The 503,872-nt window shown below is 52.8% G+C and overlaps 21 protein-coding genes, 1 long non-coding RNA gene and 4 other non-coding genes across 72 annotated transcripts; 12 read left to right on the top strand and 14 right to left on the bottom strand.

Moving 5' to 3' along the window:
• Positions 1-2,639: 2,639 nt before the first annotated feature.
• MON1A (MON1 homolog A, secretory trafficking associated) lies at positions 2,640-13,683 on the bottom strand. Of its 4 annotated transcripts, none has more exons than XM_042236191.1 (7): positions 13,490-13,683; positions 10,281-10,451; positions 7,377-7,516; positions 5,629-6,114; positions 3,921-4,686; positions 3,018-3,165; positions 2,640-2,939 (listed from the first exon to the last, which is right to left on the bottom strand). In XM_042236191.1, exons 2-7 carry the CDS (start codon positions 10,439-10,441, stop codon positions 2,799-2,801), a joined length of 1,842 nt encoding a protein of 613 aa, XP_042092125.1. In that variant the 5' UTR covers positions 10,442-10,451; positions 13,490-13,683; the 3' UTR covers positions 2,640-2,798. The 4 variants fall into 4 exon arrangements, with proteins under 4 accessions (XP_042092125.1, XP_042092126.1, XP_004018498.4 ...); XM_042236192.1 differs by having other exon boundaries at positions 10,373-10,451; XM_004018449.5 differs by lacking the exon at positions 10,281-10,451.
• A 5,912-nt stretch (positions 13,684-19,595) lies between these two features.
• Positions 19,596-103,237, top strand: RBM6 (RNA binding motif protein 6). Of its 8 annotated transcripts, XM_015102412.3 has the most exons (22): positions 19,596-19,669; positions 20,047-20,218; positions 35,022-35,132; positions 39,070-40,348; positions 42,008-42,097; positions 43,642-43,711; positions 58,209-58,282; positions 86,357-86,431; positions 90,884-90,944; positions 93,021-93,287; positions 93,663-93,823; positions 94,643-94,740; positions 95,424-95,466; positions 95,607-95,688; positions 95,932-96,017; positions 96,766-96,912; positions 97,229-97,324; positions 98,397-98,657; positions 99,680-99,754; positions 100,437-100,534; positions 102,122-102,251; positions 102,991-103,237. In XM_015102412.3, exons 3-22 carry the CDS (start codon positions 35,089-35,091, stop codon positions 103,114-103,116), a joined length of 3,363 nt encoding a protein of 1,120 aa, XP_014957898.1. In that variant the 5' UTR covers positions 19,596-19,669; positions 20,047-20,218; positions 35,022-35,088; the 3' UTR covers positions 103,117-103,237. The 8 variants fall into 8 exon arrangements, with proteins under 8 accessions (XP_014957898.1, XP_014957897.1, XP_060258516.1 ...); XM_015102411.3 differs by lacking the exon at positions 20,047-20,218; XM_060402533.1 differs by having other exon boundaries at positions 35,022-40,348.
• On the top strand, positions 83,748-83,820 carry TRNAG-UCC (transfer RNA glycine (anticodon UCC)). The gene has a single exon. It is a non-coding gene; the product is annotated as a tRNA-Gly (tRNA).
• Positions 103,238-105,332: 2,095 nt separating the features above from the next.
• Positions 105,333-105,435, bottom strand: LOC114109471 (U6 spliceosomal RNA). Its single transcript, XR_003586156.1, has one exon. It is a non-coding gene; the product is annotated as a U6 spliceosomal RNA (small nuclear RNA).
• A 1,707-nt stretch (positions 105,436-107,142) lies between these two features.
• Positions 107,143-131,227, top strand: RBM5 (RNA binding motif protein 5). 2 transcript variants are annotated; one of them, XM_004018446.6, is made up of 25 exons: positions 107,143-107,254; positions 108,577-108,646; positions 110,691-110,856; positions 111,581-111,736; positions 115,438-115,507; positions 115,998-116,071; positions 118,545-118,628; positions 119,475-119,535; positions 120,029-120,094; positions 120,809-120,969; positions 121,422-121,519; positions 122,132-122,219; positions 122,382-122,459; positions 122,543-122,615; positions 123,489-123,574; positions 123,963-124,047; positions 124,253-124,344; positions 125,972-126,133; positions 126,721-126,870; positions 126,953-127,024; positions 127,810-127,989; positions 128,296-128,370; positions 129,412-129,509; positions 129,588-129,717; positions 130,585-131,227. In XM_004018446.6, the coding sequence occupies exons 2-25, from the start codon at positions 108,630-108,632 to the stop codon at positions 130,708-130,710; spliced, it is 2,448 nt and encodes an 815-aa protein (XP_004018495.1). In that variant the 5' UTR covers positions 107,143-107,254; positions 108,577-108,629; the 3' UTR covers positions 130,711-131,227. The 2 variants fall into 2 exon arrangements, with proteins under 2 accessions (XP_004018495.1, XP_060258520.1); XM_060402537.1 differs by having other exon boundaries at positions 129,588-131,227.
• Positions 131,228-159,672: 28,445 nt separating this feature from the next.
• SEMA3F (semaphorin 3F) lies at positions 159,673-188,389 on the top strand. Of its 3 annotated transcripts, XM_027957609.2 has the most exons (20): positions 159,673-160,182; positions 161,652-161,802; positions 164,194-164,351; positions 177,795-177,955; positions 178,057-178,119; positions 178,241-178,360; positions 179,070-179,162; positions 180,793-180,886; positions 182,181-182,300; positions 182,523-182,662; positions 182,782-182,896; positions 183,036-183,105; positions 183,270-183,414; positions 184,252-184,474; positions 185,109-185,197; positions 185,331-185,372; positions 185,556-185,713; positions 185,912-185,979; positions 186,238-186,371; positions 187,019-188,389. In XM_027957609.2, exons 3-20 carry the CDS (start codon positions 164,240-164,242, stop codon positions 187,448-187,450), a joined length of 2,379 nt encoding a protein of 792 aa, XP_027813410.1. In that variant the 5' UTR covers positions 159,673-160,182; positions 161,652-161,802; positions 164,194-164,239; the 3' UTR covers positions 187,451-188,389. The 3 variants fall into 3 exon arrangements, with proteins under 3 accessions (XP_027813410.1, XP_027813409.1, XP_042092121.1); XM_027957608.2 differs by lacking the exon at positions 161,652-161,802; XM_042236187.1 differs by lacking the exons at positions 161,652-161,802; positions 179,070-179,162.
• A 3,799-nt stretch (positions 188,390-192,188) lies between these two features.
• GNAT1 (G protein subunit alpha transducin 1) lies at positions 192,189-197,186 on the top strand. Its single transcript, XM_015102410.4, has 8 exons — positions 192,189-192,425; positions 193,616-193,658; positions 193,796-193,937; positions 194,028-194,185; positions 194,279-194,407; positions 194,669-194,798; positions 195,116-195,269; positions 195,392-197,186. Exons 1-8 carry the CDS (start codon positions 192,320-192,322, stop codon positions 195,580-195,582), a joined length of 1,053 nt encoding a protein of 350 aa, XP_014957896.1. The 5' UTR covers positions 192,189-192,319; the 3' UTR covers positions 195,583-197,186.
• A 5,850-nt stretch (positions 197,187-203,036) lies between these two features.
• On the top strand, positions 203,037-217,886 carry SLC38A3 (solute carrier family 38 member 3). Of its 4 annotated transcripts, XR_009597517.1 has the most exons (17): positions 203,037-203,092; positions 210,761-210,917; positions 211,026-211,107; positions 211,259-211,374; positions 211,955-212,028; positions 212,111-212,203; positions 212,287-212,368; positions 213,425-213,507; positions 213,594-213,652; positions 213,828-213,995; positions 214,092-214,171; positions 214,434-214,534; positions 214,770-214,894; positions 214,990-215,134; positions 216,225-216,328; positions 216,418-217,132; positions 217,393-217,886. XR_009597517.1 is itself a non-coding variant. In XM_027957605.3 (16 exons), exons 2-16 carry the CDS (start codon positions 210,817-210,819, stop codon positions 216,520-216,522), a joined length of 1,518 nt encoding a protein of 505 aa, XP_027813406.1. In that variant the 5' UTR covers positions 203,037-203,092; positions 210,761-210,816; the 3' UTR covers positions 216,523-217,886. The 4 variants fall into 4 exon arrangements, 3 of the variants coding, with proteins under 3 accessions (XP_027813406.1, XP_027813407.1, XP_042092120.1); XM_027957605.3 differs by having other exon boundaries at positions 216,418-217,886; XM_042236186.2 differs by lacking the exon at positions 203,037-203,092 and adding an exon at positions 208,035-208,134 and having other exon boundaries at positions 216,418-217,886.
• A 6,075-nt stretch (positions 217,887-223,961) lies between these two features.
• On the bottom strand, positions 223,962-224,033 carry TRNAE-UUC (transfer RNA glutamic acid (anticodon UUC)). The gene has a single exon. It is a non-coding gene; the product is annotated as a tRNA-Glu (tRNA).
• A 5,668-nt stretch (positions 224,034-229,701) lies between these two features.
• GNAI2 (G protein subunit alpha i2) lies at positions 229,702-249,772 on the top strand. 2 transcript variants are annotated; one of them, XM_027957550.3, is made up of 9 exons: positions 229,702-229,951; positions 243,926-243,968; positions 244,212-244,353; positions 244,529-244,689; positions 246,629-246,757; positions 247,143-247,272; positions 247,358-247,511; positions 247,880-248,094; positions 248,761-249,772. In XM_027957550.3, exons 1-8 carry the CDS (start codon positions 229,834-229,836, stop codon positions 248,068-248,070), a joined length of 1,068 nt encoding a protein of 355 aa, XP_027813351.1. In that variant the 5' UTR covers positions 229,702-229,833; the 3' UTR covers positions 248,071-248,094; positions 248,761-249,772.
• Positions 249,773-254,223: 4,451 nt separating this feature from the next.
• Positions 254,224-278,267, top strand: SEMA3B (semaphorin 3B). Of its 13 annotated transcripts, none has more exons than XM_015102409.4 (19): positions 254,224-254,293; positions 256,766-256,909; positions 258,045-258,587; positions 259,292-259,449; positions 259,582-259,644; positions 260,058-260,177; positions 260,264-260,357; positions 260,565-260,684; positions 261,570-261,715; positions 261,808-261,919; positions 262,024-262,093; positions 262,172-262,316; positions 262,624-262,843; positions 263,105-263,196; positions 263,272-263,313; positions 263,552-263,709; positions 263,807-263,862; positions 263,955-264,094; positions 264,452-278,267. In XM_015102409.4, the coding sequence occupies exons 3-19, from the start codon at positions 258,479-258,481 to the stop codon at positions 264,851-264,853; spliced, it is 2,247 nt and encodes a 748-aa protein (XP_014957895.2). In that variant the 5' UTR covers positions 254,224-254,293; positions 256,766-256,909; positions 258,045-258,478; the 3' UTR covers positions 264,854-278,267. The 13 variants fall into 13 exon arrangements, with proteins under 13 accessions (XP_014957895.2, XP_042092118.1, XP_042092117.1 ...); XM_042236184.2 differs by having other exon boundaries at positions 254,224-256,909; positions 258,045-258,136; positions 258,401-258,587; XM_042236183.2 differs by having other exon boundaries at positions 254,224-256,909; positions 258,045-258,136; positions 258,386-258,587.
• Positions 265,213-282,131, top strand: LSMEM2 (leucine rich single-pass membrane protein 2). The gene is made up of 4 exons (XM_027957599.3): positions 265,213-279,352; positions 281,427-281,528; positions 281,625-281,810; positions 281,923-282,131. The coding sequence occupies exons 1-4, from the start codon at positions 279,331-279,333 to the stop codon at positions 282,054-282,056; spliced, it is 444 nt and encodes a 147-aa protein (XP_027813400.1). The 5' UTR covers positions 265,213-279,330; the 3' UTR covers positions 282,057-282,131.
• A 437-nt stretch (positions 282,132-282,568) lies between these two features.
• On the bottom strand, positions 282,569-311,799 carry IFRD2 (interferon related developmental regulator 2). 2 transcript variants are annotated; one of them, XM_027957597.3, is made up of 12 exons: positions 311,582-311,799; positions 285,309-285,428; positions 285,142-285,226; positions 284,919-285,043; positions 284,675-284,832; positions 284,477-284,527; positions 284,202-284,377; positions 284,003-284,108; positions 283,539-283,676; positions 283,316-283,444; positions 283,142-283,237; positions 282,569-283,023 (listed from the first exon to the last, which is right to left on the bottom strand). In XM_027957597.3, exons 1-12 carry the CDS (start codon positions 311,637-311,639, stop codon positions 282,943-282,945), a joined length of 1,323 nt encoding a protein of 440 aa, XP_027813398.1. In that variant the 5' UTR covers positions 311,640-311,799; the 3' UTR covers positions 282,569-282,942. The 2 variants fall into 2 exon arrangements, with proteins under 2 accessions (XP_027813398.1, XP_027813399.1); XM_027957598.3 differs by lacking the exon at positions 284,003-284,108 and having other exon boundaries at positions 282,886-283,023.
• A 385-nt stretch (positions 311,800-312,184) lies between these two features.
• On the bottom strand, positions 312,185-317,809 carry HYAL3 (hyaluronidase 3). Of its 3 annotated transcripts, none has more exons than XM_042236178.1 (4): positions 317,343-317,809; positions 313,306-314,216; positions 313,000-313,089; positions 312,185-312,882 (listed from the first exon to the last, which is right to left on the bottom strand). In XM_042236178.1, the coding sequence occupies exons 2-4, from the start codon at positions 314,197-314,199 to the stop codon at positions 312,607-312,609; spliced, it is 1,260 nt and encodes a 419-aa protein (XP_042092112.1). In that variant the 5' UTR covers positions 314,200-314,216; positions 317,343-317,809; the 3' UTR covers positions 312,185-312,606. The 3 variants fall into 3 exon arrangements, with proteins under 3 accessions (XP_042092112.1, XP_004018491.1, XP_011955418.1); XM_004018442.5 differs by having other exon boundaries at positions 317,752-317,809; XM_012100028.4 differs by having other exon boundaries at positions 313,306-313,450; positions 317,752-317,809.
• On the bottom strand, positions 314,929-317,809 carry NAA80 (N-alpha-acetyltransferase 80, NatH catalytic subunit). The gene is made up of 2 exons (XM_015102408.3): positions 317,752-317,809; positions 314,929-316,287 (listed from the first exon to the last, which is right to left on the bottom strand). Exon 2 carries the CDS (start codon positions 316,043-316,045, stop codon positions 315,131-315,133), a length of 915 nt encoding a protein of 304 aa, XP_014957894.2. The 5' UTR covers positions 316,046-316,287; positions 317,752-317,809; the 3' UTR covers positions 314,929-315,130.
• Positions 317,810-318,608: 799 nt separating this feature from the next.
• HYAL1 (hyaluronidase 1) lies at positions 318,609-323,438 on the bottom strand. The gene is made up of 4 exons (XM_004018441.6): positions 321,365-323,438; positions 319,965-320,888; positions 319,509-319,598; positions 318,609-319,327 (listed from the first exon to the last, which is right to left on the bottom strand). The coding sequence occupies exons 1-4, from the start codon at positions 321,383-321,385 to the stop codon at positions 319,010-319,012; spliced, it is 1,353 nt and encodes a 450-aa protein (XP_004018490.1). The 5' UTR covers positions 321,386-323,438; the 3' UTR covers positions 318,609-319,009.
• Positions 323,439-324,450: 1,012 nt separating this feature from the next.
• On the bottom strand, positions 324,451-329,559 carry HYAL2 (hyaluronidase 2). 4 transcript variants are annotated; one of them, XM_012099238.4, is made up of 4 exons: positions 329,446-329,559; positions 326,360-327,339; positions 325,579-325,668; positions 324,451-325,178 (listed from the first exon to the last, which is right to left on the bottom strand). In XM_012099238.4, exons 2-4 carry the CDS (start codon positions 327,287-327,289, stop codon positions 324,768-324,770), a joined length of 1,431 nt encoding a protein of 476 aa, XP_011954628.1. In that variant the 5' UTR covers positions 327,290-327,339; positions 329,446-329,559; the 3' UTR covers positions 324,451-324,767.
• Positions 329,560-331,685: 2,126 nt separating this feature from the next.
• Positions 331,686-334,579, bottom strand: TUSC2 (tumor suppressor 2, mitochondrial calcium regulator). Its single transcript, XM_027957596.3, has 3 exons — positions 334,293-334,579; positions 333,075-333,195; positions 331,686-332,904 (listed from the first exon to the last, which is right to left on the bottom strand). The coding sequence occupies exons 1-3, from the start codon at positions 334,436-334,438 to the stop codon at positions 332,839-332,841; spliced, it is 333 nt and encodes a 110-aa protein (XP_027813397.1). The 5' UTR covers positions 334,439-334,579; the 3' UTR covers positions 331,686-332,838.
• Positions 334,580-335,389: 810 nt separating this feature from the next.
• RASSF1 (Ras association domain family member 1) lies at positions 335,390-344,274 on the bottom strand. Of its 3 annotated transcripts, NM_001161877.2 has the most exons (6): positions 343,993-344,274; positions 341,954-342,060; positions 337,779-337,883; positions 337,283-337,580; positions 337,032-337,147; positions 335,390-336,358 (listed from the first exon to the last, which is right to left on the bottom strand). In NM_001161877.2, the coding sequence occupies exons 1-6, from the start codon at positions 344,240-344,242 to the stop codon at positions 336,212-336,214; spliced, it is 1,023 nt and encodes a 340-aa protein (NP_001155349.2). In that variant the 5' UTR covers positions 344,243-344,274; the 3' UTR covers positions 335,390-336,211. The 3 variants fall into 3 exon arrangements, with proteins under 3 accessions (NP_001155349.2, XP_042091654.1, XP_042091655.1); XM_042235720.1 differs by lacking the exon at positions 341,954-342,060 and having other exon boundaries at positions 335,400-336,358; XM_042235721.1 differs by lacking the exons at positions 341,954-342,060; positions 343,993-344,274 and adding an exon at positions 341,218-341,427 and having other exon boundaries at positions 335,400-336,358.
• Positions 344,275-344,557: 283 nt separating this feature from the next.
• On the bottom strand, positions 344,558-348,827 carry ZMYND10 (zinc finger MYND-type containing 10). Of its 3 annotated transcripts, none has more exons than XM_004018440.5 (12): positions 348,564-348,827; positions 348,188-348,296; positions 347,158-347,274; positions 346,975-347,028; positions 346,719-346,853; positions 346,539-346,627; positions 346,349-346,449; positions 345,866-346,038; positions 345,484-345,609; positions 345,277-345,398; positions 345,034-345,159; positions 344,558-344,953 (listed from the first exon to the last, which is right to left on the bottom strand). In XM_004018440.5, the coding sequence occupies exons 1-12, from the start codon at positions 348,653-348,655 to the stop codon at positions 344,878-344,880; spliced, it is 1,320 nt and encodes a 439-aa protein (XP_004018489.1). In that variant the 5' UTR covers positions 348,656-348,827; the 3' UTR covers positions 344,558-344,877. The 3 variants fall into 3 exon arrangements, with proteins under 3 accessions (XP_004018489.1, XP_011955415.1, XP_042092111.1); XM_012100025.5 differs by having other exon boundaries at positions 348,188-348,330; positions 348,564-348,779; XM_042236177.2 differs by lacking the exon at positions 346,349-346,449 and having other exon boundaries at positions 345,866-346,119; positions 346,525-346,627.
• A 1,455-nt stretch (positions 348,828-350,282) lies between these two features.
• Positions 350,283-353,599, bottom strand: NPRL2 (NPR2 like, GATOR1 complex subunit). Its single transcript, XM_004018439.5, has 11 exons — positions 353,421-353,599; positions 352,797-352,888; positions 352,526-352,694; positions 352,263-352,371; positions 351,754-351,890; positions 351,565-351,662; positions 351,410-351,446; positions 351,198-351,291; positions 351,005-351,122; positions 350,589-350,731; positions 350,283-350,499 (listed from the first exon to the last, which is right to left on the bottom strand). The coding sequence occupies exons 1-11, from the start codon at positions 353,496-353,498 to the stop codon at positions 350,432-350,434; spliced, it is 1,143 nt and encodes a 380-aa protein (XP_004018488.1). The 5' UTR covers positions 353,499-353,599; the 3' UTR covers positions 350,283-350,431.
• Positions 353,600-353,699: 100 nt separating this feature from the next.
• On the top strand, positions 353,700-356,387 carry LOC101120446 (transmembrane reductase CYB561D2). The gene is made up of 4 exons (XM_012100023.5): positions 353,700-353,802; positions 354,230-354,378; positions 354,841-354,878; positions 355,555-356,387. Exons 2-4 carry the CDS (start codon positions 354,252-354,254, stop codon positions 356,056-356,058), a joined length of 669 nt encoding a protein of 222 aa, XP_011955413.1. The 5' UTR covers positions 353,700-353,802; positions 354,230-354,251; the 3' UTR covers positions 356,059-356,387.
• Positions 356,388-357,214: 827 nt separating this feature from the next.
• On the bottom strand, positions 357,215-361,953 carry TMEM115 (transmembrane protein 115). The gene is made up of 2 exons (XM_004018437.6): positions 360,672-361,953; positions 357,215-358,006 (listed from the first exon to the last, which is right to left on the bottom strand). The coding sequence occupies exons 1-2, from the start codon at positions 361,520-361,522 to the stop codon at positions 357,802-357,804; spliced, it is 1,056 nt and encodes a 351-aa protein (XP_004018486.3). The 5' UTR covers positions 361,523-361,953; the 3' UTR covers positions 357,215-357,801.
• Positions 361,954-364,178: 2,225 nt separating this feature from the next.
• CACNA2D2 (calcium voltage-gated channel auxiliary subunit alpha2delta 2) lies at positions 364,179-503,608 on the bottom strand. 7 transcript variants are annotated; one of them, XM_060402525.1, is made up of 39 exons: positions 503,193-503,608; positions 477,662-477,743; positions 435,382-435,498; positions 397,291-397,350; positions 389,881-389,925; positions 386,335-386,476; positions 382,068-382,199; positions 381,813-381,870; positions 381,062-381,112; positions 380,847-380,946; positions 380,584-380,742; positions 380,240-380,347; positions 380,063-380,141; positions 379,443-379,492; positions 379,166-379,255; positions 378,900-378,971; positions 378,640-378,714; positions 377,343-377,417; positions 377,185-377,256; positions 377,018-377,089; positions 376,842-376,903; positions 375,908-375,984; positions 374,759-374,779; positions 372,028-372,088; positions 369,579-369,676; positions 369,181-369,271; positions 369,017-369,079; positions 368,782-368,885; positions 368,317-368,415; positions 368,135-368,223; positions 367,900-367,950; positions 367,595-367,666; positions 367,345-367,497; positions 367,148-367,200; positions 366,974-367,029; positions 366,713-366,839; positions 366,516-366,624; positions 366,337-366,426; positions 364,179-366,210 (listed from the first exon to the last, which is right to left on the bottom strand). In XM_060402525.1, the coding sequence occupies exons 1-39, from the start codon at positions 503,405-503,407 to the stop codon at positions 366,079-366,081; spliced, it is 3,462 nt and encodes a 1,153-aa protein (XP_060258508.1). In that variant the 5' UTR covers positions 503,408-503,608; the 3' UTR covers positions 364,179-366,078. The 7 variants fall into 7 exon arrangements, with proteins under 7 accessions (XP_060258508.1, XP_042092106.1, XP_060258509.1 ...); XM_042236172.1 differs by having other exon boundaries at positions 366,337-366,419; positions 366,515-366,624; positions 367,900-367,947; XM_060402526.1 differs by having other exon boundaries at positions 367,900-367,947.
• Positions 425,799-459,497, top strand: LOC121817248 (uncharacterized). Of its 2 annotated transcripts, XR_006057075.1 has the most exons (3): positions 425,799-426,095; positions 457,208-457,344; positions 457,850-459,497. It is a non-coding gene; the product is annotated as an uncharacterized LOC121817248 (long non-coding RNA). The 2 variants fall into 2 exon arrangements; XR_009597449.1 differs by having other exon boundaries at positions 425,799-457,344.
• Positions 484,263-484,334, top strand: TRNAY-AUA (transfer RNA tyrosine (anticodon AUA)). The gene has a single exon. It is a non-coding gene; the product is annotated as a tRNA-Tyr (tRNA).
• Positions 503,609-503,872: the final 264 nt, after the last annotated feature.

Here is a 503,872-nt window from a genome sequence, read left to right as displayed (position 1 = left end):
GGGGAGGTGGGGAAGAGCATAGGGTGGCCACACCCAGTGCTGGAAGGATACTGCACCTGAGGCAACATAAAAGGCACTCCCTTCTCTAACCTGAATTGCCCGGAAATGAATAGACACCTTCAGAAATTATGGCACCATTCCTATATTCCACAGTCAACATATCTAAAAGGTAGTCAAGTGGGACAAAACTGAAATAAAACGTTCCCTGCCTGGCACTGAGGTATGGGTTCCTGGGACCTCCATCCTTGGCTCAGGATATTGGGAGAGACTTCTAGGGATTGGGAATAAATTTCAAGGGCCTTCCCTGGTCACCTGTTAGGGAGCGGGGAGTGGGTCTGCAGTAGTCAACAGTTGGTTCTCTGCTGCCATCATGCGGCCAAGCTGTTGACTGCCTCCAGGCTGACATCTCTCAGGTAGCCTAGACTTTGGACAGCAGCCCTGATTTTGGATAGGGTGCCCTTTCCTCCCTCCTCATCTGCTTGGTCTGCGGGAGGGGAGCAGGCAAGCTGTGTCGGGGAAGTCAGCTAATGGGGCCTTGCAGTGCTGAGAACAAGTGCTTTTCTCAAGGTGAATTCACAAGACCCGGCCAAGGTTCAGCTTAAGCACCTACCCCACTGTCCTTGAAAGAGTGCTAGCCACTTTGCCCTCTGGGATCTCACTTCCCTGTGAATGCTACCACAGAGAACTGGTGCCAGCCTCTTTCTCCAACCCAAAGATCATCCTGGTAGCCTCAGGGGGATCTCTCTAACCACAAAATATCCAGATCACTTTGCAGCTTAAAAATACTCAATGACTCCCCATTGCCTGAATTTTCCCTGGAGTTTGAGAACCCTGGGCCTTAAAGACTCCTCCAGCTTCACTGTAACCCAATGAACCTGTCATACCAGTTTCTTTACCATATCAGGTTTCATACCAGGTTCATCCCTTGCGTGTTCTTCCACTAGGAACACCTTTCCTATTTGCCTGTTGTCCCTTCCTTGCTACCCAAACAGGTAAACTCCATGCTCCTAGATGCCTACTGTCCTAGGTATACACACTTACCTAATTGTGACTCTCCCTTCCCACCCCCACCCAGAATAGGTACCGAACTGCAAGAAGCTGGGAGCCCTACAGAGATTAGGGCAGCCAGCAGGGACACGGGGGGGCTGACCACTGACCCAAAAGAACACCAGTAGCTGTCAGAGACAGGTGCCTGGCATCACCTTGGCCCCAGAGACAGGTTTGGTGCCCTGGCCAAAATTCAGGGAAGTAATAAAAACAGGAAACAGGCAAAAAAGAGATGCAGGGCATGTGCAGTGTGAGTGGCAGCCACTAAGCCTCTGGCTGCTCCATAGGTGCTTCAGGGTCTGGGCAGGTAGCCTGCTGCCTAATCCATTCTAGTATGATCTGGGGTGAGGCCAAGGGGTGGGGCCAAGGGGAAGGGCTATGCTGTCTTTTACTGGGGCAGTAAGTGAATCATTCCAGTGCATCCTTGGCCCATGCCACCCACACAGACACATTCTCTGGCATGGGTTGGTTTTAGCGGCAGAGTGTCTTGGTCCGGCACTCAGACTCACATAAGGGTGATTCACTCTATAGTCTGAAGACCATATTCTGTGGACATTATTCTCCTATAAGTATTTCTGAGGTCTTCTGCTCCCCTAGCCAATGAGATGGTAGAACTATGGCATAACTGAGAGAGCCTCTAGCAGGAAGGTTGAGGCTTTCTGCACTGTGCCTTGGGCTCTGTCCAGAAAAGTTCTCATGTTGAGTGAATGGGGCTGGGCCTTCACTTCTGAGCCTCCTGGGATGTTCATGGTGACCCATGTAGGCTGGGCCATGCCAGACACTGGGCCAGGTGACTGAAGAGGGCATCGGCTATTCTTCTTAGGGCAGGATCCACTCCTACCCCAGAGGTCAGCTGGGTCTTCTTCCAGGTTCTCCAGCTTACTCTTGAGGAATGTGCTGGCTGGAGGTAGGGGAGCCGAGGTGGACAGCCTTCATGAGGAAGCCTAAGCTGGGACAGTTTTCCCAGAGGCCTACAGCTGGAGCGAGGCTGGACTCTGACTTTGCCTGTGCTTAGCACTAGGTCACCTCACCAAGGGCTCCCAGCCATGCCAGGGCTGAGACCCTCCCCTCTTGGCTGTACCTGTCTCACTCAGCACAGCCCCTGCTGAACAACAGCAGCCCCTTAAGCAGAGCATCAGCCAGGGCTCCCACGTGGTTGGGTAGTCTTTGGGGGCACACAACTGGGGATCCTACCAAGGAGTGACAGGGGACACACCAGGGGCTCAGACTGGGGTGTGGGTGAGGCTTCACAGGGGGTTGGGGGGGAAGGCCACTGGGGTCCCAGAGAACTCTTTACATGTGGCAGGACTCCAGCTGAATGAAAACAGCCCAGCCCAGGGGCAGACTCTGAGCGCATGTGATGCTGTGCGAAGGAGGGGAAAGAGAGGCTCAAATGTGCATGTGCTAAAGCAACTATATTCCAATAAAATTTTTTAAAAATAATAAAATCAAATAAAATCATAAGAGAATTCTATTTAAAAATGTGCATGTGCCCCTGAACATGGGGAAGCACGGGCAGGGCTTAGGGAGGAGGAGCCAGGGTTTGTATGTGAGTGAGAGAGGGTGAATGAAGGAACCAGTGACAAGGCCCCTCAGTGTCTTCCCCAAAGCACTTTAATGCACACACCACCCCACAGTTGCTGCCTGCTGCAGCAGGGGGAGGGGGAGCAGAGAGGCCAGTGCCACCTGGAGGCTCCCACGGCTTCCACAGCCCGGTATGCCTAGGGGGGCTGCGCCCACACACATTCTCATCAGTACGTGAGGGGCGTGAGGATGAAGAGGCGGTCTTCCTCTTTGCGGATCCAGCGCATCAGTTTATGGATGGCACTGACGGCGGACGCCTTGGTCCCCAGTGGGCTGTAGCACATGTAGAGCTCAAAGGCGCCCGTCACCTGGAGGAGGGGGCACAGGGTGGTCATCCAGGTGCCCAGGACCCCGAGGCAGCCCAGCCCACCCCACGGCCACCTTACCCAGGCCAGGAGGTTCTCGTTGGGGCCGGTGTAGTAGATCGTCTTCAGGGGGCGGGAGGCATTGTGGGCGCGGCTATGCAGGTACTGGTAGAGGCCCAGCAGCCGCTCCTGCTCCTCTTCACTGTCGTAAGGGGCCTCAATCTCAGGGCTGGAGATGGGGGAGTGGGTTCGCAAAGGAATGACTCCCACTGGCTTCTCTGGAAATCCAGAAATGCCTATTCCTAGCCAGGGAGACTCCACCATGTGGCCTACCCTCCGGATGCCATCCCACCCACAACCAAGACACTGTCTCCTCCCTGCTGAAGACTGCCCAGGACAGGGGTGGGGGTGGGGTGGAGTGGAGCCCTGGGAGTCCACCCAGACTGCAGCCCTCTTCTCCCCTCGCCCCCAAGTTCATGGCAGTTTTGGGGAACCTCCCTGTGGAGAAGCCAATCTGAGTTTAGGTGTCCTAGAGAGAGTGACAGGACAGGAGGAGAACTGAGTTGGGAACCCTCCGGACCAAAAAGGGGGTAACAGGAGGATAGAAGAGGCCTCATTGGGCCCCAGCCTTTCTGTTGGAGGAGGTGGAGGAGTCCTGCCTGCCGGCTGAACCAAACTGACCCCAAAGGCAGAGTAGCTCCAGGGCCAGCAACCCAGGAGACCTCGGTGTAAGCTTCCTTCCCTGGGTGAATTGGGTATTTCAATGCCTTCTGGTAAATGAATAAAGTAGAGAGGTCTAAGCTGATGGGGAGTAGGGTGATAAGGGGTGGGGTTCCCTAGGGTCAGAGTCAGACAGACACAGCAAGTCGGCTCATTCCCAGAGGGGTGGTCAGCTTCAGGACTGCATAAGGGCTCAGGCCCAACCGGCGCCCTCTCCCCACGCCCCTGTCTCCCTCCAGCAGTGTCCCCAAGGCCCGCCCTCACCTGGTGAAGAGTCCTGAGCTCTTTGACTTATACAGGAAGTGGCGCAGATCGGGGACGCCCACCTGGGCAACACTGTAGTAGGGTGTACGCAGTGCCTCCCTGAGCGCCAGGTGCGCTCCGCGCTTCCGCAGGCGCTCCTGAAAGCGACGGCGGCAGTCAGAGACCGCAAAGAAGTCCTCGCGGTCGGTGGAGACAAGCAGCAGGCAGAGATCCGTGTCAGGCTCCAGGTAAGAGATGTGTGCGTGGAAGAAGCCAGCCGCGTTGAATTTGGGCAGGCACACTGGCGTCCAGGCCTCGCCCTCGCGGAAGGACGAGGAGGAACTTATGAGGTTGAAGAGCAGGTGCAGGTCGATGGGATGCAGGAATTGGTCCTTGCGGCGCACGAGGGCCACGAGCTGGTTGCGCGCCAGCAAGATGGAGAAGACCAGGCTGCGGGCGCGTGCCTGCTGCAGGCTGGCACTCACCACATCACGCACCGCCGCCGCCAAGGGCAGGCAGCGCGCCGCCCCCATCAGGAAACTGGGGTCTCGCGCCATGAGCTGCAGCAGGTTGTCCGTGATGCGCTCGGAGCCTGAGAGCAGGCGCCGCAGGTCATAGTTCTGCTTCTGCTGGAAGATGTGGCTCAGCTGCGCACCCGTAAGCAGGCTTAGGATCTGGTAGTAGATGTAGAGCAGCTCCTGAGCTAGTTCCTGCGCCGACTGCCGCGTGCGGGCCACCGCCACCAGCACCAGCGGGCTCCGGCGCACGAACACTACCTTGTAGCCATCTGGTGGGGTGGATGCATGGAGGCGGCATCAGCGTCAGCCCCTCTCCCGGGAAAGCCCGCCCGGATTGGCCTGGCCCAGCACCCTCAGAGCCCCGCTTTCTCGGCTGGAGCCTGCCACTTTCGCGCACGTGTGTGTGTGTGTGTGTATGTGTGTGTGTGTGTGTGTGTGTGTGTCCAACTCTTGCGACCCCAGGGACTATAGCCCGCCAGGCTCCTCTGTCCATAGGATTTTTCAGGCAAGAATACTGGAGTGGGTTGCCATTTCTTTCTCCAAGGGATCTTCCTTACTCAGGGATCCAACCCAGGTCTCCTGCACTGCAGGCAGATTCCTTACTCACTGAGCTACCAGGGGGTCGGCGTCATAGACTGGGGAGGCACTTCAGGACAGTGTGTTTACACATTCCTGGGACTTCCCTGGTGGTCCAGTGGTTAAGACTCTGCCCTTCCACTGCAGGGGACTCGGGTTCCATCTCTGGTTGGGGAACTAAGATCCCATATTCCCTACAGTGTGCCAAAAAAAATTATTTTTTAAAAAATTAAAACAAAAATAGAAAAAAAAAGCCATAAAAAACGGAAAGAAAAATTTTTTAAAAAAATTAAAAGAAAACCCTCAAATAAACAAACAAAACCCACACATTCTTGGGCTAAGTTAAGTGGCAAGAGCTGGGTGGACTCAAGACCTGCAATTTTTTGGTCACCACCCCAGGCTTCTTACTCTAAGGGCAAAGTCTATGTGCAAGCCACCTTTGAACCTCACAACAGCTCTATGAGGCAGTCAGTGTTGTTTCCCTGTGTTCCCAGATGAGGACCTGGGGCTCTCTGAGGTGGAGGGACTTGGTCACACAGTATATCCCAGCCCTCTAGTCCCTGGGGGTCCAAAACCTGCTGTGAATGAACTGTGTCGCCAGGGAGACCTCCCAGCACCCCCTCCAGGGGGCTCACCTGCATGGATGGAACGGATGGCATTCTTGTCAGCCTCTAGGAAGGACACCAGGGCCACCATGACGCCCATGGTGCTGGAAAGTGCCTCCTCGGACCCGTAGCGGGAGTACACAGGCTTCCCTGCCTCGCTCAGCACAAAGACATGCTTCTGGTGCCGGCGCCAGGCCTCGGCAGCCTCTTCCTCATCCCCTTCGCCAGCGCCATCCCTTGGGGGCTCTGTGGCTGGTCGCCTGGCTGCCCCTGGGCACTCTGGCCAGTCCTCAGAGCTTCCTGGAAGCATCTCCTCCTGCAGGTCTCGGGCGACACCTGTCAGCTGAGTGCTCAACTCACTGAAGTCCTGGCTGATCTGACGCATGTCTGTAGCCAGAGGTGGGGGACCCCCGGCACCCTCCTTGGGGCTCTCCCCAGAAGCCGCCCCATCCTCTGATTCAGTCAGGTCCTCGTAGGAACGGGCGTGGACGAACATGGCGCCCTCCTGTCCGGCACCTGCCAGCCAAAAGCACTGGAGCTTAGAGTGGTACCTGCCGGCAGACCGATTCACCAGCATGGCGCCCCATACAGTGCTCTAGCTTGACTGCCTGAGGCAGTTGTGATGAGGCAAGCCACTGCTCCCTCCGGGTATAGTCTGCTACAAGTCATGTGACTTACAGCTCACTGGTCTCCTCACACTGGGAATAAGACCCAAATCCCTCCAGGCTGAGGTGGTGGCTGGTTTCTGCCTGTCCCTCTCACTCTCATCTCACAGTCCCTCGCCCTCTGCTCTTTGAATACCCTCCCCTACCTCAGGGCCTTTGCATCTCCTGTTCCCTCTGCCAGGAAGGCTTTCTCCCACCTCTTCCCAGGCCGGCTCTCCCGTCACACTTCAGCTCTCAGCAAAGATGTTAGTTGGCCCTGTCACCTGGCCCCTAGCCCCAAGCTCTCTATCACATACCCCCTCCTTGACTTCTCATGGGGCGCTTATCAGCCATTGCCCTTCTCCACAACTGCAGTGGAGCTCCCCCTCAAGGGCAGGAACCTGGTTGCCCATCGCTGTGTGCCCAGTACCTCACCCTACATGGAATACCCGCTGTGCTCAATGAATCTCTCTCCTTGGGAGATACCTCCCCAAGCCCATGCAGGGACCCATGGCTCTGAACCCCCTCCAGTGGAATGCTCTCACTAGCCTGCAGCTCCTCCAAGGCAGAGACCAGGTTGATCTTCCTTTACTGAGGTTTTTTTTTTTGGTACAGAAGAGTTTAACAGTTACATTTTGAGTCTCTATTATGAGTTCAGCACTGTACCAGGCATCAGGGTACAACACGGGTACCCACAGCTCTGTGCTCAAAGAGCTCCCGATCTTGTGAATGAGAGAGATGGGCAATACCTACACACACAAATACAACCCTATAAAACTAGTGTTCTATACAGAGTGTGGTCAGAGCAGGCCTCTCTTGTGAGGAGATGACATTTAAGGTGAGAGCTAAGGGAGGGAGAGGGAGCCAGGGAGGGACCTGTAGGCCCAGGAAAGAGGAGGAAGGCCCACATGGGCAGTCAGACATCACAGGGCAAATGGCACAACATGGAGAGGAAGGCCGGAGGCAGACTGAGCCTGGATCCCTCCAGTATCCCCAGCTCATGACAAATAGCCAGTGAGGGAGTGAACACATGCATGAATGAGTGGGAGCAAAGGAGTGGCTGGGAATTGAGACTGCCCAGGAGGCTGCTCTGGCTGTGAGCTGGCTGGGGGTGCCCGAGGACCCTGCCCGTACCTGGCTCCATCCCCTGGGCCAGTCCTGGTGTGGGGCTCTCTGCTCTCTCCACACTCTGCCCATTAGAAGGCGCCAACGTGCCATCAGGGCCTTCGCTGCTTCTCTTCCTCTGCATGTCAGCGGCCATCCCTTGGGCTCTCCTGTGGAGCAAACAAAGGCATCATTGAGGGGAAGGTGCTAGTGGCAGGGCTCACTGGCACAATTAACTGTGCTTAAGTACAGAAAAGTACCCCTCACCAGGACCCAAGTAATTCAGACCTCTAGGGAATGGGTTCTGAATATGCCCTTCAAAAAAAGCGTGCTCTTCTTTTGATGATTATGAAAGGAAGAACACATGGTATCTATTCACTGTAGAAAACTTGGAAAATAGAAAAAAAAAAAAATAGAAAGGAATATCACCACTGCCCCACCATTCAGGATCTCTCACTGTTCACATTTTAGTATATTTCTTTCTAGGGTTTTAAAATTATTTTTAATTAAAAAAACATTTATTTATTTGTCCATGCCCTGTGGCATGTGAGATCTAATACCCTGGCCAGGGATCGAACCCATGCCCCCTGCACTGGAAGCACGGAGTCCTAACCATTGGACAGCTAGGGAATTCCCTCTACTCTTTTTTAAAACAATGTATATAAAATGTTATCTGCCGCTGCTGCTGCTAAGTCGCTTCAATTGTGTCCGACTCTGTGAGACCCCAGAGACGGCAGCCCACCAGGCTCCCCTGTCCCTGGGATTCTCCAGGCAAGAACACTGGAGTGGGTTGCCATTTCCTTCTCCAATGCATGAAAGTGAAAAGTGAAAGGGAAGTCGCTCAGTCATATCCGACTTTTAGCGACCCCATGGACTGCAGCCTACCAGGCTCCACTGCCCATGGGATTTTCCAGGCAAGAGTACTGGAGCAGGATAATAGCAGCTAACCCCTCCTAAATGCCACAGTAGCATGCTAAGCTTATGTGGATTTTTATCCAATCCTATCACTCCCCTCTGAGGAGGCACTCTTGTCAGGCTAGCTTTACAGGTGAAGGAACTGCGGCTGAGAGAGTGTAAGCACCTCACTCAAGGTTGAGACAGGAAAGAAGCGCTGGAGCTGAAACCATTCTGTATCCTGATATTTTCCCTTGTACATCCTACCAAGAATACTTCTCCATTCAAAACTCGAGTTGACTGATCAGTTCCTTTTGATATTTAAGTGCTAAGAAAGAAGTGAGTCAGAGCAAGCTGGCTTGTCTTCAGGCCTGAGCCTTGTTTTTCCACTTGCATTTTGCATCTATTGAATCTGGCACCAGGGCTCCCCTTTCCAGTCAAAACAAACTGCGGACATGTGGGTTCTCAGTGCCCATTTGATGGACACCGAGGACAGATGCAGCCTGATCTCTCAGCCCTCCTGCAGCCTCAGGGTCAGGGGGATGTGGCCGAGAGTGGATGTCAGGAATAACGAAGTTGGGTGGACTGAGGCTCAGCCTCTATGGCCCTGAATGACAGGCTGAAGGGTCTTCATTTGGCAGGCAACATACCATCGACAGGAGACAGGTTCCATCTGAGGCATTGACCCTTTAGGGGAGACAGATTTGACTGTCCGGGCTAGAACGCAGCAGAGATTAGCCAGGGAGATTAGGCAGGCACTGCAGGCAGGCACTGCAGGCAGGCCCAGGGCTTGGGCAGGGCTGGTGTCCGTGTGAGTACAGGAGACCCTGCCTCTGCCCTGGGGCAGAGTCTGCAAGGAATAACTGAGGCTTGTCCCTTTACTATCTAGTCACCTTGGGCAAATGGCCCCACCCTGAGCCTGGCATGAAGTAGGTGCTCAAAAACGTTCATGAAGAGAGTGATTTTAGGGAGGCAGCGTCACCATCACTAGCATTGGTGTAGCCTCAGCTTCTCTGTGTCTCAGACCTCTCTTTCTGACCACCCTCTTGACCCAAAGAACTGATTTTCAAGCTCTTCTTCTTGTCATCTTTGTGGTAAGCCATGGGATCCTTTCTTCAAGTTAATCTTTTACAGAAGCTCAATGTGCAGAACAGACAGACAGGGAGGCAGGGGCCAGAGACTGGCCTGATGGCCGTTCCCACACTGCTCCTGGAGCACTACGGCCTAAGAGGGGGGACCACTGGCCAACAGCATCACCCTACACAGAGTGTGTCTTGAGTAACCTTCAAAGGAAGTTTATTTGGGAGAACATCTACCTTTGGGGATTTTCTAGGCCCACCCAAGCCTGTCCACCAGGACAATCAAGAGTGATGGTTCCCAGTGAGGGTCAGAGCCCAGAAGACCAAGGTGTGGGCCACCTTGTTTGACAAAAGGCCAGAGTAATTAAGAAGCTGTGTGGCCTCAACAGAAGCCTGGGGAGGCATCCAGAAAGGTCTCCTTTGAAACTGAGACCAAGAGAAGCAAGCCAAAACAGGCCAAAACAGCCACTGCAACACCACCGAGCCCAGGACAGTGGATGGGAAGGCAACTAGAGCATGTCCAGGTCTTGAGCAGGAAGACACAGCCCATACCAGGAAACCTGTAGACCATTATTCCACAAGCTAACTTAAACGCCAGGGTGGGGTCTGCATTGCTGTGTAAAGAGAATGACTGCAGACAGATGAGTCTGTCCAGATGCAGGTGGAGGGGGAGCCAGGGCTTTTGGACTTGGCTCCGTAGATGGAGACCTAGATTGGGACGTGCTTTTTACTAAGGAGAGGGTCCAGAAGCACTGCATTAAGTGCACATGTCCCGCATTTCTGTGTGTACTCACTTGCCCACTCCCCTAGTTGATATCTTCACATCATCTCCCTTCTTAAGCTTCCATCATCTCCCATGCTCACTCTCAGCTCTTATCAGTGAGAACCTTCCTTCTAGTTCACTGAGGAAACTGAAGTCACAAAGAGAACTTCCAAGCTGCCCACCACCACCTCACCTTACCTGCCAGACTCTGCCTTCCTTCTTCTTGCTGAGGATGAACTATCCTGGCTCCACTGAGGGCTAACACCTCCACTCCAGCCCATCTCACCTACCCAAGCATATGGCTTCAGCAGCTGTCGACTCCCCCTCAGATCATCAGTGTTCCCTTCTTCCCTATCCATCACCAATAGACTGTATTTCAGTTAAAAAAAAAAAAAGTTAAAAGACAAAAAAAAAAAAAGTGGGCAACAGATACAAAGTTACTGATTCTGGACAGAATGTCCAACTTTCATGAAACATATTACTGATGTTCAGGGGGAACCACCCACAATCAGAATCTGACCATGTCTCATCACCTCCACCACTACCACACTGGTTCAGGCCAACACAATCTCTCTGGCAGATGGTTGCCACGGGCTTCTAACTAGTCTCCCCACTTCTGTCCTTGTCCTTGGAGAGTCTGTCCTTGTCATAGTACATAAAGTGATTGGTTTGAAACAGAAGTCAGGCCATGTAATTTCTTTGCTCACAACTCTTTAACAGTCATACCTGACCCAGTGAGAAAGCCAGCTTCTTCACAGTGGTATACAAGAACCACTGACCACACGTGCTTCCCCGCACCACCACCCCCAATTACTTCTTCAACCTCATCTCCTATTCTTGCCCCTACTCGCTCTGCTTCAACCCAATTTCATGGGCTTTCCTTAAGTATAATGTAGCTTCTCTGGTGGCTCAGCAGTAAAGAATCTGCCTGCCAATGCAGAAGATGTGGGTGCTATCCCTGGGTTGGGAAGATTGCCTGGAGAAAGAAATGGAAACCCACTCTAGTGTTCTTGCCTAGAAAATCCCATGGACAGAGGAGCCTGGTGGGCTATAGTCCATGGGGGTCACAAAGAGTCTGACACAATTTTGTGACTAAACAGCAACAACCAGTATAGTGTAAAAGTAATTCCTGAGTATTCTTTCACTTCAGAACTTCACTCTTGCTGAACTTTCTGCATGGACCATACCACTCTGCTTTTCTCCTGCCCCCCACCTCACCTATTCCACTACTTGGGCAAATATCTACATGAGTCACTCTGTCATTTCCTTCGGATTGGTGCTCAAGAGGTACCTTATCAGAGAGGCTTTCCTGGAATATCCTGGATTCTTATCTCCCTAGCCCTATTTTATTTTTCTACATCGAAGTTCACCCTGTGAGCTGTAGCAAAATGTCAGCTCCATAGGCAGGAGGATTTTAATTAACACTTGTCAGATAAATAACTTTGGAAGGGAGAAGGTGAAAGATCCTCAAAAAACACCCAGCTCCCACGTAGCCTCAGGAGACTCCAGCCTGTGGGGAAGATCTGTCCTCAGTGTTTGGGGAAAAAATGGCTCTGGAGTCAGAGGGACCAGGATTAACCTGACTTGATTTTATAAGTCTCAGCTTTCTTACCTATGAAATGAGGATGATGATAGCATTGATTCACTGGGTTGTGTGAGGATTAAATGAGATAAGCATGTAGTTTGGTTACTCTGAGACAGAGTAGGCATGTCCACACTCAGCTGTCTTTAGCATATCATGATTATGTTTAGTTAACATTCAGACCATGTGCACCTGTACTTATATACAGGTCCAGTGGTCTCTGGAATATAAATTAGTCCTTAGAGATTGTTCATCCTGAGCCAGGCCTTCAGTGAACAGGCCTGGGGAAATGTGCTTCTGACCTCATGAAGCTAGGTGGGCTCTGACCTGAAATGACCCATCTGTGATGCTGGGACAAAGAGATGCCTTTGGGCCTAGGGTTGGGAGTTCCTCCAGGCTCACTGGTTCTCCATTCTGAAGTGGCGGGACAGACCACTGGTTCTCTGCTGCTCCCAGAAATCTCTCCCAAGTTGAACTCCTTTCTGCCACATGCTCCCTCTCTGTAGCCTTGTGCCTCTGACTCAAAGACTCAAACAAAGGCCACAGCACTTATCCAATGTACTGTGGCCCCACTTCCCACTGACCCCACTGGACTGCAGGTAACTGAGCTGAATACCAGCATAACTGAGTACTACTCAACATGGTACCTGCATGGGGTCAGGGCAGAGTCAGCTGGCTGGGGCTAGTGTGCACCTCATTCTGAACAGTTCCCCGACCACTTGAGATCATGCAGTACCTCAAGATCTCCAAGGCCAATCTGGGGATCCAGGAAAAAGCCCTGAAGAAACAAACAGTTCTCTGGACACTTAACACGGGAAAAAACTAGGCAGAGAGGGTGAATGGCTCACAGCAAACCCTACCCCAAACCCTACTGGATCCATAACCTGTGTGGCAGAAGCTCCTGGGTGGCTGAAGCAGTTAAACAAGAGAGGTCTCTTGGAACCAGTCCCAGAGTCTCCCGTGGGGCCCCTTCTCTGGCGGCCTCTCCAGAAGCCCCCAGGGCTGGCTATTTTCCCCAGAAGTGCTCTGCTGTGCCTTTGAGCAATGTCACCAAACAAGTTAGCTCAATGAGCCCTTCGGGTATGCCTCCCTCTTCTAGGTGCCTGGTCTGGAGAGTGGGAGGGCCTGGCAAGAACCCCTCCCTATTGGCTCCCTAGCACTCTTGCTCCCTCTTCCTGCTTAGATAGTGCCCTAATCTGCCTTGATGCTTGGGAAGTGGGCTGTCTGGGACGATGGTACCAGGGTGCTTGGATGTGTGGCAGACAGGGTCCAGGTCAGGTTCTGCTGTAGCTGCTTCAGCAGGATAGCTACTCTGTGGTGAGAGTATAGCCTGGTACTTGCCGCTGGTGGTGGCCACTCCCCTCTCTGACAAAGGCTGCTCACCCTCCCGCAGCAAACTCAAGTCCAGAAAGGGGTGGCTCACCAGGTACAAGAGGCAGCTTGGTTATCTGAGCCAGGGCACCTTTGAGAGCAAAGTCCCAAGCCGCAAGACACCTTGAGCTGCCTGCTCACCCCACAGTCAACCTCTGCCAATCTTTGAGAGTACTCTGCCCGGCCGAATCTGTGTGCGTTAAGTGTGGGAGGGTACTCCTTGGGCACTGCCGGCTATAGGACTTTGCCCTTCCAGCCAAAGGAAGAGCTCCAGGCCTCGCTTTTGTATTCCCCAGCTGGGAACCGGCTAAGGGACCCTAGAGAGACCCAGTGCTCCTACCGCAAATAGCAACGTAGACTGTAGGGGCCCCGTCTTCAAGCCCCTCCCTCCAAAGATGACAGCTCTCCAGTCTCTCGGCGCCCCCAGGCCACGTGGGTTGGCAGTCGGACTCACCTGTTTCTCGGGGAAGGGGGTAGGGAGAGAACACAGAGATTGCCGGTCACTGCCCTCTGCCGGACCCCCGGGAGGGCATGGGTATCCGGCCGGGCCCAGACTGATGGCTCAGGTTCGCAGGACCACGGCCCCCTGCGGACGCAGACATGGCCACGGCGCAGGCCACCACTCCCTCCCACCGCCCCTTGCCGATTGCCGGTTCAGGAAGACAGCATTCGCCTGCCTCTCGCGGCGGAGGCCCGGCTCCAGTCGCTGGGCCTGGCCCTGCCCGCCCCTGGTGTGCATTATGGGAAATGTAGTCCGCAGTGCACGGCCGCCGCGGGGCTGGGAGGGTCGCGGGTCTGGGCAGAGCCCGAGGCTGGGCCTGACCCAGGCCAGGGGTGGCCGCATCCTGCTCTGCCTTTTGCAGGGTCCAAGCCAAGGTCAGACACTTCCCCAAACCCATAGCGCCAGGTGGATCTCAGGCCCAAACTCCCCAGACCCTCTGCCCCAGCGAACAAGAGGTTTACTTTGAGGAAAAGGGACATTCTTTCCTCCCTAGCGCAGTTTCCCCCATTAATTGCGGAAGGACAGTGCAAGTTTCCCGGCTGGATAAATATCATAAGTGAGCCCGGCCACACTGGCTGTAAAGGATGTAGGCACACGGCTTGATGCTAAAAGGACATCTTTTCAATCACGTTTTAATATATGAGTCTCTAGAACGATAGTTCTCAATTCTGCACATAGAATGACCTGGAGAACTTAAAACACACAAATGCCTGAACTTTTGATTTAATTGGACTGGGATGGGTTCACGCATCCATATCTTTTTTAAACCTTCCCAGGTGGTTTGCCAGGGCAAGGAAACTCTCCTATGAACATTTGTAATTTCCTAGATGCAAAGTGATTTAAAAAACAAACAAGACAACATAAAGCTTTCCCAACAATTTTATTTTTGGAGAGTACTTTAAAGAAATCAAGTTAGGGATTAACAACAATACTGCTCATGTGTCTCTGAAGCAATTAAATTACTTAATAGCCTCATGGTTAATTCACCCAACAGTTTAGGGATGAAGGAAAAAGTCCAAAGTCACTCCTCTGACTATCCCTGTTGCTCCAAGCACCCCAATGCAATGTCCTGTCTCCATCTCAGTCCTATACCGGATCTGGGGGAACCCTGCCCCCGGGGCTTTTCTTACAGTCTCAGACAACTGCCACTTGGAGCCCACGTGCACAAACTGGACTGTGACTGACACTGTGAGAAAGCTGTGGCCTTTTATGAGAGATGGCTTTGCTCAGGGCTATTAAACTCATGCACATAGTTTAAGGGAAGCTTTCTCCTCCCTTTTAGTTAAGAATATGTGAGAAAATGCCCAATTCCTTAGCTATCCTTAGAGAGAGGAGTCTCTCCAAGTTTTCACAGGTCACTCAGTAATTTTTCTCCTCATTGGCTCAGGAGGACAGGCTTCCTCCCTTAGAGTAAATATCACTGATATGGTTTTACTCTCACTAGTCCTGCCATATTACAAGAGTATAAGCCAAGAAGATCTCATATTCTCTGATTTGAACAGAAATATGCTGACTACATTCCATTAACCAGAAGCTGCAGCCCATAGAATTGATCCCCAAAGAAGACAAATTTAAAGATTTCTAACATACCCAACCAACCACAACAGTCTCCAGGTGACCTCAGGGTTTCTTTGAGTCTCATTCTTGCTTTCAAGCACATCAGCTCTATCAGATAGCACCTCTGTCGCTTGGAAGTATTGCATCTCCTTAGCCAAGCAAGTGACCATATAGCCCATGAGCTTCTAACTAACGCTTAAGCGTCCTTCACTCTATGGACTTCCCTAGCGGTCCAGTGGCTAAGATTCTGTGCTCCCAATGTAGGGGGCCCAGGTTCAATACCTGTTTAGGGAACTAGATCCCACATGCTAAAACTAAAGATCCTGCATGCTGCAACAAAGATCGAAGATCCATGTGCCGCGACTAAGACCTGGCAGAGTCAAATAAATAAAACAAATAAATATTAAAAGCATAATTCTCTTAAAAAAAAAACCCTCTGTTTTAATCTACCTATTGATCTACATTTGAATATTGGGACAACCCATCCTAAATGTCACTTTTGCTTATAGAATTACAAAGAAATAAATCTAGGTCTTTGGCCTGGAGAATCCCATGGACAGAGGAGCTTGTTAGGCTATAGTCCATGGGGTCGCAGAGTCGGACACGACTTCACTTTCACTTTGGGATAATAGCACTTGTCAATTCTGTGATGGCTCTGTGGCACTGTATGACACTCCTTTAAGCCTTGGTCTTTGCCACAAACACCAAGCTAACCTGCACCTCCAGGTCAGGGGCTCCTCAAAATCTCAGCTTTCTGTTTTGTCTAAGCCCATGATTTGCATGGATCCAGTGTGTCATCTCTGGAGAAGGCAAAGGCACCCCACTCCAGTACTCTTGCCTGGAAAATCCCATGGACGGAGGAGCCTGGTGGGCTGCAGTCCATGGGGTCAGTAAGAGTCAGACACGACTGAGCGACTTCACTTTCACCTTTCACTTTCATGCATTGGAGAAGGAAATGGCAACCCACTCCAGTGTTCTTGCCTGGAGAATCCCAGGGATGGCGGAGCCTGGTGGGCTGCCGTCTATGGGGTCACACAGAGTCGGACACGACTGAAGTGACTTAGCAGCAGTAGCAGTAGCAGTGTGTCATCTCTATAGCAGCAGTAATGAGAACTAGTTGTAAGTAAGTGTTACTAGCTCAGTTATGTCTGACTCTTTGTGACCGTATGGACCACAGCCCACCAGTCTCCTTTGTCCATGGAATTCACAAGACAAGAACACTGGAGTGGGTTGCCATTCCTCTCTCCAGGGGATCTTCCCAACCCAGGGGTCAAACCTGGCTCTCCCGCATTGCAGGCAGATTCTTAACCATTGGAGCCACCAGGAGGAAGTGCAAAGGTAAAAGACCTCTGTTCTTCCACAGATTTCTCCTTTTTTTATTCCATAACTGGAGTGGCCATTTCAGAACCTGAGATGCTGTGAAGAGGTTGTAAGCTGAAGTAAAAGGCCTGATTGTATCCAGAGGGTGGGATCTGTTCCAGCCCTGTTGCTGTTTTGCTGGTGTGACTCAGGGCCAATTCTTTAATGACTCTTTCAGCATCTTCAGCAGTTTCCCCCTCCTACAAATATAAGATTATATAATACGAAGTATTCTGAACTAATAATAAAAATAGTCCTTTCCTGGAAATTTCAAAGAGGTTTTCCTTCCTGCCTTTATTGCTTTTGCAGTTCCTGGTAAAGCAACTGTCTTTCCTAATCTGCTGGAAAATTTCATCGGTGGTCCTTGTATCACCTGTATCTCTCCTGGTTCCTGTCTCTCATTTTAACATTTGATCAAGTCTCTACTTTCATTGCTGAAGAATCATGGCCCCAAGTGTGACCAAGGCAGCAATGAACCACAGGCAGCAGAGCAGCCTTCCTCTTTGCTGGGTTCATCTGTGTGAGAATTTTAGGGGCCGAAAGTAAGCCAACCCACCTCTGCAACTGGATGTTGTACTCCTCATTCTGGGTGAGGGCACTGTTCTGGATCAGCTCTTCTAAACAATTCATACTTTTTGGTCTTAGGTAGTATAAACAGCCTTACAAGTACTATGGGCCAGTGTAAGTTAAAAAAAAAAAATCCAGATGCTTCCTCTGAAAACCCTCCATCATCACCCTAAGGAGAAGGGGAAAGTTGTCAAGAGCATGAGCCCTGGAGTAGGACTGACCTGGGTTGGAATCCCCCTACCTTCTACTTTCCAGCTGCAGCAAGTTAATCTTTCTGGGCTTTGGTTTCCATAACTACAAAAGGGGATATCACGTGGTTACTGTGAAGATTAAATTAAATAATGAAGGGTCAGCACAAGGCCAGGAGCAGAGTTGTGATAAAGGGTTGTAATTATTATTGCCCAAGGAGAGTGGGAATAAGGCAGAAATAACTAGTTCCTTCATGTTTACCTCTTGGAAGGACAAAGTACTATGTGATAAGGGAGAGATCCACCAATAATGTACCAGTTTGGGAAGCAAAGTACCCACAGTTCTGTGTAGGTGTTATTCTTCTTCCCTGAAACCTCTTAGTGCTGGTGTGCCCCAGGGCTCAGGGCTGGAACTCTGCTCTCCAGTCTATAACTCACTCCTTCCTTCGCAAAGCCATCTCATCCAGGCCCAAGGCTTTAGATACCAGCACCAGTGATATGTTGATACCTCTCAGATTTGCAGCTCTAACCCTGACCTTTAATTTGAACTCTAGGCAAATGTAGCCAATTGCCAACTCCAAATCTTTTCTACTAGGCATCAAAAACAACCTACCGAAAACTGAGCTCCTCCTCTTTCTACCATAGTTGCTCTTCCCACATTCTTCCATCTTTCCAGGCAGTCTCCTAACCAGCTGGCCTGCTTCTGCCCTTTTCACCTTCAGCCTATTCTCCACACAGAAGCCAGAGGGATCCTATTTACCTGGAAATCACAATATTATTCTGTTTAGAGCCCCCCAACATCTTTCCATCTCCCTCCTTATGGAAACCAAACTCCTTTGAGCAGAGACTGTGTATCTTGTTTAGTTTGTCACCTGTCTTCAATAGCCACCCCTACTCCCATCGCCACCAGAGCAGCAAAGTGTATCAGCCTTATTCAAGTTCCTGTAACGCCAGCACCTGATCCAGTGCCTGGCACACAGCAGGTGCTTCATGAAGTTCTTGAATGAATGACTTCCAGACAAGATGCCTGAGAAGTGGAAAAGCAACCTTGAAGACTACTTAACCCAACAATCTCTTTTCTCTACAGATGAGTATTACTTTATTTTAGAATAATTTATAGGCTTTTCTTGCAGCAGACTTCTTTGATCCCATGATGTTGAATTCAGGCTCTGTAATCAGGTTACCTTCCCTGAGGGGACACAGTCTGAGGATACTGGGTAGCTGGAATCAGCAAGCATTTCACCAATGTACAATCCACTTGGAAGCTTGGAGCTGGCCATTTGAAGAACATTAGCTGTGAGAAGATTCTGGACGTGAAAAGCTGTGCTGCCGTTTTCCACTAGATTGTTGATCTGCAGATAACTTCCAGTTCCTCTGTGACCTCGCACAAGTCACTCTTGGCCAGATTTATGGCCCATGAGCTAGCAAGGCCTGGTGGAAACTGAGTGGAATTTCCTTTAAATTAGGGTAGGGTAGGGCTACTAAACCTTTAAGACAGATGATACCCAGTGTATCTGTGAATAGCACTGAAGATTAAAGGAGATAATGAAGGGTCAGCACAAGGCCAGGAGCAGAGTTGTGATGAAGGGTTGCAATTATTATTGCCCAAAGAGAGTGGGCATAAGGCAAAAATAATTAGTTCCTTCATATGTTTACCTCTTTGAAGGACAAAGTACTACTACCCACCAGTGATATTCTTGAGCTGGGAATGGCTAATTTGAAAATCCATCAGAAAGAAAAGAGGACGAGCGTGTGATTACTGCTCCACTATCCACTCCAGTGTTCTTGCCTGGAGAATCCCAGGGACGAAGGAGCCTGGTGGGCTGCCGTCTATGGGGTCGCACAGAGTCGGACACGACTGAAGTGACTTAGCAGCATCCTATGGGAGGGTTGGGAGCCAGGCTCTTATGTGGGCCACAAACTCCAGCCCCGGAAGGCTTAGGTGGAGAAGGCTCCCTTCCATTTCCTTCACATTAACGGAGAATAAGTCCTTTTTAAGCTAGGCAGGCCAGGGTCCTGTCCGCACTCTGGCAGGGAGCAAATCTCGAGAAACCCAAGCCACCCATAGACTGCGCGCTTTGCTCATACTCGAAAGAGCGAAAGAAGACGGGCGGCGGTGGGCTAAGGGCCAAACCACAACCCCCAGCAGGCCCAGCGGACCGGGGCAAGGAAGCGCACCCTCCCATTGGACGTGGGCAATAGCGTGCCCCTCACGCCCCGCCCCCGCAGGCAAGCACACACCCCCGCCCCGCCCCCGGCCCCCGCGCAGGGTACGCCGGGAGTGGAGTCGCCGCGACCCACCGCTGTATACTCCATCTCCCGGCGGGCCGAGCGCTAAAGGCGGCGGCACTTTTGTGGAGGCAGCGGCCCGGCGCGGAGGAAGTTCCGGTCTCCGCGGCGCTGGGTCGGTGGCGGCGGCTGAGGATTAGGAGGAGCGGGCCGCGGAGGCCGCGCTGCCTCGGTAAGGGCTTGGGGTGGTAGAGAGGGCGTGCGGGAGCCAGCGGGGAAGGAGCCGGCCTGCCCGGCCGCTTTGGACGTAGCGGGCTCGCGCGGCCTGGAAGCTGCGGCTTCGGTGTCGCGGGGCGGCCGCGGCCTCCCTCACGAAGAAGAGAGTCAAGTGGCGGTGTGGTGAGGGAGGCGCCGCCCACGGGAGGAACGCCCCAGAACGGTCGCGGGCCCGGGGCGGGGCCCGGCCTGGCGGTGGAATTACCGGTCCCGTCTCGGGGCCGCCGGCTTCGGGGGTCCGTGGCTTGCGCGTGGTTGCGGTTGGGTGCTCTTGGTCCGAGGGGCTGCAGGCAGGCGGCCCTTTCTTCCTCCTTTTTCCCCCTGCATTTGCAGGAATCTGATCCACTTGTGAGGCATCGCTCGAGAGGGAGCTTTTCTTGTGGTTAGCCCGTAGCTTCGCCCTCAGACCTGGACAGACCGGAGTGGGCTCGGCCGGACAACAGGGCGCGAGAGCTCGGAGCCCAGCGCGCCTGGCTGTAGAACCTGGATCCCGGGGAGTGGTCTGGTGGGTCCTGTGCCAGTTGGGCGAATGTGGGAGGACAGGGTTATTTCCTCGTATTATACACTCTTTAGATTCCTTTTAGTGGTATATCAGTAAGTCTGTTTTTCTCTTAACTTTAGAATTGATCTTGTGCTACTGGGCTTAACTCTGGGCGTGCATTTTTTTTTTTTTTTTTAATAAAGGAAAAGGTCTTATTTTGTAGGGTAAACTGTAAAGGTAATTGTATTTTTTGCACATTCCAGGTTTGCTTGTGAATATCAGAGCTGCGGGATCTAGATGGAGTTTAGTAGACTCTGATGCGCCCGGTCACCTGGTTCATTTTCCTGAACTCTGGATTGTGCCCTCAGTTTGTTAGCTTTCAACTTCCTGTTGAGTAGTGCCGCCACTGTGAATGGTTTAATAATGTCAACATCAGCAGACTTGTGAGGTCTATAGGGAGAGGTTTCAAGAACTGATAAGTGAGGGTAGGACAAGTAGTGTCTAATGGTATGTTACCATTTTAGTGAAACACACAAAAATTGCACCTGAACCTTGCCTGGTTAATTAGTATCTAACCAGGTACCTAGCCCATAGGATAGGCTGTTCAGGATAGGCTATTTTTGGACATCTGTAGCATTCCTCTTCATTTATTTCTGTTACCAGAATTGGGTTTACTTTTGTTGCCTTTGGGAGCCTAGTTTTTTTGTAGCCTTTCATAGGAGAATTGTCAATGGAGAGGTTACAAAGTGAATGCTCCTGTGTTATTGAAGATAACATGGGCAAGGTTATACTTTTCTGCCAGTGTTTAAATACATAAAATAATGTGTTAATAGTCTAACTCAAAATTGTATTAAGATTAAAAAACTGTTGGAAAATTCTGAAATTTTTAAAGATCATAAATCATGGAGTCAGCTTGCTTAGGATAGACTTTTCTGCTAGACTTCCACAGTAGTTGTTCATTTCATTCTCTTAGGGGGCATCTATTGGGTACCTTTTATAACCTTCCTATCACACTGATAGGAACTGTAGGAGCTCTAGAAATTGATAGGGTTTGAACTGTTGACTCCTCTACTAACTGAGCAACATTGAACAAGTTACCTAACTTCAGTTTCCTCATGTGTGAAATGAGGTTAAGAAATGCAGCCACTTTGAAGGTTGTTGTGAGGTTTACGTAATCCTTTTAGGATGGTGCCTGGTGTGAGGAAAGTGTTCACTAAGTGTTAGCTGCCACTGTTACCTTTTAAAAAAATTTTTGTCACTTCCCTGGCAGTTAAGTGGTTAGGACTCTATGCTTCCAGTGCAGGGGGTGCAGGTTCCATCCCTGGTGTGGGAACTAAGAGTCCACATGCCATGTGGTGCAGCCAAAAAATTAAAAAGAAAAAAATTTTTTGTTGAGATAAAATTCTCACATCATACATTTCACCCATTTAAGGTGTCTAATTCGATGTTTTTTCATGTATTACAGTACTTTTTTTTTTACAAAGTTGTGATAAATATGTTTTGTTGCATATATTGTAATGAAATTTGCCATTTAATCCATTTCTGTATGTAAAATTCACATACAATTCAGTGCATGAATTACATTCACAATGTAATGAAACCATCACTACATCTATTTCTAAAACTTTTTCTTCACCTTAAACAGAAACTCTAACCATTAAGCAGGTAACTCCCTTGCCCCTTCCCTCTAGTCCCTGGTAACCTCTGATCTGTATTCTGTCTGTCTGAATTTGCCTGTTCTAGGTACCCTGTGTAAGTGGAATCATACAATAATTATCCCTTCATGTCTGACTTTTTTTCAGGTAAAAGAATGTTTTTTAAGGTTCATTCATGTCGTAGCGTATATCCAAACTTCATTCCTTTTTTTTTTTAATTAAAAAAAAAGTTGAGATGTAATTGACATCTACATTCCCTTTTAAGGCTGAACAATACTCAGTTGCTATGTATAGGCTACATTTGACTTACCTGTTCACTTGCTAGACAGTTGGGTTTCCACCTTTGGCGATTGTAAATAATGCTGCTGTGAACGTGGGTATACAAATATCTCTTCATGCCCCTGCTTTCAATATCTTTGCATATATGCCCAGAATTGGGTCATATGATAATTCTGTGGATAGCTTTTTGAATACCCACCATACTGTATTCCACAGCAGTTACATCAGTTTATGTTCCCGCCAGTAATACGCAAGGGGTCCGATTTCTCCACATCCCAACACTTGTTATTTTCTGAGTTTTTTTGTACAGTAACCACTTGAATGGGTGTGAAGTAGTCCCTCCATCTCTTCCTTCTGCCTCCCTTTTTCTTAGCTATTTTGACTGTTTTAAAATGTACATGTCGGTGCAACCATCATTACCATCCAGCTTCAGAACATTTTCATCTTCTCAGACTGAACCTCTGTGCCCATTAAACAATAGCTTCCCATTCTCCCCACCTCTTCCCATGGCAACCACCATCCTACTTTCCGTCTCTCTGAATTTTGCCTGTCCTAAGAAGTGAAAAGCAAAGGAGAAAAGGAAAGATACAAGCATCTGAATTCAGAGTTCCAAAGAATAGCAAGGAGAGATAAGAAAGCCTTCCTCAGCGATCAATGCAAAGAAATAGAGGAAAACAACAGAATGGGAAAGACTAGCGATCTCTTCAAGAAAATTAAAGATGCCAAGAGAACATTTCATGCAAAGATGGGCTTGATAAAGGACAGAAATGGTATGGACCTAACAGAAGCAGGAGATATTAAGAAGAGGTGGCAAGAATACACAGAAGAACTGTACAAAAAAGATCTTCACGACCCAGATAATCACGATGGTGTGATCACTCAGCTAGAGCCAGACATCCTGGAATGTGAAGTGAAGTTGGCCTTAGAAAACATCACAATGAACAAAGCTAGTGGAGGTGATGGAGTTCCAGTGGAGCTATTTCAAATCCTGAAAGATGATGCTGTGAAAGTGCAGCACTCAATATGCCAGCAAATTTGGAAAATTCATCAGTGGCCACAGGACTGGAAAAGGTCAATTTTCATTGCAATCCCAAAGAAAGGCAATGCCAAAGAATGCTCAAACTACCGCACAGTTGCACTCATCTCACATGCTAGTAAAGTAATGCTCAAAATTCTCCCAGCCAGGCTTCAGCAATATGTGAATTGTGAACTTGCAGATGTTCAAGCTGGTTTTAGAAAAGGCAGAGGAACCAGAGATCAAATTGCCAACATCTGCTGGATCATGGAAAAGCAAGAGTTCCAGAAAAACATCTATTTCTGCTTTATTGCCTATGCCAAAGCCTTTGACTGTGTGGATCACAATAAACTGTAAAGAATTCTGAAAGAGATGGGAATACCAGACCACCTGACCTGCCTCTTGAGAAACCTATATGCAGATCAGGAAGCAAGAGTTAGAACTGGACATGGAACAACAGACTGGTTCCAAATAGGAAAAGGAGTATGTCAAGGCTGTATATTGTCACCCTCCTTATTTAACTTATATGAAGAGTACATCATGAGAAACGTTGGGCTGGATGAAGCACAAGCTGGAATCAAGATTGCCGGGAGAAATATCGATAACCTCAGATATGCAGATGACACAACCCTTATGGCAGAAAGTGAAGAGGAACTAAAAGCCTCTTGATGAAAGTGAAAGAGGAGAGTGAAAAAGTTGGCTTAAAGCTCAACATTCAGAAAATGAAGATCATGGCATCTGGTCCCATCACTTCATGGGAAATAGATGGGGAAACAGTGGAAACAGTATCAGACTATTTTTTTGGGCTCCCAAATCACTGCAGATGGTGATTGCAGCCATGAAATTAAAAGACACTTACTCCTTAGAGGAAAAGTTATGACCAACCTAGATAGCATATTCAAAGGCAGAGACATTGTTTTGCCAACAAAGGTCCATCTAGTCAAGGCTATGGTTTTTCCAGTAGTCATGTATGGATGTGAGAGTTGGACTGTGAAGAAAGCTGAGCACTGAAGAATTGATGCTTTTGAACTGTGGTGTTGGAGAAGTCTCTTGAGAGTCCCTTGGACTGCAAAGAGATCCACCCAGTCCATTCTAAAGGAGACCAGTCCTGGGTATTCTTTGGAAAGAATGATGCTAAAGCTGAAACTCCAGTACTTTGGCCACTTCATGCGAAGAGTTGACTCATTGGAAAAGACTGATGCTGGGAGGGATTGGGGGCAGGAGGAGAAGGGGACGACAGAAGATGAGATGGCTGGATGGCATCACTGATTCGATGGGCGTGAGTTTGAGTGAACTGCGGGAGTTGGTGATGGACAGGGAGGCCTAGCATGTTGCGATTCATGGGGTCGCAAAGAGTCGGACAAGACTGAGTGACTGAACTGGACTGAAGTACTCCATATACATAGAACCATAAATTATACAATGTTTGTCTTTTCATGACTGGCTTATTTTACTTAGAATATCTCCAAGGTTCATCCATGTTATAGCTATCGGAATTGCATTCCTTTCTGAGGCTGAATAGTATTTCATTGTATGTATATATTACATTAACTTTATCTTCTCATCTGTTGATAGGCACTGGGTTGTTTCCACGTTCCACCTTTGAGCTGTTGTGAATAATGCAGCAATGAACTTGGAGGGGTGCACATATCTACTTGAGTCTCTGCTCTCATTTCTTTTTGGGTTTATACCCAAAAGAATTGGAATTGTTGGATCATATGATAATTCTGTTCTAAATTTTTGAGGAACTGCTGTATGTTTTATGCGGTGGCTGCATACATTGTACGTGCCTAACAGCAATGCACAGGGTTCACATTTCTTCACACCTTCACTAGCTTCTGTTAGTTTCGTTTGGTTTTGTTTTAATAGCCATCTTAATGGGTATAAAGTGGTTATCTTGTAATTTTGATTTACATTTCTCTAATTGTTAATGATGTTGAGAGTCTTTTTATGTGTTTATTGGCCATTTGTGTGTCTTTGAAGAAATGTTTATTCAAGTCCTTTGCTCATTTTTGAATCAGGTTGTCTTTCGTTGTTGAGTTTTAGTTTTCTGTAATTCTGGATATTAATCCCTTATCAGATACATGGTTTGCAAATATTTTCTCCCATTCATGAGTTGTCTTTTTATTCTCTTACTGATGTTGTTTGTAACACAGACATTCTAATTTTGATGAATTCCAGTTTGTGTATTTTTTTTTGTTGACTCTGCTTTTGATGTCATATCCAAGAGATCACTGCCGAATCCAATGCCTGAAGCTTCTGGTTTGTTTTCTTCTGAGTTTTAGAGTTTTAAATTTTAGATTTAGGTCTTTAAACCCTTTTTGGCATAGCTGGGCAAGAGTCGCACTTCATTCTTTTGCATGTGGATTTCCAGTTTCCCTGTGATCAGTTGTTGAAAAAACTGTCTTTTTTCCTTTGAATGGTCTTGGGACCCTTGTTGAAAATAACTTGACCATGTATGTGAGAGTTTATTTCTGAGGTCTCTAGTTCATTGTTCTGTATGTCCTTATACCAGTACCACACTGTTTTGATTACTGTAAATTTATAGTAAGTTTGAAATTGGGAAGTGAGTATCCTCCAGTTATGTTCTTTTTCAAGGCTATTCAGAGACCTATGAAATTTCATAGGAATTTTAGAATGGGCTTTGGAATCAGATGGTCTTGAGTTTGCTTTTCCTCATATTAGTTATACTGTTTTGGGACAAGCCTCTCAAACTATTTGAGTCTCATTTTTAGAGTCTGTGAAGTGGGGATTGTAACAGAATTTACCTCATGGAGGACCTGTGATGATTAAATGAGAGAACCCATGTAAAATACATAACTGTGGCAGAGTCAATACTCAACTATTCTTGCCTTTATTATTGTTTCAGAGGTAGACATACTCAGAAAGGTCCCTTCCAGCTTAATGTGATTGTGATTTTAAACACCTGAGCATAGTAGCAATAATAATAATATTTAATACATTGTTGCTTTAAATTTTTCAAAAAAATTTTTGGAGGCATGACTTATATATCATAAAATTCACAGGCTGTAGCTGTTGAGTTTGATGCAGTCATCACCACAATTCAGATTTAGAATGTTTCCAACACCTCAAAACATTCCCAACTTTCTGTTTGTTGTTAATCTCCACTTCCCACTCTAACTGCAAGTCCTAGCATCCACTAATCTGCTTTCTGCCTCTGTAGTTTTATGTTTTTATGTAACTTCATACAATTGGGATATCTGGCTTCTTTCACTTATAATTTTTTTGAGGTTCTTCCATGTTGCATTCCTTTTTATGAGTATATCACATTTGTTCATTCATCTGCCTGTTGATGGACATTTGGATTCTTTTCAGTGTTTGGCTCATTCATATAATAATAATGTTACTATCAATATACTTCTTCTTATGCATGATCTCATTTACTCTTTATAGTAATCATATGAAGTAGGTACCACTATTATTCCCGTTGTGTAGAAGGAGAGCGTCAAGGCATATAGAATTTAAATATAACTTACCAAAGATACACAGAAAGCTGAATTTTTTCTTCCTTCTCCCCTCAACTGTGCTGAGAGGCATGCGGAATCTTAGTTACCTGACCAGGGATTGAAGCTATAGTCTCAGCATTAGAAGCATGGAGTCCTAACCACTGGGCCATCTGGGAATTGCCAGTTTGAATCCAAACCCAGGCAGTCTGACTTTAAAACACATTCACTTAGGCCAGTGGTCGTGAAATTCCCTTGAACCATCTAAATAGATTCGGAGAAGGCAATGGCACTCGACTCCAGTACTCTTGCCTGGAAAATCCCATGGTTGGAGGAGCCTGGTAGGCTGCAGTCCATGGGGTCGCTAAAAGTCGGATATGACTGAGCGACTTCCCTTTCACTTTTCACTTTCATGCATTGGAGGAGGAAATGGCAACCCACTCCAGTGTTCTTGCCTGGAGAATCCCAGGGACGGGGGAGCATGGTGGGCTGCCGTCTATGGGATTGCACAGAGTCGGACACGACTGAAGTGACTTAGCAGCAGCATCTAAAAGGATTAAAAATTTTTTCACCCTTAAAATTTTGAAAAAATTGTTTACCACTTTGTACATTTGTAAGTTGACATCTTAACACTTCTGTCATAGATGGCTGCGAAGGATGTATTTTCTGGCATAATATATTACATGTCTGCTTTAAATATATAGTTGACAAAATCTTGAAACTGATTATTTAATTTATGGAAAATGTCTGCATTTAAATTTATGGCAAATCAAACCTTAATGTCAGTCATTTAGCCAAATGAGTCTGCATCAGTGGGAACATTCTAAGCCCCAATGATGTTTGAAATAAACTCTTAAAATAGTACTAACATTTACTGAGCAATTTATTTATCAGGCACTGCTCTAGTGAATTTGCACTGTCATTTTTTCCTGATAACTATGAAGTAGACATTATCTTTATTCCGGATTTTTACAGATAAGTAAAGTGAGGCATTAAGTTAAATCACTTGCTTAAGGACATACCTTGTGGCCAAGCCATAATTTCCCTCCCAGCAGTCGAGCTGTGAACCCCACTAGCACAGTAGGTCCAGAGACTGCCCTCTTGTCCCTTCACTGCCACACTGGGCTATCTTATAAAACTCACTTTGCTATCTTATAGAATTCACTTTTAAACTAGGAACCTGATTGTAATTTGCTGATGTAAGGGGTGAGGATATAAGAATATTTAAAATCTGGAAAATTTCTCTTCATAAGAAAAAGCGGCTCTAATGAAGTGTTTAAATGTCTCCTAACAGTAGTGAAGTCTTAATTTATGCATGAACTTGAGATCCCTGTAGGATGGCCAAGTGGCCATTTCTGGCAGACATTTGGACTTTATAGGAAAGTCTAAGCTAGAGATGGAGATGTGGAAATTATAATCGTAGAGATGGTAGTGATAGTGATTAAATTGGGAATGGACAGGACTGGCCAGTGTCTTAGCTTGGACTGCTATAACAAAATACCCTAGATTGGGTGACTTAATAACAAATTTATTTCTCACAGTTCCAGAGGCAGGGCAGTTTCAAATTAAGGTGCCAGACAGTTTGGTTCCTGGTGAGATCCTTTTGGTTTGCAGACAGCTGCTTTCTTGCTGTATCCTCACATGGTACAGAGAGAGAGAGCACTCTCTTTTATTCCTTCTTCAGTTCAGTTCAGTTCAGTCGCTCAGTCGTGTCCGACTTCTTGCGCCTCCATGAATCGCAGCACGCCAGGCCTCCCTGTCCATCAGCAACTCCCGGAGTTCACTCAGTGATGCCATCAGTGATGCCATCCGGCCATCTCATCCTGGGTCGTCCCCTTCTCCTCCTGCCCCCAATCCCTCCCAGCATCAGAGTCTTTTCCAATGAGTCAACTCTTCGCATGAGGTGGCCAAAGTACTGGAGTTTCAGCTTCAGCATCATTCCCTCTAAAGAAATCCCAGGGCTGATCTCCTTCAGAATGGACTGGTTGGATCTCCTTGCAGTCCAAGGGACTCTCAAGAGTCTTCTCCAACACCACAGTTCAAAAACATCAATTCTTCAGTGCTCAGCTTTCTTCACAGTGCAACTCTCACATACATACATGACCACTGGAAAACCATAGCCTTGACTAGACGGACCTTAGTCGGCAAAGTAATGTCTCTGCTTTTGAATATGCTGTCTAGGTCGGTCATAACTTTTCTTCCAAGGAGTAAGCGTCTTTTCATTTCATGCCTGCAATCACAATCTGCGGTGATTTTGGATCTCCCCAAAATAAAGTCTGACGCTGTTTCCACTGTTTCCACTGTTTCCCATCTGTTTCCCATGAAATGATGGGACCAGATGCCATGATCTTTGTTTTCTGAATGTTGAGCCTTAAGCCAACTTTTTCACTCTCCTCTTTCACTTTCATCAACAGGCTTTTTAGTTCCTCTTCACTTTCTGTCATAAGGGTGGTGTCATCTGCATATGTGAGGTTATTGATATTTCTCCCGGCAATCTAGATTCCAGCTTGTGTTTCCTCCAGCCCAGCGTTTCTCATGATGTACTCTGCACAGAAGTTAAATAAGCAGGGTGACAATATACAGCCTTGACGTACTCCTTTTCCTATTTGGAACCAGTCTGTTGTTCCATGTCCAGTTCTAACTGTTGCTTCCTGACCTGCATATTCCTTCTTAGAAGAGCATTAACCCGTTTCCTAAGGGCTCTACCCTCATGACCTAATTACCTCCTAAAGGCCCTATCTTCAGTTACCATCAAGTCAGAGATTAGAACTTAAACATGAATTCTGGAGAGACACACATTCAGTATAGTCTATAGCACCCAGGGACAGCATCATGAACAGTGCTAGGGAACATAATAGAGCCTAGTTAGCATATTTGGTGGACATTCATTTATTTAGTCAACTGATGTTTAAAGGTTTTGTATTGGGGTGGGGGGTTATATGAGAGAGACTGGAGTATGCTTACGAACAAAAGCAGGGTGGTAATATAGGTCAAAAAAAGGAGTTAAGGGACTTTGCCGCTGGTCCAGTGGTTTAGAATCTGCCTTGCAATGCCGGGGACGTGGATTCAATTCCTGATTAGGGAACTAAAATCCCACATTCCACAGAGCAGCTGAGCCTGTGCTGTAACTAAGATGTGGTGCAGCCAAATATTTAAAAAAAAAATAATTAAATGATAGTGATAGAACAAGGTAAGGGTAGAGTCTTCAGAGTAGTCTTTAATCTTCGTACACAAAAACATTCCAGGAAGATTGTGGACTTGTGTATTTTTTTAACAAATCAATATGCAGACCTTTGCCTTCAACAAATGCTGTTCTTAAGAATGGATCTTGCTCCTGAATGTAAGAACTATTAACTTTAAAATTCTTAGAGGAAAACTGAAAGGGAAAGCTTTACGTGTTGGATTTGACAATGATCTTTTAAAGGATATGACACCAAGGGCACAGTTAGCAAAAGGAAAAATAGGCAAATTGGACTTCATTAAAATTTAAAACTTTTGTGTTCAAAGAATACTGTCAACAAGGTAAAAGGCAACTCATAAAATGGGAGAAAATATTTGCAAATCACATGCCTGGTAAGGGATTAATTTTCAGAATATGTAGAAAACTCCTAAACTCAACAACAGCAACAAATAACCTATATCAAAAAATGGGCAAAGGACTTAAATAGACATTTCTCCCAAAGAGGATGTAAAATGGCTAGTAAGTATGTGAAAAGATGCTCAGCATCATTAATGATAAAGGAAATGCAAATGAAAACCGCAGTGAGATACCACTTCACACCCATTAGAATGGCTGTTACTAAAATACAAAAAAAACCCAGAATAGTAAGTGTTGGTGAGGATGTGGATGAACTGGAACTTGTATCATTCTGTTAGGGTTGCCATAACAAAATACCATAGACTAGGTGGCTTAAACAACGAAAAATGATTTTCTTGCAGTTTGGAAATTGACGTCTAAGATCAGGGCATGAGCAGGGTTAGGTTTTGGTGGGGCCTCTCTCCTTGACTTGCAGAAGGCCCTCTCCTGGCCATGTCCTCACATTAGCTTTTCCCTGTGCATGCATTTTTGGTGTCTCTTCTGCTGACACCAGTCCTGTTGAATTTGGGCCCCACCCTTGTGGCCTCTGTCAACCTTAATTACCTCCTCAAAGGCCACGTCTCCAAATACAGTCACATTCGCAGTTAGGCTTGAAGCTGTGGGGGACACAATTCAGTCCATAACAGAACCATTTGCGCACTGTTGGTGGGAAGGTAAAATGATGTAGCTGCTGTGGAAAATAGTATGGTGGTTCCTTGAAAAATTAAAACTAGAATTGCCATATGATCCATCAATTCTGCTTCTGGGTGTATATATCTCCAAAAGAACTGATCTCAGATATTTGTATGTGCATGCTCATTGTTAACATTATCCAAAAGATGGGAGAATCCAAATGTCCATCAGTGGATGAGTAGGTAAAATATAGTATGTGTACACAGTGGAATTATTATTCAGCCTTAAAAGGAAATGAAATTCCAATAGATGCTATAATATGTATGAACCTTGAAGACATTATGCCAGGTAAAAAAAGCCAGTCGTGAAAGAAGAAATACTCTTTAATTCCGCTAGAATTAAGAGATACTTAGAGTAGTCAAAACTATATAGACAAAGTGGAATGGTGGTTGCCAAGGACTGGGTTAAGAGAGGAGTGGGGAGTTACTGTTTAATGGCTACAGAGTTTTGGTTTTACAAGATGAAAAAAGCTTGGATGGATGGGGATAAAAGTTGCAAAACACTATAAATGTACTTAATCCCTCTTAACTGTAAAATGGTAAACTTAAATGTATTTCAAAATTTTAAAAATAATTTTTAAAAAATAGGTTTTTATTGATTCTTCATTTCCACCTCCCCTTAATGGGGGCTTCCCTGGTAGCTCAGTTGGTAAAGAATCCACCTGCAATGCAGGAGACCCTGGTTTGATTCCTGGGTTGGGCTACCCACTCCAGTATTCTGGCCTGGAGAATTCCACAGACTATATAGTCCATAGGGTTGAAAAGAGTCAGACACGACTGAGTCACTTTCACTTCTCTTTCTTACTAATGCTTCTCTCATTTTATCAAAAAGTCACCTTTCCATTTGATATCTAAGTGAAATCGGAGAAGGCAATGGCACCCCACTCCAGTTCTCTTGCCTGGAAAATCCCATGGATGGAGGAGCCTGGCAGGCTGCAGTCCATGGGGTGGCTGAGGGTCGGACACGACTGAGCGGCTTCATTTTGACTTTACACCTTCGAGCATTGGAGAAGGCAGTGGCAACCCACTCCAGTGTTCTTGCCTGGAGAATCCTAGGGACGGGGGAGCCTGGTGGGCTGCTGTCTATGGGATCGCACAGAGTCAGACACGACTGACGTGACTTAGCAGCAGCAGCATCTAAGTGAAATACACTACCCCAGGGAGGATCCCCTTTCGGACACCAAACAGCGTTTATGTCATCGCCCAGTGAAGACTTTGGGTTGTCCTCTCTCTTTTTTTTAAAGCTATTAGAGATAAAGTTGTTGTGAACAGTTTTCTACCGGTCTTTTGTTTTCGTGTATCTTAAGCAGATACTTAGAAGTTCAATTGCTGGGTCATGAGTAGTATTTCTCAGACCAGTTTCTAAACTGGTTGTACCATTTTGCGGTCGTTTGAGTAGTGTATGAGTTCTGATTGCTGGAAATCCTTGTATATTTGATTTTGTAAGTCTTTTTAATTTTAGCTGTTCTATGGGTGTGTATCGGTGGTTTTAATCTGTTTCCTTAATGACTAATAATAGTGAGCATTTGTCAGACATGTGTTAAAATATTTACTCCCTGTTCTGTAGTTTACCTATTCATTTTTCAGTGTCTTTTGAAGAACAAATTTTAACTTTTATATTTTTCTTTATGATTAATGCTTTCTGGTTCCTTTATAGAAGTCTTTGCTGATACCATCTTGGTGGTTTTTTTTTTTTTTTTCGCTTGGCCATTTGGCTTTTGACATCTTTGTTCTTCAACCAGAGATTGACCTTGGGCTCCCTCAGTGAAAGTGCCAAGTCTTAACCACTGGACCGCCAGGGAATTCCCTATATTTTCTTTTAGAAGCGTTATAGTTTAGCTTCTACATTTATGTAGATCCACTTTCAATTTTAACTTTTGAATGTGGTATGATGGTAGGCAAAGCATGGTTCTGGAGAGGAAGCCTGAAAAACCACTATCACAACTGAGAAGCAGTCTTTTCAAGGCCTTGTAACTGAAATGAATACATTTCATTTTTTTTTTTTAATGAGAATTTGTAGGGGGTAGGTGGCAAGGATACTTCCAGTAGCCACTAGTTGTAGCTCCAAAAGGGCGTATTAAAGTTGCTGCTGTTTAAAAACTCATAGTTGGATCTTAGTTGGGTAGATGCTCACACCAATCCCTGCCTGTTGTGACCCCTTGATGCTATAGCTGAGTGTCCTGTTTGCTCCAAAGCATTTACCTTGGAAAAATTAGAGTGCTTAAAGCAGGAACAGGCCTGCTGTAGACCACAGCTAAAACTAATGGAATGGGACCCCCGGTTCTGCTTTGTTGGCGTTTGGAACTTAGGTCATGATTTAAGAGGGATGGCCCCGGGTTTTGATATTGTGCTGCTAGAGGTCGATTTCTTGGACCTGTGCAGGATGGACTCAAAGTGTTTGCCAAGAATTTTTTATTAATCAAGAATCAAAGGCAGAGGAAGCTCGAAAAGAGTCATCATGGTTCTAACCTTAAAGGCTGCTGACCTGCAATGGGGAGGCTTTCCCAAACCCACTGGTTGGTTTCCAAGGAACCAAACTTCTTCTTTATGTTCTGGGGGAGTGTGCTTGTAAAGCTGAAAGTTAAGGGAATCCATGAGAAGGGTGTCACTGGATTGTAGTCCATAGCTTAATGTGATGCTTGTTGTCTCTTAGAGAATGACCCCTGTTCAAGCACTGTTCATGTGGAGTTACTTTTTACTTCAGCCGTCAAAACCCTCATTTACCTATTTACTATCACCACCAAGACCTGAACCTGCAGACAAGGCTGCCACCTCAGCTGCCTAGACCCCCAGTAGATGCAGCACAGCAATAAGTAGAAGGGGCCCTGTGGTGAGTAAAGCTAGGATGTAAGTCCAGGTGAACTCATGTGTCTTGCCTGAGTGTGCTTGTGACATTCTAAATTTTTTCACATGTATATTGCCTCGGAAATGTCTGACTTCTCACAGTATTTTCGCCGCTGCTTCTCCCGTATCTGTGAGTCTGCTTTTTTAGTTTTATTAGCAGTGCCCACCGCTTTTCCCCCCAGAGTTCTGTCAGGTAAAACAGAGGCAGGTACCTTGCATCAGTCCTTTAGCTTCTACCCCCTACAGAACAGAACATTACTAGAACAGAAGTACATAGTTATTTACAAATCACTTTTCCCTTTGGTTTAAGGGAGGGAGCTGGGAAAGTGGGCTGCCACTGCTTCAAGACAAAAACCACTGCCATGCTGAGGTGAGGGGTGGGTCAGGGTTCACCCAAAACTTTCTGATTATTTTGAGGATGACTTTTGCTTCATTGAGCATTCATTTGGTCATCGTAAAGCTTTGACTGTTTTCTAAAGGCTGGACAAAGTTGGTTCAGACTGCTTATTTTTTAACGTTTCTGTGGAGGCTTTGGAATTTCATAGTCTGCTGTTTTTGCTGACGTGGGTTGTGTTTTCACTCTCTTGATAGGGTACTCTCAAGAAAGTTTTCATTTTTGATGCAGAAAAGTTTTCATTTTTGATCAAGTCTACTTTATCCTTTTTTTCTTTTGTTGTCATGGTAAGAAATCATTGCCAAATCCAAGGTTATAAAAGTTTGCCTCCTTTTGGGAATTCCCTGGTGGTTCAGTGGTCAGGACTTGGCTCTTCACTGCCCGGGCCAGGGTTCAGATGAGGAACTGGTATGCCACAGGCAGTGCCGTGTGACCAAAAAAAAGTTTGCCTCTTTTTCAGTAGCTGGAGTGCAGGTCTTATGAGGACTTCTTAGTCATAGGTTACATGCTCATCTTCAGAGCAATCACTGTGTAACAGATTATTCTGACTGGCCAGGCTGAATAGTGTAGGATCAGCCATGTGGACTGAGGGTAGTAAATAAACATGGTAAGGTGCTGTTTCCAAAAAGGAATAAGAATGGGTGCTTTTTCCAAAAGAATGGGTGCTGGAAAATTTAAGAAATGTTTTATGAAGCATTCTTAGTACTTTGAGTGATTGATGGTGCCCTTTTTTAAATTTAAATTTAAAATGTGTTTTTGTTGCTGTAAATTAATATATAAATGTTTAAAAGTGACTTCTAAAAATATCCTTGCTGATGTGGTCCCTGATAAGCCAAACAGGAGTAAATTGGTTTAGTCTTTACTACATGTACCCACATACTCATTTGTTGTGGTTTGTTTTGTACAGGTACTGCTATAACCAGAGTTTGGTAGCAAAAGGATCTACTTATTGGGCCCTCTTGACATAGAAAGAGATGTGGGGGGATTCTCGATCTGCTAACAGAACAGGACCTTTTCGGTAAGTCTTAAAATTTGAATATCGAAATGTCTTATAACAATGTAGATACTGTATAACATTTATGGCCTACTATAAAGAGGGATATTTTCTTTGTGTAGAAATACCTTTGATTTTTTTTTCTGATTTTTAAAAATAGAAACTACTTAAAGTTTTTCTAGTCATTTCTAGAGTGATCGTCAGAGTGAATACCTAGCATGCCAAGTATTTTGTGTATTAGCATTTTTTAAATATTAACAAAAAATCCCCCAGTTTTTAAAAAAATATTTTTTATCTTTTTTAGGAAAGTAATATGTACTCAACTAATAAGGAAAGCTAGTAAAAATGTATATAAGTGTTTATAAATGAATGTGAATGTTTCATTAAGTTCAGTAATTTATGTCTAGAATCCAGAGCGCTGTCTTTCCTATGACACATTGTATTTCAGCCACCAGAAATAGTTGTGAGGAAGAAAAATTTATTTACTTAATGCAGTTTCCTAAGCTACATTACAATTTTAGGGGTTACTGGGTACAAAGATAACTGGAGAACGTGGTACCATTCAATAGTTGTAAATGAATTATATTATACATTTGTAGGCAGAATGAATTACATTCTTTCTATACAATAAAATTATATAAAATATTGAATTTATAGTTCAATAAAGTGAATTATATTATTGATTTGATAAGTGGAGAAGATGGTACCATTCATAGTTGTAAATGAATTATATCATAGATTTATAGGGAGTGAATTTTTTATAGCCAGTGTAATAAACACTGATGATGATATTTTTAAAACTTTTGCATTGTGTTTTCAGTTAATGAAATGCTATAGGAATATGACTTACGGCTGTAGTTTGTGTATGGCAAAGAAATCTTACTTTTAAAGTTATACATTAAAAAATATTTATGCTCCAGGGAATTCCCTGGCAGTCCAAATGGTTAGAACTCCATGCTCTCACTGCCAAGGGGCCTGGGTTCAGTCCCTGGTCGGGGAACTAAAATCCTACAAGTCTCTGTGGCATGGCCAAAAAAAAAAAAAAATTTATGCTCTAATTGAAACTTTTGTTACAAGTAAGTTTTCTTTTGAACTGGCAGTCTGCAGGATCTTCCTGTGCAAATTCAGCAGTTATTTTATTATTCTGAAGTTTGGGGTTCCCATGGAAAATTTAGGTAGAAAAGTAAGTTTAAAAGTAAATCCATATAACACTTAGTAAAGCTAGTTTCGTGAATATAGGGATCTTTACTTTCTGCTTAGCAATCTTTAAAGCAGTGGTAGTGATGCTGGTTCAGGGAAGACAGTGGCACCCCACTCCAGTACTGTTGCCTGGAAAATCCCATGGACGACGGAGGAGCCTGGTAGGCTGCAGTCGATAGGGTCGCTAAGAGTCGGACACAACTGAGTGATTTCACTTGCACTTTTCACTTTCATGCATTGGAGGAGGAAATGGCAACCCACTCCAGTGTTCTTGCCTGGAGAATCCCAGGGATGGCGGAGCCTGGTGGGCTGCCGTCTGTGGGGTCACACAGAGTTGGACACGACTGAAGCAACTTAGCAGCAGCAGTGATGCTGGTTATGTTTTTCCTTTAAAAAAATTAAGGTCTAGATCAGTGGTCAACAGACTGCAGCTTGTTTTTGTTTGACTGGAACATAGCCCTGATCATTCGTTTACAAATTGTTGATAGTTGCTTTCATGTTGCAGGGGCAGAGTTGAATAGTTGTGACAGAAACTGTAAAGCCTAATGTAATTACTGTCTGACTCTTCATGGAACAAATGTGCAGATCCCTAATCTAGATTAGTGTGTTTGTACTTTAATGTTTAAAAATCTATTCTTTTACTTATATTTATGGATAATTATTTTCTGCATAAGGCTGTTTACACTGAGCCTTCAGAGCTAAAGAAATAACTTCAGCTCTATTGCATCACTGAAAAATTTTTTTCAGAACATTTTTTTCTTTGAATCTATTATATAAAATTGTATTTCCCCACCTTAATTTTAGTTTAAATATAAGTCATTACATGCCATTTTTTAAGGTCTTTGACCAGAGAGAGGCATAGTTTATATAGCATAACTTTGGGGAGGGGACTAATTTGGGTGAAAAAAGGTATTTTGCAGGAAAATGATTTTGTATTTATTTTAACAACTTGTCTTAAAAATTTGGTTGAAAATGATTTTCATAGCCACCACTGTTTTATAACTAGTAGAACTGTTTCTTGAATAGTCTACATAAAATACAGTTCTGAGAACCCTAGTATAGTGATTACTGTAGATGTATTTGATTTCAGTTTTACCTGGTAAGGTAATTCTTAGGGTAATATTCAAAGACAGTGCTGTATGTGTTTTGGTCAGAGAACATGTAGATTTAGATAGCTCAGCGCTCAGCCCATGAATGTCTGCTTAGGCTTAAGTCTTCCTACAAGCTAACTATTGGGATTTGAGTGATTTTAAATGCGGGTGACACTAGAACTAGTGGTAGTGTCTTAATTTTAGCGTTAAGTTGTATTATTTATGAAGCACATTTAACCTTGCTTCTCTTATGATGAACCCCATACACATAAATAATGTTAATATTTTTGTGTTAATGAAGCTAATGGAAGTTATGTTCTGAAAATCTATTAAATATGGATCATTCTACTGTTTCGGTTACTATTGTTAAATTTCTATTACTCCAGGAAAGGGTTTGGCATTGTAACTGTTGCTCTTGAACTGAGTGACCCAGAAGCAGTTGTCTGTTGAGTCTTTCTATAGCAGTGTAGTCTGAGTTCAGAGGGTCATATAATAGAAGCTGTATTTTCTGAGAGGAACTTGATCTCTTAATACTTTTGTTTTGCTGCTGAATAGCAGGTAACCATTCAGATCATTTTTTGTTTTCCTTTTTTATGCCCTCCTCTCCCCTTCAAGCTCAAGATCCTAGGTACTTAATTGCCTATTTAAATTCCCTGTCTTTTACCAAAGTCAAAACATATAAAATGGTCTGGTGCTAGGTAGTGTGAAAGATAGGGCCAGTTCTCATTTATGTCTTGAGTTCTGTAAACTGAGAATGTGAATTTAATAATGTGTTTTAAAATATATTGTATTACCATGAAAAATTAGATGAGGCATTAGAATCTAAAAAATCAGCTTCTTCATTTGGGACCTGGGGATAAAGCATGAAAGCCTAATGCTCTCTCTAGGTCCCTTTTAGCATTAAGCTCCTGGATGCTGTTGCTTGGTTTGGCCAACTTACACATGCTGTGTGGCGTGATTCATGCTGCCTTCTGAGATACCCTTGAGTAGTTAATAATAGGACCCAGGTGAGAGCACTTCTAGGCGGAGCCACTGTGGAACTGGGGTTTAGATGCAGCCAGGGGTGATGCTCAGCTGGTGAACACCAGCGTACTCCAACTAGTGGCTTACAGCCAGTGTTTTCTTCATTTTGGGCCTGCATCTGTTCTGATTGGGTGGTGTCCACTCTGTAGCTGTCAATCAGATATTTTGGAATATTACTCTTATTTGCACCAATGAGGAAGACACATCCTGAAACCTACTGTATAAAATTTATAGCGCATTGATTTTTCTGATATATAGGAATCATCGTGTTGATCTTGGAATTCTAAGCTCCCTGGCTGTAGGAAATGGAAATTTTTGTAGAGTGTCACCATTGCTAGCTTATCTGGTGTTGCGGATTTTCCCTGTTGCAGGACTGGGTGAAAGCTTTTTCTGCAGCAGTCATGTTGAAAACCTTGTGTTGACTTTCCTCGTGTTCTGAAATGGGAACTTAAAAGTTTACTCCGCCACTTCGTCTTAAAATAGCAAAACATTGCTGTTTTCTGCAGATCTAGGACCTTGTTACAGAACTCTGCCAAAAAAAAAAAAAATGTTTACAGAAGAATGTGCTGTGATTAGAGAAGAATATGCTGGTGTGTAGATTTCAAACTCTCTGGACAATATGAATAACACTGTCTTTGTTTCTACAGTGGGAGCCAAGAAGAAAGGTTTGCTCCCGGGTGGAACAGGGATTATCCTCCTCCTCCCCTTAAGAGTCATGCTCAAGAGAGACACTCTGGCAACTTTCCTGGCAGAGATTCACTTCCCTTTGATTTCCAGGGGCATTCGGGGCCTCCCTTTGCAAATGTAGAGGAGCATTCTTTCAGCTATGGAGCTAGAGACGGACAGCATGGTGACTATCGAGGAGGGGAGGGCCATGGACATGATTTCAGGGGGGGAGATTTTTCATCTTCTGATTTCCAGAGCAGAGATTCATCACAGTTGGACTTCAGAGGTAGGGACATCCATTCTGGGGACCTTCGGGATAGAGAAGGGCCACCTATGGACTATCGGGGTGGAGACGGTACTTCTCTGGACTACAGAGGCAGGGAGACACCTCACATGAACTACAGAGACAGGGAGGCTCATACTGGTGACTTTAGAGGTAGGGACGCTCCTCCTCCTGACTTCAGGGGCCGGGGCACTTATGACTTAGATTTTAGAGGGCGGGATGGAGCCCATGCAGATTTTAGGGGAAGGGATTTATCAGACTTGGATTTCAGGGGCAGAGATCAGTCCCGTTCTGATTTTAGAAATAGAGATGTATCTGATTTGGACTTCAGGGACAAAGACGGAACCCAAGTGGACTTTAGAGGCCGAGGTTCAAGTACTAGTGATCTAGACTTTAGGGACAGGAATATACCACATGCGGATTTCAGAGGTAGACACCGATCCAGGACTGATCAGGATTTTAGGGGCAGAGAAGGAGGACCTTGTATGGAATTTAAAGATAGGGAGATGCCCTCTGCGGATCCAGATATTTTGGATTACGTTCAGCCCTCCACACAAAACAGAGAACATTCTGGTATGAATGTGAACAAGAGAGAAGAATCTGCACATGACCATACAACGGAAAGACCTGCTTTTGGCATTCAGAAGGGAGAATATGAGCATTCAGAAACGGGAGAAGGAGAAAAACAAGGTGTAGCCTTTGACCATGCATCTCCACCAGACTTTGAGAACAGCCAAAGTCCTCTTCAAGACCAGGACAAGTCTCAGCATTCTGGAGGTGAACAACAGAGCTCAGATGCTGATATGTTTAAAGAAGAAGGTGGTCTGGACTTTCTTGGCCGTCAGGACACTGATTACAGAAGCATGGAGTACTGTGATGTGGATCACAGACTGCCTGGAAGCCAAATATTTGGCTATGGCCAGAGCAAGTCTTTTCCTGAGGGCAAAACTTCCCAAGATGCCCAACGGGACCTTCAGGTATGTTAATAGAGTGGTCTACTGTTTTGTCTTTTAAGGTTTTATTTATTTACTTATTGATTGGCTGTGCTGGGTCTTTGTTGTTGTGCGGACTTTTCTCTAGTTGAGGAGAGCGAGGGGCTACTCTTTAGTTAGGGCTGCCGGGCTCTAGAGCACAGACTTAGCAGTTGTATGAATGGGCTTAGTTGCTCTGTGGCATGTGGGATCTTCCCAGATCAGGGATTGAACCCATATCTCCTGCATTGGCAGGTGGATTCTTTACCACTGAGCCACTAGGGAAGCCCTGGATTGCTTTGTTGAGTTTTGCTTCTTCATAAGACTTTTCTGAAGGATGATGTATAGAGTCCGTTAGTCCTGGGTCTTACTTTATACAGCCATTAAAAAGCAAGATTTATAGTCACAAGTGGAGTGTACATCTCTAGAGAAAGGGCCCTCAGTTCAGATCATATTTTTGATGTGTATCTCTTCATTATCTCGCTTGATGGTACTAATTTAAATGCCGTGGGATAATTTAGTTAGAAAGTATTTGTCTTTGGGAGTTGGTTCTCTCGTCTCTTACGTAGTCAGGCCTTGTGGCTGTTTGGGGTTCATTTTCTTAAAATCATTTAGAGAATATGTAGGATAAGAGATAGAAAATACCTAGTTAGGAGGAGGCAGTGTTAATGTTGCAAATATTGAAGCTAACTTAATTGACTTAAATGTTGATTTTCTGTATGTCTAATATATAATGTACATATAATCTTAGAATTATGTTGCAGTTGGACATTGAAAACATTACCTTTAAAAATAGGTGTTACCCATCTCTATTGCAGTTTCTGTTATTTTGGACAGTAATTCTAAGACAAGCTGGTTAGATATTTGGTTAAAAAATGGATTTTGAGAATGTTAGAACTAGATGGCCATATAATTTATTATTCAAGTCAGGACACTTTCAAGAGTAAAAGAGGACACTATTTGTAATTATGCTTGGACAGTAGGTGTGGTCAAGTAGTTGTAGGAGACTTTTTTCCCAAAGGTTAAACCCTTTTTATAACTTGAAATGGAGGAGAATCAGAGCTGAGACTTCTGTGCATATGGAAAATGCAGATTTCTCTGATTTTGTACTGTTACGTTATATCATCAGATGACACCTTTTGATTTTGTTCTGAAGATTGTTTATAGGTAACATCTTTGATAAATGACATCTGATTTTATTTATGTGCTGTTTTCTCATTCAGGAAAAGAAAATTCTAGTTTTAAAAATCTAGTTGATTTTTTTTTTCCCCCTGTTTGTAAAAGTCCCTTTCAGTGTTGTTTCTCTTCATTTTCTGCTTTACTATTTCAAAATTCCTGCAATTAGCATGGGTCTTAGAACACTTATATTCTAATGATTTGAAATAAAATTTGGGGGGAATTCCCTGGTGGTTTAGTGCTTAAGACTCTGCCTTTTCACTGCCAGGGACCAGGTTCAGTCCTTGGTTGGGGCAGTAAGATCCCACTTAAAAAAAAAAAATCAAATTTTGGAACTCAGAAAAAGAGACAATTATAACTTTTTATATCTTCATATGATGCAAGTCATTTTGATTTTTTTTATCCTGAGTACCTGTATTTCATGTTGTTGCATTTTGTACAATAACATGTATTTTTTTATGAAATAAGTTTTTTTGCTTTGGATTCAAGGATCAAGATTATAGGACTGGCCCAAGTGAGGAGAAACCAAGCAAGCTTATTCGATTAAATGGGGTGCCTGAAAGTGCCACAAAGGAAGAGGTAAGGGTCTTGTTCTTTTTTCTCTTTCCTTTTCCTTTCTCTTTTTTGGTCAATTAAAAAATTTTAAAGACTTTTTATTTTGAGAAATTGTAGATTCACAGGAAGGTACAAAGAAATCCTCAGGGAAATCTTGGTTATCGTTCACCCAGCCTTTCCCTGCCTATAGAGCAGAAGCTAAACCAGGAAAGTAGCTTTAGTATAATCCCATAGAGATCATTCATATTTCACCAGTTACTGAGTACTCACTGAGGTGAGGTTTGTAATATATTTATATACGACAAGTGATTGTTGTCCTCAGACCTGATAATCATCCTTGAGGGGATAATCCAAGTAGGAGGGAGGAGGGTTGGAGTGCTTACATAAAGATGCTGTTTATAATAGTAAAAACTGGGAACTTTCTAACTCCTCAATGTTAAAGAACTTGGTAACTAAATTATGGATGACCTTATGGAAGAATTTGGTCAGAATATACCATCACTAGAGCAAACAGAGCTTTACTCTGTGTTAGGCATTGTGTGATACTTAAAAGCATAAGTTCATTTATTTATCACAACATTCTATGAAACAGGTACTCTCTATTCATTCATTCAAAAATGACACACCTTTGTATGCCAGGCAGTGTTCTAGGCATGGAGTGATACAGTGGTGAACATTATAAAGTCACTGCTTCCATGGATAGTAAAAAGAATAAGCAGAAAAAAAAAATTCAAGCAGCGATGAATGCTCTGAAGAAAACTAAAGTAAGGGTTTAGAGCATCACTTGGGTGCAAGTGGTGTTAGATTGGGTAGGTAGGGAAGACATCACTGAGGAAGTGACATTTGAGCCCAGGCCTGAATGCAAATGAGAGAACAGTCCATTTGAAAATGGGGAAAAGAGCTGACCAGGCTGAGGGAGTTCAGGGACCATGGCCCTGGATAGGAAGGAGCTCATTGCATGATCTTAGGTTTAGAAAATGAGACTCTGGGTGCTGAAAGGTTGCACAGCACATGAGGAGGAGAGACTGGGAATACTGGCAGTCTCATTTCAGAGCCTGAGCTCTTGAGGTTATGCTCTTCTCCCGTTTTTTTGTACTTGAGAATTTTTGAGTAATTATGTTCTACTCATTGAATAGTTTTGGAATGCCTGGAGTGTACTTGGCTTAATTTGGCCTTTGTAAAGTAACCATTGCTTTAAAGTTTGTAGAATAAAAACCACTAGGGGAAATATAAAGAAGGCAATGGCACCCCACTCCAGTACTCTTGCCTGGAAAATCCCATGGACGGAGGAGCCTGGTGGGCTGCAGTCCATGGGGTCGTGAAGAGTCAGACAAGACTGAGCGACTTCACTTGCACTTTTCACTTTCATGCATTGGAGAAGGAAATGGCAACGCACTCCAATGTTCTTGCCTGGAGAATCCCAGGGACGGGGGAGCCTGGTGGGCTGCTGTCTGTGGGGTCACACAGAGTCGGACACGACTGAAGTGACTTAGCAGCAGCAGGGGAAATATAATGTTTAGTATTTGATTATGATGTGTGTCATTAGTGTGCATACCATATTCTTACAGATTCTTAATGCCTTTTGGACTCCTGATGGCATGCCTGTGAAGGACTTGCAGTTAAAGGAGTATAACACAGGTGAGTTTCATGACTTGCATGCAGCCTTGGGTTAGGAAGAGTCTGTCAGATCTCTGCATCTTGTGTTCCTCCAAATTTTTTTTAAGAAACCACAATTAAGATTTCCAGAAGCCTCCTGTTGATGCCTTCAAACAACAGCCAGCTATACCCTTAGCTGTAGTTCTTTGTGGATATTTGTCCACTCATGGGTGATGAGGATGTATTTTCCAATACTTCTGAGTGCCTATGAGATACAAAGTGAGTGTTGTAGAATTTGTCCCCAAATATATTTTATGCAATTAAATCATTAAACTTGCTGCTGATGTTCTTCATGGTGGTGGAATGTTTCTGTTTGAGCCAGGTAAGATTTTAATTACCTTACTATACGTAAAACTTTACGTTTCATTGCTTCAGCATGGAATTTTCAACTTGCCAGAGAAATTGTACAAGTGAGTAGTTTCTTGAGATTTTAGTCTTTTTCTGAGGACAGGGTCCTGCACCATGGATTTTGTTGAAATCCATGAATAGATCCAGAAGACCTTTCTTTTTGACCTCTGCTCTACAGATTGGATTTTCAGAATATCTTCCTAGTATCTTACAGTACCAAATTTGGTCAGTTTCTTCAAACCTTATTATAGAAAAAGTAGTCGAAAGTGAAACACTCAAGATATTGGACCAGTATTTTTAGGACTCCCGAATATGAAACAAATAAAGGTAATTTTAAAGTGATCTATTTTAAATTAAAGAAAGTAGAGCATTAGTTTTTTTACAAGTCTTAGAATTTTAGTAATTCATGTTAAAGAACTCTTGAAGTAAGAGCAAGCCATATTTTTGAGTATATAGTTTACCTTTAAACAGTTCACCATGGAATAACATTTTTGCATTAACTAGATTACTTCTTCTGATTGGTTTTACAGAATAAAACTGTCCACAAAAATTTTGGCGCTTGAAATAATCTGGTGTTTGTGTTAAGTACAGAAATTGTTTTCCTGTAATTTGACAGTGAACTCAGGAGCATTATTTCTCAGAAAGCTAATTATTTCTTTGTTTGAAACATAACCAGCTCTAAATTTGTGGAAATATGACTAAGAGTAGGTATGTTCTCAAACACAACTCTTTTGGGGATGAGGGGTATGTGTCTCATAGAGACTTTCCTGATTTACTATTAACTTTGAAAATTAAAAATAGAATTTATAGCCTTCAGTTGCTTTTTGACTCGCAGGGCAATAACTTCAGCTTTGATCTTATTTCATGAACTGTACTTTCGTTAAGTATTGGCATTTAGAAAAAAGATGTGTTTCGGTATTTAAATAACGGCAATTTTAATTCTTCATTTCTTTAGTACTCATTGACTTTCTACATGTATTGTCAGATTTATTAGCAGAGTAAAACCTACATTGATCTGTAGGGTTCACAGAGGAAGTCCTTAAATTTTCTGGCTCTGGCAGCTATTAAAATCATAATTGGCAGACCAGAGACGTTGATACAAATGTGAAATCATTCAGGACAGTAGTTTAAAAAAAAATCAGTTTTCAGGAAATTCTGCCTTTTCTTGCCATTTTAATACATGAAGTGATCAGTTCAGTTCAGTTCAGTCGCTCAGTCGTGTCCGACTCTTTGCGACCCCATGAATCGCAGCACGCCAGGCCTCCCTGTCCATCACCAACTCCTGGAGTTCACTCAGACTCACGTCCATCGAGTCGGTGATGCCATCCAGCCATCTCATCCTGGGTCGTCCCCTTCTCCTCCTGCCCCCAATCCCTCCCAGCACCAGAGTCTTTTCCAATGAGTCAACTCTTCGCATGAGGTGGTCAAAGCACTGGAGTTTCAGCTTTAGCATTAGTCGTTCCAGAAAACACCCAGGATTGATTTCTTTTACAATATATGCATATATGAAAATGTTGAACGTGTTGGTTGCTCAGTCATGTCAGTCTGTGGGGTTGACTCTGCGACCCCATAGACTGTAGCCTGCCAGGCTCCTCTGTTCATGGAATTCTCCAGGCAAGAGTACTGGAGTGGGTAGCCATTCCCTTCTCCAGAGGATTTTCCTGACTCAGGGATCAAACACATGTCTCCTGTATTATAGGTGGATTCTTTACCTGGTCTGAGATATCACAGAAGCCATCATATTTGTATAAGTGCACACATGCACGTGTGTGCACACATACACACACCATATTTATATAAGCTCACAAACACACACATGTATATATACTTTTTAAAATGAAAGAATTGAAAGGATTGGATTACCAGTCCCATATTATCTATATTATATCACTGTATGGCAAGTAGAGTGAGCTTTTGAAATTATCAGTCATGTCATGTTATTCCTTTCCCTAAAACCCTTTAACATCCTTCCATCTCAATTGGAAGAAACTCCCAACTTCTTGTTCTGACTTAACACAGTCCTTCATGAGCCTACCCTTGGCTTTTTGTCTGATCTCATTACATACACTCTTTACCTTTCTTAACCATGCTCTAGCCATCCTGAGCCTTCTCTCGTCCTTGACCATATGGACTTATTGCTTTGTTACAGCCTTTGCACTGCTCTTCTCTCTGATTCTCATTTTCTTTGGGGGTTTAGTTCTTGGCTTCAGTTTCAACTCTTAGAGGCCTTGAGTCACCATCCAATCTAAAATCATTCCTCAGTCATTTTATATCATATTTTTGTCATCATAGGATTTATCGCTTATTTTTCTCAGTGGTTTTGTGTGTTTTATTCCTGTCATTGGAGAGTTAGCTTCATGACAGTAGGAGCCTTGTTTGGCTTGTTCCCTCCTGTTTCCCCAGTTCTTGACTCTCTGCCTAGTAGCCCAGATGGGTTCCCAGTATACATGGAATGAATAAATGTGGTGTATATGGATTTGTAAATGTATTTGGAGAGCCCCTGTGGTCTCCTTTCAAGTGAGGAGACCCCATGGCACTACAGGTTACTTTAGGTTTTACAGCAGTGCACTCTTCATGAGTGTTGAAGAGCATATCTTGAGACAGTCAGATGTTCTGAGAACTTTAACATTTACCTGTTCAAAGATTATGTCTGAATTTCAGTAGAAATGGTGTCTTTTATAAACAGCCATCAAGTTTTTAGGTTAGGATAACCTGCAAAGACCATGTAGGTTAGATGTTGTTTCTAAGAGGGGCGTTGTGGGGTAATGTTCATCCTTGTAGTTGATGTATTGGGGAGCTAGTCTGTAATAGAGAAAAGCTTAATGCCTCTTCACTGACTTGAGTAATTATCAACTTAATTTTTGTCTCATTTAGAACTGTGTTAGTACAGGGCTACAACTTTTATCTAAATCTTTGGGGTCAGATGAATTTATGAATATTTCTGACTATAGGAAGGTAATGTGGTTCGGTATCTCATATGTGAATTATATCCCCCAATGGAATGTGTATAAGATATAATATTTCTGTAGAAAATGAATATTCTCACTAAGAAGACTTAAAAAAGACTATAAAGAGACTATAGTATAGGTCAAGATGTATCTCCAAATGACTTCACAGAAAATTTACTGAAAAACTTGACACTTAGGGGATATTTAGATTTTGGAATTTCAGATAATGGATAATGAACCTGTACCTGTTGTGTACATTTGAATTTTTCTATTGCCAAGTGCACATATAATAGTAGCCCTATTAATTGTAAAATACCTTGACTTATATGATTACATTTCTGGGGAAGTATCAACAATGAAATGTCTTTTGGTGACTGGGTAGACAAACTCTGGTATATACATCCTGTGGAATACTACTCAGCAGTAAAAATGATGACACTAGGCATGCAGGTATTGCATGCACGTAGCAAGATGGGTGGATGTCAGAGGCATCCTGTAAGTGAGATTGGGCTCAAAAGGCTACATACTGCAGTAAAAAGAAACAAAGTACTGATACATGCTACAACCTGGATGACCCTTGAAAACTTCACACTCAGTGAAAGAAGTGAGGCACAAAAGGCCACAGTATTGTCTGCTTCCGTTTGTATGAAATATCCAGAATAGCCCTATCCATAGAGACAGCAGGTGGATTGGGTAGTTTGGTAGTTGTCAGAGGCTGGAGAAGAGGGAAGTGGGGCGTGACTGCTTAATGGATATGGGATTTCCTTTTGAGGGTGATGGAAATGTTCTTCTGGAACTAGATAGTCGTGGTTGCATAACATGGTGAATGTACTTAATGTCACTGAGTTGTACACTTTATGTTTTGTGTATTTGATCATAATTTAAAAAAAGACTCCATACTGTATGATCCTGTTTATATGACGTTCTGGAAAAAGAAAAATGACAAGAATAGAAAATAGTGGTGCCAAGTTATTGGGGGAGGAGTTGACTGTAAGATGGAAGCATGAGTGAATTGATGGGCATGATGGAACTGTTTTATATATTGATTGTAGTAGTGGTGAATCAGTGTTAAATTCACTGAAGTTGGTACTACTGTGGTTATGTAAGAGAACATCCTTATTCAGCTCGGTGAATACTTGACGGTAATGATTGGTCAGAGAGATCAAATAAAGTGACATCCTCTGAGTGTCAGAGAAATGAAATGAATCAACTTTTCATGAGTATTATAGGAAATGATCAGACAAGAAGTAGAGAAAAATGTGTGCAAATAGACCTGACATTTTTGTGTGTTTTCTGGAAGTCTTGTTATATACCTCCATTCCAATGCATATTTTTTTAAAAAGAATATTTTCAACCTCTGAAAATGTAGTTGGGTTGTAAGAATTTGTAAATTCCCAGAGAGGAGCTGTTTTCTGTACAGGAGACCTTTGGAGGCCTTGGTTGTTTCAATTTTGGTATGGGGGAAATATCTCCATTATTTCTTCTTACTAAGAAAGAGCTGCCGTGCCTTCAGGGAGTTTTAAAATGATCTGGAGTACTTTGTTGTTCAGTCGCTAAGTCCTGTCCGACTGCCTCCCCATGGACTGCAGCACAGCAGGCTTCCCTGTCTTTCACTACCTCCCGGAGTTTGCTCAAACTAATGTCCATTGAGTCATTGGTGCCATCCAACCATCTCATCCTCTGTTGCCCCCTTCTCCTCCTGCCCTCATTTTTTAAAAATTTATTTTAATTGAAGTAATAGTAAATAGATTTACAATGTTGTGCCAACCTTCTTTCCAGCAAAGTGACAAATGTGTAAAGTTGTACACATAGCCATTCTTTTTTTAATATTCTTTTCCATTATGGTTTATCATAGGGTATTGAATATAGTCCCCTGTGCTATTCAGTAGGATCTTTAGGACCTTGTTTAGATAACATTTTAAAAAATGAATCAAATGTACCTGAGTGATGGTGACAGAGTAGGAAAATCATTGTTTAATGAGTGAAGCTTAAGCTCCATTAGGTTTTTCCTGGTAACCTTGCAATTGAATTTATATCACATTATTTCCTCTGATTGCTTTTCTCCAAATCAAAGAAAAAAACATTAGTCCTATTATCTTTTTTTAAAATATAAATTTATTTATTTTAATTGGAGGCTAATAACTTTACAGTAGTCCTGTTATCTTATCTCACACTCCAAGCTACAAAAATTCCTGGCAGCAGTGTGTGAGGTTATGTGTGAATTGGAGGTTAAATAATATTTGTGATATGTTTCTTCAACCTGAAAGTATTAGTGCTAACTCTGGAAGTAATATACTGAATGAGTAGATCCTCTCAAGAAATTTTTGTCAGAAATTCTGACAGACTTGATGTTAGTTTCTAAAACTGTGCAGTGGTGTTGTGTTGAGGGAGTCAAGTTTTCTGTTCCATTTGTATAAGTACGTCTATATTTGTTAGAAAATTAAAATTTTTCATTTTAGCTTTCAGATCAATGTCAAGTCCTAGAATGTGCTTACCTGGTTTATCAGACAATGAATATGTTTGACAGTGTACAAGCAAATCTGATGAAAAGCTTTGGGAAACCTTAACTAAGAGTAGTCTTGTATTTTACAATGGGTGCATGGAGGACAAGTGCTGCCAGTAAGTTAGCTGATTACAGTGGCATTTGCAGTTGAACTTGACATAGAGGACAAACCTCATGTAAATTGAGAAATCGAGGTCTTAACGTGTTCTGGAATGATGTCAGCAGAAAGCAGTGTATGCCTCTGTGTCATACAGGCAGAGAGATGATGAGAGATTTTATTTCCTCCTCCTATGTGAAAGGTGTTCAGTTGTGTCTAACTCTTTGCGACCCCATGGACCATACAGCCCGTGGAATTTCCAGGCCAGAATACTGGAATGGGTAACCTTTCTCTTCTCCAAGAGATCTTCCCAACCTAGGATCAAATCAGGTCTACTGCATTGCAGGCAGATTCTTTACCAGGTGATCCACAAGGGAAGCCCAGGAAGACTGGCGTGGGTAGACTATTGCTTCTCCAGCGTATCTTCCTGACCCAGGAATCTAACCAGGGTCTTCTGCATTACAGGTGGATTCTTTACCAACTGAGCTGCCAGGGAATCCCTAACATCAATCAGTTCTGGCACTAAGTGGATAACTATAACTCAGTCCAGTTCTGACACTTACTACCCAGAGTTGGCATCAGACTCCAGGTTTAGGGCCTCAATCCCACAACTGTGCCTTTACTTCAGATACCAATCACAGGTTACCCATACTTCTGTCGGAGGTTCCCATAATCCGACACCCTCTTCAGTTTTGATAATTGACTAGAATGAAATAATCAGTTTATTATAAAGGAGCAGGTGAAGAGGTAGATAGGTACTTTGGTCTGGAAGGATTCCAAGAGTAAGAGCCTCTGTCCCATGAAGTTGGGGTGTACAGCCCTCCTATAATGTAGATACATTTACCAACCTGGAAGCTTTCCAAATCTTATGATTTAGAGGTTTTTAGGCAGTTCCATTATGTAGACATTATTGATTAACTCATTGGCCGTTGGTGATTAACCCAATTGCCACTCCCTTTTCCATTCCCTGGAAGTTAGCGAATGAGGCTGAAAGTTCCACGCTTCTAATGAAGTCTTGGTTTTCTATTGACCGGTTGCCAGCCTGAAGCTATCTAGGAGCCCACCAAGAGTTGTCTCATTAAGACAAAAGACTCATCACTCTTACACTCAGGAAATTCCCAGAGTTTAGGAGCTCTGTCTCAGGAAAGGAACAAAGACCAATATCTTTCTGTGATACCACAGATGGAAAGTCTACAGCTACCTCTGGCTGGTACCTTTTGCCTTTAGTTGGGCATTAGTTCTCTGTTATAGGTCAGAGGTGACCCAGGCTCGTGTTCCGGTCAGCATGAGTGTCACAGCATGCCAGTTGTCTAATAATTTCTCTAGATAACTAGTTCACTTTTGGCATAGGTGAGTGGCTGGGTGAGTGTGATCTGCTGTCATCCTGAACAGCTTCCATCTAGGAAGACATTATCTTTGTGGAATGTTCCCAGAGCCCCTTGGGACATTGGTGAATTGTCCTTTTTGTACTAGGACCAAGGCAGTGGGGGCCAGTCAAAATAAAAATGCCTTTGTACCTGTGGGAAAATCAGATATGTTTTTAGTATACACTGGAAATCAGTGAGGAAATTTATCCCTTGAAAATTTTAGCAGCAACACAGAGGCAGCTGAAATCAACCCTGAATGTTCATTGGAAGGACTGTTGCTGAAGCTTCAATATTTTGGCCACCTGATGGGAAGAGCCAACTCACTGGGAAAGACCCTGATGCTGGGAAAGATTGAAGGCAAAAGGAGAAGAGTGTGGGATGGTTAGATAACATCACCGACTCAGTGGACATGGATTTGAGCAAACTTTGGGAGATAATGAAGGACAGGGAAGCCTGGTGTGCTGCAGTCCATGGAGTTGCAAAGAGTTGGACACAGCTTAGTGACTGAGCACCAACAGGGACAACTGTCTCATCTTTAGTCCCTAATAGTGAGTAGTGAAAGTTGCTCAGTCATTCCCTACTGTTTGCGACCCCATGGACTGCCAGGCTCCTCTGTCCATGGAATTCTCCAGGCCAGAATACTGGAGTGGGTAGCTGTTCCTTCCACAGGGCATCTTCCCAACCAGGGATCGAACCCAGGTCTCACGCATTGCAGGTGGATTTGTTACTGTCTGAGCCACCAGGGAAGCCCAGGAAAACTGGAGTGGGTAGCTTATCCCTTCTCCAGGGGATCTTCCCAACCCAGGGATTGAACTGGGGTCTCCTGCATTGCAGGTGGATTCTTTACCAGTTGAGCCAGCAGGTAAGTCCCTAATAGTGCTTTGTAATAGAAGCACAGGAGTACTAACATGCATTATCTCATGCACCCCCAAAACCACCCTAGAAAAGAGTTAACTATCGTTGGTACCTGGCATATGAGATAACCCAGGCTCAGAGAAAAATGTCTTGCCTGAGAGCGAATGGTGAATTAGCTATGGTTTCCTGCTTATGTACAGAACTGTAGAAATTACTTTCTTGTGTGTGCTTTGGGGATGATACTCATTACCAGTGATGTGGCATTGACGAGTGCCATCGCCTGCCAGGTGAAAAGACCCTCCACACTTAGTCTGGAGTCATCTCTGCATGGGCAGTTTGCGTCAGCATTGATGCTGCTTCACTCGGGTGATCCTTTTGCCATTCCGGCCAGGTTAGAGTGTCCTAAGCTTGGGGAGCGGGGCGGTGGCAGTGGTAGTGGCATGAGCAGGTCTTATTCCTATTCCTGATGGTTACTCTGTAGGTTTTTTTGTTTGTTTTTAAGTGAGCAAAATTTGAGCTAGATCATTGGCTCTATAAAGAGTAGTTATTGCCAGATATAAAGAAATTCCTGGGGATCTAACATACAGGATTGTGACTATAGTTAACTGTACCTTATTGTGTATTTGAAGGTTGCTCTAAGAGTTGATCTTTTTTTAAAATTTATTTATTTTAATTGGAGGCTAATTACTTTACAATACAAGAGTTGATTTTTAAAGTTCCCATCACAAGAAAAAAAACTGTTACTATGTGTGTTGATGAATGTTGACTAAACTTACTGAAATCTTTTTGCAGTATATGCATACATCAGATCATCATGTTGTATCCCAAAAGTAATATAATGTTGTTTGTCAATTATAGTTTAAAAAAAAAAAAAAGAATAGATGTCCCCTTTTTTGACTTAGGTAGCATTTTGAGATATCTATGCTTATCTACTTGTCATTAGACTCAGCTCTCTGAGGACCAGGGCACGCCCCTCCTTTGTTCTCACATAGTATTGTTAATGTCAGTGGAATTGAAATGAGTTGAATAAAGGTGATCATTTTCTAACAACTGTCAAGCTGGGCCCACAGAACCATCATCAGGATGAAGTGACCCTAAGATTGATTTTGGATTTTGAAAACTACTTGAAGATACAAACCAAAAAAAACTCTATATATCAAAAATAACCAGTTGGTGTAGATGGAAAGCTAGATAAAATACTGAACCATATGCAGTTTTCAAAAATTTATCAAGTAATCATCAGTGCATATCTTCCTCGTTTCATGTGTTTTATTATAAACCAACAATCCTTATATGCATGGTGGAAGGGGAGAGAATTGAAAGTGCTTTAAGATATCAAAGTGATGGATTTCATGTGGGCCAGTTTCATTCTTCCCAGATTGTAGTTTGACATATAAATTAGATATTTTCCTAATGAAAGCTGCAGGTACATACTCAAATAAATTTGAGATTTTAACAGAGCAAAGTACCTGTTAGAAACATTCACATAGGCCTTCTCTGTCACATTGCTTCCTTTGATGGGAGTTCAGATATCTGGATCAGTTTTGTTTGGCTTAGTAACATCTCTAACCTGATAATGTTTTACTTTTCTTCTAAACACTTGTATTCCCAGTAGAGTGGAATTAGGAAAGACAGACCGATAAAACTAAGTCCTCTTGAATTTCTATTAAGATTTTTCATGTTGCTTTTTGTATTCATAATGCTTCATTTTCACAGAAATAATACTCCTTATTTACAGGGGGAATTCCCTGTGTTTTCTTTTTCCTTAAAGATACCAGATAACATTTTAAAAAATTATTTCCCCCTCTGCCTATGTTCTTTAAAATCTTGATTCTTTTTTACATTTCATGGTTGGTATGTACATTCTAGGCTGTTTGCTAGTCAACCAGTACTCTCCTAGTGGGCAATTCAACTGGACTTGTTTATGTTTAGTTGGGTTTTTCTAGATCAGTTTGAATATAGGGCTGCTTATCTCATTTGCCTAATTCAAAATCTTGGTGTATAAGTGTTATGAAAGTTGGGCTTGGTTTAGACTAAGAGTTGTCTTAAATGGTCAAGAGCCGTGTTTGCTAGCATCACTGAGTCAGTTTTCTAGGGGCAGAGACTAAAGAATTAATTCCAGGTTTGGATATTATTTATCAGGGCTTTGTTTTCTGTATCTCACTTTCTCCTAAGCACCTGTTAGCTTTTATCACAGATACTTTTTGGGGTAACAGGCAATCACGGTTAATAATGATGGAAAGAACTGAAAATTTAATGTTACCTTTATAGGTTTCTTTCCCTTGCTTTGTTACCATCTCAGCGTTGAAAAAAAGTCTTAAGAAGCATTCACATTTCTATGAGAAGTATATACATTTAGGTTAGAAAACGGAGTAAGATACGCTTTTTAATAGTCATCTAAATAAGCCACAAAGACCCATCAGCCCACCAGATTTCTTCCCAGCATGTGACTGTAGAAGAAAAAGGTGATAAAAGAGACTTTATTACTTTTTCTAAGTGAGAATCTGTCTGTGGGGTTGTTAACACTGAGTTTACCATCTTGATGATTCCAGATGGTTCCTAGCAATTCTGAATGTAAGGTTGGTTAGTGATCTTTAGAACAGTTAGGTCTCCAAGTAGAGCATCATCTTTGTCTACTAGAACTTTTCTGTGAATTGTAAAACTACATTTGTAAACTAAAGAAAAAAAAAGCCAATTATCTCAATATAACAATATAACCACTGCAAACATTTTCATGTACAGTTGTGTCACATTACATTATTTTCAAATTTGTGTATATTCACCTGTGCTTGCTCAACCCCTCTCACTTGCCCCACATGGACCCCATCTTCCCTCTCATGGAGTGAGATGAGAGGTGGGGGTGTGACCTGGCTGTGGCTTCAGGTGGTCTCTCCAGTTTCCTCTGAGTGTGAGCATTCTCTGTGCTGGCTGTGATTCTGTCATTTAAAGTGATATGCTTTTCATACATTATGGCCCTTACGTGCAAGCCAGCCTCTTCATCTGGTGGCAGCCAAAAGAAAGGTGATCTCTTGCGACGCTGGAGGAAAAACTGTCAGTGCTGGACTTAACCTGTATTGAGAGATGGTATGTTGTTCTTCACCGTCAGGTGTTGGAGTATATCGACAGAGCTTGGTTTTCATCTCCTATGCAGATTTTGGTCTCTAACCTCTGAGTTAGATGCAACTTCACTGTATTTAATTCCAGTCCTTTTTCTGTACACAGTTTATAATATATAATTGGTTTCATTTTTTAAGTTTTAAAAATACTATATTTAAACACAACTATATCAAGTATCTTACACTGTAATTTTTATAATCATCATTCATAATAGGACTTTTGGGGTTTTTGTCTTTTCAAAAGAATTTTGATAGCCATTATATTCAATTCAAGAGAGTGAATGCCTTGTAACTTGCACACTCGGGCCCCCTTACAATAATGGTTCTGCCATAGACATTACAGAATATCTATTGTGCTCAAATTATAGTATTTCTTAACAATAGGCATAGTCTTATCTCTGCTCAGACTTGTAGGGTCCTTTCTGTAATTGGGCTCCATAGAGTTTAGAAGTCAGGTTAACCTAATATAGTGCAGTGATGAATAGCACTTGTTTGAATCTGGACTGCCGGGGTTTGAAACTTTGTATTGCTGCTTACCATTGAGATAATTTTGAGCAAATTACTTACTCTTTCTTTGACTGCTTCCCCTTAATGGGTAAAATGACGTTAATAATCTTTACCTTATATGATAGTCTTGTGAGGATTAACTGTATATGTAAAATGTTTAGAATACAGCTTTGTACCAACAAGGGCTGTGTGTATATTACTTGGTATCATCACAGGTTTTGACAATTTATGAAAATCCTCATAGTACAACTATTAGTCTTGGACACACAAAATGACTTGGATCAAGATTGGGTACTTTTAAGTTTTTATTCGTTTATTTTTAAAATTTTAAGTATTAGATATTTTTTCTTCTTTCTCTTTTGGCTGTCCTACACGGCTTACAGAATCTTGGTTCTCTAACCTGGGACTGAACCCAGATCCTAGCAGTAAGAATGCTGAATCTTAACCACTGGACTACCAGGGAATTCCCTAAACTAAATTTCTGTTTTTGTCTAACAGCCAGAGTTTCAGGCAGGAGAATCTGAGTGTTGGACTTGTGAATTTAATACTATATCTAAAGTACATTGTCAACATGTAGTATCTCAGGATTGTATAGAGGCACTATTAGATGTCCCTTATATCTCCTCTAGACTATCTTTTCCTTCCAGTGACATTATTATCAAAGTCTGTCCTTGAGCAAACTGTGAATGTTGTCATGAATCCTTTCTTTTTCTGTACACAGATTCTGTGTGCTCCTCTGGGCCATAATAGTTACTTCTTTAAGAACAGGAAGGAGACTCAGGACTTGGCCAATTTGGTGTCAGTTCTCTGTGTTTTTCATTTTGGTAGCTATGAAGAGGGTTTGCTTTCCACCCACCTGGATGCTCTTTTGATAATGTTCTGTTGAGGTAATCAACACACTTGAGCGAATGCTTGTTCCATGGCTGCCCCTTTCTGATTGTGGGCATGCATTTGACTGTTTACAGTAGATACTTCATGAGAAAATGCACCTTAGTTGCTTCTACTATTCTGCAGTGTTTCCCATGAAGATTCAGAGCCCTTTATAAAAAGCAGAATGTTTTATGTGTGAGATGGTCACTGAATTTAATCAAGAAAGTCCACTTGAAAGGAATTACATAACAAAACAATTTCTGCTGTTAAAATAGGATATAGACAAATGCATATACTGTTTCTTTTTAAAGTAGTTTCATTTATTCAAATAGTTACTAATCAGAGGAAACTGATTTTGTTGTGGTAAGTTTAAATAGAGATTTTAGGAGTTCTAGTTTGTGTTGATCAAAGCTGTAAAATACAGGTAGAAAGTCTCTGTCCACTGATGGTGGTGCTGAGATTTCTAGTAGATTTCTTTTCTTCCTGGTTATTTTCCAAAATGCAAAGCAAGAATGAAATTACAGGATTGTAACATTTTGTAATGAACTTGAAGTATTTAACAAACCTAAAGTCACAGCTTTGCTGTCATAATAAAACATTTCAGGCTGTTCATTTCTTGTGACAAGGAATCCAACCCATTTCACCAAATTTGGCCTGTTTTTAAGTTCTATTTTCTATTGCCCTAGTTTTATTGGCTCTTTTTTTTTTTGGCCTTTATTACCTTGATCCAATGATATCAGTTTCCTATTATTATATATACTTTGTGCTCAGAATTGACCTAGGTTTCATGTGGTTTCTCTTTCCCTGAGTTTTATTTCTCATCTGAACAGATCGCATCTTTTTCTTGCTGTTCCATCTGCACAGTGTCACTCCTAAAGATGAGCTTCTTTATCCTGTGAGGCAGTGGAGGAAGCATGGAAGCCATTTGAGGAGCATTGCATTAACAGGTGTATTGTTGTAGTCATACGGTGGCAGTATCAAGGAAATTATAGGATGGGTTAGTATTAGAGTATCAATTTGTAAATCCCATGACTTCCTGTTTCATGGGTCATGAGTGTCGACGATGACAGTTCTCAGGAAAAAGGTGAAAAGTCTTTTGTAGTCTGATGGTATGTTTAATTCTTTAACATGTATTGATTGCTAACAACTCCTGTCTCTCCCCAGCCTACCCCGGCTTTGTGCATAAGCACAATTTTGGACCCAGCTATTTGTACTTATTTATGCTTTTACACCTTCTTCCTTTCATAAAGATTTTAGCTGGTTTATGACTTGAGTTGAAACAAGGAAAAAAAAAGACGACCTGATATGGTCTGTCCCCTGCCAACCAGAAGCTTCCTGTGGTGTCCAAACAGAATAGTTGCCTCAGTCTGTCAGCACTTCTGTCTTTGAAGGTGGTTTCTGCTTGGAAAGTGGTGACTATTAGCATAGCTTTTGGATAATTGCTTCTGTTCCTGTTTTAGGATACATTGTGTTTTTTTTTTTCCAGATACTTTCCTATTCTTGTTGGCTTTGTTTTTCCAGAAGACTGAGCCTGTGGTTACAATGTTTCAGGTCCCCCTTTGAACTTTCTGTGGGATTACCCAATTCTGGGATACCCTCACCAGATCATCAGTGCTAAAGAGGGCAGAGGATCTTCTTGGTTAATAGAAAAGGCCATTTTGGAATGACTCTCTAAATCCAGAAACATCCAGACTTTTCCTTCAGTACTTTTTTTCTGTTTGGGGTAGCAGTACTTTTTTCTGCTTGGGAGGGAGGGGCCATTGGGAGGGCTTGTGTTTAAGGGGTTCGGAAACAGGGGATTTAAGTGTGTCTTTTGTGTTTTCAAGGCACTAACACCACTCCCGTCTGTATTTAAATGCTGTCCCCAGGTTACGACTATGGCTATGTCTGCGTGGAGTTTTCACTCTTGGAAGATGCCATCGGATGCATGGAGGCCAACCAGGTTGCTTTATACTTCGGTCAAATGATGCTGAAAGGATATATTTTTCATGAGTGGGGAGGGAGGGCTTCAAATGATCAAACTTTGGAAAGGTACCAGAAATCTATATTTAGAGCATTCCACATTCTAACCAAGAGAAACTTTAAAAGAGGCTGAGGAAGTTTCTCTAGAAAATTTAATGGGCACAGAATATATTTTAGAAATGCGTTCAGTTGTCATTGGATCATATTCCAAAGACAGTAGGTGGAAAAAAATGACAGGTCTGGGGTTCTTCCCTTCAGAGTGTGACTGAGCTTGGGATCCAGATGCAAAAAAACGATCCTCCTTGTCTGTGATCTCAAGGAACTTCCTGGCACAGGAATTTTAGGTCAGTGCTTAATACCCAGACCTCGGGTGAAGACTACCAATGGCAAGTCCTGTGGCAGTCAGGTCCAGCCTGCATGTGCTACTTTTGCAAGACAGCCGTTGGGGAAAGGAGACCGGTTGACTGTAGGGGTCTTTTGCATTCATCACTGTTCTTTACAGATTGGAGTTTGGTACGCGAGTTCTTAGCTGCATTATAGTTTGAGCTGGTGAATCGAAATCTGTACTTACCTTATGTTTGAAACACGTAGATGTATTTAGCTTGCCACATAGGACTCTCATCTGGGTCTTTAACTAAACCCTGCCTGATAGTTTTGGGAGGAAATATGAAATGGATAGAATTCTTCTTGTCATCATATTTCCTTGGGAAAGTTGTTTTCTTTGTGATGTCTTAGTTCCTCCATCTGTGAAGTGGGAGAAAGAAGTGCTATAATTTGATTTTTACATACCCACTGCCTGGGCGTAACACTGTGATTTCAATATACCCAGAATCTTAAAAGAAGGCTCTGCCAGGGCATACTAGTATTGCATGAGAACTCTTCTCTTTCATAGCCTAATGCCTTCTCATCAGCTTTGTTCCATTCAGCATGGCTCATTACACTTCACTTTTTCCCTTCTTTGACCATATTCTCCCCTTATGTCAATGAGGATGACATAACTCTAAATCTTTTGGGATCAAGAAGTAATTAGAAGAAACCTGACGTATCTATTCCTGTTGTTAGTAGTGTAAATACTGCTAGATCCTTAGACAATAAGTGGATTAGGGCTGTATCCCTTTGACAGAGTTCCTGTTTGATTTGTCCATCATTGAGCCAGTCATTTAACAGATGCTAATTATGTGCTAGAAAATGCTACCTGCCAATATTTGGAGAGAAGAATAAAAGTCCTAGTCTGTATACTTATGGTTGATTCCATTCTAACAATCTGTGCTAATTTGAGAACATTCATTTAACCCATAAGCATTTTGTTTTTATCAGTGAGTAACTTTTAAATCCTTTGCCACTGTAAGTGGTAGAAACAGAACTGGCAAGCCATGGCAGTTGCCATTTCTTTTGTGCCATTCTCCTAACACTAGAGGGGTGTTACTTTTCATCATAGCTGATTAATCTGAAAAAATAACAATATTGTGTCTTAACTGCCTCTTCCCTCTATCTCTACCCCAAATCCTATCTATCTAAAGTATCCAGCCTCCTAAAGAGTGATGTCATGTAAAACTAGGGTAGACTTCTTTAAAAATAAGGATTATCCTTATGCTGGATTTCTGTTAGAGCCACGTCTAGAAAAATGTTCATTTACTTACATAAGCAGTGTCAAGGGGCTGAGGCCTATAGACATCTCCCCCCCCCACCTTTCCCACACATTCTTTGAACACTGTTAGGACTCCTAAATCCTGCATAAATGACCCTTGCCCAGTGAATGGTACACCAGAATAAAACAAGAGCAAGGCCAGAATCTTTTAGATGTGAAATAGATTGTTTTAATGGGTAGCCATCCTCATGCTTAGGGTACCATACGTTACTCTGTGCAGGAGAACAAGTAAGAGACAGCCTCTGTCTTCTAAGAGCTTATAATCTCAGGCTAAGAAAGATGACAGAGATTATATAGTATTTATGAATTCCATAGAGTGTTCTCTCAGACAAACTCTAAATTTCTGTCTGGTAACATTTTCAGTGTTCACTAGAGTTATTTCTTAATAAGACATAGCTATATTCTTATCCAGATGACCCCATTTCCTAGATTTTTATTCTCCCCTTGTCGTGGGCAGAGGTCACTCTGCTAATACTGCCATGTAGTAGAGTCTTCTCGCTGAACTGCTTAGACTTCATGATGTGATCAGTATCCTTTTATAATAACCTTTACCACAACTCTGGGCTTCCCTGATAGCTCAGTTGGTAAAGAATCTGCTTTCAATATGGGAGACCTGGATTTGATCCCTGGGTTGGGAATACCCCTGGAGATGGGAAAGGCTACCTACTCCAGTATTCTGGCCTAGAGAATCCCATGGATTGTATAGTCCATGGGGTCGCAAAAAGTCAGACAGGACTGAGTGACTTTCATTTTCACTTCACCATGATTCAGATGTGTACAAATCATTTTGATAAGAAAAAGAAGAGTGTAGGTTCTGTGGTCAGATGTTAATGTTACTTCCTAGCTGGGTTGTCTCTGGCAAATTTCTTAATCTGCCTTGGCCTCAGTTCCCTCTGTTACTTGGACCTCAGGGGACTCTGGAGCAGATTCAGTGAAATCTTCCGTTCATGAGTGCCTGCTGTGTACCAAGTACCTTTCTGGATGTTGGAGGTGCTGCAGTAAACAAGACACATATAGCTTCTGTTTTAGTTACAGAAGTCAGAGCATGCACAAGTAGACAAATTTAATACATGGTAGTGCTAAATGCTATAAAGATACTGAAGCAGGGTATTAAGAGAATGCATATGAGGGCAGTTTTAGATGAAGTGGTTAGGGAAACTTCTTGAAGAATAACATGGCATTTCAGTAGTGACTCTTGGTGAATAATGTACACAGAATACTTACCATAGTGTCTGGTATCTAGTAAGCATTTGAAACTAGACTGTCATCTCATCCTCCTCTTCCTCTTCTTCATGTCAAATAATTTCCAACCATATTTTGGGAAAAAAATTTCATATATGGATATTCTTTAAGGTAACAGATGTGGAGTAAGCTCCCAGGGACATAGCAGTTCATAATCTTATGAGAGCCCTAAGAATGTGGGGGAAGAAGTCCTTAGGGTAAGGAGGAAGTGTTTGTGAAGGGTGTCTATTCATCTCTTCTCCTTCCTTCCGAGTTTTACGTATAGACCAAATCAGTATGGTTTCTGAGTCACTATCTTCAGGGCACCTCTGAGTAGTCTGTATGTATGCTTCTGAGGAGGTTTCTATGAGATGGTTTGGATTGAATTTTTTATAGCTCTTTGCTATCTGACTCAGTGTGAAATGTCTTATTTTTCATAGACTGATACTTACAGGTCTGGGGGAAGGGGATAAAGAAGCCTTCTGCTAGCTTGCTTTCTCAGGTATTGTGGGGTATGTGTACATATGAGGTTGTTCAGGATGATGACTGAGGCTGCTCCAGCTCTTTCCCAGTGCCTTAATGGAAACGTCAAACCAACAGGATGCTCTGCAGCAATACTGAGCATGGTGGCCAAGGGGACTTATCAGGGCAGCTCTTAGCCAATAGCCGTCTGTCTGGGAAAATAACTTCCCACAGAGGTCTGTCAGCTCCTACCATCTCTGTGTACGAGAACCGGAAAGCCAGCAAACACTGTGAAGTGCAGAGCGTTTTATACCATCCCCCCCGGGTATTTCTAGCAGTATCATATGCCCTTGGCTTGCTTTATTGTCCAAGTCCCTGGGGACTGAGGGTGACTGTTACCTCCTTTCACTGTGTGTGCCATTGCACTGGGACCCCTGGGAGGTGAGTAAGAAGCATTGTGGTAGAATATCTGTGTCAGTGGTTGCCCAGTTACACTCGCCCTCTCAAACCATTGTCATTTGGTCTGCAGCATTTTATTCTCTCCAATTTGCAGGTTGATGTTTGTTGACTATTTCTGTTTAACCAAACAGTTGGTAAAATGCCCTTATAGGGCTCTGGGAGAAGTTATTTCTGGAGTTTTTACTCAACTTTCCTAGCTTCAGTGGCCTTCTTTAGCCAGAGATGACTTGGCGAAATGACAGTACCAGCCTAATTTTGTAAAGTACAAGGAAAAGAATGCTGTTATCATCTAACATGAAAATTCCTTAAGACACTGGCTTATGCTAGTACGTGGGATGAAGGCTATAGAATACATGAAGTTTTATGAGTGTTTTTTTGTGTCCACAAACTTAAGAGAGTTTGAGCTTTTGTAGATACCAGAATAGCCAGGGTGTTTCTGAAGGTATTTGAAGGAAGCCAAATCTTAAGTGGAATCTGTTCCCTGAAATTAGATGAATAGGAAAAGCGTATGTTTTGGGGGATGGGAAGACTGTTCTGAGACCATGATGGAAAAAATGAGCAAAACCCCAGTTTTTTAAAAATCTTTTTTGGTTGGTAGCAATATTGTATGAAACATTTTAATACTTAAATTGTGTGCTTTCCAGGTAACAAAAAAAATAAGTCTTCATAAATTCCTGCAAGGCTGTGATGTTGCCTAAACCCTCATGCTGAAACGACTTCACTGAAGAGAATGTGGCATTCTGGCCAGAGCTCAACTGTATAACTTGTGGCTTGAGTCATGTCATTCTTTTGTAAACTGACAGTTATTGAAGATTCCCCCTCTTTGGAGAGTTGAGGTATTCAAGGAAATCGAAAATGATTTTAAGGACTAGTGATCTAGTTATGCAGTTTGGTTATCTGTCCAGTGATTTGAGTCTTGGCTGGGCACCAAGCGATATATCATAGTAGTTAAATACATGGACTCTTTGCTCCATCTGACCTGCTCAGTGGGTAAATACATGGACTCTGAAGGCAGACTGCTTGGGGTTGTTTCTTAGCTCTGTCACCTTCTACTGTGTAACTTGGGCAAGTGGCCTAACACAGCATCTCTATGTCTTAGTGTTCTGTCATCCTTCTAGGGATTAAATGAGTTAATGCATGTAAGGTGGTTAGAACTGAGCCTGGCATGCAGTGAACATTGAGTGTTTATTTGTTATTAACACGACAGCTTCTCATCTGACTGCAACATGTAAGTCCTGAAGTTGCAGCAACTCCAGTCTTGGCTTCATGGCGTATATGGTTAAAAAAGGATTTGGGGGCAGTGCCCAGGGGATTATTTTTACATCAGCAGTGCTTCTCATTTAGCCTGTTGACTGGGACTGATTTTCAGCTTACTGCTTCCAGATCTCTCTAGGAGTTTCTACTGCCTCAATGTTCAAATCACCAGTTCTTTCGAGAGAAAGGGCAAGAAACGTACTTCCGTGGAGCATGAAGTATAGTTAGACCACAATGGAAATCTAATCTGTGACTTTAAAACCCTAAACTCTGATAACTAGCCCCTGGCTTTGCCATATCTCAGATTTTCTCCAGTTATTGTAAAAGGTACTCTAAATTGGATTCAATTTAGTGTTCTTGAATTTGAGAAATAAACACTTATCATTTGGCAGTTTTAAGATGAATTTCTAATGTATCTCCTATGATGAAGTTTATAATTATTTTTCTTATACATATTTCATGGTTCATTTCTGTGGATTGAAGTAATTTAGTTCCTGATTTGTTCTAAATTGGAAATGTGCATATATGTTTTAACCTTGTACTTTTGACATTGTCCTATTTCGTTCAGCTTGTAATTTTAGTTAATGTTTGACTTTTTATAAAAATGAGATTGTGCAAAGTGCTAATTTTGGAACTTGATTGAAGACAGTTACTGAAAAAAAAGCAGAATATGTATAATTCTAATTACGTAGTTCAGGGATTACACAGAGGCACAGACTCTCTGTGGTCTTGGTTATAGCTTTGGTTTATGACTTTGTAAACCTCCAAACAGCATAGTGTTAGGAGCACAGACAGGTTTAAGATTCCAACTTCATCACTTCCTAGCTGTTTTGTGATTTCTAAAGCTCAGTTTCCTGTCCATAAAATGGAGGAATAATCACAGTACCTACCTCAGAGCAGTTGTGAGATTTCAACATGTAATGTCTGTGAAGCACCTGGTACATATTCAGTAGTACAGAGTGATTCTGTAGCACTGAACTGTACTTGGTTGCCTGGCTTTTTCTTGGCTGCTAATCCACCTCCCGGGATTCAGAGATGCCTAAAAAGTGGCATTGCTTTGAGTGGCATCCAGTTCATGCGGTGTTGTCAGTGTCTCTTCCATGAAACTTAGGTGTCTGGACTGAAAGTAAAAGAAGCTGGGTAGCACCTGTCATGACAGCCTCTGAGGGACAAGTGCACAGGCATGTGAGGGCAGAGGACCACGGCCATTCCAGCATCCCACAGTGGAAGGCCTTATTTCTGAATCTAGCAATGCTTTTAGTTTTAGGACGTACTTAGGCTGCAGCTGGCATCAAATGTTTATTAGGTGTCTTCTCTACTCAAGTTGACCTTAGAGGTTATTATGCATCTGTGTCATTCTCCACAGGGCTAAGGGTTCAGGTGTTGACATTCTGCCATCTCGCTCATTTGTATATGAGCTAGATACATAAATATGTACCTGTTTAATATGTATTATGTATAATATATACACAGTTCTTGTTAAGAGTATCGATGTGACTTTGGTAGTCATGGATAAACATCCATGTTAATAATTATCTTTAATCTCACATGGTGACATTAGTGGTGCTAATATTGTATACCAGTGTTTATTTTACTAGAATCTATGACCAAATGAAATTTGTATTTTGTCTGTATAAATGCTGTTTCAAAAGGAAAATATAAAGAAGAAAAAGAAGTATTATCATGAAAAGTAGATAATTGGTTTAGTTCAGTCGCTCAGTCATGTCCAACTCTTTGCGACCCCGTGAATCTCAGCATGCCAGCCCTCCCTGTCCATCAGCAACTCCCAGAGTCTAACCAAACTCACGTCCATTGAGTCGGTGATGCCATTCAGCCATTTCATCTCCTCTGTCATCCCCTTCTCCTCCTGCCCCCAATCCTTCCCAGCATCAGGGTCTTTTCCAATGAGTCAACTCTTTGCATGAGATGGCCAAAGTATTGGAGTTTCAGCTTCAACATCAGTCTTTCCAGTGAACACCCGGGACGGATCTCCTTTAGGATGGACAGGTTGGATCTTCTTGCAGTCCAAGGGACTCTCAAGAGTCTTCTCCAACACCACAGCTCAAAAGCATCAATTCTTCGGCGCTCAGCTTTCTTCACAGTCCAACTCTTATATCCATACATGACTACTGGAAAAACCATATCCTTGACAAGACGGACCTTTGTTGGCAAAGTAATGTCTCTGCTTTTGAATATACTGTCTAGGTTGGTCATAACTCTCCTTCTAAGGAGTGTCTTTTAATTTCACTGCAATCACCATCTGCAGTGATTTTGGAGCCCCCAAATAAAGTCTGACACTGTTTCCCATCTATTTCCCATGAAGTGATGGGACCAGATGCCATGATCTTCGTTTTCTGAATGTTGAGCTTTAAGCCAACTTTTTCACTCTCCTCTTTCACTTTCATCAAGAGGCTTTTTACTTCCTCTTCACTTTCTGTCATAAGGGTGGTGTCATCTGCATATCTGAGGTTATTGATATTTCTCCCGGCAATCGTGATTCCAGCTTGTGCTTCATCCAGCCCAACGTTTCTCATGATGTACTCTTCATATAAGTTAAATAAGCAGGGTGACAATATATAGCCTTGACGTACTCCTTTTCCTATTTGGAACCAGTCTGTTGTTCCATGTCCAGTTCTGACTTTAGAACTTCTAACCTGCATGCAGGTTTCTCAAGAGACAGGTCAGGTGGTCTGGTATTCCCATCTCTTTCAGAATTTTCCACAGTTTATAGTGATCCACAGAGTCAAAGGCTTTGGCATAGTGATAATTGGTTACCAGGCACTTAAAGAGGGGGAAAGCAAGAGGGAAGAGTAAGTGACTACTAATGGGTAATAGGGTCTCTTTCTGAGGTGGTAAAAAGGTTCTAGTATTAGATGGTGATGATGGTTGACCAACCTTGTGAATATACTAAAACTCGTTGAATTGTACAAGGTACTATGAAAAAGTGAATTTTATGGTATATGAAGTTTTCAGAAAAAGTCTTTAAACTTTGCTTGGAAATTAGTTCAGGCTCCCAGCCTGATAGGAACGAATCCAGGTCTAAAATAAAATACAGATTCACTTATCCCCCACTCAAAAAAGGTAGTCTGTCAGTTTGTCTGAAAGCTAGAGATTTAAAACTTTGATCTTAAAATGTATGAAGAATTTCTTTGTTATTGCTATCTACATACCACAGAAGAACATTTAAGCTTAAAGTCTGAAAGGTGATGGATGGAATTGGTAACAAGCCACATTTGAAGCGGACATTTGAAGTGGCTGTTAGGCTTGTGCACTCAATATAGTCAAGTGGGCATTCTTTTTTAGTATCCACACAGAAATAAAGGGAAAGGGAATTCCTTAGTGGTCCAGTGGTTAGGACTTGGCATTTTCACTGCCGAGGATGCAGGTTCGTTCCCTGGTCCAGGAACTAAGATCCCACAAGCCATGCAAAAAAAACCCCAAAATGCCTTTTGGAAAAAAAAACTTTTTTAAGGTGATAATCCTTTAACTAGATGCTTTGTAGGTACCAATGTGGATCTTTCTTGGTTTCCTGGAATTGTTAACCAAAGCTCAAAATTGAGGTGGGGGTAGAGAAGCCGAATCACTGGTGAGGCTATGCCCTCCCTGTATATATACATATATCTTTCTCAGAGGCTTCCTTTTGGCAATATTGACACTGTGGCTGTCATCTTTGACCTCTAGTACCAGAGGAATACAGAGGTCCTTTTTTTTCTTTCAAGGAAAAGACATTATTTTCATAATTTAAGTATGATAAAATTCATCCATTTAAAATGTATAATTCAGTGATTTTTAGTAAATTTATCAAGTCATGCAACCATAATCATTAAGATTCCTATTCAGGGATACATTTAAATTAGAAATAAAATTATTTCAGACTTAAAGATAAGTTGCAAAAATAATACAAAAAATTCCTGTGTGCTTTGTACCCAGATTCCCAAAATGTTAACATTTTACCACATTTGAATGCATAGGTTTTTTAATGTTTCCCTGGTGGCTCAGATGGTAAAGAATCTGTCCACAATGCCAGAGACCCAGGTTCAGTCCCTGGGTCGGGAAGATCCCCTGGAGAAGGGCATGGCAACCCACTCCGCTGTTCTTACCTGGAGAATTCCATGGACAGAAGAGCCTGGCAGGCTGCAGTCTATAGGCTTTCAGAGTCCCAACTGAGTGATTTACACTTTTCTCTTGAAGAGGCATCACTGAACTTAACCTTCCTGTCACACTCCCTTACTTGGTGGTTAGAGGTAGTCTTTGGTTGGGGAGAGTAATATGTAAAGTTTTGGTGGGTTGAGTATTGCTTTGTAAGGTGATAAGGGCTTAAGATATGTTGTCTGTGCTTCCAAGAGGGTTCCCTGCTGGGCAGGACTGAGCTTGGGCTTTAGATTTGGAGGATGGGAAACAGGGCCAGATTCAAACTTGCACTCCTGCACACTGTAAGGTTTTTGAAGGTCTTGAAAAACAAAACAAAAAGAACAAATGTTTTCCCTCATGAGAGAGCTGGCATTTTTTTTTTTCAAGCTTTAAGCTTTTTATTTTGTTTTGGGGTACAGCCGATTAACAGTGTTGTGGTAGTTTGAGGTGAACAGCGAAGGGACCCAGCCATACATATACATGTATCCATTCTCCCCCAGACTCCCATCCCATCCAAACTGGCACATAACATTGAACCAAGTTCATGTGCTATACCATAGGTCTTTATTGGTTATCCATTTTGAATATAGCAATGTGTACATGACCTTCCCCAACTCCCTAACTATCCCTTCCCTTCAGGGAGCCATAAGCTAATTTTTCTAAGTCTGTGAGTCTCTTTCTGCTTTGTAAGCAAGTTCATTTGTATCATTTCTTTTTAGATTCCACACATAAGGGATGTCATGTGTACTTCCCTTCTCTAACTTACTTCACTTGGTAGGAGACTCTCGTGGTCCATCCATGTTGCTGCAAATGGCATTATTTTATTCTTTTAATGGCTGAGTAATATTCCATTGTGTGTATGTACCACATCTTTATTCATTCCTCTGTCAGTGGACATGTAGGTTGCTTCTGTGTATTGGCTATTGTAAACAGAGCTACAATGAACATTGGGGGTGCATATATCCTTTCAGATTATGTTTTCCTCCAGATATATGCCCAGGAGTGGGATTGCAGTGTTATATGGTAGGAGAGCTGGCATTTGGATGCCTGATACACAAAGAGGGACTGTATGCTAGTTAGCATTAGACCAAAAAGCAGCAGTTACTACTCAAAAAGCCAGAAAGTTGAGAATTCCTTAAACAGATTGTATTTCACTGTCATTTTTCCAGGGATAATTTAAAATGTGAGAGCTGATTTTCATAGCTCTAGGTTATAGTGTATTAAATATTGGAAGTCTTTGGATCAACTTTTCATTTGACTTTATTTTGAAAGGTTTCATGGAGCCTTCTACCTGGAGTCAGCATGTCGAAGTAGTTATAGTTTCAAAGTAAAAGATTCATATATTGTATATATTTTATTTTAATACCATTTTATTGTAAATGGGACATACCATGCTATGAAAACTGTTGGTCTGTCTGGAGTCACACTGGATATATCAGAAGCAACTCATTTTAGCTTTGGTTAGGGTGGTGAATACTGAGCACTTCTATGCCTAAGACCCTGGACTAGGTGGTGTACGCCTATTGATGAATGAAATGGACATGTCTCCATTTAGTCTAGTAGTAGGAGGCTGTTTAAGCATGTTTTATTTTCAAGACTTCTCATTTTGGAATAATCGCAGACTTTAAAGGGGGTACAAAAATAGTAGAAGACCAGTACTCTTCACTCCAACATTTCATAGTGTAGTCGTCAAAATCATTGTTAGCATAGATATATTATCAAATATAAAGAGCTTTTCAGATTTTGCCAGTCATCCCCTAATATCATTTTTCTGCCTTGAGATGCAATCCAGGATCACATGTTGTATTGAGTTGTGGTATGTCCTTTTATGGGGCTTCCCTGATGGCTCAGCGATAAAGAATCCTGCAGTGCAGGAGACACAGGAGACATGGGTTCGAACCCTGAGACAGGAAGATCCCCTGGAGGAGGAAATGGCTACCTACTCCAGTATTCTTGCCTGAAAAATCCCATGGACCGAGGACCCTGGCAGGCTACAGTCTAAAGGGTTGCAAAGACTCCGACACAACTGAGCAACTTCACACGTCTCCTTTTATTCTCTGTGGCAGCTCCTTAGTCTTCCTTTGCTCTCATGGCCTTGACACTTCAGAAAAGTACTGGCAGTTATTTTGTAGGACTTTTATCAGTTTGCATTTGTCTGTTTTCTTGTGATTAAAGTCAGGTTATGCATTTTCAGCAAAATACCCCAGGAGTGATGTGTGTCTTTTCCTATATGTCATCAGATAGCACGTGATTTTGTTCTATTACTAGAGATACTAACACCAGTAAGGTGGTGTTTGCAGCTTTCACCACTGTAAAGTTACTATTTGAGGTATAATTAACTTATTAGTTATAATTAGTAACTTTTGTGAGGATATACTTTGAGATTATATAAATAATCCTATTTCTTAGCATGCCTTTTTCACTTAATTTTAGCATCCATTAATAGCGCATGCATGTAAAGTTGCTACTGTGGATTTTGTCTAAGGGTAATTTTCTATTTCTATCATTTCTTACACATTTTTTAGAATTCTGCTCTAAGGATGAACCATTCTATATCCTTTATTTTATTTACTGAACAGAACTAAAAAATATGGCGTATACAATATATGCATTTTTGTATCTATCTGTGTATATATATTTTTAAAAAAACATGATTTCATCATGTTATCTTTCCCAATTCCAATCTGGTATTACAGAGTTCGTTCTAACTTTACCTCATTCTTATTTGTAATTCCTTTTGCTAAAGTAAAAATCCTGGGTCTCATCCACAATATATTGACTTATTTGCTCAGTCCTAGAGTATACATAAATTAGTTTCAGAATTTTTAATTCATACCCCTGTAAAAAGTGGAATACAATATTTGAGTAGTGTTTTTTTTTTTTTTTTTTTTGTCTTTAGCCTGAGAGTGTATATCAAAATACTGTTTTCTCAAGTTAGGTTAGTTCTCCACCACCTCACCCACTCTTCTGTGTAGTGGTTATTCATTTCACTGTACAAGAAGTAGAAAACGCAAGTTAAATGAAGAGCATTAACTTCTCCAGTAATCTCTTAATTGGTTTGTTTTTTTTTTTAAGATACATTAGTGGATTTTTCCTTTTTTCCTTTTGAATAGACTTTGTTTTTAAGGCGGTTTTAGGTTCACACAAAAAATTGAGCACCTGACCTCCACCACTGCACCCACAGCCTTTCTCACCACCCACCGCGGTACATTTACTGCAATCAGTGAAACAACACTGATACATCATTATCAACTCAGAGTCCATAGTTTACATGAGGGTTCACTCTTGGTGCTGTACATTTGTGAGGTTGGATCAATGTATAACAACCTGTATCAGTAATTATAGTATCATGCAGAGTTGTTTCATTGGCTTAAAAACCTGCTGTGCTCTACCTGTTCATCCTTTCCTTAATGATTGCTAGATTACAAATCCCTTTTTTGGTCTCCAAAGTTTTTCCCAGAATGTTGTGTCGTTGGGATCATATAGTATGTAGCTTTTTGCACATTGGCTTCTTTCACATAGTAATATGGATTGAAGATCCCTCCATGTCTTTTTGTGGGTTGATAGCTCCTTTTTTTTAAAGCTCTGAATAATACTTTATTGGCTGAATGTACCACAGCTTGTTTATTCATTCACCCATTGAAGGACAACTTAATTGCTTCTAAGTTTTGACAGTTATGAGTAAAGCTGCTATAAAATACATCCATGTGTAGGTAGGTTTTTATATGGCATAAGTTTTCAACTCATTTGGGTAATACTAAGGAGCATAATTCCTGGATCTCATGGTAAGAGTATTTTTAGTTTTGTAAGAAACTGCCAAACTGTCTTCTAGAATGGCTATAGCATTTGCATTCCCATTAGCAATGAATGAGAATTCTATCCTCTCCAGCATTTGGTGGTGTCAGTATTCAGGATTTTGACCATTATAATAGCTATGTGGCTCTGTGTGTGCGTGCGCGCACGCGCTCAGTCATGTCCAACTCTTTGCAACACTACAGATTATAGCCCGCCAGGCTCCTCTATCCATGGGATTTTCCAGGAAAGAATATTGGAATGGGTTGCCATTTCCTCTTCCAGGGGATCAAACCTGCATCTCTGGCATCTCCTGCATTGGCAGGCGGCTTCTTTACCACTGAGCCATCTGGAAAGCCCTGTGTAGTGGTAACTCATTTCTTTCCATAAGTTTATTTGCCAGCTCTAAGGTTCTCCCCCACCCTCACTCCACCCCTGTTGTTCTTTAGCAAGTAGAGAAGGGTCCCATCTAATTCTGCTGAGAGTTTTTATCATGAATGACTGTTAAATTTTGTAAATGCTTTTTCTGCATCTGCTTTTTAAGCCTGTTATGATGGATTATGTTAATTGATTTTTCAGTTGAACCAATCTTGCATTGCATACTTGTAACCAGTTGGTTACAACATATAATTCTTTTGATACATTATTGAATTTGATTTGCTTGTATTTTGTTGACAGTTTTTACATCTACATTCATGGGCTATACTGGTTCTTTCCATGTAATATCTTTGTCTGGTTTTAATAGTAGGGTGATATCTGCTGCACAGAGGGCTTCCATGGTGGCTCAGCGGTTAAGAATCTTCCTGCAGTGTAGGAGCTGCAGGAGATGTGGGTTCGATCCCTGGGTTGGGAAGATCCCTTGGAGGAGAGGGAGAGCATGGCAACCTACTTCAGTATTCTTGCCTGGAGAATCCCATGATCAGAGGAGCTTGGCAGGATCAGTCCATAGGGCCACAAAGAGTTGGACATGACTGAAGGGACTTAGCACAGCACGCACTGCTGCATAGAATGAATTAGGAGGTATTTGCTCTACTTCTCTGTTCTGGAAGAGACTATAGAAAATTAGTATAATTACTTTAAATGTTTGGTAGGCTTCATTAGTGAACTCATCAGAGCCTGGTGCATTCAGTTTGGGAAGATTATTAAAGATTATAATTTCTTTAATAGATATAGGCCTATCCAGATTGTCTTTTTCACCTTGTGTGAGTTTTGGCAAATTGTGTTTTTCTAAGAATTGGTCCTTTTTCATCAAGGTTATCAAATTATGGTCATGGAATTGTTCATAATATTTCTTTGTTATCCTTTTAATGTCCATAAAATCAATACTGATGGCCTGTATTTCATTTTTGATGTTAATAGTTTAGTCTGGTTAGGTATTTTTAGTCTGGTTAGGTATTTTTCCATTTTAGTGATATTTTAAAAATCCCAGCTGTTGGTTTCATTGATACTTCTCTATGAATTTTCTGTTCTTAGTATTGTTGATTTCCACACTGATTTTTATTTCCTTTGCTTCGTTTGGATTTAACTTGTTCTTTTGATAGTTTTCGAAGGTGGAAGTTGAAATTATTAAGTTTTAGATCTTCATTTTTTCCTATTATGTGCATTCAGTACTATAAGTTTCCTTCTGCTTTCTTTTCTCTGCATCCCACAAATTTCAAAAAGTTATGTTTCAGCTTCATTTAGTTTCAAATTTTAAAAAGTTCTCTTGAGAGATTTTTCTTCTTTGACCTATTTGTTATTTAGAAATGTGTTATTTAATCCCCAAATATTTGGAGATTTTACAGCTGTCTTTCTGTTATTGATTTCTAGTTTTATTCTGTTGTGATCTTAGAACATACATTGTATGATTTCTGTTTTAAAAGTGTTACTGTGTTTTTTTGTTTTTTTTTTTTTTTGCTCAGAATGCTGTCTATATTGGTGAATATTCCATCTGAGCTTCAGAAGAATGTGTTATTTTTCTGTTTTTGGATAAAATAGTCTGTATCATTGAATAGATTATTACTGTTATTTTGATGTGTGCCCTTCCAAATTTTCCTGTGCACATGTCGTCTATAACCTTTGTATTTACAAAGTAGGATTATCTTGTTTAGTTGCTAAGTTGCAACCCCATAGACTGTGGTCCTCCAGGCTCCTCTGTCCGTGGGACTTCCCAGGCAAGAATACTGGAGTGGGTCGTCATTCCTTCTGTAGGATAATCTTGAGCACTTGATTTTATAACGTTTTCACTTCACGTATCGTGGACCTACTTCCTTGCCATTAAATACGTTTTCCTCACATCAGTTTAATGACTTTATAATGCTCCATAGTATAGGTTACCATGATTTAACCGTAGTTCTTCATTTGATAGTTTGAGATTGCTTTTTTATTTTATTAAGGAATGCTGTGATGCATGTTCTTGTGGCTAAATAGTCACACATCCTTAATTACTTCTTTAAGTTAATTCCCCCAAGTAGACTTGCCAGATTAAGAGGTAAGCATATTTTATGACTTAATAAATGTAGTCAAATTGCCACCCAGAAATTTCCCAATTTATTTATTTATTTATTTATTTACCAACAGTATTTGAGAGTACCTGTCTTTCCCATGTCCCAGTGGGTGCAAACTGTTAATCACAAAATATTTGTATTGAGTAGTGGTGCATGAATATTTGTTATTATCTACTTTTCTATGTGTTTGGAATATTTCATAATTTTTTAAATATGTTAACCAGTGTAGCAAAGAAGGGAATGATTTAATTTTGTCTTAGGTTATTAGTGAAATAGAATGTTTTTATATTTGATTACTACTTTTTTCTTTTGTAAATTGTTGGTTCCTGATACATACATAGACAGCTAGAAGTGGAAAAGCAACAGGATACCTTATTCACCCTGTCTAGTCTTAAGGTGAATAAGGAGAAGGAAATGGCAACCCACTCCAGTATGCTTGCCTAGAAAATCCTATGGACTGAGGGCCTGGTAGGCTACTGTCCATGGGGTCGCAAAGAGTCAGACATGACTGAGTGACTAACACACAGTCTTAAGGTAGATATATATGGGATATCTATTAGAATTTTTGAAATGCTGAAAACAAGTATACTACCTGAATATGACCTGGTGTTTCCCCAGAATTATCTCTCAGAAAAGAGAATCCCCCCCACTCTTTTTTTAAAGAAAGCAGAGAAATTTAACACAGTTTCAGTGATTATTGTAGGATTATAATCTCAAAAATAAAATATCAAATAGCATTTTTATTAAAACAAGTATTCGAATTCACGTACAGGACCAGTGAAAGAATTGATTATTGTGGTTTCATGACAAAAAGTACTCCTGGCTTAGGATAAACTTCCCCACAATAACATTATTCACAGATTCAGAAAATTTGTGTAATGGACATATAGTTGATTTGCAGTGTTGTGTCAGTTTCTCTTGTATAGCAAAGTGATTCTGTTATATACACATTTTTTCATATTATTTGCCGTTATGGTGTATTGAATAGAGTTCCTGTGCTGTTCAGTAGGACCTTGTTGTTTATCCGTTCAATATGAAGTAATTTGCATCTGCTAATCTCATACTCTAAATCCTTCCTCCCCCCACTCCTGCAACCACAAGTCTGTTCTCTATGTGTGTGAGTCTGTTTTTGTTTCATAGATAAGTTCATTTGTGTCATAAATGAACATTTGTGTACAGATTTTTGTATAAACAAATTTCAGTTCTCTTGGGTATATGTCTAGGAGTGGAAATGCTATAACTTTTTGTTGTTGTTGTTGTTTTTCAAGAGCTTTCTCCTAATGGATTAGGCTCCATTTTGGAGTGGTGTGGTATTGAAAACACGGAATACTCACAGTTCCAATGACCAAGTTTCAGTTCTTAGTTGCCTTGGGCATCCACACTGCCATTTTTGAATTTTCCCTTGGACTGTGGATTGTTTTGTTTTTGAAGCACTTGCTGCCTTGGGCATGGATCAGCCTTTGTTACTTGGTTTTGAGCGTAACCAGAAATTGCAGTTGAACAGTCAGTTTTCTTCTTTTCATTCCTCACAGGTTCTCCTGCTCAGAGTCAACTTTTTTTTTCTTTAATAATTCCTGAGGTATCTTAGTTTAACGATATAGAGTAAAGTTGTTTTTCTTTCTTCTTCAACTTGATTCTTGTGCACTGTGAATCCAGACCAATGCATGAATTCACTATGAACTGGAAGAAAGACAGCTCATAGAAACATTTGAGTTTATTCCTATCATGTTTCTAAGCTTAGCTGGACTTCTTTAAGTCAGAGAACATGAGTTTGGGTGCCTTGCCTAGGAAAGTGCCTCTTGTGTCTCTTGAGTACTTGGGATGAATGGGACTCTGTGTTGTCAGGTATGTGCTTAGGTAATTTCAAGACAGTACTGAGCTCGGAATCAAGATTGTTGGGAGAAATATCAGTAACCTCAGATTTGCTGATGACACCACGCTTATTGGCAGAAAACAGAGGAACTAAAGAGCCTCTTGATGAAAGTGAAAGAGGAGAGTGAAAAAGCTGGCTTAAAACCCAGCATTCAGAAAACTAAGATTGTGGCATCCAGTCCCATCACTTTGTGGCAAATAGATGGGGAAACAATGGAAACAGTGACAGACTTTATTTTCTTGGGCTCCAAAATCACTACAGAGGGTGACTGCAGCCATGAAATTAAAAGACGCTTGCTCCTTGGAAGGAAAGCCATGACCAACCTAGACAGCATATTAAAAAGGAGAGACATGACTTTGGCAACAAAGGTCCGTCTAGTCAAAGCTTTGGTTTTTCCAGTATATGGATGTGAGAGTTGGACCATAAAGAAGGCTGAGCACTGAAAAATTGATGCTTTTGAACTTGTTGGAGAAGACTCTTGAAAGTCCCTTGGACCGCAAGGAGATCACACCAGTCAGTCCTAAAGGAAATCAGTCCTGAATGTTCATTGGAAGGACTGATGCTGAAGCTGAAGCTCCAGTACTTTGGCTGTGTCATGCAAAGAACTGACTCATTGGAAAAGACCCTGATGGTGGGAAAGGTTGAAGGCAGGAGGAGAAGGGGACAACAGAGGATGAGATGATTGGATGATACCACCGACTTGATGGATATGAAATTTGAGCAGGCTCCAGAAGTTGGTGATGGTCAGGGAAGCCTGGCATGCTGCAGTCCATGGGGTCACAGTTGGACACAACTTAATGACAACTGAACTGGCAGCACATAATGTGCTAAATATTTGTTTCCGTATGGTAATACACACTGAAAGTGGGGTTTCTGACTATTCCTTCTTCATAAGCCTTTAGTGATCTTTATAGTTTCTGCACAGTTAGAGAGCTCTTATCCTCCCAACTTGAGTAGCCTCTTGACCTGCCAGATTCTGGTACTTCTGTTAGGTTTCTACCCTATTATGTTTGGTAACAGATAGTAATATAGTATTGGTGTTCTAAAAGAGGTCACCACATCTTGTTTGTCGTACTCCAGGAAATAGTGAAAGGAAGAGCTTGGAAAGTGCAAAGTAGGTTGTTAAGGGCCTTACATTTAGTCTTTAAAGCCACAAGGGAACCACAGGAATGACACTATTGGGAAACTCTTGTAATAGAATATAGACTTGACTAGAGGGGAGAAACTGAGTAAAAGGTCTGTTAGAATCTGGAGCAGAAATTGAGATGTGAGGAGATGATGGCTTCCACTAGGGGGTGGGAGCAGGTATGTAATGAAAATGTCAGGCTTGAAAGAAGACTCTTTAAGGTTTGGTAACACTGGATATTGGACAGAGGGACAAGAGAGAGCAGATTTAGAGGCCTCTCAGAGGTTAGAAAAACAGTAGTACCTTGAACAGAAAGTAAACATCTGTAAAAGGAAGGCATTGGGAAGAGAGAGGTGAAAATGCTTGTTGAGTGTGAAGTTGACGGCAGGATCTTTAGGTTACTGATGGAGATTCAGTACTGGTGCCTGGCAGAATATAAACATGCAGTTTTTTCATTGTTACTTTTTGTATCTTTTGTTCCACTATTTAACTAGTTTTCACCTTTTTTTAAAGTCTTAGTCTTTGGAGTAGAATAATACCTCCCTCTGCCTATCACCGATAATCTCCAAAAGCATCTAGATCAGTTAGGATTAGATTTGGTAAGTGACAAAACTCACCAAAAAACTCACAAAACTAGAATTAACTATGGCTTAAATTGAGATGATTTATTTCTCCTTAATGTAAATGAAATCTAAGCCATCCAGGTGTTCTTAGGGTGGTATGATCATCAGGGATTCGGGCTCTTTTCATTGTAACCCTATCAGCCTCAACGTGTGGCTGCGACCTGATTGTCCAAGGTGGCACCTTGGGTGTTGGCCATCACTTGACTTGCCGACCAGTGGTAAAGACGAAAGGATGAAAATGGACATTCCTTTAAGAATGAATGCTTCCTGAACTCTGCATGTACTATTTCTGCTTATGTCCAGTTTATTCGAATTTAGTTACAGCTTCACTTAACTGCAGGGAGGTTGGGAAAATTCTTATTCCAGGCAGCCGTGTACCCAGTTAAAAATCAAGGATTTCCTTCCAAGAAAAAGGAAGCAAATAGTCATTGGGAGGCTACTCTGATTGTCGTAATTTTCCAGGCTAAGAACCAGATTCCAAATTCTTTTAGGTCATGTATGAAACCTATTTTTTCAAACTTTATCCTAATAATTAAAAAAATATGAATAATAAAATACTACTAATAAAATAATTATCCCAATAATAAAATTATCCTACTAATAAAAATACTAAACAATAATAAAATATATAAATAAAATATTAAAATGTACACTTCTGTTTTTGTATTTTTTAAAATGTCACATAGACTGAGGACTAGTAGCTAAATGGACACTGGAATAGACAGTGTTGATATTAGTGTTGATATTAGTATCTAAATAGTAGCTAAATAGACACTAAATATTAGCTAAATAAACACTAGAGACATAGTAGCTAAATAGACACTGTGGCATAGACTGTTGATATTAGTGTCTAATATTTGAATGCAGAAGCTAGAGAAGTTAGAGCATGATAAAGACCATATTTTAACTAGGCAGCTTTGGGTATAGCCTTTCTGTATGAGTTGTTCCATGACTTATTGTTTGTAAACTGTACGATTTATAGAGGGCAGAAATAGAATGCTCCCTCCCTGAAGGCACTAGCGTTTCTGCCAGGCTCATGTTATCAATATCTATATATGTCTTGATCTTACTTAACTGCTGGCTCTCTCACGTAAGTGTGGTTTATCATTCTCTCCTCTCTGGGTAATATCCAGCTTTGTCCACTGCATGTGCTGCTCACAGTGCGTTTTATATGTGGTCAGCTGTGTCACACAGTTGACCTCTTCGCATAAACTTTCTCACTCTGTTTGTCTCTCTTCTCTTCTGGCAATAATAAAAAATACTTTCCAGTGTGTGTTTCTCCTGATAAGAATTTCAGGTCAAGATATAGGCTCCTTATTTGTTTAAAACGATACTTGTTTGTTGTTCTTGTGCTTTGAAAAATAATCATAAAAAATAATCTTGAGAGCATTGCTAGATTTTGTTCACTACTGAACCCCCCATATTTCATCTGCTGTGAGGAAATAGCTGCTCTTGAATAATGAAAACATAGCCTGTTCTGGCTACGGATTTTTTGGGATGAGGAGGCAATAGGGAAAAGGTTAAAGGTGTTTTTAATCTGTAAAACTCTAGAAATCTTCCCACAAGAAGAAATGATCTCAGTATACTGAACTGAAATATTTTGGAGAGGAGCCAGCTGTGTTGTAATGTTGACTACCTTCTAAACTTCAAACTGGTGTGCATTGCCTTTTGACAGGACAAAACACAAAGTTGGAACTATCCTAAAAAAATCTAGACATGCCTGCTATTCTGTGTGCTGGAAACTTCAGGATGCGTCCTGACACTGCTCAAACTTCTCCCCTTTTTAATATGTCCCTCCCCCCCCCCCCCGTTTTTCTTGAAAACAGAAATTTTTATTTATAAGATCACTTCCCTTGGTTATTCTGGTGATCATCAAACAAATAAAAGGGATACCTTTTAATATACTAGATGGTGTATCCTTAGGTCTTGAGAATATTTCAAAGCATCTAAAGGTTAAGTGTGTGTTAGATTTCTAGAGCATACAGGTTTGAGCAGGAGGGTTTCTTGATGGCCGGAGGCTGTGCCTTTGTAACACTTGATAGTACCTCTAGCTGGGATAGTGTTAGAGACTTCCTGGCTTTGTCTCCTCCCAAGCTCCTGGATTTCTGCCCTATGCAGAGATCATTCCCTTATCCTCTAGACATATCTGCTGTGGTAGCAGCCATGATATTACAGCTCAGCAGATGTTGCTTCCTCAGTATGGACCAATTTTACATGGGCATGTCTTCATGTGACAAGCCATCCCTTATTATTAGGGGCTGAGGTTTGATAATTCTATGTTATTTGTGTGTGAGAAGGAGTAGATCTAAAAGAGTGAAGGATCCTGTCCCAGCAAACCTTCTGACTTGACGCTTGCATTGTTGGTCTTGTTGCTTCTGTCAATGTGGCACAGGGTCTGTGGCTTTTTGACTAAGAAATAAAGAATGGTGGGTGGTTGCTTTGCTGTAGTTGAACAGTGTGTGTTCAGAAATCTGGCAGCTTTGTATTTTATTCATCTTCTCGGGGTCCTGTTTCTGCGGAAAGTGTGTCAGCTGGGTTCTCTGAAATATCTGAGCCTAGGACATTGAAGCCACAGAGGCTAATAGAGACTGCTTTCAAGAGAGCTGAGGTCCTTGGGTGGGAGGTAGGAGATAAAGAGCCAGGAGAAACGATCTCTTTTCATTGGTGAGGCCGGAAGAATAGCTGCTGCTGATTCTTTGGGGGATGCCTGGGGAACATTGTACGGCTTTTGTGGTGGGCTCAGCTGTGTGGCCTGTGCAATGTCTTAGGACTTGTGGGCTTTATCTACTTACTCTCTTGGCTGTTCCTGCTACCTCCAGTTGTCAGCTCTGAAAGAAAAAGAAATGAGAGAAATGGTTTGAATGTTATTCAGCAAACAAAATAAGAAGCTTGATGTTTCCCACAGCTATTTTAGAAACTTCCTTTTCTTCCCCTACAGTGACTCTGTTTAGAGACCTAGACAATGAAGCTTGAGTATATGTCGAATTTAAGGTCTGCTTTTCCCAGAAGGAAAGAGCCAGGGGAACTAGAACAGTAGTTATCTCCGAATAGGAAAGAATAAAATGGAGGTTATGGAAGCCTGAATTCTGAAAGGAATTCTGAGCATCAGTAAGCTATGTTCGAACCTGATATCCTCTTCCACAAAGATCTAGGTCATATCTTTATTTGGAAATTAATAATTGATTAATGAGGAAAATCTTAACTGAGGTGTTTATAAATATTGGCTGAAATGTTGTTCTAAACCATGCAAAATGATAACAAACTGAAAGCTTCAAAAACGATTTGCATCTTAGTGGTTCGTAGTTGTTGATTATTCTCAGTACTGTTAGCTGGAGCTTGTAAATCGTTTCTTTGTGGTGAAGGAATTTGCTGAGTGCCCCATCTGCCTGGCAGTAACAAGCCTCATCTTCTAACAAGGAAAGAAAAGACTTTTGGCTGTTTTGATCATTTAATTTATTTGATTTTTCATTTATTTGTTTGTTTATACTTTGCCTCTTTGTTTTTGCCTCAGATGACTTAGAATGGGAGAGTCTCTTGTATTCCCTGGTAGACGAATTGATTTCTTCCTAAATCTTCCTGGAGCTAAGTATGACATCATCTCCAAAACTGCAGATCACTGATTTTCTTTGACAATGACAGAGGCATTCTCTGGAGGAACTGGGATCTCACTTGAAAATCCACAGAAAAATGGCAGGGAGTGGTGGTGGAGTGGGCGGTTTATATTCACAGCACCAAATGCCTGTGTTGGGACCTGTGTTGTGTTCCTGGAGCAGAGTTCATCTTGAGACCTTACTTCCACTGAGGCTGAGCCTGGTCGAAGCACAGTCCAGCCGTATGGCTTCAGAGAACACAAATAAGGTTTTAGTTTTATTGTGATACAAATTGTTTCCTTTTAGGAAATGATAGGTAAATTGGTCAGGTAGTAAAATAGTGTTATTAAGGAGCAGTTTAGAAAATGTTTGTTGTGCTTTCATCTAGATAAGAAAAGATATCAAGATAAGTCGCTGCCCAGAGGGTATTGTCTCCTTGCTCCTCAGTCTTATTTGGACCCTCAAGTTTGATTCTGTTTCTAGCGGAGTTCCCTTCAGGACCTCGTGCTTGCTCGGAGGGCGAGTTGGCTCCTGTCAGGTGAAAGGCCATTCTAAGCAGAAGGTACTCTGGAGTCAGTGGACCAAGCTAAGGTTGTCACAGAGCATCCTGTGTAGTTTCATCAGGATTCTTGGCCTCTCCTTCCTTCCTGTCCTTTGCTCTTTCTGACTCGTTTTGGTTTTGGCCTTTGAGAATACTTAGTTTTACAAGATGCTGGAGCTGTTACATATCCTTGTACCAGAAAGAATGAGTCTAGCTGCTTTGCAAAAGATTTCTACAAAAAGCTTCCCTTTTATGCTGCGGGGAGTGACATACGAGCAGCCCTCCTCATGCACAGGTCTGCATCCGTAGACACTGAGGGCCAGCTCTACTACACCATCTGTGCCAGACTGCAGCCTCCTGGGATTGTGGCATCCATGGGGTCCCAGAACCAGTCTCCAATGGTTATCAAGAGATGACTGTACATCTGTGTTAAGCCTGTCATTTTGTTCCTCCTGATTTATTATTTCTGCAGGTCCATTTGATTGTTGTTATTGAAATTCCTTGTAGAGTACCAGTTAGCAGCCAACTTTGTCTTAGACACAGCACCTAAAGTAATCATAGGTGCTTTAAGCACATCAAGAATACCTTGAGCAGGCCAGTTTGGAGGACCGGCAACACTATCAGGATCTTTGTGACAGTTTCTCTAAAAATTCCTGTGGTGCCATTGCCTGTGAATTTCTTTAGACACTAGCTTATGCACTTTTTTATTAGAAGCCACCTCGGTGGTGTGTCAAGTGTTAAGAGTTAGCTGACACTCTGGAAGTTTAAAAACAAAGAAAAGCAAGATGGTGAAAAGAAAACCTGCTGTTTGGTCCCATTTATATTGCTAACTAGCTCTATAATCCTGAACAGGCTACTCTGTATCTCAGTCATACTTTCCCATGGGGAAATAGATTTTATATATCCCCTATTTGCAAGGATCGATCAAGGTGACATTCGTGAAGAATGCCTTTGTAAACTGTAATTGCTTTGTGAATAAAGATTACTATCGCTGATAGTACCAGTTTTCAACCACCAGTAACCTGATTTTCCCATCCTGTGCTTGGAAGAAGCACAAATCTACAAAGAGGGCTTGCTGATTTTTCAGTGTAAGTCGTATTCACAAGGCTCACATGCTTTCCCCCTGCCTTTGATCCTGCCTGTCTCTCCGTTCTTGAATGGGATGACCTGTTGTGTCATAGCAGCCGTAGTCTCAGTACAGAGTAGAACTGTGACTGCGCTTGTAGGAGATCTTTAACAAAGCCGCAGCGCTGCAAGAAATGTTCTTTCATTTCCATTCTCTCCTGTACCTCCTAGTACCTTAAGAATCCTTGGGCTTGATTATAAACCTGCAAGAACTTAAGGTAGAGTCTCAATTCTCTGACCCAGGTTCTTTTCACAGGTCACAAAACGGAGCTATCAGGTCTCCAAAAGCAGCAGAGGAGAAGGGAGATGGAACGTGCTTGTGGGGCTTAGCAGCCCTCAGGCGCGGATTATGGCCCCCAGGGTCCCTGAGGCGGACAGCAAGGGCTCGGTTTGCTGCTCAGAAGGTTGATTATCTCTCAGTCCTTGCAGCTTCACATTAAGATGCACTTAGGAACGCATCTGTGTGACTTGGTCAAGTAAGGGCTTTCAGTTTAGGAGGATTCAAGCAGGTTTTAATCTAATTTAAGCCTAATCTCCAACGACTGAGAAAGGGCATGGGTGTCTTTGGTTTTACTTTCAAATATATGATGGTACCAGATGGAGCCAGATGTGATTAGTCATACTTGCAGTCTTCATGGGGTTGCTTCAGGAGCCTTAATAGACAACCCACTAATTCAGATGATTAATAAAATTTCTAGTGTGTGAATGAAGATGGTATGTATTAGACAATGAAATGTGGACAACCGAACAGTGATGAAATCACCCTACCCAGCTCCCCACAGGTTGTTTCCCTAGGAGACGCTGGCGGATCTTGACTCTGTGAAACCTGAAGAAAAGACCTGACAAGCATGGGGGGAGTGCAGCATATGTCACGCCTGTGTTTGGTATATCTGAGCAGCTGATGTATGATAGCAACTGGGGAATCAGATCATAAGTCAACCATATGACTTTGTTCTGTGCCTGTTTATCCTTATTCAAACAATTGGCTGTTTTTTGTATTCCTTAGCAGTGGTCTCTGGTAGCCTTATATCTAGCCATGTGCAGGTGGAAAAGAAAGGGCCATCTTAGTTGTAGATAGAAGACCCTGAAAAATAAGAGATGGTGCATGGGGAATTCCCTGGTGGTCCAGTGGTTAGAACTCTGTGCTTCCATTGCAGTGGGCACAGGTTTAATCCCTGGCCAGGGAACTAGAATCCTATAAGCTCTGCAGTGCACTGAAAAAAAAAAATATATATACATGGCCTTTTTAACATGAATTGAAGGTGATCTCTAATTGATCCTCTATGAGTACTCCTAGCAGGGGGAGTTCCCTGCCCTTGGCAGAAAGTCCTCAGGGGCTCCTGGAACATCCATCCATATTTGTTATCTGAGAAGTAGAATGTGCTCCTTGCCTTAGGAATTCCTGAATCTACTGATGCCTCCAAGTGGTGAAATCAGAGTTTGCAGACTGCTATTCACAGTAATGCCTTGTTCTGAAGGCACTGTTCACTGTTCAGATAGCATCCCACATATTTTATGGATGGGTATATAGAGGTGCACTGTGACAGCAGAACCTTTCTCCAGAGCTCCTGTGTGCTGAGTACTCCAGTCTTCCAGGCATAGTTGGATGCATTCAAGTCTTTTTTTCATTCCATAAATGCTTATTAAGTTCCTTTTCTGTACTAAGTCGTGGGCTGACTACTGATAACAAAAGACCAGCAAGATTTAGCCTGGTTGATCAGATACGGTCCAGCAATTGAAAACTAACACTAAAGGCTGTAATAAAAATATAGGTTCTGACAGGCAGTGACTCTGCCCTTATAAAAGCTTAGTCTTTCAATAGATTGAAATGGGGTATGAAATATTAACCCCTGACAAGCAAGTGAGAAATACACTTATTAAGCCTAACTATATCCCATGCTAAGCACTTGCAATGAATTAATTCATCTTGATAACCACCTTGTAAGGTATACATACTATTATTCCTACTTTACAAATAGAGGAAACTGAAGCTCAGAGAAGTTAAGGACCTTGCTAAAGGTCATGGAGTAGAGGCAGGATACAAATTTAGGGAACTTGACTGAGAGTCCATACTCTTAAATGACTTAAATGACACACTGCCTCTGGATGGAAGGATACCATCTTGACCAACCTCCTATATGATAGGGCATGGCAGAGTGATAATCCCCTGACCCTCCTTGTCTGCACAGCTGTCTCTCTTTCCTATATTGGCTCCTTGGGCAGCTTACCTAACCCTCAGTGAGCAGGAGTTGCCAAATGTAGCCTGTAGACACTTACCTACAGCCCTAGAAGTTAATCTGACTCTGCCTTTGACAAGCTAGGTGTCCTTGCCTCTCTGAGCATGTTTCCTCATCTGTGAAGTAGAGAGAATGATCATGGGATCATTTAGGGGTTAAAGAAGATAACAACACAGTCTTTGCCTCTGAGTAAGCACTTCAAGTTGGTTAGCAAATTTTTGTTACCATCATCCTCTGGTCTCGAGAGCAAACTACGAAACAGTTTCTCAGAGACCAGATTCTAAGACCTAGGTAGGCGGGCAGGTTTTTTTTTTTTGGTTTTGACAACACAATAATTTTATTCTGTGTATTTCTCTTGACTCTTTTGGTGTGAAAAGCAGAGAGGTAAAGCATTATTTGACAGATGTATGGATTCAAGCAAGAAACTGAGGTGCAATTGCAAAGAAATGCCTTGTATAACTCAGAGCCCTGTCTGAGGAGACACAGAGGACCCTAGAGGGCGGAGAATGAACACAGCGCAGGGGCTAGTTCCAGAGTCGCATCCTCGGTTAGTTCACTTGCAAGTGTGGGTGAGGGTCCCTGGTCATTAGGCAGAGATTTTTTTTTTCCCCTCTGCTCTAACACCTATCTGCTGTCTAGTGTTTATTAAACAAAATTTATTTCATTTTTCTTGGTGTGAAAGAATTCGTGTCTTGTCCAAAATGCAGAGGCAAAGGAGCTCTGTAACTGCAGGCTTGTTGAACCCTTTTTCCCCACCTGTTCCTGTGCCAGAGTTTGCCAAAGTGTTCACTTGCCAGCCGTTGCTCCTCACTTCTCACGGCCAGCTCACTCCGAAGGCTCAAGCCGCAGTGACACGGCCGTTTCTGCCGCCGCCACCACCAGCAGCAGCCACTAAGTTTCCTGCTCTAAGGATGTGACCTGCCGTGAAGCTTTCACAGTCCTCTTTCATTCCTGTCTTCAGTGTTGTATCTCTTTCTTTTGGTGCTTTTGCCATGCAGCAGTATTGCCAAAAAAAAAAAAAAAGTTTTCAGGCACCAAAGTGAAGAGCCCTTACTACCTTACCATAGGGATTTGAGTTAGCTATGGCGAAGAAGGAAATTGAGAGGGCTCCTTGTGCCTCTGTGCTGAGCAGGAAGGAGTTTGCTTCTTGACAGTGTGCTAGCTCCCTAGCCAGGTGGGGGACTTGCTGGGATTGTATGACCTCTGGAGGAATATAAAAAGAAAAACAGTGCCCCCAACCCACAGGAGCCAAGGCTGGAAGACCGATCTCACCTTCTCCCACTCCCTTTCCCTAAGCTTAAGCTTGCTCTGCCAGCAGACACTGCCCCAAGACTGTGGCTTATAACAGCCATTTCCTTTTGTCCATGAATAAGCTCACTCTTTGTAAAATGTTTCAGCTTGGGGGACTGGAAAGGCTCTCTTGTGCCTTCCTGTCTCTTCATTTCTCCAAGGGTTAATGTTGATGGCTCTGTCTTTGTCTTCACAGGGAACTCTAATGATCCATGACAAAGAGGTCACACTCGAGTATGTACCAAGCCTGGATTTTTGGTACTGCAAGTGGGTGAGTGCCCAGAATTCTTCTCTTTAGAAGTAAGGATCCAGCGTCATAGTTCCTCTGTGTTTCCAGGAATGCTGCCTGGTGCATTATACATTGCCAAGGGCAAAGTTCTTCTTTCTTGGTTCACTTCAAATGAACTGGAAGTCAGGGCAGGGTCATCCCAGCTACTGCCTGTGGCCATAGAGGTTTCAAGGCCTGTAGGTGGAGACCTTTCCCCAGTGACATATGCCATGTTCTTATTGATTTTGAACTGAAAGAAGGACAGTCCCTTGATTTAAAGCCTACCCCCAGTTACCTTTCCTGGGAGTGGTTAAAGAGGATTTACTAATACTTCAAAAACTCTATGTACAGAGGCTGGATCTGTGAGAGGTATACATTTTTTTTTTTGGATATTCAGGGGTTTCCAAGGATATAGAACTTCAGGTAATGTAGTATTTGTCCTCTGTTTAACTTCATATTCTTCTTGAACAATATATTTAAAGATATTAGGTTTTACTCTTTTTAGATGTCCAGTTTGATTGCAAATGAGTGTGAATATACATTTTATCATTTTTCATCAGGCTATTAGTTTCAAAAGTAAGTTTGAAAAGTCTGTAAAGTTTCTGAACCAAGATTCACTAAAAATATTGTAGAACTTGATAAAATTAAGTAATGGCTTTAGCTTGACATTTTGAAATACAATTTAAATAGATATAGTTGTCATTCACCAAAGCATTAATAGTTCATGGATATATATATATACCATAAGCTGTCAATGTAGAAAGAAAGACATTTAATTATTTTTTAAATAGTTTGCTGTTTTAACTATTTTAAAGCATGTAATTCAGTAGCTTTCAGTACTTTCACAGTGAAGTGCAATCACCAACACTAATTCTAGAACTTTTTCTTCACCCTGAAGGAAACCCCGTATCTATTAAACAGTCATTCCCCATTCCCCTTTCATTGAGTTTCTGGAAACCACTATTCTGTTTGTATCTCTGTGAATGTGCCTATTCTGAACATTTCACATAAGTAGAACCATGTATTATGTGACCTTTTGTCTGCCTTCTTTCACTTACCGTTCACTTAGAGTGTGTATCAGTATTTCATTTATTTTTATGGCTGAATAATAAATGGATATGCCACGTTTTGTTTATTCATCAGGCAATGGACATTTGCATTGTCTCCATTTCTTGGCTATTGACAATAAGAATACCATGAATATTTAGGAACAAGTTTTTGTTTGAAAGCCTGTTCTCAGTTCTTTTGGGTTTATGCCCAAGAGTAGAATTGTTGGGTCATATAGTACTTTCATGTTTTAACTCTCTGAGGAGCTGCTAAACTTTTTTTCACAGAAAGCAGCTGCACAGTTTACATTCCCATCAACAGTGTCTTAAGGGTTCCAGTTTTTCCACATCCTTGCCAACATTTATTTTCTTCCCCCTCAAACCGCCCCTCCCCCCTGCCTTTTTGTTTTGGTAGTAGCCATCAAACTGTTTAACAACCACTAGTGGGTGTGATGGAGAAGGCAGTGGCACCCCACTCCAGTACTCTTGCCTGGAAAATCCCATGGACTGAGAAGCCTGGAAGGCTGCAGTCCATGGGGTCGCTGAGGGTCGGACACGGCTGAGGGTCGGACACGGCTGAGGGTTGGACACGACTGAGCGACTTCACTTTCACTTTTCAGTTTCATACATTGGAGAAGGAAATGGCAACCCACTCCAGTGTTCTTGCCTTGAGAATCCCAGGGACAGGGGAGCCTGGTGGGCTGCCGTCTATGGGGTCGCACAGAGTCGGACATGACTGAAGTGACTTAGTAGTAGTAGTAGTGGGTGTGAAATAGTATTTCATCTTCATGATCGTGATACTGATTTGCAGTTCCCTAATGATTAGTGATGTTGACCATCTTTTCTTGTGTTTGTTGCCACTTGTGTATCTTTTGGGGGAAAATGTGTATTTAGGTCTTCTGCCCATTTTTAAGTAGGTTGTTTGTCTTTTTTTTAAGTTGTAAGAGTTCTTCTTGGCAATTCCCTGGTGGTCCAGTGGTTAGGACTCAGCACTTTCACTGTGGTGACCCAAATTCAGCCCCTGGTCAGGGAACTTATGAGCCATAAACTGTGCAGATTAAAAAAGGTCCCGCCCCCACAAAAAAAGGCTGTAAGAGTTCTTTATATATTCTGGATGTTAATCCTTTATCAGATATGGTGGTTTAGGTCACTGAGTTGTGCCTGACTCTTGTGACCCCATTGACTATAGCCCACCAGGCTCCTCTGTCCTTGGGATCCTCCAGGCAAGAACACTGGAATGGGTTGCCATTTCCTTCTCCAGGGGATCTTCCTGGCCCAGGAATCAAACCCAGGTCAGATAGGGGATTTGCAAATATTTTCTACCATTCTATATGTTGTTACTGTGTGTTACTTTCTTGATAGTATCCTTTGATATACAGAGTTTTAATTTTGATAAAATCCATTTTATCTGTTTTGTTTTTTTCTTCTGTTACTTGCCCTTTGGTATCATGAAAGTATTGCTAAAGCCAAGGTCTTGAAGATGTATCCTTATGTTTTCTTCTAAGAATTTGATAGTTTTGTCTTTTAAATATATTTGGACCTTTGATCTATTTTGAGTTAATTTTTGTTCAGGATATGAGTTAAGGGTCCATCTTCTTTGGAATGTGGATATTCAGTTTTCTGTGAACCATTTATTGAATTAGCTATTAATTCCCCATTGAATAGTTCTGGTACTCTTGTTGGAAATAATCTGCCCATAGATGTATAGGTTTAGTTACATAGGCTCTCGGTTTTATTCTGTCGGCCCATATATCTGTTCTCATGCCAGTGCCACATTGTTTTGATTGTTGCAGCTCTGTGGTGAGTTTTGGCAGTTGCAAAGTGTGAGTCCTTCAGTTTTGTTCCTGTTCATTGTCTTGGCTACTCAGTGTCTTTACATCCTATAAATCTGAAGATGATCTTTTCCATTTCTGCAAAAAGGCCATTAGAATTTTGAGAACATTTTGCGTTTATGTAGTGATTGTCTCTACATCTTGGAATTATGAGTGATTTTTTAATAATCAGAGCTGGAGGGAGCTAGCATTAAAGAGAAATTTTTGAACTCTGTTTTCTGTTAAGCAGCAAAAAAAAAAAAAAGATGTTGGTATCTGATGTCAGAATTATGCAACTGTTGCCAAGGATGTTGCTTGAAAGAGCAGAATGGCTTGGTTAGATTGTCACCTAAAATATCAGGCCACTCTTTTAGCTATTTCAGGGGTATTTTGTAATTTCTGTGCTTCTCTGGAAGGATTGAACTGCCAGTCCTGCATATGGGATCTTTGGCCTGATATGAAATACACTGACTTCTAAAAAAAATTCATAGCAGTAGTAGTCATAATAGCCAAGAAGTGGAAACAGCCTTAATGCTCATCAGCTGACAAATGGATAAACTAAATGTAGTATAGCCATACAGTGGAATACTATTTGGCAATAAAAAGAAATGAAGTACTGATCAGTGCTGTAGTATGAATGAACTTAAAAATACTATGCCAGACACAGAAGATCAATTCTGTGGGACTGAAGGTAAGAATGGAAGATGGCTGCACTAGGTTTTTCTTTGGGGGATGAAGAAAATGTTCTAAAGTTAAATTTTGGTGATGATCTTAGTATATATAGATGTACTAGAAATCCTTGAATAGAACACTTAAAACTGATCAATTTTATGGTGTCTAAACTATAGCTACCTAGGTTAGGATCATAACTCCCCCACTTAAAGCTCTGCTGTGCGATCTTCCCACAGTATCTATAGGGGATAGATTCCCTATATTTTGGTATCAAAATCCACAGATGCTCAAGTCCCTTATATAAAATGATTTTGTATTTGCATATAACCTAGGCACATTCCCTGATATACTTTAAATCATCTCTAGATTACATATAGTAGATAATACAATGTAAATGCTCTGTAACACTTCTAACATTCTCAGAACAGCTACCAGAGGTGCTACCTGTGGATCTTCTTCCTTCCACGCCCTTTTTAAAATCAGAGTTTCAGAAAGGAGTTAATCACTGAATTCTTCTTGGTTCTAGCCAAGCCTGAATCGGGCCATCATAACCAGTTCAGGATCAGATTTTTGGGTGCAGGCTGAGTAGTCACAGCCTTAGGACAGAATCTCCTATAAACCACTTAATAGTCCATTTTCCTTAGTTAAGTTTACTTCCGGGAGAAATCTTTGTCCAGAGCAAAGGCATTTGGGCTGCTCAAAGGTCCAGCCAGATACCCTGTTAGAGGCAGCTCTCAGACAGCAGCTCACCGGATTCTGTGCCAGCTCTGATGAGTAGAGGATATCAGAATGGTTAGGTTTTATGGGAATCTGGGATATGGCTTATTTCTTTCATTTTTGGCAGTTGTCACTGTGTTATATATATAAGGTTAAAAAAAAATTTTTTTTTTTTTGGTCAAATTGAATTATTTTCTTTCCCTGTGCAGTGTAAGGCCAGCACTGGTGGACACCGATCTTCATGTTCATTCTGCAAGTGCCCAAGGGAAGGTGAGTGGTGGTAGAGGCAGAGGTGGTAGTTATTTTGTACACTGAACATGACAAATTTCCTGCTTTCCTTGGCTTTAAAGAGTCATCATCCCTAAATACAAGTTCATCTGGAAAACTCTTAAAAGTGCTGTGTGATAGCTAACTTTGTGTGACCTGTTAGTAAATAGTTTTGGGTCTCAGAGTTCTCCCAAGGGTGGGAGATGGATTATGGGCTACTTAGCCTGGGCAGCTGACCATAGGTCAGCAGTATTGTTACTTAGGATATTGTTACAGTTTAAGGGTATTAGGTTGAGGAAGAGTCTACATGGCATTCGTCCCTGTGACCCCTCCACCCCTACTTCTTTGAAGTTATTGGGGACAGTTTGCTATTGTTATTGCTTTCTCATTTACATTCTAAACATTTGAGGATCTTAACACAAACACATTCCTTAAAGTAACAGTAAAAGTATAAACAAGACTAAATCAGGATTGAGGGTATGTGTTATTATTAGAGTGATAAACCTACCAGCTTCTCAGTGACTTGATTTTAAAGTTAATTTCTCCTGAGAACCTCTAGGTAAACAGCCTTAAGAGTCTGTCAAAGGCATTTATAACAGTAGTCCTATAACAATGACTGTTACATGCCTCTTTCTGATATTATCCTGTAAGGAAAGCTAGTACCTGACAGTAAAATACAGTTCAGTGCTGGGATCCTGGTAGTCTTCTAGAAGATTTGTTTGTTCCAAGGTTAGACTTTAGTGTGCCTCCAAGGAATGTTCTAGCTGGGCTTTTGGCCTATAGTGGAGATTCTGCTCTCAAATGAGGGCTATGAAGCAGGTGTTCTGAAAATATTTGTGGGGAGGCTGTATAAGCTCTAGAGTCCAAACCAGCACGTGGGAAGGTGAGTAAATAACTTTCCTATCGACAGGTGAGAGATTTTTAGCTTGCTGTATTACTCCAGTTATGCAAAATTGTGTTTTCCCTCCAGAAAGTCATCTTTTCAGTCTGTTCTAACAAATGAATAAATGGGTTATAGAAACCCTTGAGCACCATACCACTAAGATGGTTGAAACAGCTTTAAGCTAGAAACATACGTGGCAGGCATTCACTAGTCGCCTGTCACCACTGTTAAGTAATCTCTACACTGCTCCCATAGAATGCCATTTTGAGCCACATGACTTCCCTTAAGAATGAATTAACTGTTAAAAAAAAAAATGCCCCCAATCAACTGGGCACATTATCCTGATATAGAAAGAGATTTGAAATGAATCATTTCTATCTTGAAGGACGTTTACCTGTTACAGTTATTGGCATGTAAATGAGCCTTGTACTGGTAGGTCTCTTCTTACTTTTGCAGGAGACTGGGGTGTCTAGTCTTATAGAATTTGGGCAGCTATTTTAGTACCATAACACTGGAAAAAGAAAGACTCCTAGGCATAGCACATTTGACATAAATGTTTCTAGCAAATTCCTGGAAAGACCATATGTTTAATACTTTTTTCCTAAGATCTGTTCTTATCAGTAGTTATAATAGTAAAAGTCCAGGGTCTCTGAAAGATTTAAATGTTGGGGAAATGATAAAAAACTCACTCATAAGATTAAATTTTTTAAATACTTAGTTACTGCTGAAAACTGTTCTATTTACGGTCTTGTTAGCCTTTCTGCTTAAAGTTTGTCAGAGGACTTTTTTGTAGGTTTTTTGTTTTTTGTGTTTTTTTTTACTTTTAAAAATATTGCAGGAAATTCTCTGGTGGACCAATGGCTAAGACTCGGCACTTTTACCGTCATGGTCCAGGTTCAGTCCCTGGGTAGGGAACTAAGATCCTGCAAGCCATACAGCTTGCAGGATATAAGCCAGTTCCCTGGCAGTATAGTGGCTAAGACTCTGAGCTTCCACTGCCAGGGGCACAGGTTCAATCCCTGGTCAGGGAAATAAGATCCCACATGTTGCTCACTGTGGCCAAAAAACCCAAAAATAAAAACATTCTAGTGCGAGTATTTGTTGGCAAGTAAGGAGGAACCACAAGAGTAGTGTTGTGTTTGGGGGATTAAAACCTGTTGGAGATTCTTTTTCTATTTCTGTTCGTCTAATGACAGAAGCTAAGCAAGAATTAGTAACCTACCCTCAGCCTCAGAAAACATCCATACCAGCACTATCAGAAAAACAAGCCAGCCAACCCTCAAGGTCAGCTGATAAGGAATCTGAACCCAAGAAGAGGGAAGAAGGACAAGAACCACGCTTGGGACATCAAAAGAGAGAATCAGAAAGGTATCTGCCTCCTCGAAGGGAAGGATTCACCTTCCGAAGAGACCGAGAGAAGGAGCCGTGGTCTGGGGAGACACGCCAGGATGGGGAAAGCAAAAGTAAGTGGTTTGTCAGGGCATGTACCAGTCTGTGACCACCACGGTTGGGGCATAGATGACCTATACTGTGACTTCCTACACCTTAGTAAAACAGCTCAACCTGATTGTAGACGCTATTGTTTTTTGCAGGCCTCGCTGTCAGAATCTGTATCCTCCAACTAGCAAGTTTCTATTCAAATGTAGCAAGGCATAACTTTAGATTTCTAAGTATTGTGAAGAAAAGTGTGAAGTATTTAACTAATAGAATCACCCTTGGTAGAGCAGGGTAATATCTGCAGTATGAAAAAAAAAATACACTCAAACTCTGAAGCCTTCAAAATTGTAAACCTTTCTCTCTTTCCTTTCTCCTCTCCCATTTGTGCTTGGTTTGTTCAGCAATCATGCTAAAACGCATCTATCGTTCCACTCCACCGGAGGTGATAGTGGAAGTGCTGGAGCCCTATGTCCGCCTTACTACTGCCAACATCCGTATCATCAAGAACAGAACAGGACACATGGGCCACACCTATGGCTTTATTGACCTGGACTCCCACGCAGTGAGTTGCAGTTGTCCATCACCCCCATCCCCCAGGCCCCTCACCCTCTCCTTTCACCCCGGGATGGCCTAGGAACAACTGCCTATGGAAACCTCAAGAAGGTTGGAAGGACTTGACCCTTAAAGTTGTCATGTGCCACTTGGCACCATAACCCCTGTTATTGTTTTCTTTGGCTCATTCAGGTGAAGTGACTGCCCTAGAAAGTTGGAACTCTGAGTGGCTTTCCAGGTCTATTTCTTGTCTGGTGGCATTTCAGTTTCCAGTTAAAATAGTGACAGCTTAGTCACTTGGAAAATCTGAGTACTGAACCTTTTCAAGATTTTGTTGAATTTTCTAATTTCTTAAAATCATTTTGACCAATCACAGTTTTATGTTTGATGGTAACAGAACATTCACTTTTTCCTCAAAGTGTTGCTTTAATAGATTCTTGTGCCTTGAATTTCTAGTTGTGGGGCCCTTTTCCATGTAAGTAATGCGAGGGTAGCAATGAAAATTATGTTTTGCACTCAAAAAAATCACAAGAGACTTTGTAAGCTGGATCTGATGCAGTGACAGTTGCAGACTAAAAGAAGCGGATTTGAACTTTTGAAATTGATACTAAGAACTGATGGCTACACTGACCATTATTCTGATCAGCGCTTCATTAAGGGTTGCTTATTTTTGCCAGTGTGCTCTTAGTGTTATAATGATGACCAGAACATATGTTTAATAAAGGTTTTTTGTTTTTTTTTTTTTGAGAAGGAAAATCCATGTTCAGTTTTCTTTCATAGGACATGTCCTTTTCTTTCTTTGGGTTCAAATGAGTGTTTGTTTCCCCAGGAAGCTCTTCGAGTAGTGAAAATCTTGCAGAACCTTGATCCACCATTTAGCATTGCTGGGAAAATGGTAGCTGTAAACCTGGCCACTGGAAAACGAAGGTAAAGCAGAGGGATGGGACTCCTTTGTGTTATCCCACTCAGATGTTTGGGAGGCAGCTCTTACCTCTGACTGGAGATACAGATGGTAAAGCATGCTTTCCCAGTGTAAGTTGCCTCAGATTCACATGTATATTTTCTTTTTCTATGGCTTGCCTTGTTCTTTCTCTAGATTTTTTTTTTTTTTTTTCCTTTTAAATAGTAGTACTGAGTACTTATTTTTTTTTCCCCTCTTAACTCTCTGGTCTCTTTGGGCCCCAGGTGATGGTACAGCCTTGTATATGCAAACAAATTGCAAAATATCCTTGCTCCCTGAAATCCTAAGAAAATGCTGTCTTGACTTTGTTCATACCCCCATAGTGCTGGGAAATCTTATTCTTTACTCCTTCACTCATCTTGACCCAGAAGTGGTAACTGGAAAGTGGCAGCATCAGAGAGGCAGGCTTACAGGGAGCGGTCAGCTCTGCTCTGGTACCCTCAATTGCTGTTTTCCTCCAGCAGATAGTTATACAGGAGTCCCGCTGCTTCTCCCTTCAGGAATCTCTGCATCACCAGACCTGCTATCTGGGTTGATTCCTTTCCGTGCCACGGGGGGAATAGAGTTTCTCAGCAGATCTGTTAGGGTTGGGCACCCCTCAGGTGGCTTTCGGTAGCAGGCTCAAGACATGTTGTGTTGTTTGTTGCAGAAATGATTCTGGGGACCATTCTGACCATATGCACTGCTATCAGGTAGGCTTCAGCAGTTGGGGAGTGCTTTGTTAAGATCCTCAAGTGACTGAAAAAGTGACCTTCAGTTCTCTCTAATGGCTGATTGTTAAGGTAAATGGCTATCCGAAGTTCCATAATTTTAACTTGTTTTTCTGTGATAGGGTAAAAAATATTTCCGAGATAGGCGGGGAGGTGGCAGAAATTCAGACTGGTCTTCCGATGTAAATCGACAAGGACAACAGTGTGAGTAACCTTTGTCTTATTTCTATTGTTCTTTCTAGTTTGATTGCCCATTAATTGAAATCTTGAAAAAAAAAAAAATCCTGATGGTCACAAAGTTGGCAAGAGACAAGGGGTGCTCACTCAGAGAGCTCCATCTACAGGTTTTCGGTTGGCCAGCCTCCTTCTTAGATTGTTCTTGATGAGTCCCCAGCAAGGGCTTCTTTGGACATGGGCTAACTCTGGCTCTGGTTTTATTCCCTCTAGCTTCATCTGACTGCTACATATATGATTCTGCTACTGGCTACTATTATGATCCCTTGGCAGGAACTTACTATGACCCCAATACACAGGTGAGTTTGGGGCTTTGTTATTTTGTAAATCATTCTTTTATATATATATATATATTTTTTTTTTTTTAAGATTGATTGATTTAGTTTTGGATGTGCTGGGTCCTCATGGCTGCGCGAGCTTTTCTCTAGTTGTGGTGAGTGGGAACTACGCTTCGTTGCAGCGAGTGGGCTTCTCATTGCAGTGGCTTCTCTTGTTGCCAAGCGTAGGCTCTAGGCATGGGGCTTCAGCAGTTGCCGCTCACAGGCTGTAGATCATGGGCTTAGTAGTTGTGGCGCATGGATTTAGTTGCTCCACAGCATGTGGGAGCTTCTTAAGCCAAGAATTGAACCTTTGTCCCCTGCATTGGCAGGCAGATTCTTAACTACTGGACCATAAAGGAAGTCTTTATTTTGGTGTGTATGTTTTGTTTTGGGTTTTTTTGGTGTTTTTAAATGTCCAGGTTTTATATTGAGTTGTAATTATGTAGGTGGATTTTAAAGATGGTAATCTTCATGTTAACTGTTGTATATATAGAAAAATCAATGCCTTGTGACATTACAGGTGAGAACAGTGCTGCTCTTGGGAAAAATGGACAGTGAGTGGTCTGGCTACCTTTTGACCCCTGGAGTGGGTTTTTAGGTTGTTTAATATGTTTTCCTCTAAGGCAAGAGAGAGAAAGCTGTTTCTTTCCCTCAGAAGAGAACTGTGCTCCTTAGACGTGGAATTTCTGGAAAAGTGAAATGTTCTATAGACTTAACTGTTTTGCAGCAAGAAGTCTATGTACCCCAGGATCCTGGGTCCCCTGAGGAAGAAGATATCAAGGAGAAGAAACCTAGCAGTCAAGGAAAGTCAAGTAGCAAGAAGGAAACATCAAAAAGAGACAGCAAGGAGAAAAAAGACCGAGGAGTCACGAGGGTAAGAGGGCATGGGAACCCTGCTTTCTTTTCGCCACAGTGCACACTAAATGTATATATCTTTCTAGATAGAATTGTAGTAAAGGCTGAAAGAGATAATGTACATAAATGTACCATATGGTACCTGACATAGGGTAATCACTCAATATATACTAAATGGGATGTGTTTAAATCTTTTTTTATTTTGGAATCACTATAGTAATATCACAGATATTTCACAAATTAAGAGGTTTGGAAAATCAGACTCACTTCAACAGGTGAACTCTAAACCCAGCTTTTATGAGTATCATATAAAAATTACCTGGGATTTTGATCAGTTTCAGGAAAATGCCAGTGAGGGGACAGCTCCCCCAGAAGATGTGTTTAAGAAGCCTCTGCCTCCCACTGTGAAGAAGGAAGAGAGTCCTCCACCAGTAAGGCTAAGCTGATGTGCTGGGCTAGGGCTGGGGCTGATTGCAAATGGGAAAGAAGGTTCAAAGGTTGATGACTCACTTCGGTACTGGTCCTGTAGTTCTCTGTGTCTCACAGACAAGGACTGCTCTTGAGTGTAAACATGAGGTGCATTTTCCTGTCTGTTAGTAGGAGTGTTCCTTGAGACTCAGAGACCGTTATCTGTCCTTTTTCTCCGTTCCTACTAGACCAGAGAATGCCAGCCATTTTTAAGTTAGAATCTTGGTTTTGTTAATTCTTCTCTTCTAAATGACCAAGGAAATATGTTTTCCTGGCCCTAATGTTTTCTACTTTATGATGCTGCATGAAAACATCTTAAATGTCAAGTGCATGCATATGTCATTTTTATCATTTGCCCGCCAGAGTGAACAAGGGTTAACACGTACCCATTTTTTAGATGCCTTAAAAGTGATAGTCTCAAGGTAATCAAAAGTTATTTTGATGCTAGGCCAATGATCATGTATCATTATTTAACATTTTCTATAAACTCATGATAAATACTTTTTGCTGCTCTACATTGTTGATTCAGTTCACTGTAATGTCTATCCTAACCCTGCCTTTGTCTTTACCTTATTCAGGAACTGGATCTATTTACCTGAGTGTTTATCCTTTAGTTAGTTTTAGTCCATCGCCTAAATCTCTCTTGCTATAGGGGTTTCTGTGCCCTGGATGAAAGTTGTCTTTTCTCCATGGGTTACAATGTCTCTGCCTCTTTAAAAGTAACTTGTAACTTTTAAACTCTTTCTTTGAGGGCTATGTGAGTTTCCATTTCTCTTCCTTCTCATCACTCTTCTATTGCTAATGTCACTTCTAAGGGAACCTTTCTGGCTTATGTCAGTGGACAAGGAGAAAAATCAAGCTCAAGCCATGTTGCTTCCATCTGGAAGATGAACAGTGTGGTCAGTGGGCCTGTTTTGAACCCAGTTCATTATCCAAACCAAAAGAGAAGAAATGAGATGCCCATATCAGAATATCTAGAAAACACGCCCCAAATACAGGTTGAGGTTGTGTTAATCCCTGGCCTTCTCCTTCCAGCCTAAGGTGGTAAACCCTCTGATTGGCCTCCTGGGTGAATATGGAGGAGACAGTGACTATGAGGAGGAAGAGGAGGAGGAGCAGACCCCTCCTCCACAGCCCCGCACAGCACACCCCCCGCAGCGGGAGGAGCTGACCAAGAAGGAGAATGAAGAAGACAAACTCACTGACTGGAATAAACTGGCTTGCCTGCTCTGCAGAAGGCAATTTCCTAATAAAGAAGTTTTAATCAAACACCAGCAGCTTTCAGATCTGCACAAGGTATTAGGGAATGGGCCCTGGCCTTCTGAACTTTGACTGTCATCATTGAGCATTACAGTAAAAAGAAGCTTATGCTGTCCTTCTCACTCTGTCTCTTCCCCAGCTCCTCTAATTAAATCATTCTAATTCAAAAATGAGTTGTTTTTCCACCATTTTGTTCATGAGTGGCTCTGCATTAAGACTGTGCCTAGCTTCAGAAAACTGCAGTGTATAGACACAAGGCAAGCAGTATGTCTGGGGTTGAAGCACCAAGGATAGAGGCTGTGCTGAAGTCAGGAGGAGCAGGGGTCATGGAAAAGGACACTCACTTGCTGGGTTTCTCATCTTAGCTTTACTATTAACCTCACAGTTGGTGTTCAGATAAGGCCCTTTACTTCTCTGATACTTGGTGGCTTTACCTAGTTCCATCTAGCTCTGACAGGGTGCAGTTTTCTCGAAAGGTGAGTCACATTCTTCCATATCTTCATGTAGACACCTTAAGTTTCTTATATATTCCAGAGGGCATTGTGTGGTGAAGCCACATGTGAGGAGTGGGGTACCCTCAAGGAGTACGGGGCTCTCGGAGCAATCTGTTGTTTTGTGTCCTTGGAGTCCCTTTTCATGTTTTTCTCTGGGTGTGAAAGAATGACTAGAGTCAGAATGGCTGGTGATGGTGGCGGTAAGGCAGAGCTTGTGGGTATTTGATTTTCTTCAGTGGTGTCTTCAGAGTCCCCTCTCCCATTTTTGCCTTGGATAAAGAGATAAAAACCAGGTTTGTGTCTTCTACATTTCAGGGAGAAGTAGGATAAAATTCTGCCTTGTGCCACAACATGGAACTAATCTGTGTGTCAGAACATGGGTTCCCATTGGTGAGGTTAATGCAAGATTTAGGGGTTGCTGCTTCCATAGTACAGTGATCACTTAGGAGAGTTGGCCAGTGAAAGGAGCCGCAGTCCTAACACAGCTATCAGAAAAGGCCTAGACACATTGCTCGGACCACTCTTTTTGTAGACCTACACTCAAAGAACTCCTTCTCTTCTCAGCAAAACCTGGAAATCCACCGGAAGATAAAACAGTCTGAGCAGGAGTTAGCCTATCTGGAGAGAAGAGAACGGGAGGTAAGATTTGGTGGCATGTCAGTCCCTTGACCCCAGCTCTTTTAGTTTTCTGGTGTAACATATGCAGGCTGTGCTGAAGATCAAGAACGGAGAAGCCCCAAAAGATGGTGTGTACATTTCTCAAAACTCATCAAACTACGTTAAAGTGGTTTCATTTTTTTAATTTATAAATTGTACTTTAATAAAATTGGTTCCTTCAAAAGTAATGTTAGGGTCTCTGGGTAGGTCACATAACACTCCTCCTTCTTGCCCAGATTTTAAAATCAATGAAAGAATGTTGGCTTGGGCTGCTGAAATAGCATCTTTTACGGTTAAAAGCCAAGTTGGAGGAAGTAGCTTAGTCTGAGAGCCAAATGGACTTGCTATTTAGACCACACAATTAGGCGCACTCACTTAGGCAACTACAGGCTTTACTGGCCTATGACGGGTCTTATGTGATTGTTAGGAATCCATCTGTGGAGGCTATCTTTTCCTTAGAAGAGGGGAGGATAACCTGTTCTTCCCAAATTTACCAGTTAAGAGAAGCCACTGCTTTCTCATGAATGTTTAAAGTGAGAGATTCCAGGACTTACCAGTTGAATTCCCTTCTCGTTATAGGAAATACCCAGAATAAAGTGAAACTTTCCCACTCCCCCACCCCCTCAGATGGAAATCTGAGATCTGTTCTTCTCCTTACCAACAGGGAAGGTTTAAAGAAAGAGGAAATGATCGCAGGGAAAAGCTCCAGTCTTTGGATTCTCCAGAAAGGAAACGCATTAAATACTCCAGGGAAACCGACAGGTAAACTATAAACTCTTCACTCAGCCTACAGTTCCAGGCATAATGATCTCTTTCTCCACCTTGCTGCCTTTTTCTGATCTCAGAGAGTGAGGTTTTTGGGAGCAGGTTCTTTCTGAACTCTTTGAGCATGAGGTTCTCCCCAGCCTTTTGACCACCTGTCTTAACACAGGCAGTATATATGTTTGCATGAAAGAATCATTGGCTGCTTAGCTGCTAAAAACCAGGGCTGGAGTGGCTGTGGTCGGGAACCCTTCCTCTTCTCATCAGTAATGCTGTATCTCTTTATTAACCTGATAAGAATGTCACACTCCTGGACTTTTTCTACAGGGAACCTTCATTCTCACATGTGTGTGTGTTAGTCACTCAGTCATGTCCGACTCTTTGCAACCCCATGGACTGTAGCCGGCCAGGTTCCTCTGTCTATGGAATTATCCGGACAAGAATACTGGAATGGGTTGCCACATAAGTGCTGAATAAGTGGTTGGTTGATGATGTATAATCTGTAGCTTCCTGTGCTTCTTTATGGTCAGAGAGCTCCCAAGTTTTGAGTCCAGAGTTATAAAATTTTCTGATAGCCACTGTGTATAGATACTGTACCGAGTGCAAAGAATATTCAGGGGGATAAGATAAATATTATCTTTGGCTGTCTGAACACAGACTAAGGAAGGCTTCGGTGATAATTTGTCTCATAGGGCAGACACAGAAATCCGGTAAGGAAGGGAAGGACATTTTAGTTGCAGGGAACTGCATGTTTCATGGATGAAAGAGAGAGGTCATGATGCGTTTGAGAAGTTGTACATAGCCTGATGGGCTGAATACTGGGAAAATGTGGTTGAGTGACAAGGAGATGAGGCTGGCTCAGTCCAGTTCATGAAGTCCATGCTCTTTGAACACCTTACTAAGATTTTGTCGTAGGGCAGTAGGAGGTTATGGAATGATTTTAAGTAAGGTGTTGATCTTCACAAATTTGGGCAGGTCTCTTCATTGGTAAGTGAAAGAACTAGTAGCCAGGATAGAATATGCCTCTGGGGGAAAGGTCATGATTTAGCATTATGTTCATGGCTGTTCATAGTCTGGATCAAGCAGCGTTTGGTCAGCTCCTACCGCTTCTCTTGTGGGCAAGTTGTATTCTTTCACTTTTCCCTGCTTGTGTCCTCCTTTCCTCCCATGCTTTTTCTAGCTCACAAGCTCATCATTCATTGAGAACCTGTTCAGGTATACCCTTTTGTTAGAATTCCTCATTTGTGATGATACCCCTTCCAATTTGTGATTTTTTTTATTTCCATAATAGATATGTACTGCTGCCCCATCCATGGCTGAGCTCTTCAATGTGCTATAAGCATCTGTTGACATATTATGCTTCTCACATCCTTCCCCATGAACAGGGTCAGGTCTTAGTCTCTGTATCCAGGACAAAGCTGGTTTCGTAGAGAGCAGGCACTGAAAGATACTGTTTAATATGCTTTTTTTTTTTTTTTAACTGTTTAATAATCTTAAGAGGAGGCATGTCCGAATCAAAAGGACAGAGGTTTTTATTGGGCTCACAAGCATATCACTGGAATCTTAGTATGTATGCTTCTTTTGCAGTGATCGTAAGCCTGTTGGTAAAGAAGGCATCGACAATAGCAGCAAAGGAGGCTATGTCCAACAGGCCACTGGCTGGAGGAAGGGGGCAGGCCTCGGATATGGCCATCCAGGATTGGGTTCGTCGGAGGAGGTGAAATGGTTTCCATCTTGTTAGGGGTGTCATGAACCTGGCGTATACCTAGCTTCCTCTCATTCTGTGGCCCACAACTATGTCCCAGCCTATTAGGTGGGCTTTCTCCACCACTGGCAAAGAACTTGAGAGCTGAGAAGGCTGTCAGTCTTTATTCCTAGGTTATAGCTAGGCATGCTAGGCTCTTTGCAGTTTGATTGGTGATGGGAAGCAGAGAGAGAAGTTGGAGTGGGGCTCATTTTACTGTTACAAAGAGGAAGACATGGGGTAGCATGGGAATCAGGCTGTTTGAGAGTGAAGAATAATTTGGTGAAAAGAACCAGGAACCAGCAATAGAAGGTATAAAGGCATCTCAGAGAGGAATTGTCATCAGAGGTTTTTGATGGCTAAAGTTTGAGGAGCGTGATATTAGTCCTGGTTCTCATGAAGGGCCTCACCCCTCATGTTTCAAGAAAAGAAGATAGAAAAGGTGATACAAGGGAACAGTGCCCATTTTGTGTTGTCTTAGTCCCCGTCTGAAAATGCCAAGTATAAGAGGTTGGCTTCTCATATTGCTGGTGTTGAATCCTGAAGTCATGGTGTCATCATCCTTCTTATTCATCTTGAGTGTTTATTAATTAAGCATTCTTTAAAAATTCTCCTGTATCTTGCTCTCCTTACTAGTCCAGAAATGTTAAAGACCAGCCCTGAAGCTAATTAATTTACAGAGCCCACTTCAATGTTTGTCTTTGTTCTACAGACTGAAAGTCGGATGAGGGGTCCCAATGTGGGAGCTCCAGGAAGAACGAGCAAGAGACAGTCCAATGAGACTTACCGAGATGCTGTGCGAAGAGTCATGTTTGCTCGGTATAAAGAACTCGATTAAAGAGTGGAGACAAGTCCCATAGGACACAACCTCCTTCTTGTTTTGTTTGTCCGTCTCTCTTTTTGTTTTGTTACTGTTCTTGCTGCTAGAACTTTTTTAAATAAACTTTTTTTCAATGTGATTTTTTTTTTGGGGGGGGTGGTTAAATTTTCCTCCCAGAGATGGGTGGGGGTTGGGGCTAATGGTAGGCGGGGGAGAATCCCTTGATGTGGGCCCATTTGAGGTGATGCTGAAATGACAGCAAGGGCTTTCATGAGCTCTGGAACACTGCCTACTGTCAGTGTGAGAGGACTGGCTGCAGGGACCTTTGAACACTGGCCTGTATGAATACTGTCAGATCTAATCTCATTAGTGAAAACAGCATCTCATTATTGTAACTGCTAAGGCTGAACCTATTTCAGTAATGGGTTTATTACTCATTAGACCTTTAGAAGTGCTCTTCTGACTTTGTTGGTGGTCGGGGGAGGCAGTGTTGTGACACCTCTTTTTCTGAGTGTCTGCTGGGTGTTCAGTGCTTCACACATTGTGATCACCACAGCAAGCTGGCATAATAGGAATTATTATGCCAACATCATAGGAATTATGCCACTTCTCTGCAGCCACTGCCCCAGCTTCTCCTTCCCTCCATGGCTAGGATTCTCCAAAGAAGTGTCTGCCCTCTTTCAAATCTTTCCTTATTGCCCACCATATCACTCATACCATTTCACAGAATTTACTTCCAAAGGAAAGGGTTTTTTAAAAAATTCTTTGTAGCTAAAACGACTGCTATATCTTGTGAACCTATTAAAACTTAAAAATAATATCTTAAGGGAGCATATGGTACTCAGAATTGCACTTCTCAGGCATCTCAGGGGAAGAATGTTTCTTAGGAAGAGAACTGCATGTTTGAAGGAACATCTTGATTGTATAAGGTAGGGGTTTGTAAACTTCTCTGTAAAGAGTCAGAGAGTCAGTATTTTAGTCTTTGTATTATAAGTCATAGGATTTCTGTTGCAACTAACTCAGCTCTACTATAGTAAGAAAGCAGCCACAGGCAATACAAATGATTCTGGCTGTGGTCCAATAAAACTTTTATTTACAAAAACAGGTCACAAGCCAGAACTGGCCCAGGGCTTGTGGTTTTTGCCAACCTTTGGTCAAACGAGAGTCTGCATGCATAAAGGAGGACCAAGGAGGGTTCTATTAAAAAAAAAAAAAAACTGAGTAGGGGTATTGGCATTTTTGGACAGGATGAGTGTGAGGGGTGGGAGAGGTAAGGAGATGGAGGAATATACCAAGGAATAAACATTTCTAGCAACAGCAAATGTGAGTTTAAATAGTTTGCTATGCTGTGTCCAAGAATAACCCCTTTCTCTTAATCTTTTGACCCCTTCGAAAAGGAAGACAAACAGGAGTACATTGGCTTCAGGATCAAGAGCCCCTAGTTCTGGGCCTTGCTACCACTAGGGCAGCATTTTAGAAGAAGGGCCATTTGAATCTTTCAGCCCTAGACAGATGTACTCCAAGAGCCCTTCTGGTCTAACTGATAGTCACGAGTGCATCTGTGATATGTCTCTTTACTCCCTGTCCAACCTTCATTGAGTAGGTCAAAACACTTTTTGGACGCTGGTCCAAGCTTTTCCTGAACTAGTCAGACTAAGTTTTCCTTCTAACTTGATGTCATCCTGTTGGATGCTACATATAGATACATACATACTTATGAAAATGTAGAAAAGTCTATGTGTGTAGGCAGTACTATGGTCTGAATGCTTGTGTTCCCCACCACCACCAGTATCACCTAACACCAAAGGTGATAGTATTGCTAGGTGAAGACTTTGGGAAGTAATTAGGTCATGAAGGTGGAGGTATCAGCTTTCGTAATGGGATTAGTGCACTTATAAAAGAAATTCCACAGAAGTCACCATGTGAAGATACAAGAATTTTGCAGCCTAGAAGAGGGCTCTCACCCAAACATGCTGGAACCTTGATCCTGGACTTCCCAACCTCTACAACTGTAAGAAAAAAATTTTCTGTTGTTTACAACTTAACCATTCTGCAGCATTTTGTTATGGCAGCTGGAACAAAAGGTAGATAATAGATAGGGAATCAGGTAGGGAGGTAGATAGATAGGAAGATAGAGCCAGGAGAAGAGGGAGAGAAAAGTTATCCATTCTGAAATGCAGTGATTTCTACCTTTCTGTCTATTCTCATGGGATGTTTTGGGTTTTTTTCTTCTTTTAAATATGGAACGCTTCACAGATTTGTGTGTCATCCTTGTACAAGGGCCATGCTAATCTTTATCGTCCCAATTTTAGTATATGTGCTGCCAAAGTGAGGCATGTTTTTAATTATCCAAAGAGTTTCCAGTGTCAGTCACTTAATGTCCTTGAAGGATAAGCCTTAGTTAAAACATGTTTTTCTGGGGAAAAGATTTCCTAGTATATCTGAAGCTTCTGGTTTGAAATCTCTTTTGCCATCCTTCTACTTATTCTTGAAAGATTTCTTCTTACCCAAAAAGAGAAGAGTATAAGTTTGGTTTTCCATAATTAATATCTTCCTCTGCATTGTTATGGTCTAGTTTTTCAATTTGTATATGTGACCTTAAAAGTCAGTTCCCTTAAACTGTATCTATAAAGAATGCCAGTGGGCAAGTTATGTCAATTGGATACATAGGTATACCACCATTTGACTGATGAGTCAGAGTCCAAATATCTCTCGAATTGCTGAAGCATCTCTGCTGCTTCTGCTGCAAATGTTGCACTTTTAATTTTGGTAGTGGATTCATTTGTTCACTCAACGAATATTTATCAGTGTATACCGTGTGCCTGGCAGCAGCAGAGGCACTGGGGGATATAAAACTAAACAGAAGTCCTCACCCTTCTGGAGTTTACATTCTAGTGGATGAAGGCATGGACTCAAACCAATTTACTAATTCAAATCCCAGTTCTGCCACTATAGTGTGGAACCCATAGTGTGACCTTTTAGTGTGACCTACTGTTTCTAAAACAAGGACAGTGATAATGGTTTTGACTAGGAGACCAGCATTTGAGGCAGCTCTTTAAAGGTAGAGCCAACAGAAATTTGCTGGCAGATTGAGTGCAAGGGAAAAAAAGTCATGGATGACTCCCAGGCGTGTTAATTTTGAGATGTCTTCCCAGTGGCTCAGCGGTAAAGAATCCACCTGCAATGCAGGAGACACAGGTAGGCATGGGTTTGATCCCTGGGTCTGGAAGTTACCCTGAAGGAAGAGATGGCAACCTACCCCAGTATTGTCTGGAAAATCCCATGGACAGAGGAGCCTAGCAGGCTACAGTCCTTGGGGTTGACTGAACGTGACTGAACACAGCATACACAGACAGCCAATTAGTAACTATGAAATTGTTGTTCAGTTGCTCAGTCGTCTGGACTGCAGCATGCCAGGCCTCCCGGGCCTTCACTATGTCCTGCTCAGAGTCGTGTCTATTGAGTTGATGGTGCCCTTCAACTGTTCTATTAACCCTGGAAAGTAACTTTCCCGTGTCCTTGCCTTAGACTAAAGATTACCAATAAGATAATATTCTGAAGACTGCCTTCAAGAAACCTCTTCATTACCAAAAACGTCAATTTTCTTACTTGCAAAATGGGTTTAATAGTCATCCCAAAAGGTTATGAAGATGGAAATAGATATTTGTGAAGCATGCAGCCTAATAATAAAATCTAGCATTCAATAATGCAAAAGGTGATCAACCTTCGTTCCTTCTAAAGTAAGATTAAATGTGATGGTTTACATCGCGTCGGTAAAAACAAACTGTACTAAGGCCCATGTAGCAAAGGCAAATAATTGCTATGCTTAATAAAGATAAGAGATCTAATCCGGATCTGGAAAAGGCAGACAAGGCCGAGGCTTTGAAGAAAGGGAAATACGTAGGAAATTGACACAGGCTGTAGTTAAGTGACGTGCTGCCCTAGCGACCACAGTTCCCAGCAGCCCTCGTGCAGCCAGACACTTTCGCGGATTGGCCGCCTCCTTAGGCAACGTGTGGTGGGGGAAGGGGATAGGCGCGAGGTACTGTGGGTAGGAGACGGCCGTCGGCGGAGGCGCCATTTTGTGAAGCGGCCGTACCCTGTTGGAATTCCTTGGCATAAACTGCTACTGCTGCTACTTCCGTCCTTCCTGGGGGTAAGTGCGGCGGCCGCCCGTAATGACTGGCGGTTCTTTCTGCTGTGGCAGGCCCTGTAGAGCCTCCCTGTCAGCCGCAAGCTGCGGCCGTTCAGCCCTAGCGGGATCTCGAAGGGCTACCCGAGGCATTGGAGGGCCGCGCCCCTCCTCGCCACCAGCGCTGTCAGCTTTCAGAGAGCGTTCTCCCGGCCAGCCCGAGGCCCTCTTCTCTTGGAGCTGTGAGTGTGCCCCACCCGGGACGTGTCTCCAACTCCCAGGCCAAGTTGAGCAAGGAGTCGTCGTCTGTCCCTCAGATACTTCTCAGGGGCGCCCTGACAGTCTAGCCGCCATAGCTCCGCAGGTTCGCCTGAATCAACTCTCTCCGGAAAGCTGTTCGGTGAAGGGTGATCTGGGGCTGGGAACCTCTTGGGGGTCGGGAGGCCTAAGTGCAAGCAGGAAGAGAAAGCCTGGACGCCTGAGTCGGTCGCGCAGTCTGTGGCGCCGCCATCTCACCCGCGACTCCCCACGGAGGTGGGTCTGGGCAGTGCCCAGGCGTTGAGGGGCTGCAGCAGGGATTCTGCCCAGGCCCTTGTTCCTCCCTGATGGTTCTGTTCCCTGTATTAATTCACATGTTCGTTCAGCGCCTGCCTAGAACAGGCGCCAGGGACGGCTGTAACTAGTTTGTCAGACCTCGCAAGCATCGAAGGCCGTCTAGCTGTGTGATGTTTTACCATCGTCAGTGCGCAGCGGGGCCAGGTTGGCTGCCTCAGGGACCTGTGGTGATTATTGTTACCTGGGAATTAAGTCGTACGGAGGTTTACTCTTGCTTGATATAGCCTTGGATCTGCCGTTCAGTTAAACGGAGTCGATTTTCAGTTAGCCCAGCATCGGCTTTCTGAAAGGTTTTAAATTTTTCATGAGTAATTTTTGAATTTTGTTTTGCTTCTTGAATTAATAAAGACACTTTGGTTAATGTTTTAAGGCCCAACTACCCCATTGGAGTTGCTTTGATTCAGAACACAGGAAGCTGATTGCAGCTGTGCCCTTTTTGCTTTGTAATCCTACAGTGGGAGCAGGGAAGGCATCTTCTGCTTGCGTCCTTTTATGGGTTTGTGTTTGAATATGGAATCTAATATTTTTAACTCGGCTCGCCTTCCTGCTATGCTTATTGTTAACCAAAACCATCGTTTGATTTTAATGTTGACAGTCGGTCCCCACCCCTCAACCTTAGATCATCACTGTTAATGGTTTGAAGAAATTCCAGTCTCAGTGGTGTCCCAGCTATGAAACAGGACTTTGGTGATCTCCCAGATTTGCAGCAACGGATCTCTCTTGTCTTCTAGAAAAAAGCAAATTTGAACCTTTTGGAGCAGTGTCCTAGATCTTCATTAGAACAATGGGTTCAGACAAACGGTAAGTTATTACAGTACATGCCTTTGATCTCAACATTTCAATGGGGACTGAGCTATTTGTTGGAAATTGTTTACCATACTAATATTTGAGTCTGTGTTTTGTGTCATGCATTCTGTGAGCACTTTCATGATACTTGCTCGTATAAGCACATGGTTTAATGAGATAGTGAAAATACTGTGTGAACTGTCCTGTGGTAAAAGAAGTTGAGGGGCCTGTTAGAACAGTTAGGAACCTGTGTTTTCTTGGGAATAGCCAGGAAAGCTTCCTGGAAAAGTATTCTCTTAAGGTGAAGCCTGAAGGGTAAGAAAGAATTCAGCAAGAAGGACTTGGTGGAGTAGGAGATCATGAAGGTTCCTGGTGTGATTAACAGCCTCTGGCAGAAAGTAGGAAATTGTCCTGTCACTTTGCACAGTACCTGGCTGTAGAAGGCAGTCAGTGAAGGCCAGTTCTCATTATTATCCCCTCCATGACAAGATGATCCAGATTATAGAGCTGAGAAGCTTTGGACCATGAGTTACATTAAAAAAGAAGAAAGAAAAACTGCTGAAGAATTAACAGAGAATTAAGATGGAGCATTTGGCTCCTGTGTCATCTGTGGAGTCTCCCACTCAAACCATTTGATTTAAACACACAACTTCTGCTTATTCAGCCAGCTGCCTCCTTAATATTGAATCCAGTCCCAGTGATAGATCAAACTGATGGCCCATTGGGACTCGGGAAATGTTCATGTTACATGATGTCATTGTTTGGTTCCAAATAAACATTTACCGTTTTAAGGTCTCTCATTCACATACTTTACGTTGTAAAACTGCCCTGGACTATTTGTTATCATTCACTTCTTTTTATTAAATTTGTATACTCTAAATGATGCCCTAAAAGGCCTTCCCTTTATTTTGTCCTTACACAGAGTTTTATGAATCTGGTAAACAATTTATCCAAGAACTGTTTGTAAAGAGACACAGATGTATAGAACAGTGTTTTGGACTCTGTGGGAGAAGGTGAGGGTGGGATGATTTGAGAGAACAGCATTGAAACGTGTATATTATCATACGTGGAACAGATCGCCAGTCCAGGTTCGATGCATGAGACAGGGTGCTCAGGGCTGGTGCACTGGGATGACCCTGAGGGATGGGATGGGGAGGGAGGTGGGAAGGGGGTTCAGGATGGGGAACACATGTACACATGGCTGATTCATGTCAATGTATGGCAAAGCCAATACAATATTGTAAAGTAATTAGTCTCCAATTAAAATAAATTAATTTTTTAAAAAAGAACTTTTTGTATCTGTGGTCCAATGAGTTTAAGCCTTTTGTTATTAGATTTTCCTATGAAGCCCAGTGCTGCCTAGTAATCAAAAATAAATCAGATGTTATAGGAAATAATGTTCTCTGATGATGCTATTTATTATAACAATTGAACTTGGTTAACTGCCTAACAGGGAAAAAAAGAAAAACTAACTCATCCAGTTTAGTGGTCCATTTCTCAGTAGTGAGAATACCCTTCAGAGTGGATGAGTCAGGAAATGTTTTCTTTTGAAACTGAATGAAATGAGAATACATTGACCCTTAAACAACACAGATTTGAATTGTGCAGGTCCACTTACAGGCAGATTTTCTTCAATAAATACAGTACTACATGATCTGTGGTTGGTTGAATCTGTAGATGCAGGACTGGATATACCAGAGGGCTTACTGTGCAACTTGAGCATCCATGGATTTTGGTATCTGCATTGGGTCCTGGAAACAGTGCCTGACAGGAACAACTGTAATTGCATTCTTCCTATTTAAATTGATCAGTAAGATCTGAAATCAGGGATGAAAGGAGTGATGTGTAGATCACAGGCTTGGGGAAATGCAGGATAAACATGGACAGACAACCTGTCTCAATTGTAAGTTGTTATTTGGTGATAAATTTTAAGGGATGCATTGAACTATTTGGATACCTTATAAACCAAAATGTGGATTGAAATTTTTTTCAACCATGTTTTCTACAAGGACAAAATGTGATTTATTTAAGAATAAAGGAAAATTTTCTTCCCTGGCAGAGTGAGTAGAACGGAGCGCAGTGGAAGATACGGTTCCATCATAGACAGGGATGACCGTGATGAGCGTGAATCCAGAAGCAGGCGGAGGGACTCAGATTACAAAAGATCTAGTGATGATCGGAGGGGTGATAGATATGACGACTACCGAGACTATGACAGTCCAGAGGTGAGTGACCAGCAACTATTTATGGAGTTGTTAGAATTATGAAATAAGTATACCAAGTGTGAGAATCTCTCAGGAGGAGTGTTTGATTCAAACACTTTAGTATTCTGAAATCTGTTTAGTCAGCTATAATTCTCAAAGACAGACGGAGACGTGTAGTCAGAATTCTTGGCCAGGGTTTACATAGGGCTCACCAGGCACTCTTGAGCACATGGCTAAGATGAACTCATTCAAATCTCACTACAACCATGTAATGTAGTTACTGTACCCATTTTAAAGATTAGGCAATTGGGGCATAATTATATACCATCCCTTGGCCTCAGATAGTTTCTGACAATTGTAGTTTAATATTGTAGCGTAGCTTTTTTTCACATTTCTTTCCATATGCATCAACTTTGTTTAGAAGTAATGTGCTACCCATATAATTTGGCACTTTTTTTTTCTTTTTTATGCATAGAATCATCTTATTTTAATAAGTAATACTGTTTGTGTGTTGACATACTGTTTGGTGAGTTGTTAAACCATTCTTCCTGAAGTTAAATGATTGTTGCCAGGTTTGGGGGTTTTTGTTTTTTGCTATTTTAGAAGACGCTATGGTGAACATCATCGTGGAGTTTGTGTATTATCTCTATTCCTAAAGATGAATTATTAGGAGTGGAGGGAGTGGATCAAAGGGTATAAAAAGCCCAGTGTGATTTGAATTACAATTTTGTTCATTGTAAATCAGAGAGAACGTGAAAGAAGGAACAGTGACCGATCCGAAGATGGCTACCATTCTGATGGTGACTATGGTGAACATGACTATAGGCATGACATCAGTGACGAGAGGGAGAGCAAGACCATCATGCTTCGCGGCCTTCCCATCACCATCACGGAGAGCGATGTAAGGGGGACCAACTGTTGTAATGAGCCATCAGTAGGCGCAACAGACTCTGAGCTTCTACCGTTATTTTCTTGTGTTCTTTTTAGCTCAAACTAATATCTAGTGAAGTACCTTTCTATAATTAGGGTGACGTTCTGTCAACTTAGCTCATAGATAATCTTTGTATTTAGACTTTGAATCAATATACAGTTTTCAGAACCACAGGGAACAGTTTTTATTCTTTCAATAATAACTCCTAGAAGGTAGTCAGTACACTTTTGTTGAATTGGTCACTTATTCACTGAGATTATATCCATAAGAACATTTTAATGATTCAGCATCCTTTGATTTGTTGGAAATTGTATTATCCATTTGAAACCTCTGGAAAGCCTTTTGACAAGCCTGGCTTCCCCCTTCTCAGACTGGCCAACTATGGCTTTGGTGTACTGGGCACTGCCTGGTTTCCATTGGTATCTCTGGCCTTCACCATTCCTTCCAGCCCCATCCACCACCTGGCTTCTGCTGCAGGCGACTTTGAACATGTTCATTGTTCTACCAATATGCCCCCATGCCCCCCCCTTTTTTTGCTGTGCTTTGTGGGCATTTGGGATCTTAGTTCCCCAACCAGGGATGGAGCCTGTGCCCCCTGGGTTGGAAGCACAGAGTCTTAACCTGTCTAGTTGTGGACGCGGGCTTAGCTGCTTTGCAGCATATGGGATCTTAGTTCCCAGGCCAGGGATCGAACCCACGTCCCCTGAATTGGAAGGTGGATTCTTAACCATTGGGCCACCGGGGACGTCCCCAGGCAGAATTTCTTATGTATATCCCCAACCCTTGAATTCAGGAGGCTGCCCAGCCAATGTCTGTAAAATGAATGTGATGTTTTGAAATATATTTTATAAACCATATAAATCATAGCATTATGCCAGTATCTATTGTCTGACTATGAATTTTAGAGCTGTATTGAGTTCACACAGCCTTGGTCTTTTGAAACACTGGAAGTGACAAAACGTGAGATGGGATGTTTGAGTTAATAGTGGGTATTTATTTGTGTTCCAAAACACACTTGTTCCACTGTGTACTGTTAAACTGCAGAACCATGCATCCTCCCTCATAAACGCTGAAGTCAACAGATAATGAAGGCAATGCAGAGTAGAAAGGGATGTGTTGGAAGAGGTCTTGTTGAAAGTAGTTCTGTGGAATAGTAACTTGACGCTTCTTAAGGGAGCTTTGTTACTGGTGGAGGGTAAGGAAGAGCTCCAGGGAACTGTTAGTTGAGCTCATTCTTGAGGGGTAGGGGAGAACTGAGGATAAGGCATGGACTGGCCCTAACCAGCTTGATTTGACTGAAATCAAAGATGTTTGGCAGGAGAAAAGTGTATTCGGGGGCCACTGCTGGCCCTAACTAGCTTGATTTGACTGAAATCAGAGATGTTTGGCAGGAGAAAAGCGTATTTGGGGGCCACCGCTGGAATCTTTGAAATCCTAGCTAAGTATAAAAAAAAGCTGCTGAAATTTTTGCCTGGTAACAAAAGCTGTGCAGGTTTGAATGGTAGAGTCAGGGAGTGGTAGAGGCTAAAAGGAAGGCAGAGCTGAGCTCAGGTAGCAGTAGCCATAGGCATGTAGAATAGGGGATAAAAGAAATCCTGCAGGAGTCAGTTGAGGAAAGTTTACTTGTTGATCACGTTGTTCCCTTGAGTCTGTTAAGCCTGTGGCCCTTGAAGCCTTCAGAAGTGGGTGGCAATGGGGAGAGCCATGCCCTAGCTGACCCTGGGGGCCCTACCTTCTGGTAATGAAACAAGATTGTAATTCTTGTTTATTTCAGGCTTCTCGGGGAACTAGAAGTGCTTACCATAAGAAGGCAGGTTTTTTCCAAGTAGGCTTTCTGAGATTCCCCAAATTTGTGCAATATTTGTGGGAAATTTGCTTATTGGGCTCTTTGGTGGTGGTTTAGTTGCCAAGTTGTGTCTGACTCTTACGATCCCATGGAGGCTCCCAGGCTCCTCTGTCCATGGGATTCTCCAGGCGAGAATACTGGTGTGGGTTGCCATTTGCTTCTCCAGAGGATCTTCTTGACCCAGGAATTGAACCTGGGTCTCCTGCATTGCAGGCAGATTCTTTACCAACTGAGCTATGAGGGACGCCTCCTCATATTGGGACCTTTAAAAGCATTTAAAAATTATAGTGTTCTCTTGAATGAACTTCAGTTTATCACTTTCATCATTATTTGTCCTTTGTAATCCCCTCACTGACATATGAACTCCTATAGTAACTATATTTATTTAATTTTGTTACTATGTGTGTTACTGTATCACTATATTCATAGTTAGTCTTTAGTTACTCTGGTAACTAAGTTTTCGGTAACTATGTTGCCAAGCATGAACTTGAGTCAGGTGATTGGGTCTGGCTTGATGTTAACACTTCTATTCCCTATTTGTGGTAATCTCCAAAGCCACTAGGAGTATTGACTCATGCTCTTAGGGGAAATACAAACTTAGATTCCTGTAAGCCTCTGGTCACAGCATTTTCACAAACAGATCGATATATAGCCTTATTTCATGTATATTTCTATTTAAATGTGCCTTATTTAATATATACTTTGATTCATTAGCATTGGACACTAGACAGCACTTCAGCACTACACCTGGAGAGCCATTTTAAACAGTGAAATCGCCAACAAAAAGTACAAAAATGTGAAATACCTGCCAGTAAATAGACTAGGAGAAGGACATCTGTTTTCACTATGAAAGCTGATACAAAGCATAGCATACTCTGCCAGGAACATGTCCATCAGGCAACTCAAATTTTTTACTATTCTGCACATGTTTGCAAATGACCTTGAAAGCGCAAGTGGTATTCATTTGGAGTATAATGAATTTTAATTAGTAGGCAAATCTACCCCAAATAATGAGGACTGATTTTATATAATCCTGCAACCTTTGCACGTAATAATGAAATGGGGAAGCCACTAAGAGTCTCTCAAAAATTTGTCCCTGGTGTTTTTCCTGAGAGTATTGCTGCCTGGTATGATTGCTGGAGAGACTGATGTCTTTTTTAATGTATTTTGCCTTTTGCAGTGAAGGTTTGATTTGAAATTGGTAATAAGTTTAGCAGCCAGAAGTCTTTCTTAAGGCCCAATTCATGTTCACTTTGATTTACTAGGAGCCTAAGAATATTACAAGGTTTTTGTTTGTTTTTTTTAATGTAAGGAAACCATTTCTTTAAGACATTGTGCAATAAAGGTTTCTCTTAAGGGAGTTCCTTGTTTTGGGGCTATTGATTTCTTAGTCTCCTTCAGAGACTCTACTTCAGAGTATGATGATATATCATCTGCCTCTTTTAAATCTTTTTCTTTTCTCCCTGGTCCTTTAGAACAAAGGACAAGATTAGCCTAAGGGGACGGGTGGAGGCTTGAGGGTCAGCACACCACAAGCAAGGCTGTGTCTCACAACATAAAGTAGCTGTTCTTGAGGAAGTCCCCCATCAGCAGGTAAAGAAGGCTTTCAGAGCTATTATAGTACATCAGTTTCTATGAGAAGCATCCCTTCTTTTGTTCTATTTTTAGACTAATTGCATTTTGATGATAGAAGTTTAAAAGCTTGGCCAATTAAGCTTAAGTAATATAAGCTTAAGTTGATGTAATCCCTAGTCTTTGAACTCTCCTTAGTGTGGAATGGTTTGTGGCTAAAGCTTTAACAGTAAATGTGTAAAACCCTGTGCAGATTCGAGAAATGATGGAATCCTTTGAAGGCCCTCAGCCTGCGGACGTGAGGCTGATGAAAAGGAAAACAGGTGAGAGCTTGCTTAGTTCCTGCTGTTCTGGTTCTCTTCCCCATTCCCACCTCAGTCCCTAAAGAACATCCTGATATTCCCCAGTCTTCAAGCACATGAATTCAGAATGAAAGGTTTGCCATGGCTAAGGAATGTGACTCTTTGAAAACGATGTTAGAAAGCACCTGAGGACCTTTTTAAAAACTTTGTTTTTAGGGGCTTTTTTTTCCCTTCGGTAAGTAGTGATGTATAAACTCCTTGTTTGACTGTTTGTAATCGGTTGCATGGTTACTTTTTAAGCGTGGAATCAAATCGAATGGCATTTAGTTCAGGCGGCTTGGTTCCTTGCCATGGCAAAGTATCAAGAAGATCCCCAAGTCAAGTCACATTTGTAAAGCTGCTTCCCAATTGGCTTTGTCACGCAGTGTTGAAGCAGTGGGAGAGAGATTCACCTGTTATAAAGGAACTGACTAACACGAGTATCCCGTCTATATCTGAATGCTGTCTCTAGGTGTAAGCCGTGGTTTCGCCTTCGTGGAGTTTTATCACTTGCAAGATGCTACCAGCTGGATGGAAGCCAATCAGGTTGCTTCACTCACCAAGTCTAGATATTCATGAAAATGGAACAAGTCTGTACAATTTAAAAAAAAAGGTTGAAGGAGTGGTTTGTTCCAAAGGAGTGACTTTAAAAAAAAAAAGGCTTTGTATATATTAAAATTGATGTTACTGGAATAAACACAGTACCACACATTACACTGCAGAATTTGCTCTGCCTTTAAACATGGCTACCTGACATGGCCTTGTTAACCACTGAATATTTGTCTGGTAGTTGTCAGAACATCTTGAATATTCCCCCTTTCCTCCCCTGATTATATTCCTGTTTATTATGTCCTTTGAGAGTCATCTTAGATTATCCAGCTCTCAATTTGACAATGAAGAGAATATAATCGAAGTCTGCTGTAGGAATTTTGTAAGTAAGTATTTCAAGTTGGAGACCTCAAGCCTCCTAGAGGCATAACTGCTCATATGGGTCTTCAAGAACTATTTAAAGATCTAGTAGAATTTATGAACAGTAAGTCTGATGAGATTAGCCTAAGAGCTGGTGTCCTGCTGCTGTCTAATCTAGTTAGAGTGGCATTAACATCCTAATCTCCCTGAGAATGCCTCTTACAGTCTGTTCAAAGCAAATCTTTGATGATTTCTTTGATGTGGCATTAACTGAATCATTCTACAGTTCATCAAGATAATGTTCGGTGCTTGGCACATAAGTAACATTTTTTGCCAGAACTCCAAAGCACAGTATTGAATGCCTTAACCAAGTGCATTCTGGGAAGTTTGCTTAACTCATTATGTTGCTTCTCTGTAGTATTTTATGATTTGTCACTCATAAATAAGAGTTATATTCTTTGGAATCTTAATATTAATAGTGAGACTCACTAATGAGGATATCATTTTGATTGACTTGTTAGATTTTTAAGCCTCTCACATCCTTAACCCAGAGGTGACAACCTGATCTTATAATGGTAGATCTTAATTCATTTCATACCATGGACACCATCCTAGTAAAATTCAGGACATACACAAGCTTCATGTGAACCTGCTTGCTTTTACATGACAGCATCTTTTTAAAGCATCTTATTAATATAGTGGATGTATCAAAATGACTTGGGAGTTTAAAACTCCTGGGAAATTGAAACCTGAAAGACACTTAAAAGCGGCACAATTTTAATGTATACAAAGCTGTGTTAATGTGTAACTATTTCATTACAGTTCAAATTCACTCCAGAAATGAAAGGCCAGTAGGATTAGGGACTCAGTGGTAGTTTGGAATCGCCCCAAACCAGCACATCCCTCTTAGTGGGATGATCTGTTGACTTATCTCCCAGCTTCTTTATTTTTGCTTCTATACAACACAGTGAGTGGATGACCTTCAGCTCTTTCCCTCTTGGCCAGACATGCAGTCTTGCCTTTAGATATTGCAGAGACAACATTCACAGCATGTCTTAACTCTTCCAGGATTTGCAAGAACCAAATTACTCAACAGTATGTATGTTTGGAGGGGTTAGACTCCTTTAAAAAGTTTGGATATCTAACCTCCTACTTAAATCCCTTCTGACGGTGTCAGAACACCCCGCTCCCTTTCCCTCCCCCCAGAAAAAAAAACAAAAGGTGTTCCTGTTAAAATGAAGGCTCTTTGGGGGCAGATGCTGGGTGTGCTCTTGGTAAACTGTTTCAGCTCGGAATTTTCACCTTTGAAAATAAAATCCCTTGTAGTCACACAGTTGACTAGAAGGATGAGGTGGTATATGAACACTTAGACACTTTTCCTAACCCCCTGAAGAAACTTCATTGGCCTCCTGGTTACTCATCTTGAAGAGAGTACCATCTTATTTCAGTGAAAAACACATCTGTCACTCAGGACATCACGTGGTTGCACTTGGCAGGAAGAAACCTCATTTAGCTGTTTTTAGAATCGATGGCATTCAGACTAGTGTCTCCTGAGAAAATTGTCACCAGCTTCCCTTTAAAAATGGGTTTCCCTCTCATTGTCCCCAAAGGACACATCCTGAAGCAGGAATTTGGGTGAAGGGGAAATGTAAAGGCTTTCACTTTGCATAAGGATGTGGGACTGGGGGAACAGTGAAGCGAAGCCCAAGGACACCATGCTAAGGGCTAATGTAGGAGACAACCTCAGAACTGGGAGAGTTGTGTCTTCTGCTCTTTGAACTAGATTGTCAACTCTCAGGCAGCCTGTCAATGCTGAATGTTAGGACTTCTGTCTCTGCTGGAGACACGGCCTGGTGCATGTCAGCGTTTATAGCGTGTGTCAGCTTCCTCAGCACTCCCTGACTCCGTTTACCTTTACTCCGCATCCCATTCTCTTACTGCCTATCTGAAGGATTGGATGGGCAGAGTATAGGTGGCGGTGGTTGGTCCTCCCCGTATGTTGTCCATTTAATTCCAGAGCACTGATTTTTCCGAAGTGTGCTCTGCCCTGGGAAAATGGACACATGTTCCTCACAATGGGAATAACTAATTACTTCTTTTTTTTTTACAGAAAAAGCTGGTGATTCAAGGAAAGCATATTGCAATGCATTATAGCAATCCCAGACCTAAGTTTGAAGATTGGCTTTGTAACAAGGTAAGCACGTGTTCTTCCCAGACAAACCAAACTCTTGGAGTTTTTTGTTTTCTATTTGTTTGACTATCCAAACAAGAAAATTAGTAAAATACATGATTACCAGCTTTTATCAGGAGGTGATTTTCATACTTTGTGACTTTCTTGGGTCCTCCTGAGTAGGTATTAGAGGACAGACTCCCTCAAACATGAGAGATTTTAAGAACCAGATTCTAAGCCCAGTGTTTCAATTAAGATTTTAAGTTTGTTTTACTTTATGGTTTCTTAATTCTAGCGCTCTCATCTTTTGGCAGTCTCTTTGTTAATGAAACCCTTTGTGGCCCTGCTCGCGTTATATAAGGGAGTTATATAAGGTCTGTTACGAGTAAGAAATGGTATCCATGGGCAAAACCCTAAGTGGGCAAGTGTCACCAAAGTCACAAAGTAGGTGTTGCTATTGGCATTTTGAGAGTACTTGGTGTCACATGTCCAGCAGGGCTCTAGACAGAATTTCATTCACATTGTATTTGTGTATATAGAGTGATACATAGTATATAGTGCTTTTCTGACATAAGGGAGAACTTTGCCAGTGGCTTGCTGCAAGGTTTGGGGGTGAACTGAAACTTTTCCCCAGCTTGAGAAAAATGGAAATCTACTTCAAAATACATCAGAATGTATTTTTCTAGGGGTCATTCATATAGTGAAATTTTTAGGTTAATGCTCCTTTGTCTTCAATGCGTAGGATTACCTTCTGCTTTTATTGCTCCTCACTGGGACTTGCCTGTGACCCTCTTGCTCTAACCCACATTGTTACTAGTAAACCTGGCCTACCATGAGATAGAATAACAGATAAAACTTTTTATTTTCCAGTGCTGCCTTAACAATTTCAGGAAAAGACTAAAATGCTTCCGATGTGGAGCAGACAAGTTTGGTAAGCCCAGATTTGGCTGTTTGCGAATATGTATCGAAACTTGACTAATTGGGTTGTCTATGAACCTAAGGAAAAGTACAGCCTGGGGTATTTAAGCAATAACGTATATATTTTCCTCAAACCTTCTACCTTAGGTTATGTAGTTATTTTCTTTAAACCTCCTTCCTTAGATTTAGTAGATCCTGCTGTTGAGTGCAAGAATACAAAGAGTTCTTTTATTTTTCAAAATTAAGTCAGCTTTCCTACTTTGCATTCTGTATCTGCCTTACTTTACAGAGATGAAGTCCTCTGAAGTCCTCCAGTGGCCTAGTTTTTGCATTCCACATTTAAAATTCATGTCAAAATTAATGAGGTTTTACTGTAGCCACAAATGGTTAAAAAAGAAAAAATAACAGCTACGTTTACTTAAAACTTTGGTATTTGAATGTATTTATGTTGGTTTGTTGTTTGTCTTCAATTACTGATTCTTCCTCTTTTCTTTCCTTTCTTGTAGACTCTGAACAGGAAGTGCCCCCTGGAACCACAGAATCAGTTCAGTCTGTTGATTACTATTGTGATAGTAAGTGCAAATGCAGTCTTTTGGCTGTTATGTTGGAAACTGATCTCCGTTGGATGTTTTTTGTTCTCCTGCTCTTTTTTAATGAGGAGCAGTCAGTGGCTTCAGATTGTCTCGTTAAAGACTGATTTTTGGATTTCTTTTCAATGTCAAAGTGAAAGATATATGCAGTTGACCCTTAAACAACAATGGGTTTGAACCATGTGCATCTATGCTGATTTTCTTTCTTTTTTTTAATGAATGCTACAGTACTACACTGGGCTTCCCTGGTGGCTCAAACAATAAAGAATCCACCTGCAGTGTGGGAGCCCTGGGTTCAGTCCTTGGGTTGGGAAGGTCCGCTGGAGGAGGGCATGGTAACCCACTGCAGTATTCTTGCCTGGAGAATCCCCATGGACTGAGGAGCCTGGTGGGCTACAGTCCATGGGGCTGCAGAGAGTTAGATACTACTGAAGCGACCAAGCACACACAGTACTACACTAATTACTGGCTGAGTCTGGGGATGTGGAACTACCAGTAGAGAGGGCTGGCTGTAAAGTTATACACAGATGTTCTATTGCGTGGCGGGAGTGGGGTCAGCACCCCCTCATCCCCCTGCATTCAAGGGTCAGATATACTGGAAACCTCCCAAAATGGGTTTGTTTGTACTTGAATCTGCTTTGAAAGGCATTGGTGGTAGAAATGCATGTCTCTGTCATTTGTCTCGTTCACCTGCAGCAATCATACTTCGAAACATAGCTCCACACACTGTGGTGGATTCCATCATGACAGCACTGTCTCCCTACGCGTCCTTAGCTGTCAATAACATTCGCCTCATAAAAGACAAACAGACCCAGCAGAACAGAGGCTTCGCGTTTGTGCAGCTGTCTTCTGCAATGGTGAGATGTTCATTGAATCTTTCCTTTTAAAAGAAACTGAGATAAGAGGCAAATGTAGTTCATCCAGTTGTGATGCTACCTACGTCTAATGTTCTTGGAGCCCAAAGTTCAAGACTTAAGTAATGATAGTTATTGCAGTGCTAAATTATAGGCCGATGGCTTTAGTAAGTGGTGAAAATACCATTGGTATACCTGTAGATAACTGGCTGAACTGAAGTCTGAGCCACAATTTAGTCTTTTTTCATGCTTTTAGATTGACCTAGCACTGGCTCCTTTAATAATACTAGATACCTTGAAAGAGGGCTTTTTAAAATTTCTCACGATTTCATATCCACAGATAATAATGAATTGCCTTTTTTTTTTTTTTAATTTCTTTGACTAGGATAGGTGGTAGATATTTTCAGTTGCATGACAAAAATCACAAAATTGTTTTTCTTCACATTCTCCTGCAGGATGCTTCTCAGCTGCTGCAGATACTACAGAGTCTCCATCCTCCTTTGAAAATTGATGGCAAAACTATTGGGGTTGATTTTGCAAAAAGTGCCAGAAAGTGAGTGGCTTCATTGCCCTTACTTCAAACCGCTGCATCTGCATGCTTGTCCGAGAATGCGCTGCTAACTGCACTCGAAGCCCATGTTCTCTGTACTGCGATGGAATCCTTCCTAATTGGCTGGGAAGGATGCACTTGTCTTCTTAGCACTTATTCCCTCCTATCCTCAATACCAATTGCCAGAAAGCTTGAGAGCAGGACAAAACAGACTTGGTAGATGGGTTGAGAATATGTGCTATGCAAACTGCTTCAGAATGGTGCAAACCCATCTGGAAATAATTCTTTCCTTCCACAACAGCATGCTAATACAGCTTCATGTATGTAGAGCTTCATTCTAGTGATGTAAATTTCCCATTTCTAGTATCATTGCCCATCAAGTAGACACCTTATTAAATAGAAGAGTACAAAAGAAAGCAGCTATACTACAGGGACACATGCCCACTAAGGGCTTTGCCTTTGGAAACCCTTCCTCACTCTGAAATGTGGTGTTGCTGGCATTGGAGACCTTCCTGTAAAGTCTGGAGTGGATTACTGTTTTCTGGGTAGCGTGGGGTTAAGTGATAGGGAAGCATAGTGGTATAAAGTCACATGGTTGGATTTTTGTGGTTTCAGAGACTTGGTCCTACCAGATGGTAACAGGGTCAGCGCCTTCTCCGTGGCTAGTACAGCCATTGCTGCTGCTCAGTGGTCATCCACCCAGGTAAAGGGAAGGATCTTTTTGCTCCAGGTAGTGTGGTGGTGGTGCCCAGATTCATAGAAGTCAGCTCTGTGATTGTGCTTGCCTTAGAAGCTCTGCAAGGACATTTGAAGACCTCAGTGTGCACTAAGTCTGTCTGTGTTTCCTCTTCTTTTGACATTGTAGTCTCAGAGTGGTGAAGGAGGCAGTGTGGACTACAGTTACCTGCAGCCAGGCCAAGATGGCTATGCCCAGTATGCTCAGGTGGGTAGACTGGACCATTATCTGACTTCTGGTCTCCAGAGTATGTCCAAGAATGGCAGCTTTAATGGTGGACTCTTCTTCAGTACTCACAGGATTACCAACAGTTTTATCAGCAACAAGCTGGAGGATTAGAATCCGATGCATCATCTGCATCAGGTAATAGATTTCATATTCTTTTTATCTCCTGTTTAAGCAAATACAGTTGAGGACATAGAGCTAGATGTTCTCATTAGATCCAAATAAATCTAGGAGAGCCATTTCCCTGTAAAACGGGGGATTGGGCACTTTCAGGGATGTCACCATGTACCTAAGCTTCTGGGGCGATATTGGCATTGCTTGTGCAGTGGGCTTCCCTGGTGGCTCAGATGGTAAGAAGCCACCTGCAATGCAGAAGACATGGATTTGATCCCTGCATCAGGAAGATTCCCTGGAGAAGGGAATGGCTTCTCAACTCCAGCATTCTTGCCTGGAGAATTCCACGGACAGAGGAGCCTGGTGGTCTCGAGTCCATGGTGTCACAAAAGTCGGACAGGACTGAGCGACTAACACTTGTGCATATCAGGAGCTGATACAAAGCTCTTAGAGACTATGCCATCATGAGTGTTCATTCTTGAATTGAATTCAGTATTTTCCCTCTCTGTGCTGTTCGCAATTGTGGGTGCCCATGTAAGTTCAGTTGAGCAGTTTCTTGTCCAGACATCAATTAGAAGGGTCACTCTTAAAAGCTATTGCTCTAGTTTTTGTTCCAGTGTTACAAAGGTGTGACAATTAAGTCTATTTTCAACCCCAGAGCAGATGTGGAAACCTTTTTCCCCTTCTTAGCCATCATACAGAATGTCTGACTTTGTGTATCACATTCTAGTAGGATTATATAAATGAGAATATCATAGGTTAAAGAGTACTTACTGGGAATTAGGTGGTTAAGAACTGACATATACAAAGACGGACTCTAGATTGGGCATTCCGGGTGAGGATGTTTGGTGTAAAGTTCAGTGCCTTGGCTGTTGTAACTCCGGTGTTTATCATCAGGCACAGCGGTGACCACGACCTCAGCGGCTGTTGTATCCCAGAGTCCCCAGCTGTATAATCAGACCTCCAACCCACCCGGCTCTCCGGTAATCCTGTCATCTTAGATATAGAACTGGTGATTGTTGGGGAAACTGTTGCTGTACAAGTACTACCTTTTCTCACTGTGTAAGCCAGGATTGACTGATACATACACATTCCAACTTTACTTCTTTCTGTCTAATCATATTATGTACTGAAATAATTTTGTGTCTGTATTTTAAATGCAAGATTCCACATAGGGTCTATTTATACTGTGCATGCTTCGGCTTGACCTTTAGGAAGACAGTTGTCAGCATGTGTTTTGCTCAAGGATTGCCCTAGACCATTGCTACAGTGGGTCTGTCAGGGGGCCCTTCCTGCTGGATGATTGCAGTGATTTAGTTCTCTTGAGAGGCTTTACAGTTGAAACTATATTGAAGCTGCTGTTCTTTCCAGACTGAGGAAGCACAGCCTAGCACTAGCACAAGTACACAGGCCCCAGCCGCTTCCCCTACTGGTGTAGTTCCTGGTACCAAATATGGTAAGCCAAACCTCATGGGGCTGTTGACAGTTGGAAGGTCCTAGTTGTTGATTTTGTTTAATAAGCGCTCCTCTCCCTTTGTGGGTATCAGCGGGACACGTGGGGATATGAGAGAAGACGACCTTCTGCATCTCAGTGGCTTAAAATTGGAAGTAAAGCCAGTCTTTTCCCTGGAATGACTGTGTGCTGGGTTTTGTTTTTGCAGCAGTGCCTGACACATCCACGTATCAGTATGATGAATCTTCAGGATATTACTATGATCCAACAACAGGGCTGTACTATGACCCCAACTCACAGGTAATTTAAGGGGTAAAACAGACGTTTTGAGGTGTAATGTACTTACTGAAAAATTCATGAAACTCACACGTGCAGTTCTTGCAGTTCTTTGAATGTTTGTTTACATATATATACGTTTGTTCATTTACCAGCACCACGATAAGAGCAAAAACATTCCTAGCACACTAAACGTTCTCTGGTGCCTCTTGTGGGTCAGTCCCACCTCCCCTGCCCCAAGCACTGTTCTTTCTCCTATTACCATGGATTATTTTGTCACGTTAAAATTTTCAAATGACTGTTAATCTTCATGTAGACACCTATATACAAATTTTAAATTGTGATTTTTTTCACCTGAGAGAAAATTCACATTTCAGCCATTTAGCGTGTTCAGTTCAGTAGTTTTTTTAGTGTAGTCACAGTGTTGGGCACCCATCATCTAATGTTGATGAACATTTTCATCAACCTGAAAAGAAACCCTATACCCTATATATTCAGCAGTTACTTCCTAATTCCTTCCCACCCCAGCAACCACTGCTTTCTGTCTCTCTGGGTTTGCCTGTTCTAGACATTTTGTATAAATGGAATCAAATAATATGTGACCTTTTGTGTACAGCTCTTTTTTTACTTAGTATTTTTGAGAGTAGAAATCAGCAGATCTGTGGAGTGATATTTTATTTTTGGCAGTGTATAGAACTTTTTAAATAGGAAAGGCAACATTAACACTCCATAAATAAGCAACTGTTTATGACCAGAAGCTGTGTGTATATATAGAATAGTAAAAATAAGTGCTTTTAACAGGAATTTGGCATTGAGAGCTTGTGGTTTCTGAGAGTCAGGTGTGACGCTGTGTGGGACTTGCCAAGCGGGCTGGGCCTGTACATGTTGCTTCCACTGCTCTTCTTGTGGAGTCTGGCCATTTCCCAGGCCATTCTTCTTGGTGGCCATAAAAGTTGTGGCTCCTGTGTCTGACGTGCACTGCCTCCTCTGAAAAAGATACAGAAGGCAGCCTCTCCTGAGCCCCTGTTGAGCAGGTAGAGTAAGCAATTGGACAATAGAGAAGAGGAGAGAGAGCTGCCACCCATTCTCTGTTGTGGTTCTCCCCACACACTTCAGATCAGGTTCCTTCACCTGTCACCTCCTTCCAGGTTCCCAAGCTGGTTTTTACAACCATGTTTGGTTGCCCAGGCGTCCAAACAGAACAGGCAGGGTTCTGTATGATTGAACCTAGCAATGAGATGTTAACTGATTGTCATGGAGGACGTGTGAGAAAAAGCTCCTCCTGAACCACTTGCTTTGGCCACCTGGTTTGTGTAAATGGTCTGTCTGTGGAAAGGAGTCAGGCTTATTGCTCTTTGGGTACCCTCCAGGCCCAGGGATTAATTAATGGAAACTCGAGACTCTGAAACCACATTCTACTCACCCAAGAAGTTTCACACCTCTTGGCCAGCTGGTTCACCATCCTCACCTATACCAAGGTTTATAGCACCTCCTCTCTGCCCAGGAAATATTACTGGTCTGCAACATGCTTTATGTTTTTATGTTTAATTTTTTTGACAAAATAATGCAGATGTAAAGGAGTGAAAATACTCCTTTAGGTTAGTGGTTTGACCCAGGAGAAAGTCTGCATGAATTGTGTCTTTTATTTTAGTATTACTACAATTCCTTAACCCAGCAGTATCTGTACTGGGATGGAGAGAAGGAGACTTACATGCTGGCTGCGGAGTCTAATTCCCACCAGCAGACAGGCCTGCCTCCTGCAAAAGAGGGGAAGGAGAAGAAGGAGAAACCCAAGAGCAAAACAGCCCAGCAGGTAAGATCATGACCCAACCAGCAGGCCAATTTTTCTCTCTCTTTTTTTTTTTTTTTTTTATCAAGGGGTAGGGTGGGGCTGTGGCATTTAGCTTTATTTGGATTCTTAAAGACTAGGTCATACATCTTATTTACATTAAGCTCATAGTCTAGTTAGTCTCTCAGTCATGTAACCGCATGGACCATAGCCTGCCAGGCTTCTCTGTCTGTGGAATTCTCAGGCCAAGATTACTGGAGTGGATAGTCATTCCCTTCTCCAGGGGATCTTCCCCACCCAGGGATCAAACCTGGGTCTCCTGCATTGCAGGCAGATTTCTTTACCATGTGAGCTACCAGGGAAGCCGTAAGTTCCTAGAGCATTGTGCAGTTTTTTAGTAGTAGTCTTTGTTATCGGTCAGTTGCCTGAAAGACTCACAGACTTTGGAACAATATTCATTAATGACTTTGGTAATATGTAGTATCTCATAAAAGATAAGGGCAAAAGGGGTTTTGTTACAGTTTGTTACAATAATGGCTTGTTGTCTTGGCATAGGAGACTGTTTGCTAAGTTCCTCTACCTAAATCTCTGTGATTGTTGTTTGACTGTAGATTGCCAAAGACATGGAACGCTGGGCTAAGAGTTTAAACAAGCAGAAAGAAAATTTTAAAAACAGCTTTCAACCTGTTAATTCTTTGAGGGAAGAAGAAAGGAGAGAATCTGCTGCTGCAGATGCTGGCTTTGCTCTCTTTGAGAAGAAGGTAACAGTAACAAGGATGGCCTTACTTCATAAGGGCAGCTTAGGTAAAACTTGAGGCTTATGACTTGTTCTGTGTTTCCCAGGGAGCCTTAGCAGAAAGGCAACAGCTCATCCCCGAATTGGTGCGAAATGGAGATGAGGAGAACCCCCTCAAAGTAAGGAAGTACCAGCTTTAAACCAGTGTTTAAAGGCTGTGTCTGTGCCTTGTGTCTCACTTTGATCTGCATCTTGGCTAATGTGAAAGTGTTAGTCACTCAGTCACGTCCAACTGTTTGCAACCACATGGTCTGTCCGTGGAATTCTCCAGGCAAGAATACTGGAGTAGGTTGCCAGTACCTTCTCCAGGGGATCTTCATGACCCGGGGATCAAACCTGGGTCTCCTGCATTGCAGGCAGATGCTTTACCATCTGAGCTAAGCATCTGGCTAATCTCATTCCTGCTTAAAACGGATGTGTCCCTGTCAGTGGGTATTTGAAGCAGCTTATATACACAGAATCTATGTTCAGGGCTTTGTTTTCTCTGTGTGAGAGCAAGTGAGATGGAACAGAGAATAAAGCCCAGATTCCGGAGCTCAGTTGAGTTTTATTGCATTTGCAAATAGTTTTTTAACAGTCTGGAAAGAGAAAATTAAGACCAAAAAAGCGTATTTTACGTGCTAGATACTTACCTGAGTGGGTCATTACTCTGATCTGTTGTATTTGAGGTTTTCAGACATGGTCAGTAGTTTGAGAAAAGTCATCCAGGAAGTCTTCTTGGTTCCCAAGAGGGCTGGTGGTGGGAGGCTGTCAGGCCCAGCAGCGGAAGACCGAGCTGCTCTACTCACTGATGTGTGACATATGGATAATGGACATTCTCTCACAGCTTGGATTAGGTGTTACTTTAGCCATTGCTGTTTCTCTGTTGCACATTTCCAATGACCCACCTTCCTCCTGTCTCTAGAGGGGTCTGGTTGCTGCTTACAGTGGTGACAGTGACAACGAAGAAGAGCTGGTGGAGAGACTTGAGAGTGAAGAAGAAAAGCTGGCCGACTGGAAAAAGATGGCCTGCCTGCTCTGCCGACGCCAGTTCCCAAACAAAGACGCCCTGGTCAGGCACCAGCAGCTCTCAGACCTCCACAAGGTGGCCATGCTTCTCTGAGCTGATCTGAGACATGGAGGGGAGGCAACGAGACGCTGTGGGTGCCCTGATGGTAGTGAAGGTTCAGTAAATACCTGCATTAAGTGATTGCCTCTTAGAAGGCAGCTCTTTAGTATAGTCTGTTCCTAGAAGGCAGCTCCTCAGTATAGTCTGTTGCAGATTGTGAGTAGAAAGGAGCATGGCAGCTCCAAGTACACCCAACTCTGGCTTTCCTGTTATAATGAATTGGACTTTGACTTGGATGGAGCACAATAGATACTAATAATGTTTGTTAAATCTCTCATACAGCAAAACATGGATATCTACCGACGATCCAGACTGAGCGAGCAGGAGCTGGAAGCCTTGGAGCTGAGGGAGAGAGAGGTGAATGGGGGTCATTGTGCCACTCGAGTGTCTTGGGGTAGCTGCCCTTGGCTTTTACTCGTAGCGCTTGTCCCAGGTCCCAGGGACGGGGTAGGGTATGTTACATATCTGTCGCCTGGCCGTCATGGCTCAGGTAGACTGGACCCAAGCCGTGTGCCCTGGGAGCTCTGCAGTGTCCTTTCATGAGGGTGCTCGAGACCACTCACAAGTCCTGGGTGCCAGAGACCCACTGGTGAAGTACACTGGGTTTTAGTAAGGACAGAGTAAACTTGTTGGGCCTGGCCAAGGAAGCCTTTGTGGACAGTAAGGGGAGCTCAGATGAGGCCTAGGGAACAGCAGGACAGAATGATTGCAGGTGGTTTGGAAGGAAGCAGTGGCGCCCCTAATGAGCCGTCACTTGGTAGTTGATGAAGCAGGTTGAGAGCCAGCCACCCAGGGGTTTAAGTACCAATGGAGGCCTATGGCTTAGAGATGAACCTTTAAGCAAGTGACTTGAAGTTGCTCACCCCAAGATGGTTCTGAGGTATCTATAGCTAAAGCTTTTTACATTCCTATTTTTTCCTACTGTTCTATGGTGCCAGCTCCCCAGGGAATGTAGAGCAGGTCTCAGGAAGCCACCTCTTGGCTCTGTCTTCCTGGAGGTGGCCCTGTCCAAATGCTGAGGAAGAACAGCAGCTTGCCTTCCTCTTCCTCAAGGACCTCGGCAGGCTGTGCCCACCCCCAGCAGTGCCCACACTCTGTGCCCACACCCAGCAGGCTGGTTGAAGAGCTTGACAAGAGGTGACTCGTTAAATAAAACTGGCTGTTGGAAACGTAGTTTTGCCCCAGGTTCCACACACAGATCATCTCTACAAACCTGCCGTTTGGGATATGACGAAGTGCAGCCAGGGAAACAGGGCATGTGGTATTTGCAGACACTCTGAAAGGCCAAGCTCCAGATGAAGGAAGCACCTGAGGTGACAGTCTGAAGTGTGGGTGCTTGCAACTGCAACAGATTGATTGAAGTCTGAGTATCTCTAATCAAGCTGTTCTCCCACGTAGATGAAATACCGGGATCGCGCTGCGGAAAGACGGGAGAAATATGGCATCCCAGAGCCTCCAGAACCCAAGCGCAAGAAGCAGTTTGATGCTGGCACCGTGTATGTGTTGTGCACATTTTCCGCTTTCTGAGACGGGGCTCTGGCTGTTTTGAGTAACTGTGTGTTTGCCACTGGCAGGAATTACGAGCAGCCCACCAAAGATGGCATTGACCACAGTAACATTGGCAACAAGATGCTGCAGGCCATGGGTTGGCGGGAAGGCTCAGGTTTGGGGAGAAAGTGTCAAGGCATCACAGCCCCCATTGAGGTAAGCAGTGGGATTGGGCTTCAGCGGCCTGCAGGCTTGTCCCAGAGTTGGGATGAGGTTGAAGCACCCGGAGGGCCTGGGCCCCAGTGGGAATTGTATTCCCTGCAGCTGTCTCATATTGCACCCTCTTTTTAAGATGTCAGTTGGGAGGAACAGGTGTGGCACCCAGCTTGATTTTTCTGGTTTTTGGGTCTCTTTGGGTAAAGCCTACCTTCTTCTAAGGAGCTTATCTTTCTACATCCTTCAATATAAACAAACCTTAACACTGACTCAGTAGCTTAGATCGGATTTTCAGAAAGGTACTGTGTTTTAATTTCTAAGTGATTTTTGCTTATGTATAAAACAAATTACACTTTAGTAGGACTTTGATCCATGATAAGAAATCCTTTATTCAGTCAGAGCTCAGGACCAGAGGCCTTCAACCACTGGCCTTCTAGACAAGAGCACTGCCAGTGATTGCTCTCTCCCTGACCTGGCAGCATAGCTTAGAACAAACACTTGCTGTTGATTTGTGCAGGCGAGTTCTGCTGACTTTGAGCTGTCCTGCCATGATCTGTACCTAAAATTACCAGACCTTCCCTGGGCTTTGGTGCAAGGCTTTGGGGCCCTTTAGCAGGCACAGTGCTTGCTGAACAGGCATGGAATTGGGGGAGGGCGTGCTTCTGTCTGCCTTTCTCCCTCACCCATTTGATGCCCTCAGTCCTTCAACCTACTCCAGGTCTCCAAAGTAGAAATCCCTGTCTTCATTTAAAATTCCTGTCTCCTGGTGGGGTGGTCCAGCTCAGTAGGTAGTGGGCTAGACGTGGGGGAGAGGGAGCAGTCCACACCCTACCTGCCAGCTGCTGACTACAGTTTCATTACCCCCAGGCTCAAGTCCGGCTAAAAGGAGCTGGCCTAGGCGCCAAAGGCAGCGCATACGGACTGTCTGGTGCAGATTCCTACAAAGATGCTGTCCGGAAGGCCATGTTTGCCCGGTTCACTGAGATGGAGTGAAACACGGGGATGAGAGAGAGAGAGAACGAAGAGCTCCAAAGAGCACAAGGAATGCTCCGTCTCCTGAATTCACTCTGACCACCTTTCTCCTTAAGGGCATGCCCTGTGCTGTTAATGGTTTTCAGGGTGAACCAGTTCATTCTGCAAGGTTCTCCCACTTAAAGGAGTTCCCCTTGTATGGGTTATCTGGTGAATGGCTTGCCTTCCTGCCAGAGGGCCTGAGAGCAGACCAAGGGGATGGTGGGTCTTTTCTACTTCGGTGTACATAGTGTAATGTAGTGTGTGTTTTACATGTGTAGCCTATGTTGTGGTCCATCAGCCCCTTGCATTTCTAGGGGGTACTGAGATGCCCTAGGGTGGTATGTGACACCAAAGCCGCCTCTGTCATTTGTTGTGCTGTCTTTTCTCGGCAAAAGCCTTATGTATATTTGTATATTACACATTTGTACAGAATTTTGGAAGATTTTCAGTCTAGTTGCCAAATCTGGCTCCTTTACAAAAGAAATACCTTGAAAAATGAGTGTGTGTGTCTCTTTATTCTTGGGTGACCAGGTAAGCAGAGCATGTTGGAGCCAGTCAAGCCTTGTGATAAAATAAGTACGTGAACATTCCATCATAACTGAGTCCGCTTTTTCCACTTCCTTCTACTCCCTTTAGGCCTGAGTGAGTGCGAGCACTTGTGCATCTTCACTTTCTACAGACTGTACGTCCAGACATGAGGGTAGGCATGTTACCGCTCTGTGAGGAACAACCTCCCTGCTTTTATCCGTAATACAGGAGCCCTCTGCTGAGGTGGAGGAGCTGAGAGGCCCTTTCTCTCCTGAAGCACTTCACTTCTCCAAGACATCTTAGCTGCCCAGGAGGTGGTCAGGGACATTGCAAGGTTTTCCATTCTCAGCGGCGGCGTCCCATCCTTGTTATCATTTTGGCCAGCAGGATTGTGCTTGACAAGGGCAGGAAGTGTGCCTGAGACTGAGGCTGTTCCCAAGACCAGCTGCGATGGGGTACCCATGCTGCCCGTCTGGCTGGACTGAGTGATTGGGCTTCGTGTTTGGCATTTAGTCATGGAGGGGGGAACTTGTTAAATCTTGAGCTCCGTGGCTTTTGTGGCTGGGCATACTCTTCAGGCGGGCCTGGCCCATATAAAATCAGGATGAATTGCACAGGAGGAGCTTTAAGGGCATGGACCTTGACCCCAGTTTCCTTGGGGGTACCTTGAAGAAGGTGAGCCTAGCTTTGCTAGGGAGACGTGGAGGCAAATGCAGAAAGCTCAAGCTTGGGCTTTTGGGGGCTAGGGCTTGGGAACCTCATAGACGAAGGCCCAACTGACATCCGCATCCAGGGTCAGCCAGGGGCAAGGGTGGGGAGACCAGCCCCACCTCCAGAACTTTTGCAGAAGCTGGTGCTCTTAGCATCAGAGAGGCAGTCACAAGCAGCTTAATTAGACACTGCCAACAGCCAGCCTGGACAGCTCTTGCAGGTGAGGACACGCATCAGGAGATCTGAGAAAGCCGGTCACCAAAGGCCAAGCCAGTGCGAGCTGCTCCCCTGGGGAAGCTACAGCCAAGCACGGGCCGGAGTGCCAGGCCTTTGTCAGCCATCTTGAGCCTCAAACTAACTGCCCACATCAGGAAGGATGCTTGATCCCAACCTACTTGGTGCTCTCAGCAAGACTCTCATGAAGACTGCTCTGGACCACTGCATCTGCTGTCTGCACTGCCATGGGCTCTCCTATAAACATGAATTTAGCGTCCATCCTCTGATCAGCCTGTCAGAGAAGCTGGCAGCCCGCTTTCCCACTTTCAGTCTGTTCCACAGCTATTCCTGTCACCAGCATAACTTAGCCAGGTGACTGCTGCCCCCATCCTGGATCTGAAGCCATGGCCCAGTTTCTATGCTTTCCTTGGATCTCATGTAAGACAGTATTTGGGAGATCCTGCTAATGATAAGTGACTCTCACCCCCTGAGAACCTGAGGCTTAAGCCCAGGGACCCAGGCATTCCCCACTGCTCCTCATGGGCTGCTCCAACCCCAAGCCCAGGAATGAGTGTGCCAGGTCCTGCCCTGCCCTACCCTGCCCACAGCGTTGCTGTTCGTCCCAGCCATGGCCGATGGTGGTGCTATGAGAGCAGTGCAAAGTTCTCAATCAGTGAAACCCGAATTCTGAATTTGGAATGGTCTCCTCTGACCTAGAGGGATCCTCCAGGGTTCCCAAGTCCAGCCCGCCCTTTGCTGGGACAGCTGCTACACTGTGCAGGGCTTTGAGAGCTGTCCAGGAGCAGCTGTCATGGCCATGCATCAAAAGAGTTCCAAAGCCCAGATGAGCAGCCAGGCCTGAGCTAAGCTCCCCAGGCATGCACAGTCTGGCTGGAGGTCTCAAGGGCGCCTGGAGTCCAGCCATTGGGCACCCTGATTCCCAAAGGATGAAGCCCTCAGGGACAGGTGGGGATGGAGGGGGGTGCGGAATTGCCCTGGAGACTGGACCCTGGGGAAGGGCTGTGCTGCTGGTGGCCACCAGGTGGCAGCACCCCACCATTTATGGGTTGGCCTGGTTTGGGTGTCTTTGGTGGAAGTGGGTCTCATGAAGTCTTGGGGTGCTGGGCTTTTTGCAGGCCTCTCAGATTCAAGGAGACCTGGATAGAACTCGGCCTCGAAGATCTGTGTGAAGTGGAAGAGGCAACAAGTTTGGGGACCTGCAGGTTCTTGGCAGGTCCCTTACCCCCAGGGATCACCTCAGGCTAGAAAAGGAAACTGTCGCCCAGTTGTGGGGCAAAGGGTCAGGCTGGCCCCATGCACAATAAGTGCTTCAGTCTCTTAGCAATTCTTCTCAACCCAGGTAAATAATTTCTATGGTCGATAAAATGCATTTCTGCCTCTCACACTCCCTTTACCCATCTGCATGATTACTGACACAGAAATACTCCCTTGGCAGGCTAGGGGAAGTTAGGGTTGAGCTTGCCCAGGGCTCTCAGGTGGAGGCAAGGGACATCCACGTGCCCTCAGCCAGCCTCCCAAATGGTAGGAGGCCTGGGAAGATTTCCAGCAGGAGGCACAGCCAGGGGCAGAGCCCTCACAGCATCTGATTAGTCTGAACCACTTTTAGTCTCTGAATCATTTTCATCCCATTTAAAGAGGAAACAGGCTCAAAGCAGAGAAGTTGCTGGAAGTTATTAGGTTGGCAAGTGCTGAGCCTAGATTCTGACTTAGGTACCGCTGCCCAACTAATATCCGGGCCAGCTGAAGGGACTCAGTAGAAATGGGTCCTTAGCTGCAAGCGCAGGGTCAGTCTCTAGTTGGGACAGGATGACATGCTCCGGCTGATGTGTTGGGCCTGGGGATGCCCCCCCTCAATGCCCTAGAGAGAGAAGACAGACAAGGAGAGGCAGGAAAGAAAAGACAACTGCAGACAAAGCAAGGCCTAGAGGATGCTGGGAAAAGGAGCAGGGAAAGGTCTGCTGCGGCTGCAAGGGGCGGGAGGAGGCAAGATAACAAGGAGTGGGGGTGGCCAGGTCTGGGGGAGTTGCTTCCGCTCCACCCCCTGGCCGCCAAGGAGATAAGACAGCCAAGTAGCAGTGGGTGAATTCTGTGAGATGATGGGGGAGGCGAGGGACAGCAGGCTGTGGAAAGAGGAGGGGCCAATGGTCTGGCCAGGACCCCTGCCGGCTTTCCTGCCGGAGTGAGCAGTGCCCTTCATCCCCCCAGAGCCTGGCCCACCCAGGCCTGGCTCCCGCTCCAGGCAGGCACCAGCACCCTGAGTCCAGCTGTTGGACAGGAGCTATTTGAGAATGATTCATGGATGCAATTAAGTGTCCCCACACTATCCCCTTGCTCAGGCAGGACGAGGGGGAAGGGGGTTAGAAGGCTAGAAGGCGATGCGGATATGGGAACCCTGGCTTGCTATACAAGGGTGAGGTAAAGCAGCGCAACAGAGTGCCCCAGGTCATCCGCTGCAGATCTCCAGCCTGGAGCAAGGGAGACTGGGCCCAAATACGGGGGGAGGAGGAGCACTTCTCCTTTCTCCCCAAATCCTAGCCTGGCTTTAAGGGTGGTCCTCTGCATGCACAAGCATGCAAGTGTACGCATGCACACGCACGCACAGGTTTGGCAGCACAGGCATGCTTCTCCAGCGTGCTCGTGTGTTGGGGTAGCACACGAAGATACTAAACTCTACCCCACCCCAGGCCTTGCCCATGCCTAAGGCATGCAAGCTCACACACACCTGTTCCCAACCACCTGCACATGGGCAGGCCAGGTCCAGTCATGAGTTCTAACCCCTGCACATGCTTACAGCCTGCTCTGGCCCAAGGGGGCAGCAATCAGACTTGCACTACCCTTGAAGGAAGGAAACTTGGTCTGACAACCTGTTGGGAGCTGGGAAAGAAGTGGGAGGTCCCTATCTGCCATATGTGGGAAGGGCTCAGACTGGCAGAACAGAGGCACACTGTGTGCGTGCGCATGTTCGGCACACACGCACTGCAAGCAGGGACGCACGCACACACCGCTCTCCCGCAGTCTTTCAGGCGTCCCCTTCTGAGGTAGGTGGGTCTTGGGGTTTCCACAGGCTTTTGAGCTTAATGAACCCAGAGTCCTGGGTCTACTCAAGGGTTGGAATGCAGAGCTGCAGCAGGAGAGGAGGCTGTGGAAGGGGATACGTGCTCCTGAAATACTGGCTCAAAACTCAAAACCTTCCTGTTAGCCACAGCCACGCTTAGCGGGGAGAGGACGGAGCCACCTTCTCAGACAGGCTACAGACTGAGGCTCAGAGATGGGCTGCCGGCAAACCCTGGCTGATACGGTTCATCTACAGCTCTTGGAAGCACAAGGCTCCTGTCCCTGCCCCTGGCCATCTCCGCAGGTTGGTGTCCTATCCCACCCAATACTGGGTTCTGCAGTCCCCGCAGACACAGACATGGAGACCCTGGGCTAGTAGTGCCCAGAATCAGCTGGGCTCTGCCTTTCTCAGACTGGGATCTCCTAGGACTGGATGGCTTCTCCTCTAGGAGTGCGCACCCCAGCACTGGCTTGGCTGGGCCTCTCCTCTAAGTCTAGGAGCCCCAGCCTGAGCCCCGCAGGCTCTACCAGACTCAGATACACAACGTGAGCAGCAACCACACACCGCTGTCCTCCCCTCTCACAGATTTTTCTGGTTCTTATTAATGTAAATGAAATCTGCTCAGCGTCCTTAATGGAAAGCGTTCCTGGAATTTGTGCACACGTGGTGGTGGGGGGGGTGGCGGGGGAGGCGGCACCCTGAGATTAACCCTTGTGTAGCCAGATAGAGAATCATGACTATATAGTGACCCCCCCACCCCCACCCCCACGCCAGGCCTCAGGCTGCGGTGGGGCTTGGCGGAACCAGGACACTCAACCCCTTCCAGAACTGTGTGCCTGCAGCATCAAAAGTGGCCGAGCACCATACATGCTCTGCCTTCTGCCCCGAGACCAGAAGTTCTGGTCCAGAAGTTTCTCAGAGCCTGAGAAAGGTGGCCTTGACAGAAATGGGGAGCCCTAGAAAGTCCTTGATCAGGGAGGGGCCCGGCCAAAGAGTGGAGGGGGAGGGGTGAGGAGGGGTGGCGGCTGCCAGCCGGCTGCCCTTCCTGTGTTCCCCTGGCTCTGTCCTGAGTTGGGAGGGAGGACCCAGGCAACAGACCCTGACTCTGAATCTCCCCACCCAGCCGGGAGAAGACCCTGCCTCTGTGGTGCCCCCCGCCCTCATCCTTCTTCTACCTACCTTACTTCTGTGATAGGACAATTATCTTCCTAACTTGGGGGTGGGTGGCAAAGAGGGAAGCTGGGGATCCCAGGGTAGGTGCCTAGAGAAATCAACTGTAGGGGGGTAGAGGGGCAGCGAAGCCCTGGCCTGGAGCCCACAGCGAGCCCCGCCTGGCTCCCTCCCCCAAAATCTGGATGCTTGTTCTGGCATAGCCCTCAGCCTGCCACCGCTGGGCCCCAGTAGAGCCGTGTTTTACTGCCTTTCGTGGCCCGGACAGGGATGTCTGCTTCATTGGCGGGGGTAGAGGAAGAGTCTAAGATTTCAATTTCTCCCAGGTGTGGCTCAGTCTGGAGGATGCCTTGGGGAGGCTGACTGAGGGGCCAGCACCTGGGGGGGAGGGCAGCGCAGATAGTGGGAGGGGCTCTTTAACGGGAGAAGGCCACAGAGGGGGTCTCTGAGAGGGAAAGGGGGCTCTGGAGGGTGGGTTGGAGGGGCAGGGGACTTGGGGAGGGGGTTGACGGGAAAGGGGGTCTCCTCTCGGAGTGGGACTGGCTTCAGTGGGGGACAATAGACCGACAGTCTTCCCTCCCACCCACACCTGTCAGGCAGGCTGGGGGAGGGGGACTGACCCACTTAGCTGTCTCCCCTCCCAGGCTTCCCACTAATGAGCGCTCTGGGCTTTGGGAGGCAGCCTTCCCCCCCAAGGCTGTGCCTGAGGCTGTCCCTTCCCCCCAGTCCCTCATTATCTACTGGGGGTGCTCACTGGCTCAGGCTGCCCCCCTTATCTGCAGCTGTGCCTGCCTGTGGCAGTGAGGAGGTGGCTGTGGCCCCCAAAATGTACCCTCTCTGCCCCATCTCCCCTACTCCCCCAGGGCTGGGGAGACAAAGGCTCCCGCTCCCTGCTGTGCAGCTCAGAGCTGAGCAAAGGGCTTTGATTCCACCTGTGGGCCCCACCAGCATGCCAATGAGGGAGGCAGGGGGCCTCTGTGGCTCAAGGGAGAGCTGGAATTGAGGCGCTGGCAGGACCCCTGGGATGGGGAGTCTGCTCTGCTCATCAGAGGGGTTTCCAGCAGCTGTCGTCAGGAGTCCTGCTTGGTGGGAAAAGCAGGCCCATCATGGGTGATGGTGGGAGGGGGCTCCTGAATGTGTGGAGAGCGCAGCTCTGGAGGTTGGAGAATTTGGAGTACCATTCAGGGTGGGGGGCATATCTGGGGGCTGATGTGTGGGGAGTGCTGCTCTCAATGATATTCTGTCTGTCAGAGGACAGTCCAGGGAGGAGGCTGCCATGTCTCTGGTACCCTTGGCTGCTTCTGAATCCTCCTCCCCCACATTCCTGGGGTGCATGGGGAGGTCTGGTTGCTGGAGCATACCCAAGTCCCCCCAGGCTCCCTCTGACTCTGTCCCGCTGTCCATCTGTCCACCCCCCTCCCTGAGGAGCCCAAGGCCCAGGTGGCACTCTCCCCTCTCCCCTCGCAGCACCCTCATTAGGAAAGGGCTTTGAGATCCTTCTAAAGCATCTGCCCCCACCCCCACACCCCAGCTCAGAGTCAGCTGCAGGCTCTAGCCCCTAGAGCTTGATAAATATTTATGACAAGATAAGTAGGATCTGTCAGGTCCTAGCCCAAACCTTTGTCCTGGGAGCTAGAGGGAGAGACAGGGTCAAAACCTCAGGACTTGAGTGTCTGGGGGCCAAGCTAGGTCTCTGGTTCTGGGTGGTGACAGGCCTCCTGGGCTCCATACACTAATGACGTGGCGGGGTTGGGCTGCCCCTGAAGCTCTGGGTGCCTAAGGGAGCTTCCTCCAAGGTGCCACACTGACCAAGGTCATTCTCCCCAACCCCGGCAGGTCTTGTATGGGGGTGAGAGAAGGGTACAGGCCGGTACTTGGGTCCCATTTACTTCCTGCAGCAGAGTGGATATCTGCTATAGCCAGGGTGGGGTTAAAGCCATACTTAGGGGCAGTTCTGAGCTCAGGAATTCAAAGAAGCCCTGAAATTGAAGAGGGAATGAATGAGTGCCATTGATGGTTAAGTCCAATGAGACTCTGGGCATTCCTGGCTAAAGAGATAGGGCCGAGGTGATCCAAGGGGTCACCATGGATTCCAGACCTGGCTACTGGGTGTAAACCCAGCAAGGCAGCCAAGCTGGGCTCCCGGCTGGTGATGAAGGGGTGGGGGCAGCCTCAGGAAGCCTGGGGAAGGAGTCCCTACCCGACCACCTACATTCTATTGCTCCTGTGTAGCGGGGCCCCAGATCTTCCTGGGAGCAAGGTGCCCTGCTGAGTTCTCTGAGACAAAAGCCAGAAGCCCCAGTGAACCAGCAGGAATTGACCTTTTGCATGTGACTCCAGGAGCTCCCAGGGCATCAAATACTGGCCTGGGGCCACGGGGCTGCACCAGGGTTGGGGACCAGGAGGGGGATGGAGACTGAAGCAGGCTGGGGCCCGCCAGTCTCGGGGGAGCTGGAGGGTCCCTGCTCTGAAGAGAGGATGGCCACCTTGAGAAAAATGTGTGGCAGCAAGAGGTCCCAATGTCCCCACTGGCCAGCTCCCTCGCTCCTGTAGTTCCCGTGTGTGTGCCGAATGTGTGTGATGAAGAGGTGCAGCCGGAGTGCACCCCAGCTGCCGCCCCTCTCGTGGCTCAGGGTCTGCGCCCTCTCCCCACCAGTCATGACTCCTGCTGCCACGGTTTGAGCCGCTTTCTCAGACAGTTCAGTTCAGTTCAGTCGCTCAGTCGTGTCCGACTCTTTGTGACCCCATGAGTCACAGCACGCCAGGCCTCCCTGTCCATCACCAACTTTGGAGTTCACTCCGATTCACGTCCATCGAGTTGGTGATGCCATCCAGCCATCTCATCCTCTGTTGTCCCCTTCTCCTCCTGCCTCCAATCCCTCCCAGCATCAGAGTCTTTTCCAATGAGTCAACTCTTCACATCAGGTGGCCAAAGTATTGGAGTTTCCGCTTCAGCATCAATCCTTCCAATGAACACCCAGGACTGATTTCCTTTAGGATGGACTGGTTGGATCTCCTAGCAGTCCAAGGGAGTCTCAAGAGTCTTCTCCAACACCACAATTCAAAAGCATCAATTCTTCGGCGCTCAGCTTTCTTCACAGTCCAACTCTCACATCCATACGTGACCACTGGAAAAACCATAGCCTTGACTAGATAGACCTTTGTTGGCAAAGTAATGTCTCTGCTTTTTAATGTGCTATCTAGGTTGGTCATAACTTTCCTTCCAAGGAGTAAGCGTCTTTTAATTTCATGGCTGCAATCACCATCTGCAGTGATTTTGGAGCCCCCCCCAAATAAAGTCTGACACTATTTCCACTGTTTCCCCATCTATTTGCCATGAAATGATGGGACCAGATGCCATGATCTTAGTTTTCTGAATGTTGAGCTTTAAGCTGACTTTTTCACTCTCCTGTTTCACTTTCATCAAGAGGCTTTTTAGTTCCTCTTCACTTTCTGCCATGAGGGTGGTGTCATCTGCATATCTGCGGTTATTGATATTTCTCCCAGCAATCTTGATTCCAGTTTGCGCTTCTTCCAGCCCAGCGTTTCTCATGATGTACTCTGCACAGAAGTTAAATAAGCAGGGTGACAATATACAGCCTTGACGTACTCCTTTTCCTATTTGGAACCAATCTGTTGTTGCATGTCCAGTTCTAACTGTTGCTTCCTGACCCACATATAGGTTTCTCAAGACTGAATGGTAATCTCCCCATCTACCCCAGCCAGGCACTTCCTACCCACAGTTTGACTGAGCAGGGCGGATATGGGCTGCTACGGGCTCCTGAAACCTTCTAGGGGGTTTTGTGTTTAACATCCGTTGTCCAGACCTCAGAATTCCTAAACCTGGGCCAACTGGGCTGGTGGGAAGGGAGGACCCTAGGCTGGATCTCCCCTCTGAGGGCTGGGTGGAGCAGCTTCAGCAGAGGTAGGACCCTTCTGGGTTCAGCTTCCCCACCTGTGAGATGGGAAGTTGGGCTGGGGCAGTGAGGAAAGGAATGCCTCTCTTTCACCCAGAAGTACCCAAACTCCTGGAAGACCAGGCCAAGGCAGCAGTGAGGAAGGGCAGAGTCATCACAGTGCCTTGGGTACTGGCTTCTCCAGAGTCAGGAGGCATCTCTTACCTGCCTGAGAGGTGCTTTTCCCCTAGACAGATTCACTCTTCTTTCAACCCACCCCTGGTAGTCGCCTGGGTGGGGCTCTTAACTGGGCACACAGCCTCCCTGATGCTCCAGTGTCTCCTCAGAACTCTTGTGCCATGCTTTTGGCAGAAGGGAATTCTGGGAGTGGGTCTGGAAATCCAGATTGTGACAAGCCTGCTTGAGGCTGAGACTGGGAGGGTAGACACCCCCACCTTATTTGCTGACTGTCCTGCACACACAGACACACACACACAAACACACACACACACACAGAGCCAGGTCTCCAAGGCCACAGGCAGCTCATATAATCTCTGAACTTGGCTACACTAATGCATTAGTGGAAAAGCCTGAGACTCCAGGAGCCAAGATGCTCCCAGGTGTGTCTAACAAGCATCTTCTGGCGTCACTGGGAACCCCAGAGACTGACTCTGATGGTAGGATGTCAGGCCATGGGGCCAGTGAACCTGAATGTCCAGTCTCTTGCGTGGAGCCTGTAGTGTGAGAGTCATGTGGGACCCAGTGGCTGCACGGTCAGTCCTGAGCCCACACCAAGACCTATCAAATGGGACTTGTGCTTCTGGTTGCCAGACTGTCCAGGGGTTCCTGAGAGTGTCCTCAGAGGAGCCTTTCTGTCCCTCCCTGAACCCTGACACTAACGCAAGTTTCTGTTGATAGGTCTGGAGTCCTGGAGGCTGGAGGCTCTTGGAGGAGAGGACTGTCGCCTTGAGAAATCCACCTCCAGGTATCTGTTGTCATCTTCCAGGTGTATGTCGCAGCCCTCCAGGTATGTTCATCTGTCCTCAGGGTATGTTACATAGTCGTCCTCCAGAACTCATAGAACTAATTCTTGGTCATACACTTTTCTTTCTTGGGGACCAGTGACTGACAGTAACTCCCAGACTGCCTCTCCCTAAGGTCAGGGGCAGACTTGGATGGTCTCTAAGTCCCAGGTTGTGCCCAGTTAAGAGCTCAGTTAAGCAGGCTCAGGATCCCACTCAGGTCTCCTATGGGTCAGAGATATTTGAGAAGGGAGTGGGTGGTAGAGGTTAGGGGATTATTCCTGGCGGTATTTTCTCCTCTGATCCCACTGCCAGGAGAAGGCATCCAGCCTGGCCTCCTGGAAGTGTGGGGGTAGGTGATCCCAGGCTGGATAACAACCCACCCCCAACACAAAAAGTGCTCCTGCCTAGGCTCAGCCTCCTCCACCCACCCCCTCCGGCCACCTCCCAAATCCCCAATCCCAGCAGCAAACCTCCGTGTTTGCCTGTTGCCATGGCAATGGGATGCACCTTTCTGTTACCATGGCAACAAGCCAGGGGTTTTTAAAATTCAGTTGAGGTAATTTCCACCCCTCAATCCTCATCCTCAGACACCTTATTCTTCTCTTTTCTTCTCTGAATCTTAGAAGGGAGGGGTTAGAAGACGAGAGGGGCCAGTGGGAAGACTTGGGCCCCATCCCTCCCCAACTCCTTCATGTACCCTAGACCCCAGAGAAGAGGGCACCCTCTTCCCCATCCCCTGTCCAGATCCAGGTCCACAGGGGAAAGATGAGGGCTTTGCGTGGCTGGGCAGGCAGAGGCCAGCATACTTGGGAAGTCTGGTTGAGAGTACAGCCTGTGTGGCTTTGCAGGAGCAGAGAGAGTCATCAGGGACCCTCCCAGACCTCCCCTCCATATCTCCAGGGCTCATGTGAGGATCTCAGGCCGCTGGGACCCAGACCCCAGGACAATAAGGCACAGATGTTGTTTATACCTTGTCCTGGTATTAAAGAGCTTAGCTTAGGGAACCCTGTGCTGGCTGGATTTGGGCAGAGGGCATCTGAGAAGGATTGAGGAGAGGGATGCAGACACTGTCCAGTCCCTGCCCCTCCACTCCCCCTAGTGTCCTCTCTGCTCAGGACCCTGCTTCATTAGTCTGGTCATTGTAAATTCTTGAGGCCCAGCATCCCCTCCTCGCCCCACCTGCCTACTGACTGGGAGAAGAGGAGCCAACCATGCAGGACAGACAGGTGGTTGCCCCTCTGAGCAGAGTAGACTGGGTCTAAAAAATGATGGGGCCCCAAGTCCCATGCAGTACCCCATCATGCCTCATGTTCATGTAATTCCTTTACACTTTGACTTGTCTCTGTAGCAGATCCATGCCCCACAGGCAGTGCCTCCCCCAGAGAAAAGCTTTCAAGGCAGAAGATGGGGAGAGTCCTGCAACAAGGCCGCCCTCCCCTCCTCCCCTGTGCTCTCCCTATGGCTGTGCTCCCACCCTATCAGTCATTTGGGCAGAGGGGCCCTTCTTCCCCAGGATGGATGTAGAGTGCCAAAGCCAAGCACTGCAGGGCCAGCAGATAGGGGCCAAGGCCAGAGGGAAGTCACTTCCATCTTACCTGTCCCTTGAGCCCAAGAGTTGAGACTGTATAGTAACAGCCCTTCAGAGGCCATAGATGGGCAGGCCAACCTTGGGGAAGCCACAGAGAACCCCCGGAACAAGATAGAGGGGTGTTATGGCCAGCCTACCACCACCTGCCTACTTTTCTTTCAGTCCCTATCCTTCCCAGACACCCAGATCCGGGAAGCCCCAGGCTAGGCTGGGGAGGAGAGAACCCCAGCCCAAGCCCTAGGTGAGAAAGAGAATGTCCCAGGTGGAGCACTTCCTCTCTACAGTCTGTGACCCCCCACCCCCAAGGTAATGACACCCAGACAGAGCCAGACCCCTCTCTCCCCCAGCCATCTATGGCTCCTAGGCTCCTGAAGAGCTTCCTGGTATCAGGGAACTGATACTGAACCACACTACACCTCTACCAAGGCCTCCACACTTGAGAGCCTGTAGCTAAAGTACTGAGGAGCAGGGCTGCCTGAGATTTCTCTTGTGAGCAGCAGGCGCCTGGTGAGCCTCACTCAGTGTGAACTGGGGGCTTGGCATCAGCTAGAGGACTATTCAGAGCCTCCAAGAAGGTCTGCTGGCCCTGGTAGGCTGGTGCAGCACTGAAGCCCCCATCTTGAGTCAGAGGAGGAGTGCGGGTGAGAGGGGGACCAGCAGGGCAAGATGGGTGTCAGCAGCATGGGAATAGAAACCACCCCACCCAGGATACCTGATGGCCTAGTTTCTAGGCACCATCTCTAGGGTCAGAGGCAACACCCTGTCCCTCATATCCTGAGTACCCACATCAGGCAGGGACCAGGCCTCACACTCCAGAGATGGTGTGCCTGGACCAGCATGACACCTGAACATCAAAAGGCCCCAATTTGCCCTGCCTCGGTGAAGAGGGATCCCTGGAGCTTTAGAACCAGGAATCTGGGCCTAGAAGCCTGACTCCCCAGGGGGTATTTGAAAGAGAAGCTGAGGAAATGCCAGCAACTGTTTATAGCCTGTGGGATATACCAGCCCCATCTCCTCCTGCCAGCCACCTGCAAGCTGTGGGGGTGAGCATCCCTGCTCCAGAGCAGGAGACCCCAAAGGTTCAGAGACAGCAGACCTGTCTGAAATCCCACAGCTCACCATCTGCACAGCCCTGGGAGCTGGGAGCAAGGCCAGTGCTAACCCAGGGTACAGTGTTGTAAGGGAAGGGCACCGGGATGGGGACATTTACTGAGAAGGCCAGGGCAGGGCTTTCAGCCCAGGCCAGGCTTGGCAGGCCTGGTCAACAGGAAAGGGTGGTTGAATAGGCCTTCTGGTAGGAGAGTGGAGTTCAGTTCCCTCTGCATGGAGCTAAGGCTGTCTGAGTATAGGGGTATAGGGGTGGTTGCTAAGGGGTGGTTGCTGAGGATATGAATTGTCCCATCAGCTATTTAGGCGATCCAGCCATAGGGGCAGGGAGCAGGCCAGAGCTGGCAGTGTGAGGGGCACCGAGTGTCGTTGAGGCAGGTCCCTACTGCTGGCTGAGCAGGCTAGATTTTAGAAGCTGAGGATGCCCTCCCAACCCACCCACCTGATGACAGTGTTTTCCACAGAGCCCTACAGGAGGCACCCCTGAGCCCCAACCTCCTAGCCCTCCTGGTCTCCTAAGGCTCCGACAGCCCATTCACCTGGGACTTCTCTGGGTTTCTGTGGGGGCCCAGGGTCATGGCACCTATTTCCTCAGTCCCAGGCCTGTCTTCCAGGAAGATTCCAAACTCCAGGCAGGCAGAAACCGTACCTGCTTAATGTCTATACCCCACCCCACCACCACCACATTGGGGCCCATGAAAGAAAGGGGCCCACCACGGGGCTGGTCTGTGTGTGAGGCAATGAATGAGTTTGCCTTAAAGCTTTGGAAATGCAGCTGTACCTTGTGGCTAACTGGTTGACTGAGCTGTTACCCAGGGCCCCCAGGACCTGGGGACCAAGTGTGACTGAAACGGATGTGGTCTCCCTCCTCCCAGAGCTCACAGTCCTGCGGGCAGGAAGGACAGTGCTGACCCAGAGTGGCTGGACCTGTGATGAGGGATACAGGAGACTGGGGATCCCCAGGAGGTGAGACTAGGCCATCTTCTTTGAGGAGAGGTCCCCGGGCTGAGCTGGCCAGGTCCTGCGGTCCTGAAACTGCAGCCCTGACTGGGAGGGGAGGCGTGTCAGGACCCAGGAATAACCCCCTCAGAGCTGGAGCAGTCTTGATTGGCTTTCCCTGAGACAGGTCTCCGGGGAGGTTGCTGGGGGACTGCAGGGGGCACCTCTTGTTCACAACAACGGATAGCCTGGGGACACGAAGTCAGCCTCAGGCAGTGGCAGGGCCTCGGGTCACTGCCTCTCACTGACCTGAAGGACAGGCCAACTAAGATCTCCCAGGAAACTGGCTCCACGCATCTGACCAGAGACAAAGAACCCAACCAGGAAGTGACCAGGGACGTTCTGGCCTGGAACACTGGGGAGCAGACTGTGGGGTTACTTAACCCCTCAGCCTTATTTGGTTCCTTCCCAGCAGACACTCCCTTCCCAGGGACTGGTTTGTCTTTCCCAGGGCCTGCCAGGGTGACGCCCCCACCCCGATGCACTAGCCAGGCAGACACCTGCCCCCACTTCCCAGGGACACAGGGGTCAGTTGCCCCACATCTGGACAGGTGAAGCCCATTTTTCACCAGCCGCCAGACTGGAGCCAGGAGCCAGAGTCCTTCCTAGGAAACCATCTGCCCAGCTCAGGTTGCCTGAAATGGGCACCAGCATCTGAATAAACAGCCCTGAGTGGGTCAGGGCTAGAGGTGGTGGTGGTGGGGAGGCAGGGCCCCCAGCCCAGCCCTGGAGCTCACGAGAGTCCTGCAGCTGCCTTTGTCCTATCAGTCCTGCTTGATGACCACGTGGACCTCCCACCCCTCAGCCCCGTGGCTAACTGCTGCCTGCCCACGATCAGCCGGGCTGAAGCTCTCCCAGGCCCTCCTCGGACAACCTGTCTTCTCCTCCTGGCACATGAATGGCCTCTGCTGCATTCCAGGAAGACCCTGCCCATGGACATCCTTTCCCCACCACTATACCAGTCAAGCTGGGCTGTCCTTCCTAGTGTCCACCACTGCCCCAGTGCCAAGTGCAGGCTGGCACACAGTGGGTGCTCAGTAAACATTGCTGCCCATGGTCATGACTGTGGGATGGATGGTCCCAGGAATAATGCCTGAGCCAGCTTGGACCAGCAGTTCTTCCTGCTCCTCCAGCCTGCATGGCTCGATCCAGCTCTGAAGGCCTGACCCAGACTCAGCTGGGCTCCTAGTGGGAGCTGCCCATGGGAGGCCCACCCTTAGTCCAATTGTCCCTGCTCCTGCCTACCTGGGGAAAGAGGGGACTGGCATGGCCCCTTCCACAAGCCCCCATCTACAGGCTGTGGGGCTGCTGGGGACGCAGTATCTGGACTCTCCTGCCTGGCACCCCTCACAAGGCTTCAGCCCCCACTTGACCTGCTGCCTAGGACTGGGGGCAGGGGGCGTATGGACCTTCAAGCATCTTTCCTGGGAAGGTCTGTGGACTTCCAGATAGTGCAGGGGCAGGGGCTCTGGGGTCCTGGGTGCCTATAGGACTGCACACTGGGCTCCTCAGGGACCTGAGGCACACAGGGGTCCCTAACTGACCTGCCTATCCTTGCTATGAGATCTTGGGCCAGAGGATGGAGGGTGGGGGGTGTGTGTGGGGGAGATGTGCCAGCCCCTCCCTCTGGGTACTTCAAAAAGCAGTGCGTGCATCCCCCAAGGTTCATTTTCCATTTCCTGTAGGTCTGATCTCAACCTGACAGGCATCCCCTCTCACCTCCCAATCACCATTCCTCCCACCCCCTGCCCCTGCCCCCTTTTCTATTACCCACCCCTTCCCCTACCTAATGGGAACGCACCCCCACCCCCACAGAGTGGCTTCCTCTCTCCGCTGCGTCTGGTTCCCACTGCAGCCAGAAGAAGAGGCCAGCACTCTGACCGCCTGCCTTCCTGCAGTCCCTGTCATCTCCCCTCTGCCCTTCAGGCAGCCCCCGTCCTGTCTTGAAAGAGCCCCCCCAACTTTGGGATCCCCCTCCCCAACCTAGGGCCCCTACCCCCAGCAAACTTGGCTCCTTTCAGCTCCCCTCCCTCTCGGGCAGAGGCAGGGCGTTCAAGTCCATTTAATCTTGGCAGAATGCAATTTCCTGCTTCAGGGAGCTGGCGGGTTTAGGAGGCTTAATGAGGGGGGAGGGGGGAGACAGGGAAGAAGAGAAGCTGAGCAGGGCTGGGAGATGGAGACTGAGTCTCTGAGAGGGGTGGTCCAGGAAGCTCAGGGATGTGCCTGTGTCTTGGGGTTGCCTGGGGGGGGGGTCTTTGGGGGATCAGACAGGGGTCAGCTCTTCAGCTTCAGGTCTGGGGCTCCTTCGCACAGCTCCCCACTCCAGCTATGTGGGGTGGAAATGGGGGAAGGGGAGGGGCTTCAAAGTGGCCCACAGAGTGAGTGTGTGTGTGTGAGTCACGTCTCTGCTTGGCCAAATGGTGGGGGGTGCAAGTCCCAGTGTGCAGATGGGGGAGGGGGTCCTGGGGAAGGTGTGCAGCTGGCAGGTCTCAGACCCCCAGGTGGGGAAGTGGGCAGCCAGGCTGGAATTTCAGCCCCAAATGGGATGTTTATCTGGATACTGCCACCTAGGAGGCAGAGAAGATAAGGGACAAAGGGGCCTCTGAGCTGCCGGCAGCCCCACAGCTGGTGGGGGCAGGGCAGCCAAAAGCCTGTCCTGCCACCCAGAACCCCGGGCAACTCCTAGGGAGACTGAGGCTGGGTGTCTTCCTGTGGTCCCTGCCCTGCAGCCCCACCTGGGCCTCTCTCCCCACCCCTCCCCATCCCTCCTTGCCCTGGTTCAGGCTTTCACTTCCTGAAGAAGTCCTTGGAGGAGCCACGACCCATCAGAGTCCCCAGGCAGGGCTGGCAGAGCCATGGTCAGGCAGGGGCACCCACAGGACGCAGGCCTGGGGAGGGTGGCAGGTATTTCCGGGGAAAAGCAGACAGCCTGGAGCCCTCCAGGAGCAGCGCCCTGGATAGGGAGGTTCTGCTAAGCTTGCGGCCCCTGGTGAGGGGAGACAGCAAGGAGGGTAGAGAGGCTCTGAGGGCTCTGGAAGCCAGTCTGAGCCCACTCTCTGCTAGGAATTCTCATTTATGGGGGCCTGGGAGGAAGGCCGAAGGACACCACGGAGGGCTTAGCCCTCAGCCCCTTGTGTGAGGCACTCTTCCTCTGGGCTGCAGTCTCACCATGTGTGAAGAAACGTAACTGGGGCAAGGTTTCTGAGGAGGAGCTCAGACCTCCTTGGAAACAGGTGGGTCCTGCCCAAGCCCCAGGGTCATCTGGGGGTGTCCTTGAATGGCAGCCAGGTGTGTAGGGGATACAATAGGGACCCACCTGTGACCTTTGCCCTCCCACACGTCTCCAAGCCTCCCAGCTGCCCATGAGTAATGAAAACAGTACCTTCTCCAGAGAAGGCAGCCTGTCTCTCCAGGGAAGCTAACACAAATCTACCAATAGACTATGCTCAGGGGCAGAAAGGTCTGCAGGCTGGAGGTCAACAGGAGCCCCCCCCCCCACCACCACCACCGCAGCTCCTTGTGAAGGGCTGACCTGGTTCCCTGCACCTCTGCTCCCCCTCTGACTAGCTCACCAGCTGTCTGGGCTGCCTGCTGTCCTGTCACTGGGCCTCTTCTCCGATTGACAGCTCCCCAGGGATTGTCCCCGGGCCACATCTGCCCTCACTCTGCCTCTGCTGAGCTCAGTGAGGGCCTTCCTGGCTCTTGCAAGGGTCAGAATGAAGCTCCTCTGCCACTTCTATCCTCTGCGCCAACACGCATCTCTAGTAGACTCCGACGCTGATTCTGCTCAAGACAGCCCTGTGATCTGGCCTCCAGGACACCTTGACAGGTCATGCCTCCAGCCTCTTGCCCAAGTTGTTCCTTCATCCTTCAAGCTGGGAGATCTCTGATTGGTTCTTTAAGGCCCAGTGACACTGTCACTTCCTCTGGGTGGCCATTCCTGAGTCACTCTCCTAGCGCTCCGCATATACGCACCCGCTTGGATATCCCCTGGCGAATCCCAGAGCTGGTCTGGGGCCCCATCACCTTGCTGACCCTGAGAGCTCCTGAGTCATAGATGTTTGCAGAAACTGTGGGCTGGACACTGCAGTCAGGGCCAGAGTCGGGCTGGCCTAGAGGGCAGCAGGTGTGTGACCTGGGAGTCCCTCCTGTGCTATCACCACATTCCCTTGACAACCGGCATGCAGGCCTCTCCCTGGGAGGACGGTGTGGTTGCCTTTGCTGGTAGAGGCTCCAGTGGGGCAGTTCTGTGTGCCGCCCTGTAGGTCCTGGATGTCTGAGGAGCTGAGGCAGTGGCTGGATATGGAGTCCCTTCTGCTGGCTGAAAAGGGTCCCCACTCTCTCCTGGGGCTCCAGCCCATGGCAGAGGAGTTCAGGTAAGCCCTCGTGCCCCTGGGTCTCTCTGGCATCTGCTGGAGAGAAGCAGTGAGTCATAGCAAGGATGACCCAGGCAGAGAATGCCCTACATACCAGATGCCGCTCCCAGCAATCCGCTCGTAGTGGCTCATTTCATCCTCCCAGCACCCTGAGATGAGAGACTAGCTCTCATTTTCCAGATGAGGAAACTGCTCTCCAGAGAATAAGCAAATGAATGCATGTGGGCCACGGGTGGGTAAGACCCTCAGGCAGCGAGGCTTGGAGTCAGAGGGTCCTTGACGGGGCCCTGTGGAGACCTTCCCACACTTGCGTGCACTCATGCTGCAGCCCCAGCCTTGCTGGCCCTGATGGTTGGGTAGGCAGAGAGAGGCCCGGTGACATCAAAGAGCTCAGTGTCCCTGGGTGCGTGTGCCCATGTTCCCACGTCCACGGGAGCCCCAGCGGCTGCTTAGAGAGCAAGGCCAGAGCTGCACGGCCTCCGCTGCCACCCAGGCTGCACACCAGTCTCCACACTTCTGTGACACTCGTGTTTCTCTAGATGCCAGGCCATTTCCTATCTGAGACCCATCTCCCAGCCCTCAGGGGGCCTCTCCAAGGTGTAGGGTCCAGGGCAGGCCTGGGCCCTGCAGGGACTTGATCCCCCAAACTCCGTGCCATTCGGGGCTCCTGAGATGGCCCCTTTTCCTCGACCCCAGGCCTACAAACCTAGCCTACCGCTCCTTGGGAACAATTTTGTTGTTCAGTTGCTAAAGATTCTGCTTGCAATGCAGGAGATCCAGGTTCGATCCCTGGGTCGGGAAGATCCCCTGGAGTAGGAAATGACAACCCACCCCAGTATTCTTGCCTGGAAAATCCCATGGACAGAGGAGCCTGGCTGGCTACAGTTGATGGAGTCGCAAGAGTGGTTTAGTGACTAAACTACCACCACCACTCCTTGGGGACAATTTCGTTAAAAATTCAGCCCACACAGGGGTGGAGAATCAACATGGGAAGCTGGGATTGGGGAGCTTACTCACCCAATGGGCAGGGGCTCAGTGGCAGTCTGACCCACGTTTCGGCTGTGCTGGGTCTTCGTTGCTGTGTGGCCTTTCTCTAGTTGTGGCGAGCTGGGGCTGCTCTAGTTGCTGTGTTCGGACTTCTCCTTATGGCAGCTTCTCTTGTTACAGGGCACAGGCTCAGTCGTCGTGGCTCACAGGCTTAGCTGCTCCTTGGCATGTGAGATCTTCCAAGATCAGGAATCGAACTCGAGTCTCCTGCATCGGCAGGCAGATTCTTATCCACTGTACCACCAGGGAAGCCCAGTCTGACCCATTTTGTGCATCCTCCCAGAACTGCACCCTCAGCTCAGAGGAGACTCCGCCTGACCATCTGAAGTTCATGGTCCAGAGTGAGTATGAGATGTGTGGAGACATTAGCCTCCATGGCCTGGCAGTTGGTTAGTCGCTCCCTTGTGTCCGACTCTTTGTGACCCCATGGACTGGAGACCGCCAGGCTCCTCTGTCCATGGGATTCTCCAGGCAAGAATACTGGAATAGATGGCCATTTCCTTCTCCAGGGAATCTTCCCGACCCAGGGACTGAACCTCTGTCTCCTGCATTGTAGACAGATTCTATACTGTCTGAGCCACCAGGGAAGCCCAAATATAATGTAAGTGCTAAGTGAATAGTTGAAGCTGAGTGGAAAATTCAAGTTTTGGTTTTTGGAATTTCATGGAATTTAGGGCAGGGTGCACTGATATCTGTAGAATAAATATGTGACATTTGACCAAGACACAAGGTAGAGAGGTTGTCTCCTAAGAGTTCAGGGGACAGCGACTAGCTGGGCAGTTGGGGGGCCTTTTGGGGGAGACAGTATTTGAATCTGGGAACTACAGACCAGCCCTACCCACGGGGCTGGCTCTACCTGCAGAATGTGTACTGGAATTTCTTCCTTGTTCCAGCCACCCAGCCCTCTGCGTGCCTCCTCTCCCGCAGGCAGGGGCTGGGTGCACAGAGAGGAGTGGGGAGAAGGCTGCCTCATGGCTGCGGGGGGGGGGGGGGGGGGGGGTGTGGAGCAGGGAGGAAGGGCTGCAGTGAGGAATGGGGCAAAGAGAAGTCGCGGCAACTTGGGCTTGAGGACAGGAATTGTGGGTACTTCAGGAGAGGACAAGGGGTCGGGCAGCCTGGGGGCCCCAGTTTTCTCCCAGGGATTGTGAGGAGACCAGCAACTGGGAAGAGGGAAGGGAGAGCAGCCACCTCCTTTTGAGGAGGAAATGCCCCTCTGTGCCCCTGACCAGCATCCTGGGGAGTCAGGACCTGACCAGGACTGCTGCCTGAAGAGTACAACTTGGGCCCAGAGACCCTTCCCTGTGAGCTGAGTGGATGTGACTGATGTAGGTGCTGCACACAGTAGGTGTTCAGACAGGCTGTGGACACCTGAATGCGTCACTCTAAGCGGCAGGAATAGTCTGGAGGTGCTGAAGGCAGGCTGGCCAGAGGGTGGAGTGTAGATTTCTGATCTCTCCCTATGCAGGCCCTGCCCCTTGCCTCCCTCCAAATCCCCCTCCCACCTTATCCCTCCATCTAGGTTGGTCCCTGCTCCTTCCAGCGGCAAACATGAGCTTTGCTGAAACTTGTCCTCGGATTAAAGCTTAAACCACTGTCTCAAGGGAGTGGGGCAGGGAGCCCGGCCAGCCAGGCCACATGTGGAGGGTGTACGAGGCTAGGAAGGAAGCCGCTTTCCCCATTCCAAAAGTCTGGGTCAGATCTCATACACAAAAGGGAAAAGTGAGGGGCCCTAGCTGAGCTGAGCACACCCAGCAGCGCTCCTAGTAATCTACCCAGGTTCCTGTCCCCTCGCTTGATGCTCACAGCTCCCTTTCTGGCCTCCCAGAAGCCAGAGGAATCCTTTAAAATCTTAAATCAGACTCCACTGCCCTCATTACCCTCAGGCCAGTCCTAGTCTTTCCTCAATCAGAGGCTACACCCCAACATTCAAGGGGACCCTAGTTTGGACAATGTTGCCCAGGCACCTGCTTCTCTAGGACTCGGTATTCCCTTCTGCAAAATGGGTGCACAGTGATGTTCTGACCAATGTGAGCCAGAGGCCCTCATCCTTCCTAAGACTCCACAGGTAGTACAAGTGGAGCCCCTGATTCCAGGATGCAGGTTCAGAGGCCAGGTAATGCCAAGGGGTCCACTCCACCCAGTTACGCTTGGAAATTAAACCCTCACAGGACAGGATGGCACCCTGTCCCAAGGTAGGGAGCGTAGGCTTGGCTTCACTGCCCTGCCAACCACACGCGGAGCAGGAGCAGGGAGGTCCATCATTCTGGATGGAGTGCTTAGCAGGCACCAGGTTGGCCGGCGCAGTCTCAGCTCCCCACTGCCTGGCATCCGCCCTGCTACCCGACACTCCTCTAAGGCAAGAAGCCATGAGCTGTACTGGGGAGATTCTCTGCATGGAGCCTTCCTCCTTGGCCAGTCCCAATGCTGCTGTGTCCCAGATGCCTTACAGCCCAGAATAGGCAATGGCGCTGCCCAAGATCCTCCATTTCCTGGCTCCTGGGGTATGGAGACCCAGATGGGATGCTCTGGCCTTAGATCTCTGGTCTGAGGCTAAGGACAGCAGCCTTGTATTGTAGCCCTTCCTCAGGGAAGGCCTGAATCCAGGCTAAGGGAGGAGGACCAGGATGGCAGAGTGCCCAGGGTCTGCCCACCAGCCCCTCCTGCTTTGGGGGGTTGCCTTATCTGGGCCCCATTTCCCTGCTGGCAACGAGGGACCAGGGGAGGCCATGCCACGGCTGTCACGGAAGGGACATTCCCCAGTCATTTGGAACTAAGTAAGTCCAGATCTCAGCTTGCAGGCCTGGCTGCAGGACCCTCCCTGGGCCCCCCTCCCCCAGGACTGTGGCCACACAGACACATGGAAGGGGGTGTGTGCAGCAGATGTGGGCCTGGGAGGCAGCCAGAAACCCCACAGGATCAGAGCCCGGCGCACTTAGCTTGGTTGGGGGCCTGCCCTGGTCTCCCCTAGCTCTGAGACACACCTCTGCCTGAAGGACTATGCCTGCCCCTGGCCGGGCGGGTGGAGGGGTGGCTCACAACTAGATTTTCCCTGCCTTTAAAGCCAAGGCAAAGTTGACCTTGAGTCTCTGGGGCCGTAGCTAGAGACACTCTCTCCTTAGCCGCTCTTCCGTAGAGCAGGAAGCAGCACATGGGCACCCGTCTCTGCCCTCCACAGCTCCAGGTGGGAGTGAGGCCCAAGGATCAGGGCAGGAAGCAGCGCCCAGCCCCTGGCCAGAGTGCAGAGGGGCCGTGGGCAGAGCCCTTCTCTCATTCAGTGATGATGCTATATACCAGTCTCTGTTCTGGGTGCTGGGGAAAAAGCAAATAGAACAATTTCCTGCCCTCTTGATGCTGGTAGTCTACCAGGGGTAGAGAAATGGACAATAAACAATAAGCAAAAAGAAGAAGTAAAGGAGGAGAAAAAGAGAGGAAGGGAAGGGAAAGGCAAGTGCATGGAGGTGGTGGCGACAGATACTACTCATGACAGGGACTATTGAGCAAACATCTGAAGGAGGTAAGGGAGAAGCAGGGGGATGCCTGCAGGAAGATCATCCGGGTTAAGTCAGCTCAGTCACTCAGTCGTGTCCGACTCTTTGCAACCCCATGGACTGCAGCACACCAGTCTTCCCCCGTCCATCACCAACACCCGGAGTTCACTCAGACTCATGTCCATCGCATCAGTGATGCCATCCAACCATCTCAGCCTCTGTCGTCCCCTTCTCCTCTCGTCTTCAATCTTTCCCAGCATCAGGGTCTTTTCCAATAAGTCGGTTCTTTGCATCAGGTGGCCAAAGTATTGGAGTTTCCGCTTCAGCATCAGTCCTTCCAGTGAATGTTCAGGACTGATTTCCTTTAGGATGGACTGGTTGGATCTCCTTGCAGTCCAAGGGACTCTCAAGAGTCTTCTGCAACACCACAGTTCAAGAGCATCTATTCTTCGGCACTCAGCTTTCTTTATAGCCCAACTGTCACATCCATACATGACTACTGGAAAAGCCATAGCTCTGACTAGATGGACCTTTGTTGGTTAAGGGAACAGTCATGAAGTGTGCCTGGTGTGAGAGGAAGGGAAGAGGAGGCTGTAGCCAAGAGCAGGAGGACGTGAGTCAGAGATGAGGAGGGGGGCTGGGGAGACAGCCACTGCAAGGACTTGGCTTTGACTCTCAAGGAAGTAGGAGCCATTGAGAACTTTGGTCAAGAGAGAGACATGCCCTGGCTTCCGTTTTAACAGGGCTTCTCCGAATCCTGGCTGCTTAGCAGGAGGCAAGAGCAGAAGCAAGGAGCCTAGTAAGCAGAGGCTACTGTCCCTGTCAAGCGAGAGACGAGATTGGCCACGGAGGTGGTGGCTGCAGAGGCGGTGGCTGCAGAGCTGGCAGCCAGGGAGAAGGTAGGAACATTTTGTATATTTTGAAGGTGAAGTTGAAAGATCTAGATGGAGACGTGAGAGTCCAGGCTGATTCAAAGACTTTTTGGCCTGAGCAGCTGGAAGGATGGGACTGTCTCAACTGAGCTGAGCAAAACGAAGGAGTGGCTCCAGATCCAAGGTCTTTTCAGCCACACTCCACACCCCCCACCCCAACCCAGTGGTCGGGGCTGCCCAGCCATAAATGATCCTGGGCCCAGCCACCCAGAAAAAAGGCCTGTGCCATGGGAGGAGATGAGATGCAGAATTCCCATCTCAGTTCTTAGTAAAGATTCTTTTCTGGAGCAGATAAGGATTGAGCTCTAGGCCCAGGACCTGGGCTCCTCAGCAAGGGCTGGGGCAGGCCCGCGTGGGTAAGGGATGGCTGTCTGGCCTCTATCTAAACAGGATATGCTCAGGCTGGCTGATGGTCATGGGTCACTTGGCAGCCAGCCAAGCTTAGGCTCACCCGACCCCCACCTCCCTCAATATACAAACACACACACACACAGAGTAATACAAACATGGGATGAGATGAGTATGGGCAACTCAGATCCCATGACTCCCTCTTTTGTTCACTCTGAATGCACATGAGAAGCAGTGGCTGATGAGTCTCTGTGGGGCCCAACCAGAACATAGAGAGACCTGGGTGTCTCGGTCTCTGGATGGACTTGCAGCACCCCTAGGGCCTAAAGAAGCTTCTGACCCAAACATTAGGACTGGCTTCCTGGGAGGTCGTGTCTTCCCAGAGGCCTACAGGATCTAGGAGGAAATAGGAAAGGCATTCCAGCACAGGGGATCAGCATGTGCGAAGACCCAGTGATGAGAGTGACGGCAGAACTCTTCAAAGAGGCCTGGGAGGCCTGTGGGGCTCCAGAGTGGAAGGGGAGGATGAAGCTGCCTCAAGAAGGAGCCTGGCCCCTTGTGCAGAAAAGGACAGTGTGTGGAGGGTGATGGAGGTGGCCACAGGCTCTGGGCTAGAGGAAACACAGGGCATACACTGGTACTGAATGAAGAGCATTCCTAGCAGAGGGGACAACAGCAGAAAAAGCCTAGAGGCAGCTTTGGGGAGCAGCCAGGGAGGTGGGTCGTTCCAGCTTTTGATCGGCTCGGAGCCAACCCCTGGGGCAGGCTGGGCAGGAGAAGGCTGAGCCAGGCGTGGGTGACTCCTCACTGCCCTCCCCCCTCCCGGTGCAGCAAGCACGGCCTCGCACCCCCTCCCGGGGGCCCCCTTTCCATCACTCCCCCTCTCTGGGATCCAGTTCCGGGCGGGTGGGGGCTGGGCCAGAAAGCAGGCAGCGCCTGGGGCAGAGGAGATGAGAAAACCAGAAAGTGGGGAAACCTGAGCCAGCAACGCTAGGGCTGGGCGGGCCAAGGCTTGCTCAGCCGGCTAGGCCCGGGAAACAGGTTCCCCGGAGACCCAGGCAGAGGAGAGAGTGCTGGTTTAGTGGGCCACCTTCATGGAGGGGGCATGGCCGGTCCCTGAGGCCCAGGCCTGCCTTGTCCAGCCTTCCAGATGCAGAGACCAAGAGGGCAAGTTTTCTCAAGTTTACCCACGGTGGAGGCCAGATAAAGGCAAATAGTGTAGACAGAGGTTAGACAGGCAGCAGGAGGCCCAGGGCTGCACTTCAGCCCCCAACAGCACAGCCTGGAAGAGCAAGAAGGAAACTAAACAGGCATGAGCACTGCCAGAAACAAAGTCTAGGCCAGGCCTGAAGGCTGGGGGTGTCTGGGGGAGACCTTCAAAGCTCTCCTGCCTGTTACCAGCACTATCCCCATGGGTGGTGACTGGGACAAAGGGGGCCAATTCCTTCCCAACTGTAGCCCTCACTGTCAGGCTACGTGGGACCTCAGGAGCTCTGGGAAGCTGAGCCCAAGGCTGAACAGCCAGGATGTCACCCCAAGGGCCTGTCCTCACGTAGGAAGGGAGAGGGCACTGCTCCAGGATGGGAACCCCAGAGGCTCGGTCAAGGTGAGGAACCAGACCTGGCTTAACCATCTCTGAACTTCCTACCACCTTGCATGTCCAGACCGGCACTAGTGTGGGCCATAGGGACTGGGCATGCCTGGGGTCTGAGTGTCCACAGAGGAAGGAGGGACAGAGGCCAGGCAGGGGTCAGCCTGGCCTGGCCTCTGTTCAGGTGGCCCCACGGGGCATCCTGGGTGGCTTTCAGGTGGAGCGGGCACAGATGAGTGGCACCGAGACAGGCAGAGGACTCGGGGTGGCGGTGAGTGTCGGGTTGGGGCAGCCGGTCCAGAGGAGCTGGGTAGCAGGCAGGGAGTTGGCTCCCGGCCTCTTGGCTCATGTTCCCTCTTGGATCTGATGTTGCAGGGATTTGCCCTCTTATTCATTCAATAAAGATTTATTGAACTCCCTAAGTGCCACGTATGGCTCTAACGCTCAATGCCAGCTCCCCCAGCACTGGTCTGCAGGCCCTTGGCTCCATGTGGGCCCCGTGGCCTGGCCCTTCCCTCCTGGAGCCTTCTCATAGCTCCGGAAAACGCTGCCTTTCTCATACCACAGCTGGTGGTTACAGACCTCACTCCGCTTCTCCCAGTCTGCTCGTCCTCAGCTGTACAGTGGGGCCAGCAGGACTTGCTTCTCAGTGGGATTGTGAATGGCATGCAGGGCTTCCTGGCTGGGCATCAGTCTGGTTTCAAGGGGTCTTTGACCCCTGAAATTGGAGACAAAATCACCACAGGCTACAATGTTCCTCCCAGTAATACATATTATATATAAAATGACATATATAGTAATACAAAGTGCTCATCCCAGCATGACACACAACAGGACAAGGGTGCAGTGTGGATTCACTGCTGCAACTATGCTTGTTTTGATTTCTATTGATTATTCAACCTTCTCACAGTGATTACAAGAGAACTGGCATCATTCCACTATGTGTAGCCAAGCCCAGCTCTAACTCTCTTCTCTTCCGCTATCCCCTTCCTTCGACACCACTGCCACCAAAGGCCTCCCTGTGCTGAGAGACCTGTGTGTGTGTCTGAGAGGTGCTCCACGGGGTGATAAATCAGCTGAGTCTCTTTCCTTCCCAGCCCAGCACCCTGGAGTCATTTTTGGCAAGTCCCCACAGGTCTGCTTTATTGACCAGGACAATGATCTGGTACTGGTGACAGAGGTGGCCAGGGAGCTCCGGGATGGTGGTGGAAGTGATGGCTTTGGAAACCCTCAGCAGTCACGGTGGCGTGGGCTGCGCTGGTAATGGTGGTGCAGTGGCAGTGACCTCAAGAGTGACCCTCGTACAGAGAAGGGGGAAATGAGGAGGAATGACTGACAGTGTTTTTAAATGAGGCATGACGGCGAGAGATGCACAGGCGCTGACACTGCAGCCACTGTATCTGCAGGCTGGTGTTTGCTCACATCCAGTGGCCAGCCTCCACTTGGAGCGTGCGAGCCAGCAGTCCAAGTCTAAGTCCGAGTCAGGAGACCCTCAGCAGGATCGCTAACATACCTAACAACCTGCATTTGCAGTCAACCAGCCAATAGGTCAGAGTGAGAGATGTCTTGGGTGGGGGTTAGCCAGGAAGAGAAGGGAGAGGAGGAAGAGAGAAAGGCAAAGAGAGTGAGGAGGAAGCAGACAAGGAAAACTAGGGGGAGAGGAAGGAGGGGAAAACGGACTTCAGATGGTGAAGAATCTATCTGCCAGCAATGCGGGAGACCTGGGTTCTATCCCTGGTTCAAGAAGATCCCCTGGAGAAGGGAAAGGCGACCTACTCCAGTATTCTTGCCTGGAGAATCTCATGGACAGAGGAATGTGGTGGGCTATGGGCTACAGTCCATGGGGTCACAAAGAGTGGGACAGGACTAAACACACACAAGGAGGGGGGAAAGGAGGGGGAAAGAGAATAGAAAAGAGAGAAGAGGAGAAAGGGGAGGGAATAGGAGAAGAGGGGCAAGGGAGATGACAAAGAGGCCCATGCCCATTGGGACCTTGGCAAAGTGCATGGGGCAGGGCTGAGACTGCGGTCCTGGCTGGTGAGGCCATGGCCTTGACCATTGCATTAGGTTGGGTGGAAGGTCCCTTCCTGGGATCTAGGTGGGCCTGAAGCTCAGTTGCAGAGCCCTAAAGTCTGCAGCTCTCAGGAATCTACTTGAAAGCAAATGTTGCTTTCAGGAACCCCTATCTAGCTTCTCTGGGATGTGGAAATATAACGGATGGGTCCGTGGAGCTACTGGCTTGAAATAGGGCTGGCTGCTGGGGAGATCACAGGGAGCCCTAAGGCTGTTGGGTGGAGCTGTAAGGCTGACCTGGCCTGGGGTGGAGGTGGAGGACAGGTCCAGCAGTGTCAGCCGTCCCAGGGGCTGCACTGCCACCTGCTGAGCGGCCCGGGCAGTCCTGGGTCCTGAGCTGCGGGGCTCACGCGAGGCCAGGCGTGGCGGGCAGCGAGTGGGAAGGACGGACACGGCAGGGGGTGCGCAGGTGAGCGCAGCCTCTTGCTCTCTGGCGCGCCTGCCCTTCCCGCCAGGGAGTTGAGTGCCCGGGTAAACACCAGGCGCGGTGTGCGCGGTGTATCCACGGAGAGACAAAGCCGGGGCGGGGCGGGGGCCCCGCCCGCGAAGCCAGGGCCAGAGTGCGGGGTGCAGGTTAGCCCTACCGGGCGCGGGCTGCCCCACCGCCTGGGAGCACGGAGCCCACCCCGCGGACAGGTGGAGCGGGGGCGGGACGGCGGCCGGGCGGGTCCCGCCCTGGGGGTGGGGCCGGGCGGGGCGGGCGGGGCGGGGCCGCGCTATGCAAATGTCGCCCACGGGCGGCCAATTGCCGGCGCTCCCCGCGCGGCTCCGAGCGCCCCGTCCCGCCGGCGGCCGCGAGACCAGAGCGAGCGAGCCAGCGAGCGAACGGCCGCTGCCCGGTGAGCCCCGGGCGCAACCCAGCGCGGCCGCCCAGCCCCACTCCAGAGACCAGGCGAGCACAGTGCCTGTGGGCCAAACCGAGCGCAGCGCCCCGAAGCCGAGCGCGCGCTGTCGCCCGCGCCCCGCGCCGGGGAATGCGCCCTCGGCGCGCCGGCCAGGGGGCGCCCGCAGCCCACCCGGGGGGAGGCGGCCCCGAGCGCCCCTGAGCCTTCCCATGGCCCGGGATGGGGTCCGGGGCCTCGACTGCTGACGCGCCCGAAGCCAGTAGACCCCGTTAAGCCGTGGCCGCGACGCCGACCCCGGCTCAGGCACAGCGGCGAGAGGGCGCGGGCAGGGCCATGGCCCCGGGGGGCCGCTAGCGCGGACCGGCCCAACCGGGAGCCTCTCTGCTGCCGCCGCTGCCGCCACTCGGGAGCCCAGGCCCCGCCGCCGTGGAAGAGGTGAGTGCGGCGGGAACCGGGATGGAGCGGGCAGGCGGCCGGGCCACCCCGCGATCCCTCTGGGCCCCGCGGCACTGCAACTCTGCGGAAGTGTCTGGGGCGCGGGGCTCGGAGAGGCAGGGGGCTTCCCGCGGACGGGAGGACGACAGGACTAGAGTGGGCGCTGTACCTGTCCGGGCTGCCCGGACCCTCAACATCGAAGCGACGTGGAGATGTGTGAAGGATGTGGCCTGCGGGGTCACCAGTGTGCAAAGCAACTTTTTCTCCGAGAGGTTCTGGGTGGGTGGGTGCTCCCATACGCCTCCTTGCTGCTGTAGCTGGAGGCCTGATGCCCCTTCCCCTGGCTGAGCTCTCCCACTAACGCCTCAGGCAGCTCTCTTCCCTAGTAGGTACCCCTGCCCTGTCTCACTGTTGGAATCTGGGGATCGTCCGCTGGAAGGGAAGCGCTACCCTGGCAGCCCCCTCGTGGAGGGTCTCCAAGATGAGCCCGGGCAGGACGGCCAGCCCCAAGGCTTTTCTCCCAGCCCTGTGCCAGCCCCCTGACCCAGCCGCTAGTCCGTGTCTGCCTTCCAGCAGGGCATTTTGCTTGGATTAGGGGCTCTGCTGTATGTGGGTAGTAAGTGACCTGGGAGAGCCTGCAGTCAAGCCCCCCCATCCACCCCATTCTGGTCAGGCTGGGGCCCAAGTGGTGGAGTGGGTAGGGGAGAGGAGCTTGGTGGACTTTCCTAGAGCAGGTGGGACCAGAGAGTGTCAAGGTGGCCCAGGAGGGCTCGGCTGGAGCTAGGGCTGCAGGCCTGCCTGGATAAATAACTTCCGATTCTTGAGATAACTGTGTTATGAACACCAGCCCATGAACACCTGGGGGAGGTGGGGTGTGAACCTAAAGCGCTAATGTGTCGGCTCTGGAGATTGGGGGTTCTTGTCCTCATCAATTCATCCAGATTGTCTCCCAGAAGCCCCTGTTCTAATTGCAGAGATAGAGAAACTGCACCCAGAGGTTGGTAGGCACATACCAGTCCCGGGGGTTGGATAGAGATGGAGCCTTTTTCCAGGCTGCCCAGGGAGTGTGCCCGGACCCTTGGGGTAAGGTGTCCTGGAGGGTGAGGACACTGGGCATGCTTCCTCCACCGCTGCTGCCCCTCAGTTCTGAAGGAGCCAGGCCCGGAAGGGAAGTGCGGGGGTTGGGGAGAGGAGGGAACCCAGCCTCAGCCCCCTGCTGCTCTAGGCATACCTTGAGGGCAAGATGGAGCCAAGCCCAGGTGACCTTGACTAGGAAACTCTGACCACGAAAGAGGGGTTTTCAACATCAGCTGTGCTGGGGTGTCTCTGCTTTCTGGTCCATAGGCTGTTGGGGGAGGGGGAAGCCAAGGAGTCAGGAAGGAGCTCTGGCCTGCTGGAGGGGGGTGTCGGAGGAGCTAGATGGGGGGTGGGGTACTGTTAATAATTTTTCCATCATGTTCCCCCCGCAGCCTTTCCATCCAGTTCTCAGCTCGCAGGAGCCGACCGTCCTTCCCTGAGGCAGGCTGTCCACCCCCCACCCGTGCCCCCCACCCGCCCAATCCCAAGAAGTCTGGATCAGGCTGGACAATGTGACCTCCCAGCCCCCTGCTCCGCCCCCAGGTGCCTCCGGACCCCTTCGTCTGGCTGCCCCTCCCTGCACCCCTTGCCAGCCCCAGCTCCTCGGTTCTTTGTTCGAACGTCTCTCCTCCGTCCCTCCCTCTCTCCTCCCTTTCTCCTCCTCCCTCCCGCCTGCCTCCCTCCCTTGCTCCCTCCCGCCAGCCTTCTTTCCTTCCTTCTCTGCTCTCCTCCTGGTGGGCTCCCAGGTGGCGGTGGCTGTTCCTTCTCTGTCCACCCACCTGGGCTGGACCCAACTGCTCCAGGGGCTACTCTGGGACTGGGGCTGAGTGGACTGCATCCAGGGACTGGCAGGGGAGAAACAACTGTGGAAATGCCTGCCCCATCCCTATCTCTGTCTTCCTCTTCCTCCTCCTCCTTCCTTCTCCTCCTCTCCTGTATCCCCCAAGCTGCCAAAGAGGGGGCCTAGACTTGGGCCTGAGGCCCCAACAGATTTGAACATCCCCTGTTAACCCCTTTAAAAGGCCAAAGCATTGTGGGAGGTCCCTATAGGGGCCCAGTGGAGCAGGGCCCTCCAGGTTCCTGGACTCCTTGGGAGGACTCCCAACACTGTCCTTGGTGACCCTGACCTTGTCACCATGGAAATGGATGTAGGAGAAATGAGGTCACAGGGAGGAGGGGAGGCGAGTCACCCCAGCCCCCTGATACCTAGGATCAAAGCTCTCCAAGGGACTCAGCCTGCATCTAGCCCTCCCCGAGAGAGCTAGAATAGCGTCTCCCCACTTCCTTGAGCCCCACCCCACTAGCAGGTCGAGTTCTTGAACAAACATATATGTGTGTGTGTATATATATATATATATATATATATATATGCTTGTAAGGACTAGTGCAGGCATGTAAGTTTGGATGTGTGTATATCCACAGCTGTTAGAGGGGGCCTCCCAGGTGCACCTGAAGGTGCCGGTAGCTGCACAGCCCTTTCTCCCACACCACCCCCCACAATCAGGGCCTGCCATTCAGTCAGCTTCAGCTTTGTGCCCCAGCGGACAGGGGGCGTGGTGGGTTCTGATTCTCCCCTCCCTCAGCCAGCCTCCCTAGCACCTGTGATGGGAGGTTTTGATGGAACCTGAGAGGTACCCCGGAGAGGGTGTGCCCACAGAGAGCACCACATGGGGAATGGGTCAGGCTGCTTGAGGCTGCACTTCCTGTCTGAGGAATCACCAGTGGTTTGTTGGCAGAAGAGGCGAGGGCTCAGGGGAGGTGGGTCCCAGGAGGACATTGGGGTCTGTCGAGTGAGACTGGACAGTCCTAATGTGGAGCCTTGCCTCAGTGGATGCCAGCCAGGGCAGGGGATTAACAGATCACAATACCCCTCAGCCTCCCCTCCCCACCCCAGAGTCCTAGAAATGGGCCTAGGGTCCCTGTCTCCCATGGGAGAAGGAAATAGACCTGGCAGTTCTGGGGGGTGGGGCTCACACTGTCATTGTTGCCCCCACCCACAGTGCATCTGGGTGGGGGGGGGGTGTTGGGAAGTTGGCGCTGATTTTCGCCGGGAGGGAGCAATATGTTCTGACAACTGGTGCTGGGCTGCGTTTACCCAACAGCCAGCCTGCCTGGGGAGACAATATTTGAAAAACATTGTGTGGAAACTTGGGCCTGCTGGAGGTTTGTATCAGAGCTCTGCACTGAGGGGACACTGAGGCTGGCTCAGACCCTGCCCCTGGCCTGGTGGCCACCCTAGCTCCCCTTCTTTGGTCTCTGTAGGCAGAGCTGGAAATTTCGTGGGCAGGAAGTCCTTCTGTATGTCTGACCTGGATCCCTCCTGCTGTGATTTCAGTAGAAGTAGGCCCTGCTGTTCTTTGCCTTTCCTGTTCTGGCTGCTGTCTCTCTCTAGGCCATCTATGTGTTTCTCACTTATCCTCCGCTCTCTTCTGCTCCCAGCTCTAATCATCAGGCTCAGGTTTCCCTTTACTGAGAGGAGAGATTTGGCTGGAGCCTGCAGGATTGGACCCATCTCTTCCCCCATTCCCTGAAGTGGGAGAGGAAGGAACAGCCCATTTGGTTGGGAGGTGGATGCATGGAAACTGGAGAAGGATGTAAGATCACCTCCTTGAGCTGAGCCCTGTGAACGGAAGTCTGGAAGCTGTGGTTGGGGAAGGGTTTGAGTGTCCACTGGCCCCTGTTAGCCCTGTTGACCCTAGACTGCACCCAGTTGCTTGGTCTTCAGACCCATTGTTAGGGACAGGAAAGTATATGAGATTTTCACGTTATGGTATTCATGGCCCCAGGCTGAGGATGTGAGCACAGAGGTACCTATCACCCTAGTTGTTCAGATAGGGAAACTGAGGTACCTTTGGCAGAATTACACAAGAAAATGTTGGTCCGACAGAATACCTTGCTCTGCCTCACATATCTCAACCTTGTTCCTCCTCCCAGGTGCATAGATAACTGCCTGACTCCTGGGCCCTAGGCCCCTTCCACAATGCCTGTCGCTGGTCTCCTCCTTTGGGCTTCCCTGCTCACTGGGGCCTGGCCAGCTGCCCCCACCCAGGACTACCTCCCAGCCATGCCCCGGATCCGGCTCTCATATAAAGGTAAGAGGCTCCCTTGCAGTTCCCTCGCATCCCCCTGTCCAGAGCATTTCGTCCTGTTTCAAAGGAGAGAGAGGAGAGGTCAGAGCAAGAAAGAACAAATTGTACAGCCACATGGGTCACACTGGGTGGTTTGTAGGGGTTGGGGGAGGTGGTGACTTTCTGGGAAAAGCTAGAGACTGGACTGCTTAGACATTTAGAGAAGGGTCCTGAGTCTGGGCCGCTTCTAGAGCCAGAATGCATGGCCTCTGGGCTCGAGTCTGCAGGGTGTCTGTCCATGTGATAACTGGGGGAGACAGAGGCGTCAGATCTTTCAGACTTGTGCTTGCAGAAGCCCTTCCCTGCCACTGGTCCTGCCCTGCCTGATCGATCAGACGGTCGGACAGACGATGAGGCCTCCAAAAGCTAGAGGAGCAGGATCTGCTCCTCTGGGGTGTGGGTGTTTGAGGAACCATCCTAGGGGTCTCTAGGTAGGAGGGGCTTCTAAGAATTGGGGAGGGGGCTCTTGTGTTGTGACTGGAGGAGTCTAGGGCCCCTGGTGAGTTCAGGGATAACACGTGCTGTTGTGACAGGCCCGAGATCCCCAGTGAGCACTTTGCCTGAAATCACCGGAAGGTTTTTGGGCTTTCCTGGTGGCTCAGCCATAAAGAATCCACCTACAATGCAGGAACCGCAGGAGATGCAGGTTTGATCCCTGGGTTGGGAAGATCCCCTGGAGGAGGACATGGCAACCCACTCCAGTATTCTTGCCTGGAGAATCCTGTGGACCAAGGAGCATGGCGGACTACAGTCCATAGGGTCTTAAAGAGTCAGACACAACTGAAGCAACTTAGCACGCACGCACACAGTGAAAGGTTTTAATGATGAGTTGGGGTCTGCAGAGTGAGATGCTGGTCCAGCTCCATCACCTTTGCAGCTAACCAGCTAGGCTGGTGAATACATGTGGCCCACATCCTCAGACATACCAGTGGCTCACTCAGTAGCCACTAACTCAAAGACATGATCTAAAGAGTCTACCCTTGGCCTGAGAAAAGAGACAGAGACTATGCCTGGGGGACCTGGGGTCACTGCTGAGTTTTCAGCCTCTGCCCTCCTCTGACCCAGAGTGACCTTATTCAGCTGCTTGTCCTGGGTGGGGCCAACTCAGCCCTGGCTGACCAGATTTCCAGGTACCCTTACTAGGGTGAGAGGCTGGGTCAGCCTTTCCTTCCTCAGGCTTGATGAGGCCCAGCCCCTCCTCACCATGTTCCCATGTCCCCTGGAAGAACCCCTCTCTTGGCCTCCATATCATTCCTGCAACTTGATGGGGGGTGTAGGGAGTGAATTTCTGAGAGTGCGCCTAGGGAGGGAGGAGTCCTACGCAGGGCCTGAGAAATGGACAAAAGTAACAACCCCTCTCCTAGGCCTGGGAAGGTGAGATATTCATTCCACTGATACTGCTACCATTCCCTGGTGGAAGTTCTCAGAGCATATTAATAAATACTGAAGGGGTCCCATCCCCCTCTTATTCCCTTCCCAACCCAGGGTGCTGGCAGGGAGAATAGAACACCCCCCTACCGCCCACAACAGGGGCTGGGAGGATGACTTGGTTTCCAGACCCTTGGAATCCTGGAGCCCAGACATCCACTCTGGGTGTTTGTCATCATCTTGGAGATCCATGAGAGGAAGTAGAAGGCACGAGACAGAGGGAGGGTCTCTGGATACTCCTTTTAAACCTTCTTGGACCTGCAGGGGCAAAGGGACAGAAGATTTTGTTCCTGTTTTCCAGAGAGAGAAACTGAGGCTCAGATGAGGGCAGGGCCAAGGTCAGGCAGGAGGCAAAGGCGAGGCCAGAAATAGAACCCTGGTGTCCTGGTGTCCCGGTCTTGCCGACGCCTGACGCTCACATCAGTCAGGTCGATTCCCTCTCAATTAGCTCTGCAGCCGACACCCACACTGACTAAAAGCCCAGCTCGCTGGCAGCCAGCCTGTGGCACTGACTGTTGTGGCAGCCTGGGGCGGGGCTGGAGGCTGCCTGGGGCCACCCCATCCCTGGGCCTCTGTGCCTTTGCACAAGCAGGTTTCTCTGTCCTGAATGACCTTTCCGTCTCCCACGTGGTCTCCTGTCCTGCTTTTATGCGTGGATGCCACTTACAGTAGACACTTGAGTCCCTGCCATGTGCCAGGCCCTGTGCTGAGTCGTACTTGGGGCTGTGCAGTGAACAGGGTGGGGTGCTCCCAGACAGAGTGTCTGAAAAGACAGTGGACACCCAGTTGGCCCATGCCTCCTGGGAGCCTAGCACTTACTGTGCACCAGGCCCCAGGCACCCTTCTCCCCTGTCATGTTGGATGGTCTCAGCCAGGAGATATCTATGGCGCAGCCCTCGGTGGTGGGTAGGCCCTCAGTGAGCATTTGTGGAGTGAGAATGGAGACCGACATCTACGAAACCTGGGGGTCCTGGCCTGGCTGTTTCTAAGGCTGGAGGGACTGCCTCCTGTTGCATATACCCAAGGGGCACAGGGAGGGGTGCTGTTAGGAGCCCTGATGGTCACAGCAGCTCCATGCCTCAGCTTCTCCATCTGTGGATAGATGAAAGCAGCTGGCCTACCAGGCCTCGGGAATTTGGCCTAGTCATATCCCCTCCCCTCCTTGGGCAGTTGAGAGATGCTAGTTCCAGCCCAGTCAGCCGAGACCCTCTAATAAGCCAGAGGTGTTGGTGTGAGGGGGGCCACGCTGCCCAGGGCAGATAAAGGAACAAAGGCAGGAACTGGGCCAGGCTTGGGCTTGCTGCCTGCCCATCAGCCTGGGCGCCCCAGCCAGGCCAAAAGCCTGGAGAGGGTGTAAGGAGAAGGGGCCCAGGCGGAGTGGGAGAAATCCTATGGCCCATCTCCTATCCTGTCCCACCAGAAGCACAGCCAGGGTCATGCGGAAATGAGGGTCAAGTGGGGAAGGTTTTCCAGAGCAGGAGAGGCATTCTTTGAGTGCTCATGGATGCTTAGAACTAGTGACCTGGCCATCAGGACCTTCTTTTTTCTATCCATCCTTGCCTGGGGCTGGAGTCCTCTTAACCCCAGAGTCACTGGCCAAGTCTGGGAGGAAAAAATACCCTCCTTCCCCCACCCTGAGACTGTCCAAGCCCTGGGGTACCACCTCCCACTGCAGAGGGAGGTATGAAGGCCCTGCCAGCTCCTTTGTTCAGCGTAGGGAATGTTTACTTTTTCCCAGGAAGCCACCCCCAACAAGACACAGCTCCTGCCTGGGCTGGCTTTGGCCAGGACTTGAGGTCAAGAGGTGTTTGGAGAGGGAAAGAGATCTTGTGATGACATGAGGTGGCCAGGCTACTGAGAAACTGAGGCAGGAGCCGGGAGATGGAGTGGAAGGTCACCTTGCCAGGGAAGGTCAGGAAAGATGAAAATAATAGAAATCACAGTAGGTACCTGTGATGATAACCAAGTGGTAGTCCCATCAAGGCCTGGGGAGGAGGGCTGCCTGGGTTTCCTGTGAAGAATCAGACCCAGAGGCTTTCCCGGGTCACTCAGGAGCCAGACTCAGATGGAACGTGGCTCCGCCTGATGCCCGAGCCTGTCCCAAGACTAGGCTGGAGGGCAGGCTGGTGAGGCAGGCCCAGCCATCTCCCACGAGCTTGGTCTAAGCCTCGAGGACCCTGCAGTGCCGCCCATAGCCTGTCCAGGCTTACTTCCCAAGGAAAGTGTTGAGTTTGCACTGGGCAGGCTTCTTATGCTCTCTCCCGCTGGAGAAACAGCATCTGGGTTTGCTCCTTTCCTATGAATCCAGCTGTCCGTCACCCCAGCCCCTCCACTGATCAGAGTCCCCTGGGAAGCTGTCTCCCTTCAGAGAAGGAAAAACAGAGTCCAGGAGAGGAAAGAGCTCCGACGTCCAGAGCAGCCCTGGGGTTCAGCCTTCTCAGACTGGGCATATCTGGCTTGCCCGGCGGGAAGGACATTCTGTAGGTGGCGGGTGAACAGGTGGGTGCTGGTCACTGCCCCCCAGCCCACATCAGCCCAGCCTCTGATGGGGTACCCTCTCATTTGGGGTAAATGGCCCAGAAGAGGGCCACCACTTACATCATGTGTGTGTGGCTGAACGAGAGTCGCCTGGCCTCCTTATTAGGAAATGAAGAGATTGGAGGTTAGGAAGGGTCACAGTCCGTTTACTTCACCCAAGGGAGAGTGAGTATGGGGTGAATACAGACTGAAGTGGAAGAGTCTCTAGCAAGCTTCGTCTTAGCTGCCCTGACTGAGCATGGGTTGGGGCAGGCCTAGGGAGCTTAAGGACCCTCCCTTGCCCCCTCGGGGCTCCCTGGCCAGCCAAGCAGGCTTAGAGCTTGAGATTGAAAGGGAAGGGTGAGAAGGAGCTTGGAGGCCAGGAGTGGCACCAGAAAGCTGGGTAGATGGCTTTGACAATTACAGTGAAACTTGGCGATCACAAACTGGGGAGGGCTGAGTATTCCAGGATGAGCCAGACAAGGGAGGAAGGAAACCCAAAGCACGAACTTGAGCCCAGATCCCTGCATCTGGTACCTCAGTTTTCCTGGAAATGAGAGCTACCCCCTCTCCCGAGATGGACCTTCAAAGCGGCCGCTTGGGGAGTTGGGAGGTCCTGGGGGTGCTGGTTGGCTGTCCCTCAGCCGGCCATGGATCGCCGTCAGAGAGAGCGGGGCAGGTCCTTGTGCTTGCCGAGAACCTGCCCGAGGCCCCGCCGGGGTCAGCCAGGCCAGGGCTGAGGGCCTCAGCTGTGGTCCTTCCAGGTCCCGCCAAGCTTCAGATGGGACCGCCACTGGCTGGGCCTCCGCAGCACAGGCCTTGTCTCTGGGTGCCTGGCACGACGCCTGCCCCTCCCTCCCTGGCTCCAGCTTCTCTTGGCACGGAGTGAGGAGCTGGTGCATGCTCAAGGAGTAAATCATGTTCCTTGGCAGCCCCCGCTGCTTCGTAATCGTAAAGAATTTAAAGAGAAACCACCAAGATAAAAATCTCATCCTGGCCCATAAAGGCATCTTTTACCCTGTGGCTTGAGAGGCAGCAGCCTCAGAGTGGGCTCCTGGCTGTCTGCACCTGTGTATGCGCACCTCCAACCCCGTGACCCCTCCAGAGGTGGTGGGGGGTTCAGAGGGATGTCTCCAGAGCTGTGGGTACTTGACTCCTGACAACTAGGAGACCTCCAGCTCCTCCCCCAGGTCAGGCAGAGCAGGACACTTACATTTAGTTGAATGCAGAGGTGATGCTGTGCTGGTTGAGAGGGCTGGCCTGGAAGGCAGACAGAGCCCATCCTACCTTCTCAGCTGTGTGATCTCAGATGGGTAGCCTAAGCTTTCCCACCTCTGGTTTCTCCATGTAAGGTGAGGATGGCAGTGGTCCCGGGGAAGCAGCATCCAGAAGTCTCAAGCTGCCCAGCTTGCATCCTGGCCGAGGGTAGACCTTACGTACTGAAGTCCCTCTGTGTCCTGTTGCCTCATCTGTAAAATGGGGATAAAAAATGATGCTGACCTCATTGTGTTTAGAGTATTAACTTTGTGTACACCGTTGTGGCTCTGGTGAAAGGAAGTCTCAGAAACTAGGAGCTACTCTGAGGTTGGCAGACAGGTGAGGGCTAGTCCTCGGGATGTCCAAGGAGTCTGCAGCGCCTCACCTCTCCCTGTAGATTTCTAACCTGTGGTGAAGCAGACGGTGTCTGGAAAAGGCTGCAAAAGACGCCCTGAGCCCTGTGGGTGGAGTGGGGTCAGGAGGAGGAGGACTTCTGCTGTGAGCATCTGGACAGGCATTTTGGAGGAAGCTGTATCTCCAACAGGGGAAGGGAGATTTCTGGAAGAACAGAAGCAGAGGCGGTGTGTGTGGTGCAGCACTTGGGGAAAGGGCAAGATGCTAGATGGGGCTCGCTCTCGGTGGTAAGACATAGAGTTTGCATTTTCTCCCTTTTGGGTTTGGTTTTTAAGCTCTTTATTTCATGGTAGAGGTACCACATACATACTGGGGGAAAGACAGTGCATTTGGGGAGGGGATGCCCTGGGGGGCGTCTCTCCGGAGATGGGTGCCACAGTCTGGTTTATGCCCATGATCGTGGTGCCCATGATCAGCTGCAGTGACCCCCCACCCCCACCCTGAGCACTGTTCTGGCTCTTACAGCTTGTGCTTGGGGTGACCAGACCTGGACTGCTTACTTGGGCATCTACACAACTGGGCCGAGAGCATGTTTGCTTGGCCTGACCTGGCGCTGTCCTGGGAATCTGAGCCCCGCCCCAAGAGAGCCCTTGGAGCTTTGGAGAAGCAGAGAAGATTCCTGCTGCATTTTTCTTAGAAATAGCAAGAGGGCCTTTGCCAGAGGCCTGGATGCCAGAAGGCTCCGATCTGAATCCAAAGCCCAGCTCACGTGGGTGCCTGAGCTTGGCAGGCCTGCAGGCCCTCGCCCCCCCTCCCAGCTTGCCGAGCAGCCCCAGGGAGAGGGTGGAGGCCTCCTGGGCTCCAGACCCTGATCACTGATCCTGACCCGGCAAAGAATGGGGTCTGGGCGGTGGCTGCTGGCCTAGGTTCCAAGAGGCCGGCCCGTGGCCGGTGGGAGGCCCAGCTAGGCTGACTTGTGGTGTTCCCACTGGGGCTGCTGGCAAGTATTGCCCATTTGCCGCATCTCTGCAGGGCAGGAACAGTCCCAAAGTAACAGCCGGCTCCAGGGACCAGGAGGCCTTTGGGGCAAAAGGCTTTGGCTCCACCCCCCTCCCCCTAGTCTTCTTCCTTCCTTCCTGCCTCCCGGTCCCCTCTTGCCTCCATCTCCTCCGTCACCACCATGACCCCTGCTTGGCTTCCTACCCGGACATGCTCTTTCCTCTCAGGTCTCTGCACCCGGCCAAGAACCTTGTTTCTTCCCATTTAGGGCTCCGTGCTGATGCCCTCATTTCCTTCCAGAAGCAGAGTCCACTGTGTGGACCTGCTGGTCAGCCCGTGTGGGTGGCTCCAGTCGTTCTTACACTATAACTGCAGAGCGGCTGCTAGAGCGTGGGGGCCTCGTGGGCTCCTGCAGCAATCGGGATAGAATGGGTGGCACTCCGGGCTCCTCTATGTTCTCATTTTGCTCAGCACTCTCCAAGTCCCAGCACCAGGCCTGTGTAGAGTACTCGCTGCCTTTCTGGACGGGTGAGCAGCTGAGTCCTGCTGGACTCCTGACACAGCCTCACCATATGCCCCAGAGCTGACCCTAAGCACACAGCTGCCTGTGTGATGATGCCTCAGTTTCCCCACCTGAATACTAGGGAGGGAGCTAAGATGGTCTGGGGCACCCTGGGAATCTCTCGGTGGGTGACGTGAATGGGGCTGCAGGGACGGACTCCAGGAGTCTGAAAAGGGCAGAGATGAGGGCGGGGCCCAGGGCAGGGGGAAGGTCTTGACACCCACCAGCCTGTTGGTCTCATCCTGGCCTGTCCGTCTGGTTGATTTATCAGAGTAAATGAGCCATGGAGAGTTTGTTGTCTTTTGCAGTCACAGAAGGGAGGAGGAGGTGGAGTAAGGAGCGAGGGGCTTCCGGGCCAGGTCTGGAATGTGGGAGGAGGGGTGGGCCCCCAGGCCCGAGGAACTGAAGGCTCTGATCCACTCTCTCCACCTGAGAAAGGGGTGGGTGCCACCCTCCCCTCAGGACCCGCCCCCTCTTCCCACCCGCTTCCCACTTCTTGGGGGCACATTCCAGTGTGAGCTGCTTGCCTGGCTCAGGCCCTCTCCTCCCACCCCAGGCTTGGGGGCTACCCTGCTCCTTCAAGCCTGCCTCCTTGACCACACTGTGTCTTTTCCAAGCTGGGCTAGAGCTCTGAACTTTGCCTGGCCCACAAATGCCAAAGGTGTCCTCCTAGGCACACCATTCCGGTCCAGGCAGGAGGTCCTGGCCGCTGGAGCCACCAGCCCAGACCTAGAACAATCAGGCACCATGTGGCCCCGGGGCCGGGCAGGGTTCAGTGGAGGCACCTAGATGGAGGGCCCCCTACCAGCTAGGACACAGTGGTTGAAAGTCATTGGACATCCTTCTCGGGGAGACGTGTAGAACCAACCTCTGCTCTCCTCCTGTGTGTGCCAGGGAGTGACCTTGCTGCTGCTTCCCACCTGGTTTTTCCTGGGTTGGGATGAGATGTGCCCCCAGCCTGTCTTCTCTTGGGCGGGGCAGGTGGGCGCTGGGGCGGAACGGGCGTGGGAACAGCACGCCTGGGCCTGCCGGGCCCCAGCCTCCAGCCCTTTGCCCCCAAAATGAGAGGGGAGCCCGCAGCAGAGTTTAGCCCAGCTGGACTGCTCCAGCTTGGTGTTTACCGAACAGCTGCAATGTTTACAGTAGCTCTTGAGAAGGGGCCCCTTGTTCTAGAGGATTTCCTATCCTGAGGGTCCCATCAAGGTCTGATCTTACCACCTCCCCATATCCCTGGGATAGGCATGTCAGGGAGCCAGGGACTGCAAACATCTCCACCCTCTCCAGGGCTCGGCCACTGTCTTGGTGCCTGTCCCTCCGCCATCCACTCTGGCCTTGGGTCCTTCTCCCCTGGAGAAGCTGACGTTCCCAGGAAGTGGCAGCTCTAAGTGGTGAAATACGGTAACAGGGTCCCCAGTTCAGACTTTTAAATTAAATTCAATCAGAGCCGTTATTGAATATAAACACGCGGAGTCATTTACATGTTAATTATGTTGAATGGACTACGAGGCCATAATTAGTTGCTAATTGGGTGAGAGCTGCTGTAATTGGTTTTGTTGGCACCGACCTGGCTCACCTGCCTGGGGGGAAGAGGGGCGAGTATGGATGGCTCCTAGGGAGGCCTGTGGGTCTGTGCTCTGGACAGCCTGATTCAGAGATGGGATTGGAGAGGAAAGAGTTTGATGGGCTTGGGGCCAGAGGAACCTAGAGCCTGCCCCCCATCCCCCAGGGAGCAGACAGCTTAAGCCCCAGGCAAACCCCTGGGTCTGGCTTCTAGGGGTTCCCATCTAAAACATCCCGAGGGGTGGCGGAGGGAAGGGACTGGGGGAGTCAGCCCCTGAATCAAAGGTGACGGCCTCCCCTGCTCAGCCCCATGTGGGACCTGGACCTGAATAAATGGTAGGTACCTAGGAGACAATTAGCACGAGGCACATGTCACCCTGGTGTATCCCTGCAGATGTCGGGACCCTGGCATTGAGGTATGTGGGAGGTGGGGTGCTGAGCAGGGAGAAAGGTGCCTGCAAAGGCTTTAGGGCTGCCCTGCCCCCCGCTCGGCCTGGCTGGAGCTCCGGGGTTGCAAGGCTGTGGCCAGGGGCTGAGGCCTTCCGGCTGGCCGCTCATTAAAAGAGGATTAGGCTGGGATCCAGGGGGCCAGCCCAGCCCCTGGGCCTTCCTCTGGGGCCCCTCACAGCTTGGGGGAGTGATGAAGGGGCTGGGGGCCACCCCTGCCCAGCGCCCACGAGGGTGTCCAGGAGGGACCCTGCCCCTCCTGCTCCTGCTCCCATCTCCTTGTCCACCTCGGTTTCCTTTCTCAGAAGGACCAGAGGATAGAGTCCTAACAGACACCCTGGCGCACCCCTGCCCCTCACCCTCTGCCTCATTTCTCTTCATCTTAGGAATTAGGGCTGCCCCAGCCCACATGAAGTCAGAGGTCAGGGCTGGGCTGCCAGGACCTGTCCATCAGCTCGAAGTACCCATGCACAGCCCCAGAGGTGACACTGTCAGTCAAGGCCTGCTGCTTTGTAGGGCTGTAACCAAGGGGGCGGGGTACCCATCTCTGCTCCAAGACCCCCCTCTTGCAGCAGCCCCTGCCTCACTGGCGACAGACCTGGTGTCCTAGAGACGGGCAGCAGGGGTCAGGGGCCGCCCACTCGGGGTCTGTGGGTGAGGGCTGCAGACACGCCCCGTCAGCACTGTCCTCGCCCACCTCCTCCTTTCAAATGAGGCACCAAGTGCTTCCCAGAGAGGAGGAAACAGAGACCCCCCAGGATTAGGCTCCTGTACGCTGAGAAAGTTCCTGCCCCTGGACCTTTGCCAGGCCGTTCTGGGCCAGGACCCCAAGTGTCTAATGGCCATGGGAGACTGTCAAGACTGGGAGCGGCTGCGGAAATGAGGTGGCCGATGCCAGAAAAGGCTCTTCCTTCCCGATGACGGGAAAAGCCTTCCCGGATGTTGCCCCACCCGGCTTGTGCCCAGCCTGCAATAGTGCCTGGGGGTGGGGAACTCGTCCCTGGAGCATCACCCAGGCACACCACCCTCTCCCCAAAATGAGAGCTCATCCAGATTTGAATCCCTGGCACCTGCAGAGCCTTGGATTGGGCTGGTTGTGCCCTGGCCCCTCCGTCTGTATCTTCCTGGGGTTGCAGCAGGGGGGTGACACTCCCGCTATCAGAACTGGGCCTGGAACAAGTGGAGCAGAGGTAGGGACTGGCCTGAGGACGTGAGCAGCCTGGGTCCATGTCAGCTCCCCCTTGCACACCCATGCGTGCTCAGGCCCCCAGGTACCCTGGGCCCAAGTCCCTGCCCCTCACTGGAGCTGGCAGCCCTAGGTTCTAGGCCTGCTGATGCTGCAGGTGTCAGAACAGTACGCCCAGGACTACTCAGCCACCACCTGCCTTCAGCTGGGCTTCTCGGAGGAGTGAAGAAGACCCCCTGTTCTTTCACTCTGTGGCAGAGGGGAGGAGGGGACAGGATACCAGTTTCAGTCCTTGCCTGGTGACCTAAGGTGAGCACCACTCTCCCCTGGGCCTCAGTCTTCCTGTCTGGAGCTGGGGCTGCAGGGCTGTCACAGGGACCCTTGTTGTAATTCTTTACTACAATCTGGCATGCAGGAAATGAGCACTAAGTGACCCCAACCGGGCTCCTGAAGCCCATGCCAGGGGCCCATGGCAGGGCCAAAGATTCCTGGCCCCTGGCCCGTCCCTTCCCTACTCTATACAGCCTTATGGGGGATCCCCACACCTGCCTGTTTCCACAGTGACCAAAACATCACACCCTGTGACAACAGAGCCATTGACGCCATATCCCGTGACCACTGGGAGGGGTCCCGAGGGTCCTGAGTCATGTGCCCTGTCAGTGGAGGACGAGTCACCTTCCGGCCCTGGCCCTCCCGGCAGGCAGTCCCCACCACCACCAGGATGAGCTCTGCCAGGGCGGGCCCCTCCTTCAGTCCAAAAGGCTGTGGGCCTGGGCGGGAATCCCATGCTCTGCGCACTCCGATGTGTCACTTTCCCGCTCTGCCTGTCATCTGTAAACTGGATGCTGTGAGCACAGGGCTTCGCTCATGATAGATACAGGATGACTTAAGTGAGAGGCTCCCTCCATTCCCACCTCTCCCCCCAGGGCAGGGACCCGGAGGGTTGTGAGGGAGGGTGTCAGGTCAAGGTGAGCCTCCTGCTCCTCCTGTAGGCCTATTTCCTCATCTGCTGAGTGGCCTTCTCCTCTGTCCTCGCAGCACTTTGAACTTGAGAGGGGGATTTGGAAAATTTGGGGGCTCCTGGCACTGTAGAATGGGAGGGCTGAGATTATAGGGGCCCACAGGGCTGGGCAGGGATGTAGGGATTATAGCCGGTTGCATCCCTGGGGCTAGATATTTGAAACTCCCCCCTACCCTAGATCCCTGTGTCTGAAGGTGCCCACTTGAGCCTCGCCTCCCTTCCCCCTGTTGCCCCCCAAATGCCCCCTAGCCCAGCAGGATGGGTAAGGGCACCGTCAAGGCCATGCCCCCAGCCAGGGTATAAATAACCCCTGGCGGGCTGTCCCAGCCTGGGGGGGCTCTGCTGGCAGCCCCACTTCCTCTCTGGCCACTTCCTGGCCCTGGGGGTGGGGGAGTGTTTACTTTCCTGTTGTCACGATGGCTGGGTGGCCAGGCGGGGGACTCCGAGTGGCCCAACAACAGGTGCAGGACAGGTGCCCAGGCTGCCCTGCCCAGGACTTCAGAGGCACCGCCGCCGAGGCCGAAGCCAGGCAGGGATCGGCCCTTTGATCCCTTGGCGTCCCTGCGTCCCCGCGGTGGGCCAAGGTCGTCACCTGTATTCTCTTGCCGTAGTCAGGGCTGGGCAGGGCACAGCCTCAGACGTGGCCTCCGGGTCTGCTGTGGGAGTCCCCTGGCTCCCGGCCCACCTCACACGCCCATCTCAGCACATCCTGAAGCTCCCGTTCAGAGCTGCTCTCAGGCTCAGCCTCTCCAGCTCCCTTCCCAGCTCCCCAGAGCACAGCGGGGGGTCAGGGTCAGCCAGGCCAGTCAGAGACAGCTGCCCCAGTAGAAGATGGCCTGGGTTAATGGGAGGGAACCCCCTGCTGGTTCCACCTTGAGGAGGACCTCAGATCCCAGCTCTTCCCCCCTCTCCAGGTCTCTCCCTCGGTTGCCCCACCTGTGAAATGGGTCACCAGCTGTGGGCAGGGAGAATGCACGTTTGATCTCCCTTGGTGGGTGCCTCATGTGGTGTAGGACCGATATGTACATGTGTGTGTACCTGGGCCGGGTATATACATGCATACTGTTGGTTCTGCGTGCTGCCGTCTCAAGTCTCCTGTGCTGGTGAATACCCATCACCCTGGTTACAATCACTCCTCTCTGGTGAAGCTGAAAATTGCTGGGGGTGGGTGGAGGAGGGGCCTGCCACAGGGACCCCTCGGAACTCCCTCTCCCAGAGGAGGAAGGTTCTCAAGTTTCCTGGAATCCGCTGTCATTGGCCTATCACTAGCCAAGTTCCCTCCTAACTTTCATCCTCAGAAAGGAGGGCTTTCCCCCAGCAGCCTGTGGGTCAGAGGGCCACACGGAAGGGAAACTGAGGACTCAGATGGACGCTGCTCCCAGCCTCCGGGGATGCTGCAGCCCTAGAGGGCGGGCCTCTTTCCTGGGAAGGACTTCCTGGCTGGTTCCAGGAAGTGGCCTGAGGGTTCCACCATCAGCAACCCCATGGGGTCTGGGGGAAGCCCAAGCTCTCTTGGGCAGTTTGCTTCCAGCAAGGCTTTCTGATGTCCTGGCTAACCTGCTTCCGACAAGGTGGGGACCTTGTGTGTGCCCACTTTGCCCCCTGCCTTGTTGGCAGCTGGGGTGAGGACAGGGTGCCCTGGCTCTGTGCCAGCGTCTCCGGGCTTCCCTTGATGCACCTGCCTCCACCCCCACACCCCTGCTCATTAACCCTTTTAGGCCCCTGTGGGAAGCTGGCTCCACCCTGAACGTGGGAGCATTAACCCTCACCTGAGCAGAGCCTTTGATGCCATCACGTGCCCTGACCCGCGCCCACTGTGCTTTCACTGGGACCTGGAGACTGGCTGGGCTGCCGATGAATCAGGGCCCCGCTTTGGGTGTGGCCCCTTCCCTGGCTTGCCCACCTGTCATCCCACTTTCTCCTCCTAGAATGTCAGGGACTCGAGAGGTTACCAAGTAGGTTCTGCAGGGGAAGCGGAGGCCGAGATGACTGTGGGGCGGGACTGCTGCTTCTGTCGAGGGGGATGGCTGGCTGGCCTCCGGGTGCCCTGACTGCTGCCCTGCCCTCCACCCGCAGAGCTTAAGGCCACAGGCACCGCCCACCTCTTCAACTTCCTTCTCAACACAAGCGACTACCGAATCCTGTTCAAGGACGAGGACCATGACCGCATGTATGTGGGCAGCAAGGACTACGTGCTGTCCCTGGACCTGCATGACATCAACCGCGAGCCCCTCATTGTAAGGGCCAGGCCAGATGTGGGGCAGGGGAATGTGGGGGGGTGTGGGCCCCCAGGGTGGGGGCCCCCGCCGGCAGGCCCTCTGATCCCCCTCTCTGGCAGATCCACTGGGCAGCCACCCCACAGCGCATTGAAGAGTGCGTGCTCTCAGGCAAGGATGGCAACGTGAGTGCGGTGGGGTCCATGGGTGGGCTGGGGTGGGGAGGGCAGGGGGCACGGGGACCCCAGGAAGGCATGGGGCCCGGCAGGCATCTGGGCATCTCCTTGGCTTTCTCTCCGGCCCCAGGGTGAGTGCGGGAACTTCGTCAGGCTCATCCAGCCCTGGAACCGAACACACCTGTACGTGTGTGGCACTGGAGCCTACAACCCCGTGTGTGCCTATGTAAACCGTGGCCGCCGTGCAGAGGTAAGCCCCGCCCCGCCCCGGGCCCGAGGCCGCCCTCACTGGGAGCTGCCTTCCAGGGTTCTCACGGGAGCACGGGCCTGAGCCCCAGCCCTGCCACCTCCTGGCCCTGTGACCATGGGTGAGTGATGTCTTCCACCTCTCAGAGCCTCCGTTTCCACACCTGAAAACGGGGCTCATAGCTGCCTTTCTCACAGGTTGGTGTGAGGAGGCGGCAGTGAGCTGATGCTCTCAGAGCGCTTAGCACTGTGCCTGGCGTGTAGTAAGCGCTCACTCCATACCTGGCAGCAGTTCTCTTGGCTTTGCCTGTGGACGGTGCCCCTGCAGCCAACCCAGAGGGCCTGGCGGGGGCCTCAGTGTTAGGAGGCTGGACGCCGGGGCCAGCTTCTGCCCCATGGCCTGGGGGAGAGCTGCCCCTTCCTCAGCTCTGCCCGCCTGCTTCTACCCCACTCCATTTCCATGTGGGCGTGCATGTGAGCTGGTGTGACCTTGTAGAGTGTGTGTGAGAGCGACTGGACCAAAGGGGCATGGGTGTGTGCAGGTGTGCCCCAGCTGTGTGGACGTGTCCTCACGGCAGTGCATGTGTGAACCCAGGGGGCCCAGTGTGCCTGTGTGTGTCCCTGGTGTGTGTGGTGTGAGAGGCTGGCAGCCCAAGCCCGCTCCCCCAGCCCCTGCCACCCCTGGCTCTAACCTGTGTTCCTCGTCTTCTCAGGCCACGCCCTGGACCCAGATGCAGGTGGTCAGAGGCCGAGGCAGCAGAGCCACCGATGGCGCCCTCTACCCGACGCCCACAGCCCCACGCCAGGTGGGCCTCATCCCTCCAGGCCCTTGCCAGGCAGTACTGCCTCAGAACCGAACTCACCCCGGGCCTGGCCTTCCAGCCAGGAACCCGTACCCCAGGCCAGCCTCCCCAGGGTCTTCTGTCTACCTGTGTGCCCCCTCCCACCCCTTTCCCTGCAGTGCCCTCAGGCTCTGAAGGCATTCCCAGTTGGACTCGTGTCAGCCTCAGTGTGACAAGAAATCATGAAGTCACCAGTTGGGGAAGACAGGAGCCCTGGGGACAGCCAGAACACCCTCAGAACACGTGTGTAGACATGTGTGAGCACACACCAACATATGCGTGGGCACACGTAGGGCACTCTCCAGCCCACACCTTACTCAGCACCCAGTGCGGGAATATGGCGCGTGTGTTCAGCCTGACGTAGCTCTCAGGGGTCGGTGCCCCAGGCCTGCCCTGGGTCATGCGTTAATGCAGGTATCCTGCACAGCCCCCTGCCCAGGGTGGGAGGGGCAGAACTGTGTTTCTACTAGACTTGACCTGGGACAAGGCTGGGCTGGGGGGCACTGGGGGGAGGGGGCACTGGGGGCCGGGGCTGGAGGGGCCGGGGCTGGGCAGGGGCGGGCAGGGAGGCAGGGGCTGCCGGTGAGTGACAGAGCAAGTGGTCACTTGAGCTGGTGCGTCTGTGGCAGGGAGTGCTGAAAGGTGGGATGGCTCAGACTGTGTGTGTGCGTGCCCAGGGTGTGAACAGTGGGTTCCGTGTGTTGGCTGTGGCGTGTGCCAAGCTTTGTGTGCAGCCCCGTGTGTGTGCAGAGTGGAACTGGAAGCAGGCCTGTGTGCACCTTCCCATCACCATCCCTGCCCGCTGCTGCGCCTTCTTCCTGCCTCTTGCCTGTCTCTTCTCCCTCCCTTAACCTCGTGAGCTTGTCCTGGTCCCAGGGCCTCTACCAGCCTGCCTCCTAGCGTCTGCAGGGATGGGTGGGAGGTCTGGGGGGCTTTGTGAATTCCACGTGGTCCGGGCTAGACCCCTCAACTCCCAGCTCCCCACAGAGATGTGTGGGGCTGGGGGCTCTGCTGAGGGGCAGGGAAAAAGCCCTGCTCTATTAGTCTGTCCCAAGGACCACAGGTAGAGCGCAAAACCCGGCAGCACAATAACCTCAGAGCCCTCGGGCCTGGTGGGACCTGATGGCAAAGGGCAGGACCCCAGGCCCTTGGCCAGTCCCCCTGCCCTGGTTGGGTCAGCAGCCCTCCTGTGGCCTGAGACTGGCAGCCACAGCTCAGAGAGGTGTGCCTCTGTGGCCCACTGGGGGGCCCTGGGCAGAGTCTCCCTGAACCAGCTGGCACGGAGGGGCTGAAGCCCCCATAAGCCCACCCCATCCCCCTCTCATGGTCCCCAAAGCAGCGTCCTCTGAGACCTGTGATGCCCAGGTCTTATCTGAGACCTGGACCAGGAAACAACTTCTCGGGAACCCACAGCACGACCGTGCCCTGGGAGACCTGGCCAGATGGAGTTAAAACCCAGTGAGATCTGGGGAGGGAAGCAGGGTGGCTTCAGGGTTCCCCTGGGGGCTCACTGTCACCCTGGGAGCCCGGTGACCCTCACCTTCCCTGGCTGTGGGACAGCCTGGACGACGCTGCGCCCCTCTCTGCCCTACAGGATTACGTCTTCTACCTGGAGCCTGAGAAGCTCGAGTCAGGAAAGGGCAAGTGTCCCTACGACCCCAAGCTGGACACAGCCTCAGCCCTCATCAGTGAGTGCCCTCACCCCACCCCGGTTCTGTGGCCTAAAGGTGTGACCTCTGCCTCTGGCGCAGGGAGCATGGCGCCAACACTTATCCCAGGGAAGAGACCGTGAGATCGCCGTGTCTGAAACCCGCCCCCCGCATTGTGGCCTCTCTTGGCAAGGGGAAGGGTACAGACCAGACCCCAGTAGCTGAGGGGCAGAGACGAGGTGGCATGAGCCTGCATCCAGCCCCTTGGATAGTGGGGTGGAGATAGGCTCGGGGGGCCAGATTCTACCCTGAAATCCACATTGGGGTCCATGTGAAGGTCAAAGCCCTCCAGACTGCAGCCTTCCTAGGAAAAGACAAGCAGGGTCTGCACTGAGGCCTATAGGAGGGCTGGTCCCAGAGTGTGCCTTAGATCGTCTGGGAGACCAGGGGAGGCCCACGAGGCAGCGCCAATGGAGGGTGTTGGCCCAGAGACTGACTGGGAGAGTTGGTTTCTGGTCTGGCCAGGTGTCTGGGGGAGTTGGGAGAAGGTTCTCTGAGGAGTCCTGCCTGGGGCCTCAGGAGCAGCTGCGGCCCCCTACCCCCAGGTCGGGCAAGCCGCGTGCTGACCCAGGTCCCTGCACTCGGCCTGTTTTCCGGCTGCCCAGCAAGTCTGCCTCTCAGCAGCTGCTGGGCAGTGTGCCACCTCCAAGCCTGGGAAAGGCGGTGGGTGGGCTTTATCTTCCCCCATCTTGGTGAGAAGGTCTCCTAGCTGGATGGCAGGATCCAGACCAGGGAGTCTGATGGGGGAAGACCAGACCTGCTGGGAAAACCTTAGAGGAGCAGCTTGGAGTGGTGGGCTGGAGCCAGCGCACTTGTCAGATTTTCTGTTAAATGTTCAGGTATTTTGTGGAGCAGCTGTTAAACACAGATATTATTAAAAAGTCAATTATATAAGCTTACAATTAAATTACTGTAAAGACAAAGGTGAAGATACTCCAAACACATTACTTCCTAATTATTTTACTACATTTTATTATTATCTATATTCTTGAGATTATTTACATCTTCTGTGAATATCCGTGAGAGATACTGTCCACTGGTTTGAGTAGCTCTTCCCCACTCTGCTCGGTGACTCCGGGTAATAGCTTGAAATCAGCCATGGTGGGAGCATTTACTCCACAAATATCGGCTCTGGCTGCAACCAATCCCAATCCTCCCAGCGCCCCACTGGTGGTACGACCACCCGGGAGAACCTGAGTGGGGGAGACGGGCCCCTGCCCCGGAGGTCACCTGAGCTGTGCCCTGTCCCCCTGACTCACTGGCCCACCTGCAGACGAGGAGCTCTATGCAGGCGTGTACATCGACTTCATGGGCACGGACGCAGCCATCTTCCGCACCCTTGGCAAGCAGACGGCCATGCGCACAGATCAGTACAACTCTCGGTGGCTCAATGGTGAGAACAGCCCGCAACAGCTCCAGTGGGCAGCATGTCTGGGGTGCTGCACGGTGACCCTAAGGCAACACTCATGGAAAATCTGGGGGCCCTTGACTGGCTAGGGCAAGGGTGGTTTCTTATCCTGGGTTAAGGGAAGGGTTGGGGGTGTTCCTACACCTGACCTGGGCAAGAAGCCTTGTCTGAGGAGGGCCCTGCCTGCCGACTCCTGCCCGCCTGCAGACCCTTCTTTCATCCACGCCGAGCTCATCCCTGACAGCGCCGAGCGCAACGATGACAAGCTCTACTTCTTCTTCCGTGAGCGGTCCATAGAGGCGCCGCAGAGCCCTGCTGTGTACGCCCGCATTGGGCGGATCTGCCTGGTACGAAGCCCCTTTGCTGCCCCCTCCCTGCCCAGGCCCGGTCCTGGCTCTTGTCAGCCCAGCTTTGGCGGGGTCTTGGGGGTGAGCGAGCTGATCTGACTCAGCGCCTGCCCCCCCAGAATGATGACGGCGGCCACTGCTGCCTGGTCAACAAGTGGAGCACGTTCCTGAAGGCGAGGCTGGTCTGCTCTGTGCCAGGCGAGGATGGCATCGAGACCCACTTCGACGAGCTCCGTGAGCACCCGGGCGGGGGCCAGTGGCCACTGCAGGGGAGGGCGGCCAGATGGGTGGTCAGGAAAGCATGGTGTGCCCCCTCCCTGGAGTGGGCAGGGCTCTGGGGTATGCTCCCAGCCCCCTCTCTTTCTATCCCCAGAGGATGTTTTTGTCCAGCAGACCCAGGATGTGAGGAACCCAGTCATCTATGCTGTCTTCACCTCCTCAGGGTGAGGCTGGGGCCAGGGCCTGCAGTAGCAGGGGGTGGCAATTTGAGGGGCTATGACTTGTGGAGAACCCCATCCTGGTGGGGAGCTGTGGGCAAAGGCAGGCTGGGGAGGGGCCCTGGGCCAAGGGTCTGGCCACCCGCAGCAGCAGCCTGCCCTGCCCGCAGCTCTGTGTTCCGAGGCTCTGCCGTGTGTGTCTACTCCATGGCTGACATCCGCATGGTCTTCAATGGGCCCTTTGCCCACAAGGAGGGCCCCAACTACCAGTGGATGCCCTTCTCAGGGAAGATGCCCTACCCACGGCCCGGCACGGTGAGGACCCCGCTCAGCCCGCCTTTCCCTCTCCTCTCTTTCTCCGAGACCTCTGCTGGGTCAGGCCCTTTGCAGACGTGGGCCCCACCATTGTGACACTCACAGCCAAGTGGCAGGCGGGGGGGAAGGGTGGACCACACACACGTATAAACTCCCCATTCACCCGCTATAAAGTTGAAGTTAAAAAGAAAACTCCACCGTTTACAAACAGTGTCAGGCTGTGAAAGAAGCCAGCTAGGATCCTGAAACAGAGACGGTGACTGGGTGTGGCAGGGTGCACCCTCTGGGGGCAGGGGCAGGGGTTGTTTGGGAGCTAAACATTGTGGGGGAGGTCTTCAAGGCAGGCTGGAGGTGGGATGGGCAGGAGCCCCAGCAGGGAGGAGACCCAGCTGATCTTGCTGTGACGGGGCCACCGAAGGAGTGGACGCAGGAACACGTCATGATCTGATCACATGGCTAGGCTGGGGCAGGAGCTCCCGCTGAGCAGGGGGTGGAGTGGGGGGGCGGGGGGTCTGGAAGAGCAGTCAGAGGAAGCAGACAAGTGGGTAGGGATGAGGACCTGGAAAGGCCACGGTCAGCTCTGCCAGATGGCTGCCACAAGATCACGGCACGTGAGCTGGGGAGATGGCCATGGGACCTGGCCGGATGAGACCTTGGGACCTCAGCTGGAGCAGGACCTGCAGAGAGGTTGGGTGAAGGGCAGAAGCCCAGATGGGGGGCAGCTCTGAGAAGTGGAGCAGGGGGAGAGAGCAGGTGGACAGGGGAGACCTCTTCTGGAGCGAATGGGCCCGGCGGGCCCTGGGGGGACTGGGCCTGACTCTCATCACCTGCCTGCAGTGCCCTGGCGGAACCTTCACGCCGTCCATGAAGTCCACCAAGGACTACCCTGATGAAGTCATCAACTTCATGCGCAGCCACCCGCTCATGTACCAGGCCATCTACCCTCTGCAGCGGCGGCCCCTGGTGGTCCGCACAGGCACTCCTTATCGTCTCACCACTGTGGCCGTGGACCAGGTGGACGCAGCCGACGGGCGCTATGAGGTGCTTTTCCTGGGCACAGGTACCCACTGCTGCTCCCGGCCCCTCCCACGCTGGGCCCGCCGGGTGGAGGGTGCTGACCCACAGGGCTGGGCCCTGACCTCCTGGGGGGTTGCTACAAGGTTGACCGTGTCACCCCTGCCGCCTCCTTCAGCCCATGGAGCGCTCTATCACCAGGATGACTGAGAATGAGGGTGGGGAAACCCCATTCCCATCCTCATCCATGGTGGCCGGGAGAACAGGGACCCAGGGTGCCTGCGGACCCATGTTTGGGCAGGAAGAGGGACGACAGAGGCAGGCACTTCTAGGACACCCGGGTCCAAGTACGCACATGCTCTCGTGTACACATGCAGACCGCGTTCACCGCTGTCCCAGTAGTTCTCAACCCAGGGGAACGCATTCTGCATCCTGTTCTCAGCTTCCCAAACGAGGGTCTGGGTGCAGAGGGGCAGACTCTAGCTGTGGCGCCCTCCTTATGCAGGGCCAGCCCCCTTAGGCCTCTTGCCCTCATCTGGGGGCTGCTCTTCCACCTTGGCACAGAGCACGCCCACTCCACTGCCCCTGGGGGTCTGGGCCCTGGTGGGGGAAGGGGCTGAGGCTGGTGCCCCTTTCCCAGCACCCTCAGCCCCGCTGAGGCCCTGCCCGGCCCGTTCCAGACCGCGGGACAGTGCAGAAGGTCATCGTGCTGCCTAAGGACGACCAGGAGATGGAGGAGCTCATGCTAGAGGAGGTGGAGGTCTTCAAGGTGGGTGTGACACCACCCGGGCCTGTTGCGCTCACCACAGCCACCCTCGGTGCCACCTCCTGACCTCAGACCTCCAGGTCAGGACAGGAAGGGGGGTCCCCAGGGTCTCACGCTAATGCCTGTTTTCTTCTAGGACCCAGCGCCCGTTAAGACCATGACCATCTCTTCCAAGAGGGTGAGTTTAGGCAAGGTGGGCTGGGAGTGGGCATGGAGCCCGCCTCCCCTTGGGGTCAAGCCTGTAAAGAGAGATGGGGGATACTGAGGCACCTAACGGGAAGGGGAGGAGCCCAGCTCAGCTGGTTCCTAAAGAAGGCTGGCTGCCAGGAGGGAACTGACAAGCCCCTACCCCTACCCACAGCAACAACTGTATGTGGCCTCAGCCGTGGGTGTCACACAGCTGAGCCTGCACCGCTGCCAGGCATATGGGGCCGCCTGTGCCGACTGCTGCCTCGCCCGGGACCCCTACTGCGCCTGGGATGGCCAAGCCTGTTCCCGCTACACAGCATCCTCTAAGAGGTGCGGACCCTGAGATCTTGGGAATTCTGACCGAAAGGCTCTGTCCTGGGGGTCTAGAGATGGATGTGATATTGCCCTGGGGGTCTCTGTGGGTGAGGCATTCTAGCCTGGAGTTTTGGGGTTCTAGAGACCTGGTGGTGGGAAGTGCGGGGGATAAGCTTTCTTGAGAATACTTCTTTAGGAGCTATCTTCATCCAGGCGGAGCCGCCGGCAGGATGTCCGGCACGGGAACCCCATCAGGCAGTGCCGTGGGTTCAATTCCAACGGTGAGTGTGCTGTGTCTTATTACCACCATGTGGCCCGCAGAGCTGCTCATGGGGCCCGCTCTGCACAGACCACCCATGGTCCACGGAGGTGAGGGGTTTTGGAGAAGGGATGTCCCTGGCCACCCACTCCAGGAGTGGGTGCCTGCGGGCACAGCCCTGCCTGTGTGTGTGGGTGTGTGTGGCTGTGTGTGCCCCTTGCCAGCCTGCGGCCTGCCCAGAGGTGGAGCTGCTCTCATGTGGCGCCCTCTTGCTGTGCAGCCAATAAGAACGCCGTGGAGTCTGTGCAGTATGGTGTGGCCGGGAGCACAGCCTTCCTTGAGTGCCAGCCCCGCTCGCCCCAGGCTACTGTGAAGTGGCTGTTCCAGCGAGATCCCAGTGACCGGCGCCGCGAGGTGACTTCCTGTGCCCCACGGTCCTTGCCGAGGATGAGGGTGTCCCTCATACAGTAGAAATTCCACATGGGTGAAGCGTGGTATAGGAACCAAGAGTAGGGCAGAACTCATTCTAAGAAAGTCCTTCCAAGCACCCTTGAAATCATTTGGGTGAATCCGGTTATATGGAAACTCTGTGGGGTTTCCATGTACATGGAAACTGTTGGTAGGCATGCCTTTTTATGTGAGAGTTCCATGTGTGTCCTTGATTGGCAGTGTACCTCACTGTATGGAACTGTCATGTGGATGAGTTCCAGCATCTGGAAATTCTATCGGGTAGCCCTCCTATTATGGAAATAGCTTCTAGGCAATCCCTTCTTAAACGGAAATTCTAGGAGGGTGCCCCAACATCTGTTTATTCTCATTAAAAAGAAATTGTATGTATGCTCCAGAATTCTCTCATTGTACAGACTCCCCTTACGGTCATTCCTCCGGAAATGGCAGTGTGTCTTATTCAGATGTCATATGGACACTTCCTGTGGGTTTTTCTTGCTCCATGGAAATTCCAGATGGGTGTCCCTCCACGGGGTGGCCACAAAGGTGGTCTGATCTGGTGGGGACAGCAGGGTGGTCCTGCAGTCCCTGAGTTCCACCCCCTGCCCCCGCAGATCCACGCGGATGACCGCTTCCTGCGCACTGAACAGGGCTTGCTGCTTCGTGCCCTGCAGTCTGGCGATAGCGGCCTCTACTCCTGTACAGCCACAGAGAACAACTTCAAGCACGTCATCACACGGGTGCAGCTGCATGTCCTGGGCCGGGAAGACATCCGTACGGCCCTCTTCCCACCGCCAGCTGCGAGCATTCCACCGCCAGCTGCGAGCATTCCACCGCCCCCGGGCACCGGCCCCCCCAAGCCCCGTTACCAAGAGCTGGCCCAGCTGCTGGCCCAGCCAGAAGTGGGCCTCATCCACCAGTACTGCCAGGGCTACTGGCGCCACGTGCCCCCCAGTCCCAGGGAGGCCCCAGGGGCACCCAGGCCTCCTAAACCCCAGGACCAGAAAAAACCCCGGAACCGCCGCCACCACCCACCGGACACATGAGGCCTGCTGTCTGAGCCCTGCAATGGGCCAGCCTCTAGCCCTTGTTCCTTTTAATATAAAAGATATATATATATATATATATATATATATAAAAATATCTATATTCTATATACACCCTGCCCCTGCAAAGACAGTATTTATTGGTGGGTTGTAAATAACCTGCCTCAACGGCAGCATCATCCAGAACTTAGACTCAAGCTGGTCAGAGACAGCAGAAAACGGAGCCCACCTAACCAGGCGCAGCCAGTTGGCCGGGTCAGGCCAGGACCACACAGTCCCCAGGCTCACCTGGGGGTCTGCCTGCTCGACAGCCACCGGCAGGATCGACAGAACACAGGGAGCGAGCAGGCTCTACCTGGATAGAGCACGGACTGTACACACACCTTTGCCAGTGTGTTTCGGCCTGTGCTGCTGGCGTGCGCGTGGAGGCGAGGACTGCTTTGGAGACACTGGGGGTGGGGGGCGGGGGCTCAGATGCACTCAGAGAAGGGAAGAAGCGGGTGGCACAGGATGCCAGCGCCTGCCTGGGAGAGGGGCACTCAGTCAAGGCCAGCCCTTTCCTGGGTATTTATTCTCTATTTATTGGGGATAGAAGAGGAGCCCTGCCTGGGTGGGGCAGCCCCTCCGGCCCCTCCTTCCCACCCTGCCTGGCCTCTCTACCTCCTCTTCACTTTTTCTGTGCCTCTGTGACTCGGGGGCGGGGAGAACAGCAGAGGGGCCAGGCTCAGGTAGCACTGAGGTGGGAGAGGGCCATAGCAGAGGCCTGGGGCCTGCAGGGGCTCCCCAGGGCTCCCTTCTGCCCACCACTTCAGATGATGGGTGTAAATAGCTCTGGGGGGCAGTTGGGTAGGGGGGTGGGGGCTCCTGGCAGCCCTCTGCTGACCGGCCGCACCTGCCCTTGGGTCCATCTTGCTAATAAACACTGGCTCTGGGACTGGACTTCGGTGTTCTCCTTGACGCAGGAGGGAGGGTGGGAGTTCAGCCCACACCCAGATTTTGTCCTCCACTAATGTGGCTTGACCGCCAGTTCCCCCACGGTCTCCTTTGCAAGATCAGCTTTCATTCATTCATTCAGCCATTTGATCGTTTGCTCACGCTGCTTTCTCACCTGGCTTTGTGTCTTGCCAGGAACTCAGGACTCAGAATTGGCAAGACAAAGCCACAGCCTTCACAGTACAGCTGCCCCTGGCCCGAGAATCAACAAAATTCCCATTCTTCCTGTCTCCTTCCAGCCAGCTCTTAGCAGAGGGCCCAGCACAAGCAAATGTCCAGAGGCAGGGAAGCCCAGGATAAGTGGGGATCTGCTGAAGAGGAGGAAGTGGGGCTGGGGGCCCTGGGCCAGAGTTAATGAGTCAAGCCTTGGTGTGCATGCATGTTCAGTCATGTCCGACTCTCTTTGCGACCCTGTGGGCTGTAGCCCGCCAGGCTCCTCTGTCTATGGGATTTTTCAGGCAAGAATTCTGGAGCGGGTTGCCATTTCCTTCTCCAGGGGATCTTCCTGAGCCAGGGATTGAACCTGTATCTCCTGCATTGGCAGGTGAATTCTTTACCACTGAGCCACCTGAGAAGCCCTGAGTATTGGCAGGGGAAGCCAATAGCTAGGGACGCTCAGGGATCCAGCAGGGTTCAGGGCCATACCTGGCAGGCAAGGGGAGCCAGGTGGGGATGAGGAGGCAGTGGAATAGCCCCACTTTAAGCAAAGCCAATATGTAGAAAGCAGGTTTTTGTTGGTTTCACACACCTGGGCCCCTGTACCACCCCAACCCCCCTGGGCAGTGTGTACAGGCTGCAGAGGCTCCCAGGGCCCACTTGCAGCATGGTGCTGGGTTAGAAGACAAATGGAACCTAAAAGTTGACAGTGGCGCAAATAATCTATTGCTCCTGAACAGATCTCCCCTCACCCAGCAGGGCGGATGTTGAAGCCACCAGCTCCCAGCTCACAGAACCAGTGTCTACTTCCTACATGTTTAGGGTCAGTGTGTGTTGTGTGTGTGTGTGTGTGTGTGTGTTGTTTTTAATTCAAGTATAGTTGATTTATAATGTGTTCATTTCTGCTGTGCAGCAAAGTGCTTCAGTTATACATATATTTATACATTCTTTTAAAATATTCTTTTCTGGTATGGCTTATCAAAAAGTATTGAATTTAGTTCCCTGTGGTATACAGTAGGACCTTACTGTTTATGCACCCTATATATAATAGTTTGCATCTGCTAATCCCAAACTGCCACTCCATCCCTCTCCCACACCGCTCCCCCTTAGCAACCACAGTCTGTTCTCTGTGTCTGTGAGTCTGCTTCTGTTTTGTAAAAGCTCACTTGTGTCATATTTTAGATTCCACATGTAAGTGGCATCATACGGTATTTGCCTTTCTCTTTCTGACTTGCTTCATTTGGTGTTACAATCTCTAGTTCCATCTGTGCTGCTGCAAATGGCATTATTTCATTGAGTTTTGTGGCCGAGTAGTATTCCAGTGTGTTTTCCTGCCACATCCTCTGTATCCCTTCATCTGTTGACAGACGTCTAGGTTGTTTTTTGGCCATTGTGAATAGTGCTGCTATGAATATATGGGTGCATGTATCCTTTTGAATTACAGTTTTCTACAGATATATGCCTAGGAGTGGGATTGCTGGATCATATGGCAACTCTTTTTAGTTTTTTGAGGAACCTCCGTACTGTTCTCCATAGTGGCTGTACCAACTTACATGCCTCCCAACAGTGTAGGAGGGTTCCCTTTTCTCCACACTCTGTCCAGCATTCATTATTTATCAACTTCTTAATGATGGCCATTCTGACGAGTGTGAAGTGGTACCTCATTGTAGTTTTAATTTGCATTTCTGTAATAATTAACAATGTTGAGCATTTTTTCATATGCCTGTTGGCCATCTGTATGTCTTCTTTGGAGAAATGTCTAGTTCTTCTGCCCATGTTTTGATTGGACTATTTGCTTTTTTGTTGTTGAGTTGCATCAGCTTTTTGCATATTTTGGAAATTAAGACATCATTGTCAGTCATCATTTGTAAATATTTTCTCCCTTTCCTTAGGTTGTCTTTTCATTTTGTTAATGGTTTCCTTTGAGGTGCAAAAGCTTTTAAGTTTGATTAGGTCCCATTTGTTCATCTTTGCTTTTATTTCTATTGCCTCCAGAGACTGACCTGAGAAAATACTGGTACAATTTATGTCGGACTGTTTTGCATACTTTCCCTTCTTAGGTGTTTGATGGTGTCCTGTCTTACACTTAAGTGTTTAAGCGACTTCGAGTTTATTTTTGTGTGTGATGTGAGGGTGTTCAAACTTCATTGATTTACGTGTGCCTGTTCAGCTTGCCCCACACTAGGGACAGTCTTCAGTGCTCAGAATATGGGGCCCTGGCAGCCTTGCATCTGCAAGAGCTGAGTGCTAAGGCAGCAAGTTTTCTGGGGAGTCCAGCCAGGAGGGGGCTGAGAGCCCAGGATCTGAGTCTTCTCATGGGAGATGGCAAAACTCCAGAGGCTGCAACTCAACACCACTTGCTCAGCTGAACCACTCCCACTTAGGAGCACACCCTGTCCCATCCTAACCTCACAGACATCTAACCCCTAAGCTGAGGCAGGCATGCCCTGGAGATACCCCTGACAGCTCCTAGAGCACCCACAGGGGACAGAAGAGGAGTGGGGCTCATCCCCTCCTCCCCTGGGAATGCCAGACCTGCTCTGAGACTCAGTGTTCCCATCTGATAACAGGCCTGCAAGATATTCCCTGGAAGAGCCTGGCCACGTCTGCAGGTCAGACTGCTGACCTCAAGTTTATGGGTACACACACGTGCAAGTGTGCACACATACAGGTAGATACGTGCACACAGGCAAGTCCACACACACGCATTTCACATGTGCATGCGCTTATACATTCACACACATGCAACATTAACCCACGTAAGCGTAGCAAAGTACACATATAAACACACACATAAGAAGTGCACCAAAACATCCATGCACACACACACGTGGTACACAAACAGGCAAACACAGACATACACTTGTACTCATGAAACCACAGGCACATGTTTACACGCAGGTATACACAAACATATGTCATTGCCTTGCTTGACACCAGTACAGGATACACGCACACGCACCCAAGTCTGTATGAATCATGGAGGCAGGGAGAGGCCTCACCGGGTTGGATCCAGCCCTTGGCACAGGGCAAATGCAATGTCCACATTTCCTTCCTGACTCCCTGTTGAGCGTGGAACCCTGGCCTGGAGTCACCGGCCCTTCTCAACCACCTCCTGCAGTGTGATCCTCTGAGCCTCCGCTTCCTCATCGGTGCAGGGATGTGGGGCATCCGCCAGGCTGCTGTGAGCTCGGCAAGGAGCAGTGCTGAGCCCAGTACTAGGCAGTGGGCAGGTGCTCCTTGCAGGCTTCTCCTCCTCCCTGCTCCCAGGCCCACCCCTCATTACCCCCACCCCCAGAACTGAGGCCCTCTCTTCCCCTTTCTGAGCCTGAACCCCCCAGAACTTGTCCCCCTGCTTTGGAGCAAGGGCTGGACTACCTCCAGGGTCTCTCCCAGAGGGTTTGGGGAGCGGCAGAGAGGGGGGTGCAGAGTCAGCAGTTGAGGGATTGGGGCTATGCCAGCCTGATTAGGAGGGCTGGGGGCTGAGCTGGATTCACCTGTCCTTGTCTCTGATTGGCTCTTAGATACCAACAACCCCCAAATCCTACTAAGCAGCCCCACCAGGCCCTGCACAGATCTGCAGACAGCCATTGGATTCCCAGTTCGGGGGTCAGAAGGGTGTCCGAGGAGGCCAGAGGCTAGCCCGAGCCTGGCTCTGGGGAACCCCTCCATCCGGAAGAACCAACTCACGGCCCTCCTCCTTCACCTCCTGCCAGGACCATGGGGGCTGGGGCCAGCGCTGAGGAGAAGCACTCAAGGGAGCTGGAAAAGAAGCTGAAAGAAGATGCTGAGAAAGATGCTCGAACCGTGAAACTGCTGCTTCTGGGTAAGGGGGTGGGCTGAGGAGGGGCCACATCTGCCAGTCAGAGGCCTGGGGGCAAGCAGGTGGCCCTTCTGTGAAGCAGGTGTGATTTGGGAAACAGAATGAGCCTACAGCCTAGCAACAGAGTGGAGTCCAGGCCAAGCAAGACCAGGCCTGATGGGCGATACTTTTGGCTCCCTAAGGCTAGGTATCCCACAGAAACCCTCTCTGGAGGGCTCAAACCTCAGGCAACCTCCCCTCCCAAGATGTGTGTGCCAATCACACTTTTTTGAGAGACGTGTGTTCAAGGCCCACTTTTGCCCAGGCTATGTTCCCTCAAACTGCAGCCTTTAGCTTGACGGGCCTGCTGGGCAGGGCTCAGAAGCCAGGGGCCTCATTGGGAGCACCACAACAAGGCTGCTGCCTTGGGAAGGAGAAGGTCACAGTCCTCCTGAGAGTAGGTAGCTTCCAGGACCTCCCAGGTCCACACACAGTGGCCCTCAGTTTCCAGAGCTTCATTGCTGGCAGACCTGCAGGACAACTGAAAGGTGTAGAGGGCTACTAAGGCCCAGCGGAGAATAGATACTTGGTCCCATGGGTAGTGAGGGGACATAGGTCTGATCTAGTACTTCCTCCTGCCACCACCACCGAAGGAAGGAACTGCTTTGAGAAGGCACCTCAGGCTTCACCAAGGCTGTCCAGGGTTCAGCCAGACAGGTGAATGTGTGTAAAGAGACCAAACCAGAGTACCCCAGGAAAGACAGGCTAAGCCAGAAATCCCATTAACTGCGCCCGACACCCACACGAGAGCAGGCTCAGAAGGACTGTCAGCTCTGTCTTCTCCCCCAGCAAAACGTGCTAATTCCCTCTGAGCCTCTTGGGGTCACTCCCTTCCACCTCAGGTGGAAAAGCAGGGGTTGACCTGGCTCAAATAATCCCATGCGCGTAGTACCAGAACCGTCCACAAGGTGGAGCTCCAGGTTTCTTTATTTTTGGCCTCCGAAAAATAAGACAGCCTACAAGGTGTTGGAGGCTCCAGGACAGAGTTGAGGTTGTCCATTAGCCTCGTCAGCCCACTTTGGTCACTCCTGACATTTAGGTTTTGCTGCCGGAGCATTAGGACGTTATTTTGGGAGTGTGGTAGGGAAACGGGTGGGATAGAGGGGACAGTGTGGTCTGCGGATCTCCGAGGCCGGGTTTCCATTCCAATCCAGGTGCCGGTGAATCCGGGAAGAGTACCATTGTCAAGCAGATGAAGTGAGTGCCCCCACCCTACCTGAGGCCCTGGGGGTGGGTGGTGCCCCTGCCCTACCGAGGCCCTGGGGGTGGGCGTGCTCTGGAGGTCTGATCCCCGACCCACCCAAGAGGTGCTAACCCAGCTCCTGTGGCTGTAGGATTATCCACCAGGACGGGTACTCACTGGAAGAGTGTCTCGAGTTCATTGCCATCATCTATGGCAACACGCTACAGTCCATCCTGGCCATCGTGCGTGCCATGACCACGCTCAACATCCAGTACGGAGACTCTGCGCGCCAGGTGTGCCAAGAGACTAGCTGAACAGGGCTTCTGGGGATCCGAGGCTGGGCCCCAGCCCCTGGTTACCGCCAACCACTCCCCTGCTCTCAGGACGACGCCCGGAAGCTGATGCACATGGCAGACACCATCGAGGAGGGTACGATGCCCAAGGAGATGTCAGATATCATCCAGCGGCTGTGGAAGGACTCCGGCATCCAGGCCTGTTTCGAGCGAGCCTCGGAGTACCAGCTCAACGACTCTGCTGGCTAGTGAGAGCACAGGCCAGGTGCAGGGGTGGAGGGCAGGCAGGGCCCTGGCACATCCCTCCACCCAACCCTACCCACACCCCGTATCTCCCACAGCTATCTCTCAGACCTGGAGCGCCTGGTAACCCCGGGCTACGTGCCCACGGAACAGGATGTGCTGCGCTCCCGTGTCAAGACCACGGGTATCATTGAGACGCAGTTCTCCTTCAAGGACCTCAACTTTCGGTAGGACACTGAGCCCTGATTCCTGCTCTGGAGTGGGGAGGCCTTCCCCAAGTTCACTGCCCGAGGCCTGCTGGTCTCAGAGGTCCCAGCCCTTCTAGAGACCCTGCCACTTCTCCAGCACCCCACCGGCAGAGAAGTCCGGTCCCTCCGGATGCCAGGCCCATCTGGGTGCTTCCCAGCCAGCATCAGGAAGCCAGGGGATGCCCGTGGGCGTCTCCGGGGGACTTGATGCCCGGGTTTCCGGTGCTCACGGCCCCGCAGGATGTTCGATGTGGGCGGGCAGCGCTCAGAGCGCAAGAAGTGGATCCACTGCTTCGAGGGGGTGACCTGCATCATCTTCATCGCGGCGCTGAGCGCCTACGACATGGTGCTGGTGGAGGATGACGAAGTGGTGAGCGTCTGGGCCGGGCCTGGGCGACTGAGCGGGGAGGGGGAGAGGAGGAAGGGGAGCCGGCGCTGCAGGCGGGCCGCTGGGAGCATCTGAGAGAGGGTGTTCGTCCCAGAGCCCTCTGCAGGAGGAGACGAGGCAGCCTCCTCATCAGGAGATGAGGGAGAGTGGGTGAGTGGGAGGAGAAGGAGAGTCTTGGAGCTGTCTGAGTGGGGACCCGGAGCCCAGAGAGCAGGTTGGGGTCGGCCAGTCAGTCGCAGTTAGGTGGAGGGGGGTGGCGACCCCTGTCCCTCGGTGCCGACAGCCTCTGCCCTCCTCAGAACCGCATGCACGAGAGCCTGCACCTGTTCAACAGTATCTGCAACCACCGCTACTTCGCCACTACGTCCATCGTGCTCTTCCTCAACAAGAAGGACGTCTTCTCGGAGAAGATCAAAAAGGCGCACCTTAGTATCTGCTTTCCGGACTACAACGGTGAGACCCTCGGCCTGCCACCGGGCAGCGCTCCAAAGCCACTCTCTCGGTCTGAGCTCCTCCCACCGCCGCGGGAAGGCTTCGTAGCAGGGACTGAGAGCCCCCCACCCCTCCCCTGCCAGGGCCCAACACGTATGAGGACGCCGGCAATTACATCAAGGTGCAATTCCTCGAGCTCAACATGCGACGCGACGTGAAAGAGATCTATTCCCACATGACATGCGCCACCGACACGCAGAACGTCAAGTTTGTCTTCGACGCTGTCACCGACATCATCATCAAGGAGAACCTCAAAGACTGCGGGCTCTTCTGAGGTGGCTCCCCCGCGGGCCGGGATGCTCCTCTGTCTTGCCTCTTGATCTCCGTACCCGGCGGGGGCCCCATCCCCAGCTCCTCATCCCATCTGCAGGCCCCTCCCCAGCTTTCCAGATCCACTCCACTCCCTGGCGTCTGGTCCCCGGACTTTCTGACCCTTCCGCTTCCGGGTCCCACTCTGGCTCCTCAGGCTCCACCCCTATGGCCATAGGCCCCGCCCCTGGCTCACAAGCCCCACCCACTAACTCTCTCTTGACTCCGCCCCAGTCACTCAGCTAGGGCATTGCTTCCACGCCCATCTCCATCTGTTGGTGCTTAGGGATGCTGACTCTGTTCCTTCTTCTCTTCACAGGTGCCTGAGCTCATGCGTCCCTAAGACCCTGCAGCCCTTGACACCTTGTAGCCCCAATGCACATGACCCTATCAGTCCCCAGGACTCCTGGGCCCCAGCCTGTGGCCCCACCAGCCACACACTCAAAGCCCTAAATCCTGCTAGCCTTGAGGCCGTATAACCCTCCCTCGTGGCTCCCAGGATTCCCAGGCCTCTGGGAGTCCAATGCCCCCAGCCACCCCAGCACTGCCCTTCACGGCCTGGCTGCACTGGCCTCCCAGACCTACCACAGCCAGCCCCAGCTAGAAGCAAGCAGGACTTGGGGCAGCTACAGCTCACGGTGACTCAGCAGTACCCCCACTGACCAATCTCCTGCCTCTCTTCTGCCCCAGGAGGCCCATGACTCACCTGGTGAGTCTGGGTTCAGCAAACAGCCCTCCCTCCCAGAGCTTTATGAAGGGCAGGGGGCAGGCATGGAACCCTCCTCTGAGCAAGCCTGCTGCTTACCATCAGCCCATTCTAGCCTTACCACCTCCATGTGTCAGGGTCTGATGCCCATCTGCCCAGTGGCCAGTGACTGCCCCACCCAGCAGATTCAGGAGTCCAAAGTCTAAGCCAGCTCTGGCCTGTGCAGCTTGTACAGAGACGACTTAGTGAGTCAGGGCAAGCCTGGGGGCTCCTGGTACCAGGAAGAGACTCAAGCTGGAAACTTCCCGGACCCTAACCCCTCCCCCCAGAGGCTCTGCCCACGCTGTCCTTGGACACCAGAGTCATGTCCCACTCCCCTCCACCCCACAGCACTCCAGGTCAGCCACTCTGTCGAGGGAGGGTACTGTTGACACCAGTTGTGGCCAATGGTCAAACTGTCCTGAGGGGTGGCTGGGAGCAGAGTCCGGGTTCCATCGATCACCCCCAGGCAGAGGATTTGAGACCGGAAGGAGGCCCAGATTGTGCCCAGAGGGGTCTGCCTCAGGTAGGGTCAAAAGCAAACCCATGTGACCCCCTTGTCCCTGCCAGCAGCTTCTCTCACCCTTCCCATTCAGGGCCCTGGTAGGAAAAAAATAAAGCCATGCCTGAACCATCAGGGACAAAAGCCCATGTCCCCTTACCCCTGCTCCCCACTTCCTCATCAGTACCTAGTCCTTGCTGAAGCCCCTGGGCCATAGCCCGTGCTGTAGTCAAGGGCAAGGAACATCCCTCTAACAAGGCCAGGGCATAATTTGCACTCCCTTCAGCTAGATACACAAACTTAGCAATAAACCTTTGCGTCAGGCCCTGGTTGTCCTTTTTTGGGGGGAAGGGGAGAGTTAATGACCATGAACCATGCAAGTTTATTCAATGCCCCGTGCTGGACTGGATGTGAATGGGGAGATGGTTCTTTCCAGAAAGAAGCAGCTGACCCGGCATGCCAGGGGGCACTCTTGGGGGCATGGGATCAATTTGGGTGTCCTGAGAGGGATTGAGGGGATAAAGGGGCCATGGGAAATGTTCACAAGGACAATCTTGGATCAAGAAGGGGTTGTGAGCTGGAAGCTCATTCTGGCATGGACAGTAGGGTGTAAATGGCCCAGGAATGTGGGCTTTTGGGTCACAGGAGTTGCGTGGAGCAGGAGCAGGGAAGGGAAGGGAAGATGGAAGAATAAGCAGAAGGAAGGCTGGACAGGTGCCACCCACCAGCCCAAGGGCCTGTGCTTCCTCCAGAAGACGATGGGTCCAGGAAGCCCTTGAAGCTAGGATATAATCACAGGGCTGAGATTAGGGTGAGGCAAATGAGGCACTCACCTCAGATGTAAAACTTAAGGTGGTGCCAAAAAAATCTCAGTAATCAAGATAAATATTAATGCAGTACTTTCAAAAATCAAAAATCAAAATTACCTGCGAAAATCCATAATGAATAGAATATCAAAATTTTTCATCAAGACAAGATCCAAGAGAGCCTGGTGGAACCATATTGGACCCTGAAGCAAAAGGAAAAATGTCCACTCCTATCATATATGCTTTCATGTAATTTTAAAGGTTAATTTTTTTTAGCAGAACATTAAAGTAGTTGAAGAAATGTCAAATAAGTCAAAAGTAAGCATATTAAAATTTGCAACATTAAGCTTGTTGCTTCAGTCGTGTCTGACTCTTTGCAACCCTATGGGCTATAGCCCACCAGGCTCCTCTGTCCATGGGATTCTCCTGGCAAGAATGCTGGAGTGGGTTGCCATGTCCTCCTCCAGGGGATCTTCCCGACCCAGAGATCGAACCTGCGTCTCTTATGTCGCAATCCAGGGATCAAACCTGCATCTATGGTTCCACATCGGCAGGTGGGTTCTTTACCGCTAGGACCACCTGGGAAGTCCTACTTTAAGCTTGAGTATTTTATTTATACCTAAAACAGTATTTATAGTGTTATATAGAGGAGACCCGGGTTCGATCCCTGGGTTGCCATGATCCCCTGGAGAAGGACATGGCAACCCACCAGTATTCTTGCTTGCAGAATCCCATGGACAGAGACGCCTGGCAGGCTACAGTCCGTGGGATCGCAGAGAGCTGGACACGACTGAGCACACGTTCACATTCTTGGCTTTAATGGGAGTAAAATCATCAACGCTATTTTCCAAATCTGTTTCTGGAAAACATAATCATAAAAATTTTCATAAAAGCACGTATATAGGGACACACATTTTTCCTGGAGGCTAGGCATGGGGGGATGAGAGGAGTGGGGCTGGGAGGCTCCATGAGGAAGAGATCTATGTCATTACGCCAGAGGACCAACATCTGCAAGGAGGGGGACTCAGTGACAAGGGTCTGAATTTGTATGGTGATCAAGTGCATGTGATGCCCCCACCAAGCTGGGGTTGCAAAGGAGTGTTGAGAGGACTGAGTTTTCTGGACCTATGGCCACCTGGGGGAGAGATCCAGGAGTCAGACAGATTCTTGGGACTGGGCAGAAGGCAGCATGCCGGCAGCATCCTCAATGTCCAGGTGGAAGTGGCACAGTGAGCCTGCGTGGGGCCTGAGTGTGGGGTGGAGGTGGGGGGACACTGGATAGGTTAGGGAGCCCAGGACACATGTGGGCAGCCGTTCTAGTGCTGCTCAGAGGCCTGAGGGGGAGGATGGGGCTCGGGCCAGTGTTTCAGGATTCCACTGGGTGGTTTGGGGCCTGGCTAAGCTGGGCTGCTCATCCCTGCTAAGGACCCTCTGCCCAATCAATTTACTGGAGTGAGGTGGGACAGGGGAGGGTGATGGTGGGATTTCATGGGGAGGGGCAAGGCGGAAGACAGAAAGCTTTGAAAGGCTAGAGGAGGCAGACTTGAGACAGGGGGAGCTGTCGGGAGAGCTGGGCTCATGAGGAAGTCTGCCTAGCCACCTTGTCTCAGAAGGAAGGTGATGAGCTACCCAGGCTTCCTTGGCAAGAGACAGAGAAGAGGCCAAATACCATGGAGGCGCTGGACCCCACACTCCAGGTCCTGACCCTAGGGCTGGGATTCTGAGCCGATATTCTTGGATCCCACAGACTGGGGATTCTGCCTGGCCTCCAGCTGCCCTGTTCATGGCCATCAAGTGGAGAGAGAGGGCCAAGTCTCCTGGACGGAAGCCTCCTCAGCCTCACTTACCACACCAGTGTAAATTATACCCTAGCGAGCAGGATCAATGGATGCCCAGTGCCTGATTCACAGTCCAGGGCAGAGGATCAGAGAGCTGGTCCAGAGTCAACATGTGGCCGCACCCTTGTCTTATAGGAAGGGGGCGTTTATTATGGGCACCTCCAGTCACCGCCATCCCTGCTGACCTCAACGCCAAGGTGCCCCTGGGGGGCTTCACAGCCTTTGACTCTGACTCTGGCAGAGCGAACCTGGCCCAGCCATGGAACAGAGATTAAACAGGCCTGGTGAACGGTTAATGCTGCTGACGTCAGGGCCTGGTCGGGTGGCCGCTGGGGGCTTGGGCCCTCCCCACAGGCATGGGGGGCCCACGTGATCTGGGCTCATTAAGCCGCTTCAGTGGCCAAAGAAGCTAGGGGCCAGGTCTCGGGGGAGAGAGGCGGGCCCTCCAGGGCTGTGGGGACAGGCTCTAGCCAGAAGGTCACGAGCTCTGTGGATGCAGGCCAGGGGAGAACCAGACAGGAGGGTTTGCCTATGGGTCCGCTCTAGACTTCCACAGCCCTAAACCCCTGCTTGGGCCCAAAGGGGAGCCTCCCAGACATCAAGCTGGGCAGAGTGTAGTCAGGAGCTGTAAGTGTGGGTCCTCAACCCTGGGGTGTGGAGGTGAAAACCACCCTCTCCTCTAAGGCCTTGAAAGCCCCCAACGTGACTCCAGGCCAAGGGTCTTGCCCTGCACACAGCCCTCCGCCTATCAGTGCTAATCTCATACTCATTCACGTTCCCTGTGGCTAAGCTCTTCCTTCTCTCCACCATGCCCTCTCTTCCCTACCCTGGCAGGTGTCTTTCTTCCCCTTGGCAGAGCCAAGCCCACAGATTGCTTCTCCATCAGGCTTTTCCTGATCTGCACGCTCTAACCTGGCAGGAGCTTTCCTGCCTCAAGGACCCACACAGAGTGCTTGGAGACACTGGGGCTGCGGCTGTGTGGCGGGGTGGAAAGAGCTGCTGCAGTCGGTGGAGGAAGAAAGAGCTGGCTCTTCCTGGGGACTCAGAGGTGGTCCTTCATTTGACTACTGAGGGACAAGTGAGAGTTTGCCAAGGACGTGGGACAGGATGGGGGACCGGGACTGCAGAGGTACAGGGAAGTGAAGGCTGGCACGTTCTTGGAACAGCAGGAAAGAGTGTGGCCAGCTGGGCAGTGGAGGAAGTGAAGAGGCCAGCTGGGAAGAGGAGCAGGTCGGGAGGGTGTCAGGGAGGCTGTCTGGGTGTGAGTCAGGTGCCTGCAGTGTGTCGGAGGAATCAGTGGATACAGATGCTAGGCTCTGAAGAGGACTGGGTTGAAGATGAAGATGGGGTCTCATGGTAAAAGAGAGTCTTGGGATGCTGTGTAGCCAACGTGCCATGGGACATGCTGGCAAGCTGAGAGGAGGCTGCCTAACTGGAGGCTGAGAAGACGTGACTAAAGAGGGAAGAGCAGAGCAAAGGGCTGCCAGGACCCTGGAAGAAGGGTCTGAGTGATCCTGGGACCCTACATTCTGCCTCATGTGTCTGGCAGTTTCTTGGGGCTGTGTGTCAGTTTCTGGAGATGGGGGCTTGGAGGTAGGAGGCTGGGCCGCAGGTTGAGATAAAGCTCCCCACCATCTTCCACTCCAGGTGGCTGCCCCCAGCACTGCAGCTGCATGAACAGATTCCCTCGAGCCTCTGGGAGAAGGTGCCTGGTACCTCTCGGAGCCCCGTAAAGACTGCCAGCTGTCCGGCTACCTCAAGCTGGGCTGGGAGATTCGGCAGGTGGCAGGAAAGGCCTCTGAGCTGTGTTTGCCCTGGCTGGGGCCCAGGCCTAGCATCAACAAACAGGCAGCTCCTCCTCCAGCCGGGCCACAACTGGCCTGGCCCAGGGACCCCACACCACGCTGCCCTAGGGCCTCTCACAGCAGCCCAGCCCAGCCGGCCTCTGCTCCCTCCAGACTGGATTGAGGACCCCAACACCCACATGCCGGTGACCTTGAAGCCAGACCTGGCTCCTCAGGAACTGTCAATAGGAGCACCCAGTCCTTGGCAGATGGCTTCTGTGAGCACCCAGGATGTGTGGAGGTGGGGTGGGGGGGGGCGCAGAACTGAGACCCTGGTCAGCACCTCTCCTATTTGACTCTGTACCACAGGCAATCCTAAAGCCCCTCAGAGGGTGAGTTTTAGGGTCTCTCAGGATCAAAGTAAGCTGTGATCTGGGGATTACATCAGCCCTAGATTAAGAGGGACAGCCAGTCCCTTCCTGTTTTTCAGCCCTCAGCAGGGAGGCAGTTTAGATGGTTTGAGGTTTTCAAGGATTGCCACCATCCCAATGTCTTTCTCTTTAGTCCACCCAGTCCCCTGGCCTTCTTAGCCAAAGCTGAGTCCCCTGTCCTTGATTCACAGCTTCCTTCAAGCCAGGGGAAAAGACAGCTATTTCCTTGTGACACAGAGGGAAACTGAGGTATGCTAGGGCTTGGCTGTGGTGGTGCTGTGAGTCAGTAGGAAGAGAGTCCTGGAGTCCTGACTCCCAACCCAGGGCAGGGAAGGGGTGAGGCCTGTCTTCTGAGGGCATTCTCCCCAATACCAGGGAGGAGGATGGACTTGACACAGAGACATCCAGCTTGGCTAGGAACAGCAAAAGCCGTGGATTAATCGGATCAGAGCCAGTGGCTGAGAAGCGAGGGACAGCTGTTCCGCAACAGTACCCCCTCCAAGTCACTCCCCAGCTTACTGCTGGTTACACCTGGCGGGGGTGGGCCTTAACATCCACCATGCACCTCTGAGCACTAAGGCCTTGGGTAAGAAGCAGGCAAGGATGGGATTAGGAGCCCTCAGCCAGGAACACCAGGACCACCCTGAAACCCTTTCCCCCAAGGTACCAAGTCCCAGACCCCACTTCCCATGGGCAGACACAGCTGTCTCCTACTCTTTAGAAATAAGGAAGTGGGGGTGGGGGCATGGCCAGGGAGATACAGGCAAGGATCAACAGGAGCCAAGCCTTGCTCCACCCCCGTCCTCACTCTACCCTCAGTCTCTCGATTATCTGCAGTGAGGACAGAACTGATGCAGAGTCCCTGTCCTCACCCTATCTCGCCTTTGCTTGGGAAGGGTGAGGCCAGCAGAAAAGATATCTTGTGCCTAAGTGATGTCCGAAAGTCCCCCGTTGGAAGCACCTTTCGCTGAGGTTAAGCGTGGCTCTATTGCCATTCCTCTTGGCTGAAAAGCCCCTTCTGGCTAGAGGGAAGTGAGGGCAGAGCACTTCAGGGGTTAAGGGGGCACTCGGAGACCTCAGAGAGAATCTGTCCTGGACGAAAGCATTCTCCCAACAAGACTACCCTGAGCCCCTTCCGGAGCAGCTGCTGTCCTACCTAAGGGCTTCCCCTTTGCTCCAGGCCTGCCGAGGGCCCCCGCCTCTCCCCCGACCGGCCCCTCCTCCCGCGGGCCGCCCAGGATTGGAGGGCCGGGGGCGGGCCGGGGGCGGGGCTGGGCGCCCTTCATCCCGCGCCGCCGAGCTCCGCCGTGGGCAGAGCGGACAGCACCGACTCGAGCGGAGCACCGCGCGTCCCCTCCCGCGAGGCCAGGTACCGCTGGGGGCGCCGACCCCCTCCTAGGGGCACCGGGCGGGCGGAGCCCTACTGTCCACTTTCGCGTCCGGATCTGGACTCCGGGCAGGTCCCCTCACCGGCCCTGGCTCCGGGCAGGCGCCCCAGCCTCCGGGAAACCAAAGCCCGGAGAGCTGCAGGCTCTGGGGACCCGCCAGCTCCCAGCTTGAGCTGGTGTCCCGGGAGGGGCACCTCGTCGTCCCGGGGCCTCTCGCAGGGCCGGCGGGGTCGGCGGTACCCGGAGCCCGGGTCACGGACGGCTGGGGTGGCGCGCCGTGGGCTTTCCGAGGCACGGCCCACGGGGACGGGCTCGAGAGGGTCCCATAGGGGGGCCTAAGAGGGCCCGGGAGCAGGCCCTGGAGCGCTGCCCCGTCGGGCGCCCTGACAAGCAAATCGACCCGGCTTGCCAGCCAGGCGTCAGGGTATATTTATCCTGCTGCCTTAGGCAGGGGCTTGAGGGCAGATCCGGCCAGACTTCCTGAGGGGCTACGGGACACACGTTAGTCCCAGAGCCCGTGCCATTTGCAGCCACGCCATCGGGCACGGCACTGGGCGAGTGTGACTCCCCGGACTGTAGGCGGGGCTTGGTCTGCGCTCCTCCCCGCCACGCGCACTGGGGCCGAGGTGTGAGAGCTGGCAGCGGCTGCGCAGGGGCGGAGGGGAAGGACTGGGACTAGGTTCGCAGGAGCCCGCCCCCGCCCGACTGGCCCCTTCGATTGGCCACAGCAAGTGCGTGCGTTTGTTTACACCGGTGGAGAGGCCAGGGGAGGGGCTTATGGGAAGTCACCCTCTCCACCCGCCTCCCCACCCCCACCAGTCACCTGAGCCTTGAGTCCAGGTATATGCACTGGGACAGGTCTGAGGGGGAGTACGTGAAAGGTCTTCGCACCGTGGGGGACACCTCGACCCAGGCCCATCCTTCCTTCAGCCTGCAAGTCCTGTCCTTCCTTCCACGACTGCCTTGGGCCTCTGTGCTGGCCCTGAAAGAAGCCCTTCGTCTTTAATGCACAGTCTGGCATGAGGGCTCACTTCCTTCTGGAAAGGAAGCAAATCCCTCAGAGGTTCTCAGTCTGGAGCATAGAAAGCTAGTGGGATCCAAGGACAGGTCCATTTTGAGAGGGGGAGGTTCTGCACAATCATGGAAGGCTTCCTGTAGGAAGAGCCAAAGGTGGGAAAAATCAGGGATAGATGAGGCCAGACCTGGCACATCTCCAAGAGGCCTGGAATTCTTGTAATCAGGAACAAGAATCTCTGGCTCCTTGAGGTTGACCTGTATGTCTTGGAATTGTATTCTGCCTGGGCTCATAGAGCCCTATCCTCACTGGCTTCTCAATCCACCTTTGGTTCAGTACTGGTTCTGTGGGACCATGTCACAAACACCCCCCATGAGGCTCCAAGTGGTAAGATCTGGAGAGTTGGTTGCTCCTGTCCCAGTGCCTGCTCCCTAGCAAGTAGACTTGGTTGTTGTTGTTTAGTTGCTAAGTCGTGTCTGACTCTTTTGCAACCCCATGGACCGGAGTCTGCTTGGCTCCTCCGTCCATGGGATTTCCCAGGCAAGAATACTGGAGTGGGTTGCCATACCCTTCTCCAGGGGATCTTCCTGACCCTGGGATTTAACCCACATCTCCTGTGTTGGCAGGCAAATTCTTTACCACTGAGCCACCAGGGAAACCCAAATAGCCTTGGAGCCCTGGAGAGATGGAGAAATTGAAGTGCAATAGGACAGACCAGGTGGTTTATGGTGCTTGGGTGGGGGAGGGCAAGTTTTTTGAGCTGAACTGAGCACACCCTGCAAATCTGGGCTGGGTAGGGGGTAGGCACTCAGTTTGGGGCGGGAACCGTTTTAGGGGAATGGTTGGCTGCAAGAGACGTACAGTTGTGGCATCTGTGCACACAGAAAGCTGAGGTGGATTTGCAGCCTGTACCCTACTAAGGGAGGGGTGCTGCAGGGGGATGTTCTCAGGCAGACATGGCTGGGGAACCAGACACCACCTGGAGCAGGTAAGATGGACTGGAGGCTTGCCAAAGACTTTGAACCCATTTTGTTCATTTCATATTTACTGAGTGCCTACTGTGTGCCCCCTGCGCACTGTCAGGTGGGTGGAGGGCTGAACTTTGACTCTGGATAAGAAGACTGATGCAGGGTGGGGGCTCTTTAGAGGACCAGGCGGGGTTACTGGGGGCCAAAGGGAAGGACCAGCTGCAGGGCAGGAGGGGCTTTCCGGCCTGCGGCCTGGGGTGGCTTGGATTTGAATTTCCGCTCTGCGGGCCACGTCCTGTACACAGCCTCTCAGCCGGCACGTCTACACACGTGCGTGGCCGCTGAGGATGGGGTCATTCCAACTGACAGTTCTCTCTTGTAGCTTTCCTGTTGTGCGGGTACACAAGCCGTGGGTGCTGGACTCGGGGGCTCTGAGTTTTCTAGCTCCTCCTGTCCTGTGGCCCCATCCTCTGAATGTCTCCACCTGGCTAATGAGGGCATAACATGCCCTCATAAGAATCCAGAGATGCTGTGGCGTCCCACTGGACCTGCTGCCCCTCATCTGGGCCTCTGGCACCGTCCACTTCTTGCTCCTTCTGGGGCACTCTGTCTGGTAATTCTGGCTCTCTGTCTGTTTCTACCTCTAGCTATCTCTAACTGATTGGCCACCTCTGTCAATCCGTCTCTCACTTGTCTGGTTGTCTATCTGTCTTTCTGTCTGAATGTCTACACATCTATCTCTCTGTGTATTTTTTTCTTTTTATATCCCTCTGTGTGTGTGTGTGTTAGTCGCTCAGTCGTGTCTGACTCTTTTGTGACCCCATGGACAGTAGCCCTCCAGGCTCTTTGGTCTATGGAATTCGCCAGGTAAGAATACTGGGTGGGTAGCCATTCCCTTCTCCAGGGGATCTTCCTGACCCAGGGGTCCGAACTCAGGTCTCCTGCATTGCAGGCAGATTCTCTGCCATCTGAGCCACCAGGGACGCCCTTGTGTCCCTCTGGGTCCATCTGTGTTTCTTATCTCTCCGCGCCTCCATCTATCTCTTGGTCTGGATCTGTTTGCATGAGCACAGATATCATGTGTGTGTGTTTTCTCCCTCTCTCTTCCCTCCCTCCAACTGTCCCTGCTTCTTCCTGACATTGGATGGTGCCTCTCCTCCAGGCTGATCTTGTCTTTCGCCGCCCACCCCCACCCATCGGGGTCTCCAATGAGTCCTGAGCTGCCCCAGGCCCCGGCTGCAGCTTTCTTTGGGGCCAGAAATCCGGCTGTCCAAATATTTGGCCGCCTCCAGGGGATTCCGGGTCAGCAGGGAGGAGGATGGGCTGGCTGGCTCGGGGTCTCCCCTGCCTCTGGGGGAGCCACAGGCACGTGATGTCCTGTCCTTTGCCTCAGCTGAGTCTCGGGCTGCACGTCCTTCTCAGCAGGCTGGCAGTGGGGGGAAGGGGGCTGCTGCTGGCCGTGGCCGAGTCTTGAGCCAAGAGATTCTGACCACAGCTTCCACCGGGTTGGGGGGCAACCTGAGCAAGGAGGGTTCAGGGTTAGGCAAGAGAGGAGGCCTAGGTGTCTGGGGATAGGCCCAAGGCTAAGCATCTGTTAGGTGTTTAGAAAGTGTACCCTGTCACAGGAAAGTCCACCTTCCGGCCCCAGCGGGGGCCCTCAGATCTTCCTAGATGGTTCCGGATACCCAGAACACGGAAGCACGGGGCCAGGGAGCAAGGGGGTGAGGGTTGGTGTGGCCAGCACATGGCTGTTCTGCACCACTTGCCTTCCCCTGGATGTGGCCCCTCCTGTCTGCCACCCCCTCAGTTCCAGCCGGGGGTTATCCACACACTGGTCACTTAGTGTTGTTGACAATGAGGGAGTAGTGGATGGACGACTGGATCCGCTGAGGTCAAAACCTGGAGTTGTGGGTCTCGAGGAGGGGCAAAGTACTTTTTTTTTTAAAGCATCCTCTCCTGTTCTAAACATCCTCCCACATGCCCTGACCCTAGACCCCTGACCTCAGCAGTTGGCTTCGCACCAATTGCCATGGCTGTGCCTTGAGAGCATACAGACCACACGTGTCCAGCAAACTCAGTTTCCCTGTTGACTAATGTCTGGTCCGAGGAGGTTGTTTTCCTTCTGAAGCCTGGAGAAGCAGGTAGACGCTAGGCTGGGAGGGGCATCTTCTCTCAGCCAATGAGAGAAGTTGTAAGGACCCTTGAGCTAGAACTAGGGGCAGCCGTCAGCCCTGAGCCCCCAGGGATGAGCACAGTGGAGCCTTAAGCCAGGCCTGCTGCCTCTGCCCTGAGATCTGAGCTGAGGTGGGGGCTGTGCAGGCACAAGGAACCGGGGGGCCATGGCAGACAGCTCCGTGGGTTCAGTGCCTCCACCAGCGCATGCGGCCACAAGACCGAGGGAAGAAGGACAGTGTGGATTCTCCCTGTAGCTAAGCCGCAGACCCACTCGTGTCCCTGAGCATGAGGGAGGAAAACCGGGCTCAAAGCCCTGGTTGACTCCCAGGACCTGGATGAAGGCAGAGAGACATGCTTCCCATAGCAGCTGACGCAAGCAGTGGCCCCACGGTGGCCTGGATTCCTGGATCTTGAAATCTTTAATTAGCCAAACTCAACGCCTGCGGAGGAGGTGTGCCTGACGAATTCTCACCCTGTGATGTCTGCGTTGGCAGACGTTACCTGCTGTGCGATCCCGGTGGCTTCTGGCCCCCGGCTCCCCCCTCCACCTCGGCCCTTATCTCCCAACAGAGCAAACAGGCCCCAGGGCAGTGGCCTGGACCATTGATTTACTGCTTGAACTCATGCTACACCCATGACGGCTGCCATTCTGATGATCCGCTCAAGGCTGCCGTGATCTCCCCACCCAAGAGCCTGGCCCCTCTCTGGGGGCCTGTGGTCTGCTCTAGGGGCAAAGTCCTCTGGGAGGCGCCTCACTCTGTCCCCATCTTTGGTGAAGCCTCAGAGAACCCCCGGAGGACAGGAGGACACTGCGGTCCTGAGTGGAGAATGGTTTGTCCACGATCCCACCATGAGGCAGGGCCAGGTCAGGCCACAGACCTAGAGTGTCTGCCCTGGGCTTTCCCTGTAGTGGGTCAGAATCTCCTGGCTGCTTTCCTCAGGCAGGGCTTAACCCCTGAGTCTACCCAGATGTCTGATGCAAAGAGGCCTGGGGACGGGGCAGGCCTGAGAGATGGGAACAGTCAAAAATGGGCTGCAGCCTCAGGGAATAGTTGGGGATCCACATGTCAGGCCAGTGCTAATCTCTACCCTGCCTCCACCTCCAGCCCTTAATCCTGCCTTAACTGAAATCCAGGCTCCTTGACCTCAACTTCAAGGCCCTGTCAGGCTTGTCTGTGGCCACAGAACCTTCATACTATCCTCAAAGCCTGCCTTGGGGCCTTTGCCCATCTGTGCTGTGCACATTGCTTGAGCTGCTCTTTCCTGTTTCCACACCTTGGGGGCTCCTGCTGGAATTTCAGAACTGGCTCCCTCATCTCCTCTTCCAGGAAGCCTTCCTTGATACCTCTCTCTCTCTTCCTGTTTTGAGTCCCAGCACTATGTGGCTCCGTTACAGCAGAAGCCATCGGGTAGGGGAGGGGGGTGGGGAGTTTGTCCCTTCCAGACTGGAAGCCACTTGAGGAAGGGTATTCTGTGTCCTCTCTGGGATCTCAGGCCAGCCTGTGACTCAGCACTGACTGATCATGAGTACTAGGCAGGACCTGAAAATCTAGGCCTCAGGTCCTGCCGAGGGGATGGGGAACCTGAATCGAGGGCCTAGGCACCTTGACCATGACCGCGTCAGGCGCTGTGGTCTCCCTGGAGGCAGTGCTTGACTGCTAGGGAAGAATATTAAGGCAGAGAAGAGTGCTTTGTCCAATCTGCCGACTCAGCACACCCTGAGGGCCTGTCCCAGCCTGCCCAAGGTAGGAGGCCTGGCAAGAGTAACCCCAGCTGAGAGCCGGGGGGCACTCTGGAGTGACTCTGGAGATCAGGTGTGGGTGTCCTTGGAGGGGTGCTCTCAGTCAGGCTCAGGGCAGGGGCATGAAGAAGACAGGCCAACCTGGGGGACTCTGGTCAAGGGGAAGAGGGTATGAGAAGAGATGCTCAAATTGTCATGGTCCTGTGTGGTCAGGCTGGAAGAGAGAAAGATATAGCTGCCAGCATCAGAGGAAGGGGAGGCAGGGTAAGTGGTCTAAGGGTGCCAGGTATGGGGTCTTCAGCAGCGAGGTACGTAGGATCGGAACTCTGCCTTGGGGCTGCATGGGGCAATCACAAAGAGGTCCTTTGGTCAATTCCGTGTGGTTGCTGCCCCAAGGACACCAGGGCCTGCGGCCTGAGGCGTGAGTCCTGAGCTTAGCCTCCCCTCCCCACCCTAGCCCTGAATGCTGGGTCTGAGACCCCTGGTGCTCTAGCTTTAAGAGCACACTTGACACCATCAGGGTCTGGGGGATTTGGGGTGGGATGCCGGGTTCCCAAGCAGAGGACTAGTCAAGACTAGGCTCTGGCTGACCTGCCTGGCAGTGCTGCAGCCTCCCTGGTCTCTGCCCTGGCCTTCTGTCTGGCCTTCAGAGATGCTTAGGGGCACTATGCCCAGGTACCTTCTAGACATGGGGTAGGTGGCTCCCAGCCCCAGTGATGGGAGAGGAGCCAGCAAGTTGTCTGGGCAACGGGCAGAGTTGGCAGGGGGAGGAGGGGATCCCTTTGAGGTCCAGCAGAGCACAGGGAAGGGAAGACTGATCCAGTGGTCCAGGCCCATCTACAGCTGGCCAAGGCCCTGAGTTCCTGACCTGGGGCTCCAGGAGGTGGGGAGTCTGCTCAAAGGGTGGGCACCTAAGGGTGGGGGCTTCCCCAGCATGGGAGGAGAGGCTTGAAAGAGAGCATGGCCCTGAGGCCAGGGCTGTGTGGAGGGTGAGGTCTGTGTGGCCCAGAAAGCTGGGCTCTGGGGGCTCCCATTTCCTGGAAGGCCACGAGGGCACTTTGCAGCCGAGCGGGCAGGGCCCAGGTGTCCAGCCACCCAGCACCGCCTCAGGCCTCCTGACTCCGGGGGGGTAGTCTCTGCGCCTGCCGTTCCCAGCGCCAGCTCTCAGCCCACAGAGGGCCTTTTGTTCTGGCTGCCAGCAAAGCCCGCCGGGCGGCTGGGAACAGGGCCCACAGCCCTCGCCCTGTCCCGAGGCCTCCAGCCGTCGGGCAGTGCCATTCTAGGTTGGCTAGGAGGCCCCTGGCACATAGGGCACAGGAAACCGTCTCCCAGTATTAATGTCATGGAGGGGGAGTCAGTCCCATGGGAGTGGGGGCCCACCCCCAGAGAGGGGTCTGGAGGCCTGGGACTCGGCACCCTTGGGTTATGGCAAGTCAGGTCATGCAACTGACCCTTACTTCACAGGTGGTAAAAGCAAGGCCCCCAAAAGATGTGCCTGGGCAGCTACATCTATGTGGCGGTGGAGGGAGGGGGAAGCGCTAGGTACTGGCCGAGGTGTCCTCTCAGGGTGGCCTGGAGGGCTCAGGGGTGCGAGCTCTGCCCTTTAGTGGCAGCTTCCAGGGACGCAGCAGGCAGACGCGAACGAGTCTGTCCTCTGTGAACTGGGAGGTGTGATAGACAGCAGCCTTCCCGTGGGAGTCTGGGCCATGAGCCCAGGGAGCGGGGATAACCAGGACTGTCTCCTCTGTAGACGTCTGTCCGCGTCAGAGTGAGAGCCAGTGTTCCTGTGGCGGTGGTCCCGGAGCCATGGAAGCACCTCTGCAGACAGAGATGGTGGAGTTGGTGCCCAACGGCAAGCACTTGGAGGGGCTCCTCCCAGTCGCCACCCCCACAGCTGGCGGCCAGAGGTGAGCGCCGGACCCCATCGTGGCATATGGCAGGACAGAGTGCAGGGGTAGGGGGGGTTGCGGGCAAGAGGCTAGAGCTGAGCTGCGTGCCCTGGCCTGTGCCTGCAGGGTCGAGGGGCCTGGACGGAGCTGTGTTGAGGGTGAAGGCTTCCTACCAAAAAGCCCCAGCAAGGAGCCACACTTCACCGACGTGAGCAGGGGCTGCAGTCGGGGGCTCAGGGGCGTGGGAGCAGTGATGAGGCGCGCTGGGAGGCTGAGGGACAGTGCGGGAGGGATCGTTGGCTTGCCCTCTGCACCTCGCTGACACACCCCACCCTCCTGTCTCACTCTGGTGCCCGCAGTTCGAGGGAAAGACGTCATTCGGGATGTCGGTGTTCAACCTCAGCAATGCCATCATGGGCAGCGGCATCCTGGGGCTCGCCTATGCCATGGCCAACACGGGCATCATCCTTTTCCTGTGAGTGTCCTCAGCAAACCTTCTAAAGACAGGAGCTCCAAACAGGCCACCAACCCTGACCTCCCAGGACCTGCCAGTTTCCTATCCCAAGACCCAGGCTGCAGTGGGTGGGCACTTACATTCGCCCCAAACCATAGCTGGAAAAAAAAAAAAATCGCCAGCCAGACAAATATACCTCATTTCCTGGTAAACCTGCTGAGATGATGACATGGGGCCAGCCAAACAGGCTTGAGTCTGTCCTACCACAGTTAACACGTGATGGATAAATCCAGTGGCCAGGCCGTATGTGGGTACACGTGTCCTTACCTGGGAGCTCTGCCCTACAGCCTAAATGGAAAACGTGTTTGTTCAGAGATCTCAATAGGAGGTGGTGCTCAGAGGGTCTCTACTGAGTCCTGACCACCCTGGGTCAACCTGGGTGGTGTTCGCCACCCCTGGGGACTATCAAGTTTGCATCCACATATGCTGGGGGTCCGGACACCTGGATTGCGGACCCCACACACCCAGCCCCTCCCCAGAGCTCATCGTCCCCTGCTTGCCAGGGGAGCCCCAGTAGCCTCTTTTCATCCACCTTCCCCAGGTTCCTGTTGACAGCCGTCGCCTTGCTGTCCAGCTACTCCATTCATCTGCTACTCAAGTCCTCAGGGATCGTGGGTGAGCCCCAAATTTGGCCTGTAGCAGGGAGGAGTGGGCGGGGGAGAGCTCTTCTGACTGTGCTGGTTCCCTGCCCCCACAGGCATCCGTGCCTATGAGCAGCTGGGCTACCGTGCCTTTGGGACCCCAGGAAAGCTGGCGGCCGCCCTGGCCATCACGCTGCAGAACATCGGAGGTGAAGCTGATGGACTGGCTGGCAGTGGGTGGTGGGCAGGCTGAAGGCTGGCAGGTTTGGCTGACCTGCCCTTCTCCCCGCAGCCATGTCCAGCTACCTGTACATCATCAAGTCCGAGCTGCCCCTTGTCATACAGACCTTCCTGAACCTGGAGGATCGGACCTCGTGAGCCCCAGGGTGGGGCGGGGCTGGGTGAGGGTGGGAGGCTCTGGGCTACCCCTCCCTGCCCACCACTAGCAGAGCTCAGGCTGGACTAGTGGAAGAGACAAGCCAGGGTGGAGTGGGGGGCAGAGAGCTGCTAGAAAAGCTAACATTCACCTCGGGGAACTTTCCCAGGAGAGCCGTGTGGAGCTGGGAGGTGGGGTGAGGCTGAGCAAGCTGGCCCCGGCTAGCCCTGGACCCAGCCATGAGCACGGAGGACCTGAGAACCTCGGGCTTAGCTCTAAGCTCCTGCTATTCCTGACCATGGCTTGGGTGTTAGCTGCCCCCCACCTCACCCCAACCAGGAAATTAAGCCCACAGTGTCCCAGTTGCCTATCATCAGTTTAGCCAGTATTGATGGCATAGCCAGCCATGTTTTGTGGGTAAGAACAGAAAAGAAAGCCAGGCCCTGTCCTTGGAAACACAGCCCCAGCAGGCAGGGGGGCCTTGTGGCTGTGAGCAGCTCCGGGTGGAAACAAACAGCCAGGATTCGGTGCCCAGGCCCTGGGGGCCTCTCCTGCGGAGTTGGCCTTTGGGCTTGCCCTGGAAGGAGGGTCTCTTTCCTCATCCCTATGCCCACTGTCTATTGAGGGTGTGGGCCGGATGATGTAGGATGAAGGTCCTGGGGGCACCCCAAGGAGCTCAGGTGGTTGGCAAGTCCCTGAGACCCCCATGGAAAATGCCTCACCACCTCCCCAGACCCAGGTTTTTTCATCCCACCCCCTTAGGGCTACTTCCTGGGCAGGCTGGACCCAGATCTGTGCATCCTGGGAAAAACAGCCACAGTGACTAATCGTGATGGTTACCAAGCGGGAGCTGCGTGTGCCAGTCCTCACCCTGCCCTGGAGAAGGCTGGGAGTGGGCCCATTTTGCAGATGGGGAAAGGGAGACTCGGAGGTGGGGACGAGTCTTCTTCAGAGGTCGCTGCATGGCCTCACTCAGTGGTACCACGGGTGACCCCGACTGAGGGCGAGACAGCTCCGCCACTGTAACCTCGGCTCCCCACTTGTGCCCCTGCAGAGACTGGTACACGAATGGGAACTACCTGGTGATCCTGGTCTCTGTCGTCGTCATTCTGCCCCTAGCCCTGATGCGGCAGCTCGGTGAGTGTGGCGGTGCCAGGGCCTGGGGCCTGGGGCCAGCATTGGAGGGCCCCTCCTACTCACATGCCCCCTCCCCCACCTCGCAGGCTACCTGGGCTACTCCAGCGGCTTCTCCCTCAGCTGCATGATGTTCTTCCTAATTGCAGTGAGTCACTCTCCACCTGGGTTCAGGGAGGGGGCGGGTCTTTCTGGGCAGCCTGGGTCAGGAGGGCAGCTCCATGTGTCCTGATCTGCACGTGACTTCACAGTGACTTCCCAGGACCCCTGCCTGGCCCTGATGCCCTCATCCTCTCCCCAACGCCCCTCCACCACCCACCTAGGTCATCTACAAAAAGTTCCACGTGCCCTGCCCGCTGTCCCCCAATGTGGCCAACATGACAGGCAATGTCAGCCTCGTGGAGATCAACAAAGACGAGGCAGGGCTGCAGGCCAAGACGGAGGCCTGGGCGGCGTTCTGCACCCCGAGTTACTTCACGCTCAACACTCAGGTTGCAGCAGGCCAGAGGAGGGGCAGCGGGCCTGGGGAGAGTGTGGGACCAGTGAGGGGGGCATCCTGTCCTGACACAGAATCCGTGTTTCCTCAGACGGCATACACCATCCCCATCATGGCCTTTGCCTTTGTCTGCCACCCTGAGGTGCTGCCCATCTACACGGAGCTCAAGGAGTAGGTATCCATGTATGGGAGACGGGGAGGTGCTTCTTCTCCCTGGAGTGGATGGAGGTGGTCCTAAGCGGGGAGGAATGTCAGGAGCCAAGTCATTTTATCCAAGGTCTCTGTGGCTGTCAGAGGGGCGACTGGAGGCAAGAAGAAGGCTCCCTGAGCTACCAGATGGTGAGGGTGTGTTGTAGAGAGAGCCCCCAGGACACCTGAGGGTTTCCCAGTGTTGCTCAGCTTGGCACCAATCCCCTCCCCTGCTGCCCCGTAGCCCCTCCAAGAGGAAGATGCAGCGGATCTCCAACCTTTCCATCGCCGTCATGTACGTCATGTACTTCCTGGCTGCCCTCTTCGGCTACCTCACCTTCTACGGTATGGCTGGACCGTGGGGGGCAGAGGCAGAGGCCAGGCTAGGGGGCAAGGGGCTGGCCAGCAGCCACGGCACCCTGCGTATTATAGGCGCTCATTAGGTCTGTGATGCCTGTCTGTGCCCTGCTGCTGTGGAGGTGAGTTGGTTGCTACTCCCCGCAGTGTCAGGGTCAACCCAGGCTCAGAGCCCAGCCCCCTCCCCGGACCTCCTGCTGACCACCCTCCCTGCCTGTCGCAGATGGAGTAGAGTCGGAGCTGCTGCACACCTACAGCAAGGTGGACCCGTTTGATGTGCTAATCCTGTGCGTGCGCGTGGCTGTGCTGACAGCAGTCACACTCACGGTGCCCATCGTTCTGTTTCCGGTGAGCCAACGTGCACGTGGCCAGCCCCACGGCGGGTGGTGGGGGTGGACCGAGGCGGTCGACAGATTGATGACTTTCCCCGCCCTGCTTCCCAGGTACGCCGTGCCCTCCAGCAGATGCTATTTCCCGACCGCGAGTTCAGCTGGCTGCGGCATGTGCTCATTGCCGTTGGCCTGCTCACGTGTATCAACCTGCTGGTCATCTTTGCCCCCAATATACTGGGCATCTTCGGGGTCATCGGTAAGGGGCCTGGCCCTCCTGTGAATGGAGGCAGGGTGCTGCCCCAGGAAGCTTCCTCTCTGTAAACCCTGGCAGATGCCTGAGCTCATACCCTACATTTAAGAGATGGCTGCCTGCCGTGTGCACAGCTTGGCCTCCCATCTGAGACTTGTTCTTAAGGGTCTCTTAATCCATTTTGAGGGCTCAGAACCACCGGGTCAGTTACCCTTGTTGGTGGTGGGGGGGGATGGGGTGGAGCCCAGGGGTCAAGGGGCCTCCACAAAGGATCTCATCAGGCCTTTTCCCCACCCCACATATGAGGAAGTGTACAATGATTAAAGGAGAGCCATATAGCTATTAAGCGGAGAGCCTTGATTCAGCCCCAGGATCATGGAACTATAGATTTGGGCTTCTGTCCAACTGTCCCAGTTGGAGCTCTGAGCGGGAAGATCAAACAATTCTGACATCTTTGGGGTGACTCAACTCAGGAGACTGACTCTTCCACTCTGCAAGGACCAACACACTGACCTGGGGACAGAGTAGCATTTATATCATAGACAAGACTCTTGGTTCTATATGTCTGAAATCCGACTCAAAATGAATTAAGCATAAAGTAATGCATGGGCTCAGCTGATTGAAATGCCTTCAGGAATAGCTGTATCCAGCAGCCCAATATCCTCAAAGCTTTGTCTCTATCTCTTGGCTTGTCTTTTTGCTATCTATCTTTCACTGACAGATTCTTCAGATACCAAAAGCCCTAGCCTTCTATACTGGTGGATGGAGAAAAAGGGGAGGGGCTGACGGACTTTCCAGAATCAGGCAGAGTTCTCAATCAGAGTTTCAAGATGAGACTCCCTCATCAAGGAATGTTTGATCTCATTAAAGCGTCCCACCCTGAACTTTAGCCAGTAGGTGGAAGTGAACCAACAGTCATGATCTTCGGTCACTCAGTTGTGTCCGACTCTTTGCGAACCCATGGACTGCAGCACGCCAGGCTTTCCCGTCCTTCACTGTCTCCCAGAGTTTGCTCAAGGTCATGTCCACTGAGTCAGTGATGCCATCCTACTCTCTCATCCTCTGTGAGGAGCCAACAGTGGCCATGTCTTTGCAGGTGCCACGTCTGCCCCGTGCCTCATCTTCATCTTCCCGGCCATTTTCTACTTTCGCATCATACCCACTGAGAAGGAACCTGCAAGGTCTACCCCCAAAATCCTGGTGCGAAGGGCCTGGAGGTCGGTGGGCTGGTGTGAGGCTGAGGGGGTCTGCCCTGACCTCAGGCCTGACCCTGACTTCTGATCCCACAGGCCCTTTGTTTTGCTGCACTTGGCATCTTGCTAATGATCATGAGCCTGAGCTTCATCATCATGGACTGGGTCTCGGGCACCAGTCGGCATGGAGGAAGCCACTAGGATGACCCCTGCATCTCCTTCTGTCTCCTCGTCCTCGTCCTCCTGCCCAGACTCCTCAGTCCCTGCTCCCATCTAGTGGCCAGTTGGTGGGGGGGGGGAGGAGAAAGGCGTGCTGAGCACTGGCATCTGGCCCTGCCCAGTTTGTTAGCGCCAGGACCAAGGCCCTCGGGCCACTACCCCACTGAGCTCCGGGGCTGCAGGGGCTTCCTGAGCTGGGAGCAGGGTGGGGCTGGACCCCTGCTCCCTTCCTGTTGCCTCAGATCCCACCCAAGCCCCTTATCCTCTCTGCACAGGGGCATAGACTGAAGCCCAGCGGCTGCCCCCTCAGGCCCCACAGCCTGTAGAGGGCGCGCAGAGCTGAATCAGCCTGCAGTCACCCCCCACCTTGCTGCCGGGCCATGGTCTGCACCCTGGGGCCTCATCTCCCTCAGCCCACTTGCCTTTCCTCCTTCTGTCCCTGAGGCCCCTTTCAGGCACTGGGGCTCAGGCCCTTGGATAATCTAGTTCTCTTTGCCCATCCCCCCACCAGGAGCAGACACCCCCCTGGCCCCCGCAACCCCTGCGCCGGCCTCACCCTATCCCTGAGGCCAGAACTTGGTTTTCAATTGAGGTGGGCGTGGGCACCCCCAAGGGACCTCTTCTGTGGCCCTTTGCCAGTCCTGGGGAGGCTGGGACTCCCCCCCACCCCAAGCCCAGGCCACAGTTCACATTCCACTGCTGGGAGAAGAAAGAGGCTGGGGCCCAGAGTGTCTCTGCCCCTGGGAGCCAAAGACCCTACGGGCCAGTCTGGGGCAGGGGTGGAGAAGCTGGCAGCCCCTTTTATAAATATTATACATAAGACCAGCTGTGCTTTATATTCTTGATCTCCAGGGTGCCTGGGTTCCTGGAAGGTGGGGTGGGAGCCAGGACACGGATGCTGATGGAAGCCCACCCTGCCTGTTTCCCTGGGATGAGTGAGGGACAGGGTGAGTCCCCTACCCCACCCCGTCCCCTGCCTCCCAAACCAAGCAGCGGCATGCTGAGACCCAGTGCTGGGCCTGGGCCAGGCTTAGCACAGACCTGCTTTCTCACGGGGTGAGGTGGGGAGGAATTAATGAGGCCCCAGGAAATGGGACAGAGAGAGGCCTCCGGAAGGAGGCAACGTGAGGCGCATCCTCAGCAGCTTCAGAGAGGGTCTGAGCTGGGGGCAGCTGAGCCCTGCAGAAGCCCCTCAGAAGGGCCGCCTACCCTCCCTGGCTGCCATGTCAACCCTCTGTCAATGGCTTGCGTCTGGGGACAAAAGTCCTGGGATCCTGAGCCCTGTCTGGATCTTTTATTACTAGTAAATCCTGCTGTAAATAAAGGTGGGTTAGCAAGTGCCTGTACGTGGGGCCTGAATACTGAGAGGGGGAGTCCAAGGCAGGGCAAGAGTTCCAGGGATGCAGAGTGGCCCCAGGTGCCCCAGCCTGGAACAGGGGGCCGGCTGGGAAGCTGCCCACTGCCCGGGGCAGGCCTGAATCAGCTGGGACCCAGCAGGATGGAGCTGCCCAGGCCTTGGCATCAAACCCTCATTAGGAAAGACCCCGTACCCGGCTAGGCGGCCGGGGAAAGGGGCAGCAGGAAAAATCCAGTTTGAACTAGCAAGGCAGCTGCCAGCCTGAGAAACCCCTGAAGAAAGAACTTCCTCAAGTTGGTAGCTGCTAGCCTACGGCAGTGCCAGCTGATCAGAGGGGGGCTTCCTGAGTCTGGTTCTCGTCAGTCCTGGGCGCCTGACTCCAGCCTGGGGACTTACCCAGGAGCCCCGTGGCCCCAGGAAAGAGCTGGACACTGGCCTAGAGGTGGCCGCAGCCCAGAGTGCCCCCAGTGAGCAGGGCTACCCTCTGCATGGGAATGTCTGGCTTCTTCCTTGTCTGCTAGGGCCATGGCCCTGCCCGAGACCTGGGGCTCCTGGGGAGTAGGAGAGAATAAAGGCCAGGGTCCATCCTGCTGACAGACCCTGGGAGGCTTGTCTCATACCCCTTCCATCCAAAGAAGGTTGCAGGCCAGAGCAGCCACCGGACCACCTGGAATCCCTTAAGACCCCCAGGTCTGGCTCCAGGCCTCTCGGATCAGTAGCTCCACCCAGGCCTCCCACCCACCACCCTTACACACCAACCTACATATACACGTATGGGGTGGGCCAAGGACTCTGGCCCATTGGAGGCCATCTCTGCCCACCCAGCAAGGTCTCCAGACTGATGGGTGGGCAGTGGCTCCAGGGGAAAGGGGCAGGCAATATGGCTGCTACACTATGCCCAAAAGTCAGGTGTCCACAGGATGGTTTGCAAATGAGGACTTCTTTAGCCCTGGCTGTCAAGTTCTAAGCCATTCAGCCTCTGTGAGGATGGGTCTGCTGGCCCTTGGTGATCACTAAGCACTTTTATGTGTTTGGAAGAATTTCTTAGGACCTTTTTCTTCTTTCTTGCTTTTTAGAATTGCTCTGAAAAACATTTTTTTTTTTAATCTGAAATGTTAACAAATTAGCAGGAACTCCCTGGTGGCCCAGTGGTTAGGACTCCGTGCTCTCACTGCTGAGGACTTGGGTTCAATTCGTGGTCCTTGGTCAGGGAACTAAGATTTCACAAGCCATGAAGCACAGCCAAAAAAGAATTAGAGCAGCACAAAGGTCGTCTATATTTCTTTCCATCGCTTTCCTTATGACTGCTTGCAACAGGAAAACAAGATGATATAGACCAGGAAAAAGGGCCAAAGCATGGGCCTTGGTCTCCCTGACCAGCAGCTGCCCCTGCCTGCACCCTTCTAGCCTGTACACATGCACAGATGTGCCTAACATCTGAAAAAGAATCCACTGTTCATTCATTCGACAAGTATTAAGATTTCCTATGTGCCAAGCACTCTTCCAGCACCTGTACATACAGCAATGAACAAAGTGAAGACCCCTGCCTTCCTTGAACTTATATTCTAGGTGAGGGATTAGATTCAGACCAGAGACATGAAACATAGTCAGTTAAGTTATATCATTTGTTAAAAGATGATCAGTAGTATAGGGAGTAAAGATGGCGTGGTAAGGGCAAGGAAGAACAAGGGTTGGGGAACTTCCTGGGAGTCCAGTGGTTAAGATTCCATACTCCCAACGCAGGGGACACAGGTTCAATCCCTGGTTGCGGAAATAAGATCATGCATTAAAAAAAAAAAAAAAGGGTTAGGAGATGGATCAGGCGGGCCTCACTGAGAAAGGCATCTTTGATCAGAGCTTGGAGAGGGAGGAAACCATGCAGATGTCTGCAGGGAACATTCCAGCTAGGAGGATCAGCCAGTGCAAAGCCGTGAGGCAGAATGTGCCTCCCATGGGAGAGGGGCAGCCAGGAAGCCACGGAGATTAACGCTGAGCGAGGTGAAGGGGGCCAGAAGAGACGAGTGGTGGCTATGGAGTAGATGTTGTGGGACCTTGTCAGCCACCTTCAGATTTTTCTCTAGAAAAGGTGAAAACCAAGGCCAGGTCCTGAACAGAGGAGAGGGCAGCTCTTAGTAGCAGCTCTAAGTTTTAAATGGATTATTTAATGGCTGCTGCATCGAGACTAGACTCTGGGGTGAGGGACAGGGAGCCAAAAGGGTGACAGTCACACAAGGGCTGTTACAGGTGTTCCAGACACGCATGTCAGGTGTCTCAGCCCATGTAGGGGCACAGTTAGGGTGAGAGGCTGGGCATGTCCTGAACACAGAAGCGGCAGGGTTCCCTGATGGCTTGGGTACGTGTGTATGAGAGGAAGGACAGACACAAGTCCAGGGCGACTCCAAGCTTCTACTGTATGTGCTGAGGGAGGCTAGAAGAACAGGAGTCTTGGGAGGGAGATCAGTTTTGCCCATGAAAAGTTTAAAACACTGAATGGACATCAAAGTGGAAATGCCATTTTTATGCTAAGGTGTGTGACTCAGGTTCAGTAGAGTGACAAGTACTGGAGCCTTGGCTCTGAAAGGCAAAGAGAGTGGATTGGTGCGTGAAGCCAGGGTTCTAGATGTGATGGGGACAGTTTGGGTTTGGAAGGAGGAGGGGAGTGGTAGGGACTGAGCCCTAGAACATTTCTCTGTTGGGAGGTAGGAGAGATGAGGTGAAACCTGCAAAGAAGCTGGTGGGAGCAGCCACGAGATGGGAGGAAACCCGGGAGAGTGCAGGCTCCCAAGAGACAGGCAAGCATCAGCTGCTCGCTGCTCGTGGAGGTGAGGGTGGAGCACAGACCAGTAGGTCCAGCAACATGCAGGTCACTAAGGACCTTGACCAGGGATTTTTTTTGTGGAGGGAAAGGCAAGCCTGTCTGGAAAGCGTAGAGGAAGGAGAGGTAGGACCTGGAAATAACAATTGTAGACAATTTGTGTGAACTTAGAGGAGCAGGGCTGACAGAGGCGTTTAAGGAAGACTGGGAAGAAGCAGCAGTTATTGAGGGTATGAGATGGGAAGAAGCTGGCAGGGTGGTGGGTTGGAGGCAACGGAAGGACTTCTGGGCCAGAGCTCTGGAAGGCAGCACATGGAGGTCGGACAGTGGCATCAGGGGGCACACAGCATGGCCAAGCCACGCGCTGCTAACAAGGAGCATCCTAGGTCCAAGATGGAGCCAGGGACCTGGAGGAAGAAATACATGTGCTTGGTCGCTCAGCTGTGTCTGACTTTGGCGACCACCAGGCTCTTGTAGCCCACCAGGCTCCTCTGTCTATGGAATTTTCCAGGCAAGAATATTGGAGCAGGTTTGCCAGTTCCTACTCCAGGGGATCCTTCTCCAGACCTGTGTATGAAACCCGTGTCTCTTGCATCTCCTGCTTTGGCAGGTAGATTCTTTACCACTGGGCCACCTGGGAAGCCCCCACAAGGAGCATATGGAGGGACCCAGAAGACTCACTCAGGTCTCAGTCTTGACTTCCTTTGAAGTCATCCAGCAGCCGAGTAACTTTCAAACATCGTTGCTGCTGCTCAGTCGCGTCAGACTTTGCGACCCCATGGACTGCAGCCCGCCAGGCTCCCCTGTCCATGGGATTCTCCAGGCAAGAATACTGGAATGGGTTGCCTTTTTTGTTTAATCGTGGAACAGTAATAATAGACTACATGCTACTTAGAAAGAAAACGTAGCCCTGGGAAATATCGGAAAGAATAGAACTGCTTTCAAAACCATACTAGGCTGCAAACCTGCCCTGCCACGCGCGGCCGGACCTGGGACTGGACTAAGTTTAACCCCCAACACCCATCCACTCCCGACCCAGCATGTCCGTACAAGGCGGCCTCTGCTGCCCCCTGGCGGTCAACTGCTAGAGTCTGGGCTGTGCGGTGACTCAGCCCGTACATTACAGAACCTGGTGGTGGGGACGCTCAGCTGCAGCTGTGCGGGGAGCCCTGAGGTTCCAAGGCTGTACCCCCCAAAAAAAATCCTGGCTGACGCATGGGAAGGGCGTAAGCAAGAAGGCTTCGGGCCGGCCAAGGGAGGGGTGGGGGCTTCATCCATTTAACACTGGGCATCTTGGGCAAGTGAGTAGCTGCCACTCTCACGCTTAGCCAGGTCCTTAGGGAACCAGGCCTTGCTTGGTCCCTTCCCCCATGAGCTGCCTGACCTTGGAGGGGTTCCTGGCGGAGAGGAAGGAGCTGGAGTCCCAGACTCACCCTTAACCGTGCGTTCTGAGAGCCCCACCAAGCATCACCCAGTTCGTCTCCTTATCCTGTCCACATCTCTCCTGGGGTTAAGCTCATCAAGGCACCCGGAGCCCCCAAATCGCACCCGCATGCGGCCCCCGGCTTAGTTTACGGTATGGGCACTGAGCCACCCCAGCTGCGGGAAGCAGGGACATGCCCACCAGGATAATCAGCCAAAATCAGCGTCTAATCTTTGCTCTCAATTTGGGGGATGGAGGTTAGAGAGCATTCTAGAACGCAGGGGATGAAGAAGCCGGGACCAGAAGAAGCAAGGCACACGTGTCGTGGCACATTCTGTGGCTGGGCTGTTAAGGCTGGAGGCAGGCGGGGAGGGCTGGGGTCGCAGCGGCTCCACGGACTGCTCTGAGCAAGAGGACGCCGAACGGCTGCTGCCCTATGGAGGGAGAGCCTTGCTGGCCACCGAGTGGGCAGATCGACGGAGGCAGGGGTTCGGGGCTGGAGGCAGAACGAAACTGGAAGGCAAGACTGATGCTGGCGCGAGCGGCAGTCAGAAGACTAGAAGACCGCTGGGAGGTGGGGGCCCTAGGCCAGCCTCGGCTCCCGCGTTGCTCTAGAGACCCGCTAGAGGGCGCCGCTGTCCCGCGAAGCCGTGCTCGGTCTCTGGCGCCGCCCAAACCCCGCACTCCCGCCTCGAGAAGCCCCGGAAGGGGCGGGGCGGGGCGCTCCGGGGCCGCTTCCGGCTTCAGCTTGCACCGGAGGCGGGGAAGGTGGGGGGGCGGGGGTGGGAGGTAGGGGTGCACGGAGACTCAGGGTGGTTTGGGTTCCGAAACTTGGGGAACATTGTCAAATAAGAGGGAGAGGGAAGTGTGCGAGGAACCCGTGGTGGGCCGAGGGCAGGCAGTGTTGCGGGGTCGGGCTGGGGAACAGAGTGTCAGGAGGCAAAAGCAGAGGGTCGGCTCTGGTCTGCAAGGCTGCACCCTTGGTAGCTCTTGGCCCCCACACCAAAGCCTCCAGCCTTTTCCCTTGTGAAATACAATCCTGGAGCTCCTGGGAGGCTTGGCGCTGCCCAAGACCTGAGGGCAGGGCAAGGAAGGCTTTCTAGCAGTGGAGTAAAAAGGTGCTCAGAGCTGGGGAAGCAGCTGGAGGCGGCTGGGGAACCCTTTCAGCAGATTTTCTTTAAATGTTGGAGCAATGTCCGTTTGGAGAAGAGGCCAAGCCTGTGCAGAGGACTAAAAGGGGACTAGTCAGCCCAAACCTGCTGGAGGAAACTAGCTCAGCCCGGTTATATGTGCCCTGCCTGCCACCCACCGCCCCACCCCCACCACGTCCCCAGCTACCCTCTCCTAAAGGATGTGGAACAACTGTCTCCATAGGTTTCACTCCATAACCCTCATCTCCTGCACCACATGGTAGCCACCCCCATGCCTTCTTTCCTACTTTCTCTCTTGTCCACAGCAGCCAGAAAAAACTTTATTTTTAACAATAATTTTTTTTGTTTTTGTCTGTGCTGGGTCTTCGTTGCTGCATGGGCTTTCTCTAGTTGCAGTTTGCCAGCTTCTCAGTAAAGTGGCTTCTCTTGTAGAGCACAGGCTTAGTAGTTGTGGCTCATGGGCTTAGTTGTCCCGTGGTATGTGGGATCTTCCTGGACCGAGGATCAAACCTGTGTGCCCTGCATTGGCAGGCAGTTTCTTTACCATTGAGCCACCAGGGGAGACCCCCATGGGGAACTTTAAAATAGCAGATCATGTTACCCATTCTCAAAAATCGTCCAATTGCTTTTGGTTTTTGTTTGTGTTTTAGTCTTGCACTGCTCGTGGGATCTTAGTTCCCTGACCAGGAATGGAACCTGGGCCGCAGCAGTGAAAGTACTACGTCCTAACCACTGGACAACCAGGGAATTCTCTAAAAACCTCCAATTGTTTTCATCACATTTGGACTGAAATTTGAACGTCTTCCTGCCCTGTGGCTCTGATAACCTGACCTGTCCTTACTCTCTGCTGGCACTAGCCCACAGCTGGCCCTGTGCTAGCCCAGAGCATCTCAGAAGTTTTTCTCCAGCAGCCTGTAGCCATCCCCAACCAGGCTCATTCCTCTAACTTTGTCTAGTTGGCTTCAGGGGCAGCGTTTGCTCCCTGCAGTTCTGCAGAGCAGTGTCCCATGCTCTCGGGGCCCAGTGAGCAGCATCTCTCCCAGAACAGGTCCCGTTCCTCTTCCTGCTCTACTGCTGGTCACCGTCTACAAGAAGCTCCCGAGCCTCGGTGGCTCGGCCTTGGAGGCACCTCACTGGCTGCTTGCTGTTGCATCACCTTCATTAGGGCTGTTTTCGATCCTTCATTAAATTAAATTCCAGGAAGCGGTGCTAATGAAGGCCCTAACGAGTCACAGGAGAAGCTTCCAGCCCCAGCCTTTGGACGGCACTGACAGGGAAGGCAAGGCAACAAGGTGAGCAGAGGAGTGGCTCCTGAGGATAAGGCTGATTAACATTTCCCAGGCCCTCTTAAGGATCCTGGGTCTCCCAGGGGAGGTGACCTTTAGAGGCTGTGTAGGTGGCAGACACAGGGGCAAATTGGACAAGAGCTCTTCAAGGATATGGAGGGGGTCTTAACTCAGTCCTGGACCCAGAGCCTTGAGGGCTCCCTGGATCCCCGGACAGTTCTCCCCCAGTCATATCAGCAGCACCCTGTGAGTGCCAAGATCAGTCGGATTTTCAGGGCCAGACATGAGTCACCGGCTTGGAGATGCTGGGGTCTGCTGCAGGCTGATATACAGTCCTGCATCTCTTAGGTACTTGGGAACTCCCTGCTTGCTCTTCACCTCACTGATGCCTCGTGGCTGCCTTCTCTCACACCACAGACCCTCTTGCTCTGGCCAGGCTGGCCTTTCGGTTCCAGGAACACTCAAGCCCTTCCCGCCCTGCCCCAGTGTCTTTGCTGTCGCTTCTGCCTATCACCCTCTTTTAGCTTGTCACATGCTTGGTCCCTTCTCATCATTCAGAGTTCCCCTCCTTGGGAACAAGGCGCTGTTCCTCATACATACACTTCTCAGTGGCTCTTGTGTCCCCTGCTGAGTTCCTCCGAAACCCTGGAGTTCATTTCCCTGTTAACGTGTTTGGCGTGTGCTCCTGAAGGGCAGGCTTCCAGCTGCCTCCCTCACCCTCAGGTTCTCAGCACACAGTCGTTGAATGAATGACTCCTCCTCTGAGAGCCTCCTGCCCCTGGATCAGGTGGAATCCCCTAGCCTATTAAGCAACTTTTTGGCATGTAATGCTGGGGGCCTGAGTTCTCCAGGCGCTGAAGCCAGTTGAAGGAGGGGGACCCTGGACCCCAAGGCCTGCCAGGCTTTGGATTGTTTCTCTGGGAGGAGGGAAGAAAAGCCTGGGAATGGAGGTTTGGAAGAAAGGGGCAGAGAGGATGAGGTAGCTGACTCCAATCTCAGAAGTGCTGCTGGGCTCAGAAGCAGGAAAGAGGAAGTGCCGGGGGTGTACCAGGAGGTGGAGCCTGGCTAAGGGTTGCAGGGAAGGAACCAGCCCGGGCCACTGAGATCTACAGGCAGAAGTCGCTGAGACTCTTTATCTGTAAAGCTGCGATTTAATGGTACAGAGTCTTGCTGGCGACTCTCTGCCATCTGTGAGCCATGGAGGTGGGGTAGCCAGAATCCTGGACTTGGCATCCCTGTGGGGTTCTGCCTGTTCCTGGACTCTGGGCTGGGGGCAGACACGCCTACCACGAAACTGCCTTTGGGGAAGTGCTGGCAGCTTCCCCTTCCTGGAGCCCGTGGGCTGGTGTTTCACAGCCCACTAAGAGGGTCTCCATTCCTCACCCTGTTCAGCCTGGTACATGACAGGAACTCAGGACAGAAGAGCTGCTCTGTGGCCTGTGGCGACCCCAGGGCTGTCCTAGCTCTCCAGGGGAGCCAGTAGCTGGCCCTTCATTCCAGCTGGGGCGCTGTCCTCATCTCTGCTGAATGTCATTTCACTGTCCCTTACAGTCTTAAGGGACTTAAGGGGGTGTTGGAGCAACGTGCAGCGCAGAGAGACAAGTAATGGCTCCTCTGGTGCCTAGGAGGCCCTGGCTGGGCAACCATCCTCTGTCCCCAGAACAGTGTCTCATGAAAGGATAAAAGAACTCCTGGGTTCCCAAGTGTGAAGGAAGCAGCATGCCTCTATGTCCCTCACTGGATGACCATGGATGGGTCCCGACCCGTTCTGGGTCTCAGTGACCTCAGCTGCAAAGCCGGATGTTTCTCTAGCTCTGGCCCTCGATTTTCTCCCTACCTCTTCCTGAACCCACCTTCACAGTCCTTGTTCCCTCTTCCTTCAGTAATCTCCCTCTAACACTGCCCACACCATCTCTACCAAGAAGGCTTCCCAACTTTCCCAGGTACCTTGAATTTCTCCCCTCTCTCCACAAACAGCTATGGCATATATTTTTTTTTATATAGCAACAGCAGGATTAATTGTTAACACTTCTCCCTGCTCCAGGGTGGGGGAGCCCTTAGAAAGGGTGAATTAAAGTTTATGTGATTCATTCATTTCATTTAACAAAGATTTACCTACCAGCCCCCAGGATTAAGCTGTAAGGGGTCTGGAATCAGAGATCTGAGTGATGGCGGGAGAGACTCACCACCAGGCATGGTAGGATCTGTTGGGGGAGGGGAAGCCTCAGGACAATGGGAGTCAGAGATGCCCAGTTTATAGCCAGGGAATGAAAGATAGGGAGGAGGGAAATGGAGGAAGGGATAAAGGAGGACATTCAAGAGGGTGGGGAGAGCAAGGCAAGTCAGATGGCTGGAGTGCTAGGGTGGCACAGATAGAGGGAGATGATGTGGGCCTTGGTGGGGGACAGCCCCTCCAGGACCTGGCAGAAATTACTATTATAGCAAGTCACCCGTACTGAGGGTGTTCCATGTACCATGCACATTCTGAACATTTACCTACATTTTCTCCCTTAGCCCTGATCTCTGTCAGTACAATGGGTAGCTATGACTGTTAGGTCCACTCTAATGATAAAAAGACTGGAGACCCAAGGAGTTTCTGGTACTTGTCCAAAGTAATACGCAGCCAGCCAGTTTGCAGACTGCTTCTCGGAGAGTCCTTGCTGTCAGCCACCACTGTTGCACTTGTGCCCCTGCATGGTCCAAAGCACTGTGCGTGGGCTCTATCCTCAGGGTACTGGGGAGCCACAGAAGGTTTGTGTACAAGACGGTGATGTGGCTTCTTTGAGCAGGATTCCCTTGACTGCCATGTAGAAGATGTAGAGGAAGCTGGAGAGCCAGGGAGGAGGCTGGAGGTCTAGAATAAGGGACAATGGGGCCATATTTGAGTGGGAATTAAGGAGGTAAGGAAGGGAAGAAACTGACAGGATGTAGGGATGCAGAGGAAGGATCATGGCTCTGGCTGGTCACAAGGCTACAAGGTGGAAAGCCCAGGAATAGGGATTATTGGGGGTACTCGAAATGACTGGGCTTCAGAGCAGTGGTGAACATGGGGCTGGTGATTCAGGGAGAAGCTGGGCTGGCCCTGTGGGGTTCTGAGCCCCAGGAGTGGTATGTGATGGGAGGAGCAAAGGGAGGCTTCTTTCCAGTAGCCCTGGGGCCCCCATGGAGACAGGGAGGGAGCAGCCAGGAGCACTGGATGCAGGGGTCGCTGGACTCCAGGAAGAGCACTTGAAAGGAGGGACTAACTGGTACAAATACCAGAGGAACTGGCTTGGGGCTAGGGGGCCATGCCTCCCAGTGGCCCTGTCCTGCCTGGCCTCCATTGATTGGGGTCTGTGTCTGCCCGCCTCTGGTGAGCCTGGCCTCCTAGGGGTTGACAGGTTCTCCTGTTGCCTGGCAACTGCAAGAGCTGTTGGCTGTTGCTAGGAGCAGCCTGGGGAGGCCTGAGGAGGGAGGATCAGCTCTTAAGTGAGGGGCGGGGCTGTGCCTTGGAGCTGGGTTTGTAGCCTTTGTGGACAGGCTGTGTTCTCGACTGTGTGCACCCGTTTACAGTGTGTTCTGTGGATTTGAAGCATTTTGGAGGTTGAGCCTATGTATGGATGCATAGAGCATATCTCAGGGACATGTCTGTGTCCCTGGATGGGTATTGTGTGTTTTCAACAGGTTCGCTGCGTGCTTGTAGCAGGGCCTGCCTGAGCTTTGATTCCAGGCAGGAGAGAGTCCTGGGGGAACCATTTGAGGATTTACAGGCCAGTGCCTCCTCAACAGGGGAGCCATTCAAATAGGGACACACAGACATTCCAGGGAGAGGAGACAGCTTGAGAACTGGGAGCGGAAACAAGATGTGTGTCAAGGTGGTAAGGAGGGAGTCTGTGCTGAACAGGGGACTGTGGGTGGCCAAGCATTGCTGCCCAGCTCACTTCCTGGCTTCATGAACTTTCCTTGTCTTTGGACTGGGCCCTCCCCAGCTCAAGGCACACAGGACACCTTCCTGGGTAACCCTTGGCAGACTTTTTAACTGTCCAATAGAGGTCAGGGCTGTGGGCTTCTTATGGAGAAGAGAATCAGAAAGACTGAAATGTCACGCTAGAAATGCTGCTGCCTGCCACCTTTGCCGGCCATGGGGTTGCAGCCACTGTCCAGTGATGACAGGCCATAAGATCATGGCCCTTATGTTTCCAGAAGTCTGGTGGCACCTTTTCCTCTTTCTTTTTCTTGGTCGTGGTTGCTGGGTCCCAGGTTGGAGCCCAGAATGGCTCCCTGCTGAATGGGTCCCTCCTAGAAGACCAGAGAAAGATAACTCTTGGATGATTAGAGAAGGTACCTCCAACTGGAAAAGACGCTGATGCTGGGAGGGATTGGGGGCAGGAGGAGAAGGGGATGACAGAGGATGAGATGGCTGGATGGCATCACCGACTCGATGGACGTGAGTTTGAGTGAACTCCGGGAGGCAGGCCTGGCGTCTGCGATTCATGGAGTCGCAAAGAGTCGGACACGACTGAGCAACTGAACTGAACCCCCAACTGAGGGAGACAGCCTAGGCGAAGGCATTGAGGTGGCAGTAGAATTTTTTTCTTTTTTAACTTCAAAAGAGAGAGAGAGAAGGGGGTCAAAACCGCTTCAAGATGAAGAAGGAAGCAGTCCGGAGAGCCTCCGGGGCTCTGTGGATCCCGGGACAAGTTTATTGGATTCATTAACTTTAAGACACGCCTTCTCTGCTCCGCTCGCCCAACTCAGAGGACTGGTTCCTGCCCGGCCCCTGAGCTGCACCGGATCCTGGTCCTCAGGCTACGAGATCTGCCCGCCCCCGCCGTCGAGCAACGGGCCTCCAGGCGCTCCGCACCCAATCGGAGCCCGGCCCCGCCTGCAGCCCGCCCTCCGCCCGGTCCTTCTGGGCTAGGCTCAACCCCTGCAGCTCTCTCTCTGCGTGGCCCCGCCTCCAGCCCGGGCCGAGCTTGGGCTGAGCCTAACTTCGCCTTCGTTCCGCCCTCGAGCCAATCAGCGGTCCCAGATCTCCTATGGCCCCGCCTCCGGCCCAGCCCCGGCCCAGTCCCAGGCCTGACTCGCTCCGGCCCCACCCCCGGCCCGCCTTGCCGTCGGTGCGCGGCGGCCTAGAAGGCACCGCCCGCAGACGCTCGGAACTGCCGACTCGGGAGCTACCCGTTGAGGGCCGGCGGCGTGAGCGGAGTGGGGTCGGGCGGGGCCGAGCCGGGCCGGGGCCTTGTGGGGGCCGGGCAGCGGCCGGGCCGGCGGACGGCGGGATGGGCTGCACCGTGAGCGCAGAGGACAAGGCGGCGGCCGAGCGCTCCAAGATGATCGACAAGAACCTGCGGGAAGACGGCGAGAAGGCGGCGCGGGAGGTGAAGTTGCTGCTCTTGGGTGAGGCCGCGCCCTGCGCTGGGACCCCCCGATTCCCCGCCCAAATCCCCAGCTTTGACCTGCGGACTAGGGCTTCGAACTCCCAGACTCGGCCTGGATCCCCACACCTGGACTTGAACCCCCCAGACCCGCCCGGCAAGGACATAACAAAAAAAGGAAAAAGGATCAAAACTCTGGGTTGGCCGAGACTTCTGATCTGTAGCCCATAGGTCCCATCTTCAACTCATCCCAGAGCCCAAACCCCCAAATACAGCCACCAGTGCCCCAACACCCGCTGCCCAGAACTCTGCTTGACCACCCACTCTCACTGTCCAACCTGACAGACCCTCAGAGCCCCCGGCTTGTCTTTCCATACTTCCCTAGACTTTACCCAACCCTCTACCATCCCACTCGGCCCTCACCTTCAGGCACCACCTGTTCCCTCACTTCTCCCCCTATTCCTATTGGGCCTGAGTATCTCCAGGGCCCCTCCCAGGCCCCCACTCCCTCCTTCCTTCCCATTCTGTGCCCCATCCCTACTCTGGACCCTGTATGCTCCACCTGTGCACCTTGATCCCAAGGGACTTCTCAGGTGGAATTTTGGTTTGCACCTCTCAAGTGGAATGACTGCTTAGGAGATCACCTTCCAGCCAAAGCCCCCAAACCCTTAGAGACCCCTGCTCCCTGCATCTGGCCCACCAGCTCCCTCTTTGCATGCATCTCTCCTCAAACCCTCTGCTCCCCTGCTCTTAACTTCTCTCCCATACTAGCCTTCTCCAGATTTCCCCACCCGCCTCCTGCACCAGGTGGGCCGGACTGAAAGGACTGGCCCCAGACCCACTAAGGGCTCCACTGGTCATGTTGGGGGAGGGGACCAGGCCTCAAGCTGCCCAGGGAGTTCTGCTGGCTACCGGTTTCCCAGTGTCTAAGCCCTGTCTGGGCCAGCGAGGCGGGGATCTGGGGTTAGGAGAGAGTGTGGAGGAGTTCGGGTTGCGTCGGCTCCAAGGCCGGGAAAGATGGTGGCTGCTTGAGGGGTGGGGGGAAGTGGAAGTGGTGAGACAGCCGACATATTGCTGCCCCCGGCAGGCGGGCGGGCCAAGGAGAGCCGATGACGGGTGCTGGGCTTCCCACACCCTTTCTGGGCCCAAAGGCCTAGGACGTAGCTTCTGAGAGTGGGTGGGCCTATCGGACCTTGAGGCCCTGCGAGGGGGGAGTGGTGGACCAGCTGGTTGAGTAGTAGGGGGCCTGCTAGGGGGTGGGCATCTGAAGTGGACTTGTGGAGAGGCTGGGGGCCTGGTAGTTGCCCCAGTCCAGCCTCTCACTGGGAGCAGGTGTGGTGCGCCCAGTGGCAGCCTGATTGGGGGTGGGGTGGAGTTCAGACCAAGTGGGGAAGGAGGCCGTCGCGGGAATGTTGGGGGCTGGACCATGTATGTGGGGGGTGTGGCCCCCCAGCCCCAGAGCTGCCCTGGGGTCCCCAGGCTGCGAAAAGTGGGGCTTTTCATGCTGAGCGTGTGGCCAGGGGACAGTGTGTCTTCCATCCTGGGCCCATCTGTTGACTGTCCCTGGGGGCCTGGCCTCAGGGGCACAGCCCCGGAGGTTTCAAAATGGCATCCGCTGCCGCTGCGGGGAGGAAGAGAAGGGGCGGGAAGGGGCGGCGGCCCAGCCTCCTGGGCTGTTTTGCGTTGGGCGCTTGCCTCTTCCTGTCTCTGCTGCGAGTGCGGCAGCGGCAGCGAGTGGGTGTCGACGCGGCGGAATGCCCATCGATGCTGCCCGCTGGGCCTGGGAAGGGTGCTTTGGGTACTGCTGCCTCCCAGGGCCCAGCCAGAGCGTCACTAGCCAGCCTCTTCCCAGACCGATCACAGTTATGGTGGTGCCCGAAGAGATGTGGGACTGGGCCATGGCGCTGGGGCACGCAGGGCCCCTGGCCTGGTTCTCTGTGCTGACCGCATCCCACCAGTCTTGGAGCCCAGCTCAGGTTTTGGGTCTGGTGACCCTTCTCATACTGAGCTGGCAGCAACCAGGGGTACAGGGTCCCCTAGAAATGCTCAGCACTTTGTAGGCTGGGGAGTCCGTCTCAGCATCCTGTCCTGGCCTTTGCTTCCACTGTGAAATGGGCTTCCTGGGTTTGGGCCAGAGGAGTGCCATGCCCAGGATGGGGAGTGGGAGCTAAGCCTCTGCAGAGGATGCACTCACTGTAAGGGGCTGGGAGACCAAACTTTGCCTGCAATTGAGGCCTCAGTCTGTCCAGCCTGCCTGGAGAAGGGTCCTGGCTGTCTGTCCTTTGCCTGCCCAGTTAAGGGGGAGGTGATGGGAACCCAGCTGAGGCAGCTTCAGAGAGCTGGGCGCCTGTCCCACGTAGCGGAAAGACTCTGTCTAGGCAACGGGACTCGGGCTGGGCAATTGCCAGCCTTCCCTCCCAGCCCAACCACGCCTGCTGCCCCACCCGCATACTGGCTCCTTCCCGTCCAGAGGAGCCCTGCCAGCCGGCGAGCATAGTCACTGTCCGTCGCCGGGGCAAAGGCAAATGTGGTACACACCGGGGAGAGGGTGTTCCCTGGCAGCTGGGTTGGGGGAGCAGGGCTGCTGATACCGGCTCTGCTTCAGAGATACCCCAACGCCACCCAGTTCAGCTTGGTTGACCAGCTATCCGCTGGTAGAATCTGGGGCCTCAGCATGGGCACTTTGGGTAAAGTAAGCCAGAGTGTGTGTTTAGGGGTGACTCTGATTTGTTTGAGCTTGTGTGGGCAGTCTACAGAGAAAGGAGAGATGGCTCCAGGAAGGCTTCCTGGTATAAATACAGCAGCTCCCTCTTGCCCCTGGGACTCTGCATCTGTTCCCTTCACTTGATGTACTTTCCCCCCATTTCACTCCTACTTGATTGTTCTTCAAGACTCTGCTCAGGGATCACCTCCCAGGATCCTTCCTGACCCCCTTCTCAAGGCTGGTAAAGCACCTCCTCTAGCCGCGCCCCACCTGCTCCCCCTCCCCCCCGCCATGCCCCCCATTAGAGCGAGGTATTTGTCTGCGTCACAGCTGCCCTCCCCCGCGACTGGAGCAGGACTGTGTCCTGTTCATTTGTGAGCCTTCTATGCCAAGCATGGAGCCTGGGAACTACTGTCTGTTTGTTGAATGAAAGATGTGCTACTGGTGTGAACTTGGTCTTGGACATGGGTAGATGGAGCAGTAAGATGGCGATCAGTGAGCCATCGCCTGCCATATCATGGGCAGGTGGCAAGGACTGTGTAAGGCCAATGACCAGGACTCAAGGGGAGACTGAGAGAAGAATTCAGGCTGTTTCCTTGTGGTCTTATCACACTCTGCTGGTACCTCAGTGCATGCTCAGTCACTCAGTCGCACCTGACTCTTTGCAAGTCCATGGGCTGCGGGCCACCAGTTGCCTCTGTCCATGGAATTCTCTAAGCAAGAATACCATTCCCTTCTCCAGGGGATCTTCCCAACCCAAGGATCCAACTCAGGCCTCCTGCATCCAAGGCAGATCCTTTGCCGTCTGAGCCAGGCTCCGGCGACAGCCCTTATCCACTCCTTGCAGATCACATAGTAGGGACTCTAGCTGTTCATATGGGAAAACCGGCTTTGTGTTCTTCCTTTTAGCTCAGGCTGTTTGGAGACTGTTGCAGGCCTGCTGTCTCTGCTGCTGCAGTAGAGCCTAGCTCTTAGGGCTGGAGCTACCCCACAGCCATGGGGCTCAGACCAGAACAGTACTGTGGGGGTTCTTGGCCTGGCCAGTGTGGAGACTGGACATTGAGGGGCTCAGTGAGATTTATCAAATGAAAGGAAGGGAGTTTTGTGACGTTAGTCCTGTCTGTCTCTCACAAGGGGCCTGGCACACTGTAGGTGCCTATTAAGTATGTGTGGAAAGAATGAAACTATTTGCACACATCCCTGAACAGGGATATATAATTCTCAAGCTGTTGCTTGGGGCTTGGTGTAGCAGGAGTTAGTGGGAAGGGCTAGCCTGGGATCCTGGCTGGCTGGGTAATGGGTAGAGTCTAGTGATGCCGGTGAATTTCGGGGGTGGGGGGATTAGTCCTTCCTGGGAAGGGGTCCTCTGAGTTGGCCTTGAAAAATTAGTAGTATTTGCCAGGGTCAGGCACTGGGGGCAGAGGGACCAACTCAGCAAGGGTTCTGAAGTAGGGAGGCCTGGCCTGGCGGGGAGAAGGGCTCACCCTCCTGAGGGGATCACACAAACCTAGGTTTAGATCCCTGCTCCACCTAGTGCACCAGCTGAGAAACCCAGCTACAGGTGAAATCCTGGTAGATGCTCTGCTCTTCATCCACAGCCTGGGATGGGGTGCCTGCCTGCAGCCATACGTGTTGTGGGGATGGTACACCAAGACCTGTGGGTATGAGAATAGGAGAGGGACCCCCTTCCTGCCGCTGACTCCTGCAGAGCTGAGAGTTTGATGGGGAGGAATCTCCCCAGCTCGGAGGTTGCCTAGCCTTAGTATGGAGGCCCTGACCCTTGCCCTTGGGCCGCTGCTCACAGCGAGTGAGAGGTTGAGACTTATAGATATTTGGTGGCATCTGGAGTGACCCACTGCCCTGGGGACCTTGCACCCAACCTCTGGGGGCTGAGCCACCTTCCCAGGGGGCTTAGGGTTGGGGATGTGGCAGGGCCCTGGGGTACCAAGTGTGCTGATACCCAGGCCAGCCACCAGCTTCCCAGTTTGCCCCACCACCTTCTATCCCTGCTATCCCACCATCCTGCTGGAGCTCATTAGCACTTGAATGGGGGGCGGGGCAGCTTGAGCCTGCGAGTCTCTTCTTCCCACCCCTCCCCCAGGCGAGGCCAGGCTTTGTCTTCAGGAGTCGGTAGCTTCACTGCTGGGGTTCCCAAGCTAGGGAGTGAATAGGGGGTCTAAACCGTTTCTGACTCCCCCCCTGCCTGCCCAGTCCCCCTGGGCTCAGCCCCTGTCTGTGACCCCAGTGTTGGTGCAGCCAGTGAAAGCAGTTGTACCTCTGGGATAGGAGTGAAGCTGGGTCCTTCAGGGGGTACTCCTGAGCTGGGAGACTGGGTGAATCGGGTCAGTTTTGCAAAGGAAGTGACCCTGGAGCTCAGCTGAAGACATCCCAGGAGGGGTAGGGTTTGGAGCAGAGCAGAGCAGGTGGTGGGGACAGAGGGAATGCCTGCCCCTGTGGCTGGAGGTGGAAGTGAGGCCAGCTGGGGAGCTCAGGCTTCCATGCCAGGCCCTGAGGCAGTGTTGAGCCACCCACTGTGCTTGAGTTGGAGCCTGTGCTGCCAGATGGGGACTGGCACAGTCAAGGGCCTCTTTGGGTCGGCCCTGGGCTAGCCTGAGCTGCAGCTAGCATCATAGATATCCTAAGCCTGCTAACAGCAACCCAGCAAGTGACCGCAGGTAGTGCTGGGAGTGGGACCTGATGGGATCCCAGCGAGGTCACCAGGCTCCAGCAGTGCAAGGGCTGGCACTTGCAGCAGCTTGGGCCACAGGTGGGGGCACACAGGTCCTATACACCCTGTCCTTGATCTCCATCCCTGGCTGTCTCTCTCAGTCTCCATCTCTAAAAGCCACCCATTCCTTTAGGCAGGAACAGGATGGAGGAAGCTTTGTTCAGTTAAGCTCTTAGCACCTGAGGGACGAAGGCCTTGGCCTCCCACATCCCCAGCAGAGGATGAAACCGTCCAACCCAGAGCCTGAGTGCTGTCTCCAAGGCAGGACCCAGGCCAGCTTCTAATCTCATCTTCCCACTATTTCGGGGGCAGGAGTCCTAACCTAAAAGGTCAGTGGGAGAAAGAGGTTAATGGGTTCTGGCAGGCCACCACTGATGTGCCCTGCCTAAGAAGGCCCTGGGAGGGCAAAGGGCTGGGCCGCTCTGACGATGGCCCTAGTACCTGATACTCTCAGACAGCTTCTCCGTCAGCCACAGGTGCAGGGTGGGGCTCCTCTGCCCAGCCCCACCCAGCCTCTGCCCTGAGCTCTTGTTCTTACTAAACCCCAAACACTCCACCCTCACCCTTAGGCTGCACCTTGGGGCTCTGATCATCTTGGTGGCTGGGGGAATAGTCTCCCTGGAATAGCCACATACTCTCTAACCTGGGCTGGCCCTTCAGTGTTGTCCTCCTGCGTACATTTCCAAGGCTTGGCAGTAAATGCCAGGCCCGTTTGAGCCAAAGCCTAAAGGTGGGATCATACAAGGCTTGTGCTGAGAAGGGTGTCCTTGTGGCTCAGAGGATTCCAGGGTGCCAAGGCTGCTACAGCCTCAGAATCTCTGGTTTGCGGGGGGGGGGGGGGGGGGAGCGGTATTGATGGCAGCAGGTACCATGTCCTAGGGTTGGAGGAGGGGTGGTGAAGTCTGCATAGCAGGGCTGGGCCACTCGGGGAAGTGGTGTCCACACCAGAGGAAAAGGAGGAAGAAGCTGGAGGAGGAGGAGCCCAAAAGAGGAAGAGGCCAAAGAGCCGCTCACACTGTGCACTGGGGTGGGGAGTGTGAGGCAGGTCAACACGGGGGGGCTTTAGAAGGTGAGCCCCACCTTTGCGGGGGCCCCGTGGGCTGCCCCTACTGGTAGTCCCCGGGTTGGAGGCAATCCAGACAGTTCTGTCCCTTGTCCTGCCCCAGTGGCCACTGGGCCCAGGATCTCAGAGAAGGTGGCGCCTCTGAGGATTCCAGGCCCCTCCTTTGACCACAGGAAGTGGTGGCTGGGAGAGGGATGCCGGCGGGGGGTGGGGGGGCAGCAGGAAAGCAGAGGGCTGCTCCCATGTTCCCGAGCAGCCATTGCGCTCCAAAGCCGGAAGGCCGGCTGCAGGCCCAGATGAATGCCCGGAAATGGAGCAGGAGCCCTGGGATTAGCTCACTTTGGGTTTCCCCTGCCTGGAGGTAGACAGAAGAGCCCTTGATCCAGCCTAAGGATTTCCCCCACCCCACTACCCACTGGGCCTGGGTAGTGGGTGCCTTCACTGGGCCTCAGTTTCCCCTCCGATGATAATAGTAGCTGCCTTGGATTGAGCTGTGACCATTGCATAGGGTCGGTCTCTTCATGTTTAATCCTGTGGAGCTGGGACTGACATACCCGTTTCACTGATGCAGAAACTGAGGGTCGGGAACATCATGTGACTTACCCAGTAAATGGAGACACCAAAGGACAACCCCGGTGGTGACTCTGAGCACCTGTCCCCAACTGTTGTCACCCCACAGGAGTCTGTGCCCAGTTGGCAAGCTGCCTGTCAGGGTGACAGGCAGATGCTTTGAGGGTACCCGTGTCCTGCATATGCCTAAGGGCCTCGGTTCTTCTTTTAGGGGACTCTAAGGGGACCATCTATTCTAGAGAGTGGGACCCAAGACTGAGCGTGAATCTTTTTCGTGCTTAAAGCCAGAAATCTGCTGTGTGGCCATGGGGTGACCTCGTCCTAATAGAAGTTTTATTAGGACCCCCGTTTTCGCTTCCCACTTCCCCTCCTAGCCCGTGTCCCCTCACAGGAATACTCAGGTCACTGTCAGGCAACTTAGTGTTTTGCTTTTCCCCTAACATGTTTGTGCCTCCCACAACCCCTGGGCTTGAGAGGACTAAGTCCGAGCCTGAGGAAGCTCGGAGGCTGTCAGGGTTTGGTGTGGGGGCCCTGAGCCGGGTCTGGAGACTGGGGCTTGTCCAGATGAGGAGAGGGAAGAGTGGTCCTGCTGAGGGTCCCCACTAAGAGCAAAGGCTGCAGTGGGCTCCTGTATGGCGACGCATGTGTCCATGGTGTGGGCTGGCCACAGCATGGGCAGACCACAGGTGGTCCTCATCCTTCTTGGCCTCCGAAATCCAAGTTCGGTTGCCTTGCCCTTCTCCACGGAGTTCCCAGGGTTCTGCTCTGGCTTGTCAGGCCAGGCCCTAGGGAACTGAGGAGTCCAAAGGACCTAGGAGAGAGCAAGAACAGAAGCGGCAGAAGCATCAAGGCCAAACACAAAGTTGAACGAACATGGTACCCTCATGGCCAGTCCAGACTCCAGGTCCCAGAGTGCCCTCTCCCCAACCTTCCTCACTGTGTGACCTGAGGCTGGCAGCCCCTCTCTATGCCCAGTGCTGGGTCCCGTGACGTCACGCTTCTCAAGCCTGGTTCGTGGCTTGTGGGCTCACAGACAAACTGCCCGCTTGGGCTGGACCCCAGGGTGGAGTTTGGGGTGGGTGTGAAGACCCAAGGGAGGCTGTTCAGGGCAGGCGTTGTGCCTGGCACACTCCGTTGAGGAGTACATTTCAGAGATGGGGACACTGAGCCCCTGACATGGACATCTCACCCTGGGTCTACCATAGTGATTCAGACTCTTTGAAAAGAGCAAGGCGATTTCCTCCAGTGAAGAAGCATCAGGAAGAGGGCTGTGCCAAATGGCCTGGCTCCGTGTATGACCTGGGCCCCGTCTAGCAGTGCCTGGCAGTGGAAGGTGAGACCCGGATGCAGCCTCAGTGGCCAATGAGGAACAGGTCTCAGGGCCTCCTGTCCTCCAGCGTGGCCTTCCTTACCCAGTGCCTCAGTTTCCCTTTCTACGGTGGGCATGGCCCCGCTGCAGGAGACACAGCCCTGCCCTGGAAAGCCCTCTCTGTGCCTGGGAGAATCCGAGGCCTGTTTCCTTTGCACCGAAGAGCAAAGACTTGGCCAGGCCCTGGTCCTTAGTGCACCCTGATGGGCGTCAGGAAGCCACTGGAGGCTTCCCAAGCGGCAGAGACTGGAGGGAGGGAGGTTCCGGCTTTGCTGGGGCACCTGGAGGAAGGCGAGGCCACACGTGTGGGTGGGGGTGTCACACGGGGTGCGTCCTAGACCCTCCCCCCACCCCATGCCAGCCCCCTGCCGAGCCTCCTTGGAGGGAGTGAAGCGCAGCACCTGGAGGAAGGAAGAGACGCCAGGGGCGGGGCTTGGAGGGCCTTTGTCTGGCGGGGCCCTCTCCCCCTCCCCGCCATCCCCATTGTTCCCTTGTGTGCCTCGTCTCTGCTGGCCGAGGGCTTCCCAGGCTCGGGAGGGGGCGGTGGGTGAGGCACCTCCCCCAGCTGCCCCTAGCCGCTGCTTTCCAGAAACAAACGCTCCTCTGCCCCGCCCAACCCCCAGCCTCTCCACTGGGTCACTGTCCGCCGGGCTCCCCCTGGTGGTGGCCGGCCGGGGACCCTAAGGCTGCGGGGGCGGGGCGGGGCGGGGCGGGAGCAGGAGCAGGGGGGGCTGGAGGCTGGAGACGTGGCACCTTCCTGAGATGAGAGTGGGAGGTGGTGCCAGGGCCGCCTTTGGGGTGGGCTTCCCAGGGTGCATCCCGACCTTCCCCCAGCAGCCCACCAGGGTAGGCCAGCGAGGGGGGCGGGGAGCTGTGTTGGGAGGACGGCAGTGGGGGGCGGGCCCCGCCTGTGGGTTTGAGCTGGGCTGCTCCCCACGTCTCCCCTGTGGTCCGAGCCACGGCTGCTTCTGAGAATCTCTGCCTTCAGGCCTGCCACGTCAGCTGGCAGCTCTCCCCGGCCCCACATGTTCCTGGGGAGCCCACCAGCTCGAGAGCGGTGTCTGCAGTGAGACCTGCTGGGCGGGAAGGAGTACCCTGCCCGGGTAGGGTAGGAGTGCCAGGTTGTGTAGAAGGGAAGTGACGAACTGAGAGCAGAAAGCCAGCAAAGGAGTGCGTGGCTCTGACTCCAGTCCCAGGTTACACAAGTCCCGGCAGGGAACCGCCACCACTGCTGAGTCAGCCTCTCAAGCCCCTGGCCACTGCCCTGGGCTGTGCTTTTGTCCGAAAGCCTTAGAAACGCCTTCAAAATGAGATGGCCGCGGCAGGCTCCTCTGCAGGCTGTGGTTGCAGTGACCTATGCAGCGTGGTCACTGTGGGTTGCAGGAAATGAGAGGTTTGGGGAACTCTGTCCTCTTCTGAAGGGTAAAAGAAAACAGCGATAATAACTTTGATCTCAACGCTCGCCGTGTGCCGGGCACTCACCCGTCTCCTAGGATGAGATAATGGTGGTATCCTGTTGCACAGATGAGGTGCCAGAGCCAGGGCAGGATCGGACAGCTGTTCTTGGAGATCTCAGGGAGGATTGAGGTGGGCCCCAGGGCTGTGGTTGGTCTGGACCTCCCTCTGGGAGAGGATCTGAAAACGTGACATGGGCCAGCTGGCCCCTCAAGGCTTCACGGCTCCTATAGAAGGGAGAGTGGGGCCGGAGAGGAAAGCGGCAAGTCAGGGCCTCCCAGCAGGACAAAGCCGCATCCGGGAGGTAGAGGCTTCAACATAGACTGCAGCAGAAACTCGATGCAGGGGCTTGGGATCAGCAGCATGCTATTGGACCGGGGGCCCTGTCTCGCCCGCAGAGGCCCTGCTGGCCTCGTTCAGGCAGGTGGAGCCGTTCTTTCCCTCTCCTCCCCATCTATTCCTTCCTCCGCTGGGGCCCAGGGCTCCCAGAATGGAGCAGATGTTCCAGTGCAGAGTAGCCGCTGTTGCCCTGCACATCTCGGCAGTTACCACCTGCCTGCTGGGGGCCCTGCAGCTGCGCCCTGGGGCAAGGGCTGCAGAGGCTGCTTCCTTGGTGGTGGGAAGAGGTACCGCCCAGCGAGAACACTGAGGGCACCGCAGGGATCCTCTGTAGCTCCCTCTGGTTCCACACAGCTGGAGAAAGGAGCGCCTGGTGGGCCCGCCGTGGGTACGAGACTCCTGCTGCCTTCTGCTGGCTGAGTCCCCCAGCCCCCACCCCAGCACCTCTGCAGCAATCCAGATTGAGCTAGTGATGCCCCCTTCTCTGAAGGGATGGTGCAGGGCTGGGTGGGGAGAACTAGGTGCCTAGGATCAGCAAGGTACAAGCAAACTCCAGGCCAAGTGCCAGCCTATCTAATAGGGAAGTGTCATCAGGCGCCAATGGAAAAGGAGCTCCTAAGACACCTCGCTTGTGGGCTGCCTGAGAACCAGGGTGTCCAACTGGATAGAGCCCATGGCCCCACCCAACTCTGCCCCCAACCCCCGAGATCCATTGTAGCTCCTCCTGGGCCACGCCTGTGATTCTGTCCTGGTGTTCTCCCCTGCTCTCTGCTTGGCTGCCACACCACATCCTTGTCCTGCCACTTAACTCCTTCCCTCTTGAGTCACAGCTGTGGGAAAGACAAAGGGACTGCTCTGAGTCCAGGGATGGGGGCTCTGTGACTTTGTCCACCTGTCCCTTGCTGGGGGCAAAGAATACGTCCTATTTTTCGAAGGGAGAAGCGAGACTGAAGCTCAAGGGGGACAGGGAAAGGCCCTCAAGGTCTGCCCGGGCCACTGCTGCTAGGAAAATCAGATGCAAAGCAAGTTTGTGCTGGTGTCCTTATCTCTGGGCAGGGTCACGGAGTGGTCCACGCCTCTTATCAAGAGAGTAATCACAGGACTAGACAAGAAGACTGATGCCTCAAGTGCACAGTGGTTCCCAAATCACCCCCACCTGAGGTCCCCTGTGCCCCAGAGAGCTGCCCACTATGAGTCTCAGATCACCTGAGGACAACGTGATCGATGTGACCCATCACTTCACACCCTTGGCCTCCGCTCCTGCACTGGGCCCCCAGTCGTGGCTGGGACTCGAGGCTCCTGGGTCTTCCTTTGCTCCAGGCTGTCCACCCTTTCTCCTGCTCTCTGGGAGCAAGTGACTAGTTGGGAAGGACAACCAGGTGTCACCTGGCCCTCGTTCGTGGTCATCCAGTTCAGCGCTGTCCTCCCTGCCCCGTGGATGTTCTGGGCCTTGGGGGAAGAGCCTCCGTGATTTGGCGTCACCACTAGGCCTTCCCAGGCCCTCTCCCCTTGGCCCACTCCACAGGTGGGGGGTGTTAAGTGAGGGGTCCTGTCCTGGCCGCTCCCCTGCCAGCCCTATGGAGAGGAATGCTGCCCCTGACCACAGCCCACGCCCAGGGGAAATACACTAGGCCTGGGGCCTCCAGTGCCCAGGGGTCAGACCAGTAGAGGGGCTCACACCCCAGCCTGCCCAGAGCCCGCCTATTTGTGCTGTTCCTCCCGCAGCGCTCCCCGATCCTGGGACCAGGCCTGGGACGGTCAGAGAAGCCCAGTGATTCGAAGTGGTGTGTGTGAAGTCTCCTCACGGAGGCCCCTGGCTTGTGGTTGCAAGCCACACATCAGTTTCTCTAGGTCAGTGGGGATCTGGGGTAGGAGGTAGGATGGATGCAGGTGGGCAAAGACCCGGAGTTGGCAAGCAGGGTCTAATGCTGCTCGGATGGCAGTGCGGAGACGCAGAGCTGAAGCTCCCTGGGCACTTGGGACAGTGTTAGGAGGCAATGTGGGCCACATGCAGAGGGGCTGTAACCATTTGACAGCGGTGTTTCAGTTTCCATCCCTGCTACACCAACCTTTTCTTTAAAAAAAAAAGTTTTAGCCTTGTCCCACAGCATATGGAACCTAAGTTCCCTGACCAGGGATCAAATCCATGCCCCCTGCATTGGAAGCCTGGAGTTTTAAACCACTGGACCACCAGGGAGATCCTTCAGTTTCCTCATTTGTGAGGTGGAGATGAGGGTAGAGCTGACTTCCGCCCCGGGGCTTGCTGTGAGACCACCTAGCGAACAGGATAGCTTTAGAATAGTGACTGACGTGTGGGGGGCACAATTCACAGCTGTGCTGAGATCATCGGTGCTGACGTCCGTGCTGCTCATGGCAGTTTGTGTGTTAGCCCCTTCATCCTCTGAGGTTCTTAACCATCCCTGAGGGATATATGGGGGCCAAGAGTTCCCAAGGGTGGCTTCCCCCACAGACCCCACCACCCACCCCGTTGAGCTGGTCAGAGGGACAGACCCACCACAGTGATCAGGAGGGTTGGGACATGTGTAGGTGGAACATTGGGCAGGTATGCCCGGCAGAGAGAAGTCCTTGGGCAAAGAACGAGTTGGCAAGAGGTAGTGCCTGACAGTGCTGGGGCAGAGCAGAGGGTGCAGTCTGGGCAAAGGCTGGGAGAAAGTTGGGCCCAGCTGAGGTGCACTCTCCCTGGAGCTTAGGAAAGGGAGTGGCAAAAGGAAAGCGGTAAGGCCCTGTCCCCTCCCCTAGCCAGGGGAGGAGTGGCCTTCCTGGTCTCACACTTCCCTGCACAGGCTCCCTGGGGAATGCAGGTTTCTGGGCTGCACCCCTTGAGATCTGGCTCTGTGTCTGGGATGGAGCCCGGGAAGCTGTTTTGTTTTAAAAAAAAAAAAAAACGCTGACACTGTCCTGCAAGATCTGAGCCACATTTTGAGTAGGGCTGGGCAGGTCAGGCCTCATCATCCCTACATACCTCCTTGCTCTTCTGAATCCTGGTTACATGGTCTTGGGCCACGACTTTTCTGAGCCTCAGTGTCCGCATCTGTAAAATGAGAGAAATAGTACCTGTTTTCTGGGGCTGCTCTGACAGTCACCAGAGAGAGTAGCAGCGAATTCCTCAGCACTGGTCAAAGAGAAATACAGGATACGGCTCTGCCAGGCCAGAGAAGAAGCATCACGAGTCAGTACGTGTGTGTATGTGACACTGCCTGTCCCCCAGGTCCTGGTGTCTTACCTGCTTAGAGTAGACCTCGGCCCAGCAAGGCAGGGTGCTGGGCCTTGGCTGGAAGGCAGGGGTATGACGCCATGCCCGGATCCAGGCCCCAGGGCAGCTGCAGCTCACGGTGTAGGGAGAAGAGTAATCAGGGCTCCTCTGCCAGCTATGACTTGGTGCCACTTTGGGGAGCACCGGCCGTGGAGTGGCGAGCTTGCGTGTGCGAGAATGACAGGGTGACTGCTGAGCCTCAGGTCTCCAGCCAAAGCCTCTGGACTCAGCCAGGGCAGTGGGGAACCATGTTGAGCAACAGACCTTGTGGGAAGCCAGGGCCTGCAGTGAGTCCACCATGGGGTCCCGGTGGCCTAGGTTGCCTTCACCCCCGTGGCCCTGCCAGCTGCACCCCTGGTAGCTCTGTGGCCCACCAGACCCGACTGCTTCCATCTGCAACTGATGGGAAGGATGGGTCCTGCCTCCCGGGCCACATGGCCGGGCCACTAGTTGCTGTGGGCCTGCTCCCTGACCCACTGTGTCCTTTGTTCCAGGTGCTGGGGAGTCAGGGAAGAGCACCATTGTCAAGCAGATGAAGTAAGTGCTGTGTGCGGGAGACAGGCTGCAAACCTTGGTTTCCCCTCTTCTTCCTCGGGGTCTGTACTGCCCCCAGGTGTGGGCCCAGCGCTTTGCCAGAGGCCACGTTCATCCTCTGCTCCCCAGTGGTTCAGAGGCAGTCTCCTCCTGTCTGAAGTAGCTACTGCAGGCCCCTGTAGCTCCGGATGCCCACTGGGGGTCCCCGTGCCTGGTACACCCTAACCCCGGCCCCCTGGCTGCCAGGATCATCCACGAGGATGGCTACTCGGAGGAGGAGTGCCGACAGTACCGGGCGGTCGTCTACAGCAACACCATCCAGTCTATTATGGCCATTGTCAAAGCCATGGGCAATCTGCAGATTGACTTTGCCGACCCCTCCCGCGCGGTACGTGGACTCCCCAGCCCCTGCCTGCCTCCCATAACACTTCCGGGCAGGCCTTGTGCTGGGGGAGCTGAGAACACTCCAGTCTGGGCCCATTCCGGAGGCCTCCTCCCTGCCTCTGACCGGTGGGGTGGGCGTGTGCTCCTGCAACGCGCTGACCGCTCACTGCTGTGCCCAGGACGATGCCAGGCAGCTGTTCGCGCTGTCGTGCACGGCTGAGGAGCAGGGCGTGCTGCCTGAGGACCTGTCCGGTGTCATCCGGAGGCTCTGGGCTGACCACGGGGTGCAGGCCTGCTTTGGCCGCTCGCGGGAGTACCAGCTCAATGACTCTGCCGCCTAGTGAGTACTCATTCCACGGGGCCGGGCTGGCGGTGGAGTAGGGGGAGACCTGGGCTATAGCCTGAGCCAGAGGGCCTGAGCACCCTCACAAAGACACGACGAGTCTGTGTGCTGTCAGCCAGGGTCTTGGTGGTTTGGGGTTTGGCCTGGAAGAAGGATGTGGGGAGACATCCTTGGGCTCTGGGTGGGCCCCCCAGATAGGCTGCGGGCCCTGTATTCTCAGCTCCCATCTACTACCTCTGCCTAAGCCAGTCCTTCTGTCTGAGCAGCTTTCCCACTCTCGCTGCACTTCCCATCCTGAGCCCACCCAGAGAGGGGCTGTTGGACCTCCCCGAAGCTGGGTGGGAGGCTGGTCTCGCCTGGCTGTGATTCCTGAGCCTTGCGCTAGTCATGTGTACAGCCTCCCACCCTCCCTGCAGTGGCCTGAATGCACTTGTGAGCGCGCACCCCCCATAGGAGCTGTGGAGTCACAGCCACACATGGTGGGGTGGAGGGGCTGGGGGGTTTACTCCCAGAAGTCATAGGCTCTCAGTGCCAGCAGAGCTTTGGGGTCCTGCCTGCAGGGAGAGGTGGCTCCTATCAACCCCTGTCATCTCAGGGCTTGGGATACTCGAGGAGGGCCTGGTTACAACCACCGTCCAGCCCCTTCCCTCTCCTGTATCATCCCTGTCCTTCATTCCCCAGACATTAAGCACCCACTGTATGCCCAGCGCTGTTCTGGGTGTGGGAATTCAGCAGTAAACATGGACCCTGCCCTCCCAGGCAGGTTTATGCTGCAATGAGATCACCCAGGGGTGGGGAGCAGATTGGAACACTCTGGGGTCCAGGAGTCCTCCAGCCCATCCTCGCAGTAATCCTCCAAGGCTGCCGTGGGGCACTGGGTCCCTGGGGTGAGCCCCCCGGGTGCAGACAAGGGAAGAACTGGTGTGGAATTCACCATGAGGCTGGAGGTTCTCCATAGGGGGCAGGGTAGAGTTTGCAGGTCACGGCACATGCGTCACGGTTCCCCATAGCCCTTCCTGTTTTTCTTTTCGGTGTCTGCGTCTGAAGTCATTTCCCTCTGGCCTAGCTGCCAGTGGGGGAGCCAAGAGCTGGCCCCAGCAGCCCTGCCCCGAGGGCAGGACATCGGTCCTGGGCAGTAACTGGGAGGCGTGGACCCGAACCCCGAGGGCACAGCAAGGATATTGAGGCAGGCAGCTGAGCTAGTCTCAGGGCTAGGCCAGGGCGGCATTAATACTAATTAAGAGAGCTGGTAGTGGGGAGCCCCTGGGACCCCTGCCAAGCAAGTGGTTATGCCCTTCCCCTAAGGAGCCCAAATTTTACTGGGCGCTGGGCAGAGAGCCCACTGGGCCTGGCAGGCCTCAACCTGTCTAGCCCTGCGTCAGGGGAAATGCCAGGCTGCTCTGCGGCGGGTGCCATAATTGCGCCGATTAGCATCCTGCATCCCTCAGCGCAGGACTAATTTGCCCCCTCCCACCACCCTCTCCTGCAACTCCACCACCCTGGCTCCTGTGTGGGGCAGGCCTGCCTCCAACCTGGGTGCTGGGGCTTGGCTGGTTGGCCTCAGAGTTGCCCCCCGGCTGAGCGGTAGATGCCATGCAGGCAAGGGTTAAGGAGTCAGGGGCCTGTGTGAGATAGAAGCTAGTGGGAGTTTGCTGGAAGACCCCAGGGAACTCAGACCTTGGGGCTCGCTAACAACCTAGAGGGGTGGGATGGGGAGGGAAGTGGGAGGGATGTTCGAGTGGGAGGGGCACAGGTAAGCCTATGGCTGACTCATGTTAGTTTGGTAGAAACCAACTCAATACTGTAAACCTATTATCTTTCAATTAAAAATAAGCAAAGAAGAGTCAGGAGCTATGCCTGAGAAATAAAGGGACGGAAGGGCAAGGGGCCAGTTGGCTCCCACTGATGCCCCCCCCACCCCCATACCCCTTTGCAGCTACCTGAACGACCTGGAGCGCATCGCCCAGAGCGACTACATCCCTACGCAGCAGGACGTGCTGCGGACTCGAGTGAAGACCACGGGCATCGTGGAGACGCACTTCACCTTCAAAGACCTACACTTCAAGTGAGCGGGCTTGTGGGCTGGGAGCAGCCAGCCTTGGGGGTGACGGGTAGAGATCCTCACATTGGGGTCTGCTGAGGGCTGTGCTGGGAAAGAGGGTTCATCTGGGATCCCCCAGCCCCACTCTGAGTTCCTTAAGGCTGTGTGGTGGCCAGGAGCTCACAGCCTCTGCTGACCCTGCCCCGTGTGGCAGCCATCTGCCCTGCTAACCAGCCTCACTCACTCCGCTGGGCCAGAACTGGGGGAAAGTGGGCCAGTGTGGGTGATACCATGGAGGCAGCTGCCTTACCCTGAGCAGGCCTCTGTCCTCAGTCTGTCAGTCCATGAAACGGGGCAGGGGGCTTCTCCCAGAACTCCCTTTTCTGGAGCTGAGGCGCTGTGTCTGCAGGATGTTTGACGTGGGCGGCCAGCGGTCTGAGCGGAAGAAGTGGATCCACTGCTTTGAGGGCGTCACAGCCATCATCTTCTGTGTAGCTCTGAGCGCCTATGACCTGGTGCTCGCCGAGGACGAGGAGATGGTGAGAGGCCCAGAGGCCACGGGCAAGGGAGCGCTGGGGGAGGTGTGGGAGGTGGCTGGTGCTGAAAGCGCTGTCCTGCCCCCAGAACCGCATGCACGAGAGCATGAAGCTGTTTGACAGTATCTGCAACAACAAGTGGTTCACAGACACGTCCATCATCCTCTTCCTGAACAAGAAGGACCTGTTTGAGGAGAAGATCATACACAGCCCCCTGACCATCTGCTTCCCTGAGTATACAGGTGTGGGATCTGGGCCTCTGGGGAGGAGCTGGTGGTGACCAGGTGGCCCACGGGTGCCCCCCACTGGACAGGAGGGTAAAGTGCGGGACACTCATACAGAGCTGGTGCTTCACAGGCTTACACACTTGTGTCTGTACATCCTAGGGCCCTTTTAACACACTTGGGCATGTACCCCATACACGTCACTGGGCATCGTCCCTCACACAATAAGGTGCCCCTCTTTGCACACTCAGATGTGCCTGTGCACTCTGACAGTTGTCACACATCCAGGCTTGTTGGTTCACACGCACAGAACCCTCTCTGGACTTGTGGGATGGGCCCGCCTGCCCACGTAGCTCGAGTCCTCACCATTTTGCCTACCCACCCAGGGGCCAACAAGTACGACGAGGCAGCCAGCTACATCCAGAGCAAGTTCGAGGACCTGAACAAGCGCAAGGACACCAAGGAGATCTACACGCACTTCACGTGCGCCACTGACACCAAGAACGTGCAGTTCGTGTTCGACGCCGTCACTGACGTCATCATCAAGAACAACCTGAAGGACTGCGGCCTCTTCTGAGGGGCAGCGGGGCCTGGCAGGATGGTGAGCCGGGGGGCGGGCCGGGAGGGCCAGGGAGGGCCACTGAGCCCGGCCAGGGGGCAGGGAGGGCCAGAGTGTCCAGCCGGGGGTGGCGAGCTCGGACCCCGGGAGAGACCAGAGCGCGGGGCATGGGGGGCGCAGGGTGTTGAGTCGGGAGGGTGACAGGGTAGGGCACTGAGGACGGGGCACAGGGAGGCCCGGCAGTCCAGACAGTAGAAGCATCGGGCTGTGTCCTGGGACAACTGGAGGGCTGTCCCCATTTTCCTTGGCGAAAACTCACGTTCCCACCCACAAGGCCACCGGACTGGCCTGAAGGATTGAGATGACAGAAGGGGCCCAGCCGCCCTCCACTCAGCACGACCAGCTCTGTGCTCACCTCTGCCATCTTTCCCTCGGACCCAGCTGAGGGTCCCGGGCTGAGGCTGGCCTCACCAGCCCCTGGGAGTGGTGGGTGGGGAGGGTTCTGCCAGAGCTCCAGTCTCCCCTCCCATTCATTCTTGAACAGGGGTTACAGTGTGTGTGTAACCCAGCAACATACACCAGCACCATGTCCCTGGTAACAAGTGGGTGGGGAAACTGGAGAAGGGTCATCGTCTAGGGAGGCGGGCAGAGAGACCCACACTGGCTACCTCCCTCCCGACCCACGCCCTGACTGTCCCCCACCTCCAGGGCCACCGCCGACTCTGCTACCCCAGCCCCTGCGGAAGACGGGGGCAAGAGGACCACGCTCCCCGCCTGTCCCCCTGGCCGCTTTTCCCCTTCTTTCCTCTCTGTTTTTGGCTCCCCACCGTCCAGCCCTCAGCTCCAGAGACTTGGGGGAGGGGCTGCCACAGGCCTCCCTGTTTGAAGCCTGCCCTTGTCCCAGGTGCAGGGAGTGCCCTAGCCCCTCCTGGTCTCCATTCTGGTTTTAACCATTGTTTTGTTCTGTGATGGGGGAGGGGAGCCCATGCTGAGTCTCCCACGGCCTGTGTTTGGAGGGGCACCCACTTCTCCAGCCTGGGACCCCTGGCTTTGCCCAACACCAGCCCCTGACCCAACCCGAGTCCAAATGTTTACAGGGAGCCTCCTGCCCACCCCCACAACCTGCCCCCACCCCCAAGCCACTCGGAGGCCCCAAAGGAAAAAGCACAAGAAGCGTGAGACGCCACCATTCCTGAAGACCACAGTCCACTTGTTCATTCTCGTAGCTTTTTTTTTTTTAATTAAAAGAAAGTCAAAGGGGGGGGAAAAAAAAGAAAACTGCAAACCTAGAAAACTTTTTAGAAAAAACTATTTAAAACTGTCAGATCCTGACCAGCACCCACCCAACCCCTTTCCGGTGATTCCGTGCCTTGAGTGTGTCTACGTGTTTACACCCATCCCTCTGCTGGTTGCCCCCTGTGCGGGTGGCACCCCGACCCTGCCCTCCACAGAATTGGGTTCCAAGGGCTGTTCCAGACAACTGCCAACATCACTGAGGGCCCCACCCCAGTGGCCCTGGGCCCTGGCTCCATTAACCTAAACGTAGCTCCTTAGCGCTAACCTAGGAACCGCCGCTGCCTGCTGAGGGGCCATGCCCCTCATGCCCTCGCCCCAGGCCCGGGTCCTTCAGCGTTGAACACTTCCTTGCTTTTTTCACATGTTTTATGGAATTGTTCACCTGGTTTGAAATAATAAAACGTAGAAAGAAAAAAAAAAAAGATTCCAAGACCTTCTTGGCATTCTTCTCTCCTGCAGGCAGAGACCCAGGCTTAGATGTGCTAAGGTGCTTGTGGTCTTGCCCTGGGTACTCAACTGCCAGGTCATACTGAGGCCCAGTACTCATCTCTTCAGTTTTCCCACTTGGACTAGTCATCTTAACGTGTTAGGGGCCTCTAGGTCCCCCCCTTGACCCCCAGCGCCTCTGCAGTCTTGGGTCTGGGGCAGCCTCCTGGAACAGTGGGGCCGATTTCTTAAGAAGCTCACCTAAGGGATTCTTCCACACTGGGAGCAGGAGTGTCCAGTGAGTCTCTGAGGCTTTCATGAAGCTATGGGAAGTGCTCGTGCGTTGCTGGAGGAGGGAGCGGCAGATGACAGTGACTGTGATCCACAGTGGCTGTGGGTGAACCCCAAGAGCCAGGCAAGGTCCCTGGACTTTTTCCCGGGAGCCGGCTGAGCCCGTGGGGAGGGGTCGGTGAAAGGCCCTCCTCTGCCGGGCGGGGTTCGTAGACGAGCTTTTCCACCGTCGGCCGCCAGAGGGCGCGGCAGTCCACGCTTGGCCCCGCCGGGCTGGTCACGGAGGCTGACGTCATCGGGTCCTGCGGAGGCCGCGGGCCACAAAGGCCGCTTTGTAGGGCGGCGGCGGGACAAAGCGGCCCGGGCCGGGGTCGGCGCCTCCGAGGCGGGAAGGGCGGGGCGGGTGGGAGGATAGGGCCGGGGACCTGGGACCCCGCCTCCGCACACCTGGCAGTCCCCTCTCGGCCTCTGGGCCCCCGAGTCCTGGCAGGCGATGAGAGGCTGTGGCCGCCCCCCTCGGAAGGAGTTCAGCGGCGCCCCCGGTCCCTCGGGCCTTTCCTGCTACCCCTGTCTCTGAGGGCTAGGGAGCACCAACTGACTAGGAGAACAGAATCCCACGCCCAAGCCTGCATCCCTTGCCTTCAGCAGTCAGCCCTGGACCTCGCTGAACCCCAGATGTGCGGGTGGGGCGCAGTGCGAGTTCCGATGCCCTGATATCCACCCAGCAGGAAGCAGGAGCCAGAGATAGTTCCTTCCTTACGTCCTGAGGGGGAACCCTGCACAGAGGAACCATTCAGGAGCTGGCATTGTCTGCCTGATGAACGCAGTGTCTCCCTCCCTGAGTGGGCCATGCAGGATTCTAGCCAGGATTCCCTTGTACCCGGCTTGGCAGTGGGTCTGGGTGGGGTCCTGGCAAGCAGTGCTTCCCTGGGTGCAGGCAGCTAGGCCCCCACCTGCCCTTGGCCCTCCTACCCCTGCTCACATTTTGAGAGCATAAGGCTCCATTGTCCCAGCACTGCCGGGGGCGGCCTCTCAATTCATCCTTGTCTTTAGTGATTGGGAAATTCCCACCCATAGGGGGCGGTAGGCAGGGGATGATACATCCCAGGTGTCCTATACCCCAATGGGAGGGACTCTGTAAAGTTGACTCCGAGGGATTCCCCCCATTACCCAGGGCTGTCTGGGGCTGGACCCCAACCACCCTGCATCCCTGAGCAAGGAGACCCAGAGATTCAGTGCTCCTTGGCAGTGTGTCTTCCGGAGTTCTCCCAGCCTTAGAAGGCCCGTCTTCCTGGCCCCACCCATAGGCAGCTACATCTATGAAGCTCAGGACCTTTAGACAGGCAGAGGACCCAGGCTCCTGCTCCCAGACGAAGCTGTGGATCCCAGTATGAGGCAGACTCTCCAGTCAGTGGGGACCGGCCACGAGGCTCCCTGTCCCACTCCAAATGGTTGCTCAGACTGCTGATGTGGTAGCAGGCTATTTTCAACCCACTTTCTGGCGGGGTGGGTGGGGAAACAGCTGGGAAGAGAGAAAGAGACAAACTCTGAGAGTCAGAGAGGTCTGAAGGATGTAGGGAGACCCTGTGGGGAGAAGCCAGTCCAGGCCTGCAGTCACTTCCCAACTCCCCTGGGCAGGAGCCCTCACCCCCAGCAGGTGGGTGGAGGCCCAGATGCCAGGAGCAGAAGGGGAGGAGGCCCCATTAGAACTGGAGCCTCTGAGGCTGCAGGAGCTTCCAAGACCTAGAATAACCCCTTGGCCGTGTTTAGGGCAGCCCCATAGCTGCTCCTGATTTCCTCCAGAAAATCCTCCTACTCCCCTCAGAATCGTCCCCCCCACCCCCAACCCCACAGTGCCAAGCCAGCTATTAAGGCTGGAGAATACAAGTCCTGACTCCAGCTCCCTGGCCTGTGGCGTGGCCAGCCAGACCCTGGTTGCCCTGGGGAGTCAGGGACAGAACGGCAGCTTCTCTCGGCTGACTTTTGGGTCCTGGCCCACTTCCATACAACTGACCAATTCTTGGGTCTGTTGCCCTAAAAGAGATCCCAGGGGACCTCATCCTTGCCATGGGGCTGTGCATCCCCCCAACCCCCCTTGGACACGGAGAGGGGGAGCCAGCTCTCAGCATGCCTCCAAAGTGAAAGTGAAAGCCGCTCAGTCGTGTCTCTGTGACCCCATGGACGATACAGTCCATGGAACTCTCCCGGCCAGAATACTGGAGTAGGTAGCCATTCCCTTCTCGAGGGGATCTTCCCAACCCAGGGATCGAACCCAGGTCTCCTGCATTGCAGATGGATTCTTTACCAGCTAAGTCACAAGGGAAGCCCGCATGACCCCAAGGAGAGCCTCAAGTCAGCTGAGGTCTGCATGCAGCTGTGTGACAGCAAGTATGTCCCTGGCTGCCAGCCAGCCAGCGCCTCCATTAACCGCACAGCGACAGGCACTAGTGTTCAGGGGGTCAGAGGTCAAGGCTATGGATCTCTTTCTTTTCCCTGCTTTGATTCCCCCTCTCACAGGAGACGCAGCCTGACAGGTGATCTTATTTAAGAGAAAAATCAGTTGTACTTTCCTTGGTATTTATCCTGTTTTCTGACCTCATTGTGGATGGAGGGAGTCAAGGCCTGAGTGGCTGAGGCCTGAAGGGACCTGAAATCTCTCTTCTCCATCAACTCCCCCATCCTCATCCAGGGTCAGCAGGCCCAGGAAGGTGGCAGGGCTTCATGCAGGCACTTCATCTATCTCTTGCTTCCCTGTGCCTGGTGGCTTCCCAAGTGATAGTGGCAGCTGGGAATCCTAGAGCCCTACAGAATGGCCTGGACCTGGTGTTACAAGCATCGAGGGCTTCACAGAGAAAGGTGGGTAGTGAGTGATAAGGAAAAGTCCAGCAGGTGGCAAAGGGGAGGGCAGAGGGCACAGCCTAAGCTAAGTCCTGGCAAAGAAGCAGCTGCCACCTCCCAGAAATGGGGTAGCTGAAGTGCTGGCAGGGTTAGCCAGGGCTGAGTCAGGGAGGGGTTTGTGAATGCCTGGTTAAGAGCCTCGGATGTCCCCAGGCTGGAGGAGCTGGGGAAGCAGGGTAACTGCAGAGGGGAGGTACTGGGAAGAGATCTGGCAGAAAGACCGCGGGGACCACCCCCAGGTGAAGGGGTCAGGCTTCAAGCTGCAGGGGAAGGAGGTGGGGCCTTGTTCTGTCTTAAAGGAGACAGAGGCCTCTCTGACTTGGGGCTCTCTAGAGGGCGGAGGGTGTGGGCTTCTTGCCATTGCTGGGGGTGGGCTGGAGACTCGTGGAGGAAGACTAAGGAATCCTAGGCAGCTGGGGAGGGAAGGGGGTTCAGGTGGAGGGTCAGTGCTGTCCTGGGGGCTGGGGGTGTGTGTAAGGGAAGAAAGGGGACAGAAAGAGACAGGAGAGGAGTTAAGCCAGAGAGAAGGCCCGGTGAAGCTGGGCGGGAAGAAGCAGTGGTGAGTCTCCCTCGAGGCCCACAGGCTTGCATGCCACAGGATACCCAGCGCCGAGATGGCAGCCAGAGCGTGCACCTGTGTACCCTACTGAGTGCCAGACCTGCCTGGCTCACCCTTTACTACCGCGGGACAAGCGTGGAGAGGGGACTGAGAGGTTCAGTCTCCCCCTAGGGACACACAGCTGGTGAGCAGCAGAATCAGAATTCAACCCAGTCACTCCCCAGCTACTATAGGGGTGGATTCCTGGGACAGGCTCCGATCCACCCTCCCGGAGCAAACTGACCCCCACCTGGCGCTCTCTGGAGGCTCTCCCACCCCGGCCCCCCTGCCCTGCCCAGCTCCCAAGCCAAGGGAGGGAAGGTAGCGTTTATGTTAATGTATGTTAATGGGGACTGGGTGCCACCGGAGTCCACCCTGCCGCATTCCTGGCACCTCCTCCCCCGGGTTATGGCGGAGGAGGAGAGAGGGAGGCCCCACCCCCAAGGCCCCTTGTCTCTCTCCCCACTCCCTCTCCCCCCTGCTGGGCAACGAAGAAAACAGAAGTGAGTGAGGAGCTGTGATGTGGCTGGTTGGGGGGGCTCCCCGTCCCGGAGGGGCTGACCTCAGCCAGGGAGGAATGTGCAGGAGGCGGAGGGCAGGGGCGGAGCGGGTGGGGGTAGGGCCCCAGCCAGAGGCACAGGCTTCCCGGTGGCCCCTCCCTCAACCCTTCCACCTCGGCTCTGACATGGCCCTCAGAAGGCAAGGAGGGGAGGAGCTCATCTTCCCGAAAAGGTGGGCCAACGGGGGTTCCTCTGGGAGCCTGGACACCAGGCTGGGGGTGGGTGAGGGCAATGTCAGACAAACCTTCCCGGGAGATCCCCTGGCGTGGCTAGCAGAGTGTCAGGGAAACCAGGCCTCAGTTGGGCTCTCCAGGGCCTGATTTCCACTGCTTATCCCCCCTTGCCTAAAGTCCTCCTCCGGGTAGCACGTCCTAGTCCCCACGTGGCCGGAAGAGGGAAAGGTCGAACCAGTGGTTGGAGCCACCAGCCCTGATGGCTAAAGCAGGTGTGAGTGGGGAGCCAAGGCTCAACCCAGCCCAGGCTGGGCACTGAGAGGGTTGGCTGCAATCTTGCATAAATGGATGTCCCACCCCAGCCCAGTCACACCACCACCGAGTCCAGGCAGGGTGCAAGGGGCACGCCCAGCTGAGAGTGAGGACTGTGGAGGCAGGTGCTGGCATTTGGCACAACAATCCAGTTATTTCCAGAAGGAAAAACCAAGGCCCTAGCAGGCTATACTGCTGACAGTCAGCACCAGGCACCCACGCTGCCTCCCCTGGTTGGTTCAGCTCTATTGAGACCCAGGCCCAGGCCGTGTGAATCCAAAATGCTTGGGGACTTCCAGAGCCCAATGTGACCCACTAACCCTAGAGGGCTGGCTTCATGAAGTCCCTCCCCAGGGTCTGCATACTCTGAGACCCAGGACTGAGAAGCAGAAAAGAGACCTTGTGGGGATGGGGACAACCTGAGCTCTCACCCCTGGGGATCTCCCTGTTCCAAGGACATCTGGAAGCTGGAAGGCAATGCCAAGCACTCATGTGGACCCGGGGACAGCCTGGTCCTTTTGGCTGGGGGTTGAGTCCCAGGATGTTGGAAAGATGGTGGGGGGTGCGGATCCTGGTCTCATTATCCAGTATGGACACTGGGTTATTGGGGGAGGGGCATAAAATAGAGCCTGGGACCCTGGGACTGAAGAACTAAAAGCAATGGGGTCAGGTAGGGGGCACCATGGGGTTGGGTGGGGACCTCAAAGGCACTTGCTGATCTTGGCTGCATGGGTGGAAAATTGTAAACAGCCAAAGAATTTTGTTTGCTTGCATGGGGCCAGAGGAGGCTGCCCAGACCCAAAGCGAAAGAGCCTGGGAGGAGGGAGAGAGGCCACGTGCTGGAAGTCCTGGGGCTCAGGCAGGGCTGCATCCCCCCACTCCCCCTCCTGAAGGCCCCTGGTCGTCCCACGGACGCCCACCCTTCACTGCCAACCAGCCAGCGAGAGCAGGCCAGAGACACCAGGCCTGAGGCTCAGCTAAGAGAGGCAGGTCCCTCCCCAACCTGGCTGGGCACAGACACCTCCACTCCAGGAACTCGCAGGAAATGCACCAGAGAGCCATGGCCTCCCTTGCAGACCCCCAGGGAGCTAGCTGCCAGTCAGCCTTGGGGAAAATGTAAGAGGATGCATTTTGAGGGAACTGAGGGATGGAAGACGCCCACCTTCGAGCCCTGGCATGTTTAGCCAGGTGGACCTGAGGACCCCCTTGGCCACGGTCGACATTCAGCTCCTCCAAGGAAGAAGCCCTGGCGGTATCAAAAGGGTGTGTGCCCCAGAGTCACCTTTAGGCCAAGGCCACAGACCCTTCCCAGTTGAGGTGCTGAGAAGCCCCTTCCTATCCTTGAAGCCCCCTGGGGTGTCTCACTCTGGTGAGGCAGACCTTGCCTGCCACCTACACCCTTGGAAGAAAGACAGTCCATGGACATGACATAGAATGCCCCTCACCTTCCAACACAGACGTGGGACCACTGGTCAGGACTGGTCTCTGACCAGTGCCGAAGTCAGACTTTTCTCCTGCTGTCGGCCTGCCCCTCCAGCCCTCTTCTCCCACCCAACACTGGCCGTCATCAGAGCCACTGCCAGCCAGGTGGCAGAAGTACTAAGTCGCCCAAGCCCTGCGGAAGGATGGGGGCTGGGTCTTGGGGGCCCATCAGATCTCCACTTGAGGACCCCTTCCCTGACCAGCCCTTCTCAGCAGAATCCTGGGGACCCAGGTGGCAGCAAGCCCCCTCATTCCCCGCCTCGAGCTCCCAGGCTGCGGAGGGACAGACAGGTGAAAGAAGCGAGTCCCTGGGTGTGCCCTGTCTGCCCGTTCCCTCTGCCGGCTGCACAGCTCTGCCCAGGGCTACGAGGTCTCTATTGCTTCTTCCTCATTTGCCCGGATGGACGGCATGCCCAACTTCCAGGACCTCTGTGTGGGGCATCCTCTAGCCTGAAGCCCCACACGGGAGGGGTCGGCCCTTCCTGCCCCTCCCTCGTGCCCGCTTCACTCTGGCCAGGCCACCAACTCCAGCCGGTCCCGGCTGCCTGCCCAGTCACCCGACCCGCCCCGTAAACTTGACGGGGCGGGCGCAGCTGGCTTGGTGGGGGCGGGGGCTGCTCCTTAAAGGAGCCGTCAGACGGTGCCCGGGGCCCCTCGGCTTCTCCGACCTTCTCCAGGGTGAGAAGAGGCAGCGGGGTGAGGAGCCGCTGCTGCCGGAGCTCTTGGTGGAGTGTGGGGAGGAAGCCTGGCGTCCTGGGATGCCGCAGACCTCCTGGGCCTAGAAGAGACGGAGGCAAGTGCCAGTGGAAGGAAGGAAGGAGGTGGGAGTCCTGGGGTGGGAGGGGTCTGGAAGCGGTGGCGGAGCTAGGGGGGTGGTTTGGGGAGGGCGGTTTGGAAGGAACGTGCCCCAGCAGCTGCGCCCCTCGCTTGATCGTGCCCCAGGACCTTGCCCTGTGCCAGGGCTTACTCTGCCCGGCACCTGCCCAGCCAGCTTCTGGGAAGGAGGGTGGGCACTGCAGCCAGAGCCTGGCCCCATGTGAGGGGTCCAAGGAAGAAGGACTCTGGCTCACAGAATTGGTGGGCCTCAAAGATGGGGAAACCCTTGAAGGCAAAGACGGGATGGAGAGGCTGAGGGAGACGCCAGAGGCTCGAGAGGGAAGGACAGCTCCGCCGAGCTGGGGGGTGAGAGGCTGCCCCAGGCCCTTGGCTCTCCCCACTTGATTCCTCTTGGGTCTGAAGTCTGAGATCATAGCATTTCTGGGTGTGATCGGCCCCTCCCGCCCTCTGGGGTGGGGAGAGAGAGGTCCAGCGCAAGGCTGGGGCTGCCGGGTCCAAGTGGGCGCAGCTCCCGAACCAGAAGCTGAGGCGTCTGCCCTGCCCAGCCCTGGGTCTCCCAGCTAGCTTCTCCCCCTGAGAAGTGGGCTTCTGGGGTGTCTCGGAGTTGAAGCAGTGATGGGTGCTGCAGTTATATTTGCTCACCTGCATCCAGAGAGATGCGTACACTTGCGCACATAGCCATACACACACGTGCGACACACATATACATGCTTACAAGGTGTACACCGCTGACATGTACATCCTGCGTGCACACGTGTACAACGCCATGTGCGCGCACACACATGCATATCACACCTATGTGTACAATACAGCACATATACCAGGTGGTCTCACATAGGTATGTGCAGATATGCATGCAGACACAGTACACAGACATCGAGCACAGCTACACAAAGGACCCACAGAATTCATGCTCACAGGCACCCACTCCAGCAGCTCCTGCTCCAAAGGTGCCTCTGTCCCTCTGAGGACCCGTGGGTGCCCAGCCTCCTCCAGAGGCATGACCCCCTCTTGTTACACGCATACCCATGACTGGCTCGTTTTGCTCGTTGCACTTGGCACCTCTGTAGGGACTTCAAGCAACCCGAATCCTCCTTGGTCCTCTGCCTCCTCCTGCAGGGAGGACCTTGCCTGTGTGCCCCAATGCCCCTAGCCCCAGTCCCAGGCTGGCATGAAGTAGGCGCACTGACTTGGTGAATTAATGCCTGTGGGTGTGTATGCAGGAGGGCGGGTTCCTGGCGAGGGTGACGTGGTGGGGCGGGCGCCTGCCAGTGTGGGGTTGACCCCGAGGGTGTGCCCAGCGTGGGTGTGTCTGTGATTGTGGCCAGACAGGGCACCCTGCGAGGGAGAGGAGGGCTCGGAAGTGGAATGCGACCCCCCAGCCTCTTTCCCTAAGGGCTGTAATCTGATCCCTGGGGACTCTCCCCCCACCAGCCTCCCGCCCTCGCCCCTTGCTGCAGCTCCTTCTCCTCCAGATCCCAGGGCAGAGTCCAGGGCGGCTCGAGGCTCCTCCACACGCGCCCGCTGAACCCTGAGCTCCCTGAGCCGCGGGGATGGGGCGGGCCGAGGCTGCCGCCATGATCCCGGGCCTGGCCCTGCTCTGGGTGGCAGGGCTGGGGGGTGCTGCGCCCAGCACCCCACGCCTCCGCCTCTCCTTCCAAGGTAGGTGCACCTGGCAAGCGGGAGGCCCCAGCTCAGGGTGGGCAAGGAGAGGGGCCCAGGGTGGGTAGGGGGCACTGTTTGCTGTCACCCTTTTATGTGCGCCACCCAATCCCGGATTGGGGGGCACGCTCAGGCCATCCCCAGTTAACCCTCTCCTGGCCTCAGTCCCCAAGCGCTCTGCCCACATTCTCCTCATGCTTTCCCAGGAAGACCCCTTCTGTCCCCATGGCAACAGATCCTGCCTCCACTCCATCCCCTGCTCCCAGGAAGGTTGAGGTGGGTGGGGGGGAGCATCAGAGCCGCCTTCCCACACCCCCTCTACACAGGGTGTTGAATAGGCAGCGACATCATACAGAACCCTGGCTGGTGGCAGAGAACCCTGAGCCTGACTTTGGGGTCGGGGTTCTGGCTGTCCCAACATGAGGCCGTATCCCAGAACACTTGCCTCCCTGTGCACCAGCCTGGAGACACTGCTTGTCTGAGCACGCGCTGGAAGCTCCACCTGCTTCCCCCGTGGGGGTGGGGTGGGGGGCTGCGCCCCCCACTCTGGCAGCTTGGCCGGCACCTGGGCGGGCCTGTCCTCCCGAGTTGCACACTCACACGCATCTAAATCCACCTGTGTGTGGGCCAGGTCGCATGTACAACCTTGGCCTGGAGGAAGCTTCTAGCATGACTGGTGAATCCTCAGTGTCTGCACCCCACAGAGCTCCAGGCCCGGCATGGTCTCCGGACCTTCAGGCTGGAGAGGACCTGCTGCTATGAAGCGCTGCTGCTCGATGAGGAACGTGGGCGCCTGTTTGTGGGCGCTGAGAACCATGTGGCCTCCCTCAGCCTGGACAACATTAGCAAGAGGGCCAAGAAGGTGCCAGAAACCCCACCACCACCCAGCCTCAGCACCGGCCCCCCAGGAAAGAGCCCCGGGGAGGTTGGGTCACAAGTGGACACCCTCAGCTTAGAGACCGTGCTGTGTTTGCCCTCCCCCACCCTCCCATAGCTGGCCTGGCCGGCCCGTGTGGAATGGCGAGAGGAGTGCAACTGGGCCGGGAAGGACATTGGCGTGAGTGTTGGCTGCCTGGGTGGGAGTGGCGCGGGTCAGCCCCTCACTCTAGCGATGGGCAGTGCTGAAACAGAGGGCCGCCTGTTCTGGCTGGGACTGGGGGCAAGAGGGTCGAGGTGGCTGAAGTCCGGAGGTAGTGAGTCAGGGTGGGGGCCTCATATGATTCTTCCTGGGGGCCTCTGAGTCACGGGGGACAATGCAGGCCTCTGCTTCCCCATGAACCCATTCTGGGGAGAGGTGGGAGGGCCGGGCTGGTCACCAAGGGCACCTGGGTCCGTGTCGCCCATGTTAGTACTTGCCTGAGCTGATGCACCAAAGAAGGGGTGGGGGCAGCACTGGGGAGCGGGGGCCCCTTCAGGCCACCTCCCTGAGGGAGGCCTCCTTGTTCCTGACCCTGCCTGCCTGCATGCTAGACCGAGTGCATGAACTTCGTGAAGCTGCTCCATGCCTACAACCATACCCACTTGCTGGCCTGCGGCACAGGGGCCTTCCACCCAATCTGTGCATTTGTGGAGGTGGGCCAGCGGCTGGAGGTAAGGCTGGAGCTGGTCAGAGAGGGAGGTAGGGAGGGTAAGGAAGGAGGAAGGGCCTGTATTAGTAACTCCCCGCTGCCTCCCAGGAGCCCATGCTCCGGCTGGACCCTCGAAGGCTGGAGGATGGCAAGGGCAAGAGTCCTTATGACCCCAGGCATCGGGCTGCCTCCGTGCTGGTGGGTGAGTCCAAAGGCTGGGACCCCAGGAGAGCTCCTGGAACCCGCACCACCCCCCCCCAGAGACTCTAGCATCTTGTAAAGTCCAAAGACCCTCCCTAGAGCCCCAGGGATCCCCCCATAGCCTCACTGATTCCCAAGAGCCCCCAGAACGCCCCCAACCTGCCATAGGAACCTTTGGATTTGCTCAGCAGCCTTGCCGTATCTACAGGGGAAGAGCTGTACTCGGGGGTAGCTGCGGACCTCATGGGCCGGGACTTCACCATCTTCCGCAGCCTCGGCCAGCGTCCAAGTCTTCGGACAGAGCCGCACGACTCCCGCTGGCTTAACGGTGAAAGGCTGGGGGTGGGGACTGTCGGGAGGGGGCCCTCATCTCCAACAGAGCAGGTGCTGAGTAAGGCACCTGCTTTCCAGATGGCTATCCTGGGTCAAGCCCTGCACTGGGCACTGGGTCAGAGGGCAAGATGAGATAGGTGTGACCCAGGCCCTCTTTGAGTTCAGACCTCAGAACGAATGCATGATAAGATCAGCTCCCATGGCCAGGAGATACAGGGAGAGAATAGACAAGGGAAGAGGAGACGAGGTGGGAGTGGTGGTGGTGAGAGTGGGGGGGTTGGGGACAGGAAGCCACTCTGCCGAAAAGAGGAATGAGCTAATTCCCAGAACACAGCAGGATTTCGGGAAGAGCATTCCAGGCAGAGGGAATGATGAACGCAAAGGCCCCGGGGACAGGAACAAGCCAAGGAACAGACTCGTGAAGGGAGCAATGATAAGGGGCCTGCCCTGTGAGGAGAGGGTAGCGCCAGAGTACCTTATTCTGAGTGAGGGGACCCAGTAGAGTATTTGAAGCAGGAGCCAGGGCATCTGCTTCCCGCTAGAGAGGAAGATTCATAAGTGAAGGCAAAACCCAGATACCCAGGATCGCTCCTTTCTTGGTGCACTGGCATGGAGAACTGCCAGGAGAGGGGTGAGGGGCCCGCCACTGGCCAAGGTCACCTGCTGTAAGCCCAGGTAGCCGCGGTCTCTGCTGCCCTCTTGTGGCTGCTTCTTGACTCGCAGGCCCTCTTCTGTTCGCTTCTGTCCTGGGGAGCCCTTCGAACTTGCTTCTGGAGGTGGGGTGGTCAGCTGCTGCCCTGAGGGCTTCTGCTGGCTTAAAGAGAAGGGGAGGCAGGGCCAGGCAGGACCTCAGTGACCCCTCGCCTCCTGCTGCGGCCAGAGCCCAAGTTTATCAAGGTCTTTTGGATCCCGGAGAGTGAAAACCCAGATGATGACAAGATCTACTTCTTCTTCCGTGAGTCGGCGGTGGAGGCCACGCCCGCGCTGGGACGCCTGTCTGTGTCCCGCGTTGGCCAGATCTGCAGGGTGAGGCCTTCCTGGGCCGCATTCGGGGGCTCCGCCACAGCCCCTTTGCCTGTCAGGGCCTCGCCCTCATCCCCTCCTACTGACCCCTGCAGAACGATGTGGGTGGCCAGCGCAGCCTGGTCAACAAGTGGACAACGTTCCTGAAGGCGCGGCTGGTGTGCTCGGTGCCCGGTGCCGAGGGTGATACCAACTTTGACCAGCTCCGTAAGCGGCAGGAGTGGAGGATGGGGTGGGGGGCAGTGAACGCAGGGGCACAGACCCTGGAGCCTGGCTCTGCACCCTCCCCCAACATGGTCCCTTCCCTACAGAGGACGTGTTCCTGTTGTCCTCGCGAGATCGCTGGACCCCGCTGCTCTATGCTGTCTTCTCCACATCCAGGTGAGGTGTGGGAGGTAGTGGGCTGGGCGGCCCAGGCTCCACTGGAGCCCTTCGCTCCACTGACATCTTCACCTGCAGCAGCATCTTCCAGGGTTCTGCCGTGTGCGTGTACAGCATGAATGATGTACGCCGGGCCTTCCTGGGACCCTTTGCACACAAGGAGGGGCCCATGCACCAGTGGGTGTCCTACCAGGGACGTGTCCCCTACCCCCGACCTGGCATGGTGCGTAGCCCAGGGACTACCTCCGCAACCCAGTTAAACCTGCAGGGGGAGGACTTGGCCTGGGGTCTTCTTGGTGAATGTGGTTTCTTCCTTTTTTTTTTTTTTTAATGGTTGGGAAAACATCCTCTTCATCAGACAGAGTTCCTCAGGGGAAGGTCATAATTCCCCCTCAGATTGCCAGGGCAGGGCTCTGTCCAATACCCACCCCCTCATACACACACTCCAAGTTCTGGGTGGTCTCCTGTGGAGGGCTGCCCACTCAGCCTTCTTATCCACTTCCTTGTCATGCTTCCTCCCCACCTCCCAGTGCCCCAGCAAGACTTTTGGCACCTTCAGTTCTACCAAGGACTTTCCTGATGATGTTATCCAGTTTGCCCGGAACCACCCCCTCATGTACAATTCGGTCCTGCCCATCGGTGGGCGCCCTCTCTTCCAACAAGTGGGCGCTGGGTACACGTTCACCCAGATCACTGCAGATCGTGTCGCAGCTGCTGATGGATACTACGATGTCCTCTTCATCGGCACAGGTCAGGGTCCTGCCATGACCACCTAAAAAACCCAGCGCAGGCTCTTTGGCCTATTAGTGGAATTTCCCTGCTTTCAGACCCATATCCATATGTTTCCCGGGGCTGTGTCCCTCATCTCCTTCTGGATGCTGCTCTGATTGCTCCAACCCGCATTCTTCACCTCTCCAGCCATGCTGGGGGTGGAGGCATCAGAGGCAAGGAGACCCCTGGCCCTAGCTGTCAGAGGGCACAAGGAGTCACCCCCTCTTCTTATCCCTACAGATGCAGGCACAGTGCTGAAGGTGATCTCCGTCCCCAAGGGCGGCTGGCCGAATGCCGAGGGGCTGCTTCTGGAGGAATTACACATGTTTGAGGTAAGACCTAGCCCCCACTGCCTGAAGGACCCCCACCCCATGGAGCCATGATCCCAGAGCCCCCCTCCTCCTCAGGACTCAGCTGCTGTCACCAGCATGCAAATCTCCTCCAAGAGGGTAAGTGACCAGAGTGCTTGGGGGTGGAATGGACCCAGAGTGTTCCCAGGTGCCCCCACTCCCATTCTTTTGGTAATGATAAGCCCCAATTTCCGTTTCAAGGACAGGCTCTGCCTTCGGTAGACTGTGACTTGAGACCCCAGTGTTCCCTTTTGTCAAATGGGGGGAAGGGATCCCTGACCTTTGGGAGGTTGGCACTGGGCCTCCCTTGGTCAGCCTGGAGCCCTTATATCCCTAGCACCAACTGTACGTAGCCTCTCGCAGCGGGGTGGCCCAGATCCCGTTGCACCGCTGCGCTGCCCACGGCCGTGCCTGTGCCGAATGCTGCCTGGCACGTGACCCCTACTGTGCCTGGGATGGGGCCAAGTGCACTCGCTTCCAGCCCAGTGCCAAGAGGTGAGCAGGGTCAAGGACGTACTGCCCGGAGGGAGTCTTTATCTATCCCTGGCTAAAAGACGCACTCACGGAGGCTCTAATGACCCCCGATCCCCAGGCGGTTCCGACGGCAGGACGTAAGGAACGGCGACCCCAGCACACTGTGTTCCGGGGGTGAGTGTCTCAGCTGCTCTCATCCCTCAGCGCTTAAAGACTGCCCCACCCTGTCCTGCTTTGCCAGAATCTGACATTCGCTTTGCCCCCAGACTCATCCCACCCTGCGCTGCTGGAGCAGAAGGTGCTGGGTGTGGAGGGAGGTAGCGCCTTCCTGGAGTGTGAGCCCCGCTCGCTGCAGGCGCACGTGGAGTGGACCTTCCAGCGCGCGGGGGAGTCTCCCTACACTCAGGTGAGCCTCCCCCTACCCCCTCTCCAAACAGGCCCGGTTCCAACCCTAATGTCCAGAAAGTGCCAGCCCTGATTAATGAGGCCCTTAGCCCGCTCCGCACGTCTACATGCGATCCAGCCCCACCCTGTGAGTCTCAGGCCAATCAGACCCCTAACGCCCAATTTGGTCCCTGGCCCGCAACTCCGCATCCAGGTGAGGCCCCATTCCTCTAACTAGGCGCCTAACATCCCTGCCCGGTCGGAGAGAAGCCCTGCCCTCTCCTCGCCCACTGAGCTCTCCGACCCGCCCTCACTTGCAGATAAGCTCCGCCCCCCCGCCGTTCCCTAAAATCCTCGCCTCCCGCTGATCCACCGGCAGGTGCCTGCGGAGGAGCGGGCGGAGCGCTCGAGGAGGGGATTGCTGCTGCGCGGGCTACGGCGTGGGGACTCCGGCGTGTACCTGTGTGCAGCGGTGGAGCAGGGCTTTTCGCAGCCACTGCGTCGCCTGGCGCTGCACGTGCTGAGCGCAGCACAGGCTGAAAGACTGGCCCGGGCCGAGGATACTGCGCCAGTCGCCCCGCCGGGCCCCAAGCTCTGGTACCGGGACTTTCTGCAGCTGGTGGAGCCCGGCGGCGGTGGTGCGAACTCCCTGCGAATGTGTCGCCCGCAGCCCGCGCCGCGCCCACAGGTCCCTGAGTCACGGAGAAAGGGCCGCAACCGGAGGACACACGCCCCAGAGCTGCGGGCTGAGCGGGGCCCGCGCAGCGCAGCGGACTGGTGACTTGGCCGTCCCCACGCTGGGGACTGGGGAGGAGGCGGCAGGAGGGAGAGGGGGCGCTCAGACCCTGGGAGACGGCTAGGGGCCGGCGTTTCCTGATGGAGGGAAGACACCGACCGACAGGCCCTGGCCAAGGGGCAGCCATGCTGGCTTATTTATTAACAAGAGGATAACCCTTGAATGTAACCCCAATAGGGGCGGCCTAGGCTGAGCACAGGGTCCGGCTGGTCGGGAGGCAGCAGAGAAGCAGGGTTCCCCGGGTACTTGGGTGGGAGTGGTGCCCGGAATGCCCACCCTGGGAGAAGGACCACCTCTTTGGGCAATGAGCAGAAAGCTGTGAACAGGCTGGGTGGGTGGGGTGGGGCAGGCCGACTGTACTAATGCAATAAACACATTTTCAGCCAAAGCTGGAATGGCCCCAGCAGACAATTGCTGGTCTTAGTGTTACCGACCCAGGTTCTTGGACTCTTTAATCAATAGAAGTTGATAAGAGGCCAGATGAGAAATTCAGGCAAGGCTTCAAGGACTCATGCTGCAGAACAAGGGAGTGAAAATAAGCCACAGGTGCCCAACTAGCAACAGGTGCTCTCCCTTGCTTGTGCTGGGGGTGGGGAAGGAGGGCAGGAGGGGTGAGTTGGTTCCTTAAATGGGGTGAGGGTAGGGTCAGATCCATGGTTCAGGCAGTAGGGTGGCTTAGGTGGTCAGCCTGCCCCCTTGTGGTGGTGTGGCAATTGGTTTTCTGGTCTGTTTTTTTGGGGGGGTGTCTTTTTTGTATCTTGTTTATAATTTGCCCCAACCGCAGGTTTATATAGTTGCTTTTAGTTGCTTACAGCAGGATTCCCCAACCTCCAGGCCTAGGACTGACACTGGTCTGTAGCCTGTTAGGAACCCGACTGCACAGCAGGAAGTGAGTGGAGGGCAAGCCAGCGAGCAAAGCTTCTTCCTCTGCGTCTTTCCATTGGTTGCTTTACCAGCTGAAATCAACCCCATCCCTCCCATCTGGTCCCTGGAAAAACCTGTCTTCCATGAAACCAATCCCTGTTGCCCAAATGGTCAGGGGACTGCTGCCTTACAATCTCTCTGTAGTCCGTTGCTCCAAGAGATGTTTGTCCAGGTGAAGTACTACAGCATAGGGTCCCATGTCTGATTCCCCTCTAGGGGGTTCTACACCCTTTCTTCTTAAGGGTTAAGGGGTTGAAGTTCTCTTCTGAAACCGCAGATCCTAGCCTACCCTAGAGGTGCAGAAGTCCCTCGCTGACTGCTTTCGGGGACCTGGGTTCCCCTCAGCTGGAATCGGTTGAAATCCTTGAGCCATCCTGAGCCTTACTTGAAAACTGTTGGGACCTAGAAGACACAAACTTAACCAAAGGGTTAAACAGACAAGGGCCAAAAAGGAGAACAGTAAAAAGCCAGTAGAGCAGGGGTCACCAACCTCCAGGATCTAATGCCTTGACAATCTGAGATGGAGCTGGTGTAGTAATAGAAAAAAAGTTCACAATAAATGTAATGTGCTCAAGTCGACCTGAAACCATTCCCCTACCCCATGCCCACTGAAAAATTACCTTCCAGGAAGCCAGTGCCTGGTGCCAGAAAGGTTGGAGACTGCTTCACTCAAGGGTCTAGGAAGGGAAGGAACCAGGATAACTTTGACAGGGCTTCCCTAACTGCTGACCAGACAGCGAAGGCGACAGCGCCCCTGCCAAAATTGTGAAGCCATTGCTGCTTGGGTGTCTATTTAACTTTTCTCTTTGCTGTTGCATTGATTTAGGTGCAGCAGGAAGTGTTAGTTACCCCACAAATTGTGCCTTGTTCTGTCAGAAGGTAATCAAGGACTAGATGATTATCAAGAGGTAAATACATTAACCCAAGTAACAAGAGAGGATTAAGTCCCATTAAAGCTTGCTCTTGTTGGTTTTATCACAGAATTAAGCTGTCTGGTGAGATTTCTCAGTGTGGCTTCTTGATAGGGAAAGCTACCCCATGGAGCTACCAGTCCTGTGGCCAGCCCTAGGAAGTGAACATTATTATTTATTTAGGTATTCAGCGGTAGACACTTGGGATCTTTGATTTTCCTTGCAACGTGTGTGATCTAGTTCCTGACTAGGAATGGAACCTGGGCCTCTGGCATTGGGAGTGCAAAATCTTGGCCCACTGGACCACCAGGGAAGTCCCTGAAGTAGACATTGTTAATGCAGTTATAGGCCATAGCTTGGACTTTCCCCGCGGCTCAACCATAAAGAAAACTCCTGCCATACGGGAGACATTGATTCAGTCCCTGGGTTGGGAAGATCCCGTGGGGAAGGAAATGGTGACCGTCTCTAGTATTCTTGCCTAGGAAATCCCATGGACAGAGGAGCCTGGTGGACTACAGTCCATGGGGTTGCCAAAGAGTGGGACACCACTTAGCCGCTAAACAATAAAATAAAGCCTTGTGAATATCAAGTGCCCAGAAGCACCAATTTTCAATTTGTTGTTATAAGAAATGACCACAAGGTGGCAGCATTTCTCCCTGCCCAACTCTTGATTCCTTGGGCAACCAGAGCCTTAGGGGAAAAGTCCCATTCCTGGGTTGTAACTTAGAATGGGATGTGCCAGAAACAACACCCAAGGGCTTGTGTCTTCTTATTTCTTCCACCTTATCCTCCCCCACCCCAGACAAATCCAGAGCCCTGAAAACCGGCTACAGTGAGGGTGCTGAGGGTGCTCTTGGTAGGGTGAGTCTAAGGCAGAAGGTTGGAGGAGGGAACCCCTCAACTGGGAGACCTGAAAACCGGGTGAATTTACAAAGCTCGTCCAGCCCTGGGACTTTCCTGGCAGTTCAGTGGTTAAGACTCACACTTCCAGGGCAAGGGGCCCGAGTTCCATCCGTGGTTGGAGAACTAAGATCTCGCGTTCCATGTGGTGTGGCCAAGAAAATTGTTAAAAATAACTAAAAATGTCAGGGAAAAAAAAAAAAAAACTTCTAGCTCACAGAATCCACCATCCTTTGGGTACGCTAGGCTTGGCTTAGCTAGAGGAGGGTCTGACTGGATCTGGAGACTGTGGTCTTAGCGGAGCAGGCACTGCGGGGCCAAGGGAGGTTCTCTGATGACACAGCCTCCCTCGCCCCCTTAGCTTTACCACCCTCCAGCCTGGAGACCAGGCCTGCTCAGGCTTCAGGGCTGCAACACAGGCCAAGGTGCCAGAAGCCTGAAAAAAAAATAGAGTAGGCATTTCTTTTCTTTCTGTTAAACTTGTATTTTGGCATGTACTTGATTGGTCACTTAGTGGAGTTCAAAGTGTCCAGCGAAATGATCCAGTTACGCAGACACAGGCATCCTTTGTGTGTGTGCGCTCAGTTGTGTCTGACTCTGTGACCCCGTGGGCTGTAGCCCACCAGGCTCCTCTGTCCATGGGATTTTCCAGGCAAGAATACTGGAGTGGGTTTCCTCCTCCAGGGGGAATCCCAACCCAGGGGTAGAACCCGGGTCCCTTGTGTCTCCCGCACTGGTAGGCGGATTCTTTACCACAAGTGCACCTGGGGAGCCCTGTGTCTAGTCTTTACTGCCTTCTTTTCCCATGTGCATTCTGACAGAGTAAGGTAGTTGTAACTATACACAGTAGGTTCTCCTTGACTATCTACTGTATATAAGTGCGTCTGTGTTAAACACAACCTCCCTGCATAGCTTCCCCCTTTGTGACCCAGTTTCTTTCCAAAGTCTGTGAGTCTGTTTTGTTAGTTCGTGATTATCAGTTTTTAAATTCCACTTATAAGAAAGATCACACAATGTTTACAATATTTGTCTTTCTCTGTCTGACGTAGTGTAATCATCTCCTGGCCCATCTGTGTTGTTACAAATAGCAGTATTTCTTTCTATACCTATGGCTGAATATATATGTGTGTGTGTGTGTGTGTATATATATATATGGCATCGATATTAAGCTTTAACCTGTCAGTGGACAATTTGCTGATTCTGAGTCTGCTGCTGCTAAGTCGCTTCAGTCGTGTCCGACTCTGTGCGACCCCACTGACGGCAGCCCACCAGGCTCCCCCATCCCTGGGATTCTCCAGGCAAGAACACTGGAGTGGGTTGCCATTGCCTTCTCCATGAGTCTAGGCTGCTGTAAATAGTGCTTCAGTGAACACTGGGGTACATGGTGTCTTTTTGAATTATGGTTCTTGCGTGACATCGGCCCAGGCGTGGGAATGTCAGATCCTAGGCTTAGCTCTCTTGAAAGTTTTTTCCAGGCATTCAGAGACTGTCGTTCATAGCGGCTGTTGCTGAGGTACATTCCCACTCACAGTGTGGGGAGGTCCCCTTTCCTCCAGGCTCCCTCCCGTATTTATTGTTTGTTGGCTTTGGATGATGGCTATTCTTACAGGTGGGATTTGATTTCTCATCATTTTGATTGGCTTTCCTGTAATTGGGCTACTGACCATCCTGTCCTGTGGTGGTTTTGTTTTGTTTTTTCTCCTTAAAGGTTGTAAGGAAAATGTAGCTGGTGCAGTTGGGTTCTTGAAAGTCACTTGTGTTTGGATTTGGTTTCTGCATTTTATTTCTGCAGTACCCACCCAGGACATTTCCTGAGGGCAGCTGTCATCAAGCGCTCCCAAAACCTTGTAAATTGGAGGTGCCAGTGAGCACCACTTGTCACATTGTCGTTAACAGAAATGTCACTTTTTCATGCCCACCTCTGGTTCCTTGGGCAACCAGAGCCTTAGGAAAAGTTGGCTTCCTGGGCTGTGAATTTGAGTGTAATGTGGCTGAGCAAACACCCAAGGGCTTGTATCTAATTATTTCTCCCCCTAAAGCTCCCCCCACTGTTTGCCTCAGAATAATCTCAACCTGGGACCCAGCACGCTGCTGAGGCGCCTAGGAGGCTGCGCCTTCAGGAAGGAGGCTTGAGCTGGGGACCCGAGCACCAGGAGCCATGGAGGAGGCGGGGGGCTTTACCAAAGCCCTCGAGGCTGGAGGGTCGGGCCACCATCCTTTGGGTGCACTAAGGTTGCTTTAGCTGCAGGAGAGCCGACCTGGACTGGGGGACCCTGGACCCAGCCACTACAGGTTTAAGACGGGGCTCAATTAAGGGCGCCCTCCCTGGCTGTCTCGAACCCACCAGCCATTGACGAAGTCTGCTCAGGCCCCAGGGATGTGATTAAACAGCCCAAATCATGGAGGCTGCAAGGAAGGAACTAGACATTGCTCTTCTTCATTTTCGTTTCGTACAGACGATACGCTGGAGTGTAGTCAATTTGCAACGTTCTGTTTTGTCAGAGTGCAGCCACCTGATTCATTTACTACCTACACAGACAGGATATCTATTCTGCTGGGGGTTCTTTTGCCATAGAAGTTACGACCCAAGAAGAACGAGCCAAGTTCCCTGTGCTGAATATCTAGCTTGTGGATTATCTATTACCGATACATATTTCTCTGTATATGTTAATCCTGACCTGCTAATTCATCCCAGGCCCTTCACCTTTGTGTGTGTGTGTGTGTGTGTGTAACCCCATATTTGTGTTTGAATTCTGAGAGTGTCCTTTTGTTTGGTAAGTTAGTTTCTTTGTATATCTGTATACATTTTGCCTAAGAAGGACATCATATGCGACTGTCTCCTCTGTCACTTAGTGTGGGATCCTCCAAGGTACAGCCATGTGGCATAATATCATTTGGTTTTTCATGGCTGAGTAATAGTCCATTGCATATATTTATCACGTCGTCTTTAATCTTTAACCTGTTCGGTGGCTATTTTGCTGGTTCTGTCTTCGCTACTGTAAGCAGTGCTGCAGTGGATGTTGGGGTACATGTATCTTTTTGAATTATGGTTTCTCTGGGTAGAAGCCCAGGGGTGGAGATATCAGATCCTAGGCTTAGCTCTCTTGACAGTTTTTTTGAGGCATTCGGAGACTGTCATTTGGAGTGGCTGTTGCTGATATGCATTCCCACCTTCCTATGTGGAGGGGGATTCCCTTTCCTCCAGGCACAGTCCCACATTTATTGTTTATAGACTTGTGAGGATGGCCATTCTGACTGGCGGGATTTGATGTCTCCTTGTTTTCATTGGCATTCCTATAATAATTAGGGATGCCGCGCATCTTGTCCTGTGGTTGTTGGGGGTTTTTTTTCCCCCTTCACGGCTGTAAGGAAACTTGACCTGTGGCAACTGACTTCTTGAAAGTTGGTTGTGTGTGGAATTTGTTTCTGCAATACCCGCCCCAGGACATTGCCTGAGGGCAGGTGTCAGCAGCCCCCAGGCCTTGTGAGTTTGAGGCTCCAGGAAGCAGTAGTGATCCAGTTGTAGTTACAGGAAATGTCCACAAGATGGCAGCACTTCCACATGCCCACCTGTAGTTCCTCAGGCAACCAGCCTTAGGGAAAGTTGGCTTGCTGGGCTGTGAATTGGAGTGGAATGTGCCTGAGCAAACACCCAAGGTTTTGTGTCTCACTACGTCTTTCCCCTAAAGCCTCACACCCCCTCCCCTCCAGACCAGTCCCAACTGGGACCACAGCATCAGGAGATGCGGAGATGCAGTTACTTTACCAGGGTCCTAAAGGCCACAGGGACCAGCCACCATTGTCTGGGTGTACTGGGGACTCTGGTTAGGGCTAGAGCAAACCAGACACCCTAGCTCTAAGAGGGGTCTCACCTAAGAGCACCCTACTTAGCTGTCTTGACCCCAGCACGAATTCAGGCCTGCTCAGGCTCCAGGGACGCCATAGCAGCTCGAGATGGGGAGGTGGGAGGGGAGACTCTAGCCACTGCTTTGCTTTTCTTTGTTTTCATTTCATGCCGATGGTATGTCAGAGTATAGTTGATTTGTAATGTTGTACTTGTTTCAGGGTACAGCTGCCTGATTCAGCTATGACATTGTCAGCACAGCATATCTGTTCATAAGAGGCTTCTTCTGAAATCGCTGTTACGGCAGAAGGTTGAGCACAGCTCCATGTGCTGAACATCAGGTCTTTGCGGACTGTCTATTGGAGAGTCAGAGTTATGTGTACAGGGAAGGAAGGAAGGAGGAAGATAATCTCATGAATTACCCACTACAGATATGGATTTCTGCGTGTACATATATTACTCCTGATCTGATTTGTCACCGGCCCTTCACTTTTTCCCTTTGGAACACTTTGCGTATGAATCCTCAGAGTCTCTCTTTGTGTTGAAAATTAGTTCCTTTGTATGTCTTCTAAAATTCTGCCTAAAAGGGACATCATATGCTATTTTATTCCTCTGAGTGACTTCACTTGGTGTATAAACATTCAAGGTCCATCACTGAGGATCCAGGGGCATCATTTCAGTGCTGGTGTTTTGTGCCCATTGTATAAATGTGCACACCTTTAAGCTCCAAGGTGACCTAGGACATTTTACTGCTCTGGGTCCAAGTTATTACAGGTAGTGTGTTCTGAACCTTGGGGTATATGTATGCTTCTGAATGATGGTTTTCTTCGGATGTAGACTCGGGGTGGGGGGCATGTCAGATCCTAAGCTTAGCATCTCTTGAAAGTTTTTTTTTCTGGCAGTGAAGGCTGTCCTTCACAGTGGCTGTGGACAATGGGCCTTCCAACCGGCAGCGTGGAGGGCTCCCTTTCTCCAGGTTCTCTCCTGTGTTCATTCTTTGTAGACGCGTGAGGATGGCCATTCCTGACTAGTAAGATGAAACTTTTCCGGTGAGTTTTCATTAGCAATGCTACGCTAATTAGGGGCACTGAGCTGCTGCTTCTGTGGTGGTAGATTGTGGGGTTTTTTTTTCCCCTCCTTAAAATCTTTGAGAGAAGAACACATGTTGTAATTGGCTTCCTTAAAGTCAATTGTTTTTGGAATGTATTTTGGCAATAACTGCTCCAGGACATTTACTAAGGGAAGCTGTCATTAAAAGCCCTCCTAGCCTTGTGAATTAGAGGTGCCGGTAAGGAGCAGTGGTCAAAAACTGTAGTTATAGGCAATGTCCACAAGTCAGTAGCACTGTCTCATACCCACCTCAGGCAACCAGTTGTTGCTGTTAAGTCTCTCAGTCCTTTTGGACACTTTACAACCCCATGGACTACAGCACGCCAGGCTTCCCTGTCCTTCACCATCTCCTGGAGCTTGCTCAAACTCATGTCCATCGAGTTGGTGGTGCCATTCAACCATCTCGACCTCTGTGGTCCCTTTCTGCCCCTGCCTTCTATCTTTCCTAGCACCAGGGTGTTTTCCAATGAGTTGGCTCTTCGCATCAGGTGGCCAGAATATTGGAGCTTCAGTATCTGTCTTTCCAATGAATATGCAGGACTGATTTCCTTTAGGATTGATTGGTTTGATCTCCTTGTAGTCCAAGGGACTCTCAAGCGTCTTCTCCAACACCACAGTTCAAAAGCATCAGTTCTTTGGTGCTCAGCCTTCTTTATGGTCCAACTCTCACAACCATATATGAATACTGGAAAAACCATAGCTTTGACTAGATAGAACTTTGTTGGCAAAATGATGTCTCTTCTTTTTAACACAATGGCAAGATTTGTCATAGTTTTCCTTCCAAGGAGCAAGCATGTTTTAATTTCACTGCTAAACTCACCGTCCGCAGTGATTTGGGCTCAGGAAGATAAACTGTTTCCATTGTCTCCCCATGTATTTGCCATGAAGTGATGGGAGCAAATGCCCTGATCTTCGTTTTTTGAATGTTGAGTTTTAAGCCAGCTTTTCCACTCTCCTTTCACCTTCATCCAGAGGCTCTTTAGTTCCTCTTTGCTTTCTCCCATAAGGGTGGTGTCATCTGCATATCTGAGGTTATTGATATTTCTTTCTGGAATCTTGATTCCAGCGTGTGCTTCTTCCAGTCCAGCATTTCTCATGATGTACTCTGCATAGAAGTTAAATAAGTAGGGTGACAATATACAGCCTTGACATAGTCCTTTCCCAATTAGGAACCAGTCTGTTGTTCCATGTCTAGTTCTACCTGCTACCTCTTGACCTGCATACAGGCTTCCCAGGAGGCAGGTAAAATGGTCTGGTATTCCCCTCTCTTTAAGAATTTCCCACAGTTTGTTATGATTCACACAAAGGGTTTAGCATAGTCAATGAAGCAGAAGTAGATGTTTTTCTGGAACTCTCTTGCTTTTTCTATCATCCAAAGAATGTTGACAATTTGATCTCTGGTTCCTCTCCTTTCCTAAATCCGGCTTAAACACCTGGAAGTTCTTGGTTTACATACTGTTGAAGCCTGGCTTGGAGGATTTTGAGCATGATCTTGTGAGCAAGTGAAATGAGTGCAGTTGTGCAGCAGTTTGAACATTCTTTGGCATTCCCCTTCTTTTGGATTGGAATGAATAGGGAAAGTCAGCTTGCTGGGCGGTGAATAAGAGAATTGTGCCTGAGTACACATCAAAGGGCACTTCTTTCCCCTAAATTCACACATGCACACCTCTGAAACAATCCAACAGGGCCTGCAGTACCCTGCTGAAGGTGCGTGGAAGTGAAGTCGCTCAGTCGTGTCCGACTCTTTGCAACCCGTGGACTGTAGCCCACCAAACTCCTCCGTCCATGGGATTCTCCAGGCAAGAATACTGGAGTGGGTTGCCATTTCCCTTTTCCAGTGGATCTTCCTGACCCAGGGATTGAACCCAGCTCTCCCACACTGCAGGCAGACGCTTTAACCTCTGCGCCACCAGGGAAGCCCTAGAAGTTCACATTCAGGAGGGAGGTTTGAGCAGGGAAACGCAGCACCAGAAGAAACGGAGGCCGGGTGACTATTTGGCCCAAGACCCCCAAAGGCCCTGGATGCCTTGATCACACTCAGGGCTCTGGTCCCAGGGAGAGCAGAGTAGAGGTTTCACATGGGGGTCAGGACAGGGGACCCTACCTGGCTGTGTCGACCCTACCCCAGGGAAGACATGGGTCCAATGTCTGATCAGGCTGCAGGGATGCGATCTCACTCCAAGCTCAGAGGCTTTGAGGGGAAAGAGTGCTCATTGCTCTTTCTCCCTTTCTGGAATGACACGCCAGTAGTCTCTTGGAGTATAGTCCTTTAGCAAGCTATAGGTGTTCAGCCGACTGTTTCAGGTATTAGGCATATGTGGAGTGTATCTATTCTCTGTTGACTGCCACTCCCATAGACCTTATTGCAGAAGATAGAGGAATGTGGTCCCCATCAGGTCCCTGTGGTTTTTCTGTCTCAGATACAGTTTTTTTCCTATGAAACAGGAAGGAAGGCACATATCCTTGTAGATTATCTTACAGATATTACTGATTTCTTTATATAGGGCAGAGGTCCAGAATTCTGTGTATGTGTGGATGGAGGCGGGAAGGAGATAATCCTGGTGGATTATTTTTACAGATACAGATTTCTGTGTCTCTCTGAAGCCTGACCTCCTAATGAATTCATCCCAGCACTTCAGTTTTTTTTTTTTTTAACCCTTTGTGGGTGTTTCAATTCTAAGAGTCTCTCTTTCAGTTGTATATTTCTTCCTTTGAATCTTTCTTCCTTTTTTTTTAGAAAGGATATCCTATGCTGTCATCTCCCTCTGTCTGGCGAGCTTCCCCTGGCCTGTGATCCATCCAGGTCCATCGCTGTAGCTCACAGCAGCATCATTTCATAATTCCCATGGTGGTCTTTTATTGCTCCATACTAGTCCATCGTATACATGTACCTCAACTGGTGAAAACTTAAATCGATCGGTGAAGATTTTGGTTGCTCTGTGTCTTGGCTTACGTATGTCCTCTTGCAGTGATCCATGGGGTCCATGTACCTTTTGGAACAATGCTTTTGTCCGCATATACGCCCAGATGTGACAGGCATAGCCTGTCAAACCGATCTCAGGCGTAGCCTCTCCTACTGATTTAGTCTGGCATTTGATGCCTGTGCATTACACTGGTTCTTGCCAGGATACATTGTTGCAAATTGTATTGGGAGATTCCAGTTCCACCGGGGTATTTTCCCCACATATGGTCTGCAGCTGTATGAGGATGGCCATTCTGAGTGCCGGGGTTTTCATTCTTGTCACTGTTTTGATTGGCATGCCTGTCATAGGGATGCTGAGTGTCCTTTCTTAGGGTGCAGATTTGTGAATAGTTTTCTTTTGTCTCTTCAAAGGTTGCGAGGCTGAGTGACCTGTGCTCATTGGCCTCTTGAAAGTCTCTTGTGTTGGGAATTTGTCCCTTCAAAACCTGCCCCAGGACATTTCGTGAGGGCAGCTGTGTCTAAGAGGCCGCCAGCCTTGTGAATTCGAGGTGCAAGTAAGGCGTGGTGGTCACATTGTAGTTACAGGAAGTGTCCACAAGATGGCAGCACTTTCTCATGCCCACCTGTGGTTACTCAGGCAAACAGCCTCAGGGCAAGTCGGCTTGAAGGGTTGTCTCACTGCTGCTTTCCCCTAAAGCCTCACAGCCCCTCCCTTCTGGACCAATCCAAACCAAGGCCGCAGAACCTTCCTGAAGGTGCTTCCCTGATAACTGAGCTGGTAAAGAATCCGCCTGTAACGCAGGAGACATGGGTTCGATCCCTGGGTTGGGAAGATCCCCTGGAGAAGGGCAAGGCTACCCACTCCAGTATTCTTGGGCTTCCCTTGTGGCTCAGCTGGTAAAGAATCCATGTGCAGTGAGGGAGACCTGGGTTTGATCCCTGAGTTGGGAAGATCCCCTGCAGAAGGGAAAGGCTACCCACTCCAGTATTCTGGCCTGGAGAATTCCATGGACTGTATAGTCCATGGGGTCACAGAGTCCGACACGACTGAGCGGCTTTCACTTTCACTTAGAAGCCCAGGAAGGAGGTTTGCGGCGGGAACCCCAGCACCAGGAGACGTGGAGGCTGGGTGGACTCTTCTGCCGATGGAACCCAAAGACCCTGGATGCCTTGGTCTTCCTCGGGACTGTAGTCCCAGGCAGAGACAAGCAGAGAGGTTTCAGATGGAGTGCAGGACGGATGGTGCTCCTGCCCTCAAGACAGGGCACCCTACCTGGCTGTGTCGACCTTACCCCAGGGAAGACATGGGTCCAGTGTCTGATCAGGCTGCAGGGATGCGATCTCGCTCCAAGCTCAGAGGCTTTGAGGGGAAAGAGTGCTCATTGCTCTTCCTCCCTTTCTGGAATGTCACGTCAATAGTCTCTTGGAGTACAGTCCTTTAGCAAGCTGCGTTGTCATCAGTGTTCAGCCGACTGTTTCGGGTATTAGGCATATGTGGAGTGTATCTATTCTGACTGCCACTCCCATAGAGCTTATTGCAGAAGATCGAGGAGCGTGGTCCCCATCAGGTCCCTGTGGTTCTTCTGTCTCAGATACAGTTTTCTTCATACATGAACAAGGAAGGAAGAAGGAAATTCTTTGGATCATTCATTACAGATAGAGATTTCTGTGTATAGGGTTTAGGTCCAGAGTTCTATGTGTGGTTGGAGGTAGCATGGAGATAATCCTGTGGATTATTTTTTACAGACCCACATTTCTGTCTGTTTTTGTCCAAACCTCCTGTGGAATTCATCCTCAGTGCTTTTTCTTCTTTTGGAACCCTTTTTGTGTCTTTCAATTCTAAGTGTCTCTTATGGATTGTAAGTTTCTTCTTTTGCATCTTTTTTCCTTTGCTTTAGAAAGGACATCTATGCTATTGTCTCCCGCTGTCTAGCTCGCTTCCCTCCATTTATTACCTGTTCAGGTCCATCCTTGTGGCTGCCAGTGACATTGCTTCATAATCTCAGTGGCGGTGTTTTTGGCTGAGAAATAGTCTGTCCCTCCTCTTGTCCTCCCCGGGGACGGTGTGGTGGTCCTTGTGAGCTGGCCCTTTAAGTGGGGCGAACATAGGGCCAGCTCCATGGTCTAGGCGGTACTGGTCTGCCCACACTCTTGTGGTGGGCACAGTGATCGTGAGTGGTGCCCTGCTTTTCTCCCACACCTCAGATATGACCGTAGAGTTTTTGGTCTTTCTGTATCTTTTGTGTCTTATTCACAGTCTTCCCCAAGCGAGCTTGCCTGCAGCTTGTTTTGGTCCTTTATTGTTTCTTTGTATTCTGTTGCTTTAGAAGAGGTTTGTTCTCACTTGTTCTTGCCCTGTGGCCTGGGACTGCTTCCTAGAAGTGTCCACATCTGTTTCTTTTAAGCAGACTGTGGTGCAGATTAAAGGTGGGTCCGCATGACCACGTGGACTCTGTAGGGCCTGAGCAGATATTGACACGCAGAGTACATTTGGCCTTTGAACAGCACCAGTTTGAACTGTATGGAATCCATTTAGATGTGGGTTGTCCCCCCCCCCCCCCGCCCAATGAACAGTATGATAGGATCCCCAGTTTGTAGAATTTGCAGATTCAGACCAGGGACCCGGGGGTGGAGGGTGGGTGGACTGTACACTTACACATGGATTTTCCAGTGCACAGCGTTGGAGTCTGTACCTCTAGTCATTCAGCTGTCAGCTATATATTCTGAATGATACAATTCCTGGGCTAAATGCTATGGAAAAAATAAAATTGGGAAAATGTGGAAAAATACGTGAGCAGAAAGCCTCACTGAGGGGGGTGATACTTGAGCTACACGAGAAGGAGCCAGTCAATGAGGATATCTAAGGAAGAGCACTCCAAGTGGGGAACAGCTCGTGCCAAGGTCCTGACGTGGGAACAAGCTCGTTTGAGGAGTATCAAGGAGGGCAGTGTGACAGCGGAGTGATGGGAGTTGGGATGTTTAGAAAGTAGAGCCTACTGCCTGGCTTTGTCTCACTTGGGAAGGAGGGGCACAGGGGTCCACAAGGGAGGGTTGCAAGCTGGAGCACTCGCTCTCCTTAAGGGCCAGAGGTGATGGGCGTCCTCTCATGATCTTGTGTGATCTGGATGCCCTTGTGGAGAGAGGAAGATGAAAACTTTGCATTGGGCTGAGTGCCTCGGACGTGGTATTTTCCATTCTTGTGTGCACTGTGCCAGGTGGAAACCATCATTACTCCTGTTTTACAGATGAGAAAACTGAGGGGTGAAAGGGGGCACTCCTATACCCAAAGCTGTAAACTTAGTAACTGTAAATGAAGTAATGACCTTCGACCGACCAGCAAGGGTACTTGTATTTGGGGGGTGTCTCTGTCCCCTTAGGGGGCCTCTCAGAGTCCTCAGGGCACTGGGCTCCAGCAGTCCATCAGCCCTGTGATGCCAGCAGATTGCACCGCGGTGGGGGCTTGTCCCACATCTGCCAGGAGAAGAGTCCTTCAGAGGCGGAGGGTGGAGATGTGGCGGGCATCGCTGGAGCTGAGGCTGAGGAGGTCTGTCTGGACGGACACCAGGGCCCTGCAGACGGGAATGGCAGAGCTCCCAGGGGTGTGCACTGCTGGAGGGGTGCTCTGCCTGGGCTCCATCACCAGGTGGGCAGTCTAGCCTGGCCATGTAGGTCACTCCGCTCCTTCCCATGCCTGGGAGATGCCCCTCTAAATATAGCCCGATGTGCTGAGCTCACATCTATTTTCAGCTGAGGTTGGGAGGTGGCCAGGCCTTTGCCAGGCTCTCAGCGGAGCCACCGCTGCCTCTATCTGGTTCTGGCGCTGGGCACCCTCATCGGCCCCCCACCTGCCATGTCAGAGGAGACCCAGGAAGGTAGGAGATGATCGCTGGGTGGGGAACGGGTGAGGCCCCAGTACTGTGACCCTGTGGACCGTGGAGAAACCTGGCTCCGGGCCCACTGACCTCACTTCCTGATGCGTCATCAGGCCCCGTGTCCCCTACACGTGGAGGAAGGGCCTTCCCTGCCGGGAACGTCTCCTCACCTCATACCTGTCCCCGCTGCGAAGGATAGTGGGAGGAATTAGGGGCAGCTCCCCAGCTGGGGCAGGGTCACCTCTAGGCCCAAGTGGGTGTGGGTGGGCAGGCTGGTCAGGGAAGGTCTGTCTTCAGGGAGGACACAGGATTGGGTGCAGTGGTGGTCTTCGGAAGCATTTGGGCACCTGGCCCAGGAACTGGGAGCGATTGGCTTCTGGCCTCCATGTGGGCCCGTGTGGCTAAAGGTTGGGGTCCCTTGGCCTAGACAGACTGACTTCTAGTTATAGACTTTGGTGGCCAGTCTCCTAATTGTCCCACTTCAGACAGGAGGTACGGAGGCTCAGAGGGGAGCATAGGGACCCAGGCAGCTTCCCATATGATGCTGGCCAGCACGTGGACCAGCTGGTCAACTCCCCCGCCCCACCCACAGTTTCAGCATTTTACACTGAATGGGAGGGGCCTGGCCCTGGGTGTGGGACTGTGCCCTTCCTTTTGAGGTCTTAAGGATGACATTTACTGTGTGTGTTTCATGGTCACAAACAATCTAACTTCAACTTTTAGTGTGGAAAAAGCACAGCCAAGTGCACAGAAGGCATTCAATATGACCTCAACCCACCAGCACCCAGACGGCGTGTTTTTGTTCTACGTATTCTGAGCGTGTCAAAGGCCAGTTTGAAGCAGATGTGAAAGTCGAGGTAGTAGTCTAAAAGTCAGAGGCCCAGAGAGACCCATCACCCCTGGCTCCACCTGGAGGTGTGCTCCCAAATGTGTTATCTAGCTTCCAGCTAGGCTCCACTAGGCTCCGCGAGGTTTTTTATATTCACTTATTTATTTTTTGGCCGACTTCTCTAGTCACGGTGAGCGGGGGCTACTCTGTAGTGCGTGGGCTTCTCACTGCAGCAACTTCCCTTGTCGAGGAGCACAGGCTCTGGGCACTTGGGCTTCAGTACTTGCAGGACGTGGGCTCGGTAGTTGTGGCTTAGTTGCCCTGCAGCACGTCAAGTCTTCCTGGACCAGGGATTGAACCCACGTCTCCTGCCCTGGCAGGTGGACTCTTATCCACTGCGCCACCAGGGAAGTCCTGGAGATCTCAGGGGGCCAAAATTTAAAGAGAATGAGGGGGGAAGAACCACCATGTCCTAACTTAGCAAATACGTATGTGAACACTTACATATATAAAATTTGTTTTTCAGTGGAGATGCCTAATGGTGGCAATGTCATACTCTTTTAGGGGCTCTGGCTAACTATCCCCAGGGATAACCTGATGATAGCTAATTCTATTTCTGGGAATCCATCCTTAGTAACTACTGGGAAATTGGGGGGAAACCTTTGTACGCATCCTTTTCTAGGAGTTACTGAATTCAGGCAGCCTGGAAGGGGAGACCTCACAGGCAAGGGCAGCAGTCGGATAACAAAGGCGACTTTTGATACTGAGTGAGAAGAGAGTCCTCAGAATCGAGCAGCATCAGGCTGAACAGGTTGGAGGAGGCAGAGCAGAGGCCACGAGGGAAGGGCACCATGCTGGCTGCTTCTGTTGGGGCAGGAACAAGGTGCCGGGCACAGGGTGTGTGGGGAAAGCTGACCGCAGAGGCTGCAGCAGTGAGTGCCATGGGCCGTGGGTTTATTCCTCCAATGCTCTGCAATGAGCAGGCATAGGAATGCCTCGAAGTCCTTGCGCTGCCTGGGAGGAAACAAAGCTAAGTCAACTGCCCTTGCTGCTCCTGTCGCTGAAACAGGCCCACGTGGTTCTCGGGTCAGCTTGGCTGCAAATCACAGGTCATTCTTGAGTTGGTTTTATGTGATTAGGAGTCCGAAGGCCCCTCCTACCCCTGCTGCCCCGGACGCCCTCTGGAAGGGGGCGGTGGGGGGGCCCTGACCCGCTGGCTCAACCAGCCCCACGCTGCCCCTGCAGACACCGCGGAACTGATGAGAAGCCGGCCGCCACTGGCTCCCAACCACGCGCAGGAGGTGCGCCTCCACCGAGTGGAGTCCATCAGTGACCTACACAACGGTGGTGAGAGGGGGCAGGGGGGGTGGGACCGCTGGTCTGGGAGCGGGGAGGAACACGGGCGCCCCTGCCTGCCCTCCTGATGCCCCGTTTGCCCTGCAGGTCCGCTGTGCCCCTACCTGGCCGAGGAGGGGCAGCCGTGGGGCGAGCTGCTGGGCGTCCTGCCGCCCTCACTGTGCGCCCAGGCCGACTGCGGCCCAGTGCACAGCCGCGGGGCCTTCCTGCTGCTGCTGGCGCTACTGGTGCTCACCTGCCTGGCGCTGGCCGTGCTGGCAGTCTACCTGAGTGGTAGGGAGGGTGCCGGGAGCCAGCGGGAGGGGGAGACCGCGGCAGTGTGGGGCTGGGAGGACAGGGTGTTGCGGGGGGTGGCGTGCGGTCTGATAATCTGCTCGCGCCGCAGTGCTGCAGAGCGAGTCCCTCCGCGTGCTGGCGCACACGCTGCGAACCCAGGAGGAGGTGCTGCTCAAACTCCGGCTCGCCAGCCTCAGCCAGCTGCGGAGGCTCAACTCCAGCGAGGCCCGAGCGCCCAGCTGAGATGCCGCTCGGACCCGGGGCCTGGGGGTATGTGCCGGGGAATAAAGTGGCCGTTGGCAGCTTTCTCCTCTCCCACTGCTGCTCTTCACGATTTCCTGGTTGCGGTTTTGGCATTAGACCTGATCTGACCCCACAGCTGCCTGCCTCTTTTGCCTTCTCAGGCCAGGCCAGGCCTTCTGGGGTCGAGGCTCTGCCTGGTGTGGCCCAAGGTCAGAGGAAGCCACACCAGCCTCCTGGCTCCTCTTGGTGCCTGGCAGCACCCACTGGGCTCCTCCAGATGGTGGGGCCAGAAGCCTAAAAAGAGCCAGTCACCCAAACTCTGCCAGGCTTCCCAAAACGGGGTCTAGTCTCTGCTCCCAAAAGGCAGGCTGGGCTCCGAGGAGTGGGGAGGAGGGCCATGGCGGGGAGACTTCTAGAGGGCACAGGCAAGCAGATGGAGACGGGGAGGCCCAGCGGCGCCCAAACCTGGGTGGGTGGGAGGGAGGGCAGAGGAAACAGCCAGGGCCACAGAAGGCTGTGCGTTCTGTTTAATTATCTCTAATCATCTTTAAAAACCAGCACAAGAATCCACTCCAGGTCGCATCACCTCCCCACTGTGGTGCAGTGGCATTTGTCTAGACAACCCCCACCCCCACCACCCACACACACAGGAAGTGACTCATCCCAGGGGCACAAGGCCTGAGGAAGGCACGGCCTTCTGCCTGCCCCGTGGCCCTGAGACAGGGAAGAGGCTGCGTCCGGGGGGTCCGAAGTGACCTCCAGCCAGCCCAGCCCCGTATCTCTCTTTGGTTTTGTCATTAGAAAAATAAAAGCGACAAGTCCTGGCAGGGACCAGGTGTTGCACGGTCTTCTGTTAAAAACACAGGCGAGGACGCGGACTGCCTGCTCACAGGACGTCCGCCCGCTTGTCCCGCACGCGGCTGCGCGCCTTGGTCCTGGCTCTGAAGGCCGCCGCGTTGTACAGGTGCTGGGGGGGAGAAGAGTGAGGGCCGCATGAGCAGGGCAGGCGGTGGCACCGGCCCCTCCTCCAGCCCCTGCGAGCTCGCCAGGCCAAAGCAGTAGAGGGGGAGAGAAAGGGGGCGAACCTTCTCGAAACGGGAGATCTTGCAGGCCTTCAGGGCGGCGGCATCCAGCACCAGCACCGGACCCAGGCCGAAGATGTCCCGGAGCAGCTCGTTGTTCTGGGGGCCGAGAAGGCCATGAGCTCGGGTCCACATGGCACCACCCCGAGGGTGCCCCCTCCCCCTCTGCCCGCCCACCTGGAGGTGGTGGTGCATCCCGGAACCCAGCGCATCCTTGAAGGCGGCGTAGACCCGGCGCCGAGCCCAGCTGTCCACGTAGAGCACCTCGAGGCCGAAGCGGATGGTCTCCTCCTCACACTCGCCGCCCTGCAGGTGAGAGGGGCCAGGACTGGGCTCGGCGGCTGTGCCCGGGGGTCGGGGGGTTGCACCCGCGCGGGGCCGCGCCCTTCTGCGCACGCACCTCGACGAAGTGCAGCACCGCCCGGAAGGTGGAGCGCTGGCGCCGGCGGTCGGCCTTGGCCCGGTACTTGTTGCTGTCGGTGGCCAGAGTGCGCAGCTCGCCGCAGAGGGCCTCAGTGTCCTCGTAAGCAAAGTCCTCCTGCAGCGGAGCCGGGGAGGACACGGGGGCCGGGCCTGAGCGCTGCTGGCCAGGAGCCCAGTGGGGTCGCCCCAACCTTGCCTTTCCCCAAGGGAGCAGTGTTCTCCTATGCCTGACCCCTGATCCCTCTTCCTTGGTCCGTGCCTGTGCCAGACACCCCAGCCAGGGGGCCCCTCAGAGCACCCGGCATCTGAGTCTGGGGGGGCCGCGTCCCCTCTGTAGTGACCTCAGGCTGCCTTGCTCTCTAGGGCGGCCCCTGCACCCCGCCCCAGACGGGCAGGAGGCGTCGGCAGGCACCCTCCCAAGTACGCCCCGGGCGCTCACACCTCAAGGTCCCGGGCGAGCTCAAAGAGCAAGGCGATGGTCTCGCCGGCAGCCATCCGCAGGTTCACACTCTCACTGGACAAGAGCTGGGGCAGCCGGGGCAGCTGCCTGGGGAAGGGGCAGGCTGAGCCATGTGTGCGGGTCGGGGGGCCTCTTCGCCCTGGCCCTCCCGCTCCCGGGGCGGGGGCGCAGCGCCCCTACCTGTCCAGGATGGGGCCGATGTGCGTGCTGGGGCAGATGGTGAGGAGCAGCGCCCAGGCCTGCAGGGCAGCGCAGAGCAGGCCCTGCAGGCTGGCGGGGACCACCGGGCTGGAGTCCCGCCTGCTGCAGGACCGGCTGAAAACACCTTCCAAGCAGGTGAGGCAGGAGACCAGGTCCTGGGGGGAGGGGCAGGCGCACAAGGAGGCAGGGGAGGGTCTCAGGGGCAGAGCTGGAGCCTGGGGGGGCTCTCCCGCTGGGGCCTCTGGGTCACTCACCTCAATGTCCGCGGCAGCCACGTAGCAACCCAAGCCGAGAGCAGACGCGCACTGTTGGGAGGAGGGTAAAGCCTGGTCATGGTCAGAGGCAGGCCCAGGCTCCCCACCACGGCCGGGGCTCACCCTCAGAGTGGGGGGGAGCCTGGAGGCAGAGGGGGATGAGGTGAAGGAGGGCTGGCCTGGACCGAGGACACTCACGTGGAGCCGGGCAGCAGGGCTGGCTGCGCTGTCGCTGAGCACGGAGACAAGCAGTGGCTGCAGGCTGCGGAAGAATTCCTCGCCCTTGGGGCCAGGGCCCAGCTGCACGCACAGCAGGCCCAGCACGGCCGCGGCGAGGGCCTGCTCCTCGCCCTTGCCTGCGGGAAGGCCTGCGGTCAGTCCAGGCAGCGAGGACCAGCACCCAGCCGGTTCAGGGCCGCCCCCCTGCACCTCAGGGCCCAACCTTTCTTGAGGCACTTTTCCAAGGCGTCGGCCAGGGTGAGGCGGCGCTCCAGCAAGAAGTCGGGGAGCAAACGGGCTGCGAGGGCCAGGCGCAGGCTCTCGAGAGCACCCTGCCGGGTCTTGGCACTGGGGGACAGAGAAGGGGTTTTGTGGGCCAGCCAGCCCTGGCACCCGGTGCGGGCTGAGCAGGGGCACGGGCCGGGGCTGGCTGGAGGCTGGGGTACCTCTTGTCTGTGAGGCAGTCCACATATTCCTTCACCTTCTCCTCAAGGTCCTCCTGCTGACCCTGCTCTTCCACGGCTTCCCCCCCTGCAAGGCCAGCTCGTCATGCCCCTTCCGGCCCTACCCCCGGCGCCCCATGGGGTCCCCGCTGCACCCTGTCCTCTCTCACCCAGGCCTTCCTCGGCGGCGGCGCTCAGCTGGCTGGCACACTCGCTGGTAGTGCTGCGGGCCTCGCTGGCTGCCTCGTCCTCACTGGAGCCTGAGTCAGCCTGGGTGCTGCTCCGGGCACCTGGGGAGGGTGGGACAAGGGCGCTCAGTCTGTCCTGGTTGGAGGCATGATGGCGGGGGTTACCTCGCCAGCTTCATGACCTTGCGGGACAGGATGCTGCCCTCCTCAAGGCTGGCTGATGCCTGAGACCCTGAGCCAGGAAGGCTGCCTGCGGTGGGCAGGCTCCAGGCCCCACCTTGGACAACCTGGCAGGCTTGGTGGGCAGGGCCTCCTGAGGCTTGAAGTGTGTTTTTAGGAGACGACGTGAGCTGGGCCAAGGCAGAAGGGGCTGCCCAGACCCCACCTTGGCCTGGAGGGGCACATCCAGGCAGATTCTGGGGGGCTGGATCACCGGCCCAAATGATGCCCCAAAAGGCCAGGGCCTTGGATTACAGAGTCTGACAGACCCAAGATCCACATCCCTGCTGCACAGCTTGACTGGGGTAACCAGGTCAGGGGCCTTAGTCTTCAAAACCTCACTTTCTCTGTCTGCAAAAGAGGTGAAAGGCACCTCTCTGGGGCCAGCAATGCAGACGGTAAGTACACGGGTGACTCGTTTCGGCTCTTCGTGTGGCTCAGCCAGCTCACCCACCAGCCTGGGGGCCGAGATCCGGCTCCTAGTGGGTGTGGGTGGGTGCCCCAGGCCTCAGGCACATGCTCTCCTGAGCTCCCCTGGGCCACGCCAGGCCTTCGGCCCAGACTGGATGGACACACAGGCTCTTCTGGACCCTGGGATGTACAGAGCGCCAAGTGGCCCCTGGCTTCGGGAGCCCTTGGAAAAGGGGAGCAGAGGGTGTGCGGGTCAGCAGCAGAGCTGGACACCCACGTGTAAGGGCAACAGCTGCCGCCGCAGACCCAGACAGCTGCTGGTCGCCAGGCCGGCCCTCCGGGGTTCGGGGGTGTGTGTGGCGGAGGATAAGGCTGCAGAAGTCAGACCAGGGCCCAGGACGGGGTGGGGTGGAGACAGCCTGTCTTCAGGCATCCTCAGAGGAGCCTGGGCCCGCAGAGAGGGGAGGTTGGCACGGCTGTTGAGTGGTGCATCTGGGATAAATCAGAAGGTTAGGATTGACATCTGTGCATATGCTAAGTCGCTTTAGGCGTGTCCGACTCTTTGTGACCCTATGGACTGTAGCTCACAGGCTCCTCTGTCCATGGGATTCTCCAGGCAAGAATACTGGAGTGGGTTGCCATGCCCCTCTCCAGGGGATCTTCCCGATCCACCCTTGTATCTCCTGCACTGGCAGACGGTTCTTTACCACTAGCGCCACCTGCCCATAAAACTGACATACACAGGAGTGTAGGGAACAGAATCTCCAAAGCACAGGGAGCCCCACGCAGCACCGGCTCAGAGTCTGCATGTGCGCCAGAATACACAGATGCTGCACACACACAGGTCGACCGGTGTATGTCTAACTACGTCACGTTGCTGCACACCTAAAAAATCATTACAGTAAATCAAACACACACCAAAATAAAAATTCAGCCAAAACAGAAGGAGAGAGAGAACAGGGGATAGAGGAGGCGAGAGGGAACGGAGGAGAAACGGGGGAAGGAGAAGGAAGAAAAGGGGCGTGGGGACCAGCCACCCGGAGCAGCCTCCTAGCCCAGGACGGCCTTGCCTCCGGACCAAGATGCCGTGGTGCCTGGAGCGCGGGTCAGGCTTTCTGCTTCCCCCTCTGCTTCCTCCTCCTCTCTCATCTGTCGTTCTCTCTTCCTCCTCCTCCCTTCCTCTCCTCTCTCATTCCCTCTTTCTCTTCCTTCTCTATCTGCCTGCTCTCTCGTTCTCCCTTTCTTGATTCCTTCCCTTCCCCCTCCTCTCTGATTCCCTCTCTTCCTTCCTGTTGCCGTCCTCCCTGCCGTCTCCCTTCCTCTTTTATTCCTCTTTCTCCTCTGCTCTCCCTTCCCCTTTCCTGTCCCTTCTTTCTCTCTTGCTTTCCTTCAGATTCCCTCCGTTCTCTTTCCCTCTACCCTGTCTGTCCTTAACTCGCTTCCTTCATCTGTCTCTGATTCGTTATTTCCTTCTCTGCATCTCCTCCTCCTTCCCTGCCCCTCTCCCTCCATCTCTGCTTCTGTGTCTTCCTCTCCCCTTCCTCCTCTTCTCCCTCCCTCCCTGCTTCTCTATTTCTTTCCCTCTTTCTCTAATGCTTGTTTCCGTTTCTTTCTTTCCTGCTCTTCCTTCCTTCGGCTCTTTCTCTCCCTTTTTTCTGTCTCTCTCTCCCTTGCTTCCTCCGTTCTTTTTGTCTGTCTTCCCTCCCCTTTCTTTCTTCCCTCCTCTCTCTCCTGCCCCCTTTCACTCTGCTTTGCTCCTTTCTCTTTTTTCCTCTTTCCCACTATCTCCTTTTCACTCTTCTTCCTCTCTTCCCCTTCCTCTATTTCCTGTTTCTTTTTCTCCCTCTCAATCTCTCTTCTTTCTCGTCCTCCTTTTCCTCCCTCTCGTTATCTGTCTCCCTTCCTTCCCCTGTATTTCATCTTTCATTCTTCCTTTCTACTTTCCTTGGATCCTCCCTTCTCCCTCCCTCCCCCCGTTTCTCTCCCGCCCTTCCTTTCTTTCCGTTTCTGTGTCTCTTCTCTTTCTCTCTCTTCCTTCTTTCTCCCTTGTTCCTTCCTTCTTGTCTGTGTCTGTCATCTCCCTTCCTTCCTGTTTCTGACTCCCTCCTTCCCTCTGTCTTCAGTCTTTCCCCTTCCTTCCCTCTTTCTCTGTCTTCATCTCTTGCTCTCTCCCCTCCACTGTTCCTTCCTTTCTTCTCTCTTTCCATTCCTCTGTTTCTGTCTTTCCTCCTTCCTACCCCCGTCTCTCACTCTTTCTCTCTTTTTTCTCTTACGCTCTGTAACTCTGTAACTTCCTTCTTCCTCTGGTTTTCTTTTGCTCTTTCGCCCTTCTTCTCTCACTCTCTTTTGCTTTAACTCTTTCCCTCTTCGTTCCTTCCCCTCTGTGCTTCTCTCTCCCTTCCTTTCTCCATCTCTTACTCTTTCTTCCTCTCCCCTCTCACGTTCCCCCTCTTCTGCTGTCTTCCTTCGTCTCTTTCTCGTCCTTCTCCGTTTCCTTTCTTCCTCTCTCCCTTTCTCTCTGTATTTCTCTCATTCCCCCTTTTCTGATTCTTCCCGCCGTGTCTCTTTCTCTCCCTCCATCCCTCCTCTCTCTCCATTTCTGTATCACTTACTTTCCATCCTCTCTCCCGTCTTTCTCTTTCCTCCTTCTCTAATTCTCTCCCCTTCTTTCCATTTACCATCTGCCTGTTTTTCTCTCTGTATCGTTTTCTTCTATTTCCTTCTCTCTCTTTTTCTCCTTCCCTTTCTTGATTCCTTCTTTCCTTCCCTTTCCCCGTCTCTGATTCCGTCTCTTCCTTCCTCCCTTTCCTCCTCTCTCACTGCATCTCTTTCCCTATTTATCTCCCCTCCTCTCACTCGATTCCCTCCTTATTTGATTTCATCATTCCTCTCTTCCTCTTTTCCCTTTTGTTCCTCTGCCTTCCTTCCTCTCTTCCTCTTTGTGATTCTTTCACTCTTTCTCTAATGCTTTCTCCTTCCATTTCTTCCTTCCCTGCTCTCTCTCCCCTTCTCTCCTCGCACCTTTCTATCATCCTTTGTCTCTCTTTCTCTCCTGCTTTTTCTATCTTCTCTCTCTCTTCCCCTCTATTTCTTTCTCTCTCTCTCTCCCTCATGGTTTCTTTTTGTCTCTATCTTCCTTCCTCCCCCTATTTCTTTCCTTCTCTCTCCCTTCCTTTTCTTCCCTTCGTTCCTCTTTCTCTCTCTTTCGCTCTTTCCTCCTTCGTACCTTCCTCTGTCTCTAGCTTCCTTTCTCCCTTACTCTTTCTTCTTCCTCTACCTTCCTTCCTGTTTCTCTTTATCTTTCCTCCTTTTTCTTTCACCCCTTCTTTCCGTCCTCTCTCCCCCTCTCTCTCGCTTTTTGCCTGCCTGCCTTCCTCATCTCTTCCTGGCAGTTTCTGCCTTCGTCTCGCGCGCGCGCTCCCTTTCGGTTTCTCTCCGTCTGTCTCTCCTCTGCTTCTCTGCCTTGCTCTCTCCTTCCTCTCCTGTCTCACTCTCTAACTCCTTTCTGTCTCTCTTTCCTCCGCCTCAGCCCTTCTCTCACTCTTTCAGTCTCAGTCTTTATCTTTCTTCCTCTCTACGTTCCTCCCTTTCTTTCTCCTCCCTTCCTTCCTCTCCATCGGTTTCTCTGTGTCTCCCTGTTTGTTTCCTTCCCCATTCTCTTTCTCCCTTGATTCCTCCCTTCTTCCAGTCTCTGTGTGTCTCCTTATTCTTCCTGACCTCCTTTCTCACTCTCTCCCCTCTCTCCCTTCCTTCCTTTTCTCTTTCTCTCTCTGCCTTCCATTGTTCCTCTTCCTTCCCTCACTCTCTCCGCTACTCTATTTCTCTCTCCTCCGCCGTTCCTCTCTTCAGCTCTTTCTCTTTCCTTTCTCTGATTTTCTTTTGCTTTCTCTCACTTTTCCTTTCTCTTGCTTCTGTTACTGCTTCTCTCCTCTTGCTCTCCTTCCTTCTCTAGTTTCATCTCCCCCTTGTTCTTTCCTTCCCTCGTCTCCCTTCCTTTCTGTGTCTCCTCCTCTCTTACTCTGTCCTCTCTCTCTCTTGCTCTCCCTCAATGTCTTCCTCCCTCTCCTCTTTCTCTTCTGCTGATTCTTTCTTTGCTCTTCCTTTCAGTCTTTCTCGAATTCTCTTCCCCTCACTCTCTCTTCTTTCCCTCCTCTTCTCTCTCACTTCCTATCACTTCCTTCCTGTCTCCCTTCTCCCTTCTTCCCGCCATCTCTCAATTTTTTTTTATTCTCTTTCACACTCTTCTCTTGATTTCCACCCTTCGTTGTCTCACTCGCGTTCTGTCTCTCTCTAGTTTGCTTCCTCCCTGTCTCTCTCCCTCCCTGATTCTCTTTCTCCTTCCTTCCTACCCCTGCCTTTCTCACTTTTGCTCTCCCCTCCTTTCTCGCTACCCTTCTCTTTCTCCCCTCCTCCCTCCCCCTTTCTGTCTCTGATTCTGTCTCTTCCTTCTCTCTTTCCTGTCTCACCTCCTCTGACTCTTTCTTCCCTCTCTGTCTTCCTTTCTCGATTCCTTCCTTCTTTGATGCCTTTTCTTTCATTTCTCTTTCCTGTTTTCTCCCTCCCTTCCTTGCTGCCTCTGTTTTTCTGTCTGTTCCTTCCCCGTTTCTTTCTTTCCTTCTCTCTCTCCATTTCTCTTTCACTCTTTCTTTTCCAGTATTCCTTCCTCTCTCCATCTTTCCTCCTTCCTCCCTATCTCACTTTATATCTAACTTCCTTTCTCTCTATTCCTGCGCTCCCTGATTCCTTCCTTCCTCTCTCTTGCTTTCTCTTTCTCTCACCCTTTCTTTCTGCCCTTCTCTCTTGCTGTCTTCCTTCTTCCTCCCTTCCTCCTTCCCCTGTATTTCTTCCATTCTTCCTATGACCCTCTTTCTCTCATTCCTAGGAATTTCCTCGGTCGCTTCCTACCTTCCTCTTTCTCCTTTGTCTCAGCTATTCTCTCTCTCTCGCTTCCTTCCTGATTCTCTTTTTGTTCCACTCTAGTTCTGTTTCCATATCTTTCTCTCTTTCCTTCAATTTCCCTGTCTCTTCCATTCTCTTTCTCCCCTTTCTCTCCTTTTCTTCCTCACTCCCCATCTCTTTTTCTCCCTCCCTTCCATCCTTCTGGCTCTCTCCTCCCCTCTTTATCTTTCTCCCTTGATTCCTTCCTTCTGTCATTTCTCTCTATTGATCTATTTCCCTTCCTCTCTTTCCCTCTTTCTCTCTCTCACTCTCCCTTTGGTCCTCTCTCTTTCCTCCTTTCTGTTTTCCTTTCTTTCCATGTATTTCTCTTTGATTCTCTTTCTCTCCTCTCCCCTCTTCTCTTCCTCTTGCTGTCTCACTCCGTTTTTACTTCCTTCCTCCCACTCTCTCCCTCTTTTTGTTCTCTCTCGTCTCCTTCCTTTCTTCCTTGATGCCTCCCTCCCTTCGTCTTTCTTTTTTATCCTCTTCTCTCCCATTCCTTCCCTTGTTCCTATTACTCTCTTCCTGATGCTCTTTCCTCCTTTGCTCTTGTGCACTTTCTCTGACTTCCCTCCTTCCTCTGGTTTCCTGCCCTCCTTCCTCCCTATCCCCGCCCCGGCTCTGTCCCCTCCTTCCTGGCTGTGGCTCTCGCTGTCTCTCTCATCGTTCCCCTCTCTCGGTCCGTTTCTCTGTCTCTCGTCCTCCCTTCCTTGATGCCTGCCTTCCTCTCCATCTCTCTAGCCTCTCTCTCCTCCTCGCTCCCTCTCAACATTTGCGATTCTCGTTCCCTCTTTCCTTTTCTCTCCTTGGTTGATCTCTGCCCTTCTCTCTAACTCCCTTTCTGTCTCCAGCTTGCTTGCTTCCTCTCTCACACTCTCACTCCCGTTTCTTCTCTCTCGCCTTCTCGTTCTTCGCCTCTGCTCTCTCTCCCTTCATTTCTTCCTTCCTCTCTGTCTCCTCCTCTCTCTCCCTATTTATCTTTCTTTCTCCCTTGATTCCTTCCTTCTTCCAGTCTTTCTCTCCGTGTCTCTCTCCCTTTCTTTCTTAGTCTTTCACACTCTTTTCCTGTCTCCTTCCCTATCTTCCTTTCTCATCTCTTATGTTTTCTATCCTCTTTTCCTCTATTTCTCTCTCATCTTGTCTTTCCATTACTCTCTCTCTTTCCTCCTAACTTTTTTCTACCCTTCTTCCCACCTTCCTTCCCCTCTTCCCCTCTTTCCCTAACTTCCTTTCTTCTGATTTTCTTTCACTCTTTCCTTCTCTCCCTTCCTTTCTTGATTCCTCACTCTTTCTGCCCTTCCTCCATTCCCCTCTATTCCTTTTGCTTTAACTCTTTCTTCCTTTCTCATTTCTCTCTCTCCCTTCCTTCCCCCCTTTCTTCCTCTCCTGCCTTCATGTTTGTCTGTCTCTACATTTTGCTCTTCCTCTATCTTCTTCTGCTGTCTTCCCTCATCTCTTTCCCTCATTGTTTTCCTTCCTTCCCCTCTCTCCCCTCCTTTCTTTGTCTCTAACTCTGCTTTTCTCTCTAGCTTGCTTCCTTTCTTCCTCTCTCATGCTCATTCCCCCTTTTCTCTCCTCTGGTTCTTTATTCCCTTCTCTTCCTTCCTCTGTCTCTGTCCCTCTCTTTCTGCAATCCTTCCTTTCTTGATTCCCTCCTTCCTTCCTCCAATCTGTTTCTCTGCCTCGCTTTCTCCTTCTCTAGCTTCCTTTCTCTCTCCTTTTATTCTCTCTCTCTGCCTGTCTTGCTTCCTCTCTTTCTTATTCTCCCTTCCTGATGGCTTCCTTTCACGATGTCTCTCTTGCCATTCCTTTCTTCCTCTCTCTTCTCTCTCATCCTTTCGCTGTCTCTATTCTCCTAGTTTCTTCCTCTCTCTCTTGTCTATTTCTTGCTTTCTAGGCTTGAACCCTCTAAATTCTCACCTTGTTGGCAGGTCTCCTAGTTGTGAGGTGGTTATCTCCAGACTACTTCCTTAGAGTGGACTCCGACCACTACACAGCACCTCCAGCGCCCTGTAATAACCTACCTGAGCTAAGGATCTGAAAAAGAATCCTTACAGGAATCTGTACAGCAGAATCAAGTGGCTACAGAACTCGAACACAACGCTGTATCTCACGGACAGTGCAATAAAGCTTGCAAATGAAAGGACGCACTGCTCACTCTACTCTCCTCAGGCCTTGGCGAGCTGCTCTCGTGCCACACCCTTGGAGCCTGAGGCTTCATCCCAAGGCTGCACGGGGGTGGGGCTGAAGGAGCTGAACAGGATGGGAGACAGAAAGACCCGACTTAACTGTAGTGCTTGGTCCTGACTGGCTATGACCACAACTTAGGGATGCAGGCTGGCCCTCGATCAGCTAAGGCAGTCTTAGTCAGGCAGCTGCTGGGCAGGAAGGGCTGTGAAAAGTTTCTGGGCACCACAGCTCCTGTTGCCCGGGATCCCAATTAAAGACTGCTTCCTTTGAGTTCACCCCACCTCCACACCACAGCATCCTTAGCACAGCACTTTTGCAGAACCTGGGGCTTGTCTGTCAGGTAGAAGCAGACAGCAGGAGCCTGAAGGGCAAGAGGGAAGCGGTGATGAGTCACAGACTCTTGGCTGTTTCTTTGGGCACTTCCCACTCAAACTGACAACCCAGGAAAACAAACCCAGCTTTCCCTAAGAGCCATGAGGGTTGGGCTTGCCCGATTTAACAGACTGGGGCAGGAGAAGGTGCTACCCGCCTTGTGGCCGCTTCTTGTAACAGGAACTTTAAAACCCGCACTTCAGAGCAGTTAAAGAAATCAATTGCAAGAGCTGAATTTTACACTTTTTTAAAAAACAAAAATCAACTGAAAGGATGCTCAGCATCGCTAATGATTAATAAATGCTAATTAAAGTGACAATGAAGTAACGCATCACACAAGTCAAACAGCCACTACACAAAAACCACTAGAGGAGAAGAGACTCCTACAGCGCGACTGGTTCAAACAGCCACTGCAAACAGCCACGCTGCAGGAAAACTAAAGGTTCTGTAAAACCAAAGGGCAGTGCTCCCACAAGCTCTGGGAACCCCAGCCCGGGGCCTATACCCAGAGAACACCATCCTCGAAAAGACACATGAAACCCAACCGTCCTTGTGCCATAACCCAAAATAGAAGACCAACCAAAACCATGGAAATGTCGAACCACAGATAAATGAGGAAAAAAGGCTTGCAACAACCACTCCATGGACTGGTGCTCAGCCAGTAAACAGAATGAAATCATGCCATCTCTGGGCACTTGGACCCAGCAAGACATGATCACACTAAATAGACAAAGTCAAACTCAAACATTGCTTATAACACTTAGAAGTGCTATCTAAACACTGATACAACTGAGGTACTAAAAAATAAAACAGATGAGATACTGAAAAGGAACTTAGATTTACCAAAAGTAAAAGTTAGAGAGGAGAATAAATTAGGACGTTGAGATTGTGGTTTTCTGTCAAATAAATACACACCCCACACACATATATATATATATTTAACAAGCAAGGACATATGAGATAGCACAAGGCACTCTACTCAACACTCTGTAATAACCCACATGGGTAAAACACCCGAGAAAGAACAGGTAAAAGTGTATGTGTGGCTGAATCAGGTTGCTGCAGAAATAAAAAAGAGCACTGCGTATCACCTACAATGCAATAGAACGGAAATGATATTTTTAAAAAATAGAGTGGGGCCCACCTATTCTACTGCACGAGGCCAGTGTCACCTGGGCAGGGTCAGAGTAGTGAAGCCTGAACTGGCTTGGGTCCCAGGGTGGCCTGGGGTGAATCTGAGAGAGCTGAAGGGTTTGTGCCTCCAAATGAGTGCCACCCAGCACCTGTACTTCCTGCTACCCTCAGCTGGGACCACAAGCTGGTTATGCAAGCTGACCCTCTAAGAGGTAAGGCTAGCCTAGTACACCTGAAGCGATCCTGGAGCTACTGGGTAGTAAGAGTGCTCAGAAGTCTCCCGGTCTCCACAGCTCCTGGTCCTGGGGAACCCACTTAGCGCAGGCTTCATTTTGGTTGCCCCACCTAAAATCACAGAACCCTCAATAAAACTCATGCAGGGCTTGAAATTTGTCTCCAGGGTGGGAAGAGAGGGAAGACCCTGAAGGGCAAGAAGGAAGAGGAATTGAATCACAAGCTAATGGCTATTTCTCCCAGCAAGTTTCACTCTAAGGGACCACCCAGGAAACCGCTTTCTCTAAAGCTCATGAAGGATGAGATTGCCCAAAACACAGGGGAGAGGAGGGGGAAGGGCTGCCACCTTGTGGCCACGACTAGTAACAGCATCTTTCAAAAGGAATTTCAGGGCACTTAACATAGAGGTTTGTAGAGCTGTGAATGGCACCTGCCCTCAAGTAATATCCTCTGGTAGGTCAAGAAAAGTGACTTGAAAACCGGGCTCACTCTCAGGAAACCAACTGCAAGAGCTAAATTTTACTACATTCTTTACACACACACACAAGTCTAACGGTCAGATATTCAGCATCTTCAGTGATTAGAAAAATGCAAATCTAAACGACAAATCGGTAAACTCTAACACCAGTTATCAAAAGGGCTACCCACAAAAGATTCAAAAGAGGCTGGGCACAAAAGGGAACACTACCACACGGTTAGTGCAAATATAAACTGGCAAGGGCCACTCTGGAGAACACTACCGAAGTTCTTTCCACAATGAAACAGAGTGCTACCACAAGCTCTGGAGATCGCACTCCTGGGATCTACTTGGAGGAAACCATCCTTTGAAAAGACATATGCATTCAAATGGTATTTGCGCCAATATCCAAAACATCATAGCCACTGAAACCACCGGTAAGTATGTTCATTAATTAACGAAAGAAAAAGACACGCAACAAACATACCATGAACTAGCAGTCAGCATCAAAACAGGATGAAGCCAGGCCATTCGTGGCTCTGAGACACATCAGGAGAGGACTGCGCTAAGTACCCAGTCAGACGGGAAAACACGCACCATTCACATCACAAATGGGGACTCGAAACACTGAACACCCGAACCAGTGTACTAACAATACAGAAGGGAGACCAAGAACAGAACTTAATTTACTAAAAGGAATAGATGGCGAGTGGAGGGAAAAAAATGGGAATGGTGGGATTGACAGGAAAGCACAAATAAATAAAGTGTGTGTATATATGTGTGTATATACACAAAAAAACCCACAAAATCACCAAGGATGTATGAAATACCGCGAGACTCTACTCACCACACTGTAATATCCTCTTGGGTAAATGATCGGAGAAAGTACAGATACAATTATACATTTAACTAAATCAGGTTGATGTAGAACAGCAGACCAACACTGTATATCAACTGTATTATGATACAAAATGGAAATTAAAGCAGATCCGGACTGCCTACTCTGTTCCAGGAGGTCCGGGCCACTTGCGCTGGTGGCACACCCACGAGGCCTGAACAGGCCTCGGTCCCAAGCTGGCCTGGGTAAACCCGAGAGAGTGGAAGAGCCTGTGCAGGCAAACGAGCCCCCTAACACCTGTACTTCCGGCAGCCCTCTGGATGGGACCACGCCCTTGTAAGGCAGGCTGGCCCTCTATCAGCTAAGGCTAGCCTAGTGCACCGGAAGGATGCTGTAGTCGCTGAATAGTAAGACCTTTGAGAAGTCTCCTGGTCTCCATGGCTCCCGCTCCTGGGGAACCCACTTAAGCACTGATTCCTTTGGGTCGCCCCACCTCCAAACAACAGCACCCTCAGCACAACACTACTGCAGGGCTTGAGATGTATCTCCCGGTAGGGATGGGGAGAGCAGAGCCTGAAGGGCAAGAGGGAAGAGGGAATGAATCACAAACCCTCGGGCACTTTCCACTCAAATGGACCACCCAGGATAACGGCTTTTTCTAACGTGATGAAAGCTCAGTTCAGTTCAGTTCAGTCACTCAGTCCAACTGAGCGAAACTCACAGAAAAACACATATCATTGATATCCCTTAGAGGTGGAACTGAAACACTGATACAACAGAACTGGTGTCCTATGATACAGAAGGAGGACTAAAAAAATCTTAAAATTTACCACAGGAACAACTGGGGTGGGGAGAAGAATAAATGAGAATGCTGGGAGTGACAGAAAATGACAAGTCAGTACATCAGTTCAGCTCACTTGCTCAGTTCAGTGTCTGACTCTTTGAGACCCTGTGGACTGCAGCACGCCAGGCCTCCCTGTCCATCACCAACTCCCCGAGTTTACTCAAACTCATGTCCATTGAGTCAGTGATGCCATCTCATTTTCTTCTTTTTTTTTCATCTAATTTTCTGTCGTCCCCTTCTCCTCCCTTCTTCAATCTTTCCCAGCATCAGGGTCTTTTGAAATGAGTCAGCTCTTGGAATCAGGTGGCCAAAGTATTGGAGTTTCAGCTTGAACATCAGTCCTTCCAAAGAACACTCAGGACTGATCTCCTTCAGGATGGATTGGTTGGCTCTCCTTGCATTCCAAGGGTCTCTCAAGAGTCTTTTCCAACACCACAGTTCAAAAGCATCAATTCTTTGGCACTCAGCTTTCTTTATAGTCCAACTCTCAAATCCATACATGACTACTGCAAAAACCATAGCCTTGACTAGACGGACCTTTGTTGGCAAAGTAATGCCTCTGCTTTCTAACATGCTGTCTAGGTTGGTCATAACTTTCCTTCCAAGGAGTAAGCATCTTTTAATTTCATGGCTGCAGTCACCATCTGCAGTGATTTTGGAGCCCCCCAAAATAAAGTCTGACACTGTCTCTACTGTTTCCCCATCTATTTGCCACAAAGTGATGGGACCAGATGCCATGATCTTAGTTTTCTGAATGTTGAGCTTTAAGCCAACTTTTTCACTCTCTTCTTTCACTTTCATCAAGAGGATCTTTAGTTCTTCACTTTCTGCCATAAGGATAGTGTCATCTGCATATCTGAACTTACTGATATTTCTCCCGGAAATCTTGATTCCAGCTTGTGCTTCATCCATCCATCTAAGGATGGTGACAACATTCAGCCTTGACATATTCCTTTTCCTATTTGGAACAAGTCTGTTCATACATAGTAGTAAATAAATATCTATAGAAAACCAGAATCAGCATGGATGAATGAAATGGCACAAAACACTCTCCTCAACACTCTCTAATGACCTTCGTGGGTAAAGCACCCGAGAAAGGTACAGGTATATGTAGAACTGAATCACGTTGGTGTAGAACTCAAAAACAATATTCCAGATAAACTATATTGCAAAACAAAATGGAAATTAAAAAAAAAAACAAACCAGAGGCTGGACTGCCTATTCTGTTCGAGGAGGACTATGTCTCCTGGGCTGGTGTTACACCCACAGAGCCCCTGCAGGCCTGGCTCCCAAGCTGTCCTGGGCTAACTTTGAGAGAGCTGTGGAGCCTGGGAGAGCAAATCAGGCTCCCTTGCACCTGTGGTGTTGGAGAAGACTCTTGAGAGTCCCTTGGACTGCAAGGAGATCCAACCAGTCCATCCTAAAGGAAATCAGTCCTGAATAGTCATTGGAAGGACTGATGCTGAAGCTGAAACTCCAATACTTTGGCCATCTGTTGCGAAGAGGTGACTCATTAGAAAAGATCCTGATCCTGGGAATGATTGAGGGCAGGAGGAGAAGGGGACGATAGAGGATGAGATGGCTGGATGGCATCACCAAGTCAATGGACATGGGTTTGGGTGGACTCTGGGAGTTGGTGATTGAGAGGGAGGCCTGGCATGCTGCGGTTCATGGAGTTGCAAAGATTCGGACACGACTGAGTGACTGAACTGAACTGCACCTGTGCAACCTACGACCCTCTGGATGGGACCACACCCGTAATGCAGGCTGACCCTCTGTCAGCTAAGGCTAGCCTGTGCATGAAGGATGCTGTAGTCACTAAGTAGTAAGAGCTTGGGAAAGTCTCCGTGTCTCCATGGCTCCCGCTCCTGGGGAACCCACTTAAGCACTGATTCCTTTGGGTCGCCCCACCTCCAAACAACAGCACCCTCAGCACAATACTACTGCAGGGCTTGAGATGTATCTCTGGAGTGGGAAGGGGAGAGCAGAGCCTGAAAAGCAAGACAGAAGTGGGAATTAATTACAAGCCCTTGGCTCTTTCTTCGGGCACTTTCCACTCGCATTGACCACCCAGGAAAACGGCTTTCCCTGAGGTGATGAAAGGTCTGCTTGCTGGAAATACCAGGGTGGGGTAGGGGAAAGTGCTGCCACCTTGTTTGGGCTCTTCTCATAACATCAAGTTTGAACCAGACAAAGGGCAGTTACCATTCACAAGGACTGCAGGGCTGTGAATGATGCCTGTCCTCAAGGAGTGTCTTCTGGTAGGTCAAGGGAATCAACTTGAAAATGGGGCTCACTCTCAAGAAATGAATGGCAAGAGCTAAGTGTTACTACACTCCTATTTACAGGAAACAAAAAGTCAAATGGTAAGTTGTTCAGCATCTCCAGTGATTAGTAACATGCAAATCAAAATGACAAATCCATAACCCCTATACCAGGTATCAAAAAGTCTACACAATAAATGCAAGAGAGAAAAAGAAATGCAAGAGAGGCTGCGCAGAAAAGGGTCCCTACTGCACTGTTGGGGCAAATATGCTGTCAGTGGCCACTATGAAATAGAGAACACCATGGAAGTTATTTCCAAAACAAACCAAAGTGCTGCCACAAGCCCTGGATATCTCAGTCCTGGAACAATCACAGGGAAAACCATCCTGCAAAAACAGTCCTGTGCCCAAAGTTCCATGTTCCACTATTCACAATAGGAAATCCGTGGAAACCACCAAAAAGCACAGCCATCGATAAAAGAAAGAAAACGAGATGCAACAGACACTCCATGCCCGACTACTCAGCTAGAAAACAAAATGAAACCACGCCATCTGTGGCACTTGGATACACAAAGAGATGACTACACCAGGGACAGAGAGTCAGAGGAAAACAAGTATCACCGATATCACTTACCGGTGGAATCAAAACACTGATACAAATGAACTAGCGTACTAACAGAAGAATGAGCAAAAAGAGGAACTTAGATTCATTAAAGGGAACAGTTGGGGACGGGAGAAGAATAAATTAGAAGGCTGACACTGACAGAACACAACACAAAAATACATAGTAAATACGTGTGTGTGTGTGTGTGTAAAACACATCATCAGCAAGGATGTATGAAATAGCAGAAGACACTCAACTCAACCTGCAATGACCTTTGTGGGTAAAATACCCGAGAAGGTACAGGTACAGGTATATGTAGAACTGAACCAGGTTGGTGTGGAACTCAAAAACAATACTGTATATCAACTATATTAAAATACATAAAAAAATTTTTTAATGGATAACCAAAAAAAAAAGTATAACCAACAAGGACTTACTGTATAGCTAAATGCTATGTGCCAGCATGGATGAGAGGGGGTCTGGGGGAGAATGGATACATTTATGCCTGAGTCCCTTCACTGTTCACCTGGAACTACCACAACACTGTTAGTGAAAGTCCAGGTCGCTCAGTTGTGTCCAGCTCTTTGCATGGACTACACAGTCCATGGAATTCTCTAGGCCAGAATACTGGCGTGTAGCCTATCTCTTCTCTAGCAGATCTTCCCGACCTAGGAATCGAACTCAGGTATCCTGCATTGCAGGTGGATTCTTTACCAGCTGAGCCACCAGGGAAGCCCCATTAATCGGCTATTTCCCAATACAAAATGTTTTTGGTGTTAAAAATTAACAAAAATTTTAATTAAAAAAAAAAAGAGAGAATCACATGAAAACTTGCTGAGCACCACTATTTGAGAAATGCAAATGAAAAGGACCACGATGTATCACCTCCCACCAGGGAATGTGGCCATCCTCCAAAAGTCTCCAAACAGTAAATGTTGAACATGGCATGGAACTAAGAGAACAAGCCTCCACCGTCAGGAGTACAAAGCAGCACAGCCAGCGTGGAGAGCAGCGGGGAGATTCCTGAAAGTACAAAAAACAGGCCAACCAGAGAATTCCAACACGCCCCCCCCCAGGCGTTCCTTTGTCCTCAGAAATCATAATTCCTAAACACACATGCACCCCAACATTCATTACCACTCTATTTGCAGCAGCAAGGACACAGAAGCCTGCTCAAGATCCATCAACAGGTGAATGAAGAAATAAACATGGTCTCCATACAGACAATGCCATTTTCCTCAGGCAAAGAAAAGAATGAAATAATGCCATCGGCAACAACACAGCTGGAGGCAGAGACGATCCTACCGAGGAGTGTAATGGAGACAAGAAACAAGAACGTCATATGGTATCTCTTATAGGTGGACACTAAAAATTGACACAAAGGAACTAATTTAAAACCACAGACACAGACTCAAGGTCTTGGCAAACAAATCTATGTTTACCAAAAGAATCAGGTGGGGTAGGGAAGAGAAATTTGGAGGTTAAGATAAACACAAAACATATACACAAAATGTGATCAACAATGCCTTACTGTGGAGCCCAGGAACTTTCACGAAATACTCTGTCAAACCTGATACGGGAAAATACTCCAAGAAAGAATAGGTATACGTATATGTCGAACTGAATCACAGTATACCTGAAGCTGCAACCAAAAAAACAAACACAACTTAGGTGCTGTCCACCTAAAACAAGCGCATCGTGGCAAATCACCTGTACTCCAACATAAAATAAAACCCCAACTAAAAAAAGAAACAGAAATGCCTACTATATTCCCTTCAGACCGGGGGGACCTAGGCTGGTGTTAACTCCCTGGGCGCCAGAGCAGTCAGGGGGCTGAGCGAGCCAGGGAGCACGTGCCTGCACAGGAACCCCCCCGTTGGATTTGCGGTGTCTGATCCCCTCTGAATGGGATCACGCTGTCCACATCCAGGGGGCCCCTCCAGCAGCAAAACCAAAACTAGGGCAACCGAAGGGTGGGGCACCCTCTGGACTGAGAGCGCTATGAACAGTCAGCTTGTGTGCAGGTCTCCTGGTGGTGGGGTTCCCGCCTCCAGCCTACTTCCTTCCAGTCAACCCTGGCCTCTGTACCGCACCCTGGGCGCTGCCGCGATACAAGAGTTGGTTATTTGTCTGGGGGTGTGAAGGCTAACAGGGAACAAGAAAGGAGCCACAAGCCCTTGGTTGTTTGATCTGGCACATTCCACTCTCAGTTATAAGCCAAGAACAGGACTCTTTGCTAAGGCTCTGGCGGCCAGAAGACCCAGTGTTGAGCACGAAAAAAATCCTTCCGCCTTGCGGCCATTTCTCAGAACTACAGCTTTAAAACCCTTGCTTCTGGACACTTGGGGATTACCTGATAGCTCAGTTGGTAAAGGATCCGCCTGCAATGCAAGAGACCCCAGTTCGATTCCTGTATCAGGAAGATCCACTGGAGAAGGGAAAGGCTACCCACTCCAGTATTCTGGCCTAGAGAATTCCATGGACTGTATAGTCCATGGGGTCGCAAAGAGTCGGAAAGTGAGTGGCTTTCACTTTCTGGACACTTAATAATCACAAGGGCTGGGGCACTGTAAGTAAGTGGCACTTGCCCATAAGAAATATCCCTGGGGAGGTAATCAGAAAAGAATTCAGAGGGTGGACTTTCATGAAGTCAATTTCAAGATGGATATTTCACTCTCGCTGTTAAAAAAAGAAAAAAACGCGTGAAAACTTGCTCAGCATAGCTTATTAGTAGAGAAATGCAAATCAAAAGGACCACAAGGTATCACCTCCCACCAGGCAGAACGGCCATCCTCCAAAAGTCTACAAGCAATAAGTACTGTGTAGAGAAAGGGGAACCCTCCTACACTGTTGGGGAGAATGTAAAGGGGCACAGCCAATTGGGAAAAGAGGAGGGAGATTCCTGAAAAAATGAAAAACACACCAACCATAGGATTTGGAAATGCTTTTCCCAGCGGATATTCTCAGAAAACCATAATTCCTAAACATATATGCACCGCAACATTCATTGCAGCACTATTTACAACAGCCAGGACACAGAAGTCTCCAAAATGTCTCTTGATAGATGAATAAAGAAGATATGGTACATATATACAATGGTATATCAACCAAAAAAAAAAAAAGAATGAAATAATGCAATTTTCAGCAACAAGGACCTAGAGATGGTTACGGTGATTCAAGAAAATCAGCAGAGATCCAAAAACATCCTGTGATATTGCTTATATGTGGAGCCTAAAAATTGATACAAATGAACTAATTTACAAGACAGAAACAGTCCCACAGACTTAGGAAAGAAATTTATGGGAAATTCCCCTGCAGTATAGGATTAGGACTCAGGTTTCACTGCCAAGGTCTTAGACCAGCTCCCTGGTCGTGGAACTGAGATGCTAGAACCTGCAGGCCATAGCCAAAACAAATAAATAAATATAAAAGAATATAAATTTATGATTACTAAAGGGAGGGATGGGAGGGAGGGATAAATTTGCAGGTTGGGATGAACACATATACACCAATGTATGTAAAACAGATTATCAACAAGGACCTGACGGACAGCACAGGTAACTCTGGTCAACACTGTCTCAAAACCTATATGGGAAAAAAATTCAAGCAAGAATATATATTCAGTGGATCACTGAAAAAAATCAACGAGGAACTGAAAAAACATACCTAGAGAGAAATGCTTTTGAACTATAGTCTTGGAGAAGACTCTTGAGAGTCCCTTGGACTGTAAGGAAATCAAACCAGTCAATCCTAAAGGAAATCAGTCCTGAATATTCATTGGAAGGACTGATGCTGAAGCTGAAGCTCCGATACTTTGGCCACCTGATGCAAAGAACCAATTCATTTGAAAAGACCCTACTCATTTGAAAAGACCCTGATGCTGGGAAAGATTGAAGGCAGGAGGAGAGGGGGACAACAGAGGATGAGATGGTTGGATGACATCACTGACTCAATGGACATGAGTTTGACCAAGCTCCAGGAGATGGTGAAGGATAGGGAGGCCTGGCGTGCTGCAGTCCTTGGGGTAGAAAAGAGATTGATGCAACTGAACTGAACTGAACTGAACTGAGAGAGAAATGGCCAGATCCAAAACTTATGGGATGCCACAAAAGCAGTTCCCAAAGGCAAGTTTATAGGGATGCAATGTTACCTCAGGAAACAAGAGGATATATCAAAGAAGCAAGGTAACCTTATACCTACAGCAACCACAGAAGAAAGATAAAATCCAAAGTTAGTAGAAGAAATTATAAACATAAGAACAGGAATGAATGAAATAAGAGACAAAGAAAATCATAGAAAAAAATCAATGAAAGTAAAAGCTTGTTCTTTGAAAAGATACACAATATTCATAAACCGTTAGCCAGACTCATCAAGGAAAAAAAAAAAAGCGTGGGCTCAAATCAATAAAATTAGTGGGCTTCCCTGGTGGCTCAGTGGTAAAGAATCCACCTGCCAGTGCAGGAGACGCAGGAGAGAGACATGCCCCTGCAGCACAGCCAGGAAATAATAATAAAAATTACATCAGAGATGCAAAAGAAGTTAGAGTGGACACCACAGAAACATCATTACAAAGGGTCGTAAGAGACTACTACAAACAACTTTATGCCAATAAAATGGACAACCTAAAAGAAACAGACAAATTCTGGGCATTCCCTGGTGGTCTCGCGGTTAGGACTCCGCGCTTCCACTGCCAGGGGCCCAAGTTCAATCCCTGGTCAGGGAATTAATTAAGATCCTGCAAGTCACAGGGTGCAACCGTAAATAAACAAACACTTTAAAAAGTTTTAATTTAAAAAGAGAAGTGTACGAATTCTTAGAAATGTATACCTTTCAAGACTGAACCGGGAAGAAACAGAAAATATGAACACACCAATCACAAGGAATGCAAGTGACACTGTGATGAGAAAACTTCCAACAGACAAAAGTCCAGGACCAGGTGGCTTCATAGGTGACTTTTACCAAACATGTAGAGAAGAGTTAACACCCATATTTCTGAAAATATCCCCCCAAATTCCAGATGAAGGAACACTCCCAAACTCAATTCTACAAGGCCACCATCACCCTAATACCAAAACAGACACATACAAATACAGGTCAATACCACTGATGAACGTAGATGCAAAAATCCTCAACAAAATACTAGCAGACTGAAACCAACAATACATTAAAAGGCTCACACCAGAATCAAGTGGGATTTATTCTAGGGATGCAAAGATTCTTCAATATATCCAAATCAATCAGGGTGATACACCACATTAACAAACTGAAGAATAAAAACCATATAATCATCTCAATTGATAAAGGAAAAGCTTTTGACAAAATTCAATATCCATTTATGATAAAAACTCTCCAGAAAGTAGGCACAGAGGGAACTTACTTCAACATAATAGAGGCCATACATGACAAACCCATAGCTAGCATCATTCTCAATGGTGAAAAGCTGGAAAACATTTCCTCTAAGATTAGAAAGAAGACAAGGATGTCTACCCTTGCCACTTTTACTCAACATAGTTTTGAAAGTCCTAAGTATGACAGTCAGAGAAAAGAAAGAAAGAAAAGGAATCTAAATTGGAAAGGAAGAAAAACTGTCACTGTCTGCAGATGACGTGATATTGTACACAGAAAATTCTAAAGATGCTATCAGAAGACTACTAGCGTTCACCAATGAATGTGGCAAATTTGCCGGATGCAAAGTTAATGTAGAAATCACTTGAATTCCTATACACTAACAACAAGAAATCAGAAAGAGAAATCAAGGAAAACAGGGAACTTCCCTGCCTTCAATGGCTAGGACTCTACACTGCCAGTGCAGGGGCCTGGGTTCCATCCCTGTTCAGGGAACTAGATTCCACATGCTGCAATGAAAAGATTCTGCTCGCCACAATGGAGATCAAAGACCTCATGTGCCGTAACTAAGACCTGGTGAACCCAAACAGCAATTTTTTTAAAGAAAGCAATCAAGGAAATAATCCCCATTTACCATCACATCAAAAAGAGTAAAACACCTAGGAATAAGCCTACCTAAGGAGATAAAAGAATTATACGCTGAAAATAGTGATGAAAGAATTGTGGATGACACTAACAGATGGAAAGATACACCATGCTCTTGGCCTGGAAGAGTCAATACTGTCAAAACATGACTCTACTACCCAGCGCCATCTACAGATTCAGTGCAACCCCTATCAAATTACCAATGGCATTTCTTACAAAACTAGAACAACAACAACAACAAATGTTTAGATTTGTATAGAAACACAGAAAGCCCTCAATAGCCAAGCAATCCCGAGAAGAAAAACAGAGCTGGAGGAATCAGGCACCCTGACTTCAGACCCAACTACACAGCTATAGTAATCAAAACAGTGGGGTACTGGCACAAAACCAGAAATAGAGATCAGTGGACCCAGAAATAAACCCATGCACCTACGGTCAAGTAATATATGACAAAGGAAGCACGATTATACAATGGAGAAAAGGCAGTCTCTTCAGTAAGTGGTGTGCTGGGAAAGCTGGACAGTTACAGTGAGAAGAATGAAATGAGAACATCCTCTAATACCATAGAGGCTTCCCTGGTGGCTCAAATGGTAAAGACTCTGCCTGCAATGAGGGAGACCTGGGTTTGATCCCTGGGTTGGGAAGATCCCTTGGAGAAGGGAATGGTTACCCACTCCAGTATTCTGGCCTGGAGAATTCCACGGACTGTATATCCATGGGGTCACAGAGTCAGACACGACTTTCACTCACTAACACCATACATAAAAATAAACTCAAAATGGATTAAAGACCTAAATGTAAGGCCAGACCCTATAAAACTCCTAGAGGAAAACATAGGGCAAACACTCCTTAACGTAAATCACAGCAGTATGTTCTTTGATCCATCTCCTAGAGTAATGAAAATTTAAAAAATTAAGAAATGGGACCTAAATAAACTTAAAAGCTTCTGCACAGAAAAGAAACCATAAACAAAAAGACAACCCACAGAATAGGAGGAAATATTTGCAAACAAACAACCAAGAAGGGATTAATCTCTAAAATATACACACAGCTCATACAGTTCTATGTTTAAAAAAAAAATCAGAATATTTAAATAGACATTTCTCTAAAGAAGACACACTAATGACTAAAAAGCACGTGAAAAGGTGCTCAACATCACTAATTTTTAGACAGATGTAAATGACAACTACGACAAGGTACCACCTCACACCAGTCAGAAGGGCCATTGTGAAAAAGTCTACAGACAGAGACTCCCTTGGTGTCCAAGCAGTTAGGACTCTGCACTTCCAATGAAGGGAATGTGAATTCAATCCCTGGTCGGGGAACTAGATCCCAAATGCCACAATTAAGAGTTTGCATGCTAAAAAAAAAAGAAAAAGAAAAAGAAAAAGAGTTTGCATGCTGCAACTGAAGATTCCAGGTGTCGCAACTAAGACCAGGCAGAGCCAGATAAATAAATCAGAAGTATATGAATATGGCTCGCTCCCTCCTCCAGGCACAGGCCCTTCAGGCTATGCATCTCATAGCCCAGTCCACTCTAGGCATCAGCACAGGATTCAAAACCAACTCCCAGTCCCCAGACCCCTGGGAGTGACTTGCTCCAGCTGGTCTATTCAGTTTTCAATCATAGGAATATAAACTGAGAGACCAAAGGCACGCAAAGAAATATCCAAAAGGCCCAAACGCTGGCAGTGGCTTCGGCCATTGAAAAACTACTGAAGGCGAGGCTGGCCTTTCCAGGTCAAACTGGTGGTGGTGAACCGTAAGGCTCATGGGCGCCCAGACAAAACCAGTGTACCCTAGGGGGACAAAGTGGGCACTGCAGGAAAGAAGGTGCTCAATCCACTTTGAGAACAATCAGAGCTTTGGCAGAGGGAAAGCCCCAGATGCCAGAAAGGGACAGAGACCCATAAGCTTTTGATGGTTTTATAATTAAAAGGCTGAGGGAGCCCAAGATCCAAAGTGGCTATAGATAGAGATACCACCTACATAACTAGTGGTGAGCCTCAAGCTTCAGGTGGTCATTGATGTGGTGAGCCACTTGATAAAATCTCTCGTAAGCACCAGGGCAACCCTCTCAGTTTTAACCTAAAGACTGAAAGCCTTAACAATCATAAGAAATATGTAGTGGGAGTGTCAGGAAAGAGACACGGGTACACTTTCCTGCAACCCCTTTTGTGCAACATCAGTGGCCAGTCATTTCTACATTCCTTTCTGTTTGTACCTGATTGTCCTCTCCCTTTAATAGATGGGACTTATTAACTAAATTAGGGGCCATTCTGTCACCCTGCTTATTTAACTTATAAGCAGAGTACATCATGAGAAATGCTGGGCTGGAAGAAGCACAAGCTGGAATCAAGATTGCCAGGAGAAATATCAATCACCTCAGATATGCAGATGACACGACCCTTATGGCAGAAAGTGAAGAGGAACTTAAAAGCCTCTTGATGAAAGTGAAAGAGGAGAGTGAGTAAGTTGGCTGAAAGCTCAACATTCAGAAAACAAAGATCATGGCATCTGGTCCCATCACTTCATGGGAAATAGACGGGAAACAGTGTCAGACTTTATTTTTGGGGGCTCCAAAATCACTGCAGATGGTGACTGCAGTCATGAAATTAAAAGACGCTTACTCCTTGGAAGAAAAAAGTTATGACCAACCTAGATAGCATATTAAAAAGAAGAGACGTTACTTTGCCAACAAAGGTCCATCTAGTCAAGGCTATGGTTTTTCCAGTGGTCACGTATGGATGGGAAAGTTGGACTGTGAAGAAAGCTGAGTGCCGAAGAATTGACGCTTTTGAACTGTGGTGTTGGAGAAGACTCTTGAGAGTCTCTTGGACTGCAAGGAGATCCAACCAGTCCATTCTGAAGGAGATCAGTCCTGGGTGTTCTTTGGAAGGACTGATGCTAAAGCTGCAACTCCAGTACTTTGGCCACCTCATGAGAAGAGTTGACTCATTGGAAAAGACTGTGATGCTGGGAGGGATTGGGGGCAGGAGGAGAAGGGGACCACAGAGGATGAGATGGCTCGATGGCATCAGTGACTCGATAGACGTGAGTCTGAGTGAACTCCAGGAGTTGGTGATGGACAGAGAGGCCTGGTGTGCTGCAATTCATGGGGTTGCAAAGAGTCGGACTCGACTGAGCGACTGAACTGAACTGTTTCTCGAAGGACAAGGAAGCCACCCTTATCACTAAATGATGTGAACAAAAAATGTGTTTAAAATAACAAGACTAAATCTATAATTAAAAGACTCTGAAGTATAAAACCTGAAGTATAAAATAGTAAGGTTCCGGGCCTAGCCAAAAGCAAACAAGTGAGGCTTCAAGTAACCCTCTCCAGATATGGAAACTGTTTGGAAAATATGGTTTGGGTCTCCAAAACTGTGGCTACAATCTCTTTTAATAACTCTTCTAATATCTATTGCTTTCTTTTCATTTGTATCTTCTATAAACTCATTCTCTGATGTTTAACACCCACAAGGGCTAACAAAATAGTACTCAGTCAGTAAAGAGTCTGCCTGCAATGTGGGAGACCTTGGTTCAATCACTGGCTCAGGAAGATCCCCTGGAGTAGGAAATGGCAACCCGCTCCAGTATTCTGGAGAATTCCATGGACAGAGGAGCCCGGCAGGCTACAGTCCGTGGGTTCGCAACGAGTCAGAAATGACTGAGTGACTAACACACACACAACCAGAGTGAACATTACAGTTCTCCGAAAAGAGAAGGAAGACTCAGGTCTTACACTTTTTCCCCAGGGAGGCCTACATCCTATCTCAGCAGAAAGCAGTTAATGATAAGTTTGTTGGCCCTTAACCCCCTTTAAGCATAAAGGATAAATAAATACCTGGAGGCAGGGAATGATAGGGGCAGAGCCAACAAAGGTCCGTCTAGTCAAGGCTATGGTTTTTCCAGTGGTCATGTATGGATGTGAAAGCTGGACTGTGAAGAAAGCTAAGCTCCGAAGAATTGATGCTTTTGAACTGTGGTGTTGGAGAAGACTCTTGAGAGTCCCTTGGACTGCAAGGAGATCCAACCAGTCCATCCTAAAGGAGATCAGTCCTGGGTGTTCTTTGGAAGGACTGATGCTAAAGCTGAAACTCCAATACTTTGGCCACCTCATGAGAAGAGCTGACTCACTGGAAAAGACTCTGATGCTGGGAGGGATTGGGAGTAGGAGGAGAAAGGGACGACAGAGGATGAGATGGCTGGATGGCATCACTGACTCAATGGACATGAGTTTGGGTGAACTCCGGGAGTTGGTGATGGACAGGGAGGCCTGGCGTGCTGCAATTCATGGGGTCGCAAAGAGTAGGACACGACTGAGCAACTGAACTGAACTGAAAAAGACAAAGCAGGTGATTAAACAGTTAATCCCACTAAGAGAGTGTAAGAAAAAACTATGGGAGACTGCTGTAAGTGAATCATCATTCAAGAAAGCACCTTTAAAAAACAGAAAGAAAGCAGGTTTGCCTAATCATAAAATCATGAAACAGAAGCAGGAGGTATGCCCCCAAACAACCATTGTTTTAATGGTAGAAGGAGACCTACATCCAGCCCAATAATTCCTAGGACATACTCCCCTGAGTGCACTAAAAGAAAAGATTTAAGGAAAGAGTTACATTATGCTAAAACCTGAAATGACTTATCATATTTCAGTATATGGTTACTGCCTTTTTGCTCATTCCCACTGCGCCATGACAGTCCTGATTTGACCTTGTAGGGGCAAGAAAACCCCCCTATCCCATATGCAGAAGGAACTGATGATGGAAGCGTGACATCTCAAGAATGAGGAAGAAGGTGGTCTTTTTGCTCTCCCCACTCTTCCTTTGATTATAAAACTATACCCACCAAGTTCTTGGGGCAGCACCTTCTCACCCACCCACTTGTAGGCCTCTCAAGTGTGCTATTCTAAAGAGTCACTTTTTATTTATCACTTTCACCTCTTGCTGAATTCTCTGTGCTCTGAGACATAAAGAACCAGAGCTCCTCAGAGCCTCACCCCCGCCTCCGCACCCACCCCCACCGCTGCGCCCTGCATTTCTGCGGTTTCATCAGTAGACTGGCTTTATTGCTCCCAGGCAAGTGAATCCAAGTGTGGTTCGGTAACACCCTCATCCAAGCCCCATTAAAATGGTGGCCAGGTGTCAGCCATGCCTAAAAGGCACCCCATCTCTGCTGGGTAAACATAAACTTGTTTACTGTACCAGGACATATGCTGCACCTCCTGGTCGACCTGATAAGCGACTCTCAGGACTGCCTCGGGCCCCAGGGCGCTCATCCGCCTTCTGGAGCCGGGCAGTCAAGGCCCCAAATTTTGCAGTTTCCCCATCACCCTCTCTCTCAGTACTCCAGGATAAGCCACGTCTCCCACCAATTTCCTAGTCCAGTTCGGGAAAGGATCAGGGTTTGGAGAGCGGACGGGCTCCAGCTCCGACTGGCCAGTTTGTCCATCCCAGCGGACTGGATAGAGAGGCAATGAGAAACCAACCAAGGCCAGCAGGTGCGGACCAGGTGCGAGCCGGAGCGAGGGCTCGGGCACGCGGGCAGCACGCTCAAGTTAGGCGCACACGTGGCCGCTGACTTCTGGGGCACGTGCCCGTCACGGGGGGAGTTTGCAGGTGGCGGCACCAGACTGGGCAAGGCAGGAGTCTGTACCCGAGAACTCTAAGGTTAGTCACTGACGGGAACCCACAGGGACCCTAGTTTGACGTTCCTCAGTTTCCCCGTGCCCTGCCACCCACCCCACCCCAACTTACCTCCTCCGCGGCGCTGGCCGCCTCTGCGGGGCGCGCTGCCTTTTCGAGCGCGGGGCATGCCGCAAGTCGGGCACGACTGGGCGGGGGGTCAGGGACCCGGCGGCGGGGAGTTCCAGGCCAGCGAGTCGCCGGCCGGTGCGCTGAGTTGAGACCTAGGCAGACGACGGGAGCCACACGCTGCGCGCGCCACCATCTTCGCGAGGCGCCCCGCCCTGCCAGAAGGGTCGAAGCGCCCCGCCCGCTAAATGGGTGGCCGGGAAGGCGAGTCCCTCGCCACTCGGCTCAGACCGCATCCATGCGGCCGAAACTTCTATTCCCAAGGTGCTGCGTGCGCAGATTACCGGCGCCAGGCTGGGCGCAGAGCACCTTGGGAATTGTAGTCTACTCCGGGGGAGCCCATAAGGCCACGACGCTCTAGCTGAACTATGCACCCACAATGCCCTGCGTCCTCCCCCCAGCACGTGTAGTCATTAACTCTGAAGCTGCCCGCACGGTGCTGTCCACCACGCAGGACCCGCATCTCTCTGCATTTTGCAGCAGGACGCTCACCACGGGAAGGGTGGTGGGTTTGGAAGAACTCGGGACCAGCCAAACCTCAGGCAGTGAGAGAAAAAGTAACTTTATGATGAAAGCAGAGTAGAGGCAACAGCTTAGCACTTAACAGATGTTAGCCAGAATCTCCTTGGGGGGGCCCCCCATCCCTGGTCGGGTCTCCTGTGACCTCTGCGCAGACTCAGTGAGGTGTAGAACAGAGCCCTGGGCTGGCAACCTTAACTTTTTGGCATACTGACTTCCTGGGGCTGCTTTCATGTCAGCAGGATCAGGTGATCTCACAGGGCCTCTGGGTTTAAAATGGTGTGCTTCTTCTGCCTCTTTCACTCCCCAGGGGTGCTGTGGGAAGTGGGGTATGTGCATGGGAGAAGTGACAATAAGCTACATAGAACAAGAGGGGGACAGAGTCTTCCCTCCAGGACTGGAAAAATGGCAGCAGGAACAAGACGGTCAGGGGCAGGTGACTCCTGGCTTTATGTTGCTTCTTCAGGCCCAAGCTCAGGCCTGGGCTCCTGGCAGGTAGGGCCAGCCCAGCCCTGGTAACAACGGCAGCTGAAGGACTCCCAAGCTCCAGGGCTGCCATCTGGCTGCAGATGCAGAAAGACTTCCAGTTGTCCTGGGTTTTGCCAAGCACAACGGCCATGGCCATGGCACCGCTGGTGACTGCAGGCCATGGCTGCCCTGGTCACGTTGATCACATAGGGGCCCAGGGTGCCCAGTAGGTAGTCATGGAGATGCCAGCACTCCTCCTGAGGAGAAGGGAGGGACATATCAATGCTCCTGTCCCATGGCCCCGCCATGGGCTTTCCCCGTCTCTGGGACCCCAGCATGGGCTGTGTGGCAGGCTGGAGGGGGGCAATGATCACCTCAGAACTGGAGAAGCTCAGGTCCCCCCAGAGCACCACGCCGGCTGCCCCCAGTGCGGCGCTCACACCAATGGTCTGCACAAGTTCATCCTGGGGGTAGAGAGCTGTTAAGCCAGGTCAGGAATGCCCAGCTCCTTCTGGCCCTACCTCTACCTTCAAGAACTTTCATGGCTCACTGCCATAATCTGATTCCACCTCTAGAGGAGGGCCCCTTGGCCCTGAGCCTCTTTGAGGGGCTTCTCAGGCCCTCTACTCAGAGAATGTCACGCCTCCCCATCAGACCCCTAGATTTCAGCTTTCACTCACCTGGGACAGGAACCTCCCAGAGCTCCGGTGTGTGAGGCGGGAATACGCCAGGACAGGCAGGGGATGTGGGTGCCCAGCAACGGCCACACGGAAGGCCTCCTCCAGGCGGTATCGGACAAATGCCTGGTGGTGAGCAGGTGGTAGCCTGGGTGGGAGGTATATGCTGGGGAAGAGGGCGCTGGAGGCAGCCCAGAGCCAACGCAGTTGGGTGTTGTGGGCCAGGGCAGCAGCATGGCAGTGGCCCGTGTAATTTGAAGCCGTACCATGCCAGCCATTGCCACAGGCTGGGAAGCGATAGAAGCCCCAGAGCCCCTGGGGCTGCAGTGCCCGGCCGAGCCACAGCGTGTCCTCCATCAGTGCACGGGCTGCCTGTTCGAAGCCAGTGCGGGCCTTCTGGAGCTGCTCCTGGGGATCCAGGTTGGGGAATACCCATTGTGCCCAAGCCCAGGAGGCAGCCCGATAGACTTGGCGGCGGCCCCAGTTCCCGGCCCAGAGTGGACACCACTCCTCCCAGTCCAGGACTGCCAGGCCAGCGAAGCCCGGCCACAGGCTGCGGCGGATCTGATGGGCAGCTTGCGCCAGGTGGCGGCCCAGAGGCACAGCCTGTGGGATGCCCCCATTGTGAGCTGTGCCCCTTGGCCCAAAGTAGGGGTAGAAGCCGAGCCGGTTCTTGTAGAAGATGGTGACATTCTGGCCGTGGAAATGCTGGCCACGGTTGGCTGAGATGCCCAGGGCCTCGAGTGGCAGGGGCACGCCAAAGCGGTTCTTACAGCGTGCTGAAGGCACGTTCCACAGCACCGAGAAGGGGCGTGCAGGGGCCCGCAGCAAGGTTCGGCCACACCCCAAGCACAGGGCCACCCCTAGCACCAGGGCCAGGCCTAGCTGCATGGTCATGCCCCAGGGATGGAAACCTGCAGGAGAGAGGGGTGTGAGCTTAAGAGGCCATGGCCATGCCCGCGCCTTCCCCACAGCAGACCAAGCTGGGAAGACTCCTCCAGCTCCTCCTCACAAGGGAGGGAGGTGAGGAAAGCAAGGTTCCTAAGGGGTCTCATAGACCTCTCAGAGCAACCCCAGCCCAAGCTGGCCTGGGCATCTCCCTTCCCGTGTTGCCCATCTCTACCATGGCACCGCTGTGCCCTCTGACACCTCTCCCACCCTCAGCTCTCACGAGTCCCCTTTTTTCCTCTGCCCATTTTCTTTCCTGCCCCAAGAACACTCAACCCCCACTCTGCCTGACTTAATTTCTACTCAGCACTCAGGTCTCTGCTATGACGTCATCTTCTGGCACAAGTGCAGTGAGGACATTTGAGCTCCTGCTGTCCCAGCAGAGGCCCTGTCAGTCTACGCCTGCCCTATTCCTTAAGTTGAGACCGCATCTGTCTAGTTCCCCCCTGCCTGTGCCCAGTCCAGGGCCTGTCACCCAGCAGGTGCTCGGCGAACAGTGATGAGTGGAGGTGGAAAGAAAGAAACACCCTGACGCCTGAGGCAGGCAGAGTGAGAGAAGCAAGGGCCTGCCCTCCATCCATGGCCCCGAGGCCAAGGTGCACTGGGGGCTCCTGCAGGGATAGCGGACCTAAGAAACGACTGGGAGATGAGGGTGGGGTCAACAAATACACTGTCACAGACACACCCAACAAGCCTTTATTCAGCCACACTGAGAGCTCTGAGCCACAGCCATGTGCCATCTCCACAGGCACTCAGGAAACATGCCTCAGGAAGCTGCCCTCAGGGGCTAGAAGCTGAGGGATGGCCAGTGGGCTGAAGCTGCTACTGTCCTGGACAGTCAACTGACCCAGAAAGACAGCATCTTGCCCTGGGAATAGCCTCAGATGTCTTTCTCCATCCAGAATATGGGGCGCCCTCTCAGGTCTTGGTATTGTGTCTCCAGGAGGCTTTGTGGAGGGGGCCCTGCTGGAGGCGGGGGTAAGGTGGTTGGGGGTTCAGGCAGGGGAGGGGGTGGCAGCAAGGATGACCCCTTGGGGACTCTTGGGGGAGCTTGGGCAGTCAGGCTAGGGGTGACCTTGTAGGGTGACCGGGGAAAGGGGGCCCTGGGGAAGGCATTGAGCAGGGTGGCAGGCAGTCGCCGGCTGGTGAAGACCAGGCCCTGCACTGGCTCACCCAGCTGGTAGCCCAGATGGGCATAAAAGTGCAGCTGGTCATGGGTGGTGAGGTGTAGCCGGCGGAAGCCCCGGGCCCGAGCAAAGGCTTCGAGGCCCTCCATGAGACGGCGGCCAAAGCCACGGCCCCTCAGTGCCCGGGCCACCACCACGGTCTCCACTAGGAGGCTCTGGGGCCTGTCCAGCACCCGGGACAGGCGGGCATGGCCCACCACAATGGGGGCTGCCTCTGGTGTGGGTCGAGGGCTTAGCAGCATCAAGCAGAGAGGGAAGGCGTCTGAGGACTGGCCCAAGGAGTGGAGGCGGGAGGCACGGCTGCGGGGCCACTGCTCGTTGATGAGGTCGGCACAGGCATCCAGGAGCTCGGGTCGGCAGTGCACAGGCTCCAGAGTCAGCTCGACCAGTTTGGGGACTGGGGTCTCCTCTGGCTGGCGTGCTGGATCCAGGGTCAGCTGAGCTGAGCCAGAACTGAGGGTCATCTCTGGATGGCATGCGGAAACCAGGGTCAGCTCAGCTAGCCTGGGGCTCAGGGTCAGCTCTGGCTGGTGTGTAGGATCCAGGGTCGGCTTGGCCAGGCTGGATCTCAGGGTCACCTCTGGCTGGCACGCAGGATCCAGAGTCATTTGGGGTGGGCGGGTACTCAGGATCGGCCCCACCTGGTGCACAGGCTCTAGGCTACGGATCAGTGTGCCTCAGCCAGGGCTCAGAGTCAGTTCTCGCCTACATGTAGGATCCAGGCCCAGCTGAGTCAGGCTGGGAGCCAGGGTCATCTCCTGCTGGGGTACAGATGGCTCAGGGCCAGGCAGGGGATTAAGGCCACAGTCTCCAGGCAGTGGGATCTCCTCACACCACAAGGTTGCTGCTCCTGTGGATAACAGCCATGCTGGGTTGTGCCAGAAGGGAGGATGGGGTTGGGGCAGGGAGTAGATGACAGAGTGCTAGGGAGGGCCATGCATCCTGGATTTCATCTGATGCCTAGGTGACCTGGAGGATACCATCCCTTATACTTGGAGGCACTGAATCAGATGGAGAGCACAGGGGATGGGTCCAGGGTGCTCTGCCTTATACTGGATGGAGGCTAAGGGCTAAAGGCTAGGGCTGGCCCCAAGAACTCAAGAGGCCTGGCCCCAGCCTGCTCTGGCTACCACTCTGTCCTCCCCAGGACAGTAGATCCAGCCCTACACCATTGTAGCTGGCTGGCCATTAGACAGAACATGCAAACTAGATGCCACAACCCCCTGCTTTAACCCCAGGTTACCTTTGGAGAAAACACAGGTACCCCAGGAACTCCCCTCCCTCTAGTCCCTACTCCAAGTCCTAGCCTTTTTGGACATCTGGGCCATGCCGGCCACTTAACATATCCTGGGTTGCCATTCACCCACCCATCAGGCTCAAATTTCCCCTCCCTCGACTGCTTTCCCTGCCTAGGGGAAAGAGTCCATGGCTCCCTCCCCAAACCGGCCCTGCTCGGTACACTTCGATTGCATATGGACCCAACTGCCCCTCAGAAGTGGCCTGGCTCATACAGCAACGTGGCTCCTGCAGGCCTGGTTCCCCACTGGTCTGTTTCCTAGCCACTCTAGATAAGAACCACAGCTTCCTTCCTACACTCACAGGGGTGTCTAACGGCTAGCAGGTTGGGGGCTCAGACCTCCTGTCCCCAAACTCCATTGCTTGCCCATCCCACCTCAGGTTCTGCTGGCAGGAGGGTCTATGCTGGGGGATTTCTAGCGACAGGTGGCCTCTGGGCCCCACCTTTCTACTCACCTGCTTCAGAGAGGATGCGCTGGCTCCCTCCCCATCCCCACCTTCCCAGGAAGACCCTGTGAGCTTGAGGCCAATTTCACACTGGTCAGTTAACAGGCAGCCCCCTTCCCTCACACCCCTTCCCTCACACTCAGAGGGCTATAAGCCTCTCACCTGCATCAGCCACCTCCGCAGCAGCTGCACCCCTGGACCAGGAGGAGGAAGCCCCAGGATCCGCCCCCTGGGCCTAGGACCCCAGACTTCCCCCACAGACTTAACCCCTTATATGCCGACCCCACCCACTGTAGGGCGGGGCTCCTGGGTCCACCGAGAGAGGCGGCAGTCTCTCCTGCCTCGATTTCCCTCTTCCTCCCAGTGGGTGACAAACCGTGGAGTCTGGGGGTGGGGGTTTCGGAACCTAGACTCTGGGCAGGTGTGGCTCGGCATGCTTTGGGAGGGAACAACAGACGCAGGGAGGGCGTGCGGGGCGGCTAGTCACTTGAGAACTGTCCACGCGGAGCGGACGGGGAGAGCGGGGGACAGTGAAGACGAACGCAGCGCATGGGAACGGGGTAGTACTGACATGTTGCCGGGCTCCGGGATGCTCCGCGTCCTCGCTTCTCCTGGATCGGTATCTCGCTGTCTCTGGCTCGGACCCCTCCGGCCCTCGGCGCTCACTCCCTAGCGGTGGGGCGGACGAACTGCAGCTGTCCCGACCCGCGGCACACCGCCTAGTCCGGGGTCTTCCAGGCGGCCAGGCCCCGCCCCGGCCGCCCTGTACTTCCGCCTAGGCCCCGCCCCCGGCCCGGCGAGTCATAACACCGACCAGACGCAGACTGGGTCTCCTCTAGCTCTGTTCCTCCCACCCTGGTTTATCCTGGCCTCGCTCCCAGTGAGCCTGATTCCATCTCGGGTTGGCTGGGCTTCTGTCCTCGCCCCGCCCCAGCCTCAGATAGGTCTCACCCGTAGTTTAGCTTTGTCTGGGATCACGCTATCCCTCCTGCGCGGCGTGAAAACGATCAGGTGGAGCTTCTACTTCAAATTTGGGCCCCACACTGGGAAGCAGCCGCCCTCTGACACACATCATATCTGAGTGAGAGAAAAGAACTTTTCCTGTACCCTCTGGATATCAGCGCCTGGAAGTTTTAGGGCCTCAACAAACAGCTTTTGAAGTTAGAATCCTATTTTATTTGCGAGGCTGCTACCTCTGAACGGATTCAGAGTGCAGTGCAGAGCTGGTTACCATCGACTTATCAGTAGAAGCCAAAAGGTTGTACCTCTCTGGCCAGGCAGCCCGGGCTTGAATCTCAGCTCCTCTGTTTTCTGGCTGTGCAACCTTGGCGAAAGTGTGCCTCAGTTTCCTCACAGCGTCGTGTTAGGATTGCACAGTTAAGTTAGCCTACTTAAAATGCTTGGCACAGGACTTGGAAAGAGTAGATGCCCAGTGAATGTCAGTTTATTTATTTGTTATTTGTTTAACCGCACCGCTTAGCATGCGTGATCTTAGTCTCCTCCTGTGCCCCCTGCAGTGAAAGCTCAGAGTCTTAACCACTGGATGGCCAGGGAAGTCCCGATTGTCAGTGCTTGTGACTGCTTCTGTTTGAAGACTGACTCAGTGTCTCCAGAGGAAGTGTTTTTGACTCTGCCGGGTGGATGCCCAGGGCTCTAACTGCTTATGCGGCTATCTTGGTCGGTAAGCAGGTGTGCGTGCACTGGTATATGCTCATGACACTGGATGAGTGGACTTCTGACTGTGACCATGACTCCTGTGACTGCCTGGACTTGGGAAAGCCCTAGCCAGGCCCAGCTTGCATCAGGTACTCAGTGTGTGTCCATGCCAGTCACCACAGGCCCCACTGCTCACACCGGGTCCCCCTCCACCCACGGTAGCAGCGACATTCGAACTCCACTGCCATCCGCAACCGATCCCCGAGTGAGAGGGCACCTTGTAGGGTCAGGGGCCCACCACCAGGCGTAGGCTTGATGGAAAAACTGGTGGAGCTGAGGATGAGACGGGCCTTGGGGTAACTGGGGCGCCGGGCACAACGGCCATGGCCGGAGCATAGGACCTGACTGCACAGACGAGCCCCGCTGGTCACATTCAGGATGGAGGGTCCCAGTGTCGTCTCCACATACTCCTTGATGGCCTGGCATGATTCCTAGGTGGGAAGGGGAGCATTAGGGGCACCGTGGCCATGCATGGGTCCACCCAGGACACTGAAGCACTCGCCTCCTGGCCAGCCGAGGCTGCAGGAGTGAAAGGTGGGCTGGGGTCTCCCCTGGCAGCCTGGCAGCGCCCCCCGCCCCCCGCCCTCACCCCCCTCCTGGGCCCGAGCTCACCTTGGTGCTTGTGTTCGCCCAGCTCACCCAGAGCACCACTCCCGCTGCACCCTGGGCTGCACTCTCCCCCAGGCTGTGTTCCAGCTCCTCCTGAGAAAAGGACAGAAGATCTCCGCTGGGGGCCCTCCCTGGCTTCCCACAGCAGGCTGCTGTGTCACTATCGGATGGGACAAGTAATTCACAACCCCCACTGGGGGCTGCTCTAGCCTTGGTGGCCAGAGGCAAGCCTGCCCTCCCTCTAGCCTGTGAGCGCCGTGCAGGCAGGGACAGTTTCTTTCTGAAGAACGTTGTCTGTGCCTAGCACAGAACTTGGCACACAGGAGGTGCTCAAAGAATGTGAAAGGGAATGGCTGAAGGTGCCCTGAGGCTAAAGTGCCCCAGGGCTGTGTGGCCTCAGGTGCTGGACTAAGGCCTGGCAAGGTAGGTCCCGGGTGGGCGGGGTCACAGGAGACTCACCGGAGACAGAAAGTGGTTAGTCATGTCGTAGAAGAGCTGCATGTAGGGCAGCACCGGCAGCTTGGGGTCCCCAGCACCCGCCACCACACGGAATGCCTCAGCCACACGGTGCTGCACGTACATCTGTGCCTTCTTCGTGCCCTCCAGTGCTGCGGGCAGGTAGATGCTGGGGTAGAGGGCACAGCTCTGGGCCCACAGCCACCTGAGCTGGTCATTCTGGGCACGGATGTTTGGTGGACACTGGCCGGTATAGTTGGGACTTTTAAAGTCATAGTTGTAGCACTCAGGGAAATTATAGAAGCCCCAGAGGCCCTGAGGCCGCAGTGCTTGTCCCAGCTTGAGGGTACCTGCCATCCACTCCTCTGCAGCCCCCTCGAACTGCTCCTGAGCTGCGGCCTCCACCTGAGAAGCTGACCAGTCTGGGTGCTGCTTCTGTACCAATGCCTGTGAGCGCTGCCGGTAAATGTCCTTGGTGTCCCAGTTGAAGGCCCAGCGCGGGCGCCATGCCTCCCAGTCAATGACTGCCAGCCCTGAGAAGTGAGGCTCAGGCATGGCAGCCAGGATGTCCTGGAATGTGTGGGCCAGGTGGACATTCAGGCTGGCATTCTGGGGCAGGCCACCAAACACAGGCTCCCCAGCAGATGTATAGTAAGGGTAGGTACCCAGCTGGGAGCTGTAGAAAATGGTCATGTTAGGGCCACGGAAGGTCTGCCCTGGGTTGGTCACCACATCAAAGATACTGATGTCTACATCCACGCCGTGTTTCTTCATACACCACTCGGTGTTGGCGTTCCAGATGGTGGTGAAGGGCTGGTTGGGTACCACAGGGTCCCGGGAGCCTTGGGTCATGCTGAGCAAGTTCAGGAAGAGGGTGCAGACAGGAAGCAAGTGGGCTGCCATAGCCCAGGGCAGGTGTAGGGAAACCTGGCCAGGGAAGGCAAAGCAGAGAGCAGGCCTTGAACTCTCTGACCCCTACTGAGGGCAGGCAGGACAAGTCCCTTGTTAAACCACTTCTGCTCTGGCATCAGGCAAGTATGGACCTGCAGGGCTCAGGGTGGTCAGAGGGCAAAGGAGAGGCATTGAGGGGAACACAGCCACTAGAGGGCGCACTCCACTTGCTTCTTGGGCCGGCCTCTGTCCCCCTTACAGGTCTGGTCTTGGCTTAAGCTCGCCCACCCCCATTTCCCCAAGGGCCACAGAAGCCATGACATCTGTCTTGAGAAGCGTGGCTGAGACCCAGGCCCTCAGCTCCCAGGCTGGCGGACGGATGGAGGCAGGGGCTTCCCTGTCTCTTCCGCCAGGAATCCTGGCCAGCCCTTGAAGGGGACGCTCAGTGCAGCAGGAAAGTTCAACCCAGCCCTTCTGTACACCCTCCAGTCTGCCCACTTGTCCCTGCTGACCTCAGGGCTGAAAGGCCTCATTCTCCAAACTTCCTGACCCCAGGGTGAGGGCCTGTGCAGGCATCAGCAAGATTCTGTTCCTTAACTCTGGCACCAGGCGCACCAACACTCTTGGAGGAAGAAATCTGCTGCGGGAAACGCTGAGCTTTTGTAGGGGGTCACCCCACCCAGTCTGGGGGCGGGCTGAGGGGCGGGCCCTGGGTGAGAGGGCTGGGCCAGACAGCTGAGCCACCCCTGCACTCCTAGCAAAAAAGAGAAAAAACAGCCCTCGGTAGGAGGTGGGACTGGGCCGGAAGTGGCCCCTCCCACTGTCAGCACTGGGGCTGGGCTTTGTGTGTCAGGATTGGGTGGGTTTATTTGGGATGGGGTGCGAGTGGAGGCAGTGCGAGGGGGCAAGCTTGTCTGTAATACTGGAGTCTGGGTGCTTTCCCCACAGAGCTGAATTATGACATCTGTGGGCACTAGGCACTTTCGCTTTTGTTGACCTCTTTCTTAAAAAAAACATTTTAAGGGAATTCCCTGGTGGTCCAGTGGCTAAGACTCTGCCCTTCCAATGCAGGGGGCAGGGGTTCAGATAAGGGAACTAAGCTCTCACAACCTTGTAGTCATATATAGTTATATATATATATAACAACTAAATTGGTATAAGGACAGATATAATCTAGACTGAATTCATTATATTAATATATTTTTTCTTCTGATTAAAAAAGATTAAAATTCAAACATTTTTTGTGGGCCTGTATAAATATTATGCCCCTGTGCCCCTGCTTAGTGGATAAGTCGCCCCTGCTTTAGGGACCTGCGTCTGAAGTCAGGGCTGCGCTGTCATCCTTTGTGTATGCGCTGGCTCAGTGACCATGAGGCTCCAGTTAGTGACCATCTGGGCCTCTCCACAAACTCCAGGAGAGTGGGCATGTGCAAGCGTGGGACCCGGTGCCCAGGACCTGGTGTGTTTGGGACCCTGTTGTCTTATGACCACGCGATCCCATGCCTATGTGACCACGCGGAGGAGCACGAGGGTATCAGTGATGACACACTTGTTCTTTCCTTTGTGATTTCCCTTGTTTGCCGATTCAGACGCTAGTAACTGAGACCTTCGAGTTGCTCAGGCCTAGGCTTGCCTGCCCGACTTGGGTGTAGGAAACATCACATCTCTGGTCCAGGGGAACGCGCTGCCTGGGTCTACAGCCCAGTCTGAACTTGAGCTCATGGGCCCCCAGCACGGTGGTTGCTGGAGCAGGGACAGCTGGCTGCCGTCTGGACTGGTCCTCTAGGCTGGCTAGGATGAAGCGGGCAGGGCTGAAGGGGAGGAGGGCCCCGGGTGTTGGGGGCTGTGAGCACACCAGCCAGACCCAAGCATGGGTCTAACCACGACGGTGGTAGCTGGGGACTCTGTTCAGAATGCAGGGTCCCTGAGGGATGATTATTAGTATTAGAGAGCTTGGCACAACTCCCAAGGGCTGAGGGCACAGGAGACCATCAAGGTAGCCCCTGACCCCCTCTCCCCAAAGCTCCACCCCACCTCCTGAAACTGAGGTAACTCCTACATTACCCCCAGAAACCTATGGCTGCAACTGGCACAATCCAGCCCACCAGCATTCTCTGGATTTGGGGAGATGGCTTCCCCAAGCTCTGACCACACCACCTTCTTGCCTGCGTGCTTCTCAGGGGAACATTCTCCACTACCCAGCGTCTGACTCGGTCTTAGCATCTAACGTGCCTCTCTAAACCATCACACCCTTGAATATATGGGCTTCCCAGGGGGCTCAGTGGTAAAGAATCAACGCAGGAGACAGGTTGGAAAGATCCCCTGGAGAAGTAAAGGGCAACCCACTCCCATAGTCTTGCCTGGGAAATCCTATGGACAGAGGGGCTTGGCAGGCTACAGTCCATGGTGTCACAAAGCCTGGAAACGACTCCATGACTTAACAACGGGCCCTGAGGACGGCTGTCTTTGTTGGCGTGGTTCTGGGGTGCACCCCGCCCAGCCCTGGCACGCATGTGGCTCAGTGCCTCCACTCAACAGGTAACAGTCGCCGCCCTCAGACAAAATCCTGCCTGCTGCCACTGTAGAGCAGCCTGCGGCAGACCCCCAATCACACCCCCGCCTCAGATCCTGCAGCCCCCTTTGTGCTGCCTTCCTCCAGACTGCCCGTTCCCAGCATCACTGTGCCTCTCATTCAACTCAGTGTAGAGCCCTTCCTCGAGGCTGCTTCCTGAGTCCCGGTGCTGGCATCAGGACTCCCCGAGCAGGGGTGCCCTCTTCACCTTGTGGCAGTTTCCTGAGCCTGTCTCTCCAGAGTCTTTGTCAGCTGAGGGGAGGGGCAGCGCCCCACCCAGGGTAACTCAGAAGCAGAGGAAGTGAAGCAGGTCTGACTGCTCCGGCCGCTCCTTCTCTCCCCTGGGATGGCTGGGGACAAGCTACGCTCTCTTGTGGCCAGGCCAGGCCTGCCTGTTGAGGATGGCCCCCTGCTCACCCCATCATACATCTCTGCAGTGAAACAGGGAGTGGGCCTCGTGATTCAGATCCCGGTGCCCTGTTGGCCTTCCCTTGACTGTACCCAGTGGAGGACTTAGACCCAGATGGGGAGAGGTGCGTGTGGCTGAAGTCCACTGCCCTTGAGAACACGGAGTGGAGGAGACGCCCTTGCCTTTGAGAATAGCAGGGAGGAGTGATCTGGCTACCTGCCCAGCCAGGGAAGATCAAACATCCATTTCCCACTTTCTCCCTGGGTGGGCGAGGCGAGGAGACTGGCACCAGCCCAGCTGGGGATACGGCACCATTTAGGAGCAGCACAAGGGCCCTGCCCACAGAAGCCTGGACCCAGCCGCCTTCCAGTCAGTGGAGAAAGCAAGGTCCTTGCTATTGGGGTAGAATGGGAGTCCCTCTGCTCCCAGTGGCCAGTGCCCTGGCAGGACAGCTAGAGCGGGCAGCTTGGGCCTGCAGATCCCAGTGAACGTGTGTTACAGATGAGAAGTCCCCAGCAGAGAGTCTCACAGAGACACTTCTGAGCTCAAACCTTATTTGGAAGAGCCTGAAAGCACTCTCACATGCCCTGCCCAGGCATGGACAGTCCAAGCAAAGAAGCAGTTGTTTTATATTTAATTTACAAAAGAGACCCCAAAATAATAATAATAAACTATCCAGGGGCAGGGGAGTAGGGTCAGGTCCTCCCCGGCCCAGCTGTGCCCCTCTTCCTCTCTGGCAGGGAGAGACGGGGCTTTCCAGGGGACTGCCCCTCCCCCTTAGAACAGGGGGTGGGAGCTGGTATGGACATCCTACCGGGCATCTCAGAGGGCTCTGCCCGTCCAGACTCTGGTTTGTCCACCCCTTGTGGGCTGCTACATGCCTGGCAGACCCCTTGTGGCAGAGGCCAGCTGGCCTGGCAGCTGGGTGAGACCCTTACGAAGTCCAGGTGAAGGCCAGGACTGCCACTGCCAGCAGGCCAGTGAGGTGGGACCCAGCCCAGGCCCCACTGGCACCCCCAGCTGCCCGCCTGCGGTCCCACTGGCACTGCTCACCGCCCCAGCCTAAGTAGCACTGGCAGCGAAAGTGCGTCTGTAGGTGGTTGCGGTCGGCCCAACTGAGCTCCCCCTCTGGTCGCAGCCGCGGCTCATCAGGTGCGTGGCTAGGCACTAGACGGAAGCTGCTGGCACTGAGGTGCAGGAAGGTGTGAGCGTTGGGGTCCCGGCGCACACAGCGCCCATGGCCATGGCACTGGGCCCAGCTGCAGTACTGGGCAGCCCAGGACACATTGACGACATAGGGTACCAGTGACCGAGTCAGATAATCCTTGAGGCGTCGGCAGGTCTCCTGGGGACAGAGGACAGGGAGGAGGGTCAGCTGCCTCAGCCTAGATGGAAACTCAGTCCACACTGTGTGACTGCACCTTCTTTTAATAGCGTGTGCACACACACGTATGCCTGAGCCCTCACTGTTCCCGTTCCTTCTAAGAAGAGGGTGCGGGCAGGGACTGGAACCCAGCAGGGCAGGTGGGGCAGGGTGGAACTCAACAGCTGGTCAAGACAACAACTCCCTCTTCCTGGGTGAAGGGCAGGGGTGGGGGTCGGGGTAGATCCTGTCTTCTCTGTTAGGACACGGGCTGCCTTGGGAAGCAGAGGAGGGGAGCACTTTGAGGTTTGTAGCCGAAAGTGCAAACACTCTGCCTCTCCCTGCAGCCTCAGCTCTGGTTGGCTGGGTGGGTCTTACTTACGTTGCTGGTGGTAAACCCTGCGTCACCCCAGAGGATGACGCCGGCTGCACCCAGGGCAGCACTCTCACCAATGGTGGAGATGAGATCCATCTGTAGGGGAAGTGGATGAGACCACAGGGTGAGAAGGACAGATGGGGTGGGCAGGCCCTAGCCTCTACTCATTCGCTGACCCCCGACTCCAGCCCAGCCCTCCCCTTCTTACCCCCTAGGCAGCAGCTGCTGCACTTTCTCCTTAAATGTTTAAGCCATTTCCACTCCCTACTTTGGCCTCCGATTCTCAAGCCAAGGGCCCACTTGAGCCTGGCATGTATCTATCAGTCGTGTCCAATTCTTTGCAACCCCATGGATTGTAGCCCACCAGGCTCCTCTGTCCGTGGGATTTCCCAGGCCAGAATACTGGAGCGGGTTTCCATTTCCTTCTCCAGGGGATCTTCCTGACCCAGGGATCGAACCCAGATCTCCTGCCTCACAGGTGGATTTTTTACCATCTGAGCCACCAGGGCAGCCCTACATCTGTCAGGATGGACTGCGAAGTCGGAATGCTGGGCCCGAGTGTCTCCTCTGCCTGGATTTCCTGGGAGGTTCTGGCCAAGCTTCTCAGCCTCTCTGGGCCTCAGTTTTCTTATCCACAAAATGGCGATAACAAGGTCACCCTCTCATAGGGTTACAGAGAGAATGAGGTGAGGGGTGTAGAGTAGTCAGTAAACTTGAGGGCAGGAGGCCCCCTGGTAACCCTGCAGTGGTTCCCCAAGGAAGAGCACGGGGCCCTGGCAGGACATACCTCGCTAAGCCCTGTGAGTCCACGGCTGTAGGTGGGCCTCGTGAAGACGTAGACTGGGAGTGCATGGTTGGCATGGTGGACGTCAGCCACGCGAAGAGCCTCCTGGACACGAAAGCTGACAAAGTTGCGGCCGTGAGTGGAGGAAGCCAGCGTCTCTTCCAGGTAGACAGAGGGGAAGAGGGCTGTGCTCTCGGCCCAGAGCCAGGACAGCTGGTCATTTCGGGAGACCTCAACATCAGGGCAGCGGCCTGTATAGGTCTCCCAGTTTTGCACATAATCATGGTTGTAACAGTCAGGGAAGAGGTAGAAGCCCCATAGGTGCCGAGGCCGAAACGCCTTGACAAATCGCAGTGTCTCCAGCATGAACTGCCGTGCAGCGAACTCAAACTCATACTGCGCCTCCTTGACTATGCGCTCTGGTGGCCAATCGGGGTGGTGACTGGCCACCAACTGGCGTGATAATCGGCGGTACACATCCTTGTCCTGCCAGTTGCGCACCCACACTGGCCGCCAGTCCTCCCAGTCGATGACTGCCAGCCCTGCAGGCTCCTGTGTACGAATGTAGTGTTCCACGTGTCCCTTCAGCATCTCCAGGTGTACCCAGAGGCTGCCATTCTGTGGCACACCACCATGGACTGACCTCCCCACCGAGTTGAAGTGTGGATACATGCCCAGCCGGTCACGGTAGAAGATGGTGATGTTCTGATTTACAAAACCCTCGTTAGGTGAGGCCTGCACATCAAAGGCCTTCATGTCCTTTGGGTCCAATGGCATCTTGTGGCGTGGGCCACAGTCCTGTGTGGGCACATCCCATGCAACCACAAAGGGCCGGCCCGTGAAGATGGGTGGTGCTGTGGGCTTCAGCTCTGTGGCCCATGCCACCACCAACACCAGGGCCAGTGTGACGGCGGGGCCCAGGCCTGTCCACATGCTGGGGGCTGCAGGAAGTCAGTGTCACCTGCCAGGCACCAGCTCAGGAACTGGTAAAAAGGTGGGAGACAGCAAGTAAGTCTAGAGGATCCTGGAGGTCATCCATCCCAAACCCATCCACACTCCCAAAGCCCATGCTGCGTTAGGCCACCGTGCCCAGGATTGTTCAGCTTCTGTTATTAGCTATAACAGGTCTGAAAGACCATAGGCCACTGAAGGACAGGCAACACATCCCCATAGCTCACTGCCAGGAGCATAGGGCTCCTTCCTGGACAAGTAGCCTACGGTTGGGCAGAAACTGCTGTTAGGTCTGTGACCCCTCTGAAACTGGACAAACTGAGCTATGGACTCACTGCCCAGAGGCTCATCCATGACTGAGTATCACCCAGGACAAAGTTTCTGAGAGCCCCAAACCGAGGCCCACTCTACCCCGTGAAGAACTTTTGGTCCCGAGAAATCACAGCATTTGGGTGAGGCAAGGCACAGCTCTTGCAGTAGCTAGGAAGCTGTAACTCAGCCCGGAGTTGCTATCTTTTTTAGCACCCGCCCAACAGAAAAGTAAGGCTAACAGACTTTATCTGAGCGCAGACTCTCTCCCCCAGCTTGGTGGAGGCCCCGCGGGGACAAAGGGGTGGTGGATCTCCCACGGTGGCGCCAGCAGACCGGCCTTTCCCTCTACAGCTACCAGGAATGCGCGTGCCCGCGGGCCAGGCGGCCGGGGGTAAAAGCCCACTCCACCTGGCCTTTGTCCGGAACCCCGCCCCCGCCCCGCACGTGGGGGCTGAACCCTGCCGGCAAGGGGGGCGGTCTGGGCCGCCTCCCCGGGGGGTCCAGAGCAGAGCCCGCGGAGACAGCAGCTCGGCTGGCACTGCCCACCCTTACCTAGCGCAGGGCGCCGCCGGGACCTGCGCCATGACCACCTCCATCTCCGTTCCAGCCCAGTCCGCAGCCCTCCTAGGCACGGCCCCGGCTCAGCGCCTCTACTGGCTCCGCCCCTCCACCCCAGCCCGCCGGCCCTTTAAGAATCCAGCGCGGAGGCGGGCCCTGCGCAGGATTTACGACGGGGGAGGGAAGATGTGCCTGACTTTCGGGCCGCCAGTACCGCGCTTTGGGCTCCGAGGACCCCAGATCCTCTTCCGAGGAATGTAGCCACCAGTCTGGGACTCTGAGGTGCCTCCAAATGGGGCTTTCTTCTGGAGTCTCAGCCACGAGCGCCAAGTCAGCCTAAAGCTCACCCCCGCAACCTGCGGCCAGTGGTACACTCCTCCCTGCTCCGCGACGCGGCCAGCCGCTTAAAGGGACAGCGTAAAGGAGGAGGGTCGGGAAGGGAATGAAGGTAGCGTGACGTTCCCTCATTCGTCCGTAAGGAGGTGCTGTGGGACCTTGAGGCCTTGGCTAGGGGCAGTAGAGAATCTGGCTCTGCACTCTGAGTGTAATCTCCAGTCCTGGGGCCCCCCTTTGTATGGAAAGGGGGACGGTGACCCGCAGTCTGTCTGCGATCTCCCGGGACAGTACTGCCCCGCCCCCCTTACGGTTCAGGGCTCCCCTTCCCCGACCCTGGTCGGAAGGGAATCCCCGCCCCTTGCCAGTCTGGGGCTGGGGGGCCTAGCACCCGCGTCTTAGCCCATCCAGGGCTGGGTGGAAGCAGTGGTTGTCCTGGTAACACAAGCTGTGGGTCGCAGTTAGGCTTGCCTGGTTGGGAGCCTGTAAGTCCAGCAAGCCCTGAGGGTAGGGCATCTCCCTGCTCCTGACTTGCAACTGGGACGGGCCAGTCCTTGGGCTCCTATTCCCTCTGTCCAGCCTCGGGGCCCTGTGGGAACCCCAAGTCGTCCTTTCAACTCTGAGAAGGCTGCCACCTTTACAGAAGTTCCTGGCTGGACCGCGGAAAAAACCGGCTCAGCCAGAAGCGTTCCCTTGGGCCTCCGCTGGGCATCCTGTCTTTTCGCCCTGCACGCCCCTCCCTCTGGGGAGCAGGCTTGCAGCTGCAATGGAAGCGAGAATTCCTTGCCTCTTCCTAAATCCGCTTCCCCGGGGTCCTCAGCTCCCCAAAGGGCCCGGGTCTGCTTGGCCAGCCCATTCCCCGCGCAGGCGCCTGGGAGGAGAGAGAGGGAGCGCCATGTACCAGAGTGCAGACCAGTCGTCTGCCTTGGGCTCACCTGTGTGGGAGTCCGTCGGCCCAGTAGGTCGGCGGCCTCCCTCCTTCCCGGGGTAAGTCTCTAGCCAAGCTACTCGCGCCAGCTCCTGCCCTTTGGGCAGCCCGCCGGCGACTTGATAAACCCCATCCCTCCCACCAGCTCCCGCCTCCCACCCCAGCCCTTTATCCTCACTTCCTGCTGCCCCTCAGAGAGGAAAGGGCCAGGAACAGGCGCGGGGGAAGGGACCGCCTTGACCCTGCTTCCCTCCGGTATGTCCTGCTGGCTGGTTGCCTGCCCTGCCCCTCCCCTGAGTAGGCCCTGGCCCAGCAAACTGCACCAGGTGACAGGAAGGCTGGAGGACCCAGCCAAGGTGCCAGCCTCCCCCATGCTGACAGCTTCTCAAACCTGCCCCTAGGGCTGAGGCCCATCCTCAAATCAGCAGCTTATGAGGGGGAGCGGCCCTGGTGGTGGTGCTTTGGGAAGTCAAACTACTTGGGGGATGTTTGGCAGATGGTTCCCTAAAGCAGGTGGTGAAGAGAACCAGCCCTGGGGTGGGGGGTGTTGAGGGAACTTGCAGGAGCTGAGTCATTTTTTTTCCACTGATAGAGGAAGCATCTCATGTGTGAGAGTGGACAAAGTGTGACAGAGTGTTGATGTGGGTGAGGCGGGGGCGGGGAGGGACAGGGCCTGGGAGGCTTCTGTACGGTGTTCTTCTGTCAGGGGACATTCCTGGTTGGTTCTAAGATGCTGCCGAGTACAGGGCTCCTTACAAAATTGGTGAGGGGAGAGGTGTATTTCTGTGGGGAGAGTGTGTCCATAATGTAGCTGGCTCCAGGGAGGGCTGCAGCAGGGTTCCAGCAGACTCCTCCAGAGGTGCAGACAACTCTGCACACCCTTAAATCACCCTGGGCCTACTCCCCCTGGACCTACCATCCCACCCCTTTGATGCCTAGGGCCTCTCCCCTAATAGAAGGCTGTGTAAGCCTGGTGGAGTAGGGGAGGTGGGCACATATCCTACAGTCTACCCCTGATGACCAAGGAGTCCAGGACATGGCATGGGAGGATGGTGTCCCTGGACCACCATGCCAGCTCTGTAAGGGACACAGGCCTCAGAAGCTCCAAGGGCAGGGGCCCCTGGGGAAACAAAGGCCAGACCACTGTTCCAGGGCAGGGACATTTCCTCAGGCAGCCAGCAGGAAGGAAGTGCACACAGCCCAGTGGGAGGGAGTGGGGAAGCACAGCCATGACCCCCATTGTTTCCCGCTTCAGAGTCAGCTAGGGCAGGCCCAGCACAGGGAGTTCCCCACACTGGGACAGTGATGATGGGATGCCATCCGGCACAGCAGAACCCTGGCCCTGGGGCAGTCAGTAGGAGGGGCAGTGAAGGGTGATAGGGCCTTATGCCTGGCATCTTACTTTGCAAATGGGAAGATACCCAGAGGCAAACTTCAAGTCCAGACTGCAGAGGGTGATCTTGCTCCAGACTTGACCAGTTTAAACCTCCAAAAGACAGGTAGGTCAACTTCCCAGACCCAGCAGCCTGTGTCCCTGAACTCTCTCTTCCCTTACAGGGAGTTGGGCTGATGGCCAAAAGGTAGGCCTAGCAGAGAACTGGCCTCACAATCCGACCTGAGAAGTGTAGGCCAAATGTTCAAGGAGGCAGGTGGCAGGTGAGAAGGCAAGAGCAGAAAGGATGAGAGGAAGTACTGGGTGAATGAGTTTAACCTGCTGGAACAGAAGCCCCAAGTCTATACTCCTGGTAGTGTCCACCAGGAGAGGTAAGTGGATTTGGGCTGCAGTTTTGCAGCAGGTCAAGGGCAGTGGCAGCCACCTGGCTGCTGTCCACCTAAGGCTGGGCCCTAGGTGGTCTATGGGGCTCAGGCTGTGACCTCACATAGGGTCAGCTGCCTCAGCTGGGGACAGAACTACTGTTCCAGACCTGAGGTCACACTGTCATCTCAGGTCAGGCAGGTGGAGCCAGTCCCTACTGAAGTATCCCAGAGCCTTCCAATTCCAGGGTCTCCACTTACTGAACCTAGTACAGGAGTGGCTCTCCATCCTGAGTGGGCCTGTAGTGAGGTCTGTGTGAATACACTGCCACCTGCTGGTTGTAGCTGGGATGCCCGCAGGCTGGGCTCAGGCTCACTCTGGACCTTGCCAGACATCAGTGCAACCAGTCCTGGACCCAGGTCTACCTTCTATGCCCATGTGGTAGTTCAGACACTGGGTGTCACAACCTCAGAGGATGTCAGTCTTGTATGCAGGGTCTACAAATAATTTTATTGAACAAATAACACAACAGCCTTCCTAGATTGAGGACTACCCTCCCCAAGCCATTTCTCACACGCTTAAAGCACAGAGTTTGCACAGTAAGGAATTAAAAAAAAAATCATTTCTATGTAGAAATCAGACTCTGCCCCAACAACATCATGGACTAGACTATTTACAAGCTTTCACATTTTAAGTATTCCTATTAATGGTTGTTCTCTCCTTTCTGCCCCTATCCAGGGGCTCCAGTACTTTTCTCTTGACTGATACTGAAGGGAGGGGTATACTGTAGGGAAAAGGGGTGGTGGGCTCCTCAGAGCTACTGGCACCAGCCCTAGGGTGCTGTGCCTTACCACAGGGTGGTGGATGTGCAAGGGCAAGGGGGATTAGATACAGTAGGTGGGATGGGGCACAGGCATCCAGAGCCCTTCCTGATCCCCATCCTCTGCCCTCTCAACTTGTAGCGGGGAGAACAGCTAGTTGCAGTGGGGAGGGATCGGGCCAGCCCTGGGTAGAGGGAGAAACCTCCCACACCAGTCCCTACTCCTATTAACAGCCAGCAAATTGTCCATCCATCTTGGGGCTGGGAACAAATGGGCAGGTAGGCAGGAAAAATCAGGCTTGCTGTGCCCCCAGCCTCTGTCCAACACGGGAGGAATCGAGGTAGCAAACGGCTGAAATGCTCCAACGAGAGGGTAAAGGAAGTGAGGGAAAGGAAGTTCCCACTTTTGTAGAGCTCCCATTGCCCTGGGGCTGGAAAAAGGCAGACCTTGCTTGTAAAGTGCTGTAGCCTCTAGCAGGGCTGGGCCCTAGGCAAGCTTGGAAGAATGCAGGCCAGGCAAGGGCACAGGAACCAGGCATTCCTGACCAGCATGTGCCCTGCCATGCTCCTTGTAGGGATTGCTGGGAAAGGTGGACTGGTAACTCCGCCATCAGCCCTCACCAGCTTCCAGCCATCTCTGGTCCACATACAAACCAACACCCAACCAGCACTGTAGGACTGCCCTGCTCACAGCTGAAGGTTCCAGGCCAGTGGAGTTTATTCACGGTTGTGGCCCCAGCCTAGGTTCCTCAATGGAAGCCACACCTTGAGCCTGGGGGTGTCTTGCTGGGGCAGGGGGTGTTTATGCCTGCCACCCCCCAGGCTCACACCTCATAGAGGATCACAGGGAAATCCACGTGGATGCGGGGGGGATCCAGCTTCACGGTGCCCTGCCATGGAAACAGAGGCTAGTGAGGCCCAGCTCAGGGCCCCTATTCCAGGAAGCCTTCCTGTTCCTCCCAGTTCCTCCCCCAAGAGCCCCCACCATGACAGCAGACCCCATCTGGGTCTGCCTCCACACATTCAACACAGGCTCTGTGGCCACTGCCCAGCCCCTCACCTGAGGAATCAGGTTCTTATGCACCCGCCTCAGCTTGGCCCGCTTCTGCCCGTTCTTGGTGACGATTGTCTCCTCATAGAATTCGTGAGCCAGATCCCCATCCTCGTCATAGAACATGGAGCTGTGCAGAGGGAGAGGGGAACAGGCTGGGCTGGAGCCCCACGCTAGTCATGGCAAATGCCACAGACCACAGGGAAGTATGCCCTCCCCACAGTGGGGAAGAACAACCTTGGTGGGAGAAAGGGAGGTTAATATGTCTGGACAATCTTTCGCTTAGGATCTGGGGTCCACTAGAAAGTGGGGAGTAGGATGGCGGCCAGTGCTACTCTGTCAGACCCTAAGAAGAGAGGCCATACCCAAACGATGCTGGTTTGTTCAGCAAGAGTAGCCATTCCATCAGGCCCTTGGACTTTTAGAGTGAGAAGGATGGTGGCCTGGGCATGCTGGTCTCACTCCAGAAGACACTGCTGGCCCAAGGCCAAAGCCTGAGATAGCAGATGCCTGAGCTAGGAGGAAGCCTGAAGAAAAAAGGCTGAATCCTCCCGGGTCCAGGTGGCTGATGCAACCAAACTGCCATTATTGGGGTCCCCCTAGATTCTACATCCAAATCCCAGCAACACCTGAGCAGCAGTCCCCAGGGCCCATGAGAACCAGGCCCATCTAGTGCTCCTATCTGGGCCCCTTGGGGGAGGGGAGAGGTCAGTGCCCCCAGATCTGGGAAAACATACCTGGGGTGAGGGTCTTTTTCCCCAGGTTCCTGCCTCAACGCTAGGGCCCAGTCCTACTCTCCCAGCCACTACCCAGAGAGGTCCAACCCTACCACTGGGGTGAACGGAAACAGACAAAACAGAGGGTCATTCTCTTCTAGGGAGAACTGGGGGTGAGGGAGAATAGGAGCCTTCGGCTAGCAGGCTGGGATGGAAGGGATGAAAGGAAGAGGTTCTGGAGTCTCAGGGAGACCCAATCTTAGCTTTATCGTACGGAGGACCTGCCCAGGGACAAGCCTCATGCCCACTCTTCTCCTAGGGAGACCTTCAGAGCAGCCAGGCCACCAGGAACCGCCTGTTTCGGCTTTCCCCACCCCTTGTTCCTATGGGGACCTGAAATACGGGAGTCGTCCTGACTCGGGTGTAGGGGGTACAGCGGCGGGAGTGCCCCATGTCGCGAGACGCCCAGCCGCCCGTCTGTCCTCCCGGGGGCGGAACCCCGCGCCCTTACCCGCGGCGCGTGAATACGAAGGGGGGCACGACTCGGCCTCGCGGTCGCACCAAAGCTTGCTCAGCGACCGCCGCCTCTGGGCCGCCGCCCCCCGCCGCCGAGGTGAAGGGCCACAGGCCCCGAGCTTTGGAGCCGCTGGCGCCCATGTCAGGGCCGCCGGCGCATGGCGGGCCCCGCGGTAACTTCGCTCTTACAAGGCCGTCGGCGCCACCATACCCTGCCTGGGCCTTGGCTCGCAGATGCCGCCGCCGCCGCGGCCGCCGCCTTCCGCAGGCTCCGCTGTCTCCACGGAAACCTCACTTCCGCTTCCGAATGCGCCGCATGCTGCCCCCTCTGGTTGGCTGCTTCTCTCGTCGGTCCGCGGGGCGGGACCAACAGCCGCCCTCAGATGCTAGTACCCCAGCATGCACCGCAAGACGTCAGCTCCCAGCAGGCCACGCTCTCTCCAGCTCGGGCTGCTCCCACCAGGGAAAGCGGTGGCTGTCCTCCGCCTGGTTTCTTTAGCTTGTATGGCGGCTCTTATGTCCCCGACCCCTAGAGTCAGGCTCAGCGGACCTGCCCAACCACCGGGTACCTCCCCCAAACCAGCACTTTAGGGCCTGACTCCAGGCCAAACTGGTCAGTGCCCATCTGGCTTCTATCCCCATATCTTTTTTGCCATCTCCAATTGTGGCATGTTAGGAGAAACTGAACCTAAATAAAATTAAGGAATTGGCCAATGGTTGTATATCTACATTCAGGGCCAAAGAACTTCAAATTCAGTGTTCTTTCCAAACCCACCAGAAGCCTTGCTTTATGAAGGTTTGTGGACATTAACATCTGTACCTTTGGTACCATGACCAGTGTCTGGTCCACAGTAGGATCTCAATATTTGGTGAAGCGCCTTCCACAGCATGGAGTGTGTGGTTTCTCTAAGCTCTAGCAGTTGATGTTCTTACCCCCACTACAACCTTAGCCACAGGGTTTGAGTGATGACTGAGTACATATCCATATACCACATCCTTCACAGATTTGTCCCATAGTTACTGTGAGCCTGTCCATCAATTTTGGCAGCCACTGGCATGTGGGGCAGTTACAGATGAGGGCCCAAAGAATCCAAAAGCAGGAGAATTCTTAAATCTTTATTTAGCCAATTCTCTCAGACCCCAGGCCCTGATGACTATCACCCCCACCCCTTTCCCCACAGGAGGCATTCAGCTGAGGCCACAAAATAGTACATACATTCGCATACATCATCAAAAATACCCAAGGGAAAGACCCTGGCTTTGACTGGCAAACAAGGCACAGACACGTGGGCCAGTGCCCACATTCACAGAGAGCCTGGCCCAGGGACATCCTCCTTGGAGGAGGCAGAGGCACTACTGCTGCACCCTTAGCCAGCACTCCCTGACCTGAAGGTGTGTGAGGAGTCAGAGGGTGCTGGAGAGGGAACCCTAGACTCTTCCTTGATGCCTGTCTTATCTTGAACACTCACCCTTGGTTCTGATAGGGCTATCCTGAGACACCCCCCTCCCCCATCCAAGACCCAAATCACACAACCATTCTGCATAGACAAGGGCCCTCATCCCTGCAAATGACCCTATTCTGTTTGTAGGGTCTCCAAGATTCTCATATCTGAGACAAATTTAAAGAGACTTCTGTCTCCTCTACCCATGCTGCAAGCCTGGAGCAGCTTCCAAGGGCAACCCTGGCCCACCATGACCCAGTACGCGACAGGCAGAAGGGTGAAGAGCCATGCTCTGCTCCACCCACTGGTGGACACAGGGGGCCAGCTCCTTCGCTGTTCTCTGGGCTCGTTCCCCCAGCAAGAGAGGGCCTCCATGCACACTCATTCCTCAGGCCACAGGGGCCTTTGCACACTCACACGGCACGCCCTTGGCGCTGCCTACTCTCCTCCTTCCACCCCAGGGTACAAGAGGTCACCCCAGGGGGCAGGCATGCAGGGCTTCTTGGATCTTCTGGCGACAATAGGAGTACTTCTGCAGGATCTGGCGGAGGTGTTCCTCTTCCTCCCGCTGCAGGATGCGCAGAAAGTTGTGTAGCTCAGGCATGCTGAAAGCGTCCCACTGGAGGGGGAGAAAGGAGACACAAGCTATAGCAGGCACTACCAAGCTGGCAGGCTCTCCCAAAAGAAGATGACTTTTATCATGATCATGCAGTTAGGATGGTGCTTTCCAGTGTTAGGTTCTTGCCTGCACGGTCTGTGTTAAGATTCCCAACAACAATATATAGAGAAGATGGGTCCCACAAAGTAGGGCAGTGACCTTGCAGACAGGCAACCAAACCAGTGTTCCTTAGCTACCTGTGGACAGGTCATGCCTCCTTTCTCTGAGTTTAATCTCAGTCTGCAGAGGCACTACCGGGGAGCTGGAGAGCTTCCTGGTAAAAAGTTCTAATGCCTAAAGATGGGCACCTCCATGTTGTCCTGTGCCTATCTGTGTGGCTCTGACCTGGCCTGAGATCACCATGCCATCAGATGGACTCCTGCATCTCCTGAGGACTTCCCACAACAGGAAAGAGCAGTGCATCAAGATAGTTCTTTCTGGTTTCCTGAGACAAGACCTAGACCTTGGCATGAATTTCCTGGAAACCCCCACTTTAGCAGCAAGGCTCACACACTTCTGCAGAGGCTTTGCAGGGCTTGTCCGCAGCCCTGTTGCTCCTTCAAGTCTTACGGTAGCTGCAACCCTCCAGTCCTGCCCAGTCACACCCAAGAAACTAAGGAGAGCTGTTACTCACATTCACCTCCCCAGAGTCATTCTCCTTCAGCACAAAGCTTAGGGCCTTCTCACTGGGCCCTGCAAGGAGCCGGAGGCGTAGGGGCTGCTCCTCATCGGACAGCTTCCGGAGGTACACTGTGGGCCAGGCAGAGGGAAGGGAGGGTTTAATTAGAGCCAGGCACAGGCCCCTCAGCTCCCGCATGCACAGGAGCACATGCCCCTACATGTGTATATACCCTCACACATGGTGGGATGGGGTGGGAAGCCCACCTTGGCCATGGCGCTCAGCCCGCTCAAAGAGTGCAAACTTTCGAGGGTCATCCACCACCAGGAATTTGCGCAACAGGGCCTCGATGACCTCACGTGCCCGTGTGCGTGACAACACGTGCAGGTGCTTGACAGCATCCTTGGGCAGGTAGAAGGAGGTGCGGCGTTTCACAGCTGTGCCCCGCCCTGGGCCTCGCCGGGCATCCTGCAGGGAGGGTGGCTTCTTGCTGGAGGGAACCGAGACAGGGCGCACCAGCTTCAGCTGAACCTTGATGAAGCCTGTGTAGGAGCCATCCTTGTTCTAAAGAGGAAAAACCAAACTGTGATTAGGTGCCAGGTGAGATGGAACAGGACTGGAAACTACCAGTCCACTTGGGGCTAGAGTGGGTGTGAATAAATCACTGCTCGGGCCTTCCCAAGAATACCTCAACTCTGACCTTCTGGGCATCAGGCATGTGGCTGGGTTCCTATCTCTCTCCAGAACAGGCTGTCAACTCACCAGGCTCATGAACAAGTTGCTGTTGATCTGGCCATTGTACTCCTTGATCTTCTGCTCGATCTCAGCTTGAGAAAGGTCGGGTGTCTCCCACTCCACGGGCTCGTCCTGAAAGATGGGCAGGCATGGAGAGAGGGCCCTCACAGAACCCATTCCTCTGCAGTGCATGTCACAGGCAGGACGATAAACTCCTGGTGGACCACTCTGTAAAATGGCCTGTGGGCAGCCTTTGGAAACTGACAACATAGTTCGTGGCCTGATGAAAGGAAACCAGCACAGCTCCTGGTTCTGCATTCTATGGAGACAGCCAAGGCAGAATCATTTGGCTTCTCTGCTGCTGGCCTGGAGCCTCCTCAGCCCTGGGTAAGGTTCTAAGGACACCTTGAAATCAAGGCCAGGATAAGATCAGGGACTCTGAGAAGGAACAGCGTGATCTCAGCACCCTAGTTGGGTGGGGTCAAGGTGTCTCCTGGAGAAGGCAGTTCACTTTGCCTCTCTGCCTTGACCATGACTCACTACAGGGGGAGAGGTACAGGGATTGGTGCATACCAGGAGACCAGCCACCAGGGGGCAGGAGGAGAGGGGCAACTGCTACAACCTTAACGCTTCTTGGTGGGGGATGTGGGCCAGGCCTACATGTCTCAGACACAGTGTGAAAACCACTGTGACGTGTCATTTGATCTTGACCCAAGTTGCACAAAAGGCAGCTTCAGGCCAGGCTCCAATCTGCCAGAGGTGGACATGGGCAGCCTTCTAGTAGAGCCTGTCCCACAAGTGCCAAACAGGGAAGCTTATGCACCTCCTCCCTGCTGTCTAGAGGGTTCAGCCCAAAGATTTTAGCTGCACCACTCAGCCCTTCCCCTTGTTCCTCCAGGGACTGGATTCTTGTCAGAAGGGTGGCGTATGGGCCAGGGCTTCAGCCAAACTCCCTTGTTTCATTGCATCAGCCTTACTTCCTGTTGCCATCAGACAGGCCCTAGTAGGAATGGGAGTGTCACAAACTCAGCTGAGATCATCACTGACCAATGCGCTGTCCCAGAGAAGTTCCCATTAGAAGGTCTTCTGCAGAATAACCTTAATCTTCGCTCAGCTTTGAGCCAGGACAGCCAGACTTCTTCCTGACTACTCCTTTGGAGCCCCCTAAGCTTAAACCATCTGATAGCTCAGATGGTAAAGAATCTGCCTGCAATACAGGAGACCTGGGTTCGATCCCTGGGTGGGGAAGATCCTCTGGAGAAGGAAATGGCTACCCACTCCAGCATTCTTGCCTCGGTCTAACACTTTCACTTTCAAGCTTACACCATCTCATGTGAACAATAGGAAGGACAGATGAGGGGTAGGGTAGAGTTCACAGCCTTTTAGCAATATGCTCTTCACCTACTACCTGCAGCTGTTCAGCTGTCAGCAAGCTGTTGACACTGAGGACTGAGGCTCTGGAGGAGGGGTGGGAACCAAAGCCTATTTGCTTCCCCAAGCTTCCAAGTCTCGCAGATAGAAAAGAGCATTGAGAAGTGAAAAACTCTAGCAGAAACCTTGTTGGAGATGGTTGGAAATCTTGTAGGACTGGTAAGAACAAATCATCTGGATCCTGGAAAATGAGGGATGGAGGGGGGGGATAAAATGATGGCTAAAGGGGCTGGGAATAAAGGACGGATGTGTTTGTTCCATCCAAGGAGAGGATTTTGGACAAGGCATGCCCCAGCGGAAAGGAGTATCAGGATGGAAGAGGTGCTAGGGGCAAGAGGAAAGCTGAGCAGAATCTAGTGCCAAGGCAAGAAGGAAGAGAATTCTGTTTACAGAACAGGGTGATCAAAGGGATGCTACTCACTTATTCCCCTTCCTTATGATGGCTCTGAGCTCTAGCCTGGGTCCCCCCTCTTCCCTCCCTGGGTTGTCCAAGAGCCCCAGACTGGAATGCAGTGACCTCAGTTCCAGCCCCTTCCCTTCTCCAGGTGAACCTCCCTCAAGGACTTGGGACTGGAGGTACTGCACTGTCCTGCCAGGATTCTAGAGAAAAAAGTTTCATTTTCCATTTTCTAAAACTGACTGCTGGAGGAGAATTCCACAAGTTTGTCCCAGAGGGACATATAACAGGACCTTGGAATTTCCCTTCTGTTGCACTCTAGCCACTCAAACTCTACTCTGCCACTGTCCAGAGTGACTGATGGTTGTTTTTTTTTTTCTAACTTATTTTTAACTGAAGGATAATTGCTTTATAATATCATGTTGGTTTCTGCCATAGATCAACATGAATCAGCCATAGATATACATATCTTACATACAAGATATGTATGTATCTTGGGACTCCACAGCCTGCTTTTCAATTGGTTAGTGTCTTGTGGTTTTTCTCACCTTTCCACGATGGAAAATGGCTCAGGCCTGAGTGACACAGGGACAGGGACATTCCCAGGGATCCACCCTCAGACCTTGTACCCACACCCTGGACTGAGCTTTCAAGGTATAGAATTTTCATCTAAATAATCACCCATAACTCCTTTCTCTTGGCTCATGTAAGGAATTCTGCCCCATTGCTGCCAGGTATACTGAACTTCACTTCATGGTCCCCATCTCTCTTTCCTGCTCTGCTGAAGTGTACCAGCTCTGAGCCTGATGGTCACACATGGTACACAGCACAGAGGTCTCTGATAATGGGGACATCTGGGAGGCTCTCAGAGGCACAGCTGCTCCAGTACCACACCTTATAGTCCCAAATTAGTAACCCCTATCTCTTGATCCCTCTCAGGGCATTTTACAATCTAGCCTTTCCCACCTTTCGTGGGTAAAGTGCTCCTGAATGCTGACAGTCCAAAACAAGGCTTCCTTCCCGGCCATTCCCAGATCCCCTGGTCTGCTCTGATTTTTTTTGTATATACGCTGCCCAAGCGAGTACTCCTGGTCCACCGAAGAGGAGGGGAGACTGAGAATCTTCCACATTCCAGCAGCTGGTGACAGGCCGGGACCGGCAAGAGGTGGGGACCAAGCTAGCTCCATCCAGGAGTGGAAATGGAGGGGCCTGGACCTTCCTTTGCCTCTCTCCTAAACACACTTCTCAATTCCCGGCGAGGACTCCTCCCCATCCACTTCCTCCAGGTCCCCCAGAGAAGGGGTGGGAGCGCCCACACGCGGAAATCGAGGTGCTAGTCTAGACTGCACAGTCAGCCTTAGTAAGGGGTGGATAATGCCTGTCCCTGGTCTACCCCAAGCCACTCAGCTGCTTCCCCTGGTTCAACCGGTCTGTGACAGAAACAGCAAGGGCTCGGCACCCAGTACCGATGTGCTGAAAGCCCGACACACGGTTCCGAGGGCTGGCCCCGGTCCGATTCGAGATCCACGCTGACAGGAGGGCGGAGCGGCCCACAAACTCTCGAGACTGCAACGTACCGTGGAGGGGCGAGATGCCAGAGATCGCCCCCGCCCGCCTCCCTCAACCTCCGGTCCCCACCTGGTCCCGACGCGGCCTGCGCGCCAGCGAGGTACGCGCAGTGAAGTACTGCTCGAGCTCTGAGTCCGAGTCCTCCTGGCTGCAGTAGCCACTGCTTGTCGTGCTGTTCCAAGTCATCTCGAAGGAAGGCGTTCCCGCGTCCGCCTCACCCATCGCCGCGCCAGCCAGCCCACCAGCCCCGGTGCACCGGTAGACTCCCACCACCGCCCCAAACGCGTGTGCGCGTGCGCGCCCGTATATGAGTGTGCGTGCGCAGGAACCAGTGTCCGAGCCGCAACCGTTAACACTGAAACGTAGACAGCCAAGACATAGCTGTCATCTCATTGGAGGAGGGATGTCGAAGGGCGGGGTCACACACGCCTCGCCTCCAAGAATGATCTCAGCCCTGGGGCAGCTCAGTTCAGCGCAGTCTCGCAGGCCCCGCCTCCCAAGGGACACTATGGGGCTTGTGCGCGTGTGCACCAGCGTGGCCTCGAGGCCGGATGCAGCTGCGGGAAGGTGCGGAAGTTGCACTTGCGCGCAGTCTGGGCGGCTCCGGGCGGTTAGGGCCGAGTCAGCACCCCCCGGCACCCCTTGGAGCCCGCGCGCAGAATTAGCCACTCTCTGCCTCCGGGAAGTCGGCTATCAAAACGTTTATTGCGCGTAGCGCCGGGCGGCCCTAGGGAACGCCTCCAATGTGGCCCCGCTCGTCCACGCATCCCTGCGTTGCCCGTAAGCTCCCCGGTCCCGCGCTCACCACATTCGTGTCCCGCTCCAGCGCCGGTTCCCAGCCCAGGTCCCGGGGCCCGCAGCAGTCTAGGGAGACGAGCGCGCGGCAGCGGTAGTGGCAGGTGAACTTGCAATCTGCAGAGAGGCCTGGCCATAAGGTGGAGGAACCCCAGCAACCAGCTCGGAGGAGCGTCCCGGGGACAGAAGCGAAGCCCCGGGATGAAGGCCGTTGCTCGTCGTGTTCTCCATGACTGGCCTTATCTTAGTCCCCGTTAACACCCACTGCCACTCAGATTTTAGAGTCTCCCCTGCCGCCGCGCCTCCCCGTTCTGTCCCCCCCCCCCCCCCCCCCCCCCCCCCCCCCCCCCCGCCCCGGGCCTGGAAACTGGCAGGGAAGACTTCATGCTGTTAGGGATCCAGGCCTGCTCAACAGTTGGATTTCTAGCGCCTAGGGCAGAACTTCCCCTTCCTCATTATCAGCGTCCCTCCCTCCTCCCATTTACTGGAGGGGGAAACAAAAAAACTTTTAACTCAGTGCCTCTTCGTGTCATTTTTCTCTATTCCCCTTACACACAAAACTTACCAACACTGGTCTCTTACTTAATTCCTCGCCTTCATCCTCTACCCATTCCAGTCTTGCTCTCCTCCCTCCAGGGAACTCAGAGACCGAACCGCGGAATGCGGTGGTCCCTTCACCTCTTCAGCATCGTCTGATGCTTGCTCTCCGGATTCCCCGGGGGCCCTCACTACCGCGGTTTTCCTCCCACCTCACTGTAATCCCTGTTCAGGGGGCTTTAGTTCTGTTTCAGCTTCCAGATCTAATGGTGGAGAGTCCGAGGCCCAGTCCTGATCGCTTTTCTTCTCTGTGTACACTGACCTACCTTAGATCCAAGGCTTCCATCTGACCTCCTTGAGATCAAATTCTGTGTCAGTATCTTCATTTGGCTGTCCAATAAACAATTCAACCAGACATGGCCAACATTTAACTCACTTTCCTACTCCTTTTAATTCTTCACTTCTCCTCACCCTTGCCCTTGCCAGAGTTCAACTCAGCAAAAAACAAAAACCAGACCAAACCACCCCAACTCATCCTTGATGCCTCTCTTGTTTCTGCTTCTGACACACACCCAAATTGTCCTGTTTTTCATTCCCATGGCCACTTTATTTCTCCTTGGGAACACTGCTATCTTCCCAGCCCTTGTTCATGCTTTTTGTATGCTGCCACAAGTCCCATACTCGTCCTAGCTGAATAAAGACAAACTCCTGTACTAGATGAGAGGGTCTCCATCACACACAGGCTTGGGACATCTTCCCTAAGTTCCTAAATGGGCCAGAGCAGTGATTCTCCACCCAGGCTACACATTAGAATGACCTGTTTTTAAAAATCGCTGGTACACTCTCAGTGACCTGACTGATTCAACAGGTCTGCAGTAAGATCCAAGGGTAGAGGTTTGGAGGGCTATAAAAGCATCCCAAGTGTTTCTAGATGGTGTATGGCCAGTGAGACAGCAACCTCAGCTTGCTGGTGATTTCTGGGAGGGCAGAAGCACCAACTGGCGTGTGGTTGCGTTTCATGTTTTAGCAGCTGGCTGACTGAACTTCCAATAGGTATTTGCTAAAGACAGACTCAAAACTCCTGCTTGTAGCCCTGTGCCCAAGTTTCTATTTCCAGGCCTTCTCCCATAGGTGGGTAAGTTCCCTTCACCACAGGGATTCTCCTGGGGGACTTGGCAAGTGAATCTTTCCAAAGGGGTAAGTGTAAGAATGTGAGTCCAGAGACTGACAGGAACAAGCCTTTCTCAAGAAGGGCCAAGGCACTGGTTAAACTTGAAAGTAGTACCTTGTTTACAGAGAAGCACGTTTGCCTAACTGTCTCAGAGGCAGGTGGAGCTTGGCAAGGTTATAAACTATCAGCCCGCACTCTCTTGTGCTATGGGGCAAAGGTTACAGACCTGGTCTGTGGGAACTGTCCCCCCTGACCCCCTCCATCGCAACTTGGCCCTCAGCGACGGGGCTGTCCCTTGGCTGCCCGTTTCGCTCCCGCCAGCTCTTGGGTCCGCTACTCACGCGCGCACTGCAGACCCTTGCGCACGACGCCCCAGATGAAGTCGCCACACAGGTCACACCACGTGTGCGTGGCGGGCCCCGCCGGCTGGAAGCGGTGGCCCCGGCCCGGGACCTGCTGCCTTGCGGCGTTGCGAGCTGTGCCCGGCGAGATGCGCAATGCATTGGCACGCTCGAGCCGAGTGCGCCCCGGGGCGGCGCACCGTTCGGGTGCCAGTTCCCGCAATTCAATGAGCTCAGGCTCAGCGGACATGGCCCGGTCGGGCCGGGTCTCCGGCCGGTTCTGGGCGCTAGCGAGCGCGGGGCGGGCGGGGCCGCGGGGCGGGCCCCGATTCGGCGCCGCCTCCAGGATTCAGGCAGAGCGGCGGGAGAGCAGAGGAGAGCCGCGCAATGGAAACCTGGGCGCCCGCGCTGTGTCGGCCCGCAGGCGGAGTGGGACGGCGGGTGCGGCTGGGGGCTGCTCTCTCAGAGTCCCCGCCCTCCGTTTCCTATCCTCCCTTCATCCCGCGAGCCACTCCCCTCCTCTTAACAACCACGACGACCTCAAGGGGCCACGAGGAAACAGGCGTGTTTGTGGAAGCTAGCTTTACTTTACAGTACTAGAGGAAGAGGGTCCCCACATCCGGCCCTTGTCCCCTCCCCCCCGCCCCCCGCCCAGGCCTCCTGCCCCAGCTTGGGGAGGCTGCACCCTAAGCCTTCGCGCCTGATAGAGCAGGAAGTGGGGAGCGCTTAGATGGGGGGAGATGGGTCAACAGCTCTTCCCGCCTGCTATCCTCACCACCCGGGAGGCTGGGGCACTTGCAGAGGCCAGATTGAGATCCAGAGGTTTTGGGGGGACACTTGAGTGGGTTGTAGGCACGGGTGGTTGGCCCTCAGCCGCTGCAGCCTTCACTTGGCTCTGTCCCCCTGGGCTGCCAGGACACAAGCCTTTCCATGCTTCTCCCAGTGCTTGACTTGGCACTCCCTGCAGGCAAATGGGCCGGTGAAGATGCAGTGATCCGAGGGGTATGGGAATGGGGGTCCAAGGTCCTAGGATGCCCTCACCTGCAGCAATACCACTCATTCTGGCACCGGGAGCAACGCTTGGAGGCCTCTGCACTGCAGTAGGCACAGCGGGGCCGCTCTGGAGCCACTGCCTCGAGCACATCCAGCCTGTAGGTCTCAGCCCACCTGGAAAAAGGGTCCGGAAGGACTTGCTGGACCTGTGGGTGGGGGGACAGGGGCAACCCCACCCACATCCACGCCGCTGCCTCCCTTCTCCTCTTCTGCTGGCTTAGCAGGCCTCACCTTCGCGCCTGCAGCCTCAGGTCCTGTTCCGAGGGGCTAAATACATGCCGCAGCTGATGCTTGGCGATAGCCTGCCACTTGCCTTTGTTCTCTCGCTCTAGCCGCTCCCAGATTTCTGGGATCTGGGGAAGAGAAGCAGAGAGTGGCAGGGAGGAAGAGCTGGTCAAGTGAGCAGTGGTCCTGACCAACTAACTTCCAAGAGCCTACCTGTTCCAACACCAGGTCCTTCTTAGGGGGCTGGGCTTCGGTCAGGGCCAGGTGAGCCAGGAAACCCTGCAGGTCTGACAGGTTGGGCAGCTGGTCGAGCAGTGTGTCTGTGAGGAAGGCCCGAAGCTGCAAGGGTGTCCAGGGGAGGCAGTGTGAGGTGGTGCTGACCAGAGGGTGGAGGAACAGACAGGGCCTGGGCTGGGCTGGGCTGGGCTGGGCTGAGGGTGCCAGTGGGACCCAGGTCCCACTAGCTGCTGTTATCACCTGAGGCCCAAGGTGTGGAGACAGGGCTGCGGCTGAGGTGGGCGGGCAAAAATAAACATCAAGGGTGACCTAGGGCAGGGCAGGGGCTGTGGACACTCAGGTAGGAGGAGTTCCCTACCTTGAGTAGCTGTCCTTTGGCAAAGCTTGTGAGGCAGTAGCGGGCCCGGGCCTCAGGGCTTAACAGCAGGTTGTATAGGGCGATCCACACCTGCCCATCCAACTTGCTCAGTTTTTGCTGCTCCGAGGGGGTCACTGTATGCCAACGGCCACTCTCAAATTGCTGCAGCTTGCCTGGGAACAGGAACCAACATATGGGGTGCAGGCATTGCGTGCTCTTTGAATGACCGAGCTGCATGGGCCACAGGACACACCCACACTGGGGTGGGGCTCACTTCAGAGCAGCGTGACTCCTCAGTAGTGGGCACACAGGCCTTGCCTGAAACAGAGTCCAGGTCTAGGCCCACTGTGGGTGAAACATCCTGGTATTCTCTTTGGGCAAGGGGGCAAAGTTTACCTGACTGCAAGTGGCCCACCCCATCAATCCTGGAAGATGTCTTGGAAGCAGTGAACTGGGGCTTAGGCGGGTGGAGGAGGACCTTACCTCCTTCCCGCCGGCTCCAGGGACTGTGCTCCAGTAATTCCACCAGGAGACAGGGCAGGTTGTGGGTGCTGAGCATGCGGCTCAAGGTGCTCAGGGAAAGGCTAGGATGGGGATGGGGAGGTGAGTGGAGGTGACAGGCCCAGGCTCCCAGCCCTCCACTGCAGGCCCCAGGCCTGACTGGGTTGCCCACCTATCCACACAGTCTGTGATGTAGCGAAGCACTGAGAGGGCCTTCAGTGCGATCTCAAATTCCATCAGCTCTGCCTGCTTCTGCAGCTCCTGAGGTGGGGGGTAGGGTGGGGCACATGGTGTTCAAGCTAAGGGGGACCAGGGTCTAGCCCTTGCCAACCCCAGGGAACTTCCAGCCCACCTGCATGGGGCTGCTGTACTGGGACTCCTCCTCAGGGGGGGCACCACGGCCACTCTGGGCCACCAGGAGAGTCAGTTTGCGGTGGCAGTAGTCCACCAGGTCCAAGACAGTGTCCTCTGCTGACTCGCACACCTCCTGAAGGGCAGGAGAGGGGGAAACGACCTGGCTCTGATGCTCTGGCCACACAGACACAACCCCCCCTCACTGCCAGACTCTCGCTGAGGGCAGTAGCCAATGGGCAAGGCGGCTGCCTCACCTTGTGGAAGAACACTGTCTCCAGGAGGTTGATGATGGAGGCCTCGTGGTGTAACTGTCACATAAAGAGGAGGAGGACAGGGCCTGGAGCTGCTGAGAGCAGGATACAGGCTACCAGCCACCCTCTCTAGTTCAGGGCCCTCTGAAGGGGCAGCTGGGGGTATGCACCGACGGCCCAGCTTACCACCATGTATATGGGAAACGTGTTCTGGGGCTTGAAGTCCTCCAGCTTGCACAGCACAGGGAAGACCTTCTGCTTCCACATCTCCACTGCAATCAGCTCTTCCACCAGCGTCGGGATCTTTGAGGGGGAGGGCAGCGGACAAGGGGTGAGGTGGCCTGCTAACAGGTCAACCCAGTTCAGCCCTCCAAACTCCCGAGGACCCTTAGGCTCTCCTATGCCCCATGAATTCCTTCCCAAACCTCTCTCCTGCACCTTGAACCTTCATTTCCAGCTGCCTCCAACACCTCTGGTAGGGTCTCCATCCCCCAGGCTTCATATGGATTGGTCCTTCCCTTGTCCCCAGGCTGCCATGCTCCCTCTGCACTTGAGCCCTTGCCCCCGCTCCCCCATCCAAGTGCACCCTCAGGCCAGCCTCCTGTTCATGCCTCCTGCTCATGCCCTCTCTTGTCCTTGTTCTCTGATCTTCAGAGGCTTTTGTGTGCCTTGGCCTCACTTTTCTCAGGCCCCTTCACAGTGCCCTATTCCTACCCCACCCCACCAGTAGGGGGCTCCACTTTTTCCTTGTAGAGGAACCCTTTTGTCAGTGATGATTCAGGTCATCTACTGGTGCCACCTCCTGGCTCACATCCCAGTCAAGCCAACTCCTGGTTTCTAACTCCCTGTCTCCTGTTGGGGAGGTTGCCCCCTTCTATGCCAAAGTTCTGCCCTACTTCACTGGGGGCCCCTCTCTAGCCTGACAGGCTAGTCAGGAATGCCTTTAGAACCTGGGCCCTACCCCTACAGCCTAGGCTGTTCTAGGATCCAGGACTATCTCCCTAATCAACTTGCACCCTGCTCCCCACCAGGCATGCCAGGGTCCTGTCCCATAGGGGTGCTAAATCAAATGTGTAACACACTCTTCTTTCTCCTTTGGGGAGGACCGAGGTGCCAGTCAGAGGGAAGTGTAGGCACCCAGTTTCTGAGAGGGTAGGGTGGTGGTGGGGTGTGGAGCGGTGAAAAAGCAGGACCCCTGCCTGTGACTCCAGCGTACCTTCCCATGGGTGACCAGCAGCTCCTGGATGGGCTCGCCCTGGCTGGCCGTGGCATCGAGGATGGCCTGCATGTTCAGTTTCTCCAGGTTCTCATGCTGCTGGTTCCACCTGCCCCAGGTTGTATGTGCATGTGGGTGCACATCTGTGCAGTAAGAGCGGGGGTCGGGGCTGGGTGCTATTGAAGCCTAACCCGATTCTGAGGGGTCCAAGGTGGCTCAGGACCATATAACCCTATCTCAGAGAGCTTTTCCTCCCCACCTTACGGGCCCCTCCACGCTGGGCAAACCCTCCCCCGACAGGACTCTGGCCCACACTCCCCCAACTCAAGGACTCTGACCCCATGACGCCACCTGACCCTGTATTCAGCGGCCTCACCCTCTGGAGCCCATATCGCGCAGCTGGAAGCTGCGCAGTCCCCGGACTAGCACGTCAGCCTCGCCCGGCAGCAGCAGCTCCAGGTCGCCCATGTCTCCGCAGGGTGAGAGCGTGAAGGTGGGGTCTGGCTTTCCACAGGCAGCAGCTGGCTCTGGGGTGGCGATGCCGACACGCTCGGGGACCACGGTCTCCCGCGGGGCCGAAGTCTGGGACCCTACGGTTGCGGAGCGGTTGCTGCGCGTGAGTCCTCGCCGCCATGGAAACAGTAAGCTCGGCGCCTGCGCAGTGCTACCTGGGCCCCGCCCCGCGCCCCCCCACCCCCCACCGCTGGGTCCCCCACCCGCCAGCGTCTTGCCTCCTAGTCAGGCTGCGGGCAGCAACTCTTTTTGGACTCCTAATGCTTTCTCTCTCACAATCGGCTGCAACTCGAGGGCTCCAGACTCCTGCATCCTAGGCTCCCTCGTCAGATGGATGTCAAGTCGGCCCGCCCCCCACCAGCTCTCCCAGTAGCTGCTCCCTTTCCGCCCACATTTGATACTCCTCTCTGTGTCCTCCTTGCTCCAGCATTTCTGGCGTCCAGCTCTACCTCGTTGGCTCTATCCCCAAAATACTGCGCAGGGCTCACAACTTCTCTCCTTCCTACTCTGGGCTGCCATCACCTCTCATGTTACTGATACTGGACCCATTTCCACCCTTGACTTTCCTGACCTTTCCCCTGCCTTGTAGCATGTGGGATCTTATTTCCCTGACCGGGGATCGAACCCCAGCCCTTGGCAGTTTAAGAGCCTGGATGGAGTCCTAACCACTGGACCTCCAGGGAATTCCCACCAGGAGTCTTTTAAAGGTGTACATGAGGGACTTCCCCGATAGTTCAGTGATTAACACTCCACGATTCCAGTGCAGGGAGTGTGGATTTGATAACTGGTTGGGAAATTAAGATCCCACATGCAGCATGGCCAGGAAAAAAAAAATTTGTACATGAGACATTCCTTCCTCACATGACAGTGGATCTGGCTGCCTCTGGCCCTCAAAACATTGAATACTATAGTCGCTCAGATGGTAAGGAATCTGCCTGAAGTGCAGGAGACCCAGGTTCAATCTTTGGGTCAGAAAGATCCCCTGGAGAAGAAAATGGCAACTTTCCCAGTATTCTTGCCTGGAGAATTCCACCGACAGAGCAGCCTGGTGGGCTACAGTGCATGGGGTCACAAAAGAGTCGGACACCACTGAGCGACAGATAGATGTCAGAGATTTCAGATGTCCAAAGCAGCTTATCCATAGCTCTGCAGAATCAGGCTTTTGCCTCCTCTCCTACCTCCTGACTTTGTTTCTTGCCCCGCTCCCCCTTGCCCTCTATGTTCCAGTCCCATGGGCTTCCCGTGTCTTCCTCACATATCCCAAAGCAGATTTTGATTCAGGGCTTTTACACCTGTTACTTTTGCCTGGTGTATTCTTCCTTCTTCAGGGTTTGGTTCAGCTAAGCCTTCCTTGCCTATCTAATACAGAGCAGTCTCAGCTCCTATCCCAACTCACTTTTCATCTCAGCTTTCTGATTGTTTCTTTCTGGCTGATTATTTCAGTTTATAATTAGTGGGCACTTTTACATGCCCATTGTCGGTTCTGCCCACCAGATGGCGCTCCAGGGTGCCAGGACCACAGCTATTTCATTCACTGCTGGTTCTCTCTGGTGGCTGGCTCAGAGGCAGTCTTCAATAAAGGTAGGTTGAAATGGATGACTTTATTTACAGAAATGAGGGTCAACCTTAGGACAGTATGGACTAGTTTTCTGGTCTAGTCCTCATGCACCAGGCAGGGCTTAGCAGAAGAGAGTAGCCATAGCTGCATGCCTTGTCCAGCCGCCACCAGCCTCACTTCCAGCAGATGATGATGTTGGGGTCATTTTCCAGCCGTTCATCTAGCTCTTGGTAGCTCATGCCTGTATGGTGTGGTAGAGGTGAGGTCAGCAGCCTTTGGGGGGTTGGCCACGCTGCCCTGACCCACCTCAGTGGTCCTGCCTGCTTCTACCTGTCTTGCAACAGATCTCATCATAGCTGTGGCAGCCTGTGTAAAGCCTGGCAGGGTGGCTCCGCTCATCCCGAGACACCCGCACAGGATACTTCTGTAGTCGCCGGATGAGGTTCTTCATAAGCCCAAACTGGATCAGCTTCCTGGGATGAGTGTCAAGTAAGAAAGAGGTGATGCTCTGGGCCAGGCTTCCTTCTAGCCAGGCCAGTCTCCCCTCCCTCCGGTTTTGTTTCCATGACCAGACTGGTCTCCAAAACCCACCACCTCCAGGAAGCCTTCCTGGATTAGCAGTGCCATGTGATTCTGCTCACTAGGTGTCTCCTGCTTTCTCTCTGGCTCAGAGTTCCAGAGAGACACAGAGAATGTATCTCCCCTCAAGCAAACCCCTCATGCTTCAAGGGGTAGGACCCTCTGACCGTTCATCAACGTGCTGCAGCTGTTGGGGGTGGCGGCCAATGAGATCTCTCACAGTAGTGCCTGGGCTCAGGCTGCAGTACAACTGGAATACATCCCGGAGACTGGCCCTCTTGTGCCCTGCAGGCATCAAGGGTCAGCTCTCCAGGTGGCCCTGCCCTCCCTGAGATGGCCTCCCCCAGAGCCTGCCAATACCTTGCTTGGTCACGTAAGATAGACACGCCTCCTGCAGGGACTTGTCGTCTACCAGGTCCTGGACTTTAGGTGTCGGGCAGTACACATTGGAGTACTGGAGGATAGTAGGCGGCACAGGGGCTTGAGTAAGGGGCTTGGAAGTCTGACACAGCCCCAGTTGGGCCCAGTCACATGATCCAGTCTCCACTTAATCAGACCCCAGACTCACCTACCTGGAGAATGGACACCAGTGTCACAACGCCATAGTACCTGGGGGAAACAGTAGTGCTCAGCTTCTGAGGGCCATGCCTTCCCAGCGCCTACACTCAGGGCCCCGGGTTCCTCCTGACTGCTAAACCTGTCCCGGGTGTCACTGCGTCCCACTCACAGCAGGTTCTGGATGGCAATGCGCACCAAGTTGAGCTCCACGTCTGCCTCAGCTGAGATCTTCTGGACGTGGCGGAAACCGTCAATGTAGGGCAGGATCTGGGCAGGAAAGAACAGGTTCAGCAGAACCGGGATGAGGCCAGGGCTGTGGCCAGCCGCATGTCATGATGGCCAGGGCGGGCGAGCACACCTGCTGTGTGGTGAGGTCCCACTGTGAATTGAAGAAATCCTCCTTGTCTTTGGTAAAGACAGGCACATCATACTCCTGGGCCACGGGAGGGTCAGGCCGCTGCTCAATCACCTTCAAGTGGATGGTGTTGGACTCATCTGCAGGGGACCCCCCATATCCTCAGTACCAACTCTTCCAAGAGGCCCTCAATTACCAGGCAGTCCTCCCAGCCACCCCTGAGGCAGACAGGTGGCTCTGGGTAGGACCAGTCTCCTCCTTTTATGGAGCAAGAGACTGAGGTCCATTCAGGGGAAGAAACATGTTCAGGGAGCAGAGCCAGAGAACTCTACTGGCCTCCCCCTCCCCAACCCCATCGTCCACTGGACCCTGGACATCGTCAGCCAAGCTCATGGCTATTTCCTGACCACCAATTTGTTCACCAGTCTTGTCCTTGACTGGGCCCACCTTCCTCTGCCACTTTCCCACCCCTCCTCGACCCCTCTGCTGTCCTTATAGAGGCCGGGCCATACCGATAGGCAGAGTGCACCGGCCTGAGGCATTTAGCTCCTCCAGCAGGATGGTCATGATGGGCACCAACTTCTGCTTGCTCTCCTCCGTGGACACGAAGCTGCTCTCTAGCTGAATGGGGCGTGGACAGGATGGTGGGCACATCCCAGGACCCTTGGCTGGCACACTGCCCTCGCAGGTTCCCAGGTCTGGAGGGCTTTGGAGACATGCGAACACCTTCCCTAACTCTGCCTGCCCATCCACCCGAGCCCATTGTGTTGCAGACCTCCAGTGTGGTCAGGTAGCCAGCCAGCTTTTTGACGATGGGCTCAAGGGCACAGGTCTTGGCTTGGGCATCACACACGAAGCCTAAGTTGAACAGCAGGGCATTGCGGCTATACTTCTTGTGCTCGATGCACACAGGGCAGCCTATCAGTTTCTTCTCCATGGCTGTGCTGGACGAGGGGAACAGGTAGGAACAAAATCAATCTCCTCCTGTCCCCAGGTCTGTCCACTCCTCCTTGGGAACCCTCCCTACTCCCCAGCTTGGGGCTCACACAGTGATGAGCTTGTTCTGCAGCTCTGGCTTGGTGATGATGTACACCTGGACGGTGTCAAACAGCTCCCGGGAGATGAAGTCCTCAGGGACCTGTGGAAGGAAGTGACAAGAAGCCCCTTAGAGGAACTAGTACAGAGACTAGGCAGAGTACATAGGGTGACCTTCAAGACCTAAGCTCTCTTCTCCAGGGTTTCTCCTCTCTCCCATCCACCCAGGCCTACTCCAACTTTGTGTTTCCACACACACATTATGTTTTCACCTACCTCCTGGCTTTTGCATATGCTGTTCCCTTCACCTGGCACACTCCTCCCACACCTAAATTTCGATGCATGCAGGGATACTAGTGGATCACCACTCACACCTCTCATAGGACCTGGCACCTCCCTTGGGCCCACACAGCCCCATTTTCCACAATCACTGCCTATGTGATGTTTGTTTGCTGTGCCACACCGGGAGCCCGGGACTGGGTTTGAATATACTTGTGGTTCACGATTCCCCGCGAACGAGGGAGCGGCGTGCCTGCGTGTAGCACGGGGCACGGGGTTCCCTCGCTTCCAGGCAACTGACTGAACTCCCCGGAGCGTCCCTCTATCCCCCATTGTCCCGCGAGCCCGGATAGCACCTGATAGGTGATCTTGGGTCCCAGCGTAGGGTGAAACTCGCTGAAGAATATGCATTCGATGCGGCAGCTGCTGCCCATGGCGCCAGTGGGGCCGGGGTCTGTAGCTGGCACCTCTATTCCTGGGAGCACCTGTCAGAAACAAGACCGGAGGCTTGGGCCGCCAGCTCAGGCACGCCTGCGCACTGATACACCCGTGAAGCCATCTGCTCAACAGCGCCTGCGCAGCGCAACTCAGCCGTGTGGCTGCGAACAGTCCCAGGAAGTCCTGGTTGGGTAGGCGTCGCACCCGGAAGTTAAGCGGCGGAGCAGCAGGGCGCGCGGCTAGCGCCCGGAGAATCCCACTTGTTCAGGACCGAACCACCTCCTCGGGTCGGCGCTGCGGGTGAGGCAGGCGAATCCCTGGCGTGTAGAGGCAGCAAGCCAGCTGCACGTGGGAAGGGTGTGCTCAAAGCGATTCAGGCTGTAATTTCGACGCAACCTGGAACTACAGTTCCCGTAGTGCTTCACGCCCCTCCAGCAGGCGCTCCCGCCCTGCGACGGCGTGGTGCATTCCGGGATTTGTAGTCTATTACACGGCCTTGCGTATCTTATCTGGAAGGTGGACGAATCAGTGATCAGTGCCAATTCAGATGCGGATACACGCTGACAGGCCACCAGCCCGCGACTATTCCTGGGCCCTGCCTTAATGCTGTCCCTTCCTACCTTAACTCTTTGGAAGAGAGTGGCATTCCTGCTTCGCCACCCTTGCTCCAGTGAGAAGAGTGGACAGCAGGCACCAGAGGCCCTTGCTCACTCTGCTATGCTTTCAGGCTACAGCCGGCCTGATTGATCATGGCCCTTTCTGTGGAGACCGAGTCACACATATACCGAGCTCTGCGCACTGCCTCCGGGGCTGCTGCCCACCTTGTGGCCTTGGGCTTCACCATCTTTGTGGCTGTACTTGCCAGGCCTGGCTCCAGTAAGTAGAATGCATAATTACTGACTTTTGGGAACTGTCAGTTTTCCTGGGGAGCAGGGGCAATAGGAAGCCTTGGGTCTGACTCTTGGGAAAGGCCTGGCTGGCTGAGGGACATGCCATGCTGGAGGGATAAGCAGAGTGATGAGAGTGAGGGCTCTGCCAGCCTGGCCAGGCCCCACAGAGTACCTGGCTTCTCTTGTCTGGATGCTGTACTTGGCTGCCTCTTGCAAAGTACAGAGGGAAAGAGGGAGGGCTGAGAGAAGGGTGAAGGGTGGCCTCTGATCCAGGGAGGGTCCAGGAAGAGAGAATAGATATGTGGTCAGCTTGTTGCAGTAAGAGGGAGCTTGCATTTTGGCAGCACCTCCTTGGGTGATGGGCTGCTCATTTTCCTCAGCCTGTGGGGATTGGTGTGGCTGGGTTCTTCTTGTTTGAGCCTCACAAGTCTTCCTCTTCTCATTCCAGGTCTCTTCTCCTGGCACCCTGTGCTTATGTCTTTGGCTGTAAGTAGTGAACCTGGCCAGCTCTTAGGGGTGGGAAGGAGTACAGCTCTGAGGGTGGTCTTAGTGGCCTCTAAATGTAAATGGACACTTAATATCTGTTTGGAAGGGTGGGATGTGGGGTTGGAGGAACTGTAGGCTCCAACTCCTGCCACAGTTTATATCTGAGACTTGAGCGAGGGGAATCAAGATGTAGGGCTTTGTCTAAGTACAAAATGATGCTTTAGCCACCTCCAGGCAGGAGGCTTAAAATATGCATTTGGGTGTACCTGTGCCTCCAGTCACCTTAATTTACAGTGGTGCATCTAATAGTCCCTGAAACAGTGCACCCATGTGGACAACTCTTGCCGAGAAATTGTATCCAGGCCTGTCAGGGAAACAAAGCTTGTGAATCATTTATAACTGCCCCATCTCAAACCTTGTGTTTGCTGGGTAACATAGCAGAGATGACATTTCAGAGTAGCACCCAGGAAGAAGTGTGAAGAGGTACCTCTTGTGGTTAGTCAGAACACATGTTCTGTCCCAGGTGGTTTTCCACTCTTGCCCCACCGAATACTCGTCAGTGGGGGAGAGAATAAAGGGCAGTCAGCCCACACTGGCTGGCAGCTTAGGTTCATTGAAAACTCTGCCCTTCTGCTTGGCAGCACTCCCATTTAGTGTCCTATCTCTGTCTCCGCAGTTCTCTTTCCTGATGACCGAGGCATTGCTGGTGTTCTCTCCTGAGAGTTCGTTGCTGCGCTCCCTTTCACGGAAGGGCCGAGCGCGTTGCCACTGGGTTCTGCAGCTTCTGGCCTTGCTGTGTGCATTGCTGGGCCTGGGCCTTGTCATCCTCCACAAGGAACAGCTCGGCAAAGCCCACCTGGCCACGTGGCATGGGCGGGCAGGGCTGCTAGCTGTGCTGTGGGCAGGGCTGCAGTGCTCAGGTGGGGTGGGGCTGCTCTACCCCAAATTGCTGCCTCGATGGCCCCTGGCCAAGCTTAAGCTGTACCATGCCACTTCGGGGTTGGTGGGCTACCTTCTAGGGGGTGCCAGCCTCTTGTTGGGCATGTGCTCACTCTGGTTCACTGCCACAGTCACCGGTGGGGTCTGGTACCTGGCTGTGCTTTGCCCTGTCATTACCAGCTTGGTCATTATGAACCAGGTGAGCAACGCCTACCTGTACCGCAAGAGGATCCAGCCGTGAACTCTTCCCAGCCTTGGGAAAGCCTGGATTTGCCCCTCAGCTTGGGAGCCGGGTTTGAGGCCTCCTGGACACCCTCAGCTCGCTCACGGGACACCTCAGGCCCTGGGGCAGCCGGAGTCCTGCGTGTGACACTGTTACTTGCTCCTCATGCTGCGGTGCCTCCCTTTCCTTCCTTTTCTACCGTCCCAGAGGAGTTTATGCATCATGTGCCTGGATGAAGTCGGGGTTGCAAGACTGTCCTCCACCCCCAGCAACTCAACTTTTGCTGGTATGTCCAGAAATTACAGAAGAGAAGAAAGTAAAATAAAGTGAAAAAAAAAAAGACTGAAGGGATTTCCCCGATGGTCCAGTCGTTAAGACTCTGAGTTTCCAATGCAGGGGGTGCAGATTTGATCCCTGGTGGGGGAACTAAGATCCCACATGCCGCGAGGTGCAGTCAAAAAGAAAAAAAAGACTGAAAAGACTGGATGGGAGGAATAGCCCAGAGCTGGGGACAGTTCTTGCTAATACCATCAGCAGGAACAAATGGGCAGCTGGGCAAGATGGGGACCTGTCCGTGGCTGCTCACTGAGGGGCTGAAGCTCTCCTGCGACATTAGCTCCTGGGATCTGGCTGCTGAGTGTCCTATGCCACCTGGGGCCCTAGCAGGTCCTAGGGCTGCAGCTGTAGCTGTGATTGGTGGGGCTGTGTCCTTTCAGTTTCCCCAGGTGCCCACTGTGTTGGGAGTTTCGACTGTGATGGTCCAGTCTGGGCAATGACAGGATGGGAGCTGGGGATGGGCTGCCTCCATAGGTGCCAAACACCGAGCATTTTTGTCTTCAAAGTGAACCATGGGTAAGAACAACTCCTTATGATGAGAGACCCTTAGTTATCAGATCTTCAGGCAGGGCCTCCCTGACCAGGAAGTGCAGGGAGAGAGAAAATGAGTAAGGGTCTGAGGTGACAGCTCTGGGAAGGCTGGTTCAGAGTGGACATGTGGTGGTGAGGCAAGGGAGAGAGTGACAGGGGGTGGGCAGAAATGAGGGCAATGGGCTTTTTATCCAGCAGGAACAGCCTTTGTGACCGAGCCCTGGAACCTGAGGTCCCTGTCTAATCCACGGCTGAGCATGGCGAGGGGGCTGCACAAGGTGGTCTAACGGAGCCCAGGAGCCATACCTCAAAGAACTGCTTTATTGATACTGCGAGGCAGGGCTTGGCTGCCCACTCAAGTGGTCCTGTAGAAAATACCTGGGAGCTGTGGCTGCTCTGGGCTGGAAGCAGCCATGGCCACAGCAGAGGGAATCAGAAATTTTGACATGAGCGTAGTCTTTCTGGGGGCAGGCAGCGATGTGCAGCAGCCCTGCGCTGGCTCCTGCACTGGCTGGACCCCCAGAATGTTTTTGGCAAATCCTTGCCTTGGCTCAGGGCTCTCAGCAACCAGTGTCAGGTGTGCGGGTTGGCCCAGGAGCCACGGCACCAGTGTCTGTGCAGCCACTTGCTTGAGGCTGCCTGCTGAGGTGCAGTCTTACCTCAGATGGCCTGGGCTGCCTACGCTTCAGAGGTCCCATGCCTGGCAGAGTGGTTGTCTGGAGCTGGAACCAGGAGCAAGAGTCCTGGGTAGTGTTGGCGAGAAAGAGCAGAAGGCTGTGGCAACCCGCAGCAGGCCTTCTTCCCTCTCCTCAGAGCAGTCAGTGCCCTGGAGTAGCTGAGAGGGTGTCAAAGGGGGCTTGGGAGAGGAGGTGCTACACTCAAGGTGGTCTAGAGTTACAGCGTTGGGGGAGCTGCCTCAAAGGTGATCAGGCTGGATTCTGGGACGGCCCCCTTCCCTGGGAGTGTGGGGGCCTTGTCTGATGGCACGGGGCTATCCATCTTGGCCCCAGCCTCCTCTTCATCGTCGTCCATGCTGGGCCAGACGGATTGGTCCTCCACTCGCTTCAACCGCTCGTTGAGGGCCTTCAGAGCCAGTTGCCTGGGGCCAGGGAAAGATGACAGGTCACTATGGGTCTGAACGTGGTTCATGCCCTGTATTCTTTCCCTCAGGAAACTGACTTGCCTTACTGCTCACATGCCTCTCAAAATCCTATGTGTTCTTCCCCATTGCAGGGCCCAGGGCTCCCCAGGGATCCGATTAGGACTCTGCCATCCAAATGAGGACCCAAAAGCTGTAGAGCACTCCCTCCATAGTTTGGACACCTTCAGGCTGAGAATGCTGGGTGCCCACCAGGCTGCCCCTAGGCCAGCCCGACATGGTTCTGAGGATGGTGCCTAAGGCTAGGCAGAACTGCGACCCAGGGCAGATCCCTGGACGCATGAATTTCTGCTGGGCACCAGCATCACACTGAAGGCATAACTTCTCCCCATCTCCTTGTCAGGAGTGTTGTGAACCCCCTGGCAAGGGTCTGTGGGGAGGTTTGGAACTTGAGTCCTTGCCTTGGCTCTCAGCCTGGGAAAGCAGGGCCAACTTGGGTTAGCTCACCCCTCCTAACTGACTCTTAGCATTGGCTTTCCCAGAAGAACCCCCAACACCACCAAGACCTGGGTTAGAGCAGGAACACATAGTTTCCTAGCGGGAAGAGAGGAAGGAAAAACAGCCCATGTGGGTAGGGCACAGGCCAGGCCTGGTTCCACTGGGCAGACCCCTGGAGACCCCACCCTGAAGGGAAGTGGGGAAGTTCGCTAAAAGAAGGTATATACAAGGACCTGGGACCCTGCCCATCAGGAGGTGGGCTGCTCATGCTGCCAGGGAGCACTCCTCATAGTGGTCACTGTGGACCCCTTCTGCCACCAGCATGGGAGACCCATATAGCCTTCCATGTTCCAGAAGAAAACCAAAATCTCCACCATGCCAGGGGACATGACAGGAGGAGCAACAAGAAGACAGGCACGCAAAGCCCCAGCACTCCACCCTGTCCTTCAGCCTGGCATCATGGCAAGTTGGCACAGACAGAACAGTCCTTCCCTCTACTACCCAGGCTCCCATTCTGGAGACTGCCTTGCCAATTCTGTTTAAAACCTGCCGAGGTAGTGGCATGCTCATCACTCCGTCACAAGGGTCAAAGAAGGGAAACCCTGCTCCCACTATTACTGGCTCTTTGGGGCAGGGAGTGTGGCATGCAGCAAGAGATCAAACTGCTTGGTAAAGTGACCCCTATCCCGAAGCAAGGTAACAACCACAAGGCTATGCCAGGAACCCCCTTCCTGACACCACACCCCAACATGCCTCCCACTGTCCAGTTTCTTGGGGCTGTGAAGTTTTTTCGAATGTCCAGCCAACCCTAACAATCCAAGATTTCTCACTAGAGGAGGGGCCACCACTGTGGACTGGGATCACCCGAACATCTCTGAGAACAGTTCAGTTTCCACTAGGCCCAGCCCTTCTGGCTGCATCTCCTCCACCAGTTAAGGTTAAAGATTAATAAAGAACTCAGTCTCTAGGATTGAGAGCCACGGAGACACAAACTGTAAGGCCCACAATCAAGCTCTGTGGCATGCCATGTGTACTAACACCTGGCACCTTGGGCCACAGTAATCTGGCCTTCTCTAGTTGGAAACTCCTTCAGGAGAGGGGTGTGTCCCACACGCCAAAGCCCCAGTGGAGAGGAAGCACTGGAACAAGTCCAGCTGAATTTGTAAAGTTGCCTGCTAAGAACTCATCTCACAGGTATGCAAAAGCAGAAGCCTTTTACAAATGCACAGAGTTGGAACAGAACCTGCTCTAGATTTCACAATTCAAGTAATTGCATAAAAAAACAAAAACGCAAACAACAACAAAAACCACTCAAGAATAATGTTAGAAACAGAGCTGTGCCCACTCTGGTGAGTCCATAGGCCTGGGAGAGAGAAAGAAATGGATTAAAAAAAGATCTGTCTTGCCCTGGCCAAGGTGCAGTAAGTGAATAATTCAGCTGAGACTCCTGATGGTGCAGATGGCTTGGTTTACAGATAATGAAAAGGCTGTCTCCATTCCCTGGTGTGGTCAGCAGGCTCCCTCGGTGGGTCACGTGGCTGTCCCCTGGGTTTGGTGACACATGCCTGCCAGAGTCGGTGTACATGGGCCAGTGGTTGTCTAAGTCTAGTTATACCCCAGGCTTCCCTGTTAATAAATAAGCTGCAAAGAAGCACGACATCTGAATTTAAGGCCCAGGAAGAGGGTGGAGTCCAGCACTTGGAAACTGGGGTGGCCCCAACCACCTCAGAAGGATCCCAGGTCTCCTTCCCTGTCCCTCTCTCACAGGGGAAAAAGGACCAGCGGGTTGCTTCTGGCTCCCACAGGACCAGTGTCAAGAATGCCAAGATTCTGAGACAAGGCCAGGCTTATATGTACCTGGCTCTCCACTAGTCCTCACACAGTTCAAAAGGAAGCAGGGCGTTTCTTGAAACTTAAGCACCCTGAGTGGTGAGAAAGACAACTTTTACTCCCTAATTTTGGAAAGCAACGTATGCAGCCCAGATACCGAAGTGTTGAGATCAAGGCCACAAACTGGATTTTCTCTGAGTCTGCCCCCAACATCTTACTGTAAGCCTGCATACAGCTGCCAGCCTACATACAGCAAGCAAGCACCTCAAAAGATGGAATGTGACCTGATCTGTAAGATTCTCCTAGCTCAACAAGGTTTTGGAAGATTTCACAGTACCTTCTCCGCTCTGCATCTTGAGGGTCTGTGCCTGGGAGGCTGATGGTAATGGAGGATGGGGCGCCCACATCATAGCGCTTCACTGTCTTCTGGCATATCTTTACTTTGACCAGGAGGCCATGCACCAGGTTTGCCAGCAGGCTCACCACAGGCTGCAGGATCTCGGGGAAGAAGGTGGCGAAAGCAAAGTGGTCGGCCATGTCCCCTCGGCCTCGGCTATGGCGCTGGTAGAAGCGAAGATACACCCAACTGGAGATCAGCCCAAAGCCATAGGAGGCCAGTGCCGGGCTCTGGAGCAGTGTGGCCAGCCGCAGCAGCAGCAGCAGCCCCAACAGCAGCATGGGCACCACACTGACACGCACCTGGGGCACTCGCAGGACCACACAGTCCCCCATGGTTTGCTTGAGTGCCACCAGGACACCACCTAGGAAGCCCAGGGCGCCGTGGATGCGGACAGTGAAAAGGTAGACCAAGTTGAAGGAAGCCATGTAGGTGAGGAGGTAGGCGAAGGCCCCCAGTAGCCCCACAGACACGTTCACCACTGAGAAGAAGATGAGCAGCTCCAAGGCCCCCCAGAGGGGCTCCAGCAAACGTCCAGCTACCACTACGGTGGCCAGGCTGATGGCCACATCCCACACATGCTGTTCCATCAACCCATGGGTAGCCAGGGTCCAGATCCAGAAGTTGGGCGGAAAGAGGTAGCCTGGGGTGACCGCCAGGCAGCCCGTGTCCACGGCGAAGGACAGCAGATACAGAAATAGTACCGCCGCGCACAGAGCCTTCACCACCACACTGGCGCTGGACAGAATGGCCCCCAAGTGTTGGCGGGCGCCCGGTAGGGCGCGCTGCATCTTCTTCGCGGGCGTTGGCCTGAGGGAAGGGTTTAGTGGGCTAGGGGCCTCCCCGGGGCCTCTTCCCAGTCCGGCCCCGACGGGAGGCCCGGGCCCGACCTAGTCACTGGCCTATGGCCCCGGTGAAGGCTTCTACTTCCGGTCGGGTCGACTCCGGTCCCAAAGGGCAGAGCCGGGCCTGGTCGGTCGCGGGGCCGGGGCCTAGGCCCCTCGACGGGGAATCTGAGGAAAGGCCCCGAGCAGCTTAGGCACCACCGCCTGCCCGCCCGCCCTGTGTGGCCACAGCGCCGACCGGGCTGGCGGTGATCTCAGGGCTCGATCTCCTCCATCCACTCTGGGGCCTCTTACGGTCCGCGCGGCGCGGAGACTAGTTCTGGGCCGGAGTCAAGTCTGGTCAGCTCCGCCTCGGCCTCGGTCTCGGTTTCGACAGTACCTCCTCCCTTCTCAGGCGCCGACAAACAGGGCGCTGCGCCTGCGCGCCCCCGACGGAGGCAGGAAGCCCTCTGAGCGTCGGCCTTGCGGCTCCGCGGCATGCTGGGACATGAAGTCCTCGGCCACACTGGGACCTGCGGCGATCAGGGCTCTGGGTAGAACAAGTCCCAGGAGGCTGTGCGGCGGGAGAGGCGGGTGTGCTTGGGAGTTGTAGTGCTCAGGACCGTGGTCGCCGGTTCTCCAGACGTGGGGGGAAGGCGAATGACCTCTGGAGAGCCGCGAGAACCAGCGGCTGCACAGCTGCACGCCATGCACTTTCTGAATTTCCCGGGAGGCGTGGCTCCATGTCTGACCGTACATCTGAGTGGGTGTGTCCTTGTAGGCAGGTGTGCGAGTTAAGAATGTTGGATGACCGGGCGCGAACTCCTGGAACTTCCACGGTCGGGTGTATGCCTGACCCAGGTTGGAATTCTTGCTCTGTCATCTGACGGATGCGTGGCATTGGCCAAATTCCCGAACTTTATTGAAACTCAGTTTCATGGACCGTTGAATGGAGATGATGACGGGACCTACCGTGAGGATCCAAGGGGACTGGGATGTAAAATGCAGTCCACCCTGGTTGCTCAGCGAGTGTGCTGCCCATGCTGCCCTTGTGTACAAGTGAGGTGGAGCCCACACTTGAACTCCGGTCTCCAGCCCCAAAAGGGGTGAGGCAGGACCTCTCTCAATGACTCTTCCTCACCCAGTCAATGGATGATCCTGATGGAGAGGTCTCTCCACACAAACTTGAATCAGGCTGGCCTTGGACCCCTGTCTCACTGCAGTGGTGGCTTCAAGCAGCCACCTGAAGCTACCTGTGCAAAACTGGATTTTTAAAATGTGCATATAATTAATTATGTAACAAAGCACATTTTAAAAGTACAGAATCCCTTCCTTTCCACCAGCAGTACAACTGCTGATGTGTGCATAGTCTTCCAAATCACACGTGTTGCTATGCCTTAACTTTGGGGTCTGGGTTCCCGCTGGATGCTACGCAGGGGTAGGGTTGCTAGATTTAGCAAATCAAAATACAGGCCAATGAGATTTGAATTTCAGATAAACAATTTTTTCAGGATACATGTGACTCCAATTTTTATAGTTATGTCCCATGCAATGTTGGGAACATACTAAAAAATATTAATTATCTGAAATCCCAGTCAGATTAGATGTTCTGTATTTCACATGGCAGATCTAACCCAGGACCTCTGGGGCTGTTGCCGAGCATGGGAGCTGTCTCAGGGACTGCTAGTCTTTGCTATGTGGCCAACCATTGTGGAGGGTGAGGAAAGGTGTCTTCACTAACGCCTCGAATGCCTCCTTTCATTTATTTAGCATCCGAGGTTCCTCAGCCACAGGCAACCTCATCTTAGAAACCTTTGGTGGTTTCTTGCATCTGGGAGGAAGGATTTCTCCTAAGTCTCAATTTGCTCACCAGAAGTATGGAGATAAACTGGTATCTAACTCTTAAGGTTGTGGTGAGGACTCAGCTGGGTGAGTGCAGAGTATGGAATGTGTACAGTTAAGTGTCAGTGGAAAACCTCTGCACTGGTGGTTGTCTTTCCCCTTGAACACAAAGGTTGCACAGTAGGGTTCACTAGTAAGAGTTAGGATTAAAATGAACAAGGGTGTAGGGCTTGCCAGAGGGAGGCCTGAGAGGATTTGCTGAAAAGTATTCAGAGCTGTGTTCTAGTGTGAGCAGCAGTGGCCAGAGAGGCCCAGGCCTCCGCTGGGCTGGGAAGGAGCACCCATCATGCTTGCAGGGGGTAGGCAGAACTTGGCTTCCTCCAGACAGCCAAAGTGGCCCTCCAACACCAGGCCATGGACTTGGACTGGGTATTCACTTTTCATTCCACGTGGAGGACCTGCTCACTAGGCCCCAGTCTGATCCCATTGGCCAGAAGCTTGCGTCTCATCTCCATCTTCTTTCTTCCATGGTCTTGGCCTTGAGCCTCTGGGAAACTTTTTTTTCTTTAAAGAGTTTTTCCTGAAGGCTTTTGAGATGATTATAGAAGACAAAGGATGTCAAGGATCTGGCACTTAGGAGACCTGAGAAGCATCAGGCCTTCCACCCACCAGAGACCTGGATTGGTATGGCTTCACTCCCAAATGAGTGGTAAGTGCTCAGGGCCACCTATCTTCAAGCCACCCAATCCTCACTCCAGGCAGACACAGTGTATGGGAACCATTTGAAGTGAAAATATGAACATTATTTAATAACTGATCTTCTGTAATAAACCATTTGAAAATATTTTACAAGGAATCACACACACAGTATTTTACAAAGTTTCTTGACTTTTTTGTCGCTGTTGTTTTTCCGACTTGTCTGTACAAAATAGAACAACCAAAAAAAAGGGCAGATAAAAGGAAATGGCCCCCCAGTCCCCCCCAGATCCCCCGAGCCCGAGGTGAGGGGACAGCCAGGTCAGGTGGGTGATGAGAAGGATCAGACCCAGCCGGGGGTTGGACAACTACCTGATGGGGATTGTTTTGTCTGCTTTTCTTTTTTAAACTTAAAATATATATTAATTTTTCTGTATATGTTTGATTCTTTTTTATTTTTATATTCTCCATTGAGCACCTGACTACACTACAGTTACACACACGCCCCCACAAGACATGGCTGGCGTCTAGGCTGGGTGTACAGCATGGGTGCCCACCCTGGCACCAGCAGCAGGCATGGACCATACATACACACACTGAGAAAGCGACAAGCAACGTAACATTAATTAACGGAGCCATTAATTAATGCATCACCCTCCCCCCTCCTCCCAGTCCATCTGAGCCCCACGGCCACATCCCCCTGCCCTCAGTCCCCCAATGGCCCCCAGGCTGGGACGCCTTTGAGGGAAATGACCAGAATGAACGGTGTGAAGAGATGTTCCCAGGCCCAGCCTCTGTGTGTGCACAGAGTGTGTATATGTGTGTGCATATGTGCAAATGTGTGTTCAGGGAGGAGCAGTTTGGCCAGGGAGTGTGTGTGTGTAAGAGGGAAAGATAGGCCTGAGTGTGTAAGGGCCAGATTGGGGGTGGGATGATCCAGCTAGGAGTGATCAAGTCACCGCCACTAAGGCAAAGGGCGATGTCTGGTGAGAGTTCCTCTGCTGAGGGGTGCAGGCAGTGGCATGTGGTCCCCCTGGGGGCCTGACACTAGTGAGAAATGGTTACAATGAGCACCTGGCAGGGTCACGGGCATTTAGGGGACACTGGCGGCAAAGTTGGGACAGAGGGATCTTCCCTCTTTGCCCCAGCATTTGGCACTGTTTGACATTCAGCTTTAGAGACAGAGGACCAGCTGGGTTACAGGTTAGATTAGAGGGTGACGGTGAGCAGGAGATGGAGCCTGCATGTGCCAACCCTCCCACCAACCCCTCACCCTGTGTAAGGCTTTGTGAGCCCCTACCCTCACCCCGCTCCATGGTGTGTGTGTCTGTGTTTGTGTGTGTGTTCTCCTGGGTATGTCTAACATGAGTCCAGTTTCTGCCCTCAGGGCTCCAGTTGTGTATGGGGTTGTGTCTTAGCCAGTGTCTCTGTCACTGTCCTGCTACCTGCAGGGCTTGGGGAGGGATGGCTGTAGGCCTGAGAGAGGCAGGAGCTCACTGGGGGCTCTCCTGCCAGGACTTAAGCTGGGATGATGCACAGGCCTCAAACTGCCCATCACCATTTCCTCTATTATTCCCCGGGAATATAGATTTAGTCCTGGGTGGGGTAGAAGGGACAGGTTAGAGGAGTCCAGGTGGGGCAAGGCCTAGGTCTCCCACACAAAGGGAGCCCCAGGGCAGGGCGGGCAGTGGAGGCCTGGTTTGGCACCAGTACTGTGGCCTCCCTGGCCCAGCCCTCAGGAGTGGGTGAGTCCAGTGGGAATGAGAGGTCTGGGGACACTTTGACAGTTCAGCAGCGAGACGTGGCTTGGGGGCCAGAGACCTGCAGCGTCCTCCTTCGCACCCCCCACCCCCACCCCAAGGCGCAGATTCTGGGGGCCAGGAGCGCTCAGTTCCTTCATTGAGGGAGGGGGCAAGGCTCTAAGGCGGGGAGTGGAGGGCAGGGGAGCAGGGAACGGCGGGGAGGCCTGCTGGGGGGAGGGACACTCAGAGTGGCGTGGCGTGAACTTGAGGCTGCGGCCGGGGAGGCAGGCCCAGGAGGAGCAGCAGCTGGAGGGACACCAGGACGCCCAACGACGGGGGGAAGGAGGCTCCGCGGCCACAGTCTGAGGTATCTTCCTGTTGGGAAAAGACAGGGAACAGCCGGTCGGCCCGGGCGGGGATGGGCAGGGGGCGTGGCAGGGCCGCACTAGCCCTGGGGAGAGTGCGAGCTGCGGCTCAAAGCCGCCCTCCCCAGCTCCTTACCGTGGCGTTGTAGTCGAAACAGATGTGTGGGCCTCTCCGGTATCGCGGTCTCTGCACCAGTTCACACTGCTCCGGGCCGTCCGCTGGGCATGGGTGGGGAGTCAAGGAGGCGGCGGCATGGAGCGGGTGCGCGGGGGTGGAAGGGGGTGGGCGGCGGGGGGCGGCGCGGGCAGGATACAGTGTGTCTCCTTCTGCAGTAGCCGGCCGGCCTCACACTGGCTGCACAGCGGCTTCTCGGCCACCACGAAGAGAAGGTTGGTGTTGATCAGTCTCTGCGCGTGGAAGAGCCTGGAGGCAGCACAGAAGGGCGGGGTCGCTGCGGTTCTCCCCGCCCCCTTCGCCCCGCCCTGCCCCTCTGGCCACGCCTCGCGCGCACCTGGAGCAGTTTCCGCAGTCGATGATGGCGTTGTAGGAGGCATTCACCGAGCCGAAGTAGTACTGGGTCTGTTTCATGACGCAACTGCTCTCGCGCACCTCGGGGTTCCCCTCGGCCTCCGCGGGGTCTGCGAGGGCCCAGAGCGCCTCAGCCCCACCCCTACACCCAGAGCCTGGCTCAGCCATAAGCTCTGCCCTCCCTTTGGAGTTGGTCTCAGATTGGGGAAGGGCTTTGAGGAGGGGCCTCTAAAGCCCAACCTACCTGCCTGGAACCAGCTGTGGTAGATGAGACCATAGAGAAGCTGCTGGAACAAAGACCTGCAGGGCATGGGTCACCGAGTGGGAGTGGTCAGCAGAGGCCTTACCATGCCCCGTTGCTCTCCAGCCTTCCTGGCCAGGGAGCACCCTCCCTCTCCCATTTCCCCAGGGAACTCACCAGGCTGCAGCAGACGTCCACCAGGCTAGGTTAAGGAAGTCTGCAATGGTGGGCTGCAGTGGGGAAGAGTGGTGTGGGCTCCCACTGCTGACCAGGAACCCAGGTCACCCCCAGCTTGCTCGTTAGAGGTGGGGGGATCCTCTGTGGGCAGGTCTCCCAGTCCCCCCATCTCCAGGCCAGGCATTGCTGAGGCTCACCACAAAGATGCCCCGGGGTGCAGCACCCAGGTTGCCGGGGGGGAGGGGGGCACAGGCCGCCTGGTAGTCATAGGACTCCTTGCGGGTGTAGAAGGAGTTATTGTAGAGTGCCAGCATCAGGTTGGCATCCACTTCACTGAAAAACCTGCCCACCTGGGGATGCCGGGGGGGAGTGCGAGTCACAGGCCTGGCAGTGCCATGCCTCCAGGAGTCTCAAACCCATACCTTCCACCCTCTTCCTGACCCTCACCTGGTCCCACTGATGGTTCTGGTTTGACAGCACCAGGAATCCCCCATCATCAATGAGGACACAGAGCAGGTCCTGAGAGGTGGGGAAGGGGGAGGAAGGTGGGGAGGGGCTCTGGCCCAGCCCTTCCTCCCCGGACCCTGGTAGTGCAGTGGTTCAGTGGAGGGGGCACCATTCCCCCCAGTTCTGGCAAAACTGTGAAGTCAGGGTGGGATGTTGAGACCCACTGGCTAAGGGATGGGCTGGGAGTTGCAATTGGGACTAAGGTGTCTAGGAGTCGGGTAAGCAAGGGTTCAGGGCACACGCACCTCATTGTTAACCTCGCAGTCCATCTCACAGTGGCTGTTGGGGCCACACTGCTGGGCAGAGAGCAAGGACCGTAAGTGCCCACCAGTTTTTCCCCTCCCATCACCCTTTATATGTCGGGGTCCCTTGCCTCCCCATAGGCACCAGAGCCACTCTGAGTGGGAGGACTGGGAAGGGTTCCTGGGGACTCCAGAATGGGCACTTCTGGTCTTACTGCCCTCATCCTTGAGCAAATACCTTCTGAGGCTGGTCCTGGTGGGTACGGTTGCTGGCTAGCACCTTGAACTTCTCAGCCCAGGCCTCTAGGTCCAGCTTAACGCCTACCACTATGGGGGAGAGCAAGGGGGCCATCAATGCCCACTTGCCTGGGCAGCACACTGCCCAGTGTCTCTTTCCCCACCTCTGCCCTGGGTATTCACCTGCTGGCCTCAGTGTACGTCCACCCAGGCTGAGCTCCACAGCTGTGCTGACAAGGATGCCCACCGTATCATTCTCCAGCTCCAGAGGCCTTAACAGAGCTGGGGGTGGGTGGGGTGGGGTGGTCAGGAGTAGGGGCTGGCAGCCATGCTGACCACTCTATGCTGGGCTCTGTGCGCCTAGGAGCCTGAGCCTGAGATGATCTCAGCCTAAGCACCCAGCACCCAGCACCCAGCAGAGTGTTTGGCACAGCCTGTGCTGTGCTGTGTTTAGTCGCTCAGTCATGTCCAGCTCTTTTCGACCCCATGGACTGCAGCCCGCCAGGCTCCTCTGTCCATGGGGATTCTCTGAGAATACTGGAGTGGGTAGCCATGCCCTCCTCCAGGTTGGCACAACCTAGCTTTCCCTTTTTACCTGCCCCAGCCTCAGCTTCCCGCCTGCTGCCATGCACCTGGGAGGACACTCACCATCCTGCTGGGGGGGCCTGAAGACATAGCCGTGGTTGTCCAGGCTGCGGCGGTAGAAGCTGGCATTGAAGGGCTCGGGGTTCTCTGTCCAGTCTTCAGCTGCCCTGGTCACACACACAGAGGTTGGTGGAAGCGGGGAGACTCGTGAAGGCAGTGGTCTCAGCAGAGGCAAGGAGCCAGAGAGGCAGGATCCCAGGCAGGGACAGGATGTCAGGTAGTGGGGCAGGTCACTTACTTGTTGGGGAACACTCGAGTGATGCCACCGTCGGTGGCGGCAAACACGGCCAGAAGGCTGTACCTGGGGGCAGCAGGGAGTTGAGGTCACAGCCCTGCCTTCTGCAGGGCAGGGCTCCTGGGCCCATCCCAGCCTCCTGCCCCCACAGGCTGGGTGGTGCCTACGTGTTGAGATCCTGGTCCCGCCACACACGCTCCACCAGCTGCTGTGTGATGCCTGTGTCCAGGATCAGGTTGTGCAGGAGGAAGTTGTTGCCTGGAACAGGAGGATTGGGTGGAGGAAGTATCTTTTTTTTTTTTTTTTTAATTGAAGGATAATTGCTGTACAGAATTTTGTTGTTTTCTGCCAAATATCAACATGAATCAGCCAATAGGGAGGGAGTATCTTCTTGTGGATCCCTGCCCACTCTTCCCACTACCCCCAAAGCTCCAAGCCTTCCCAGGACCTGCCCTCAGCTTGGGTCTGCATGTTTCCACACCTTCCCAGTGTCTAGGTTCCTCTGGGCTGCCCCTTTTGACTGCCTGGGTGCTGCCCAGACCCAGCCGCCCCACCAGGCACTCACACTGTTTGGAGTCTGGAGTCACTTTCTCCATGAGCTCAATGAAGTTTTTCAGGAACTCGGTGTTGTTGTCTGAGGCATTCAGGTCCTTGCAATACTCTCTGGGGGTGGGGAGGGGCAAGAAGAGTGGGCTTGGGGGGCGCTGTAGAGGGCAACAGGGTTGAGGCTTCCCAATAGGCCTGCCTGGCCCTTCGCCGAGAAGCCCAGGGCTCGGGGAGAGGCATGCGTATTCTCACAGGCTGCAGCAACTATATATGCCTGGCAGGTTACCAGGTCTGAATGGGGAGGAGCTGACCCTCTTGGGTGGAAGCAGAGAAGGAGGGTCTGCGCCCTGTACCCAAGCAGGTTTTCCTTTCTGGCATGGCCCTGCAGAGACTCCCCGCTCTCCTGTGTAGCTGGAGCCACATGGTACACCTGGAAGACCCCAGGAAATGCCCCATGACGACCACAGTGGTGGAATTCCAGCAACGGCTTAGTCAGTCTAAGACTTCGTCCTGCTGCTTCTTTGACTCTGTACCTTTGGGCAACTTGCTCAGGCTCCCTGAGCCTTAGTTCGTTTTCATAGTACTACAGAGGGGTTCAGGAAGTTGGCAGGAACTTGTGGGTCCTTGGATTGGCTATTCCCTCTGCCCAGACTGCTCTTCCCCCAGAGGTGGACAGGCCAAACTTCTCACTTTCTCAAGGCCCTACTGGGTTCAGACTGTGAGTCCAAAGAACATGGGGGTTGTGGGGAGTGGGGAGATCTGCTTGGGGTTCTGCTCCCCAGGAAGTCTCGGTGAGCAGTCCTTCTGCCCTGGTAGATGGAGCTATCATTCCTAATTCCTCACCCACACCCCTGCCACCAGGAACCTCCCTTCTGGCCTGCATGGCAGCAACTTTGTGGGAGCTTTTTTTTGGCTCTGCTGGGTCTCTGTCACTGCGTGGGCATTTATCAAGTTGCGGTGCATGGGCTTCTCATTGCAGTGGTTTCTCTTGTTGCAGAGCAAGGGCTCTAGGGCACATGAGCTCAGAAGTTGTGGCTCCTGGGCTCTTGAGCGCAGGCCCAGAGCTGTGCTGCACGGGTTTAGTTGCTCCGTGGCATGTGAAATCCTCCGGGACCAGGGATTGAACCTGTGTCTCCTGCACTGGCAGGCAGATTCTTAACCACTGGACCACCAGGGAACTCCTGTGGGAATTTTTTAAATGCTCTGCTTCCTGTGGCTGTGCAAGGGCGCACAGCTTTGTGACAGCACCTGGGGCTGGGTCCCAGTCCCCACTTACTCCCAGGGCCTTTGTGCAGCACACAGCCTGCACTTATGTATGTGGAGGATACAACTGATTGATACACTCAGAGTGACACCCACACAGCTGTACTTGGGATACAAGTCACCTGCCATCCCCGCCCCCAGTATACATTTACACTCACCCAACACATATTTATTGAGCTGTCCTGTGCCAAAGATACAGAGATGACAGAAACAAACATGGTCCCTGCCCTCAGAGCTCCCTCAGGGTCCTGTGGGCCACACACAGGCCTCTGCACATTCCCACTGTCACCAGTGCACACAGCCACCCCGCATTTACACTCGGACTCTTACAAATGTACACAAGGACTCACGAATACAAACACACATCTACGGAGTCACAGCGAACTTGGTGGGTGCATGCACACACGTGCACACACAAGGAGGTTAGGAGTATCCAGAGCCCCCGTGTGGTGCCCGGGAGTGCCCATGGGTCTCTGTCAGTTGCACCCACCTGCCCTCATGCAAAGCCCAGGCCGCAGGGGAGGGCTTCACCATCCAGGGGCCCAATGGTCTGCTCAGATGTGGGCCAACAGGCAGAGGGTGTGCACACGAGGGTGCATGCCAGGGATGTTCCAGGTCCAGGCCTGTGCTGGGCCCTGATCCTTTACTTGCCAGAGCAGCTCTTCAGAGCCCTGTCCCCTCTGCCCTGTCTGCACCCTGCCCCCCCCACCCCCCGCCCTCCGGTCCTCAGTGAGCCACCACACCTAGATGGGAGCTGTCAACAGGGGCTCTGGCTGGCTCGGTCCCCACACCCACACAAGCACTGACTGACACAGGACAAGGACGGGTGCGGGGTGGGGTTGTCGGGGAGGGCACCACAAACCAGAGCAGCAGCTGCCTGGTGAGGGGCGTGCTGCGGACAGCTGGCTCGGGGAGGAATCGGCTCTTTCCTGGTGGCCTGCGGCAGGGCAGGGAAGGTCAGCAGAGAGTCCAGAGCCCTCCCGCCCGAGGCCTGGTGGAGCCGAAGCTGTGGGCAGCTGGCCAGCGCTGCCTGGTGCGGTGACATGGCCCAGGTATGCACATGGCCGCACATACGGGGCTATGCATGGCGGGGGACACTGCACAGGACACAGACACACACAGCTCCAGGCAGCAGTGCAGGAGGCGGGGCCAGGGAGGTCGGGTTGGGGGGTGGGGACACCTCAGCAAGGCCACACGCAAGCTACCTGGGAGCAATGAAAACATGTCCTTCAGACTCAAAGCTGCTGGGGAGCAGGAACTCAAAATCTGCAACAGAAACGGGGGGTTATCCGGCGGGGGCTGGGGAGGTGGAAGGCCAGGGGTTCAGAGCTGACGGGGCTGGAGGGAAAGGGAAGAGGGCAGCTGGAGGGAGGGAGACACCAGCAAAGAGGAAACCCGCCACTTCCATGTTCAAGTTCGAGCCAGAGAGAAGGGGCGGGCGGGGAGGGGTGGAGGGCCTGTGGAGACTACAGCATCGCAGGAGGAGGGCAGTTATAGCCAATATGTTGCCCAGGCCTGGTCCTCTGTCGGCAGTGAGTCCCTTGGCGTGGCTGTATATGCTTCCATACGGCTGTATAGCACATATACACGGACACACACACACACATATATATACACACACTGCTATATATATGCATGGTCTGGGGGAGGCGCCAGTCTCGCTCTGATCACATCCATAATGGGAAAAAACCACATGCTGAGCTTCCTTCGCCTCCAAAGAGACTTTGAGGAAGGGGGATTGGCTTTTGGCTGCGGATTTTTCTCTCTCTTTGCTGTAGCTGTTTGCATTTTGGTAGGTCTTGCTTTTGTTCTGTGTCAGGCATCAACATGGCCAAACTGAGGGGGTCTCTCACGGGCACAGACAGTCCAACCAGAGACGGTGTGGGCAGCTGGGGGTGGGCTGCAGTGCATTGTGGGGGTCCAGCGGTCTTCCATGGATTAGGAGGTTGGGTGAAGGGAGATCCTGGAATGTTCCCACATTGTGGGAGGACATCTACGAGCTGGGAGGGCACAAAAGCGCTTCTTGAACCTGAACACTTGCCTTCTTGGGCTGGGGGCCTGAGCGCAGGTGGGGAAGAAGGGCTGGGTCTGGTCTCTCCTTCTGAGGATTTGTCTGGGCTCAGTGCAGCAAGGGAGGAGCTGGGGGCTCCAGAGAACACATGGGATGCTTTTGAGGGACCCACCCATTGGGCCTCTACATGTATGAGAGTCAGCACTTATGTATGAGCGTGCATGTTCATGTGAGAGCAGGTATGTGAGTATATGTGTTTGCATAAGTATGTAAGCACATGTATATGTGTGCAAGGGTCCCTGTGTCAGTCTGTGAGTGAATCTGGGGATGTGGCTACTAGGGCTCCTCTGGGGTTTCTCCCTACCCAGCGGGACTGGCCACCTCACTGGCCCATGTCTGGGAGGTGGCTCTCTTCTCTGACACGCTGGACAACGCACCTCCACATCCTTTCATCCAGATTCTGATCTCTCCGTTACCCCAGGGCTTTACTTTTGTAGAAGCGGGGTCTTCCCTGATCCAGAATACTCCCACAATGCACTGCAAGATTCTGGACTTGGGGTGTCTGAAGGCACTGGGCAGTCACTGGTTGGACTGTTGCTTTCTGATAGGACTGTGAGGCAGGGTTTGGACACAAGCCGACAGGGAAGGGTGGGAGTGGGGAGAGGAGGAGGAGGAGAAAGAAAAAGAGGTGCGGGAGCAGGAAGGGCGACTATGCTATGGTTGTCATTGTTATCAGGGCCCTGCATTGCTGGGGTCCCTGGCAGGGGTGTGGGAGGGCAGAAAAGACAACTCAAGCGAGTGGGAGCAGGGCACGTCCTCCACCTCCACCCAGACCAGTGGGGGCAGCAGGATCCCCTTTGCTGGATTAGGCTGGACAGGGCCACTAGGGCTTCCTGGGGAGGCCTTACTCCCCCTTGGGGACTGGGGACAGGATGTCTCCCCATGACTCTCCATGCCCCATGCCTAGGTGTGAGGGCCTGTCCATGCGCCAGAGGCAGAGGCCCTTGTGTGCTGACCTCTCTCAGTACTCTTGTTCTTTGCTGGGGCCTGTGAATTCTCTGCCTACCTTTTCCCTGAACTCCCTGGCTTAAGTACCTCTGAATGCCAGAAGCTTTTTCTTCACCCCCAACCTGATTCCCTCTAAGCTCCTCTGCTGGCCCTTGGGGGGGGGTCTCTTCTGTTCCCAGCCCTCCAAGTCAGCCTGTATTTCCCAGGGGAACACCTTCCCCATACCTGACCTCTCTCACCAGGAGCAGCCAACACCCCAGGGCAGGGCTGGGCCGTAGGCCTCCGCAAAGTCACCAGGCAAAGGGGCTTCAGCACCTCGGCCAGCGCCCAGTCTGCCTTTGTCTTCTGGTGGCCTGGCTGTTGCCCTAGCCTAAGCCTCTGCCCCAGAGTCAGGGTGTGGGGCTTTTGAAGCCTTTTGTCTCCCCCTGGGAGGGCTTCTGGAGACAAACTCTGGAGAGGTCAGAGGAGAAGGTCTCTCCCTGAGGAAGTCTCACATAAGCCTCCTGAGGACTGATCTACCTCCTACATCTCAGGCCCCCTGCCCTGCTGGGTGGGAGGTGGCAGACAGGCATGTAGCCCTCTCCCCACTGTTGAGTTGTCTTGGAGGGACGGAGAAAATGGAGGAGGGGAGCAGAGGCCTGCCCAGAGGGAACCAGGAGGATAAGGAGAGGGTCTGAGCTCTTAGAACACGCTGGAGACCACCCTGCAGGCAGGGCCCAGGGGAAAGGGCTGCTGGCTCTAACAGAGGTTTAGGGATCAAAGGAAAGGCAAGAACTAGAGGACCCCAGGGGATGCTGGCAGGGAACCTTGGAGAGCAGGGGTTTGGCTGGTCCTGGGCAGGGAGGGGGGCAAGCAGGACCGTGAGGACAGGGGGTGGGGTGGGGAGAGGAGGGTGCACTGGTTCTGAATATACTTGCCCTTCAGTTTGCTGATTGGCACTGGGACAGTCCACCAAGAGAGAAAGCGAGGAAAACAAAAACAACACAAACACAAAAACAAACGAAAAGGGGGAGGGGAAGGGGAGGGGCACAAACAATATTTTATTCAATGGCTGTTTGAATGAAAATATTGTGTCTCATCATCATACCGAAAGGAAACTTCTTGCAAAAAAACGACATGAGAGAGAAAGAGAGAGCGAGAAAACTCAAAGGAGATGAGCCCCAGTCGGCCAGGCAGGTGCGGGGTTGGGGGGCGGGGGGCTCTCTGTGGGGCCAGAGCCCCAGCCTCCCTCCCAGTGACCTCAGGCGGTGGGCAGGCGGGGCCACAGGCTCCCGGAGGCCTCTGGGGGAGGCCCAGGGTGAGCAGGACATGCAGGGATGAGCCACAGGCAGAGGAGCGGGGAGGCAGGAAGAGTGCACAAGGCAGGGACGGTGGGGGAGGCAGGGATGAAGGAGGGAGGAAGGAGCAAAGGAGGGGAAAGGGGAGGAGAGCGTGGGAGAGGCTGAACGGGGGAGTGGGGAGGAGGGAATGTGGGGGACAGAAATGGAGGGACTGAGCAGAGGGAGAGAGAGAGGGTGGGGGCTCAGGGAGGGGAATGGAGGAACGGGAGGAGAGAGGGAGAGGCAAGGCGGAGTGGAAGGGAGGCAGGAAGGCGATGGAGGAAGAAGGTGGGAGAGGAGGTGAGAGGAAGATAAGGGAGGATGAATTGGGGGGCAGAGTCCGGGGAGACCCGGGGGGTGGTACCACTGGGGGAGAGAGCTGTGCGGGGGAGCTGGGGCGAGAGAGATGAGAGGAGGGTGTGTCTTCCAAGAACTCAGCCCCCAGGGGCGTGTGGGGGAGGCAGGCTCAGGAGGGAAGACACGGAGGAGGAGAAAGCAAAAACAAAAACCTCAACGGAAACCATGAGAGAATGGTCTGGAACCAAATCGGAGAAAAGGCGAGCATGCAGAGTTCCACAGACTTTCCGATGGCCGGTGCCCCCAGCCTGCGGGCGCCTCAGGGGGTGTGGGCAGAGTGGGCAGGAGGGGCCACCCGGCCACAAGCGGCTGGCTGTGCTGCCTGGGGCCGGCCAGGGTGCAGGGGCAGAGGCAAGGGTGCAGGGCGCAGGCAGGGGCCAGGCCACTTACACTTGACCTGTAGGATCTGGTCGCTGAGGTTGGCTTGGAGGTAGAAGGTACTGTATGGCGGGAGCACGAGCCCAAGGCTGGGGAGGAGGGGAGGTGGGGAGCAGAGGTCACAGCTGGGAAGGGGAGGCCACACCCTTCACCCTCCTCCCTGTGGCCTTAGAGACCACCAGGGACGCCTCTCCCTGGTGTGCTGTGCCACATTCATGGTCTAGGGGCCTGGACCGGCCAAGTCCCAGACTCTCCTGGAGGCCTCCGAACTCCCAGTCCCAAGGCAAGTTTCCCCATCCCGCCCCTCACCCCAGCAGCCTCCCCCCATCACAGCACCTGGCCAGCTAGCCTCCCCCATGTGGCCAGCAGCACACTCACAAGGGGCAGAACACAGTCAGTGAGCTAGGCTGTCGGGGTGGGGATGCTGCCACCCCCATGAGAGCTGGGTCCAGAGTCCCCAGAGATGCAGGCCATGTGAGAGTCAGCTAAAAGCAGGGCTGCCACTGACACAGTGAGGGAGTTGTGGGCTGGCACTGGAGCGTGAAGGAGGGGACCGTGAGGCACGCGGAACACAGCCAGTGGGTACTGACTGGGCCTGACCCACCGGCTCTGGGGCTCTGATGGCCACGGAGGGATGACATGCTGATGCAGACATCCAGGAAGGTGAGAGGGAGGGGTGTAGAGGGCGGTGGGGTAGCGGGGAGATGTCAGATGTTCTGACCTGTCTCTGCCCTGCACTCCCAGGAGAAACTGCTGGTTCATGAAGGGCCAGTGAGAGACCCTTGGAGACTGAGCACCCAGGGGATGAGAAGTGAGCAGTCTTGGCTGCTGAAAGCCCCAGTAGGATTGGGGAGAATGGGCACATGGGGGTGGGGAAGCGAGCCCCAGCAGGGCTCAGGCTTTGGGGCCCCTTGCCCCTCCCCGCCTGCCCAGCCGGCCAGCTCACCTGTAGTTGGTACTCCTTATGGGCACCCAGGTATAGTTCCGTGTCACCTCGTCTATGTACCTCTGGGAGAAAACGCTCAGTCAGGTACTTGGGGCAGCAGGCAGGGGTGAAGTAGGGGGGTTGGAAGATGAGCTCCCCCCAACCCCCGACCTGCTGTCCCCCTTCCGCCACCTCACCTCATCCAAGGACTTGACCAGGGTTCTGATCTGCTTCTGGCCCTTGTTGCCGTCGATCATGCTCCTGCGGATCTGGAAGGGTGTGAGACGTGAAGGCCGGAGCCCCGACCCTTCCCCACTCTGGGTGCCCCTCCTTCCCCCTCCATCTCTCCTTCCCTTCTCCTTACCTCCTCCTTGTTCTCATCCTCCAGCTCTGCATCCAGGAAGTCCAGGGTCACAGGCTCCCGGAAGTTGGTGGTCTAGGGGAGGCCGGGTAGGAAGTCAGGAGTCCCGCTCTCACAGTGTTCACCCCCCCTTACCCTGCAGGCCACCCCACCTGGCTCACCTGGGGCTTGAGGTTGGGGTGAAGCAATACGTAGCCATTCAGGTCAATGGCAAATACGTAGCCGTTGGCTCCAAGCTGGGGGTATAGATAGGGAGCTTAGGGCCTGGAGGGCTGGGTAGGGATTTCCCGGTCTCCAGGCTCTTCCTCATCCTGCCTTCCATGCTGCTGGGGGGTTGCCATTTGCCTGCCTCGGCCAGGGGCCCCACATGCCATGCGGCCCCAAGCCTACCAGTCAAGCCAAGCCCAGCAGGCTGGTGCCCCTCATACAGCAGCCCTTACCCACACTGGCCAGCTCTGTGGGACCTGAATGCCATCTGGCCTCCTCAGCTCCTCCCCCTGGCTCTCATGATCAGTGGGACCTCCCCACCACCACTGGCCCCACAAGGCACTCCCTTGTGCTGCCCTCCCCTCCCCTCCCCACTGAAGTCTCTTCCTGTTCCCCATCTTGGTAGAACACAGGGGAACAAGTGTTTCTTTGGACTCCCTGAGGCGTCCCTTCCAGGTGGAAGGGAAAGAAAAGCAGGGTTCTAGACTCACACCTTACCTCTCTGAGGCAGTTTTCTCACTGCACATGGAGGCCAGCGACCCAGAGCCTTCATGTGGCTCACCTTTCAGCATGCTGACATGCATCTCCCAACACTTTCACAACCAAATCCAAAACTCCCTTTGCCATAGGCCCTGGGCCAGCCACTGTGATCTAGCCCCTTCCCTGGCTGTGATTCTGATTTTCACCTTCAAGCCTTTGTCCAGAGAGTTCCCTCTGCCTCCAAGGCTTGCCTTCCCCTCCTTTCTATCTGGAACACTCCTGCCTAGGTGATAGACTAGGGGTCGGCAAACTAGGGCCCAGGGACCACATCTGGCCGGCTGCCTGTTACTGTAGTGCTGTGAGCCAAGAATGGTTTTTACATTTTCAAATGACTGAAAACGAGGAATTTGTATTTATGACATGTAAAAATGATCTGAAATTCAAATTCCAGTATCCACAAACAAAACTATATTGGAACATAGCCATACCCATTTATTTATGTTTTGTCTCCGGTTGTTTTCTCAATACAGCAGCAGAATTGAGTATGAGTATTTCGGTTGGCAGAGCCTAAAATACTCATAGTATGGCCCTTTACAGAAAGTTTACCCATTCCAGCTCCAGGCCCAAGGTCATCTCCTCTGGAAGCCTTCCCTGACTGCCTGAACTCAGAGGACTCCACGGAGCTGTGGGAGTCCCCATCGGCCGCTGCTGAGCCTGGCTTACGTCCACAAGAGAGGGAGAGCAGGGAGACAGAGAGGGAACTACACTCACTGTGTAGTTGGGAGTCAGCCTCTTGATGTCATTCAGAGCCACATCGATGCCCATCACGCCCAGGATCAGCTGGTTCTGGAAGCAGAGGCAGGGGTCTGCAGTGGGCTCAGTTCCATGGGAAGGGGTCACCTTGCCCAACTGCGCACATCCATGACCTCAAGCTGCTCTCACAAGTGGCCACCCCGATCCGGTCTGCAGCCTCCTGTCCTTCCTCCATCTCAGACCCGCTACGGGCCTGCCCAACCCTCCCCAGGCCTCACCTTCTTTTCCCCAGGGCCATCTTGTGTCAGGTTGAAAACAGGGAGGGTCCCTGTCACCACCATCCCCAGCCCCTGAAAGGAGAGGAAAAGTATGGGTCAGACTCCTGTGGGCAGCCATGCCCTTACCCTGAGTGTTCAGAGCAGGGGGCGCTGCAGGGACAGGCCACCTCGCTTTCTCATTTGTTTGGTTTACCACCATCAGGGGACCCTCAGGGACTTGACCCTGTGGCCACATCCCCCGACCCGTCCTTGCCCTGAGGCCTTACCAGTGCATCCTCGTACACATTAGTCCATTGCACCTGCTTGGCCTCCTTGCCCGCCAGCACCATGGGCCTGCCCAATACGTCAAGATATTCCTGGGGAGGGAGCGAGGCAGGGGTGGAGTCATGGTCTGCCCCTCCCACTGGATCCTCCCGGTTCTAACTCCCCATGTGTCAATCAGCCACCAGGGGGCGCTCGCATCACACAGCAGCCCATCTTTCCAACGTCCCAACCAAGCAAAGAAAAGGGGCTGCGAGGAGGGCTGGCCCACCCCAGTCTTACCTGCGTGTTGATGCGGATGGCACCGATGGAAGGGATCTCAAAATAGTAACCTGCGAGGGCAGGGGAGACAGGGGTGGGCCTGGGTGGTGGTGCTTGGGAGCATGGCACAGGGTCCCGGTACCCTGGGAGTGTGTCTGCAGCCCTGACTTATCTCTCAGGTTCCCTTTTTTTGGTGTCATTTCCCCTGAACTCACGTCCCTTTAGTGCCCCCCTGCCATTACCCTGCGACAACATGGGAGGGGCTGTGAGAGCGGGGGTGTAAGGAAGCAAAACTGGGATGAAAGGAGGAGCCTGAGGCCTGAAGGCCCTCATTCTAGGATGCTGGTGACATTCAGAGTCTACCAGTGGGTGAGGCCCAATTGTGTGGAGAGATGGGACTGATCAGCAAACAGACCCAGGAGCAGACAAGTGGGGGACACGTGGACAGTGGACAGTCAGATGCTGAGTCAGATGGACAAGGTAGCCACAGAGACAGACAGACAGTCACACATATGGAAAGACAAGCAGTGGATGAACAAGGAGGGGAAAGCTGAACGTATGGAAGGACAGGTGGACAACCAACCCAACGGATGGTGGGACACGGCAGGCCGGGCCTGTGGCAGGGACGCCGGATGAGGTACCTTTGTTGGTGCAGGCCATCCACTGCAGCGGTGTGACGTCATAGTTGTGCTGCCCCACGGAGAAAGTGAACACGCGCACCTGTTTGGGGCTTGAGGTTACTGCCGTGGCCACCAGTGGACAGCCCCTCCCTTGGACTGGGCCAGATCAGGGCAGCTCCTGCCAGGGCTGAGCCTCACCGTCCGGTTGGGCCAGTTGTACTTCTCAAAGACGTCCTGCACGCGGTCCTCGCCGCCATCCGTGAACATCATGATCATCTTATTGCAGTTGGCACGAGTGATGTTGGACTGGGCAGGAGGAGACGTGGGGAAGGTCAGCTCTGGGCCCCTCCCCAGTCCAGGGGGGGTCTCTTTCCCCAGGGTAGGCCTGCCCTCTGCACCTCCCCTGCCCACAGCAGACGGTGCTGTCTGCCCAACCTGCCTTCTGGATGTTAACAAGGCCATCTGTCTTGATTTTCCTGGTGTCACCAAGCTTAGGCCGCTGCCAGTCCCTGGCCACCCACTCACCCACCCAGGGGGCTCACGTTCTGCAGCTGGTCGAAGGCGTACTCAAAGCCGGCCTTGTATCCCGTGGTGCCCTTGGCCACCATGCCCTGCACAGCTTCCTTGAACACTTTCTTGTTGCGCACGTTGGCCTGCACCAGGTGTGTGAAGCATGACACAGGCTGCGCCTTTTCATTGAACTGCAGGGACCGAGACGGTGGTGAGTGGCCTCAGGCTGGCCCTCGGAAGGAAGAGGTTGCATGGGCCGGGAGGGAGGGACCTGTTCCTGGCCCCTGGCACTCACCGAGGCCACGTTGACATAGTCGTCATCAGAGAGGGTGTCAAGCATCTCACAGACTGACGTCTTCATCAGCTTCAGGGTTAAGCCACTCACACTGCCACTCCTGTGGGGGGGCAGGTCACGGAGGTGCCTGGTAGTGCTCCCCCAAGATGTTCCCCAGCAGCAGATTCCAGTCCCCAGCCCTGCCCCCGCCCCACTGGCCAGTGCCGCTCACTCACACATCCACGATGATGACCATGTCCTTGGGCGACGAGGCCCCCTGGATATACCTGCCCAGGAGAAGCCTCAGTTAGGGCCAGCCTTACTGGGACCTTGGGGGGTGGTCTTCCTTCACCCCCATACTGATTCAACATGTTTCTCTGGTGTGTCCATGGCCTGGGCCAGACAGGGTTCCTGGCACTATGGATAGCACACTTAATGAAACAGTCCTTGCCCGTGGCATGAGTGACCTGGCCCCCAAAACATGAACAACCCCAAGGAGAGGAGAGCACATGATCCAGAGAGTGGACAGGAGGCGTGTTCCATGGCTTCAGTGTCTTGTCATTTCCCCTGGCCCTGGTTGAGGAGCCAAGGGCAGAGAGTCATAGCTGCGAAGGGGGCTGAACAAGTGGCAGGGGACGAGGCCGTGAAGTATGGCAGGAGAGGCAGGGAGGGGGTAAGGGTGTCTAGGGCTCTCATGGGGTACGGCAGAGGCTGTCCAACCCTGCAGAGGACACATCCCCCTTGGGAACCCCCATGGGCCCAATCCCTCAGTCCCGAGAGGGTGGAGAGCCAGGCAGTGGATGAAGGCAGAGGCAGCTGGGAGGCCTGCCTGGGTGATGGGATCCATTTTCCAGTGGCAACGATGTGTGAAATGAAAATTGGATAGAGCTGGCTGCGCCCTGCTTGGAGGCCTGGATACTGGGAGGGAGGGGAGCGGGCAGGCGAGCTGAGGGGGTGTCCCTGCGCAGCCCTTCCCTGCTCGCTTACCAGGGTCTCCTTCGGACATCGTACAGGTCGATTTTCTTGGGGGCTCGCCACGGCGTAGCTGCGGGAGAAAAGGAGATGACTGGGGGGGTGCTGGCAGGGAAGTGCCTGGCCCCGGTAGCAGGCCTTGCAGCAGTGGGCCAGGCCACCCCACAATGGACAAGGTGACCATCTCCTCCCATGCACCCAGGATGAGGGGACAGGGAGGTGGAGGGGGGTGGGGTGCTGAGTGGACTGGGGAGATGGGCTGGCGCCCACCTGGATAGTAGCGAGTGACTCCCGTGGCGCTGCCGAAGACCTGCCACAGGAGGGTGGGGTCCTGCCTGCGGTTCTCCATGAACACATTCTCCAGGGCCTCCGTCCAGTTGAGTTCATTGAGGATGACGGTGGCTGAGGGGGAAGCAGGGGGCTGGGGTGGGAAGTGCTTCAGCGGTTCCCCTGCTGAACCTCATGACAACACCCACTCGTGCCTCCCACTCAGAAACTTCTCTGCCTCCTCGGGACTCCCTCACTCCCCAGGGCTCAGCTGGGGCTGCACCAGCTCCTCCACGAAGACATCCTGGTCCTCATCCTCTCTGAAGAAACAGCTCAGTCTGCCCTCAGCCAGGGCCCCACATGACCAGGCAGGGGACCTGGGGCCTGTGGCCCCTGCCGAGGGGCCACCCAGGCGGCAGGGAGCTCTGAGCCTGAACGCCTGTCCGGCCTGCTGCTGGGATCTTGCTGCTGGCCCCTTGGGAGCTCACCCACTCAGCATGTACTCCGGGCTGCAGCCACAAGAAAGCAATTAAGGGCCCGATGATGGGGCTGGAATTATTCAGCTATTAAGGTACCTGATAAGCTGGAAGCCACTCAGCTCCATGATTAATCAACTAGGGCCAGGAACAGGCAGGGGTGGGGGCGGGGGCTCTTGGAGGGGCAGGGGCTGTGCCCTGATCCTGCTCCAGCACTGGCACGTGCGCTTACACACACACACACACACACACACACACACACACACAGCCTGCCCTTGCACACTGCATGCAGCTATATGCACCAGGCATACCTACATCTCACCTCTGTGTTTCCAGCGACACGTGTCGCCTCCTCAGCCCTAAACCCATCTGCCCAGCAGCCTGAGTGTGGCCATGGGCTCAGGGGCGCACACGCTCATACCTGCCCAGCAGCCTGAGTGTGGCCATGGGCTCAGGGGCACACACGCTCATACCTGCCCAGCAGCCTGAGTGTGGCCATGGGCTCAGGGGCGCACACGCTCATGCCTGCCCAGCACTCTGCCCATGAGTCCTGCTTCCACCTCCCCCAGCAGGTTACCCCACCCTCCGTCTCCTCCGGCCACTGTGGCTGCACATGCGACTGGTGTGCAGGGGTGGCCAGACCCTCCCCCCATACGCACTCACAGAGTAAGGCTTCTCTCAGACGGATGGGCTCCATCTGTAGATCCCTCAACCTAGGCAGAGACTCAGGATGGCTTACAGTATGCCCCACTCCCCTCAACTCAGGACAGTCCCAAATCTGCCCAGTGTAGGCAAGTAGCCCATGTCCTCACATGTGCGTCGTACCTGACCCTGCATGTGGGACACTCAGGAAAAACAGCAGGCCTGCTACTGTCAGGCCTCTGTCCCCCCGCAGCCCCCCCGGGGGCTATTTCTTCCTCTAACTTCTCCCACCTCCTTTCTCCCCTGGTGGAGCCCTGACACCATCCCCTCTCCCTGAAGATGCATGCCCCAGACGAGAACCAGAGAACGTCTTCCAAAGGCTCTGCTCTTCTCTCAAGAGGCTTCCCCGGTGGCTCAGTGGTAAAGAATCAGCCTGTCATGCAGAAGCCACAGGTTCGATCCCTGGGTCAGGAAGATCCCCTGGAGGAGGTATGGCAGCACACTCCAGTATTCTTGCCTAGAGAATCCCATAGGCAGAGGAGACTGGCGGGCTAAAGTCCATAGGGTGGCAAAGTGACTTAGCATGCTTGCTTCTCTCAAGAAACACTTAGAACAGATGAAGAGCTGTGATTTATATTTTGTTTGATCTTAAGTTTTTGGCCATGCTGCACGGCATGTGGGACCTTAGTTCCCCAACTGGGAATGGACCCCGTGCCCCCTGCAGTGGAATGATGGAGCCCTAAGCACTGGACTGCCAGGGAATTCCCAAAGCTGGGATTTAAAGATACAAATGCAGACTTCTCTGGTTGTCCAGGGGTTAACACGTCTGAGTTCCCACTGTAGGGGACACAGGCTTGATCCTTGGTCAGGGAACTAAGATCTCTGCATGCCACACGGACCAAAAAAAAAAAAAAAAAAGCAAATGCTCCAGGGTCAGCCCACAGCCTAGGTTGTTGTTCAGTCATGTCTGACTCTTTGCAAGCCCATGGACTACAGCACCCCAGAGTTCCCTGTCCTTCACCATCTCCTGGAGCTTGCTCGTACTCATATCCATTGAGTCAATGATGCCATCCAACTATCTCATCCTCTGTTGCCCCGTTCTCCTCCTGCCTTCAATCCTTCCCAGCATTGAGGTCTTTCCCAGTGAGTCAGCTCTTCCCATCAGGTGGCCAAAGTACTGGAGGTTCGGTTTTAGCTTCAGTCCTTCCAGTGAATATTCAGGGTTGATCTCCTTTAGGAACGACTGGTTTGATCTCCTTGCAGTCCAAGCAACTCTCAAGAATCTTCTCCAGCACCGCAGTTCCAAAGTTTGAAAGCCTCAGTTCTTCGGTGCTCAGCCTTCTTGATGGTCCAACTCTCACGGCCTAGGGGGCGCCAGCATATTTCAGGGCATTCTTCCCTCTGCTCACAATCTGTGGAGCCTCTGCTGTCTGTCTGCTGTCTGCCCCCTTCAGCGCTCTCTCCCTTCTCTCTGGCCCCGAGGCTTCTCTTAACTGACCGTAATGTGAAAACAAAATACATTTCTAGCATTGGTTGTGCCTATTGAACAGTATGTTATGGTCTCGTTCCTAATTTAGAAACTTAGTGAGTTGTACAATTTCTATTTTTCTCTCTAAGGAAAAAATGAAGTCAGACTCTCCAATGTTTCACACTGTACTGTCTGCCCTGGGAGAGTCTGCCTGGCAGGTCCCACCCCTCACTGGACCTCAGTTTCCTCCATCTGCACAATGAGAGGCTTAGGGCAGACAGATCACCCTGGGAGCCTCGCTAGCTGCTGGCAGAGGGGTGTCCCTGACTCAGGTCAAGGACCGAGAGGGGACCTGGCTGGGCTGTCCCAGCAGGTATCCATGACCACCTGCCTGCTCAGGCATTCACTGTGAGACACACTTGTGCACACACTACAGTCAGCCCCCCACCTGGAAAGGGCATGCTACTCAGCCCTGTGCATACACACTCACACTCACGTGCCCACACTCTTAGATCACGCTGAGCTGGGAAACGGGGACCATGCCCCCTCAGGCAGGCGATTACAGATTTAATTAAAAGTGACACAGTAAATAAAAAACATATAAAATGTAATTTGTGTGGGTAGCGAGGGGTGACTGGGGAGGGCGGTGTGGCTCCTGTTTTAATTAGCGTGCCTGCCTGCGATAGTGCCCCTCGACTGGCTCAGGCAGGTGGCCTGTGGGCGGTCCTTGGCGGGGGTGGGGGGACATCCACCCTCACTCCTGCCTGAGGCTGCCCAGATGGCCTGGCTGACCCTAAAGGTGGAGGGGGCCTCCCTGAGAACCCTGGAGGATTCCCAGGGTTTCTGAAGATTACTCAGAAGCTCGGAAACCTTTGCTTCAAGAACCTCCACCCGTGGGACCCTTGAATTCTGAGGCTACCCTGTGGGTGTCCCCAGAATTATGTCAGGACCAAGAGACCCCAGAGCCTCCAACCCTGCAGCCAGAGGTCCCCAGTCAGTGTCTGACTCTTGGCCTCTCCTCCCTGCACCTCCCAAGTTCTTCAGCAAGGTCATCCTTGTGTCTGACTTGAATCCTTTTTGCTGTAGTGAACTGGTCTCCACATTATGCCAAGATACACTGTCCCTGGAGCTGGGAATCTCAACCACCCTTTATCTAATCCCCTGACCTCTATCTCTACCCCGCCCCGCCCCACCCACCAAGGAGGATGATGGGGGTGTTACAGGGTCCATGTCTGTGAATGAGAAGTTGCTCCTTGTCCTCCCAACCCCTGTGTCCATCTGCTGCGGTAGCTCCTCCACCCTTCCTGCCTGGGGCCAGGGAATGGGCAAGGGCAGGGGGAGGAGCTCCTGTGGGGACAGTGGGGACTTGGCCCAGCATGTGGGGGAAACAGTTATGTGCACGCATTTGTGTGGGCACGTGGGTATAGGCAGGAGACCACGCCTGCACAAGGGGGAGAGGCTCAGCGTTGCATATCCTGCTGAGAGGCAATGTGAGGCTGTGCCTGAGAGTGGCCTGGTGCCTGTGTGTGGGTGGCTCTGAGAGGCGAGCACGTGTGACCTTGGGTGTAGGGGGCTGAAGGTGGATGGCACTGACTTAGCACCTGGGACCTGGCAGTGCCCAGGCAGTGGGCTGTGCCCCTACGATGGGTGGGGAGGGCAGCTCCCGATCACGCAGCGCACTCACAGCCTTTGTAGATGTCCGTGGGGATCTGCACGGCCGTGTATGAATAGTTGACCTTGTTCTTGAAGTTTGAGTCCTCAACGAAGTCCAGCCGGAGGGTGCTGGCCTTGGACCCCCTTTCCACATCCTCACTCTCAGGGTCGTCCTGCAGAGAGGACCCCCCACCCCAACCCGGACAACCATGGCCGTGTCAGGGCTGGAAGATGGTGGAGTGGGGTTGGATAGGGCTGTAGGCAGAGGGGCCAGAATCTGGGAGATGGGACATCTTGAAATCAGAGACTACTGCACTCAGAGACAAAGAGAGACGGAGAGACACCCAGACAGTGTGACCTGGGGAATGGACCCCTTGCCCGGAAGGCCCATGACTCCCACCTGCCCCACACATCCCACCCACCATCGCCATATTCGCTAAACCTGAATTCCAAAACGAAAAGCAAACCAAGCCCTTCCCCTCATCCCTGAAAACCAATGATCAGCAAAGGAGGCGAATCTTGGAGGCAGAGAGGAGGAGAGGGCTGAAGACACCCCGCCCCCCGGCTTCCAAGGACACCCTGCAACTTGGCCCCATCCACCCCCTGCATGAAATTCCGTTGGCGCCAGGGAGAGGGCCCTAGCTCCACCTGCGGGGGAGGGGGCACCACCCCCTGCAGTGCGGTGGCTCCAGGGGCTGAGCTAGAGTGGGGGGAGTCCTGGGGGGAGAGCTGGGCTCGAGCATGGGTAGCATGGAGGCCCTGTAACCTCCAGAAGGAGGGGTGTGTGGCGCCTGCTAGCAGCAGGACTAGCAAGGCCCCCGTTGACTTTCTAAAATGAGCTGCCGCCGTGTGACAGGTGCCAATTACAGCATCTCTCCGCTGGGCAGGCTGGGCATGCGCCGTGTGCCCCCGCCCACCACAGGCTGGCGGGAGTGGGTCTGTGACTACAGTGTTGATGCCGCAGCCGAGGGGGGGCGGCGGCGGTGGGCAGGCACGGGTGCAGGTGTGCAAGGGGGAAGGGAAGATGGAAGTACAGAGTGAAGGGGAAGATGGGGAAAGCCAGATGGGGAGGCAAAGGGAGATGAGTGAGACCCAGGCAAGGCGGGGGTGCAGAGCTGGGGAGCTCTGTGACCTGGGGGGAGGGAGCGCAAGCAGCTGAACCAGACACAGGTTCCCGCACTGCCCCTCAGCAACGCCCCCCACCCCGCCCGTGACCACCCCCAGCACCAGGCTGAGCTCTTGCTCTCCCAGGTGGATCTCATGTGATGGCCAACCCCACGCTTGTTCACTTGCTGGCTGGATCCTGGGCACGCCCCTTATGTTCCCCACCAGGCCACTTGTGCCCTCCCCACCTGGGGAGTGCTGTGGGTTCACCCTCAGGTCTGGGGAATGAATTACTGCCTGGATGGGGGCATGCAGTGGGGCGGGCTGGCCGGAAGGGCCTCCTGCACAAACACTCTTTTCATTTCTTCAAGAGTGGATTCTGTATGGCAAAACACAAGCCATCTGCTGCCTTCCCATTGCCCCTTACCCAGGGTGCCATCCTGCTGCCCACCTCAGCCCACCCTAGGGGAGACCCCCAGAAGCCGGGGCAGAGGCAACTGCTGAGCACAGAGGCCAGAGCCGGGGAGCCGAGGCATGAGCGACTCACATTCTGCTGGGAGGAGGGGGAGCGCGGGAGAAGAAAGCCCCTGAAATGTCAGCGGCAGATGAAGGGCGCTGGAAAATTTAATCTCCCAACTTTCCCAACTAATGTGACATTTGGATTCTGTTCTGATAAGCTATCAGCTGGCGAACTTTTTCCTTCCTTCTTTCCCCCCTACCCCCACCTTCTGGCTGGTAATTTAAAAGTAAATGGTCTAGAAAGATCTCTAACTGTACCTCTGGCAAAGATTAAAAAAACAAAACAACACAACAGGCAGGAGAGTTGGGGATGTGTGCGTGCTGATATTTATACCGGGGCTGGGAGGGCTGGGATTTTTGCCTAACTGACCCTGGCCCAGTCCCGCCCTGGGGTGAATCCCCCTCCCTGGGCAATCCCTAGCCTTCCCTCCCACGAGAAGATGTCCGAGGGGCTGGGGGCAGGGGGCCAGTGATACAGACGTAGGGGTTGGGGGCTGCAGGGAACAGGGAATCCAGGCAGGAGGTTGGGCACCAGAGGCCCAGGAGCCGCTCAGTGCTGCCCCCACGCCCAGGGGCTTTTGTATGGTGGGCAACTGCAGTCTCCTGGTTTATATTTAATGCACTGATTGCTAAAATTACAGCCCGCTGCTGAGGGGGGTAAGGAATTAGATTCAGGGTCTAATTAAAGGTTTGTTCTTCATTTGAATTTCAGATTCCAGCTATAATTTTAGCTACTTCTCTGGGAGCCACGGAGGCTCAGCCAAGGGGGAAGCACACCTGCTTTAGCCCACTCACTCTGCCTTCTCAGGCCCCCTGCCCGCCTGCCCTCCTGAAGGCTCACCGAAGCTGGCCTGGCACCCACAGACCCTCTGCAGGAATCCCTTCCTGCCTGCCCACCTCTTGGTGCTATCAGATACATCCTGGGGGCTCCCAGGCAACCCCCCAGGGCTGACAGGCCCGGGAGTGGGAGTCTAGACGTGGGGTCTCCTGCACCAGCCAGCACAGGTGACCCCAGAGACAGTGTTGTAACACTTTCATTTACAGAGGAGAGAGTGGGGTTCAACTGCTTTTGCCTCAAGGCAGGCAGATGAATTTGGGCCTAGACAGGTTCACCAAACAGTCTGTTCCATGTGCCTGCACCCTCAGACGCTCTGGGCTCCTCTGTAGGCCCCCTCACACCTCAAATGGTCACACATCTTTCATGTGAGTCCTCTGGTGACAGGGACTTCTCTCTGTCACAGGGTTGCCCAAGCAGACGTGAACAGTCAGGGAGGTGGAGGTGGAAGAGCCATGTAGCTCCAGGCTCTCCGGCCAGTCCCAGGGCCACCACTTCAGAGATGGTGGCCCCTGAGGAGCCAGAGCCCTCTCCTTCATCTGAAGAACAGGCTGCAGACTGCCTCTAAGGTGGGGTGGGACGAGGCGAGATGACTTAGCCCGGGGCCAGCGCTGATGGTGGGGCCTGGCTGTGCGGTGGTCCGCACACTGAAGCCACGGTCCCCTCAGCACAGCAAAGGGACCTGCACTGACCTGAAACTCACCAGCACCCGGCCCTGCCTGCCACACCTCCAGGAAGCCCTCCCCACCTGCTCCCTCTCTCCCTATGTTCTCCCAGCACGCAGCAGCCCTCTGCCCTCCCGACGAGGCACCTGATCTGACCAAGGGGAGAAGGTCCATGGGCCTCACCATCCTGCCCAGGGATGGGCTGGGCCCGCCCCACACTGTGCAGTGAAGCTGTGCCCCTTGGTGCTGCACAGATACAGCCTGGAGGAGTCAGGATCTCTAGGGAGTGGTGAGAGGTGTAGGGTGGGGGGCTGTGGGACCATAGCCCTGCAAGGCCAGACTCAGAATGCTGAGTCCTAACACTCTTCTGCCAGCTCAGGCTGCAGGTCTCAGAAGAAGGGGGCGTGGCTCTGGAAGCTCCTCCCCTCCCCCCAGCAAGGGTTGGGGCACTCACCAGCTCAGCATCGGCTTTGGCATCATAGTACACGATGTCCTCCTCCTGATGGGAGAGAGAGGCCTCAACAGTCATGGTCTCCTGAGGTGCAGCCAGGACCCCCAGCTCTGAGGCCTGGCTGGAATGGCCCCCTTAGATCCCTTGGGGGTGAGGCAGACACCACCCTCTCCCCCATTCAGAGCTGCCATCCAGGGAGGGCTGGATGAGTCAGGCTGGGGAGGCCTGACCCCTACCCCAGCTAGACCATCCTCAGGGGCCCTCACAGGCACCAGGAGGATGTGGTACCCCGGGGTTGGGGTGGGATCCCCCAGGGCTCCCTGAGTCCAGGACCAGGGTCTCTGCCTTGCAGCCCTGCTGGGAGGTAGGCTGACAGCCGGCCTGTCGGCCTGTCCATGGAGACTCTGGCCGAAGCAGTAACCAAGGGGAAAGCGGAGAAGACAGAAAAATAGAGCGAGACTGGGACAGAGTGAAATGACTCGACAGCGCATCTTCCAATTTCTTCTATTAAAAAGCCTGCTCATTACGGGCATGTACTTATTAATTATCTGTGATTTGTTGTGAAATGCAAGGGGGTTTACACAACAGGAGCAGGAGAAAACAAAGCCCGGCCCCCGCGCCTGCCTCCCTGCCTTGCCTGCCTTTGCTAGCGCCGCCCGTCCTGGCCTGGCCCTCCTGCCCGCTGCCGGGGTTCTCGGCCATCTGCACGTCATAATCACCGGCCACCCCAGGGACCCGTAACACAAACGGGCTAATTTCATGTTTAATGATCTTTAATCAGAACTGAGCACGGCTGACAGAGGCCGCCAGAAGGTGAATCTGGTGCCATCAGGTGCCACCGCTCAGGATGGGCCACCCCACCCCTGCCTCGATGACCCGAGGGCAGGGCTCAAGCTAGGGCCACGGTCTGAGCCGCCCTCCCCTGGAGTTCCTCAGCAGGAACCTGCAGCATGGCCGTAGTGGGCCCTTGTTCGCCAGGGAGCCTGTTTCTTTGTGGTCTGCAAGTGGGAATGATGACCGAGTCTGCTCCCAGAGGTCTGGCTGTAAAACACCGAGCCAGCACTTACTCCATGATGGGCTACCCCTTGCCCGGATCTGGCTGGGTCCCATGTGCTGCGTGACCTCAGGGCTATGCTATTCCCTCTCTGGGCTCAGGTTCCTCGGGCTTCAGGGAGGAGCTTAGCCTTGGTGACTGTCCAGGTGCTGGGTGTGAGGCTTGAGATGGCTGGTACTCAGGCTTGTATGGGTTGTTTCCTATCAGAGGTCTGGGGTGCCGGGCACTGGCTGGACCTATGGGCATAGTTTGAACATTCTGGAACATTGACTACACACCTGGCACCACGCCTGGGTAAGATCACAACCTCCTGACGACTGAAAGACTGAAGTTTCAGTCCTGTGAGGCATCTGCTGTGTCTAACAGGGCCTCACACACACTGCAGTATAGGATTCTCCCGACAGCCCCATGACCCCATTACACAGAAGAGGACACTAAGGCAGGGAGGAAAAAAGGAGTTGCGCCCTGGCTCCATCCTGCCTTCTCGACTCATCTCCAACCCATCCCGTACCTGCCCACCCACCAGTCCAGGAAGACTGGAGCTCAGGTAGGCCCAGGGTAGGGGCAAGGGCTGGGGCCCAGGCTCCAGGGTGCTCGGCCTTTCCCTGGGCCCGGCTCTGACCGAAGTGCGTAATGAAAGCTGACATTACATCAAACACAATAAGGAGTTTCGGTTGATGAAGATCATTCCTGAACACACAAACCCATTAAACCGAGGGGAAAAATATCAATTCAACACACTCGCTGGCGAAAAGAAAATGTGATTTGTTATCTAAAAGGGGGTTATAAACAGGGCTCGGATGCTCTTTCCCTCCGTAATGAAGACAGGCAGGCACAGCGGGAGGACTGCAGATTAGAACACGTGGCTTCGCTCACCAACTTTTTAGGCAAACCTTCTGCAAGGGCAGGAAAGGGCGTGGGTGGGGGTTGGTGGCTGCAGGCCTCCACAGGGACCCTCTCAGGGACCCTCCTCGGGGATCCCCTCACAGGCCGGGCCTGGGTCCTGCCTGACCTGGGAAGGTCCCTGGGATTCTGGCGTTCACCTGGGCCATCCCTGCAGCTGCTCCAGCGGCTCCCTTTGTCTCTCTGTCCTGGTCTCAGTGCAGGATGAGATGCTGGTGGCATCAGTGACACGGGGGGAATGTGTCACACAGAAGGATTCTAGCCCCCCTCCAGGCGGTCTGTGAGGCTCAGGAATCTGTATGCAGTCTTTGTCCCTCTGGAGAAGGAAATGGCAACCCACTCCAGTATTCCTACCTGGAGAATTCCACGGACAGAGAGAAGCCTGGCAGGCTACAGTCCATGGGGTCTCAAAGAGTCGGACACAACCGAGAGACTAATACAACACTTCGTCCCCCAAGGGCTCGGATACACGTGGGCAGGACTCCTCCCTACCTCTCCCACCTTGAGAGGGCCAGCCCATGCCCCTTCCTTGGTAGAGAATGGCATTAGCTTTGGATGGTGGCAGGCAAGGTCACATGTGTGAAAATACATTGTAAACCAGCTGCGGTCACTATGTCTGATGTGATGTGGAAGTGGGGATGTGGCGAGACAGGGTCATTAGGGTCGGTCCCTGGAAAGCCTCTGTGTCTGCTTTGGCTTGCAGGTGCCCCCGCCTCTGATACACAATGAGGAGGCGGTACCACCTAGTGATTACATGCAGGGGCCCTGGCAAAGGGTCCTGGCCTCCTGGCCGGGCCCGAACATGTGAGCTCTGGGATCCTGAACAGTGAGTGGGGACTGAGGCTGAAGCCTTACAAGTCTCCGTGGCCCCATGAGGACTCCTTGGGGTCACTTCCATCTCACTGATAAGGCAAGGATGCCTGTTAAACCCTTCAGCCTCCATGAGGCTCCACCTTGGGGTTTTGGTTTTCCACTTGTAAAATAAGAATTATCATGATAAGAGGACAGGGAGCAAGGCCTCTCCAGGGGTTCGGGCCAACTCGACCCATGAGTGGGCTCCCTTGTGCTGACAACTCCACAGCCCCAGGAAGGGCCTTAATACGGAAGAAACCCCCTGGCTGGGGTGAGACACGTGTCCTTGATGTCCAGGGTTGACACCTTTGACACTCCCTTCATTGCTTGCTATTTTAGGGGCCATTCTGCTGAAACCGGGCAGGGAGTTGGGGATCACCCCTCTGAATTCACACACGTCTCCCTGCAGGAGTCGTTCTGTGCATACACGACACGTGAGGGGTGGGGCTGGGGGCCCACACAGCTCTTGTATACACACAACACACACGCTCTCTGAGAGAGAGCACGAGGGATGCTGGCAGGAGGGCAGAGGGCGAGGAAGTGAGGGTGGGGTGCGCACGGGGAATAGCAGTTGACACCTACGTTTGGTGCCATGGAAGGCGGCTGCCATGGCTTGGTCGGACCCGACTGCCGCTTGCTCGCCTGGCCCCCATGCAGGACCCAGGCCAGCTCCCCGGCTGCACCAGCAAGGACGCCTGGCCTTTCTGCCCTGGCTTACGGCCAGCTCAGCTCAGCCAAGTGGACTGTTTTCCGAGAGAGCCGTCTGTCGCCGGCTTGGCAGAGAGGCAGGCGTCAGGTCCGATGGCTGGGGCAGACCTCAGGCCGGGGAGCCACCTGTCCTGTCCAGCCGGCTCCTTGGCCCAGCCCAGCCTTCACAGCCTTCCCTTCGAGTACCCAGGCAGTGCTGCCTCTCCCATCAGACTCCCCAGAGAAGGGCTACGTCTCTCCCATCAGACTCCCCAGGGCAGGACTACTTCCTCCATCACACTTCCAAGGGCAGGGCTTTGTCTCCTGCAGGCCCTGGGGCTGGCACTGAGGCCCTGGGACCAATGGCCTCTCCTGCCCACCACTGACCCATGCCCTGGCCCGGCTCCTCCCTGGTGACCGTTTAGATGGCGGATAATGCTGGCACAGTGAGGCCCTGGCACCAGGCACAATGTCCGCCAGGCGGGCCATCTCCATCTACCCTAAGTGTTATGTGCACCAAAGCACCTGCTGCCTGTCTGCAGGGGCCATGGGAGGGGCCGCCTGCTAACAAGGGCCCTGGTGTCCAAGGGCTGCGGCCAGGGCTGTGGCTACAGGCTCTCTACCCCTGCTGCGGCCAGGAGTGTGGGGTCATGACCTGGGACCAGGGAGAGGAACATGGGGGGCACTTCCCTCCACACGTTCTCTTTGACTTTGCAGACTGCAGGATCCTGCAAGACCGTGGGCTGGTGTCAATGGTGCGATTGTGTGTGCCTGCGTGTGAGTGGGAGGGGGGACACCACTGCCTGTTTCCAGAGGTCTGCACGCAGACCTGCTGTGTGCCACTGACACAGGCAGGGCCACACCCTACTGGCCATGCAGTGGGGTCGAGTGTGGCTCCGCGGGTCAAGGGTTTCCTCTGTGCCCAGAACTGCTGAGTGCCATCCTGCCCCGCTCAGAGGTAAGAAGCCCAAGGCTCTGGTCACTCTGCACACAGGGCACCTGGTTGGGCACATGGACAGGTGATGGGCAGCACTGAGTCAGGCTCAGTTGCCTCTGGCCAACAGGAGCCGTGGGCAGGGCAGACAGATGAGCCCTAGGGGCCACTGGCCTGGGGGAGCTGCACTGGGAGCCGTCCGTGATGGGGGCACCAAAGGCGGGTGCTGTGGGCAGCGGGGGCCGATCCTAGAGCTGTGGCCGGAAAGATGAGCTCTGGGGAGTTAACTGGAGTGGGAGGTGCTACCCTTCTGAAGGAGGTAAGGACCTTCTTAGGAGGAGGCCTGGCTTGTGTAAAGGGCCCGAGTTTGCCAGCTGGGTCACAGCACAGGCTGCGAGCACTTCTGAGTGCTGGGGAGGAATATGGGTCCTTCCTTAGCTGTCACTCCTGAAGGTTTTGGGAAGGGCACAGTTTCAAGGGTGGGTGGTGTGCCTACAAGGGACAAAAATCCATCCTTTAAGCAGTTTCAAGTCCCCACGTCCCCATGGCATGGACAGTTCCTACCCTGGCAGTTCTGCCTGGCAGGCCAGGCAGGGCTGGCTGGCCTAGTGGCTAATGGGCCCAGCATTAGGGCTGATGCCTTTCTGCCCGGAAGCTGGGCAGCTTGCCGCTTCTAGGGAGGAGAATGGACCTGACGGTGCAGCTGGAAAGGAGGGGGCGCCTATGGCACCACCCTCCCCTGTCTGTGGGACACACAGGGAGACTGATGGACTGGCGGGGGTGGGTGACAAACATCAGGCCAACAAGGCTGGGCCCAACTGGCCCTGTGGTCACAGCCCTAGTGGGGAGCATCTCAGGTCAGGACAGGGACCAGCAGAGCCCTCTTCCACGGCCAGGATGGGCAGAGGTGCACCCACACCATCACCAGCTTGCACCTCCATGACCTGACCCTTTCACACAGCACATCTGAGCTGACAGACAGCCCCTAGTTCCAGCTGGGCCTTTGCCAAATGGGGAAACTAAAACTCAGAAAAGGGCGAGCACTTGCTGGGTGACTGCCCAGTGTGCGGGGAACGGGTCCTCAAAAACACCCGTCTCAGAACCTGGACACCCCTGAGACCCGGGCTCTGCTTCCCAGTAGGCCCCTGGGGTGCCCCCTTTGGCCTGGGATAAGCTGTTCCTGTCTCGACTGACTGAAAATCAGGAGTCAGGGGTCAGAGGTCCAGTAAGATGACCCTTGAGTTTTCTGCAGAGTCAGGAAGAGAAGATGGGTTTGGGGCTGAGGCAGCCCTCTCCTCTTCCGGTTCTGGGCCTGGACTAGGAGGGAGAGAAAGCCAGGCTGAGGGCTTCCAGTCCCTGATTCCCCAATTCCTTCACCCTGCTCTGTGCCTGCTCTTCATGCCTGTCCTGGGCCGGGAGGGGAGGGAGCAGATACGTCATAAACAAAGGGGTGGACAGAGCAGGAGCCAAGGGTTCTGGAGGCCCAGCAGGGGGAGGGGCTGATGTGCTGGGTAGCCAGAGCAGCCTCACTGGGAAGATGCAGGACAAGCTGAGCTTCCGGGAGGGAGGGAGGAACTGAGTGGGTGGGGAGATCAGGAAGGGGCTGGAGTTAGGTGTTGGGTGTAGCTGGAGTACAGGAGGAGGGGAGGGAGGAGGCAGGTTGATGAGAGGCAGGGACAGCCAGATCCTGGGGTCTTGGGTGCAGGCTCAAGCTGGGCCTTGTTGGGAGTCGCCAGGGTGCTGATATTTGCAGGTGGGGGCAGGTACAAGTGGCCAGGGAGTGCAAAGTGACTGTTGTTGTGCATATTTCTGATCAAGAGGCTGAGGAGGCATGGTGGCCCAGGGTTGGGTTTGTAGTGCTGGAATGGGAAAAAGGCCAGCTCCCAGGTCCCAGGGAGGGAGGAGGGTCCAGGGAATCACTGGCTGATATTCGTGTTCACTGTAGACAATCATCTGCTAGTTACCTCCAACCCCATGTGGGCTCCCTGAGGGTGGCACCCAGCACCCCCCGGGGAGCAAAGGAAGAGTGCTATGGTGGGGGCTCAGGGTGACCGGGGGGATGGGGACTGGGAGAAGGAGCAGGTTTACAGGGTCTACATCACAGACACGAGCCCCCCTAGCATCTGACAGGCTGGCTGCGACTCTGCCTCCAACAGGCAACCTCAGGTAGGTCAACCACTCTGCACCTCAGGGTTCTCTCAGTGAAGCAGGAATAACAGTCCCTCCCACTTCCTAGAGGCACCCGCTTCAGTGCTGCAGTGAGTCAGGGCCTCTCCCACCCGCTATCGGCCCCTGGGTCCCAGGGGCCAGCTCTCGGTGCCTCTCCCTGCATTGAGCACAGAGACCACTGGGAAGCGTGGCCACAGTCCCGAGCGGCTGTGGAGGACACAGCGAGCCCTGCCAACTGCTCTGGTCCCTCAAAGCTTGGTCATGCTTGGCATGGGGGGGTTGGTTTCTTGAACCTGGGAAGAACCCTGCCTCGGTCTCTCTTCAGGTTTACTGTGATCCTTTGACACAAAAGATGTCTCCAGCCTACCCCAAATCAAACACGCTGCCTGGATATATGAGGCTGGGGGTCAGTGAGGCATTCCTCCCCTCCCCCACATTCTGGACCTCTGTCCCCAAGCAGAGCCCTGCTCCCAGCATCTCCTGCCTCTACTTACTCTGGGCTCTGCCGGTGAAAGGAGAGGACTTCCCGGCTAAGACAGCCTGGTCCCCGATCCCAGCCTGGGGGCCTTCTGGAAGGGAAGTCTGGGAAGGGGATAGGGTCCCTTTCCCCCGGCAGCCCTCCCACGTCAGTGTATTCGCAAACCTCAAATGCTTGCTGAACACTGGGCAAAGGTTCCTGGCTCCACACCATGGACCCCTTGGTGCCCTGCCAGTGGGTGAGCGCAGCCTCCCTGCCCTTCTCCCCTGCATTCACATCCACCCTTGCTGGGGGTGGACAGGTCCCAGGGCCTGGGGAGGCCACCACAGTTCTTACCTTGATGTTGTCCTGCCAGCGGTGAGCTTTCTGGAAATTCTCTGCAGCATCAGCCAATCTCTGAGGGACAGAGCACAGGGCGGTCAGAGGCTGAGGAAGATATGTGTCCAGCCCAGAGGCTTCTCGGTCCCCAGCGCTCCCTGGGGCCAGGGTGGCTCAGGGGTTCCCTGGACATCCTGCCAGACCCCTCAGGGACTCCTTAGCCCCACACATTCTCCAGCTTGCCTTGTGGGCCCTTCCCCCACCCACAGGAAAGGTGAAGCCTGCACAGAGTGACCCAAGTGGCATCCCCATGGGACTCCTCGGACTTCAGTTCAGTCACATTTCCAGCCCACCGGATGGCAGGGGGATCCCCAAGATGTTTGAGGACCTAGGCGCTGCAGCCAAACTCACTGACACTCTACTCGCTACAAACCAGTGTCACCCCAGCGCCAAGAGGAAGGCCCTCCCCAGCCCAGGATCAAATGCCACAAGAGACAGTGCCTCGCTGATGCAGCTTTGCTCCCAGCTTGCTCAGGGCCCAGTAGGAGGTGCCCACGGCCCACCCCTGCCCACCCAGACCCACCACCATTGTCCTTGTCCTGGCTTCCCGAGCCCCTTCCCAGCAGTGATCTCCAAGCCTTCCGTCCACACAAGCCTGGCGCATCATTCAGCGCTGGTACCTGTGGCCTCCTCCACTGAGGCCCCTGTGCCTCTGAGCACAGCTGTCTGTATATCCTGCACTTTGTTACCCAGTACGCCTGGTGCCAGATCATGCTGATGTGCGGAGACGTGGCAGAGCCAGCCCTGCCTTCCACGGTCCAGAAGGGAAAACTGACACATCACCAGGCAGAACAGGGAGGGCAGGAGTAGTTGCGGTGCTTCGGGGAAGCTCAGAGCTGTGGGAACTTAGCATATCAGGGAGGGCTTCCTGGAGGAGGCACAGAAACCCTTTGGCTACCCTCTGGGCCTGAATCCTCACTGCCCAGAGATTCTTATTTTATGGATTTCGTGGATCCTGCCCCTTTAGGAAGTCCTGATGCTGGGAAAGATTGAAGGCAGGAGGAAAAGGGGATGACAGAGGATGAGATGGTTGGATGGCATCACCGACTCAATGGACATGAGTTTGAGTAAACTCCGGGAGTTGGTGATGGACAGGGAGGCCTGGTGTGCTGTGGTTCATGGGGTCGCAGAGTTGGACATGACTGAGAGACTGAACTGAGGCTTCTGAAGACAGAACTGAGCCTGGCTCTTTAGGGCCTCGCATGGAACTGAGTGAAGTTTTATTAATGGTAACGATGACTCACCCTGAACTGGTCACCTGCTGCATCCAGGCTTGACCACCACCACCCCCAGGCCAGCAACACATCAGGTGTACCTGTCACCATCAACAGCACGCTTGGTGTGTCCTCGGTTGAGGATGCCCAGGCACAGAGATGGTGAGCAGTCTGCCTGAGGTCACAGAGCGACCCTGGGTCGGGCTGGGCCTTCACCGTTGAGTTTCCCTTGCGCAGCCCATGACCAAGGTCCGAGGGCACGCTCCACAGGGTCCACCACACCCGGGGAGGAACAGAGCGGCTCGTGGTTGGGGAGAGGCTCTGATCCCCAGTGTCCTCTCCCACTTGACCCCATGAGTGATGCAGTAGGGTCCTGCCCTCTGGCCTCCAGCTCCTACTCAGAGGACCCTGGCCCCTTGGTATTCAAGACAAACACTCCCATCCCTCAGTCCAGGCCCGATGGCTTGTGGGCCCCAGAGGGGAGATTCTAAAATAAAGCCTGGCAGCTGCACACCGGGGGAAATGAGAGACCAGCTTTTCCTCTCCTCCAGCATGGTGGGGCCTGGTGGGATCCGTACAGAGCTGCAGCCTCCACCCTCTGGGCAGGATGTCACCTCTGGCTGTTAGAAAGGCTGCCCAGAGCTATTTCCTACTCCCGCTGGGCCTGGCTCCCCCTCCTCCTCTGGCCAAGAGCACTGAATACTAGGAAGGCTATGAGGCTGGGGGACATGGGGCAGGGTGGGAAGTCCCTTTCAGAGTCAAACCCCTTCAGTTCACATTGCAACAGCCTCCTGCCACCCCACCTGTCTTTTTTGTAGCTTCTATCCTCTGCCCACCTGTTACTGCCGTACTTGCTTGGCTGGGCCCCACCCTACCTTAATCCAGCTTCAGGAACCACAGGCCTCTCTTCTCCCAGATGGCTCCTGGATCCTGACTCCAGTCCTGGCCCCTCCTGAATGCCTAGGTACCTTTCTGAGGGTAATCCTCAGGCCCACTGGAGCATATAACACCCCCTCCTGGAATGAGCCCATCCACCTTGTGACTATTACCCCTACATCTCACCCTTAATGCAACTCTTGGGACTTCCTTGGTGGTCCAGGGGTTAAGAATCCAACTTCAAAGCAGGGGACGTGGGCTGATCCCTGGGCAGGAAATTAAGATCACACATATTGTGAGGCAACTAAGCCTGTGTGCCGCAACAAAGACCCAGCACAGCCATAAATAAAAATAGATTAAAAAAATTTTTTTTAATGTTGCTCTAACAACCTTACTGATCATCCCCAGCCCAGGCTCCTGCGTCCTCTTTTGCCCTTCACCATCTTTCTCCGCACAACACCTGGAGCTTTTGAAATGTGGATCTGGGGGTGCATGACAGTCCTGCTTCTCCACAAACCCCTAAACCTTTGGCAGTTACCTGTGGCTCTGCACAGAAAAGGCAAAGCTCTTTTGAGATCCCAGGAGCTCCCTTGCACTCAACCTCTGCTCCTCCCTTTCCATTCAGGGGCAATCTCTCAGCTTAAACCACAAGCACCCCTACCCAACGCCGAGCCCGATGGTCCCCGATTCACAGCTGGCAGTGCCCTTCGGCAGAGGACATACTGTGTGACACAAGGGGTTAACAACACTTGTCACTCCTGTTAACTGACCACTGACCATGCATGCCCGCCACTGGGCCTGGATGGGAATATGTGAGCCCCAGGAGCGAGCCTCGGGCAGTCACTGCACACCCTCTTTCCTTGCCTGGTGGCCCACCACTTTCCCAGGGACCCCAGACCCTTCTCAGAGTAGGCCTGGAGCCATTGCCATTTCATGGAGGATGAGGCTGGAACACAAGTGGGAACAACCAGATCAGAGCCTTTCCCACAGAAAAGCCACAGGGTTGATGAGGTTGCAAAGACCAAAGTGACACTAGCTGAAATCTCCAAACTGGGCCAAGCCCTTGAGGAACTTTTTCTTTGGCCCCTACTGCCCCCGCTGGGTGGAGGATGCCTGCTCCCTCACCCTCTGAGGGCTTAGGTCTGACCCTGGGAGTCACGGGTCTCAGGAACATGGGGGCCGATGGCCCCTCGGGCTCTCCAGGCTAGCGGCCAGGGTGAGGGAGACCAGGGAGGGGGGGCCCAAGCCCCCAGCCTCCTTGAACTTATGGAATCCCACGGGCTCAAAGGCCCAGGTCAGCCCGCTGACTCCTGAATAACGGAGTTGCAATAGCCACAGCGAAAGGATTACTTTTAATCCTCAGTAACGATCAAGCCATTATTATTTTTTCAGTGTTACAGATCAATCAGTCCATCCCCAGGCACTAGACGTGTGGAAACTGCTAAATACACTGGCCTGGTGGTGAGGGAGGAAGGGCTGAGGCAGTTGGATGGGGGTGGACGGGGCAGGCTGTGGAGGCTCAGGGTCCCTTGGGTCTCAGGGTGAGAGGGGAGAGAGGACAGGAGGTCACACGAGGGGCCCCGGGCAGGGATCAGATCTGGGATCCTGGAGCCTTTGGTTCAAATCCTGACTTCTTCCCCCAGCCCTCAATTTCCTGCCTATACATTAGAGGGCAGCTAGGTTCTTGGCAGCTCCCTTGCCCCAACCCCCGGAAGCTGCCCATAACGCCAAGTACGCTGGTGTCCCCCTCGCTGGCTCTAAGCACGTGGTCCCTTGCCAACCTCTGGGCCTCCCTGTTATCCCTGCTTTCTGTTTGGGATGTGTGCCCCACTACCTCACTCAGACTTATCGGACAGTCACCTCCTCACCTCTTCTGCAAGCCTCCTTTCGCCCTTGGCCAGCCCACGGGCCCCCCTCCCCTCCGCTGGGCACTCATCTCCAGAGAGCCCACAGCACTCAGGCTTGCTCAGGACTCGCTGGGAGACAGCTCACAGCTCTGTCTTCACCTTGCCCTGAGGTTCATCCTCCTTGCACTTTCCTCCCACCTCCCCCTGGTCCCCCTGATGGCCTGGGGGAGACAGGATGGGAAGGACACTGAGGTCCAGAAGTAAAGGAGAATCTAGAGAGACTCCCGGCAGGGCACGGGCAGTGCTGGGAACACCGTTCTGTCTGTCTCAGGGCTCCTGCCTGTCCGGGGGAGATGTGCTCCATTCCCACCCCTGACCCTGAATGCCTGCTCCCTGGGACCGGCTCCCTGCTTGGGTTCTGGGCTTTGCTCTCAGAGCAACCTGCAGTGTCTGGTGCTTCTGGTACCAGGCCCCTGCACATCCTGCTCCTTCCTCTGCACTCCTGCCCAGATTCCTCCAGCCTGTTTCCTTTCCTCACATTTGAGGCATCAGCTCAGACTCCATTCTCCTCCTAACCACTCCCTGATCCCTGACAAGCTGCCATCTCTCCCCATCATGGAACTCAGAAAACCCTCTGCTTTTCCTCTTGAGCTCTGAGCTTGGTGGTGGCTGTATCTGACAGCTGGCAAGTTCACAGAAACCTGACCCCTAGCATGTAGTAGGTACACAATGAGCACTGAAAGTGTTGGTCACTCAGTTGTGTCCGATTCTTTGCGACCCCATGGACTGTAGTCTGCCAGGCTCCTCTGTCCATGGAATTCTCTAGGCAAGAATACTGGAGTGGGTTGCAAAGGAAGTACACAATGACCATCTGATAAATCAAAGTAGGAATGTCTGTGGAACTGGGTGAAGTCTGGAGTTTGGACTTGCCCAGTCAGCTACGTGACCCTAGGCATGTGGTTTAACCTCTCTGAGACTCTTCATCACATCCCGGAGAGTGAGGGCTACCTGTGAGGATGACACTGCTATGAAGTTGCTTATGGTGGCTTGCCTGGCCTGCGATGTCTCCATCGTGGCCAGGGCACTGGAGGGAACCGTGGTAGGACTGCTGAGCAGGGCTGTTCACGGCCAAGTCAATCACGGTAACAGCGGGCATTTCAGAGGCAATTATCAGAGGGTTTCACTTAACAATCAATTTCCTTCAGCTCTGGAAACTGTTCTTACAGGAAAAGGCAAGAAAGAGGAGAACTGAGCTGTGGACAAAGCTCCCCTAGGGGAGCAGCCCCCTGCACAGACACCTTTGAATTTCACTAAGTTCAAAGTCTTTCAATTGCTGTGGAGCTGAGACAGACTGTGACCTGAGATAAGGGACCTGGGGGCCATAGCGGGTGCTCCTCAGAGGCCAACATCTGGAGGGTAAGACTCCACTGAGTACTGGGAGGGGTGAGGCTTGGGTCTGGTGGGGATTGGAGCCCTCAGGGTGCTCCATCCTTTTTGAGGTCCCGCTCCCTCCCCCCATGTTGGGGACCCCACTTCTTCTTGGCCTCCTTCCCACCCCTCTCACCTGGAAAACCTCTCTCACCCCCACCCTGCCCTGCGCTGGCCTAGCCTGCAAGGGTCTGGGGAGCAACTGCCCACCAAACAGGATTTGTTTTGTGCAGCCCAGAGGGACAGACTGTAGGAGTTTTTTTGGTCTTAATTAGTTACAGCTACTCTCTCTTCCAAGACGATATGAGAGGCTTAGGATAAAAGCCCCTGAACCTGTGGGGCACAGGATATTGAGAGTTGTGCCAATGCGGGCTGAGCCTGGCAGAAGCTGTGACGGGGGCTCTGAGATGGAGGTCAGGGGCAGCCAGCTCAGAGTAAAGTCCCAGCACCAAGTAGGTGCCCTGAGAATACCGCCAGAGGGTAGCAAAGAAGGTGATGATGACAGACAGACACAGACACTGCCCCTGGAGCTGCCCTGGACTGATGGCACAGTTCATCCAACAACAGGTGCAAGGCTGCACCCCTTCCTCACCCTCCCCAGCCCACCCCTAGGAAGACACCTGAGAGGTGGGCTCTTTTGTTCCCTGTCCTGTGAGGGGACCGAGCATGAGTGCCACTGCCCCGGGCCCCTGGTGAGGAAGTGGTGGAGGGGGCATCAGTAATTCTGCCAGCAGCATTGGACGCTGAACCTCCCAGGGAAGGATCAGGTCTGGCCAGGTGGGGCCTGGCTGGTTGGCCACAGGTCTCCGGACCTGTTTCCCAGAGCGGTTCCTTGCCCTGTCCCCAGGAGAGGGTATCAGTAACTGGACTCTCAGATGCGGCTCCGAGCCCACCCTCCTCCAACCCTGGTGTCACAGGGTAAGTACCAGGGTGCCCCGAAGCCCCTGCCCAGCGCAGGACTGCTGCCCCTGCCACCCTGCTTCCCGCCCCACCTGCAGGCCCCATATTAGCTCTGTATTGTGTACTGATAGATACTAAATACAGATTTCCAATTTCCAGAGCTGTTATGGTCTAATGAGTAAATAATATACATATGTAAAACTGTCTAAAAACATATCTGCATAATTAAAATATTTCCATAATAATGAAGCAAGATGCAGCTTAGCAGAAGGGCGCTGGAGCCCCAGGGCTGACAATAGGGGAAGATGCATAGGTGAATGGGAAATCCTGGTGTTGTGGGTCCCTTCTACCTGCCGCCTCAGACTAAGTGGGTGTCTGCCTGTTTGTCCACCACCTTCTTTAAGCAGGTACATCCACAGACAGTCAGGGAACTGGAGAATCCTTACTTGGCTCTGTTCTCGTACTACTTGGGGCCTGAGGAAGGTGCGTGTGCGGGCGGACAGTGCCTGTGACGTGAGTGGTGGGTGTCCCGACGACTCTGACTGCTCAGAGCTTTATGAGCATGACCTCACTCACCACGACCTCCTGTCCTGATGCCCATTTTGCTGGATTCTGAGGGGGTAAAGAGAAGTGCACCAGTGTGGACAGAGCAGGCTGACAGGACCCACGACTTAAACATGGCAGGTACGGGTGGCTTTGCCTTCCCATCCAATGGCACCTTCTAGGCAGCATGGCACTCAAACCTGCCCTCCTGCCCTCTCCACGACCCCTTCTTCCAACCTTTCCTGAATCCATCCACTCCAGGCACATCTGGCACCTGTCTCACGATACACCTGACCCATACTTTCTATATTAAGCATGCTTTCAACTTAAATATGAAACAGTCGGATTTCCTTGGTGATAGCCCACTCCAGTACTCTTGCCTGGAAAATCTCACGGATGGAGGAGCCTGGTGGGCTGCAGTCCATGGGGTCGCTGAGAGTTGGACACGACTCAGTGACTTCCCTTTCACTTTTCACTTTCATGCATTGGAGAAGGAAATGGCAACCCACTCCAGTGTTCTTGCCTGGAGAATCCCAGGGAAGGAGGAGCCTGGTGAGCTGCCATCTATGGGAGAGCACAGAGTCGGACACGACTGAAGTGACTTAGCAGCAGCAGCAGCAGAGTGGTTAAGAATCCGCCTGCCAATGTATGGGACACGGGTTCGATCCCTGGTCCAGGAAGATTTTCCACATGCCGTGGAGCAACTAAGCCTGTGTGCCACAACTACTGAAGTCCGAATGCCCTAGGGTCTGTGCTCCACAACAAGAGAAGACACTCCAGGGAGCACTACAATGAAGAGCTGTCCCCACTCACTGCAAGTAGAGAAAAGTCCTCGCACAGCAGTGACAACCCAGCGCAACCAAAAATAAATAAGATGAAACAACCACTGGAACAGATGAAAAACAAACACCCCAAACCCAGACCAAAAATCCAGCAACTAAAACTGTAGGGAAAACAACAAACACTCTGAGCTGCAAAGGGCACCTGGCGGAGGGGGAGCTGTCACGTGACGCCCACACTGTTGTCGGCAGCGACGGGCTCCCTGACCTTTTCCCTTACCAGCCATATGAATTCTCCATGAGTTGATAAAAAAATTAGTAAAATGGAATTTTTTTCTTTTTTTAAAAAAGGTCAGAATACATGTAACGGGGAAAAGCTCATTCGAGTTGTGGTTCCCCTCTGGAAGGGGCACTCGTCTCTCCAGCCCCAGGCCTGCACTTGTTCGTTCCCTGTGTCCCCTCGGTCCCCACCCACAAGGGGCAGCCTGTGTTTCAATTTCCCAGGAAAAATATGAAGAAGGGAGGGGTGGCTTCTGATGAAGAAAGAGATTAGGCTGGAGAGCCTGGTGTCCAGAGGCTTGAATTTCAGATCAGACAGGATAATTCTGAGCCCCCAAGGATGGTTGCTAGCTTATACTTTGTCATAGGAGGACATTTAAAAAACCCACTCTGTCCTATTACCGGTATGAACCCCAAAGTGGATTTTTTAAAATTTTCCATTTTTTTTTAAATTTTAAAAATAAAATAAAAAATTTTTTAAAATTTATTTTATTTTTTTAGGCTGTGCCCTATGGCATGTGAAATCTTAATTTCCTGACCAGGGGTTGAACCCGTTGCCCCTGCTTTTGGGAGCACGGAGTCTTAACCAATGGACTGCCAGGGAAATCTCCAAAGTGGACATTTTCACATCAGGAATAGAAAAGCCATATACTCTAAGATGCTCGTTCCCGGAAAGGAAAGGAGGTGAAGTGGCACTCAGGTGATGACATAAATTCCACTGGCTTCAATGCTTTATCTTTCAACGGGAACCACAGTCAATACGAAAACGTGAACAGGGTACGGGGCGAGGAAAGGGGGCTCTGGGGGCTGGCAGAACATTCGCAGGGACCAGCGTGAGTCTACAGAGCAGTTGTCAGGAACCACAGATGAAGCGGGAGACTTCAGCTCTGGTATCAGGCTGCTCTGGGAGGGAATGCGAGTGGCCCTACGTGGCCTCATGCTAAAAGCAGCAGGGCAGGCCCAGCTCTTGGGGCCCTGCCCTGCCGGGTCACTGCTGCTGACTCTTGGGTCCTGCACTGGGCACCTTTGAGAGATTCCCTGGTGAGATTTAAGCCAGTAAGTCCAATATACTGCACCAGGTCCATTTTTGGGCTGTGGCCCCAGAGTCCTGCCGTATGGGGGCACCTTGGTGGTGAGGAGCCCGAGCCAAGGGCTGGGCCAGGTAGACTCCGAGGCTGCTTTGATTCCTTCCAAGCACTGCCCTGCTCAGCACAGTCCCTCAGGGGGCTCATGTGGGTCAGAACCCGCCAACCTAGCTGGCACACCCTCAGCTGCCAGCATGAAACCTGTCTCCACGTGAACCAGCCCCTGGGGAGCCAGGTGGAATTTCTCATAAATTTGCCAGCTTCGTCAGCCTTCCTCCCTCTGAAAGAAGACCTGGTGTAATTTACCAAAGTTTCTTTCATCCTTTTAAAAAAACCCATCAACATCACATGAAGGTTATCAGGCCCAGGGCAGGAGGAAGAGACGAGCAGGACCACACATCATTTGTCTAAGTTTCTCCCATCAGGTCATGTACTACAGACACACACGTGCGGGCATGGGTGTGTGTGCCCCTGTGTGGGACAATGCCCCGGCCACTCAGGAGGCCTGAGCTCCGAGGGCTTGGTGACTGACCCAGCATGTTCTTTGAGAAGCTCGGGACTTTTCTCTCTGGACCTGTTTCTCATGGCCATACAAGGAACCAGAAGCCCACCCGGCCCTCCCAGGGTAGTGGAGGTGTGAGCAAGGCATGGACAGAAGGCAGGATGTGGATTCACGCTGGAAATTAGGGACACGTCCCAGGTGGTGGGTTGCCTCTTTCCTCAGCTTCACTCCAGGACCTTCTGACCGCTCCTCTCAACTTCGTTTCTCTCCTGGGCCTTCTGACCTTCACTTGACCTCTTCCCCTCCGAAGTTCATTTCGACAGACTGTCCCTCTCCTCAGCACCACCTTTGTCCACTGTCCCCCAGCACCTTAGCCTTCAGTCCAGCCCTGCCCCAGGAAGGGACTAAAGGCCCATTTCGGGGTCCCCAGGCTGGGATGTCACTTCGCTAAGGTTCCCCCTTAGAAGTTGCTCCCCTCCAAAGCCCCCTATAACCGTGACCTCTTTCTCCTCTCCAGAACACTGCCCTCCCCTGTTCCAACCCAACTTCAGATTCCCACCCAAGCTGCTTGGCATAAGCTCATCTGCCTCGGGCCCTCATACCTTCAGGCTCCTGTGCCCCTACTCAATGCTTCCTGGGCATCCCGACCACGCCCCCCTTTCCTGTCGCATCCTTTACAGGGTTCTGTGTGGCCTGGCTCTGTCAAACTTGTTACTCCTACCATGCTGACCTTGAACTCTGCCCTCCTGCCATGTTTAGGTTCCCTACACTTGTTTGTGCTGTGCCCTGAACTTGGACGGCCCTCCATGCCCCCTCCCCATCTGTTAGGAGTCAGTGCCCATCTACCTCTTCCTGGAAGCCCGGTCTCCTGCCGGGCTTGGGTTTCCAGAACCCCCTGTGGTGTCTCCATCACTGTTGTGTCTGGCTCCCTCCTGATGTGGTCTCTTGAGGGCAGGGAACTGATTCTTGGATTGCGGCGGCCCCAGAGCTGGGCACAGGCTTATTCCATGGCCAGTGGAGTGGGGTGGGGGGGGAGTGGATCAGAAGATGCCCTTAGGGACCTGCCGTCTTGGAGGTCCTGGGTTTCCCTGGGATGGAGGTGGCAGAGAGCAGGTCAGAAGCAGTACTGACAGACCCCCGGGGTACCAGGTGGTGTGGAAGTAAGGGTGAGCACAGGGGGAGGCTGAGTCTATGTATGGGCCTCACTGGGGCACCCATGTAGAGGGGCCAAGGGGTTGCCTTGGGCGCCTGAAATGCCAGTGTCTGCTCTCCGGGACCCTGACCCCACTCTGGACTTCATAAAACGGCATCCATTAGTCCCACTCCATTGCTGTCAAGTCAGTGACGAGATGGTTTCAAAGCAAAAGCCATGGGGGCTCTCCAGAGAGAAGGCATTGCTGTGACCTTTCCTCTTCCCCGTGAACAAAAGTTTATTAAGCATCTTCTGTGTGCCTGGACTGTGTGGGAATGAGTAGGTCCATGAGCAGTATAGACACAGCCCTGCTCACATGTGGTGAGCCAGCCGTAGGGCCTTCCTATATTCCCACTGCAACTGTCTCACCGTCTTGAGCAGAGCTTGAGAGCCCTCTGCAGGAAGAGCTGCCTGGGGTAGCAACTTTGCCGGCAGAATTTAGGGGTGCTAGGAGGCCTCCCGCTATGAAATGTGTTTCCACTTGAAAGTTGAGCCTGAGTGCCCCCCACCAATTAGAACAGCAGAGCTGGAGCCCCTGCCTGTGAGGACGGCAGAGCCCAAGCCCTCACCCAGCCACTATGCTCCCTTTCCTTGATGTTATTTTTACACTTTTTCCTAAAACACAGCCTGAGCGGGCCCTTCTCGACTCTATTAACATTAGGAATCTAATCAGTAATCAGGCAGCTCATAATTTTCTGATTAGCTCTGATTAGGCCTAACCTCGGGGGGAGAGGCAGTGGGACGGTGAGGAGGGAGACAGGGCCAGAGGGGCATGGGATGTGCCTGAGGGGGTGCTGGCGAGGCTGGAGGTTGGGGGCAGAAGGAAAGAGTCCCTGGTTCCACCGTGGTCTGTCGTGGGGGAGGGCATGCGGTAAAGTTTTGAGTTGCACTGAGTCAGAGAGGTTGCAGGGCTCAGAGAGCAAGGGTGGCAGGGAAGGGGCCCCTGGCTCACCTTGCAGTGAGGACCCAGGGCAGTTGGGCTAGGACTTTCAGCACCTTGGACAGAGTAGGATGGATGGGCAGGCGGCCTGCAGGACTGGGTTTGGGCATCCACTTGGGTCCTTGCCATGCTTAGGCCCTGCTGGGTCCCATTCTAGGAATTATCCCAGGCACAGTCCTTAAGTGACAGTAACAGTGACAAGGATGGGTCCTCTCAGAGGGCTGCAACACATGACCTTGACGTGGAGAACTGTGGCTAAGGGCACCGTAGACAGGGCCAGGCTTGACGATCATTACTTTCAGTGTGGAGACACTGAGGCTGGGGCCCCCTACTGTACAGTGGGGGAGTCACTGCCTGGAGGGACTGACCAGGCAACAGTGCCAGTTAGGGGCAGAGCCTGGACTTGTACTGAGGCCTTCCTTTTGACTGAGGCCTGTCTGTCCTCTTGGACATGCCCAGATGGAACCATGGTGCTGGCCAAACCAGACCCATGGTCATCCCTGGCTGACCATGAAGTCCCCTCACCCACTAGACTTTCCCACAGGTCCAGACTTCTAGGCGCCACACCCTGGAGCTCTGGTCAGGTTAGGGTCAGGGTGGCCTTGCCCTGTCCCTCGTCTGGATCACAGGTCATCACCCCTTGTTGAATGCAGCCATCCAGGTGACCTCTGATGAAGTGCACAAGCCTTTTGGCGGAGATGTGTACAGCTAATGCCATGCAAATTGGCACAGAGGCAATCAGTCTGACTCTAAAAGCTGCCCTACCGGCCGCAGGCTGGCTCATTGTCTTTTCTGTCAATTTGCATCTCATTACCCAGAAGGCTATGCTCATTGGAGGTTAAGAGAAAAAGAGAATCAAGCAAGCCCCACTGAGTCCTGCTGCCAGCTTGGGCATGGCCCACATGTGGGCAGGGCTGCCTGGTGGACTCTGTCATGAGGGACACTCCAGAGGAAGCCTTGCTAGCCCCACAGTCCCATCGCTACCACCACCATCACCTCTCCCACCACCAGAGGGCTTCTCTCATCACTATCAGCACCATTACCTCCATCATCACCACTGATCCCACTTAACGAACATCAACATTCCCATGACTACTGGTCAACATTCCCCATCACCACGGCCAACACTGTCCCATCATCACCACCACTATGAGCCCATCCCTACTGCCAGCATTGTCAGCCCAGTACCATTCCCATCGTCAATGCCAGTTATCCCCATCACCATCACCACTGTCATCCCCAGTAGCTACACCCATCACCCCCATCGCCAGTAGCTACACCACTGCTAACTTCATTCCCATCATCACAGTCACCAACCCCACTGCTGTCACTGCTTACCATCATCACTGTCTACCATCAACTCCACCATCAACATCACCTCCACCGCCTTCACTGTGGCCATCACTCCATCGCTTGCATCTTGCGTCTCCTTGGGGTCACCACCCGCATCACTCCCCTCACCACCACCTGGCCCATCCCCTCTGCATCCCTGAGGAACGTCTCATGAATGGGCAGAGACTACTCTTTATCTTTCTCTGCCCATCACCCTCCAGCATCGTTGGGAGACTAAGGAACCTGTAAACAAGTGATTCGGTGGTCAGACATCATAAATCAACCAACCAAATCTGTCCTGGACACTGGTGCTTGTAACTGGGTGTCTCAGGAAGGAAGCCCTCATGGCCACAGGGGTGGGGTGGGCAAAGCCCCTGGGAGGGTGAGGCTGACTTTACTCCCCTGGTCAGCGACCACACTGGCCCAGGGGGGCAGAGCCAGGAGCACCATGTCTGCCATGGCGACTGATGCTTGTCCCTCACTGAACCTTAGTCATTGTTGGCCAGTTGCTCAGTTGTGTCCAATTCTTTGCAGACCTCATGGGCTGCAGCACATCAGGCCTCTCTATCCCCCAGTTTGTCCAAGTTCATGTCCATTGTCACTTAATCCATTGAACCTTAGTTACTTTGACTCTAAAATGAAGCTCTGAATAGTCCTGACCTCACAAGGCCATGGGAGGATGAAGGCAGACAGTAAGATAATGTTGAGGATCTAGGACCCGCTCAAAAGGTCACATAAAACCTATGGGAGGGGCTTCCTTGGTGACCCAGGGGTTAAGACTCTGTGCTCCCAATGCAGTGGGCACGGCTTCGATCTCTGGTGGGGGAACTAAGATCTCACCTGCCACATGGCACAGCCAAAAAACAAACCTGAGGGAGAGTAGTGTGGTTAGACCAAACTGGGAGGGCTTCCTGGAGGATGCAAGAGCAGGCCAAATGTGAAGGACAAGGCTAGAGAGAGAGAAGGAAGGGGATTCCAAACGGGAGCCTCAGCGGCACACACTCCTGGGGAGAGGCGGGGCCAGGGCAGCCGATGCAGGTGGTTGCTCCTTCCAAGCCTCCTTCTGTCCTAGAGTGTTTGTGGTCTCAGTGTGGCCGAATCTCCTCCACAGGACATTGTGATTCACACCTTGCTTCACATATATGTTCCCATTAAGCCCCACGAAGCCCAGTCATCATTCCCACTCCACTGACAAGGACACTAAGGCTGAGAGATGAAGCTGAACGAAGAGAAAGCAGGGGTTCCCCAGCAGAGGTCACTCAGAAGGGTGGGAATGGGAGCCATATCTTTCTTTCCACTGGGGTCACCATTCTGCTGGATGTGGATGCTTGGGACTCCAGTCCATCCCTGCCCACCAGCTCTGGTGGGCAGCAGCACAGGCCCCACCTGGAACACGAAGCAGGGCACTGGCTGGCCTGGGGGTGATGCTGGGGGCCTGGGCAGAGGCGACAGGTGGACAAAAGCGTGGAGGCGGAGGGTGGGGTGGGCGCAGCCTGGCTGCCAGGTGGAAACGTCCAGGGTAAAAGCTGCTCTGAATACCGGCTGCATCCCGCTGCTCCAATCAGCCTCGACACTTGGTTATTACGAGGAGTAAAGGCGGCCGGAGGGACAGCTGGAGCCTTGGCGACGACATTTAAGGCGTTTGTCAGAACCGTGGGACACGGGCTGCCAGGCGCTAATGGCTTCTGCTTGCTGCTGCCAAGTGAGAGGAGGGCGGGCAGGCGGAGGCGGCCTTGCTCCTGCCCGGGCCCCGTGCCTACCCCACACTGCGCGGCTGCTCCACGACAGGTAGGGCCCACCTGGGCCTTACAGATGCCTAGCAACGGCCATAGAGCCATGGCACCAGCTGGGGAGGGTGGGACGGCAGCCAGGCAGCACGTGCCGGCCTATTTGGGGCATTTCTCCCCGCCCCTCAATCCCCAATTCAGGCTGCAGCCTGTCTCCTCTGGGACAAGGGTCAGGGAGCCTGTTCTCTATCATGCCACCTCCCAGGACAGGAACCCCTGAATCTCGGCTGGCTAAGGCCACCTCGGCCCCGATTTCCTCAGGCCTTCTGGCTGGTCTTTGTGCAGGTGAGACCCTTCTAGTGATGGACCCACAGTGGACTCAGATCTATCCTAACTGGGTGAAATCACCTCTCCTGGCCTCGGTTTTCCTCCCTGTGAAATGAGGAAATGGCACCATCCACCGCCACTGCATGAGTGAGAAAAGAGGAGAATGCTGAGCTGCTGACCGCAGGGAGCCTGGAGGCACTTGCGCTTATCAGGAAGGGCCAGCCCTGGTGGCTCAGTGGTAAAGAACCCACCTATCAATGCAGGAGATGCAGGTTCAATCCCTAGGTCAGGAAGACCGCCTGGAGAAGGAAGTGGCAACCCACTCCAGTATTCTTGCCTAGGAAATCTCATGGACAGAGAAGCCTGGTGAGCTACAGTCTGTGGGGTCACAAAGAGTCAGACACGACTTAGCGACTAAAGAACAACACATCAGTAAGAGGGTCAGATGTCCCTGGAAGTGAGGAAGTGTGGGCCTGGAGCTGCCTGAAGAAGGAAGTAGCTCTTGGAGCAGGGCCACAGCAAACTACAGGAAAGGGTCAGGACTTTTCCAGGGAAGAGAAACCACGGCCAGGTGATCAGGCGGGGCTTTGAGTGTTCCTGAAATATTTAGGGTTGTCAGGGAATTCCTGCACCTGGAAGTGCACGTGGACCTGTTGTCACAGCCACACCACTGAGCACTCACTGCACTGTTCATGACTCTCTAGAGCAGCCCCTGCAAAGCTGCTCCCCTTCCAAACCCATTTTCCAGATGAGGAAACTGAGGCTCAGGGGGTTACTCAGTTTGCACTCACAGCTCTTTGAGGGCAGGAGAGGGGGTTGTCCTTGGGGCTGCGTAACTAAACCTCCCTTCCCAACTCATCAATTCACCCATGAAACATCCTGAGCCCCCTCTGACACCCTGAAGACCCTCTGAGGAGGAAAGGAGCCTTTGGATGGCTGTGGATCAGAGAGAATGGGACAGGGGAACATTCTGGGGCTGGGTGAGAGATCTGGGGGGCAGGAGGAGACTTGGGTGGGCCTGAGCCCATCTTCAGCCTCACTGCATGATCTTGCACTCATCACCCTGGGTGGCCGTGAGTTCCTGCCCTTTTCCCAGGGCCCAGGCTGAGCCCAGAGAAGATGGGAGGTGTATGTGCAGAAGGTGGGGGTTGCATGTCCTCAAGGTCACTCGGTGACCTCGGGCCCCCAGGAGCCCTCTTCCACTTGCTGTCAGCCTCTAGCACTGCTGCCAAGCACAGCCTGTGACCCTCATGGCATTAGGGCGGGGTGCTGCTGTGGGTCTGTGTTCATCAGTGTTAAGGTTAGTGATCCTTTGCAGGCAGCTGTGCTAGGCTGTGCCTAGATCTGAGGCTGTTGCCTGAATTAAGGGCCTGGAAGGGCAGGGCCCAGAGGAGCAGACTCTGAGTGCTAGGCTGGGTGGATCAGCCCCAGGGCTACCCTTCCATGCCCGTCAGGGCAGACCCTCCGTGAACGATCTTCAGCCCACTTCACATGTGGCAACATCAAAGCTCAGCAAGAAGTGGGACCCCCCAGCCTCCCCACCACTAGCGTGGGGGTGAGAAATGAGGCTAAGTGTAGAACTTGCTCACCACTCTTGGGTCTGTTTCCTTTCTCTAAATCCAGAGCCAGGCACTCTGTGGGCAGGGAGGGTCTTTGTGCCCTGGGGTCAGCCCAGCCTCAGCCCACCAAGGTATTGAAGGCCTCCATCTGATTCCCAGCCCCCTGCTCTGCATGGCCCAGGCCTGCTGACCCATCCTCGGGGTCAGGTCCTGGCCATAGGGACCTTCCCTCCCCAGTATTCTGAAGCCTGATGTCATTCCCCTATCCCCTAAAGCCTCCTAGTTCTCTCCCACAGGAAAGAGGGGGCAATGGGACTCCTGTGACTGGGGACTCTTGGGCCTCCAGGGAGGAAGGTGTGCTGAGTGATCTTCCGCTGTAGTAGCCAGTGGGAGAGGAGAGCTCTTCCATTGGACTTTGTGGTCAACAGTTTTGCAATCCTGGGGGCGGAGGACTTGGAACTGAAGAAGGAGGACACGTGTGCATTTGCGCTTGAACATACACACAGGTGTACCTGCATGAAAGGATGTGAATGCGAGTGCAGACATTAAGAAGCCCCATGTGTGTGCATACATACGTACAAGGGTATGGGAACCCCTGTGTACATGCATGCATGCGTGCAAACATGCATTCAGACCCTTTTGCACACGGTAGGTGGTCCTCACCTTCGTGCCAGGAATTCATCTCCTAAGGCTCGGGTGGGCGGGGCAGCTTCCTGCTGTGGCTGGGCACGCGGACGCCTGCCGTGCACACCTGGCCACACGGGCCCTCTGGCTGCCACCTGCCTCATTCATGCCTAGCGATTCACTTCTCCCGTGTGCCCTCAATTTGTCCCCCGGTTTACCTTCCTTCCATCCCTCACCCCACTGCGATCACTTTGTTTTGTGTTATTTTATACAAACTAAAACCACAGCATGGAATAAGTGAACAGGAGATGCCCAGGGCCCCTCCTCCTTCTTTTAACAAACATGTTCAGGGCCTGTGCCAGAGACACAGGCCAAATGAGGCTCTCTGCCTTGTTCCCACAGTATTCACAGTGGAGGGAGGGGCTTCCCCTTGTCTCCATGCTCACCCTGCCCCCCAGCCCATACTCATGGTACAGCCAACACCAGGCTAGACACATGTCCAGAGCAAGGAAATCCTGTGCCCCAGTCCCAACCAATGGCCCCACTGGGTGCCTTCATGACTAGTTATCACTTATGGGGGCCCAGAGTCTACATGTGACCCACACAGCCATGGGGGGCGAGGCTGCTGCTACCGGTCCATTTTCCAGAAGAAGGAGGCACAGGCCAAGGGGGTTGAGTACTCCACAGCCACAGAACGTGCAGGAGGTAGAGCAGGACGCACCCCTACGTCTATCAGATGCACTATAGCCTGTGTTGGCCACACCTGTGGGACTGGTGATCCCCGCACTGTCAGCGGCTCTCACCCGCAGTCCCTGGCAAGGACCAGATGGGAGCTAAGGCTTCGGGAGGAGGGACACGCTCTGGACTGCAGCCCAAGTGTCAGCTCCCAGACTCTGCTCCTAGCAAAGGTGGGAGAAGCTGAGAGACACATGGTGAAAAGTCTCCCCCCAACACCAACCCATGGGAAGCAAGATTTGGCTTCTGTGGGGAGTTGATTTAAATCTCATGTCCATTGGTTAGAACACAAAGCACTGGCTCCCCCCTGTTCCTTTGGTTACCAGGAGGCTCACAGTCAAATTGGAGGCTCACCTAGATCAAGCAGCTGGTCCTGGGGTTGCTTATCTTGGTTCTTTTGTCTCATTCTTATTATACCTATTCTATGTTTTTTAAACCTTGTGTTTTTTATTTTTCAAAAAGATTTATTTTTTGATTGAGGTGGGTCTTTGTTGCTGTACATGGGCTTTCTCTCGTTGTGGTGAGAGGGGGCTGCTCTTCACTGTGGTACTCGGGCTTCTCACGGCAGTGGCATCTATCATTGTGGGGCACCAGCTCTAGGCACTCCGTAGCTGTGGCACACAGCTCAGTTGCTCCATGGCGTGTGGGATCTTCCTGGAGCGGGGATTGAACCCATGTCCCCTGCATTGGCAGGTGGATTCTTTACCACGGGACCACCACGGAAGCCCCAACTTTGTGCTTTTGAAAAATATATTTAATTCATTTGGCTGCATCAGATCTTCAGTGGCGGCGCGTGCGTTTTTTTAGTTGGGGCATGTGACCCCTTAGTTGTGGGAAAAACCCTGTGCTTAGGTGGAGAGCTGCTCAATATTTTGTCAAAAAGCAGATTAAACTGTGCTCCCCACCCCACCCACTCTCTCCTCTTTCAAGCAGCAGCTAGACCCATGGGAAGGAAGACTGCTCTGAGAGTCAGGGGGCCTCCGTGCTCTGTGGGGTGTCACACATTCCCCAGCCTCAGCCTCACTGTTACCCCTTCCTGGACCCCTGTCTTTGCTCCTCCACCTCCCCGTCCCACGAGCCAAGGAGAGTAAGTGGTTCTGGGAGGCTAGATCTCCTGAGGATGGGCGGCAGGGCCCTGCGCCGAGCCAATGGGCTGGCCAGCATCTGGCGGGCAGGCACAGCCGTCTCCCTGGAAAACAAGATGCTTCTTATTGAGATAACAAATCGCTCCATTTAGATCCAGATTAACCTCCCCCAATTACCCCATTTTCTACCACATTTCACCAGACTGAAATCCCCCTCTGCCCACAGACTGGGCCCCGTCCCTCCTCTCTCCCAAAGCCATGCCCCCACCGCAGCCAACAGCTCCAGAAGGGCTGGCAGTGGCATGGTCCTTCCGTGGCCACACTGTCCTCTCATTCCGTTCTTTTTAGGGGGGTGAGAGGAACGGGAAGTTTGATGCAGCTGCCACTCTGAGGAGTGGGAATTTTTATTTTATTTTATTTTTTTTTAGCTCATTCTTTGAAATAAGGATGCAATATGGGATCAATTTTTGATGACAGTGAAGTAAAAGGGGAAAATAGTAGCAATTTTCTCTTCTGAACATGCCCTATTTAATGGAAGGATGTCACAGTGGAGTTTTATCCAGAGGAGGGAGAGGGCCTGGTTCCCAGGGACACACGGTCAATCAGAGACGCATGGTAGAATCTCAGTCTGGGGGTGGCTGGGCACCCCTCCCCATCCCCCATGAGGATGGCTGCCAGGGTCCAGGACTTAAGATGGAGTGAGACTGAGGCCACAGGGCTCCCTGTCATCTTCTGGGGCCCAGCTGCATTGACTGTCTCCCCTGACCCAGCATCAGGGTGGACCCTCCCTGCCTTGTACTCTGCTGGGCTCGGCCTGCATCACAGTTCTAGAGCTGAGACCATTCCCCCCCACCCCCACCCTCGCCGGGATCCGGTGTTAATTAGGGTTATAAAAGCCTGCCCAGCTGCTGCTTCTACCTTCGTGTTGAACCTAGGGAGCTGAGCTTCATTGAGCCTGGAACTGGGGGAGGGGGTGGAGAATGAGTGTGGAGGCAGATGGGGGAAGGGGATGAGACACTCAAGTGCCAGGTTCTGAGCTGCCATGACTGGGGGCGGCCAGGGCAGCCGGGGCTCTTGTCTTGGGGCTCAGGAAGCGGTAAGGAGAGGTGCAGAGGTGGGGGGCTTTCTCAGTGTAGGTGCTTCTCAGGGGAGACTGCAGGAGGAACTGTCAGCATCAGACATGAACTGGAGTCAGACACGGGCTGTGTGGAATCGGGGAGCCTTCAGACCCAGTCCAGTAGAAATCTGAGGTCCCCTGCTGGGTATCAGGGAACTGGCCCTGCCCTGGCCAGCCTCAGCCCACCCTTCCTGAGGTCCAGTCCCCTCTGGCCATCTGTCTTTCCAGGCCTTCCTCACCTTGCTGTGCACAGACCGGGACAGGAATGAATTGGAGCTGTACCTCAAAGGCCTGAGCAGCTCAACCACAGACATCTCATTCACAGACACACGAAGTCACGCCAGGTAGCTTGTGACCCACGAGCACAGCACACGGTCATGCCAAACCACACAGAACCCACAGCTATGAAGATAAGCAGCCACGTGCCTGCGCAAGCTGGGCCCCTGCCCAGCTGCAGTCCTTATAATCAACAACTTTGACTTTACACAGTGAGCAGAGCACTGGCCTCTCCGGAGCCTATTTCCATCCACCACTCATAACCCACTACATACAAGCAACACACAGCCCCCAACACAATTTTACAGACTCTTCATTGTGAAGCCAAAGGGGTGCTGGCAAGAACAAACCCTTTTGCCTCCTCTAGGTACCCCGTGGAGCAGAAGCCGAGGGGCAGGGCAGCTCCTGCCTAGAAATGCCTGCAGATCCCAGGAGGGGAGTGGGGAGATGGTGTGCTGGGCCTGGCATCCCAGTGCCCGCCTGTTGACAGATGCCACCCAAAGCCACACCCACTTCCCTTTCCTCCTCGACTGTGGCCGGGCCTCTGAAATAATTAGCAATTCTGCTCAACAAAACGCTAGCCCGATGGGATAATAAACTCCAACATCTGTCAGAAGAGCGAGCTCCTATGGAACTGCCAAGAGAAACATTTTTCTCCTCATTCAATTCACATTTAAATCGAAAACAACCCCTCCAAGTCTGTGCCAGGCCGGCGGCACGGGGCTCTGGGAGCCCACAAGCTGTTCCCGGGCCTGCAAAGAGGCTTGGACAAGTGGCGATCACTCACTCAAATTAACAAATCATTTTATTTAGAAATGAGAATTTATAAGTGATGGATGGCTTGAGAGCTCTGGTCGGGGGAGGGAGCCAGCCATCAGCCCTGCTTCTGTGCTGGGGGTGGGGAGTGGTGGGCAGCCCTACGTCATCCCTTCCCCCATGCCCCAGGCAGAAGGGCCCCCAGAGAGCTTCTGTCATGGGAGCCAGCCCTCTCCATCTCCACAACCCTCCAGTGTGGCAGGCAAGCCAGGAATTATGCTGCTGTTCTGCAGTGAGAAATTGAGGCTCAATGAAATGCCCAAGGTCCCCAGTTGTTCCTGCCAGCCTGAGAAGGTCACAGACCCTACTCTGAGGGCACTTATTCCAAAGCAGCTTCCTGGACCTGCAATTCCACCTCTGGGCTGCAGGAGGTGCTGCACAGACAGCACTGAGTCCTGTGTGAGTTCTGGCTATAGACAATCATGGCTTTATCCAATACAACAACATTCTTCTGTTTTTAAATTAATATTTACTCATTTACTTGACCGCATCAGGTCTCATTTGCAGTACACAGGATTTCTGATGTGGTGCATGGGCTCTGGCTTCTCTAGGCACTTGGACATCTCTCGAGCTGTGGCACTCAGTTTATTTGCCCTAAGACAGCTTAGTTGCCCTGCGACATGTGGGATCCCAGTTCCCTGACTAGGGATTGAACCTGCTTCCCCTGCACTGGAAGGTGGCTTCTCAACCACTGGACCACCAGGGAAGTCCCTACAACTACATTCGTGAAAAGAAGCCACGGAGACTTGGGTTCTGGGCCTAGGGTCTCCAATTCACTGTCAGCACCATGACGGATACACACTTGGACTGCCAAGGGCCTTCCCAGCTATGAGGGCTTCTGAGGACCAGATACCAAGTACTGATGAATGGGGGAAAACAAGGCTGACAGGTGAGCCTCAGTTCTGGCCAGACCCCTCCCTGGGGACACCAGAATGCTCATATGTCCTCCAACTTCCTCCTTCAGTGCCTGTGTATCCCCATCAGTGCCTGCGTGCCCTCGTCAAGGACTCTGCCGCTCTGTCTGTAATTTCCCAGCAGACTGTTCTTTCTTAGAGGAAGGGACAATGCTGTTTTTTTTTTTTTTTTTCCATCTAGCGGCCCTAGTGCCCGCTCTTGGTAACTGTTTGGTGAATAAACAAAAGAATGAATGAATGTCTAGCTGCACAGCCACTCAAGAGGCATGAGACAGGGGCTCGATAATACCTGGTTATCATGACACTCTCTCACCTCCACGCTTTTACACACAACACTCCTTCTGCACGGAAGGCCATTCTCCTCCTCTGCCTGGACAACCGTTTCCTGCCTCTTAATGCCCAGCTTGGTTGCACCCTGTGCTGGGCTTCTTTCTGCTTAGCCTCTCATAGTTCTGGTTACTGAGGGGCAGGTACCAGGCTGGTTTACAAGGCTGGCCATCCTAGGCCGGGTTCTCTTGAGGTCACAGTGGGGTCTGATTCTTCCTGCATCCCACCCTTGGGCCAGAGCTGGGTCTGTGGGGGCTGAGGGCACAGTTGACCTCTGAGAGTTTCTCAGCTTAAGCAGCTCGTCAGGAGCTGCTGAAACAAACCCAGAAATGCCCCTGGTGGGTAGAGGGGAGTGTGGAGAGGTGAGAAGACAGGAGGCAGAGCCACAGGGACAGACAGGAGAGGAGTGAATACCAGGAAGGCAGGATGAAGAGGGGACAGCGTGCTGGGGCTGACACTAGAGGCTGGGCTGAGATCCCTACTCCTCCTGTAGGCAGGCCACCTCGTTGCAGGAGGCCCAGAGGATGGTTCCTCCTCCCTAGGCTGTTATGACCATGAGCTCAGAGGCTCCACCATTGGGAGACCTGCTATGGGACATGCCTGCTGATTTGAGTCCCTTCCGAGGTGAGCGCCGGCAAGGATGGGGGCGCCCTGTGAAACCCAACCCTCTGTCCTGGACTCCTCGGGCACTGCAGGAAGTGTGGGGAGACGCTTCACGAGCCACGGGGCCACATCAGACTGAGACGGGATCTTGGGAAACCTGGGTCGTAGCTAGAGCTTATGAGTCTAGGGCAAGTTCCTCTTGCCTTCTGTGCCTCAATTTCCCCAAATGAAATATTCAACCTAGTCTGCCTGCCTGTAGAGGCAGTGGTGTGGGGATTGGAGAGAGGGAGACAGCTGTGACGGGGCTGGGCACCAGGAGTCACCAGGGTTTTCTAGGCAGGAACGCATATGTGCGTTTGTGTCTCCCTGGGACACACAGATCGATACTACACACAGGCAAACATGGGCTGAGACGCACACTTGTACACGTATTACATGTCTATTAGTAGGCACTTATGTGAGGGCCTAGGCCTGACTGTGCACCTGTGGCTGTAGACTGGGAGATAGGACGCAAGCACATGGCTTTACACACACACACACTTGCTGGTGCCTGAAGCACACCCACAAGAGTGCCTACAGTGAGATGGGCCACGCTGATGCAACAGACATCTCGAAATGGTAGAGCTCTCCCCTCCCTTCCTACCCCAGCTCACCGCTCTTCCAGCACACACCACACGTCTCTCACACCCCCATGCACGGAGGCTCTGCTCTGGAGAGCCCCGCCTTCCTCAGCCATACACACGGGCGTGCATATCCGTCCAGTGCCATCCCTGACACGCACATGGGGCATGTTCCAGCCAGAGACAACCTCTACTGAGCAGACACACATTCTACTTGTCTTCGGGGAGGGTCCTCCTATCACTGCTATGAACTCTAAAGGGCACTTGGAGTTCTATTTTGCTGACGCCAGGGTGCCCTGGGGCTGGGCAACCCAGGAAGGTCCAGCGCCACCTGCTTGGCCCACCCTGCTCAGCTCACCACCTGTACAGAGGCCCGGCTGGGCATGGCCGGGTGTCTGCAGGGCTCCTGCCATTCAGGCTCCTGGCAGCAGAAGGGGAGACTCAAACTGATGCTCAGGAAGCTGCATCCCAGGTGGGGAGATGAGGCTCTCCCCACTGAGCCAGGAGAAAGGGCTGGCTCCTCCTTCTTACCACTTTCACCCCTGCTCACGCTCAGGCCTGCACTGTGGGTGGCGGTCGCAGTGCCCCCGGCCTCCCTGCTGCGACTGTCCTCTGACAGCCCGTTACACATCCTCATATTACTTGTCTACCCTCTGCCTTCCCTCTGGACCAGAAGGTCTCCAAAGGCAGGACTGGGTTTGCTCCGTCACTGTCAAGCTCCCAGCAACCAGCACAGGGCTTGGCACACAGGTATGTACTTGGGGAATGAATGCGTGGGCAGCACCTGACATGACAGGTTCAGGTGAGATGGGCTGTGAAGGGAGAAAAAAGCCTCCATCCCTGGATGCAGCAACTGAATGAGTCCTGAGGAGATGTGAAGGTAGGAGGAGATGGCAGTGCCGTCTTGAGTCCCTCGGCCTTGGGGGCTGGAAGAGGGTCTCTGGAGGTGGGAGGGGTACAATCTGCAATGGCAGCGATGCATCATGGTGGGGGTGTGCCCAGAGGAAGCTGCGAGTTTGGGGGAGGCTTCCTGGGCTGGGCTTAGAAGCCCTAAGGTGGAGGCCCGCACCTGCAAATGAGTGGAGAGCTGACAGGAATGTGTGGAGGTGGGGACTCATGTCTGCTGGACAAGGGAGGACTTATAGACACGGAAGCCTAAAAGGTGGAGCCAAGGAAAGGGTTTAGGAAGAGCGATCACGGGCAGATCTTGCAGGATCCGACCAGGTTGGATCCTTGCAGATCATGCAAGGAAGAACTTGTAGAGACTTAGATGGCTCCAGCTCTCAAATGGGCAGCAGAGGACATGGTGGCATCTCCTTCCAGACTCAGGGACAGGTTAATGGGCCATTGCCTGGGGCACAGGGTCAGGCCAGCCTGTCTCCAGCCCCATAATTAAAGAAGGTGTTCTGGTTCCCTGATGTCAAGGATCTGTGTCCCAGCATTCCTCGGTCACGATCTTGTGAGCCAGGACTTGATCTTGTGCCTCTGAACTGAACTTGGAATTTAACCTGTGAAGCACGTGTGACCCAGCAGGTGACCCTGAGGCCACGACACAGCCCAGGACTGCATCTTGCCTGATGAGTAAACCTGTAGGACACGTTCCCAAGCTGTGACCCATGGAGCTCACAGCACTCTCACAGGAGAACACGGCGCCTTAGATGTGGGGCATATGGGCAGGTGTGGCTGAGGTCTTGAGTGATTCTGTGGGACATGGTGGGAGTGCACGCAGGGAGCTGCTGGCCTTCCCCAAATCTGGCTGTGACACCCAGGGTTGGCATCCTTAGAAATGCCTCCCTCAGCAGAGCTGGGGAGCCAGGGATGGTGACCCAGGGCAGGGGGCAGCCAGTGCCTCCTCTGGGCCAGGACTTGGTTTTCTTGGTTTCCCCATGGAGACCCAGGAAGGCTTGACCTCCACTCCCTTCCCACCACCCCCTGCCCCCATCTCTCCTCCTAAGAGGAAAATCACAGGGAAGCAAATCTTGGGGGGAGAAAGCAGAATGTTTTTAATTAAAAGTTTAAGAGAATTTACATCCCGAGGGAGTGGAAGCAAGAGAAGGCGGGGAGAGAGTCAGGGGCGGGCGCGAGGGAAAGTAGGCCATGCCAGCCGAGGGCTCCAAGCCCCATCCTTCTAGCCGCCCGGGGTCCTCACTGCAGCAGGTTCTGAGACACTGAGAGCTCTCTGCGCCGATGGGGGCTCAGAAGCTGCAGGTTTTCCATCTGGGAATGGGTCAGCGGAGGTGGGGCCAGGGGAATCAACAGAGACAGCTCCCTCTGCTTGGCCCCAGCTCCAGGGACCCCAGGCCAGAGCCATCCTGCTGGGTCAGGGACAAGGCCTGGCCACATGTGGTCCATCGGGGGTCTCTACATGTGTCCTGTACACAGTCCACTGTTCGAACAGCCCCCATCTCACAGCCAGACCCGACCCTGGCTGGGGTGGGTGAGTGCTAGTGTGGGGGGTGCTTGGGGTAAGCCACCCTCTGTGAGACTGTGTCCAGTGGGGCCCAGGAGGCAGATAGGTAATAATGAAAGATCACTGGGGCTCTTAGGAACCAAGTGTTTATCGCACACCTGGGGCTCAGTCCATCCACACATGGCCACCTGTGCCGAGCAGAGGCCACCTGGCATCCTGCCTCATCCTTGCCTGCCATTACATGTGCCCACATTGGAGCTCATTAGCTGAGCCCACCTTGGGCCTGACTTGTCCCCAGGTATGACCAGGAGCGCACAGGTGCCCCCCCCAAGGCAGGGCTCAGTCAGGCCTGAACCATCCCTTCTTCCTGACCCAGAAAGGACACTGACACTCAGGCTCTGCCCACTGACCTCCACCTGCTCACCAGGCCCTGGGTTTGGGATGTGCATTGGGGAGGCCTTGTGCAGGTCCCGGTGCGTGTGGCATGCCCTGTGTGCAGGGGGCAGGGCCAGAGCTGACCTGTGAGGGGGCCCCAGGCCTAGAAATCTTCCCTCGCCATGTCCACTCCTACCCAATCCTGGGAGAAGGAAAAGGCGAGGGGAATATGTGACAGATGAAATATTTTGCAAAATGAGCTAATTACACGGCAGTCACCCAGGGAGATGAGATTAGCAGAATATTTGATAAAAGGAGGCCTAGGTATGCAGATGAGTGGTGGGGAAAGGTCCGTGTCACATCACTGGGAGATTGTGGAGTGCACGTACATGTGCATGCATGCACACACACACACACACACACACACACACACGTGCTCCTCCACCACCACTCCCTCTCCAACAAGCCTGTCTTTGGGTGGGGGCTTTTGCTTGTGGTGGGGGTCCTGCATGTGAACATTCGAGACTCAGAGGGTCTCAGCCGTGCTCCCCTACCCCAAGCTAATCTGCAGCCACAACGGACTCTGTGTGACCTTCCCTCCCCACCCCCAGGGCCCCTGCATGCTGTTCCTTTTCTCAATGCTTTTCCCCGCCCTCTGACAGGCAGATTCCTCCATCCTTCCAGCCTCAGCCTCAGTGCTATGAATCCACACTTCAAGGTAACTGGGGTGCTTTTCCACATGCTCCCAAAGTGAGGTCAAGTGATGGGGATCTTTGCTGTGGACCAAGCCCCCTCCATGCGATAACTCCATGGCGCACACATGTCTATGAACTGATCAAGTCTCACCTTGGATGACCCTCTTGGCAATCCTACCGGGTGGACTCTTACCATCCCATTTTACAGATAAGGAAACTGAGACTCCAGGATGGGAAATCACCAGCAAAGGCCATACAGCTGGTGCAGCGGTGCTGCACCTGAGACCTCACTTGGCCCTTCTGCCTCCTGACCCAGATGCCGGCCTGGTCCATGCCTCGGAGGCCTTGGTCTCTTGGGTGAGTCACCCTCGAAGACTCATTTCTCGAAAACCTACTGATGAAGTGGGTGGGGGTCTCATTCATAAGTAAATAGGGTTTAAAGATTCAGCTCTGCCATGTGGCCCAAGGATGAGGCCCCCAAGTGGTGGAACAGCCTTGGTTAAAGGGCGGGGAACCTGAGTTCTCCCCAGGCTCAAGGCAAGTTGCTCCCCCTCTCTGGACCTCTGTTTCCCTGTCTGTCTGTGACAGGCACCCCGCAGTACAAGCCACCAGCCAGAGGCTGCCCATCTCTGCCCCCACCCAGCACTGAGGTTCCCCCACCTACCCACACCTGCACGGCTCACACGTGCATGTCAGCTGGCCTGGCTCAGGCCCTCTCGAGTCCTCTCCTGGAGTTCTGATTCCTTGCCTGGACCCCGTCTCACTGCCTGTCCATTCATCTGTCCATCTGCTGGACTGTTCAGGCCCCCTCTCCTCTGATATCTCTGGATCTGATGACTGGGAACCCAGGGAGGAGAGGGCTGGCACTGGGGCCCGGGAGGTCAAAGACCTTCTGCACAGAGGGTGGATAAGCCCCAAATCTAGCCTTCAAAGGCTTGGAGGCTGACTCTACCAGGGAGTCCTCCTGAGTCATGCCAAGCTGACACTGTGCCTGACCTGAGTCCAGGTTCCTGCCTATGGCTGTCTTTGCTGCTTCCAGCCACTTGCCCAGCCCAGGTCGGGCAGTCCTGTGGGTGAATGGGTGAGGCATGGGAGCTGCCCCACTGGCCCATCTTCCCCAACCGCCCAGGAAGGGGCTGGACCCCAGGGACCTGGGCAGCTGGCGGATGGGGCCTCGTACCCTGGCTATCTTGATAACCAGGCTCCAGCTGGTGTTGACACAGCAAACATGCTGTGACTCCCATTCGCCGAGGTACAGAGTGGGCAAACACCGGAAGGCTGGAACAAAGGGCCTGGCAACCGTGACCAGCCTCTCAAATACGGGCCCCAAGGCCCGTGCCAGGAGGCAGGAAGCATCGAGCAGCCTGGACAGCGTGGCCCACAGAGGTGGGAGCTGGGGACGGGCTTTGGATGAGGTGTTAGGAGAGGGGGTAGAGCTGGCATGAGGTCCTACAGCCTCGTGTTGGCCTACCAGCGGGGCAGGGCGGGGCTGAAGGAGCACAGGGTCAGTCTTGTCCATTGGGGTCCATCCCACCTCACATCGGCATGGCGCCCATGCTCAGCTGATGTCACCACGGCCTGGACATAACCTCTGATGACAGATCTGTGAGGCTGCGCTCGTGGTTCTACTGGACAGGTAAGAAAACTGAGGCTCAGAGAGTGTGAGCATTACCAAGGGCCTGGTGCTGCTCAAGGGGAGTGTGCGGGCTGAGGCCCTTAATTCTTGGCCACATCTTGCTCACCTGTATCACGTGCCACATTCCACCTTCCTAATGGGGACTCTTGGTCAGAGGTTCTTTTGGGGGTAGTGTAAGGTCAGGACGACCCAGCATGTGGTCACTAGGTGAGGTCGCAGCTAGACTCCAAGCAACAGCACCCACATGGGGCACAGCCCATTCCTGCCTCTATCTCGAGGCCTACCTCCCAGTGCCTCCATGCACGTGCTCTGCGGAGCCAGCCAGAGGTGAAGCCCTCCGCCTCCGCGTGTGGGCAGATGTCCAAACATGCCACGCACACACTCTTTCTACCTCTGGCCTTTGTACTCTGCTGTGCCCTCTGCCTTGGATCCTCTTCCTTCCTCTCCTCTGCCTGGCTGAGACTCCAGTAACACTCTTCTTTTCCGCCATCCCAATTCCCCTAGAGATGGTCAATATCCATGGGCTCAACACCCTGGATCCACACTTTGTGGCACGGGTCACATCCCTGTCACCTTGAGCAGACAGTATGCCTCAAAGTAGGTGCCCTGCAGGTGTTCCTGTTGCTGGTAACCTAGGCTGGCATGTATACACAGGAGGTGCTCAGCACTCAGTAAACAGAGGCTGAAGGAAGCAAAAGACACGGAAGACCTGATATCCCATGACACGCTGAGGCAGGGTCGGCCTCACAGGCCCCTGCCCAGGGTCACTATGGTGCTGGGGGCTGGTCCAGCCTTCAGTTGTGGGCTTGGAGAAGACAGCTGAGGGGTCCACGAGGGACCTGAGGCCCTTCTCAGCACCCAGAGCCCCCCATGCCCTCCCCACCCGCACTCCCACAGTTCACTCTTCTTCAGACACCCACTGCTACAGACACTGCTCGCTGGGTATTCTGAGCCACAGAAAACAGGCTGAGAGAGGTGACTGGCTGCTGGTGGTTTCGAAAGGGCCGTGTTTACAGATACGCAGTGACCACCCCAGAACTCAGGCGGTGGGCCCTTCCGCCTGCCTCTGCCACCTCCCCATCCTCTCTGCCCTCCAGTGGAAACAGTTATGCACAGGCTGCACTTTCCTGGCTCCCTTCCCAGCCCACAACTCTTGTCTCAGCAGATTCAGTCTGAGTCACTTCAGTGCTGGGCCAGGGCTCGTGCCTTCCTTCTTCCTTTTCTCCACCTTTGGAAACCCCCAGGCACTGCCCCTCTGCCAACTTTCCAAGGCTCAGCTCAAACACCACCTCCTCCCGGCTGTCTTCTTAGACTTGCCCTCCCACGTCAGCTGATCTGCACACCTTGTAGCTTGTTTTCCATCCTCTCGAAGTCTGTCATCCTGGAGGGCCACTAGCCTGCCCTGCCTTAGACGCACACCACCTCCCCCAGCCCTTGTACACGAGGATTTCAGAACAAAGGGCCAGACGCTATTAAAACTCAATTAAATTTCTCACTTCTCTGATCCTGAATTAGACTGGCCTGTCCCTGTGGCACCTGCAGGCCCTTTTACTCTGCTTCCTAGCATCTGTGCCCCCTCCCCCTTGCCAGCTAGGACCCCCGGGGAGGTGGGCAAAGCGGGAGAGGCTCCTCCCATAGTGCTGGCCTCTGGGGAAGGAGTCCAGCAAATCAATCACCCTTGGTCCCAGGGTTCGTTTTCTCCATTTGGCCAGTGGCCCACCGCCCTACCCCATGCCCTAGATTCCCCCTCCTGTGGTGGGCAGGGGGCAGGGGTGTTAAAAAGTGAATACATGGCAGTGAGTCCCAGCCTGCATGTGCAGCCAGCTGCCCTGACCAGCTGTTCTCCAGGGTCCCCCAGTAGAGCTCCTGCCCTTGCTTGTCTGGCAGACCCTCACCATTTCCCTTCTCAACCCTGGGCTTCTTCCTCTCTGCCCCAGTCAGCACGGCTCTGTTTCTCCATCCCTGGGAGCTAGGGAGGGGTAGGCACACTTGCTCAGGAGCCAGTGGAGCAGGGGGAACCATTACCCTGTCGCAGCCAGTCAGTGGCTGGGTTGGCATCACCACTGAGCCTCTGTTTCCTCATCTGTAAAATGGGAATTCTGCCCCACCGTGAGCGGAGAGAGGCACCACACCCAGGGTAGGGCTGGGGGCAGTGGAGAAGGTTTGCTGAATGACAGAGAGAGCAAGTGAACGACAGGGAGACTGAATGTTGCCCCCAGGGCATGCACCTGGCCTCACGAGCAGGGCACCGGGTAGGAGAGGCTCAGACACGTCCTGGGGTGAGACCTGGGCCTGGGGTGCCTCGGTCATGCATCCCACAGGAGGTGGGCGCTGCTGGTCAGGGGACGCAACATGCCTGATGAGCAGCAGCAGTCAGCCTTGCCCTTCATCATGGGAGAGAACATGGCAGAGAAGCAGTGGGTGGGAGGGTGTGAGACCCTCAAGGACATTGCGCCTCTGGCCCCGAGACCCTTCCTTCGGCCAGTGAATGTGAGGAGTGACCACAGCTCTTCTGACCCCTCCTGAGGCCCCTGGACTTTGCAGGAGGAGCAGGGAAAGGAGCCTGCGCCATAGGGGTAATCCCAGGGACCAGGGAAGTCCAGCCAGAAAGAGGAGGGAATGACGGGGTTTCCCCGAGGATCCTTGGCCATTCCCTAGCCACACCCCTCCCGCGCTGTCTCCCTCTGTTCCCAGGGAGGCCAGCTCCCTGTCCCGCTAGCTCAGCCTGGGCGCCCTCAAAAGGTCTGTGCGTTTTCAGCCACCCAGCAGGGATGCAGGTGGGGGCGGGCTCCCATATGTGCGTCCACCAGCCTAGGAGAAGCCTCTTTGCCCAGGGCTCACGCTGGGCCCCAGGACCCTCGGGTGCACAGCGAGTAGACGCTGATTCTTCATCCCTTCCACACCCAGGTGGCCCACCTCCTCCAAAGGGCTCCTTCTGACTCCCACTCCCGATTGGTTGCTCTTAGGCAGAGGTGTCCAAGGGCTCCCACACGGTGGCACCCGGTGGATGCCCATTCACTAACTCGACACTCCCTCATCCCCAGGGGGCCCAGCTGGCTCCCCTGGGTGGTAGTGGCACCTTGCCAGGAAGCGGCGGCGCTGTTTGGGTGAGGGGAGAATAATTAGCCGTAAACGCGGCAATCAGGGAGAAAAGGCTGCTTGGGCCCTCGGCGCCCACACGTGCGCCTAATTGGCTCCATGTGTCCGTGGCTCCTTTTAAGAGCAGGAAAAGTGGAAGGGTCAAGATCTCTTAATGGTCATAATGGAAGGGAGGCAGAAGCCGCTGCTAGGCCCACGTAAACACCTTTTAATTGCTCAGAGAAGGGTGGGCGGAGGCAGCCGCTGCTGCAGAATTCCCTGCCTGTGTGTCCACCATTCGTGTGCCTTTCAGAACTCCCCTGGTCTGGAGTCAGACCCCAGAGGGTGGCCTCCAGCCAGGACGCAGAGCCGCAGCCCTAGCCTCTGTTCTGCAAATCCTCAGGAGGCTCCGGCTCTGAGCCAGGCCTTGGCGGCAGGTGGGACCCCTGGCCCTGCCTTCCCAGGACCCCTCTGCTTGTCCAACCTCCATCCATGAATGTATCTGGGGACCCAGCTTTGATCTGGCCTTCAGCTGCCTCCAAGGGCGAACATCCCCCCTGCAATCCATGATGCCTCCTCCAGGCTGCCCCAAGCCCACTCTTTCCCCTTTGAACTGCAGGGATCATGCTCCTGTTCGGGCTGCTCCATCCTGTCTGCATCTCTTCAAGGTCCCCAATGTCACCCTGCTTCTGAGGTTTCTATAATGACTGCAGCTCTCTGTTTCATCAGACCAGTGGTTTTCAACCAAATGGGACTCTGCCCCCAGAGGATATCTGGCAACACTTGGGGACATTTCTGGTTCTTGTAACTGGGAGAGTGATGTACACTGGCCTCTAGCAGGCAGAGGGTCAGGATGCTGCTTAACCACCTGCAATGCCCAAGACAGCCCCCACAGCAAAGAATCATCCTGCTCAAAATGTCCATAGCACCAATACCAAGAAACCCTGTATGAGGTGAAGTCTGAGAAAGGAAGCAGTGAGTCGGGGAGCCGGGCAGAACGCTGTCCCTCCTGACTATGGCAGGTGGTGCCCCACAGCCCCTGGCCCCGTGGCTCCCTCCCTGGCTCATTCCTCCTGCTCCTCTGAACACCAAGCCCAGAGCGCAGTTCCTGAACAGACCCAGCCACTGCCAACAATGCATCAGTTTAATTGGGTTAAGTGGCCATTAGCGGCAAAAGCAGGGCGGCTCTGTGAAGAAGGGTTTTTAATTTTACTTTTTAAATGATGCTCGCTCCCCAGAGAGGCCACTGATGGTGGGAATGCTGCCCACTGGAACCCCTAGGACCAGAGCCACTGATGTACCTCCCCCCTGCCCCATCCCTCTGGGCATCACGGGGTTGGGCTAGGAGGGCTGCTCAGTGTCTTGTCTCCACTGCCCAAGGAAGACGCAGCGGGGGCAAGGCCTGGCCCAAGGTCATTAGGTCATCCCAGAGCTAGTCCCTGCCAGAGCGGACCCACCTGCTCTTTCCTTGGCCCTGTCCCCTTGTGGATAGCAAGCACCTGACCACTAGCGGCAGCACAGAGGAGGGCAGTACTGGGGTTTGGAGCCCGAGTACCCGAATCTATAGTCTAGTTTTGCTCTGAGATCTGGGGCAGCGGTGTAACTTCTCTGGGGCTGCTTCCTCAAATGTAAAATGGGAATGTATGTATGTACATATGTGAAAGTCTCTCAGTTGTGTCTGACTCTTTGTGACCCCGTGGACAGTAGCCCGCCAGGATCCTCTGTTTGTGGAATTCTCCAGGCAAGAATACTGGAGTAGGTTGCCATTTCCTTCTCCAGAAGATCTTCCCGACCTAGGGATCAAACCCTAGTCTCCTGCATTGCAGGCAGACTGTCTACAGTCCAAGCCACCAGGGAAGCCCAAAATGGGGATAGGAGGGGGTAACTCTGGATTGCAGGGAGGATCTGCAGACATCTGAAGTGTTTCAGCTTATCTTAGGCTGCGCACTTGGTAGAGACTCAGAAAGAGGCCAGCAATTGAGGAGAGAAATTATTTCTGCCTTTTTAGGGGAAATGTCCTGAACTCTGATTCAGCACTGAATCATCTGTGGACCACTGAGAAATACTGAAGCCCAGCCTCATCCCTACATAATCTACTATATGCGGTCTAGGGTGGGGCCTAGGCATCATGATTTAAAAGCCCTGCAGGTGACTCTAGTGTGACCACGGGGGCTGCACGAAGGCAAAGATGCAAAAGCATGGGCTCTGGAAAGGTCTGGGCCCCCAGGACAATGAGAAGGAGCTGAAGGAACACAGGCTCGGGGTGGTGTGAGGGTGGGAGGGCAGAGCTCAAGGGCCAGTCTCCAGGTCCTGGATCTCGGCCAGAAATTCATTGCCTCCAGCTTATTTGAGGTTGGAGGTGTAAAGGTGTCCCTGAGATCAGGCTTCTAGCTGCCACACTGATGTCCCTTAACAACCTGCTCTGGCATGGCTGCTCTGGCTCTGGGTTTCCATTCTCTAGGAACCATGCTCATTGAGCCACACTGCCCTTGGCCTTGTCCCTGACAGCAGCCTGGGATGCCCCACAGTGGGGTCATGTCTCACCTCCCATGGCCTCTCCACTGAGCTCCATAGCAGGGGTGCCCAGGATGGTGCTGAAGGTGACACGACCTTCAGAGACACTGTTTTCACTGTGGCCTTTATAAATGATGACTCCTGGAGCTGTGAAACCGGAAGTACTGGGCAGGGATGGTCTCATGTCCCCATTTTCCAGAGGGATAAACTAAGGCCTGGGACAGGATGAGACTGAGAGCTCCAAGAGGACGGGAATGGGGCCTGTCCTTCCTCACTGCACTTCCAGCACTGGCCTGGCGCACAGTAGGCCTTTAGTGAGTGCTGAAGAATGGACGGAGGAAGGAATACAACCAAGAGATGACCTTCCTGAGGAAGGGGCTCTGAGAGAGGCTCCATCCGGGAGCACAAGAGAGTCCTGACTTGGGTCCAGCTCTGCCTCCAATGTGCTCTAAGAACTGAGGCACCTCCCTACCCCTCCTGGAACTCGAGACCCAAACAAAGCAGGCTCTGTCTCAGAAGACCCATCCTCCGGGATAGTAGATGTCCCTAGAAGGTCCCCTCCATGTCTCCTAAGCTGAGGCCCTAGCAGGTGTCCTGGGCTTCAGGAGGCTGCTTGCCTGGCATTGCGAAATCCCTGACTTGGCCTGCTCTGCTTGACTCTTGGCTGGGAAAACCACTCTGTGCAGCTTGCAGAAACTGTTACAAACAACTGACTGTCCCTGATTAGATGAGGCAATGAACTTCCGTCCTGCGTTGCTCGGTCCCCTCCTTTTGAGCCGCACATTAAAACTGCAGACCAGGGCAAGTGGATTTAAGTTGGATTCTTGGATGGCGTCCAGGGCGAGAGGGACAATGGAGTGTGGAGAGGTCCAGACCCCCAACATCCCTCTCTCCACATGCACTCAGGCTGCAAACACATGTGGGAAAGGAGAAAAGAGCCAGAGCTTGATTAAAAGCAAAATGAACAACAATGAAGAGCAAAGCTCATCTTGAACAACTAGGACCAAGGCAGGTGAAGGAGTCCTCTCCTTGCCCCAGAGATATAAACAGGAGCATCTTCTGGGTCTGGAGCAGGGGGTGTTGCAGTAGGAGGGGTTCACTGGCCCGGAGAGTGCTGGGCTCCATGCACACCTCTGGACTAACGTGGGCACGGAGGGGCCTGGCTTAGGGTCAGAGAGACCTGGGTTCAAATCCTGGCTCGGCCATGTCCTGGCCTAACGCATGGCATGTCCGAGTCTCAGTGTCCCTCTCCCTAGGGGCTGCTGTGAGATGACACGATAGACTCAGAGCATGGTAAGCACCTGATCAGTGAGTGCCTCTTCCCGTTGTTCCTCCCTGGAGAACCAGCATGCACCAGGCCATGGGCACCTGGGCTGGACTCGGTGGGAAGGAGGCAGACATCCACACTGTCTCTGGGGCAGAGTCCGGCATGTGGGGCGTAGGGAGAGGCTGGGGATCAAGACCCCAGGCTTTGGGCTCCCCGACCCCACAGCTGCGAAGGCTGCCTGCTTCTCCAGGAGTGGGGAAAGGAGCTGGGGGAGTGACTCCAACCCTGGGATGCTCAGAGGGGCTGGGCAGGGCTGGGCAGGGCTGGGCCCTGGGCTCCCTGTGTAGAGGGCAGGTGGGGTATCTGTTGTTACCACTGCTCAGCAACCCCTGCCAAGGTAACTGGTTCTAAAACCAGGGTGGGAAGCAGGCGTAAAGGGGGACGCTTCCCAAAACTGTCAGCTGGTTTCAGCACAAGTTCAGGGCTTGTGGCCTGTGCTCTGTGCACTGGTCAGCTGGGGAGGGGGCAGGCTGCAAGGCGAGGAAGTAGAGGGCAAGCAGGGGATCTGCAGTGAAGTGGGGAGAGAAGGACAAAGAGAGAATGAGAGAAAGGAGGGCAGAGTGTTCAGTGTTAGGCACAAGGCACAGAGGTGGGCCGTGGCGTGCTGGCTGCATGAGGCAGGGAGACGGTTCCTACAACCAGGGGACACTGTTGTACCTCACAGGGGTGACTGTCCCAGCTGAAGGCTTGGCTCTGCCTCCTCCCCATGACAGTCCACTTCCCCAACTATCTCCCTGCCTGTGACTAGGAGAACCCCAAAGTCAGGCTGGACCCACCTCTGGGCCCTCTGGGTCCACACTGGGTGGGATGCCCTCAGGGTCCCCCCAACTCTGGTCCTGGATGCCAGCCTTTTCCTAGTTCATGATCCCAAATCACCTGGCACAGGCAGGGGATGCCAGGGGCACAGGAGGGCCCAGCTCCTGGAGAAGGGGTTCCTAGTTCCCTCCCAGGGCCTGGATGTGGTGGGGGTTTGGCTGCTCTGATTTGACCCTGCTGGGACCCTTGCTTGTGTGGTCTTGCTCATTAAAAAAAGACAGCTTTACTGAGATACTATAAAATTCACTCACATAAAATATACAATTCAGTGTTGGTTTTTTTTAGCCTTTCAGAGTTGTGCACTCATCACCACATTCTAATTTTAGAATATTTTCAGCATCCCCCAAAAGAAACCTTGTACCCATTAGCAGACACTCCCTATCCCCTCCCTTCCAGCCCTAGGCAACTGCTAATGTAGTTTCCATTTCTATGCTTTGGCCTATTGTGGACATCTCACAGATATGGGATCACACAATAGGTGTTCCTTATGACAAGCTTCTCTCCCTCTATATAATGTTTTCATATTCATCCACGTTGTCCATCCACTTGTGTACCAGTATTTCAATCCTTTCTACTGGACGCATCTCTGTGACACAGGCAGGCGCAGCAGCAGTTTGTGCCTCTGATCTGGGGGCAGCCTGGACCCCCTCTCTTCTTTCCTGCACAACCCACCCAGGGTACCCTGCAGCTCCAGGAGCCCTTTCCCACCTGCTCTCCTGGGGGTGGATCGAGTACCAGGGTCTGCTGGCTTTGTAGATCTGGTCAGAGGGACCACCAGGTCCTGTCACCTCGCAGGACCATGGTGTCTTGGAGCTGGCAGGCACAAGCTCTCAGTAGAGATGGGAACACTGAGGCTCAGAGGCAAGTGGAGAAGTCGTGGGCAGAACAGGAGCTCCAGCCTCCAACATCACATGGTTGTGGCCTTCTTTCTAAGGTGTTCAGGGGCCTCCACAGTCCCTCTGCCTGAGTCTGCAGGATACCTTCCCAGCCACTAATAGGCCGCTATCCTGGCCAGGGAGGATTCCCAGGTGGCTCAGTGGTAAAGAATCTGCCTGCCAGTGCCAGAGACACAGGTTTGATCCCTGGGTTGGGAAGATCCACTGGAGAAGGAAATGGCGACCCACTCCAGTATTCTTGCCTGGAGAATCCCCTGGACAGAGGAAGCCTGGCAGGCTACGATCCATGGGATGGCAAATAGTCAGACACAACCAAGCATGCACGCGCACCCACACACATCCTGGCCAAGTGCTCACCCTTGGCACACATAAGCAGAGTGGAGGAACAGGAAGACCCCAGGCCCAACAGAGGCAGGACCGGGGCTGCCACTGTACCCATGCAGGGCCTCCGAGGCCCCGCGTCAGGGGCCTACTCCACAGGAAAACATCCTGCTCCTGCCAGCAGCTGCCCACAGTCCACGTGGCACCACCTGCCAGTGACGGCCTGGCCTGGCTTCAGAGGGCCAGGAGGGCTGTGTGTTCCCGGCAGGTCGGGACGGTGCCCTCACAGTGCGGGCCACTCTGCTCTTCCCTCCATCCACACGGCTGCACCTACCTTCAGGGCCTGCACCTTCCTGTCCAGCAGGCTCTCAATGTCCCCCGCCACCTTCTCCACCAGCTTCTGAGGCTCATTCTCCTGCACCTCAAACAGATTCCTGTTGTCCTTGTAGATCTGGAAGGAAGCAAAAGCCTGGGGTGAGGCCAGGGTGATCCCCCACTCCTCAGACATGGTGTCCATACACCCTCGCTGCACGGTTCCCCACGGAATGGTCCTCGCCTCTACCCTGACCCCAGCTTTGGCCATTGAGAGAGAACAGGGAGGCCTGGGGGTCCCGCCCAAGCTCCGATAGACTTGGAAGAAGTTCAAGACCATGGCTCCACTTGCGCGGCTTGTGTGAGTCTGGCGGGATGAGGCTGTCACTGCCTTCTCTGGGACTCAGGGTTCCCCATCCAGGGGCCACAAGCAGTACCTCCCTGACTGGCTCAGGCTTGCTAATAATAGTGGGGGGCAGGGTGCTGGATGGGAGGCAGGGTGCTGTGGGGAGATGGAGCCGAGAGGCACACACTGTACCCCACATACCGACACGAAGGTGGTCTCACACCCATAAACCCACACATGCATCACACACACACAGAGCCACCTCTCCACACAGGCTCAGGCATCCATACCCCACTTTTGCTGGCACTTCCCCAAGGCGTTTGCAGAAACCATTGTGGGAGCTTGGTGTGCCCCAAGGTGCTCCTCTGTCGTTCTGGGCACAGAATATGGGCACAGGGGCCAGGGAAGAAAAGGCATGTTGGGGGGAAAGAATCTGCTTCCCCTCTTCCTTGGTGGGGCTTGGCCTGTGTGCACACGCATGTGAAGGTATAAATCTGAGAGTCAGCATCTGTGTGTGTGAATGTATGCTATGGCTCAACACACACCCATCTGTGTGTACGAGCCTGAGTGTTGGGATGGGGTGGGGTTAGGGCTGCTAGATGAAGCCCGGGGGCTGTATGTGAACTGTGCAAGCAGGTTCCCGTGGGCATCTTTGTTCATGACAGGGGTCTTAGGTGTGTGCACGTGTGTGCGTGTGTACGCGCGACTGTGCACTGCACACCCCTACATGTGCCTCTGAGCCTGAATGAGCCCCTGTGTCCATCCAGGTGACCCCAGGAAATCTGTGCTGCAAGCTGGCTCCTTCAGCACAAGGTCATGGGCTGGTTACCACAACAGAACCGGGGCCCCCAGACTTTGCCATCGGGCTGTGCAAAAGTGGAGGGATGTGGAGAGACACAGAGAGGAGGCGACGAGGGGGCGATAAGGAGGTGGGAGAGGCCGCTGATGAGAGACAGACAGGCGGGGGAGATAAGGTCGGGAGAGTGACAGGCAGAGTAGGCAGATAAAGGCCTCTGGCATGTGACAAGGGGAGGAGGTGGGGGACCGGGTGCCTTCAGAGCCCTGGCCCCGCTGCCCAGCGGGCCCCTGGCAGTCCAAGGGTTAAAGCAGCGCTCAAAGCTGGCTCAGGCAGTCTCCTCCTCCCACCACCCCCATCCCTCCCGGCTTCTCTTTTCTTTTTGTCCTTCTCTTAGAACAAAATAATTTGTGGTGAAGTCGCTCCTTCCCACAGAGCCGCGGCGATTACAGGGAGAGTCACAGGCCTGGCTGCACAGCCAGGCAGGAGGGAGGCCCCCAGTGGGTGCCAGGCAGGTTGTTTACGGGGCTCCCCAGTGCCTGCCTCAGGCCAGAAGCCCCCTCAGGCCAGAAGTCCCCCTCATATGGAAGACAGTGGTGGAGGCAGAGGCCAAGCAGGGGTCAGAGCCTGGGTGGGGGGTACCGGTCACTGAGAAATGCAGGAAGGCCAGAGCCCAGGGCCCACTGCTGGAGAAACTGAGGCTCAGAAATAGGAGAGGACAGGTCAAGGCCACACAACTGTGAGGGGCCAAGCCAGTCACCCGTCCTCCCTGACGTCTTCCCAGGTTTCAGGACATGAAAGATACACACCCTTTCCCAATCCTAGACCACTGCCCCCATGTGTGTTGAGGCAGCCACACTGGCTGAAACTTCTGCTGAGTGCACCCCGGCCAGCTGGCGTCAGCAGGGGGCGCAGCCGCCTGGCTTCTCAGGGCAGGGGATGAAGCTCCCATATCTGACTCCCCGGTCAAGGTCATTCCCTGGCGCCCCAGCAGTCAGGGCTGTCCATGGTGGTGGGAGCCCTGGTATTGGAGAGTAGACCGTGCAGCCTCCTGACAGCTCTCCTCTGGGAAGCCAGGGGTCCCTCCCTTCTGGGTCTAGGATGCCCCTGGGCAACCTGGCGTGGCGCTGAACCAGGGCTCAGGGGCCGCAGAGAGAGTGGGTGTCCAAGTGGCAGGGTCACACCCAAAGACCGTGACAGCAGATGTAAGGGCTCGGAAGCAGGGACCCTGTTAAGAAATAGCCCATCTCAGTGTCCGATCTGTTAAATGAGAGAATGGCAGTCCTCCCTTCACATGCTGATGAAGGACCAAAAGACTCATGCCACGAAGAGCCTATATTAATTTTCGCAGTATTACTGCTATTGTTTAGGATCACCAGAATTCTGCAGATGGAATCATAGTCCCATCCCTGCCCCTACTGTCCCAACTAGGTCTGAATACTTAGGATCCAAAGCCTTCGGCTCCCACTGCTGGGCAAGCAGCCTTGGTCTCCCCGGGTCTGCCCACCTCCCATCCCGCCCTCCCTCCCAGGCCTCCTTGGAGGCCCCTCCTTGGAGCACCCCTCCCATCAGTCAGCCTGTCTTTGTCTCCATCTTGGCCTCAGCCACGGTGGTGATAACAGGGGGGCCTAGACACAGGGACACCTTGGACAGTATACAGCCATAGCCACCTCCCTTCCATCGCCCCTAGGCACTGGGTCTGTGTACAAAGGAACCACCAGCCAATGCGTTTCCCAATTCCATGTTCAGGAGAAAAGCTCCAGGGCAAGCACGACCTAGGTCTGATTCCTTCACCTCCTCCTGCAGGTGTGCCATCCTTTGCAGTTTGGGGCCACACCTGCCATGCTTTCTTCTTGGGTTTACCCAAAGATACACCATGACATCCTTTTCTCCCCCTATTTTTTTCGGCCGTACCATGCAGCGTGCAGGATCTTAGTTCTCTGACCAGGGATGGAACCGTGCTTCCTGCAGTGGAAGCGCAGTGTCTTAACAACCGCTGGACCGCCAGGGAAGTTCCCAGCATGATGCCCTTCTGCTGGGTGCTGGTGCCAGAATTCGAGGCCGCTCCAGCTCACTGAATTGGCAGGTGCACTCAGGCCTCTGGGTCCCCGGTGCCACATCTCTACTCACACTGTGTCTACCTCCCCTGCCTGCCTACCCACATCCTCCCTAGAGTGAGGGTAGAGCAGTGGGCAAGAAGGAGTTTCTGGGGAGATGAGAGCACAATTCCAGAACCGCAGGGACTGGATGAGTGAGCTCTAGCCAAGTCTGTCCCCCAATCCCAAATGAGCCTCTGAGAGGCAAGAGCCCTCCATCCTCCCATTCCAGGTGCCTCACCCCTCTCAATGTCCCCCTGGACCTGCTCCAGCTGTCCCCATCCCCTGGGCTGGGGCCCTGAGCTGAACCCTGTGTCCCAGAGATCCATGAGACACAGCCCAGCAGATGGTCCCACCCCAGGGGAGAGGTCATCCCCCCACTGATGCGGCCCAGGGAGTGCTTTCCACCTGCAGGCCAGCAGGAAGTCCAGGAGGGCCCAGAGCAGCTCTAGAGCACCAGCCTGGCTGCCTTCAACCCCAGGCACTAGCCCTGGTCCCTGGCGCCAACTCGGAAGCAAGAGAAAGAGCAGAGCTCACCGGGTGCAGGGCCTCAACAGCCACAGCAGGACTGTGTGCCCGCTGGTGTCCTTGGCCCAGAGAGCTAATTGGAAAAACCCAACGACTCCCACAGCAGCGCCGCATGGCCCCCAGCTTGGCGCAGGCAGCAGAGCAAGGAGAAAGAGACGGGGGCCAGCAGGTCTACAGGCGGTGACAGCTCCACGCCGGCCGTGACTGAGGAGGAAGAGACAGGGGCTTCATTCCCCGGAGGAGACTGTGAACGGCAGTGGGACAGGGCAGCAGACTAGGGCACAGGCTGGCTGGGGCCAGGGGCACGTGCTGGGGAGAGCCAGAGACACAGCCACAGAGGTGCTGAGTGACAAGTCAGGAGGCGGTTTGCAGCCCCTCTTTCGCAGCAGTTCCCGGCTCCTCCACCCTGTACCACCACCCATGGCCAGTGGTGATCTTCCACCCCTTGAGGGCACCCCTTATCAGTGACCAAGACCTGTCCTTCCATGTCTCTCATCTCCCTCCCACCCACTTCCCACAGCACCCCCACCCATGCCCCCCAGTGTTGGCTTCAACCCCAACCCTCTCTCAGCTTTAGTTAATTCTTTTGTGAAGTAGCGCGTCTGGCCAGCTTGCCTTTTGGCCTCGGGAATTCCAGGGCCTGTAGAGGCCAAGGCCCCTTCAGGGGCCCCAGGGACTCTGCCTAGCTTCCTGCTCTCAGAGGTGTCCGCACACAAGGGGGAGATGGGCCTGGAGGACACTTGGAGGAATAGTGACCTTGGGCAGGAAGTGTGGATGCTTGCAGGGGCAGATGGAGCCAGCCTTATCCTCCCAGCTCCAAACAGTCCTGCCTGGGAGTGGAATAAATGCTGAGGCACCTGAACACGGGGCAGCCACACAGGAGACAAAAGGCCCAGGACCACTGACCTGGACAACCCCCCATCAGACTGTTGAGGCATTTAGCTAAGTCCCATAGAGTCAGCAGCAGTGGGGCTTGGACCCAAGCCAGCACCCAACCTGCCCAGGGAGAGGAGGAGGGTGGTAGAGATGGATACAAAAAGGAGGGCAAGGAGTGCAAGGGAGAGGATGGGAACAGAAGGAAGAGGGGCTGCGGAGGCCGAAGAAACAGCCCTGTTTGCCGTGTGTTGACTCTGGCCACCCAAAGGCCGGCTGCTTTACACACTTGGCCTCCCTGATATACAAGCCCCGAGGAAGGACCATTCTGATGATACCGGATTAGCAGGCAGGGGACTGAGGGCCACACAAGACAGGTCACAGAGCTGCTCAGATAAGAACGGCCACTCTTATCCAGAGTGCTTGCTTTAGGTCACGCTCTCTGCAGTTCTGTTCCCTGCAATGACCCCCAACCTTGAAAATGAGGTGCAGGGGATCAGCTGGGAATCTGGGCGGCCTAAAAGGGGCCTGGGGGACTCAGAGTGGCACTGGAAGCCCGAGGCCCATGGAAGGCAGGAGGGCCATTCTGCAGGGGAGGAGGGTGGACGACCAGCAGAGCCAACCTGCTCAGCTAACCAACCACCCAGCCCTGGGAGTAAAAACAGGCACGCGTGTGAGGTTCTTCTCTGCAGCGAAGGTGAACGGGCCCTAATCTCTGGAAAATTAAATCAGAAAGAAAATGGAATGAGAAAGATTTGATGCAGGCTGGGCCCTGCTGCTGCCTGACTCCTCAAAGGCTCAGGCTCAGCTGGGGGTTCAGCTGGGTGCTCCGGCGTCCTGCCCCACTTTCCCTGCCCAGGGCGCTGAGCAGGGCATAGGCAGGTGGGGGGAGCTGAACCCCAGGATATGACCTTCCTGGGGGATTTGCTATCCTCCAGCCCCCTTTAGCCATGTCTCAGTGTCTGGTCCCTAGTAATGAAAGGAGCAGCTGGGGGGAGCTTAACTGTCCAGCTCTCAGGTCAACATTCCTAGAGATGGTGGGCTGGCCTCCCTATACCGGACTCCATGGGCAAGCAGTGGGAAGGCTGCAGAATCTGGGCTTGGAGACAAGGGCCAGCTGCTGGAAGGGGTACACTTGTGCCAGGGATCAGGGGAGCCTCAAGTGGGAAGACAGAGGGCTTTCAGTGGCCCAGAGATCCTGAGCTGGGCCCAGAGGGAGGTGAGGGGATGGAGGGACTGGCAGTGACCAGCGCAGGGGCCCCAGTCAGTCAGGGCAATGCCAGCCCCTGCCCTCACCCCCACCAGGCTGCTGCTGCACCTGTCTCCTCCCTTCACAGAGAAATCGAGGGTGTTGACATAGCTGCTAATGATCACCCTTGAAGACCACAGGGTGGAGGGAGTAGCCAGCCACCTGGGCACCCTCCTACTGAGGGCAGATCCTGGATAGGCTGCACAACTGGGACGTTTCCCACGTCCAACCACCCGCGAGCCCCACAGCCCTGTTCCTCTGGGGCTGCCCACACCAGGTGCATGAAAAGCCTGACCCAGCTGCTCCGGGGACACACCAGGCCCTGGACTGTGTGTGTGGCAGAGAGCGAGCTCTCTGGGGCAGGGGTTGTGGCCCCCTCTGGCCTTTCTGGAGTGGGGTTTACAGTAAGGCAAGGGCAAGGGGCCCCGGAGCCTCAGAGCACACAGTCGGTGCACTGGTGGCGGGTTATGGGCCACTCGGCTGCATGCTTCATCAGCTGCTGACGATCACCAGCTGCCACATTGGGGTCCCATGTGGTCCTGCCACGCTGCCACCATCCTGCGGTGGGTTGGCTCCACAGTTAGTCAGCTGTATGTGGTGTCATGTCATGTCACATACAGTTTGTATATTGTGAGGCTGGTTGTCATATCAGTAATAGCTAACCTTCATACAGGGACTTTCCGGAATGAACCCTCTGCTTAGAGAGGTTCGCAGATGCCTACCTGGGCCCCTGCAATAGGCCCTGCATGGGCTACAATGAACACAAAGGCAGAATGGGAATGGGGAGGAGACTCAAGACCTGGCCTCCTGGAGCAGATGACAATGCGGCCCTGCTGGGTTGGTGGCCCATTAGTGGCCCACCCCATCCCATATCCTTATATCCCTACTGGGGTGCTCATGTTCATGCCACAGGCTCTTGTAGGGATCTCTGGAGCCTGGGGCAGCAGAAATGGGCCAGACCTTGTCCCTGTCCCCCTGGGACTCAGCATCGGAGAGCACAGATGTCCATTTGGGCTGCTAACAACAGAGGGGTGGTGGTAGGGGAGGTGTGTAGGAGACATCTGTGAGAGAGGCTGGTCTTCCAGGGTAGGGTGGGTGGTGGGAGTGTGTGAAGGAAAAGACTGAGATGGCTTGTCAAAGGCCATTTGAGCAGAGCCTGAAGGGCTGGGCAGGAGTCCGCCAGACACAGGGGTGACTGGGAGTCAGGGACTGCAGGAGTAAAGGCAGGTGTTCTCAGGCTGGGAGCAGGGAAAGGACTGCTCAGTGTCAGGAGCACAGACATGTGCAGGGAAGCTGGGGGATAGGTTCTGATGGGAAGGGTCCTAGCTTCCCAGGTGGTAGGGGATGGAGTTGGGGGATCCTCAGGGAAGGAGGGGGCATGGCCCAAATCCCAAGGTGAGAAGGCTCTGGTGGCTTCATGGCCCCTTGGCCCCCGAGATGAAGCTGCCAGGAGCTCTCAGAAGCAGATTCCCTTTGAAAAATTCACAGGGGCCTAAAGCCCCCCGCCACCACCCCCAGCAACGCCTCCCTGTTTTTAAAGTTAAAGTTTAGTTGACTGTCATCCATTACCGCAATTAGTACATTATGTCTAATTATGCAATTAGTGTAAAAAGTGCACTTGCTGCTGAGAATGGGAAATTACGCTGCCTCGTTACGCTGTAAAATCCATGTCATAAAAAGGCTCAATCTCTTGTTTTTCAAAAGACACAAAACCCAACACAAAACAATAAACCAAATCCTCCCAGTTGAGCTAGGGCCAGGGTGTGCCAATCTCTCTGCACTTGTCCCCCTGCAGACCCCGGCCTCTGCAAGGCGCTGTCCCACCCTGGCCCCGGGGCAAGGCAATGACCCGCCACCAGGGAGCACTAACGCGCAGCCCATTCCTAGCTGTGGCCAGTGTTTGCTGCTCTGAAACGTGAATTTCTAAGCAGATTTTAAAAACCATGGCAATCCTGATTCTCCACCTGTTATTCCAGATCCAACTTTGAACCTGCTCTAGCATTAAGGCTTGTATATCTTAGGTGAGAGTATCCTGCAGGGGTATGGTTTCTAAATAGCTCCAAGAGAGAGGGGCAAGGTTCCTGAAGGCAGCACTCTGAGGTTCCTAATGGTGCCTGTGGGGGAAAGAGGCATACTGCAGCTCAGGGGAAACTGGGGAACTTTCTCACACTCAAACCCTAATAGCTTTGTCTGGATAGGCAGTGAGCTCCCCATCACAGGAAGTATGCAAGACCCCCCTCTGTCAGAGATGCTTACAAGTGGTTCACCTCACACAGTAGCTGGGCTCTAGGCTGCCATAGTTAGACAGCAGCATCCCCATGGCTGTGTGTCTACACGAAGCTGGCCGTCTGTGACTCTATTTTCCCCAGGTTCTGGCTCTCTTGGTGGTCAAGGCGATATCTGGGGACAGGTGCTGGGGGGAGAGAGGAATCTGACAGGGAGTCTCCCTTCCACAGGGGTGACAGTGCCAGACGGCCAAGTCCATGGGAGCTGGGGAGGGGGCACACTCCTGTGTCACTTCAAAAGCAAATGCGTCACAGTCAGGTCTCCATGACCCACCACCCAGCTCCAAAGCCAGAAGTTACAGCTCTAGCATGACCCACTTAGTGCCTGCCTAAGAAGCCCCCTCTCTGAGCCCCTTCCTTCCAGTTCCCACCACTCCTTGTGCTCCAGGTGCTTGATCCAGGCCTGGTGCTGGGGAGGTACAGGGTCACGAAGACTCCTTCCCAGACAGAAATCTGCCCTGGCCTCAGGGGTGAGATGCATGCACCTCCTGCAGCTGCTGCGGCCGAGCTCAGACGAGGTGTTCACAGAGCACAGAACTTGAGAGTCGGAGCCCCCAGCACCCTAGGGCCCGTGGGGCACTAGAAGCCCTGCAACGGCCCCCACCTGCAACGTGTACACCGACAGCTCCGGGCGCATTGACCGGTCGGTGCCGTGCACACCCCGATGGACGCACTTTCTGAGAAGGCAGCTGGATCTGGGGGAGGGACAGCACCTGGACCCTACGAGAGGGATACCTGTTGCCTATACTCAAGGTGTGGGGTCCCTGGACAGTTACAGCCTTCCAGCCTTTGTCTACTCGGGTGATCTTGGAGAGCAGGGGAACCATGTCATGGCCTGGCCAGGTGGGCACCTGCCATGGAGCCCCCTGGCCTCTTGATTTGGTCCAGGAGAGCATCAGGATGCAGAGTAGGGGGGTGTGTGTGACCCTGGACTGAATCAAACTACAGGCAAGATCTGGGGGCCCCTGCACGCTCCCCCTCCCTGAGCTGGGAGCCGCCGGCTGTCGAGGCAGCTGGGAGGGAAGCTGTGCCCAGCACGCCAGCTGGCACGGGGGAGTGCGAGTAAACATACCCGCACTTTCCCAACTCGCAGAAGTCGCCGGGTGGCGGCCGGCTGGTGTGGGCGCCCATGTTTACAGGGAAACAGATTGTTTGTGCCTGTGTCTGGGCCCCCTCACCGCCCACCCTGGCTCAGTTCCCTCCCGCTGCTCTCCACCCTGGGGCCCCGCCTTCCTCCAGGACTCCTCAGCCTCTCAATGCAGGAGGAAGAGGACAGCGATGATAGGCAGCCGCCCATCCCTGTGTGGTCAGACAGGGCTCAGCGCATAACCCACTGAGTCACAACAATTCTGAAAGGCAGGCACAGCCACTGGCCCCACTTTACAGCTAAGGAAGTGAGGCTCTGGTAGGTGGAGAAGCCGGCTGAGACTGTAGTTATGAATGGAGGAGCCAGGGATACTGGGCATCTCAGACCTCTGTCGTCAGTTCTAGGCTCCAGGGTCCCTCCATCCTGCCACCGCCCAGACAAGCCCAGTCCGCCCTTTACCTGGCACCTTGAGCAACCCTGGTGCAGCGTGGACATGGACATGGACATGGACCCCGCCCTCTCCTCGACACAACGGCCCCAGGACAGAGACCAGGGCCCAGCACTGGCCTGCCGTCGGGCCTCTTCAACCCCTTCACCTCCGAGTCTCTGTCTTTAGCTCCATATGGCCCACTGTCTCCACTCTCAGGAGTGAGAGAACTGGCAGGGTGGGGTGGCAGTCTGGGAGCCAGGGTGGGCAGAGGCTCCAGCGGACACTTGGTTGGCCAGGGAGGACTCTGACTCAAATTTCACAGAGCCAGGTGTTAGCAGGATCTCATCTAAGAGGGCTGTCCCTCAGTCTAGAGTTGGTGGAAATTTACCCCCATAAATGTCCTCATGAGACAGATTTGATCCTGGGCCCGAGGCACAGTTTGAAAGCCAGGGAGCAAAGGATAAAGTTGGCTTCCTCTGCCTGAATCACCTCCATTCCAGTCCTCCCAACACTGATAGCCCAGGGTGGGCCACCCTCCTCAGGGGCTGGAGCATGGCACTCAGGGACTCCAGAGGAGCCAGAAACCCACCTTTCCCCAAGAGTCTCCAGGCAGGTTTCCTGGGTGGGAGGGCTCATTAGATTTTTCTTCATCCATCCCCTCTTCCCTCCTCCAGCTGTGACAAGGGCCCCAGGAGGAAACCGAAGTGCCAAGAGGGTCAGAATCTGTCCAAAGGAGACCTTCCCACTCCCGAGTCCCCTGCACTCACAGCCGAGAATTGGCTACATAACTGCAGGTCTGAGTTCCTGCCCTGCTCTTTACCAGATGCATGGCTTGGCATCAGCCTTCACCCTCAGCCAGGCTTTCTGGGGCATTCCTCAGAGATGAAAGGTCAAGTGCAAGGTGCCGCTGGCTTCTCAAGGGGCCTCCTTCCAGGGCCGCTCCCGAGGCTGCCCCACACTGTCCTGCAAGGCCTGACTTTCCAGGTCTCGCAGGCTGGAAATCTGCCCTTCACTGCTGAGACTTGCTGCTGAAGACATCGTCCAATAATGACAGTGCCAATTACAACGAGAGGCCCTAGGGCTGGCTGCTCTTGTGAAAACACTGGATCTTGGCATGTCAGGTACGCAGGATGGAGGCAGAGATGGAGGTAAGTCTGGGAGTGGCTGCAGCCTCCCATGGTGTTAGGGGCCCCTTTTGGGGGCAAGGTCATCCTAGGGCCCTTCCCCACACCCAGGCGCTCACTGTAGTTCCAGGTACATGTGTCTAACCCACACACCAGCTCACACGCCACATCTACACCCAGGACCCGGAAAGTCATTTGCAGATCCTGCCCATGATTCACACTGAGGCTTCCGGAAAAGACACCACAGTTCGGACAGACCTGTCCAATGTCCCTGGATACCCTGGAAGGAGGCTCCATGAGAAGTCAGTAGCCCCAAGCCTGGATGAGGCTCTGTGGGTTTCTATCCACACCTCAAAAGGGGGTCTACAGCCATCTGAAATGTTTTTAGCAGTGAAACTTTTCTGGCCCCAGATGGTTGCGGCTACTTGAAGGTCATGTCCCTTAATCTTCCTGCTGGACAAGACACTGGAGAGGCCCCTAACAGCACAGAGGGCTCAGGGGCTTACTGGGGGCAAGGGCGTGGCCTGACAGGCAGTGGCCTCTGGATCAGCATCCCCTAAGAGGGCTGAGCCCCCTCCTCTGGTCCCAGTGCCCGAGTGTCAGGTGCTGACAGGCAGTGGGGACCTGAATCTCACTGGTGGTGGGTGTGCAAGCGCGTGTGGGAGGGAGCACACCCACGCCTGGGCTATCTTGCTCACATCCTGTCGGCCTCTTCCAGCTCCATCTTAGTCCTTCTCCTAGTTTTCCTTTTTCTCCTATTTTCAATTTATAGGCTCTTCTTGAATTTTATGTATCCTTGTAAGTACCCTTAAATCTTCTGGAGGATAAGTTGGCGGCATAAATAAACAAACAGGACAGAGACACTGAGGCCCTGCACATGCTGAAGATTGGGGACAGGTATGCCATTAGGGACGTGTAGGCACCAAGGACACGCACACGCGGGGGACACACGCCCAGAGGGAACCCATTCTCTCCGGTCATTAACAGGCTCTCCTGAGCCCTCACAGGAGGGCTTGAAAAATCCAGGGTGGTGACCACACAGGGTTTCCTAGAGCTGGGAGGCCAGTGAGCTCCATATCCACTGTCAACTGGGGCTCCTGGGCAGGCCCTGGCCCCTCTCTGTGCCTCAGTGTCCCCTCAACTCACTGTGGGGAAAGAGGGACAATCCTTGGCAGCCCCCTCAGCTCCAGGTTCTTTCTCCATTAATTCAAGAACCTCAGTGGCCACTGGGGTCAACATTTATCTTCACCGTGACTGTGCTCAATGTTTGCCTTGCAAATGAACTGTGCAAACAGGACCCACTGCTCAGCCACGAACAACACTGCGCGGGTCCTTGGTCTGAACAGTCATGAACTTCAAAGTGAGTGAGCTGTGCTCAGGGGAGACACTGTGCCTGGGCTCCCCCTCCAGGTGGGCCACCTCCTTACTGCCCAGCAGACACAGAGATCCCCCTCAGCGATGATGCCAGGCTGCAGCAGACAGCTCCGGGGCACACATTCCCTCCTGTGCACATGGGGAGCAACCATGATTCGAATCAGCAGACGAGGCGGTCCTTCCTGACCACCCCCACCCACAGACAAGAGGATGCAGGAACACCACGAAAACAGTTGATCTCCTCACTGATAGTGGGTGACAAAAAATTATCTCTCTCTGAACACTAAAAATAAAGCCCAGTCTCCTAAAACCAGGCCCCCTCTCAGCTCATGGCTTAGAGAGGCTTTGTCTCTAAGTCCAAACGTAGATTTGCTGGAGAAGCCGAGAGCACTAAACCCTAGCCTGCCTCGCCCAGGGGCTCAGCCCTGGGGTAAATTGGGGCCCCACCCCCACCCCAACCACTGCAGTACAAAGCAGAGCAGTGAGCCCAGATGACGCTGTCCAAGGCAGGCAGGAAGAGGGCAGCAGGAACCGGGTCCATATGCTGCTCGTGCCCAGCTAATGGGCTAACAAATGAGCAGGTCTCGCCTCTAAAAGGTGATGAATGAGCAGTTGCCCAGGAGAGCGGAGGGATGGGCCCCCTCCCCACAGCTCTGCTCAGGCTTGGCCCTGACTTGGCACCTATGGAGTGCCCAGCCCAGCCCTGAGACTCCCCAGGGGTGGGGTGGGGGGGCTGGGGGTGACCGTGGGTATGAGCAGGGAGGAGGCCAAAAAGGGCATAAAAGGGCAGCCCCAGAGGACATCCCCAAACAAACCCAAACAGGGAGCCTGAAGTCTCCACTGCCTGGGCTGCTGTCATACTGTCTGGAGGGTGCCGCTGAGGAGGTAGGCGGACTGACTCTTCCTTGAGACTCATCCCCACTACACACACTGGGCTGGGGGCCATGGGAGCCTGTGCCCTACGGACTGAACAGACTGGGGAGAGACCTGAGGCTGGTCCTGGGGGGGCCACCCATGGGCTGGGGTGCTGCTTCTCCCACAGAACTGCAGGACTGTAGCCGCCTAAGCTCGCAAGGAGGAGTCGTAGGCAGAGGTGGGGAGCTGAGTCAAGGAGGGGTCCAGGGCTCCGACTCAAAGCAAAGATCGGCCTCCAGTGAGCGAGTGAGCCCCCACCACAGAGGGGATCAGCCAAAACTGGCCCCTAGGCCCCAGCCAGTCCTCTTTGGTGAGGTAGTGAACCAAAGGTCTTAAGTTTGACCTGAAAGCCCGATATCCTCAGTTTGCCCCCCAGTCATTATGCAGTCCCCCTCCTCTAGGTACTCAGGACATTTCAAGGGGGCAGGGTTTCTGCACAGTGACAGAGGATTGGCCCGGCTCCCAATGAGAGCTGTCTGGCCAGTTGAGGCAGCCCCTGACCCAGGTCCTTTGTGGGCTCCCTGTCTAAACAGCCCCCAGCCCCCAGCTTGCACTGCCACCCCTAACCACCCCCCCACAGCCCGCCCCCACCCGTGTAAACAGAACCTGCCCGCTTTCTCCCAGGGGCTGCTAATTCCTCGCCAGAACTGCTCGGACGTGAAATTGGAGTGAGACAATGTGTGTTTAAGGAAATGAATCTCGCATCTTAAGAGGCTTGGGGAGCCTGCCCTGCACCCCCATCACCCCACCCGCCCAACCCCAGCCTGGGAAGGAGCGCTTGGCATCAGGGAAGGAAAAGGCGGAGGTGACATTCAGTGCCAAATTAGCAGCCGCCACAGCCAAATATTGTACTTGCCTCCAATCTTCTTTTATTTTTCAAGAGAAAAGCCTTTTACAAAGTGAAAGAGGCTGTTGGAACACTAAGGCTGCTGATCGTTTTAAAAGGCATGCCTGCCACGCGCATGCCCATCTCAGAGCGTTCCCTTCCTTTCCGCGTGCCATCTCCTCCTTGCCCACGGCCACAACCCCAAGGTGCCCGCCCCCACAGTCAGGCCCCATCACACCAGCCACACAGAGGACATTATAGGTGTTCTTAGCTAAAGTGACCCAGAGTCTCGGACCCTAGGCCAGTCTTGGACACGGGACCTGCCTGTGAACCATCTTATAATCTGCATGGGACCCTTGCAAGTGAGGGGTCATCTGTGGTGAGCCCATAGCCACCTGGCCCACAGAGGCCTCAACAGAAGTGTTGAGCCAGCGCCAGCTCCCATCACCTCTTTTATCCTGCTCTACTAGAGGCTTCATAGGCCTCACTCTTTGGTCACTTTGTGGAACAAATAATAACAGTCATCCTGGAGTCATCCAGCCCCCAGGATCCAGTCTGCCTCCATGGGCCACTAATTTACTGACTCACTGAACAGGTTGACCTGCCCCTCCAGAGGAAACACTATTTTTATTCCTGAGCCGCTGACAGAGTGCTGGGTTGATCTCACTGATCACCAGGAGTCAGTCAAACTGGTTTTGATCAACAGGGAAGACATAGCCCATGTTTCCCATTTATTCAAACCTGGACTGCCCCAGGCCCCAGTTTCCTTTTCTAAGGAGAGGATGGGGAGGAGCCTGGTGGTTCCAGGGACTGGAAACCCCTGAGCCCTAAGCCCCCACCTGGATGGTGACTGGTCTGACCCACATGTGAGCAGCCATGGCACCCTCACAGATCTGAGCCACCCTCTGACCCCACCCCTAAAGTCCCAGGAGGTGGGCGCCTGGCAGTGCCCCATTTATAGGAGAGGTCCAGGGTTCAGACAGCTCTGGGGACTTGTCCATGGCCTCTGCTGGTATCAGCACAACCAGGACCACAATCCGAGGTGGGAAGCACCACAACGTGGATGCTGTGGTGTCTGCCCAGACTCCGCATCAGGATGAAGCCAAGATGCTGGCTGCTGATAGCTCTCGGCTAAGTCCCTGCCTGAGCAGAGGGAGCTGCCTCACCCACGCTCTGCTGGACATGCAGGTTGAGTGGAGGAACACAAGGTCTACCACAATGAGGGATGACTCTCAGGAGCGAGGCCAGTTCCAGCCCCCTCCGTGGAACCGGCTGGGGCTTCTGTTAAGCCTTCATCCCAGTCAAACTTCTGCTGCCCCATCCTGCCTCCTTTGACCCTGATGAGGGTGGTCCCTGAGAGTACTCCCACAGTCAACACCTGCACACAAACCCCCACCTCAGAGTCTGCTTCCAGGGACTCAACCCTGCCACAGCTCATGCTGGGAGGGGTCCCGACGAGCCAATTCTGAAACAGGAGTTGTCCTGTTGAAGAGAAGGCTGCACCACAGTGGTTGGTGGAGCGCTGACAACCCTAGCCTGTGATAAAGGTGCGAATGATCGAACGTCCCCCCACTGTGAACCGAAATGGGAATACCTGTGGATGGGTGCCATGTTTCAGGTCCTGAGAATTTCAGGGAAATGTAATTATAAGGACTATGGAATGGGATGGCCGTTGCTGAGGGCTATCAATGCTTTGGAAAGAGACAATGAAAGGCTGAGTGTGATTAATCACGGATTTAAGGTGAAGTGTGAAAGTCAGAAGCCCCCTTGGCAGGATATAAAAAGACTCATCTCTTGCAGCCAGAGGCAGAAAAAGCTGAGGGTCAGGCACAGGACTTAATCAGAAGAGTGACAAAGGTCCAGAGGGAGTTACAGTCTCAACTGCAGCAAGATGTCTACCCAAGGTTGAGACCCTGACTGGGACGGAATGGATCCCTGAGTTGTGAGGTGAGGGCATCTGGGTCACTGCCCTTGAGAACCCTGAAACCCACCCTGAACTCTCTGAGCCTACAGAAGTGACTGTTCCTCCTTATTAAAGGCTAGGGCTCCCCACTTGCTTAAAAATTATGACAAGGCCTCCATGTTCGAAAGCAACACACTCCCCTCCTTCCCACTCACCAGACAAAAACCAAGGCTTGAGTCACAGTGAGAAACCCACAACTCCAGGAAGCGCTGGGCCTGCTAAGAGAGAAAAGGTACTAGGTCCTGAAGGTCCTGAGGTTGCTGGATTAAGGGCAGTAGAAAAGAAGGTTGGATTATGGGAGAGGTTATTGATTTGAACGGGCTTCCCAGGTGGCTCAGTGGTAAAGAATCTGCCTGCCAGTGCAAGAGACGCAGGAGACGCGGGTTCAATCCCTGGGTCAGAGGAGCCTAGTGGGCCTTTATGTCCACAGGGTCACAAAAGAGTCAGACACAACTGGGAAACAGCACCATCCACCACCATCGATATGAGAGCACTTCCTAATGATACAGGATCTAACACCCCAGTGAGGACCCCAGGGGATGCTGGAAGTCTGAAAAAAGCAATGGCCCATACTAAGAGAAGTTGAAATGCCAGAACTCCCAGAACAAACTTGAGAAAGGGATCAAAGACTTCGACAAGTGGACATACCAGAGGAGTTCTACTGCAAAAGGCCAGAAAGCCCCACACGACCATGTTCCATGGGCAGGCCCAGAGGACACCATTTACCACAGCGAGGAGGACTGTGCTGGTGAGAAGGGCACAAGCATCAGAGAGAAATTCAGTGGGGGCTGTCATCTGCTCTCAGGGCCAGCCTCGGAATCTGGCTCTATCTCACACACCAGCTGACATGCAAGGATCTCAGCTGAGTGAGGCTGAGAGTTCAAAGGGACACTGCAGCAGGCTCAAGCCGAGGTGAAAGTGGCCCCGCAGCTCGGGCCACACGACGCAGTCGGCCCGATGGAACTAGAGGTATCCGTTCTGGGGAACAATGCTGTGTGACGTTTACAGCAGCTTCTAATAGCATCACAGGAGAGTCCTAGGGTCTAACAGAAAACTACACACTGTTCAGAAAGCATCTCTTGGATTGTCACTGGGCCCTGGCAGAGACCACACAATGCACGTGATTAAATAACCAAGGCATATTAAATGATCTGGCTTGTCACACCCATGAAGTCGTGAGGTCTCGTGAGCCCAAGAGTAATCCATTTTAAGAAAGGAGGGGTGCACATCCTTGATCAAGTATGAGCTGGTCAGAGGGCACAAGCAAGCCACATGAACACTTTTGTGACCCCATGGACACTAGGCTCCTCTGTCCATGGAATTTTCCAGGCAAGAATACTAGAGTGGGTTGCCATGTCCTCCTCCGGGGGATCTTCCTGACCCAGGGATTGAACCCATGTCTCCTGCAGCTCTTGTACTGGCAGGCGGATTCTTTACCATTGAGCCACCTGGGAAGCCTGCTCACATCAATAACCTCACCCATATCCAACCTTCTCTTCTACTGCCCTTGATCCAGCAACCTCAGGACACAGTCCTCCATTCATTCACTACTGCTGCATGAATGCTCCTCTCTCAATTAAGACCGCATGGAGTGTGTGCAGGGGGAGTCCCTCATGACCAGCTGACAGAAGAGGGAAAAGACTGAGCTCAGTCTCAGGCAGGTCAGCGGAGTATGTTGATGTGAGCTGAAAGCAGACACAGCTACGTTATACCTGACTTGGGATGGCCCTGAAAGACAGTGCTAAGCAGAAAGCCTCCCAAGGAGCGAAGCTCTGGGCAGCACACCTGATCATCCACTTTGTACGGAAAGGGAAGGGGCCTGAGGTAAGAATATGTAAACAGTCTCATGGGAAGTGACAAATGGCTTGGTTGGTTGTCAGGATGAATGAAGTCTGGAATATTAGGGACATATAACCCTGGTAGGCTTCCCTGGTGGCTCAGACGGTAAAGCGTCTGCCTGCAATGCAGGAGACCCGGGTCCTATTCCTGGGTCAGGAAGATCCCTGGAGAAGGAAATGGCAATCCACTCCAGCACTCTTGCCTGGAAAATCCCATGGATGGAGAAGCCTGATAGGCTACAGTCCATGGGGTCGCAAAGAGTCAGAAGACTGAGCGACTTCACTTTCACTTTCATAACCCTGGTGGAGGCATGGGGATGGACCAATGGGCATGGGCACAAATATGATCTCTGTACAATAATGCTTATCAGCACCACCAGGAAAGAGACACCAAATAACCAGACAAAATGACCTCATGAATTGCCATCAGTCAGCCTCTGTCGTCAGTCACTCTAGGGCTGGTAAAAGGAGTGTATGAAGAGAGTAGCTATGAAGGGACTACGCAAGGGCCCAAGACCAATGTTGATCTATCTACTGCTGCTGCTGAATACCCAACCTTCCAGGAAGAGTCCAATCCTAAGACCCAAATATGGCACTACTTCTCAAGAAAATCAGCCAACTACGTGGCATATTGATTACACCAGACCTCTTCAACCTCAGAAGGGCCAGTGAGTCATTCTCACTGATATGATAACAGCTGGTAAGTTTTTCTTTCCTACATGAAGGGTGTTGACTATCCAAGAGCTTATCGAATGTTTGATCTGCTGACATGGGATCCCATGGGTTCCTTACTCCAGGGGATCCACTTTACAGCAAAAGAGGTGCTTCAGTGGGCATGTGAGCATGGGATTCGCTGATCCTATCATTTACCTCACCATTCTGAGGCCACCAGTCTCACAGTGTTGGAATGAAGGACTTTTTCCCCTAGTTACAGCCTGACTGAGATATAATTCACATCCCCCATGGTTAGTATACTTTTTTAAAAAGTATACAATTAAATGGTTACCTATTCACACAGTTGTGTAACCATCAATACTCTAATTTTGTAACATTTTCATAACCTCCAAAGAAACCCTGTACCCCATTCTTGTCTCCCTCAAGCCCATGGCAATCACTACTTCGTTTCTAGTTTTTGTCTGTTCTGGACATTCCATATGCACTGAATCATTTAAAATGTGCCCTTCGGTTCCTGGCTTCTTTCACTTAGTATAATGTTCTCAAGGTTCATCCATATGGTAGCATGTATCAGAAAGTGACTACTTTTTATTGCTGAATAATGTTCCACCATATGGCTATACCGATTTTGTTCATTTCTTCATCAGTTGATAGACATTTGAGTTGTTTCCACTTTTTAAATATATTACAAATAATGTTGCTATGAAGGTTTGTGTATGTTTCTATGTGGAATGGTCTTCTGAAGACCAGCAAAGCCACCATGTTGGAAATGGTATCCAGCAAGAACGGGGAGCTATCCTTGAGGACACAGTGTGTACCGTAAATCTAACTACTGAGTCCGTAATAGCCAAGAATACACAGTCCAGGCAAAAGTAGGAGAGGCGTGGTTTTACTCCCCATCACTATTCTCCTACTTGGGGGAATTCTGACTTCTGATCCCTTCAATTTTAGGCTCTGTCAATCTACAAAGTTCTGGTTCCCAGAGAGGAAATGGTTTCACAGGAGACAAGGAGTCCCACTGGGCCTTAATTTTCAGTGATGGGCCTGTCAGTTTAGGCTCCTTGGGCCAAGAGAGCAGCTGTCATGGAAAAATGATTCTCATTATCAGGAGAGGCTGGGGCAGGGAAAAATATGTTGGACACCCTGGTGACCCACTGGGACCCCCCTGTCTAGTTTCTCTTTTCTTTTATTTTTTGGCTGTGCACACAACATATGGGATCTTAGTTCCCCAACCAGGGATCGAGTTCTTGCCCCCTAAAGTAGAAGCACAGTCTTAACCACTAGACCACCAGGAGTTCCTCCCCTGTTTAGTTTTGATGAAGGGTGAACAAGGGCATAAGTCATGGAATGAGAAGGGCATGGTGAGCAGCGGCTCAGACCCACCAGGGATGAGGGTCTGGGTCAGGGTGAAGGGAACCTAGGGAGGTGGGAGCAGATGGAGAGGATGCGTACCAATCGTGGCCTTTGTGTTGGAGGTCATAGCTCATTCCACTATTCTTCCTCTTCCAAGTTTCCCAGGAAAAGGGAACAATCAAAATTCTAGAGCTAGTGAGCTCCCACATAGACAAATTTACTATATGAAGCTAGGGGTCTAGGTGACTCAAGAGGTGGGCTGTTGTGCGTACTAGTTCAGGATCAGTGCTCATACTCCAGATGCTGAGTCGATTTGGAACTGTTCCCTGACTACAGGGAGACACCTCATGCGTGGTCATGTCCCTTCCCTAGCAGCACCCTGCATGCAGTGACCAGGTAGTGCAGGGCACAAAAGCCAGGACCCCTGGCCTCAATCTAGGACCTCTCTAAGCAGCCACACCAGACCAGGAGCTGTCCATGGTGCTGGCTGAGACCCCATTCAACTGCATTGTGGTCAGCCTCTCTCCCTGCCCAGGCTTGCTCCACATATCCCTTTACAAGTACGGTTTCTCAGAGTAGCCCCTCCCCCTAAAATAAACCTTCTGTGTACAGATCCTGGCATCTCAGACCCTGTTTCCCACTAACACCACCTCAGACAGGCTGTCTGTCCCCACCAGTGCCAAACCCTGAGCCAGCCAGGCTCAAGAAAACCCTGTGATGGTGGCTGTGGGACCGCCAGTCCTCCACCCCCACCCCACCAACTGAGGCCTGCCTTTGCATCCTCCAGCTGTAGCATTCAGGTACCACCCCCTCAGGGAGGTACAGTTTAATGGTAAAGAAAGCAAAACTCTAGGGGGGAACTAGCTCATCCAAGGACCTAGACATGGGAAGGGAATGATCAGAGTTTGAACCTCTATCTCTCTGAATCTCTCTGATCACCATCCTTGTGACTTCTGTATTTTCTGCCAGAGTAAGAGGGCAGCAAATAGGCTCAGGGACACAGCTCGCCTTCACCTGGAAAGGTGGAAACAGACTTCATGGAGGAGGTCTTGAGGGGCTCAGGAGGAGGGTGTGCAGGGAAAGGCTTTGCAGGAAGAGGGAAGAGCGAGGGCAAAGGCTGGGAGGCAGGCCTGACAGGGGTTAGGAATCCCAGTTTGGGGGGACACGTCAGGGAAGGGTGGTAGGGTCTGTGTGAAGGTTGTGGTGGACACAGACCAGGCTCAGGTCCTGCATCTGTCCTGCCCTGCCCCCGCCTCGCTGTGTCCCATCTCCCCCTCTCCCACCCCCATCCCCCAGGTTCCGGTGCCTGCTCTGAATGGCCAATGAGGCCATCTGATTGGCTCATCAAGGGCAAATAATAGCTTCTGCTGAATTCAGCTGCAGCCAATCAGAGGCAATCAAGCACACAAGAGGCCTGATGGGCCACATGAGCGGGCGCCCCCACAGGCACCAGAGCTGGCCCCTCAGTCAGGTCCGGAAGCTCTCACCCTAGTGTGGGAGCCCTGGCGGTGGGGGGTCAGGGAACCAGAAGGCCTCAGTAAGAGAAAGGGAAGGGAACCGGCTGGGCTCCACTGCATTTACTTGGCACCTGCTGTGTACCCAGAGCTCTGGAGAAGCTGAGCACTGGTGGGGAGACCCAGGCAGGGACACACTCACCCCAGCACATACTCTGCAGAGCATCAGCACACAGGCCCAGGGAGGGGGACTCCTCCCCTAGGAGAAGCTTTTCTGAACCCCACAACAGCCTCCCAGCATTTGTCCCTCAGCTGTCCCCCCCACCCCCCACTCCGCCTCCACCCTCCCAGGCGTCTCTGTGCCGAATTCCTGCCTCTTCCCCTGAGGAGAGCAGAGCCTCCAATCAGACCCTGGGAAAGCAATTTTTCAATCTCCAACTGCAAACACTAATACCGCCGAAGCTAATTTTACAGATTTCCACTCCGAGGCCTCGCCTTTGTCCCAGAATCCCTCAGCCTGAGAGATTAGTAGTTTAGAGACTGGAAAAAATAAGGTATTTTAAAATTCAGCATAATACTCTCTTAGACTCAGTGAGCTAAAAGAGAAATAAAAAAGTTTTTTTTTGATTGGAAAAGAGCCTGTTAGTAGGGAGGAGCCGAGTCCGGTCCCTGATCCACCAGGTGGCTGAAGGAAGGATGCTCTTCCAGTGCCCAGATGCCTCCAGTCCTTGCAACAGGCTCAAACCTGCACCCTAAGGATGAGCAGAGAAAAGGTAAGAGTCAGGCCCACATCTGGCATGCTGGGAACCCATGGTCCCTCTTTCTCAAGCCTCTGGGATGTGCGCACCCCGTGAAGCCAGCCAGGGTTTCTCTGACCCTAGTCTCGAAGCCTGAGGAGCTGCAGCAAAAAGCCTCAGCCCCTTGGATAGAACAGGCCACAGGCGCGCTTGCTCACTTTGCCAGTGAGGCTGATTCCACTCCAAAGGTGACTCTCCCTGGGTTCAGTTTTCCCGTCAAACCAAATGACCAAAGTCTCCGGCCACGTTGCCCACCTGGTGCCATGCAGCCCAGCCCTGCACCCTCTGTGCACCAGCACATCCCAGATCACAGTCGCTCGGACCCTCGCCCTGGTACAGGCAGGCGTGGGGCGCATTCGGTAGAGCTCATTCCACGAGCACCTCTCCACGGCATCTCTCACAGATGAACAGCATAATCACTCCAGCTCTCTGGGGGCCACAAGCTCAGAAACATCCTAATGAAAAATAAATGTATTTACAGGGAGACGTCAAAGCTGCCAGGACGAGTCAAAGTAATATGCCTGCGACCAGCACGCGGACTTTTATTTCCTCCCCCTCCACGCTCCAGAGCTGCTCCTGCGGCGTGGAGAGATAAATATTTTAAATAGCGACACTTTGGCGATGCACGGTTATGCAAGACAAGGAATAATTAGAAAATAAATTACTTTTTTTAAACACAGCGTTACAAACATCGGGCGCATCAGATTACTGCTCTCCGTAGTCTGGGGCCGTGCAGCTCCAGAGGCCAGCGCGGCAAGGACCTCGGGGAGCAACGGTGACCCAGCCTGTCCCCAGAGCCCCCAGACAGTGACGGCCCCTCCCGCCTGCTTGGGGAGGCTCCCAGAATGGAGCTGAAGACCACACTTGGCAGCTTCCAGAAAATCTCGGCGATGGAAAGGCTTCCTCCGGCGTCTCACCAGCAGTGGCGCAGACTAAAAATAGTTTAATCTCCTTGAAAGCAAAAGGAGCAATCAGCAAAACAGACACTCGGGCCTGCATGTCCCCCACACACACACAGCCAACCACCGCCGATCCTCACCGCACTCTGCCCCCATCCATCCACGCCTGTCCCCAGTGCCAAGCATCATCAACTTCTGACTGACCCTGAGGCAGCTTCCCATGACCCTGCCCAGGGCGGCGGTCTCACCCATCACCCAGATAAACTCATGTCTACAGCCCCGATCAAGTTACATACATGGTATGTGTCCTTTAAACCTCATGATGCCACAAGGAGAAGGGAAGACAAGGAATGTTTTACAGATGAGGAAACTGAGGCATAGTCACTTGGAATCATTTGCCCAAGGCTAGAAATGATGAAGAACGATTGGACTGGGGCTGTGCGCTAAAGGAGAGGGCTCAGCCTCTGCAGAAAGGAGGCTGGGTAGCTTTTAATTAGCACTCAACCTGAGTCTCTGTGGTTGGTGCCCAAGAAACAAAAGCTGCCCAGGGCAAGAAGGGGCAAAACTGGTAGGGTGGGGCCTGGGAAAGGCTCACACATTCAAGGGAGGGGACCAGCTCCTGGCAAGGCTGAAGAAGTCTGTCACACAGATGCGTCCTGTCCACTGCAGACAGACGGACATTGTGATGTCATGCTTTTCACCCACTGGCCTGCGATGGGGTGAAGACATGTGTTCTGGCCTCAGCTCTGCCACCACCCTGCTGTGTGTCTGAGGGCCTGTCCCTGCCCTCCCTGGGCCTCTGTTTCGCCCAGCGGTTGCCCAAGATGACCTGAGGGACCGAGGACTTGTCAGCAAGCCTGCTGCACTCATGGGCTTGCCCCCAGTACTCTCCCCGCCTTACTCAGTCCTCTGTCCACCAGCTGCGCCCACCTGCCCTAAACCAGAAACATGGACAGGGTCCTGGGTTTATATGAGAATGCTAAAAAACAGGCAGGGGGAGTCATGTGCCTAAGGCCACCCTACAGAGGTCAGAGGAGACACGGCCAAGGCCAGGGCCCACTCCCGTGCCCTTCACTACACACTTCTGGGCCTCCCCGAGAATGTTGCTGTCTCAGAGCTCCGAGTACCTCCTGTGCCCTTCCCCCATCCTTCACAAAAGGAAGCCGGGACATCAAACAATAAATTGGGCTCTGGCAGGTGGTCCAGCTCACCCAATCTCCTAAAATGTCATCCAGGAATATGGAACTGAGGCCTCCTTTCGTGCTAAATATCTTCCCTGGTAACCAGGAGCTGCCTGCAAGAAATTACTCTATAACCTTGTTCTGAGTATTTCAAAAATAGCCTGTGCGCCCACTGCTAGAAGGCATGGCACCACCCAGCCTATCCTGGCTCCCAGTCCGTCCCTTGGCCCCTAGTACTCTGGTCCAGTCTTGCTTCTGCTTCCACTTTTGTCCCCAGTCTCTTCCCTCGCCTCCAGTCCCAGTCCAGCCTTTCGCCCCTGCAGCCCCATGTCCCCGTGTGGCTGCCCCAATATACAAGGGGCTTGGTTCTGGCCCCTGTAGCTACTTCACATCCTCTGTTATCTCACTGTGACCCTGAAGAGACAGGGTCTCTTCAGAGACAATGCCCCCTCTTTTACAGACGAGGAAACTGAGGCCCAGGTCCCCTGATTTGTGAGGGGTTTCTTTTGGTGTGACTGCTCCCAAACCCTGCCAGAAGCCCACTCCTCCAGCCTCAGGAGCAGGAGCTCAATTTCAATGGGTTGAAGCAAGGACTGAGGAAGATGCCCCAGGCAGAAGGAACAATTAGGGCAAGAGCAGACCCTGGGGAGGATCCGAGTCCTGGGGCTGAGCCCAAGAGGGGACCCTGACTCACTCACAACAGGCTGTGCATTCAGGAGCTGTCCCAAAGGGATGTGCCCTCAGCCATCAGCCATCAGCCAGATTCAGGGGCCTACTCTGTCCTGGTTATGGAAGACCCAGGTAACCTCACTTGCAGGTACCTATCATTTGGGTAACCCTATCTGAAGATAAAGAAGGTATTAGGTAGTGGGGGGGGGCACCCAGGGAATAGCTAGCATGCTGTCAACCAAGTCAGAACTTTATCAGCAAAGCTCTTCCCCACTGCTGACTGTGGAAGCCTGGCCAGCTAAGATGTCCTACTGCACAGATAGGGAAACTGAGGCTCAGGATGAGGGGCATGGTATCACAGAGAGAGAACCAGGCTGCTCAAGTTCATTATGAGGCTGGTTGAGCCCCTTGCCTCTCTAATCCCCCTCCTCTGTTTCCGGCAGCTCCCTGCAGCTAACCCCAAGCCAAGCCTTGGGCTGACACCCTCCCAGGCACAGGGCACCAGTTCTCGAACTGTGTTCTCAGGAGCCCTAGGGAGAAGGCAGGAGGCCCCTGGGCTTGTGTGGAGGATCACGGGTCATGAGAGAGAGGTCAGGAGGCCGGACCTGCTCGCTGCCTCCCTCAGCCAGAGAATCTCCTGTTCATATATTCACTGGCTGGGGACCTACATGGATCTCCATGAACAAAGAGGAAGGGCTCAGTTGCTACAAGAGAGTGAAAGCAGTGATGCCTGGTGGATTAAATTTTCATTCTTTCTCAAAACTCCCTGAAACCACAGTAAAGGGCTATTGAAAATAGTGAAAAACCCACGGGATCATAGAATATGCGGAGGAAGCACCAGGGACATGCTGGAAGCTAGCAGCAGATGGACTGTGGGTGACTGGCTCAGCAGGCTGTGGAGGGCTCACCTCTGCTGGCAGTGGGTTAATGATGGGAAACTCCAAAGGCTAAAACCCCAGATGAGCAACGGGGAGAAGCTGCAGCCCAGGAGGGCAATAGGACCAGCGTGCCCACCAGGAACCCCAAGGACCCCCTGCCATACCCAGAGTCCCACCTCCACACTCAGTGCCCTGCCCTTCGATGGTGTTTCCACTTGAGGCCCGGAGGGTTGTTAATTCCTCTCCTCGGCTCCTGTCACGTTATCTTCTCTGTCTGCTTAAATATGAGCAGACCGTTTGGAAACCCAAACACTAAGGGGCAGGGGTGGGGAGACGGGCACGTAGAAGTCAGAGGCCAAAACAAACAAAAACCGGAAGGAACCTGGGCTACATGGAAAGACGAAAGTTTGAAAAAAGACGCTATAAATTGTGTATACAAGGGTTGAAGAAACAAACATATTGTAGATGATGAGAGCTGGATTTCTCACTGTTAGAGAGGCAGTCACCAGAAAGGAATGGGGGGAGACTTCAGTGAATCCTGTTGTACTGGACTGGAGTAGAGGCTTCAGTGTAGACTCACTGTTGCGAATGTATATAAAGACAGACAGATAAAGACATAATTACAGATATGTGTGTACACATGGACGATACATATTTTTTTTTTACTTCTTGTGAGACAACCCAGCAACAGTGACATCCCCCTAGCAATGAGCGTGCTCAGCACCCCAATCTTGATTTCTAAATACCATTCGCTAATAAATGGAACCAGAACTCCTTGGAGAAGTGGCTGATTTCAGGGAAAATACAAGATGAGCTGAAGATCTTGTGGTAACAAAAAAGAAAAGAACTATTCAAATAAGGACCCCAGCATGTCAAAGGGCACAGGAGCCAACCTAGAAGAGCTCCCAAAGACAAAGCTGGAATAACCTGGGCAAGAAAATTATGATAATACTGAATAACCACACATAGAGTAAGCATTCATGAGTTCATACTGACATAAGTAAATAATTGATAAATAAACAGGGGAGAAGGGACAGTTCTTCCTTACAGAAGAATTCCAATTAATAAATATAGAAGGAAATAAAAATGAGAGAATTAGAAAAATACCTCAGTAATAACTGCTGCAGGCAAGATCTACAGATGGATGTTAAAATTAATGGGCAAAGGTTTAAGAGAAATGGGCTATTTGCATAGTCTCAAGGTATCCTCGAAGAAATGTATTAATTATTAATACAAAGGGGGAAAAGGGCAACTTCATAGTAGAGGAACCAAGAAGATACCAGCTTAACTAAATGATCAAAGGTAACTTCACCCATAATAAGATATATTGGCATCAGGTTCTCCCTGATATGCTGCACTGAGAAAGACACATCCCTTTCTATGGTGTTTTTCCTAAAAATGCATAACCTCAGTTTTTAAAAAGTATCAAGGTCATGAAAGACAAAGAAAGACATAGAAACCATCACAGATTGGAGGAGACTAAGGATACATGACAACTAAAGGCAAGGCAAGACTCTGGATTGGATCCTGAAAAAGAAAGAGGACCTTGGTGCAAAAACTGGTGAAATCCAAATACAGTTTTCACGCTGGTTAGTGTTAATGTACCGGTGTCAATTTCTTCCTTGATATTTGTACTATGGTTATGCAAGATGGTAACATTAAAGGGGAGTAGGTGAAGGGTTAGGAAATTTCTGTACTATTTTGGCAACCTCTCTGTAAATCTAAAATTATTTCAAAATAGAAAGTTTTTTTTTTTTTTAAAGCTATCATCTTCAGAGAGCTGACAGGATCAATGGCATCAGTGAAACAAGAGCAAGATGTTATTTTTTAAAAGAACCAAAAAAAGAGATCCAAGAATTTAAAATATGCTAACAAAGTGTAAAACATTACAGAAAGGTTGGAAGACAAAATTGAGAAATCTCCTGATAAAAAGACACACAGATGGAAAATTGGAAAGAAAACAGAAAAAAAAAAAAGGACCTGAGTTAAAGGTTTTAGAAAGATAAGAGATAAAAGGGAAGGGAGGCAATAGTCAAAGAAATCATTCTGAAAACTTCCCAGAACTGAAGGACACAAGAATCTAGTTTGAAAATGTCCACTGAGTGGTAAAGAATGATAATAAAGCTAGCCAAGGTATATCAGGGTGGAATTTCTGAACACGAGGCATGGGGAGAAAGAATCTGCCTGCTCAGTTCGATTTGATTCCTGGGTCCGGAAGATCCCCTGGAGAAGGGATAGGCTACCCACTCCAGTATTCATGGGCTTCCCTGGAGGCTCAATGGTAAAGAATCTGCCTGCAGTGTAGGAGACCTGGGTTCAATCCCTGGGTTTGGAAGATCCCCTGGAGGAGGGCATGGCAACCAACTCCAGTATTCTTGCCTGGAGAATCCCCATGGGCAGAGGGGTCTGGTGGGCTACAGTCCATGGGGTCACAAAGAGTCAGACACAATTAAGCGACTAAGCACATACACCAAGATAAAAAAGAGGTCATATACAAAGGATTAGGAATATGAGTGACTCTGGACCTTGGCACAGCAACTCAGGAAGCTGGAAGGAATGAAGTGCCGCCTTGGAAATTCTGAGGCAAGCTGCTTCCACCTTGAACTTCCACACCCACCTAAAACCTCTGCCAGATGTTGGGGAGAGGGCAGGCTTTCTGAGACATGAAAGCCTCCAAAATCTGGCTCCCATACACCTTTGCACAGGATGCCAGCTGAAAATGTTCTCTCATTCACCAAGGGAGAAAACCAGAAGCCAAGGAAGAGGAGTGCACAGCATGCAGAAGAGAGGGACTCCAACTCAGAAGCGAGGTGAGAGAAATCCCAAGCAAGACTTCCCTGGGCAGGGACCCAGAGCCCAGATATGTGTGCATGCATGAGAAGAGGTCAGATAGAAGGGGCAGGGAGCTTGGGACACAATTAGTAAAGGTTCACAGGAAACCAAGCAAATACTGGACAGTTGCAACCTGCAGGGGCAAAAAGGTAAAACTCGTACCCCGAAATGCCCACTATGAACTGCACAGTTCTGAATGGCATTTGCCCTGTTAAGATACTACCACCACTGAGTTCTGACCTGCTGTATCACCATAGAACATTGGGGGAAGGTGGGAGTCAGACAAGAGACAGCACTGTGACCGGGCGGACGCTGTGCTCACGCTCTACTCCCCAGTGAATGTCCACAGGCAACACCTAAAACAGGACAACCACGAAGGAGCAACAGAAGCACGCCAGTTAGGGATACGGAGCTCTGAGATTAGAAAGCGACAGCCTCTAGGGAGCTGGAGGTGGAGAGGAGGGGTCTGCTGTGCTCTTAACACAACCCGCCTGGGAAAACCACGACTTTATACCACGTGTGAGTGTGACACTGATTTTAAAACCCTAACTTTAAAAATCCATCTAGAAATTTAAGAAAAAAAAATAAGAAAGGAAGAAAAGAGATACTGGTGTTGTTTAGTCGCTAAGTCGTACCTGACTCCTTTGTAACCCCATGGACTGCAGCCCATCAGGCAGGCTCCTCTGTCCGTGGGATTTCTCAGGCAACAACACTGGAGTGGGTTGCCGTTTCCTTCTCCAGGGGATTGTCCTGACCCAGGGATTGAACCTGTGTCTCCTGAATTGCAGGCGGAGTCTTTACCCCTGAGCCACCTGGGAGGCCCAAGAAAAGAGATGGGGAGGGGGAGAATGATGGGAGGGAGGGAGAGAGAAGAGAGAATAATGGAGGCAGAGAAGTCAGAGACAGAAGACTAACTGCTTTGACCCCAGCCTCTCGTCTGCAGAAAGGGACCCCCCAGAAGGCAGCAGCTGTTATCACCTCTGTTACTCTTATCAAAAATTAAGGCAGTTCAGTGTTTCATCTCCCTGTTCAGCTGAGTACACAGACCAAGGTTCTTAGACCAAACCACCAATTTGGCATGGCTGATCTCTCGCCTCCACTCCTACATTTCCCCAAAGTTGGAGGCATTCAGAAAGCAAGGTGAGGGCCAGCAGCCCACAGGGGTCTAAGGAGCAAGCCAGTCATCCTGGGGACAGGACGGGACAGTGCCAGGTGAGGGGGAAGAAGCTCCAAGTCTTCCACAATGTCTGTGAGGCCACAGAAGCATTCACACCCATTGCACCAACCTCTGCTGAAGCCTGTGCCACCTGGCCCATCTCACCCACAGCCACAGGCAGCCACGCCTAGGGAGGGGTGAGAAGAGAAGGGACTGCACGGGCAATGGGCCAAGCAGGCTACAGTGTCTTTGCCAATCTCAAACCCTTCCTGGAATCCCAAATTTTCTGGAAACACACACATCTGTGAGTCCTTCCAGTGGCCCCCTTGCACTGGACCCTCAGTCCCCGGGACAGGGAACACAAGTGTGAGGTGTGCACCCACCAGCCTCACGCAAACACAAGCTCAGCAGAGAGTCTGGCTCAGTCTGCAAGAAGCTCAGAGTGCTCGGCTCTCTGGGTGGGCTAGGACCCCCAGCAGATCTTGTGTCTGAAAAGGGAAGGTGGAAAGCTAGGTGAGTCCCTGGGAGAGCCCCCTCGATCACTGAGGTCATGCCCAGGCCCCAGAACCCTCGTGCCCCTACACACCTCACTAAGATCTTAGACCCCTGTGGTGCCACTCCAAAACTCGCCCTACTATATCCTGAGTGCACTAGGTGCTCACTGCAGAAGGAGCCCCAGGGTCTCCAGGAGGCAAAGGGTGGGTCACTCAGCCCCACAGATGGACATGACCTCTCTAGCTCCGCCAAGGGTTTCTAAGGAGGCTCTGTGTATCTAAGGATACGCTGCTGCTGAAACTCGTGCAGGTGGGAGAAGCCGGCCTCCCTGGCTCCTCCCTGGGAGCCAGTCTGAAGAGGGAGGCTAGGGCCCAATCTGACAGCCCTGTCCAACGAAGAAGCCCACCCAGATCATCTGCCGTGGGGTTCAGCCACCGCCCTCGGCAAGCTATGGTCTGAGAGGGAGACAGTGCCAGCCCTGGGGGGCTAAGACTGATCCAGGAGGCTGCCAGACCCTCCCTGACTTGGAGCAGTGAGTGTTCAGGGCCAGTCTCCTGCTTTCCCCCGCAAGGCTCCAGACCTCCGTTCCCCCTGAGCAGCTCCTCCACCACTTAGCAACGGAGACAATTTACATAATGCATCGAGTGTGCGAGCAATAATGGCTGGGGAAGCAGGGTGCCCGTTAGTGGCTCCTTGGGAGGGAAAATACCTGCTCCCACACCACCGCTTCCTCCCTCGTGGAACAGGGCCCTGAGGCTGTGGGAAGCAGGTGCCTCTAAGTGCTTGGCTGATGCCAAGAGGGGCCCAGAAGGGCCATGCCAGTCCTGGAAACGGAGCAACCTCGGGACAGGGATGCACGAGGGAGGAAATTTCCAAAGCACCTGAGTTTTGAACATAAATCCACCCAGCCGTGCTCCCTGAGCCTGCACCCCTGCTGGGCCCAGGGCCTTGCATCCGGAGCCTTCCTGGAGGAGGAGGAGGTGTTCTGGCAGGAGGTAAGCTCTAGCCGGGGGGCTGGGGAGCCAGGCTGCAGCTGCCGGGGAGGTGGTCATGTTCAAACACAAAGGCAGCGATGGAAGGGGGAGAATACATAAAAATTACTGGTATGGTAATTGCTTTTTATATAAATGTTCTTTTAAGAAGTTTTCCCCAGTGTGAAAGTCCCTTTTTAAAAAAGAATAAATTTGCGGCACATCAATTTATTCCGTGCCTGTAGCTGGAGCATAATGAAGGCTCCTCTGTCAATACCCGATCAGGAGGCAAGTGGCTGCCGCTTGACCTGGCTTCCGGGGCTCCTGCATGACAAGGCAAGCGGTAGGCCCCCGGGGTTTGTGAGGGGCTGCAGGAGCGGGTGGCAGGCCTGGCTGTTGGATAGTCAACATCAAGTGACACTCTGGGCCTCAGGGCCAAACCCAACAAACGCAACTGGAACCCCAGGAACTGTGCTCAAACGGGAGAGTCAAACGGAGGCAGCTACAATTCTGCTGATGGGGAGCACGCAGGGGAGCACGGGGCTCTCCCTTTCTAGGGACAGGAGAGCGGAGGGGCTCAGCAGGCTTGGGGCTGGAGGGATGGGGCCCCTGGGTCTGCCTGCAGGGCCGGTGGAGGAAGCCGCCTGGTGACAAGGCACCTGGGGGCAGTAAGTGGGAGTGGCCTGTTCTGAGCTTTGGGAAGCTCCCCGTGGACTCCAGCTCAGCTCTAAGCCCACAGGCACCAGTGCTCTCCCTGCTACCCTGGGGCAGGGAGCCCATCAGCAGATCCCAGCCCCGAGCTGGAAAGGCTGCTCCCCCCTCACCAGGAGGCCCAGACCCCTGAAACCAGGCTCCTGCCCAGTGGCCCTGACCAGCTGCAGCGCTCTCATCTGTGGGGCGTGCACAAGGCTGTGCTCTCCACAGGGGTCACTTGGTCCAGCAGCCCAGGGCACCGACACATAGGGGCATGAGGACACTCATCCACAAGTGACTGGCCTCTTGCCCTCCCCGAAGGGCTGCTGCTAAGAACAGTGTCAGGCATAGTGACTTGGGAGGGGATGTGCATGGTACGTGGGGACATGGCATGTATGTGTGTGTGTGTGTGTTTGCGCGCGAGACTGTGAGCTCCTCACCCACAGCTGAGATTTCTCAGCTTCACTAATTAATCGGTTAAGTAGTTCTTGCCTGCTCGGGTGACACAGAGCTTGCGGCACCTGCCTCCTCACAGTCCCACCCTGGCCTGTAAATGTTCCTGTTCACATCTGCTCCCAGAGCACACAGAACTGTGCACTCAACACATACACACGTGTGCACACGCCTGCCGGGTCACACATCCCACCCAGGACACACGCATATGGGATCACATACTCTCTCTCTCTCTCTCTCACACACACACACACACACACACACACACACACACACAAGAATGTGTGTGCCCGGTCCCGCCCCCACATGCAGGCTCAGCCACTCCCTTCCACAGACACACACACACTCCCCTGCTCCTGTTCCCGCTGGAGCGCCCGCGCGCACACAGGTTCACGTGCTCTCGTTTACATGTGCGCAGACATTCCCACATGCATCATCACACTCCTCTCGTCTCTCCTCCCGCTGTGATCAGCCACATCCCACCTCACAAAGTCTCCGCAGGTCAGAGATTGTCTCCCGGTGAGTCATGGGACCAATAATCAATCTCCAGGGGCGAGGTGCTTTCTAGGTCTGTCGCTTTGTGTTCAGGTGGCATCCTGGGAGGCCCGGGCAGGAGCCTGCCCTACTGGGCATGGTCTCCATGCCCCATGTGATGGGAAGACTGGACTGGGTCCAGGAGAGGTCCCTGGCAGCCCCCTCCTGTATACACCCGAAGGATGCAAGAGCAGACAGGAGGTGGGAGCAGCACTGATCCGGAGGGCTTCCCTGGGGAGGGGGCTGTGGGCTGGGTTTAAAACCGGGGAGAGGCCTGGAGGGACGAGGGGTGAGTGGGGAGAGCCTCAAGTGCAGGAGGAGGAGGAAGCTGAGAAGGCCAGTGGGGGCGGTGAAGTCACATGGATGGCTGGAGGCCTGAAGGCTCCCCGCTCCTCTTGCCAGGCCTTCCAGTCACTCTAGGAAGAGCCCAGCAGCCCTGACTCCAGCCTGAGGTCCAGGGTGGCAGCATACTGTGCAGCCAGCTCTTCTCTAGGGCCCTTCTCCACAGCCCCCATCCCCTCCATCCCCTCACAAAGAGCCATCAGTGACCCTCTATGAGACAGGACCAAACTTGGCAGACCCCGGCAAGTCTAGCTCGCTCAGGGCATCTGACACCGACGTTTACGTTTCTGATGCCCTGGGCCCTGGTTCCCCTAGGTGGGCTGAATGGTCCCCAGGGTCCTGTGGGATAGATCAGAGCCCCAGCCCCTCCCTTTGCGGTCCTCAGATGCCTGCCCCCGTTGCTAACCAGACACTGAAGAGTTCCCAGCTGAGTGCTACTCCAGGTGGATCACATACATGCAAGTTTGTACGCGGCAGGCATGGGTGCATACGTGCACCCCATGTGTGTGCACAGCCTGCTCCTCCACCCAGACCGCACACCTCTCAAGCGGAGGCCCCGCCCCCAACTTCACATCCTGAGGCTAGAGTGAGGAAGTCCTAGAGTCAGTCACTTGGTTCCTTGATTCACGGGAACCCACAGATGGACAAGAAGGGAGCCTGTCGAGTCTGCCCAGGACCCAGATCCCCCTCTGTCTTCATTGCCGTGCCACCGCCAAGGAGCCAGCTGGCTTCCAGGGCTGAGAGAGAGGTCTAGGAAAGATGGGGAGTTTGGGGCTCAGCAATCTTCTCCAGACACCAGATCTCTGCTCACAAGGAGAAGGGAGCCATGCCCAGAGAAGGTGGAGGGAGGCCAGGCTGAGCCTCCGTCTCCTGCTTGGTCGTGGTAAATGCTGCTCATGTTGCCCCTGGGGCCGGCTGTGGTTTGTCAGAACCAATTACTTCTCTGCCTCTGCCAAATGCTTGGGGCTCCATGAATCTCAGGCGAGTGTCCTCGTGGCTGCCACCGATCCAGAGATGGATGGGGGTGGAGGATGGGGCGGGGATGCAGATCAGGTCAGCCATCCCCAGGGGCCCAGCATGGAAACCCATTCAGTCCTCTACTCCATCCCCCATCTCCCATCCAGATGAGCCCCCAACTCTGGACATGCAGCCCTGTCACTCTCCAGAGATGGATGCAGAGACCAAGGGAGAAGTGAACAGGCTCTGGCCACCTCAGTAATCTGCAAGCACTTAGTCCCATCAGAGCTGACCCTCAAATGTTCTGCTGCTAGGCCAGTCCCCCTGGGGACCCCAGAAGAGAGGTAAGGTGCTTATCAGAGCTCTTGCCACAGCAGGGCTGGGATTTGCCCACGCCGCATGGTTGTGGGGTCCTAGCTCCCCAACCAGGGATTGAACCCAGGCCCCCAGCACTGAAAGTGCTGAGTGCTAACCACTTGATTGCCAGGAAATGCTTTAAACAGCCCAGATTCCCAGGATGGAAGAATTGAAGGGCATCCACTTCAGGGAATGGACCCGGACCCGAAGCCACAGGTTCTCAGCTTCTCTAGAAAGCGGCGCTGTCCACCTGGTGAGGTTCTGACTATGCCTCTGAGATCGTCTCTTTCTTAAATGGGGGAACCTCAGGCCAAGAGCTGCCACCCTCAAGAACCCAGAGCTTGGTGGCTTCCTACCACCCTGACTCTAAAGCCAGTCCAGCCCCATGCCCTTCTCTGAGCCCACAGGGCCTGGGAGGACAAGCTGGCACCTGGGTGACTGATCTGAGAAACAGACTCACGGGCCTCTTCTGGGTGAAAGGGCCCTTCCCTTCACTTCACCAGTTTCCTCCCTGGGTGCTTCTGCAGCTGCCGCCTTCCCTGGCCCACTGGCCCTGTTTCTCCAATCTCTGGTGGCCTTTGTGCCTCTCCCAGCAAGAGCCCCCAGAGATGTCATGGTCAGAAGGTGCTACAGACTCAATGTGTCCCCTCCCCCAATTCCTATGTTGAGACCTAATCCCCACTGTGACAGTATTTAGAAGGGGGCCTCTTGGGAGGTGGTTAGGTCACAAGGGTGGAGCCCTTGTGGATAGGATTAGTCCCCTTATAAAGGAAACCGCAGAGAGGTCCTTCGCCCCTCCATGTGAGGACATAGCGAGAAGACAGCTATCAATGGACCAGGAAGTGGGTTCTCAACAAACACCAAATCTGTGGATATCTGGTGGATCTTGAACTGCCCAGCTTCAAGAAACATGAGAAATTTCTGTTGTTGATAAGTCACCTAGTTTACAGTATTCTGTTATAGCTGCCCGAACAGGACGAAGAAGCGGGGGAAGAGGAAACCAATTTCCAGATTCCTGGGTTTCAACTAGCAAAGGTGACAGCCTGCATATCTGAACTTTCTAAAGCCATAACTAAGTCCTGGAAGGGCAGGCAATTGATACTGGGGGGGGGCACAGAGACACCCCCACATTTTCAGGGCTCTGCAGCCTTTCCTTGCCCCTGCTCCCTTGAGATCCTCACATCTCCCTTGAGGACAGGGGTGCTTGGACCCCCATTTCACAGATGGAGGAATCAAGGCTCAGGAACACACGCGCCAGGTCCCACAGCCCTGTCACGCCTCCCCACTTCACTCTTTCCTCCACTACCCACCATTCCGTGTTGCCCAAGGCACAGGCTCCAGTTCAAATTTCCGTTCTGCCACTTACAAGCTGTGGTACCTCAGTAAACACGGCTTGGGTTTCCCTGGTGGCTCCACGGTAAAGAATCCGCATGTCAAGGCCAGAGACACAAGTTCGATCCCTGGTCTGAGAAGATCCCACATGCCATGGAGCAACTAAGCCCGTGTGCCACAACTACTGAGCCTGTGCTCTAGAGCCTTGGAGCCTCGACTACTGAAGCCCTTACACCCTAACATCTGTGCTCTACAAGAGAAGACACCACAGTGAGAAGCTCATGCGCTAGAGAGGAGCCCCCCTCGCTGCAACTAGAGAAAAGCCTTCGCAGCAAGGAAGACCCAGCACAGCCAAAAAACAAATAAATAAAAAAACAAAAGCAGAAGATGACACAGCTCTTCTCTCCCGCCCTGAGCTGTTCTCTATCCTCTGGGAGCTGACCTCGGATGGGGCCCCACAGTGACCTCTTGGCACAAAGTGGAAGCTGGTGGCCCCTTCTCCGGTGGCGTATATCACTAGGCGTGGGTCTGCCTATCCTACCCAGAGACGCAGCTCCCACAGACCTGTCCCCTCCATATCCACAGCCTCCACTGGAACCTGGGCAGCAGCTCCTTGCTGAGACTCTCCTAGGACCCTGAAGCCTCCGAGCAGGGCTCCCTGCCTGCCCTGCAGGACTCCAGGAGCAGGGGGTTCTGAATTGATCAGAGATGTGAGCACCCACGCACGCCCCTCGGGGACCTTCCTATCACTGTATCCTCCACCTGCTCTGAGAGATTCTTCCAGCCTAATACCCTCACACTCCACGGAGGAGAAGGAGGGCCTGGGAGGGGCAGAGGGGCTGAGAAAGACACAGGTCCTGGCCCAGTTTAGCAGCCCCAGAGGCGCCATCAGTTTGGCGGTGGCTCCAGGCAGTGGGTGCCCATGGAAGGCACGGCCAACATGAGCCAGTGCCCTGGGACGGTCCTCCCCCAACACTGACCTCCCCCGTGCCCCCTCTCTGGTTGGGGGGCGTACAGAAGGGGTGCAGGACATAGAAGCCAGACAGCTGACCGTCAGGCAGGAACTCTTGCCACAGATGAATTTGGCTTTTGAAAAGCTTCTCAAAAATGGAATTTTCTCCTTCAGGCAACCACAGAATATGTGGGGAGGGGGTGAGCAGGAGAGCAACCACCACCCCCTCCCACCCTGTATCTCCCCACACAGCGCTCAGGAGGGAGCATCCACAGACCACAGGGTGGGGAGACAGTGCCACAAGAGGCCAACCTCAGGGCAGGACCTGGGAAGGGAAAGAGGTGGGGAGCAGGCTGGGCTAGGGGGACCAAGAGGGGACCCAGGAAGGGCTTCAGCCAGGCTCCCCCGGATCTGCCTCCATAGATCCAATTATGCTCCAGCGGCAGCCTTACCACGTCTCAGACACCCTCCCAGGAGCCCCCACCCCCCGCCTCAGCCCCATGCATCCCCGCTGGGTGCCAAGCAAGAGGACCATATGGAGGGAATAATAAGACAATTAACTTTCCATTAAAGAATAATATATGTGGGTTTTTAGAGAGGCGAGCGGCAGCAATCCCTACCCAGCGGCATATTTCACACGCGCGCCCCCCACCATCCCCACCCTCACGCGCCCCACGTCCGATCATCTGCACTGGGAGATGAGAGGGCGCCGCTGGGCCTCAGTGGGAGGTGGCTGGAGCAGGGGTGGGGGGCTGTAAGCGGAGAGGCAACAGCGGAGACCCTGGATGGTAGTTCTGTGGCTTCCTGTAACCTCGGGGAGGGGGTGTCACGGGCCTGGGTGGGGCTCCCTCAGCGCCGCTCTCCTGACCGAGCTTGTGAGCCGGGACTGCCGTGCGTGTCCTGCATGAGTGCGGGTCCACTTGGCCAAGGAGCTGAGGCCTGCCTCATGAGGCCAGCTGAACCACAGTGCTTTGAAGGGCTAAGGGGTGGTCTGGGGGTCACAACCACTGGTGCTCCCCTTTTCTGGCCCTCCCAGGGCTGCTTCTGTCCTCTGGCATCTTCCTCCACCCCAGCTTCCTGCATCCTCATCTGCTGCAGCCCCTCCACAGTTCTGAGGCCCTCTGGCACGCCTGGACATAGCTGGGCCCACCTGAGGTGCCCAGAGAGGACCTCCTACCCCAAATGGGGGCCAAACACAGCCCTGGCCAGCACCCCCTGAGCCAGCATGTGAGGGTGCGTGTGCTTCGGGAATTGGTGGTGCTACGTGGGGGTGGGGTGAGGGTGGAGGAGCAAGGAGAAGCCTGTGTGAAGGGCACCTGCAGAGGGCCCTGTTCCTGCTTCCCTGAGCCCCTCAGAAAAGGGGTCCTCGGTGTGGCCAGACTTCGGTCCTTGCCTCGAGCCAGCTCCAGATGCGGCACTCTGCAAATATTAATTACACATTCCCAGGGAGCACTGAGCAGACGCAGTGCGGGGATGGCCAGGGGCAGACAAGATGGGCTGGGACTACAGCGCCGTCACTGGCTCAGAAATCCCATTTCTGGCTACCCGTAGAAGTGAGGACACATGAAGAGCATTTGTCTGGTCCATCACGACTGCCCGGAGAAGCCCAGCTGTGGGGAAGGGAGCTGGAGACTTGGGTCAGGGATCTCTGAGTCCTGGGGTCTTGCTCACTGTGGATACAGCTAGGCAATCCAGGACAGGGGCCGCACCAGCCTGCACCTCTGCCTCGATACTCCTCACTACCACCCCCACCATCCAGGGCTAGTAAGTCAAGGCTCCAGGGCTGGACTGGGGGGTAAAGACAGTCAGCCACACCTTGGTTTCCCTGCAAGCAGCATACAGTTGGGCTAAGGCCGTCATGGGGGCTGAAGCAGAGAGGGGCGTGAGCAGGGCTGTAAGCCATTTCTGCCCTGATGGGACATGTGTGGGGGTTGACAGGACGGAGAAAGGCTCCCATAGATCCAGACTTGGCCTGTGGTCCCGAGACATGGCGATCCCAGGTCTCTGCTGCCATACCAGCTCCAGCCAGGCAGCCTTTCCTCACCCCGACACCCACCCCAGACAGAGCATCTTCTCACTGCCTTCTGCAGAGACCCTCCGTGCAGATGTCTTACCCGAGTCAGGAATCCATCCCAGGGTGGGTGCCCGATGAACCACTGGTTCTTTCCCACATCTGACTACAATCTGTCCTGCTTTGCTTTCCCCCCAGAGTTGTTCCCTTTCTACCCTGGACACTCACGCAGAGGGGGATGGGGTCCCTGGCTGTATCCATCAGATTGACCTGGGCTTCAGAATGGGGAGACAGGCCATTTCCATGTGGTCCGCTATGTGCCCCCAGGCACCTGACGAATTATTCATCCTGATCAGCCTCATTATGAAAATGAGCTCAGAGCCCCAGCATATGTGCTTTCTGCTATCCCTCCCCGACCAGGATGACAATATAGTGCTGATGGGGGAGGGCAGAAAAGGGGCTCAGGAGATTGTACTCAGCCTCTAGAGGCCCTGGAGGGGGAGGACTGCAGTAGTATCCACACTTCCGTGGCCTGTTCACAGCAGGTGTAAGCCAGGGCTGGGAGATGGGGCTGGGTTTTCCCAGTGGGGCATGGCTCAGGAGCCCCAGGCCACAGTGGGAGCTCCTACAACACGCTGGCCCTCAGGCTTGGTAAGGTGAAGAAATGGGAGAGGGTCTTTGCAGACACCTCCCACACTCCACCAAGGTTTGCCATGGTGTCCAACCTATAAATGGGCCACAGTCTATACCCAGCCACGCCCTTGTAGGGTTGTTCTTAGGTCAGGAGGAGGAAAGTGCCAAGACAAGGAAATTGCTCCTAAATGCCACTGTCTGCAGTTTCTGGACTCTTGCAGCTGCCAGCTCTGTGGCACCCAGCTCCTGGGGGTGGGGCTGCCTCCAGGACTGGGGCTGGTGGAGAGGGCAGCCAAGTCGGAGAAGAAACTCAAGGATCACCCCAATGGCAAGGTGTTTGGGGGTGGCTCAGGGAGGCAGGGAGAAGGGTGGCCTCAATGGGGATGGAAGCCATAGGCTTGGCAGAGGTGGCACCAGGGTCTACGGAGCATCATGGCTGGGTCAGGGCTTCAGTGAGAGCATCCTCTTGACCCTCTGAGCCAGGCATGGGCCGGGCACATGGGCCCTCTTTTATCCATGTGAAGGAGAGCCGTGGTGGCTTAGTCAGGGCTGCGGGGGGTTGTGGGGGTGGTGCGGGGGGGTGGGTACTGGTTGGCCCCTCCTGCTCTCATAGGGCTGTCTTTTTCTTCTAGAACTCTTCACCTGCTCCCCTACTGCCCACCTCACAAGAGTGTCCTGTGCCAAGAAGGAGCCCCAGAGCTGTCAGCAGGAAATAAGAGGCTGAGGAAGCAGGTGAGAGAAGACTGGAGCAGGACAGAGAGCCGCTGGAGAGCTGGCAGGCACTGACAGGCAGAGGCTTGCCAGAAGGAGCCTGGAACGCCAGGTCAGCACTTCTCTGCCTGGCCACAGCCTCACCGAGCCTGGCCCAGCTCCCTTCTTTCCTGGCTCATCCTGCCCACCCCAAGAAGGGAGGCCTAGCTAGAGAGGAAGCGGCGCCCTGGAACAGGGGTCAGGAGCCCAGCATTTGGGCTCCAATTCTGCCATACCCCACTGTGTGACCCCTAGGAAGGTGGGGTTGGGGGAAGATGTGCTCATTGATGAGTGTGTGGAATCGCTCGACTCCTGGCAGAAAGGAAGGGAACAACACATCCTGGGAATGACAATGATCAGTGAGGAATATTCAAATCTGGTTTCTAGAAAAGGAGCATATCTGTGTCAGCCTGTCCACTCCCATTCTTACCACCTCCTTCCAGCCAGACCTCCCAGCCACGCCATGGACCAAGAATGAGGATCAGAGAGGGTCTAGGACCTGCTGAGGAGCACACAGTGGGTTCACTGAGCGGGTTCATCTCTGGTCCGCACCATCCAGGAAGCTCAATGGTTCAGACAGACCCATGTCTCTGGCCTGCAGCATGTACACTATTTCCCCAGTAGCAAACTTTTACGGTCTGAGATGCCCGTGACTATAAAATAAACAATTTCCTTGAGCTGAGGATTGAAAGCATGGAAGATTTCTTGGCTGGAAGCGCATGGTTCACTCCTTATGTGGGGTACATCTTATGTCCTGATACGAAGCTTGGAAAGGCACACGACACACATTCCAGGGAACTCTCGTGTCTTCATTAACCTACACAAGCTGCACTTGGCAATGCCCACTGAAAACCAAGTAAGCGCTGGGTGCTATTCCTGAGCAGAAATTGACTTCTGTTCCAGAACAGCTTTTCCTACCGTGCCTTCTCTGGAAAGCTCTGCCGGCCTCTGAGCATGGCTGAGTCACTGAGAGTTCACAGGAAGAGAGTAGGATGGGGGTTACTGCAATTCCAGCCCAGCCATCAGGGAAGGGGGCGCTCAAGAGAGGCTGGGCCACCGGGGCTGGAGGGAAGGACACCTAGCAAACTAATGGCTTAGGCCTCCAGACTCAGACTCCGCCTCCCAACTAAGTTACCACCTAGACTGCCATCCCTGATCAGCCCCATCCTATGCCAGAGGTCCCACATCCACAGCCGACATCAACACACCCATGTCCACTTCTACTTCCTGGGTACCGGCTACAAGCCGAGCACGGTGCAAGAAACAACACCCCACAGACGCTCCCTCTGCTAACCTGGGCCTGACCAAGAGGGACACAGGAACACAGTGAGTGTCTCATCACCAAGCCCAGGGCCTGGACCTTTGGCTGAATCCCCCAATGATGATTCCACTTAATCTGCTGTTCCCAAGTCAACCATTGGCAGGAGATACCCATTAATCTCCTGTTCAGTTCTGGTCACACTTCCCAGCCCAGGCAGCCAGCAAAGAACTCCTCAAGTCCACCACATACCTGGGAGCCCCACCCCGACCACTCCAAGAGCTCAGGTCTTTGAGACTCCGCATTTCCACATAAAGAGCGACAGCTCTGGAGCCCTGTGGCCTGACAGCAACACATTTTGCAGCCTTCTGGGGGTGATGGATGGCCTGCTCTTCACATCACTATTTCAAACATTAACATAATCTCCCAGGATGAATGTGGCTGCTCGCGCCTAATCAATCACCCGCCCGCCCCTTGATCCCTCATCTCGCCAAGCACGCGCTTGCCACTCACCTCCTGCTGCACGCAGCGCCCTGAGCGGGCAGCACCACTCTCTGGGGCGGTTCGGCCTGGCCACCCCACGCGTTGCAAGGACAGTGCCTCTGGCTTCCATGCACAACCACGTTCCACTGGAGCCGCCAGGGCCTGGACTCCCACCCCATATGCTGCCTCAAACACAGACCTCACCCTCCTGAAAAGCCCGACATCTCCCCATCAGAGCCGACTAGGTACCACTCCAACACGGTGACCTGGGGAAGAGCAGATCAAGACCCGAAGGAGTGCATATTTCTGCTTCCCCACCTGCCCCGATAAGTCCCACATGTCCCATCACAGCGGGTCCTCAGCTGTGCCACACCTTCTTCACTCATTTCTGAAGCCCTTCCCCCATTCACAGCTGGAAGAGGGTCCCTAAAGGGAGAGCCAGTGGCACCGGGCTTACCTCGCGGAGCTGCTGGACGCCCCCAAAGATCCGCATCACACCATCAATCTCCTGCTCCAGGCGCCGGGCCCAGTGCTGCACCCTGCGTGCAGAGAGGAGAAAAGTGTCAGGAGGACCCGCCTGCAGCTCGAGCAGCCCTGCCCCGACCACCTGGGGGTGACCCACAGCAGCCGCCCCTTCAGAACCCCGTTTTCACTAGAGAAGAAACAGAGGCTGGGAACGACTCTCTTTCCCTTTGAAGTCTGGACCTGGTGGCCCAGGCTCTCCCCACGTACTGTCGGATGGCCAGGGAGGGGAGCAGATTAGAGTTTAAATGCAACTCAGGGAGTCCAGTGGCTCTGAGAAGCCTGCAGCGAGACTATTTTTCACCGTGAAGAGGCAGCCCTTGATGCTGCTGCTCTGAACCTGGGGACTCAGGACACCAGGGAGCACGGGACGTGAGTGAGCCTGATGTCTGCTGCCTCTCAGAGCCTCCTGCCCCCAAGGCTGGGTGGCACTGGGTCAAGGGGAGGGCAGGTGAGCGAGAGTTGCTGCGTAATGTGGGGCAGGTCCCTGCCCCTCGGGGCCTCCTCTTAACAGTGGACATGGATGGCTTCCTCACCTTTCCAGCAAACTAGTAAACAGAAGTTCATTGCTGGATGCCCCACATGAACCATCCACCCGCAGGTCCAGTTCAGACCAGCCCGCCCCTTTCTGGGGACCTGGCGAGCCCCACGAACCCTCCACCTGAGCCGCCAGCCTGAGCAGGTCTCCTTTGAACTGGTGCCACCCTGAGGTTGTTTTAATCCACCTGGGTCTCACTGTCTTCCTCTAGAAAGTGGGGATAATTTGGGGCCGCCTTGTAGGGTATGAGAAGCACACATGAGAACTGGAGGGTCAAGGGTGCTGCACGGCAATCTTTATGAGGGGACAGGATGGACAGGCGGTCACAAGACCCCATGTTCTCAGCCCACACTCGTGAACTGGGATGGTAACTGGGGAAAGAGCTGGCCTGGAGGCTAACCTGTAACCCCGCTTCACACAGTGCCAGATCAGGTGAGCAAAATCACACCAGCCCTGGCCAAGGGCTGCTGGCTGGAAAGACAGTGTCCATATGGTTGAAAGCATTTTCTGCTGTGATCAAGGTCTCCACCCTAAAGCATCTGAAAGGCACCTCAACTTCCCGTCCCCACCAGACACAGAACAAGGCCTTTCCAGGGAGGGCTCGTAGGAGAATTCTCACAAAGACTGAAACATGCCCATGGGTTAAGCACATCCCAGGAGGCCAGGTAAGGGTGGGGGAAACGCCAGTTCCCCACCTCTGCAGGGGTACCCCAGCAGCCATGTGATCCAGGAGATTGAGTCTGGCCCCAATCCTGCCCTGGTCCTGTAGCCTCCCCTACCTCTGGCAGTGCTGCTCGGGGCCAGGGCTCTTACAGTTCTCTGGGTCAGAGGAGCTTGACTCTCTACTCCAGCCCCCTGCCCCACATCCCTGTGGCTGGGGGCTGGGCCCTTGCCATTGTGTGTGCCCGGGTCGGTTGGCATGGGAACTCAGATCAGGAGGCGGGCAGATCACTAATTGCAATTTGCCAAGCTGAATGTCAGGACTGTGATGGGAAAAAAAAAAAAATCAACATCAAAAGAAAGAGGTATTAGCTTTAGCTTGTTGTTGGTTTAAGCCACAGCCTGATGCCCACCTCTGCTCCCCACTGCAGGGAAAAAGTGAACACTGAGCGCCAGGGCAGGCCAGGCTGCAGGCCCGGCTACTAAGGGTGATGAGGTCTTAACCACCAGCTGGGGGAGAGCAAAGCGAGCAGAGAATGGACAGCCTGCCTGGCCCCTGGCTCCTGTCCCCCAGGCACTGATGGCTTGGCCCTGGCTGAGGATGGGCAGTGTGGCAGGTGGCTGTTTCATGCTCCTGAGACAGAGCCCAGGGTGGGGGGCTGGCTAATGTCGAGATGGGCTGCTGCACAGTCCTGTGTCCAGCTAGGCAGGTGGCACATGAATGGTTGAGGTCAAGGAACTGATCTCCAAGGGAACTGTTAGTTCTGCCCTGAGCCTGACCCTGACCTCAGCCACTCACTGGTCTAGGGGACAGAATGCCGATCACCATCTTCCTGAGGAGAAAGGGCTCCCGTGATATACAAGGTGTGGGGCCAGCATGTCAATTCTCACAGAGAAGCAAATCCCCACTTACCATCCCCACTTTACAGATGAGTAAACTGAGGCTCAGAGGCTTTAAAAATGACCCACCCAAGGTCATCCACCCAGAAAGTGGTGAACTTGACCCAGGGGTGTGTTGGAGTTAGCAACAGACAATAGTACACACCTCCTCCCAACTCTGCATTCAGCGTCCTCACCTCAGGAGCTTGAAATCTCTGTAGCCCAGAAATCTGCAAATGCTGCCAATCTCAGTTTTTTTTCCCCCAGAGAGTGAACTGTCAACATTTACCAGCACAGCACTGATATGACCCCAGGCTGTTGACTCTTTTCTAGTGTATCTATAGGTCTTTGGTGCTCGAATTTCACAGATAAGTAAAGAAAAATTAGTTGAAAGAGCAGACATGGATGCCAAGTTTTTATTTTGCTCAGACAACACACTGCTATTGTTACCATTATTATAATCACCATCATTTCATCAAAAAAGGCTATTGCAACACAAAAAAATTTTTTAAAGAACTAAATCTCAGAATAAAGTCCAATTCTTCCCAAGACACATCCATATCCAGATCCACTCTCCCTCTCTCCTTCCCTCCCTCCCTCCCTCCCTCTCTCTCTCTCTCTCTCTCAGACACATACACACACACACACACACACACACACACACACACACACACGTCTTCCCACCCTCCACCACCCCCCACCTCCGGCTGAGCAGCTCTAGACACTGCTAGGGGCCTGCAGGGACTGGCCTACCCACACCACATCAGAACACGCACACCCTCCTGGGGTCTAGGGATGGCTCTAGCCCTTGGTTTTGCACAGTGGGTCTGCTGGGTAGATCCCAGCTACACTGCCCATCATCACAATGCCATGGAAATCAAGACATTCTGATTTGTTACCTAAACCAAACCCAACTAGGAAGGCAACACATGTCCAAGAGTTTAAAAGAAAGTGACAGATCATTGATTTCATCATCACAGAGATGTGATCTGGGGGCTCCAGGGTTTGGCTGGTGCCCCAGTGCTGGCCCCAAGGGTAACACATGGGACCAAGGAGGCCAGGAGCCAAATGTGTACCTGCAGTATTCCTGCCCAGAGGCCAGAGAAACCACCCTGGCCAGGCCCAGTCACACTCCAGCAGAAGGGCATGGGGACTTTGGAAGGATGGGGGAGACACTAGGACCCATGGCTCCACTGGGTCAAAGGCAAACTGACCGAATCCTGCCTGGGATCCTAACAATCTGAACCCAAGTGCCTGGATATGCCACCACCTCCCAGGCCAGACAGTGTGGCCCATGGGTCACCCTCCCAACACGACAGATCCACCTGCTGGCTCCCCACATCCCTGTGATTTTCCATGCTCTTCACTGAGATGACACTGCTCATTGCCAAGTGTCTCCAAGTGCCAAATTAGCACAACAGTGAGGAGAGAGAGCATCTGGGAGGAGACACATGCAGCCAGGGGCTGCAACCGGCAGGATGCCTGGGGTGGGTACGAGAGGCTGGAGACAGCCTCACACCACTGTGTCCTCCGATGTGCCCGAACCTAGCAGGCTACAGGCACTGAGCCCCCATTTCACAAATAAGAAAACGGAGGCCCCTGGCAAGGAGCCATCTTCTACAGAGAGAAGCCAGGCCCACCCATCCTCCTGGCTCCATCAGCTCTATGACCCCACCTGCCCAAGGACGGTGCAGCCTCTGGGAAGCCTCAGGGAGAGGCTACCTCTGCAAGCTGTCTGTGTGAACGTGGAAAGTTCTTGCCTCTCGGAACCTCAGCTTTCTGGTCTGTAAACAGGGATGGTAATGATTAGCTGAATAACTTTCAGGACCAAATCCACAGGGCAACTTTGATGAGCAGTATTATTACTTGCCAGTCCCCTGAGAGCTAGAAGCTTATCAAATTCAGACTCCCTCTCCCCCACCCAGTGCTTAGGAAATCTTCCCTGCCTGCTTGTGGGGAGGGGGCATGGAGGTAGGGTGCTAGGAATAGGGTTTCCCTAATAGCTCCCTGTAACCCCCTGCTCCCCAGACTAAAAGAGGCAGGGAGCAGGCACAGGGCAAAGATGTGTGTGTCCGAGGGCTAGAGGGCTGAGGGCAAGCCCAGCAGGAAGAAGATGACATTAGGTGCTGTGGCACTCTGGGTCTCAGTCTCCAAGGCATGTTTCAGAGGAGGTGTCATCATCAGGCAGGGGAGCAAAATCATCCATGTGTGGGGTGAGGAACTGAGGCCGAGGGCCCCTTTAGCAGACAGAACCATCGAGACCCCAGCTAAAAGGCTGGGGAGGCCAGGTCAAATTACAGAGCACCCAGGGTGAGGGCGCCCAGCCCTGAAGCCAGCTGCACAGGCTTGTCCAGAGGGAGAAGGGGGAGGGGAGCAGGGGGGAGGGGAGCAGAGGGGAGGGGGGGGGGAGGGAAGGGAGGGACGGGAGGAGGAGGGGAAGGAGAGAAGAGGGAAGAGGGGAAGAGCCTGCGTGCAGATGCGGCAGCACAGTTTAAACTGTTGCCAGTTGTTAATTTTATATGTGAAGTTGTTGATCAGAATGTGATTTAATTGTACAGTATAATCCAGGCTTTTGGAATAAATTATGCAGAAAACTCATCTATAATTAAACAAATCAAAAAACCAGAGACAGGTGACACTGCAGGTTCACCCTCAGAGGGCACGGCTAGGTGTGGGCGGCTGGACCCTGGAGAGGGACTAGAGGGAAGGGGGAGGGCTCCGCTCAAGAGCAGACAGGGGAAGGCCTGGGAGAGGCTAAGGCCCACCAGGGCTGAGAGTCTCCGGACCCCCAACTACCTCTGCAGGCCTTTTCACCACTCCCAAGGAGGCATTTTTTGCCACCAAAGTCCTGCTACAGACTGCCTCCACCAGGCAGGCTGCCTGGATAAACCCCATCCACTGGGGGCCTAAGAGCAGTCTGCGGCCTTCCCTGCTCAGCTCAAGCAGGGCAGCCATCGTGGAGGGGGAGATGCTAAGGGTGGAAGAACAGGTGAGGCTGGAGGAGAGGAGGGCAGGGCTGGGCTAGGGCAATGAGGGGTGTGGGGAAGGCCGCTTGCTGTCGAGGGTACGTGAACCAAATCTGGCCGTGGTGGGGGCCCACAGGTCTCCTGCTTCTCCCATGGCAGACTGGCCGATTATTCGCTTAGTTCTGGGGGAGGCAGTGATTTAAATTAAAGTGCTATTTAATTATTCTATTTCAGCTGGCCTGCCACCTCCCACCTTGGTGCCTTCGCAGTGTTCTGAAGGGGAAAGAAAACATAGGGCAGGAGCTGGGTGGTGGTCTAGAGAGACAGATGGAGAGATGGGAGGGATAGAGACATGAAAAGAGCCCAGGAGAGCTGGTCCAGAGGGCCTGGGCATTATGCTCACCCTGTCACAGGGGAAGATGACTTGTAAGGGGGCAAGGAGGCCATTCCCCATTCCAACCAGGAGAGGCCACCCCAAGCTCAGAGAGCAGTAGTGGCCCCTGCTGAAAGAGGGCTGGGGATGTGGCCAGCCCCTCCTCTAGGCCACAGCCCTGCTGCCAACAGCAGGAAGCTCCAGACTGCACCCCAGATTGTGGCATCTCCAGAGCCACTTCCCCCGAGGAGTCCTCCCTGACCACTCAGTGGAATCCCTCTCTACCGAGACTGAGCGCCCAGATTCAGCCCTGGCTCTACCATGACCTTGGACCAGACGTGCCCTCTTAGGCCTCAGTTTTCCCATCTAGAAAATGGAGATAAAGCTCACCACTTGTCCACCTTCCAGGACCCAAGACAAGCAGGAAGGGACCGCTGCCCCACAGAAGGGATGCTAACCATGATGACTGCCCCAACATACATGCGCATAGACTCACCCGGGCAGCAGGGCTGTCCTCCCCTCAGTCCAGTCCCCCTCCTCAGAGTGGCGCTCATGAAGTGTGGGATGGCTGTGTCTCCTCCTTGGACTGGGCTTCTGGGTGGGCCACAGCCCCCTCCTGCACTACCTAAGAGACCTCGTCTGACACAGGGGAGACTCCCAGGAAAAGGCAGGGCCTCTAAGATCAGAGGGTCCTTCCTGCTTATCTGCTCAGGAGAGAAGACTCTTGGGCCTCAACATCTTTTGGGGCTCAAAGCCCAGAGTAGGGCCCCTGACCTTGATTGGATCATAGCCTCCGAAGAACAGAGGGCAAGTGTAGCCAAGATCATTCACTCTCGAGAGGCAAAGTGGTCAAATCACTCCAAGCCATTGAGGCCAGAGTGCCTGGAGGTGTGCAGACCAGCCAGCGCTGGCCTGGCACTACACCAGCCATGGTGGGGTGGGGGCTGCACTGGAGCCTGGGGAGATGGAAGCATGATGGTTCAGCCAAGTCACATGGAATAAGGTTCCCTGGTTGGCCATCCACGCCTTCATAAGCAGGTAAGCTGAGATGCAGACTCAGAGGGACGGCTCATCTTCCACAGATTTGATTCAGCTTAAGGTACTCCTAAGAAAAAAAAAAACCCTGGTGGCTCAGACGGTAAAGCGTCTGCCTATAACGCGGGAGATCCAGGTTCAATCCCTGGGTAGGGAAGATCCCCTAGAGAAGGAAATGGCAACCCACTCCAGTACTCTTGCCTGGAAAATCCCATGGACAGAGGAGCATGGTGGGCTACAGTCTATGGGGTCGCAAAGAGTTGGACGCGACTGAGCGACTTCACTTTAAGGGACTCCTAAGTGTGAGTATCATGGAGCTCCTGTTACCCAGGAGCACTGTCCCCACCCCCACCTACCCATCCAATGTACACAGAGAGGAAGGCAGCCCACTTATCACAAGGGATCATCAGAGATTCCCTGGTGCCGGGGAGGGGCTGGTGCTGCTGAAGCTCAAATTAGTCCAAATCCATCGGTCTCGACTATGTGTGTCTTGGGACCCTGCCCAAATACTGCTCCTTAATGAGGTTATTAATTACGGGCTGTCCCTTCCCTTTCTTCATCGGGAAGAAAGCCTTCCTTCCAATCAGCTCTTGGCCGAGAGGCTGCAAGCCTGTGCCTCCCCACTTAGACTACCAGTGAACAGTCATTCACTTTAATTAGGGCGTCCGGTCCAGCCCAGTATTTACTCCTAATAGCCTGATGGGGGGAGGGGAGAAGGCCTGGAAGCAGGGAGCCGCAATCACCCAGGGCTGGGAGAGCCAGGCAGTCCACTTGGCTCGGAGAGGGATGAACAGTGTTCCAGGCTCACACAGCAAGAGGCCACAGCACTCTGCCTCACTCCCGCCATCAGGGCCGGACTGAGGACCCACAGGGGCTCCTGCAGCCAGGGAGGACCACAAGGACTGGGACAAGCCAGCAACAGGCAGGCTGAGAAGGAGGTTTCCCAGGGGAGATTAGGAGGCCAGCATGGAAGGCCCACCTGAGCCTGACTTGTCTCTGATGGGGTTAGCTGTGTGACCTTGGTGACATCCTTCCCCTTGTCTGGGCCTCAGCTAACTCATCTAGAAAGTGACCTAGGGCAACATAGTATTGTGTCGATACTGTCACACCCAGAGCCGCAGGGCTCCTGAGCAGCCCTTCAGCGGGACCCTCCTCTGCAGGCCTGGCCTGGGGTTGCCAGCAGGGGGAGCAGTCCCTGCAGATAGGAGAGGCCCTAGCGGAGGCGCCAGGGGGCCAGGGGGACGCAGAAGGTGTGCAGCAGGAAGGGGGCCATTGGTCTGCGGAACAGCGGACGACTGAGGCCCAGACCCGGGCTGTGGGCTCGGCCAGGGCAGGGAGCAGCCCCCAGGCTGAATCTCCTCCAGCCCCTGCCGTGTGCCAGGTCACGTTCTGTGGTCCACACCCGGCTCTGGTTTGGACTCTCCAGGTCTCCGTTTCCCTCTCTGCCCCAGGAAGGGTGGCCTGGGGCCTCCACAGGCCACTCGGGGATGTGTTTCCAAGGGGCTGAGTGAGGCCTCATGCCCGCCTCGCTGGGCCTGAATTACCTTCATCATCCCTGGTCCTCAGCGGGGAAAGCTGGGGTAGAGCAACTGTGCGATGCGCCCAAGGCCACGTGGCCGACGAGCACACAGCTCTGCCCAGCTGCGGCACGGCCGGTCCACCTGGATGCCTAATGGGCCTCTCAAACTGAGTGGGCCCAAATCCCAGGCCCTGCCCCTCCCTCTGAACCCTCTCCTCCCTCTCTTCACACCCCCGGATCTCAGCTCTGGTTCAGGCCGGAAGCATCAGGGTGACTGGAACCTGCTTTCTCTCGTACCCATATTCCATCTCAGCAAGTGCCGTGGGCTCCACCTTCACAACCCACCCACCGCCCACCACCTCCCCAACCCCCCGCCTGGCCTGGGCCACGGTCATCTCTTTCCAGGACAAGTGGTGGAATCGCCAGGTCACTGGTCTTCAGCTTCGGCTCTTTGGAACCCCCGTTTCCCGCCACACCCCGCCAAGGCTGTTCACCTCCACACTCAGCCAAAGTGTCCTGCTGAACAGTGTGCCTCCTCAGTCAACACCCAGAGCCCATCCAGGGGCCGAACCCACAATGGCCTCTCTGACCTCGCTTCTCAGGCCACACTGGCCTCCTCGCTGTGGCTTGAACACACTCCTCTAGTCCCAGCCCAGCCCTTGCACACGCTATTCCCTTGGCCTGGATCAGTCTCTTCTCAGAAGCCTTCAAGGCTCCCCTCACGCCTTGTTCAGGGAAGCCCACCGTGCCCCCTCCTCCCATTTTAAGTGGTGCCCTCCAGGGGTTATTGTTTTAGCTAAAATTCCCTCAGACCTCCTCTTGTTTACTGCCCCCTCTGCGCCGGGAGCCCTAAGGGAGGAGGCCCCTGGTCTCCAGCCTAGAGGAAGAGACCCTTGGCCAAGCAAGCGCACCTCCCCAGCCGGCTCCGACCTCCCTGCCATCCTGCCCAGCCCGCACGCTGCGGCCACAGGAGCTGGCAGGTGGGGTGCGCAGCGCAGACTGCGGGGGGGCTAGAAGCGCAGCAGCTGCCCCAGGCACAGCCCAGGAGGCCCTCCCTTTCCCCGGCTCCTCTCCGTATGAATTATTAAAGCTCATTTATGATGGGCCTGCCCAGGCCTGTGGCTTCTGTGCATAATTCATGGGTCTCCCAGAAAGGCTGGGTGCTGGCGCAGCCACTTCTTCCAGGAAGCAAGCAACGTGCGGGCAGATCCGGGGCTGTCCTCACTCATCCCTGTCACCCTGTCCTCATCTCGGACAGCCCAGGACCTTGGCCCTCCACCCACTCTCCCCCACCTGGGATTCTGGTTCCCAGGGCTGACATCCACACACTTTGTGCAGACTCACCCATCCCCCTCTCTGTGCCTCGGTTTCCATCTGTGGGCTGAAGGAGTCGCTGGTTTTCAAACCGCAGGGACTGCAATTATCACCCACCTCCACTCCCTGGGGAGGCCCATGGGCTCCCAAGGTACCAAGACTTGGGGTCATTATCTGTGAATTTCCCAGCAATCTAGAGCTGGGATGTAGCAGTGAGCAACAAGAACTCACGAACTAGCTAAGGGCACTCTAGAGCAAAACAGAAAGTCCAGGCCAGGGACGCGGGGTACGGACAGTCACTCGGCCCAGGATCCACCGTCTGCTCCCCAGGCCTGGAGCCGCCTGCCTCACTCACTGACACGGATCGTGGGCATTTGGGGGTCTGCAGCGCCTCCTTCTCTCCCTAGCATGTTCCCCCAGGTAGTCAGGTACAAGGCAAAAGGGACCAGACCCATTTAACAACCTAGCACACTGAGGTTCAGTGAGGCTGGCTCTTGGAGGCAGGGCTGGTATATTGACACCGCCAGGTCCAGTGATGGAAGAGCCACACCCAAGCCTGTTCTCATGAGGTGGCCAGTAGTGTTGAGGTGCCTGTGGTGGTCACCAGGAGAGTAGGGGGGAATCTGGGAGCTCCAGGTGCCTGCTCCTGCCCCACGCCAGTAGCTGAAGCCTGATTGGAGGTGCAAGAGAGGCCCTGCCCACGTGTCATCAACCACTCAGGCTCATTCTGTGATTCACACATCCCATCTCCCCTCACGTACCTCCTCCCCACCCTCCAGCATGAGTCAAATCCTCTCTGAGCCACAAATAGCCGTCTTCCATTTATGTCTTGGACATGGCCTCCTGCCTCGAGGAGGACAGAAACCCCTCTCACAGTCTTCTATTCCTTCTCAGGGAAGAAATCCCACCCCCACTCCATGGAAGCTGGCAGGGCCCCATAGGACATGCAGGTGCAAAAGAGAGGTGGAGCCAAGACCAGAAAAGAACTTAACTCATCACGGCCAGCTTTGTTCTCTGGTTTTGCGCCTCCTCTACCTGGCCAAGTCACCTCTGGTGGGAAGTCTTCCTGGATTTCTCTTCACCCTCCTCTCAAACCCATAGTCCTTACTCTACTTTACTGACCCTTGCATTAGGTTGGGGCTGCAGTCTGATTCCCCTCACCAAGCTCCCTGAAGAACTTCGCTTGCAGGACAGCAAAGAAGGGGCTTCTGGAAATGCTTGGGGATACATTTCCCTGAACATCCTCCCATCACCAGATTGGTGCCCACCACCCCCCCCCACCCCGCTCTCTACAGTGTCCACCTCTCTCTACAGTGGGGGAGAGGCTGGAGGGGAGGGCAGGAAAAAGCTTCCAACTTCAGTCGGTAGAGCACTGAGGAAAGGAACTGAGGATGCAAAGCACCTGTTGTCTGCTGGGGGTTCCTGTGTGAGCTCACTGAAGTCTCACAGCACCCCTGGCTAGGTGCGAACTGGTTCAAGCCCACTTCATGGACAACGACCAAGGCCACACAGCTAGTCTGTGCTCAACCAGAATTTGAACCCTGCAGAGGGTGGCTCCAGAGCCCAGGCTCTGTTCCTAGGTGATCCAGCTTTCTTAATCCCAAAGTGGGCTTCAACGGCCAAGATTCAGGAAATAGGGTGCCATAAGGCCACTCCTCATCTATGACCTTTTCCACCATAGAGAAGGGGTCCATTCCAAATCAGGGCCCTCACTGCCTCCCCAAGCAAGCCAAAGCTGGGCAATCGGAGAGTCCTTCCTTTTACCCCAACAAAGCCACCCTGCTGCAGGAACGATGTCTCCGCAGCGCACAGCTCTAGCTCCCTCCAATCCCTCCCACGACAGGGTAGATGCCCACTTCCTCTGGGATCTGCTCCTCACTAGTGAGCTCCGGGCTTCTCAGTGCAAGCCAAGCTGCCTGTAAATCAAATGCAAGTGCTCGTTTGCCTTTTCTCTCCACACTCTATGGTGAATCCGTAAGCAATGTAAATTCCCTCTGTGAGACATGGCGAGTAGGGGCCTTCAGGTGCCACCCTAGCGGCCCCACCTCCTCCTGAGAAGTCCCGGGGCGGCGGCCATCCCAAGAGGAGCCACTGCTGCGTGAGCCTGTGTTGTCCTCAGAGCTGGCTTGACGAGTAGCAGGTGGGCCAACTCAGCAGGGCTTACCACAGACAAAATACTCTGGAGATGTTTCCAACCTACAAATCCCTACTAGCTCCCTCACTCCCCACTTATTCATTCATGTATACAGTTACTAAGCCAGGCTGCAGGCTGGACATGGGGAAGGGACACAGTGGTGAGCAGGGCAGATGCAGGCTGGAACTTGGAATTCAACCAGAGAAGGCATCTGATCTGATCCAGACTCAGTACATGAAGGGAGGAGGAGTCCGGTAGGGGTGTGGACTGCACAGCAAGGGGTCTGACCCACCTAGGGCTCTGGCAGGTAAAGGCGGCATTGCAGAGCAGCAGGGCAGTTCAGACAGAGGGTGCAGCACGTGCAAGGAAGGCTCAGCGGTGAGCTCAGCATGGGATGATGCCCTGTGAACACCACAGACCGACCACAGCCACCGAGCAGGCTGCTTGCACACTGATGCCTGCAGCACTCCGTCCTAAGGACATGGTGAGCGAAGGATGGAGAGCTCCCAACAGTCGGGGGAAGAGGAGGAGAGTGGCCACAGTCAGCGGATGATGAAACTAAGGGTTCAAAGAGCAGGGCTCTCCACTTGGTCCTCGGCACCCAGCCTGGGAGGCTCAGCTCCTCCAGGCCCTCTCCAGAGGCACACACGCATATCCAGCTTTGACACCTCTCCATTTGGACGCCTAGTCCGCATCTCAAACTCAGTGTGTCCAATACCTGCTGGTCCCTTGGACTGACTCTTCCCCAGCCTCCTCCAGCTTACCTGGTGAAAACCATCCTTCCAGCTGCTCAAGCCAGTTGCCTGACATCTCCTGACACATCTTTTCCTTTCTCATACCCGGACCATCGGTATGTCTCACCACCACCACAGCCACCACCCTGGTGCTCCCCTGTTCACACCTCTCCCGGGGCGCCCAGTTCAAAGTCATGCTAATTTAATGGCCCAGCCTGTCCAGGTCCCTGCTGCCCTCTGACCTCCCCACCTCCCATCCTCCTCCTGCTCAACCACATCCCACCTCAGGGCCTTTGCACTGGCCATTCCTCTGCTTGGAACACTCTCCTCCCAGATACTCACGTGGCTCCCACTCTCCCATCCTTCCAGGTTTTCCTCATGTTTCAGTGAGGCCCACTCTGACCTGCCCCTCTAGTTAACCCCTCTCCCAAATCCATCCTGTCCCTTCTGCACGGTGTTTGTCACCTCACAACACAGCATGTCCTCTGTCTGCATCATCTCCCCAGACTGCTGTAGGCCTGTCCTCATCAGTGCCTGGTGCACGGCAGACGCTCACGAGCGTGGAAAGAATGAATGAACGGCAGGTTGCGGCGAGTGTCTGTGGAGGGAACAAATGTGCCCGCAGCGGGGGAGGCACCGTCTGGAAGAGGATGAACCGAGGAGGAGTCTCAGGTAGGACCAAACCCATAGGCTGTCCAAAAGCCGTGTGGCACCCTTGCACTGACCTGCGGTCACCTTTGCCCTGGCATTTGACCTGCTCTATGCTTACAATCATGGCTTTCCCACGTGGCTCAGTGGTAAAGAATCTGCCTGCCAATGCAGGAAAACCCGGGTTCAATCCCTGGTCAGGAAGATCCCCTGGAGAAGGAAATGGCAACCCGTTCCAGTATTCTTGCCTGTGAAATCCCAGGGACAGAGGAGCCTGGAGGGCTACAGCCCATGGGGTTGCACAGAGTCAGACACAACTGAGTGACTGAGTATGCATGCACGCATGCTCACAATCATAAAATATAGAAAATAGGATCCCATTTTAGAGATTAGAAAACTGAGGAACGAAATGACTGTGAGTCACATATGGGGCTCTCTTTATGAGCCCCAGCTCCTCCCCTCCTCGACCCCCATCCCCTGGACCATGCTTTCCTGCAAGCAGCAGGCAGATGGTGCAGTGAGGCCAACAAAGCCCACGGCTCTGGGTCCCTTCAGATGGCTCCGTGATGTCCCCACCCTTCTGCGTTTTAGAGTAACGGCCTCCTGCATATGCCAGCAGTCTGGAAATCACCTGTGAAATAAATTTCCCCCAGCGCTGGCTCGGAAGCCATGTAAATCACTTGACTTAACGGCCTCTGGGATTGTTCCCCGCCACCCCTCCCCAGCCACTCTGTGCCAGGGAATGTGGGGCCGCGGGGCACGAGGCAGGCAGAGCCCCAGTCATGGGCTCCTACGAGGCAGCACGCAGGGGTACAGCAGCCTCATGGAGCTCAGCAGCACGAGACGGATGGGGCCTGCCTGGAGCTTGCAGAACTGAGGCTGGATCCACATGGGCAAGCCTCTCCCCCACCCCTTGTCCTTGTTCCCCATCAGCGCTTGCTCTCAGAGAAAGATGGGTCCTGGTACTCTCCCTGGGGCCCCCAGAGCCCTGACTTGGGGTGGGGCGGGGGCACCCAAGGCCTTAGGAATGGCTGGGGACCCTGAGAGGCCCTGTCAGAATGCAGTCTGGAGCAGGAGCTCTACCCCACCTCCCCCAGCCCACCAAGGCCTGCATCTCATCACCCCTCAGACGCTGCCTAGTGCACCACTCACGTGCGGTTATCGTCTTTCTGGCCTCGCTTCTATTTCTTCCTCCCTGACGATCTCTCCCATGGACTGTGCGCAGACAGCTCAGGTTTGGGGAGGGGACTTAGGTGGCGCTGGGCCATCAGGAGGCAGGTCCTGAGACATGGGAGGGGCATGGAGCGGTCAGAAGTGCAGATGAGGCCCGAGAAAGTGTCAACACAGAGGGGCAGTCAGGAAGGGACAGGGCAGCTGGCTGAGGTGGCCAGGTGATCGCCCTGAAACGGGCTGCACACTCCAGCCACTGGCCACATGTACCCACACCTGTGAACAGCTGGCCCCACAGGTACCAGGGCCAGGAGACTCCCCAGGACCAGTACACCAGCCCCCACCCCATTCCTCTGGAAGCCTCAGTTCTCCTTGCGGGCAGAGCAGGGCAGGGGGAGGGCTCCTGTGTTTACCTTCCCCTTCTCTATGGCCGTAGCTTTCTACCTTGGCTCATCTGCAGCAGCTCTGGAAAAATGCTGATGCCCAGGCCCTATCCCACCCAATTAAATAATACAGCCCATGGAGTCCTGGACCTCACCTGCATCTCTTTCCCCCAGGAGGCAGTCCCCAAGCTGGGGCATCCCTTGTAAGAGAGCCCTTGCGTGAGGTGGCCTCTGTCCTGTCGCAACAACAAACCCAGGGCCACATGGGAACCTGTCCCAGAACCTGTAAAAGCTGGTCCAGCTTAAAGAGACATAAGTAGCTTGACCTGTAGACACCTGTGCTGACTCTCAGTTCAGCAAATATTTTGTGAGCACTTGGTGTGTGCTAGCCTGAAGCTCTGGCCGACGACAGGTGGTTGTGACCCCTGCCCCCTCCAGGCATGCAGCCTGGAAGGGGAGGCAGCAGATCTATTGCAGGAAAAGAACAGGGGAGAATTCAGGGGCACCTAGGAAGCCCCTGACCTGCCCAGGGAAGTCAGAGGAGGCTTCATGAAATAGCGACTCCCAGTCAAGCACTAGGGGACAGGCAGAGGCCGGCCAGACCATAGGTGGGGTCCTGCTTAGGGCTGGCAGGGCCGTGTGCAGCCCACCCAACCTCTCTCAGGCTTACTCCATGTTCAGTTCATAAGAAGTGCCTGTTAAACCTCTATGGAAGGAGATGGCTGCTGCCCTGGTGCTGTGCATCCTGAGGGCAGAGATCCCCTCCTGGGCCTGTCACTATGCCGATCAGAAGCAGCCCCCTCGGCCATGGTCTTCCTAGCACGAGCTTAAAGGGCAGGACAGAGGTGGCAGCTCTGCAGATGGGGTGGCAGGAGAGCACTGTCATCAGCTGCAGAAGAATCCATCACTCTAGAGGGTCCTGGGAATGCTGAAGACACTGCGGCTGGGAGGAGCAGAGCTTGTGGCTTGCCTAGATTCCCACAGTAAGCTGGAGAGGGCTGAGGTGGAGTAGGAGGAAACTGAGACAAGAAGGGCAGAGGGACGGGAGTGAGGAAAGAGTGCAGGAGTGTGGGGTACCCTGAGGGTCCTGTGTGGGAGGCTCTCTGGAGGAGGTGGGCTGTAGAAGGACTGTGTACCGCAGTGGCTGAGTGCTCAGGCCAAAGTGCAGGGGTGTGAATCCTGCCTTCACCACTCACCATCTGTGTGATTTCAGCATCACTTGGCCTTGTTGAACCTCAATTTTTCTTGTCTGTGAAATGGGACTAAAAATGAATTGATTTCATTTGTTAGCATATGTGAAATACAGCACCTGGGGCTCAGATCACAGTGATTGATGATGTGGTTAAAATTACTTCCTTTACAAATGTTTCCTCAAACGTGAACACTCTCCCTTCCTCTCCCTTCCTTCTTCCTCTTGTCAGTCCTCTTGTCTGACCCTGAAACAGATCCTGCTTCTCCATGTTCTACACTACCCCTCTTCTCGCTAGCAAAACCCAAGTCTGCAAGAATCTCTGCCGCCTCCAGCCCCAAGGTGACCCCATCCTTAACTCAAGGGTAAATCCTGATTAGCCTGAGCCAATCACAATGTACCTTCCTGATTGTCAGTGATTGGTTTAGAGTGTACATGTGACCCAGTGCTACCCAATGAGGTGTGAGAGGAATTTGGCTAGGGGCTTCCGGTTTAGGTTTCCCAGCCTTCTTTTAAGGGGAACTCAGAGGAAACATCTCCTGTTTTACTCCTAATGTCTGGTACATGTGATGCCTGGAGCTGTGGCAGCCATCTTATTGCCATGAGGGAAGTCAGTCAAGGACAGACAGCCACACCAAAAGTAAGACCAACCAAGCAGAGTGCAGGTGAAGCCTTGCTCCTTGATGACAACCTGTCCGTACCCACCTCTGGGTTCCCTGTCAGAGGGCCTAACCATGATGAAAAAAATTAATATGCTAGGATTGCCAAGGTGTGCACAGAAGCAGCCTCTTTTCCTAGCAGCCATTCCTTGGACTCAGCTTTTGAAGTATTAGTAGTTAGGTCAATGCCTTACTCCTGGAAGGCCCCTACAAAGCGAGCACAGAGCTGGGAGTTGGGGGAGGCACAAGGTTGGAGGAAAGACCCACAAGGAGTAGGGAGCAATGATCTGGAAGGCTTCTTGGCTCAATACTCAGGCTGAGCAGGCCAGTCTAAAATAGGGACACAGCCAGGAGGCAGAGAGGCCAGAGTTCCTACTAGGACCTGCAAGTGGCTTGGCCTGGCTGGAGTCTAGTCAAAGAGCTAGTGGCCAGAGCCAGAGCCAGCCCAGGAAGGACCCCAAATGCTAGGTGAGAAGCGGAGCTCTGCCCACAGCAGGCTTCTGGGGTTCAAGGTCATAGCTAACTCTCAGTAAAAGACACTAGAGCATGCCTGACAGGTCCAGGAAAGGAAGGGAAGACGCCTGGGTTCCCACCATGCCCACCCCAGCCTCTGCTCACAGGGAGGAGAAATGCCCATCTAGGAAAGGCCCCTGCAAGGAGGCCTGTTCTGCCAGCTCACTTCTGTTTTCCAATGAGTGAAGTTGGGGGCAGGGCTGAGGTGGGTTTTTTGTTGTTTGTTTGTTGGAACCAGTGGCAGCACCAGGCCTGACCTTTAAGGCTTCAAATGTAGCATTTCAGGCGACTCGGGAGGTAGGAGAACATGCACGGAGCAGGGAAGTTACCAAGGCTAAAATGCCACATTGGCCACGTCAGGCTGGAAACTCGCAGCAGAGTCAGGGGTCTCCACCCATCTCAGGAACACCCCAGCCCATGCATGCCCACCTGGCAACAAGGTGTCCTTCCCAAGGGTCCCCTGAAAGCCTCGCTAACTCTAAGATGGCACAAAGGCACCAACAAGGTCTGCCCCAGAGAAACACCAGGAACTGCGGTCCCACACCACAGGCACCTTGCTCCGCGGGTTTGCCAAAGGAGGCCTCAGATCGCTCCCATGTCATGTCAAGGATGTTTTTATTTAAGAGAATCAGTTGTACATCTTGGTGCAAGGATGGCTGAATGGGGGCCACACTTTGGGCAGCCTGCATTGAGCCCCAGGTGGGAACCTGGGTCCTGCCCACAGACTGTGTGTAGCCAGCGGAAATGTGGGGCCTGAAGGCTCATTCCTGGCACTCAGATGTCAATTTCTCTCTCTGTACAATGGAGGCATCTAGGTTCCCAAGGGCTTCTGTGGTTGGGATATTCCTTCCCAAATCAGGGACTCAGGCAAGGCCCATTATCTGCCCAAAGAGACTGTCGTGGCAGGCTCCCTACCCTCACAGGCCCTGTAGGCACCCCAGCCCTCTGCAGAAGCCTCCCAAGATACCTAGGCTGCTGGAGCGTCCAAGCACTGACAATATAAAGGCTTTGAGAATGCCAGGAAAGCAAAACTTGCAGTTCTCTTAGACATCACAACCCATCAGTTCAGGGCCCACATAGCCCAAAGGCCAGCACCCAGCACAGGACACCCAGGCTGCCTTGCTTACAAAGACCCAGAAGGCAAAAATTCATCCTTGAAAAGAAGAGCTTTGCTGGAGGCATCCCAAATAGAGGAACATGCGGGCATCATCAAGTAGAAGCTTTTATACCCGAATCATGCCTGCAGCTGACTGTACAAATGTCTTGCTAAGAGCGAGAACCCCAAACCCACAGCAGATGCTTCACGGGAGGCCAGTCTCCCTCCCTTCAGTGTGCAAGTGAGCAGCACCCACTCCTAGAGAAAAACACGCCAGGCCAAGGTCACACAGCGAGGGTTCCCACTCTGCCTAAGCTATGACCTCCACTCGCTCCCCACCCCCCATCCAGATTCCACCTGGGAAAGGCTGTTAGCAAAGATGCTGCGCTTCACAAAGGACTCACCAAGCTTCTCAGAGTCCCAAGTCCTGTGGTGCATCTAAATAACCATTCGATTTGCAAAAATTTGAATTACAAGGATGCAGCTTCTGTGTGTTGCCTTTGCAGACTGTCAGCGAGCCAGTTGGTAGATGATCAAACTTCCCAGCTCAGCCTTAACTCAGGCTGTTCTTGACATAAAAGTTTGCACAACACTGGTCCTGACAACCAGGCCGCTTTAGTTCCGGCTGCCAGCATTTGCCCAGCGGAGTCCTGGCATTAACCTCAAAGGCGGGCGCAGAAGGTGGGCACTGGGAGCGCATTCTGGGTGCAGAGATAAACCATACATATGTCCACACTTACCTATGCACACTCACACAGAAGCACACACCCACATTCACATTCATAGGCACACACTTAACACCTGTGTACACACATGTGCGTGCATGTACACACAACCTGCACGTATGCATGAAACACACACACGGGCACGTATTCACATGCACCCACACAAGCACATCTTCATATACAAATGGGCAGTCTCACAAGTGTGCACACACATGAACATATCCAACAAATGTGTACAAACATACACAAAAGCACAAATATGCAGACGCTTCCATACATAACCTTACATGTGCACACAGGCCACGGCAAGGGCCAAGCACAGGAGAAAGGACCCAGAAACCACAATGGAGTCTCAGGGCCTGGCTGGGTGGTAGGCGCTATGGGCAATAGGACAGGTGCCCAGCACTTGGAGAATGGGCCCAGCTAGACCGAGAACCCTCAGAGATCCAATAAGAATACCCTGCCCTTGTCATTTATCCCTCATGACCTTTCACATCCCAACCCAATGAGGCAGCACAATCACGGGAACCTTATTCTGGTCTCCCCAAGACCCAGGGAGGCTGAGGAGCCTCACAAAGTTACACAGCTGGTGAGAGGCGTGGCAGAGCTGCTGTGTATGTCTAGAGGGGACTCGTTCAGAAAGATTCATCCAGCAGGAAAGAAAGGCACCCAGGCAGGAACAAGGTGCCCAGGGTCTAAGGGGAGCAGGAAAGAGAGACAGAGGGGGTGACTTCTCCTTCTTACCCACCTCTTTTCCCTTTGTTTAATGATTCATTTCCAAGGTAGGGAGAGATGGTTAATAATCAGCGGGAAAGACTTCCAGGACCCCTCCCTCTCAGCTAAACAATTAGGCTGATCACAGCTCAAAGTGGGTCAGTCTGAGAAGCCGTTTCCAGACACCCAAGGTGTGACCAGAGGCCAGTATGGGAGGTGCAGGCTCCTCACACTGGGGAGGTGGGACTCAGGCTGGGGTCAGGCCTCCCCCCACAGCTGGAGCAGAGTCTGCAGTGGAGCAGGAAAATCCTGGACCTGTCTTCTTAAGGCACTTCCAATGTCAGACTCAGAAGAGCCATGGAAAAGAGGAAACTGAGGCCCAGGGGGGTGGATGAGACTGTCCAAGGTCACCACAATGCACGCTGCCAACTGAGAGAATCGGGTTGGGACTGCCTTTGACAGAGGCCCCCAGGACCAGGCCAACCCAAGGTGGGGATCCTCAGGTTCCCCGTGTTGAAGATTTCCCTCCACGTAACCCCAGGTACACAGGCTTTCCTGCTCTGTAAGGCCAGATCCTTCACAGCCTCAGTCATCGGCACCAGCAGTGGCCAGGGGCCCAGCAGGCTGGACTAGTCCCAGGAAGAGGGGGCCCAGGTGAGGAGGGAGGGGAACTAGGTGATCCATAGCAGGACCTAGGCCAGGGACACTAAACCAACTGCTTGAGTCCCACAGCAGCCAGTGGCCGCACAGGGCTTGGTTGAGCGCTGTCCCAGGTCCTGCTGGTGTGGACCTAAATGACAGCATCCTTGAGTCCCTTGTAAGCCCCCCAGGGGCAGCTCGATCCACATGGCCACCTGCACCACCAACTCCTCCATCCTCCTCTTAGCCACAGACAGCTTGGGAGGCTCTTTGGGTTACACAGGACAAGAGAGGGAGGGAAAGGAAAAAAAGTAAAAACCACACATACACCTCCCTCTGGGAATACGAATATTGATTCTGTAGCTTCTTGTTTAGACAGTAGGCACCAGGAAAAAAAAAAAAAACCAACTTGACACGAAGAGAGGCTCCCCCGTTGGTTGAACTGATGCAGCCAGCAGTGGGAAGGGCCCCCACCCTCGTCTTTAGAGCACCCCAGGCCCTGGTCCCCCTTCCCAGACCTAAGGCCCTGAGCCCTCACTTAGGACAGAGGTCACCTGTTTCCGAGGAAGATCTTGAATCTGGAAGCCCCTGAGGATGGAATTGGGTAGGGTGGGTGGGTGCTGGAATGGGAGGGAGAAAGAAAGAGACCACTCCCAACCCACAGACAGCACCACTCTCCAAGGGAGGGCGCACACCACATGCCTGCCTGCTTTGACTCCCAAGCCTCCAACTGCCCCTTGAACAGTTTCTTAGCAGATAGAACCCTGGCTCCCCAGCCCCCCAGGCCTCACATGTTCAAACAGCAAGAAAATGCAAGCATCTATTACGGTCCAAGTCCTCTGAAGTACCCTCAGGCTTGAAAAAACTGCCGTGGCCCTAGAGCATCCAGCCTCAGGTTTCCATGAACAATCCCCATCCCATTCACCCCTGACCTTTCTCTCTGGAACCTTACTGGAATCTGGGGAGGGAGACAGCATCTCAGGGTCTTGAGATGAAGTCCTTCTTGCCTATCCCTCCATGACAGGCATGCCTGGCATGTGGCTCAAAGCCCCGAAAAAGGAAAATCCCGCATTGGGCTGGGGTTGGGGGGGGCCGCTCCATGATCTCCTGTGTACAAGTGGGAGGGGGTGGAGGTAGGCACAGGGGCCTTGAGCACTGGGCTGGCAGGGCCCTGGAAGGCCCTCTCAGGGTTGCCTGAGACCCAGAAGAGAACAGAGGGACAGAGCAGGAGAGGTTATAGCTGGGAGGCAAGGTGCGTTTCATGTGTCTTCATTTTCTCCCAAATACCCAAGTTCTGCATCTCCATCCCAACTTCCTGGGCCAATCCCCAGGTGTGCCCAGCCTCCTGGCAGGACACCTAAGCATCTGAAAGATCATTCCTCTCCCTGCCCTGGTCCTTATGGGGCTTTGGGCAGGTTCTTCCATCTTTCTGAGTCTTAGTCTCCCCATCTGCAGGACGGGCATGACCATGGGGTCTGAGGTCAAGGATGTAATGTGAATAAGGGGCTTGGCCCAAGCTCAGTGAGGGGAGGCCACCACTGGCCTGGTGACATTCCACCTTTAGCCAAGGTGGGCTTCAGGGAAGGACGGAAGCAGCCCAGTGCGCTTCCTCACAGAGATGATATCTCTGGTAGGTGGGTACAGCCTGAGCTAGTGGCACAACCCGGAGACCTCCAGAGAGTGTGGGTGTGAGACCCTGCAGGAAGGATCTAAACCCCTGAGAAAAGCAGGCAGTGATGAGGGGACAGCATAACAAAGCAGAAAGACAGGGAGGTGCTCAGCCCATGGGAACAACCTGGAAAGATTGGCGGGTGGGGGCCCAGCATGCTGTAGCATCAGGGGTAGATGTTAATGTTATCAACAGCTGCCAGGACTCCCACCTGTGCCAGAACACTTCCTGCCAGCCAGAGGTGACACCCTTCCCCATTAATTCTCACCATTAGCCTCTTAAGCAGATTCTCTATTATCTTATTTGGGGAAACAGAGGCAAGGTCACCCCAATGGAGAAGGTCAGATCTGGAGACCAAAGCTTGAGCCTTCAGGACCCACACCTGACACCCACCGTGTCCCCAAACTGCCTCCTCCCGAGAGCTGGCTGACCCCTGCACACCGCGGGGGTGGGGGGCAACGGAGAGGGTGGCACCAAGGGCTCACTCCACTTGTGAGTCAGTCTCTCCTTGGAGCCACCAGTGTGCCAGGGACTCGGGAGGGAGTTTACCCGCACACTAGGAGGGGCTCGTCTTCAAACAGGCTACTCCCGTCTCAGGGCTCAGCCTGGCAGAGTTGGCCCAAAAAAGGTGAGTCCTGGGGGTGGACCACAGCCAAGGCTCCCTCCACCCCGAATCAAGAGCACTAGGCGAGATGTGAGCCTGTGGGAGTGCCAGCAGATCGCGAAGCCTCGCCCCCTCCTCCTTCCTACAAAAGCGTTGGCAGGTTGTTGGGGAAACGGGGGACCCAGATGTGTGATGTTGCCTCCCTCTAACAGGGGGAGCCACAGGGAGGTGAAGACGCGGGCTTCGAGGTCCAGACAGACACATGTCACCCACCATTAACCGTAGCTAGACTGACGCATGCCCCATCGTGGGCACTCGGGTAAAGGAACATGAACCCGGCTGTCATTAATCTGCTGGGGGGCCCAGACCTCTCGGGATCCCCTAGAGGAAGGGAGGTGTGGGCCAGCACCATCACTGGGGAGGAGTGGGACTAAGAGGATGCAGCCAGCGGCTCAGCCCGGACCTCACGGAACAGGAGACAGAGAAACCCAGGAGGCCGGAGGACAGGGGACAGCAGCCCAACAGAGATGACAAAAGAGGTGGGCAGGGCAGGGTGGCCGCAGAGAGACCAGAGGGATGGGCAAGGGAGTGGGGGAGGGTGAGAGAAGCGATGAGAGACCCAAGGAGGGGGCAGGGAGGGGGAAGGAGACTGCCAGAACTGGGAAAGGAAAAGACACTGGAAGGCCAAGCGCTGGGGCCGCCCCTCAGCCAGCAGCAACAGGGAACCGGAGGAAGCAGGTGAAACGGGCAACGTGTGCTCCGACTCCCCACCTCAGCCCAGACACATGAGGGCACGCATACACACACATGCACTTGAGCACTTGTGGCCCTGGCCTTGTTTGAAAACCGGATCCAGGTCCAGGGGAGGTGAGAGGGCACCTCCCCCGCCAATCAAAGCCCTGTCCTCCGTCCAGCGGTAACTCCTCTGCCCTCCTCCATCCAGCAGCAGGCGGAGTCTGCTTTGATGGGTGGGCAGAGACCCATGTCACCAAAGCGACTACAGACCCAAACCCACGTTTGCTTAAAACCCAGCAGCTTGCAAAGTTGGGCCCTGTCACACTGCCAGACACTAATGGGGAAATGACTTTCGCGTCCAGGGCCCTCTCCACTGAGGGGCTGTCACCCTAGGGCCGTAAGGCTGAGGGTCCCACTGCCCACCATAGAAAGCCACCTGTACCTGTATGAAGTCGTACCCTAGCCGGGCCACGCTAACCCAGGAGAGTTCACGGAGGCCACCGGCCAGAGCAGCCCCAGGGCAGCAGCCTCAGCCTTTCCTGTCAGCTCAACAAAAGTCTCAACTCCAACTAAGCCCTGTCATGCAGGGGGCTGGGGGAGGAGCCCTCACTCAACCCCCTCCCCTTCCTCCCTCCAAGGATCAGTGGGCGTCGGCATCTGTGGGACCAGGGCAGCTGAAGGGCGCTGGCTGTCACTGCCTGCGCTGCGTGTCGTCGCAGCATTAGTCCCCTCCCCCTGGACCCTCAGAGCCGCACAGCCCCCAGCCCACTCCACTCTCATCCTCTAGTTATGGGTTGCAAGACATGTCCCAAACCCTCAAATCAGCTCCAACTATACTGACAAGAGACGAGCGTCCAGCTGGAAACGTGCCGCTGTCATCACATCCGCCTCCCCATCTCTGACTGGGGACAGAGGGACAGGTGTTCACTCCGGTCAGGGTCTCACAGGTGTAAATCACAGGTCCAGCAACCATCTGACCCACTGCGGGTCGCAAGGAGAGTGAGCAAGGTGGGAAGAGGTGAAAAGAGACATCTACTTAAGCCTTCACTCAAAGAGCTACATATCGGCCCAGGGAGGGGAAAAACAGCTGTGTCTTGGCTTTGAGGGGAAGAAAGAACAGCAACAAAAAAATAAAGCTTTTGTTCTTTTTAAACATTGGGGCTGAAGTCCATTTTCATCACAGCAAATAAAAGACAATAACGCACCCACAAACCCTGAACTTCCATATGATTCTCTTCTACCTGTGCACACCCTACATACACACACAAAAAATCCAGACGGCTGACAGAGGACACGTCCGTGCGGCACCTGTAATTTGCCTACTGATCACCCGCCTGAGCACAGCCAGGCTGTGCAAGGAGAGAAATGACAAGACGGAGAGAGACTCCGGCAAAGCCTTTCCTGAGTTTTGCTTTTCCTCATCTGGGAGAGCCTGCAAGCCAGAGTACGCAATACCAGGGGCCCCTACCCTTGGGCAGAACTGGTCTAATGACGCAGAGCCAGTCTTGCCCTTTCCCGGAGGCCAGACCCTGCCCCCCCACCCCCCGGCCCCTAAGCAGCCTGGTTACTCATTTCCCCAAATCCCAGTGTGGCCACTGGGTGCAGGAGTCCAGGGACAGGTGGTTCTTTGAACCCAGAGACACGTAACAGACAGCAAGGTGGTCACCATACCCCAAAGCCACAAGGGTGTCTAGGCACTGACCGGCTGGATCATGATGCCCACAGACAGCTGCTGTCCTAAAGGCCACACGCACTGAATATCCATTCCCAACCCCAAACACATCTGGCCAAGCTGGCCCAGAGGCGGATGCCCGAGTTGTCAGGCTCTCAGGAAGGGAGAGAAGGCTCAGGACCACGGAGGACCAGCAGAAGCTGGCAGGGCCATGAGCTGCTATTACCTTGTTGGCAGTAGCAGCAGGGGCAGGCAGGGGGGGCTGTCATTCACCCTCTGCCTCCACTCTGGCACCTTCACCTCCAGGGGACCTTTCCCCTAGGTGTAATGGGGGGGCGGGCGGGCAGGAGGGACACTGACCCCCTGTGTGGCACTTGGCACACAGTAAGTTGCTCGCATTCTCTGCATCCTGCCCTGTTTCTCAAAGGAAAAAGGCCAGCGAAGACAGGTGTGGAGGGATCCCCCACCTTTGGGTCTAAAGCGCCAGCTTCCTATCCGAGAGGAAGGCTGAGCCAGACGCGGGGCTCCGACTCCGTAGGGCAGGGGGTCTCTGGCCGCTCCCTCACGCAACCCCAGGTCTCCCCTGTCACCCCGACAGCTGCAAGGCAATCAGCTGGCAAGCTAGGACCCCCCACCCCCACCCCACGAGATCTCCTTCTGTGCGGTTTGGGGGATGGGAGGGAGAAGGGGCACTGCTGGGAAGTTTCGCGACGCAGCCAGAAGCTCCGGGACCCCGGCTGCCCGCCCTCTGGGCTTGGGGTCGCCGCCCCCGGGCGCAGCGGGCGGCAGGACCCGGCGCCCCCGCCCCGGAGTGGGGGCGCGGGCCGGGGACTGGGGGTGGGTGCGAAGTGGGGCTCCGGGCTCGGCCGGGGTCCCGCGGCGGGCCAAGGCCACTTACGTGTGCTGCTGAGGAAAGCTGTAGGCTGAGGCGCCGGGGGCGGCGAGCAGCGGGAGCAGCAGCAGCGGCGGCAGGAGCAGCGCCAGCGGGCGCGGGGGACCGGCCGCCGGGCGCCGGGCGCCGGGGCCGAGCCGAGAGCCGCGGCTGGGCCATCGGAGCGCGGTCCGCGCCGGGTCGGGCCGAGAGGCGCCGCAGGTCCGAGCCGGCACCGCCATGTTTCCATTCAAGATGCGGCGCCGCGGGGAGGGGGGGCGGCGGCGGGTTGGGTGTGTGTCGGGGGGTGACGGGCGGCGGGCGGCAATCGCCTCTCCTCGTCCTCCGCCTTCTTCGCGCCGGGCCTCCAGGGCTGCCCGAGCCGCAGCACCTCTGCGGGGTGCGCGCTGCGATCTCTCCGCCGCGCCGGCTCCAAGCGCTCTGAGCGCCGGGTCCGGGACCGGCGCTCAAATAGCGGCCGCCGCCAACCTGCCGGCGCCGCCCTCCCCCGTCCCCCCCCGGGCCGGCCCGCCCCCGCGCGCCCCCGCCGCGGCCACGCGCCCGCCGGTGCCCGCGCGCCCCTCGTCCCCGCGCCGCCCTGAGCCGGCCCTGCCGGCCCGCGGGGCCGAGCAGAGCCCGGGCGCGCGCGTCCCGCGCCCCAGCCGCTGTCCGAGTTCCCGATGTGCGCCCTGCCGCACGCCTCAGAT

This window comes from Ovis aries, chromosome 19, assembly GCF_016772045.2.
Source record: "Ovis aries strain OAR_USU_Benz2616 breed Rambouillet chromosome 19, ARS-UI_Ramb_v3.0, whole genome shotgun sequence".
In the NCBI taxonomy this organism is placed as follows: domain Eukaryota; kingdom Metazoa; phylum Chordata; class Mammalia; order Artiodactyla; family Bovidae; genus Ovis; species Ovis aries.
This window is presented reverse-complemented; position numbering and strand designations above follow the sequence as displayed.

Excerpts from the sequence above, each read along its gene's own strand:
- MON1A (XM_042236191.1), bottom strand. The coding sequence starts at position 10,441 with ATGGATAGGGAAGAAGGGAACACTGATGATCTGAGGGGGAGTCGACAG. Across the intron at positions 7,517-10,280 it reads AGGAAGGCAGAGTCTGGCAG|GAGAGCCCAAGGGATGGCCG; the intron begins GTAAGGTGAGGT and ends TTTGCTCCACAG. Across the intron at positions 2,940-3,017 it reads ACGAGAACCTCCTGGCCTGG|GTGACGGGCGCCTTTGAGCT; the intron begins GTAAGGTGGCCG and ends CCCCTCCTCCAG.
- RBM6 (XM_015102411.3), top strand. The coding sequence starts at position 35,089 with ATGTGGGGGGATTCTCGATCTGCTAACAGAACAGGACCTTTTCG. Across the intron at positions 35,133-39,069 it reads AACAGAACAGGACCTTTTCG|TGGGAGCCAAGAAGAAAGGT; the intron begins GTAAGTCTTAAA and ends TTGTTTCTACAG. Across the intron at positions 95,467-95,606 it reads ACCATATGCACTGCTATCAG|GGTAAAAAATATTTCCGAGA; the intron begins GTAGGCTTCAGC and ends TTTCTGTGATAG.
- RBM5 (XM_060402537.1), top strand. Across the intron at positions 116,072-118,544 it reads GCTGGATGGAAGCCAATCAG|AAAAAGCTGGTGATTCAAGG; the intron begins GTTGCTTCACTC and ends TTTTTTTTACAG. Across the intron at positions 118,629-119,474 it reads AAGATTGGCTTTGTAACAAG|TGCTGCCTTAACAATTTCAG; the intron begins GTAAGCACGTGT and ends TTTATTTTCCAG.
- SEMA3F (XM_027957608.2), top strand. The coding sequence starts at position 164,240 with ATGCCTGTCGCTGGTCTCCTCCTTTGGGCTTCCCTGCTCACTGGGGCC. Across the intron at positions 180,887-182,180 it reads CACAGCCTCAGCCCTCATCA|ACGAGGAGCTCTATGCAGGC; the intron begins GTGAGTGCCCTC and ends GCCCACCTGCAG. Across the intron at positions 183,415-184,251 it reads CCTACCCACGGCCCGGCACG|TGCCCTGGCGGAACCTTCAC; the intron begins GTGAGGACCCCG and ends ACCTGCCTGCAG.
- GNAT1 (XM_015102410.4), top strand. The coding sequence starts at position 192,320 with ATGGGGGCTGGGGCCAGCGCTGAGGAGAAGCACTCAAGGGAGCTGGAA. Across the intron at positions 194,186-194,278 it reads CTCAACGACTCTGCTGGCTA|CTATCTCTCAGACCTGGAGC; the intron begins GTGAGAGCACAG and ends TATCTCCCACAG. Across the intron at positions 194,408-194,668 it reads TTCAAGGACCTCAACTTTCG|GATGTTCGATGTGGGCGGGC; the intron begins GTAGGACACTGA and ends ACGGCCCCGCAG.
- SLC38A3 (XM_042236186.2), top strand. The coding sequence starts at position 208,098 with ATGGTTTGTCCACGATCCCACCATGAGGCAGGGCCAG. Across the intron at positions 211,108-211,258 it reads AGGAGCCACACTTCACCGAC|TTCGAGGGAAAGACGTCATT; the intron begins GTGAGCAGGGGC and ends TGGTGCCCGCAG. Across the intron at positions 211,375-211,954 it reads ACGGGCATCATCCTTTTCCT|GTTCCTGTTGACAGCCGTCG; the intron begins GTGAGTGTCCTC and ends CACCTTCCCCAG.
- GNAI2 (XM_027957550.3), top strand. The coding sequence starts at position 229,834 with ATGGGCTGCACCGTGAGCGCAGAGGACAAGGCGGCGGCCGAGCGCTCC. Across the intron at positions 243,969-244,211 it reads ACCATTGTCAAGCAGATGAA|GATCATCCACGAGGATGGCT; the intron begins GTAAGTGCTGTG and ends CCTGGCTGCCAG. Across the intron at positions 244,354-244,528 it reads TTGCCGACCCCTCCCGCGCG|GACGATGCCAGGCAGCTGTT; the intron begins GTACGTGGACTC and ends TGCTGTGCCCAG.
- SEMA3B (XM_015102409.4), top strand. The coding sequence starts at position 258,479 with ATGGGGCGGGCCGAGGCTGCCGCCATGATCCCGGGCCTGGCCCTGCTC. Across the intron at positions 260,685-261,569 it reads CGACTCCCGCTGGCTTAACG|AGCCCAAGTTTATCAAGGTC; the intron begins GTGAAAGGCTGG and ends TGCTGCGGCCAG. Across the intron at positions 263,863-263,954 it reads CAGCACACTGTGTTCCGGGG|ACTCATCCCACCCTGCGCTG; the intron begins GTGAGTGTCTCA and ends CTTTGCCCCCAG.
- LSMEM2 (XM_027957599.3), top strand. The coding sequence starts at position 279,331 with ATGTCAGAGGAGACCCAGGAAG. Across the intron at positions 281,529-281,624 it reads CAGTGACCTACACAACGGTG|GTCCGCTGTGCCCCTACCTG; the intron begins GTGAGAGGGGGC and ends TTTGCCCTGCAG. Across the intron at positions 281,811-281,922 it reads GCTGGCAGTCTACCTGAGTG|TGCTGCAGAGCGAGTCCCTC; the intron begins GTAGGGAGGGTG and ends CTCGCGCCGCAG.
- IFRD2 (XM_027957597.3), bottom strand. The coding sequence starts at position 311,639 with ATGCCCCGCGCTCGAAAAGGCAGCGCGCCCCGCAGAGGCGGCCAGCGC. Across the intron at positions 283,445-283,538 it reads CGGTGCTGCACTTCGTCGAG|GGCGGCGAGTGTGAGGAGGA; the intron begins GTGCGTGCGCAG and ends TCTCACCTGCAG. Across the intron at positions 283,024-283,141 it reads AGATCTCCCGTTTCGAGAAG|CACCTGTACAACGCGGCGGC; the intron begins GTTCGCCCCCTT and ends TCTCCCCCCCAG.
- HYAL3 (XM_042236178.1), bottom strand. The coding sequence starts at position 314,199 with ATGACCATGCAGCTAGGCCTGGCCCTGGTGCTAGGGGTGGCCCTGTGC. Across the intron at positions 313,090-313,305 it reads CTGGGAGGTTCCTGTCCCAG|GATGAACTTGTGCAGACCAT; the intron begins GTGAGTGAAAGC and ends CTCTACCCCCAG. Across the intron at positions 312,883-312,999 it reads TGAGCTTCTCCAGTTCTGAG|GAGGAGTGCTGGCATCTCCA; the intron begins GTGATCATTGCC and ends CCTTCTCCTCAG.
- NAA80 (XM_015102408.3), bottom strand. The coding sequence starts at position 316,045 with ATGACTCTGGATCCTGCGTGCCAGCCAGAGGTGACCCTGAGATCCAGC.
- HYAL1 (XM_004018441.6), bottom strand. The coding sequence starts at position 321,385 with ATGAGGCCTTTCAGCCCTGAG. Across the intron at positions 320,889-321,364 it reads TGAGGCCTTTCAGCCCTGAG|GTTTCCCTACACCTGCCCTG; the intron begins GTCAGCAGGGAC and ends TTCCCTGGCCAG. Across the intron at positions 319,328-319,508 it reads GGGCGAACACAAGCACCAAG|GAATCATGCCAGGCCATCAA; the intron begins GTGAGCTCGGGC and ends CTTCCCACCTAG.
- HYAL2 (XM_012099238.4), bottom strand. The coding sequence starts at position 327,289 with ATGTGGACAGGCCTGGGCCCCGCCGTCACACTGGCCCTGGTGTTGGTG. Across the intron at positions 325,669-326,359 it reads GACTCACAGGGCTTAGCGAG|ATGGATCTCATCTCCACCAT; the intron begins GTATGTCCTGCC and ends CTTCCCCTACAG. Across the intron at positions 325,179-325,578 it reads CAGGGTTTACCACCAGCAAC|GAGACCTGCCGACGCCTCAA; the intron begins GTAAGTAAGACC and ends CTCTGTCCCCAG.
- TUSC2 (XM_027957596.3), bottom strand. The coding sequence starts at position 334,438 with ATGGGCGCCAGCGGCTCCAAAGCTCGGGGCCTGTGGCCCTTCACCTCG. Across the intron at positions 333,196-334,292 it reads TTCGTATTCACGCGCCGCGG|CTCCATGTTCTATGACGAGG; the intron begins GTAAGGGCGCGG and ends CCCTCTGCACAG. Across the intron at positions 332,905-333,074 it reads ATAAGAACCTGATTCCTCAG|GGCACCGTGAAGCTGGATCC; the intron begins GTGAGGGGCTGG and ends TTTCCATGGCAG.
- RASSF1 (NM_001161877.2), bottom strand. The coding sequence starts at position 344,242 with ATGTCCGCTGAGCCTGAGCTCATTGAATTGCGGGAACTGGCACCCGAA. Across the intron at positions 337,884-341,953 it reads TGGAGCGGGACACGAATGTG|GACGAGCCCGTGGAGTGGGA; the intron begins GTGAGCGCGGGA and ends CCCATCTTTCAG. Across the intron at positions 337,148-337,282 it reads GGCTGAGCGCCATGGCCAAG|TGTACCTCCGGAAGCTGTCC; the intron begins GTGGGCTTCCCA and ends CCTGGCCCACAG.
- ZMYND10 (XM_004018440.5), bottom strand. The coding sequence starts at position 348,655 with ATGGGCGACCTGGAGCTGCTGCTGCCGGGCGAGGCTGACGTGCTAGTC. Across the intron at positions 347,029-347,157 it reads CGTTTCCCATATACATGGTG|TTACACCACGAGGCCTCCAT; the intron begins GTAAGCTGGGCC and ends TTTATGTGACAG. Across the intron at positions 346,039-346,348 it reads CTGGAGCCGGCGGGAAGGAG|GCAAGCTGCAGCAATTTGAG; the intron begins GTAAGGTCCTCC and ends TCCTGTTCCCAG.
- NPRL2 (XM_004018439.5), bottom strand. The coding sequence starts at position 353,498 with ATGGGCAGCAGCTGCCGCATCGAATGCATATTCTTCAGCGAGTTTCAC. Across the intron at positions 352,695-352,796 it reads CAGAACAAGCTCATCACTGT|CACAGCCATGGAGAAGAAAC; the intron begins GTGAGCCCCAAG and ends CCCCTCGTCCAG. Across the intron at positions 351,292-351,409 it reads CACTGGTGTCCATTCTCCAG|TACTCCAATGTGTACTGCCC; the intron begins GTAGGTGAGTCT and ends ACTATCCTCCAG.
- LOC101120446 (XM_012100023.5), top strand. The coding sequence starts at position 354,252 with ATGGCCCTTTCTGTGGAGACCGAGTCACACATATACCGAGCTCTGCGC. Across the intron at positions 354,379-354,840 it reads ACTTGCCAGGCCTGGCTCCA|GTCTCTTCTCCTGGCACCCT; the intron begins GTAAGTAGAATG and ends TTCTCATTCCAG. Across the intron at positions 354,879-355,554 it reads CTGTGCTTATGTCTTTGGCT|TTCTCTTTCCTGATGACCGA; the intron begins GTAAGTAGTGAA and ends CTGTCTCCGCAG.
- TMEM115 (XM_004018437.6), bottom strand. The coding sequence starts at position 361,522 with ATGCAGCGCGCCCTACCGGGCGCCCGCCAACACTTGGGGGCCATTCTG. Across the intron at positions 358,007-360,671 it reads CAAGATGCAGAGCGGAGAAG|GCAACTGGCTCTGAAGGCCC; the intron begins GTACTGTGAAAT and ends CCCTGGCCCCAG.
- CACNA2D2 (XM_060402525.1), bottom strand. The coding sequence starts at position 503,407 with ATGGCGGTGCCGGCTCGGACCTGCGGCGCCTCTCGGCCCGACCCGGCG. Across the intron at positions 389,926-397,290 it reads GCTGGCAGGACAACATCAAG|GAGGAGGACATCGTGTACTA; the intron begins GTAAGAACTGTG and ends CTCTCCCATCAG. Across the intron at positions 377,257-377,342 it reads ACCCCAACCTCAAGCCCCAG|ACCACCAACTTCCGGGAGCC; the intron begins GTGAGCCAGGTG and ends GGCCTCCCCTAG.